Genomic DNA, 576,716 nt, shown 5'->3' with positions numbered 1-576,716 from the left:
CTTTTAACAGCCTACATTTCTCATTGGTCTGGGACCAGTAGTTCATTTAAATATTTTGCCATTTAGCAGACGTTGAGAGACTTACAGGATGAACTCAAACACACAATGCCAGATTTTCACTTTGTCAGAATGGGATTTGATCCAACAACATTTTGGTTCCTGGCCCAATGCAAACCGCTAGGCTATCTGCCACTCCAGACATGCATAACATGACCAGTGGCACTTCACTAAGAAAAATATAATGTTTACAACCTGGGACATAGGGACAGTGGGTAAGACCTGAATACTAATACACAACAAGATCTCTAAGATTATTAATATTATATATATATAGCTCTGGAAAAAATTAAGAGACCACTGCACCTTTTTCTTTCCTTTCCAAAAAAGTCAAAATGGAAGGTTTGGAGTGAGGAACAGAAGGGTTAGAATTAAGAGACCAACTTTTTTGGAAAGGAAAAAAAAAGGTGCAGTGGTCTCGTAATTGTTTCCGGAGCTGTTTATAGTATATAAAGATGCAGTTAGGATTAAGCAATATACTAAGCAACTAAGTATTTCTGAACTAGAATGACTATAATACTTAGTTATTTACAAACGTCTAAGTTTGAAAGTGAGTTGTTTTTACTTGAGGCACAATTTGGCACATGAACTAGTACACAATTTTCAGGGACCCTTTTTGGCTCAAAAACACAAATTTGACAACCAGTGGCCAAACAACGCAGATATGAAACCATTCATAGATCATCTCATGGTTTTTATTAAAGGATAAGACGACTATCTTGGTGGGCCTCCCGCTCATCAGCTATCCCAAAACATGTGATTAATGGTCTTCTCCCAAACTGCATCCATTAGTCTGCGCTGTCTGGCATTTGTCTCTACAAGATGGTGAAGCAATGTGTGACTTCATGCAGAAAATAAACATCCATGTGCGCAAGCCCTGAACTGAACAAACGCTGATAATACCTTCAGAATTGGCAGACTAACAACTTACCACTGCTGAAGGCAGAGGACAAGCACAGGCAAGGCAGATGAAGCAAAGCCACCATTGCTGGTCTCGTTCTGGAATGAGAGCAAGTTAATCTTGTGAGTAGCTTTAATATGAGTGTCTCAATCTTCATTTGGAAAGACATTGGTCTTAGCGAGAATAAGGCAACATATCAAGCTGTTCCTATGTTTGCAAGGCCTAGATAATAGCGTCATTATTTTTTCTTTACACGCGGCAAGGAAATGTGATTCAAAAAGGCAAGTGATAGCCAGCTCTGCCTTTGTTGTTCGTAATGGGTACTTAAAGTGAGATTAACATGAAGCAACATCTAACATGATGGATTTCAAGGAAGTCTGGAGCCCATTACATTTCCCCAAGGACGTCAGAACAGCCAATAAACTGCCCATTAGAATATTTGCATACTGATCTGTTTGGTGGCTTTGATGTGGATTTTCACTCATAATATCCTGGCCACTCTTGTTCATTTTACTTTTTAAAGTAGTAATGGATATAATATTTTGAAACTTGATATCCTGTTTCTGTCTAAAACTAAAATAATTATAAATAAATAATTATTTAGGATCTAACAACAAATGCAGTCAACCGGCGGACATTTTAAATTATTTCAGTACATCAATTAAGGAAATAGTGATACGAATGAAGAATAAACAACACCAGATTTATTACCATTTGAAAAGTTCTGGACACATTTTCTAGATTTCTTTTTTTTTTTTTTAAAGCTAGCCTAAAAATAATTGACTTAAGTAGCACAGTAGGAGGGGATATACATGTCTTTCTCCAGAGAAACAACAAGCTAACACCACAATTCCTATCTTATTAATTTAGCCACTTAAATTTCTTCCCAGCCAGTTAAAACAAATTAATCTCCTGATACTTCCTGTTATGATTTTACAAGACAGACTTAAAGAACATGACAAGGCGATACTGTTCCGCTGCCTGACTGAGTTGGGTCAGTTCTCTTTTGTGAATCCAAGGAATGAGCTCTGTAACTATCCTTGTGTCCTATTCTGTTCAAATTTAGGAGGACATGAGCCCTTGGACCTCACCTCATGACTACCTGGCCCGAATGATTCGTCGCTGTTCCTGTTCAAAATCTTCCTAGTTGTGCAGCTGACTTGGATTCTGTTTATAGACTCTGGACACAGCCCACATACACTTACTAATTATTTTATTATCTTATAATCTGCACCTGGCACAGCCAGAATAGGACTGGTCACTCTTCTCTTGGTTTCTTCCTAGCCACTGTGCATCTCACTCTGTTGTTGCTCACTCTTCGGGATTTCAGGCTGAGTAAAAGCACTTTGTGACAACTGCCAGTGCAAGAAGGGCTTTATAAAATACATCTGATAGACTGATCGTGTTACACGTCGACCCTGTTCCAGAGTCTGGACCCAGATGCGGTCCGCCCGCTGTCTGAATTAGACCACTTTCTTTCTCTCCCCAATTTTGTGATCCAGCTACAATTCCTGATTAAGGCCCATCCTCATCCCTGAACCAGCCTCAGCAGACTCTGGACACTTCGTATCGATATACAGTGTGTGTTACACTGAAAAAACCCCACATCCGATAGCGTTTTGGTTCTTATCATGCTGCTCACTCAACCAGGATGTCTAGACCGGCCTTCTACCTTAATTGAGCTTGAAGGCACTCAAGCTGCCGAACGGAGTGCAAGACAAGACGAGCCAACCATATTCACTTACTAAACCCCCAAAACCTGCACGGCGCTGGCCAAATGCATTGTCATCGGCTGTGCCCCCCCGGACCCAAACCCCTGGTCTCTCAGTGACGCAGCCAGCTGCAAGGAAGTAATTTTACTGCATTTAATTAGACACTGCGGTAACACTTTATTTGAAGGGGTGTGCATAAGAGTGACATGACACTGTCATGATACAGTCGTAACCTTGGCATGACACATGAAGGAATCATTTTGAACATTTATGAATGTTGTCATTAGGTGTCATTCGGTTGATTATGTCATTCTTTATGCAAGGTTGACATTGTTTGGGATGTCTTTGTTATGACAACTTGACATTAACTGAGACAAAATATCTTGTCAATGTCTTTGTTTTGATAACATGACATTAACTGAGACAACATAACCTGTCAGTGTCTTTTTTTATGACAACATGACAGTAACCAAGACAACATAACCTGTCATAAACATGGGCCTAATTATCAAACTTGAAGAAACAATTTAGCCAGTATTCTGTCTGCCATAAAAGGAACTTTGCTGATCCTGAGACTGGTGCTCATACTCAGCATATTGAGCATGAATGGCAGAAATACAAATTGAAAATATGGAGTCATAGAGGTAATCGTACTCCTGAGTCACTGAAGACTCACCTCTGGTTCGCCATTATAATGGTGTCTTGGGCAAACTTTTCCATGATGTGAAAAAACAAGTCAAGTTAATATAAAAGCTTTTTTGCAGTAATTTTGTTAATGTTGATGCAGGACATCCATTCATGTAACTAGTGGTTTGCATGAATAATAGGCTAAGTAATATACATTATTCAAGAGATAATATACATAATCCAATTTGGTATAGAACTTTGAAGGACACTTTTATATTGAAGAACACTTACTATGGTTGGCGGCAGTTTGACGTGGTCGTGTCGCGTTGAGACTGTTAACGATCCAAACACCTGCGCGTTCTCGTTTTGGAAAAAACAAAATTGTTAATACACTGTACTGAATTGGGTATTTTTTTTCGAAAAAAACACTCCTGACAATATCCCTAGGATTAATATAATTAAATTTTGTTACTGTATTATTTAGGAACTTTGCAATTGTTGCACTGTAAGGGTTAGCGATTATCTAGTTCCTTGCTGTTAGCTGGCTTCGGTTGTTTATTAGCTGGCTCCAGTTAGCTGTATGCTAGCTCCAGTCAAGTATTTGTCAGTTCCGGGTAGAACTTTGCTAACTTGCTCAGCCATGTTCTATTTGTGTTAACATGAAGGTAATTTGTTAAACTATCACAATCTAGCCTACTTTATAAATAATGTTTTCAATGTGATTATATTATGAATAGTTTATATTACTTAGGCTATTGTTCATGCAAAGAACTAGGTACTGTACATGAATGGATGTCCTGTATCAACCGTAACAAATTACAGTACTAACTTTGTTCTTGCAAAAAACGACATGAGATTATGTCCTGTGTCAACATGAACAGATTACACTACACACTGTTTGTTAATGCATTTGTAAACCATTAATAAAGTAAGGTTTATCATTGTTAACGGTTTGTTCATGTCTTGTTCATCATTGTTCATCAATGTTCTTTCAAGGTAACTACTGCATTTGTTAATGGTTGTTCATGTACCCTTATCGGAAAGTGTTACCAAAGTAGGATTGTTGAAAGCATTTTTTTTTTTTCAGGAAACATTTGTTGTGCAAAAACAATTAAATTAATGTATTTCTTTTGTTAAGGTATTTAAAAGCATTTGACAGATTTAATTACATCTTTTTGACAGTATTTGACAAACTTAATGACAGTCCAAATTGTACCACTATACTTGAGGTCAAGAACAATATTAATGACACTGTTATGAATACATTTGACAGTGTTACAACATGTCATGACAACTTTATGACAAGTCCAAATTGTACCACTGTACTTGAGGTCAAGAATAATATTCATGACTTTTATGAATGTATTTGACAGTGTTTTAAGACATCATGACATCTTAATGACAAGTCCAAATTGTACCACGGTACTTTGGGTCAAGAAAAATATTCATGACATTGTTATGAATGCATTTGGCAGTGTTATAACATGTCATGACATCTTTATGACAAGTCCAAATTGTGCCACTTTATTTGAGGTCAAGAAAAATATTAATGACACAATTATAATGGTCTAATGACAACCAATGTCAAAACCAACCACATATGACAGTTGTATTTAATGCTAACACATAAAGCTAAATAGTTTCTTCAAGATGATAATCAGGCCTGCTATGACATGTTTATGACAGGTAATGTTTCTGACTAACTGCACCACAGCAGGGTTTGACGTGTGCTCCGTAACCGACTAGAAGGCACTGCAACGGGTGGTGGAAACCGCTCAGCACATCACTGGTACCCAGCTCCCGGCCATCATAGACCTCCAGCACAAGCGGTGTCTGCACAGGGTGTGTGGCATCATCAGGGACCCTTCACATCCACGCCACAAAATGCCCTCCTTCCATCAGGCAGGTGGTACAGTTCACTTCGTTACTGCACCAGCAGGCTCAAGAACACTTTCTTTCCATCTGCTGTAATCCTGCTGAACTCTGTGACCCATCACTAACCATATCCACACTTTGTACTACTGGACTCTGACACTGCCTTGCAAAGTCTGAAATGTTCAGTTGTTACAGGTACATGTCTACCTCGGGAACCTGCACATGCTACCTTACTCCTTCAATTTCATTGTACTGTACTTGTTCAATTACAATAAAGTTGTATCTAATCTAATGTTGTCGTGGTTAATGTCAAGTTGTCATAACAAAGACATTGACAGGATATTTTGTCTTAGTTAATGTCAAGTTGACATAACAAAGACATCCCAAACAATGTCGACCTTGCATAAAAAATGACATAATCAACCGAATGACACCTAATGACAACATTCATAAACGTTCATAATGATTCTTACATGTGTCATGTCATGACTATGACAGTGTCATGTCACTCTTAGGCACACCCATTCAAATAAAGTGTTACTGATAATAAAAATAAATGTTTAAATTAGAATTCACACAAGAGAAAGAGGAAATAATCTATGTAGGACAACACACTTCGCAAAGCACTTTCCATTTTCTCATGATGAAACAGTAAAGCAGCTTTATACAATAGGCCATAGTGATAAGATCTTGCATAGCAAGGATGCTATTCAGTCTCATCATCAGTTTATTTATATACCCATCAGCTCCATGTGAAGGAGCTACTCTTCCTGGGATCCACAGAAAACATTACAAAACCTTTTCTGTCATCATTTTCTATCTCCTGCCCCATTCCTCTCATACACACCTTTACAGACACACACTCACAGACACACTGATACAAACTGTAAACACAACTTCTATTATTTCCCAACCCTGCAGGGATTTTTTTCTAAAGCCTTTCGTCTTAGAACTGCATCCAGAGAAATTCTCTCCGAAAGTCTTGTAATTCATAGTCAAATCTAGAGTCCATCTAGAATCCCCATATGTCCCTGAAGTCATACATGCAGCCATTTCGGGGCAATCTTTAGGATAGGAATTGCATCAACCAGCCAGATAATGCAAGTGAAACCAGCGGCTGGATTCTGACAGCGCCGGGCTACCAGGGCCACCAGGGAGTCTTGGGAGTCCAATCGAACAGGTGAGAGGAGTCTCTTCATTAAAGCAACTCCCATCCACCATAGACAGAGGAATGATTGTCCCAGGAAGATAATTGTGAATCAAGAAGAATGGAGCAAAATGACTGCCAGGGATTTTATCAGTCGGCGGCCCCTTCGCAGCCCCTGCTCATCTCGGATAAGAGGGAACATGAAAACTGGCAAGGTGCAGCTGGGAGGGAGAGAGTCATTAACGTTGGACCACACAAAACCCCATAACCTTTTCCCTTATTTTACTCTCCTATTCATTTTGTTTGTGTTCTTTGCTCTGTTGCTCGCCTGACGGGGTAAATGTGCGAGTCCCCTGTCTTTTTGAAATCAATTTGGGCCCTCGCTGTTTTTCCGGGCGACACCTGACTGGCCCCAGGGTGGACCTCCGTGATGAGGACTGGCTGGCCCCGTGGCGAAACTCCATGACGAGGCCAGGCAGAACGTTCTGGCTGACCTGCCTAAGTTGAAAGAAAGTAATTAATGATGACAGTGAAGGTGTGTTCACACACATGCACACATCTGTGGTTCAGCCTGTATAGAACGCATGCACTGGAACACCATTTATTTCCTCATTTTTTTCTGGGAGTGGAACACAGTTTTGGATGTTCTCCAATTCTGTGAGAGATTCTAAAAGAAGGTTGTGGGGGCAGCCGTGCTCAATTGGCCCTTTCTTAAGTTACACTACCACACAGAAAGTAATCAGTCAAACAGATTAAAATGTCTAATATTTATTCCTACACAGAAAAAAACTAAATAACTGAACCAATTGTTACAGGAAGGAACCCCTAATTAATTGTAGGACCACGGTTGACAGTGTACCTGCTCAGATTATTTCTGACAATTAAATGTTTCTGTGGTAAAAGTACTGTAGTTCTGGTTAACATTTATAGGCAATACACGTCTAGTTGTGTACATTGGCCCCCAAAAGGAAGAATTAGACATATGTATTGTGTAGCTGCACTAGATTGTTGTTATTTAGTCAAATGATTGAGGAAAAGCCCTGTAAAGAGTTGCAATTGTAACTGTTAACAAATCACGTGGTATTCTTTGTCAGTTGCACCATCCACTGTATTTCTTACCACTACGTACAGCGCTGCTTGAAAGTATGTGAACCCCTTGTTCATCTATAGATTGTTTTAGTGTTCACCATGAAATCTTACTATAATCAGAGTCTTTTTTGTGACATTAAAAGTTTATTATTACCAATTCCATGTGGTCTTGCGAGCTCACATTCTGTTTCCTCCACAGATCAGTTTTCCACAGATCAGTTTGGATACACACGCGCTCTAATTGTTTGGTAAGAGCGTTGACAATGTGCGTTGAGAAAAGTTATTTTGCAGGCAATTGTCTCACTCTAAACCAATCAAAACAATGACACATTATGTTTTACAGAACGCCTCATCTAATTCCGTGTAAACATCAATACTGGCAGCAGGTATGTTTATTTAGCTCAACTAGTTAGCATGTCTGTGGATTTTGGAGACTTTACTCCAAGTTATCACTGCTAATGGAGATGCCACAAGCTATTGTCTTTATTACAAATTGAGATTAGTGCGTTATGAAGCCTGATAGAAGACTGCTCACATAGAGAGTCCTTACTATGACCAGAGTTACTCAAGGTGAAATCAATAAGAAGCAAGTAAATAAAATCTCCTGAGAAGTTTCTCCTTAGGAGTCTTTATTTACTGCCGCTTTGACAAATGCAACCAGCATGGGCCTATTAATTTGTAATTAGAAAAAAAAACTGAATAGACAGTTAACCACGTGCACCCCTGCCAGGTTCAAATCATTTTCATGGGGAGGTTTTTTAATTTCTCTATTTATGAAATGCAATTGCACTTAGCTCCTTTGTTAAATATTGAGAGGGGTAAGAGAAAACATACATAGCAGCCTGACATTTGGTTTTCTGTGTGGCAATTTGCATCAAAAAGATTTGTACATTACTCTTTTTCATTGTAGACACTTTCAGTGACTAAAAAGATTAACATTAACTCTGCTGATTTAACTGGTCTTGAAATGGCTGTGAAACCATGTTTTAAGGGTTTTCTGATGGTGCTGCTAGGTTTGCTGCCGTCCACTTTGGTGATATACTGCAATGGTTAATTCATGTGAAAGCCACTAGCCCCAGTGCACTATGGCTTTTTGGGATTATGTTCGCTTTCATCTGGCAGATTCCTCTGAAGACTCCCCTCTGAACCCGGCTGGCTTGAGTGGCAGCTGAGCAGCACGTCCTACAAGCCCCCATAATCCTTTGCTCTGTTTCCGTCTGATGTCATCTTTTCCCTGGGATAAACAGTAGTGCCCCCAGGGCTTCCAGATAAGAAATCCTTCTGAGAATAGCCGGTTCAAGTCAATGAAGACTAGAATCAGATTCTTTCACTTCCACACCCCGGAACCAAAAACAAAATTATCTGCAGTAGACATCCCTTTACTTATTCATAGCTGAACCCTTGGCAATTAGACATCCTGCAAACCAAAGCTCACTGCAGCAGTGTCAAATAGAAAATATAAATATATATATCAGCTGTCTCAGATTAATTCAAATAAGCACGCTTGAAAAGATTAGCTTTTAGTAGTTTTTTTGTCCCGTTGGTACTATTATCAATAGTAGGTTGTGGTTTTTCAAAACACTTAGTACAAAATTCCAAACTGATCACACACGTTATATCTTGCATTCAAAATAATATATATTTTTTTGGTTTGCAGACACCTTTGGTGATGGTTGTACATATTTCCACCTTCTAACTGTCTTTGTTTGTAAGAATTCAGAATATTCGTTTACCCATATCTACCGTGTAGCAAGGCTGCAAACTTCATGAATTGACAATTTATGCAGGTCAGCAATTTGTATAACTGGGTATTCACAATATTATTCATGTGTTTGCTCGCCACTCCTCTGTGAAATACGGCCAATGGGAGCAAGTCAACTTTGACATTAGGATGCTTCGGGACATTCGGGAATACAGGCGCAAGTAAACTTTGACATTAGGATCATGGATAATTGGGAATACCGCATCCTCCTCCACCCTCAAACCAACCACACACACACGCATAAAGATGATTCCCTGTGAAGGATGCTGCCCTGAAAAGGACAGGAGGATTGAGACGCTTACAACTAAGATTCCCCTGTGTGTGTGTGTGTGTGTGTGTGCAGAGTATTCCAGTGCTTAGACTGCTGCTGGAGGAGAAAGAAATGATTTCAGCATCAGGTAGGCCCCATGTCTATGAAATAATAATAGAGAACAGACTCCTACCACAGTTACCTTGCTAGTTATTTTACTCGCTGTTATAAGATAAGCAGTAATGTCCTTGCCAGTCACGTTTACGCCAATGTGAAACACAGTAACATTGAAATCTCATTCAAACAATTTTTGTCCAGAAGGATTTCTTAGACACATTGCTTGGAGGCAAGCTACCTTGTGCGCTTGATCTCTCATTCGGGAATAATTGTAAAAACAAACAAACAAAAAAAACATACAACTATCTGGCTGTAATGTTGTTCTATTAAGGCTGGCTGATCCATTCTCCGAGAGAGCTACTCGGTGAGAAAAGTAGCCTATTGGGCCTACTGGGCTCTTTGGATCAGAGACACCACAGGCCATTGAATTATACCTCAGTCTATTGGGACCAGTGAATATGGGGTTACACCTCAGTCTATTGGGTTGAGTTGGAATAAGACAGCTTCTGAAGACAGAAGAAATGACACTTTGCTACAATGTAAAGTAGTGAGTGTACAGCTTGTATAACAGTGAAAATTTGCTGTCCCCTCAAAATAACCCAACACACAGCCCTAAGTGAAAATGTCCAAATCGGGCCCAATTAGCCATTTTCCCTCCCCGGTGTCATGTGACTCGTTAGTGTTACAAGGTCTCAGGTGTGAATGGGGAGCAGGTGTGTTAAATTTGGTGTTATCGCTCTCACACTCCCTCATACTGGTCACTGGAAGTTCAACATGGCACCTCATGGCAAATAACTCTCTGAGGATCTGAAAAAAACAATTGTTCCTCTACATAAAGATGGCCTAGGCCATAAGAAGATTGCTAAGACCCTGAAACTGAGCTGTAGCACGGTGGCCAAGACCATACAGTGGTTTGACTGGACAGGTTCCACTCAGAACAGGCCTCGCATTGTTGACCAAAGAAGTTGAGTGCACCTGCTCAGCGTCATATCCAGAGGTTGTCTTTGGGAAATAGACGTATGAGTGCTGCCAGCATTGCTGCAGAAGTTGAAGGGGTGGGGGGTCAGCCTGTCACTGCTCAGACCATACGCCGCACACTGCATCAAATTGGTGTGCATGGCTGTCATCCCAGAAGGAAGCCTCTTTTAAAGATGATGCACAAGAATGCCCCAAACAGATAGCTGAAGACAAGCAGACTAAGGACATGGATTACTGGAACCATGTCCTGTGATCTGATGAGACCAATATAAATGTATTTGGTTTAGATGGTGTCAAGCGTGTGTGGCGACAACCAGGTGAGGAGAACAAAGACAAGTGTGTCTTGCCTACAGTCAAGCATGGTGGTGGGAGTGTCATGGTCTGGGGCTGCATGAGTGCTGCCGGCATTGGGGAGCTACAGTTCATTGAGGGAACCATGAATGCCAACATGTACTGTGACATACTGAAGCAGAGCATGATCAGCTCCCTTCGGAGACTGGGCCGCAGGGCAGTATTCCAACATGATAACGACCCCAAACCCACCTCCAAAACGACCACTACCTTGCTAAGGAAGCTGAGGGTAAAGGGGATGCACTGGCCAAGCCTGTCTCCAGACCTAAACCCTATTGAGCATCTGTGGGGCATCCTCAAATGGAAGTTGGAGGAGCGCAAGGTCTCTAACATCCACCAGCTCTTTGATGTCATCATGGAGGAGTGGAAGAGGACTCCAGTGGCAACCTGTGAAGATCTGGTGAACTCCATGCCAAAGAGGGTTAAAGCAGTGCTGGAAAATAATGGTGGCCACACAAAATATTGACACTTGGCTCAATTTGGACATTTTCCCTTTTGTTGCCAGCGGTTTAAACATTAATGGCTGTTTGTGGTGTTATTATGAGGGGACAGCAAATGTACACTGTTATACAAGCTGTACACTCACTACTTTACATTGAAACAAAGTGTTGTTTCTTCAGTGTTGTCACATGGATATGAGACATGAACAAATATTTACAAAAATGTGAGGGGTGTACTCACTTGTGTGAGATCCTGTAGATAAGATGCACACGAATATAGCATTTTCCTGAAAATGCTATAGGCCTAATAATTTGCAGCTTTCTTTTGAGGCCTTGCAAGCTGATTTTCTCCAATCAACGTGCAAATATGTACGTTGATTGGAGAACTGATTTTATCAGTTTAATTAGATCAAAATTGGTGGGTTATATTCATTCCATCGATATGCTAACTAGCCAGATGTGTTGAAAAAAGGCCTTCAGTTTTCAGTGGGAGGCTTTGAATTTGGCGGCTAATATGCAAATTATGCTATTGACGGCTACAAGCTCCGAAAAACATGACCAGAGGCCAAACACACTGGTACAATGGTTGCTCCATCATAAGACCTTGTGTGGTCACCTAATCAGCGTAGCCTAGCTTGATGTCACTGTCTTATTGGCACACATCAAACTTGTCAGACTCCAATTTACTCCTCAGACCATTTTGTGGTCAGATAGTATTACCAGAGTGACCGTGTCGCTCTGATAGCATAACCAGTTTGACCAGGACACAACTGGCATAGATGAGCAAAGATATAGGAGACAGTGTGCTGAAAAAAGTAATATGTTGGTATTTTAAACACTATTGAGACAGTAATAAAATGACAGAGGGGATAAAGACAGGCGGGAGACTCAGGTTTAAGGGTTGGAGCGGGGGAATCAAACGCCAGGCTCCAGTTGGGAGAGGGGTTATTGGTGTCTAAGCCGGGAGTATGAACACCAAACCAGAGGCTCTGCATTCCATCACATTTTTCACTCCACCAATCGTTTTGTAACAAAAATGGTTGCGTTGAATGCTGAATGCGCCCAGTAGTAGTGTTGGCACTGGGTCAGGTGCCCTAGCAACAGCTTGTTGTGTGGGTTGGGTAGACTTCACAACAACATTATTATTTATAAAATATGTGTTTTAGCTACCTGTCAAATGGCAACCATGCAGCAAAGAATTATGCAAGCAAAACAATATCCTCGGTATTCATTGATAAGGACCATCAAGCTCATCAGTGTACTCCCACCAACCTGTGAAGTTCACCTTAATTTATTTCACCACCTGTCGCTTAATTAACCAGGACCTCCGAGTCATGGTGTGGCAGAACAACAGATATCATTGACTGATACCGTGTTTACATTGATGTGATGGCTGTTCCATCAATATTTGCACGGAAATGCATTTCTAACACCGTTGTCTGTCTGCATTTATGAAATCCAACCAAAATATCCAGTTTCCATCTACGCAGACATTACTTAATTTACATGTGTCAGGGTATTCATCCTCATGAAATGGTTAGGTGGAAACCTTGTTACACAGGGAAGATGCCACATAGAAAAAAAGGATAAGTAGGTTAGGATAAAACAACTTAAAATGAATTGTCACAAAGTCAAATTAATGTATAGTATAATACTCTAGGCATGGGGCTTGTATCTAAACCAAAAGCAGCTTTGCTGATATGCATATCATTTTTGCCATGTGGCATCCATATGAACTCAAGATGAACCCATTTATCTTGTTATAGAGCAGACATCTCCAACACCCTGTGCCTACAAACGTAAAACAAGCAGGGGTCCAGGACCCAGTTAGCTTCTTGAGGGAGCAGCCACGGCTATACTGTATAAGAAGTCCCTCTCAGACTGCAGATAAGGATGAAACGACAGACTGAATGACACTGAAGAGGTAAGCTGACAAAAAAGAAATGAAAACGAACATTGTGACTGTGCCAACGAGAGACTGTTAGCTGCAAAGCTGAATGTGAAAAGATTTCTTACTTACCCAGCTCTCCCCTGAGGGCTTTAACATAATCAGCTAAACCTCCAACTGCATTATTAAGGACACCACTGTCCCCAGTCAATACTCTAAATAAATACCTGGGCCATGTTGAAACAAACATTTTCAGACCGAGCATAAATCATTCACATCATTTGATGAATTATTGACCAGAATGGGAAACAGAAAAACAACAACCAGAACCATTTTGATAGTCATGTATGTGCTGAAGGTGGCCATTTTGGTCTGGGACCAGATAACCACATTTCTTCCACGCCATATTGTGAAATAGGGCCTATAACAGAGACTAACTTGTTGAAGTACTATTTTGAATATATTTATATTTCATGGACTTAAGGTCTGGGTCTGGCTCAATGATATCAATGCAAAATGTCCCTCCATGCACTTTTTATCAGTCAGGAGATGAGGACGGATGCTTCCAAAAAAATATGAAGGGACTATAGAAAAATAATAATTAGGTTTTTCCTGCACTAAACCTCTAGAGGTATGGGTCCACTTAACTGCAAAGTTATTATCCAGGAATTGAATGGGGACTGTTGGTTTGCTCTCAATTTAGATTTTAATTGCGTGCAAATTGTCCACTACGACAACAAGGCTATGAAGGACTCAGCGTGTGAGCAGATATCCCAACCCGTCCAGGAATTTGAGCTTATCTCCATTTCCATAATGAGGAAGGATTTGCGGTTACATATCATGGTCCGGAAGGCAGAGGTATTAATGTTAATCCACACATGGATTCAACATACCTTTGTTTTAATTGCACACATAATGCTTATCTTTTTTTGTTTTAATCGTCACAGCCTCTGCCTGTAGAACCGATTAATTTATTCCATAGTATCCAGAACGTGAATGAGCTTGTTAGGGGGACTGAAAACGTTTGGCATAAAACAGGATATGGTCAACTGAACTCACAGACTGTTATTGGGGTACATACATTTTTTTTTTAAAAACTCTCACATGGAACTCTTTACAATTTAGAATTAGCAGTGCGTGTGCAAGGAATTAATATTGTAAATAAACACAGAGCAAACATTCATACAGCAGTTTTCAATTAATTCGACCTAGGGCTCGCTAAAATCTATATCACAGAAGTTTTGATTGAAATGCAAAAGCAGCGTTCCGGTGTAGGCAGAGACACTGCACCTCACGGTAAACTCTGCATGTGTTGTCTCCAACGGAAGCAACATTCACATGTAGTTAGCGCCGCACGTAGCGCTTCAGTCATACGACTGGAGGCGCTAACTGGTAAATAGATCAGAACCGCGCTCAGTCATTGATACTTTCCCTACAGTGGGAATGAGATGATACAAACATCAATGTCAGCCCCAGCCTCTGTGCACTACATGATGCACCTAATGCAGGTAAACAGGAAGAAACGGCTGATGCAGATGTCAATACGCCCTGCCTGGAAGCAGTAACGGGATACACACGTATAATTTTACTCATTCCAAATTCCAAAACTAGCTGCAGAAGTTAGTCCATACCTGGGCACCATTCAGAAGTTGAAGTGTTTCAAAGAAGCCTACCAGGCCATCCATCACAGAGCTACATTAGATACTACGTCTGCTTCCCTACTGCATGGGATCACCACAAATTACACCACTTATGGTGTAACTTAGATTGGGAAGAAATATTGCGTTCATATTACACTACTTACGGTTATAACACTTGTGCCTGACATCAGAGCGTTGCTACATAAAGTTGAAAATGGACAGTAACGTTTAGACAATTTAGTTCAAAACTACAGGTAAAGGGCTTGGGCTGCGTCATGGTCGTATCCGTCAAAAGTAGCTTTTTTTGTCTACCTGGTTTTAGACCTTTGAAATTGCACTGAAATTGACCAAAAGCACCCTAAAATACAACTGGAGCTACTTACCTTGAATAAAAGCCATGCAATAAGATGGTTGAAAATCTTTTTTTTGGCGGTACAATGCCAGAAAATAGTAAATATATTGGTAATCGTGGCACACTGCCGAATGGAAAAGAAAAGGAAAATTCATGTGACAGACAAACAGGCAGACAGTCTGAATGATGAACAACGCAGTCACTTGCAATTGAATTGCTCCTCTTTATATCAAGAAAGATTTATTTTCAGATGTTTTATTGATATCTAATTCTTAGGGTCTAACACAAAACAATAGCAGACAATCACAGATGCGTCAACACCAGGCCTATCCTATCCTACTAATATCGTTGAGATTATCTTTGGGAAAAAAATATTATAATCATTTACCATCTGTTTCATTCATTTGTTTGTAAGGAAGCCATTAATGCCATGTTGAAGATAGTACTCCAGTTTCAAGATTAGAAAGAAATTAAAGATAGATAGATTACTTGTTTTGGAGAATATGTTTGTGTTTCAACATGGACATCACCACTGAAGGCATCCCTCCTTTTTATTCTAGTCAAGTGGGTAGGACTTTCAACTAAACTGGCTAATCACTCCTGTTTTCATCAGGAGGAATCATGCAGTGAATTTAGAAGTATCCCAGTTGAACACATGAAAATCTTGGAAGGTTTAAATGGCTCTGGCATCGACTCTAGGATATTGAGATGGCCGGTCCATAACGGATCACTCTCATCGGTCTCTCTGAGGACTGTTGTTTGGCCAATGCATTATGTATATTGGCTCAAAGGGCACCCATGGTTTGGTGCTCACAGACTTCCACTAGTGTCAGAAGTAGAGGTCATTTGGGAGCCAGTAACATTGGGAAAGTATTGAATTGCTCCTCTTTATATCAAGAAATTGTTATATTGAGTTGGGACTGAGAGCTTTAGCTGACATTCTGAGACATTTTGAGAAAATAAGTATTAGGGCTGGTGAAAGATATTGCAAGCTCTTTCCCTCACCCATGATTATTTGTTCATTTAAAATTCAGCACCTGCTTTGATCATAGCATCGTCAAACACATCACATGAAAGGTTCTGTGTGAAGCAAGTCTTCTTTGGAATGGTAGGTGCTACAAATCAAACCTTAACACTTTTAAAAATATTTGTTTCATCAATCACTCATATCACAGGAACTGACTTAAATGAGCTTGATTGTCTCTGCATGTCTTAACATTTTACCACCCTGTATAATCTTTTCTGCTATTGTAGAATATAGGATTTAAAAGTCTTCTCAATCCAGTGGCTTTTAGTTACCGGGCCAAGTTCAACGGGATGCCATTCGTTATCTTAGCTTCCCACGACTTGGGGGTGACCATAATAGCTGGATAGCACCCTCCAACACAATATCCATATACTGGAGTCAGCCTCAGTGCCTGAGGGATGTGGATTAACTGGACCCCCTACTATGGAACAATCTCTCTTGTGCCAGACTGATTTCTCTCCACACAAAGTCGTTCAGAAATACAGCATTTATTTTTTTCTGCGCGGGCATCTTGACTCTCACACTCAACAATGATTGATTCTGACTATGACCCGAACGTCTCCCTACTCATCCAGCTGAAACATAGTGTACATTGCATGGTAGCAGTAGTCATGTGGGTTACAGGTTACATGGTAGTAGTAGTCATGTGGGTTACAGGTTACATGGTAGTAGTAGTCATGTGGGTTACAGGTTACATGGTAGTAGTAGTCATGTGGGGTTACAGTTACATGGTAATAGTAGTCATGTGGGGTTGCAGGTCACATGGTAGTAGTAGTCATGTGGGGTCACAGGTTACATGGTATTACAGTAGTAGTCATGTGGGTTACAGGTTACATGGTAGTAGTAGTCATGTGGGTTACAGGTTACATGGTAGTAGTAGTCATGTGGGGTTACAGTTACATGGTAATAGTAGTCATGTGGGGTTGCAGGTCACATGGTAGTAGTAGTAATGTGGGGTCACAGGTTACATGGTATTACAGTAGTAGTCATGTGGGGTCACAGGTAACATGGTAATAGTAGTCATGTGGGGTCACAGGTTACATGGTAGTAGTACTCATGTGGGGTCACAGGTTACATGGTAATAGTAGTCATGTGGGGTCACAGGTTACATGGTAGTAGTAGTAATGTGGGGTCACAGGTTACATGGTATTACAGTAGTAGTCATGTGGGGTCACAGGTAACATGGTAATAGTAGTCATGTGGGGTCACAGGTTACATGGTAGTAGTACTCATGTGGGGTCACAGGTTACATGGTAATAGTAGTCATGTGGGGTCACAGGTTACATGGTAGTAGTAGTAGTCATGTGGGGTCACAGGTTACATGGTAGTAGTAGTCATGTGGGGTCACAGGTTACATGGTAGTAGTAGTAGTCATGTGGGGTCACAGGTTACATGGTAGTAGTAGGCATGTGTGTGTACAGGTTATATGGTAGTAGTAGTCATGTGGGGTTACAGGTTACATGGTAGTAGTAGGCATGTGGGTGTACAGGTTATATGGTAGTAGTAGTCATGTGGGTTACAGGGGGGCAACTAGGATGGAGCCTCTCAGAGGATTATGTGGTCTTGTTTCAAGTGGTTGCTAAGGTGACATCCTGAGCACAGACGGTGTGGAAAACTGAGGACTCAGTCTTTCCCCTGAAACAGCCCAGAAGGGTCAGTAGAGATCAAGGGTTTGAGAGGCCTCATGGGAAATGAGCGAAACAACACAAACAGGGCCACCGACAGGAAAGAAAATCTCTCACTGAAAAGTCTGTCTGTCTGTTCCTGACTAACCCTGGGAATTGAATTGGTTCTGTCTGTCAGGTAACAGTGTTGTGTTCAGGATGTACTGTAGTAACCTGTGTAGCTTAAAGATGATTCCATATGTCATTGACACAAATATATATTTTTGATGGCACAGAACTTTCAGAAATTAAATTTAATGCATATATACATTGAATGCACATCTTTGTATCTGGAATGATAATAGGCTGTCTGGCTGAACCACAACAACATTTGGATGAGACAGTTAACAAATTGACAACTGAAATAGACTCCTTTAATATAGATCATGCCTTTCATTAAATAGCTGAAAACAAATAATTCAGTCATCGCTTTATTCCAGTAACTGACTATGGCAAAATCCTCTATATGAATGCATCTGCGACTGTCTTCAAGCCATTAGATGCCGTTTACCGCAGCATTGGAAGAATAGGTCCCACTAGGGCTTTTTCAGACAGATGGTGAAAAAGATGACCTTTTTGTTGATGAACATATTTGTTTTTTATGACATCTGCATCTGGTATTGTTTGGTTTGAAAAACATTGTCGGTTTAATGTTGCTTTTTATTTCAACATTGTTGGTTAACATGCATATTGGGTGTTTTTTGTATGTGTGTGTCTTCATTGCTAATGTCTGAAAGAGACCTGGGACTCAATGTGATGTCCCTGGTAAAATACATTCACATTTAAATGTAATCAGCAACACAATCAGAGAGAACATGTTTTCAAAGGGAACTTCTGCTGGGAATTGAACTAATGCACAATTCTAAAAGAGTGCTGTGATTAAGATTGCAAAGTTACCAACTAATCTAATTAACCAAAAGCATATTCAGAAAGTGTGGTAATTTAACATAAGAAAATTAATATGTCAATCGAAAGGAAACAAAGACCTTTATAGTAAGGTATAATATTCATTTCTTGGGTATTCATACCATATTTCCATTTTGTTAATGGGATTCTAATTGATACCCAGCATTACCAATACCTTTACAACACTGACACACTGGCAAGGTAAGGTGTATAAAAACATTCAAAGGATATTTGTTGAAATGGATATTATGTTGAAACCCTCAAAATCTGTCAAAAGCAATGTGGGATTAGAACCTCTAAGTATACAACAGTATTATTTTTGTATTATTTAAAGTGCTTTGCTTACTTTAACTAAAGACAAAAAACATGAATCTCCCTGTCTGTATCACATCTGTTGTTAATGCCTCCAGAAAAAGCGTTTTGCCCAGGGGCAGGATAATGTGACACCAAATTCCCCAGCAGTACTGTTCCAATCACACCCTGATATTATGATTTGAAGGCCATTGCTGCTCTTGGATACAACATAAACTTAGCATTGTTTTTGTATTGACTGTTTCATATATTATCTTAAACTGAAATGCACAGATGGACATGTACATTTTGGATGTGTCACGTTTAATGATATATTTGACATTATTAACCGTGTATTGTGCCCTGGTATTGTTACAGTACATCACAAATGTTTTCCCAACTGAGTTTTATTTCTTTGCTGCATAGCTGTCAAACCTTTAGACCTTGAAACATTGTATGCTTTATTTGAGTCATTTTTCACAATTTCCTGGTTTAAGATTAGTGGCAGACAGACTAATTAATTATTTTCTTTTTAGATTAACTGCCACTGTTCCAATAAGCTGATAAAATGTTTGTATGTTGTATACTTTTCTATTTACACGTGTTAATTGCCTTTGTCACATTATTTTACCATTCAAATTTACAATGACACTCGTAATTTTTTTCTCAAGAATGTCTTTAAGTTCATTAACACTTCTTTGGTTTCTGACAGGTGGATTCCAAGGCTGGTGTCAATAGTACAGCAAAGCACACGTACACTGGTTTGTTCCTGAGACTGAGATATGTATTTGTCCAACTATTCGATCCCAGTGTACATTGTTTGTGAAATGACAACTTTGGGAATAAGACGCAGGCATCACAAAACCAATTAATATGTGGAGCTGGCTCTGAAAGTCACAGACAGAGTATGTGAGCGAATGCTGAGTGGCTGGAAATCCCACTCATCACTCACAGAGAGGTCCAGGTGCTTAATATCCATATTCCTGCTCCACTCAAACCAGTTAATGGTCGCAGGAAAAATCCACTGCTCCATATCGCTACATTAATTGCTTAAATCCTTATTCAACAAACGGCCCCCCTTTGTGATTGTTGGTTACCACTTGGTAGTGCAGAAGCTGACAGATCTAAAGACAGGTAAAGAGGGAAACAAGAAATGCTGGGCAGAACATGCAGGGTGTTCACAGACAGGGTACTTTAGGGGAGTTTAACCGTAATTGCCGAGTGGCTAGACAGAAGTCAGTCCTCTGTACGAGGCATTTGACATTCTGCCTCAAGAACTCTAACAGCATAAGGAAAAAGATTTTCTGGTCTGATAAGACCAAACTATTTATCTTGAATGCTAAGTGCTACATCCGGCAAAAAGAAGGTACCACTCATCAACTGGCTAATACCATTCCTACAGTGAAGTGTGGTGGTGGGGATGCTTCTCAGCGGACAGGTCTGAGAGACTGGTCAGGGTTCAGGGAAAGATTAATTGTTGTTTTTAAATCATTTTGGAATAAAAAAATAAATATATACTGGCACATGGGATATTCTAAATTATAAACTGGGTTGTTCGAATCCTGAATGCTGATTGGCTGGTAGCCGTGGTATATGAGAACGTATATACCACGGGTATGACATCATATCACTTACTGTTCTAATTTTGTTGTTAACCAGTTTATAATAGCAGTAAGGCATCTTGGGGGTTTGTGGCATATTGCCAATATACCACGACTAGGTACTGTGTCCAGGCACTCAGTGATGCGTTGTGCCTAAGAACAGAACTTAGCTGTGGCATGTTGGCCATATACCACACCCCCTCGTGCCTTATTGCTTAAGTATGCTACAGGGATACTCTTTTCTATCCCAGCTGTGATTGGTTAATGCCCTGTGCAATGTAGATTTCCTCGGCAGAAAATGTCTCTCATCTTTAAAGTAGCAGTGGGCGTAGCGAGGGCAAGCATTTGTTTGTATGACAGCCTGACAAATCAGACCCTTCAGCGGACTGCCTCTGGCTGAGCTGTTTCGTGGCGCTGAATGAGCGGATGAGAGAGAGGGGCAGGTCACGGGCAGTGATCTAATCAAGGAGATGTGTGTGGATAACGAGGTCCCCATTGTAAACGCAGTGGCCGGTGAGAGCTGCAGTATTGAAGCTGGCTAGAGACCAGAGTGAGCCAGGCATTAGCACAGGGGTAATTGCTGCTCGCCTGTCCCCCTGAATGACATCTAATATCACAGCTGAGGGAGGCCAGCCAACCATTACCTGGCTGGAGCATTTTTCCAGCTTTTTTTCAATGGACAATGAGCTCCAATTGGACTTGAAAATGGTTCATCATATACCCACTTTATTCTTTGTGCGATTGAAAAGCTCTGTCTCCATTAAGGACCGTCCTTGGGAATTATTAACCTTGAACTCTGAGGGTAATGAGATACACTCATTTGCATTGGAAGACACAAGTCAAATGTAGTCTTTGAAATGTGCCTTTGTCACATCCACAGACTTTAATTACATTTCTAAATGTACAGTAGGACGAATCATGTGACTTGAAAAGGCTGGCACAGTGACCGATCACAGTTAAAAAAAATTGGCCTCTGTCAATCAAAAAATGTTTTCAACTACATTGTAGATTCCTGAACTTTCACTTAATGAATGCTTTGCATCTAAAATGAGAGCAATCTTCCTTAAATGCTGTGGATTTGAGAGTGCATGTGACAGTCACATTCAAGTCACCTTGCAGCTAATCCTGTAGAGTACTAATGTGCAACGACAAAATGCATAATACGATTGCACCACTGTAGGGGCTTCTGAGGATTATGGATCAGTGATATGTGTGCTTTCAACTTAAAGGAAAAGGGGGAAAAAAACGGTGAATTATCTCTGTGAAATAACACCTCTATAAACAGATTAAACAACAACTAAATATGACGTTTCCCTTATCACTGCAATACACAGCACCTTTAAGTAAACTTCATTTGAATTCAGTTGATCCTTAAATTGTTAGTGTGAGTGATGTGATGTATATAGCTGAGCTGTCGGACGAGTCGCTGGTTTGACAGTCACAGTATGTCAAGCTCCCCCAGTCCTCCTTTAATGCCGTCATCTTTACGACACAACACCAAATAGATCATCCCTGCGTTTCATCTGCGCCATCTGACGCAAGTAATAAAATCAGCTTTCTCCGTGTTATAGTAAGTGACTGGGAGTTGAGAGTGTCCCCGGGCTGGGGCCTTGTGACAACGCTCTTTCAGCGTTCTCCCCCCAGCGCGAGGCTTTGCCCGCCCCACGGTGCTGGAGGGAAACTGGAGGCGAGGCAGACACAGTGCCGAGAGTCATCTGTTTCATCAGCGGGAGCAAGGGGCTGCTGCATCAAACGGTTTAGAGGAGACAGAACATGGAGAAGCAGAGACGGAGACACGGCGGAGGTCACTGTACGCCTTGGACAGCGAAAGCCATGGTTAATTGGACCTCGCCAATGACTATCACAGGGGCTTGTTTCCAGTCGGTCACAATCTATGTGCCAGGCTTTTGAAATGCGGTCAGCCATGATGCTGTCAGAAATGTTGATGGGCATGTAAGAGAAACCGACATGGGTTCTGTAGGCCCCCATGGCATGGTGTTTATAAACTGTTCTGGTTCTGGATTGGCCAGGAGGAACTTTCCAGGGTCCAAATCCGTGGGCATGTTAGTAGAAATTTCAGGATCACTAATTAGGAATTAGGGTTTTAGGCAATGGCCAAACCTGCCTCACTCATGCAGATTGGGCGAAATGACTTCATACTGCTTGTCAAATGGGGCATGACATTGCTCACTCATGTTTCAAATGAAATCCATTGCAGCTGAGAGCAGCACTGTCCGACTAATTGCTTGTGCCGGAATATTGTGTAATTTCCTGTACTATTCAAAACACCAGCACATGTATCAATATTTTAAAACACCATTTTCATATTAATCTTTTCGGAAACCTAAACCACAAATTGGACACGCCGATATTGCAAAAGTGTTCACCTGAACCTCTTCCAAAAGGACCAAGAATAAATACAAGCCATTATTAGGACTACCAGTATCCACACTCCAGCATTCACTTCTTACCTGTGGATCAGATCCAATTACTTCAAGATCCGAGAACAACTTGTTAGCAACATGAGAGTTGTGCGAACACTGCGACAAATGTCGTCCAACACTCCAGCTGTCTAAAGTTTTCGGAAATCACCACCAGCATATTCTGACACTCCCAAATCCAGCCTGTGGAACCTCAGACATGCCTTTTGTTTTTAAACGAGGCCAACAGCCTGATGTGTAGTACCTCCAATGGCCAGATGGGGACACTCTTGCATTTCGTGCATCTTGATCCCTCTTCCCATGCGGGTCATGAGGGAGATGAGTTATGAAGTGTCATACATCTTTTCAAAGACTTAATTCAAAGATGCTGGTAAAGCGGGGGAGGGGGGGGGGGGGGTGCACAGACTTGGTCAAAGGTTCCTCTGTATGTTCCGCTCACATGCTGTGAAGCTACCAGGGAGCTCTGCGGCAACTCCAGTCCGGGAAGAAAAACAGGTCCTGTGGCTCCCATGGAGCTTTGGGGCAACAACAGTGTTCCTCTGCTTCCACAAACAGATGAAAAAGGACACCGTCTGTTCGGTTTGCCGACAAATCGCGTCAATGGACTCTTTGCCCTCTGCAAGCTTAGTGTGGAGCAGAACCAGCTATGGGGGTATGGCTGCTCGCTGCCCCTGGCCTTTTCAGAAGCACCCAGAAAAGAGTCATTCACTTTTAATCTGGCAGAATCTTCCTTCTGTGGACTGGTTACAAAGCGGAACAGGAGAGGCCAAAGAAAGCATGTTTCTTGTCAGGGTTGGCCATCTCTTGGTAAAACGGTTTGTGTTGAACCTTTGGGTCCCTCTGGCGAGGTCTCTTTGAGGCGAAAAGGCCTGCTCTTTGAATACGCTTTTAAAATATAAGGTGACTGTATCTCCCCCTTGTGTCAATTTATCAAGTCTTTAAAAAGCAGTTCTGCAATAGCTATATAAGTAATTCAATTATACAATCATAAGGGAATCATTTCTCCTCCAAGCTTATGAAAGGATAAATTGCATGGTACATTGATCACACATACAGAACCAAGATTTGATAGTAGGCTACAACGTGGGCTTTTTAATGAATTGCGTTAATATTTCGGTGGACTACAGCCTGGTCCCAGTTTGAGGTGTATCGCCAATTTCTCTGATTGTTGTCAGGGGCAGACAGAGACAAAATATAAGCCCTGACCTTTCAAAACAATGTGTCGTTTGTCCCTCAAGGCCCCTGCATCAGCCTTTTTATTCCCCCTTGAGGCCCTGTATGTCACCATTATTACTGTATGTAACCATTATTAGCCCATTATTGATAATTTTGTGGTAACAATTTAAGTTAGAATGGCCCACTCAGTTTATAATAGACCAGTCCACCTGGCCATTGCCTGACATGCCAGATGGACAGTTTTATTTTAGTAATTGTCATGCACAGATCTGGGGTCAAGCTAAGTAGAATGACCTACTCTACAGAGAAACCTTTTGTATTTCTGTGGGATGTCAGACTTTTTACCAATCTTTGATGAGTTGTAGCTTTTCCAATGTGATCATTGCAGAAATATTTGGATACTGAGGAATTTCCACTCATTCTCTCATTAGGTAGCATAGTTTCAAGGCCCTATTTGATTGGCTCTTTGCTATCTGTTTTCCTTAATTAGAGACTCCAAATAAATGATGCCTGAATTATTAGAAAATGTCCGCTCTTACCAATTAGCATTAATTACCTAGAAGTATTTTAGTTTCAACTGAAGCCCCTGTGCAGTTGAATAACATTTTAATTAAGCAATATTATACTCATCAAACTGGCACCTCCGAGATCTTTGTTGTTTTGACTCATAGTGAGAGCTCGGTCATTTTTCTTTTTTTCTTTCAGGTTATGGCACAATTCACAGTTTCAATCCATATAAATGAAATCATACTCAACATATCAAGAGTCACTTATGTCAAACACATGGAATGCTTCTCATATTGGAAAATCGACATTCAATTTATTCTTATAAAAATGGTAGGTTTTCTGAAGTTTTAAGAAAAAGTGCATGGACTCTACTGTTATCTTACAACAAGCACACAAAACGTTGTAAATACAAAAGCATCAGAAGCTAAAACAGGATGCTGATAATGTAGAAATATTAACCAATTACACTACATAAACCTTGACGAAAGTCTGTTTTTGTGGGATAAGTCAAAGATGACCCTAATGCATGCTGACAAACTGTACGTCACCAATGAAGACACCAATTGGGTTGTGCCCAAGTCTTTGGTGTGTAAAGGTAAACGTGGCCTATATTGTTGTAAAAGTTCCTTAATACACTAGACTAGGGAATCACAATGGGTCCTGGTCATTTTAGAGAAATAAACTGCTCCGACCGGAACATTTGTTTGGAATGGCAGTCTAGGTTTGAATTCCACATGGGAATCTCTGAGAAACATCCTGAGTTTCCAACCTTCTGAAGACGGCTGGCGTTTGACCTCCTTGTTCCCGGATATCCCGGTCTGGAACAAACTGTACTGTACTTCTCTTTCACTTTGGTGTGTGTGTATCACAGTGCCTTCCTTCCCATCTCAAAGAGGCCATCATTCACATCTCAAACCTGCCCATGACAGTGCATTACATTGAAAGAGAGGCAGAGGCCTCATAAAAATGACATAAAAAATGTGTTCATTATGGCGTGCATAATGTTTTCACATGCCACACTATTTCGCTCATGCAAAAAAGGAGCAGCAATCTTTTTTTCAGTTTTGGTGCAATGAGAGAAGTCTGCTTGAACTAGGCCTAAGACATGTTCATGACACATGGGGACCACTACTTCAGTTAAATTAGAAGTGTGTAGTTGGGTAGGAAAAAATACAGGTCAAACGGTATGGCATTATGCTTTATATTAATGTTTCTGGTTGACTAATCCAACTAATTTCTCTCTGGGAGGTGAATGTTTAGGTTCTGAAAACGTTCTACTGTATACAAAGACACTCCCACTCTACAAATACACACACACATTATCCGTGTGTCCAAAAATACACACACATTTGCTTTAATGTGGACTTTGTTCTTGAGGTATGCATATTCTAAATAGTATTTGTTATTGTAATATACAAAGTTCTAAAAGCTATAGTATTAGTATATCTGTTATCTTTCTTGAGACTACATATGGTATACACAGGGGGGCGAAATTTCCATCTTGCCCCCTCAAACAATAAACAAGAAAAACATTTGTTTTTCACTCGTTGACCAATCAAAAACTTGTAATTTTCAAAACGCTTTCTAATATTTGATTGGCCGGTTCTCCAATATAACTCAGACTACGCAGCCTTTTAGTAGTTCTGTCTGATCAGTTGTGTTACTTGTTTTGCCTTAGACCTTTACGGTCTAAAAGCTGAAAGTCTTCTGTTTTGTTTTTCTGGTTGGTTGTATGCAGTATTGCGGGACCACTCGTCCTGGATGAGGGCTTTGATAGTTATTGACATGGGCATCTGCCACGCCACGTCTAGCTACCACGTCTAACTACTTGATGTGCGTTGGCTGAAAGAGGTTGATCACAAGTGGTTTGCTAGCATAGACATACCATTACCGATTTTTTCTCCCAAATCCACGTAGCACCTCAGCGGATGTCGGAATGTTTCTGGCCAAGTGGTGCACTTGCTTCTCGCCCCAGCACAATTGCGTTCGGCCGCTAGCCCTCTTGACCCTTGCTTCCACCGAGATACAGAACCCACGTAGTTCTTGAAGCATGAGCTGATCACAAGCGCACCCTCGCAGCCCATTCTTAAATAATTCCCTAAACGTCTATTTGATCGGACCACTCAACCCGAGCTGGTATGGTGAAAGCCAGTGGCTGGCGTAATTAACCTGGACGCACAAAAAGATCGAGGTGTACTTTTTACAAAGCGGAATTAACAAATTAAAAATTTGTTTCAGGGAAAGTGTTGGGAATGTTTAGGAATGGTTTTAGAAAGGAGAACCACGAAAATATATAAGCCTCCTTAATATTATTTAAGTGAATGTATAACTATAAGAAAGATACAATGTCCTCCAAGGGGGTTGTGGCAGGTAAAAATACTGAAAGGTTCTAACATTCATATGGTTTAACGTCTAATTTGTCTAATATACATTTAAGATAATTGTAATATTGTCCTACTAAGAGGGGATGGAGGTGGGAAAAATATATATTTGTTAAACCTTTCTAATATCCTTAAATCTTCATGTGATCAGACAAATATTGTTATTTTCAGGCTGGATTGGGTTGTGAAAATGGGCATCAGTAAAACATTTTCCAGTAAACAATACTAAAAGGAATTAGGGGAAAGCTGAAAATAGCCTTATATTTTACATCACATACTATATAATGGGTAGAAACCCTCCCTCCAACACCCCCCCCATCAAAGCAGTCTAGAACCCGTCCTGATTCACCGTAGTGTTTCTAAAGATTTGACAGGATTATAGAAACAATGGCAGTCACAGGCTTGTGTAGATGTTGTCCCTGAAGGAACTGGATCCCCAACGACAATTTAAGCTTAACCTTCCCAGAGCCTTCGGATGAACGAAAAAAAAACACTTACAAAGCTTGCATCAGGGATGAAAACGAAAATTCAGTGTGACTCAAAATGGAATCAATGTATGCAAAACGCGGCGAGGACACGCAACCACGAGGTGCCGGCCGATCCTGCCCTCTTAGTTGTCAGGAAAAACGCATGGAACAAAAATGAAATTAAGGATGACTATCAAGTAAAAAAACTAACAAAAAATGCCAACAGTAACGTAGATGTGGTAATGTCCACCCACTTAGGACTTCAGTGCTTTAAAGTAGATTTTCGCTCAGTAACTGTACTCCACTGTGGAGGTGGGTGCTATGAGGGGTTTGGCTTGTTTACTGCCCTCGACAGGCAGCGAGTTTCAACACCAGCGCTCAGAAGTGGGAGACTTTCCGGATGCAGCTGCTCTCTCCTGTTGGACTGCTGGTGTATGTAGAGCATCTGGGTATCGCACCGTGCCCCAGATAATAAGGCAGGATCAGTTTCACCTCGTCCTCCTGCAGCATGACAGTCGCGTGACAGCAATTATGTAATTATGTGGCTCTTTTTACATGCCCTCCCTGTCGTCCTCTCTCCTCACCTCCTCGGGAATGCATCCGGTGTTCTCCTCTCATGTATTTAAAAAAAAACGTTTTTGTAAAGTACAAAGAGATCAGGAATAAATAAAAAAAAGTTGAGAAAGTGCCTGAATATCAAATCCCTGGCTGCTACACCATATGCAGCTGTATAGTCCTAGGATTGGATAGCCGTAAGCAACACGGTTTAACCTGGTCAATCAGTGGGGGCGGAGCTTCTGGTTCAGCACGAATAGTGCAGCCCGCATCCAAGTCAGAGCAGGCGTGTTTGATCAATGCTCTAAAACCCAGGGTTATGCGGAAACGTGCCCCTGATCGACCTACATCATGTTGGTTTTCAGTCTCCTCCCCTTTTCCCTTGTTGCACCTGTTCTCCTGGATCTAGGCCATCACCCAGACCCCAATCCCACGACCAACCTACCTTTGGTAATACATCATACAGCTAACATGATTGGCATTGCGGTCAATGAAATCTACTCCTTTGTGCGCGCACAGATGCACAAGATTATCTGCATGGTTGATAGGGGAGGCCGTTTCCTGTGCAATAGCTCACGTCTGCCTGTGTCACCTCATTTTACTGGGTGTAAAGTTACAGTGTTAATCAGGCACATGGACACACGCGTTCCCCCATAAGTGGATCTCCGGAGATCAGACTCCGAATTGCCTTTAGCCACCAGGCACGTGCAAACATACTCAACGTTACTGAGTCTGATAGTGCTGCCTCTGGACCACATTTTTATAACGTACGTAGACTTACAGTCGATGTGCACAGTAACAGTTTCAGTATAGTAGATCCTGATGCAGGGAGATGAGCAGGGTTTTCAGCGCAGAATAGAGCTGCTGTTTAGTTGACACTATGGAGGTGGGGAACATGATAATATTTATGTCTGTGGGACAGACTGACCCCCCCCCCCCCCAATATACGATACAAACCTACGCCGTTGATTGACATGCACTGCCCACCTGCCTGGGTATTTTGGAACAGTAGGTCACAAGGGGCGTGTTTTTTGGCATGTTTCCTCGCCATGGAGTCATGTAGGACCTTGGTGGAGTTCCAGGCGATGAGCTTTTCTGCGGACTGTGCTCGGCTTTGCAATTTCTTCCTGCAGTGTTCAGAGGATGATGGACTCAAAAGTAGAGGTTCTCAGAGGACCATTTAGGGGCCCTTCACACTGAAACTGTGGGGGACCCATTTTATTATGTTCTAAAAATAACTAGTAAAAATGTGAAAGCGTAAAGAATTTTTCAGGAACTGTTAAATATGGTTACTTAAAAACCAGACAAATGACTGCGAAAAGCAGATAATGGGGTCCCCAACTGATTCTTTGCCACCTCAGTGCTGTTTTCAACATAGTTCATCACAGTATTATACTGCAATGCCTCAGGCAGCCCAATGCCATCTGTGGGATGGCCCCAAACATGTTTGCCTCATACGTCTCTAACCCCAAGCAGTATATCTGCTTCCATGAGGTAAGATCAGAATCATGAGGTAAGATGAGAATCATGATGTAAGATGAGAGTCATGAGGTAAGATGAGAGTCATCAGGTAAGATCAGAGTCAAGATCTTCAGACATGAGTGTCAAAATCTACCGCTATGCAGAGATCTCGCAGGTGATGTTACAACATCTGCCCTGTCAATCCGGTCCAACTGTCTTGATAAGGAAACATCCTGGAGTGACACCAACTTCTTCCAGCTCTGTAGCAAGACAGAAGCCGTGCTAACGGCTACCACAAACGCAGAATACCCACTCCTGCACCATCACACTGCTAAATGTTTATGGAGACCACTCTACAGTATATCGAATGTGTGCTTTTATCCCTCTTTAAGCTTTTTATACTTTCTCTACTTACTTTCACTAACAATTGTCTTTGTTGTTTACATACTTTCTACCATTTCAATTATGTAATTCAATACAATGTGAATAATAGATTATGAAACATACAGCTGTATTTCGGAGTCCTCAAAGCTTTAAAAGAAAACTTAAGTTTTTATAAAAGGCTAATTATAATTTCCAAATCATTTTCCAAGTATTTCTGATCTAGCTGCAGGTGTTTTCATTTATATTTTCTTTTTTTAGTTAGGCTTCCCAGTTTTTTCATCTTCATCCAATGCACATGTTTTAAGTGACCACCTATTTTACAGTGTAATGTACTATAGGCTATATGGTTTCCATTCTTAGAGAGATAATAACTTCAAAAGTAATTAAAAATGCAGATTTCATTGTGAGATATCCTAACATAAAATCCAGGTTATTCTTGGCAGATATTTTAATTGGGTTATGAGTGAAGCTTTCGACAACACCTTTCCAAAACCAACTTATAGTAATGTTTTTGCTTACACTTTTATTTAACTTGATGTTGATCTAGTAGACATTGACAGAGAGAAAAAAAATCACTTACATTAAGGCATCTACATTGAGAAATAAGAATACAAAATTGACTGGCTTTTTTCAGGGATTATAGTCAGACATAAACATAACAAAGGTAAAGACTCCTCTAGCTGACCATAAATCCAATGTTGGTTGATGTTTCTTTTTGTATTCCTCATCAACAAAAGGTAAAGAATTCTTATTGGAAACCGAAAAAGTCATTACTCGAAGATGAACACATCTCTATAAATCAGTCAATCAATCAAATGTATTTATAAAGCCCTTTTTACAACAGCAGTTGTCACAAAGTGCTTTTACAGAGACACCCGGCCTTAAACCCCAAGGAGCAAACAACAGTAGTGTTGAATTTCAGTGGCTAGAAAAAACTCCCTAAGAAGGCCGAATCTTAGGAAGAAACCTAGAAAGGACCCAGGCTCAGATGGTTGACCAGTCCTCTTCTGGCTGTGCCGGGTGAGATATTAAGAGTCCAATTGGAATAATTAATAAATATATCTGGGCTAAATCCAGAGTCTATTTAAATTTAGACTAGGTCAGAAGTATGACCAGATGGACAAGGACAGGACAGCAATGGGCCCCCCAAACCAGGTACTCTGCAGGTGTGGACCAGGACCTCATGTCCTTCTAAAGTTTAAAACTGGAAGAGACTGGGAAAATTCCGAAAGTGCATTCCTAATATCAATATCGATTTATAGTGGAGAAGGAGAACTTAGTGGGGAAGGAGAACTGACCCAATCCACCAGCACAATAGTATAGCAGGCTAAGACCTTGGAACTGAGACAGGAGGGTCCAGTGACACTATGGCCCTACCCGGGAGAGGCCCCGGACAGGGCCCAACAGGCAGGAAATCAATCCACTCACATTGCCAGGCATCAACCAAAGGGACACCCACCAACCGCAACCACCCTGAATGAGGGACGAGAATTGCCAGCAGAGTACAGCCCAATTGCACAAGTGCACAACAAAGAGACAACAACAAGCCAGTGACTCTTCCTCCGAAAGGCATTGGAGGGAGGGCATCCCAGTGGCAACGAGAGCCCACCTGGCAAGACAGCAAGTGTGGACAGTATCAAGCCTTCTGGTCACCTTAACGCCCCCGGGCCAGGCTACACCTAATTATAAACCGTGCTGTAGAGATGAGTTTTTAGTAGACACTTGAAAGTTTGCACTGAGTTTGCATTTCTAACCTTAATTGACAGACCATTCCACAGTACTGGAGCTCTATGAGAAAAGGCCCTGCCTCCGGCTGTTTGTTTAGAAATTCTAGGTACAATTAAAAGGCCTGCATCTTGCGATTGTAGGTTACGTGTAGGTATGTATGGCTGGATCATTTCAGCCAGGTAAGTAGGAGCAAGTCCATGTATTGATTTATAGGTTAAGAGTAAAACCTTAAAATCAGCCCTAACCCTAACAGGCAGCCAATGTAAGGATGCCAGGACAGGAGTAATGTGTTCAAATTTTTTTGTTCTAGTTAGGATTCTAGCAGCCGTGTGCAGCACTAATTGAAGTTTATTTATTGATTCGTCTGGGTAACCAGAAAGAAGAGCATTGCAGTAATCTAGAAGTAACGAAAGCATGGATACATTTTTCTGCATCAGTTTTTGATAGAAAGTTCCTAATTTTTGCAATGTTTCGAAGATGAAAATAAGCAACTCTTGAGACACATTTTATATGTTCTTCAAAGGAGAGGTCAGGGTCAAGGGTAACGCCAAGGTTTCTTACAGTTTTTTGGGATAGGACCATGCAACCGTCGAGGTTCACAGTAAGATCTGCTAACAACGCTCTTTTTTTCTTGGGTCCTAAAACAAGCATTTCTGTTTTTCTTGAGTTTAAAGAAATAAAGAAATAGTTACCCTAAACACTGAAATTGGCAGCAGGTTTCATCAAAAATTGTCTTGCTTTTTAAATTCCCACTATTGGCCAAAAACATGTGGTGTCCTGATTAACACTCCTGTTGTGTTCCCAGCACCAATCTACATGAGGATGTTCTGACACTGCTTTGAAAAACTCAGAATGTCCAATGACTTGTAACCTGTAAGTTTAGTTAGTGGATTGGCATAAGGAGATTGACAGAGAAATTAGATGATAGCACTTAACCTTCTATGAAAGGAGAGCATTACAATATCTATTATGCATAACTTCAAAAAATCTATGAACCATAGTCCCTAATGGAAAATGGATGTGCTAGGCTTATATCACCCAGGACCAGGGACGGGCTGGGAATGAAAAATGGCCCTGGACCCACCAAAACCTCCCCACTGATAAATCATCACCCACTCAACCCACGCCACACTTTATGTAAACAAGATTACTGAACAGTATTTCTAACAATAACTTTAGTTAAATATATGTAAAATAGAACAAAGGGGAACGTGAGAAACGTGCCCTTGAGAAACGACTTTAGTAAAGTGACTGATTAGCAGGAGCATAAGAAGACAAATAGATCTGACGTCACAATGACATTAGCAGCTTCAAGTTAAGGGGAATAAAGTTATGATCCAGATCCAATAGCAGCTAGCCACATTATGTCACAGTAATGTCACAGTTTTATAACTGCAGCTTGCAGCCTAATAACAACCCTCCTCAACAATCCTCTATCTTTTAGTTGGGAAATCGGGTAGCAATATTACGATTTTGTGGAGGGGGGGCTCAACTCCGCCTCTGGCAGTGGCCCCTGCAGCCCACTTACTGGGCCAGTCAGACACACACCCCTGGGTTATTTGTTTTTCGTGTTGCATCAGCCCCAACTGTCAAGGATCGGCCCCAACTGTCAAGCATCGGCCCCAACTGTCAAGCATCGGCCCCAACTGTCAAGCATCGGCCCCAACTGTCAAGCATCGGCCCCAACTGAAAAGGCTCACCGGGGCTCCAGATCCGGAGCCAGTCCGTCATCGTTCCTTACTGTTAATGCCTACTAAAACAGTAACTTCAAAATTCTTTACTAAATCTGAGAAATCATGCATTTGGTCATGCTGGAGAATCCCTTCATGAAAAAGTTTTAAAAGATGTTGGTGAGCCTATCCTCCTCTCATGAATAAATGACATAAAAAAATTTTCCAGCCCAAATTAAATTGTATTATGACGACCTAAACATCATTGTTTATTCTATATTTGGCCTTGCAGAGTGTCTATTCACATCTCTATCTTCATTAGTTTCATTATTTATTTGATACATGTATTCTCATTGTAAACTCATTTATCGGGTGCTTTCTAGAAATTATTTAGAATTCAAGTGAAGATGCGTCTCCAATGCATTCACACATACTGGCTGCAGTCACACCTTGATGAGCAGGTAAGAAATGTAATCGAAATGTACTATTAATCATGTAGACCTAGCTACATAAGAAGTGATGATAAAAAGGGAAAAAGTGACCATCCTTGAAGTTTGTATGTCTTCAGATGAATGTATTGTTAGCTCACTAGCTGTAGAGCTAATGATGAGCTGTCTTACAGAGAAAGCTCATCAGACAGTTCCTGACTCTCCAGGAACCAGGTGAACTGCTCCCGTACTTCACGGTCGTTCACATGAGGAGATGGATCATCTCTAATACAAGGAAGGCCTTCCTGAAACAGTAAGACCCCTTAAATATACAGGCACATAACATGTCCAGTGCAAAGTGAAGCAGTGTAGCTGTATTAATATGGATTAATAATTGCTTAATGTTCCAAAGCATCCTAACAAATTTCTTTATTGAATATAGACACGTATTTCAAAGGTGATTGTAATACGCATTCTGTATTTATTGTGTAGATTTCAGTAAGTGATAGAAGGGAGAAAACTCTACTCTACTCAGCTGGTGAGATAACTGCAGTATCTATAGCCATCCACTAAATCTTTTCTGTTGACGATAGCCTCAACAAAATGACACTGTTCAATGTTGAGTAAATGCTTTGTACACAGACACTGGAGGCCACAGGTCACTGTCAACTCAATGACGTTGTCCAAGGTGTCCTGGGAGAGCTCAATGTGGAGCAATGCATGTCTCTCCAGACCAATCAAAAAGTGTGACTGGCTCCTCTGTTCCATTTCTGACCAATTCCAGTACTATAGTAACACAGCTCTATTAGTATATTCAACCAGAAATACAGCACAGGCTGTTATACTGTGATTTTCTGATATAGAGTCAACATTGCAATATCCTGTTTCTTTTCCAAGTGAAGGTCATGGTGGAAGGGCTGCTTCACCTGATTGACAGCACCGGACCGTCACCTTGCCTGAGTGTCAATGCAGAGAAACAGCCCACTGTGGTCCTGTCACTGCACTCGCTCCAGGTGAAGTTCACCAGCCTAAACCAGGCGAGATGCCACAGGTCAGGGAGTTCGTGGAGAGGTTTTCCGTCAGAAAGTGACTGGACACGAGACATCATTCCAAAATCTGACACCAAGGATATGGGACCTTTCCAAAGCAAATTGTGGTCCTCAACTTTGTTATTAGGCACATCATCTCCCAAGTGCTTCTTCAAATGAAATACAGACCCTTTCAGAATGACCTTTCCCAGAAGGTCACGCCACTTTTGAAGGACGCACGTCACGGAGGAGAAGCAGCTGGTTAATGCTCTTCAGCAATCCACAGACCAATTCCACGTGTCCAAGAATGTCAAGGAGAACCTAGAGAAAATTCTGGGCCCCAGTCCTGGCGAGAGCACTAAGCTGAGGTCAAAGGACATCTACCGGTACATAGTTCACCTCGTTGCTCTGTGGATCACCAGGAGTGTTCCAGATCAGGACTCTGTAAGCCATGAGGAGTCCCATATTACCCAGAGTATGATAGACAGCCACTCTCTGAGCCTTGAGTTAGAAGATGGTGGCATGGCAAAGATGTTGCTCAATGAGGAAATACAGTGAGGAAAGGAGCAAGACAATAGCAAGCCTTCTGTCCCCGAGTTTTTAGGAGACAATAAAACCGAAACACAGCAAGGGAAGTTAGCCATCTAGTTGACTCAGAGCCTTGCCAAAATGTGGTTTCTGACAGGCGTTCTAACCTTGTGCCTATCCTACCAAGGAACTATCTCCAGCTGGATTATTAAGATGAGACTAGGAAATCTCTGCTTTCGCTGTTCAAAAACACAGCAAAAAATAATTAAAAAAACATTGCAGTTGAAAAAAATAAACTCTCTCATTATAATTTATTTATTTATTCACAACGATGTACTTATATACACAAAACACCACACATTAAAATAGGGACAATTCAGGGTTTACATAAAAGGAACAATGAACAGAAACAAAAACCAAGATTACTGAATAAAATGCACTATAAGGGGTTTAGCAAAAAAAGATGCCTGTTACCGTCATAAAAAGCAAGGCATTGATTCAAAGACAGACATTGAGACATGGTTTCGAGTAGTTGTTTAGACTTTTTATGCTTTTCCAAACTGAGGGAAAGATGGAAACGTAAGAGCTCCATTTTCATTTATGTATGTAGAGTTTTGCTAAGAGAATAACCGTATTGATTAAGAAGTTTTCTTCAACATCGTTATTAGGATACACATAGTGCCATCTAATGTCATAAAAGGCAAACATCGAGATACTAGAATACTTAAACATTAAACATTCCATGAATTTCAAGCCGTAATATATTAGTAAGATGGCAAGAAAAGAATAAATCTTCTAAATTCTATTTTACTGTTTTTTACTGTGTCTTACAAAATAATTCAAACAGCCTAATATTGTCTATTTCTCTCATTATTTTGAAACATTTACAATGGAACTTCTGTTAACAGCCTGACATTTTCATGTATTGTGACTCCTCATTATTAAGTACATGAAGTATGTTTAATTTCATATTCACACAGATTTAATAAAACATTTTTACTTGTTGGCTCAATGTTTAATGAACAGTAGTTTTTAAATAATGTAAAATGAATAAATTATGTTGCATTATACATCCCACATCTGGTGTAGTCCAGTTTTATTTGAAAATAATATACAGCTCCGGAAAAACATTAAGAGACCACTGCACCTTTTTCTTTCCTTTCCAAAAAAGTCGAGTGAGGAGTGAGGAACAGAAGGGTTGAAATTAAGAGACCACTGCAAATTGAACGCTTCTGTTAATCCCTGAACCCAAGACGCTGGGTTAAAAGCACCACCCAACCCTAGTTGGTAGAATTAATCAAAACCTGTGTTTATCCAAGTGCCTTGTCCGATCCACCCAAATTTTGGTTAATATTTAACTCACTATTATTTTGAGCGTAGAAAGAGCGATGGGGGCCGTTTTAACAAAATCATGTCATGATTGTACTAATGCCAGATTGCTGGTTAATTCCAAAACATAGGCTTCAAAAAACAGTTGAAATTTAGCAGTTTTTAAGGCATACTTATTATTTATTTGACTGTTAATGGAATTGAATGGTATACAACCATGAATAATTAAGTTATTGACATTTCTTCAAATTGATTTAGTTTTAGTTCGTATAACTGCGAATAAGAAATGTTTGGGACTGAAGTTCTGCAAAACAAAATGTTTTGGGGTATTGCAAATAACTCTACACTATATATCAACCATCACATGGCAGCTTGGAGGGTCATCAAACAATGTCTAATAAAGCTGTGTAAGGGTAGATGATATTGCATACTTTTTCCCATTTGATTGTAGCCCTAACCAAAAGTGAGATAAGAAAACCCTTTCTTAGCCAATTCCAGTTAACAGGACAAAGATCTTGTGTAGAAATTTAGGGTTTGATTATTGCCTGAAGGTAGGGAGAAGCAGTTACAGTCACAGTCGCTGCTCCTTAGGCAAGCACATTGGTCTGCTAGTGGATGTGAGCATTAACTGGACCGTGGAAAGTGAAGATGGGCGGGGTGACATCGGAGAACTTGTGAAATGTGAACACCAGGTGGACTGAGGCATTCTGACTAAGGTGCAGGGGTTTGACGGCACAGGCAGGAAGTCTGTGGCAGCCACACATGCAAATATAACACCCACTTCGCCATGTTTCACAAATGAGGTGGTATGCCAGTTCCACTTTTTCAACACACGTCCTTCACTCTGACACATTCATTTTTGACGCATCAGTCCACTATACCCTTTTCCAAAACTATATAGGCTGTTTTACATACTTTTTTATCATCCTGTTTTAGAGGATGACTAGTGTTTTGGCACCTCAGAGTCCAGCCTCTGTAGATTGTCAAAGACATCTGCAGATGGAAATGACTAATACTTCCATGTTCACCTCCTGGACAGTGATCCTGATTTCTTGTGGTTTTCTTCATTGTACTGAACAATTCTTCAGTCATCCACTTGAGAGGTCTTCCTTGGTTTATCAGGTAATTTGCCATTGCTCAGATTCAGAAAAATTACCACAAACTGCTTGGGGGTCATCCTGAATGCTGACTATAGCTCAGATGTTTCCCTGGGTGGTTTTGCGACTTCTTCAGTGAGTCATAGCTGAGCCTTAGGAGGAGTTTTGGTCGGCTGGCCACTCCTGGGAAGCCTGACCACTGTTCCAAGTCTTCTCCATTTGGAGATAATGGCTCTCACTGCGGTTCGCTGGAGTCCCAGAGCCATAATGCTTTTGTTAACCCTTTCCAGACTGATATACTGTACATCAACTGTTTTTCTCATCTCTTATGGATTTTTTTCTAATGTTGGGCTGCTTATTGAGACATTAATGGTAAGGATCTATAGAAGTCATATTTAGATTGAACAGGGCCTGGCAGAAGTCAAACCTTGGTGTGTCTGCTTTAATTGAAGACAGTGATCATGTGAATTTGGTTAATGGGTTGATTGAGAAACTAAGCGGCCATCCCTTTTTCACAATGGGCCAGTTGGTGTTGGCTAACTTCAAAAAATAAAAAAAAGGAGGGAAGCATGTTTGAGGCAGGTATAAAGCGGGTTAACATACAACAATACAGCCCTATTTCCTCTCCATTTCAAGCCTTTTGCAATATTCACAGCATCAACACCTGCAGTAACATCTATTCATGAGCAGGTCCAATCCTTAAAATAAAACCATCAAAGACCCATGAAACATATGTAGCAACTAGGCTCAATGGGACGCTGTTCATTTCATGAATACCTCCGCAGCCTAACACCATACCCTCAATTGTCTCAATTGAGGGTAGCAAAGGCTGTTATTATTTTACTCTGGGAGATTGTATGATTCACTGCCTTGTTTTTCTGGGTGGGTTGATTCAGGGACAGCTAGGGAGACATTTGTTTCCGGGTAACAATTAATGTTTTTCTGTGATTGTTTTTCAATCTCAGTAAAATACTGCCTTGTTTTCAATCTCAGTCAAACACATCTAGATTATTTGCAAAGGAAGTAATTTCTCTATTAAAAAGTTAGCTAGTACTTTCTGGAAGTTATGACCCTAATGAGAGGAATACACTCACCTAAAGGATTATTAGGAACACCATACTAATACTGTGTTTGACCCACTTTCGCCTTCAGAACTGCCTTAATTCTATGTGACATTGATTCAACAAGGTGCTGAAAGCATTCTTTAGAAATGTTGGCCCATATTGATAGGATAGCATCTTGCAGTTGATGGAGATTTGTGGGATGCACATCCAGGGCACGAAGCTCCCGTTCCACCACATCCCAAAGATGCTCTATTGGGTTGAGATCTGGTGACTGTGGGGGCCATTTCAGTACAGTGAACTCATTGTCATGTTCAAGAAACCAATTTGAAATGATTCAAGCTTTGTGACATGGTGCATTATCCTGCTGGAAGTAGCCATCAGAGGATGGGTACATGGTGGTCATAAAGGGATGGACATGGTCAGAAACAATGCTCAGGTAGGCTGTGGCGTTTAAACAAAGCCCAATTGGCACTAAGGGGCCTAAAGTGTGCCACGAAAACATCCCTCACACCATTACACCACCAGCCTGCACAGTGGTAACAAGGCATGATGGATCCATGTTCTCATTCTGTTTACGCCAAATTCTGTCTCTACCATCTGAATGTCTCAACAGAAATCGAGACTCCTCAGACCAGGCAACATTCTTCCAGTCTTCAACTGTCCAATTTTGGTGAGCTTGTGCAAATTGTAGCCTCTTTTTCCTATTTGTAGTGGAGATGAGTGGTACCCGGTGGGGTCTTCTGCTGTTGTAGCCCATCCGCCTCAAGGTTGTGTGTGTTGTGGCTTCACAAATGCTTTGCTGCATACCTCGGTTGTAACGAGTGGTTATTTCAGTCAAAGTTGCTCTTCTATCAGCTTGAATCAGTCGGCCCATTCTCCTCTGACTTCTAGCATCAACAAGGCATTTTCACCCACAGGACTGCCGCATACTGGAAGTCTTTCCCTTTTCACGCCATTCTTTGTAAACCCTAGATGTGGTTGTGTGTGAAAATCCCAGTAAATGAGCAGATTGTGAAATACTCAGACCGGCCCGTCTGGCAGCAACAACCATGCCACGCTCAAAATTGCTTAAATTACCTTTCTTTCCCATTCTGACATTCAGTTTGGAGTTCAGGAGATTGTCTTGACCAGGACCACACCCCTAAATGCATTGAAGCAACTGCCATGTGATTGGTTGATTAGATAATTGAATCAATGAGATATTGAACAGGTGTTCCTAATAATCCTTTTTGTGAGTGTATGTGCATGTGATAAAAAACAGATCATTGCTGACATGTTTAAATTTATATTAGCTTCCTATTGATGTTTATAAAAAGGTACCCTTATTTTAGCATGTACGTTTTCTGGGATCACATTCTCATTCATTTGTCACGTCGACATGGGAGCAATTATGCTTAACTGCCTTGTTGAGGCACGGAAGGACCGATCTTTCACCTTGACGGCTCTGGGATTTCATATAGCAAATTTTCGGTTAAGGGTCAGATTGTCCAACCACTGCAGGCCACCTGCCCTCCACTGAGCAACGTGGTCCAAATGCGAAACATCAAATTGCGCTTCGAAAGCACCCCAAAATCTATGGTGGTCAAATTCAGAGCAAGGCCTGTGAATGTCGGGTCTGGAAGCCATGTAAACATGTTTATACCAGGTAGATTCAGGTCTGTTCTGAGATGTGGGAAGAGCTATGTGTGTGTGTGTCTGTGTGTGTGTATGTGTGTGTATGTGTGTGTGTGTGTGAACTTTGCTTGTACGCTAGTGTCTCTTGCCCACTCACTCAGTAGCTGTAGTGCTATAGACAGCGTGAGGTAATTTCTAGCAATCCTCATTTGTTACTTTGACTACCATTATCTAATCCTCTCTGTCCTCTTTGAAGCTCTTGAAGGGTAACCGTGTCAACCCCAGACCACCCATCGGCTACAAGCCCTTGGTCTCAGTGCATCATTTTAAATTTCTCTCTCATCTCTCAGTCTAGTCCAGGGATCAGCCAAGACTAGTGAGGATAATCCCTATTGTGTTCATCAGAGAAGCTGGCCTTCTGTGCAGTGCACCGCAGAACGTCCACACGCCAGCTGTGTGGCTGGAAAACCGAGTTATACTGACTCCGTTGGGCATTTATTTGTGTGTCCTGCTGTTTAGCACTGGTGGTAAAATGGATACACTTTTGTGTAGGCTGACTTATTAGTAGTGGTTGATGTTGATTGGTGTCCCTTTGGTCTGGTGCTTGTGAAAGTATTACTTCCTGCCATATTATGGCTGTCTGGGGATCAGTGGGAGGGGTCACAGTGACTCCGGACCCCCCCCGTCTCAGTCCCTAGTTTCAAGCTGCTGTATTATTGTGCTGGGGGACGACAGTCAGTCTGTACTGTCTCATTCCCAAATGTTCATGTTGCATTAGTTTATCTGATGGGGTCAAGGGTCAATCTGAATAATTTGCTGAGCTATCTGTTTGGATCCAAGGAATGGTCTGTCTAATACTTCTGACGTCTTATTTAATCTGGCGTCATATCAGCCTCATAGATATGGGTCAGAAAGGGTTAATGGTCTTACCTCTAGACTTACCCTAACCCTAACCCATTTTAATGGTCTTACCTGTAGACTTACCCTAACCCTAACCTTAACCCATTTTAATGGTCTTACCTGTAGACTTACCCTAACCCATTTTAATGGTCTTACCTGTGGACTTACCCTAACCCATTTTAATGGTCTTACCTGTAGACTTACCCTAACCCATTTTAATGGTCTTACCTGTAGCAGCGACCTGAATTTGTCTGGGATTGGATCTGGAGTCTTCTCGTGTATTTATCCGTGATTAACCATGCGCATGGATGATAACAGCCTTCTGAGCCTACCAGTAGACGTAGCAGGCCCCTTCTGACCCATATCTATGAGGCTGATAACCACTGATAACGTCCATTCAATCCAATGATAACATTCCAACCGGGCGATAAAAATGTGTTGTAGGGCTTCCAGAAACTAAAGTCATTCGAGAGTCAAACCTTGGTGAGAAGCGTCATGCGGAATACTACAGCCGCCAAAACAGAAGTGGGAAAAGTTAGTTGCAGATATGTTACTTTGTTAAAAATTACCAATTTATGCTACTCAAGATGTGTACATAAAACTTGAAAAGATACCAGTTGCTATATCCACTGCTGTTTCTGGCATTTGTTTTAGCAAGAGTCACATTTCACACACAACACTCGCCAATTCTAAGGCCAGGGAGGTGGTTCAAACTGTTTGAAACTGTTGCTAAATAACTGTCTTAAACTGTTCAAAAAATAACTGTCTGAAAGTGTTGAAAATGAACATTAGCTGTTCAAGGCTCTGTTCGCTTATAGGGTTACACCAACGCATCGTGGGCCATCACCTGCAGATCTCCAGGTGGGCAGAAACTGCCTGTCTGAAAAGAAAGAAAAAACATTTGCTGAGAGGGCCAAATACCAAGAACAACAAACACAAACAGTGGACTTTAACACTGTGTGACTGGAAAGCCAGAGCAGAGTGAAGGTCAATGCAATGTGGATCAAAAAGAGCACATGCCTACATCTGTGCTGAGAAAAGAGGGCAACGTATGCTCTTATGTAGTAGACACTGGCTCAGAGGAGGTAAGAAGAAACAAGACACCTCTCTGAGCCTTCTAGATTTACCAGCCTGAAGAGGCCAGTGACAGCAATCGAAGATATACTGTAAGAAGGAGAGAGAATGCTCACAAAGCCACAGTCTCACCAGAAAAGGGATTTGAACTCGGCAGCCGAAAGACTAGGATACACAAATTAAATGGGCCTACATAGTGTTATGAGTGAATGTCCCAGTATGAACCAAGACTGTTTCTAGGTTTTTACCCTCTTTACACTTTTCTGAGCCGCAGAACCCTACAGAGTAGGTGATTGACTTAAATCGGAGCTGCCTGGACCATGGTAGTCTTATTGTTTTTTGCAACCGTGTACAGGTAGCTGTCACTTCATAGTTTTTTCCCTCCTGACTAACAGAGCATTAGTATAGTCCACACATCTGTTAATAAATGGGATGTAGTGGTCCATGTTGTTTTGCAGGTCCTGGTCGGCTGTGTGTGTGCGTATCTACCAGCAAACACCTTACTTGTAGAATGATATGTTGTCAATATATCTGGTTTTTGCTAGCCTAAGCTAAGCATCAATGTCATCGCTAGCCGCGTTTCCTCCTAAAAAAACACTTGGTTGAATTTGGGGATAATTTCATAAACACAACCACCAATTGTTGCCAACAATCAATCTGGGGACACTACAATTTGCAGACCCCCACCTGAACCCCATTCCAACCACATTTTAGTCTAATCATCATAGAACGAACTTGAAAAGATTCAGTGGTGGATGAAATTCCTGCCCAGCCAGCAGCTCTCCTGATAAGGTGGGGATGATATGTGTTTTATACAGGAGCCTAAGGAAGTAGTTATTGTGCCTGTTGCCTTAATCAAGAGCACAATTGTAGGAGATGGTAGAACGATGGGATAAGAGACTGGCAACCTTCTATAATGATTTACATGGGATGTACAGTGGATATAAAAATTCTACACACCCCTGTTAAAATGCCAGGTTTTTGTGATGTAAAAGAATGAGACAAAGATAAATCATGTCAGAACTTTTTCCACTTTTAATGTGACCTATAATGTGAACAATTCGATTGAAAAACAAACTGAAACCTTTGAGGATTTTTTAAAAATAAAAACCAATAACCTGGTTGCATAAGTGCACACACATCTCTTATAACTGGAGACGTGGCTGTGTGTAGAGTTAACCATTCACATTCAAACTCATGTTAAATAAAAGTCATTACACACCTGCCATCATTTAAAGTGACTCTGATTAATCACAAATAAAGTTCAGCTGTTCTAGTAGGATTTTCCTGACATTTTCTTAGTTGAATCTCAGAGCAAAAGCCATGGTCCACAGAGAGCTTCCAAAGCATCAGAGGGATCTCATTGTTGAAAGATATCAGTCAGGAGAAGGGTACAAAAGAATTTCCAAAGCATTAGATATACCATGGAACACAGTGAAGTCAGTCATCATCAAGTGGAGAATAAATGGCACGACAGGAACATTACCAAGAACTGGACGTCTCTCCAAAATTGAAAGACGAGAAGAAAACTGGTCAGGGAGGCTTCCAAGAGGCCTACAGCAACATTAAAGGAACTGCAGGAATTTCTGGCAAGTACTGCCTGTTTGCTACATGTGACAACAATCTCCCTTATTCTTCATATGGATGGGCAATGGGGTAGGGTGGCAAGACGGAAGCCTTTTCTTGCAAAGAAAAACATCCAAGCCTGGCTGAAGTTTGCAAAAACAAACATCAAGACTCCAAAAAGCATGTGTCAAAATATGTTATGGTCTGATGAAACCAAGCTTAAAAGTTTTGGCCATGATTCCAAAACGTATGTTTGGCACAAAAACAACACTGCACATCACCCAAAGAACACCATACCCACAGTGAAATATGGTGGTGGCAGCATCATGCTTTGGGGCTAATTTTCTTCAGCTGGAACCGAGGCGTAAGTCAGGCTGGAGGGAATTACGAACAGTTCCAAATTCCAGACATTTTGGCATTAAACCTTCAGGCGTCCATTAGAAAGCTGAAGATGAAGAGGAAGGTCACCTTTCTGCAGGATAATGACCCAAAGCGCACATCCAAATCCACAAAAGCATGGCTTCACCAGAAGTAGATTAACGTTGTGGAATGGCCCAGCCAGAGCCCAGACCTGAATCCAATTGAACATCTGTGGGGTGATCTGAAGAGGGCTGTGCACAGGAGATGTCCTCACAATCTGACAGATTTGGAGTGCTTTTGCAAAGAAGAGTGGGCAAATATTGCCACGTCAAGATGTGCCATGCTAATAGACTCCTACCCAAAAAGACTGAGTGCTGTAATAAAATCAAAAGGTGCTTCAACAAAGTATTTCTGTTTGTTTTTCAATTGAACGCTATGGGTCACATTAAAGGTGGAAAATGTTCTATAAGTTCTAAAAGAATGAGACTAATGATTTATATTTGTCTCATTCTTTTACATCACAAGAACCTGGCATTTTAACAGGGGTGTGTAGACTTTTTATATCCAATGTACATGGGCTACTTTAGATCCTGCCAGTTGTGGTAATTTGATCCTGCCAGTTGTGGTAATTTATGTTTTTGTTAAATATACTATATGTGTTGTCCACCAAGTCTCAAAGTCAGCATGGCCCTGCCTAAACCCTTGATAATTTCCTCTCCCGCTGCTTTCGGACACTTGTGCAAATGGAAGAGGTGCACTACAATGTGCAAATGAGGGGACGAGGTTGGAGTGGTGGCATCTATTTGAGATTTAACAAAGTAGACTTTTCTACATTCAATTCTTGCAGCACAATGGAACACTTAGAAATAAACTGCACGTTCAAAAAAGAATTTCCGGTTGTGTTTGAAACTTTCAATGTCGCATGTTCATACAAAGGGAGCTACCGTTATAAAATGGTGCTCTTAAAAGGAGAATCCATTTTAGTTTCATATTCAGAGGCAAATAATGACTACATCTTTTTATTATTCAGAAAAATTGCGTTTAGAAACATATAATTTGCTATTGACTAAATTTGACAAAAGGAAAAACTATTGAAACCCACTTATATAATTATATCTGCAACTTTTGCCTTCTCTGTTTGTTTTTTTTCTCACAAACACAAAATGGACAACAGAACTTTGATTAATGTGACTAAAGTACATCTCTGTAAATCTCAAATCAAGCCCCACAACCCTAAACACTTGAATGGAGTGCCCTCCATTGTCATATTTTGCTAACAAAGCTCGTAATTTGGGATTTAACATTTTAATTGGGTTATAAATGCTACATTTTAATTTGGGATTTAACATTCGTTTGACTGGAAATGGTGGAGGGTGATTTTGGATCCAACATTTGTTTCACATCACGGATGACATTCCAGCAAGACACAAACAGAAAAGCTTCAGCCAAATCACTTTGGTTCTGATTTCACTTCCAACAATGTTCACAAAGGGTGTCCTCTCAGATCACGTCTATGTTGCTTTTGATTCATTTGACATTATTGTATCTGTCTCACCAACCATCTCCCCCTCACTCCCCATCTTCAAACTCTCTCCAACCATTGATTCTTATTCTTCTTGACATTCAGTTGATTGGATGGACAGTAGGAGGTAATGGACCTGGTCTCTTTCACTCAGGTTAAATGAAAACAGAGAACAAACTATGATAAATTCCCATTTCTAATAAATTCTATCCAATTACTGGTTCACACAGTGCTACTTATCTGAGATTATTCAATAGCATTAAAGTAGATAAAGGTAAATATGACAATGTGTTGAAGACATCAACACTAATAGAAGGTCGACTGCTTGATGGAGTGGAAGAGGGGGCGGGCGTGCATTGAGTTTGTAGCTCATAAAGTGGGAGAAGGAGGGTGAGGGTGCATGGAGTTTGTAGTTCATAGAGTGGGAGAAGGAAGGTGAGGGTGCATGGAGTTTGTAGTTCATAAAGTGGGGGAAGGAGGGTGAGGGTGCGTGGAGTTTGTAGTTCCTACAAGGGGAGAGTGATGATGCATGTGAAAGCTGTTAAGCACATGACTAAGAAATAAACAGAAATCATGTTCTACATTTTTCACCATCATTTCATGGTAGTCTCACACCACTGGGAAAATATCAGCGTACAATCACAGAGGACAGTCATTATTGTGTGTTGTGCACAGGGCCAATTTCCGAGCTTAGCCTTGAAATCTGGCATTACAGACACCCGCTATAACGTTGTTTCAGTTCATGCTTTGTTTTTCCAAATGAATGTTATTGTCCCATTGTCAGTAGATTGCATGTTTGCTAGACAAATGGAAGTGTGTCTTTAGTGATATTCTGGTCAGGAAAGAATGCCTTTCAAAAGGGATTGTGGTTTCCAGGCAACAAGGACCAAAACCAATCGAAGGATGAAGAAACAAACAATTTTTTTTTCTTCTTTGTTTTTACGAGTTGTTCCCTCTCAATCTATCCATCACACTTCCTCTCCCTGGCTGTGTCTTTCTTACACACATGTAAGTCAATTCTGCGTCTGGAATCAAAATCCCCACCCAATCGGTTTTTGACCATGGAGAAGGGTTTTAGCCCACTTCTTAGTCTAACGTGTAGGATTTATGTCCAATTCAAATAGAAAATAGAGCTTGGCTAGGTATCGGCGTACCACCACAATCCCAAACAGTTGTCTTTGTGAAAGCGTAAGCTGGGCTGGATGTTCTGTTGACCCGACTTAGAAGATATGAATGCTTCCAACACAGTGCCAACAGGGTGTGTTGCCCAGGAAGGTGTAAATCTGTCCCGTGAAAAGAAAGGCTTAGTCTTTTAAAATGAACCATCAACGCAATTCTGCAACACATGACGAGGAATTTTAGAAAGTGGCTCGAGGGCACCCATCTTAGTCCTTCTCACACCTCGGCTGCATTCCCATATCATGGCAGAGCATCAGTGAGCAAACACCTCTGACAATCTGAACAGTCAGTCATTAAACACCCTCTTCACAGGGCCGCAGAACGCTGTATAAAGACAGAGTTCTGGCAGGTAAAGCCATTTCCCCCTTTCGGTATGTCTGTTTTTCTGCGAGCGCCATGGCTTTTTGTGTTGACAAACGATTAATTAGCCATTTAATGTGGGGCACAGTAATTGGACAGGGCAGAAACGGTGACACAGTCAACTAGTCAACACTCACCTCCCGAAAAAGATACTCCTTTTCTCGTAATGTGCCCCCACATGATGTATGCCATATGAAGATTGATGCGACCAAATGAAGGATTCATTCATAATTATTCATGCAAGACTTCACATGAACACACTGAAGAACTGGCATTAACCAACGAGGGTGCTGTGGTAAGGCACTTGAACAGAGCAGGTATTGTGCACATCCAATAAAACCTATTAGAGAGAGAGAGAGGGAGAGAGGGAGAGAGGGAGAGAGGGAGAGAGAGAGAGAGAGAGAGAGAGAGAGAGGGAGGGGTGTAGAAAAACTATAATTGTGTTGTGGACTCAACAAACCACTGGAGCATGAGGTGTAAATGAAACGGTCTTGCTGTTGAGATTTTCACGTGCAAAATCAAAACCTGTCTGGTCCACCGTTCCCTTCTGGCGTGGAGAACGATAGGCCACACCTTGATTAGAGGAAACCAATAAAGCACTGACCAACTGCTGAGGAAGGATAATGACTTCTTTTGACGTCTAATATATTTTCTCAATGAGATACCGTAGGCCTACAGGCTGCTGCTATTGGTGATTTTGCCTGTGTGACTGATTCAATATGATATTTTATTTCCTTAGACGCATATAAAGGCCAGCTTTTGCAAATCACTCCAGACACTCATTGTTTTCTGTCATTCCGCCCCATCGTTGAAAGCTCCCTTCAGATTATTTAAACGAAGGATCCTCTCTCAAGTGCTCTGGAGGCCCTCTTATCAAAATGTAGAATTGTAATTTTGTCAAAGGATCCAGGTAGAAACCTTAATCTAATTTAAAGTAATATCAAAGCTAAGGACCTATGAAATTGTCTGGTACAAAAAAAGAAGACTGATCAAAAGAAGCCTTTTATTTGAACAAAGAAAAGTACCTTTTATTGGCTGGAATCAAGCAACCTTGGATGGCCAGAAAATGTGTCACCTGAAAAGACTGACTCATCCATTTTGGGAACATATGATCCTGGGCTTCATTTGTGACTTCAAAAAGTGAATGATAGACCATCCGTGAATTTACTCTACATTGAACAATAGAGAATGAAAGCATTGCTGAGCAATGGAAAGCAACATGGTTAGTAGGTCAACAACGAAACTTTAAAACAAAGACAACATCTCTTGTCTGCATCCAAAAAAATACTGTCCATCCAACCCCTTCCACCTCAGAGACCTGAAAAGGACTAGACTGTGCAGATCAAGAGAAAAAAAAAACACAAGCCGCAAACATTTATTCAATCCATTTCTTCACGGGAGAATCAATCACTGACATTGGTCCAGGGCCACAGGAGACCATTCATTGACAATGGCGGACAAATATCTGCACTGACGTCAGCTGAGCAGATGTTCTTCAGGAAATTAAGTAGGTCAAGACACTCATTTGTCTTGACTTTACTACTATTTGCAGAGGTGAGTGGAGAAAAAACACTGGGTTTGGAAACTAGCTCATGGTGGCATCATAAGGAAGCTCAATGATTAAGAAGGGATGTATTCCACCAAATGAAGTAGAAAAAGAGAGAAACTTATCAGGGTGGGGGCAAACCTGAGGGGCCCAGACATCCAATTACTCATTCCTCCAGACTTATCCATTTAAGGCTAAAGTATCCAAATTGCAAAGTATGAGAGAAAGTAGCAAACGCTGGTCATGTAGTAACATCATGATCACCAAAAATTTTTGAAACTAAAAGGCTTATGCTAATTCACCCAGGATACATTACGTGGCAGCCGCCAACATTCCCAATTTGACAAGGTTGTTTTAAAGTCAGCAGCAACATTTCAGTTTGACAACAAAAATGATATCATCATTCTAACCCTAATTCTTTACCATTCCTCCAGCAGTCAAGACTGGTGAGCAAACGGGAGTTTAAAAAACGCAGATCAACATCTTTGAAAAAAGAAGGTTCTAAAAAGGGAATGTGATAATATACTGTACTGGCATAATATCTTAGTGTAGTATAAAATATCTAAATCTTGACATTGAATGCAATACTGTATTAGCAAATTGTGCCTCATGTGGAGTATACAGTCTATGGTCTTCATATGGAAAATGACATTCTCTTCTTGAAATGGATCATACAAGATGCTTCTGTATGATTTGTGTGCATGAAAATCCCTGCTGACACAAGACTGATTGGCAGTAGCTTGATATTGCTAATAATCCTGCCATAATTTTATTTTTTTGTTAAATATCACACTAGGGTTTCTGCTGGGACGCTGCAATCATCCACAGAAATGTTGAACAGACTTATCTTCCTCTGTACATCCTTAAAGCCAATAAGCACAAGCAGCTTGCTGCAATTCTGTTTCCAGGAAGTTCACTGGTAACCATTTCGTGATTGTGCCTAATCAGATGAATGTCCCCATTTATCCTTACTTTTATGTGTGTCATCAGCATTAAATATTGGGAGAGACAGACACAGGGAACGGGGACAAAGGCGTTCAAGGCCATTTGGAGATTTTATTAAAGCAAGAGGAAGTGGTAGGGTGGGGCTGAGGCAGTGATCAAAACCAGAAAGGTTTGGATGGGGAGGCGGCGTACCGTCGTACTCTCGCCACTCTCCTTCCTCATACCATCTTACTCAATCCTGGGCTCCCAAGTTGTGGGGGCAGAGCGGTGCGGATGACAGCCTGGGCCTGGGGTCACCCTCACTCTGCCGCTTCCTTGTCCCCAGCTTCTTGTATTCCCCTCAGTGCATTGCTACAACCCCTTTGAAAGCATCTGTAAAACATTTGTATACCCCCCCCCCCCCCCCCCCTCTAAATGGGTTAGGAAACTATCTATAAAATATTGTGAGATATAGTTTTATATCTTCCATGGTCAAGGCAGACGTGTAAGGACACCCACCTCCTAACCCACGCTGAACTAGCTAGTACTACATCAGTCTCGCTCGGTAAGGAAAGACAAAGAGGCGAAACGTTTTTCGCCTCGAATTTAGTGCTGCGCTCCCCAGATTTGTGTACTGCACTGTATGGTTTATAGTTAAAATGTTAACCGTCTGTTTTAGAATTGTGTTTCGGGGACTTCACCGATCAATAAGATTAGGGAGACCATTTGGTCCTTACGATATACAGCTCCGGTAAAAATTAAGAGAAGACTGCACCTTTCCAAAAAAGTCCAAAAGGAAAGTTTTGAGTGAGGAACAGAAGCATTCAATTTGCAGTGGTCTCTTAATTTTAACCCTTCTGTTCCTCACTCCAAACCTTCCTTTTTGACTTTTTTGGAAAGGAAAGTAAAAGGTGCAATGTTCTCTTAATTTTTTCCGTAAAGCTGTATATCGTAAGGATGGACAAAACATGCCTGTCAGCAGAAGAGACGCACATCTCCCCAACCGACAAACAGGCTATATGTGCTCATTGCCAGTGGACAGAAACGAAAAGTGAATTTCGGAATCTCATCAGGTGGTGCTGAGACTATCAGAGGGTGCTGCTGAGACAGTTGGGTGGAGGACTGATGCACCCCAGTTTTCTACAGCTATGAAAATAATGTTTTATTGATGCATTGAAGAACCTTTGAAGTTTCCTTAAAAAATGAAGAGACATCTAAGGTCTTAAATGGTACTTCTGGCAGCACGTACAATATGTGGGACCCATAGTTGTGCATCTTGACATTATACTTAACTAGCTGTTGGTTCTAATTGATCACTACTTGATATTTAACTAAGTGATCAACTGTATTATTGATTCATTGATTAATTTAAAGTATACAAAAATAACACATATTTTTAATATTAGCTAGACAGCATTATCTGTTGTTCTGTGTATTATATTGACTCCTTGGGGTTTTCTGAATTATGAACTGAGCGGTTTCAGCCCTGAATGCTGATTGGCTGAAATAAGTTAAATATGTAAGCGTGGCATCATTATATGTAACACAGGGCAGCATTGTGTTACAGTACATGAAAAATATACCATGACTAATATCAGTTCTTAAGTCCAATACATTGCAGAGTTCCCGTACACTGACTTTAGGTGTAAATTCTGAGATGCTTTATTGCTATTCTAAACCTGTTTCCAACATAATTAGAGCAGTGCAAAGTGATGTGATATCATATTTGTGGTATACTGTACAGCCGCTTGTGTCTTATTTCTTATACATACCACAGCTACTGTATCAGCATTCATGATTCAAACCACAGAGTTTATGGAACAAAATATATAGGTTATAAAAGCATGGGCTTCTGGTTTATGGCCAATATACCAAAATCTAATGGATGAATCCATTGTGCCAAAGAACAGCCCTAATCTGTGGTGTATTGGCCCTACTGGATACACCCCCCCCCCCCCCCCCCCCCCAGTGCCTTATTGTAAAAATGAACACATACACCCATTGTGTAGCCCCTGTGCTGGGAATCTTTGTGTCTACTGAACAGTGGAAAAAAGGAGCCATTGTTTTACTTTGGGAAGCTGGGCAACGGACTGATGATAATGAGGAGCATTTGGCGAAATACCCTGGCTTCAAAGTCACATGGGAGAGATATTGGGTTTGAAAGTTGGCAGAGAAATACACAATGCCAAAAATATATGTAAACTTCAGGATAACAGATTGGCATTGTAGGCTTTGAACAGATCCAATTCATGGACCGGCAGGAGAGAGAGTGAAATCCTAGAACACAAGTCATTCTGAGAAGGAACTGATATCAGCACTGGCAAATAGGTCAGGTCAAGTCCGGTCTTTGGTTTACATGTCTCTTACATCCTAAATAATTAGAGCCTCAGTTTCTGCTGTTGGAAAGGAGCAGCCTCATTTGGCTGAAGCCTTGATGAGGTGGATTTCATCATAAAGGATTTCATCGCAATAAAAAAACTGGGACAGAGGACAAGGCTGCCTACTATGCTGGCAGGACTCCCAAATTAGATTTTGGAGGCATCTGCTCACAGGATCGCTCAATACCCATTGACGCCAGAGGCCAGCGAACACACCGCCAGAATCTTGACATTATGGGGACAGTGGCGGCGTGCGTAAAAAAAGAAGACATCGTTTGATTTAGATATTATCAGGCTGTAGCCCTTAACACACCCCCCCCCCCCCCGAAAAAAAAAACGCCTGAATGAAAGACGGCGACAGTATGAGATGGCGACCAAAGAGAAGAGGCTCCAAGTAAATCATGGGAGCGAGCGTGTGGCAGGTGCACCTGCCACAACGCACTTTGATGAATATCTCTGTGTCACCAGCGCTGCCCCACAGGACAGCATAATTACAACCCTTTAATTTCCTCCATCTTGACGGCACCACAGAGCCAGGGAAAGCCCTGGATTCATCACACGCTTATTACTGCAGGTCACTGCTGGCGCCCTGTTTTGGTGCTCTCTTCTGTAGCCCCCCTTCCGCCATTTCCCTCCTTGTACATTACCGAGTGTATCGGTAATGTGCGTGTGCGTAAAGCAGCAGATTATTTCCTGATTGGAAAATGATTTGTGTGACAAATGGCTGAAGGATTGTTGTAGCAGGCAACTCAAATGGCATAGACACATATGTATATATATATATATATATATATATTTATATTTACTTCATGTGAGAAACAGGAATGTACAAACCCGATTCCAAAAGAGTTGGCACACTGTACAAATAAAAAAAAAAGGAATGGAATAATTTACAAATCTCATAAACTTATATTTAATTCACAATATAATATAGATAACATATCGAATGTTGAAAGTGAGACATTTTGCAATGTCATGCCAAATATTAAGTCATTTTGAATTTCATGAGAGCTACACATTCCAAAAAAGTTGGGACAGGTAGCAATAAGAGGCTGGAAAAGTTAAATGTACAGATAAGGAACAGCTGGAGGACCAATTTGAAACTTATTATGTCAATTGGCAACATGACTGGGTATAAAAAGAGCCTCTCAGAGTGGCAGTGTCTCTCAGAAGTCAAGATGGGCAGAGGATCACCAATTCCCCCAATTCTGCGGCGAAAAATAGTGGAGCAATATCAGTAAGGAGTTTCTCAGAGAAAAATTGCAAAGAGTTTGAAGTTATCATCATCTACAGTGCATAATATCATCCAAAGATTCAGAGAATCTGGAACAATCTCTGTGCGTAAGGGTCAAGGCACAAAAACCATACTGGATGCCGTGATCCTCGGGCCCTCAGACGGCACTACATCACATACAGGAATGATACTGTAATGGAAATCACAAAATGGGCTCAGGAATACTTCCAGAAAACTGGGACACCATGTCAAGGACAACCCAAGTTGTTGTCAGCGCTCAGTTCAGAAGCCTGGATCTATGATGGTATGGGGTTGCATGAGTGGGTGTGGCATGGGCAGCCTACACATCTGGAAAGGCACCATCAATGCTGACAGTTATATCCAAGTTCTACAACAACATATGCTGCCATCCAGACATTGTCTCTTTCAGGGAAGACCTTGCATTTTCCAACATGACAATGCCAGACCACATACTGCATCAATTACAATGTCATGGCTGCATAGAAGGAGGATCCGGGTACTGAAATGGCCAGCCTGCAGTCCAGTTCTTTCACCCATAGAAAACATTTGGCGCATCATAAAGAGGAAGGTGCGACAAAGAAGACCTAAGGCAGTTGAGCAACTAGAAGCCTGTATTAGACAAGAATGGGACAACATTTCTATTCAAAAAACTTGAGCAACTTGTCTCCTCAGTCCCCAGACATTTGCAGTCTTTTATAAAAAGAAGAGGGGATGCCACACAATGGTAAACATGGCCTTGTCCCAACTTTTTTGAGATGTGTTGATGCCATGAAATTTTAAATCAACTTATCTTTCCCTTAAAGTGATACATTTTCTCAGTTTAAACATTTGCTATGTCATCTATGTTGTATTCTGAATAAAATATAGAAATTTGGAACTTCCACATCATTGCATTCAGTTTTTATTCACAATTGTACAGTGTCCCAACTTTTTTGGAATCGGGTTTGTATGTACATTACACAGCCATACATGCTTTGCTAATTGTATTGATAACCAATTAGCCATAATTCAAAATTAAGTATACAATCCTTATGCACTATTAAAGCAACAATTACACAAATGTAAACAACTGGCCCTCTGATGAACCATCCCTGTAAGAGGATGCAGGTTTATGCTGCCCCAACGCACAATGAGAGAAGGATGGTTCAAGTGGTAAATATCTCCAAAAATCACAGTTGAAGATTTGCAGTTGGTGACATTTTAGGATTAAGTCTCCAAACCTTAGATCAGCCACCACATCCATGCCAAGAGTTCTTCTGCCATAAGAAAGCCTCTGCTGTCAACAAAACACAAAACGTAAGCACGTAAGCTAAATGTCATTGGAACTTTGATTGGAACTCGGTTCTATGGTCTGATGAAAATAAGATGTGAAAACAGAGGAGAGTTTGGCTTGAAAGAAGCCATAGGGCTGTTTCACTTCCAAAGGCACTGGGAGCCTCGCTAGTATATATGGCACGGACTCTGTCCAGTACCAGGAGATTTTTAGCCAAAACATGTCTGCCTCTGCCAGGATGCTAAAACTGGGTCATTGGATCTTCCAGTCGGACAAAGATCCAAGGCATACAGTACCTCTAAATCTACCAGACAATGTATCACTGACCATAGAATAATGTATCCCAACATATGATGTTTTGTGTGTAAGACTAAGCTAATAAACAAAAATCTAAATGTATTATTCAGATTGACCAAGGATGCCAATACTTCACAAGAGCACGGTAAACTGCATATAAATCCTCAACACACGGAAATATAAATCTATAGAAAAGAAAAAGTGATTGAATAGAAAGAAATAAACAATTCCAATTCAAACTCATAATCAGCCTTTTATGATAAAATAAGCCAATGATTTAAGTTACCTGAAGCAGTGTGCCTTTACTTTCCATTCAAACTGTCTTTGACTGTAACGTCTATATACGGACTACTCAGCCTCGGGAAGAATGCAGAAATTAATATTAATATTCTATAAATGTTCTTGCAATGATCTCCGCAAAGCTCTCTGATAAAGGTGGCTGGTCTAGCTACTTGGAGTTGAGGCGACATACGAGATAAGGCGACAGGTCTATGTGACTTCATCTCTCACTGTCATCCACAATCATTTCGTAGGATTTGTAGATATCTTGGTGGCAATCATCTGCATTTCAGTTACATTTAGCCTTCAGCTTACAAAGTCATATAGAGACCTTGGAGCTGGGAGTAAGAATTGGCTGTAGTTTGGTTCCAGATGTTGACAAAACACATTGCTGTGAGAGCAGTTGACAGTTCTTTCTTCTTATCTATACCTTGGGCTTACCTCTTATCTGCAGAGGGAGACTTCGCAGAGTTTCTGTGTTTATAGTGGGGGAATGAATATGTATGGTACTCTATTAAATCCCTGTACACTATATGTAAGTATATAGTATATTTAGTATAGTACTATATATACATACACCATATGTTCTGTAAATACCAGTCAATCAGGGCCAAAACATCCTTCTACTTGAACACCTGAATGCCAATCACATTCACTGAAAAAGGTAACCAATTTTAATATAACTAAATATGTTTATTTATTAACAAATCACACAAACATTTTTCAACATTGAAACCATTGTATCAAAAAACATTCAAATAAATCAATCACAAAACATTTTTTAAATTAAACATGTATGAATAAACAAACAAATATATATGAATAAATAAAAAGCAGGCAAGCCTAGTTCAGCCCACCCACAATAGAAAGCATTGCCCTCTTAAGATTTGAACCCAGGTCGCCCACTTGAAAGACTGTGTCACTAATGACTACACCACAAAGCTCTATGTTCATAGAGTGTCAGTGTAGCCATATGTCTATCCTGAACAAATCCTCTTTTGCTACTGGCCGTTTTAAGAGCTAATTGGCCATTCGTGAATGATATTCATACAGTTAAACTGATTAACGTTTCATACTAAGTTTACCTCCACCACAAATAGCGTCTATGAACTGCTAGCTTTTGCCACTGGCCATTTGAACAGCTTATTAGCCAGTAATAGGCTTTACCAGTATCTACTAACTTACTGGACTAGTCATAGGAATTGAGCAATTGCTAGCAAGTCTGCAAAAGCTGTTTCATTTCATGGCATAAGAGCATATTTCTTACTTTAATGGCATAACAACATACCTTTTTCTTCCTTTCGTGAATGACAGTGATACAATAACTATCAATATAGGCGATGATAACTAACTTTTTCATCAAGTGAAATGACAGGGGAATCGTGGAAATAAAAAAATAAAAAATTGTTGTTCACAATAGATTCAAACTTGAGTCTTCCACGTGAGAGGCACTGTCTTTTACCATAACGCCATGGCATTACGCATCTCACTAGTCGCTAAACACTATTGAGCATAGTGATGAAATGATGTTTCGTAAGTTTATCTCCACCACAAATAGCATCTATGAACTGTTAGCTTTAGCCACTGGCCGTTTGAACAGCTTATTAGCCAGTAATAGGCTTACTAGTATCTACTAACTTCTTAGGAATAATCACAAGAATTGAGCAATTGCTAGCGAGACTGAAGATGAATGTTTCCATGCCAGAAAGAGTTGCAATATAACCGTATACATTTTTAGGCTGACTATAATGTAACTACTGTATGTTGTAGCCAGCAAATGTGTTTGTCTATCCTGACCAAAAACGCATGCACGAATGCGTACTTCAAAAATCCATCAGAAACAGTCGCAAAATAACTGTTAACTGTCTTATTTCAGTCTTACTATAATGTAGTCACTGGAGGTTTTAGCCAGCAAAGTTTTGTCTATACGGAATAGTTCATAATGCGTCAGTCAGTCACTCACTCAGTCAGTAAGAGAAATTTACACTTCTTGGCCAGCTCCGCTTACCCAGACACATTTTCTACATATAAATGGTTTACAGTTAAATCAGAAAGTTTGTGTGCCCAGTTGAGTGTAGGTGATCAGACAGGTCAGGTGTTCAGCTGTCTGATTGCTTGCAAATACAGAACCACTTATGAGACAGAATGATTTTGTGAAAGTCTCCATCTGACAAATGTAAGGACAATGATACAATAGGGAGAACAAGTATTTGATACACTGCCGATTTTGCAGGTTTTCCCACTTACAAAGCAGTTTGACATTTTTGTATGATTTTTAGGAAATTAATTTGCATTCAATTGCATGACATAAGTATTTGATACATCAGAAAAGCAGAACATAATATTTGGTACAGAAACCTTTGTTTGAATTACAGAGATCATACATTTCCTGTAGTTCTTGACCAGGTTTGCACACACTGCAGCAGGGATTTTGGCCCACTCCTCCATACAGACCTTCTCCAGATCCTTCAAATTTTGGGGCTGTCGTTGGGCAATACGGACTTTCAGCTCCCTCCAAAGATTTCCTATTGGGTTCAGGTCTGGAGACTGGCTAGGCCACTCCAGGACCTTGAGATGCTTCTTACGTAGCCACTCCTTAGTTGCCCTGGCTGTGTGTTTAGGGTTGTTGTCATGCTGGAAGACCCAGCCACAACCCATCTACAATGCTCTTACTGAAGGAAGGAGGTTGTTGGCCAAGATCTCGCGATACATGGCCCCATCCATCCTCCCCTCAATACGGTGCAGTCGTCCTGTCCCCTTTGCAGAAAAGCATTCCCAAAGAATTATGTTTCCACCTCCATGCTTCACGGTTGGGATGGTGTTCTTGGGGTTGTACTCATCCTTCTTCTTCCTCCAAACACGGCGAGTGGAGTTTAGACCAAAGAGCTCTATTTTTGTCTCATCAGACCACATGACCTTCTCCCATTCCTCCTCTGGATCACCCAGATGGTCATTGGCAAACTTCAGACGGGCCTGGACATGCGCTGGCTTGAGCAGGGGGACCTTGCGTGCGCTGCAGGATTTTAATCCATGACGGCGTAGTGTGTTACTAATGGTTTTCTTTGAGACTGTGGTCCCAGCTCTCTTCAGGTCATTGATCAGGTCCTGCCGTGTAGTTCTGGGCTGATCCCTCAACTTCCTCATGATCATTGATGCCCCACAAGGTGAGATCTTGCATGGAGCCCCAGATCGAGGGAGATTGCCCGTCATCTTGAACTTCTTCCATTTTCGAATAATTGCGCCAACAGTTGTTGCCTTCTCACCAAGCTGCATGCCTATTGTCCTGTAGACCATCCCAGCCTTGTGCAAGTCTACAATATCATCCCTGATGTCCTTACACAGCTCTCTGGTCTTGGCCATTGTGGAGAGGTTGGAGTCTGTTTGATTGAGTGTGTGGACAGGTTGTCTTTTATACATGTAACGAGTTCAAACAGGTGCAGTTAATACAGGTAAACTGGAGGGCTTCTTAAAGAAAAACTAACAGGCCGGTGAGAGCCGGAATTCTTACTGGTTGGTAGGTGAATTAATGCAAATTAATTATGAAAAAATCATACAATGTGGTTTTCTGGATTTGGTTTTAGATTCCATCTCTCACAGTTGAAGCGTACCTATGATAAAAAATGAATGTAAGTAGGAAAACCTGCAAAATCAGCAGTGTATCAAATTCTTGTTTTCCCCACTGTACGTTGCCATCCGGTAATACGTTGCCATCCGGTAATACGTTGCCATCGGGAAATACGTATGCACGTTGTTACGTATTTCAGACTGAAGTAGCACGATTTCAACAAACTTTGTGTCAATCGTTCATCTTGTCGTAGAGAACAGGCATTTACAGAATCACCCGGAACGACCTCATTTAACCAATGGTCTCCGCATCCTTTAAGGTGAACGACATGTTTACAGTTGCCTTGTTTTGCTGTTTGCTGTCCCACTTTGGCTGTCCGCCCCAGGCAAAGAAATGAGCGAAATGTAATTGATGTGAACCGCCTGGCGCTGGAGAGTGTTAGATGGGTTGGCTTTTCTACACGTCTATGTGGGCCAGGTCTCTCCGCTCTAAAGATAGGCCCTTTTGGATGAAAGCTGATCCCTCACATTGGTAATAAAGAGGGGGTGGCAAGGCAGGCTGTATGAATATCCACAGCCGATTTGCTGGACACGTGGGGAAACACTATACAACTTAAGTGTAATGGAGAAGGCTTCCTGCAAGGCCAAGCTTCTTTTATGCTGGCCGATTGGAGCCACATCAAACTAAGATAGATCTTAGTAATATTCAATGTTTTGTAATGACCACGGTTCTTTTTTCCAGATCCTGAATAAATCGAGTTTTTACCCCACATGTTACGTTAGAGATATGCTCCTTTTAGAGTATGTTCAGATGTGTGACACAAACTTTAAAAAAGATCAGCCTGACCATAATACATTTAGGATGACAAATGTTTTCCCTGAAGATGTGATAACATTTATATATAGACCTGGTTTTGCGCTTGAAGAAACCCAGATCTTGACGACCGAAAATGGTTTAACATCTAGAACGATGAAGAAATGTAGGTTAGTGTATTGAAGAAAAAAATATCTTTGTCTCTGGTATGCTTTTAGCAACCGCTGTGGGCCTGCCTGCTAGATCTGGGGACAGTTATTAATATCCTAGATGTAAGTCGTCTTTGCTATGTGTGTTATTATCAAGATAAAAAGCATAAGAACCTGACCTGCTATATTTGCACAATCCAATTAGCATGCCAATTAGCACACGTACCTCACAGTGCCTACATTTGCGGACTTCAGAGAGGATACTTCTGATTCTAACCTACTTGCTTTTTCTGTGAACCTGTTCCCTGTGATAAATCTTTTCCTATGTTAGGAGATTGGCATTGGACCAGACCTCCAATATAGGCTGGTGAGCGATAGCATCGGTACAGATGTTCACCAATTTGGATTAGTGTCCAGTCTTTTCACTGAGGACCAGGGCTTCCACACAGTAATCCAACTACCTGTGGGAACATCTCCAGCTGATCAGGATGCCATGTGAATGGATCAATAGGACCTGTAGTCAGCTAAGTCCAAATTGGCACACTTCTCACTATGTAGTGGACAAGCTTTGAGAGACAATAGTTAAAAGAATTGTTCTATATGGGAAATAGGGTGCCACTTAGAATAAACACTCTGTCTGCCGCTTTCATGACTCAGGGTCTCTCTGGATGACTGATTGTCATTTACAGCCACACGTCTGAGCTGTGGAATGCCAGGGTCACAACTCTGATTAACTATCCCCTTCTCACATGTCTTGAGATCAGCTGTAATAACTCTACCAACAGTAAGACACATCAATAGCAGCCATCTTAACTATACCTTTACTAGGATTTAGACACATCAATGACAGCCACCTTAACTATACCTTTATTAAGATTTAGCCACATCAATGACAGCCACCTTAACTATACCTTTACTAAGATTTAGACACATCAATGGCAGCCATGCTAGCTATACCTTCACTAAGATTTAGACACATCAATGGCAGCCATGTCAACTATACCTCTACTAAGATTTAGACAATGCTATGCAGGCACTTATTATCTCCATAATGTAGGTTTCATAGCTTCATACTTTTTAATTGATTAATACAATTAAACTATATACCATTACACTGGTTTATACCTTTATATTGGTGTATGCCATTACACTGCTTTATACCATTATGCTGGTGTACGCCATTACACTGCTTTATACCATTATGCTGGTGTATGCCATTACACTGCTTTATACCATTATGCTGGTGTATGCCATTACACTGCTTTATACCATTATGCTGGTGTATGCCATTAAACTGGTTTATACAATTGCACTGCTTTATACCATTACACTGGTGTACACACACGCAAACACACACCATATTTTGAATACCCACAAAAATACACCACATCACATGGGACACATGTTCCACATTCATCGGAGACCTTGAATCAGCCTCGTGTGAAAGCGGCCCATGGCCATTCTTTTCTTTCGTCACAAGCCATTACGCCGGAGAAAGACTGATTTGAGGGGAACTCGCAGCTGACCCTGTCGCCTCTCCTCCAAGCGTCTCACAGCATCTTGTCACACCCACCCCACCTCCAATTGTGTCAGGAGTCCGAGCTGGCAGGTCTCCATTGATCCGGTTCAGAGCGGCGATAATTGGCCCATTAAGAGCTCAGAAAGACAGGAGAGCGTGGGGCAGCGAATCCGGCGACAGTAGTCTGGATTCTGTCCGCACAACTGGCTCCTGACAGTTCCTTCTGCCGTTTTGTGTGATTCCACTTCTGTAGCTCATAGAAGCCAAACTGAAAAAGCAACTGCCACACACACAGTCAATGAACTCTGCTCCACGTAATTATTACAGTGTTGTGTGACAAATGCTGCTAAGTTACCTAATGAGTTGAACCCTGCCAAGTCGCCCTGCGATGAATAACGAGCAAAGTAAAAGCAAATGGGGGAGGGGATGCAAGGTCGAAGGAGATGCAGAGGTCAGTAATAATAATAAAAATAACAAAAAATGTATAATATATAATATTAATAGAAATGCTTATATTTAAATTTAATAAGCAGACACCTCACATTGAAGTTCTCAGTTCAACATCTCACCAACACCACCTAAACATCATTTCAAAGACTTTTCCAATTTAAGCCGCCACATTTTCTTTCCAAGTTCTTAATACAGCTTAACAAGTTCCACCAAAACATTGGGCATGACAGCCTCCCCTAAATACAGGTAAAGTTCTGACATTGGGATTAGCGTAATCACATTCGGTCACTAAAAGGTCTAAATTATTCTTTAAAAGTGTGGAACCCCAATATATTAACGAGTTAGGACAAACATCCAAGCAGCCCTCCACTGGATGATTGTCTGGACATTGACACTGAGTACTTCATTTTGAATCATTCTTCATGTTAACACCTTAGATTGAGTGGATGGTTGGAATTCCACACAGCAAAAAACAGAATATCCTAACCTTCATCCATAGTAAAAATCTAAGTAAATGTTAAAAAGAAAAAGTCTATGATGCTGGCCTTTAAGGAATAAAAATGTTTTTAGGATAACATTGTTATGTAAGAGCAATGTTCAGACCTCTTTTGAACCTGCCTTTGGAATAATTCATGTGTAAACACTTTTACCCATGCCCAAGCATCAACAACTCACAATAAAACCCTTTCAAATCTGTCGGCTTGATATAGCTTGGCCATTTAACATTGTTCATAAATTTGTTAAAACATTCATATTTTCTACGGTTAAACACTAGTTGGGGATCAAATGATTCCACAGTAGCTTTCTGCTCAGATGTTTCACGTTGTCTTCACCATAGAAAAACAAACACAATGGCAAACAATTATTACGTTTCTGCTGAAGTTGTCAAACTGAAGATAATATAGAGGCCGACCCAATATATTCCAGATTTATTTGAAAAAAATCCATGCCAAATCCTAATGTTCTAGTTTTGCTTTCCCAAAACCTTTTTATAAAAAATAACACTTCTCTTTGAAACAAGCTTTGATGAAATACAAGCTTTCAAGACAACCTCATAAATAGTTCCGTTTTCGGGTAATACATTCAAACTCAGCTATATGAAGCATATGGCCATTTGCTTACTGAAAAAGCCTTCAATAAGTAGATGATTGCTGCCAATCTATCCTATACAGCCCTTTCATTTTAGGCATGTCCTGAGCCGTATCCTGGTAAATGGGTTTAAGTTATCCAGATATAGCTAGTACCTGAAAAGTGGCTCAAGTTTTATCCGGGTATATTTCTATTGGAACAAATACTTCAGAACTAACCTTCCGGGGCAAGTTGACTGTTGACTAACTTTAGTCAACATTAATGGCAGTGCTTAAATTGTAAAATGGGAGGTCCCGGAACACATTGGGGCGTGCGAGAGACATGAATCCGGTTGGCAAATTTACGCAAATAGGCTACAGCACAACGGTAGAGCAAATAGCGGAAAATAAAAAGCTAAAACCGTGACAATCTTGTCAGGCGGTGCTGAGGCTACCAGAAGCTACAAGAATAGTCAACTTTATGAACTCTGATTGCTTTTAGTAGAATGTTTACAGTGCAAAATGAACACAGCGCTGAAAAAAAGACATGTGTAGCAGACCGGCTCTGTGAAAAGTAGGTGCCAGAACAAACTTAGGAAAATCAGAAAGGTGTTCTGGCGGGATCTGGCTCAAATTAACCACTGATTAATGTTGACTGAAGTGTCTGAGCTGTGGTCCAATCCATCATATTCGCCATCTTCTTGATTTGAAGACAACAGATATTTTTCTGTCATGTTTTTAATACCCATCACTCTACACATTTATTAAAGAGAAAATGTATTTGAAACTTCACATGCATTAAAACCTTTGTATTATTCAATGCAATGATTTAATTGATAGGAGTTGGAAAAAGGTGCTTGTGCACTTATGTGTGTTGAGAAGCTCATTAAATCTGACCAACGGTGACATTAACGATAAATACAATACAGGCTCATTTTACACCATAATCTCGAGATTTTTTTCCTTCCATTTTCATTTTAGCACAAATGAAGCACAGACTGATTGTCCCATGTATTCAAGTATTAGTTTTGTCTCAATTAACACTTCCTCTGTATTCATGTTTCAGTACTGTAGCAATGATAATTTCATGTATCAGTATTGTATCAAGTAACAGTTCCACTATGATTTAAACATCAACGTCTTCTCCCATGCAGGTAATTCATTACATAGTATTGTTTATTGCTTTATTTTAACATTCTTTACCCACATTGCAGTGCAAAACTACGGGCAAACAACTTGCAGGTTCAGGATCTAGTCAGGTTGAAATGATAGTTAGCATGGGTGAAATACGAAGTAACTTAGTCCACATAAGAACTTGTTACCCAATGAATTACTGTTTTGTTGGGATTTTGAAATATTGACAAATTAATTTACCCACAATACACAACATAAAGAGAATCTTCTTTGTAATACAGTGCCAAGTTTGTATGCTAGCTTGAACTCGCTAACTACATTTCAGACAGACAAATTGTTGAGTACCTTGTTAGTTCTTTGTTTTGTGTTGTTACTCCTATTTGTTTTGACAACTTTCTGGTCTGTTCTCTGTGAAAGCAGAGAACAGACTAGCATGCTATTTGACTAACTTTTTTTTTGGGAACATTAGAAAAAGATTTAATCTACTCTCACTTTGTCTGGAGAGGTTTAGGGGAAGGACCTCTGCGGTTCTCATCTTATGGGTTTAGAGAAGAGAGGACATATGGAGTATACAATTACCTGTGTCTGAACTTGCGTTGACTGTACCCTCTGTGGCTTCTGGATTATTGCCTCTGTAATGTATCTCTATCACTATTTCCCACACTATATCACCGCTAGATTATCTTAATGTCTGTCCATCTGCTCTAAGAAGCTAACTGTGACCTCATCCATCTGAAGCACCTCCCTGGCACAGGCTTTGGTAACTTCCTCTGCTCTTTCACCATGATGTCACAACCACCCTGCTGGTTGATTGGCTCGTCTGGAGTTAGGTTAATAAAGATAGGGCTCTGGCTTGCTGCTTGTGCAGATCATAGGCTAACTAGCAGGCTATAATAGTTAACTTTAACTGACTTGCTAGTTATTTGTTAACTATTTGTTAGTAAAGCTGCAAATTAGCTAGCTATTGTTAGCCATCACAGAGCCTGTATTTATACTAATTAAGTACTAATGTTAGCAAGTTAATGGTCCATTGTGCATTGCACATTTGGTACATTGTACTAAAAGTATGTTTGTACCAGTGGTCATAACCATAAAGAGTTTACATTGTAGGGAATCGACTGACTGGCCAGTACATATATTATTATCACTATAAGTTTAGGTACAAATTTAATTTATACACACACTTGAAATTAAAAAGTGAAGATTATTTCGGATTCATGTACTTCTGATTCATAACATTACTGACTTATATATTACACTGATTTACTACCTCTGGTTCTTATACTAGAGAGCACTGGCGTCGTTAGGCCTGGGCGTTCAGGGCTATAGCCCCGGATCTTTCATGAATAGCCCCGGATCTCAAATGGACCAAAAATAATAACAAAAAAAAAAAGCCCCTGAACTATTCATCTACAATTCCAATCGCGCATTATAACAATGTAGACTTGTAGGCCACTAGCGTGTACATCGACATTTTCCGCATGTACATTCAAAACCCTGTACTTTCTGTCCCAGGCGGAGTGGGAGGGTGGGCTAAGCCCTGAATGTATTGTGATCCTAGCGACGCCTCTGCTACAGAGTCACCAACATAGAGTATTTTACATATATCAATCAAACAAGTGCACTCCAGTTAGAAAATTCTAGAGAGAAAAATGATAGAGACATGCTGAAATATTGGCGTCTTCTGCTCGCCCTCCTGTAATCAAGGCCCCTGCGTCTTTTATAATGAAGCAGAGGACACTTGACAGCCTTCATGCTGCCTTGATTGAATCAATACAGACACTAGGTTGGGAGTGTGATGGATAAGAGGCAGCCACAAAGTGGCCAAGCTGCCGGTGCAACTCCCAATGTCTCTGTTCTTCTTACAGCATTTTGTTAGAAGTTTTACATGAACTCTTCCCACTTTCTCTTTTCTCTATTATCCGCTGACTCACACTAGGCTGTCTTCATAACTTTCTCCTCCATGATTCAGGATGAGCGGAAACTACCTTGAAAGTGCATTCCAGCCCATGTATGCAAGCAATGATGGAAATGACAAGTCACTCTGGGAGACTGACTCTGAAAGGAAGTGCTGGCATAGTAAGGCTCAATTCTAGATGACTCATTTGGTATTTATGTAATGGGACATGTTCCATTATTTAGGATGATACTCAAATTAGCTTAATTCAGTGACAGTCGACTAGCATGGTTGCATTTCATCAATTTGTCAGTTACTGGATAGTGCTTCTAACAGAAATGTCTAATCTATCCTATTGGAATAGGCTGGGGGTGTTGTCCAACAACTGCCTACTGAAGAGCTATTAAAAATATGCTAAAGCACAGTCACACCACAGAATTAAAGATAAACTGAGACCTTTCTGTTATAAGGTACCCTATGGCTGCTCTTTGAAGGGTGCTTTTCCCTTTAGATCCAACATGCAATAGTGCAGAAGGCTAAAGTTTCTCTATGCTGTACTGTAGCTCAGTGGGCAGACAAACAGGCAGCAAATGCTGACACAGTAGTTGACTAGTAACTTTTGCACACATTTTGCAACAGTTAACATGTATGTCTTGGGGGATGTCTTTTAAACGTTTTTCAATGCCACAACAACATGCCTGTAAATGTGAAATTAGAGGCATGTAATGGTATTCTGATTGTTTTATGAGCCTTCAGGTGGCACTGCATTAAAACCAGACACATTTGTGTTGTGGAAAATACTGCATGGGCTCAGGAACATTTCAAACCATTGTCTGTGAACACAGTACATCACTGCATCCACAAATGCAAGTTAAAAGCTAGCATCTGTGATGGTATGGGTGACTTGCACTTCTGTGAAGGCACCATTAATGCTGAACAATATAGGTAGGTTTTGGAGCAACATTTACTGCCATTGAGACAACATCTTTTTCAGGGAAGGCCTTGCTTATTTCAGCAAGACAATAGCAAAACATCATTCTGCACTTAATTACAACAGCATGGCTCTGTAGTCAAATATTTTGTGTGCTAAACTAGACCTGTCACCCAATGAAAACATTTGGCGTATTATGAAACGAAAAATATTTGTTGAGCAGCTGACATCTGATAAGAACCAAGGATGGGAATACATTTCACATTCAAAGCTACAGCAATCGGTCTCTTCAGTTCCCAAAGGCTTACAGTCTAGTTAAAAGACGAGGAGATACAACACACTAATAAACTTGCCCCTGTCCCAACTTTTTTGAAACAGCTTGATGGCATCAAATTTAAAATTGACTTTTGTTTTTCAAAAAGCATAACATTTCTCTGGTTTGATATTTGATATTTTGTCCTTGTACTATTTCCAATTAAATATAGGGATTAAAATATTTGCACATAATTGCATTCTGTTTTTATTTACATTTTACGCAGCATCCCAACGTTTTTGGAAACCGGGTTGTACTGTTCATTGGCCATTTGGCCTGGTGGTAAAATGTGGAAGAGCGGTCTCAGGGCCAGATAATGTAAATGCATTGTTCTAGGTTGACCATCTTGTACATTTCTGACAACAACCATCCAACGATGACATTGATATGGAACATTCGTGAAGACGACTATACTACAATTCCAATAAATAACTGAATGTATCTCGATCGGGTATTCTAATATATTCCCACTACACATACATGATCAAATCTAACATGTTACCCTAACCTCTAAATCTAACCCATTTTCTTAATATGCACAGTTCATTGTGTCTGAATGACAGGATGGTTGAACATTTTAAGAAATGTATTTGCTGTTTGTAATCAGGGACCGTTTGTAATCATGGACAGTGGGGTTCAGGGTTTGACTGCCAAATGGAAAAAATACATTTCTAAACAGTCAAGAGTCCTCTGTGCTAATATGGCCTTTATGGCAGCAAAACAATGCAACAAGAAAAAAAATTACTGGCTTCCTATCGCCAGAGGAGATGGGAGTAATGAACACGTTGTGCAATAAAACAGAAATAATAGTTGGATTAGTCGCGGCCTCACAGGCTTCTTCTGTCCAGTGTTGTTTATTATTTACAAGTTGTGCATTGAGGTCTGCAGTGGGAGAGATAATATTGCATTTTCGTAGAGAGCAAGTGCAATAAGAGTGGAGAGAGGGCGAGAGACAGGAGAGAACTGCAGGGTGCCTACCACATCATTCCTTCCCTGGGGAATATTGCTGAGGAGACAGGAGAAGTGCAGGGAAGGCATTAGTCAGCTGGAGGAGCTTCTTTGTTTTGTTTGTCAGTAATATCATCTAATTTGGGAGGAGATTTATTCTTGTTACATCCCAAGTTGTTGGAATTTGAGTCAAACTATTCTCCAAGATAATTCAGTGTTTGTTATTACTTGTGGCTGACATCCTGGAAATCGACCATGGCGAGGTTTATCTTTGTATTTGGTTTCTATGCCTACAAAATCTCTTGGCAGGAAAGCAGCAGATGTTATTTCTGGCCAAGAATAAAGTGATTACCAAGTAAAGCATGACTCATCCCTCACAATGGATAATGTCTATTATACTTTCTCTCAAGGTATTACAACAACCTTGTGGATTAGATATGGGTTGTTGTGACTGCACTTTGTTATTTTGTCTAGGACAGAACAGTGTGTACAGTATTTTACTCTATTTGTCTTAGTTATGAGATACAAAAAGCACAGAGACTCCCCAGAAGATAATTTTATTTTTTCATACTAACACTCAAGCTACCAACATGGAGTATTTTACATACTGTATATCAATAAACAAATATCCCTGTTAGAATATTCCAGAAAAAGCAACAGTCATAGCAATATATAAACATATTCTAATACATTTACCTTTATGTCTTTCAGCAGACACTTTTTCAGAGTGACATAAAGTCTGGATTGCATACATTTTCGTACTGGTCACCTGTAGGAATCAAAGTCACGTCCCATACAAACTTCGATAAACGAGATACACAGTGAGGCATTGATTGAGGTACGCACACAGTGAAATACACATTGTGAGGCATTGATTGAGGTATGCACACAGTCAGATACACATTGTGAAGCACTGATTGAGGTATGCACACAATGAGATACACACAGTGAGGCATTGACTACACCCTTGAGTAGTGTAAAGGCTATGAGTGGTCCCATTATTCCAATGTTAAATAATGTACTTCACTCATTACTCAAACAAGGGAGTATTTTATTGGTTATAATTTCATGAACTTTTTTGGTATGCCTGGTTACATGATAAAATAACTTAATTGCCTGCTAGCTATGGCTTGATAACTTTAATGATCATCATTTGCCAGCACGTTTCTAAAAATGTCTTTCCAGCTAGCACATTAGAATGGCAGATTTGGTATCATCAGTATTATATGCCATGCCTTTTTAACTTGTTGTAGGGTGGTTGGGTTGAATCTGGAATCTCTGTTGGATCTCTAATGAAAATGAAAATGATCCCCTTTCCAAAATGTATAGAGATGCTGAACTGCATGGCTATAAAAAAGCCATGAAAGTAATAAGAGACAGAGCTCTCATGTACAGATATATGTACACTGTATGTTTCCCTGAATGATTTATCTGACCTTCAAACCCTTAAGACCGTTTTCTTTTTCCAAACTTTAATGAGGAATTCAGTGCCTTTTCCAGTGTAAGAAAATGAGTGCTATGCACCTTTTGCAAACAGCAGACAATTGCTACTGACTATTCACTGTAAATTGTACACATACTTCAATAGTTAGTTCATACTTACATGGACTGGTTTACCTATAACGGGGCAACAGCCAGCAGACCAAGGTTTGAACCAGCAAAACCTTGCAGTAATGCTAAGCACACAAATTCACTTGAGCACCCCCATGCATAATTCACCCATGCTCTACCAGTCTTCTCAGTCACACAGATTTCACCTACAGAAGCTATTGTATGTTAGCCAGTTCTGCTTCACACAATGTGGAGCTGGGTTGTTTATGATTTAAACCTTCACAGACACAATAATTTCAAATACTGAGGATTATGAATATTACAGTGTCCTGTATGTATTTTTAATATAGGCCTTTGTTGATCTTGAAATCCATACAATGATGGATTAAACAAATGTAATATTTTGAAGATGAACAAATGTTTTCTTTTTCTTAATGTTGGCAACAGGGGATGCAGTAACAGTATGTGTTACGTGAGAAAATGGCAACGAAAACAAAACGTGGAATAACTTTTTCTAAATCCCTAGTAAAAGATAAATCTTAGGATTTGCTATCACGATTTTTAACATGAGATATCTTAAAAATGTTTTAGGATCTGTCCTCTTCCAGTCGGCGCATGTTGAGCAACCAGTGTGATGAGCAGTTGAACGTCTTCGCGTGATGCTCATCAGAGGACACATCTCGAACTCAGACCCTCCGCTGCTGTATCAATATTACTGGATACGGGTCAATATTACTCAAATGTGCATCGATATTACTTGTCTAGTTTAATATGGCTGCTGTGGCAGAACCTTTTCCTATGCGTGCTTTAATATTCGGTGTGTTCTACAAAGCTGCGCGTAGCGCTGCAAGGAGGATGTAGGGACGCGTGACCTTGTCGCACAACACACACTATTGTTCCCCCTCACTCTCCGTGAGTTGGAGAGGTGCACGCTGACAGGCTGTTCAGCAGGACGTCAGGGAGGCTTGAATACGCAGAAATCCTTTCTAAATTTGCCATTGTTTCCCTTCACTGGGGAGCTAACATGATGGCTGGAGGAGGCTGAAGTGTTCTGTTAACACCGATCAGAAATGAAGGAACGATCAACTTATCTGGAAGGTTTCACGATACTGAGTGTGTGTGCGCGTGCAATTATGAACATTCAAAATGTCTCCAAGATGGAATAGGCCTAACATTGAAAGCATTAATGGCAATGCGTTACAGTGTCTTTTAATGGGTTTTTTTTGTCGGGAGGGGGGCATTCTATAAAAAACAAAAACATTCTGATTGATTAAATTGTGTCCTCTCCCTCACAATGAACGAATTGTACGCCATTAACTCTAGGCACTGCTTTTTAAATGAAAAATAAATTTCTTTAAGGTGTAATTTTAGCAAATTCAAAAACACATGATTAGTTTGGTGCTCCCAGCTGTGGGAATGTTTGCAGGATTAAAATACACCCAATGCAAGAAAAAGTGTTGCATAGCTTTAATTCACATTGTAAACTCCATCAGTATTGTTTAGGGTGAGCTTGACTTGGAAACCAACATTATCCAGTGTTTCAACTCCTCCCACATTGGGCTTTTCAGTACAGCAAACAGGAAGTCCAACTGAAACAAAATGTAAATGTAATTAATATCCTCTCTTTACCTCCTTCTCCTCCTCACTCCACCCTTATCCTCTATTCACCTCCCTCTCCTCCTCACTCCACCCTTATCCTCTCTTTACCTCCCTTTCCTCCTCACTCCAACCTTATCCTCTCTTTACCCCCCTCTTCTCCTCACTCCACCCTTATCCTCTCTTTACCTCCTCCTCCTTACTCCACCCGTATCCTCTCTTTACCTCCTCCTCCTCACTCCACCCTTATCCTCTCTTTACCTCCTCCTCCTCACACCACCCTTTACCTTGCTTTTCCTCCCTCTATTTTAACACTTTCTCTTCCCTCTTTACCTCTCCCTTCGACCCACTCCATGCCTCCCTTCTCCTCTCTCCACCCCTCCCACGATACTGTAAGAAGCTTATTGCTCCTCATAAAATGCTCTCAGGGGAGAAATAATATATCGCAATGGATTACTTCACTCCATCAGTTGTGAGTGTGTTGTTTGCAGACATACAGTCAAACAAGAGCCAGTCCATTCCATAAAAGAGAAATGCGAACATATGTTCTAGATTTGTGGAAATACATTTTTTGTTGAAACAAAAGGAGAGAAAGAAGAGGACTCATAATGCTGATAATCTTATTCTGACATTTTATTTTATTTACAAAAATAATTGAAGCTGCCAGTGGAGGATAGTTTAACCACCTTGTCCGCTGAATTTGCATGTTGCACCAGTCCTACGCATATTCAGCCAGGAATTAAGTTCATTTGTAAAAAATTCTTCTGAGGGTACAGTTTAGTGGTGAATTGTGATTGACATCAATGCTCGACCATAGGCTCACTAACAGTACCTAGTTACTTAGCTGTACCTGTAAACGAGAAAATGTAAATGTGTTCAACATGACATCAGGCAGAGGTCATTTCAGGCTTCCAGGCGTTTTCAGATTGCGCTGCTTCCCCATAGCCTTGGATGTAGAGGGTTTTAGTGGTAGGATACTGATACAGAACACTTTGCGGGTATTGGTTCTGTAATGTTTTCCTTGGCACATTCCTTGAATTTGAAAAGAGGCTATTTTAAATGTTAGGACTAGGGGAGTCTACAACTTGTGTGCTTCAGTGCAGTATATTAATGTTACATTTGGTTCTCTTAAGACAATTGTTCTGTAACCTGAGCAGTTGTTTTCAATGAACTACGGTCATCAGCAACCAGCCATCTGGTCCACAGCAACTAATAAAACGATGCTCACCCAATCAAGCCAGCTCCAAACTTTAGTCCAATGTGTACTGCCATTAAAATCGGTTCATGTCCTTGCGTCTGTGTACACAGCACTGTACAATTAATGTATTACAGATCAACTGGATTTATACATTTATCAATGCATCCATTGTATTTATTCTATATTTTATGTTTGTATATATTGCAAAAAATGAGTTGGTCTCTGTGAGTAGATTGCACATTCTGAGTGTGTGTAAATGCACTTACAGTAGCAAAACATTTTGATAGTTCTGATAGTCTGATGGAAAAGCTTGATTCAATTCCTCACTCACGCTATAGAATAATGTAATGAAGCATTTATCCAGGCCAAACTTAGATCTCCATTTTCCTATTGAGAGCATCTTTGAAAATCTATGGTTTCCATGGAAACCACCCATGATCAGTGCGTTTGTGGGTTGGCTTCCATCTGAGCTGAGTTTGAATCTTTTACAGTTATTTCAAATGAGTTGGGGTGTCACCTGAACCTTCAAAGTCAAGCCACCTACAAAGATTCACACAGATAGATAAGATATTATTCCAGAAACCTTCTTTGATGTAATCTCCTGAAAAACATTCAACGGACACCAATGGCAGTGCAAGGTGTCTGGGTCATTCTATGAGTTGTTCTTATCCTGGATAATACGTGTTATCTGTATTTCAGAGTGTTACCATAAAAAGAGCATTTATTGAATTTAAAGCATTCATTTATTAAAAAGAGTTTGATTGAAAACACATTTAATCACGTGTCTTCTTGCTTCTCTCGACCACAGACATCATATGTACACATGACAACAATACGAGGCTATCGTGCCAGTGTAATCTCTATAGGCTGTCTTATCTGACCGACCATATTTCACTGGATCCATTAAAAAAAACTTCAATTACACAGTCATCTCACGACCTTGACAGCATGAGGTAAAAAAATCAATAACTGACCGTTTTTTTTTTTATCTGTTTCCAGTCCAAGCCAGTCAACCTCGCCTCTTAATATAAAACCCTGTTCTAATTCTGGACCTGACGACAGATTACCTACCCCTGTCATTCCTCTGACAGAATTCTTCCATAAAACCCACAAGAAAAGACATGTATTTAATCTCCTCGCTGATAATTTGGTCGATATATCAACACTTCAGGTCAGTGATTGTTGGCATTAGACTGAACATGCAGGGGGTGTTGGGGAGGACAAGCTGGCACATTGTCACCTGTGACCTGCTAGTACTTGAACAAATGTCATTGTTACTGAGAAAGGATCATGGAGCAATATCACTTGTGCTCTACTTCAACAGTGGAACAAGGAACAGAAAATATTATGCATTACATTATTGGTATTACTGTAGTAACGACTGCTATGTGGAATTGCCTGGCCCTGAAGTGCAGGAGAAAGGAGTCGTTTTACCACTTTCCCGATGCAACTTAACGACAGCGTTACTTTCTTATCTGAAGTTCTGCGTTATGGGAAAGCAGAGATGATTTATCCCTATCCGGAACCCTTTTAATCCAATTTCACAGACAACAAGTTCAAATGAGTTGAAGTTCTTTATTTATGTACATGTTTTTAAGTTATATTTTCAGCCATGTTCATGGTTTATTGGATAATGCAAAGGGGAATATAGAGGAGAAAATTGTTGAAGCTAGACCACCCTAGGCCACGAATGAGTGAAACTTTTGATGGTCTGACAGAACCATTAGTTAGAAAAGAAGACCTGCACGTGAACCACAGACTAAAATGGATAATTCCTAATTGGTGTCTTTTCTCCAAACCAAATAGTGGGTCCTAATCAACCGCCTGGGCTCAATTCCAGTCTTCAGACGGCAACAGCCTTCACCGAATTCACTGGGGGCAATCCCAAATAATCCTGAGAGGGGACAAAACCCATTAAGTGAAGACTTTTCCGATGGTCCACGTGTTGAGTTTGCGTAGATATACGCCCACCGCCTTTCCAGACATATACGCCCACCGCCTTTTCCAGACATATACGCCCACCGCCTTTTACAGACATATACGCCCACCGCCTTTTCCAGACATATACGCCCACCGCCTTTCCCAGACATATTCGCCCACCGCCTTTCCCAGACATATACACCCACCGCCTTTCCCAGACATATACGCCCACCACCTTTCCCAGACATATACGCCCACCGCCTTTCCCAGACATATACGCCCACCGCCTTTTACAGACATATACGCCCACCGCCTTTCCCAGACATATACGCCCACTGCCATTTCCAGACATATAGGCCCACCGCCTTTTCCAGACATATACGCCCACCGCCTTTTCCAGACATATACGCCCACCGCCTTTTCCAAACATATTCGCCCACCGCCTTTCCCAGACATATACACCCACCGCCTTTCCCAGACATATACGCCCACCGCCTTTCCCAGACATATACGCCCACCGCCTTTTCCAGACATATACGCCCACCGCCTTTCCCAGACATATACGCCCACCGCCTTTCCCAGACATATACGCCCACCGCCTTTCCCAGACATATACGCCCACCGCCTTTCCCAGACATATACGCCCACCGCCTTTCCCAGACATATACGCCCACCGCCTTTCCCAGACATATACGCCCACCGCCTTTTCCAGACATATTCGCCCACCGCCTTTCCCAGACATATACACCCACCGCCTTTCCCAGACATATACGCCCACCGCCTTTCCCAGACATATACGCCCACCGCCTTTTCCAGACATATACGCCCACCGCCTTTCCCAGACATATACGCCCACCGCCTTTCCCAGACATATACGCCCACCGCCTTTCCCAGACATATACGCCCACCGCCTTTCCCAGACATATACGCCCACCGCCTTTCCCAGACATATACGCCCACCGCCTTTGCAGTGAGTCTACTTGGATGTAGACGTGTCAAACTGAAACTGCCCACAATCCACCGGGTGTTCACTCGAATGAAGTCCTACTATATATCCATCATGTCCAAGCCTGGAAATCAACCAAGCGACTAATGGAGACACGCCCTCATTTGGTGAACGGAAGTGCGGTCTTGACCTCGGCCGGGCAGGCTCTAAGGATGTCTAATAACCTATTCCTCTCTCTGATCACTCAAGAATGATCTTACAGAGCAGGCCGTACAGTCTATGGCGATGTTGGATTTCCTGTTACTTATTAATAAACGAGATTGAGAGGTGCTTTGAAGCATCTCCATCCCCCACTGAAGTCATTAAAGATTCCCTGAACCGACAGTCATGCTTAAGAGTGCCAACTGCCTAAGTGCGCCTGAGAATGTCTTAGATGTGATTGGCAGCCCTCTCCGCTCTTGTGGCTCCCTGAATGAAAGTAAATGTAATGGATTTGTTCAATACGAGATGACATAATGAAAGGCGTGACAGTCTTTGTTTTTGTCATATTATTTTTAATGATTATTTTTCATTTTGCTTTCAGACAGGTAAACAAAAGAGGACTTTCGATTTAATATACGGAGCTTTCAGTCAACCAACTTTCATCAGAGCACGCAAGCACGGAGGTGAAGGCCATCTACACAGCTGACATGTTGATGCAATCAAAAATAATTAGTGACACCGTAGGAACTACAGGCTTATAGGCATGCGATCTCAGTGTGTTTGTAAGTCGTACACATTTATGCAGGTTTTTTTGTTAGGTGCACACAGACGTAAAAAAAATTAAATAAATCCCCACAGCTGCTACCTGGGTGAAAGGCGTTTTTACTCAGGTTAAACAACATTATAACATACAAATAAAGACATTCTAATTGTCACGCTTGCTCCTCCTTCCACACCTGTGTTCGTCGATTGGTGTCGCCCGACCTGCCAGTAACCACTGATTAAATGCCCTTTTACTAATCATTCCCAGTCTCATCTCATCACCATTATGCACACCTGGTTTCTATTCCTTTCATCGTCTGTGCATACATATATAAAGTATATTTAGAGAGTTTACATATATATACATATATATATACATATATATATATATATATATATATATATATATATATATATATATATATATATATATACATGTATATCCCTCTGGTCTCCCATGTCTTTGTTGATCATTGTCCATGTGCTATTTGTCTGTGAGCATACAAAGTTTAAGAAGGTGTTTCTTTCCATGCATTTACGTTCTTTTACTCCGGATACCTATTTAAAATGATGTTCGATTGACTAGGGTCCTTCCTCCTTCATGGAAAATAGATATGATAATAATAGTATTAATAATTATGACTGCTCAGACATAAATAGGAAGATATCTATAGATTGTTCCTCATGAAGTATTATGCATTTTGCGGCATGTAAAATGTATTCGTACGCATTGTTCATGCGGATAAATTATGCTTATTATATGGCCTTGTTGTTCACAAATCCTCTCTATAGATCACCATCTCCAACATGCCCCTCCAGCAAATTTCACTTACCCTGTGAAGCAGGCTGGAAGCCCAATGATAATGGTGAATAGTTGTAATTTACATTAGCTTTAGAGAGACTTATTTTCAGATAATATGGGCCCTCTGCCATACCTAACTCCATTCTACCTTTGTAGTCTTTTTTTGCAGTCTCCTATTTTTCCCTGAGGACCTGGAAGTCCCATCATAATATACATTAATGATTTTATCGATTTGTTTTCGTGGGTTTGCCACTCTTTACAGATTGTCCCAGAATGCCTCATTTCGTGGTTCCATGTAATTGACCCATGAATGTTTTTGTTACGTTTTTTTTACGTGGTAAGTATTCTGTGAACACATATTATTTAAAGCAAGGACCTGGGAACAATAACTGCGTTGCTCAGGAAACAACACATTTGTTTGCATTGTTGGCCCAGGGTATTAGAAATGGCAACTTTTCATTTACTGGCCAAACACTGTTGACCCCCCCCCACCACCACCACCACCACCACCACCACACTGACTTTTCTCCATAGTCTTTACACAATGGTCTTTACACCATAGTAGCTACCTAGGGAAGGACTTGGAGGTGATCAGACATGGTGGGTGAACCTTTCCGGTGAGAATAGACTGCTGCATTTGTATGACTATTTCTTGCAGCTCAGCCCATTTTAATGTTTTTCTACCCATGTAAATGAGGGGATTGTCTCACAGAGACATCCAAAGGGAATTATTTGGAGCAATTCTTCCTCATCATAGGACTGTAACAGGTGTCCCAAAGGAATGCACAGTTTATTTATTCTCCGGTTTGCTCTTCCACACCGGATGAAGATGTGTGGCTCGATCATGCTGCTAATTACTGGAATCAAGTGTGTAAGTGTGTGGAGCTTAAACCAAACTGTGTCATATACACATTTGGAGCCAGTTCCACTCATTTCTTTCTCTAAATCTGGAATAAGCATCTATATGCACCCATCAGGTATAGGATATACAGTGGGTATAAAAAGTCTACACACACTTGTGATGTAAAAGAATGAGACAGAGATAAATCATGTCAGAACTTTTTCCACCTTTAATGTGACCTATAACGTAAACAATTCAATTGAAAAACAAACTTTTGCAAAGAAGAGTGGGCAAATATTTTCATGATGTGCCATGCTCATAGATTCCTACCCAAAAATCAAAAGGTGCTTCAACAAAGTATTAGTTTAAGGGGTGTGCACACTTATGCAACCAGGTTATTGTAAGATTTTTATTTTTCATTTTTCCCCCCTTGAAGATTTCTAGTTTGTTTTTCAATTGAATTGTTCATATTATAGGTCACATTAAACGTGGAAACATTTCTGACATGATTTATCTTTGTCTCATTCGTTTACATCACACAAACCTGACATTTTAACAGGGGTGTGTAGACTTTTTATATCCACTGTGAAAAAACATTTCCAGGGCATTGAATATCCCTTCGGAGCACTGGAATATTGGTTATTAAGAACTTGAATATGACACAATAGGTCTGTGAGGAGGTCTAGAACAGGCCATCCTCACAAACAGAATATTCTGGTGAGAAGGGGTCTAGCCAGGGAGGCCTATGGCATCTCTAAAGGAGTTAGTCTTCCACGGTGTTGGGAGGCACTTTACATTCTGCAACAACAGCAGAGAAACTTAGAAATCCTGTGGAAGTCTGCAAGAGACCTCGGACTTGGGGGAAGTTTAATCTCCCAGCAGGACAATGGCCCTGAACATACAGCCAAAGCCACACTGTAATGATTTAACAAGAAACCAGGCAAGTCTAGTTCAGCCGGCCCGAAGATAGAGAGCATTGCCATCTCAAGATACGAGCCCAGGTCGCCCAAGTGAAAGGCAGCATCATTAACCACTACACCACAGAGCCATACTTTTGCCAGGTGTCAGTATAGCCTCTTGTCTCTATCCAGAACAAATCCTCTTTTGCCACTGGCCGTTTTAATAGGTAATTGGCCATTTGTGAATGAAATTGATACAGTTAAACGGACTAATGTTTAACTGTATCAAACTAAAGTTTACCTCCACCACAAATAGCAGCTATGTATTTAATATGCCACTGGCCGTTTTAACAGCATATTAGCCAGTAATAAGCTTTACCAGTATCTACCAACTTACAGGAATAATCCTAAGAATTGAGCAATTGCTAGCGAGTCTGCCAAAGCTTTTTAATTTCATGGCATAGAAACATATATATTTTTTTCATGGCAAAGCAACATACATTTTTCTTTCATTCGTGAATGACATTGATACAGTAACTATCAATAAAGGCAATGATAACTAACTTTTTCACCAAATGAAAAGACATGAGAATCGTGGAATCTACCAGTAATAATTAATACATGTCATTGCTCTCAATAGATTAGAACGTAGGTCTTCAATATGAGAGACGCTGTCGTTAACCACTACGCCACGGCATTACATGGTTCAGCAGTCGCGAGACTCCACTGAGGATTGTGTTAAATAGGTTGTGTTTGTGTTTGTCTATCCTGACCCAAAACGCATGCACGGATGCGTAGTTCGAAAATCCACCAGAAACACTTGCAATATAACCGCAAACTGTTTTATTTCAGGCTTACTATAATGTAGATACTAACGGATTTAGCCAGCAAAGCTTTCGTCTATATGGAATAATTCATAATCCGTAATACGCATCGCCTGCCACTATGCTATTTAACAAGGGGTAGCCATTATTCCGTGTTTGAGTTTGGATATTTTTGTGTCGGTCAGTGGCAGAAACTCTTAACTTCCATATTGATTTCATGTTTTCAATTCAATCAAATGTGAAAAAATCAAGTGAGATGGATGTGTTTATGAATCTCAGATGTTGGTAATCTTGTGTGTTAGGTTTCATGTGGAGGGTTTGTTGACACTTCTTGTTGTTCAACTAAACATCCCAAAAAGGTTTTATCCAAAACAATTCATGTTATTCAATTTCGATTTGGTCATTGTCAGTTATTTTCTTAAAGATGGAGGAAGTTCAAGCCTCTTTTTTCTCCTGCTGATTGTCGTCTCAATCTCACTCTTTTTCCATTCTCAATTACATTTCCAAAAAGTATATTTTCTCTATCTTCATTGAAATAAAGACATAGAACCGTTCTGGTATGGCAATCATTGAGAATGCTTTATTCTAACCCAAGATGAATCTACCGCAACCTGTCAAAGATTTTTATTTACTTTCATTACGTCTTTTATGTCTGGAGGGAATGTACTGCCCTGGCATTTAATACCCTTGAGAATGGCACTGATGTTATATTTCCCCCGATCAGGTTGCCTTTGAAAGGATGTAGACCTCTGTTTTGCTACAGTTTATATTCTTTCCTGAAAATAGAGAGAAATAAAAAGAAAAATGTATTGGTTGTTATGTATTGATTTCTATAGGCACCATGATGAGGTAAATGAAAACAGCATCTGAACGTGCTGATGTTCATCTCTGTCCTCTCCTCTTGGACAAGGAGAACTAGGACGAGTGCAAAAAGAAGGGGTTTGTGAGGACAGCCCTGGGTAGTCTCCCTACGGCACCTGGATTGTTCAGATGTAATTCTATTAGCGGGAATTGTGGAATTGGCCCCGGAGTACTGGGTTATGATCCATCCTATAAAGTAGCGGCTAAATCCACCAAACTCAAGGGCTTTGAATTGGAAACTCAAGTAGACCCTGTCCAACGCTTCATCTGCATTCAGGGACACGGCGGGACACGGTGGATCTTCGTTGCTCATTTTAGTTGAAGCATTCTAGGTATACCATCAGCTCGTCGCATTTTGGACAAAGCTGAACCCATCTGTGCACCAGGCTGCTTATGCTGCAGTCAGTTTTTCTACTGTAAGACTATAGCCGGTATCTTAATGTATACAGTTTTTTATTGACAATGGGCAGATATTACCACAGTGAATTTCTTTCTTTGTACAGGACTTCAAGTTTGTAGGTTGAGTCCCAGTTAGAGGATGCTAACCAGCGACTCTTCCTGCGGTCCAAAGTGGAACATAAAAACATGACCAAACAGGAAATGACATTAACACGTGCAAGCAAGAATACGGAAATCGGTAGATTTTTACATGACTATGCTGAAATGTATATTCTTACCTTATTAACACATTTGTTTTATTTCAGGAAAGGCTTACAACACGTCAGCAATGTGCACTAGCAATCAATGCAACCAGTAATGAGACGTTGCTTCGCTTGTTTCTCAAACACACTTTACTCCGTGTTTTAGGAACACGTGATGTAAGGGACTTCCATTCAACCATTGCTTTGTACCTCACTATGGGTTCTTCTTTTTTCTGTTATTTTTGCCAATGAATAATGACCTCAGGTGTCTGAAGGGGTGTGTGTGCATGTCAGAGCTAAGCACTGTATGAGTTGACTGTTTAAACAGCTAGGGATTTTTCAATATATTATTGTCTCTCACAGAAGTAAGGCTAGAGTCTGTTATGCATGATATTTACAATAGCTCTTATTACGCATTGAAGGGCATGCCAAGCTGCTCTGAACGTTGCAGTAACGTCCTTAGATTTGTCTGGAGATAGTAAAGACTTTAACTGGCATTTTGCACAGCTAACAAAAGAAGCAAGTTTGTAATTAAACAGCATAAGATTCCTGAGGGAGGCAATTTTGGCAAGGGGTCTTCCTTAATTTAACTGGGTGCAAAGCTGTATTGATCCTTGTTTATCTATTTGTGATAGTAGCCTGCTGAACTTTACTGAACTCCTTCCTTTTCCGGTAAAAAAAGTGATCATGTTGTGATATTTTGGATTCACAAAATGTCTCAACTCTGAATGGATTATTAATATGTTCTTGGCCTGGTTCCCATGTTTGTAGCCTAAACACGATCTCTGTAGAATTTGGCCTGTCGTAAATAATGCATATTTAGCTTAATTTGTAAACAAGGAGTTGAGTTGGACTTTTAGACCAGATAGATTCTGAGTGTAAAACCTGAAATAAAAAAAGTCTGTTACGAAAAGGGTAGACCTATTAATTTCTAACTCCTGATTCTATTCCTTTTCTTCTCAACAATATACAATAGCATCATTTGAGTAAATGTACCATAAAACAGTTTAATCTGAACTGTGCAAGACAGAAGAAGACAGACCAAACAAACCTTGTTTCACATATGTACACTCTCCCTATTTAAAATGCTCATATGTGTATAGGCTATGAATATGCAGATTTCCATACACGTGCATAATTAAAAAATGTTTAATAACAAAAATAACTACATTGAATATAGTTTCATTTAATTAAAAACATATAAATGATTCAGGATATATTTACCCATTCCAAATGTGGACTGTCCAGCGATATGCCACCTTCCACCTTGATAAGAAATAATGGAACATTGCGTTGTTTAGATTGAATTGTAAAGGTAAAGGAGGGAGCAGAGAGAGAGGGGAGAGAGAGAGCGAGAGGGGGAGGTGGAGAGAGAGAGAGAGAGAGGGAGGGAACAAGAGAGAAGACGAAGAGAGAAGATGAGGCTAAAAATGGAGAGCAGAGAAAGAGGACATAGAACAGGGAGGTGGAAACAGAGAGATGGTGTTAAAAAGAAAGGGAAATAACGGGGAGAGAAGAGAACGAGCAGCGTGGCTCATCTTCCTTTTAATGGGCATCATGTATTCCCCTTTCAGTCACCCGTGAGGCATATATCATATATCATATATCAAATATCATGGCTTCAGTGTGTTGATGCTCCATTAAGGGCAAGGTGCTCATGTATGATTTCTTTTGTTTTTACATGAGAAGCATATTATTTAGCAAATTTGTACCAGATTGATGGTTTGCAATGATGCCGTGTTGAACACGAAATTAAAGTGGATATTTTTTCCAGTTTTTGGCAGCACAAATTGCGTACCCAGAGCATTGAATTATAGACCCGGGGCAGTAGGGCCCGGCTGGAAAATGCCCGTCCACTCCCCCCTCCGTGCAGTGACTTACTCAACCAGATTACATAAGTGTCCCCGTTCTATTTTTTCATGGAATATTCTCGGTGTTTAGCGTATTTCCTTTGTGTAGGAATAACTCAGGTCTGGCCTCTAGGTCTCTCCTAATCTACGCCGATCGAGAAAACAAAGACCGTAAAGGGAAGGTTAAAAAAAGAGAGGGATAAATGAATGAGAGGTCATGCGTTGCCTTTCGCCGTGAGTGATTTGACCTGGTAAAACTGCACCCATTCCTGTCGTTGTCATTTTCCGTTCCAGTCATGGCCATAACGTGGCTGTGTCAGGACAAGAGCCTTTGTTGATTCTATTCTTCCTACATGTCTGTGTCCCGGCCTATGATCTGGACGTAGCAAATAAATAAACCATAGCAAAAAAATAAATAAAACATGCTCTTCAGCAGTGTTTGTTCTGAACACTGAACACAGGTACAACATGACTGTTGTAGTTTGCCTGCTCGTCCTGAAAGAGGTCCCAAAATCTGCTGCTTCAAATAACCCATGGTCCTTACCATACGATGTTAAACAAAAGCGTGTGCATGGAATGTGGAATCCGCTTGCCTAGCCTGCTGTCTGAACATATGGTATCACTTTATTTTGTCCCAAAAGTGTGCCGGTAGATGGTCGACAGATTGTCTACTGACAATCTATAACATTTTAACTAATTATCTACTAATCCTAACCATTATCTATATCCTAACCCAAACCTTTTATTCTATCCCTAACCTTAACCCTTACCCTAAACCTAATTCTCAATATAACCCTGACCTTAATCTTAGCAAGCAGTTGTTGGAAGTTAGTTGACAGTAATACTAACTATAGAACATCTACAGTCGGAAATCCAACTAAAATCCCACAAACTGTAGATGCGTATTCATAAAGAAAATGGGAAAATATAGATGTATTTTGTTTTGTTGAAAACTGTATTTACATTTACTTACATTTCCAGTTACGTTATTTCAAGCAATTTGGTAAGTGGGTTTTCATTGTTTAAATTTTCTTTTATATATGATTATTAACAACAAAATGTTTAGATATTGCAAAGAATCCAATCCTGCTCATGCTTTCTGATAGTTCTACAATGTTACTTAACCCTAAGGAAGCCCAGTGGCCCCAAAATAGCACACATTCTACACATTCACACCACCTCAGTAAAATGAAGGTGGTAACTCACTTTAAAAGATTCTGAAATCATAAATCATGCCCTTTAATGAAGGAGATCCACCGCCCAGATATAAATCCATGGATTAAATCGCTCGGGTTTGTGGCTCAACATTCATAACCATGACATGGTTAAGTTTAACTGCGCCTCATGAATCTTGGTTCACTATGCACCCAGCTCACTGCATCTCAGGGAGAGAAGATGCTGCCTGAATTCCCAATGCTCTCATGTGCTTGCAGGCATACAGCTGTCTGATTAAAAAGCAAGGCCAAAAACAAATTGTGTATTTGCATTCAGCTAAGTGGAGGGCACACATTTAAATATTTCACACTGGAAAAGCTGGGGCTCTAGGGACCCTACTCAGCCAATGAACAGTCATTTTGACTGCAACATTCTATTGGTCAAATAAATAAAGTACATATGTAAGTGTGCCATGAGAAAACGAATACTTTAGTCATATTTCTGAATATCTGAGGTAGCATTAGAATTTAATAGAAAATAATACATGTTTTATATATTGAGCATGACTTCTGGAAAAAATACAGAAATAGAAACAATCAGCATGACATCCCCCACAAAATACAATGATTGAGATCTGGAGAATTTGGAGGCCAAGTAAACACCTTGTACTCATTGTTGTGTTCCTAAAAACCATTCCTGAACCATTATTGCTTTGTGGCAGGGTGCATAATCCTGCTGAAAGAGGCCAATGCAATCAGGGAATACCGTTGCCATGAAAGGGTGCACATGGTCTGGAACAATGCTTAGGTAGGTGGTACGTGTCAAAGTAACATCCACATGAATGGGAGGTCCCAAGGTTTCCCAGCAGAACATTGCCCAAAGCATCACACTGCCTCCACCGGCTCGCCTCCTTCCCATAGTTCATCCTGATGCCATGTGTTCTCCGGGTAAGCGACGCACACGCACCCGGCCATCCACGTGATGTAAAAGGAAATGTGATTAATCAGACCAGGCCACCTTCTTCCATTCCTCTGTGGTCCAGTTCTGATTCTCACGTGCACATTGTATTTTCGATGCACTGTGTGTTCTGACACCTTTCTATCAGTATCAGCATTAACCTTTTCAGCAATTTGAGCTACAGTAGCTTGTCTGTTGGATCGGATTACACATGCCAGCCTTCACTCCCCACGTGTATCAATGACCCATGGCCACCCATGACCATGTCGCCGGTTCACCGCTTTTCCTTCCTTGGACCACTTTTAATAGGTACTGACCACTGCAGACCGGGAACACCCCACAAGGGCTGTTGTTTTGGAGATGCTCTGACCCAGTCGTCTAGCCATCACAATTTGGCCCTTGTCAAAGTCGCTCAGATCCTTACATTTGCCCATTTTTCCTGCTTCTAACACATCAACGTTGAGATCAGAATGTTCACTTGCTGCCTAATATATCCCACCCACTGACAGGTGCCATGATAATTAGATAATCAGTGTTATTCATTTCAACAGTGGTCATAATGCGATGGCTGTTTGGTGTATATAACCTCTTGGGCCAATCTGTGTAATTCTGTAAATAGAAAAGCTCTAAAAGATGCATCATAAGATATATCATTTATCTAAGTTATGTCAAAATTATGCCAGTGGTGAATGATATATATCATATCCCAGATGACATTATCATATGCCAGATGATATTCTCAATTTACAACCCCTTTGACAAAAAGCCAAGCCAATAAAAACTAGAAGCAATGATGTGCAAATCATTTAAATCCTATATTCAATAGAAAATAGTACAAAGACAACATATCAAATGTTGAAGCAGAGAAATTTTATAGTTTTTGGAGAAAACATTTTGAATTTGATGCCAGCAACACAGTTCAAAAAAGTTGGGACAGGGCCATGTATATTACTGTGTTTCATCCCCTCTTCTTTTGACAACACTCTCTAAAGGTTTGGGAACTGAGGAGACCAATTGCTGTAGTTCTGAAAGTCAAATGTTTTCCCATTCTTGCTTGATATTGTCAGGTCTTGGCTGGGGGCCTCTAGGCATCTCTATGCGCCTGGGGGCCACAGTCAAGGCCTGACCGCAGAGATGGGCCTAGGCCTCACTGGGGGCCACATTCACGGCCTAGGCATCTCTGCACTGCTGTTGTCCCCAATTAGAGGCAGCGGCGCTGTGTTGCTTCTAATTGGGGACCCTGTTTAAGTTCGGCAGCTTCCACACCCGCTGTGGGTCATTGTTTGTGCCAGTTGTGTAGTGCCTCAGTTAGCGGTTTGCCTCTCTTTTGTTGTTTCGGTGTTGCAATTAAAAGGATGTTTCCTTGTACTCGCTCTGCGCCTCGTGTCCTGCCTCTGTGACAGATATAAGGTTTCAGCTGCTCCACAGTTCAGGGTCTCCTTTGTTGTATTTTTTTGTTTCATAATGTGCCAAATGTTTTCAATGGGTGACAGGTTTGGACTGCAGGCAGACCAGTTTAACACCCAGACTTTTATTACTAAAGAGCAATGCTGTTATAATACGTGAAGAACGTGGTTTGGCTTTGTCTTGCTGTCTTCCTGAAAAATACATTGCCTGGATGGCAGCATATGTTGCTGCAAAACCTGAATATATTGTTCAGCATTAATGGTGCCTTGGCATGTGCACTGATATACCCCATACCATCACGGATATTGGCTTTTGAACTGTGCACTGATACCAACCTGGACAGTCCCTTTCCATTTTAGTTTGGAGGACATGGTGTCCATTATTCTGAAAAAAAAATCACATTTTGATTCATCTGACCACAGGACAGTTTTACACTTTGCTTCAGTCCATCTTAAATTAGCTCAGTCTAAGAGAAAGCAACAACATTTCTGGTTCTTCTTGTGTATATCGTGTTTCTTCTTTGGCTGTTAGCGTTTTAACTTGCATTTGTGGATCCAGCAACATACTGTTTTCACAGACAATTGTTTTCTGAAATTTTCATGAGCTCATGCAATGATTTCCACTACATGATCTTGTCTGTTTTAATGCGGCGCTGCCTGAGTGCCTGAAGATCATCCAACATTGGTTTTTGGCCTTGTCCCTTGCGTACAGATATTTCTCTGGATTTTCTGAATCTTTTAACGATATAATTGTGAGATCCCTAAACTCTTTGCCATTTTTAGTTGAGAAACATTTTTCTTAACCTGTTGCACTATTTGCCTGTGCAGTCTTTCACAGAGTGGTGAACCCCTCTCCATCTTTTTTTCTGAAATACTCATCCTCTCTAGGATGCCCTTTTTAATACCCAATCATGTTACAGACCTGTTGCCAATTAACCTAGTTGTGAAATGTTCCACCAGGTTCTTTTTTGTATTACACAACCCTTCCAGTCTATTGTTGCCCCTGTCCCAGCTTTATTGAAACATATTGTGGGCATCAAATTCAAAGTGGGCATATATTTACCATGGAACAATAACATTTCTCAGTTTCAACATTTGTTGTCTTTCTACTATTTTCAATTAAATATATTTGTGAATGATTTTTACATCATTGCATTCGGTTTTTATTAGCATTTTACGCAGGGTCACAGATATTTTGGAAACAGGGTTATATTTATATTCATTTATGTGTTATACCACGCTGTGTACTGTATTTTTCTTATATAAATCTGACAATAAATTTTTTGAACAACCTTTGTCCACAGAAGCGGAAAAACAGGTTTCATGCCGATCAGTCAATACTTACTTATGATTTTGCTTCAATGTTTTTCTACAAACTTTTAAAATGGCAGAAAATCCATCATCGTTCACATTATAGGTCCCTGAAATGTTGTTTTCATAAATGACGGATCTCTGGTTTCTCTGGTCCACTGGTTTCTCAGATATCACGTGTGACACAAACAAGAAAAAACATTTAGTAGAAATGAAAATGACAACCACATAACACAGACATGCAGGATGATTGTAGACATGCAGCATTTCTGTGGAAAGGCCCTGAAACAGACACATTGCCTTTGTCCCTGTATATGGCTGCTTTCCCTCTCCTTCCTCAACCATGATGCATTCCTCGCTGAATGGCATTTTCGTCGGAGACCTTGATGAGTCTAAGTGATAGGCAATGTTGCGTAACAAGTCATAGAGCAAATGTTCCTGCTTGGTTGCAGTTCTCAATACTGCAGTGATTTGGCTTGACACGGTTAGAAATAAAGACAGATTGCATATGATATTTCATTAGTAACTTGATCACAAAGCAACATTTCACAAAAATTGCCCTTACAAATGTCAGAAGTGTTATAAGGAGAACGGAATCCAGTAGCACTTCATTTTCCTGCATGTGGTGGTAAGAGCACTGCCAGTGTTTGCAGTGAAATGTATCAAGTCTAAATGGTACTTAACTAGTCAGTGCTAAACCAGCACATTCTTTGCAAATTCTCTGGTAAACAGTCAACGTATGACTGTGGGGTATTGGATGTTTTTATAAAATATGCAGGGACTCCCCTATCCTTGTTTCTCCGCTATCCTTCCAGGATAAGCTGGTTTCCGCTATCGGGGTGCAAGGACAGAGGTATGAGTGGGCCGAGCAACAGCGGCTCCCTGCAGGGGTGGGACGGCCACGGGCAAAGGTGGAACGAAGAGCTGGGTAAGGGACTGTGGAACAAATAATCCCAACACTCATGCCAGAGCTCTTGCTATTCCCTGTAGGGATCTGTGCTTGGTGCCAGCTCCTGGGCAGAGGACAATCAGTGGTCAGTGGTTGGATATTCAGGAAAGACATCCGTCGAGACCGCCTTGACATCAAGATGTCCCAAAAGGATGTAGAACAAGGTTTTTTTAGCTTTCAGCGATTGGGAGTCCCGTATGATCATCCAATTAATTGCATTGTACCTAAAATCCTGTTCTCAGTGATGGCAGACTCTGTAAATGACTTCGAACCGCACGGCCTGAAATCTGTTAAAACACGTTTATTTTTTTTGGGGTAATTTTATTTTGTAATAAAACCAAAGATTTTGAAAAGTCTAGAACGGATGGGGGGGGGGGGGGGGGGGTGTTCAAACTATGGCCCGGGAGCCAGATCTGACCCACGTATGGTTTGTGTGAAAGTATTTCACTTCTCTGTGATTGATGTGTTTTCATCCCAAAACAAACTGCGTAAAAGCAAAGAGAAAACCTTAATGACTAAGCACACATGAACTCCATATAAGGGAGGTAATCAGTGCTCTGAAATATCAGAGCGTGAGGTCAGCCTACTGTAGTCTCTGGAACATGTGTGAATAGCTACAGTTAAGGCTACTTGGCATGAATAATGTGGGATCAGCCGTCCAGCCACACATGCCCTAATTTCATCCACAGACCAGGTTGGAAACTCTCGCATAAGATTTGCCACCTGCCGAGCAAGAGTAGGTAGATTTTGTCACTTCGCATAGGTCTTACTGTCACCTAAGTGTCAAATTGGAAAAAGAGTGTACAGTTTAACTGAAAACCACAAGTCTACCCAAATATCAAGCACCATTTCCTATAAACCAGAGCCACTTTCTGCCATGGATTTGCGAGTGTTTTTAAGTACGCTAATGGAAGAAAGCATGTTGCAATGAATAGAAGACTATCAGGGACAGTTTTGTTGTAGTAAATCTGCAGAACAGATGAGAGAAAAGGGAACAGGGTCCTGGGGCAAGGGGGTGAACAGCATATACAGTAGCTAAAATGGTATTGTATGGTATTTTGACATTGTGACCAACCCAGAAAATAAGCAAATTTTCCACCACTTCACCTTTCTGTGGAATATTAATGTGTATACCTATTTTGCAGCCAGGCTCGAATGTCCAAAATGAGAACAAGAGTAAGCCGAAGTGAGGTCCCTTCCTAGAGGCGTGTTACAGGTTAATGTGCGCTGTGTGTAACAGCCTGGCAATAACGATGGTCCTAGCCTGACTGATTAGTAAAACACATGGGAGGATGCCCTATTAGGAGCATGCATGCTAAATATTTCTGAATGGCCAAAGCCTAAAATCAACCTTGTATGTATCTTCAAAACATAATGTAAACCCAGGACACCATATAAAACAGCACATGATCAATGTAGTCAAGTAGTTCTCATTTTAATCTAAAATGATTAATGATAAAAGAAACGATTTGCATTCGCAATGAGCTAAAATGCAAAACGGCTTGTTTAACAATTGTTAGTAGACCTATAAAACAACATGCTAAAAATTCAGCTCATTAGAAAAGCTCTCGTGTGATTTTGCTAATGAGCCACAAGACATTTATTTCACTTCGGTCCAGATGTCAGAAAGAAATAGCAAACCACTTACTCATGTAACATAACATAAGCCTACACAGACGTTTCTAACACAGATACACTGTTGTGTATTAATTGACCATTTCTGTGAATGATTATTCTTGTCAACACAGTACTGTGAATAAAGGAAAAGTGACTAATTAAAGAAACAAAAAATTTTATGCCTCGGTGGTCCAGAATTTCATACCCATCATTCTGGCATTGCAAGTGCATTATAGGCATACTTTCAAGAATTTGCATGTAATCTCACTGTTTAATTAACTAAGTTATATACTGTGGCAAGGATAAATAACATGTATTTGTATAGCTAACTTATTGTCTGTGGTTAAATTGTGTTATTTGTTATATTGTTATTGGCTAAAATGTGTTACCTGTTATCTTGTAATTGGTTACAATGTGTTACTTGTTATCTTGTTATTGGCTTAAATGCATTATTTGTAATCTTGTTACTGGCTATAAGGTGTTATTCATTGTATTGTGAATGGCTAAAAGGTGTTTTTCATTCTCTCAATATTAGCTAAATGGTGTTGTTTCTTATCTTGTTATTTGATAAAAGGTGTTCTTTACTAGTTCCTATAATTTTTGATTGCACTAGTAAGACTGATTTCATGTTCTGGTTGCCTCATTAGTCGGGAATGTCTCTCCGGGCCCACCTGATATCTAAAGCCTGCGAGTCTTGCCTTCATACCCAGACCCGGGAGAGCAAAACCTCTAGCTGCTCACTCCCACTACATTTGCTGTAGGGTTTGAAGCCTGAAACATTTTTATTTCCACTTTTGTCTATTAGTTTAGCTCGATTTTATATTTCAATCCCATATGTATATTTGTGTTGGTATTTACTTTCTCCTGCCGTTTTTGGAGGGGGTTTGTGGACATTCATAATGGGCGTCTTAAACGATCCAGTTTTCCGGTCGTTCAATGTTTTAAGGTGGACCCCCTCATCACCATCATTCAGAGCCCGTTTTTCAACCCCTCTTGTTCATCTTGTCAGGCGTATCTTCATTTTTCTCTTTTTGTTCTGAGCAACATCTTTTGTTGTTTAATAAGGGACGCAACACATTTCAGTCCCAAACCTGGATTTGGATTTCAAAGACCATGGTTATTGCTCTTATCACCTACTCTATATCTGTAACCAACATTTCTGGTAGAGATCGTACCAAAACCGTCAGGATAGAGGATAAGGGTGGATAAATAAAGATACATCACTTTGAATGTTGGATAAGCACACAGGCTTATAAACTAAAACAAACAAAAAACATGGGAAATGCAGAATACATTTACTAAGACAAATTGAATTACCATTACAAAACATTTTGCATCAGTGTTACATCTGCCCAGTCAAACGCGGTAATCAAAGTATTGCTCAGTGCTGTGTTGGTTTAGGGGGAAATCCTCCTGGGTAGTGTAGCTGATGAAAAAGAAGTACCACTGAAACTGTGGGATTTAGTAGGAGCAACAACAAAATCTAACAAACAACATTTGTGTTTGAACACAAGGAAAGGATATGAGAAAGAGAAGTTGAGGAGAGATTGCAGCAACATAAATGAGATCTTTAGCGCATGGTAAGGGGAAAGTGAATGAGCAGACAGACTTAGAAGAACGTGTAGCAATGCTAGAACAAGAAAGACGGGACAAATACAACATTAATGTGAGCATGTCATCCTATTAAAAGAGGTAGAAGCCGTTCCACAGGGAACAACAAAGGTCTTTTTAACCGGTTGCGTAGTTGTGTTGATATGTTGTTTAGAAAATATAGGATTTCATGTAGATGAAAGTGATGAAAACACTGTTTACACAATACTAAGCAACCACTCTAAGAGATCTTAGCATTTTGCTGTTGTAGCTCGCAGTGGGACAGGGAAGATAAGCTGTGCCTTTAGCCTGAAAACACCCTATTCATCAGGTCAATAGGATTTACCCTCTTGGGGAGAGTTGTAACATGGCTCATATTGAGACAATGGTGACAGTGAAAGGGTTTTGTAATGATGGTCGAAAAGACCAGGGCAGGAATTCCGCTGGCAGGAATAGCACTGACAAGAGTACCACTGACAGGAATACCTTTGGCAGGAATACCGTTGGCCATACAGAGAGCATTTGAGCGCAGAGTTAAACTGATTACTTGAGATTTCCAAACATTATGCTCAATCCAGGTAATGAATTAAAATAACTATCTTGGATGTAAACCAGTCATGAGGCCCACCTCCCAAAACCCCACACTGTGAAGGCTGAGATTAGAAATCAACTTACATTTACAGTACATTTACACCTGAGCCCTACATATTTTCTCATCTGAAGGTTTGAGTATTCTTTTTTCCTCAGACCTCATAAAACTCAAGACTCTGGCAGTGCCCCTGTTCAGAACTTAATTTAAAGCGGGCCAATTACTTTAAGGTAATTTAACATTAAAATAACTGTCTCTGCACTTCTTATATTAAACTCTTGAATGGGCATTATTTCTTCTAAATCAGCAACCCAATGGGTCTAATTCGAAATCAGAACTTCAAAGTCGTTGGCACTTCTTAAAATACAAAGGAAATTAGGTTTGGTTTGTAGGTCAGTGGTGCCTACATTCGGTTTGGCACTTGAAGCTGTTCTAGATGAAACATGCAGGATCCACAGACTCTCCCTAGTCCTTGTCTCCCCAGTCACTTGCAGAAACTAAAAAGCTGGAGCCAATGATCATTGTAGTTGTTTTTACTCAGATGATGACCGATGGAATTGTATGAAAATGAGTGACAAGGGTGTCTCCTAACCTCAGCAGAGCAGATTTTCATGGGGTTAAGAGCTGCATGACCAGGCAAAGTAAATAAACAAGGAGCAGGATCAGTGACATACCCCACCAGACAGATTAACACATGGTATGTAATAGTAGTGACTCTTGTCTTTATTCATTATCCTATTCATGTCTGAAGATTTCATGTTTGAAATGTAACATCCTGTTAACTTTTTCCAAAATTAATTAAACTAGTATGCGTTTAAATGTCTAAATTAATTTCAATGTAAACCTCAACATTTGTCTTACAATCTACAAATCCCAATTATTATTAAACACTCCAATTGTCCATTATTTTAAGTTAATAGTATCTATTTTGTGTAATCTATTTGTTTTGATCATGTAGTCAAATGCAGATAGAGTATAATCATGACATAAATATTCCTCAGCATGTCATCGCTCAGCAGCTGCCTTTGACAAAGGTCAATGTTTGCAAACGGAATAATGATTGCTTCTACGACAGAGTTTCTCAGTACTTTTTGGGCCAGAGATCTGCAAAGCATGGTTTCATTCTTCTGGCGAATGCTCAATGTAAGACAAATATTGGCCACTGCTTTTTCGTTTAAAAGCGTAGAATGTATTTATATCTTCTGCCCTATCACTATATATTGCTGTAACATGCACCATCAAGTAATTTGTTTTTCTATTTTATTATATTTTTTGGGTTATTGGAAGCTAAATTATATCATTACATAAAAAGGGGGGTATTTGTCCATTAGGCTTTTCCCATTAGTTATTAATCCAATGTATTTAATAAAGGTATTTTTACATCAGCAGTTGTCACAAAGTGCTTTTACAGATACCCAGTCTAAAACCCGAAGAGTAAGTAATGAGATATTGATGCACAGTGGCTTAGGAAAAACACTGCGGTAGGTTCAGAAGCAATGACGTATAATTAAAATACATAAATAACATGCTTTTTTTAATAATGTAAACCAAATTTGAATGGAATTAGCATCAAAATTGTTTTCAATATAAATTTTGCAACACTCCATCTCCAATGTATTCTACAAAGCTTGTAACAACACACATGTTGTCCTGGGAGTCATACCTTTAATTTCAGCAGTCGTAATACATGACTGCTCCAACTGTTCAAATACAAGAGCTACGTTGGTACAAGTGAAAGAGAAAGCACTGTATGTGGCAACCAATAAATATTGGACATCACCTTGTGGCTACTACTGATTCTGTGAAGGAAATGTCTCCTTGAGTAATATGCCACTGACCTGCCGGCATTCCCCCACAGACCAGCTCCTTTCCGCAGACCGGTGTTTGAGAAACACTGCTCTACAGGATACAACACATGCTATTACAGCTTAGCCTGGTGGACACATCTGATAGCCTATGTGAACTATCTTAGCTTTGTATTGGGAAGGAGTGGTAAGATATGTAAAGGAGGAAAAGGGGATGCCCAGTGCCCGACATCAAATAGTTTTAGAGCAGAACTGGCTACAATCTGGGCAGATGTGAGAGGGGCAGGTTGGTTGCTGTGTGATTTCATTATATGCTCCCTTGTGGCACGCTTCCCTGCCAAATGAGCTCTCCAGGGAATATACCGCTGTTCCTCTCTTCGACACACCATCAGATACACTGAAGGATAATGTGTTCAGTAAAATTCTGTGTGTGTTGTGTAAGTGTGTGAATGTGTCTCTATTACACATAAGTATGTACACTCTACACACACACACACACACACACATATAAATGTACACTAACACCCTGCAGATCAAAGTATTTGCTCTAAATGCAGAGAAAATCACACAGACACTATACAGAATTTACCATTTGGATGTTTCGGTTATGTTAAATATAGCATGTTTCGTATTTAAATACAAACATTTCTAGAAACTCTGTTTTAGGGGTTTTTGTGGCCTATTTAATGTCAATGAAACCTGAATGCAGCCTCTGCGCAGAAATTTAGGTTGACAGCAATGTAATATAGTACCATTTGTCTGACTCAATAAGTCCTGCACAATCAATCAGGCATTGGTAAATAATGTCTTGACTATAGTAGAAAGACATCATTATTGGAGTATACTTCATGACATTACATTGTAAACTTTCGCATTAATTTAATCTGAGCCGACATTCAACATTTCTGTGTTTCTGTGTAATTATGAACAGTATTTGCCCTTTAATGAAAAGAAAAAAAGAGTACAGAAGCGACAAGAGAAATTGAATTCTTCAAGTATATATTGTTTAATGATGTACTGGAGTTAATGTACACTGCACACAATGTTTAAAACAGAGTTCCAAGGGAAGGAAATCAATATTCCACAGTACAGTAAACAGCGGCTATTCCATTAAATGTGAAGGGCACTAGCAAACAACTATATACATTCCATCTAACAAAGACACTATCATGTTATAAATCTTTGGATAAATGTACATCTTGCAATGGAACGTGTTTATCTCCCTTTGAAAAAGGCACTGGTGTGTTTGTGTGTGTGTCTGTGTGTGTGTGTGGTGTGTGTGTTTTGGATGTTTTTTTTGTGGCTTAGGTTATATTCCAAACACCAATTGTCTTTATTCTATAATTTGCAACACACTTTTTGCTGAAAAGCAGTAACATTGACATGTTACTTGATTCACAGTGACTGTCACACATCAAGAAAACTAGCGGCCTAAATATTTGACACATTGCAATCAACAGGCCAAATTGGTCTTACAACATGGGAAACAAGGACATTTCTTAGTGACCCCAAACGTTTGAATTGTAGTGTAAACAAAACAAAATGTCCGGCATGAAATGTTCTATTGTTGATGTTGTTTATTTCCTCTTATTCAATTTGAATTTCACCCTTGTTTTATTACAGTTAAGTGACATCAGTCGCAAGTCAAGTGTCCCCCGAAATTGCAAACATAATTCAACATGCATTAACACTGCATAAAGAGTATAGTATAAGGATAGCAGATTAAATACTATGTTTAGAGATGAGCATTTATTAGTTTTTGGTTCTAGGTGAAAACATAAACTCATGGTCTCATTTCAAGGTGACTGCGGTTGATTGGTGGCCCTTTGGTTGATGCTTGGCAATGTGGGTGGATTGACTTCCTGCCTTTTGGGCCCTGTGTAACTAGACCCCCCCGTCTCAGCCCCAAAGTTTTACACTGCTATATTAATGTGCTGGGGGGAGTAGGGTAAGTTCACATCTTCAAAAAGGCATTTCTGCAAAAAAGACAAAATGTCCCATGGCCAGAACATGTTTTCCTTCTTAAAAACGTCTCGTCACCAACTTGATTGATTCATTGATTGAAGGAGATCCAAATCAATTGAGATTTGGGACATGAGGGAGCCATACTTTCTACTTTCCAGTTGTATCTAAAATGTTAAACGGCTGGCCAGTGGAATTATGGGAGCTCAGCTCCCCCCGGTTTAATTTAGACCATATGTGTAGGAGTTTGCTGGCTCCCGCCAAATTTAACTCCTGGTTGGAAGCAAAATGACCTGTCTCTTTTAGGTGAATTAATCCACATGGGCAGACTTAATGAAAATACTTGGAATGGCCATGACTTTAATATTTTTCAAAAAAATAATCCCTATGGAAATCAACTACGCTACCACTGTTTGCTGCCATCTTATTGGACACAAGTGATAAGGGTGTCCTGGAATGTTCCTGGACACCCTTATCACCGTCTCGTTCACATCAGCCAATCAAATTAAAACATCAAATGTGCATGAAAGAAGAACTAGAAACATATTCCAAACATCTACTCACAGTTGTGAAGTAGAGTGAACCATTCTAAGCCAGTACCTGTGGGGCAGATATACTGCTGCCACACTGGTTTGAATCTGGCCTGCTGATCTTTTAGAAAAATACTGTCTCCTTTACCTTTTACCAACCATTTACTGTTGAACAAAACCATACAGGTTCAGGGATTCAATTGTTCAGTTACTGGTCAGATGTCTAGCTAGTAGGCTATACTATATCCCACCACACGCTTCCTGAGAACCTGGACAAATGAATTTCTTGGGAACTGTCGTAAACTCACGGTTCTTCCAACCAAAACAGACATCCCTTTCTATCTTGATATAAGTGTTACAGCCGTGCAAACACTATCCCGAACGTAAAATGCTGTCACGCCCTTGTTGAAGTGTTTTGTTGCAACCAATCAAGCACTGACTCTCTTGCACATATATTGACGCAGAGTCAACTGTGTATAAAGAGCGTTAGCTCTTAAAACGTTAAGATCAAACAGAGTGCTTAGGCAGCTTCTTTACGCTTTCTTTGTAGTAATGCTGTCTCTCTCTGGGTAACAAGAACCATGTGAGGTGTGTGTGTTATGACAGTTAAGGTCTGTCTTATCTTGACAAATGGAGTTGTTTACATCATGCACAGCAGAAAGTCATTGTGAAGACCTGGTATGATCAAGATGGATGGCCTTCATACCCACGTACATCCCTACTCATCTTCCTAATAGAATCTGTACTAGCTGTCAGAATGATGTGGGGAAACTAGATTTTACATGCCAGGATAAGGATCACTTACATCTCTATTTAAGAACAAGTCACTCAGCATCTACGAGACTAGGAGTCATTATTTACAAAGTATTTCAATTTACTATTTATTTAGGGTAGTTCCATTAATACAGCTATTGGGAGTGACATTTTGTCCAAGAAATTACACGAAACACTATCATTTGCTTTATCTCAATGACATGACACCATTCACCACAGTTTAGTCCAAACTGTACCAGTGGTTCCTGACATTGTAGATTTTTTCCATGAGTATTCTTGCATATCTTTCATTTTGAATATTTTTGCAACATCGCTTATCATTGTGGCATTTTAAATATCCATGACTGATTTATGTATGCATTAATATGCCAAAGCACACACACACACACAGATTGTTATTGGTCAACAGAAGACATTTGTTTTCATGGTACAGTAGATACTAATAAAAAAGCAACACATCGATTTTGGGCACTTCAGGAAAATTGGTCCGTTGCCTTTTAAGAGTTTCACAATATTCAAAATAATTCAGCCATTGTTGAAGAGTTATCAAAGCGTTGTCCATTACACTTCGGACATTTACAAATATTGCAACAGACAACGTTTTTTACATTCTAACATACAAAATCTGCAAATCTGTGTTTGAAATACTTTTCAGGCCTATAAAGGTATCAACGTTTGTCTGAGTGTTTTGGTTCCACAGAGAACCAGCCTTACCGTGTCCTGCTCACATGATTGTTTTATTTGCTCGGATGCTTCATGGCCGTGTTCATGTTTTTGTTGTCTTTCCTTGTGCTCAAAATGGAATTTAATTGTTTTAACCTCCCTTTTAAATGAACACCTTTTCTTACAATATCTTTCCTTTTTACTTTATCTCTTATTTCTACTGATCCAACATTGCCTTTAGTTCCAGCTCCTTCAGTCTCAGTTGCTGTTCCAAGGCAGCAACATTTTCTTCAGCCCCTCTCACTGGGAGGACACCCATCTACACCAAAGCAACTTGTTTAGTACTTTTAACTTGGCAGATGCAGATGTCAAAATCTTTTGAAATGTCAGTCAGATTTTCTTTGATTCATTTGTCCATCACCTCTTCCAGTGCTTTCAGATCCATGTTTGTTTTTCTGTTGTTTATATGTTTTTTTTGTGTATTTTTACAGATTGATCATATTGATCATATTTCTAAAACATTTCACCAATTTTATAACCCCTAATTTGAAGTTTTAGGTAATGGAAACTCTACCAAAAAGTAATATATAATATATATATATATATACACCGATCAGCCATAACATTATGACCACTATTGTGTAGGTCCCCCTTTGCCACCAAAACAGCCCTGACTCGTCGAGGCATGGACTCCACTAGACCTCTGAAGGTGTGCTGTGTTATCTGGCACCAAGACGTCAGGAGCAGATCCTTTAGGTCCTGTAAGTTGCGAGGTGGGGCCTCCATGGATCAGACCTGTTTGTCCAGCACATCCCAAAGATGCTCAATCGGATTTAGATCTGGGAAATTTGGAGGCCAAGTCAACACCTTGAAATGATTGCTGTGTTCCTCAAACCATTCTTGAACCATTTTTGCTTTGTGGCAGGACGCATTATCCTGCTGAAACTGGCCAATGCCATCAGGGAATACCGTTGCCATAAAAGGGTGCACATGGTCTCCAACAATGTTCAAGTAGGTGGTACGTGTCAAAGTAACAACCACATGAATGTCAGGACCCGAGGTTTCCCAGCAGAACATTGCCCAAAGCATCACAGTGCCTCCGCCAGCTTGCCTTCTTCTCATAGTGCATCCTGGTGCCATGTGTTCTCCGGGGGAGCGACGCACATGTACCCAGCCATCCACGTGATATAAAAGGAAACATGATTAATCAGACCAGACCATCTTCTTCCAAATTTTGTAGAAGAATATTAGCTTTAAACGATACCTGCAGATGTTTTCTGGTGATTTTTGCTTCTATTTATACTAGTAATACAGTAGGCCCCTTAAAGTAATTATGTGTCCCATCCTTATCTAGATTGGCTTGATATTTTGAGTTCCCAATAAGTGTGCCCAAATAAAATGTGCCCAAATAAAATATCCATACAAATTGGAATAAGCAAAAAGTGGAGAACAACAAACAGGGTTGGCAAATGTTTCTGGCTTTTCTAATCTCAGTATGTCAGAGAAAACAATCAACTTTGTTGCTCCCTACTATTTTCATTCCAAATTTAAGCACTGTAATCTTAAATATTTACTGTCCTGGCCCAGGTGAAAGACATGCAGACCAATGGGCAGACCAACATGCCCAGGTTAACCACGATCAGATTAACAGGTTGCTTGCATCAGAACACAATTTCTAAATTAAATAAATATGTTACCCATAATAACGAGATATGAACAGTTATATTTGACACAATCATACCTTATTTTAGACCTATGAAGACTACTTCCCAAGGCTACGCTAACATGTTGAGATGGACTACCACACAAGGTTGACACTAACTGTGAATGCAGTCCATCCCATAATGTTGGATGGCCAGGTGACGTGCGACGCTCCGATGTTTGCCGGCTGTCTCCCACCTCATGACCAGTGGTGGTGAGTAGCTCTAACGGTGGTATTCAACCCTCCCCTCTGGGTCTCCCAGCTATATATTTACACTCGATTAGGCTTTTCAGCTAATCATCATGCCCTTAATTTGTGAATCAGTTGTGCTTGTTCGGGGGCAAATAAAAAAAAAAAAGAAAAGTCTGGGGGGGGTCCTTGAACAGAGGGTTAAAGACCTAGGAGCTCTTCTATACAGCACAACGGTAATGTTGCCAAACGCAATGCTAGCTTTCTTGCTTGATACCATTGTTCCACACCACACATCCTCTCTCCCCCAGTTTCATTGGTATCAGTACATGTTGCTACATGTTGAATTTAAAGGGCCTCGACAGGGCCAAATTCTAAAACCGTATGGCTGAATATAACTTGTCGGCGGAAAGTCTTTGACCTCAAAACTTCTATAAGTAGCAAAGCTTGATTTGCTGCCAGTGCTAATACTGCAGCTATCCACGATGTGCAACTGTCATTATGTCACCTACTTCTTAAGCGGTATATCTTACTAAGTTGTCACAGATTTCCAGTAGGTCTCGGACTCAACATGCTTAATGAGAAAGGGACAATGAGTATACCAATCGTGTATTTTAAATAGTTACCCATTTTCCATTTTGATTCTAAATTTCAGTATGCTTTCCTACTACTCACTGCATATCAAAATATTTCCCCAATGAATCCAATGTATTTAATTATGCAGGTCTTACTATTTCAGTTCAGAACTGCATGCGGTTATAAAGAATTTTATGTAATGAATTAAAGAGCAGCAATAAATGTTGGTAACAGACAATGAATTGATCATTTAATTTGGGCATGTTAAATTAAACTATGAAAGTAAATGGATTTAATAGTAGCCTAAATCCACTGTGAGTTTCTAACATTTATGACTGCTGAAAAGACACCTTTAGACATAATAGAATCTCATGCATCTCATCAACACATGCTCCTCTGTCTCTCACATTAAATAATTAAGGTAACTTTAGCAGTTAAACATCCTGGTATATCCTTTCAAAATGAATTGGAAGAACAATCAGAGCTTAGATTCTTGCAGTATGGTGAGTATTCAAGTATTCACAAGAATAAATTTTTTCTCTTTCAATTATTCTCATGGATGGCATAAGGATAGCTCCACACTTTCACCAACCCATGATATTCTGAAAACCATTCGCACCAGAATGTTCACCATAGTTGGGACAGTCACGGAGCCATTGTGTGCTTATGTAATACAAGTCATGTTAATTGAGTAACGTGTGGTATGTATGTTTGTCAGGACATCCATCATTTCCATGTTTTTCCCCCCTTTCTAAACCCATCACAAGTGTCACTCTGAGGAGAGAGGAGGGGTTTCGGACCCAACGTCGAGGAATTGACCACTGGTGATCCATCAGAGCCCAGACGAACAATCTGCTTGGTCAGAGGCTCGGGAGGGGAGAGGAGAAGGTGGATGGATGCTCGATAAACCTTAGCTAAGGTCACAATCAATCTCCTGGCCTGGGGGGAGGGCCACTCATGACTCCGCTGACCAGGGATGACGGATGAGGGCAACTGTGGGAGGAGAAAGTGTCCACTGCTGCCACGTGAGAGTTAGCAACAGCTAACGTGAAGGTGTTTCCCTGGTTACAATTTGGCCAAATCCACGCAGTGGGATACCATCAAATCCACAAATGCTGTTTCTCGCAACACGGTGCAGCTTAGGCGATGCGGCTGTGGCATTACATGAATGTGACATTATCCGTGACACTCTGAATCACATCCTTCGAGCATTTGCATGTCCGTGTCGAGATTTAACCCAAGGTGTTTAACGTAGCGGCTGATAACAGGAGAGCCTCTTCACCTTGCCCAAGAAAATCGAACAGGCCTACAGTCCTAATTCACAATACTTTTGTACCCCTGACTTAAAATATATTGGTAAAGCATAAGAGCAGTCAACTCAGCTGTAGGTCACGAGACCCGAGCAAAAAGAAAAACACTAATTCAAAGCCACACGATATCAGAACACATGACCACGCATGATGGAGGAGCTGCAGTCTGCGTGCTTCCTGAGGATGTCAGGACTTGGGGAAGGGGGACAAAAATGTGCAACGGAGAAACATGACCCTTCATGTATCATCATGGCTCGGAAGGAGGAGAGCAGACAGTGACCAAAGTGACTTTTCCAATAAAATCCTTTTCTCTGAGACAGTGACCAGTGCATGCGAAGAGTCTCAGTCAACAGTACAACTAGTGGAAAGGTTGTCTAAAACAGACAACATTCTGTGTCTTTCATCATCATAATTGCCTTGTAAGATGTAGGTCTTTACAGGCTAAGCTTGAAGGCGTGTGAGCAGTATCTTTCATACACCACCAGGCCCCATAGCCACAGGAGGTTCAGAGGGGCTGGCCCATCTGGTGAGATGGTAAACCCACTTCGGAGTTTCATCCAGTGCGTCCAGATTGGCAGCCCCAGGTATTTATTTATTATTATTTTAAATTGGGGTATATTGGTGTTTCTCACATGTTTCGGTTCCTCATTTTGTGACAGCAGAAACATGTTTCATCTCCTCAGTTTTACTCTCTAACATTTAACTTTTGTTCAACAGGGTATTATTTATTTTAACGGGAGGTGAGTCAACAGTGAAATAATATGACCTTCTGGATACTATAACCCAGATACCCTCGTTTTCCTTTCTTTTTTTTAAGCCTAAATTATGTGAACATGTGGCACCCGTCTAAGTTGAGGGAGGATTGCAGGCTGTCCGAAACAGCAAGTGATATGAAAGGAAGCTTAAACCAATAGAATATTACTGAAAATATTGCTTAATTTCTATGGAAGAGTTTTATCATTTCTATGGAAGGTAAACATGCTTCATAAAAATACATCCAAAATGTATTGGTTTCAAACAATTGGTGGGAATTGCTTAAAGGGGTACTTCACCCTTCGGGCACCTTGGGTTGAGTGTGTCATTATTGAGATTTATAGGGCAGTGATATTTGTTTTATACAGAAAGAGCACAGGAATGTTTTTGTTTTGAGCACCAAAAAGCACACGTTAATATGTCACACTGTGTACTGAAGGGAGATAAATATAGTCATGTTTTGTTTCATTTTGGGAAGCCTCCATGTTACACTGACCAGTTTGCATGTAGTCGAGGTTATCCTTGATTGATAAAGCCATAGGATGTTTTCTCTGTCTAAAGACTAACTGTCTGTGGAGATGAAACTTCCTGCTTTGACCCAGTCCCTCCCCCTCCTTGTCCCCTCAGATTTTCTAAGCATCATCATGTAGAATGACAGGGTCCTATCAAAATTGGACAAAGTTATTTATTATGGTAAATGTGTATTGCTGCTGATTGTTGGCATGGTTTCAGGTAAGATAAACATGAATGTGCTGTTTACCTGTAAAATCTGTTGTTGTAATTATTTGTAATGGGGGCATTGTGTGCTGGCAACAGACAAACTAAATGCGTAACAGCACTTATCTGCGTTTTCTTCTAATGAGTAAAGCCAGGCACAAAACATCACATGGGCATGAGCAAATTTTGTGTTTCAAAAATTATATTTTCTTCAAATATGTATTACTATCCTGTTTTCTGATCACCATTTTGTTTAGGTATGAATTTTTTATGAACAGATGAATACAGAAGAAATGCTGCAAAATTCTAAATTGCTCATTCTAAACAGTGTTGTGATGTTGTACAACCCTGTTTCAGTGGGGACACTGTGTATAATGTAAAGAACAACAGAATCCAAATCATTTAAACCCAATAGACAATAGAAAATTGTTCAGAGACAACATATAAAAGAGACAACATATATCCCAGCCACACATTTCAAAAGAACTGGGACTGGGGCAACAAAAAACTGGAAAGGTTGTGTAATGCTAAAAAAAAAAGAAAACTGATGGAACATCTGACAACAACTTGCTTAATTGGCAACATGTCAGTAACATGATTGGGTAGGAAAAGAGCATCCCAGAGAGGATGAGTCTTTCAGAAATAAAGAATGGGAAGGGGTTCACCACTCTGTGAAAGACTACGCAGACAAATAGTGCAACAATTTAAAAACAACTTCTCTCAACGTAAAAGTTCAAAGAGTTTGGGGATTTCATCATCTATGGTACATAATATCATTAAAAGATTCAGAGAATCTGGAGAAATCTCTGTATGCGAGGAACATGGCCAAAAACCAATATTGGATGGCTGTGATCTTCGGGCCCACAGGCAGCACTGCATGAAAGACAGACATGATTCTGTGGAAATCATTGCATGGACTCAGGAACACTTTAAAAAACGATTGTCTCTGAACACAGTATGTTTCTGCATCTACATGCAAGTTAAAACTTTACCATGAAAGAAAGAAACCATTAATAAACAAGATCCATAAACAAAGTGTAAAACTGTCCTGTGGTCTGACAAATAAAGATTTGAAATCTGTTAAAAAGGAAAAGGCTTGTTATCTGGCTTGTTATCAGTGCACAGTGCAAAAGCCAGGTGGTGCATTAGTGCACATGGCATGGGTGACTTGCACAACTGTAAAGGCACCATAAATGCTGAAGAAATTATACATGTTTTGGAGCAGCATATGCTGCCATGCAGACGACATCTTTGTCAGGGAAGGACTTGCTTATTTCAGCAAGAAAATGCCAAACCACATTCTGCACATATTACAACAGCATGGCTCCGTAGTAAAAGCGTCTGTGCAAATCTGGCCTGCCTGCAGTCCAGACCTGTCACACATTGAAAACATTTGGCACATCATGAAACAAAAAATATGACAAAGGAGACTCTAGTGAAGCAGCTTAAATCGTATATCAAGCAAGAATGGAAATACATTTCATTTTCAAAACTACACCAGTGGGTCACTTCAGTTCCAAAATGCTTACGAAGTGTGGTTGTAAGAAGAGGTGATGCAACACAGTGGTAAACATGACCCTGTCCCAACATGTATGCGGAGCCGGCCAAGAAGAGCGAATGTCGCTTACTGAGTTGACTGACTGACTGGCTGAGTATACCTTGTTAAATAGCGTAGTGGTTAGAGAAGCTATAGGTCCCGAGTTTATATCCCCTCGCAGGCGACGCCAAGTACGCATTATGAATTGTTCCGTATAGATGAAAACTTTACTGCCAGTTTACGGTTATATTACGACTTTTTCTGGAGGATTTTCGAAGTACGCATCCATGCATGCGTTTTGGGTCAGGATAGACAAACACATTTGCTACCTACAACATACAGTAGTTACGTTAGCCTTATCTGAAACTGCGTATCGTTATATTGTGACTGTTTCTGGCATGGAAACATTCATCTTAAGTCTCGCTAGCAATTGCTCAATTCTTATGATTATTCCTAGGAAGTTAGTCGACACTAGTAATAAGATGACTAATACATGTTACCAAGACAACATTTCAAATGCGAAAAGTGAGAAATATGTTTGTTTTTTTAAATACATGCGCATTTTGGATTGATGCCAGCAACACATATAAACAAGAAACCAGGCAAACCTAGTTCAATAAAAAGTGTTACCCTCTCGAGATTTGAACCCTGGTGGCCCAGGTCTGTATTGCTTTTGCCACTGGCCATTTTAACAGCTGTTGGTGCTGAAAACAAACCGCGATGTGAAAGAATTCAAAGTCCATCATTAGTATGCAGTTGTGTAATTTTGCGCGGTGCATTGTCAAAGAAACTTGAATGTGTTGCATTTTTTAAAAATGAATATGTATATATTTTCAGTTATTGCTATTAGTAGGTTCAATACTCAACTTCCCATCTGGTAAATGTCAAACTGTCTCTGTTCATTTATTCATACTCAACATTTTACTAGATGTCGTGGTGGGTATATTCTACCAACTATAATACAGACAGTGGCTATCAAAACTATTCACCCACTTGGACTTTTCCAAAAAAATGTATACAACTTGAGGCTAAACATAATTTATTTAGGGATTTTTGACACTGATCAAAACACAGAAAGCACATAATTTCAAAGTGAAAAATGTAATCTGGAAATTGTTCTAAATTGTTTACAAAAACATAACAGAAAACCAGACCAAGCGCTGTGAATGCTTTTGAGAGCCTGAAGAGCAGTTATTTAAGTAACTTACAGATTGTTGATTGTATGACTACCTATAGAGAATCAGCCAAATGGAGGTTGGGAGTCTCCAGATAATGTGTGTGAGGTTCTGTTCTGTTTGGTTTTTGGCCTTTGATTTCAAATGTAGCTTGTCATTTTGTATTATTGTTTCCACCTGTGTCTTGTTTGCTCCCTCGTTGTGTCCCTATGTAGGTTCCTCCTGCCCCAGTGTCTCTAGTTGGTCATTGTGTGTGTTCCTCCTGCCCCAGTGTCTCTAGTTGGTCATTGTGTGTGTTCCTCCTGCCCCAGTGTCTCTAGTTGGTCATTGTGTGTGTTCCTCCTGCCCCAGTGTCTCTAGTTGGTCATTGTGTGTGTTCCTCCTGCCCCAGTGTCTCTAGTTGGTCATTGTGTGTGTTCCTCCTGCCCCAGTGTCTCTAGTTGGTCATTGTGTGTGTTCCTCCTGCCCCAGTGTCTCTAGTTGGTCATTGTGTGTGTTCCTCCTGCCCCAGTGTCTCTAGTTGGTCATTGTGTGTGTTCCTCCTGCCCCAGTGTCTCTAGTTGGTCATTGTGTGTGTTCCTCCTGCCCCAGTGTCTCTAGTTGGTCATTGTGTGTGTTCCTCCTGCCCCAGTGTCTCTAGTTGGTCATTGTGTGTGTTCCTCCTGCCCCAGTGTCTCTAGTTGGTCATTGTGTGTGTTCCTCCTGCCCCAGTGTCTCTAGTTGGTCATTGTGTGTGTTCCTCCTGCCCCAGTGTCTCTAGTTGGTCATTGTGTGTGTTCCTCCTGCCCCAGTGTCTCTAGTTGGTCATTGTGTGTGTGTACAGCTGTGCTGCTTGATTAAACTATGTTTGCTTTTGAAACCTCTGTGCCTGTGTCCTGCTACCCATGCCGAACTGTGACAATGTGGAACCAAAGTTTGTCACGTGCACCAGATATAGGAGTTATAATACAGTACAGTGATATGCCTGTCCCAACAGTACAATGTTTAAAATCAAGGCTAAAATGTCCTTAAACTGTGGTGAAACCAAGAAAAAATGTGAACAGTTTGACATTCTCCGGTTGTTGTTTTGGGGTAAATGTTACAGTTGGTGTTAAGTTTAGGATCAAACTACATCTTAAATGGGTGTGTGGTTTGTGTGACTGTACGCATGTGTGTGGCTTTGATATCTTGTCTGCGTTTACCAAATGCAGCAGATATTGATTTTGTGTGGGGAGGCCAGAATGATGTGTTCATTTTGGTATTCAACTGTTTATATGATTGCTGCAGGCAAGGCTTGCTGACGATTATACCCTTGGGAGTCCAAAAAAAAAAAAAAAAAGGAAGTACCACCTGTTTTGATAGGTGTCCAGATATGTCCTGAAATTTCAGTCCTTTGTGCAATTATTCCAACAAACTATTTTAGATACTGTTTGTGTGTATGTGTGTGTGGGTGTGTTTGTGTTTAAGAGAGACAGAGATAGAGTGTGAGAGAGTGTGAGAGAAAGTGTCAGTGTAGGGGGATGTGTCTGAGTGGGTCAAGACCTCTAGATAGCGTCTTGAAGAGAGCGAAAAGAGTCTAAGATCAATAAGTCACATGGATCAATTTCCAGACCGTTGGCGCGACTGCAAAGAATGTCGTCTTTCCAATCTCAGGCTAATAGTGATACAATTCCTAGAGGCTTGAGTGCTGCTGCATCCAGGGTTTCCTGAACGGGGCTTCCACTTTCCCAACACATGCCCCCTGGCACCATCTTCCATTACAGCCGTGCATGCTGAGACACCTCCAATGTAAAGTGGTGCCAGTGCGTGTGATAACTGATGGCTAGTTCTCTGCTAGACAGTGATTATCTAAGAGACGTATGCCGTGTATGCCACAGTGAGACCTTTCTCTCCCAGCACACATTGGACCTTGGGTTTAAGGCTTTAAAATACCACCTGTGTTCACTGTACACTCTGTACCTCAGAGTAAAACCAACACCTCTCGCCCAGCTGTCTCATGCGTCTCGCCACAAACTCAAGCATCTATGCTATATGAACGTGTCCTGTTAATACATATTTGTGGTGTATTGTTTATATGTGTCTAGAACTTCAATACTTTTCTTGACTGATCAGACTAAAGCTGAAGAATAGTGTTATAACATCACATCATGTTTGCTTCCTTTTTTGTTTTCCAGTGTGATGCTTCCGGTTAACTTGCTGTTAATATCTACAAACAAAAGTTTTGTGTGTGTTTCATTCATCTTTTTTCATTATTTTACAACTGTAACATATGTGGATTTAAATGGAGGTGGTCACCCTTGACTAGCCACAGCTAAGTAGCATAACGCGTTCTCATTGCAGTTATTGTAATTTCTTTTATTGTAAAAGAGAACTTAGTGTTGTTAGAAGCTATGCTTCAGATGTGCTTATCTGGAAAGGGTTATTTTTGTGTAGGACATAAAAAAAACTGTGTATTTTGCTACCAGGAAAAAAAGTGTTAACCTCGAAGCACAGACCCTGCAGCAGGGCAACTTTGTCATGGTTACTGGAAATAAATGCTGTCAACCTTCTAGTCACAGGTGGCCCTTAGAGCCGACAGAAACTTTCAACTGGTTTTCCCAACTAGACAATGAGTTGGAATCAGAGCCTGAGTCGTCTCTTATGGAGGTTGAGCAGCAGAAAAACCTAGTCATCAGCGACTCCATTACCTGGCCATCCTACATTGTTTACCAGATGGTTGCGCTACCGACATAGAGGCCTATCTGAGGCTGTTGATGACAATGTGTTAAACTGGCAAGTATAGAAAGTTTAGAGATATTGTTATTCACAGTGGCACTAATGACGTTAGGATGAAACAGTCAGAGGTTACAAAGCAGAACAAAGCTTCAAGCTTGAAAACTAGCTTGAAAATGTCGGCATCCAGTAATTGTCTCTGGCCCCTTTCCAGTTTGAATGTAGTGATGAGATCTACAGCAGACTCACACAACTAAATTGCCGGCTGAAAACGGAGTTCTGCCCGCAGCAGGAGATAGAGTTTGTAGATAACTGGCTGTCTTTCAGGGACTCATCCACATAGGGAGCCAAGCCTGAACTGCTGAAGAGTGATGGACTCCATCCTAGCTGGAGTGCTGCTCTTCTTTAATCCAGGAACATAGACAGGAGCCCCACTGCTGTAGCCTCACATGAGATGGCTAGGTTATTGGAGTCTGTCAGCCTAGTTTTCTCCATTAAGACTGTGCCTTGATCTAGGTTAAGTAAAGTGAAACAAAGTGGTGTTCACCATATGAATGTTACTGGAATAAAGCCCTCCTCCAACATGTTCATAAACAAAAAAGACAGTTATAATACCACAGACCTCAAAATGGGACTACTCAATATTAGATCATTGCTTTAAAGGAAATCACATTCAATAATTTACTGATCATAAAATGGATGTGATTAAATGTGAGACCTGGCTTTAGTCTGAATTTAGCAACTCCTTTCCTGTTTACAGTAGTGACCGTATTCCCTGTGCATCCAGTAAAGGTGGATATTTACGACACCAATTATCAGTTTACATTCTGACAAATGATTGGGTTTCTGTTTTTTGAGATTTTAGTCATGAAAGCAATCCAGCCTACTCAAGCACTTTTAATAGCTACTATTTATGAGATGGGGATGGAGCTATTAAAACCGATTGAGTTTTGGCACCTGCACATTGCCACAATTATGCCTTTGTGGATTAGTTATTGTGGATAAAACAGTTTTTCCTTATATTCTTGGAATATCAGACCACCATTTTATTAGGTTTACCATCAAACTCACATGTGCTCCAACGAAGGACTTTAAAAGTGCATTCAGATTAAGGCAACCACACAAGCCAGTAACAGTAAATAAATAAAAGTATATTAAAATATTCTTACGTGAACACAAGCCCATCTGCTACATCAGCGTTGCACCAATGCCCCCAAGGAAGAAGGCTGGAAGATTCTAGATCCACCCAGCCTCGCCCCTGCCCAGCTGTGAACTCGCGCGACCTCGTCAAGGAAGACATAAACAGGCTTCAGGGAGCAGACAGGGGGACTAGCTGGAACCGAAGCCTCTGAAGAAGGCCATCCAGTGGAAAGAAGAGGGTGCAGAAGGCAGATGGAAGGAAGCTACAGGCCTGCTGACTTAACTGTGGCTTGGCCCCATCAACACATGAGCCATGGAGGGAGAATGACAGAAGGGAGAAGAAGGGCGCAGAGGTGGATAAATGGAGCCCATACTACCCAAACTGCCACAGAGAGGAGGCCGCCACAGAGAGGAGGCCGCCACAGAGAGGAGGCCGCCACCACGAGACATTGGTACAGTCTACTTCTGTTAATAAAACGCCCACATGGTAAGACATGTTTCCACTGTTCATTCTCTGTGTCTAACCCAGTTACAAGATGTAATACGTAAAAACATTAAAAATATTAGTGTTTTATTTTACTTCTGTATATAATTTAGATTATGTATATACAGTTTGTACAATATGTAATTTTGTTTCAAAGGTGACTGAAAAGTAGAAATAGATTTCATTCATTAATTATATATGTTTTTGTATTTTCTTGTTCTTGATGAATGCCTTTGCTGTAATATATTTTGATTGTTATTACTATTTTTGCTGTTAGAAAAGAACAATTTCTGGGACACAAAAAAAGTGCATCTCAAAATGGCAAATAAAGAAATAATGATAGGTTCATTTTATTCAAACTAACTATAGGCAATATACACTCACCTAAAGGATTATTAGGAACACCATACTAATACTGTGTTTGACCCACTTTCGCCTTCAGAACTGCCTTAATTCTACGTGGCATTGATTCAACAAGGTGCTGAAAACGTTCTTTAGAAATGTTGGCCCATATTGATTGGATAGCATCTTGCAGTTGATGGAGATTTGTGGTAGGCACATCCAGGGCATGAAGCTCCCGTTCCACCACATCCCAAAGATGCTCTATTGGGTTGAGATCTGGTGACTGTGGGGCCCATTTCAGTACAGTCAACTCATTGTCATGTTCAAGAAACCAATTTGAAATGATTCGAGCTTTGTGACATGGTGCATTATCCTGCTGGAATTAGCCATCAGAGGATGGGTACATGGTGGTCTTAAAGGGATGGACATGGTCAGAAACAATGCCCAATTGGCACGATGCCCAATTGGCACTAAGAGGCCTAAAGTGTGCCAAGAAAACATCCCCCACACCATTACACCACTACCACCAGCCTGCACAGTGGTTACAAGGCATGATGGATCCATGTTCTCATTCTGTTTACGTCAAATTCTGACTCTACCATCTTCCAGTCTTCAACTGTCCAATTTTGGTGAGCTCGTGCAAATTGTAGCCTCTTTCTCCTATTTGTATCTTCTGCTGTTGTAGCCCATCCGCCTCAAGGTTGTGCGTGTTGTGGCTTCACAAATGCTTTGTTGCATACCTCGGTTGTAACGAGTGGTTATTTCAGTCAAAGTTGCTCTTCTATCAGCTTGAATCAGTCGGCCCATTCTCCTCTGACCTCTAGCATCAACAAGGCATTTTCGCCCACAGGACTGGATGTTTTTCCCTTTTCACACCATTCTTTGTAAACCCTAGAAATGGTTGTGCGTGAAAATCCTAGTAACTGAGCAGATTGTGAAATACTCAGACCGGCCCGTCTGGCACCAACAACCATGCCACGCTCAAAATTGCTTAAATCACCTTTCTTTCCCATTCTGACCTTCAGTTTGGAGTTCAGGAGCTTGTCTTGACCAGGACCACACCCCTAAATGCACTGAAGCAACTGCCATGTGATTGGTTGATTAGATAATTGCATTAATGAGAAATTGAACAGGTGTTTTCATAATAATCCTTTAGGTGAGTGTATATGTGCACTACTACTCAATATGTTGTTCCTTACATAAAGAAATCTCAAGTGCATTAAGGCAAAAACTTCCAATTCCTTTAAATCATTTTGGATGGTCAAAAGACAGAATGATGCAAACATTTGTTCTGGCACCCTCCATTAAGGTCTTCATCTCCATCTCTGTGTCTAATTACACTATAGCGCCACAGGTATTCAATCACTCTTTCCGAAGCACTAAAGTTATTTCACGACTGAGTGGTTTTTATGCATTCATTCATTCAAAAACACATTTCTTATTACCTTTTATTTTCTCCTGAAATGTGGAAAAAGGTAACTTTTCATACTGATTAACTGGTTTGGCATTTGCAAACATGTTGCTCGTAGGCTCATGCCACACCTGAATGCGAAACCAAAAACTCTTTCTCCCACTCCACCCTTGATGTTATTACTGTTTGCAAATCATGCAAATCATGCCCATGTTATCAGTCAGGGATGTTATTTACAGTAGCAATGTGCACATATGTAGCCTAAACACAAACAAATATCACAGCTTATATTCTCTTTATAAATATACTGCTGTGATCGTCAGGCATTAAAACAAAGCCAAAAGTTGAAGTCAAAGTATTCAGAGACAAAAACTAAAAATATTAACTCTTCACATTTTGTTGTAAAAAAAGCTTTGCAGTACCTACCTTTTTAAAGGTGATGTGTGCAGTAGAATGAGATGTTAAAAAAATATATTTGTTAGGATCTGTTTTTGTTCTGTTTACTTTTTGCCTTTGTTCTTGAACGTAGCCTGTTCTGTTTGGTTTTCGTCCTTCGTTCTTGAATGTAGCCTGTCCTTTCTTCATAATAGTTTTTACCTCTCGTTAGCTCCCTATTTAGTCTGCCCAGTTCTGTTCAGCCCTACTTGCGTTATTGTGTGTCTTGCCTGCCATCAGTCAGCGTTTCTGCCTACCTGTCATTTTCTTGTTTTTTACCTGCCTCAGTTTCATTATTGAACCCTTTTTGTTGTCCTTTAACTCTGTACCTGGCATTTTGTTCCCTAAATTGTGACAATATTCTATTTCATTTAATACCTGGAATTCGAAGTACATCCCATATTTTCTCTACATATTTTAGACATAAGGATATGCTATGTTGACTTTCCCTAGCTTTTTCTGCCTAATAAATTAGCATTCATTTAGATTTTCAATGCATAAATGGTTTCAGTGTTTAATTCTGTTTGTGTGATGTTTTAACTTGAGTTACCTTTATCTATATCTATATATATCTATAACTAGTTTTTTCCATTCCTCCAGCCAATTTATTTTCACTAGCAGATTTTAATGAGTAAGCTGAGGTGGAGCATTCAGGTTAAAGGGACATAAGTTGGTATCAGTGTTGTATGAGTAGTAAAGGCCAGTTAACAAGAGCATATAGGGGTTAGTGACTGTGTGAATGGGTATTCATTACAACAAGCCATGAATATATAAATGGTGAATTATGGAGCACAGTGTAAACTGAATAAGTAAATTTAATATTTATTGAAGGGAATAAAATATTGATGGTTTTGTAAAAGTAATATTTTTTTTTGTTTTAATGTAGCATCCATTATCCTCATGTAACTAAATATAAATATTTCACATTACTTCATCTGAGAGTACTGAATGTATTAAATCTGGAATATAATATTGATGATATGGTAAACATATTAATTTATAGTCTGTTGCATATCTAACTGTTTCATCACATAACTGCCTCTCTGATGTAAATGTATTGAATGAAATAAAAGGTTTACACTGCGGTATAGGAATAGCGTAGTTTGTTTATTGCATATTCAGATATTCTAACCAGGTACACTGAGCACAATAAATAATAAAAAGGTACACAGGAGAACACAACAGGATTTGACTGGAAAACACAAAAAGACGTACAACAGTTTAACAAATGAGCTATTTATGAATTAAGACCAAGCAGTGAGTATGATTGATGCTTAGTAGTGATATGTTGATTTAGTTGCTTGTTTAGGAAGGTATTTATTTTATTTAACATGAGACAGTGTTGGGAATGGATCACAGTGGTGTTGTGAGGGCACCAAGCAAGATTAGTGTGTTCAGATGTTTGACATCAGGGCACAACTAGAATGGGGTTGATTTTGAATTTGACTTAGATGCTTTAGGGCAAATCCAAATCCGAGGCCATGGTCCTCAGTCGGAAAAGGGTGGCTTGCCCACTTCAGGTTGGTGGAGAGTGCCTGCCTCAAGTGGAGGAGGGGTATCTAGGGGTCCTGTTCACGAGTGAGGGAAGGATGGAACGGGAGATTGACAGACGGATCGGTGCAGCTTCTGCAGTAATGCGGTCGATGTATCGGTCTGTCGTGGTGAAGAAAGAGCTGAGCCGCAAGGCGAAGCTCTCGATTTACCGGTCAATCTACGTTCCTACTCTCACCTATGGTCATGAGCTTTGGGTCATGACCGAAAGGACAAGATCCCGGATACAGGCGGCCGAAATGAGCTTTCTCCGCAGGGTGGCTGGGCGATCCCTTAGAGATAGGGTGAGAAGCTCGGTCACCCGGGAGGAGCTCAGAGTAGAGCCGCTGCTCCTCCACATCGAGAGGGGTCAGCTGAGGTGGCTTGGGCATCTGTTTCGGATGCCTCCGGAATGCCTTCCTGGGAAGGTGTTCCGGTCCCGTCCCACCGGGAGGAGACCCCGGGGAAGACCTAGGACACGCTGGAGGGACTATGTCTCCCGGCTGGCCTGGGAACGCCTCGGTGTCCCCCCGGAAGAGCTGGAGGAAGTGTCTGGGGAGAGGGAAGTCTGGGCATCTCTGCTTAGACTGCTGCCCCCGCGACCCAGCCCCGGATAAGCGGTAGATGATGGATGATGGATGGATGGATGCTTTAGGGCAAGAAAAATAAATTGTGGATGGAGGGTTTTATAGAAGACTGCATTGATGACAGACTAATAAAGATATATTTCACAGCGACTTCACACATTTGGAATAAAGTTAGTCGTTTGAAGTTAGAAGAGTTAGTTCATCAGGGTATTAGTGTACATTAGGCTACTTTTGCTGCAGATCTTTAAATGCCTCAAACAGAGACTTTGTGAAGGTTGCTAGGGACCTGCGGGAAGAAGCCCAGGATCAGAGTGGTTCTCCATATGCCGAGGACCCAGCTGGTCTAGCCAGAGGATAACTTCAGTCTGTACGGTGCTAAAAACGAGGCAGCAGTTTAGGTGACGAAGGACAGGAAGGAGTCCACTAGGATGTCAAAGGGCATGAACAAACCAGAAATAACCTTCAGGCATAGTTTAGAGACATTTTCGTTTAGAGCATAGCTCTGGGATACATCTAATAGATGGAATATCTGGGGTATCCCCAGGAGAGGATTGAAGACCTATGGTTTAGAGTGAGGTTGTTTGTGCATGTTTGCATACATGTGAGTGTGTACCACTTCAGACTCAGGCATCTTTGTCATGAACCTACATTAAAACATGCATTGGGAGCCATGCCTGGTCCTTGGCGGTAAAGTGTGATGAAACCACAAAGACGATCCACTTTCCCACTGCATCGCTGAAGCGGTACATAAATCCAGCAATGGCACGCCCCTTGTCCGGTCTGCCATGCTAGAATTGAGAGCTCACTCACCTTCTCACAATACTGGCCTGGATCAGTGATAATCTCACTCTCCTTCTCAACATACGGGCTTGGATCAGTGATGAGCTCACTCACCTTTTCACCATAATGGCCTGGATCAGTGATGATCTCACTAACCTTGTCGCCATACGGGCCTGGATCAGTGATGACCTCACTCCCCTTCTCACCACACGTGCCTGGATCAGTGATGACATCACTCACCCTCTCACCACACGTCCCTGGATCAGTGATGACTTCACTCACCCTCTCACCATACGTGCCTGGATCAGTGATGACCTCACTCACCCTCTCACCATACGTGCCTGGATCAGTGATGACTTCACTCACCCTCTCACCACACGTGCCTGGATCAGTGATGACTTCACTCACCCTCTCACCATACGTGCCTGGATCAGTGATGACTTCATTCACCCTCTCACCACACGTGCCTGGATCAGTGATGAGCTCACGCACCTTTTCAACGTACAGGTCTGTTCGATGGCGGCCAGTTTCCTGTGCACCTTTGCGGAAAGGAAAATGGTTAATTAAGGAGGTGTATAACTATCCTCTCCGTCACTGTTTCTAAGTTAATATATTGTTCATTTAGGGAGATGTAGTCTATAGCAAATGTTTGTCTATACATTATTCTAGGAATATTCACATGACCAGTGATTTGACTAATTATTCTAAACAATTAGAATGCACAGTTTGTTGGTGGGTTTTTTAAATGCATTCCAAGAAGAAATTCAAATACAAAACCATAGAATGACACCATTAATCCTGACAGGGCAGATGTCTTGCATGCCGACTAACCATCCACCTGACCTGTTGCTTGCTGAATGTGAAGATATGGCAGATTTAAATAGGGGTGGGAGGGGGTGAAGAACTGAATATACAAAGCATAGCAAAAGAAAGATAAAAATTACTAATTTATTTGACGCCCCCTTTCCTGAGGCAAAGCAAAACCGAGTGATTCAGATTCAAGTAATCTGATTGGATTTTCAGATACAACTTGGCAGACAGAGAAAAGATGTATACACTTTGGTTATAGTAATTGCAGTACATCTGGCTCATTTGAAATTCTATTTAAATTCTATATACATTCAGTTTTCACTGTACATTTCCTAAAATCTTGAAGATATCTTTATGCTTACTGTAAATATATTTCATACAGATGCCAATGTGAAATTTTCCAATAAGTACCCATTGAGTTGTTTGGGGGCCATACTTCGGTGATTCGGTGGGGCACATGGGTGAATTCTTTGATGTTCCTCATGTGCAAACATTTTTAAAACCCTGTTCTGGTTGTTTAGGTGAAATAAGGTGCCAAAATGTCCAAGGTAATGAACGGAAAATATTTACTCTGTTACTTGGGATAACGACTGGGCATTTGGGGGTTAAGCATTTGGGTCTGCCACAAATTATTGGCTGATGGTTTAAATAAATCTACATCTAATCATGAATGAGCCACTTTTGTTCATTAGCACTAATGTGGGTGTGGTCTGGCATATTTAGGTACCAAATCAGGTACTGATAGTTGTATCATAATATCAATAGATGTAAATGTAAGAAACACTATATAGAACTAAAATAATCAAAGTATAGTCACTTTGGCCACACAGGACGCAATAATGGCTACCTGGCAATATCTTTTGATCCGCATCACTCAGTGTGAATAAAGCACACAAGTTTAGGATTAAACATCCTTTTTCATCAACTCAGGTTCAACTCAGCCACATGAAGGTATGGTGTTAGCCACAGAATGTTGTGGGTGCATACCAGTCATTAAATATTCATGTACGTTGATTGCCCAACTCATTCTTCCTCAGATTACTCAATTTGATAGTCAGTAGCTTTGATGTACCAATTCCTTTCAACTTCCAGGTTACGTTTACGAATGCTAGCATGGTAGCCTTTTTCAAGCTATTCTCACGGTTTGCTTTGCTAACATATGGCTTGCTTGAGGGAATTGATGAAGGGAACAGAATACAGGCCAAGCACAGTACTCTGTTGGGAAGCATCAAAACAGTGCTCTCTTCATACAAGGTCCATGAAAAAATATGGGCTTACCGCTTCCCCCTGTTGCTTGCGATTGACGGTGCAGCGTGTTTGATGTCCGGTTTATCAGGTCCCATCTGCTTAATTTCTAATATTTCTCGAAAGGGCCATCCTTTCAAATGGCTTACAATTGGGGAGGGGAGGGAAAGAAATACAAAGAGAAGGAAGAAGCAGAAAGATGAAATAATGGGAAGGGGGAGGTCAACTGTCTATGTGGAAATAGCGAGAGAGTGGAGAGAAAGAGATGAGAGAAGGAGATGAAAGGAGGAGGGAGGAGAGAGGTGATGGGGTGGGAGGTAATGAGAGAGGAGAGGATTGGGAGAGAGAGATGAGATGAGGAGGGGAGAGAGATGAGGAGGGGAGAGAGAGATGAGATGAGGAGGGGAGAGAGATGAGATAAGGAGGGGAGAGAGAGATGAGGTGAGGAGGGGAGAGAGAGATGAGGTGAGGAGGGGAGAGAGATGAGATGAGGAGGGGAGAGAGAGATGAGGTGAGGAGGGGAGAGAGAGATGAGATGAGGAGGGGAGAGAGAGATGAGATGAGGAAGGGAGAGAGAGTTGAGATGAGGAGGGGAGAGAGAGATGAGATGAGGAGGGGAGAGAGAGATGAGGTGAGGAGGGGAGAGAGAGATGAGATGAGGGGGGGAGAGAGAGATGAGATGAGGAGGGGAGAGAGAGATGAGATGAGGAGGGGAGAGAGGTGAGATGAGGAGGGGAGAGAGAGATGAGGAGGGGAGAGAGAGATGAGATGAGGAGGGGAGAGAGATGAGATGAGGAGGGGAGAGAGAGATGAGGATGGGAGAGAGATGAGATGAGGAGGGGAGAGAGAGAGATGAGATGAGGAGGGGAGAGAGTTGAGATGAGGAGGGGAGAGAGAGATGAGATGAGGAGGGGCGAGAGGTGAGATGAGGAGGGGAGAGAGGTGAGATGAGGATGGGAGAGAGATGAGATGAGGAGGGGAGAGAGAGAGATGAGATGAGGAGGGGAGAGAGTTGAGATGAGGAGGGGCGAGAGGTGAGAGGATGGGAGAAAGAGAGAGAGAAAGGAATATGAGAGATAGAGATGAGAGCGAGATAAAAGAGATGTAGACAGTGGGAGTGAGAAAGTGTGTCTGGAAGAGGAGAGGAACTGAGAGAGTGATGTGGGTAAATAAATAAACACTTCATCATGAAAAAAACATTTTGTTGACCTAAACATTCTAATGGGTTTGATGGACAGCTGTAAATATAAGCTATCCGATGACATGATTTAGGTGAAAAGTCCCCAAGGAGAAAATAAATCTAGAGGCCTTGGGAAAAATGAAAAAAACTATTTGAGACATCAACTCAACTTTGGGGTTCTGGTTGCATTAGGGTTAATTCATTAAATCACACCTTTCTAATGTCTCTTTTAACTTGTCACTGCATCTTCTCTGAATTGTTGCTTTTCATCCAACCTGACTCAGTCATTTTCATGAGAATTTCAAATTCCGGTTCATTTGTGAGTTGTCCAGTGTGATTTCTAGAAAAACAAAAAGGCAATCAATTTTCATTTGTGTTGGTTTCTTGATGTGGACCAATTTGTGCAATGTACTGTCCTGTTACCAAACGTAAAATGAAATAAATTCAAAGTACTTTGAATAGTTAGGTGTGTACATCTACCTAAATGTGTAAATTAATTACATTCACACCTATTTTACAACCACTAAAAATAATATCACTTCACATATGAGGTCTGTGTGCACAGCATTTACATGTTTTATGATGCACATTTTAATTCAGTGTAATTCTGTGACACAGAGGTTGGCAAATGAGATAAGAGTCTACAAAACCAAATGCTAATTAAAATTCACATGAGTAATTCAGATTGTGAAGCTGCAGTTGTTATTGACATTAGAGCATGTGACAAACAAGATCCATAACATCCATTATTGATGACAAAATATGCAGTTACTCGTGACTATTTAAAACAGCATCTAACATTGTGCTTTGTGTCATAATGCCACTATAAAGACATGTATTAAAGCATATATAAATCAGAAATAATGAAGTAGATATTAGCATTATTTGATTCAGTGTGTCTGGTTAGATTGATATTATTGTGTCATCAGATGTATTTTTTTGATCTGTGAAACAATTACTTTTTTTCCTCTTCCACCCAGCACCAGTTTCATCCTCTAACATCCAGCACTGATGTTTCTGATAGCTACTTAATTGAATAGGGTGTACTGATACTCATTTGTGTGATTGTTACACCTGTACCTTACACCTATCTTAAAGTGCATGCACTTACTGGAAATTGCACTGGATTAGAGCATATGCTAAATGCTGTTGACCTCTAAACAATCATGTGGGTGTGGTCTGTCCAAGAAATCTGAAAGAAAATTTTAATATTCATGCATTATGTATTAGTAGTACATGTTGTAAACTCTACATATGCAACTCAACATATGCAAGAACATGCTTATAGACCACACAGTGTCACCTGTCTATTGATCGGTTTGAGTCCTAGCAATGACAGTGACATCTCTCCAAATCATATCTAACTCAATTGGAACAATTAAGAATAACCTAGGGTCAATTATGCGTGGTCTCACAGAGACCCAGCACTTTCAAAATTACAGTGGTCCAGGGTCCAGGGGACAGGCCATAATTTGTTGCAAATTACTGTTGACTTTGTTTTAATTATTCCACTTATTTCCAGTAATGCTAGTTCATTAATTACATATGAATATGATGTGGGCTGTCAACAAATGTATTTGGATAAAATACACAACAGAATAATCTATCTGTCAGAATCACTGTCTGGCAAGCTTTAGTAACATGATTTTAAATCGATGGCACTATGTGGTAATTTTTTGTTTGCTGCAGTTACCTTAAAATGTAGAAATGAACACACATTTATAGTTTTCTAACCTGACACTGTTTTACTCTTACCTCTGTAGTTTCTCAGGAAGGCTATTTCTACTTGAGTCAACTTCAAGTAGAAGTACTACTACATGTTTAGACACAGTGTCTTCATCTGCAGCTACAACCCTGATACAACCCAGCTACAACCCAGCTACCACCCTGCTACAACCCAGCTACATTGATGAACCCAGCTACAAGGCTTTATCAATGCTTTATGAGCATGTCTCCATTTGCCAAAAATGCTAAACAACCATATGACATGCTCTTTACAGCGTTTACAAATGGGGCTATGTGAAATAACAACCAATGTAAAATGTGACATAATTCAAATTAGCGCTGCTTATTAAAGCATCCTTGAATCATATTAAATTGAGGCTTCATCAAGTATCCAAAACCTCTTACTATTTTTTACTAGTTCTGTTCCATGTTCCTTTCCAGACCTGTCCCTACAGCACCTTATCCAAAACGCTCTGCTGCAGAAGTGCTGGGATGGTAATTACACTACCCAAGGCAACCCACCCCAACATAGTGTCTTTCTTCCGGTACCCTGATCCTGTCCAGTACACAGATATCTGAATGTTACATGAGATAAGACATTCGGAAACAAATCCAAGGCACTGCTTTGGTGATAGCACATGAAATGTATTTACCCAACTCCGTACGTTCAAAAGGCTTGGCATTGGCTCAGAACGTTGATGACTAGCAAATCTGCAAACATTGATATGAAATGTTATTTTCTAATTAACAGCACAAACTACTTGTACTGTCAAGTGATACATGGTAATTGGAGGGCTATCTAATCTATCATTTTGGCGAAGGTAGCAAATAAGCGGCATTGTTTCTTGTTTCTAGCATTGTACTTGCTACCTGCTTAGCCCAGGATAGTCCTCAGATTTGCTGTCCTCATCTCAATGATGCATGGTACTCCTTCAGGGGCTCATTTTGGCTGGGTCAAAAGGTTAACTCCATTCCTCCAGATTCCTCTTCTGATAGCATCTTCCTCTTGGCACACACTACCTGCAATATCATTCTGTCAAGACTTTGAGTCTAGGCATTTTTTGCCCAATTCTTATCTTTTGATATGCACTGATTTGAAAGGTCAGAGGGGGATATCACATGTTTCTGCATGATAAAAAGGTAATATTCAAAGGTTATGGATTTCAGTGAGTGAAAGGAAGAATGTAATTGTCCATTCTGGAATGGTAATGCCCCAAGCCATTTCATTTTCTTAACCTGTGATCTGTTATAATTGTGTTTCTGCAGATTCTGTTCCTTGAATGGACTTGTCAACTTCATTGAATGTTTTACAAATGCAAATAACCCTAAGAATTCAAATAGCTTTTAAGACAGCAACGTTAAACAAAGTCACAATGATTTGAGTAACAGATTTTTGTTTTGTTCAATAATTTAAACAAAAAATAAAACATATTGAACAATTTGGCTTTCCATTGCAAGTGTTACTATGTTCAACAAGCAGATAATAAAATAAAGACCCACATTTGTTTTGTAATTGTATTCCATTTTTAGACACACACTAAATTGTACAAATAAATTGTTTTTTATTTCACATACATCTTTTTTTTATTTTATTTTACTTTGAACTTTTCACAATCTAAATGATTCAACAACAAAATGAGAAACTACCACAACAAAGTCCAAATTTCTTAACGGGGAGAAAATATGTCAACTTCACTTTAGTAAGATGGACATATATTTTATCATCAGGTCAAATGAATAAAAAGAGACAAAAATGGGACAAAACAATGGTCCATGTAAGGTCTCAGAATAGTATATCATCTCCAAGATTGTTGAAAGTGTTCATTTCATACTGGAAAAGTGTTAGAATACTCCATTTTGTAAAACCTCCAGACCATTTTGATAAATAAAATCTATTTTCTTTATTAATTCATGACAATTAACAAAAATATCTTCAATTTCTAGAGGTACATTTGGAGAACAGTGATCTATCTTTTTCCAGTGTGATGTTGCCATCCTGTATAAAGCCCTTTCCTACAGACACTCATAACTAAAGAGTCAAATTATTGTAATTGATATTAGTTGAGGGAATTTAGATGTTGGCTGACGTTGCACCCCATGAGTATTGCTATGAACAGTTTGTTTCATTAAGTATGAAAATATGTGTACATAACGAAGCATTACGCACCCATATGCAAAGATTATGGTCAGAGGAAATAATGCTCAGTTTCATCCATCTGTTATGTGAGTAAGCATGGTGCAAGACTAAACAAACAAAGAAGAATAATACTTTTAGATACAAATTGTACTGTACACAGTTCTGTAGTGTCTTTAAATCCAACCCGATACTGCAGGGTTTATTTTGGGCATATAAATTGAATTTGAAAAATCTTGATTATTGACACCTATTCGATTCAGGCGCCCTGGGCAGCAATTAAGATCATTGTGTTGGTCAAGCTTACTGGCAACTGCAAGAAACATACATCACAATGTCCTGGCATTGCATCTAATAAGATGCAATGGTTCAGAAATGCACTCCTGTGTCCTTTTATGGCACTCTGTGGTACCATTATCGTTCCCAGTTGCATTCTCCTGCAGTATTGGGAAGTTCAATTTCCAATATCACAATCTCCAGAGCAGCCCGAACATTCGGATTCCCAGATACACACATCGTGTTAGATCATTTTCATGTTAAAGCGACGTGGTCCTGCTTGCCCCTCTGCCCCTCCGTCTATAGAGGTACCATTAGACTTGGACCGAGGGACGTATTCAATATCAATGTTGTTTTTATGCTTCCCTTTCCCACGGCTCCAAACGAACAGGAGCAGGAAGCAAAACAAGACCACCCCAAGAAATGTGAAACAACCCATTGCCGTAGACACTAAGATTGTCTTTAGGTCCAAGCCGTAGGGCACATTGCTAGTCCCATTGGTCGTGACATTGCTAGGATCTGTGTAATACTGGGTCCTGTTTGCGTAGAGCGACCCCAGACTTTTTACTGCCAGGGAGGCCATCAGTGAGTCATTACCCGCCGTGTTGGTCGCCATGCAAAGGTACACCCCGCCGTCCTGCACCTCAGCCGCCTTGATCTCCAGTGTTCCATTGTTGTGAACGGTGACTCTGCCGTGGCTCTTGTTGGTGAGAAGGCGCCGGCGTGGGGACAACCATGACACTACTGGCCTAGGAGTCCCCTCAGCACTGCAGTGCAGCCTCACTGGCTGGCCTTCGTCCACGGCAATCATCTGCGTCTTGTTCTCCCGTATTTTGGGCTTAGTGCACGTCACGTAGTAGGACAGCAGGGTCTCCTTGAACTCCCTGAAAGGCCTGCCGCGGATGCCCTCTGGGGTACTGCACTCTGGCTGCGAGTCGCCAAAGAAGATGGAGTGCCTCTTCTGCAGAATCCACATGAGACGGCAGTCACACACCAGGGGGTTGTCATCTATCAAAAGGACCTCCAGAACCTCAGGGGCTTGGAAGACACCCTTCTCCAGGGTGTCCAGACGGTTGTGGGAGACGTTAAGAACCTTGAGCCACCGGAGGCCCTGGAATGCATACGGTTCAATGGTCGACAACTGGGCGCCAACCAGATGCAGCTCCTTCAGATGCACCAGCTCTGAAAGCATCCCCCCCTCGATATGTCTTATGCGGTTGAAGGACAGGTTGAGATGCGTCAGGAAATGCAGGTGCCTGAGGGCCTGGTAAGGGAAGGAGGAAAGGTTGGTGTTGGTGATGAACAGCGTGGACAGGTTGAGGCCGTGCAAGGTGTTTGCAGACACAGAGTCCAGCGAGGGCCAGCTGTCGATCTCGAGGTGGCGCAGCCGGGACAGCTTTTTGAAGGAGTATGCGTGCAAGGTGCCGATACTGAGGTGTCGCAGGTGAAGGCTGACCAGGTTGTGTAGATGGGACAGAGCCTCAGTGGGCACCACAGTCAGGTTGCATCTCTCTAAAGCCAGTGTCTCTAGACTCAGCAGTCCACTGAACGCCCGGTGAGAGATGTACACAAGGTCATTGTCACCCACCTCCAGGGACCTAAGATTGTGCAAGTCCTGGAACATGTAGTCCAGCAGGATGACTATTTTGTTGTCGCTGACGTCCAGCCGGGTGAGGTTGGATAGGCCTGTGAAGACACCCTGTGGAATGAGCTTGATACGGTTGCTTTTGAGACTGAGGGAATGCATACTGTACAAAGGGTTAAAGGCCCCGGGCTCCACATAACTGATAATGTTACCGCTTAAGTCTAAATCCTCCAACCCAGGGTAGGGGGCAAAGTCATCTGGGTTGATGGCCTGTAGCTTGTTCTTGCTCAGGTCTAGGATCCTGGTCTCGATGGGGATGCCATCGGGGATGCCAGGAAGACGTTTGCGGTGGCACAGGACAGACTTGCTCTGAGCCGAGCAGTCGCAGCGGGCGGGACATCCCAGGGCGGAACCCACGAAGACGGCCAGAAGCGCCAGTCCCAGCAATGGTTGCCAGCATGAGAGGGCCGTGTGCAGCATGACTTTGCTCATACAGTCGACCATTCTGTCACGGCTCTGCGAGAGAAGGGACACAGAAAGGGAAAGACATGCTTAGAGAGGATGCATTGATATGAATCAGCAAGATATGTGGATGACGTGGACTTCTATGGATGTCAGAATGAATACACTTATGCAATCCTAGAGGAAATACCTCTATGATTATCAACGGCCATTATTGGATCACATCATGTTACTATTATGCTGAGATGGACTGGTATGTTGTCTTGATATTTGTTGGAGGCAGATTAGATTAGGCGGGTATTGTTCCTCAAATGCGTCACTTTAAACAGCCGGAGCCATCCAAAGATTTTCCTGCAGCAAAGGCCAGAATTATGCCCCTTTTATCTCCTGACACACGTACGTGTTCAACAGAACGGCAGGACTTGTCATCCAATTGTTTATGTTCAGGATTCGATTTTAAAGAAAATGTTTTTTTTTTGCCACACTGGTTTTGTCTTCTCACACCACAATCAGTTCAAACAGTCTGCAATCCGTTGTTTTCTTTCAAGCACGGCCAATTTGTCAAGGTTGAGGTTTGGAGGAGTTATAAGGAAACTGTCTATATGATAGATCTGTGGAGGCTACATGTGGTATAAATATCTCCATTCTGTACATTACCTTGGAAAAAATGCTTAGCCGAGTTCATTCAATTTTTCAAGGTAATGTGCAGTTTGGAGGTCTTTATGCCGCTTAAATAACAATGTACATTACGTCATAATTTGTTCTATAGTTATATATAAACATATAATCAATCAAACGAATAAATGGGTCACATCTGTACCAATCAAAATATGATTTTTTTTTTTAAATGTGATAAAACTTCAGTGATAAATCATGTAAATACAAACAGAAACAAGTATCATAAAGTAGTTAATGTTTGCTTATTATGTTATTTGTGGGCAACTGTAGTTTACAAGGAACAAACACCTCCATCAGTCTTGGTGTTTATCATTTTCTAGATTTACTGTTTCTCTGGCCTTCAACATCATGACTAGTTTTCCTGTGTATTCATCCTGAAGATATTTAGCTGTCCTGTATCAGGAATGAATGTGCTTTATACCACAGTACTGTGAATACTTGCTGATTGGTTAAAATTAGTCCTAGAATTATTGATAATAAAAGTCTAGGATTTAGTTGATGCAGAAGCATTTGTATTTGCTCTCCGTACAGTACTGTATACTATTGCAAATTACCTAAGCCCATGCTGAGCAGCTGAGCAATGATGCTTTATTTATGCTATTTATATATATTCATAGTGTATAGCGAAGCATTCCTATATTGCGCACGAGTGTGTGTGTGTATATACAGGGGCTGGTCATAAAATTTGAATATCATCAAAAAGTTGATTTATTTCAGTAATTCCATTCAAAAAGTGAAACTTGTATAATGTATGAATTCATTCCACACAGACTGATATATTTCAAGTGTTTATTTCTTTTAATTTTGATGATTATTACTGACAACTAATGAAAACCCCAAATTCAGTATCTCAGAAAATTTGAATATTGTGAAAAGGTTCAATATTGAAGACACCTGGTGCCATCCTCTAATCAGCAAATTAACCCAAAACTCCTGCAAAGGCCTTTAAATGGTCTCTCAGTCTAGTTCTGTAGGCAACACAATCATGGAGAAGACTTCTGACTTGACAGCTGTCCAAAAGACGACCATTGACACTTTGCACAAGGAGGGCAAGACACAAAAGGTCATAACTAAAGAGGCTGGCTGTTCACAGAGCTCTGTGTCCAAGCACATTAATAGAGAGGCGAAGGGAAGGAAAAGATGTGGTAGAAAAAGTGTACAAGTAATAGGGATAACCGCACCCTGGAGAGGATTGTGAAACAAAACCCATTCAAAAATTCACAAAGAGTGGACTGCAGCTGGAGTCAGTGCCTCAAGAACCACCACGCACAGACGTATGCAAGACATGGGTTTCAGCTGTCGAATTCCTTGTGTCAAGCCACTCTTGAACAAGACACAGCGTCAGAAGCGTCTCGCCTGGGCTAAAGACAAAAAGGACTGGACTGCTGCTGAGTTATGTTATCTGATTAAAGTACATTTTGCATTTCCTTTGGAAATTAAGGTCCGAGAGTCTGGAGGAAGAGAGGAGAGGTACAGAATCCACGCTGCTTGAAGTCCAGTGTAAAGTTTCCACAGTCAGTGATGGTTTGGGTTGCCATGTCATCTGCTAGTGTTGGTACACTGTGTTTTCTGAGGTCCAAGGTCAATGCAGCCATCTACCAGGAAGTTTTAGAGCACTTCATGCTTCCTGCTGCTGACCAACTTTATGGAGATGCAGATTTCATTTTCCATCAGGACTTGGCACCTGCACACAGTGCCAAAGCACCCAGTACCTGGTTTAAGGACCATGGTATCCCTGTTCTTAATTGGCCAGCAAACTCGCCTGACCTTAACCCTATAGAAAATCTATGGTGTATTGTGAAGAGGAAGATGCGATACGCCAGACCCAACAATGCAGAAGAGCTGAAGGCTACTATAAGAGCAACCTGGGCTCATATAACACCTGAGCAGTGCCACAGACTGATTGACTCCATGCCACGCTGCATTGCTGCAGTAATTCAGGCAAAAGGAGCCCCAACTAAGTATTGAGTGCTGTACATGCTCATACTTTTCATGTTCATACTTTTCAGTTGGCCAACATTTCTAAAAATATTTTTTTTGTATTGGTCTTGAGTAATATTCAAATTGTCTGAGATACTGAATTTGGGATTTTCATTAGTTGTCAGTTATAATAATCACAATTAAAAGAAATAAACATTTGAAATATATCAGTCTGTGTGTAATGGATGAATATAATATGCAAGTTTCACTTTTTGAATGGAATAACTGAAATAAATCAACTTTTTGCACCTGTATATATATGTGTATATGTATACAGCTCCAGAAAGAATTAAGAGAACACGGCACCTTTTTCTATCCTTTCCAAAAAAGTCGAAAAGGAAGGTTTTTGGAAAGGAAAGAAAAAGGTGCAGTGGTCTCTTAATTTTTTACAGAGCTGTTTAAATATATAATATGTGTATATATATATAATATGTGTATATATAATATATGTATTTACACAATGCTTTACTGAAGTCCACAAGTGAAACATGTTTTTGCAGAACCTGAATCAAAATATGTTCCATCTATTTCCATCTCTGTGTGTTTTTCTTTAGAAGCAGAATCATATGCTTACTTGACACTTAGACACTGAAATAATGAGCATGATTATTTTGTTTGTGGTATGCACATAGCCTATATAATAGAAACTGATCAAAGGTACAACAATAATTATAAGTGGAAGAAAAAAACAAGTTAAGACTCTAGTTAAGATAACAGGTTCTGCAAAAACATGTTTCACTTGTGGACTTCAGTAAAGCATTGAGGTTTACTATAAATATACACACACATACACACATACACACACACACACACACACACACACACACACATACACACATATATATATAAAGACAACCTAATGGGGAGAATATTAGGCTTTTAATTCTTCATTTTATAACAAAGGCTGCAAAGGCTAATAAAATCGGGTCTATGAGGTTAAAAATCCAATTTAAAAATGCACTCAAAAGGTGGTTAAAGGAATGGGGAAGAATCAAATCAATTGCGCTCTGAATAGTAGCATCTGTAGACAAGATGAGTGCTTGGGTTTTAAGTGACAGAGTGGGCTGAAGAGATTGCTCTCACCTGCAGCAATAGGATGGGAGAAAGACTCACAGAGAAAAGGTTCTTAAAACAAATATTTTACAAGAAATGTTGATGTTCTGTGGATTTCATCTGACTTTTAAGTACAGTACTACAAGCTTCATGTGCATGTTACCAGTATGGAACATACCATGCACTATCACATTGATTTGTTGACGTTTTGATGTTTATTGGCCTCTGTCAGTTTTCAGTGATCAGGTACTATTAGACAACAACAAAATGGACATTACGGATAATCTGCAAAATGACAACTATAAATACATACAGTGTGAAAGCTAGAGTGTAAAATAAGTGCACAGTATTCACTGACATTGCTGCACTTCACTGGCTGTTATGGAGGATATTTGAATTGTAAGGTGAAGTATAAGAGCAGATCAGCATGCAACACATTGAAGGGATGATCGAGAGTTAGAACTTAACACCGAACAATCTAACACCATTTTACAAAGCGGCTAATCACATTCTGACAATACTGATTAAGGACTAGCTGCAATTGGAAATCTTGCATAAGACATGTACATAACTGTTAGAGATGTTGGAGATATTGATGAATATTCTCATTGTCTGCCACATATTGCTTATTTTACGCTGATTTTAACAGATGTTTTGCACCCAGTGATGCAGCTCCTAATGCGCGTACATTCCAGACCATACCCACCAAACACCGACCAAATGAACTATGATGACTATAATACCACCCCATATCTCCTCAACAATGAGGGCTCTTTGCGGTCCATATTAGTGAATTGTCGTTAAACGATATATGTGTTAAAACATTTAACAGCAGACAACCCTTTCCTCAGACCTGATGTCTGTATTTTGGTAACATGGTTTGGGAAAATGCAGGATTCATGACTAGGTCTGCAGGTGGCCTTTTGTATTACCACATTTCTCCCCCTCTAACTCTTTTCTGAAAAGGCTGGTACATAATTGCAGTCATGGCAAATTAGTGGGATTTTGTGTGTTTGTGGAAGAAATAACATGTAAATATTCAAAGGTGGGTAACCGTTTTTTTACTGGAATTTTAACAGGATTTGAAAATTACAGACCATTCCTGCTTTGTCTGGCGGATTGTGATTAGCACAAAATATATTACGCTAAGAATAGGCAGCACATTTTTCGATACGAGCCCTAACACAGCATTAAAAGCCTTTAGGAAACACAAGAAGGCAGAAGCTCTAATAAAGAATGTTATTATACATATCATTGCCCCTAATTACAATGACTAACACAATAATAATTAAGAAGTACACATTTTACTCTTGGTCCACAATGTAACTATTGATTTGTAATACATGTTCATGTCCCACAAGGCCATACCTACTGAACACATCTCATCGTGCCTTCTCAGAGGTCTGGAAAATATAATATTTCAAAAGTCATTAGAATTGATTGATAGCTCCCATCACTAAGATTTCCATTAGATGTTACATTTCAACAAATGTCCCCACAACACATCCTGAAAGGGAGGCATGTAAATTCAGTGTGATTGTTCCTGTACTTTAAAGCTAGTGTGTCTTGTCACACTAATGACGAGTTACATTGCCAAACAATGTTTGTTCTTGACAGAAACATATTGTTCACTAAAATCAAGGAATACATTAGCATACTTGAAATGGGGTTTTAATCTGCAATTTCATCCTCAGGGAATTGCAATTAAGACAGTAATCCAGTTATTATCTGTTTGAGATCCGCCAAAGCAAGGCATTTGATTTGACTTGTTGCGAGGTGTCAATGATTTAAATTGGCTTTTCACCCCTTTCAAACACATTTGTTCAAAGTAAATGCACCAGGGCTATCATAGCAAGGCAGTCTGGCTCAAAGATGATTCCAAATCAATCAAAATGTAAGAACAGTGCCACAGCTTGCTAATCACTGCCACAATGTCAACATGTTTCTCCAGCTTGGCCAACAGTCTTTTGTTTAGTTTACAATGTTCTTTCATTATTTTGAGACATCCCTTGCACTTTTGCACATTCAAAATGTATAAAAAGTTTATAAACATGAAAACTGAAAACCCACTAGAGTTGACTATCTCACTCTGGAAACAATGTGTGACATTAAACCACGTGTGAAATCCTTTACCTTTGTGCGTGTGTGTTTTACAGACCTGCCGGATTCTCCTGAATCGGCTCTTGTACGCGAATTGCATATAAAATAGCATGGATTGTGTGAAATGCTCTGTGCTGTGACATGGTGTTCATTAGAACCCCAACTGTTTGAGTTACGTAGAAACAAGTTGCATACTCCAAAGATTCGTGTTTGTTTCCGAAAGGCCAACTTCACAAAACCAACTATACGGATTGATCAGTTTTAACTACAAAATAGTAAATACCTCAGACTCTTAGAAACATGTCATTGTTCATGGCTTTACTCTGAGACGCACAAAAGCTAAGCTTTACTATCAATCTATAGGTAAGCTAAGTCCCACCGCCTACACAGTGGCCAAGAAGAAAATAATTTATTATTAGGTATGTAACTAAGGGATGCTAATGGAGTAAAGCAACCACCCATAAAGCAGAAGACTGAACGCTTGCTGGTGTTTGATTTTCAATATGAAAACAGGTAGCGAACAATTACTTTGACTTTCTGACTTTTTGTGTCAGGCAACCAAACATGCCACTCCGCTTACAAGAAGCTAGAATGTACGTCATATCCAGGGAGCTTACTGAAACTCTTAACAAAGACGTGCAGTCAGTATCAGAATGGGTGGTAAACATCAAACTGATCTTAAATACATCTAAAACAAAGATTATTTGTAAGTAAACTAAATTTATGGAGCTGCGCAAAAAGGGTTAGACCACTGAATATGTTGAGAAGGCTAAACCCAGTGGATAACCATTTTAATGGGCAATTATCATGCCTTGTCAAGATGGGGAAAATTTTCTAGGGAAATCTAAACTAAAAGAGTTATTCAGGCTCTGGTGTTGTCCCATCTCCACTCATCTCCAACAGTCGGCCAGGTAGTACAAATGCAGACCTAGCGAAGCTGCATGTGGCTGAAAACAGTGCAGCATGCCCTTAATAAGACACTCAGAATGTACATTGACCATAGCAGGCTAACATAAATGGCATCCATCCCAGTCTCTCTTGGCGAAAGGTAGACAGACTGCAACCACTTCTCTGTTTTATGAGAATCTGTAGGCTACTGGGACTCAACATCCAAACTGCCTCTGCACTCAAACAACAGAAAGTTCAGACACACATAATTGCCCAACAATAGACTGTGTGGGACCTGGTCTCTTCGCAATTCCCTGAGCCTAGAACAAAAGGCATGGTAACTGAAAGTATGGAGCCACAACACCAGGGAATTCTCTTGCTTTTGCCACAGTGCTCTGTTCACCTTTAAACATTGAGAGTGTTTCTAACCAGGACTAAATCTGGCTGATGGTTTTGACCCTTAACCTGAGTCAGTTGACAAGACAAGCTACTATACACAGATTACCAAGCTCAGTCGTCAGAGACGGGTTTGCTGGGAGAAGCCAGAAAGAATTGGCACTTGAAATGCGTGGATATTGTTTGTTTACATGTTGAATTGCACGTGCCAAACAACAAACAGGTGTGAATTATTCACACATAACAGCATTTTCTTTCGTTGTGATGAAAAGTCTCCAGCATAGTTTGTTCACATTCAATTCATAAGGTTTTGGTTAATCTAATTTCCATAGCAACAGCTCCAGAAACACAGGGCTTCCCGGTCCCTGCTCTCAGCCTCTCAAAACCACCGGGGGCCATTGGCTTAGGGCGTGAGCAACCATGGGAGTGCCACAGTCTACAGCCCTCCTCATCCTCTGTCACCACGTGGTGCCACTCCGCCACAGGGCTTCTTCCAGGGCTTTTCAGAGCTCTTGGCCGTGGCGTTTCTGGTACGGTCTGAAGGTGGCTGGCTGTGCCTTGTCCCGGACACTCATAAAAATGTAGGCTCACATCGCTGTGGAGTCTGATGGATCAGGCCGCCTGCCCAATCCATTGCCTGAGCATGTGAATACCAAAGGAGCTGTTATCAGACAGAAATCTAGAGGTGGGGAAGCAGTTACAGGAGATCCCAATCACTCCCCAGGTAGTTGACCGGTATCTTCCACGGGTCACCGCCAATCTCTCTTTCTCTTTTTCCTTCTATCTCTTTCTCCTGTGTTTCTATAATTCTCTCCCTCACTTCATTCTCTGCACAGCACTCCCTCTCAAAAAACACACTGGAGATTCAATTGGAGATTAATTAAGAATCCATTAATGTTTAATCAAGCATTTTGTTTCTACCTTTTTATTAATCTTCTGTAAAAATGGAGCGTGGCATGTCAATAGATTAACAAACATTTATGCAATAAGATATTAAAAGTTGATGCTTTTGAAAACATATTTTATATTGGGAATAATTTCATGACACAGTGACTTGACAAGCGTAGCATTCACAGCTATAATGAATGTCAACCAGCTAATGTTCCTTTAAAAATAAGTATTTGACATAATTTACTACAATAATTGATTGTTTGTGCTCTGTGGATTCTGTGAAGTCATTAATGATGCTTTTGAAGTCATAAAGGCTTTGGTTTAAAATATGAAATGTTGATATCAACAGATCTCGATCACAGAAAACTTTTAATATTGTAAAAGATGGTAGGGACTTGGATAGCACAGCATAAAGAGTGTGAAATGTTTGGCAGATACAAACCTTATGATGATAAGTGCACCCTAGTGAAAATGCAATGGAATACAGTCCTTCATTATTTCTCAAAAATATTCACTTGAAGCAAAGAGCATCCCTGGTCATACTTATAAAGCAGAATTCAATGCAGAAAAGCCCATCCCCAGCTGCTGAAGCTGTATCAGTAGAGGCTCGAACAACAACTCCAAAACCCTGAAAAGGCAGGCAAGTCCTATTTTCTGGTGTTTGCTCAAGAAGTTAGAGGATTTAGATAACAAACCTGGCCCATGTGCAATGGACCAATGAAAGCCATTTGTGAAATTGTCCTGGCCCATACGTCCACTAGAAGGTTTTCAGAGTGTGTTTGATGTGGCCCTTGGGCTACGATCATCCCACATAATGGGATGGCTTTTCACACTCAGAAGTGTCCCTGTGCTGCAGCCGGATGTTTCAAGATGGCCACTTTGTTTACCCGACAATTATTAATGCTTTTCAAAGACCATAATCAAAGTATTGAAATGTGATCTTAACAAAACTCTGGATAATAGCTGGCCCTGTGTGTGCTAGTAATGGGGGCTTTTAATTCTAAAGATGTATCAAAGAGTACATGACTGACATCCCTGTGGCCAAAACAAGCAGTTTCTGTACCTGGACATTTTCTAAAGTCTCAGAAATGTGATATAATTGTATATGTACTGATCAAGGACATTTTCAGATGCGTGAGAACAAAGTGGGAAGATCTCAATTGATAATCCTCGTGTCCTCACCCCACATCTCCTTTTGAAAAACAATTGGGGATGAGTCAGCCATAAGTCACCGACTTTGTCCTACAATGGTTTTTGAGAGCAAAGAATAAGGGATGCAAAATGAGGTCGTGCCAGTGCTTTGCAAAACTGAGTAGAAGTGAGTAGAAGATTGATGTCAACGGTCTGTGACACTTCTTATTCGGAACAATACTAACCTGACCTTAAGACCCCCGTCCCCCGAGCACACACACGTTACGCAAAAGACCTCAGACAACAGGCCTTTATGGACCTTATGTCCACTGTTCAACATCCCTTAATAATAGGATAAAGAGTAGACACACACACGCACGCACACACACTGCCAATGTCATGAATGTCAGTGCTCTCCCAAACACAACGTTTGGTTCAGTATGCCTCGTCATTAACCGCTGGATCACTCCCTATTTAGGGGTTAGCGTCAGCTAATTAGACATGTCAGCCTGGCTTGTGACACATTTACTTCCCTGATTTTAAGAATGAACAGTGCTGACATTCGCACACCCAATACCAACAGAGGCACATGACCACCCACGCAATGTGCAATGTGTTGAAACATCCGATTAAAGCCTTCTGTCCTTTTGAAAACCTGTTGTTGATAGTTACCCATGAAATAACACGCAGTCCTCATTAAGGTATGGACAGGTTATCAAGTCCTCATTTCAATTACAGAAAACCGTCACCTTCCCTGCGCCTCATCCTTCCCTGCACCTCATCCTTCCCAGCGCCTCATCCTTCCCAGCAAATCACTTGCTGCGGTCACCCTTCCCAGCACCTCATCCTTCCCAGCGCCTCATCCTTACCAGCAAATCACTTGCTGCGGTCACCCTTCCCTGTGCCTCATCCTTCCCTGCGCCTCATCCTTCCCAGCGCCTCATCCTTCCCAGCAAATCACTTGCTGCGGTCACCCTTCCCTGTGCCTCATCCTTCCCAGCGCCTCATCCTTCCCAGCAAATCACTTGCTGCGGTCACCCTTCCCAGCACCTCATCCTTCCCAGCGCCTCATCCTTCCCTGCAAATCACTTGCTGCGGTCACCCTTCCCTGCGCCTCATCCTTCCCTGCGCCTCATCCTTCCCAGCGCCTCATCCTTCCCAGCGCCTCATCCTTCCCAGCAAATCACTTGCTGCGGTCACCCTGCCCAGCACCTCATCCTTCCCAGCGCCTCATCCTTCCCAGCAAATCACTTGCTGCGGTCACCCTTCCCTGCGCCTCATCCTTCCCTGCGCCTCATCCTTCCCAGCGCCTCATCCTTCCCAGCAAATCACTTGCTGCGGTCACCCTTCCCTGTGCCTCATCCTTCCCAGCGCCTCATCCTTCCCAGCAAATCACTTGCTGCGGTCACCCTTCCCAGCACCTCATCCTTCCCAGCGCCTCATCCTTCCCAGCAAATCACTTGCTGCGGTCACCCTTCCCAGCACCTCATCCTTCCCAGCGCCTCATCCTTCCCAGCAAATCACTTGCTGCGGTCACCCTTCCCTGCGCCTCATCCTTCCCTGCGCCTCATCCTTCCCAGCTCCTCATCCTTCCCAGCTCCTCATCCTTCCCAGCAAATCACTTGATGCGGTCACCCTTCCCTGGGCGTCATCCTTGTGACCCAAAGAGATATCTACAGATGGCTTCCTATGAAGCTTTCGTGATGCCGTCTTATGACACGGCTGGGCCACTGAGGTGTTTTGCATTGGTAAACATTCCCTTTCACAACATAGTCTCAGTCAAACATGCTCATCAGCAGAGCTCAGCCAATACATTTGGATGCTCCACCAGAAGACTGAACTGAAATAGCAAAAGCCCTCAACGGCACTGCCTATTCTAAAACTGCATTAAGGCCACTAGAGGCCTCTATCTTTCACTTTGATTTGATCAAATACCAGCACTTTTACTCAAACACGTACTGGAGGAGAATCAGCTCTAAATTTTAATGTAGTAGGTTGGCTCAGTTTCAAACAGGCTGAATGCACCCGAAAGGTTTTTCCTCCTACCCTAAACAGTTCCAACATTTTAAGACTCTGGACCTGAGACGGGGACGAGACAGCACTCAGCTGGAGGGGCAGGCTATCTTTATTCAGATGCATGCATCTGTTCTACTGTGGCCACCTCCCTTTGCTCTTGAATCTGTCCGTCTTTTAAAGCACGGGTGCGTCACTATCAACGCACTCACACACACATCAGTTTCCCTTTGTCCCCAGAAGAATGTTGATGGCTGACAGAACCGGAGACACCTGCTGACATCTCACGTCACCCTCACATTCCCACAACCTTAACCTGAATCCTTACTTACACCTAATCTTTACACTCCAATAACCATTGAAAATGTGAACTTAAATTGAGCGACCTCAGAGTTGGCAATTAAGCTCCAGCCTCTTCACAGAGTCAACCAATCGCATTGATTGCTATCTTCAGGGCGGATGTGCCTCTTGTAGATTCCCAAATGTCATAAGATTCAGAGAGATGAAATGCTTATCACGGAGTGACTTATATACATATATAAACACACACACACACACATATATATATATATATATATATATATATATATATATATACAAATATTCAGCATCAAATAAAAGCCAAAATGTCTCAAGATTAACCTAATTACCACAGCAGCAACATAATCACCATGATGAGTCAGGAGAGAGAGAGAGAGAGATTTGGGACCACATCCCCAACTGTAACAATCAAGGGCTTTGGCTAGGCTAATAACAACTCACTATTCTGCAGTAGGCTTTGTGTTTTATTCACATCGTAAAGTAAAAAAAAAATGATAATAGTTAATTAGTGATAAACTTTGACAGATTGAAGCAGCTGCTCTTTATTATTTTGTCTGATAACCCTTGAGATTAGCAGTGAGAAAACCACATCAAATAGTTGGGCCTCAATTTTCCCACGACCAAAGCCCACAGAAAGTATTTAACACGATGACTCAGTCTTAATCCCATGTTTAATAGTTATTAATTAATATGAATAAACTGTGGAGAAGAACAGGAAGCTTTTTAACTGGCTAAATATTTTGTAATTAAATGTGCCGGGATTTAATTACCATGGCAGCAAATGGAGGACATCATTGGCCAGCTTGGGGTGTATGTGATACATTTCAATATACAAATCATTGTGAGGAATAGATACTTTGACCCTTTTGGCCACAGTAGATTGGCACCAGGTTAGCACTAAGCCATTGGGAATCCTCACCATTTCAATCACTTAGTTCAGTTAGGGTTTGCCTACTGCAATGATAGCGGGATTTCTTATTTTTTTATCTACGATTACACAATTCAAATTATGACCACACATTTCAGTATTTGTTTGAGTGCATTTTTCTGCATTGGTTCTGCCATGTGTACAAAAATAACAACATTTTATTAAAGTCTAGGCCTATTTCAGGGCACCAAAATGTTTATTAGGACAATTGGCATAGCAAGTTTTTCTGCTTAGTCAGATTTCACAAAAAAGAAAGCTGTCAATATCTAGTCTTGATTCTAGGCTTGCATTTACCTTTGGAGTCCGCTATTGGTGTCTATTCAAGAACAGAGGCTTCAATGACTGTCAAGGACGCTGAAAAGTCAGTAAAGAATATCAGTCAGGCAGATCAGAAACACTTTATAGGAAGAAGGAATTAAGGTTTCCTCTGATTGAATGGGGTGTTAAAGCCAGCATATGGAACTGACTTATCTTTACAGATGATACACATGCTGACATCAGCAGCAGACTAAACTAAGAAGTGTACAAAGAATCGTGTCTTCTAAAGTCAAAGAAAACATCTTAACATCCAAAAATATCCAAACATCCAAATGCTTTCCACAACACTTCATCATATAGCTAGACACTGACCATAAACAGAAAGTCATAGCAACTAGGGAGTTTGTCATGGCAAAAAAGTGGAACATTCTAACCTGCCCCAGTCAATATCTTATTGCCTCTTAAAGGCAATTAAACACACCTTTCATTTTCTGAAGATGAAAGGAAAGACAAAAGACATAAGATGGCTGCAGTACAGGCCTGGTAGGGCATCACCAGACAAGATACCTCACATTGGGTGAAACTGAGTGACAAATTCCATGGCTGTTATTGCCATATTAATGTCCCTAAAGCTTTGGTACCCTGAAAAATTGGGGGTGCGGTATGTCCAAAATGTAACCTGATTTTAACACTTTAACAGGTCAAAACACACACCAGGGAAGCATGTGTATTTTCTCAACCTCGAGTAGGATATTAAGGACAGGTACTTAATCTACCGTTAACAAGGCCAAGTAGCCTGAAAGGTGCATATTACCCTGAGGTAATATTGCACATTTGTCTTAATAATAGCTGTAGAATGCTGCCATGTTAAGTTGCCTTCTGAGAAAATACAATGTTAGGAAAACGTGGACCACTACAATCAAAGGACAATTGAAAATACCTGTTGCGCTGTTAAAAAAGTATTTGTCCTCATTATTTTTATCCCTGAATATTTTCCGATATTCAACACAAACCTACTATAAAATGAAGGGAACCTGACTGAACACCTGGAAATGGAAGAAGCAACCTCGATTGAGAGCCCATAGCCCGTTCGTAGTGAATGGTACTTTAGTGAATGGCTTGTTGAGTTTGATTCCCAAGGCGTCCAAACAATAAAAGAAAGTATGAAAATGAATGAATTTGCCAAGTTGCGCTAGATTAGAGAATCAGCTGAATTACATTATGTATATATTAATTATTTAATTATAACATAATTTGTATACTTAAGAAACCCCTATTGCCCCCTTTGGAAAATGTGATTCATTTCCTCCTTTTAATGGTCTACATAGGCATGCAAATCTGGAAACTAGTGTTTACCATGGACAGGATTCAGCACAGTGTACTGAATTAGTATATGTGTTTGTGTGTGTGAGGGTAAGCGCAAATTTGTGGCTGAGTGACTATGTGAACTTGCAACAGGTCATTAAGGTGCAGGTCAGCCAGTTAAGGTGCAGATAGGCTGTTCAACAATCTGATCGCCCGGGTGGAAGAAGATTTTCTCATTCCCTCTGTCTTAGTGACCATGCCCCTGAACCATCTCTGTCTGCCTGATGGCAGCAACGAGAACAGTGTGTCAAACAATCACTCCGATAGGTGAATACCCACCTTTCTGGCTACACACACGTTTGTACATCCTTGAAATAAATCCATCACCCAGAGACTGCAAAGGGAAAGTGACTGTTAGAAATATATATATATATATATATAAACAGTATCTCACAAAAGTGAGTACACCCCTCACATTTTTGTCATGTGACAACACTGAAGAAATGACACTTTGCTACAAAGTAGTGAGTGTACAGCTTGTATAACAGTGTACATTTGCTATCCCCTCAAAATAACACGACACGCAGCCATTAATGGGCAATTTGGTGCCAGCGGTTTAGCCATTAATGGCTGTGTGTTGATTTATTTTGAGGGGACAGCAAATTTACACTGTCATACAAGCTGTACTTTCACTAATTTACATTGTAGCAAAGTGTCATTTCTTCAGTGTTGTCACGTGAAAAGATTTACTCAAATATTACCAAAAGTGTGAGGGGTGTACTCACTTTTGTGAGATACTGTATATATCTACAAAGTGTACTGACATTTGGCGCCTTTCCATTAGGCCCACTACACATGCAGAGTCCGACTGTGGTTCCCGCCACTTACGCATGACCCACCATGTAAAACTGCAATGCTCTCTGCCAACCGCATTGCACTGTGAAGGGTACATAGACCGTTTCAAGTAAATGTGCTCACTGGCATGCTACTGGCATGCGGCAATGATAAACAATGGTGCACTTTGCACTCGCTACCATAAATTGCCCTGGATATGAGTGCCTGCTAAATTAATTTAATCAATATCATGCCAGAATGTCCTGCTCTTTCTTTTTAAATAGAACATGAGAATACTGTCCACGTTAAAAGAGATTTACCCCAAAACCACTAATAAGAGGAATATGTAAGAACAATTAAAATTATGATTTTTGTTTTGAATTAGCTTTTTTAAATAAATTAGCACAGAACATGTAACATGTGTTGTTTGAATCTTTTAGACTTTAAGTACAAGGCCCACAATGCAATGCTATCTCTGGACAGGCTGTCTGGCTAAATTCATTTATACCTCTGTGGCTATGTAGCTCGAAAACATATCAATGCAATAATACAAAGCTAAAATCAACATGTATTTACTGTACATAGTTGTGAAATCTTTCCCCACTAACCAAACTTTCCATCTGGGTATTGCAACCGTGTCATGCTCAACTTTGGGTTCGCATCACTGGGCTAATAACTTGGTAAATCAGTTTGCTTGTCTTGGGATGAGAGGAGAAACACTTCATCGGGTCAGAAAAAGGAAGAACATACAATCATTTGATGGAGGACTGTGCCCTTTGAAAAATGTGAATGATGATACAGATGGATGAATGTGTGTGCCAATACCATCCATTAGCTGATCTCCTGTCTAAGAGCATGCTTTAAAAGCAATAAGAAGTGTAATAGCATGTCATCCACTATCGTAGCCTTGAGAACCCCATACACTGTACACTGTTGCAATGACGCAATGCAACAAGATTTCCTGGTTTTACAGAGACAGACCGTTTAGTAGTTGAATACCGGTGAAATGTTTTATTGTACCCCACTGAGACAACATAGGCTTTTACCAAATTGACAGGAGTTTCAATATTTGGGTTGCTGGAGTTGGATTACCTGTTTGACAGTGGGGGCTCTGAACATCGACTCCGTGATGTTTTTCTCAGTATGTGTAGAGAGCTTGTCTAGGAGTGAGGTATCTGGATCTGCGTGACGCTGCTGTTTTTTTATCCGTTATCCACTGAGGTTCCTGACACATTCTTCTTATGTCAGATCAATTGAGTATTAGCTCCAGTTTGTCCTTATACAGGCCTATTGGCTTTGTGATTGCTATGCAAAGGTAGTAACTGGCCAGTTTGGACTTCTCATGCCTTGTGACTACAATATAGGGTATTTAGTGCATTTGGTTTTGCTCTGATGCCAATTCAAATTGTATTTTTTAATTGTTTTTGATGAATTGGATGGAGCTAAACCACGTGCTTTCACAAAAAAAAAGATTTGTTGGAATTAGTCTATAGCATTAATCATAAGTCAACCGGACAAACTTTGACACAGTGCTAAGCAGATTATTACTACATCCAGTACTTTCATTTCACCAGATAAGTATGTGAAGAACAGATTCTTATTCACAAAAACCTAGAAGCAATTAGGGTTAATTGGCTTTCTCACAGTCCAGTAAACGTACAGAACAAGGTACAGTTCTTCACCTTGTTAGCGCTGGGATTAGAACTCACAACCTTGTGTTTACTGCACTGACCATTATGCTCCCCTGTTGACCTGAAGTCCTTATCATTCAATTAAAATCGTCTTGTTTATCCCTAAACATCCACACCACATGTCCACTGGCATTTAATATGTATATATTAACTTTGTTAACTACATGAGTCGTGTTACCGTTATCAATAATTTGTGTGAATGATTAGTTCATTGTATGCCTTTTAAGTCTTAGACCTGACTTCAGTCTTACATTTATAACAAATTTTACATGAGCGTTTTTAATCACAGCAATTGCATCTGCAATGTCCAATTATTTCTGCTGAAGACTTCCCATAGGTTATCATTAACAAAAAACAAAAGTGTATCTTCTGATGGACACGCAGGTAAGTTAACAAATTAGAAAGAGCAGTATGCATGCGGACCACATACCATGACTGATCTTGTTATCATGTTCTCAATGGATTACACAGCGCTCCATGCTTAACAGCCTGAATGCATGTGGGACTTTAGTGTAGCCTACACATAGATTTAGACATTCAACCAAGTGGTCCTCAAAGCACTTCTGTTAAAGGACAATTTCAACAGTTGTCTGCACTACTCCCCAAAATCTTGACTGGAGCACTAGTAATCCAAATCTGTTGGATTTTTTCAAATTGATGACAAACTTGTCAAACCATGAACTCATTTGTTCAAATTATGATATTCCTACAACTTCAATAGTGCTTTGCAGCAAGAAGGCAAGTATGGAGATGAATCTGAAAACAGATGGGTGTGGTTCTGTCCACAGTGCTAGCAGATAATCACTATTCAGTGGCTGTTTAGTTTGTTGTTAGGCAACGTTAGTTTGTAATTAGGCTTTTCAGGAAACAATTAATTTCCTACAATAACGATGCCTGGTGATTGTTCAGTGGTCAGCTGGGGCAGACTATCGTCAAGAATGCTAAATCAAAAAGTATTATATATATGTATTATTTTGTTTGCCAAAGGGGGTTATTGACAGTGCCAGCGATTGTTGGCAACTACAGAGACAGTGAGTACGAACTGCACACAGTGCCAGAGAGGTAGCAGAATTTTGTGTGTAGTCAGCATTTCATACTGGAGCACTACAGCATGTATATGCAGACCCAGCTGATGGGCAGCGATTTATCAACACAACGCGTTTTAAAGACACACACTTCGATATTCCAATGTGGGCTCCAAAGAGAACTGATGACAAACAGCAATCGTCCGCCGGCAGCCACAAGCGAAACAACGTTATGTCAGGGTAATTTTATGTCTGATTCAGGTATGCGTAGAAATGTGGAATATGTTAATGAAGGGGCAAGCAAGTACTGTGGGACATCAGTAAGCCTAAATACATAACGGAAAAATGACTAGACGTCATTATCGGGACTACTTACAGATTCAGGATTCTGTAACGCGAGAAAATTACATTTGAACTTCCCACCGTTTGTTGATTTTTGACATTTGGACGTTTGCTTACGGAGTGCTTGGTAGCATTCTGTTGAAGCTGAACAAATTTCCTGCTCCTCCTTGCTGTCACCTGGCATTCATGCTTGGGTTGAGTTCCTGCTGTAAATGGGCTTGCTCTGAAGGGCATTCCCAACAAAGTTTCTGCCCTGGTGAAGTTAGGTGTTCTTGTCAAAGAACATGATATAGTTCTGACCAAATTACAAAAACATCAGACATTTGAAAACCCAAAACTGCAAATTAGGCCAGGAGCCAGTAACAATGCATCTGTGTGACTCAGCACCATCTAATGAGATTAGGGCATGAGCCACATACAGTAGGTATGGCAGCGTTTTGAAAATTCAGCATTGGCTTCAATAATCTGACGGTTTGGAGAAAACTCAATCCCCCCAAGGTTTTGTACAGTATGCCTCATTTTCATGTCACCACAAACAACTACACTGAAAGCGATGTCAGACGGAAACAAACAACAGAGCATAGACAGAATTCAGTTGGAGTCGTCAGGCAAACTAGCCTCCCCCGTGTGGAGGATCATTTCCTTATAGCATGAGACAAATAACATTTATAACACTGATGGTGTTTTGAAGATCAGTGTATCCCAAACTGTTCCCCAGGGACCCCTAAACACTATGCACACACATTCCATCCTAAAAAAAGCTAATACCGCAGGAGTCTACCAGTGTTACAGCTTTTGACTGGTTATTTGAAAAAGACAGGGCCGAGATAGAAAAATAGGCTCTGGAATTTGAAAGACTGGGGAAGATCACAAATAGCCCAACAATTACTTCTATATATTTTTTAGCTATCCTCATCTGCTTACGTGAATGTATTGCTCAAGTGTATAAAGACATATGTGCTTGCCAGAAAAGCCTCAAAGAAATGTTCCTGCTCCACTACAGATAGACAGGTAAGACTACAATGCATTATACTATAACTCGCTAGTCATCGTAATACACGGCGCCAACACTGTGAGTCAATGAAAGCTGATCTGTAGCCTGCCCCCAATAGACAAAGATATGCAATTGAGACAAGCCTCTTTCCAAAGATCTGCACAAGTTAATGCAATTCAGCAAGTAACCAGGCTTAATGTACCACAGTGTTTAATAGGATAAACAGACCAACTAAATGTCTGGGAAGGAAGCCCCCACAGTTTTATCATGTAATACGAAGTGGACATTGGATTTTGTGCATATGGTGGGAAGGGGATAAGTGCTGAGAACAATTCTGTAAATTAACAACAGTATCTAGTACATAATAAAAGCCCACAGCACAGTAAACAGGAGTTTATAATGAAAGCCATCTAAGTGTGATACACTGTAATCAACATGAACTGCTGCACGATTCTCAACCAGGCCATTCATAAAAACATTAACAGCTGGACAATCTGCTCAGAATTAACTAGGATAATAGTGAATGAAACCCAAATCCACCTGATGTGTTCCATTCCTAAGTCTAGGAGGTAAAAGTGAAATAAATACAGTTGATGTCTTAGCCATTTGCATTCTTAACTTTTTTGTGAGTAGTTATAGGTGGAATCTGAAAATCTAATTCAAACCTCTCAATTCAAACAACTTCCATATGGCCTAAGATAAGCATGTGCCTTAGTGACATCAGAAAGCTGTTACAACCACATACAAACCTACCAATGAGGCCTTATTAAAAATGTCTTCTGTCTGGCCATAAAGTAAGTGTAGCCTAGCCTCTGACCAGATGGAAAAAGGCTAATGATTAAAATGGATTGCAAAGAGCTAAGAAAAGTGTGTGGGCAGCTAAGTGTCTTTTGATGAACTCCATTTCCCAAGTCTGGGCAACCCACATTAGACATGAGTCAGGGTTGTCTGCTTTATTGTGACTCAGCCAACATACTGTTGAGGTCATAATGTCTTTGGCAGCCCCCATACGTTTCCCAAAATGGTTCAGCCAAGACGGAGTGGGTATCCAAGCTAGGAGGACAGTTTACAGAAACAGTCCGTATTGATCCAAATCCTTTTGATCTGTCCCCATATCAGCTAGTAGCATTCAGCAGAGCTACTAGCTTCAAAGTCAATATAGTAAGCATTGAGGCTAAGAGTTGTTTTGGATGCAGCCCATAGCCATTTTATATTGGCCTTACACCATACAGCCCTGAGATGACTGGTTAACTGATCTAATATCCTGTAGATACTATGTGCACTAATCAGGTAGGTGTTGACCCAACAACCTCCAGGTTTACTAGAGCGTCAACTACACCAGCAGAAACAACCCTCACTTTAAAGATAAAGAATAACAGATTTTGTGAATCACATCACTACAAACAAAGTCTGGATCGGTAGCAAGCCCAAATAAAAATACCTTTTAAATGTTACAGTACATTTAAACAGTGTTGTCTCTGGATATATGATCCAGTGTTGTCTCTGGATACATGGGCTAATGCTGTCTCTGGATACATGATCCAATGTTGTCTCTGGATACATGATCCAATGTTGTCTGTGGATACATGATCCAGTGTTGTCTCTGGATACATTATCCAATGCTGTCTCTGGATACATGGGCTAATGCTGTCTCTGGATACATGATCCAGTGTTGTCTCTGGATACATGATCCAGTGTTGTCTCTGGATACATGATCTAGTGTTGTCTCTGGATACATGATCCAGTGTTGTCTCTGGATACATGATCCAGTGTTGTCTCTGGATACATGATCCAATGCTGTCTCTGGATACATGGGCTAATGCTGTCTCTGGATACATGATCCAGTGTTGTCTCTGGATACATGATCCAATGTTGTCTCTGGATACATGATCCAATGCTGTCTCTGGATACATGGGCTAATGCTGTCTCTGGATACATGGTCCAGTGTTGTCTCTGGATACATGATCCAATGTTGTCTCTGGATACATGATCCAATGCTGTCTCTGGATACATGATCCAATGTTGTCTCTGGATACATGATCCAATGTTGTCTCTGGATACATGATCCAATGTTGTCTCTGGATACATGATCCAATGTTGTTTCTGGGTACATGATCCAATGTTGTCTCTGGATACATGATCCAATGTTGTCTCTGGATACATGATCCAATGTTGTCTCTGGGTACATGGTCCATTTATTGACATTGTAGTCAGCTTACCTCTCTCTCTCTCTTTCTGTATCTCTCTATCTGTATCTCTCTCTGTATCTCTCTCTCTATGTATATCTCCCTGTGTATATCTCTCTGTATATCTCTCTATGTATATCTCCCTGTGTATATCTCTCTGTATATCTCTCTATGTATATCTCCCTGTGTATATCTCTCTGTATATCTCTCTATGTATATCTCCCTGTGTATAACTCTCTGTGTATCTCTCTGTATATCTCTCTCCCTGTATATCTCTCTCCCTGTATCTCTCGCTCTGTATCTCTCCCTCTGACAGACACATCTTTGCAATCAAGGGGCTTGACCTTTTGCCCTTTGCTCAATGCCATTAAAATCCATTCAGATGTGGAACCTCCCAGGGAGGGGCTTGAGACTCACACTAAATAACTGCTTGCATGAACACTTGCTTGCAATCATCTGAATCATTCTTTTGTTGTAAGAGGGTGGTAAGGAAGTCATTTACTACAATAAGACCCTGCAATTCTCAAGGACTGACCTTACAAGTAGATTTATGGAATTATGCCTCCTTTCATCAGACCATTGATCACAGTCAGCAGAGAGACAGGAGAGATAATACTCTATTGATCCGCTAAATTGAATCCATCAAAAGTGCATTACCACGCCCCGACACAACATACTAAAATACACATAGAGACAAATTGTCTCTCCAAGATGATAAGAAATAACAAAGGGATGTTCATGGTTGAAAGCATGGGGTCCATCTGGATTACAGTGTCAAATCAAATGATAAAATTAATTGAGAAGCAAACAAATTATTTGCTATAAAACCCTGTGTGTTATTGTGTGACATTGGAAAGCTGATAAGGGGACTGCGTTTTAACTGAAGTCACCTCTGCATTGAAACACTGCACATTTAGTCCAGATGTAGTTATTTAGTCTATCCTGATGTAGTTATTTAGTCTATCCAGATGTAGTTATTTAGTCTATCCAGATGTAGTTATTTTGTCTATCCAGATGTAGTTATTTAGTCTATCCAGATTTAGTTATTTAGTCTATCCAGATTTAGACTGTTATCTAACTTTGGTAGTCGGCATATTTTGTTCCTTTTATGTTATCTACCATTAGCAACACCAGTACACCAAGTAACATTCGGGTTGTGTGTAAATGTCCTTGCCAAACATAGCTTACTCTGATTTCAGAACAGTAGTGGTGACAATAGTGGTAAGTGGGGGCAGTTGAATGTAACAGTGACTGCTAAGGTATTACGTAGCATTTGCTATTGATGGCTGACGATAAAGCTAAAAACCGGCTGGGGCTCAGAATCAGTATAGGGGTGTGGTAAAATGACCACTGCTCACTGCTGTAACCATAACTAAAGGTTAGGAGTGGGTCTTGGTTACGTGTCCCAAATGGCAACCTGTTCCCCATTAATTGCAGCACATTTGATGAGTTTGGACGGCTAAGATGGCTAAGTCCACTTGGGATGATTTACGCCCTTAGAAAAGACCCAGAGGTTTTGTAATCAAAGTAGTTAATGAACCCCACAGAGAGTCATTGTGGGGGAGCTTCGAGCAATATATGTGCCACCATTTTTATGGGTCACTGTTAAGGCTCTTGCACGGCTTCCCCCCTTGAGAATACAGCACATGCAGGTGTCCCCAAGACTTACAGGCTATTGATTAACTCTCATAGCTTTTCTTGGGGACCTGCACCTACACTGTGTATTGCCCTTGACTACAGTAGGTGAATAAGGTGTCCTAGTTCACAGTGAGAACAACACTTTTAAATGTCCAGGTGTCCCAGAGGAGAGGACTGACTGCTACTGGATTAGATCCCATGTTTAGCCCATTTTATAGGGGGCAAAAGATCATAGTGGCTACTGACCCTGGTGTACTCTAGATTACAGTTAAATCAATACAACATTTTATTAATGGGGGTTAAAACTGGTGCATGTATTTTTTTTTGACGATATATATCACATTTTTAATTTTGACATTATAATTGTTTTGGTCTAGTTAGCTGCCCCATGCACTAAATTTCTTAAAATGTAAAAAGCGTTTTTCCATCGTGTTTTGTGTTTCAGCTTTATAAATGAGGAGCCTGAACGAGAAATGAGTTTAATTGCCATGACTTATATTTATTGACACAAACACCTGGGATGATTTTACAAGCTAATAACATGACCTGGGAGCAATTCCGGCTACCCTACCACCCCTATAGAATGATATGGTACAGTCCTGGTAACTCCCTTTAAAATGTACAGTCCTGGTAACTCCCTTTAAAATGTACAGTCCGGTGAGAGCCTGGACAATGTGCGGTATGCTTCAAATCTTTAACATCTTTCTTCAAGAATGACATTTTACTTTGGGTTTCAATATTATTTTATATGTGACTACCCAATAAAAATTACCTGCCTATTTCTTTGTGTGAACTTGCAAACAAACATGTGTTGCTGCGCCCAGTAATCTTAGCATGTAGTAAACAACTATTTGCAATCATAAACCCATCCATAACACAACACACGAGGCGGTTGCATTTTCTGATTTCCACTTGAAACAAATGCAGATGGCCAAGATGCACGCATCCATAGAGTGACATACTATTAAGTAATTTGAATGGTTTCCCCACTAATCAGTGAGGTGGCTTGATTCCCCAACTCAGATGGTGCTTTAATGATCTGCCTACAAGGAAAGACTCAGAATTTGTGGAACAAAACATACCCTTCATCTATATTTAGTTGCGTGATTAATTATCCTAACGTGTTGTTTTTTTCTCCTTCTATTGAATTATTCATGAGTATGCCCATGGGTGCTCCTCCTCTCTCCTGCGCAGGACACACACACACACACACACACACCTTAAATTTCGAACATGGCGAGAGGAAGCAATTGTTCAGGAGAGGAATGAAAAGCCGAAGACATGAGACAGAAAGCGTGACGTGTGAATCTGCTTGAGGATCTGTCAAAGCAAATGATTTTGACAAGCAGCTACGGGCAGATTCAATCAAACCCCGGGGAAGAAAAAGAACAATGTTGCTTTGTTGTGTGAAGAGTGCGCTTAGGTATTAATGGTTAGTGCTACTTAGACACTGTTTTCCTTTTTGAAACCTGACAAAGTAATTGGAATTCATTCAAAATATCCATTTACTGCCACAGTTAATTATTGTTTTGGTATCTTCCTGCTATGCAGGTGATTGACTTTAGCAGTTGAAGTAAGGAAATTGACCATTCAGATCTTAGTCGATAGACTCAGTCATAATAAAAGGATAATTCGGTAGCTAACTCAAGCTTCTAATTTGAATGACCTTTTGTTACAAACACAACAATGAACTAAAAGACAGCATGAAATAATAGCTGCAATCTAAGTCATATTGGTACACAAAGTGACTCAGTATCCATTTAAAAATGTACCCATTGTCCACATGTGAAGGTTGCTTAGTAAATAACCATAAATGCGCCAAGGGATGTCTAATAATACCATATTGCCATAATTCACAAAATGGCACATATTAGAATGTAATCTTTCACTATGATTGTATAGCTGATGTTATTGTAATTAATCCATGCCACCATATCTAATACAGAGTATTTAGGTGTTTGGTGTTATACTTGAATCCCCAATATGGATTCAGGAGCAGCAGTGACTCTCCCTGGGGTCCTCACAAAACACTCTGTTATGACAATGGGAAAGAACAGTCCCACAAATAAAGAACAGTCCCACAAATAAAGAACAGTCCCACAAATAAAGAACAGTCCCACAAATAAAAAACGGTCCCACAAATAAAAAACAGTCCCACAAATAAAAAAAACTGTCCCACAAATAAAGAACAGTCCCACAAATAAAAAAACTGTCCCACAAATAAAAAAACTGTCCCACAAAAAAGACACATTATTTATATATTTGTTGGCAAGTATTAACCTAGAAAAATAATTGCTCTTAAAGACAGTGGCAAAAGCTCGCTATGTAAAGCAGGCAGGCAAGCATCAAGGCATTTAGTTACTCTTTGATTGATTGTTAGAATGGGCAAAACAAGTCATCGAAGCAACTTTGAGTGTGGTGTGACAGTCTGTACCAGACGTGATGGTTCCAGTATTTCAGAAATGACTGCTCTCCTGGGCTTTTCATACTGAGTCGATCAAGAAAATTTCATTCAATGTCCCGTCAGTGGCAGGCCTATTGTTGAGAGGAGCTTGTGGATGAGCGAGAACACAGGATTACGGCAGGAATCGGGGTGACCAGCAGACAGGCCACGGACAGATACAGCTGTCGAAAATCTCCTGGTTCGAACAAATCCATGCACTCATAGAAGTCTTCTATTTTTAACGATTCATAATCCATTTATTAACATTCATAAGCCATTCATAAAGATAAAGATAGCATTATGTCTTTATCTTTAATGCAGAATCATTAATGAAGGATCTACTGTAGATAGCCACCACAGAAATCAGGTGATATGGCATGGCAGGAGAGTTCTACTATTGACAGGTTATACTTTCACACAAAGCATCTTCAAACCATTTGAGTAAAATTACCCATTTATGTACTTGAAAAATGGGGTTCAACTTGATATTACATAGTGTGACATGAATACTACACACTTTTGGGTTAAATATATTTGTGTTTGTATAGTCTTGCGATGCAGCTAAAAACTGCAAAGTCGACCTTTCCTAGTATTTAATTACATTTGGATCATTTAAAATTATAAACTTTTTGCTGTGCAACAAATGTATTTTCGAAATGTAGTCAAAGCAAATCAGTAGCAAAATAGTTTTGTTTGTGTCCTGATTAAGCCATGCTATCAAATAACAAGAAAGAGGTTACCACTATGCATCTGAAATGAACCAAATGAACCACCATGCATCCGAAATGAACCAAATGACCAATAATTCAGGCTCTTTCGGAGCCAGTAACAGTTCGTTGAATCTATCAAGAATGTAACAGATATACTTTATTGTAGCTCGATATCTTACTTATTTTTAGTTTGATGATAATCTGCAGTTCAAATATCGAAAATTAAAGAGCACAGTGCACGTCTTATCAAACCACATGAGCTGTATTAAAAGGCCAGCCACACCTAACAGTCTCCATTCATATGGCCAAAGCTTACACCATCTTACCATCCCATGTGTCAGCAAAAAATGATCTGCCAGACAATATCATTTAGAATATTCTGGCACAAACACGGCCCATTCTGTTGTCTTTGGAGCTCTTGTACACATTCTTCACCCCGCAGCCAAATACCAATGCCAAGCGGCATGGGGACTTCTCAACCAGCCAGGAGTGCAGAAGGATCCAAAATGCCTACAAAACAACCCACAAATCTGGTCAACGCTACCGCGTGTTGGTGGGAATTATTTCTCAAGCACCATTTCAATGGATGGACAGAAAGCCTCAGGGAAAACGTCTCTCTCGGCTGAACTAGCAGGTTGGCTGAGGTGTGCAATATCCCCTGCATGTGGGAACTTGTATTTTATTGCAGGGCTATTCAACTCCAGTACTGGAGGGCAAAACACACTTCTGTTTGGATTAGATTAGAAGGAGATAAAAGATAAAGACAGAAGTGTATTGGCACTCAAGGCCCGGAGTTGAATAACCCTCTCTTTGGTTTTAGAAAAACACTCGTTTGGGAGGGGGCATCCGTAATCTCTGACCTCAAGGTATCAAGCGTATTCAGTGTATCTATTAACCGCAATGAATGGTGGTCCCCTTTGCTACAGTTTCCATCAGGACTAGGGTCACCACCGCTATGCTCTGAAAGGTCTACAACCCCCCCTGAGGCATGTGGTCTGACGGCAACATTCGGCGGGCAAAGATCTGGGCAGCTCCCAATCTGGATGAATGAAGAGCCAGAGGGCAGCGTGGACTAATGAAGGCCCAGATGGTCCAGAAAGGAAGGGCCAGTAGGGCCTAAAAAAGTTAATTACTGAAACGTATCCAAGGGGGAAAAGTTAGTCAGTCAAAATGAAAGCACCAATGAGGGCTAAGTCACTGCCACGCTTCAGCCACCAACACTGTCACACGAGAGAGAGCTGGGACAATTTCAGTTGGCTAGTTGGCTCAAAGACAACATAGTCTATCTGGGTATTTGACCAACATAACCGTTGTAGTTCTTACAGATTCAGTTTATGTGTACTGGCCACAAAATGTGTCATTAGTCAATATAAACAGGCTGTTTCCATAACCAAGCCATTTAGGCAGAGTTATGACCAAGCTGTTTAGAGTCTTAATTCCTTGCTGTTTCCACTATACTGTCTTATTCCTGCTATTTTCACAGACATGTCTAACTCCCACAAACATAGTCTCACATATTATCCAGTGGGTAAAAGCCTCTTTATGGCTGCATGAATAATCCTAGAGGATATAACATTGCCTTGATTTTACATATCTGTTTGAGATACCAACAGGCTTGTGTCAGAGTCATAAACTTGGGGGGAAAAATGACAGTCTCAACTCTGAACAGGTGAAGGGGACTGAATATTTAATGAGTTGTCGAGGTTCCTGAAGGGATCACCAAAATCTATCGATGCCTCTCTGCATAACAGAACATGGAGGGGACACAAGGGTGATGCCACAAATACCCAAAATGGAGAACTTGACAGCAGATAAGAGAGGGAACTTTCACCCATCTCTTCTGATAAAGGAGATGGCTACTTGCTTACAAAAGGAGGGTTATTTGATTCTACCTATATATTTGTGTGCCAATAAATGTACTATTCTAGATGAGTCTAGATGAGTCTAGTTGAGAACCAGAAAAGGTACTCTTACAGTCGACCGATAAAAAAAACACTATTTCAGGAATAATCGGAGGGAAACGCATTTTCTTTCACACAGCTGTCTATAAATACCAATCAATGGCATGCTTAAAGTTGAGAATGGAGGGAGCTCTTTTAGGGATGGGCTGAGTGCAGGATCGGACTAGATTATGGAAATGGGATGTAATTGCGAAGACCTATCTGGCACTTTGTGAGTGGGGAGAAAGCAGGACGAGTCATAATCATGTGGCTGGTGTGATCATGGAGTCAGGAGTGCGGAGATATGCTACACCATCTGCAGACTTGACAAAGCTCCTGCATAAAGGGATTTGACTATACTGGGGTGAGCATAACATGCTTTGATGTGGTCCATTCTGAGGGCCTGTGCCAAGACAAATCTGTTGGACGGGTTTTTGTTTTCCATAGTTTATTTCACGGGACCTCCAAGTACGTGCACAGATTGGTCATTATTTGTAAAGACAAATAGCATGTTTTAACTATAAAATAGTAGTACAATTTAATGTGACATGAACAAGACCAGTTATGATTTTTTCATTTGTTTGGCGAACATATTACTTTCTTTCTAAAAAGGCACAGTAAGCAGCAACTTTGTTCGGTAGCGGTGATGTCCCTTCTATTCAATATTTTAACTAAAACTCTGTCAATAGAAAAAGCATTTGAGGAAACAAATAGTACCCAGCTGTCATACATACTTATATGTAACCCAGGAATTTGACACCATCTATCCAAAAAGGATGACATGTAGCTTTCGATACAAGACCCACACTTAGTGAAACAGATGGGCATGGCTAGGATATTTGTCATGGCTAGGATGTCTTTTTGTCAGGAAATTTCACAAAGTTAAACAGTTCAACTTAAGCAAACTCTTTTGCTGGCTATTATACCAAAGATTACAGGAGATCTAACATTTCCTGAGCAGGGCTGGGACCTCGAGCTCAGGCCCTGTAACTGATTAAAGTGCAGAAAAGATGGCGCTGCAAAACTGCACAAGTTGCACATGAGTAGGCAAAGGCCCACCTATGGCATGCAGTCTGGACACGGGGACGCTGGAAGTTGGGGAAATGATTCCACAGGAATATGGAGCGCAGATCAAGCTATGTCTTAAATTGGTAGGCACAAAGGATTAGGACGGAGTGCATTATGGGACAATTCAGGGTTATGGGATGTATTACATTCACTTAGAAACAAATTAAAATTGCCTTTAAAGGGCTTTGAGTGAATGATAATCAGAGGGAATATACAGTATGTTCTCTGGAAAATAGCGCACAAAGGTGTTAACTAATGCGTTAGCAAAGTGAAACTAACTTTGGACAGAGGTGGATTATTAAGCATACAGCCCCAAGTTGATCATTCCTTTTATAACACGGCCATCATTTCATGCATTTGTATTTATTAATTTGGCCCCTGAATGGCACAGAGCTCTAAGTCACAATCTTGCAGTGAAGCTGCATCGTTGTGGCCAGGGGTCTGATTCCAGGGGTTCGGCCAAACAGTCAATCAAAATTGGCAAAAAATGTATATTTGGAAATTGGAAATCATAAAATTGGGAGGGAATAAATATTCATTTAAAATAAAATAAAAATGTCCAGTAAGAAAACAAAAACACCCAGCTATAACATTTTCTAGGTAGGTAGCTAATACTGTACATATTTCAGCAAATGATGAGTATCATTACAAACAAAAAAGCTGATATTTCTGTTTTTAACTCCACTGTTCATTTAACATAATTTTGGAAAAGAGAAAGGAACATTCTATGAAAAAATTATATTTACTATAAATATGAATGTAACTCCTCACACAAAAAGTAGGAATAAACCTGGAAGAATAAAATAATAATAACATTCATAATAAATAAATATTAGACATCCACTAGGCAGTGAGACTTACTCTGAAGTTGCATATTGATAGTGAAAACAGTGTGTGAACTCAAACATTTAACTGGAGCGTGAAAAAGGCAGCAGAGTTATTTTTCTTCTTTTCTATGGATTAATTGAGCTTTCATACATTTAGCAGAATATTATATCCCACCGAAATATGAGGTTGCTTCATATAATATCTGAGAAAACATATATTAAAACTGCATGCAGCCGCACATAAAATATGTAGCAACAAATATTTATATTGTAACCTGGGGCTTCTGAAGCAATGCACAGTGCAATATCAGTCTGGCTCTGATATCATCTTGTTTAGGGGTTAGGGTGGTATCAGGCAGGGCCAAGATATATTGCTTGTGTACAGTCAGGGTCAAACACACAAACTGACTATTCCACAATAGACTACTCATGCCAAATATGTGGCAATGTATTGTGTGTCAAAACTGCAACTCTAAGAGTAGACTTTTATTCTCTCAAGCATGTCGTGGACCCAGCTTCATGAAACAACACACAACATCAATGTATTATTTTGTCAAATGGGCAGTGCTTACTAACAGGGATGTACTGAAAACATATCTGTGTACAACATTGGAGAAAACTAGCTTTTATGCACAGAACATTCTAGAATGTTATTAAAAAATACTTATAAAAAACACTGCATGTTGCATTCGCATTTGTGTTCAATTACCATCAAAACAGTGTTTACTGTACCTGTAAATTCACCTGAGAAAAGCACAAAAATGAAAAAGGATACAACCATCCTTTATTGAGGGGTGGAATGTTACCCGCAATCCATATTTAAGAGATTTCTCCTAAAAATATGTATTTGATTTTAAAATATGGGTTATTAATTCAGCAATAAGTGGTGCTGCATATACTGTGCACGCAGAGCTAGTTCTCGTCAGTCGGCCCCATTTAAACTGTTTTGTCCATAGTATAACACCAATGTGCATTACATGGTACATCAAATGTTTTGTTTTTATTTATCTTTTTTTATAAAAGATATCTGTCAGATATAAAGTGCAAAATAAAAACAAAAACAATAGCATATTAATTTATAATTGGGCAGTTACGGCTTTATTGGTGTGCTTGCCTCTCAAGATAGAATCAGTTTGTAGTCAAAAAAGTTGGATCCTTTTCTCAGTAGCCTAGAGCTCCCCAAAAGCTTAATTCTTGAATTAGGCTATATCGTTTTTGACAAATAAATCCAAAAACAAAAGTAATTTAAGACATGGAACACAAACACATATGGTGAATGCTCTAATTGAATCTCTAGTAGAGTATTTGGAAAGGAGCAGGTCTTGTGTACTGGGAAATACAGGAAATGAAAACTGAATTAATGCAGTAGTATTTACTCATGTTTTAATGCATTTGCATGGGGCTAAATAATTACGGTCACCTTAAATTTAAGCCCTTCTCTAAGGTGTTTAAAGCTATTCAATTCTCAAAGTAAGAGTTATTATGTTTAATAAAGAATTTGTTAACTTGGTTTAAGAGAAGCTGAGGTATTGAGGTTGCAAATGTAGAGAGAACACATGGATACCCAAAAGGGAAGCATGCATCAGAACATATCAAATGCTTCACACAAAGAATACAGTCAGTAGTGGGTCTTTCTACAGCAGAAGATCAGCCAGACAAAGCTCCTGTTATATAACAAGCCAGCAAAATAATGGCAGCCTTATTTCACATGATTTCTTATCCTTTATTGCACATTTTACCGCTAACACATAATAAAGTCAAACTCAGCCAAACTGTAAATGGTCTGACAACCGTAAAAGATGTATGGTCTGCTTTGCATATCAATTGGATGAGACGAAAAATGTATCTTTTCATAAATAAATCTCGTTATAATGAGATAATTTCTCAGATTCTGAAATAACAGGGCGGCCCAGGGAAGCTGCTTCACACCAGTGTACAGGAATGGTAATCCCATTGTAACATAATCTGATTTGTTTTGATAAGTGGACAAAACAATGCAATTTTATTCTATACGATTTGATTGGGGTTTCAGGCTGGTTGTTTTGTATAAGCACTTTGGGGCAACAGCTGAAGCAAAAAGGGCTTTATCTATACATTTGATTGATTGATTGATGCAGTATGATTTGTTGCGTGAACACTTTAATTTTCCTTTTCAAATTAAACTCTTTCACCGATGGAGCTTAGGAGCTGGGCATCTCTGATGGATCTTGGAGCTTACCTCTCTAAGCTGAGTAGCCCTCAGTGTGTGCATGCGTGCGTGTTAGAGAGACAGATAATAGTGCTGGGTGTTGGTACCATAGCTGAGCCATTGGGCAGGCTTAGCATCCACCAGTATCAGATTTGGGGGTCAATGTGCTTTTTGCCCCCCCCCCCCCCCCCCCCCCCCGCCACACTACCACAGACACGCACAGACACAGACACAGACTCATAATGTTTTGAGCTCATTAGGCTACATGTTGGATCTGTATAACTTAGCTATGACAAAGTGATTACCATGCTATAGGACAGCTTTGGAGTTTCTGGAGTTTCTGCTATTGTGCGGTTTCAGCTCCATGAAGTAGAAGCAAAATAGGTTGTTTTTACATTACGATGGTTTTACAGAACATCATTTCTTTTAAATAACATAAATGTAAACGCAATTTTGCTACTCACCCCAGCAAAGCTAAACACATGCAAGCTGCATTGACTGGATCACTGACCTAAAAGGCATACCAACTCACTGACAATGTTGTTTATCTGGTAACTAACATGGTACTCTCCATCACAGAAGTGCTACTGCTGGTGATAGTAGAATGGTTTGATGCCAAATGTGAAATATTTTCCGTTGCTTCCAAATTGCAAAGTGTATTTCTTTTTCGGACTCCGTTTATAGCCTACATGCCCAACCAGACTTTCTATGTTCACAGCTCTCTCCCCTCCAACACACACTGAGTGAGACATTGTCATTAGACCACGGTAGCCAAGGGGAGTATATTCAGGAGAGTGTACAAAGGTTTTGTTAATTGAGATAAAACTACTATAATGACACTCATAGTGTCCAACAAGAGGGTCCAGTCTGGCAACTTACACAAATACCATCACATTACATTTGGACATGTAGGCTGGGAGACAGGAACTCCTAAACGTTTTGCCAGAGGCCTGCGTTAACCGATCTAGATCTAAATTCCTCATAATTTACACCTCTGAGGACAGCATGCAGTTTGAAATCTGTAAAAATGACCAGAGTGCCCAACGAAATACTTTGCTAGTTGTTGATAATTCGCTAGACGATTTTACACACTACAGGATTACATCAACAACACTTACACACTTATATTCTGAATTGTTAATATTACTTTCAAAGATGCAGTTTCACAGTGAAATTAAATAATATTAAATAATAATAACACTGTACAGTTTATGTAAACCAGTGGCGGCTGCTGGTCTTTCAAAGAGGGGAAGCTAATTTTCGGCCTACATTATAACCCTCTGATGGTCTTCATTTGTAGTGACACTCTGGGTCTTTGGGGTCTTTTGGACCCCAGACAATAACATTTAATTTTGTAACAGAACAATATTTTTTTTACAAATGTAATTTTACTTGCTAAAATCAGGTTGACAATATTAGCACTGTCTGCCATCGTGCGCAGTTTCACCCGCGTACAACGCTAGACTAGCCTACTACTGTATATGAATGAATGAACGAACTGTCTAAAAAATATATATTAAACTTTGTAAAACTGAAACAAGGATTTGGGTGTAGCCTATAATTGTGTGAAATGTATGATGCAAATCGGCTAGCAATTTCGCCAAACAAATATCAAGAATTATTGCAGCAGTTTGTCTTTCGAATACACTTGAGAAATCCGCGATGGGACTGAGCGCGAAATAGCTTCAGTGACTTCTTATAGTACAGACCGCTGTCAGTCAAAAGGAGATGCAGTTTGACAGATCGTCAAATCCTCAAATCATCACGCGGAAGCCCGGAGTCGGGAGATGCTGAGCGTCCGTGGGCGGGACATAATCACAGCATTTATTCAATCACCGTCTACTTTCGGAGCACTGAAAAGAACTGTTCTAAGCAGCCCCATTGAAGTCAATGGACGCTCGGCTTCAACAGGGAAATGCACTGAGACGCTGCAGGATTGTATGAGAAGAAAATCGAGTCAGCCGACCTGTAGCTGATTCTGAACTAACTAGTTTTAGAGATGAACGTGTTTTAACACATTTCTTGTCAATAAAATGTTTACACAATAGAACATATTTGACCATAATTTTTTTTGACATTATAGGGGAAGCCGAGCTTCCCTTGCAGTCTTAAAGAAATCCCCACTGATGTAAACCATGCTGTCAGTACCATGCCAATATCCAATATTGGTCCGTGTTGGTGTTTGGGTTTTACTCATGATTTCCAGCCATTTTAGCTTCAATTGTTCCTCCATTTTGTGTAGCCTCTCCACCACAACGACCTGAGTGCACCAGTCGATTCAACCAGTTTTTAGTTAATCCAATAGAAGGCAATTACCATGAAAAACACAATGTCTTAATGGATTCAATGAAGTGAATAGCGCACAATGTTCGTATGTATTTCCACAGTGACGCAGCAATTACTCACTTTCACTGCCAGAGCACCCTTTTTGCTCACTCACTCAAACAAAGTCCTAAATCGACTCATCAAAATCTCTTAAGGTGCAGCCGAAAGCAATTACAGAAACACTGGGTGGAAGAGCTAGTCCAGGCTGCTCTCCCCTCGCCGCATTCTCTTAATAAAGGCTCGCCATCCGAACAAGATGAATCATCCCGTTTCTCCCCAAACCTCAGCACTTCAGTAAGGCCTTTTATTGTACCGCTGTATATTAGGAGTGCAACGCACCACAGGAGACGATAACGGGTCAAATGCTCAGCCCAGTTGAAAGCTCACGGCCCAGCTTGCCAAAATGCCAAGAGGGCTGTCTTTGGTCAACACCTAAAATGTCATCATTCTGGCTTTATGGCTGGATTATCATGGTACGGGAGAACGTTGCAGACGCCATTGACCATAACAAGGGCACCAGGACTAGTGCAAGCAAAACAGCCACATGAAGTCAACGATCCATGGGGTTCTCTCCTGCTTATTCATTCTCATTTCAGCACAAAACTCACAACTGATGCTCTAGTTTCATGCTTTATTTTATGCTTTATAACCTGTGATAGAGTGACATAGCCACGGTAAGACATTATCCCCTATCTTGTGTAAATGACAAACTGTAAATTCTCTGGATTTATCCTTTAACGATATGACTCTGTGAATGGTCCCCCTGTAAACATCAGTGTTGGAAATGCTTTTTCCATCGGGGATAATGACTAGGGACATGCCTGTGCCAATAATATAAGCCATATATTAAAGCCCCCATGAAGTCTTTGTAATTATGTTTTCAAACCAGCCCAGTATGTCTAATACATGCCTGTGTGTGTAGTTCTGTGTAAAGACGTACCTGGGTTGTTGGTTCTATTCCCACTGTGGGCCAGTACAAAAAAAGAATGAAAATGTACACTTTGTATTACAGCTTCAGGATAATTTTATTGCAAAAAATGTATTATTATGCCCTTGGAAGGATCTGTCTGATCATGTGGTCATTAGAGGGGAAAATTAAGATATTTACTCACAGCTCTAACTGGCTTAGAGGATGGAAAAGAATCAGTGATTTTATTAAAATCAGATCAACTTTGTACATTTTAACTTTGTTGGAATATTAGCAAGGAAATCAAGTTTTTGACTGCACTAGATCTTAGATTGACTGTGAATAGTGCTTATCCCAATATGGGGTTATTATATGAAATAGAAAACAGGGCTGACTAGACAGCATGTTTCAATGAATCCAGCATAAGCAGGAAAGATAACTATGTCAGCACATATCTGGAAGAAGAGAATTCTCTCTTACCATGTACAAGTCGAAAACACTGATATTTGAGACAGCACAGGATCCAATCCCAGACACAAAAAGCAATCGCTGTGGCTGAGTAGATCCTCTCTTTCATCCTGCGTGTCTCTACCCATGCCCAGGAAATCTCTCAGGAGCCATTGAAGCAGTACAAGAGCACTGCTCTGTCCAGTCCAGTCCATGCACAGGCTAACACTCTCCAGTCTTAAGGACAACAATTCCGGATAACAGAAAAAACTACTCCAGGCTAAAGTCTCCGGTTGTCTCATAAAACAGGCGCAGTACTTGGTATTGTTGGGTCAACCAGGGCTTGCTAAATGAAACAATCCAGTGGAGAGAATCCAAGCAGTGCGTTTTTATTTTGTTTTTCTGTTAGGAGGTTAATGCTAGCGAGGGTGCTAGCTAGTTACCTGTGCTAGTTAATTAACCTCTTGGGAACTGATAGGGAGCAGCGGTTCTGATTGCAATAGGCCTACTGGGCGTAATCAAGGGCCAAAACTGAACACAGTATAGAGCACAGAAGTGTTGTAGTAAACACAATCTCTGCTCTCCAGCCACCCTAGGGACCTTTTAATCAAACCACAGCGTCCTAATGATTGTGCCTCCACAGAAACTAAAAAAGGGAAAGGAGAGAATGAGAACCACTAAAGTAAAAGGCGGGGAAGGAAAATGATGACAAACAGAGAGAAAAGAGATGTTCACACACAAACGTGTAACCTGTTTCGGTCCTCGGCCTATCACCGTGCACACACGTCTACGGAATTGTGTGGTCCAATACAGTGCCCTGAGCGTTCTACTGAATGGGGAGGAATAGGTTTGGGTGCAGTTTGTGATGTCTCATCAGTTGGTGATGTGCACATATACACATGATGGAGGCTGAACCCTTGTGTTAGTGTGATTATTAGCATTTGACTGTTCGCTTGTGCAGAACCACGATGCATTGCAAGCCTGAGGTTTGTTTCTCATACAGTGCGACACATTTCTAAGCTATCATGACATCATAATAAAAAAACAGAGTTTGTGTTTTACAATGTACCGCCTTTAGAAGCTCACTGGCATACTTTAGATTCTTTACGAACACCTTGCTATAGGTTTCTCCCACTCCCGATTGCTGTGATGCTCATGCATCTTTGTAACAGCTCCCCTTAAGGACGTGTTCTCCTCAGCACGAGGCCGAGCCATTTTAGTCACAGCTTCGAGCCATTCCCGTCATGACACTTGTTCGACCAGGATATTTGTGCCAAAACCTGCGCACTTACAGAAGAGCACATTCAACCACCAATTCCCACTTTTGAGCTTGCAGGCATCTGACCCACCACAAGGGGTCGGTAGAGCACAATAAAACCCTTTCTGACATCCCTTCCACCCACCCCAAGGGGTGTTGCAATGACCTAGCTGTTATTTAAACCACTGCACTATTCAGGACCCCAGACACCACAGTTCTAAATATTTATAAATATTCTAATATACATATATAGCTTTCTCCACATTCAAACAATTCGAAAGGACAAAACCAGGCAAATTAATATCATTATCTGACTGTAGCAACATGGTCATATCATCACATTCTCGGTCAAGGTCATAACTGAAATCCCCACGAGCTTTAGCAGTGCCCCCGGCCCAACCCTTGCTTCCACCACATTACCCCGACATATACCAGATAAATAAACCTTTAAACATGAATAGGAGTGATGTGATGGCCTCAGGTGATGAATGGAAGGCTTTTAGATAGTGCTTGAATGCTTCAAGCCTTGTACAGTTTTATGTGTGGGTTGCTGGGGGTTGTAGTGGGGATTGTGGTGAAGGAGAGGGCAACCTGGAAGCCATTGATTTTACAGGTTAGAGGAGGTTCATGGTTCACAATCAGGGCACTATTTTCGCCAACCACTGGAAACACAGGACTCCTATATTTAGCTACGCTTCTGTGAGCGGACCATCACCTTTGTGTCATAAATAATGCAAAGCACAGACCTACATACCCAAGTATGCACATACACACACACACACACACACGCACTCACACATGCTCACGTGCACATGCACCAGCACAAGCACACGCACCCACACACATAAACACAGACACACACACACACATCCATCACCTGCATTATTTAGGAGGCTACTTAGGATCATATTAAAGTATAAATGGGCCACCAATTTTAGTGTCATTGTGTCCTGGCACTGTGAAATTCCAAAACCTGCACTCACGGAGGGCTCTTGGATACAAAAAATAGATTAAGGTGAGGTTGGAACATGTGCCCTCCCACCACCCGTATGAATATGTCAGGGTGACATAAAATGAGGAGAATATCCTTCCGATATCAAACAGACTGCCTACCAAAGCTAGAGCACAAAACCTGTAGTGTTGGTATATTATCAAGGAAATCAGGTTTCTGACTGCACTGGGCACTGCACTTTAGCAAACACATCCGAATATCCAAAGATGAGACTATTATGTGAAATATAACAAAAAAAAAGAAAAAGACTGTGATTAGACTACAAGTTTCAATTAACCTAGCACGGACAGGAACTTAGTTACGTCAACACATTTCGGTAAAAAGTGAACTCTCTGGAATCGTACCATGTCCTTGGAGTGTGGATAGTGCAACATTACTGGATTGACAAACATCTATGGTAAATACTCCACCTGGAACCAGCAACATTTTTTGGGAAGAAAGATAGCTGATATGAAGCTTGTATACAACAATCGATACTCAGTATTTTTGAAGAGTGCTATCTTGTTGTCTGCCTGGTTCTGTATATATTGTTAAGTTACAGTATTGTTTTAAACAAGCAAACATTTGAGAAACTTTCAATGTATTGCTTGTGCAGTAACAGTTCTATGTTTGTTTCCTAGCATCATCCCAACAACATCCAGGACAATTTATTCCACTGAGCAGTTTTTTGTTTTAATACAACTGCACAAACAGAAGCAGATGTGGATCAATGCATTTTAAATGCACATACTGAAGGTAAAAAAGCTACACTCAGATTAAAATGATAGTCAGGAAACACTATTTTCAGGTAAAACAGTAACATTTACACAATTATGAGTGTTTGGAATTTGCAGCTCTTCAGCTCTCGTACATGTCCCTTGTCCTGCAGATCTCTGACCTCGCCTGTTTAATTTAACGCTGTGCTGCCCCTCACCCACTTGCCTGGCTGCCCCGCTTTGCTCTCTGACGCCGTGTCACATCAGCTTTTCTGTTTGACAGGACACTATACGGTCTCCGACCTGGAGGGAGAATGGGTGGCCACAGGCCGCCTAGCGAACTCTGCTGGCTAAATTAGCCGGGATTTAATTAACTCTCCACAGCCAAGTTTCCCTGCCTGACAGCACCGGCACGTGCTCCATCGGGGGCCCCAATCAAGGGCTGGACGAGTGGCCTTATTCCATGGAAGAATCAGGCCGGAAGTTGAGGCACCGCGGGTTGTGGTAAGGCACTGGAGGCAACACACACAGAGACCCTGCCAGATAATTACAATGTGGGGTGCAAAGATGTGCCCACCTCCCACCTCCTCTAGCTAGTTTTATTTCCCATTGTCTAATTAGGCCTTCCAGTTAAAACAACTAGCTGGTTGCATATCATTTCACATGCAGTGGAACTCGCATAGAAAGAGAGAGAAAGAATGACAGGGAGAAAGAGAGAGCAACACATTCGCCTCACATTAAATAAGACAAAGGCACAATGCTGACACTTCATAATTCACTCCGTTCCACAAAGCTCCCCTCGTGGGTTGAAGCAGGTTGAAAGAGAGAGAATAAGAGAGAGAGATAGAGACGGGAGTTGACAATTTATATAACACGTTATATGGTTACAAATAGCGGTGCAGTCCAATGCTGTAGTTCATAATGTGTGAGAATTTATCTCTATTTAAAAGAGCAGCTCTGGTAGGTGGCTACAGCACAGTCCACACTTTGCCATCAACACAGACATCCATATGGTCTGTTCAGCTACTGTCACCCAAGCTTGACAAATGTCCTGTACCTGCAAAGTGCTTGTACAAGCACAAACATAATCTGCACTATTTATATTTCCTAAGGAAAATGTAGAGAAATATGAATGCATTTCGACCACATCCATTTTATCTGGGATCCAAAGGGACAATACTGCACAGGAGAGAGCAGAATATGAATGGAAAAATGGGAGGAGATGGACATTTTAAGTAGAATAATATCAAGTTCAATACACTGACTGCCTCCTCTAAACACATGGAAGAAACATTGCATTTCCCAAGTTCCCAGTGCCTTTGACTCTATAAAAAAAAAAAAAGCTGCTTGAAGGGTTTTGCTTTTCTTCAATTTGGACACAGTTTACAATCCAGAGTAGAATATGGGAGGGCAAAATGCAGCAAAAGCTGATGGTTAACCTAACAGAAATGATCCATCATTGAAGTTCAAAACTTCACTTAAATCCTTTCCTCTGGCCTTCTTGATCCAAGATTGAGGTCAACCGGGCCTGCTGTGCATTTTTGTACACGCCACAGACCATGATAGGATGTTAACTGCTTAATTGTATCATGCAGTACACCTGTATGGAAGCATCTGCATTTGTTGTGTTCTTCCACTAATTTCTTCAGGTCTTTTACTGAATTTGTCACCATTCTGTATGTATGTATGTATGCACGAACAATACAGTTCCCTAGCATGCACTTGTTTAGCCAGTCCTTATCCTATTCAATAATTTCATCAAAAGCTTTGAGCCCCAGTATGCAATTTTCAAGCAATAGAGATGTGTTGCGCGATTCACACCACATGGATAGATTCACATCTTTTTTGCATAATTTTGGTTATAAAGAAAAGCAATGAATGGCAGAGGGGGCATCTGACAATGTAAAATGTGTCCTGTTGGGTGATAAAAATCTGATAACTGCTAGTGTATTCATGATGAGTTCCCATGTGTTGTTGCATTCATTGCAGATATCTCTGCTATGTGGTAAAACTCTGTCATACAGTCATCTGATAATCGACTGGTCTCCCTGCATTTAGTACACTCAGGTGTACTCTTGGACAGTTCCTTACAGACATAACTGGCCGAAAGGTATGTGTTCTAGCATGGCCCCATGCCTCCCAATCAGGAGGGATCAGCCACTAATTAACCGGTTCATCAGAAGGGATAGCCAATGAAGTCCCACCCAGGTGACAACATTAAAATGCCTTAAAAAGTCTGTCCTATGCTGCATTTGATTACTTCACTTCAATGACACTTCCTAGGTAGACACAATAATGACAAATATAGGGAGATAAGGTGACTTTCCTAGTCAGAGAGGGATCTACAAAAAAAATACATATATATTTGCTTTTGTTCAGAACAAAAGCTTGCGAACACCAGAGCATATATAATTAATGCAAAAGCAAAATTAAACAAGCTTTTGTAAAATCAAGGCTGCTTCAGTGCTACCACCAATGTTCAATAGAAGGAAGTGCTTCTCATCAGCTGGGATCCCTGAGTACTGCGTTAACCCCTCCCAACCACGAACACCCCCCCCCCCCAGGTGGCGATCAGTAAACAAGACATGGCTCTCACCTGATGCACAGACATGGCTGGCCTTAATGTTGACAGGCGTCTCAGACCAGAGTGGCGACCAAGCAGTCATGTTGACATGGCACATTCCTTGATGTCATAAAGCTGTGGCCATTAATCACCCCGAACTAGTCGTTCTCTGAATGATATCAAAATGCTTGTGGTAGGTGCTCAGTAGGGTCATTATCAAACAGTTTTTGTTTTATTGTCCCAGCTCTGCTGTAGCTGCAATTGTATGTTGGGGTAACAATGGGAGTACAGCACCTTCGGGGTCAGTTAACCACCAGCACATGAGGGGTCTTATTGCTATAATAACAATAATACCAATATTAATAGAATAAATAAACATTTGGTCATATCTGTGGTACAAAGTGTAGCATACCACTGCTTTCAGACAATCAGCATTCAGGGTTCAAGCCACCCAGATAACAATTTATAGCATCCTTCTGCACCAACTTTAAAATGCCTACATCCCAAGTGAGACTGAACAGCTCTGGATCTGGAGAATCTGTTTCTGCCTCCCAGTCGGTAAAAAGAAGACGTGCAGCATTTCCATAACAAGTTGAGTGCTCTCCTGGGCTCCCTTGTCAGGAAGCAGCTGGATCTGAGGTGATTTCAGAGCATGTGCCACGCCCTTCCTTCCCGCCCTGAGGTACCCCATGGTAACTTGTCATTGTGGCATTCCCGGCTGGGCCTTTCTCTGTGCCCAGCCCTGTGAGTTCCAGTGCTTTCAACATGCCCGTGCATGTACTTTGGGTAACAGTCAATGTACACAGATCGAAACAGAAAATGAACATACCCATTGACATCATTTTGTAACACACAACACAAGAGGGGTCATTCATTTGGACATTGGTGGTGAAGAAGGCCAGCGGTGGTTGACATTGGTAGGAGACTGATACACAGTACCCTACCAGATTTCATTGTGGAGGACAACCCATGTGTTTATATGTATCAAACAGCGACCGCAAAAGGCAATGTGTAACATTTGTACATTCGTATCAAAAGGTTTTATCAATCAAGCACATTTATTTATAAAGCCATTTTTACATCAGCCGTTGTCACAAAGTGCTTTTACAAAATGAATGTATGAGTGTATACACACACTGACCATGTGTTGTTGTTTATTGCTAATTCACACAGATCCTATCTTGTCATTTACATTATAGTTGTATAATCAGAGTGTGTATGGGTTAATATTAACACTATAGTATTTTTCATTTCATTGCATGAAGCAGGCAAACAGTGAGGGGCATAAATTGTTCATTAGGGCTGTCACTTAGCAGCCCTTTGATTGATTGTACAATTCACAGGGACAAATTATGTTTTTCCTCAAACGCATATTTTAACTACATTTTTATAATTTTCATATGCATATATATTTATATACAAAGGGTTGGAAATTAAGCTTGCCCGCTCGCCTCAGGCGAGTGTAATTTTAGAACCACTAGTCCGTCAGGCGAGTGAAGTTTTGCGAAGTTTTAAATGTGTCATCAGCAATCGTATTATGGGGCTCATAATCAGACCGCCAGACTTGCCATAAAATAGAACCTTCGCTATGCCCCGCCCCCTTGGTTACTGTAGCTGCAACTGTAGTGTTCTAATTTGTCTCTGTACAAGCCACGCAACACGTCAATCATTTTAGAATAATTTTAGCGCCAAAACAGTAAGCATGCATTCAGTAGGCTGAACGTTTGCAACTTGTTAGTGTGTTTAATACATATTTGTCATGATCACTATTAAATACCATCAGTAATATTGCATTCATTAGCCTACCAGCTGCCTTTAACGTTCATTGAATGTGAAGTGAACGTTACATTATCCTAAATGCAGCCTACATTTGAGTGAACACGTTTGTATGCACTATTTAAATAATATAATTTTCTTTGCAGAAGGGTTCAAATTAAGAGACCACTGCAAATTGAACAATTCTGTTCCTCACTCAAAACTTTCCTTTTCAACTTTTTTGGAAAGCAAAGAAAAAGGTGCATTGGTCTCTTCATTTTATCCAGAGCTGTATAGTGTATGAGTCCAATTGCGTGAAACCAATTACTCAAAGAATGTTGTGGCATTTCAAAAAACACACATTTTCAAAACATTGCTGCTTCTCCAAACATAAATCCATTAATCTAAACTGTAATACAGTGGATATAAAAAGTCTACACACCCCTGTTAAAATGCCAGGTTTTTGTGATGTAAAAGAATGAAACAAAGATAAATCATGTCAGAACTTTTTCCACTTTTAATGTGACCTATAATGTAAACAATTCAATTGAAAAACAAACTGAGATTTTTGAGGATTCTTTTTTAATAAAAACCTTACAATAACCTGGTTGCATAAGTGTGCACACCCTCTTATAACTCTGGATGTGGCTGTGTTAAAAAATTTACCAATCACATTCAAACTCATGTTAAATAAAAGTAATTACACACCTGCCAACATATAAAGTGAGTCTGATTAATCACAAATAAAGTTCAGCTGTTCTAGTAGGATTTTCCTGACATTTTCTTAGTTGCATCTCAGACCAAAAGCCATGGTCCGCAGAGAGCTTCCAAAGCATCAGAGGGATCTCATTGTTGAAAGATATCAGTCAGGAGAAGGGTACAAAATAATTTCCAAAGCATTAGATATACCATGGAACACAATGAAGACAGTCATCATCAAGTGAAGAAAATATGGCACAACAGAGACATTACCACGAACTGGACGTCCCTCCAAAAATGATGAAAATACGAGAAGAAAACTGTTCAGGGAGGCTTCCAAGAGGCCTACATCAACATTAAAGGAACTGCAGAAATGTCTGGCAAGTACTGGCTGTGTGCTACATGTGACAATAATCTCCTGTATTTCTCTATTCTTACCAGAAAAACATGCAAACCCGGCTGAAGTTTGCATAAACAAACATCAAGTCTCACAAAAGCATGTGGGAAATGTTTTATGTTTTGATGAAACCAAGGTTTTCTTTTGGTCATAATTCCAAAAGATATGTTTGGTGCAAAAACTACACTGCATATCACCCAAAGAACACCATACCCACAGTGAAGCATGGTGGTGGCAGCATCAAGCTTTGTGGCTGTTTTTCTACAGCTGGAACTGGGGCCTTAGTCAGGGTGGGGGGAATTATGAACAGTTCCAAATACCAGGCAATTTTGACACAAAACCTTCAGGTGTCCGTTAGAAAGCTGATGATGAAGTTCACCTTTCAGCACGACAACGACCCAAAGCATACATCCAAGTCCACAAAAGCATGGCTTCACAAGAAGAAGATTATTATTTTGGAATGGCCCAGCCAGAGCCCAGACCTGGATCCATTCGAAAATCTGTGGGGTGATCTGAAAAGGGCGGTGCACAGGAGATGTCCTCGCAATCTGACAGTTTTGGAGTGCTTTTGCAAAGAAGAGTGGGCAAATATTGCCACGTCAAGATGTGCCATTCTAATAGACTCCTACCCAAAAAGACTGAGTGCTGTAATAAAATCTAAATGCGCTTTAACAAAGTATTAGTTTAAGGGTGTGCACACTTATGCAACCAGGTTAGTGTGAATTATTTATTTTCTTTTTTTCCATTTTTTTTAATTGAAATGTTCACGTTATAGGTCACATTAAAGGTGAAAAAAGTTCTGTTGTGTTTAGACTTTTTATATCCATTGTATGTATGTACAGAATACCAGGTGGTTTGAATCCTGACAACAGATTGACTGAATGCCTTGGTATATAAGGCAAGCTTGGCAAAACAAACATGTTGTTCTTTTACTGTACTAACTGCACTGGACACCTACTCTGACGAAAATAATGTGTTGATGTTCTATGAAGAAAACATTTACAGTGAATGTTGTATTGATCGGTGACAATTGCAGGTTTTGCAAAATTGGGTCAAGCAAAAGCTGGCATTCCAGTCACAAAAGCAAAAACCTGATCAGAAGATCAAAACATGTATTTACAAATGTGTTGTTCTGCTATCGGTATTGTATATTTCATTATAGTTCAGAAAAACATTACCATACTTATCTCTTGAGTCCAAATAGACAAAACAAAAATATTCTGTCTTAAAAGTAGAAATGATGGGGAAAATATGAACTAGCCAGAGGTACAGATTTGTGGACAATTAATTTGGTTTTATGCATAAGCCAACAGATTTATTTTAGCTTCAGTATAATCTAGCTATCTAATTTTGAAAGATGTCCACCAGATTTCTGCTAGCTATTTTGGAAATGGTAGCTAAAACAACTGGAATGCTGATTGTGGTAAAGTTAAAAATAAATGTAAAAGTTAACATAGCAATGACACAGCAAAGAGATGTAAGTACATGCAATCCACAGTGACCATGGTGAAGATTACTTAGGAATAATCAGAAGTTACATAAAGTTAAACGAACTGCTTCTCCACTGTGTTATAAAAAGGTTCCATTCCTATTACATTTCTGTGGCCAACTGTCCATGTATTCAGTTTCTGTTTGGTTAATTGAACAATTTCATGCTGATTTAATACAAGATAGTAATATCTGAACTGCATACAAAGACAAGAAAATAATTCTGAAAATGGATTCAAGCATGTGCATGTGGAGTTTGATGAGGACAGGCCTTCAGTAAAGCCCGAACTTCCTAAGTTTTAAGGTAAATACATCCACAGATGTATCATTGTGTAAGGCTGGAGGCGACATCTTCCATTTCCCTCAATCTTGTCCTATAAGTTTCAAGAGCAAAAGTGCCAAAGGGAGGTTCAGAAACCTTAAAGCACTTATGACTCAGTATTTTACACTTTTGTTACTTTGATGTCAACATAAATCTCTGATGCCGCTTGTAGAAAAAGTGCCAGGCTTTGTATCATTTGTATCATTGCTACGTGAATACTGTATAATCAAAGATCGATGCCGTGGCCACCACTAAGTCCAAATCCCTTGCACTACAATTCAGGGCAAAGCAGGGAACCTAAATGGATGGATCCACTCAGCACCCTATCCGCCTCCAAACACGGTCCATCGCATCACGGTTCAGTTCAGTGGTAGTGTCCTGGTATGTGTGGCCAGCGGTGAAGGATATGCTTGTCAAGTTCCGGCACCAGTGAAAAAGCAGCCACCGGCGGACAATCACAGAGAGGCTTAACATGTCCATTAAGACTGTCAGTTAGTAGCCCCTTGATTAATTGCACAATACACAGTGGCAAATTAAGGCTGTCCTCATGCCCGCCCGCCCCCCCCCCCCCTAATAATTAAGAGTTGAGATTGCCAGGATGAGGCGATTAGATGGGAGCAATGCTTCTCCCACTCTGATACCAATCGTTCAGTCTTCAAGTGGAATCAAAGAGAGATTGTAAATGGCGTGGTCATCTACTGCGAATGAAAGTACGTATGAATACAGTGGGAGTCTGTGTGTGTGTGTGTGTGTGTGTGTCTGTGTGTGTGTCTGTGTGTGTGTGTGCGACTGATATACGTTGTGTGTGGTATGTGTGCGTTAGTGTGTACTTGTTGGGTGTGTGTCGAGCAGGAGCAGAGTGGGAAAAGGCAGGATAAGCCCCTGAAATCAGTCAAGGTGCACTGTAGGCTATTTTGCAGTGACTCATAACGGTGGGGAACTCAGAGGAGCCGGGGCATCCATCATGATCACATGACTCCTATCCTGCGCCAGTGTGATACCACCCCCCACCCCGCCGCCGCCACCGTCTCCGCCACCCATGCAGTTCCTTGGCATTCGAGTTGCACCATCATTTTTTACTTCATAAACAAGTTTAAAAGAGGAAGCACACCTCGCCAACGGTTTGCAGCAGCCAGGCCGCCAAGATGCACCTGGGGACGGCCCTGTGAGAAACAGACCATCCTGGCTCAGAATTTGATGATGATAAACGGCGCGGTTTGCCGGTCCACCCAGCCGCTAGAGTCCCGCAACACTTACTTGTCGTCAATACTCCTATTGGTCCCACAACCCCAATATGTTCTCACAATTGCTATTAGTCAACACAACCTCCATTGGTCCACACACCTATTGGTCAACAAATCCTCTATTGGTCCTCACTACTCCTATTGGTCAGCACAACCTCTATTTGTCCTCACTGCTCCTATTGGTCAGCACAAACCCTATTTGTCCTCACTGCTCCTATTGGTCCACACAAACCCTATTGGTCCTCACTACTCCAATTGGTCAGAAAATCCTCTATTGGTCCTCACTACTCCTATTGGTCAGCACAACCTCTATTTGTCCTCACTACTCATATTGGTCAGCACAACCCTATTGGTCCTCACTACTCCTATTGGTCAACACAACCTATATTGGTCCTCACCACTCCTATTGGTCAGCACAACCCTATTGGTCCTCATTACACATAATGGTCAGCACAACCCTATTGGTCCTCACTACTCCTATTGGTCAGCAAATCCTCTATTGGTCCTCACTACTCCTATTGGTCAGCACAAACCCTGTTTGTCCTCACTGCTCCTATTGGTCCACACAAACCCTATTGGTCCTCACTACTCCTATCGGTCCACACAAACCCTATTCGCGCTGCCCCCCCACTCCTATTGGTCCACAAAAAACCTATTCGTTATCACTACTTCTATTGGTCCAGACTACCCTTATTGGTTCTCAATACACCAATTGGTCAACACAAAATATATTGGGGACACCTACTCTTAATTGTCCACACAACCCCTAGTTAGGGGCTTCAGCAGGTGGTAGAACCTATGGGGTATGGGCTAGGAGATAGTGGGCCACAGTTAGATGGTTTAATGATGACATAACTGCTGCCTAGCTGCTGCATCCAACTGTCAAGTCTTATCTTGGACGCTGCCCATCCATAAGCTGAGCATTCGGAGATGGATTCTCATCCCTTTCATGCCTGTCTGGCGTTCAGAAGTCTCCTGTAATGTTTGTTCAAAGTGACTAATGTAAGGTACTGTATATGGTTAGATTCAGACCGGGCAAGATAACCAGGACTGATGTGTTTACATTTTTACTTTGGTTTAGAATTGAACAGCATAGTGAAATACTCCCATATATAGTTGCACAGACATGTGCCAAACAGAGCAACCCTTTAATTCAACAAGGCTGAACACAATGTTGTCTGTGTCTCCGGCTGAAATGATTAATCAAATGTCTTCATGGCTCAGACACACTCACAGGAGGCAATGTGTCTTCAGCCTGAATTTAATTCTTTACTTCCCAGTCAATCAAGACGACACGTAATTCGTGACCCAGGTTCCCCGCAAAACACATCTGAAGACTAATAGGACGCGTCCTTGTGTGGTGTTCGTTATCCAGTCTGTACTCATAATGCAACTTGGCATTGCATTTGTTTTGTCGCAGAAGTATCCCTGCAACATGCACTGCTCCGGCAGAGCGGCCTCTCCACTTTTATGCGGTGTGACAAGACAAATGCGGTGTATGTTCCACAAGGGAGCAGTATAATGAGGGAAGGACTGAAAGAGAGGGCGCCGTAGCGTACTGTAGCACGGCGCGGTGTGGCTGTGCAACCACCGTCATTACAAATGCAGCGTGCGTTCCCGTTGGCCGGTCGTCAAACTCCCCGGTGTAATCTCTCACAGGAACAGAAGAGGCCAGCCGAAAGGCATGTCCATTTCGTTCTGAAGAGTGTTAAAGCCGGCACACTGCCAAAACGGAAACACCCGACGCGCTCAAGCAATGAGAACGTAACTATGATTGGAAGAGTGCGAAAGAGAGACGTAGAGAAAGGGACAGAGAGGGAGCAAGTGAAAAGAAGAAGAAAGGGTTGTATTTGTAAGCATGGTGTTGAGATTGGAATGAAGAGTACAAGATCTACCAGGGTTCAGCTATTGGCTCATGGTGAAATAACGTCATATGTGTTGTCCTACAGTATCCATCTTATCACTGGGAAATTCTCCCTTGTTCAGAGCTGGTCCTATCATCTCCCGGGCTAATAATCTGTTTTCCACATCCCCCTATACTCCATGACTTCCCCACAGCAGAGGAAAGACAAACCGCAGGCTTCCTTTTCAAGACTCAGGTATCTGCTTCCTGTTCTCATTAGCTGTGTGTGAACACACACCCACCCACTCCACATAAACACATGTACACACAACCCCTCTCCATACACACACACACACAAACATTCTGACATTCAACCTTTCCACAGTAGAATTTGAAGTAGTTAATCAATTGACCCACTAGAATTCAATATCCCAGGAAAGTGCCGATTTCCGCTGGCATCTTCCCATGCATTCCTGTCATACTTTGTCATTTCTTGTCGGTACTATTATCATTTGAATGACGTGCTCTGGTCCTATGGTCATCTGTTATTCCTGATTTGGCAGACACTGATGAAATATGATCAGTTAAGTCTGATATGTTCTCAGTCTGTCTCAGTCTTTTTTGTTGGCTTCTGCTCCCTTCTCTAACCTCCCTCTAACCTCATCCACGTCCTCTAATCTGATCTAACATCACAACATCACCCTATTCCGTTCTCCTCCACCCACCTCTATCCTCATCTAACCTCCTACACATCCTCCACCTTCTTCTAAACTCCTTCACCATTCTCTAATCTCGTCTAACCGCATCCACCCTCCGTAATCCTCATCCAACCTCCTCCACGCTCCTCTATCCCCATCCGTTTTTCTCTCGCCACCTCCCTCTACTGGTAATGTCTTCTCCCTCTTTTCCACTCGTCTCCTTCAATCCGTTTGCACGCATCTTTCTACTGCTTTTTCCTATCTCACTGAGTCACCCCCTTCTTTATTTCCCTTCTCATCCCTCCATCCCAGCAACCAGGAAGTGTATTTCCCCACGATAAAGCCTGTGGTGATGAAACATGGATGGTCCCCGCGGGTCATGGTATTCATCCTGCCCTTCGCAGCCACTGTCTTGGCCAGACCCCCCCCCCCCACCCCCCACCCCCCCAGAAAAAAAATGAGGAGAGAGAAGAAACGAGACGAGAGGGGAAAGAAAGAAGACTTCACAGCGCATGTCAATTAACATTTCATTGATCTACATCTCGTGAACATAATTAGGAAACTAACGACATGGAGTTGTCAGTGTTTTCGGCAGAGCCTAATCTCAGGCCCTCTCCACGTCGGGGATGAGCTGACTGCTGTTCCCGACTCGTGCTCCAAATCCACACTAGGGTCCCCTGACAATAGTCTGATCCAGCTAGACACAGATCGGTCCCTCTGTAGTTATGAGCAATACACCGAAACAGTGTCTGGCTGAAGTGTTTACCGGTAGATGCCCGATGGGAGGGTGGAGGAGACAAGCCAGAGGAGCTGTCAGGTTAGATTAGGAAAATACTGCTGCCATCCATCAACTCTGTACAACTAGTATTTTTTTTTCATTTTAGGGTGCTGGGCCGTTGGCTACTGAGCACCAGATGAAGTAACACTGCTACCAAGTCAACACCTGGCCTCTGACCAGTAGCCCCCTCAAAGGGGCTCTTATTGAATGTGTAGAATTGCAGGAAATTAGCATAAACCTTTAGCAACATATCCTTAGCCCCATGGAATAATAAGCAGAATAACATAAAATGTATTATTACATTGCCAAAGTTTCTTTTCTCCCCATTGTGAAATGTGTATAATTGCATGAATGATTTTACATGAGACATAAACAACATTTTCTCTATATCAGACACCGCTAAAATATGTTGTCACGAGGTGGTGGGACCCCGAGTAAATCAAAACACAAGAGCCGGCTTTACAGACTCATTTCTGCCTTACACAGCATGCTAGACCCCTGAGGGGAATAACATTTAAGTCTCATCCTGTCACAACTGTTCCATACAAGATGCAGAGACAGTGAAAGCGGAGGCCTCTTCTCTGATTCTCAGAGAGGAGTATTTTGGAAGTGGTTCTCTTCCTCAACCTGCTGCCGAAGAAGTTGGAAGCAGCGAGGGCCTGTGACACCGGATAAAGAACCTGGAACATTGCTGTTCCAAAGGAGGTGAACTAGCTCCCAGCGATAGGCCTGCTGCGATTCTCGATGGCTAAAGTTTCTGCAGTCTGCACCGACGTTCAAAGGATTTGGAGGCCTTTGACAGTCAACTATAGTCAACAGGGAGGGCTTGAAGGGACCTTGTGAGTCAGCTGGGTCTGATCTATCCTCGAGCAGCATGATACTGCAAAATTCATTTGCTCTCCTGCCCTGTAGCAGATTCCTAGTCAGAATCTTTGAGGTTGAATGAAACGTCCATGACTTTTCTATTCTATCTAATTTCTACCATTATGCTAGCATCCCGAATCAGCATCATCATCCTCATAGCCACGATCACTTGTTCAATAATCTCAGTGAGCATTTCAGAGTTGCTAGGGACCTAAACATCAAGAATGTCAGTAGTCTGTGAAAAGGAAGGTTTCCATGACAACCAAAACCCCAGACCAACTTGTTCCATCTTGCCTTCCAATCAGACCGATGCAAGAAAGAAACATGAAGGACAGCGTTTTTTTTCCACTATGGCTGAAGGGCCTGAAATGCCAAATGACAACTGTCATGGTCCCTAACTATAGCCTACTACAATTCGGTCCACACACATGCATTAAAGAGAAATATTTATTGACTGAAACTAATGGTGTTGTTAATGACAGAGTGAAGCCCTGAGCCTGGGAGCTTCCTGTATTCATGATCTAACGATTAGCTCGTTGAAAGCCCTTCTTTGCTCCACCATAATAGGAGTGGAGTCTGAATCCATGTTATTAATAAGGGATGGCATACAATAAAGAAACACTCCCTTGCATTTGCAAACAAGGACAGTTGCCTATCGTGAAAAACAGCAGAAAAGAAAGACAGGATAGAAAAACATAATGTGAAGAAATGGTGCACACTTACACAACCTTCATTGCTGAAACACAGTGCATTTACTGTTCCCACAAGATGTAACTAAAAGCAAATTCCTCCCAGTGTCCAGTAGACAACAAGCACCCATTCCCACAGTGGTTGTGTTAACTTGATGGAAAACCCAATTACAATTGACCACGCCATAAGGGATATCACCAGGGACAATATCACAGGTTCCATCCAAGAAGCAGAACATCAGCATGCAGCTTCATGGCTCCAGGCAGGTTAGCAATTGTAATTACAGAGTGGTGGTTGCTTTAGTACGTGTTTGCTTTCCTTGTTACACAGTTGTGTCCAGGGGCAAAATAGGCCAACGAGGTCACAATTCCAGAGGTCCTCAGGAGTTGGTAAGTCCAAAACCGTAATATGCATGTTACCCCAGCTCTATAATCAACCACTTCATAGTTGCCTCTTGAATGATACACATTGATACTCATAACTGGCTTTCATATTAAACCAAAACAAACTGTCTATCAGCGGTTTCAAGGGGGACTTGTCATGCCGACTCACCGCTCACCTATAGAATATAAGGCTCCGTCTAAGTAATAGCATGATTTAGTGGCCCTGGCGTGTGAGTGACAGTAGCAGATCAACGGCTCTCTCGCCAGAAGCTGCGGCCGGCCAGGGCGAGGCTCATAAATCATAGGTGGATCTACTTGCTGCCATTAAAAATATAGGAGCCTGAGACCACATTTTACAGCGAGATAGGTTTCACAGCTCAGCCAGCATGCGAGGGGGGGAGAGAGAGAGAGACTGCGGTGAAAAATGACAGCATCACTCTGGATCCGGCCAATCTATCATCCAGGGGTCAATGCCTTCGATGGAGTGTGAAGGGAGGGATGGAGACGTAGGTTGGTAGCGATGAATCGGCGCGTTTCTGGAAGGAACAGGGGCTCTGGCGCGACACTGAAAAACACGGGACCTGGGTGGAGTCCTGTGGAAAGATATGTTGCTATCATGGCCCCGCCAAAAATGTCAAGAATTCTCCCAGGACGTGTTCTGTTATTTGGGATTTAGGACGATGTTTAAATTCCTACGAGTTACTGCCAAATAGAGAAGTTACACCTGCTGGGATCAACACAAATGTGATGCAATTCAGAACGTGAATACACAATCACACTACAAGAATAGACCCACGTACAGTATAGAATATTGACTATAATGATTTTGCCTGGTAAATTACTGTGGGATTATCAGTCAACACAGGACTACTTTTATGACACGTGTTAAGCTTAAGCACATTTTTAGGTAGAAATAATCTATTAATCAATGTCGTCTGCATTCATGTGGTGCGACCGTCTTAAACAGCACACACACTCTGCATATTAATGAGAAAGAAACTGCAGAGGCAAACTGAAAAGGCATCCGCAAAGCAAACAAATAATACCGAATGTATAAGTGAAAAAATGATAGTCCCTGGGTAGCAACACTTATCATACGCTGCTACCACTAACCCATCCACCTCAATGCTGCCTAGGGCTTTTGTATATATATATTTCAACCATTTAAACTAAAACAAATATTTTCATTTTTTTTGTATCACCCCTTGAGATTATGTTAATGGCTCTAAAGACATTACACTTATTCAGGCATATAAACAAATGGTTGGGTTTGGGCTTGATATGGATATTTTACATGCTAATGGGTATAATTCAACTCCTGATGTGGTCTGTCTCCACTAGTCAATCCGAAAATAAATAGATTCATGCAGTATGGTTTCTGAAACCATTTCATTCAGCAAAACAATATAAATGATTAACTGTATCACTAACCATGCTAATGTTAATAAAATCACAGACTGTCAGCACAGCGGATTTCCCATATTTCTATAAGTTTAAAGTTAATGTCCTTCACAAAAACACTGACAGACTGGTAGGCCCATTGTAAAATAGAACATCAGAAAAAGACTGGGGATCTAACACTGAAGTGAAATTCAGCCCCAGCCTCACTGCAGCCAATAATGGGCCAATAGAAAAAAGTATTCTGTGGTTGAACTGAATACAACAGAGCTTAATTACCTCAGAAGCATTGGGGAACAAGGTAGAAGGCGTGTTAATTAAATACTAATAAGCCTCCAATCTGAAACCTCCGGCTTCTCCATTCACTAAAGCAATCTCAAGGACTTTAGCCCTTCTGTGAGTTAGTCCTGTTACAGTTAATTATTATCCTTCACATGACGAAAGGCAGTTAAGAGACCATTTCTTTTTCTTGGGATGAAGCCTTCGCCCGGTGGCTCGTCCTTTGATGGAGGACACCCAGGCAGTTAGTAACCTGTGTGTGGAGAAATGGGCAAGACACTTCTTCAAGCAGAGCCTCATTTGAGAGGAAGGATAGAGAGGTACAGTCTCCAGGTTTTGCGTCTTGTCAATTAGACACTGGTGAATAGTCAGACGTGCGTTTATTCAAGGGACCCTAACTGAGACAAAGTTCTTATTTTTAATGGTTCCTTGAGAACAAGTGAATAACAAATCAACACAATGAAACATGACACCTAATATGAATATGAATTATCTTCTCCATTCTCTCAAAAACAACCGACTAAAGTTGAGGGTGAATCTGCTTGGTGACTCAAAGATGCTAACTAATCGCAAAAAGACCTGATGATAACTACTTTTTCATTTTTATCTCTGTATTGAATCTGAACCTGTCCAGACGGTGTTCTCTGAGAGTTAGAAAACCTTGAAATCTTCACTGAGAATCTAGGCGGAGGGTAATGGAATTTCCACTGTGGGCATCCTCCAAAACCAAATAGCCGTCTCACAAGACTGTGCACTGCAGTGAGCCACAAGCTGATAACATAAGTCAAAGGCTACCCCTGAAGTCCTGGCACGAAGAAAGAGAAATAAGACAAGTGACGATGTTCTCCAAACAGACCAAGATATAGCAATTTTCCCTGATCTGAGACAATCTTTTGACACTTTCTCATTCGGCGACGGCCGATTGTCACTACTTCAGCACTCCCATCACTCAAGTGAATCCACTGGTCCCAGAAATTGATTGTTGGCAGATGAGGCTAGAATTGTAGACATATCCAACAGTATGTACAGTATCTCTCCAGGAACAAAACTGTTTCTCTCAGAACTCTGAGCAGCCTGATGAACAGGGCCTATAACTCCTGGGCAAAAAGTAATAGATCCCTCCATATAACATGACAAATAAAGTACTTTACAGTGGTAATACGCCATATATCTTTTGATCTACAATATTTTTGTTTCCTAAAATCATAGTAATGTAAAGTATAAACACTGTTATTGATTCAGTTTTACTGAAATCTTCAAAAGTCAATTTCAGATCCTTGAATAGAAATACCATCATAGACTTTAATGAAGGCAGAAAGGACTACAAGACACTTTAAAATATTAATTTGTTTTGATATTGTTAACTACATGAATCAAGTAATAATTCCAGGATTGTTTGTGTTGGGTAAAGGAGGATTAGTTCTGCAGCTTATACCTGCTCCCGAGAAAGTATTTTCATTATTGCTAACATTTCTCACAGATCTTTCCCATTTTTTAATCCTAACAAAACCTGTTTGATATCCTAATGGTATAAAAATTAAATGCCTTTAACTTTAACAAACACTTTAACCTTTACAAAAATAATGTTCGAATTATGGTATGACAAGGGCTAGATTACTAACTAAGAATAAGTCTTGACCTAGCTAACGTAAGAATCTGTAAAAATGTTTGACTGATTTTGCTAGCTAATGACAACTTGCTATCTGTATGAATATTTGATGACATGATGATAATGATAAAATTGACAATGCTGGTTTTTAATACACAGTATTTTTCTACTTTAGAAAAGGTATTATGTTTCCAAGCAAAAAATATTTTTAAAAAACAATAATTGCCTGAATTAGTATAATCCCTAAAAAATCTTGTGTCAAAACTCGAAAAGCATTTCTTTGCATTCTTACACATCCTTAAATACATTTCTTACATAGGCGATTTTTCAATCCCCTTCACTTAAGGTCTGTGTAGGTTTACACTATCTCTACGCTTTTCTGTGCAAATATCTACAGATCTAGGTGACTTCATCAATGTTGCCTGAATATAAGCAAATATATATTATTTTGACATAATTTGGGCAAATATGTTGACAACGTGAAAGACGTGCATAACATATATATGAAATATTTTGGCTATATGTTTATGATGCCATTTCAGTAGTGTGTGTTGTCGGAATTTAGAAGTCAGATACAGTAGATTGTAATTGTAAAAGTATACTAGCATTTCCTAGTTGTAATTATGAGTTTGAGGAATCTACAGATCTAGGTGACTTCATCAATGTTGCCTGAATATAAGCAAATATATATTATTTTGACATAATTTGGGCAAATATGTTGACAACGTGAAAGACGTGCATAACATATATATGAAATATTTTGGCCATATGTTTATGATGCCATTTCAGTAGTGTGTGTTGTCGGAATTTAGAAGTCAGATACAGTAGATTGTAATTGTAAAAGTATACTAGCATTTCCTAGTTGTAATTATGGCAGGAAATTATATGGTAATTACAAGCTTCTAATGTGATGTAAATGTGGAATAAGATCAGATTTTACCAGAAAATAATTCACATTTTAGTCATTTATTAGAAACTCTTGTGATCAGAGACTAACACAAGGAAGCAACAAAATTTTTTAGCATCTATTGTGTACTGTCTAATGTCTACCTTGAAACCAACGAATATAGATGTATTATGCAGTGGAAAACGAAGTAGCTATTCTCTGCATAACTGTGTTTGTTTGCTGAGAAGCACCAATGTTTGTTTCTTTGTGTTTTATCTTTCCCTTTAAATATCCCTGCAAGCCCTCTTCCTGTGAAGGCTCCAACTGAGACAATTGTTTTAGCTTGTCCCTATGTTACTTTTTGAATTGCAATACAAAAAATGAGTTGGTAGGAACACACACATGTGGACAAACACACGTAAAGTACACACAGACACACACACACACAGACACAGACACACAGACACACACAATCTCCCTTACAAATAATCCCTTCTCTTCTCTGGGACCTGTAGTCATGGTGAGGCTGGATATGTCTGACAGTGTGTCCTTAATGAGACTGACAGACTTAAATGATCACTAAACTGATTGTTTTTCCCCGTTTACTGCTCAGTGGAGAACTGATAGGCAATCATTAACTCAGGGCTTTACTGTTTACAGAGCAGTGAGGTGATGATTACGGCATACTAACCAATATTATCCAGCACAATATGACTAACATTAAATCTGGTGGATTACGGATATTTAGGTACTGTTGATCCTGTTGATACTGTTGATGCATACCTTACAAGTGGTTCACAATGTTGTATCATTTTATCATCATCATTTTAATTTAGACAATAAGTAGAATATGCATGTTAGTGATTTTAGTCTAGATTCAGTATAGAAGTCCTTGGAATGCAGCCTGATGGAGAAAATGGACACAGTCATGGACACACATCTGATTTAAGAAATGTTTATGATTTATATATTGGTTACTAATCTATAGAGTGGTTACTTATCTAAATATGTACCATCTATAGAAAGTTCGTAATGCCTTATTATGCATTTCAAAGTGGATGTTTTCCATTTATGTGTATACCACACTTTGATTAAAGAAAAAAAAAAGATATATATATATATATATATATATATATATATATATATATATATATATATATATATATATATATATATATATATATTATTGCTGTGTGCAATTACAATTAAAATCTGGCATATTATAACTATATACAACATCCAGAGTTAATCCACATCCAAGAGTTAATCCTCAGTGGAAGCACCTTATATCTGTTAGGATAGGTCAATATTTCACCACTGTTCTTCACAAAACTGCTCAAGTTCTGTCAAAGGTAAATAAGCATTGTCAATGGACAGTAATCTCTTGATTCTCTTGAATCAGCCTACTACTGGCTCTGTCATTCTTCTGAATAACAGATTTTTCACCTTGCTGACTATTTCATTTTGCAACCTTCAGGCTGCTGGTCAAATCCTCTAACTGCTAGGCTACCTGCCACCACATTTAGCTGACACATTTAGCTATCCCACGTTAAAAGTGCCCTTTCCCCCATGCATTTCCATGGTATCTCTATTGTTTGGATTATAACCCATTTTACTATTTATCACAACAACGTGTCTTGAGGGTAAATGTTTTACCACCACAGTTAAATAACAAACCAATATTTTAAATGAAAATATACAACTTATGGAAAATAACGAATTTAGGAAAATGAAAAAAGAAACGTCTTCCAAAACCTTCAAACAACACATCCCAAAATTACATGTACAAAACATTGCAATAGGATGCATGAATGTGGGTTTCTCGTTGCAGTCATCCTTTTACTGCTTTGATCAGCAGTTTGGGTTATTTTTGATCGCTGCTCACCCTAAAATGCTCCTGCAATTGATGAAGCGTGTAACACTTCCTGCCTCAAGTGGACTGAACTGGATAATCAACGGCCTAATGGATGCAATAAAGCATCTGACACTTCAGTCTTAGACACAAAGAGAAAAACATTCCTCTTCTCCCACATGCAGGAAGCTCTAAGATGATAAAGACCCAGAGAGTCATTATTTTCACTCAGCGTTCTAATAAAAAAAGGGCTGAATCATTACTCATAACAATATCTTCGTTTATTAGAAGAAAAAACACATTATGAAATCCAATTAAAAACGTATAGTCAGAGCATCAGACTGCATTCATGGGTGGAGCTAGGTGGACCTCTCTGCTCAAATGAATCAATCAAATTGCTTCAATTCCTCCACACATAGAGCCTTCTTTGAGTCCTACCTGCAGTTGAAAAATGGGTTGGATGGCCAGGTGGTTTTGATCATTCATATTAGTTACTGCTTTTCTTTGAATATTGACATCTCTGACTTCTTTCCATATTGCAGAAGAGTGTACCACTCTCCCATATCTGTGGGGGAAGAACCGGCAGTGCACCGAAATGATCCACTGTCACCGCTTCTTTAATAGTGTGAATCTTCAGTGATACTGATAAAACCGTTTCATAAAGCTCATTCTCAATAGGCAATAGCATGCTAACTCCATTAAAGGTACTATCTGTGGAGTAGTTCTCAACACTACATTACTGACCATTTAGATAACAGTCCACAGATTCACTTCCAGGAACAATTTAAGAGGTGAGTTTCGAAATGTGCACCTTCTCTCTCCCTCACAGCACCCACTCTCTCTCCGAATGATTGCTGTGTCGGCACGAAAGGCTGTTCTTGTGTTTTTCATGAATGCCAAAGGATGCTGGTTTATCTAATGTTTCCTGAATTGTGTTTCGGGTTTGCGGTTAAGGTGGTCATATTTCGTTTTTCTGAAGCTCCCAACATGACCCATCCTTAACTCACACGGATGCCTTGGATCTGCGATATTCACTTTAGACTGAGTCGATAATAATAGGAACACAGACATTTAGGATGGGCCATTGTTTCTCTCCTGAACTCTGAAACAAAAGAGGCCATTTAAATGCATAACCTTTTAAAAACAGTTATCAATTCAAAAACAGATTATTATGTATGTATGTGTCCCCCCAAAACATCTGTGTCTCAAAACAATTCCTGATTCCTCGTGCAGAGTGTCATTACAGACTTTTTCTTACAACCCTCTATCTGTTGTTTCAGATATCAACATTGTTATGTCAATGACACAGTGGCTTTTCCTGTCACATTCCAGTCTTTTCCTAAATATATATCCATAACACATCATGCTTCCTGCATTCTTATAATTACTAATTCCATTTTAGCTGCAGGGAGATATTCAAAAAATTACAGAAAAATGTATACCGCACTCTTCTTCTTTCTCTTTGCCTACTGCCTGGTAGAGGAGATGAGTTTCCCTTAGTTTACATTCCACTCAGGGTGGACGATTGTGTAGGCCTGTCAGACAAGAAGTCTCTCCGTGCCTTTGAGAGCTGTGAGAAGAGTGAAGCAACAGTCAAGTTCTGAAGGAGGGTGAACTTCACACTCGCCTAATCTGTACTCCGAATCTTTCTGTCGTTCAGCGGAAGCTGAGCAGCCTGAGCTGGCACTAATTCAATCACCGTCTCTTGATTGGCAGGGGAGCTAGAACACTCCAGGGAGGGAAAAAGTCTCTTTTGCCCTTAAAAATGGATGGAGGAGGAAGAGAGCAGCTGTCTAGTTGACATGTTCCCCAAGGACCATAGTCAAGACCAGTGAGAGAAGTTGATTCAGTGATTAAGATCAGGTAGAAGTAGAAACAATGTATACAGTTAATCCCAAAATAATTAATACCCATGCCAAATTTTTATTTGACCAATAGGTTTCTTCTGGGTGGAAATATTTTTGAGACCACTTCACCTTTTTTCCAAAAAAGTCGAAAAGGAAGGCTTTGGGTGAGGAACAAAAGCATACATTTTGCAGTGGTCTCCTAATTTTAACCCTTCTGTTCCTCACTCAAACCTTCCTTTTCGACTTTTCCGAACTGTATATATGTATATATATAAATATATATACCATATAATGTTGTGTCAATACAAACATGCCTGCTTTACTAATTCAATCTGAATGATACTCCCTAATTCTGGAATTCTTTGAGCCTACGGTTTTTAAATGATGCAAAAGGGAAACAGTGCAGTTGTGAATACTCAAATGTCCGCAGAGTTTAAATCAACACTTTAGGAGGACAAAGGGAACATATTATGTAGAGACGGACTGGCCTGTTTCCAGACACTTGGTATTTTGAAATCAATGTGATGATGATGATGATGCAATGATGGGGCAAGAAATGACTAAACCATCATCATACCATTGTGTTTTCTCCTAGACCTGAAGGAAGACTAAGTGCAACTGAAAGAGACTTGCATGAGATTTCGTTACTTTGGTCAGTTTTGTACTTCTCATATGCTCTTTCAAGTCTTAAAGGAGCTTTTCACACTTTTGCAATTTTGTTGTTTTGCTCGATGGTTCCTTATTAACCTGAAAGTTTTGTGGGCCAAGAGAAAACATAATTCAAGGACCTTTTAAATAGTAAAAAGTTGATAAAGAAAATAGAACCATGGGTTACAGTATCTCTTGGCCCATAAACTACTTTTGGTACAAACAACCATTTACAGTATAGTTGTAAGATAGTGAAATTGTCCTTTAAGAGGTTCCTGTGAACTTCTAAAAGTATTTCATCAGACCTGCCTACTGTATCTGTTGGAAGTTGAAATTCCCTGACATGTCTATAGAAATTCCCATGGAGTGTACAGCGCCCCTTTGTGAAGAACATGAGAGAGTGCTTAACAGTTGACTGCTGGGTCAACCAATCGGTCTTTAAAGCATACTTGTACAAAATTGTTGTAGACAGCAAAACAAAAGAAAACAGTTGTCTAGTCATCTGTGGTTGTGTTCCGTTTAGATTTCAACTGTAAAAATAATAAAATGATTATGAAAGTAATGGTTACATATACATGAATAATTTAAAGTAAAGTTTCATAAAGTTTTTCTTTCACCACCAAATCTAACAAAAAGGCTGAATAATACATCATACAATTTGTCACAGACTATTCAAAAAGCATAATGCTGAATCCTTTAGAGACTAGAACACAGTTAAACAGATAAATATACGTACATTTTCCAAGTCATTTAACTAAATCTTTGTATTCTTTGCAGAGGGTTACCATCATTTTGTGTATGCTGCTATGTGCACAAGTAGTCACAGTTAAGTGAAATTGTGACAAGGAAAATTAAAGCTTTACTTCGTCACCTAGCGATGAATAATGTATATACAACTGAAAAACGAAGTGACTTTCTACCGAACCACATCCTCATTTTCAATTAAAGGAGAATTTCACCTTTTTCAACTGGATTTTAGATTGTTCCTCCCCATGAAAGAGTCTACAGAAACTGTAATCCATGGTTCATTTTTGTTAAGCAGCCATAACAAAAATCAGCTAACTGTAGCTACAGCTAGGTAAATCTTTACATTAGTAAGTGAGTGGGATCAGGTCAATTTTTTCACAGTGAAATTGCCTTAAAGATCAAAGCAAACATGAAGCTTATTTCAGGTGAATTTGAAAACATTTCAATAAAAACATGCTCACATGCTACACACTGAAATGTGTTCCCTCTTTTGCAAAAAATTTGAAAACATATATTGTATTCTGGCAGGCATTTGACCAAAGAATGAAGTTACATATAGCCATATCAAATACAGTATTATATACTTGTGTTATTATTCCTTTAGAATGAGAAATAAGGGAGTTTGGGCACCCTAACTTACGTAATATTTAAATTAACAAATTATACGGTATTTAATATACATTATCTGAATGTAAAGAATACTGCATCCAACCCAGTACTTTAAAAAAAAAAATAGCATTCAATGTCCAATAGGGTTTTCTTGTTGACTATTTTCACATGGTTTCCCTCAAAATATATTTTTTTTCGACCTCACTACAGTGCAATATGACATTGGGTTCATGTAAGACAGAACTCCCAACTCCGTGTGAGGGCAGCGTCCTTGATGCAGTGAGAAGTGTAATAGGCTCAAAGTGCTGTGCTGCCACTGGTAAAAGAACAGGTCATAATGGGGGATACAAATCATTGTCTGAGGTACATGTGTTCCTTCAAGTAAAGGAGGAGAGAAAGCCACCATTTTATGCTTTTCCCGAGAAGAATGGTGGATACAGAGAAACATAGAGGAGAAGAAAGAGAGAGGGAGTGAATGAAATGGAGGGAGTGGCGCCTCCGGTAATTGCCCAACGCTTTCGGGAGACGGTGATTGGAATTCTCGCGAGGTGGTCAGACGTGACAGTTCAAAGGTCACCACAGTGGCGATGCTGAGTGAGAGCCCTGAGTTTGAGAGGCATTAAGAGGCACCATTCCACTACTAATGAGCTCCATGACTGGTGATTAAACCGCCCCTAATGCTTGGGAACTCCGTAATGACCAAACCTTTTTGATCTGAGCGGGGGAAGATTGATGAAGATTTATGCAGGAAGGCTGACACTTGCTAGGTTTTGTCATTTACCCCGGACCAGAATTAAATCAATTTCACGGTGCCATGATAGGATCAGTCTGTCTTCTGGCTCCGTCTGGCATTTTTGTTGTGGCTCTTTGTAGCGTTTACACACAGACGGTTGATTTGCAGTGTACAGCAAGTGTTAATCCGCTTTAAAGGGTGTCACAGTGGATTGTGGTGACATGGCCAGTCGATTACATCATTTTAATGTGAGGAATGCAGTGCAACTATACGTTATAACTGTGTAACTGGAGAACACAGGACATGTATCAGGAAGCATAGTGTAGCGCAGGCAACCTAACATTCTCCCTTGAGTGAAAACGAGAGGAAAGCAATAGAAGCCACAGCCTGTTCGTTTCCATTACAATATTTCTCTGAAACACTCTTGCCAGCAGGTGGAGTTGTAAATATTATATATATATATATATTTCTTAAAAGAACTCTGCTACTAAACGAAAGTCAGAGTACAAAACACTATTGTGCCAATCTTTTTTAATTGAACTAGGGGCTCCAAAAGTACCCAAATATAATAAACTGGGAAAAAATTGTTTATTACACGTATATACATTTATTTTTCTTGCAACATGGAGTCATCTTTATAATTCTGCACAACAATGATCAATAACAATAAACTTGTGTTGAATCCATAATTGTTTTGCAGGTGTGTTAGCCAAAGGCAAAGCATCCCAAGATTGTTGTGTCACTCATAAGTAGACAAACTGACGATACGTTCTAATCACATGTGATCTTACGCTCCAAGAGCCACTCAGAAGCGTAATCAGAATGTCGTGACCGTACGTGTCAAAGGGTTAAAATTAATCAACATTTATTGACAATTTCTACACTAATTAGCATATGAGTTGTATTGATAGTGTTATTTAACCCTCTAACATTACCTCTTGAACTGTACATACTGGAGAGACCAAAGCAAAATTGTTTTACATGGTTTGGCCATCCTAACCTCATCTTCAATTTCATATGTAAACAAGCTGGCAAGCACCTCACAATTACATTTTGAATTATTAAAAAAATATTGAGAAAGGCCTGGTTTTGTTATTTGTCGTTCCATAACATCCTTACCATGTGTTCCCAAATGTGTTCAATTACGCCTTGCGATTGAGCTACAAACAATTCACATTTTGGCCACATTCAAGTCAATGATAAAGTGTGTGAGGCCTATTCTTGGCCAAGTATTCTGAATTATTAAATGTATTTCTGAAAAGATAGCAGTAGGCTGTAGGTTATAATGCTATAACTTTGGGAAATGTCTTTAAATTTATCAGAAGCATCTCCAGCACCCTTCTGGCAGCTATGATTCTATAAGGAAAGAAATGATGAAGCACCACACTGGATAGATGAAAGTTGCAGCCTCATGTCTATCAGAACAGAGAGTGGGTGAGAAATCATATGAATCAGAGATCGTGTTGAATCTCATTTTAGTTCTGTGAGTGATAGAGGCAAAATGGCTTCCGGCTACAATGTTGCCCAAACAATGTTTCAGTTTGTTATTGCAAATTAAGGAAAATATTAACATTTTTCATTACAGTTAAAATGTGGGTGATATTATGTTCACATTGCAAACAGTAGACAATATCTTTAAATGCCAAAAGGGGTACCAAATATTAACAAATATGTTCAAGGGCGAAATAGTCAGAAACCAAGAAGTGCCGGTTTTGTGTTGGAAGAATCCGACTCAAATTAAGCACTATTTGCCATAAAAAAATACTGCACTTTGAAGCAAGCGACCGGCATGACAGACTGAAGCAGCAATGCATCTCTCTATGAGAGCAAATGCTCTTTAAAGGGAATCCATCAAATAATGCATTCTTGAGTGCATGCTCAAATACTGGATATATGCAGAATACATTGCCGGTGGTGCATAATGCATCACTCTTGCCTAGTTTAAGAAATGCAAATCACTGCGACTTGATGTGTTCTGTTCACAAGCCTTGCGATGAAATATTTGTGAATCTTCAAATCGTATTGATGCACAGTCTGGCAATGTGTGAGGGTTAGTGTCTGTGTGTGTGTGTGTGTGTGTGTGTGTGTGTCTGTGTGTGTGTGTGTGTGTGTGTGTGTGCACGCGCAACACGGGTAAAGAGGAGTGGGGGAGAGAAATGAAGTGAGGGAGTAAGATAAAGAAAGAAGGCCTGAGAGAGAGAGAGAGAGAGAGAGAGAGAAAGTGAGAGGTGAGGTGTGGAAAGAGAAGGATGGAAGGAGAGGGAGAGAGCTTTTGAATACAACACTCGCTGGCTTCTCCTGCTGTCATTATTAAACAGTGGATGAAAGAATGTCTCCCAGTTCTGTATGAGTTCAGAGGTGTTGTGGAAGGATGTTTTACCCAGCAATGCTCAGTGGAAACTAATATACTCCTTTTCCTCCCACCTGCTGTCACTCAAGGTGCATATTTTTTCTTAATGCAATGATTCACATTATCTTGGCATTCTTTGAAGGCATCAAGGAACATTACCAGACAGCACTACTGTACATTCTATTAAGGGAGACAAACAGAGTCAGGTTATGGAGACAAGCAAGCAAGAGCGAGGGACAAAAATAAGAACTATTTGATTTGAAGAACAAAAAACAAAGCTGATTTCTGCCACCCTGAACTTGAGATATCATCATAGCATTTTGTATGACACAGTGAGAAATTGGAAAATGTGTATTCTTGGGCGGAATGGTTTAAGTAAAGGATAAATTGACCCTTTCTTGATTGTTGTATAATTATTATCCACGCACATTTGTTCTTGGGGGTAATAAAAATGTGATTCATTTGAATAACTTATTTTGCTGTTTTTATACTACGAAAACAAAATGTTGAAGCAACACCAAAAAATATTACACCAGAAATGGTTTTATAATTCAGAAGAGAGAGACAAAAGAGGGCATAGAATGTGATGGACCACATAATGTATTGTGCCATAGTAGGCTGCTTATGGACCAGAGTTGCCAGTGGGGTGTCGGACTTTCTCTTCATCTGGTAACCTAACCAGGTAAAATGGGTTGACATGATTAATCTGTTGTGTAAAGGTTCAATATGGACTGCCGTAAGACCATGCTTCATCCAATCAGGTCACTTCTGGCCTTGGGGAGGAAAAAGGAAACCTGGGTCTACCTGCAGCCTAGTGCTGATTCATACAAATTATATTATAAAGGTGGACTAACAGGGGTTTCCTACACACAGATAGGGAGAATGCTACATGCCTGGACAGTAAATCTCACAGGGCTGAGCTGGCTTCATACAGGTTTGCATAACGTAGACCTGCCTTTTGCAGTTTTATTAAATTTTTTATTATGATTACAAATTGTGGATTAAAAATGGTTACAGTAGGTAGATGAGTCAACTCAAGTCTGAATATAAAAACATTTGATCCCAACCCCTTTTTCTCACAAACATGCCATTTAGACAAGTTACCACCTTGTTTTCCCCAGAGTCTGTATACTGTATGGTAGACTAGACTGTACAGCTGGTGTTAATTTGGCCCACAATTACACTACCAACAAAAATCCCACCATATAAACAGATGTATGTATAGAAGTAAAAAGATCTTCTGTCTTGCTACCCTACCCCATAGCCCATTCATATGAAAAATTGTCACATGTAGCACACAGCCAGTACTTGCCAGAAATTCCTACAGTTTTTTTTTATGTTGCTGTAGACCTCTTGGAAGCCTCCCTGACCAGTTTTCTTCTCATCTTTTCATTTTTTCAATTTTGGAGGGATGTCCAGTTCTTGGTAATGTCTCTGTTGTGCCATCTTTTCTCCACTTGATGATGACTGTCTTCACTGTGTTCCATGGTATATCTAATGCTTTGGAAATCATTTACCTCTACGGACCATGGCTTTTGAACAGCTGAACTTTATTTGTGATTAATCAGAGTCACTTAAAATGATGGCAGGTGTGAAATTACTTCTATTTAATATGAGTTTGAATGTGATTGGTTAATTCTGAACACAGCCACATCCCCAGTTATTACAGGGTGTGCAACTTTATGCAACCAGGTTGGTTATTGTAAGGTTAAAAACAGCACTTGATTTGATTGAAAAGTGCTGTGGAAAATGCTACCTTTTTCAGATTTTCACACATTGTTCACCAAGCCAACCTGCAGCCAGTCCACACTCAAATGCCCTGATCAGAAATAGTCTGTCCATACTGTTAACCAGGGCCGGCTCTAGCCATTTGGGGGCACTAAGCAACATTTCTTTTGGGGCCCCCTCTCCCCTAGCAGTCAGAGGCTTCCTAGCGGTTGGGGGCCCTAAGCGACTGCTGTTCACACAGGAGTAGTGATGTTTATACACAAGGCAGGCCATTTATTCCTTATGCACACCCACACATTTACGCTACACTACACGTGTTTAGCCGGCTAATTTACGCAGGAAGAATTAAGATGCAGTGATCTGGATGACAAAGAAGAGACACTGCTATTGCTTTGAGTTAAAATGGGACAGCCCCGCGTTGGAGATTCTTTTGAACTGCACACCTGACACCTCAGAATTCTTAACCTTCTGGAGAAAAATAGCTCTAACGTCTCAATCGATAGCAATTTTTAGGAGAACACTCGTCACCTACCACTTCATATCCCTCTCCTCCCTGAAGGCATTGCAGAATGCAATTTACTGTGGGCCTTTCTCAGAAAAGAGCCTGGGAAGAGAGCCAGGACTAATGGCTCATGGGAGAAATTGATGGACCCCTAATCGGACAGGTCCACTAAGATAAACATCCCTAATATGGCAAGGCTTCAATAAACTCTGTGTCTTCGTAATTTTCATATATTCTTTGTTCGTTGTAACATAAAAGACGTTCTGAAATAAGGCAGACTACGAATATTTCTGACTGGTTTGATTAATAGATTCATGATAAAACAATAGATAAGAAAGCATATTCAACAGCTCCTCACAAGTGAATAGCAAATGGAACTTAAGCCCGATGACCCCACGATGTGAGTCGGTCACAGCAATTGGCTCGTTAACGTTTCTTGGCTTCGTGTCCTATTGGGCGCTCCACAGCCAAAAAGGAATTATTTGATCAGATGACGGATGGGGGGGATTTTGGAGGGTGTCATTTTTACACTCCCACACCATTCATCATCTGATCAAATAAAATAACGCACGCTCTCTGAATTCCATCCAGTGATTCACCGTGTGACACGATCTGCAGAAGGGGACGGACCTCATCTAGAGCTGCGTCCCTAACGCTGCTGTGAAAGGGAGGGCATAGATTGCCGACTTGACGGAAATTACAGTCATTTCAAAGCAGACCTAGAAATTATCTTCTTAGAGTCATGCTACACTGAATTCCCTCTCTGCTAAAGCCCTTTTGCAATTTGCCGGCATCAACAATAATCACTTCACAAAAGTATATGTATAGCACAACATTTATCGATGTGTGTTCTTCCACACGAGTGAACTCGACCACATAATAGGGTGTTATTACACGACGTGCTGGCCCTGTTAGTAAAAACAATACGAGCGGATTAAAATGACTATATACAGTATGGATATGGGCACAGCTAGAACCACATGTCGAGGCCGAGCCGATTGTAAGAGAACATAAAAGCCTGCATGCTCATGTGAAAAATGTATCAACTTTAGAATGTGATTAAAGTGTACTCTGTTTTAGAACCCAGCGCGGATATCATAAGTTGCATTGTTCTTGTGGATGAAACAGAAGACCCGCCTTGCCTGTTCACTAACCGGATAACTGACAATACGGGTTATATTAGCGCTGCGTCCCTGTTCATAAAGTCTCCAATTAAAATTGTGCAGTTACCAATGACGAGCAAGCTTTTATTTAAGTGGGACTAACGTAAATGACCAGACTTGCAATGTTGACTGTGTCCACGTTCCTCTAAATGCCTGTGAAGCATCGGCGATGCATTTAGCTTCGGCCCAAAGCCCCAGCGTAGATAAGGAGTAAATATTAACATGTTTAAGGCAATTATCTATTTGCCAATAAGGAAAGTGGAGGCCCCTCCTCTGAGCTTCATGTGTCAAATGACAGTGTTGCCCTTTTCTAATGAAAAGACTGGACAGATGGGCCCCGGGGGTGGGGGTGGGGGGGTCTGATATGGCTCTAACTGCCCTGCGTTGGATCTCCACAGAGTTTAATAAGATCGCAATGGGCATGTTGAGAAGGGCTGTTTTCAGTGACACCCAACACTCAGATAGATACACACTATCTCTCAGGCCACATTGTCCTGTCAAGCAAAATTAGGAAGACAGTCCTACCACTGGCTGACCTGCATTAAATACAATAACATAGCAAAACAACACAGCATTAACATTTAGGTCATTTAGGACAACAGGCTTCTTAAATCATTGTCCCTTTTAGGTATCTAGAGGAAGTCAGACATGCTAGTTGAAGAAATGGCTGAGAGTCACTGTGGGACCTCCCTGGTTTAAATCATCCCTTTATGGGTGGACTTAAGAACTACTTGACTCTTTCACCTGGCTATTAGGGTTTAGTAGCACTCGTCTAAGGCTATACTAATAAAATACTTTAGGAAATCACCATCTTGTCAGGTGCACAAACCAGAAAAGAGATGAGAGCAAGAAAAACCTCTAAGAGTGATAGAATAGAACTGTACTCTACATTGAAAAAATTAAATGAAAAATCTGTTGTATGTTTTTTGATTGTGGCAGCATATCTGAAGCTTTTTTGAAGGAGGCAAATCCCAAACCTTGTCATCACCAACACAACCAACACCATATTTTATGTTAGGCCTATATAAAAGACCAATGACATTATGTATTGAAACAAGCATCCTGCTCAGCAGAACTGAGAGCATGAGAGATGTATAATTATGGGGAAAATAAATTATTACCTATTTATCATCATTTTATACGAGGAGGTTCTTGGTAACTTGGGTGTAAAAAAAAACAATCACTTACAGTGAGTTGCTGTAAAATCATATCTCTGCAGTGTATTTAAGATGTATGTAGAGAAAAGGGATTGCATGTATTTTCTTTTTATTTTATATATATATATATATATTTTAGCCTGCTTGTATGTAATTATTTTACACGCTAGGCCTATCCTGCGACTGTCATTTTTCCGCAGTCAAAGTATTCGATGGAATACTAATTACCACTGCTGTACTTTTTCAAAGGACTTTTAGTCTGTTAAAAAGGGGAATTGAATATGTGATGTTTGAAACAAGGCTACTGCTTTAAGTAAAGACTGATTGTAATGCACGGGATACATGTTCATCACCCAGTGCCGTCACAAACTCTCATGCTGTATACATGATTATATATTTGATATAAAAAGGTACCTACCCACTAGCTTTCGGTTAGACGAAAAACCTGCAAATTAACCTTGAGGTTCATAAAAAAAGAAGATGAAAGGGGGGGGGGGGGGGGGAAACTGTTGAAATATTAAAGACTCTGGGGCATTGCCCCCTGGTCGTAGTGAGTCTCTAAATGCAGCTCATTGTCTCTGAAATTATAACCAACTCCAATCAGTGATAGCAACCATGTTCCCGTCATAGGTTTTGACGCAAGGTAAGTTCTGTTACGGATTTACTGGCGTGACGGAGACGGGATGTGTTCAGTGGTTTTAACGTTGACAGAAAATGTGTTTCACCTGGTGGGTTATCTTTGTGTGGGTGGAGGACCTCCACTGTTAATATTGCAAGAACAACCATTATGTCCATGTCAACTTGGAGTCACTCAATGTTAGACGCTCAGTAGTCCTCCCACCACAACTCGTGAAAACATGCAGTATCTATACAACCTAGTGACCACTGAAGGTAATGTTTTGGGGTAGTTGCAGGTGTATTGACTTGGTTGCACTATGCTACAGATAAAATAAGGCATGATGTTTTTTCCATGAGTTGTAAAGGCTCTTCCTTGGCTGTATGTGAGTTTCAAAATGTATTCTTCTATTTGCCTATGAAGAAAGAAAAGAGGCATGGTTCTGGCATAATTATGTGCCCAGCTGGTTTGGTGACACACGTCTGGAACTATTCTTAATCTTAATGCCTAGGACCAAGAGACATGGAGAAGCAGCTATAGCTTTCAAGACATCAACCTCTGAAACAGCCAGCTGGCCTGGAGAGGGCCAAACCTGCGTGGTTATTTTTAAATAGATCTTACCAACCTTCTCTTACTGATCTTTTTCCAAAAGGTTATTTAAATCGTTTAGTATTTAAATCGTTTAGCATATTTCTTTTTTAAGTATCATGCTTTCCCTGGCTTTTGTTCATTGTTTTTATTTTCCTGTGGAGTGCATTGAGTTTCACCCGTGTCTGAAAGGTGCTATATATACAGTATACAGACGTGATTGGAATTGAATGATGGTGGTGAAACTGCACAGGGATGAGCTCAATGCTCTTTTGAATAATTAAACTATCAAGGGTCTTATGCTGGTGGCATGTTGATTGATGCATGACTGATTCTCACAAAATAGAAAGAATCTCACTCTTTTCCATACTAATCTTATAATGTATCATATAATATTGTAGGCTGCTCACTTTTGGCTATTGCTCCGATAGCAGATGCCTGGACCCCAGAGGGTATATTTACAACTTACCGTAACACAGCAGTTTTTGCCGCAAAACTATTTGGTGAAAATGTTAACACATTAAAGGTTATCCTTTTCATTTTTAAATGAAAACATGAGCAAAAATTGTATTCTAAGTGGACTGACATCCCAAATTGTCTTTTTGTGTGCACACAAAAATCAGCTGGGTAGAACATTTATATTCGCATAAACATTGTGCCCCCTAGGCCTATAGCGACTCATTGTTTCTAAATACGATATGACGTGTAGGGCCCTCAGTCACTGAGGATCTCCGGGACAGTTCAGCAATCCCTAGCTAAATTACCTCCCCACATCTATAGGAAAATACGCACTAAACCACAAAGAAGAAGAAAAAAAAAGGTGTAGAAAATCTATCACACGTTCAAATACTTCATTGAATATTTAAAAGCTCCTGAATTATTTCAAAGAGGAAATGGTTGAACAACCCTTGTATGAAATATGAATGGAAGCTGTGGTAACTCAAAATCATGAGTCTTTTCAGTTGAGCGAATAAAGACAGTAAGAGGATACAGTGAAGTCGCTCATTTGATGCAGGTAGCAGGTTGTACATAGAAAGTGTAGCCTATATTGTCAGATGCTTAACTTAGTAATATAATTCTTGTAAATGTTGACCATGTAATCTTACCACTGTACATTTTACTAATGAACAGCACAGTCGGTATTCTACTGTGTTTGTGCCAGCCTTGTTACGCTCTCTCCAGTGGATCTTTTCATGCACTTTCACTCAACTCCACCTTTCCTTAAAATTCACTTCACCTAAGGTGTCAAACTGTTTTCAAAGTCGCAGAGGAATGGAATTCCTCATAAAAAGTCATTTAAGGGTAAACCGAGATCAATGGGCAAATCCACCCAACATGGTTGTTGAGGCATTAATGGGCATGGTGGCACTGAGAAGAAAAGAAAATGATATAGAAGTTGACACACACACACACACACCCAACATATTCTACTCACAGAAAAGGAAAATAAATACCGTTCTTGGACAATTTATCACCTCATAACAGCTAACAACTGGACAGAGTGTTGTGGTGTCAACGCGTACCATGTCTCACTACATCCATTTCTGGCATAATTGTTTAGGTACACAGCGCTAGTTTTCCAGTGATAGTTAATTAGTGTCTGCTGTTTAAAGTTACAATTAAACACGCTGGGTAAAAACCTAAACAACCTTGATGCAATTTGCATCCAGTTATTGAATAGACTTTGACATAATAATTAAACAAGTTTCCAGACCTTTGCAGTCAGTGTGTTTGACATGACTGACTGTCACATCAAGGCTTTCCTGCCTCATGCGTATGAGCTTCAGAGTTACTGATAGTGTCATCCTTGGAGTCTCTGTAGCAATATAAAGACAGGTGAACTTATGTCTATGCACACCTAAACTATATGCCAAAATGATGAGGACACAGTTATTGAGTTCAGGTGTTTCAGCCAAACCCATTGCTCACAGGTGTATAAAACCTAGCATACAGCCATTAAATCTCCAATGTCAGTACAATGGGTGGTCCTGAAGAACTCAGTGACTTTAATAGTGGCACTGTCATAGGATGCCACCTTTGCCAGAAGTCAGTTTGTGAAATGTCTGCCCTACTAGATATGCCTCTGGGAACTGTAAGTGCTATCATTGTGAAGTGGAAGCATCTAGTAGCAACAACAGCCCAGCCGCGAAGTGGTAGACCACGAATTCCGTAGCGTATAAAAATGGCCTATAATCGGTTGCATCACTCACCACAGTGTTCCAGACGGCCTGTGGAGGCAACATCGGCACAAGAAACTGTGCGTCGGGAGATTCACAAAATAGGTTTCCATAGCCGAGCAGCTGAACGCAAGCCTCACATCAACATGTGCAATGCGAAGTGCCGGCTGGAGTGGTGTAAAGAACGCTGCCACTGGCCTCTGGAGCAGTGGAAACATGTTCTCTGGAGTGATAAATCACGCTTCACTATCTGGCAGACTGATGGACCGATCTGGTTGCCATGAATATGCTCCCTACCAGTATGCATAGTGCCTATTATAAAATTTGGTGGAGGATGGATAATGGTCTGGGGCTGTGTTTAAGGGTTTGGGGAACAGTTTGGGGAAGGCCCTTTCCTGTTCCAGCATGACTATGCCCCTGTGTACAAAGCAGGGGTTCATAAAGAAATGTTTTGACATGGTTGGTGTGGAGGAACCATTGAGTGACCTGGGATGAACTGGAATGGCGATTGTGTCAGGCCTTCTCATCCAACATCAGTGCTTGACCTCACAAATGCTCTTTTGGCTTAATTCACACAGAGAAATGCCAAAATCTTGTGGAAAGCCTTCCCAGAAGAGTGGAGGCTGATATAGCTGCAAAGTGGGGGCAGCTCCATATTAATGCCCATGGTTTTGGAACAAGCTCATATAAGTGTGATGGTCAGGTGTCCACATACTTTTGGCCATATAATGTACTTTACACCATTCACCTCAAGCAGTGCCATGAAACTGTAGGTACAAAGATTTTCATATTTTCCATATTCCTAAGTAAAATTTACTTTATGGTCGCCTTAAGGAAATTTTTTCTCTAAAGTAATAATATTTGACACTGCCTATTTGCAAATGCTACATTATTGTAACTACATTTAAATGAACCAGAAAGAGGAGGATTTTCTTGACCAGAGTGAGGAGACTTTATTGTCCAGCGAGAGGTCATTAACAATACATTTACCATTATAATTCTGATGAATAGGGAGTTAATGTACAGTTTTTTCAAGAAAGTATCAGCACCCATCATTTAATTTAATCAAGTGGTAATTGCTGGAAATTGACATTCTGTATTTTCAAATTTCATTTCAAGACATGAAATACAATGACAAACCATGTTTTTGAGAGCCTAGGTGACTTGGTTAAGAGGAAGACATCCTGAGGAGTGCCATCACAGGCTGACAAAGCCCTGAGTAGAGCCGATGACATCAAACCAGACTGGACTAAAAACAACAACTTCCAAGTCTCTGACTCATCCTCCCTCTCCAGACACACAGCTTCCACTAGCCTTTTTGGTGGTCTAGCTCGCTGCATTTTACAGAAAGAAGGCACCATTGCACCGCAGAACTCTCTCCCTCTGTATTATTTTTTTATGAGCCGTCTCTCACAGCTGCTAGATTTTATACTTGAAGAAAGGACTCACAGTTTGGGGTCAACTGTGATACAGTTGGTTTAATTCTGTGCTGTGGAGAAATAAGGCCTCTCCTGGATCTGTCAGAAGACACAACGACTTCACATCATAAAAGAAAGGCATCTCATTGCTAGTAGCAAAAGTAGATGAGTCTGAACTGTTTTCACGTGCTGTTTATGAGTGTTCTTTGCTCTTCCCTGTCATGCAGTGAAGGCTCTTGTACCGTCACCCCAGGCTATTCGGTAAGGCCAGCACCACAGTCGTAAGCAGTCAATGCTAATCTGGGAGGGATTTACAGGCCATTTTGTGTTGACAGCAACATTATCACCGTTTCCATTCAGTGCCGGTCCGTGTTGAGAGCTTGTAATAGCATGGATAATACTTTCAATCCAGTAGACTACACAAAAACAAACAACAAGCGGGCACAATGACACAGCGAAAGGTCAAGCCGTTCCTCAACCCCTAATTTCTGAAAGGTTCATTGTACTTACAGAGTGTTTCCTCAAAAGCCTTTCCTTGCTCCCTTTGAACAAAAATGGTCTTGTTCTCATTGTCACCTGAAGCCTAATCTGCTGTCCTCATTGGCTGATTACAGGGCTAGTGCCCAACAGGACATTCAGGCTTAGCAGGGTTCAGAGTTTTTACTACCTTTTTGCATGTGATTGAGGTCAATAAGGTCATTCTAGGGTCCGGTATTATTTAATGTAGATGGTGTTGACCAGTGGCAGCAAAACCCTGTTTCAGCTATAGCAGGGATTTCGTCTCACTAGTCATGACACCAGACCAACTGAGATAATTGGTCAGTTCAGTTTATCTATAGAATATCTGTGTGTCCGTGTTTTCTATGATTTTATAGTACATACGTAGAAAATAACCTAATTCAAGAAAAAAACATGAATCAATGTTGAATTTATTTTTACTTTGTCACAAAAAAATATACTGACAAAAGTAAAATGAATTCACATAGGTAAATATTATAAAGGAAATCTTGGTAAAGAAAAATTTAGTTAATGGTTGAAAACACATGTTTTCTATTTAAAACCATCTCATGTAGTTATTTATTATAGTTTACGTGTGATAATGTCATTACTGATTATTCTAGACCACAGCTATAATCTGAAGTACCCAGAATTGCCACTAGATGTCTTGTGATAGGTTAGATTACATGCTTGAAAAATACCACACGTATATTCTATTGATAAACTTTTTAAAAGTTTCCAGGAATCTTTGCAGTCCTATTCAGGACCAGAGTTGTCTTTTCCTATTGTAGACTACTGAAAGAGAAAACCAGAGACTAACAGATTATGAGGGTTTAGACAGAAAACAGTGTTTATAAAGCAAATTAGTCAAAAGTCAGAGGGCAGAATTCAATCAATCCCACAGCGAGAACCCACCAATATTGTTGCCTCAGTGCAGAAAACACATTTTCATATAAATGAAATGAGTTTTGTTTGCTTGCAAGCTGTTTGGTTTCAAGCTGTTCACATCTGTTTAAGTAATTATACTACATAAAATGTGTATTTATGCTACGTAGAAAGAATTGTATTCCTCTGTTGTGAATTCACTTTTGTTCCCAGATGGCTCCAATTTTTTTTTGTTTTTTTAACACAGTATTATCCATTAGAGCAACATATCTTCATTACTGATAGATACCATAAAGGCAGCGAAAAACTTGATAAGATTAGACAGCTGTATTGATCCCCTTACAGTTCCCATTTTTAATCCCATTATGTTATAGTATTCTTAAAAAACTCATAATGTAGACTATTTGTTTTAAGTTAATGAGAGCAGGTAGAAGACGCAGACTGTCAATAACCAACTTCGTGACGTAAGACCATAGCAGCTGTATTAATAATTATTGTGGTATTGGTCATCATTTGAATTAAAGTTTACAGTGGTCCATCCACAAATCTATCGACAAAAGTCACTTGAAAAAAATGCATTTCTGCTTCTGTCTCCCTTGTTTCTTTCCATCTCTTTGATAAGATACCATGGAAATGCTTGCCTGAGAACATTTTCCTGTGCTTCACATCTCATTCTCCCACCTATCACTGTCTGGCACGGCCCACCTGTCACCAAAGTAATGAATAGTCGCAATGAATTGTGGGAGAACTTAGATAAATAAAATAAAATATTGCTTTGTCACAAAGTTCGTTTAAAGTGCTTTAACTGCCACACACGTCTTTACCTGTCAGCACAATGTCTGAAGATGGGCTGCTGGTGTATTATCAACATTAATCATCAGGTTAGACATAAATTATGCCCGAGACCCTTAATCTCAATATAACACTGCCTATCTTAAAACTGTCACTGTTTTATTTTTATATTTGTTTTATTGCTTGCACCCAAAGTAATTGCATTTGAAGATAAAACACCCTAATTAAAATGCTTTGCTTGCACATCAGTTGGTTTTTTTTCACATCCCACGTTACCTACAAAGGCTTCAAACACTCCATGCATAATCATCTGATAAAACAGAACCCTGGGAAGCATGTTAGGAAATTAAACAGGATGAAAGTGGAGACCATTTATGGTATAGTGTTTAATTCAACTGGTCGGTTGGTATAGTATATTGTCACACTGGGTATTTTTACACCACCAGTGCAACATTTTACAGAAGAGATCATCAGTGTTTAAGATTTACAACTTGAACTGAATAGTAAAAAAATGAATAAAATAGGAGCAATTTAACCATAGGTTTTGTAATACCTACATACAGTAAACTGGTTCTTACATTGGCATGTGCAGTGTTTTAACCATTACCATTGATCTATTATTATACTGTTGCATTATCTGCACATTCACTGGAATTACACATTACCTTTTTTATGGAAATATGGAGTTAGTGCGGGAAGATGTTCTATGTTAAATCCTCAACATACAGTTAGGGCCGGACACTAACAAAAAAATCATAATAATCCATCAGAGAGATAGCAGGAACATTATGAGTGGCCAAACAACAGTTACATTCTGAGAATAAAAGAACACATTGGTGAGCTCTTCAACACAAAAAGGCCTGGATGTCCACGAATGACAACAGTGGTGGATGATCGTAGGATCCTTAAGATCCCTTCACAACATCCAGCCAAGTGAAGAACACTCTCCAGGAGGTATGCATATCATTATCCAAGTCTACCATAAAGAGAAAATTCACCACAAGGTGCAAACCATTCACAAGCCTCAAGAATAGAAAGGCCAAAAAACATCTAAAAAAGCTCACTTGGGAACATTTGGCATACCAATTTCAGCATACTATGGTTTGGGACATACTTGTCTTCTTGCATACTGATCTGGCACACTATTTACTATGCAAGTACGCAATTTGAGATTCAGGTTCTGTGATTTCTTTGTGTGCACACAGCTAGTACGCACTTTTAATTTACAAGGACACTGGGAGACAATTTTGCAGTTAAAGAAAACGTCATGAATCTGACAGACTTTTCTTAGGAACTTTCTCAAGATAAAAAACAAAACAAAAAAAAAACATAGGAAGATATTGGGGAATGAGGCCCAATGCTTAAATGTTAAACAAACATAGTTGATATTTTTATTTTAAAACACGGCATCTGGTTATTTTGTAACTACCTTGTTTTTTTTTATTTTTTTCAGGATTCTTCAGGATTTCCTGTTTCATTCAAAAATGTTGAATTATTCACAATTCGTCACCATAAAGCTTTAGGTAAAATAAGACTTTGTTAGGGTACCTGTAAGCTTGTAGGATGATGAAATTTTTATGAATTGCTTTACATTGCATTATATATTTGAAATTACATTCCAAATTCAAACATGCATCTTGTTTGCGTAATGGGTTCTGTTTTTGTCTGACCCTGAAACCTCAGTAACAGTTTTAATCGAATACGGGCTTTAGGCTTGCAACATATCAATGCCTTATTCACAAGTTTGAGATCAGTCAAAGTTAATCAGTGGGCCCTTTAATTCTCAAATGACTTCTCTGCCCTTGAGGAGCCACAAGCACATGGATATCTGCCGAGCACGCCCAACAAAATGCAGATATGGACTTGATCTATACTGACAGACACTTAGCAAGATAATGTGTCATGCTCACCCAGTTGATGAGCTGCTCTGACTCTAGACTTATTGAGGCGTACTAATGCTATTTGCGCCTCTGATAATAGGTTGAGATATCAATCTAATGAGTTGATATACATACAATTGCTTTGCCTACAACCAAACCTTGGAACTGACTGTTGAGCCCCTTGTGTGTCTTTGTGGTAGAGACTTCTGGTTTTATTCACAATATCTATCAGGCTTTTCACCAATCCACCAGCATAAGTTATTTATGTATTGAATTGCAAAGGGGCTTAGGAAATGAAAGTGTTTTATCAGAATAAGAGGATCAAGAGACTGTCACCTCTAGAAGTGATCTGTAAAAGCTAGTTGAAAGCACAGTTTCTAGGGAAGAAGACTGTGGTCTTATCGATGAAACATCCAGAAAACAGAACAAATACCCACCTCAGACTCAAAGGCTTCTAAGGAATCCATCTAAAGATAAACTGAGTGCTGATGCTGTAAGGATGGCCAAGATGCATTTAGGAGAAGTAGCAGTGGTCAGAAATGGGTGTAACAGAACAATACATTTCCGTGGGTATTGTTCCATGTTAGCCTAGTAGAAATACCAACTTTAGGGCTTAGACCTGAGGGCATTTAATTACTGGTGCTATAGCCACGAAAGGACCACACGCCATCGAAAGCATTAAAAGGTGTCTGCTTTTGTTAAACACAGAATCGGTTGAGGAACTACACTGAAAAGTTGTTTACCGAATCCTTTCTTATTCGTCTATAAACCACTCACACTGAACTTAACATGGTCTACATATTGTCTGGAGAAAAAAAAACCTAGCCAGAAAGACAACGGAATTGATAGCAATCGGGAATCAATTAAAACGTCAAATCTCGAGTTTCCATCGACCATTTCAACCTGTGACCATTTCAACCGCCATTCACCGCCACCGAGAACAACGTCACACTGCGCTGACCGGCTCACAGCAGCCGGAGACGCTCAGAATCTCAACAGGGGACCACGTGCTGGCAGCCCTCGACCGTCGCAGTTCCAACTGGGTGCCGGAGCACACGATGACTCGTAGATCGTTGGCCGAGGCCCCAGCTCTGTCTCCCTGTGCCGTCAATAACTTCGAATCTAATTAAAACAGGCTGCGGAAGACAAGTTGAAAGATAAGGCTGCCATAGGGAGGAAGCGGCATGCCAGGGTACTGGCAGTGCAGTGCATTCTCCTCCCCAATGACATTAACAAGTTATCATGGCCTGGGAGTGTAGCGTGGTGCAGTCGGAGTGTCACCACCAGTTACTCTACTGAGGCAGGCGGGTCGGCCTGACAGCTGTTGACGATTGGAGATTGACCGGCCAATAATCACAGGCCAAGGCTAAAGTAAAGTAATGCTGGAGCAGTATAGGGGACATCTCAACCGTTGTACAGTAAGAGATTCTTTGTTTGGGTGGTAAGAGACTCTTGAAGTGTTATTTCAGGAAACAGACAGCAAAATCCACACAGTACACAGTTAAAAATAGTAAAAGGAAAACAACATGTTCTGACTAACAGAAATGGTTCTTACACTCTTGCTAGCTAACCACCTTCTGGACAGAGAAGTGGACAGAATTGTCTGCTGTAGCTTGCCTATCTGTGAGGAATGTGGGTATAGATACATTCAATGGAGACAAGGTATAGAGATGAAAAATAAAATCATATTTGAAATGTAATCAACTGAGCAAAACATCTGACTTTGCAAGGACAATCAATTAACCTCAACATCAGTAAAATAGCAGACCCAATGCTCTGTCTGCGGGTTGACTAGATCAGTACAATATATTCCTGCTTTATATTACAGTAGCTATTGTTAAGTATATATATTAAATTTCAGACTCTTCATTTGCACTATTCTCAACGTCTTAGACCCCAAAGACTTTTAATTAGGCCTTTGTGAACTCACATGATGTTCAACATTTGAATAGTTTGCTGAAAGCCATAGCAAATCCAATGAATGGGACCAATTAATATAGTATAGAAGGATTTATAACAGCTTAAACAGTGTATTAAGTCCAGATAAGGTATTAAGTTATCACCAACCTACAGTACTCTGCCTAAGTTGCCTACTTAGTAGACACTCTGCAGTACCTGCTCATAAACCTGTAGCTATAACAGGTATTATGTAGGACTGTAGACACAATATGAACCATGGTCCTGTGACAACTACGTCTTATACATGTGTCTTACTCTTAGTTGGGAAAGAAACCTGAACACCTTCCTGATCCATTGCCTAAAGAGCGCTGAAAATGACTAAAATGTAAATTAGATTTTGTGGTGGACTGGAGGGATTAAAGAAATGCCCTGTTGTGGCGTGTTTTCTATTATTAACCGGTACTGTACAAATGGTTTTGTTGCAAACTACATACAGCAGTTATATGAATACTTGTTGTTAGGCACGACACAGTACTTAACCTTGGTACTTAACACAGCACTTAACAATACGCTGAGACAGCTTATTAGTCCTGTATCTATATATATACAGTATACAGTATACCCCAACCTTGACCGTTCCGAACCAATGCCTAAAGTCAAGCATTGGTTTCACGTCAGTGGAGTTTTACTGACAGCTGTATACTACCCCACATGGATCAATGAAAACCAAGCCAAGCCATGGTGTTATGACTGACAGGTAAGATGCAGCGCCACACTGCGTAATTAAAACATCAAGCAGTTAAATTCTGTCACTGTTACTCCACGGGGTGGCATGTACAGTCAAATATTTCACCATGTCTCAGAGGTCCATAATACACGTCTGTGTTTCTCTGTTTCAGTGTGTGTGTGTGTGTCTGCGTGCACATTAAGAAATATGTCTGGAAAGATTGTGATAAATATTAATCACAGTGACACCAACAGTAGACAGTAACATAAATCCATACACAATATGTTGGTCTGCGTATGATGCATGTTCATTTAGAATCCGTCAATCTGTTTCCCAGGTAACCCCTAGCTCTACGCTGAATTACAGACCAGGATGTTGTGCTTAGTGTTATGAGGGCATGTCCTGTCATAACCAAAATGGAGTGCACACATAAAAACTGAGCATGACCACTTCGATGCTAGAGGGCCTCCCAAGCTTAGAAATTGCTAACACCAGAATTTGCCAAGAGCAGAGTGGGAAAAAATAGATCAATGTGAAATAAAGAGCACAAGTTAGTTCATCTGTTCATGCTTTCCAATAATTGCGTTATCAACTTTTTTTTTTCAAAAGTGGAAAAATAACATAACATACCTCTTACGCACTAAGTAAAAGGGCTGGCTGTTAAACTCCCACAAGCTGATTGTCTCAGTGTGAGACATCATGGTGTCATCGTGTTCTGTAATATACATCGTTTATTATGGTTCTATGTGATAGAGACCATCTGACTTACTGGAATCTGGCTGTATTATTGCATACATGCATTGCACTGCATATGACTTGTGAAATGTGGTGATTGACCAGAATTATAGAATACAAAAATGACCTATATGTCTAAAGTAATCCAAATGTTCTAGATGGAAATATGTAAACTGCGTATTCTGAAAGGAGTCTAGGGAAGGTGTTTGCCTCTGTATGACAAAACAGGTTTGTTGTAGGTACAAAAGGATATCTTAGAGATGGGAAAGAGGGGAGCTCAGAGGAAAAACAAAATAGAGCAACTGGAGTTTCACTTGAGTGAATTCACACCCACAATTCAATATTTTATGGAATTGCTTAACGCAGTAAATTCAGTACACAGAAGATTTAGGGACACTTACTGTCTTATATCAAATGTCCCCGTTAATTTGTCACACCTCATAAAGATCGAGATACTTAATGATTAGATTTGACAGACTCTGTTATGTACATTTCACAATTCCTTGAGTAATCCATTTGGTCTTTACAACATCACACATTTGACGAATCGGATTAACCTCAATTCTCCAAAGTAATGATTTGTGACCATCATTAGTCTTTGTCGGGGATGTCTTTTATGATCAATAAAGCATCTCTCTTTTTTCCAACCCGTCTAGCGTCAGAGGCTGTGAACTATGCCATGTTCCGCTTTGTGTGCCCCCCACCACAATGCTCCCATTTTAGCCGTGGGCCCGATAAGTTATACAAACAACCCAGCCAAATTTAGCTATAAATACTTAATGAAGCTTAATAAAACTCCTGCAAGGCAAAGGTTAAGGCCAAACATCATGAGTAATCATCTCCTCGAGGCGTCTGTGAAACATTACCATCAGAGAGTAGTAGCCAGCCCTTTCCCCCAAACACCGGAAGCCCCAGAAGCCCGACAGGCCTGCGGTTCCGATTCGTTACGTCCATCTTGAGAAAAACGCGACAGTAAGGACGGGACATTTGCATGTCGTGCATCTCTGTTTGGGGAAGCAGCTGGCTGACGTCATCCCCGTTGCTTTCAATTAACAGGCTTTAGCATGTCACACTGTGACCTAATCCTAACTGACAAATGGGCAATTTCCTCACACCCTTCTGAACACAGCATTTTCAGGCTTCCTTATTTACCGCCCATTTTCTAAATGCCACATTTGTTTTCTGTTTACTCCGATGACTGCTTTTTAGAGGCGGGGCCATCGGCTGGAAAGCTCTGTTCACATTGGCTTCACCCTTGATTAGGTCAGACTAAAGTGAACATGGCCATACACCATCCACCCCCTCCCCACCCCCCCGAGGTTCTGACTGAACTGTGATAGCTATGACTCTTTCATCATTATGCCCGTCACATTAGAAATGAAAGTCCCGCTGTGGTGAAAATCTATAGCCAATCATCTAGCTTGATGAGTGGTGAGGGACTTTTCATTAGGTGGGCCAGGCTGTGGAAAGCTTTTTGTCCAAGGGACTGCGTGCGTGAGTTCATTACGCCCTCCTCTCCTTCCCCTTTTCCTTGGTGCACAATGGAATTCAACACGTGTTGACAGTGACCCAGTAGTCATCCTATTGCCTGACCCTAACAATGTCCCTAATAATGGTATTCAAAAAGAAAGAAATATCCCATTAAGATTTGTATTTAAACTCTAACCCATTAAAATAATCTACTGGGTGTCAGTAAATAAGGGCATGCATATGTGTCTATAACAAAAGGTGTTGGATGGACCACACAGACTTTTCCTTTGATCTAAGAAGGATTCAAAAACAATGTACCAACCTCAACACCCCCACATATTGTTTTTACTCATTTTGCTTCAATTTGTCCAGACTATCTGTGACAGATTTCAGTGATAAAAGCAACCCCTCTGGTCCTCTGACTTGTATACAAATCACTCACTTAAAGCCCAACCCTGGCTCACACAGCCGCTCTTAGGTGCCGAATTTCTTAAGCTACCTTAAACTCTTGTCTGCCTTTGACAATAAGCAATAACCTGTGGTCTTATATACCTGTAAGAAGAGCGTGAGCAGGTCGATATGACAACATTCAGTATTCCTACAGTAGCCTTTGTAACAAATCCATCGAATGAAACGAGTAGGAACCGAAAGGACTGCCATCTCTGGGCACAATCTGTTCCATCTTTTGACAATGATGGATTTCTCTCTACCTCAAAGGAAAACCAGAACAGTGTTGCCAATGCCTGTTGCTGACAGGACACACGACTCCAAATCTCCAAAACACTGGGCTAACAGCAATGACGCAGAGCCACTAAAACAGTTAGCTGTCAGTCGTACAGTTAGCCAGTATGTCATTTATTGCGAGCGTCGTTATCATACATCTCTCCTGTTACATCACCCTGACACCTGGAACTTTTTCAGCTTAAGCAACCATGTTCAGTCTTATCTAGTAGAGAACAAGAAATAATAGAAATAAAAAAGAAATAAAGGCAAATAATGTTGCCCATATAGGAATGAATAATTCTGTTTGCTCAGTTTCCAATATCCACAACATGTCCCACCCAAATGACCCAATCTATAGTGCCAGGTGATGGATACATAAGCCCAGGTCAGTGAATCTCAATTCTAACTGTGCAACTGGTGCCACAGCTCTTTGAATACACTACAAAAAATGACTGTCAAAAATAAGGAACAAAAACAACATTTAATGAGATATTTGCTGGAAACAAGTGAAATAATCTGCCAATGGAAAAAGGCAAAATTACACTACTGTAGGTAATACTTCTTGAAATAAGCACACAAGCACAAATATTTACCCATCATGAAAATGGCATTTATCTTGAAATTAATTCAGACTGATAATAAGGAGCAGTTTTTGAAAAGATAATTCATATTTATCTGAAGTCTCACTTCTGTTTCTGTGTCTCTCTTAAATCAAAAGAACTTGTTACACCTAAAAACTCAGACCAAAAATATTTTGATATGCTACACAAGATTTTCAAGGCATTTTTACTCAAACCAAGTGCTATTATCTAATACGAATGTAGCGTGTTAAGGAAATGTATCTTGTTTTAAGGATGTTTCAACCTAGAAACAAGAAAATGTTTACTTCATAAGACTTTTGCACTGTTGTGCGCCCTCTCCTCAAAGTCTTTTTCTAGAGATCTTTCCAAATGGCAAAGACAGATTGCAGAACTTTTTAATGTAAGCGCCTATTGAAATTCACAGAGTGAAGAATAGTTTTCCCTCCGTACACTCAGTTATTTTTTATTGGACAGTAAACCTTAATCAGTGTTCCCAACAGCTGATAATGGCCTCGCTTCGCTCTGTCCCTACTCAGCCTTTTAAGGTTAATGACCCTGATGCACAGTGTGTGTGGAATGTGTGTGGAACACTTTTTAGTACATATAAACGAGGAAAACATTTCCCCAAACTGTAGTTTCCTACATTAGAAAAAGGCAAAAATACGGGTTAGGTATCACAGTAACATTTTAGGGCTAGGAGTTAATTTTAAGTATAGTTTAAGGATTAAAGTTAGGGTTAAGGTTATGGTAAGGACAAGGTTTATGGTGCCCTTTTTTCTTAGATATGATTTTCTAATGATCACACCTTTTAAAATTATAAAGTTGGATTGGCAAGACATTGGAACACTTAAGAGACTTTTGCGCCTATGAAGACATTCCATTACAAAAGCTATTTCTAGCTACAATAGTGCTTTACAACATGATCAAGGTCTAACAGTATATTGGAGTGTGTGCTTATACTATGGTAGTTACACCAGCCTAGCAGACAGGGCAAATTAACCATCCGTCAGGCGTAATTTTATTTTCCTGAAGTCCACATCTCAATGTGCAGCCATCACTCCTAAGCCATTTTGACTCCCAAATGAACACATAAAACGAGAGCTCATGAGCTGCCAGCATCATTGTATACCGGGAAAAAAATTAACTGAAACATTGAAAGAGTGCAGAAAAACCCCCCTAGGCCCGTTGATTATGAATGTCAACTATATATATTGAAAGAGGTGGGCTTTCCTTCAGTGACGATAAAACCAGACTCACCTCGTTACCCAAGACCCGGTGTCACAAAGCGTTAAAGAGGAAAGGCACTCGTGCGCTGAAGGATCAGTTTTGCCTTTTGAATCAATTACGAGTGAGAGGGGGGCACCTGATCCTGGGATTGGAGAGGGGGCACCTCCAAATCACCACAGCCCCCCTGCTCCCCCTTAAACACTGACCCGGCGGTCGTGTTCAGGCTGCATGTGTGTTATGGAGATGTCTGGTCTTTACTTCACAGTCACATCTGTTGAGCCAAGCCTTTTTCTTCCTACAGGCTTTAGGGCCTCACCCATGTGAATTACATCCAGCAGGTGAGAGGCACACAACTGGACATTAAGGGCTGAGGTGGAGTTAACATGCTCAGCCACCATGGCTGACAGCGGTGACACACATACGATCACTGAAGGACTACACACTTGCTCCCCTCAGCCCCTGTGTGTGTGTGTGTGTGTGTGTGTGGGAGAGAGGGAGAGAGAGAGAGAGAGAGAGAGAGAGAGAGAGAGAGAGAGAGAGAAAGAGAGAGAGTCTATGTATGTGCACACTGTGGACACAGGCAGAGCACACACACACACACACACATTCAGACAAACACACACACACACACCTCCACATATCGATGTATTGTGGCATACATAAATAATAAAGCATGTTCAAATTAAACATTGAACACAAAGCTTTGGATAGCCGCTCAAAGTTGGCCAGCCAAGACATTTTTTTCCACCTCCTTTAAGACCTAATTAAAATCCTCACAACACTGCAAACAAAGGAAATGAAATCCAAACCACGGAGAAGGATCATATAGACAACCTGAGTTCTTCTAGAACCCGCCTTGTTAAAATTACTTGCTATGATTTACCTGAGCTCCACTGTAACGAGTTAACTAAAAATTACTTTTTTTTTTTTTTTACCTGCGCTGTCTAATGACCATTTAAGTTGAAATAACTTGCAGCTCTTCAGAAGACACCCAAGTACTCCTCTCCCCTCAGCTCTAGTCACAATTCGACCCCTTTCACAAATATCACTGCTACCCTCTTGTTTGAAAAGCTCCGGGGGGGCCAACCTACTGTATACACCAGCTACCAGATGTGACAACCTGAACACGACGTCCATAAGTGAACTCCCTTCAGTTCCAGTCTGCCTTTAATTGCTGGTCCGCTGTTCAAAAGCCTGACATTTACGTTTCCCTCATGAGCGCCTCTTAGGGACAGAGTGTGAATGAGTGAAATCTGGCCTAATTAAGGTGAAACCGAGAGGACTGGTTGACAACATGCTGATGTGATCTAGGAGGAGGTTTCTGTTTTGTAAGAGGGAGGATGCTATTTCTCATTATGTTCATTTGCATCTATTCAGCCATTACATCTGCATGTTACCAGCATGGACCCGTCAACAGCATGAAAAGAGACTATACAATCGGGTCAGTTATTTCCAACCCTTGATACGTATGACAACAGAATTTAGCAAATATAAAATATGCATAAGAACTACTGAGTTACAGTGATCGCTCATGAGTGATCACTCAACATTTTCTAAATCAGTTCTACAGCTATTGCTCAGATAACAAAGTTTTGCAAGAAATACAAAAATGTGCAAATGGTTATGATTGTGGTAAAATAACAATCAACCATGTGATTGCTATTTCATCATCTTTCTTTCGCAAGGATAATGACACAGACGTATTCTAAAATGTTTGATGAGATTGGAAAACACATTGAGGGATCTTAGATGATTCATTCATGTGGAATATTCCCTCTTCAATTCAAATCACCAAGGTGTTCAATGGGATTCAAGTCTGGACACTGAGATTTTGTGTTCAAGTAACTGAAGCACCTTGAATGATATGCCTTTCATCCCTGTTAGCAACCCCAAGAAACAAAAAATGTTCTAAATATTAAATATCATTTCAGTCGATACATTTTCCTCTCTCAAAATCCTATTCCCATAAATGAGCTCTGACTACTCTGTGAAGTGACCCAGCCAACATAACACTTGAAGTATTTTCAGTGAGGGGATTTTATTCATATAGCACAAGCACCTGGGTAGGTCTCTTCATAGTGGGTGAAAGTTGATCTGTTTTGGAGTCTGGCTGCCTCCCTGAGCCGTGTTGAAGTCGTAAAATGTCAGGTAAGGACCAGGATTATAATTTCACATTCGAAGGTGATTTATTTCTTTTTAAACTCCATCTGCCTTCTCAATGAGATGTTGTTTGAAAATGTCCACACTATATATTCAGAAATATATGTTTGTGCTGTAGATGATGCACCATGCTGTCTTGTTGAGGTTGCCAGTGGGCTTAGATAGGGAAACCTTTGACCAGCTGCTGTACTGTTGTAGCAATCTGTCTGGGTGGTTTCTGCATTTGGCAGTCTGCGTTTGTTTTGCTGGCAAATTCAGCAGTTTGGTATCCGTTCCTGTAAACACTAATATGACTATTATTGACCATGCAATTTTTTTTCAGGTGGTCGTAGTAGAAAATTGTTTGTTCACACATGTAGGACAATTTTCTTTTTTTCTTTCCACAAATAGGTCGTTGGACAAAGCACATATTTTCACAACAGATTCGATTGGTCAAAACACTGATTAGTGTAAAAAGATACCAAAAATATCTCTAGTCATTGGAAGCTACTAATATACGGAGAAATGTACTGCATGCAGCAAATTATATTTTATTCCACCCGGTTGAAACGCTATTGTGGTGGCATCATTGCAACCAGTTATGACAGAGTCATACTGTACTTAGATGAAGTCTTCCATCTAGTCTTTCAGTGGGCGCATGGCGCCACTGACTGATATTTCTGACCTGGTCTGTAGGGCTGCTGTTAGTCTTTAAACTTAGGAGTTTGGTTTACACTCAACCCACCTTTTCTCCTTGAACACTGCATGCAAATGCTTCAACTTCCTCGTAACCTTTATTGAATTCAATTGGCCTTAGTGCCCACAGGAAGCAAGCACTGCGGGTTCTGCTTACACAGTAGCTTGAGGCTAAAAATAAAACAACAAAAAAACCTCTAAAAAAATCTAATTCCATGACCATAATAAATTATAATGACCCCAGCAGCTATGAATTCCTTACTCGTTTATTTCCATCCACTATCAGCTGCCAGCAGGCTTCCAACACTGCCTCGACTCTAAAGACGCTCCCCAAGCCTGTGAAAAAGTGGTAACTGAGGCTCCCTCTACTGTCTGAGGCACTATCTCTGCACACGAAGTGTGCTGCTGGACTGAAAAAGTATGGCCAACAGTTACGAGAAAGAGAAATATAAATGTTTATGAACTCCCCCTTTCAGTGAGAGCCAAGGGGAAATAGGTTGTTTGGAAGTGATTATTGTAATTGCTTCCACACTGGTGGAAACTATGATGTGCACATTACAGTAATGTACTGTAGAATTATTTTACCACTCAGCCGATACCTTTTTGTCCAAAGCAACAAATAGTCAAGTGTGCATAACTTGTTTACGTATGGACATCCCTGGGAATCAAACCCAATATCCAGGCATTGCAAGCACCATGCTGAACCAACTGAGTTACATTGTGAAGTCAGCATCGCAAGACCAAGCCAAATTAAGTCCACCATACACGATAAACAAACACATAATGTGCAAACGCTGAAAAACAACACTCAGCTTTTGATTATTCTGTCGTTGCAGGAATTGTCCAGCATAGCAGGACACGCAGACGTGTAGGTTATTAAAGGTTTTAAGGGCTTGTGATTGTTATTTTCACAACTTTCCGATTGCTGCAGGAAGTTGATCATTGGGTAATGTGTTGCTCACCTCTGTGTCGCTGCAGTTCCTGACACCAGGTCTACTCAGCTCGAGTCTTGGAAAGGTTCAACAACAGATTGTGTTATTTATTGAACCTAGGATGCCGGTTGTTTTCTGGTAAAGAAGTTCAGAGGAGAATTCTGATACTCGGGCATGGTTCCAAAGGCGCGTTTGGGAATTGCCAGATCTGTTCGCAACGATAGAAGTCTTTCCTCTGGATGTGTTAACACAGTAGTTGATGTACAGTGCACGTATACAGACAGGTGACAAATTAAAGGAAAAACCTTCATGAAGAGTCCGTAAGGTAATGGGTCACCATGAGCCCACTAAAGATATTCCCTTGCTTGGAGTTTTGACGGTGGTGGCGGAGAGCTCTGCATCACACGTCGGTCCTGAATAGGTGCTCAATTGGGTTGAGATCTGGTTACGACGAAAGCCATAGCATATGATTCACATCATTTTCATACACATCAAACCCTTCTGTGACCCCTTGTGCCCTGTGATGGGGTACAAAGCATTATAACCACACCCACAAGTGAAGCGAATAACGTTGATCATCTCCTAACAAGGGCACTTGTCGAGGCCTGGGTGGACTAGATAATAAGCGAACAATCAGTTCTTGTAGTCAGCGTGTTGGATGCAGGAGAAATGGGCTGGACCTGAGCGGCTTTGGTGAGGGCCAAATTGTCAAGGCCAGACCACGGAGTCAGAGCATCTCTGAAACGGCAAGGCATGTGGAGTGGACCCGGTCAGAAGTGGTGAGTACCTGGTGACAGTGGACCGAGGAGGGACGGACCACACACCGGCAATGGCGGTTTTGCGTGCCCAAGGCTCATCGATATGCGGAGACAACAAAGGCTATCCTGTCTGGTCCGAAAAGACACAGTGCATGCTGCGCATGGGGCTGCGTGGCTGCAGACCTGTCAGAGGGCCCATGATGAGCCCTGTCTACTGTCGGAAGCACCTACAATAGAACTGGACCAGAACTGGACCTTGCCCACAATATTGTCCTGATTATTTGAATATTTTTCGTGTGGAATAAGCTAAGATTTAGAAGAACTTAAAAATAATTTGAATAAAGCACAATCGTGAAAATGTATTTTGGCCACGACAGTTATCTATGCTGACGTAGAAAAGTTTCTCCTACCTCATTCTAATTCTAATTACCAGCCCTGTCACATTCTACCTGCATTCCCGGGAATGAGCGTGACAGGTGAGGAGGTCACCCAGGGATGTTTTTGAAATACACCGGGACCTGCCTGTTACATAGCCTTGAAGCCGGGGGACAGGGGGAGGAGACTGGGGGGGATGAACAAGAGAGTAGCAGCTATCTATTGGCCCTTTTCGGGGTGGCAGTGTAGCCTGGTGGTCAAGACCTTTAGCCCAGTAAACCAAAGGTTGCAGGTTCTATTGCCCAATTAGAAATTTTGACTTGTTCATTTTGTTCTGTCTCCGAGGCATAAGTCAGTCTGTTGTTTTTTGTAAATAAGAATGTTTTCTCAGCAAACGTACCTAAATAAGACAAAAAAAAGCCTCTCGTTGGCCACACCTCGCTGTAGCGTTCCAAGATTGTGTAAGTAGGCCACATAGCTGAGGGACGGGTCAGTCAAAAACACACACTGACCACTTCTTCTGAGGCAGAAGAGCGGGTGTGTTGTGGGGAGGACAAGCCAACCTAATTTGTGATTCCACCCGTCGGCCCAGCCCTCCTCCAGATCAATATATAGTGTGAGCCCAAGTCAAGTGCAGTAACAAGAATGTCAGTCAGAACCTTTTATCGGCTCTGCTGGGAGTTAGCTAGTGTCTCATCGGCACACTTTGTCAAAGTGCTCTTCCAACAACAATGTAAACCTTGGGAAAAATTGCATGAGATATGTTTAATATATTGAATATTCCAGCTTCAAAGGAAATAAGAGCATTATTGCATTATCCTTTTACACTATAATGTGTTAGCTGGCTTCATCCATGGCCAGCCAGGAAGAGGAGCACAACCATAATATGATCAATAATATATCCTTACTCCATAACAATAATATATCCTTAATAATATATCCTTAATACATTATATCCTGAATACATTACATAATAATATAACCTTAATATGGCATATTATAATAATAATAATAATATAACCTTAACATGTGGAAAAAATTTACTGCCAGATCCTTAGCCCTCCAGCTAATCCTACTTCTACTTGTGCTCTAGTACTATGAGGCCTAATTATACTGCAATACCTTTCCTTGAGGTATTCAAATAAAACAAATCTTGTCGCCAATATGTTTTGCGCATGCCATCCCCGGCTGTGTCACTACTCATAAAAAATATATATTATTTGATACTGCACAACTCGCCTGCACAGTTCACATGCATTAAGTAGAGTGCATTATTGAGCGAGAAACGTTTGTCCCATTTCAAACTGTTATTCAGAACACTGAATACACATTATTCGTTTCTCTGCTATTGAGCCAACTGTGCACTCTGACGGGACCGATGGGTTTATTTGGGTACAATACCCAATGATGCAGGCCTCTGAAACTACAGCATTGCATGTGATGACTGAACAGAGGGCGCACCAGCAAACATGGCTGCCACCTAAACGGAACACTATTCCCAATAAAGTGCACAACTTGTGACCAGCACCTTCTTTTGGAACGAAGTGCACTCATTACGAAAAAGGGCACCGGTTTTTGACAGCATTTATATTGATCAGAGAAATCTGGACTGTTTATGAGGCAATTTAATTTAACACATCGTTTAAAATTAAACTGCAACTGGATGTTTTGCTTGTAGCTTAAATAGATACATTAAAGTGCACGTCAATAACATCTGTGGAGAGACAGAGCGTCTTAATTGAGATGCAAAAGTCTGCGCCACACTCGGCTGAGTCTTCCCGTGAGAACGGAGAGATTAAGATTTAAGAGTGATACTGCGGAATGACACTATCTGTCTGGAGCCTCTTTCCCTTCACACAACATCACCTCTGCTCGCGTTCCAGTCACGTCCCAGCATTCCTATTTCCTTCATGTTGAGAGGCCGGGATAAAAGTCTATTGGAATTTTGACTTGTTAATTAAAAAACTTGTGTCAATATGAGCTTAATAAATAATATAGCAGCTTTGGGTGTCCTCCTCCCGCGGACATGTTACAGCTGGCTGAACACATGCGGCGATAGAACATGGCTGGGGCTGGAGTGATGATCTGTGCAGAAACCATTTGAGTGACATTGATTAATGCCAGATAAGGGATAGAAGCTTGCATGCATCGTTAATAATGCCATAATAGCATAAACGCATAACAAAGCTCCCACAGAGTAATCATTTCAGCTGCAAGCGACAAAACATCCTGTGAGACATCCCAAAATGAACACCCGAGTATATAGTGTACAGTGCCATAGGCTCACTTTGCTTTTGTTAAAGGTGCACTGCGAGATCCCTAATTTCGTGGGATTTTATCAATTGAATTAGTAACATATCGACCAAGAAAAGAAATACAAGCACAGTGAGAAAATGTGTGACATTGCGTATTAGACAAACCCGGGGACCCATATAAAAAAATCTATTTTACCTAAAAACTTTGACTTAATATCATTGGGCCTCTTCTAATGCAGGGTGGTCTATTGCATCTGAGTTGCCTACCTCACATTCATGCCTCGGCCTGACCTACATTAACAAGTGCCTCTGAATGAGTTAAAATCTCTGGTGCAAGACTACGTTCGGTGTAAATGTTTCCTCAAGGCTGCATCAGTCTTTAGGTCATTGTGTCTCATCAGTCCGTTGTTGAGGTCATTGTGTCTCATCAGTCCGTTGTTGAGGTCATCGTGTCTCATCAGTCCGTTGTTGAGGTCATTGTGTCTCATCAGTTCGTTGTTGAGGTCATTGTGTCTCATCAGTCCGTTGTTGAGGTCATTGTGTCTCATCAGTCCGTTGTTGAGGTCATTGTGTCTCATCAGTTCGTTGTTGAGGTCATTGTGTCTCATCAGTCCGTTGTTGAGGTCATTGTGTCTCATCAGTCCGTTGTTGAGGTCATTGTGTCTCATCAGTCCGTTGTTGAGGTCATTGTGTCTCATCAGTCCGTTGTTGAGGTCATTGTGTCTCATCAGTCCGTTGTTGAGGTCATTGTGTCCCGTCAGACCATTTTTGTTGTCATTGTTTTGAATGTCAGTGATCTTGTAATGCTAGATAGATTTCTGAGGCCTCCCAATAGAGACCTTTTCAATAAAATGTTCCTGCTTAAATCTAAATTACAACCATATTCAATTCAAGATTTCACAATACACACAATACAATTCATGGTGTTTGAAATCAATAGATCCAGAATGGGTTGACGAGGGCCCAATTCCTGCTGGTGGATGTGAATCACAGTGAAATGTAAACCAATCTTTTAGCAAATAGGGTCTGGAGGGCCAGTAGCCTCAGGAGTTCTGGGAAAAAGAGTTTAATAAATAGTGAAAATTTTTATGCAAAACAAACCAAGGATAAAACCTTAGGCAAGTCAAAAATGAGTCACGTTGGGGAATAAACACAAATATATTCAGGGCATCTCATTTGAAGTTTATATATTTTTTGGAGCGTTCAGTCTTACAATGGTTTAACTATAATTCTCAAATTACTTCCATTTACAATTCCATACGGTGTGAAATATATGCATTGTGCCACGAGAACCTGCAAGCCAACTACAGCTAGACCTATCATAAACCACAGATCCACTCCAATAATCAATCAGACAATCAAATGTGCTAACCAAACCCCATTGTTACATTTTTAGGAAACTTGGCATAAACTCCAAAAAGAAAGTAATGCAAATGTTGAAGCCCATAGGAAGTAATGCAGATATTGAACCCCCTAGGAAGTAATGCAGATATTTTAGCCCCTAGGAAGTAATGCAGATATTTTAGCCCCTAGGAAGTAATGCAGATATTTTAGCCCCTAGGAAGTAATGCAGATATTTTAGCCCCTAGGAAGTAATGCAGATATTTTAGCCCCTAGGAAGTAATGCAGATATTTTAGCCCCTAGGAAGTAATGCAGATATTTAAGCCCCTAGGAAGCAATGCAGATATTTTAGCCCCTAGGAAGTAATGCAAATATTTTAGCCCCTAGGAAGTAATGCAGATATTTAAGCCCCTAGGAAGTATTGCAGATGTTTTATCCCCTAGGACGTAATGCAGATATTTAAGCCCATAGGACGTAAGGCAGATGTTTAATCCCCTATTATTATTATGTAGTTGTGTCGTTGATAGAAATTAAGAGACTGTAAATACTGTATACTATAACCACCCGTGCAGATACAACCCACACATTGGAATTCCTGCTGGTTGCTGCACAGATCACCTTCAGTTTGATACATGACTCCTTGACCTTTTCAATTCACGCACATCTAGCTGAATTTTCAATCAAGCGTTGACCTCTTTTCCTTTTTTTCGCCTCAGAGTAAAACACAGGAAATCACCCCATGGAGTCACGCATTACCTGCTAATGGCTTAGTATGTTCAAATATAATGACCTTTCTCCTTTCCAAACTCAAAATAGTTAGCGGTAGACCATGATTAGCCGAAAAAAACATGACTCACACTATGCTTCAGAGACAACCTTTGATAAGTTAATCACAGCTATATGTTACCAAATATAGAGGGAGTCACTAGAGTCCAAATTGAAGAAAGCTCAGACAAGAACAGTTGATCAGACACTGCAAATGCTTGATACTTACCACTTTGAGAAGCAATCATCCTCTCAGCCATGGCCTGTTCTCCCCCCCCCCCAGTTATCACAGTTTTTCAGGCTTCTATATCTGGTTTTAGAGTGCAAAACAGAGAGAGAAGGAGATAGAGTGGCAGTCAGAAAGAGAGAGACAGAAAAAGAGACAAAGGAGAGAGAAAAAAAATCACAGTTAAGCTTATTATCTAGAGTATGATAAAATAATTAATAAAGAGCTCAATTTTAAACATTGTAAATATATATATATGTTACAGACACAAAGAGCGCGTGCAGATTTTGTTTTGAGAAATAATATAATATCTTCTTTTCTGGAGTCATATCCAGGAGTGGTTAGTTGTGTGGTGGTTTCAGGACGTGATTAGGCCTGCAGACTGCACTGTTGGGACCACAGTCACTCAATAAACAATGCCAATGTTCTCTTGGATAAGGGGTTTATTTTTGGAACAGTTATAGCAGAGATGTTGCAGATGGGGAGGTCCAGGTCCTGCGTGAGACACAGTTTTTATCTGCAACACAATGACTCACCCATTATTCACATCTACGTCATTCACACCCATGTAGTTTCAACATGGAGGCCTCCCTGCACCAACACTTATCCCATCAAAACTGGTCAGCCGTAAACCAAACGTACTGTCAGACCCCCAATGTAATTAACCCCAACAATTATTTCGTCTCCATCCAGAACCTGACTCGTTCCTGTCGACTGTAAGACGGCGTGACCTCAGTAATGTGTTGGCCTCTCTCTGTTGCCACCAACAATGAGTCCAGGCCGGTGAGGGCAGAGCACTGAGGTACGAGGGGGTCCACAAGGCTTTTCTGACTCCTGTGGTGTTAATGACACGTGACGACGGAGCGAGGAGGGGGGTTTGGATGTATTTACCACGGGCCGGGTCCAAAACAGCATCGTAATCAAGAAGTAGCGCACTAGATTTCACCTTGGTGAGAAGCTCTCTAGATTTCACCAGGTTAAATAGGGCACTAGATTTCACCTGGGTGAGAAGCTCTCTAGATTTCACCAGGTTAAATAGGGCACCAGATTTCACCAGGGTAAGTTGCTCACTAGATTTCACCAGGTTAAATAGGGCACCAGATTTCACCAGGGTAAGTTGCTCACTAGATTTCACCAGGTTAAATAGGGCACCAGATTTCACCAGGGTAAGTTGCTCACTAGATTTCACCAGGTTAAATAGGGCACCAGATTTCACCAGGGTAAGTTGCTCACTAGATTTCACCAGGTTAAATAGGGCACCAGATTTCACCAGGGCAAGTAGCTCACTAGATTTCACCAGGTTAAATAGGGCACCAGATTTCACCAGGGCAAGTAGCTCACTAGATTTCACCAGGTTAAATAGGGCACCAGATTTCACCAGGGCAAGTAGCTCACTAGATTTCACTGAGGTAAGTAGCTCACTAGATTAAAATATCTTGTAAAATCAGCCATGGCACTGGCATGTCTGTGCAATTCGCACCCCATTAAGGGTTCAACAACAATAGCTGTCGGCTATTTGGTCAAGCATCCATTGGATCCCCTTGTTAAGTCAAACGTGCATACTGAAGTGCTGTGAAAGGGTGACTTGGGTAAAATACTCACGAGCTTCGAGGCACCATGTGCTAGGCCAAATAGAGACGGGGTCGTTTGACGTAAAATACAGTATGTGATGCTTTGGACTTACTCTTTTTGATTTCATTACATTGCATGTTGATGCAAAAAAAAAGAGCTTTATCTGACAGAGACCGAGGAGAGAGTTTGAGCTGAAAAGTGCAGTGGGTTGGATTCAAACTCAGGCTCTGGATGCAATGACAGCTGTACCACCCTAGGCCATAAGGCCATACAACGTTGATTTACTGTTACAGGATCACCCTTCTGCTCTGAAAAGTAGCAAAAACAATGTCTTTAAGCATTAAGATATACATTACTTTCTCTCTGAATATACAAAGTGAACTGCGACTAAGACTGAACCAGGACAAGATACCAAGGTGCTACTTTTGACACCAATGGGGTCTTGATGAGATTGCTAGGTGTTGCAATAATATATTTCTGTTTTAATTTGCATTTCCTTTTTTTCTGTTGGGCAGCTATTCAAATCTGCTTGACCAGGATGAATTAAACATTTAAAAAGGTTAAAAATAAGAGGTCATGGGTTTCAGATATAACTATTCTTATAGTGTAGGTGGGCACCGTATTGATTATCGATTAATTTTTATGTATTATACATACATACGTTTCTACCCCTTCATTACAGTGCTTTAAAAAAATACAAATATTTATTTCCCAATATATGTTTCTGTGCTATTGCTACAATCCTGCAACTTAATTGTCAAGTGCATCTGGGCGTACAGAAAACATTGTGGAAAACACTTGTTTGTTCAAACCCCACCTTTTTATCAGCTCAACTAAGACTGGTGCCATCCCAACCTGGGAGCCTAATTACCTGCTTTGCATATTTCTGTCAGTGAACTGGTTGTAATGCTTCCCCTGTCAGCACTTGTGACTCCTGGCAATGGACCTGCCTGGGAGTCAATTGTTTGTTTATAGAATCACCATCTGATTCATCCACAAATGGACTTGAAAAATAAATGTTGGCAAAAAATAACAAAAAATTGCAAGGACGTTTGGGTGGTATGCAGCGATGCTATATTAAATCCATAGGCAGACTGGGAAAATGTTTTCAAAAACACCAAATAAATCTCAACCGTCATCTTCCAACATACCAAAACACTATGTAAAACCACCTAATGAGAATGAGAGGATACTGAGGGAGCGAGAGAACTATATAGTGAAAGGGCATTTTCATTCTGCAGAACAAATGTCAGCAGTGAACCAGATGAGACATATTAATTTTAATCATATATGAGCACCAGGAGTCACCCCGAGGGAATGAGATGAGTATTTTTCTTTTTTTTTTGTTTCTGCCTAGAGTCTGAACCTGCATTTCAAGAAGGATCCTCTTCATACCAGTCTCAAGTTATTGTGATGATTATCAGGATTTGCAGAGTGGCGAGAATGACAGTGTGTCCTTTACTAAAGCAACATGTTCAGAACATTCTGCTAAAGCCATTACATATGATGAAGTTGGAACCGAATCATTCATGGCATTTCTCGTTGTGTATATTTTGCAAAGAGGCAGAGTCTATTAGATTTCTTTGTTTTTCTGCATATCATTTACAGATATGGTGCAAACAACAGGAATATTAAAAAGTATTTGAATAAAACCTTACTATGTATGCATCCTTGGTTGAAAATATCATCAAAATCAGTTGACACATGGAATTCTTATTCTTCCCAGTTGTGAATAGACATCATAAAGTGAAGCATAACTAAAAACGTTTCTAAGACCAACCAGGGTTTCATTGCTAGAAAGTGGTTATGACGTTTACGGGGAGTTCCCTTGCAATCCCTCTTCCTTTTCCTGGGATGAAAGCTGGAAATATGTATATAAAATATGTAGATGCATGTGTGTGTGTTTGTGTGTGAGTGACTGTGTGTGTGTATGTACTGTATGTAAAGTGGGGAGAACAAGTATTTGATACACTGCCAATTTTGCAGGTTTTCCCACTTACAAAGCATATAGATGTCTGTAATTTTTATCATAGGTACTCTTCAACTGTGAGTGACGGTGTCTAAAAAATTTTTTTAAATTAATTTGATGGACAAATCTGGCAGTGGTGGATGCCAGGAGAACGCTACCTACTGGAATGCATAGTGCCTACTGCAAAGTTTGGTGGAGGAGGGACAATGATCTGGGGCTGTGTATCAGGGTTTGGGCTAGGCCCCTTAGTTCCAGGGAAGGATCATCTTAATGCTACAGGATACAAAGACGTTTTAGACAATCGGGTCCGTCCAATTTTGTGGCAACAGTTTGGGGAATTCCCCGATGCACGAAGTGGCGTCCATAAAGACATGGTTCAACCAGGTTGGTGTGGAGGAACTCGAGTAGACATTGCCAACTACTGCTAGAGAAAGAGAAGGTCAAATGTTGTCCAGATTTTCCATGCCATGCATGTTAAGGAAAGACAACTAATCATCACTTACAGTAGATTGTTGGCCTATACATCCAGCTAGAAAAAATGATTCAAGAATAAAAGTGTTTTCTTCTTAAAAAATGACATACAATGATACTTACTGCAATAAGTCAATAAAAATTGCATTAAAATGAAATATGTACTTCCTCGGAAAAGCACATAATCTGCAGGCAATTATTAGGGGAAGCTAGCCTACTGACCAGTAATCACATGGTTGTGAGTTGAAAGCTTGGCTAAATTTACCATTCTGTTCCTGAGCAAGAGCATTAACTCTCAATGTTCCCAGGTTGTTTCTATAAATGAGAATACTACCTGGTAAAATAAGGATGGAAAAAAATCTCTCTCTCTATCACAATCACCACCAAAATACCAATCAGCATTTCACATATCTACATTAAAAGTATGGAACATCAACTAAATAATGTGTTGACTTTGAGTTGATAAAATTGCAACAGAAATCATTAGATTAATATGTTTATATCTCTGTGTACAGTAATGTAATCAAGTAAAATGTCCAAATGTATTGAGAATACCAGGAGATTACAGCAGAAAGAAAAATTGTACATTTCCTTGAAAATAATCATCCCTAGTAACAACATATGACAACCTACCCTGTGACATAGCAACACTGTGTCCTTTGCTGGAGAGTGGCAAAAAGAAAAATCTTGGCTACAGTTTGCCAGAAGGCATGAAAGAGACCCTTAGATCAAGAGGAAGAAGAGTATATGGTCTGATGAAAGCAAAATATAGCTTTTTGGCATTAATACTTAGTGCTAAGTTTGGCTCAAGCCTAACGCCGAACGTCATCCAAAGAACACTATCCCTACTGTAAAGCGAATGTGGTGGCAGCATGCAGATGCTTCTCCACATAAGGGCTTGGAAAGCTTGTGAAGAGGGCAACATAGATGCAGTAGAGTACAGAAATATATTGATATCAGCAAGAGACCTGTGACTTCGGATAAAATTAATCTTCGAGATGGACAATGACCCTAAAATACAGCCAAAGCCATATTGGTGTGGGTGAAACAAAGCTCAGTGTATTGGAGTGGCCAAGTTAAGCCCAGACCTCAAAATTGCTGTTCAACCCAAACCATTCAACCCAACTTGACCGGGATTGAGTAATTTTGCGAATGGGCGATAATTGCAGTGTCCAGATGTGCAAAGCTGGAAGAGACTTATGTCAATACGTCTGAAATGGCCGCCAAAGTGGCCTCTGTCAAATTGTCACTAAAATTGTTGAAAAACTATCAGTCGTTTTCTGTCTTCTATTTGTTATGAACTTAAAAAAATATTTGTATATTTTATTTTGACATGACAGTTTTTTGTGTTGATCAGTGTGAAAAACATGAATTGCATTCATGTTGATTTTATGTTGTAAAAACAAAATGAGGAAAAATCCAAGGGAGTGAATATTGTAATCTATTGTACAAGAACAATCAGTGAGATGGCTTTATCTTTCCAAAGCTGAATGGATGTCCCTTTCATCAACAGGAGCTCAGACAAATACTTCAACTAATTACAATGCACAGCTGGACATCCTTTAGGCTATGTGCAATTCAGTCTTAAACATTTGTAAACATATACTTGATTCATTCTTTATTGCATGCACATCACCAGGCTTGTGATAACAGATGATGACAAAACAATTAATCACATCATTACGCCAAATCAAAAGCACATTGGTTACGATGGAGGTGAAAAAACAAAGGAGCAAGAGCATTATACCAACCCTTTCCTCAAACGTATAAATAAATAACATAAACTCCCATATGTCAATATGCAGTATAATGTCTGCAGAGATTAGATACAAACCATATGCTGTCTACATTACCAAAGAATTGTGTGGCAATAATAATCATGAGATCAGAGTTGTCAGTACTGTAGCTTGTATATCCACAAAGACATATACCATGCCTATTTTTTAGAATTACTGTAGTGCCCTAAATGTATTAATAAATAAAACTAAACTTCACCCAAATTTTTACTTAATTTAGGGTTAGTGATAGTCAAAACTATCACAAACACTCACCCTATATTAAGAATAAAATGGCAATCTTTTCCCTTCAAATTTGACTTTGTGTCTGCGGAATCCTTCGTTGTGGCTGTGGACTCCGGTGGTAACCTAAGAAGTGGGCCGGGCCGTACCATAGCCTCTGTAACATAAGGTACTGTAGACATAGATTATCACCATAGCAACTGTGGTGTGTAATCTTGGTAATCCAGAACCTATCAGCAAAGCTAATTAGATATTTTCAACATTGCTTTCTGTTTCTTTCCACCATCACCGCTAACCCCCCACCACCTTCAAATGTAGCAGCTCCACCAGGCAGTGTGTGCAGCGTTCTGTGACACTTGGGTCCTGAAGGGCTCTATATCAAATAAAGCAGACTTGACTGGTTATGGCTCACAGGGCCTTCAAGTGGCTCCTCTGAGGGAAGCAGGGCGGCAGAAGAAACTGCAGCTCCACATGCTCCCTCTCTGTTCCCCTCTGCCGGCTCAGTGGCCCACATGTTCCGTTAATGAGAACCGGCAACACACACAGACACATGTACCGCGTCGACTCTAATTATATTAGAAAGCTCTGCCTCTACGCCGGTCCCCCAGTGGCCCTATGTAATGTACTCCAAAGGGTTTCTTAAAAGGCCAAAAAATCTTAATCTGCATCTACTTGAGGCACATAAAAAGATGCTAACAACAAAACAGTAGAGGCAGGCAAGGATCATTGTTTTGAAATTGTGATTTACTGTACCATCACGCCAGTTGGGTGTAGTATGTGCAACTTGTTTAAGTCCGGACACTATGCACCATTACACATTGATTTGTAAACAGTTATCAACTTCCGAGCCTGGTACTGGAATGCAAAGATCAAATGTCATTTGGAGGTTGTTGATTGTAACTGTAAAGCCTTACAGGCACCATCACTGTTCAGACTGCGGTGTAGCAAATTCAGGCCATAGCCCCGACCACAACTCTAACCTAGGTCGAGCGACAATCAAGCTAGCCTGAACCGTTCAGACCTCTGGACGATATTGCTAGTCATCTGGTTAATGTGGCTACAACATAAAAGTACATCTAATGTGAATTCAACAGTGTGTATTGGAGTATGCTACATAATTAATTGACATTTAACATCAATTCAATGTGAAAATATATGAGGGCTTTCAAAATCAATATTATAACGCTTGTAATTTTTTAGAAAATGTTGTTGCCGTTAGCGCGTTTTTCTTTCATTGAGCCTCAGAACCATAGTTAGTGCTTGACTTGCGCGGGAGCTGTCACTTATTCATTTGCAACAGTATACAGTATGGTTAACTTTATTTGGCACTTGTGCTGGAGTGGTCCAGAGCGCTTCACATTAACTTTTTGCCGGACAGCGTAAGCGGAGCCGGCCTAGAATAGAATTTGTTCAGGAAAGACAAACGCTTCGCTGCCTACACGATTCTCTCGTCATTTCACTTGAAAAAAAAGTATGTTATAAATATTTCGTCACCTATATTGATAGAAACTCAATGTCATTCACGAATGGCTAATTAGCTGTTAAAACGGCCAGTGGTAAAAGAGGATTTGTTTGGAATAGACAAAAACTTCACTTGCTACAACCGTCTGTAGCTACGGGAAGCCTAAAATGAAACTGTTTACTGTAGTGATGGCCAAACGAGGCTTCATTAGCGTTATTTTAGCAGCAGGATATTATGCTGGCAGCACTCAGATTTTCATTATCACAATAAAAGACATCATTGACATTTAGAAAGCCATATAGTTAACAATATAGTTTTTAAAACACGATAAGACAAGAACGGACATTGGAAAATTGGAACGGACATTAAACATAAAATGACAGACTAGATTGAGACTGACAGATTAGATTGTTAACTATATCGCCTTATATAATTCAATGATGGCTTTTTTTTTTTTTTTAAGAAAATCTGAGTTAGCACTGCTAGCATAATATCCTGTTGCTAGAAGAACGGCCATCACTAGTTAATTGTTATATTGCAACTATTTTTGGTGGATTTTCGATTTATGTCTTAGCATTTCTTCAGGATAGTCAAACACTTCGCTGGCTACACAGTTCTCTTGTCTTTTCACTTGAAGTAAAAGTCTGTTATCATCACCTATATTGATACATTAGTTATTGTATCAGTGTCATTCACAAATGACAAATAAGCTGTTAGAACGACCAGTGGCAAAAGTCATACAGTTCAGAGATACTATTTGTGGTGTAGGTATACCTAATAAGAAACCTTACTAAGTATAACAATGTGTAATGGCGTCTAGCAACATATTATTGCTAATAAGCTGTTAAAACGGCCAGTGGCAAAAGTCATACAGTTCATAGATACTATTTGCGTTGGAGGTAAACTTCATAAGAAACGTCACTCAGTTTAACACAATGGTTAATGGTGTCTAACGAAATATTCAAAGTTGACGTGATGTTAATGCATGACAACATTATATAATGTCAATATGCTATACTGACACTCAGCAAATGGTCAGCTTTGTGGTGCTGTGGTTAAAGACACAGCCTTTCACGTGGGCGACCCGGGTTAGAATCTAGAGAGGGCAGCCATGATCAACACTTTCTATTGCGGCCGGCTGAACTAGGCTTGCTTGGTTTCTTGTTTCAATATAACAATGTGGAGCAGCCAATGCATTCACGTTGCGAGTCGTGTTTACTCGCCACTTATCTGTGAATCCTGCCGTTAAATGGACCTCATGCCGTTTCTGTGTGAACGGGTTGTAACAGCACGTTAGTACTCATACATTAGGACACAGACTGTGCTAAGTAGCTTTTAGCATGGTAAGATATTGTATGTTATTGCTAGCCTAAACTAGACATTAATTTCGTCACCAGTCGCATATTCACTAAAACCTATTATAATGGCATAACTAACAACTTCTATGCTGAGCATAAGTAAATTACATACCTGATCCTGATTAATGTTTGTGGATAAACTTGCCTACATTATTCGTTTGCCCATTTAAGTAATGTACCTCATGGCATTTGGAAATAATTTAATAAACACACTCATATTTTGTTTGTGGTCAAACACCAATCAAAAAAAGCTACTTGTTTGCAATTCTAACCAGGTGTTTGCCTAAAAAAATTTACATACCCAAAAAGAAAAACGAAAAAAAGAAAAGCCTGATTTTCACCATCATAAAACAGATTCTGTGAAGAATTTGCAATGTTTTTCAGAGATTTTTTTGTATTGATCTGATTCAGGCATTTTATAAACTGCATTCCAATGGCTATAATCAATGTCCAGTGCCTAGTGTGCTGTTTGTGTCAGTCATATTTATATTTTTTCCCCATCTTACACAATTCCAGAACATTCCACATTTGAAATGTTATGGTATATCTGTGTAGTTCACAATGTCACAAGGGTAATAACATTTGTAACTTATCTTCATCATGATAAAAATATAATCTGCTCTGTCAGTTTCACATCCAGTGGGTACACAGCCAATGGTCTGTAAACGCCTAGGTCTTCAACCCTCTCCTCAGGGACTCACAGGTGTTCCGCCATTTTGTTGTAGCCCTGAACAAGCACACCTGGTTCACTAAATAAGGGCTTGATGATTAGCTGACAAGTCAAATCAGGTGTGCTAGTGCAGGAATAGACCAAATGCAGGGAATGGCTGGGGTTCCCTCAGGAGACGGTTGTAGACCGGTGCTGTAAAGGCATGGCACTATACTTCTACAGTACTTGTAGAGAACTGTGTTGTTCCTACAAAGCTAAATATCTGTAACGAGATAATTATACAACCATAATGAGCTAGTTAGAGTAATGTCACCCCCTGGGCAGATCATTTGTCCCCCACTATAGGGACCATCATATGAGGGCAGGAGCCATGATTCACTTTTTAACCGTGATTTGGCCTTGAAAGTAAAGGGTTTGAGTTACATTTTTTTTCCACTATAATCTCCACCTTGTGCTGTTGTAAGCAGTTTGACTGTACTTATTATAGTTTCTGTAACAAGGGGAAGACATGGAGGTGTAATTTCAGGTGGCATTGTGGTCGAGTCTGGCGGGAAATGGCCTAGAAACGGGAACAGGCTCAAATTCCACTTGGAGAACACTTCATACAAGCAGCTGAAGAAATATGCCATACAAAATAATATTATAATAAAATGAAATAGTATTACAATACCGCTGAGCCTTTGAAGAACAAGGACATATTCTCAAAGTTTATTTACAGGACTACAGTACATAATTCCCTATTTGAATGTTTTTGTAGAAAACACAAATTAGCCTGGATAAACACCTTAACCTGTACGCGAGACGTTCATGTCAAGTATTAAATATGGAGAGATATAATCCAAGAAAAGAGTTACCATTTGTCACACAGAGATGTGCATGGTAGAAAACTGCAACAACAAAAACAATATCAAACAACTGCAAGTCAATTGACATTTTCATGTAGCCATAATTTATCACTAGATGATAGAAATGCATTGTTCTTCAGCCAGGCATGTACGGCATTGTCTAAATGCTGCATGCTTTCTGAGACTAATCGCTAGTATGGTGTAACATTTCTTGGAAGCAGGACACAGGTATCGAAACAAACTCACTGTACAGTAAATATGATCAAAACGTCACGCGGAACAATGACAGATAAACACTAGGGCAGGAGGAACTTAAACAGGGACATAGCGAGGGGGGCAAACAAGGCACAGGGGAAACCAATTACCATAATGACACTAAACTGAACATAGAAACAGAAGAACTAGAACAGAAATACGTCACAACCGGTGCCGTTACACGTGGGCTAAACTTTCAATCTATAAATAGACTCATTGCTATGCAGAGGCATGCACTCCAAATCATGTTTAGCATTTTATGTTCAGCGTTACTTAAGCTACAGTAATGAAACTGCAGTAATTATCTGAGCCGCTTATTATCATAAGACACACATCTAATAGTGATAGATGAAATGTACGGCTAATGATTGCCAATTTGGGATTTCAAGGTTTCACATTCAAATAGCAACACTGCTTACCTCTAAGACATCACTTTGTGCTCCCTTCAACTCTGCACAGCAGATGGTAAGGTGGTAACAAGCATTTTCGGTGACATTTGCTAATCCGCGTGTACACATTAACCTTCAATTTGGATCGGTCGTGAATGCAGTGCACAGGTTTGTATGTAATGCAGATCAACCTTAAAGTGACAGTTGCGCAGGTCTGGTTGTAGTTGCTGCACCGTCCCTCCTTCAAGGCTAATGATCGCTATAGTTTCGATTCACCGCGAAGGCTGTCTTGCTTACTAAAATCTATATTCGTTTTCAAGGCACCTGTTTCCTCAGTGACAGGCCGTGCCAAACTGGGATCGAGAATGGCTTAAACATAAATGTTCTGAGTTTGTGTGCAGTGAGAAAGCTATACCACCATCAGTTATTGGGAAACAATGACACACTCATGATAAACGAATAGCGATACTTGCATAAAAGAAGCTGCCATTTTGAGTCTAATTCAATGTCAGTAATATCACTTGCAAGGATTTCTTTTTCGCCATTGGCATTAAATGAACGACATTCACATCAAATCAAACACCTGTCAAATTGTGAAAGATAGGGTACATTTCAGGAATAATTGGGACTTTCCCTGGTGAGGTATGCTTTTTGGGCTGAGGTGGCACAATAGAAGTATAATTTTTTCTTAGGCACTAATTTACCAGAATGATCCATCACAGCCGGGCTCACGTCACCTCACCAGATTTAAGAAGATGTGTGAGCCCAGAGCATTTATACTACTGCAGTACCTCAACACTGCTGACCCACAGAGAAAGGTAATGAGGAGGGCAGAAAAAAATCTGCGCAGCAAAGCTACTGGCATTAGTCGCCTAAACCATATTAGTGTCTAAATGCATCATGTGCTATAAATAGGTACATTGACATCCCATCTCTTTATTAAACCAGGTTGAATGGGATAAAAGTATCGAGACTAGAATACACTTGCAAAGTCCAGAAAGAATACAAGGCAGGACTAAAATCCCTGTCTTTGAAGTCAAAAATAAACACAACATTTGAATGCAAGAAAAACACACACGCAGACAGAACAAAAGAAATCCCAGACCTGCACTATGTGGAGGCAACTGGTAAAGCCTCATCACCATGCTAATGAGGAAAGGAAGAAAGGTGAGCGTGATTATCGTTACCTTCAGAATATTGACTTGAAAGGTCAGGACATAGGGATTCACCTGCACTTGAAGTTCACAGGGTCAGGACTCAGGGATACACCTGCAGTTGGATTTCACCTCTTAGAAAAACATGAGAGAGCGCATTGTAAACCATTCAGCCTCATGGAGAGGCTTTGGCTTTGGTGCTTCCGGAGCCAGAATGCAGATCGGGCACCAGGCCATTGCGGGTTAGTTCAGAGCCTTAACCTTGGCCTCTGAGTTCAAGGAGAAGCCGATATGTTTCTACTGGGTCCCTGGGTTCAGCGGAGAAGCCACTGTTTTTCTACTGGGTCCCTGGGTTCAGCGGAGAAGCCGCTGTGTTTCTTCTGGGTCCCTGGGTTCATAGGCAGATACACAGCAGCAAATCCATGGAAGGTCAGTCAATATTAATACAGCAACTGACAATACCAAATGAGATGAGGGAAATATATTTTCATGAGCTCTTTCAAATGTTTCCTTGAACTTTCCTGCCAATGGGGATCGAGGAAGCTGTATTTTATTTTCACATTTCTTCTTGTATAGGACTTTTCCCAGAATTAAAAACATATCCAAATCAAATGTTATCACTAAGTAAATGTACGCTTACCTAGAGTGTTGATGGTGCTGCTTTAGCCGTGGACAATATATGGAAAAAATGCACACTCAACATTGACACCCATTATATTCAATGTGTGGTAAGCATATACGATAAAACAAATGGGGGAGTGATATATGTACAGGCATTTACAGTCATAGAGCTGCATAGCAAGATATTGCATGACTAACTAAAGATGCAACTGAGATTCAAAATGATGAAAAAGTGTCAGTATTGTTTAGAACAATTAACCATTCCAACTGAATGTTCTTGGAATTGCTTTGTCATACACAAAACTGGAGGATCAAATAAATACTCTGGGAACCCATGTAGCAGCTGGTAGTAGCTTGTAACACTCATGTTTGCCTGCAAAATGGGCTTATTCTTTAAGAGTATTTCAATAGCCTTAGAATATACATGATGGAGGAAGTAAAGCTCTTTATTAGCTCATAATGAACAGTGAGCCCTGTCAGCTGGAAGAGGATCACCATGCGTAGTTCCCCGGGAAGCTGAAGCTGGAGAAATGACAATCAATAAACACGCTTCATTTGTTTTATGTTCGTCTCCAAATACTCCCAAGAGAAAATAGATTTTCTAAATTTCATGCCAGATCTTTCCTCACAATGGACTGACAGAGTTAGTTTATTAAGCTGAGCAGTACCATTCATATTTGAGTCATTTAGCAGATGCACTCATCCAGAGAGACATACAGTAGTGAGTGCATATACATTGATATATATATATATATATATATATATATATATATATATATATGGTGTGGTTATTCTTCAATATAGATTAGATATATATTCATTATTTCCCTCTAATCTATATTGAAGAATAACCACACTCCATGGTAAAATGTTAGTAATAAAGAATGATCAATATTTATAAAAAATACTGTAATGAAAGTCTGTTAACTAATGCCATCCATAAGACCAGCGCCTTTAACAATTCAAAAGAATCTAATGTACTACACATATTCCAAACACTCTATTTTGAAAAAATATATAATATTAATTGCAGAGATATGTTGGCCTTTTGATGGATGTAACATACTGTAAGAAAGAGATCATGGTGTTCTCATCTCAGTTTGTAAATCTACGCTGACAGAACCACGGAGAGAGAGTGAAAAATGGGAGAGAGAAGTGAGCAGCGTTTAGTCAAGTCCCTGATTTTATTGGGAGACTTTGGGAATGACGGTTGGCTTTCAGCCATGGTTCTCACCCCCGGGTTGTTGACAAGTGGAGGCGTTGATGGTGATTGGTTCCGCTAGGCCCCATTTGTGCAATCAGCGTGTGCATAAGGTGGACATCTTGAATATGGAGATTATATTCAGCATTAACATGTGAGAGGTAATCAGGACATGGCCGGGATCAATCTCTATTGTTATGCTTGTTAAGGGCCGGAATGGGTCAGAGAACAGGTTTCGAGCCATGACCCCATGTGAAATGTCTATAAAAGATAGGAAGAGACTCCCACACTGGTTTGAAGTGGTGACTCTTCCTGCTCTTGTTAAAGCAATCAGAGCAGTGTAATACAGGCATCCTGGCAGTAATGTTATTAAAAAAGGGTCAGGGGTTTGGGACAAGTGATGAGGGATGAACAAATGTTTACAGTAAGACTATTTTACAAACTATTTTACAACATACTGATTTGTTTATAGAGTATTTTGACACGTTAATGGTATGTTTCGACACACTTGAGTGCTGGCCACCACTGTGAAAAAAAAGTGCGCTTTCTGCAAAGTCTAGTCATATTTGTCCCTCCCTTTCAGTGCTGCCACTGTATGACCTCAGCAATCCATTGTGAATGCACACATTTCATTATGTCTTGTGACACCTCTAGGCCAATAACAATGAGCCCTTCTCGGAGACAGTCTCCATTTTGGTTGACAGGGCATGTCTGGATTACTGTATGCTGGGCCTGTAAAACCATCTTCGTGTTTTCTAGTCAGTCAAAAAGCTTGTTGTTGTCGAGTCACAGAGGGAGGATTCGGCACTTCAAGAATCTTTCTCGAGACAGATTCGTTCTGTTCTCCTGTAAAGCACGCCACTTGGGGATTTGTAGTATGTTCCCACTTTTTTTTTGTTGTGGTTGAATAATAATAACGGTTGTTGATCGAAACATTCATAACATTCCATATGGTGAAGAATCGCTGGCTGTCACAGGGTGGGAGAAAGGAACAAATACATTTAATAGAGTGCACAGTGCGTGTCGGGAGCAAACTATCGAGCAAACTAGCTCCATGCAGACCTCTACTGTTATGCATTGACTGTAAGTGGAGACAATATAATACTGAGGTCTCTTTACTCTAGCCCTGTTCCCTGCAGCAGTGGCTGCTGTGGGAGTAGCTAGTCCCAAAGCAGAAGGGAATTGAAAAGGTCACTACACAAGAAGGAGAAGTCCAGGCCAAAGAAGCCGCATTCTCCATTCAATGTTTTCAATGGAAGTTTTGAGTTACAAGGGCATATTAACTTCCTGAGTACCCCCGGGCTTATGTTCCCAGGTTCAGACCAGAGCCCATTGCTTTTCACCGGTGCCAGCACATCTTGACTTGAGGAACACAAAACAGACATGTCATTGCAACCGCGATAACATTATGTCACTGTAGGTAAGACTTTTACTGTAAGATTGGCATTTAGTATCGGTACAACTTATACTGTTATGTAGGCATTTAACGTTGGTACTACTTTTACTGTAAGATTCTGTAGGCATTTACTTTAGGTTCGAATTTTTTTTCTATGAGTTAGGCTTTTACTGGAGGTAAACACACTGACATATGGTGACTTTCACCACACTCAAAAAACATTTCATGTTAAATTATGATGTTGCATAACAGTTCGTGTCAATTTGTTTCTTCAACGTAACAACTTAATAGGCAGTAATGGACTGGTTTAACCATGTGATGCTTACTTTGTGCATTTTTCTGAGAGCACTCACATCTAGAGATGTACATTTTGATTACAAATCCAGAAAGTGTACTTTAATTGCTCTCCAACCCATGTTTCATCAAATTGATAGTGAGCAGATTACATTTAAATGGCCACCAAGAGCATTTTCAGGGAAAAAGCTTTGGAGTGCACGCAAACACTGCTCACTGAGGCAATTTCTTCCACTTTGGCAAGACAAGTTGGTCAGCGTGTAAATAAAAATCGATATAACTAATGGACCTTGCCATCAGTTCTTTGAATCAAAGGGAGTCTGCCACAGTGTGCTCCTGCCCATCACATTACCCCTCATTAGAGAGGCTGCTAAGGTCATTAACCACCTAAATAACCCTGATTATTTATGCCAACATGCATCTTCTCTAATGATTTTGATGAAAACATGAAAGACTGTGTCTAACGTTCACCAATGACAGCAACAGACTCCGGACGATCAGAAATGTAAAAAAAAAAAAATGTTTTTTTGTGGAAACAATCTCAGAAGGGACGGGACCTATGGCAGACATTCTGTCATTCCTAGGTCCTAATCGCCAGCATCAACATTTACCAAGGCCGATAAGCACATTTCCGTTTGTGTTGTAGCCAAGGGGATTAGCCACAGATTAATGGATCACTGATAGGCATTTCCCTTGATTGGATACACATTATCGCCATGCAGTGATGGTCAATTACAACAATGTCATACAGAATGGGGGGTTATTATCCCCTTTTATGTCATTACACAAAGTTTGCCGTCCATGAACTTCTTTCCTCGGGACGTTAGGGGGCCGAAAACAAGTTAAAACTGTCAACCCCGGCAGAGCGGTATTATTTGGCTGCAAATGGTGTCAGGAGGTTAATGTTGATTTAATAAGCAATTAATTTTAAGCTGCTACCTTAGAATAACAAACAGAGCATGATAAAAGATTACAATCATCAGCCGTTGCTTTTAAGCGAGGTTGGGTTAGTGTTGAACACCGGGGCTAAGTGAATTGGCTTTTCTCTCCAGAAGGGGTTTTGTTTATTCACTACACAGCCAGAAGTCATGCGGATGGCTAATTGGCTCAGCATCCTCCTGTGTGCACGATGATGATGTCATTCCCCGAAATCGGTGGATAGATGTTGATGAGATGTGATAAAACTTAGGCCTTCGATAATGACTTGGTATTCTTAGTATTCCATGTAGTGATTTAGGCAGCATCACCAGATGTTGATTCAATTGTTCATCTAAAAGGTCAATCCCATGAATACACGAGTAGTTCATTGGTTATTACACATTTCTTCTTCCGATGAATTCCTAAAGTATTATTTAGTTAATATCTGTTTTTCTAAATTGTTACACACACCTTTAGGGGTTACCGCTCATAGCTTCTCTTGTTAGCCAACATTGTATCAAAAAATAACTCCACCCCAGAGAATAATTATTTTAACTGGTAGAAAATATTTGACCTTCCTCTTTCAAATGGCCTAACATCTGGCAGTCAGGAGATAGGAGCTTACTCTGACTCCATTATCAGACAGTATACAGACTGTCTCTTGGGAACAGTGTTTCTTTGCCACCTTGTCATATTGTCCCGTTAATTATGGTCATCTGTTTTTTGATATGCGACTTTGTAGAAGTCACCAGGAGATTGAGAATGTACCAATTTATAGCATATATTGTACTAACATATTTGTTTGCAACATTTTGCGACATGCATCACAATTGGTCGTCTGTATGAACATTGCCAACCGCTTTGAAGTCACAACATAAACAATAAAAGTGAAAAAAGTTAAAGACAAGGCATTTACAATAAATGCACAATGTAATGTAATTGCTAACTGAGTTTTATGTACATTGTAATCTTTACTACTAGGTAAATAGTAGTAGAAATCTTCACAATGTATTATTACCAAACAAATATTTTTTTATTATAAAAATGCTGTTGTTAGGTCAAGCCAATTAGCCATTCTGGGTCATTTGTTTGTAGGTCTTTAGGTCAACGTTGGTGAGAGTGGTTAACGTTACAGAGTGATGTACAAAACCACAAGTCACCAGTGTAACATCTCAGCAAACCTCTCTCCTTTCCATGCCAAACCGAACACAGACCAGATAAATCCCAAAGGATTGAATGACCTACCTCGGTTACACATTAGCCTGCTTCTCTCAGCGTCTAGTGTTGTTAACGGCCCAGCATGAATCCATATCTACCACTCTAACACTGTCCTAAGTTACACGTTGGCAAATGCATTGCCTTCAGTTTAAAACTCAAACATACGCTAAACTAAGGGAAAAGCATCCCAACTCCCTGTGGTTCTATTCCTGCACCGCTCCCAAACCAAACAGGAGCAGAAAAACGGCCTGTCAATTGAGAATATTTTGTTTCTCTCTCCACACAGCAAATACAAAAGGAATCAATTTGCCGGCCAACAGTAGGCAGGGGAGGCAGGAGGCAGGGGAGGGAGGGAGGGAGTGAGGGAGGGAGGGGAAGATGCATGGGAGGATGGAGCTTTGCTCCCTGCGTATCATGTGTCTCCTGCACTTTTGTGGGAGCCGATGACGCAAGTTCCATGTGCAAATTAAATGGAGAGACAGAAAAATTAATTATTGATCCGCAGAGGCAGAAGTGTCTCGCTCAAAGCATAGGATCAGTTTCTAGTAGGGGGTAATTAATCCGCAGGCTGAGGCAAATCAAGAAGAAGATCGTATCTGTCGCTGTCTCTGCTCTCTCCCACTCCTCAAACACTGGCTGCTTTCATTCTCCTTTCAACAAGGGGGGAAAATAGGTCACCTGCCTGTCGGGCAGAGCTGCCGTGTGACTCGCAGCGTTGGGACAGGCACCATAGACGGACAGAAATATAATGATCGGGGACGGTCTCCTGCGACGCCGCATTTGAGCAGGTGCTTGTTGTTATCGCCTGTCATCGTGTGCTGGCGCACCTGGAATTAGATCCCACACGCTAACTCTTACATCACACCTATTGTTTCACACGCTGGATTCAGGTCTAACTCGCGTTTCACATGCTTCCGCACGCCCCCCCCCCCCCCCCCCCCCCCCCCCCCCCCCCCCCCCCCCCCCCGCGCGCTCAGCCTCGTGCTAGTGCTCGTGAGGGAACTTGCCTTGAGGACGCCGAAATGCCAATATGCTCTTTGGAATGTTTCAGCTAACTTGGACCTTCTGCCTTCAAGGAGTGAATCTTAGAGAATGTGTTGGGTTTCCAGAAATGCTGTATCTAATAGGGGAGCTGCGGGAATCCATGCAAGGGTGTTGGACTGATGGGCTCTGACTGCACCTTTCACGGTCCGACAGCACCTCTGCATGTCACATGGCCAGGGCCCGGGGCCGAAGGTCAGCCTAGAGGACAGTTCTTTGGCACAAGGTCCCAGGTGATGCCAAGCAAACCCCTCTCACTGTCAAACTGTGACCTTAGGTCATTGGCTTCCTGGCTCCCCTGATGGTTTCTTTGCAACCAAAGTCATTTTGTTTGAGCCTGCTAAGGCCACGTTCTTTGCGTTCTTTGCTGACTACGTCACGGACGCATGGCATATGGCATAACACCCAAGTAGGTGTCAAACTGAAAACTGGCTGCACGCGTCTATACCCGAGCACGCGACTAATCATATACAGTATCCCTGATAATGAGTGCTGAAGTGAAGGGTGAGCACAGGTTTAACTCGTGTTTTTGGGCAAGACTTTCCCCATTTTTAGGAATATGCATTATAAAAATGCAGTATAAGTAGTGTTACTGAGTTGACTCACTGTATTTTCCAGTACAATACCAGTTCAAATTATGCTATGGATTTTGTGTTTTGTCACTGTTGCAGTGGCTTTCAAATTAGAAGCTATTTTGGCTGTGCAGACAGTGTAAAGTGGCATCAAAGAAAGAACCTGACATGCTCCACAAGCCAAACAGAAGTGTTTTTTGGGGGCTTTTTTTTTACGATCCAGAAGATATTTGACAGGATTTGTTCAGCTTTGTCACACGTGAAATTGCATAGGTATCCCATTTATAACAGTTAGTGAAGCTTGCAGTCGTTTATGAGCGCTTAAAATATACATTCTCACCCCAGAAGTTCATCAGACCAAATGAATAGAAACACTGAGTACAGAGTGTTTTCTGGTGATGCTGTTTAGTGTCCAATGCATCAGGTGGTATGTGGGTGGAAGTGTGAACACTTATTCCCAACATCTGCCCAGCTAATGGCAAGGCTTGTGAAGAAACATAACAGTGTAATTCCCTCTTCCATCCAGAACGAATGAAGAGAGACAATTTTGAATATCTATCATCACAGTAATGTGCTGTTTAAATTTGGAGTCAAAATGAGCAGAAAAACATAAAACGGCCTAATTTTCCACCATTCCCTACAAGAAATTTCAAACTTAATAACTTTTTTTTACATTAATGTAAATGGATGTACTAAGTCGTGTGCATTTAAACGTTGATTTTTCATTTTCTTTGATAAGCTCAAAAGTGGTCATGATCCCTTAGCAGGCTGAAGTAAAAACAAAAATCCACACCAAAGTACAGAAGGATGTTCCAGTGCGAAAACAGCCGGTCCAATAGTATCTGATTGGTATTTATATAGCCCAGTGACTTAACACATTGTATTATGCACTACCAGACACCAGAGACCCGTCCAGCACAGTAAAGCCTCCCATTATGTGGCATGGCGTGACATTCTCCGGTACACCCACGCGGAGAACGACGCTCAGCCGTGACTGACACACGCTACAGTACGTCTGGCCGTCCGTCTTTAGACCTGTCTCCCAATTACGCTTTCGGGTCGCGCGATGAAGTGAACCAATTAAGCGTTCCACTTCTGCATGGCCGGAGATGCATCTCTGAATGGCCGAGCCGCTGTTCACAAGAGCGTCCATCCATCGGTTCTCTCATTACCGCGCGCCGTAAGCCATCAATCGCCAGAGCGGACCAGCCACTCGCATGTGCACCGGAATGAACAGCGGCTGATTGGGAGGAATGTGAATCATAATGCATTTAACACTTGAGTAATTGGCAGTACAACAATGGGTTGATTTAGGGCTATTATGGATAGCAGTGGTGAAAGTGAGTCATAATGGATTTGGGGGTTTACATAAAGTACTACGGTTTGTCTCTGGGAACGTCAACATTAAAAAAAGTGCTTGACACTGAGGCCACCATCCCTTGTTCATACTAGTCCTGCACTTACAGTAGAATACATGCTTCATATCGTGCCTAATAAATGTTATGGCTGTGAAAAATACTGAAAGAACAGCCATGGTTTGAAAATATGTCCAGGGAATTGATTTGGTGTTACCGGCATTTATTCAAATTTGACAGGGTGTGCTTACATGGAAAGGTACATGAATCATTTCTTAATTTAATGCAGAGTGAAGTTCAGGAGACTTTCTTACAATCATCCTTCAAAGTGATACAAAAAAAAAAGCCAGGCTTATAGCACTTAATTTAAAAGACTGTGAGAGAGTAACAGCTTTGCTTTTCAACACTGCATACATAAGATGACTGCAGCATTATGAAGTTGAATCTATCTTGCCTGTATTTACACATCAGTCCTGCTTTGCCAGTATGTGGCATTTCATATCAATACAAGGAAGTAGTTTAATTGTCCAAAACATTGCTGCATAGTTGAAACTGCATGATATTTTTGCTTATTTAACAATGCAAACATGCGCCTTGTGCAAGTCAGCTTAACTTCCCCGCGTTGTATTCTTTGCAGCACCAAATAATCGTATAAATATTTGACAGTAGGTTGATGATCCAGCGGTTGGTGTAAAAAATGTAACATTCTGAGCACATAACTTCCCCTTAAGTCTCTCTCAAAAAACCAAAAAACAATTTCACTTTCCAATGTGGAAAAAAAACAATTTCAATTCATACCTAGCATGAAACGTTGTAAGCTTTCAGATTCACCTATAGTCTAGAAAAAATGTTTAGTTAGTCTAAAATAAAATCCCAGAGGGAAGGAAATTTAAAACAGTCAACATTAACTTGAACCCTGTGCAACCTCCCTTCACAGCATTAATTCACGATTGTGGTACCCTATCTCAGAGTCTCTCCTGTCTCCTCTTGCTCTGTTCGCCGTGAGCTCCTTTTCCGTGTCTAATTTAAGCCTACATTTTAAAGATCAGCAGCCACAGAGCCTCCTTCTCATCCTATCCCTTTGATGCGGCTCCAGGGGGTCCTGGCTTGCCTCCGACCCCTCAGACAGGACCTGTGAAGGGCACATGAGGAGACTTGAGAGACACCCACACCACCAGACCTTCCGTCACTCTTTTTCTACATCCCTTTTTCTTGTGCGGTTACCTTCTGGACCTTGAGACCTTGCTCAAATAGCCCTTTTGTCATTATTCTGAAGAAAAGCATTGAATTGCCCAGTCTCCGGAAATGTCCTTGTTTTCTCATCAGGTTTTCTTGTTGACGTTATGTGTGTCTCTCTGGCTTGGTTTTCCCACCAGATGGCAGGTTGGTGACAGTCACTTTTACATACATGCATGCAGCCTCTTTTTTTTCCCATCCTGGTGGATTGCCTCAGTGTTAATGGGCTACGCGTCGCTTAATTTCACTCTAATGAAAGTGTCCTTGAGACGAGGCACTGTGATGAGTCGCATTACAAGTGTGGCTGTTTAACTTTCTGAGCCCTGGAAGGGATTCGACGTTGTCTCACTTCCTGCTTGGTTTCAGGTGCAGCGGCCATGTTGTTTCCATGTGCACTGTAATTAAGCGAGCACATGCAGTAAACCACCATGAACATGTTACCCCCTTCCAGACCAGCTATTTACAAAATGGAGCATAGATAGTCCATTAACAATGAATGAAGCTCAATTTATCTTAACTGTTATTGTTTTTCTTTTTCATCTGTTCTCCTCGAAAAGAAAGAATGGTCTGGCGAAGCCAGATGCATATGAAAACAACCATGAACGGGTTGAGGAATAAATCATGGGAATGCGATGTAATCTCACGGAAAATGGAGGGAGTAGAAATGCAAGAGCGGCAATATGCAGAAGCAGAGTGCGGCGACACGGTAATCACAAAGCCGATCAGACGGCCATGAAACATGGTGTTGTCAGGCCCGGCATACTGGCTTGTGACATTATCAAAGAGTGCATGAAAGAGAATGGTTGATGTAGGATACACTAAGGCTCCACAGTCCACGTGCATGACAGATGCCAGTACTTCTCTTTCACTGCCAACAGAAGTGCTCACATGAAGCACACAGATAAAGGTGTCTGTACAGTAGTTTACTGCCAGTCTGACGACGGCCCTGACAACACTGTAAAAGACGGCCCTGACAACGCGATAAAGACGTGCGCACTATGAAACTCTCCAGTCACCCTTTAGCATTGTTCTGATCAGCTTTTCCCAGAATCTATCCCACCTGTCACCAGAGCAATGCACTGGTCTCGTCTGTTTCAAATCAGTCCGTCGTTGTTCCAGCCCTGAAAGAAAATGACAAAGTTTGAGCAAATCCACGTGTCCGACCTCAGAACCATCACACCACCCAATACCCTTCGCCCAGGACACCAAGGGGGATTCTGTCAGTGCCTTCCACTATGTCCTTCAAATCGACAACCCAAAATCATATGCAATGAAACCATAAACATCCCACTACTGATACTAAGACAAACTCTCCCAGCTGAACGTGTCCAGCATCATCTGTCGCTGGATCATTGACTTCCTGACTAAGATCTAAACATGGTATGCATGTTGACGTGTATTAGGTTTTGCAGAGACGACACATGCAACACATTGTGCGGTCTGCTGAAAAAGGGCAGGTGTGATGTACTGGTCAGTCATGACCAAAAACACCCCACTTCAACAGTCTATCTCCCCATGCTGAGGCCCTTGGTAACCTGCCGCCTGTCCAGAAGAGAATAAAAGGAGTATGTTCACCAAATTCAATCACATCTGACTTGCTAACTACACTATAGACTGCATGGCAATATATTGAAACTGTACATGCGCACATTGACTGTAAATCCATGCAGGGTAACCTACAAACCAGTAGTATGTTGGCACTGCAGGCCTGGCAAATGCTTCATACAGCAGCCATTCCTGAACAGTTTTTGCTTTGCGGCAGGGAGCATTATCCTGCTGAATGCCATCAGGGAATACTGTTTTCATGAAAGGGTGCACATGATCTGCAACAATGCTCAGGTAGGTAGTATGTATCAAAGTAACAACCACATGAATGGCAAGACCCAAGGTTTCCCAGCAGAACATTGTTCAAAGCATCCCACTGCCCCCGCCAGCTTGTCTTCTTCCTATAGTGCATCCTGGTGCCATGCGTTCTCTAGGTAAACAACGCACACACACCTGGCCATCCACGTGATGTAAAAGAAAATTTGATTAATCAGACCAGGCCACCTTCTTCCATTGCTCCGTGGTCCAGTTCTGACGCTCACTTGCCCATTATAGCCACTTTTGGCAGTGGACAAGTTTGTTGATAGTATTACTATCTACAAAACATCTACAGCTGGAAACTGGGGATCTCAAAATAAAGTGTACCCAATATCATAAATGCTAATTTGTTCTCGTTCAACTTACCTGGTAAAATAATGGTAGAATAAGTAAATGTGGACAGACACAAATAACACATTCCATATATAAAAACAAAGGATTTACCTCAATGGATTTTTAACTATTGTAGTCTCTGGCTTAACCACCATTAAACAAATCTGCTAATCCTCTCAAAGCCTTAGGAATGGCTTAAAACAAAGATACTATGTCTCTCAATGGTTTGGAACCTGTAACTTTAAGGTATGTGGCTTAAAAATCATAAAAATCTTAATAAACCACCAGCCATTAATAATGTTCACTATTTCTTCTAGTGTAATGGTGTTCAACCACCAGGGCAATGTAAGACGCACCACAATGTTATTTATGCTTTCATTATTATTATTATTTATGTATTTTTTTCTTACAGATGGTATTCAGCAATTTTACATACATTACAATAATAGGCTTCATTGATAAACACGTACTCTAAAATATTTTAATGTAAATCCGTCGTGTCATCCCTCTATCCAATGTAATTTAGTTTGGAACAAGGTCCTGTAATTTCATGGTAAGAATGTCTTTTTTTTATTGATTATTCCAAGAATATATTAATAAAATTAGCAATGAGGTGCCAGCACTCTTGACATTGTGCCCCTCAAACCACAGAGCATATTCCAGAGTTTGAGTTGTCACACCACACGTCTGACCCAGCATCTCTACTCATTTTCTTTTGTCATCCCAAGCCCCTACAGTAGAGTTCCGGCAAGAAGACTCAAAGGCAAGCAGAACACGAGCTAAGTAGGCCATCAGTGATGAACCTAAAAGTGATGACTTGGATTGTGTTAATAAAACAAAAAGCAAGGCACTTCTGCAACCAGGCTCTGTCAGTGTAGACACAATCGTAATGCTTGTAGATAGGGGTAAACAGACACATGTAAACATTACAGACATACCCCGTTGGAGATATCAAGGGCTGTTAAAGCCTAGTGGGCGTAACGTCTGTGACTAAGTGGCAATGCTAGCACATCTGGCCCACAACAGCTGGGCGTGATTCAGTTCAAATTAGATACCTATCTTTGAATGTATTCATCGGAATTTGCATAAGCGAATAATTTGAGAGTCAGGTTTGCGTAAACTGGCAGTGATTTTCAACTTGTGTCCTGGAAGACTGCTCGGGTGCTTGGGGTTCACATGAATCTGCTTTGAAAATGCAGAGAAAAATAAACAGTGAGAGCCTCACATGGTTGGCAATATTTTGAATATATATAAAAAAATATATTTGCTATAGAGTAATTGTCAGTGTTTATTAAAAACAACAAATATCAACAGAAATAGTAATAGAAATATTCATTAAATACATGTTTTTCGGTGGCAGTTGACGAGACAGTTGACTAAATTGATTCAGAAAAGACAATAACTACACACATTTTTTTTTCATTCTGGTTGAAACATTCTCTTTGTGATGAAAGTCTTGTAAAACTACCATAACTGGATAGGAGGATGTTGGAAAGAGAAATTCTCAGTGTTTTTTTGGTCCAATCACCAGCATGAATTGACATGAGCAGAATACATTTTTTCTTTCTCTTCCCAATATTGCAATGCTATTATTGGTGGAAAATAAATGTCATGCCTAGGTCATTCAAAAGATACCTCTCTGACTGTTCTCTAATCTGGTGCTACTCTCCCAGTACAAATTGTAGGTAGAAAAATACTACAAAAGACGTGGGAAAGCACATCATCCCAATATATACGCACTGGAAGACTGTGGTGTGGGGAGATTATACTAATATGTCAATTACCAAAATGTTTTTTACTCTGCTGCACTCTCATTTCTTACATTTCAAAATGATCTTTCTATCAATGTCAATTAAACTGATCAAAAGATAATGCATGTACAGGATGCATTTTCTAATTCTATGTTGAAAATAGCACACACATCCATACTGTGCACAACGCTGCACTAAAAATCTTAATAAACAAAAGTAAGCTATATCAACATTCTTAACTAAACATTCTGATATGTTCCATCAGCCATATTTTAAATGGATCTACTACAAGATTAATAATGTTCCTAGCTAGCTAGCTACAATATGTTGTGAGAGTTGTTATATTCACACACGTTTGGTTGGTTTTCCTTCTGATTACAACTCAGTGCTGTCGCAACTGATTTCATTGGACAAATACATAGCATTTGAGTTGTGTTAAGTGTTTTAGAGTTGTTAAAATAATTTAATCACACACAGTCAGTGAATATTTCAATATTTCAAACTTGTGGAAGTTTTAGTAAAAATGACTAAGACTAGACAAAATCTAAAAAGGGTGCTAAAATGAACACTGGTTAGCGTAAATGCTAATGTCAACACTGTTTCACATTAATATTTTTCATATGGGCCAACTTATGACTGCATCGCCACAGGATTTGATAGAGCGTTAACGTAGAAAACACACCCACGGCTTACAGTTCTGCCATTAAACTGACTTGGTATCAACAGACTTATTATGACTAAACTGGAATGCATTGTTGGAGGATTTGTGATGGGGTTAACACAAAAAACATATTTTTGGCAAAGAGTTCTGGCATTAACTGACTTAAAGATTAGGTTCTAAGGTTTAGGTTATAAAAAACAAAATTAAAGCAATGCCATTAAATATCAAGTGGGAAACGCCTTGATCTGGAATTGTTAGCAAAGATGGCTGAGTAAGTTAAGCTCCAACTCCAATGCTTGTTAGTTTGATTGCCTTGTATAGGCTAGCAGTCATTTGTTCATACATTCTTTTTACAGGCAAACAATAAGAGATATTTGAAATATGAAGAACATGAATAAACAACAAATATGCCAAATAAATGTCCAAATAAATTGTTATCCCTGATGACTCATTGTTTTGGTAATTTTACTGAACTGATTTATTCATGAATTATGTAAATGTATGAGGGGAATAAGGAATAACTAGTTTAAGTATTGAGCTAATGGAAAAGTACTGAGTCCTTGTGTTAAGACAAGAACAGGAATAGGCGTTGATGTAGATGTAAACCTTTTGCCAGAATGGGGGTAAGTAAAGATCAGTGTGTTTTAGGAGAAGATAGGAAAAGACACAACAGTGGGTAGGAAGGGATAAGGAACATTAGTCGTTTTCAAAAGGGTGCCTATGCAAATTCCTACCCCCACCCGTTCTTGTATAAGTATTGAATGTATATGCAACTTGCCCCCAGCGATGTCTCACGGTTTACCTTGCAACTACAATTCCCCTCTCCAAGTAATACAACCGCTATTTGTGCCAAGAGAATTCTGTCTCTGTACCTACTTCCTAAAGGGTTCTGTTTGGTGGAATTGCCATCACACTTAGTCAAATAGTTTTGAGTGTTTATACAATCCAGGACCTGGTCCTGTTTAACCACACGAGCACTGGCATCTGTGCTCGTGTGGTTACCGGGGCATTTTAATGTGGCTGTTTTCATGCACACTTCCATTATAAATGCAATTGACTGGGAACTACCTTGATTGCCATTTAATGGTTCGCAATCAGAGATGTCGAGCTGCAACTTCATCATTCGCAACACTGACGGAGTGCCTCACCTGTTGGATTCTCGTCTTATAACGCGTGCAAATACGTTTAATGACTGCAAATGAATAATCACACAAAGCCCTGTGTTGCTAATTGGACGGAGATATGGAAACCATTAAGGCCTCTTTTTTTCTCCCTTCATTTCGATAAAAGGAGTTTCTCTACTATGAGGAATAGGTGTGTGTGTGTGTCTGAGTGTGTGTGTGTGTGTGTGTACGGGGTGGGGGTGGGGGGGGGTTCAAGGGGAAAAGCCTTCTCAATAAAGAACAACCTGTAAGTTGTTCTGAGTAATAATGTCTGCTAAATGCAAATGTAATATTATATTCTCAAAAGTGATTTGATGATTACTCATCAAATTAATAAATAAAGTAAATAGAGGGATACAATTGCTGTTATATCAACACACTGGATTAAAGGGAGCGATATCCCTGTAAGCAGTATGCAAGCCGCATGTTTTCCCTGAGACACTATGAAAGAGTCCCTGGCAGCCCATTTGTTCGAGAACAAAAGAGTTGGAGAGGTCAGCAGTAGGATTATACATTGTTTGTATTAATCCTGACAATATATTGGAGTTGGTAATATATTTACCACAGAGTGATATGTCAAAGGTTATTATTAGTGTTCAAGGAAATACGCTTTCTACACTTTCTACTACAGGTTGGTCAAATTAAGCATTGTCATAGGTGGATTGAAGTCACATGTAACGCTCACCAGATAAGTAGCATCGGAGAATTGTTGCTATGTGAATCATGTAGATCAGGGCCTTTGTAAAAAGATTAAAAGCAATCTATACTGGGAAAGCAGCCATGTTATTTGGATAAATAATAACCACTGCAGTAAATAGAAACAAATGATAAAATGTCGGTCAGACAGTTGGGCCCAATTACTGCTACAGACCTACGGGAAAACTAATTTGCCACACCGTGGTCATCAGTCAGGTTCAGCAGGAAGGGGATATCCACTAAAGGAGCCTTCAACCATGGGTCTGGGGAGCTACTGCCAGGCGTCCTCAGAGAGATGTCCCAAAAATATTGATTTCATATTATTAGTATTGTTTTTTAAACATTAGTTTTGTTTATTTGTTGGCTCAACCTTAAAAAAAGAAGTTAATATTCATAAATGTCGAGAGATTTGTGCAGAAATAGCTTACTGAAAGGTGTGTGTGTGTATGTGTTTATGTTTCCAAAGAATATGACAAAATGAACAAGGTAGGAAGGACGGTTTGTTCAGACATAATCATGGTTTTGGAAGAAAAACATCTCTTTAGTGCAATTGTAGTGCAACTATTAACTTTAGGATGTTGCAAATTGCTATAATAAATAGTATAATTATTATACTGACTGTAATAGTTATGTAATAGTTATTGTAAGTTATTATAAGTGAATTGAATAACAATTTTTTTTTTACAATTGTTCGAAGGTAATTCACTCTTGTCAAAAGAAACTACAAGTAATGAGAATACCATCCTTGGTTCTGTGGGATGAAGACTGTTCTAATCCGTTCAACGATAGTAATCCCATTTTAATGATGTTGTAAAAAAAAGCTAAACAGCATTCCCTGGCAAGCTACAGTTTTTTGATTATCAAAATGCTGAATCAGTCTGCCTTGTGGTCCATCTGTCCGTACTTGGCCCTCCCTTCTTTCTCTAGTTCGATTTGAAAGATCGTAGTGTTTATGTTCTAGAAAGTACAGGAACAAAAACAGAGGAGACAGCAGAAATGTCTGTGTGGCTGGAAATACTTTGAGAATTAAAATGAAAAAACATTTCAAATTAAGGTACAGTAATGATTTGAACTGAGGTGCAGTAATGAGAAATACTTAACCCTCTGAATCATCTGTTAGACCCAAACTCTTAATTGCAGCATTAGCATGCACCCTTATAATAATAGATTGTGTAATATGAATGTCTATGAATCTGGTTAGCATAACTTAAATGCACAAGTATATGCAATAGCACCAATATGACCATTCTATTCGTTGCTCTTAATTTAACGATTTCTTCATAAACACAAGATTTTTAGATTAATTGTTAAAAAAACATTTCACATCCCTCTGCCTGTTCAAACTCACTTTTCTCTGCGTCAATTCAAACTAGCAAAAATGCTAAGTTTTGGATAGCAGTTATTTGACAAAAGCTGACATTCAGTACTGTTCACCTGAAAGAAAAACTAAAGCCATTTATTTGGAAAGTAAGTGTTCATTTGCACAGTTTCACAAACACACACTATCCAAATACATGGCTTTAGTTTAACTTCCAGGTACCTATGACTCTTGCACAGTACCATACATAAGTAAGTGCATTCACAAAAAATATATATATTGGGGTGGGAAAAATTCTCCTGAGCCACAGTATCCCTGAAACTACAGCTAGCTAGATCTGCCATTTATTTTTTATTTAGTTAAATAAATAACTATGTAATAGAAAAACTAACCTGTCTATTCTGGCAGCAATTCCAAAGTCTATAAATGACATTTTACCTATATTCAAACCTTCTAATTAATGTATTTGCAAAAAAATACATTAAGAAATGCATTCAAAATTTTACTTGAATATAATGGCCTGTTTCATACCTGAAAAGTAACTAAAACGCAGTCAGATCCAATTTAATAAGACATGCAATGTCACTTTTCCGTCCAACATCTTGTTTTTATCTGAAATGACTAAGCATTCATTGATCCACTTCTGACACCGACTGAGGCCCAAATTGGAGTGAACTCTGTTTGTCTCTTTTTCTCAAAACATTGTCAGGAAAGAGCGATGATGAAGCAATCCAAAATGATGGGATCACAATCCATCAAGCACTGCTGACATCCCTATGAAACAGTTTCCAATTGTTGGCTAAGCTCGAAAGACACAATATTGTCAAGGACTATGAGTAAACAAACACTTGTTCACTGACGTGTGGGTGATCGGTGTTCCAAGAGTTCAGATTTATCATACATTTTGAAGACAATGTCATGTAGGGAAGTAGGTACTGCTCAACATAGCAAAATGAAAGAACGGTTTAACACACACAGCCGGGCAATGTACATTTGAATGTGATATTTCAATTTTCAAAATATACATGGCCTTATACACTCACCTAAAGGATTATTAGGAACACCTGTTCAATTTCTCATTAATGCAATTATCTAATCAACCAATCACATGGCAGTTGCTTCAGTGCATTGAGGGGTGTGGTCCTGGTCAAGACAATCTCCTGAACTCCAAACTGAATGTCAGAATGGGAAAGAAAGGTGATTTAAGCAATTTTGAGCGTGGCATGGTTGTTGGTGCCAGACGGGCCGGTCTGAGTATTTCACAATCTGCTCAGTTACTGGGATTTTCACGCACAACCATTTCTAGGGTTTACAAAGAATGGTGTGAAAAGGGAAAAACATATAGTATGCGGCAGTCCTGTGGGGAAAATGCCTTGTTGATGCTAGAGGTCAGAGGAGAATGGGCCGACTGATTCAAGCTGATAGAAGAGCAACTTTGACTGAAATAACCACTCGTTACAACCGAGGTATGCAACAAAGCATTTGTGAAGCCACAACATGCACAACCTTGAGGCGGATGGGCTACAACAGCAGAAGACCCCACCGGGTACCACTCATCTCCACTACAAATAGGAAAAAGAGGCTACAATTTGCACAAGCTCACCAAAATTGGACAGTTGAAGACTGGAAGAATGTTGCCTGGTCTGATGAGTCTCGATTTCTGTTGAGACATTCAGATGGTAGAGTCAGAATTTGGCGTAAACAGAATGAGAACATGGATCCATCATGCCTTGTTACCACTGTGCAGGCTGCTGGTGGTGGTGTAATGGTGTGGGGGATGTTTCCTTGGCACACTTTAGGCCCCTTAGTGCCAATTGGGCATCGTTTAAATGCCACAGCCTACCTGAGCATTGTTTCTGACCATGTCCATCCCTTTATGACCACCATGTACCCATCCTCTGATGGCAACTTCCAGCAGGATAATGCACCATGTCACAAAGCTCGAATCATTTCAAATTGGTTTCTTGAACATGACAATGAGTTCACTGTACTGAAATGGCCACCACAGTCACCAGATCTCAACCCAATAAATCATCTTTGGGATGTGGTAGAACGGGAGCTTCGTGCCCTGGATGTGCATCCCACACATCTCCATCAACTGCAAGATGCTATCCTATCAAAATGGGCCAACATTTCTAAAGAATGCTTTCAGCACCTTGTTGAATCAATGCCACGTAGAATTAAGGCAGTTCTGAAGGCGAAAGGGGGTCAAACACAGTATTAGTATGGTGTTCCTAATAATCCTTTAGGTGAGTGTATATTCCTCCTGATTAAGATTTAATTCTCTTCAAAACATATATTTACAGTATTAGAAGAGTAAATATTCATCATATTTAAGCCAATTTGAAAGGTTTGCTGAAGTAAATATTAAAGCAATAGGTTTGATATTGTGTGGGACGCACAACAGCAAAGTATCCATTCATACATTTGGACGATGCTAAGAATGCTAATTAGAGCCGGGGACAGAGCTGGATAATGGATGGTTGGAAAAAGTCCATTCCAGACTAACTTTTGGTAAGTGATTTTTTGTTTAAATATGATTTTTAGATGAACTATCCCTTTAAGTTAACCTAATGTTTTGATTTAGTGTGAGTTTAGAAATACACCGATCAGCCATAACATTATGATCACTCACAGGTGAAGTGAACAATCTTGTTATCATGGCACCTGACAGTGGGTGGGATATATTAGGCAGCAAGTGAACATTCTGGCCTCAAAGTTGATGTGTTAGAAGCAGGAAAACTGGGTAAGCGTAAGAATCTGAGCAACTTTGACAAAAGCCAAATTGTGATGGCTAGGCGACTTAGTCAGAGCATCTCCAAAACTGCAGTGGGGTGTTCCCGGGCTGCAGTGGTCTGTACCTATCAAAAGTGGTCCAAGGAAGGAATAGCAGTGAACTGGCAACAACACAGGCGGCCAAGGCTCATTGATGCACATGTGGAGCGAAGGCTGACCTGTGTGGTCCAATCCAGCAGACAAGTTACTGTGGCTCAGATTGCTGAAAATGTAATGCTGGCACTGATAGAAAGGTGTCAGAACACACAGTGCATCACAGTTTGTTGCGTATGGGGCTGCGTAGCCGTAGACCAGTCAGGGTGCCCATGCTGACCCCTGTACACTGCCGAAAGTGCCTACAATGGGCACGTGAGCATCAGAACTGGACCACGGAGGGATGGAAGAAGGTGGCCTGGTCTGATGAATCACATTTTCTTTTACATCATGTTGATGGCCCGGGTGCGTGTGCGTCGCTTATCTGGAGAACACCAGGATGGCACCAGGATGTACTATGGGAAGGAGGCGTGAAGGCTGAAGTGATGCCCCGTTCTCATCGCTGGCCCTGAGGTGGCGCGTGTGACCAGCTTCCAATTCCTGGGTGTCCACATCTCCAAGGACTTCTCCTGGACCCAGAACACCTCAGGCCCTGGTCAAAAAGGCACAGCAGTGACTGTATTTCTTGAAGAGGCTGAAGTAAGCCCGCCTGCAGTTCAGGTCTCTTTGTTCCCACACCAGCAGGCTCAAGAACAGTTTATTTCCATCTACTGTAACCCTGTTGAACTCTGTGACCCAGAGAACTCTGTGAACTCTATGATCCATCACTAAACATACCCTCCCCCGCCTCTCAGGGACCTTGTAGCAGTACTCCCATTGTACTACTCTGACACTCCCTTGCAAAGCCTGAAAATGAACATTTTCAGTTGTTACAGGTATGTGTCTACCTCGGGAACCTCACTGCTGCTATCTCTGCATCCCGATTGCACATGCTACATTACTCCTTAGAAATGCCTCGATTGCACATCTAGAATGCCATTTAGAATTGCCATCTGTACCCGCACAACTATCATCCCACTTGTAACATCCATTATACTTAATACTTGTAAATGTTCTGCCCTCCTCTATTCGCTTGAATTGCACACATAGTTTTGCCATTTGTACAGCATCTGCCCTCTATACATTTCACTTAATATAAATATAATCATTACTTGTAAATACTTGTACATTTCCTGCCCTCTTCTATTTGCACTTCTGGTTAGATGCTAACTGCATTTCGTTGTGCTGTACTTGTACTTCTCAATTACAACAAAGTTGTATCTAATCTAAACATCAACGTCATAAGGAGTTCATGTTAGCAACAGAGAAACTGTAATTATTATTTGGTTATAAGATTACAGGATTGTTTAATCAAGCATCTGTTAAAACACATGGGAAGTAATCAAACATCTGTTAAAGCACATGGGAAGCAAATAAAGTAAATAAACGGCAACAAAGCACATTACCCTCACACAAGCAACTATGCAATGGTGCAACTTTAATTCGGTAAATCTGGATGTCGATGTAAGGCTGGGCCTTCCTAAATGACTGCCTGTTGAAGGGTGCCAAGGTCAAGCAGGTTCAAAGATGCATGAGCTAAATTAAGAATTTAAGCCGGTTAATTGAGAATAGTACATCAGGCGAGCCAGGAGACAACCCTGGTGGCATTCCAGGGCCCCAGAACTAAGACCCCTGGCAGCTCATAGGTCAGAGAGCATTTGAAAAGCTATTCGCCTCTGCACTGCAGCTAGATAAGATAATGACTCTCGGATACTCAGAGTGCACTCATGTGAGCATTACTTGAGGTAAGATCTTCTCAGCTGACGATGCTGTAGGCCATTGTCACTGCCGCCCATATCCGTCGATATGCTGGATGTTGCTGATTTGCTGCTGTGATTAAAATCAGGATGTTTTAGAAGGCATAATGATGAAGACGCATCCTCCACGATTGTTACAATCGATGGACTTAATATTTGCAGTGCAGTTACAACAGATTCTGTTTGCACGTGTGAGAAAGTAAATCACATAGTAATGATTGAAGATCATTATACTGGAATGAGTATCACTCCCAGGCAGTGGTGATCTATGAACTTCTGTATTTTACACAAGAACAGAGAAGAGAATTGCCTTTGAAGTAAACACCCTCTTTCTGCTATCTATTTCTACTCTCCAACTGTGGAAAGAGTTAAGCAAAGTTTTGAACAGAGCGTAGCATTCATAAATGCCTTGTGGACATCCACTCCCTAACACCAGCCAAGACTGTTCACATATGGCAGATGGCACAGGTGCATCAGAGCCAAGACCAACGGAGCTATGAAACAGCTCAAATCGCAAGCCCATCAGAATGTAGAACGGCCCTTACTAGTCGTCTACTGGCCCAGTACTTTGTCCTGCACCCTGAAGACATGCAGAATAACCTTGTAATGGGATCCAGTGTGAACTGTGTTATAGTCTAGCGAGACGACAAAATCGAAAACTGACACATTTTCCTTAGGGCTTGCTGCAGTTGTACTAGTAACCTCAACACAACTCTTCCTGGTATTCATTTTGTATATCAGCTGGATTTTCTTAAAAATAACAGACAACAATAGATTTTCACAAGACTTGTATCTACCAAATTCAGCATATCTGGGATAGGGAGGAATGTATTCAGTATTGATGTATTCAGTGTGTATACTATTGAACTGTTCTCGGGGTGGACGTTATTATGGCAGGATAGCTATTGAAACCTGTCGCTGTCCTCTGTGTGTTTGAGAGTGTAATAGCTACAGGATCGGTAAGAGTTAATGAGGACACTAACTGTCCAGCTTTCCAAGCTATGATTTCTCTTCATTTTGCAAAATAAATATATACAATAAAATTGTTTTTTTTGGTTTCTACATGATTCCATACAGTATGTTATTTCATAGCTTTGATGCCTTGATTATTATTCTAAAAGGTGCAAAAGAGAAAAATAAAGAAATATCCTTAAATGACTTTAGCAGCAAATCCTTTAAGTCCTGTAAGTTGCGAGCTGGGGCCTCCATGGATCAGACCTGTTTGTCCAGCACATCCCTCAGATGCTTGATTGGATTGAGATCTGGGGAATTTGGAGGCCAAGTCAACACCTTGAACTCATTCTTGTGTTCCTCAAACCAATCCTGAACACTTTTTGCTTTGTGGCAGGGTGCATTATCCTAATGAAGAGGCCAATGCCACCAGGGAATACTGTTGCCATGAAAGGGTACATATGGTCTGCAACAATGCTTAGGTAGGTGGTACATGCCAAAGTAACATCCACATGAATGGCAGGACCCAAGGTTTCCTAGCAGAACATTGCCCAAATCATCACACTGCCTCCACCGGCTCGCCTCCTTCCCATAGTGCATCCTGGTGCCATGTGTTCTCCAGGTAAGCGACGCACACGCACCCGGCCATCCACGTGATGTAAAAGGAAACGTTATTCATTAGACAAGGCCACCATCTTCCATTGCTCCATGGTCCATTGCTGATGCTCATGTGCCCATTGTAGGCACTTTCGGCAGTGGCACAGGGGTCAGCATGGGCACCCTGACTGGTCTGCGGCTAAGCAGCCTCATACGCAACAAACTGCAATGCACTGTGTTCTGACACCTTTCTATCAGTACCAGCATTAGATTTTTCACCAATTTGAGCTACAGTAGCTCATCTCTGGGATCGGATCACACCCCACATGAATCAATGAGCCTTGGCCTCACATGCATCAATGAGCCTTGGCCTCCCAAGGCCCCTTTCGCCGCAGTTTTGGAGATGCTCTGACCCAGTCGTCTAGCCATCACAGTTTGGCCCCTGTCAAATTCGTGCAGATCCTCACGCTTGCCCATTTTTCCTGCTTCTAACACATCAACTTTGAGGACAGAATGTTCACTTGCTGCCTAATATATCCCACCCACTGACAGGTGCCATGACAATGAGATTATCAGTGTTATTCACTTCACCTGTCAGTGGTCATAATGGTGTGACTGATCAGTGTATGTATATAGGAAAACCCCCAAGCAGACACTCTTACAGCAGAAACCTGCAGTAGTAAGGACATACGTTTTCATAAGCCGAATACAGCTAGTCAATTCTTACTTTCAGTGACAGGACGGATCTTGGTACAGTAACACACAGGAATCAAACATGCAATTTCCTCAACCCCTTGTTTTTGACGGTCACACGCTTTGGCTTTTAGCAGAACCACACCGCCACTGCATCACTTATGTCCGGAGGACTTGGGGTCTGGACCAGTGTTAGGGCGCCGAGTAACAGGGGGGGGACAGCCTTTAAGTGCACACTCTCTCGTTCTGTCTCTCTCTACCTCTTTCTGTCTCTCCCTCCGTCTGTCTCCGTTCTCGTTAGCCAGATGATGGGTACTTTCAGCACTGTTGTGAGGCGTTGTTGCTGAGGCTGCATGTAATTACCCAAACAACAGAGTTAAAGCTGTTTAATTGCACTTGTTATCATTAATCTCCAGCCCAAACAGATTCAATCTGTCTGTTCACAACCGCTGTATCCATGCCGCACATATTACTGTGTACATATTACTGTGAGTCAGACATATTTTAGTTTGATAGGTTTTGTGAATGGGTAAGTGTGTGAGATGAGAAGGAGGAATGTAATAGAAAGGCTCTGTATCACGCTTAGCAAATTAAAATGTTCGTAAAAGGCAACCTCTAATTCAATACTTCATGAAGAGTCATGAAGAAAAGTGTTACAGCATTATTTCAATTTATTAGACGATTTGACTGCTTGTTAACATAATTGTCTCTTTTTCTCTAATATTCAACCAAATAATTAGAAGTCGGCATAACCATTAGCATCTTTGTCATTATCTACTCCGGATATTCACAACAATTCTTAATTTATTCAAACATACAAAAGAATGTGCTATTGTATAAGCCTGCTTTTTATATTGCAGCTTTTGCCAGGAACGGTTGCTGTCCATTTTGTGTCGAGTGTGCCCGGGTTGGATCACAAAACAGGCATTTCACCATCTGTGGAGCGAATAATGACAGCCCCGTGAGACATTTCACCTCCAGCAGACTTCCCATGAGCGTCTCTGATTACACTGGCTGACTGGAACCCAGCAGGTGGCAGAGGCAACGGGCTAAGCCTCAGTAAAAATGAGGACCATAGTTTGTCTGCCTTGGCCATCCAAGAATGCTAGTGTGGCAATCAGGCACACACTGGCTGTGTGTTTGCTGGCGTGGTGACAATTTTAGAACCTGTGTTCAAGTTCAGAGATTTTAAAGTCCTAAAACCAACATCCTAGAAAAAAAAACTGCATTTAGCCTGTTGCAAACATTATCCAACAATGTATGTGCTGACATGGTTTGCACTGTTTGCATTCTTCTCAAACATAGGGACCTCCACCATGGGACCCCATCCCAGAGGAGCTCTGCCAAATGTGGTGCCTTTCAGTACCCCAAATCTGTCTCTTAATGGGCTGAACCCATTGTATCAGTGGAGGCTCCAGACAAGCCTCTGAGACCATGGTGAAAAGCTGCCGGGTGTGTTTGGGACATGAATGTGGCTCCATTGGGACCGGGGGAGAATGTGCCAGCTCCTCAAGAAGTCTTCCTCCAGGGTAAACCAGAAAGGCCCTAGACAGCCCTGGCAAAAGCACAGAGGGCGCCAGTGGAGTTTGATACAGTTAGTTGAGAGTGCACGGCTGCGTGTCATTCTCTGCGGGAGCATGGAGTGATTGAAATGAAGATAACACGAGAGAAGAAACTGCTTACAAGAAAAAAGAAACACTGATGGCTGGAAGCGGCAGTACGCAGTGCCAGCTTTTTTTTCATTTTTACCAGCAAAGGAAACAAGGCTACCAAAATGCAATGATAAAATAAAGTGGGAGAGGGGGTAAACTCTGTGCATGTTTTCTTTTTTTTTAGCCTGGTTTGTTTATCAGTGGTTGCAGAGTAGACTACATGTAAGAAGAAAAACGCACAGCAAGGTGGCCCAGTCAGCGAGATAATGAGATGTGTTGAGGAGTCAGCTGACGTGCTCAAGCCCTGCCCCTTTCCCTCGCATCATCAGACCAATGTGGCAGTCCCTCTGCGTGCACACAGTTGATGAAGACATCACAAGCAGATTGAACCACACAGATTAAGTTAAGTCCATTGTTTCATTATACTTTTGTTTTGCAGATGGTTAAACTGGAAACTCTCCAATCACTTTTCTTTGAGATGGATGTGTGGGTGACATCACTTGTTTGTACAATGAAATATCTGAACCATGGCTGTTGCTTCAGGAAGCAAGACCGGCACTAAGAAAAATGTGAATCGCCACAATCAGAATGCATTGCCACCCTGTCCTTTGCTGGGAAAAAGGACAATTGGCATCAACTCCACATGATAATGAACGCTTGTGTAACCACAGCCGTACACACGCACAATTGAGTTGGAGCACTCCAATGCGTTTTGACCTTAATGACTACAGACCCAACACTTTGCAATTCAAAATAATCCCCTGATGGTTTGTGGCAACATATAACAGGGCAATAGTGAAGTACATGGATGGAGTCTTTATAGAGGTGGCAGCTGTGTTATTCTTAATATTAAAAGGAAATAAAGATTTTGACAGGTAATGCACATTAATTATTGTTTCTACTGAATTGAGTTTTATTGCTTTACTATTTATTCCAAAAAACAGCTGACTTAGTATGCTATTATAAAGGTATCGTAAAGGCATAGTTCACTCAAATTATCAAATTAAGCATTGGGTGTCAATATATGACAGTACACAACATTATTTTCCTGACACTTTTCAAATGTGCATATATTTCATTGAAGTCTTGGTAGGAATTTGATTTTCATCAGCTCAGTGTTCATATTATCTGAAAGTGTTCAACATTTATTGTAAAGCTCAAGAAAGGCACTTCTAAATAATAAAATAATATATATATAAAATTGGCCCCATGCTGGTTTGGAATATGTGGAATAAACAGTATTAAATCCAAGGTGCTAACATTACCAAATTCTAGTAGGTTTACTTAGCTTTCAATGAATTCAATATAGACATTATGCGATTTGTAACAAAAGTATCAGTACTTTACTGAAATATCAGATTTTACTGAATGGAAATGGTCCCAGAGAAATTGATCTAAAACATGACCTCAGGCTAATGAAACTAATGTGAAAGTGTCTGAAGCATTCCTTTAAAGCAACATGTAAAAAGAAAATGGCATTTACCTTAGCATATCTCACCGGGCTTATTAAATATCCACAAAGCACTGACTCAGCAGCAGACTAACATGTTTATGATGAATGATCACAGAAACATCCAACTGGTCGTCCAACAACGTCATAAATCAAGTGTGGTTCATTATTGTGAGCATCATATCATTAATCCAGAGCTGGATGTGGTTTCTGTGGGATATCAGATTGCTTAAACTTCTGTTTTGGCATGGACTAATGAGGTTGCATTTGTTGGGTTGCCATGTTGTGACATGGGTTATTATTATGCTTTGTTGGATGTTAATAAAAGACAGCTGAAATAATTTGGTTAGCTAGGTCATCAATGTAACCTGCTGAACCTCCATCACCCAAATACTGTCTGATTGAAATCTTCATGGAAATGTAACAAAACATTGTGGCTTATCATATGGTACAATGTTTTGGAGCACACTGCATTGTTCTAAGCCCTGAACGAACTGAAAAATGTCAATTCTATGTCTATTTACACATACAATGATTCTTCATTATTTATTATAGACTTGTACACCTATGTACTTCATTTCTGTTCTAGTACGCCATCATTGGAATGTTTATGTTTAACAGATGGTTCTGTATGGAGGGAATGCAGAGACAAAAGGGATCCTTTTAATTGCCTAGCTTGCGTGATCCTTGAGATAACACCCCTGTGTCATAGGAAAAGCCCCAGGGATTGATGAGGGGTCGATTCTACAGGACTGGTTTTGTTTTCCTTAGGTCAGTTGACCAACCCCCACTACCTGAGTTTTAGGTTATAACCAGAGCGAGAGTTTGAGGAAGCATCTTCAATCTCCGAAGAACTTTCTATCATAGATACTTGTACTGCAAATGTAATACTCTCTTTATATGTTATATTAATTTGTTACATTAATTCATTAACTATTTGTAATTAATCAAAAACGGGTCCAAATCCAGTTAGGTTAACCTGTGTTCACACAAGAGTTTGTTAACCCTGGGCTAAGGCTTAACCCTGGGTTAAGGATTCACACTTGTATTCCTAAGCCCTGGGCTAACGGGCAATGACACAATACCATTTTACAATCTATGATAAGCTACAAATGTTACGTTCTCTCCGGCATGCAGATAATGTTACCGCAGCCCACATCACTGACACGTGATCAATGTTGCCCGACCATGATTCAGTTCACGACTTCATGACATCGGTTGATCGAGATGACCACCCTGTTGGTATTTGCTTGGACAACTTTGTTAAAACTATGCAAAGAAAGACAAAAACGTTAGTCAACTTTCATTCTTTCGACATGTTTGCTAGATTTACATCCAAAGCAAGCTGCAATAACAACTTTGCTATGATTTAGCAGGTATAATGAAACAACCAAAGTTTGCAGAGTGAAAGGACCAAAACAGAGCTGTTGGTAACAGCGCGAGTCACGATTTAATGTCAATTAAGTGAAAGGGCAGGTTTTTTGATTGGACAATAAATTTTCTAAGGTTTTGTTCTTGACCTCGCTTCTCACTGATTATTATGTCACTGTGTTTCTTGGGGCTAACCCTGCTCCAGAGCAACGCCAGCTAGCCCTAGGCTAAGTGTGGTGCTAGCCCACTTCAAAATATGCAAGTGTGAACACTTGCTTAGACCTGGGCTTAGGAGGCTCTCAGTCCTTGGGTAAGGTCAATGTGAACACGCCTTGACTGTATTAGAACATTCTAAAATTGGTACTAGATTTGAAAAAATAACACGTTAGACAGGCGATTAAATAAAAATGCTTAACGCAGACTTGTTTTTTTGTTCGTGTATTTTTCTTTTTTGAGCCACAGAACCATAGTCAGTGATTGATTTGAGCTGGAGCTGTCACTTAATGATTTGAACCAGAATACGGGTAACTAGTGGCACTTGACGGAGTGGTCCAGAGGGCTTCACATGAACTTTTTTCAATATGTAGTAGATGTGGAGTTGCCTACGCATTCCTATGGTGAATGCTTACTTGCCACTTGTCGGTGAATCCTGACGTTTAATGGAGCCCTTTTGCTTTTAAACGACGGCATGCTGATTACGTTACGTTGTACTCATGTTGGAAGACAGTCGGCGCTGTTCCAATTTGTCATTTGGAATATCTACAAGAACAGCCTTGTATCTCCTCTGACCCTTTTCTGAAAAGGATCCCTAGACTTTGTGTGTGCGCAAATCCAACTGTCAACCTTGCTTTTAGCATGGTAAATTATTTTATGTTGTTTCTAGCCTAAACTTGACATACATTTTGTCGCCAGTCACATTTCAACTAAAACTTATAATCGCATAACAATAAAAATGTCTGTGCTGACCGTAAATATATTACATATCTGATCTTGATTAATGTATGAGGAAAAACGTCTCTGGCTACCTTGCCTACCATATGCCTTTAGCTATTTAAATAATCTACCTTATGTCATTTGGAAATCATTTAACGGCCAAACACCTATCAAAAAAGCTATTTGTTTGCAGGCCCTGACCTGAACTCCATTCTAACCACATTTTGGCCTAATACTCAAAGAATATATATATATATATCCTTTATTTAACCAGGAAAGCCCATTGAGATTAAAAATCTCTTGCAAGAATAATACCTCGAAAAGCATAGGTATGATTCAGTGTTGGATAACATGCCTGCAGTTTCCAGACAGAGGGGCTGATGGGAGTTTTATACCGAATCCTAACATACCTGTTATACTTGGTGTCTTGATCAAGAGCACAATGGTAGACAATGGCAGGACAATTGTATCATAGACCAGCAACTTTCTATTTAGATTTTTCCAGGGATGCCAATAGATTCTGCCAGTCGTTGTGATCATTTGAGGGGAGACACTTAAAGCCCATGACACACCCTGTTTGAATGAACCAACAGCTCCTACATAGCTTGATTTCAAATCAAGCATTAGCCATAGTTTGCAATAAAACATAACAGAACACACTGCTTTTTAAACAGAAAATAATTCTTTTAGGATCAAATTTGAACGCATTCTAAAATTGCGATTAATCGCGATTGACTACAGACGTTTATGCAAGTCATTGTTTTAATTGTTTGACAGCGCTAGTTGTAATGTAATGTCATGTAATGTTATGTGTGCAAACACAAGCAGCAGTACAATGGAATAAAATGGGCTCCCTTCACCAGCTGGCTTTGTGCCTCTCCAAATTATAGAACAAAACCCTGGTCCTCTGTTAATAATTTCCTCTCAGGGAATTAAAGTTCCTTTTATCACGTTGAATAATAAAGCCGAGCAACAACATACTCAGCGTTCATCTGAAAGGATATCAAAACTAATTGGCTCAAAAAAGAAAATGGCGGTGCGACATTAGGAAATGCTGCTCCCTGTGCATTCCATTGGTCTTCTAAATAAACTGTTTCTTCTTGTGCAAACAGTCATAATGAATGACAATGAATCCAACGACAGTTCATGATGTGCAAAGTTTGTGTTGTTTTTCAATAGTTCTAATTTTGTTTTCTTAAGGATATCTGTCATTAATGTTTCCTGTTTTGATTTCCTACCATGACCCATACAGTATCGGATCAAATCTGCTTTAAAGAACAAAAAAACAGAGCATAATTTATGTCATGCTCATTGACAGGGAATGTATTTGAAGTCAACATATTGCCAAAACGCTTCTTTAACAAGCTTATCCTAATGTGATTTACAGATGGGGAAAACAGCCTCTGGTGCCTGTTCCAGGAGAAGTTCTGATGTACTTTTTAATTACACACACAATTTCCCATCATTAAAGATGTTTGAATTTTGACAGACTTTTGATTGAAATATGTAGGTCTGCAGTTGTATTCTCCTGAGGTATATCAAGAAGTACTCTTCTTCAAAGTAATGTTCATAATCGACTTGATAACGACTCCATATGAAAGGATATCATCTTTCTATCCAATCCAGTCTAATATTGGACTGAGTTGAATTCACAAACCTCTATGTGCATCTTCAAATTTTGGATTGACATTCCTTTGAATAGTTTGCTTCTGGGTTATAGCTTCAGTGCTTCAAGGGTGTTCATGCTGCATTATAAAACCTACTACACACATATCATACTTTGCTCTCTATTTATGGTTGGTGTCACATTTTCCATTCAAGTCCGCAACCTGAATGACATTTTTTATGAATCCACTAAAAAAAGCAAATTAATCACTCTTTTCAAGTAGATTGGGGATATTTGATCACCATGTTACATTGTCTTGTCAGTGTGTGTGTGTGTCTGTCTGTCTGTCGGTGTGCATTGCGTACTGTTTGCTATTTATAAATGTGTATTTCCTATGTACTGTTAACACTCCTGTGCTTTCTCTCAGGTCTGTCAAGATGACACTCAGGCTACTGTATGCTAGGCAAGCTTAGGGCTGTGTTACCAATGTGTAGCCTGTATTACAAAGAGTTCTATTCTTACTTGCTCATTGCCTACCAGCTATGTTTTGAACAGATGATATGAGACATCTGCCGACTGCCGGCTAGTTCAGATGTCCCGAACAAACCACAGGTTGTGGATCAATGACTTCCAGCTACAGTTACTAATGGTGGACCGAGGAAAGATTCAAGTCTACGATTCGAGGACTAGAAAAGAATAAAATCGGAGGACTTCTATGTTCTCTAAAAGTACTAATGAAATGTTGTTTATTTTCATTGTACCCCTTTGTGCAGTATGTCCAGGATCTCAGGTGAACACATTATTTTATTTCATTGTGAATGAATTAGTAGCTCAGTTGTACACAAAATCCCCCCCAAAATGATGTGTGGGTCACCAGCCTCTGTCATGATGGTGGCCAACTCCCTTCCATCACAGGGTCCAAGTCGCCTTGTTCTCCGAGGGGTCACATGTTGGGAACTGTAATCCCAGAAGTAAATGGTTTAGAGCTTAATGTGACCCTGACCACCGGTCATCTCAATATGCAGAGGCTGTACCCCTCCACCCACCCCCCCCCCCCCCCATTGTCCCCATGCACTCCCCTCTGGGGAACGAGAGGCGACAGTGGGGATCATTACATCATAATACACCCCCCTGGCCATTGTCCTCTGCAAATGCCACAGCACGTTACCACGGCAGCCTCAGAAGGCGGCGGACAGGTCCTGCGTGCTATGGTACAAACAGGAAGAGCGAGGGAGAGGGAGGGAGGGAGTGTAACTCTCCCACCCTCCAGGGGTGTCCACAGCTCCGCTCACGCAGAAATACTTGACATTTGTACGTCTGCAAATCAAAGAATCTCTGCCTGGGAACAGAGGAGTTACATAAAACCCAGAAAAGACATGATGAGATCTGGAAGTCGAGTGTACTTGAGTGGGGTCCTTCCCACTAGGGGTTTGCCCTTTTCACTCTACCTAGTTCCCCTTTCTTCTGTGCGACCCGTGCCTGGTTCACCCACCCTGAGAAGAGGACAGATAAATAAATACAGCTCAATACACATTTATCGTGAATACACCATGAATCTTTTACTCCTGCATTTTGACCTTTAACCTGGTGAGTGACTAACGCATCAAGACTTACTGATTGCAGGAGATGCTGGCGCTCTGTGGGACATTGGTACTTGGTTTGACCTGCGGTAATTTACATACCATTCACCCTTTCACAATGTTAAGAAAAGTATATTTCCAGTTGACAGACAAATGAAATAAGAAATTAGAAACAAAACTATGAGATTCAATCCGATTACGTATTGCTGGCAATGCAGCCATTAAAAGCCATGTTTACATGGTGATTGGCTTCATCGTGAACACTGCAGATGTCGGCTCAATTGCAAATTACCTGGTTTGAAACCAGGCCTATAATGAATTGAGTGGTCAGTACACAAATCGTGCCATGGCATAGATGTCAGCCTAATGTACTAAATTAAGGGAGAGTTTTGTTCTTAGTTGAATTTATTCCAGCATTACTCAGATTTTGCCGTATAAATAAAACTGCAAAAGAAAACAAGAACTTGAACATGAATGCACATATAACCAAAACAGATACATCTTATATTACAGCAAACAAGTGAGACAAAACACAAGAAAAGCTTAACATAAATGAAGGGCACAGTACTTCACACATGCAGAAGTCAGGCTAGATTTACATTTCTTAGTCATCTGTAATATAAAATTGTACATCTGTCTCATACAACTGTGTTCCACTCTATAAATGCACAGAATAACTTGTTAGAAAAACTTCCTATATGTAGTGGAAATCATGAAAGCTCAGATCTCCACTATGTTGAATTGAGGACAATTATAATAGATTGGTAGTTACCATTGGTAGTTAATGTGAAGAGGGGTGATCAACTGAAAACACCACTTGAGCTATTATGCATTATTAGTGGCTAAGATTCTAATAGTAGGGACATTTTGCAATTATGCTACATTGGCAGGACACGTGCAGTCACCAGCCCTATTTTTTTGTCAAAAGTGAAACTATATACTGCAGGCTAAATCTTCTCTGAAGCTAATGAATACAATTTGTTGCAGTGGCGTTGCGAACAATACTGTTTCAATACATTCCCCATACATTCCCCATACATTCAACATGTTCTAAAGTCCATAGAAGCCAAATTGCTCTGCATAACTTAACATGATTGGAAATATCTAGTTTTTGTTAGCGGGAAGACAGATTGGCCAATACATGTTTTCCCATTTAAAAACAATTGGGGAAAAAAATTCTAGGAACATTTATGATTCAATACATATATATATATTTTTTAATCTAGCAGTATGAGTGTCATTCATAAGCATCTTGCAATGTTACAGGCTATCCTTTCATCTGTATTTTCAGTACCCATTGCGACACTATCAATAAACCACCCAATGTTACGTGCTCGGCCTCAGTATTAACCCCTGTTTCTTTGTAATCTCAAATAAGTAATTTATACAAATATCCACCCTATTTCCTGCCACAGAAGCATATCATGGCATGGAAACGTATATCTCCCGTAAAGAACAAGACAGAGGCTCCATCACCCCCACTCTAAATCTTCCCTTCACAGCCGAGATAAGAGCAGAATTGAGTTATTGAGCGGGTGGTTTAAGATATAAGCCCAGGTTAAAGGGACACTCAAAAAAGTCACAATGAGAAGACATTGACTTGTTGCATTATTTGGGTGAGAAGTCGGGTTCACTCTCTGTGTGTTTACAGTGCTGCTCAAAGTAACCTACCAGCCAAGTGGCTAATAGCTGAGTCCAAAGGGTGATCACACAATACCACATGGCATATTTCGTATTAAGCGCCATACAACCCAACAATGTCAATGATGATGGTGACAATAATATGGTGGGATTGTGCACTTCATTACTGGAATGATAATGCCTCGCTGAGAAGAATTACAATATCATAAGATCAAAAGTATGCATATTGAATTACAATTTTGTATTGTACAAAATTGCAATTCATGTATTGTCTTAGCTTTGGTTTGGCATCTTTGCGAAGAACATGAGGGGGCACACTCTCCAAAACAAGTCTGCTACTGTCATTTTCCTGACAGTAAAGATGAGCACTTGCTGTGTATCACTCACCACTGGAAAACAGACAATAGCAACGGGTAATGACAAAGAAAAAGGGGTGTTTTCAGTGCAAGGAGCAGAGAGCAGTTTGTATTTGTTTTGGAAGTAAAAATGGCCCTGGTTCCTCTTGCAATGGGCACTGGACAAGAGAGAAGGGCTTTGCTTTGTACAGTTCCATCCCCAATCACACCCAGCCAGAGATAATGGCAACCATAATGCACTGTGTTGTCACTAATGGAAACAAGGGGAGTTTAAGAGCACAGAGGAGCGGCGACACAGGCACCAGGAGGGAGAGAAAAAATAATGATGTGCTTGATTCACACGTTACCCCCCCCCCACCCCACCCCACCCCTCTCCCAAAACAAAAAAACTGTGTATGTGAGAAAATAAACCTGCAGTGAAAATAAGGACGAGATGGGAAGAGCAGGGAAAGGCCGGAGGCGAGAAACAGCACAGCATGTTGGGTAATGGCATCCGCCATTTTGTGCTGCTGCAGACATGAAGGTGATGGGTAGAAGTGCTATCACTAGGTATCGCCTGTGTTAAAAGGAAATGTTGCTGTTGACATGAGTCATCCTTTTCATGATGTCACTACATGTCTGCGTAAATGACATATATGGGAAGACAGGCCATCCGGCATTTAGGGCAAATGGAAGACAGCCTGGTAAATCTTTAGTCAAGTGTGCCTGTTTAACTTATCTGGCAAACTGTTGGTGTTTTAGTGGGGGAAAAGTGTTGAGTATTGGGGCACGAATGGCACTGAATGGTTTGATGATTATGTAAAATTTCTGTGAATCATATGCTGTGGTATTCACAGTCACCAGATCTATGATATATAATATAGATAGACAGAAGCTGTTCTGGTGGCTCGTGGTGGCCAAACAACTTCCTGAGACACTTTATGTTGGTTTTTCCCATAATTTGTCACAGGTCTGTATATATCCCTTTTTGAACCATGCCAAAGCTGAAAGGTCAGCTGAAAGACATGCAAATATGGAATCATTTTATATATCGGCCATTATTATTAAATTTTTTATTCAACTCCCAATTCCATTCCCCTTATAACCCATCTTGAATGTCCTCTACCTCTGAAGCTTCTTGAATCAATTGAACAACTTAAACCACTTGACACACAGAACCATTAACATGCTGCTGCAAGGTCGACCATAGATGTACGCTAGGTAGATGTGTTGGACTCCCCCATAGGCAAACACATGAGTATTGGCATTTGGGATGAAGGACAGTGAAAGAGTTGAGGATGAACATGATGAACGTGAATCAATGGGAAGATGCTTATATATCAGATTTGTTTCAGGAGAAACAAATTATTATTAGTAGTAGTTTTTTCTTTGAATAATTGTACATTACTTAAAGGTTAGATATCTAAAAGCAACATGACATGTGTATAGAGTACATGCATAATTGACATTGTACACTTCTAAAGGTTGTGCTAAAACATAGGGAAAATGCTGTTGAGTGGAAGATTGAAGGCTGTGGTGATTAGAACTCGATCCGCTCACAGAAAGCCAAGACTCCGGACAGTTCCTGAGTAGGGAATACACAGGAGCTGTCCGGGGTGCTGAAGGCAACTGTCCAGGGTGCTGAAGACAGCTGTCCAGGGTGCTAAAGCCTAGAAAGCAGCTCTTAGCTGAGTTCGAAACATTAGACTGAGCTGACGGCTCAACCCTGAGATCAGCGCTGTTCAGACAGCCTTCACCCACCATTGTACTTTCATGTACCAACAGATATTTCCGGCCTGTCAGCAAATACCATAGACAAGCATGAAAAACATGCCTTGCAAATCTATATACCTTTTAATATGATGTAATATCCTTTGAAAGGATATTTCTAACCTGGTTGTTCGGGGGGGTGGGGGGGGCTTCGGATGGGGCCCCAGTGTCTCTGGACCCCCCTGTCTCAGTCACTGGTTTTGTGCTGCTATATTATTAAGCTGGGATACTAGGGGCTGTCTGTTATGTCTTCAGTCCCAATAGTTTATTTGACGGGGGACAAGTGTCTGTAAAGTACACCCAGGTATCATTTAAATCCAAGAAATGCTTTCTCTAGCTTTCCTGGTGTCCTGTTTAACCTTAAGATGACTTATGCCAAGGGTCTTCCTGGTTGTGTTGCAGCTCAAGTTGCTGCCTGACGATTCCTGCTGCAACTGCCCACAACCCACCTGATTGTCCCTGTTCTTGTCCAACTGGTTATGCAGCTGACTTGGATTCTGTTTAAACACTCTGGACAAAGCCCACATGCATTTAATAACCTGTGTTTCATCAGAACATGCAAAAACACTTACTTGGCCAAAAAGGTCATGTACTCTCACGATCTTCACCTGGCACAGCCAGAAGAGGACTGACCACCACTCACAGTCTGGCTCCACTCTAGTTTTATTGTTTTACCCTACTATGGAGATTTGCCTAGCCACCAATCCTTGTTGTTGCTTGCTCTTTGGGGTTTCAGGCTGGGTATCTGTAAAATCATGTGGTGACAACTGCTGACAGAAAGGGCTTTGTAATTGATTGATTGAATGCACGCCAATTCCATACCTCCCACTCCAAACCATATAGTATAATATCACAGAGTATGGAGAAAAAAAACAAAATGTTTTTCTCAAAATGTTTAGTCTGTCCTTCACCTCTGTATCTAATCCACTTATCATTACACATGTAATTCCCTAAATTGATTCCCCCCGGTTCAATACACATACGCACTTTATGTTCACAGTGGTTCATCTCCTGTGTTTCAAGTTTGGATTCCGTGTGTCAAATCAATCTGAAGGCCAATGACTTCCATATTCAGTCACTGTTTATGCCAAAGGCAAATATATGTATATAAGGACAATTTCTAGAGGGATTTTAAGTATAAAAAAAAGAAAGAAATATACACTTGAATAGAATTAAATGTATTTATGTAACAAGCTTAGATCTGAATCCTTCAATAGATTAGTTCCAATGCCAGTGTTTTCCAACCAGTGAAAAAAAACCCATGGAAAGTACAGTTCATGAGACCACAAACACAGTACAATCGGAGCAAATGTGTGAACAAGAAAAGACACCTCATCTTCATGTGGTAGGGAATAGACATGACATGGGGCATAATTTTGGACCACTAGTTTCCCATTCTTCATTCTCCACAGTGTTTTGAGCACAGTGCTCCGGTAGCAATCATGTTTAGAGCCCTTAATTAAAATGGCCGATCCACTGTAGCAATATGCAGCCAAGTTCTCACCAAATTAAAAAGAAATTAGGATGGCAGATGTGGCCTTAATGGCTTAATCATGCCTTTATATTGATTCCAATAAAGCATAGCCACAGTCAAATATTGTTTAATTCTTGCGTGGTCTGTAAATAATATCGAGAAAACAATTTAATATGCAAATGCATGGCCAGCTGTTTTGGACTTTTAATGCTAGCTCCCTGAGCACTGACATCTGCTGAAAGGAGATAAGGGAATAACAACCAAAACATGGATGGATAAGTAGACTGAAAATAGGTATAAAACAATCAAGTCGTAACTCAGTGTAAAATGTCTGTTGAAGATGTGAATGTACATGTCTTGTGGTGAAGGTAGTGCAGTGATCTAATCATGTGACCATATCATCTACCACCATCATTTCCTGGAGCCAGAGTTCAATCAAACCCGCGTCTCCGCATGCATGTGATAAACTCAAGTTCCCTGTTGTCAAGTATAATTACACAATGGCTCTGTGTTCTAGAGACCTCCCTCTCTCTCATCACAAATAAGAACCACACCAACAGCTTGATTACAGGGAAGTGGCGGTGGAAACGAAGACGCCTTCGTTGACATTTCCGCGACAGGATGGGATGAATCCAGGGATCCAGAGGCATGTTTGCCACCGCTTTCCACCACCCCCTTCCTCCTGTGACACCCACACACAGCAGGCATATAGCAGCTTCAGGACACGCTGGTGACATCCATGCGACAGGGAACACATTTTCCTCAATGCTATCCCCAGCAACATCTGCCATAGGGACCCTTTAGCTCTGTATTTTACCACCAATATTTATTACCACGTACAGACACACACCGTGCGTAAATCTTCCTTTTCCATCCTGCGACACGGTTCCCTTTTCAAATGTGTTAACGCTGAGAAGTAATGCGGTGTAGCTAAATTAGAGGGACCCAATTTGAAGCAGCACCACGGTAGGCTGTTACAGTGCTGGTAGGCTGTTACAGTGCTGGTAGGCTGTTACAGTGCTGGTAGGCTGTTACAGTGCTGGTAGGCTGTTACAGTGCTGGTAGGCTGTAACAGTGATCAGCTGCTACGTCATGACAACACAAGACAGAGCTAAAACTGAGGACGGTGTGCCATTGTCAGAGCAGAAATCAGATGGGCAGAGAGTGAGTGAGTGAGAGAGGGAAGGAGAGAGACAGTGAAAGAGAGAGAGAGAGAGAGAAAGAGAAGATCATTGTGTTACGCCTGAGGGCGATAAAGTGTTTCAGAGAACAACATTTTCTTTCCCACCCACATCTCAATTAGAAGCAGTGCCTTTTCCAACGCAATCATATTCATTTCCAAACGGATCCAATCCCTACCTGCCACAACCTCCCTGCTTCCACACTGAAGATATGAGAGGAAAGGGAAAATTCTCCAGGAATTCTGACATAACACAGGGTTGGCATTTGGAAACGAGCCTTAAGCGAGGCCTGAACACACTGGTAAATAATACATGTATATAATATAAATTGGATAGGTCTGAATAACAAATTAAATATAATACCTTTTCCAAAGAAGCTGGTAGTGAACCTCACTTTGTATTTACTCCATTTCTTACTAGTAATCAAATTAAAAGCTGCACTAGGCAGGATTTTTTTCATTAAATAACAATTACGGCATTTTGCAATTACTCACCGGTCAGAAAGCGGTTCCGCACCAATGCCTGATAGAGAATGAAGTTCTGAATAATCATTTGAAAAATAGAATGACAAAAAACAGTGCTAGCTCAGAGTTCAAAGTTATTCTTAGCCTTGCTAATGTTATCTTAGGGTTTCCTGGTTGCTAGCTACAGAGAGCTAGTCTTAGTCTGCTTTCGCTTCCTTGCAGTTGTTGTATTGTACCGTATGCTGTACTAGAGTAGGTGGAAGGTGGAATTGGCAGTTTGTTGTCCTGGTCTCTAGCTCCTTTTGTACTTTCTTACAGTAAGCAAACTTTACTCCATTTGGCATACTTATGCTATATATATCATCAGAGGTAAAATGTGCGTTAACAAAATAAGCTAGGGAGGAAGGTCTACCTCACACAAAGCGATTGGCTGGAACGGGATTGCTGGAACAGAATTGGCTGGAAAGAAGCGACACGCTCAAAAAAATATTATTATTCCGCCAACTCTAAACTGTCTGTGTTCTAAACAGTTCTTAAATGTCCTGTTTAGATTACACAATATGTTTATAGGGGACAATACTTAGTGCAGCTTTAAAATGGACACCACCTAGTGCAGCTTTAAAATGGACACCAGTGTCAATCCTTGTTTAAAATTGTCTGTTACTAATGTGTTCCATATTACCCATATATTGGACTGTAAACCTTTCGTCAATAGTAACATTCCTTGACACATTATAAAATAACAAAGGTACATACATATTGTTTGGGGGAAAAACATAATTTCCTTACCTGACAGGGCCTCTGATACTAGGTGGCCATACAGTGCAACCGAAGAGTAGTTGAGAATTCCTTTAAAATCCCCAGTGGCAGGAGAATTCACCGGTCAAGATTCCGATGTCTGTGGCAAGAAAAGAATTAGAAAAACAACTTAAGGAGTAATACATTAACGAGTATCAAGCCCCAACTAACCACCATGAACATCCTCAAAAAAACTGTCAGGCCAAACAAGACGGTGGAGGGCCGCTAAGTCCGAGAAGGAAAGTATCTCTGACATATGCACAGTATCTTCCTTTGACGCTTGGGCAGCTCGATCATTTTTCCGCCCAAACGGCTGCCGAGGGACGCTTCATTAAATCCTAATTTCTCTCGGCACTGTAACTCAACTGACTGGCTAAACGGAGGGCATCATCAGAGAAGATTTAACCCTCAAGTGTCAGGTTTTAGCTACTAATGTCAGCATCATAGGAGGCGAAGGGAGGCATTCATCTGTTGGCCCCACAAGTCATTAGCATACACAACATGATTCTTTATTTTGTCTTGTTTTTTTATCAGTGTTATATAATGTAGATCTGCCAACTGCAGGGGAGGAGCCTCAGTTTACTTACAAACAAACCAGGAAAAAGGTTTTAAGTGGGAATGTGTAAAGCCCACAACCAATGGCTTATGGGTTAGAGTCTGTTCCTATTCATTTATTATGAACGACATATTTTCCAGAGGGAAACCAAAGTAAAGAATTCTATTTCAGTCACTGTGGAGTAAAATGTGCTCTTTTTTCTTGACTGTCACATTAGGGGGCATCCGAGAGCTCAAAATAGGGTGGAGTGAATTTCCTCATGTTCTGCATCAGCAGGAGATCTCTGCCTCTATTCCTCTGGACATCCTTGTAATCGATAACAATGTTTCCTAGGAAAATCCCACAATCGAGGGGCTGGGTATTCCAGTGGAGGAAAGGTACAAACAAGCGCAGAGAAAATGAAATGCCAGTCACCTTGGGCATTAACAGAGGGATGGGCTGAATCTCACCTACAGAGGGTAGATATTGTATGATATTATTATTGGGCTTTAAAGCCAAAAGGGTTGTCAATTCGTAGCCAGACTGTTTGGCAGAACTTCTCACAGCTCACTCATAGAAACACAGCTCCTAGCTAAGTAGAACCCAACCAAACCTCAACTGTGCCGGGATGTCTGGGGGTACATCTAAAACACTCTCCTACCTGTGTGACATGGGCATGTGATGGGTTGGAAATCGAAAAAGTCCTTCATGCAGTGACAGAGAGCAGGAGGTCCCACCCGCTCAGTTCAAAACTCACATCCTTGGAAATGTGGGATGGCGCGTGTGTACAGAGTGAGTGTGTTCTTGCTTGATTTTCCTCATTGTTGACATGGTTCCTTATTCTTATTTTGTGTTTATTGTGTATTACCCTGCAGGTATTCTATTCATAAAGTCCAAACAAAAAAAACAATAGTAGTTCGCTACTCATTATCAGTTATTTTTCGGGTTAGGGTAAAACAAGCAATTGGTCTTAGTGGGGTTACTTTTAGTGTTAGGGTTAAACTGTATGTTGTTAGGTTAGAGACAATAAGGCTAGGCTAAGGGTTAAAGTTGCAATCCTGTCATAATGATCATCCACCTGATATCTCTTAAGCTAAACAGTACCACCTCGCAAATCAATCAATGGTTTAAAAAGCAACATCAGAGAGACAACTGCTTACAACTACTAGCCTGTTAAATCACGGAGAGCAATGCATCTCCCTCCCTAAACAACCCACTCTACACCTGAACCTAATTTTGGTTGAGTTCGGTTGTGATCTGTCAGAGACAAAGGAGGTCACTTTTAGACTGAAATCAATCTAAATTGAAATCTCCTTTTTAGCAAGTATTTTTGGTAGGTATGACAGATATTATACTAGACAGATATATGTTGGCTAACATTAGCTAGCTAGGATATGTTAGCTTGCTAATCAAAACAAAGACCAAAGACCATTTCTTTGTCATCAGACTTGTCTCAACTCCCTCCTTTGGGATAGAATGGATTGCATCCTTCTGTGACAAAGAATTCATCTTCCTTGAATTCTACAAAATGATTTTAGTATTCTTACATATCATGTTTAGACCTATAAATCCAGAGACTGTAAGTGTTAAGGTCTTCTTTATTTTTTGCCATAATCCACGGCAGTCACCTATGCTCTGAGACCGAGAAAGCTATTTTCACTGATATGCCCTGAGCCGGCACACCCTGTGCAAAATATCCTAGGTCCTTACAAACACGTGAGATGAAAGGGGGAACTTTGCTGCTTCAGGGAGTATGCTGGACATTTACGAATACTGTCGTCATATTTTTTCATGGTTTTACTATTCAAATCTAAATACATGACATCTATTTTTTGCTCAAAATAGGCTGCCAGGTCCTTCACCCTTATTTGATTTCATGAGATGTTTGTTTAGTTGTTTCTAAGGTACATCAAACTCGGTAGACTTGGTTAAAGACAGAGAAATGAACCCTCTACTTCATTGTGCAGGCTGGAAATGGATGACAGTTAGTCATCCACAAAATCCACAAAAGTGTCCAATGTGGCAATCTAAGATAGCAGTGTGGCCACTCAACTCTTTGTTGACTTTAAGGCAGACAGTCTTTCCTTGTAATCTCTGAACCGGTCAGCAGAACACCAATCTCCAAAACAAAAAAAAAAAGTTCAAATAAATCCAGTGGAACTTTAGAAACGGAGTCTAAGGAAGCAGAAAGCCATTTGACTGGAACGCAGGCCTACAAATTGGAATGGTCTGCAAAAACAACACATTATAACATTTCCATTCAGAGCAAGAGTGGTGTGCGGTTGTAGTATTTCAAGACATCAGCATGTTTGATATTAGGCCAGGCATAGCTTAGTTCACCTGATTTTGCACCAACAATGTTCAAGTCATAAAACATTTGTATTTTCTTTCAAAATCACACAGAGACCTCCTATCTGTCAAGTGCAGATAGTAAGCGTTGACAAACCCACAAATGTTTAATGCCTTGTAAATGATTCATAAACATTGCGTTTTTCTTTTTTCTACAGCACAAACACAAATTGGAATAATCCGCTGTTGGAGGATTTGGAAGACTGGAGTCGTGGAGTCGTGGCGGGATTGCGAAGTGGCAAATGAGTGCAGCTTAATTGGAGCAAAGACTTAATGAGAGTCCTTTGGGGACTGTAATCGCTGGCGGAGAAATGGCCCAGGTAGAGAAACAGTACAGTGAAAGGATCAGGCTTTCAAATGAAGAACAACAGGAGGTTTCGGATTCCAAGCCTGAATCAATGTAACCTGATTCTGCAACTAAGCCACTAAAGTAATATGAAGAGTTTGGACTTTCACAATTTTTGTTTCCAAGCAAATGTCCAAAATAATAATAATAATAATGATGATGATGTCAGCTGATGGACTAATCTAAGGCTGAAGGTAAGTGTTATAAAGGACTCCATAAAAAAACATTATAATGATAATGCATGTTTAGAGTTTTCTACATGAAGTGCCTTCACTTTCTCCACATTCTGTTGTGTTATAACCTTAATTGAAGAATAACTGATGAAAAATAAATCTATTTAAAAACACAGAATACGCCATAATGACAAAGTGAAAGCATGTTTTGGGAAATTGATTGGCAATGAAAAATTTAATATATCTTGTACTTAAGTATTCAGACCCTCTGACATGACACTCCAAATTGAGCTCAAATGAATCCTGTGTCTATTGGTCACGCTTGAGATTGACCTGTGGCAGATTCAATTGATTGGACAAGAATTGGATTGAATTTAGAAAGGCACACAGGTGTTTGTATGAGATCGCACACTTCACGGTGTATGTCAAAGCAAAAACCAATCCATTAAGTTCAAGGAACTCCGTTGACCTGCAAGATTTTTGTAGAGCCACATATCAGGGGAAATGGGTGAAGCAATGGTCGAAATCATTGAAAGTTACACAGAGCACAATAGGCTCCATCATTTTGACATGGAAGAAGTTTGAAACCACAACACTTCCTAGAGCTTGCCATCTGGCCAAACTAAGTAACCAAGCAAAAAGGGCCTTAGCCAGGAAGATGAGCAAGAGCAAGAACGGCCACTTTAACAAAGCTTTAGATTTTCTTTCCGCAGCACTCCATCTAACAGGCCATTATGGTTGAGTGGCTAGACGGAGGCCTATCCTGAGTAAAAGGCATGCGACACGCTGCCAGAAGGACTGAGTGTGTAGGCATAGATATTCTTTGGTTTGAACAGAACAAAATCAAACTCTTTGGCCTGAATGCCAAACACTACATTAGGTGAAAACCAGATACCACTCATTTCCTGGCTAATACCATCCCACTGGTAAAGCATGATTGTAGGATAATCATATCATGGGGATGTTTCTCTGAGGCAGGGGCCGGGAGACAGAACAGGAATATAGTAAAAACGAAACAGACAAAATACAGAGAGGTACAGAGGACCTCAGAGCCCAGACCCTCAGGACCCTGGATGTTTCAGCATGACACCAGACCAAAGCACACAGCCAAGACAATGCCTGAGTGGCTTCGGGACAAGTCTGTGAATGTCCTTGAGTTTAGCGGTGCCAAAGCCTGGACTTCAACCCCATTGAACATCTATGAGGAGACCTGAAGACAGCTGGTCACTGACACCCCCACGTCCGATTCGAATCGGATTCTAATAAACAGTTCCTTGCAAGCAACTGGATGTTATTTTGTACCGTTTTCATAATCCATGCATTTGTTATATTTGAAGTCCTGTTGGCTGTCATTTGTACTTGCTTGTGCAAGTATGTCATTTTCAGACCATATTGTAAAACGTTTACAAAATAAAACAGGCACCAGCAGTTTCAACAGAATTTTAACTGTGCACGTAAGATCAAATTGAGGTGGGTGAATGTTATCATTTAAAAAACAAAAACACGCCCCGTTCCCCCATACAGTAAATCGTCATTCTCTCTCTCTGTCTGCCACTTTCTCTCCCACTTGTCTCTCTGTCTCTCAAAACCTCTCCCTTCCTCCCTTCTATCTATCCATCCAAGAGACGAATTGGCCTTGGCACAGTCCTGACCTCTTCCTTCCCCCTGTCTCAGACCACAGTTTATTCCACCGAGGAGCCCGTCTCAATTTGTCAGCGATGGATCAGGCATGATTGACGGAGACATATAGCTGCCCTCCAGTGCAGATCAATCAATCTGCAGTCCTCCTGTCCTTGCCACAGACAACAAGGGGCCACATTGCTAACCACCACTGTTTTATATCTATTTATCCAGGACGCTGCAGCTCTTGTTTGATAAATACCTGTGTATCAGCTGAATGTGACATTCCGCGTTTGAGAAGTGATCCATCTCGCGCTGGTTCCCCTGCAGATAAGTTGATTAAGCAGGGCAGTTGCATTGCCATGGTTGTGCTTTTGCTTCCCTTGGGCGACCAGCTTTGAAGTTCTTCTCATGACTGGTAGTTGTTTAAAAGCAGTTTGCATTGGAATACAGCTGACCATCTTCTGCAGATCTAGATGTAGTAACGTAGTGAGCTTGTTTACACTGAAATAAGTGTCAGTAGAGCAGACAAATCTCCATGTGTCTTAATAACCAAGATGTTTTAGTTAAAGCATCCAATGTTCCATTTGCTATTCGTTTTTTTTTTATTTGTTGACTGTAAGATTTTAATATATTCAGTGTTATTTATACTTCTCTTTTACCATACCTCTTTTATATAAATTTTTAAGCAAGTTGAAATGCATACCTAGTACAAAAATGCTCTGTTTTTATTTAATTGTATTACTCATAGTTTACTCCACACATAGTTTACTCCACGCCGTATAAACAATAGAGCATACGAATGGTCACACTGTCAGCACACTATATGTTGATAAGCAACTGCTTGAACATTCCAGAAAGCTTCTGTATGTGTTTGCTTGCCATTTGGAATATGTAATGCCCCATTCAAACTTATTTGCAAAGTGTGTCTTTTACAGCAAGATTAAGTTTAATATAGTGCAGTTTCACCTTGGTGCATTCACAAGATATTGAAAACGACCATCCTGTCTGTTCCCTTTTGCCCATTATGTAAATCCTCACTTTTCCTGTTAGGATTTTTGTAATTTACTTTACATTGTCCAGCGATAATCATTTCAAAACTTAATTGTGTTGCTTCAAGGCCTTGCGTCTAACCTCAGTTTGTTTTTAAGAAAAGGCTAACTGAGATTCAGTTATTTCGGTGCAGTGCAATTTCCCACTCATGCCCCTCTGGCTTGGCCACCATTATTACTGAATTACATGGCAACAGACTGTCTGAGACTCAAGTCTGAGCTTGAGCATTCAATGCGACTTGATGACACGACATCTGCTGAAAGAGGTTTTAGACAAAGCTACACTGATCCGCAGCCGAATTCTATTACACACTGAGGACCATTAACATCCATCATTTCTAGTTCTGCTTCGAAGTGATGTCCAATTGCATTGCATTGCATTAGTTCTTCTGGGAAAATCTGGCATAGCCCTCGTAAACCATCTGTATTAGCACTGACAATAAACATTTGACATACTAAAGTAAACCAAGTTGTGATTTAATTTGAGAACAGTACGCAGAGCAATGCACAACTTATCAAGCAAACAACCATTGTACAAGATGCAATTACTTGCTTTCTCAAAAGTCTTTGACTTAATCACTGTCTTTGACTTAAGCATAAATTCAGCAAAAAATCTTATTATCACCAGGTAAGTTAATCAAGAACAGATTATTGTGTCCAACGGCCTAGCATATCGTATATTATCTATCTAAAATATCTGTGATTTCATGTTGATTGGGGTCCTTAATGTAAAGCAGAACATACAGTACAAGTTAATAGTTTAGACACACCCATTTACTGGAATGGGGGTGTGTCCCATCTCATGATTGTTACTGTATGTATATAGTTCAACTGAGAAACTGTTTAACAATGACTCAGTGTGGTGATCTGAGCAGTGTCTTGTCCAATCACACCAAAGGCATCAGTTATTAGGTGTAGTTACACAGGGAGGCGGCCTAGATTTGCCTTGGCACAAATACATATATCACTTTCATTGGAAGCAAAATGGCAAATTTGACTTTCTTCCTGTTCAGTCAAAAAGAGGTCAGTATTCATAGTGTGCAAACTTCAAGATAAAACAATATTCAGGAGAGCAAATCTATATGTAAACAACGAGGATGAAAAAACAAGTGGAGCTTTAGCCTGAAGGCACAGTCAAGCACATTGAGTCATAAATGTATGCAGAAAATGGAAAGGAAGTGGGATGAAAGTTTAATGCAAACTTACCTGCTGGGGATTATTTTATATCTAGATAAAAAGTACACATGAAAAAAAAAAAAAGATTTGGTTCTGAGTGACACAGTGACAAAACGTTTAAAGACATCCTTTTTGGAATACCTAAAATAACGGTCGGAAAAGCTGGGGGAAAATATATTGTCCCTCAGTCCAACAATGAGAATTGTTGTTGAGAGCTTGGTGAATGAAACTCAGTTATTCCATATGAACGCTCTTCCTACACCAAGCTTCATTCCATTAACGCTTGGAGCAGGGCGGCGATAGAGTCAGACTCTGACTCTGTTCAGACAAACTGGCCTCAGAAGACGAGTCTTACGCAGTGGGCAGGAAGAAGGCCAAGGCACAACAGCCCCCCTAGGAGACCGAGTGCTTTTTCCATCCTCAGCATTGTCTAATTTAAACTGTGGCAGCTGTCCCAAATGTAGCGCCACTGCAGTTGATTTAAAGGGGTGTCATCACTCACCATTTCCAAGATGGAGGACCTTGGAAACCACTGCTATCAAAATGAATAGATCGCTCAGTATCAGTAGGTGTGGAGATTCTCCAAGTACCATAGCTTATGGTCTCCCAGCCCCGCTGTTATTTTAATGTTGTCATGCTATTATTTACTGCGTCTAATCTTTTTGGTTTACTATTTTGAAAAAGCAATAGGATTCAGTGACAGCAAGGCATACCGTTTATATATAGTTCTAGTTACACATCAATATTTTTTTGTGTGTGTTGATCCGTGGCAAAAACTCTAAATCCCTTTTGATTTCACATTGTAGTACAATAATCCACAGAGCCGGTGAATACTTTGGACAGACACTGTAGTCACATTATAAATCCACAGAGCCGGTGAATACTTTGGACAGACACTGTAGTCACATTATAAATCCACAGAGCCGGTGAATACTTTGGACAGACACTGTAGTCACATTATAAATACACAGAGCCGGTGAATACTTTGGACAGACATTGTAGTCACATTATAAATACACAGAGCCGGGGAATACTTTGGACAGACACTGTAGTCACATTATAAATAGCCGACCATTCAAGCACCATTACATACATTGCCAGAACACGGGGGACACTGCCTGCTCACAGATGAGATATTTCAGAAACACGATCACAGTCGCAGAAGTTTATTCCAGAGGAAGTATGTAAGTCATGTTCTTCTGAAATGTCAGGGAGTTTAACATGTAGGGTATTTTATATTAAAACTTCCATTATTCTTGTCATACGTTGAGCTGACTTCTTGTTGTCACCTTTCAGAGCGGGAAGATTCAACAGCTAGATCTTCCCGGTGTTATTATGCATTATAGCCTCCTTGTGGAATGTTACCGGGAAGTATTGGACATACTTCAACGCTATCACACTCATGCAGACAAACTGACACTTCTTGAAATAGGCCCATTCCCCAGTGTACAGCAGGACGGACACACTCGCTCTCTTTATCGCAAAGACACTATCTCATTAACACACACACAGGAGGGCATGCACACACACGCAACAACGCACACGAACACACACACACCATGTTGTTTTACAAGCCCAATTTGCTAAGGGAGGTGATATATATACCCAGTGGCCTAAACAGCCCTCAACCTGCCAGGCACACAGCGGAACAGATGACAGAAGAGTGTGCGTCGTCTCGGATGTGATAACATACCGCCAAATCCAAATTTAATTGGGAGTCTTCCTCCCCAACACAGCTCGATGGAACGACAACTGCAAGCAAATAATGAAGCTAAGGAATTATCCCAAAGGGGATGTAGAAGAATATAAACCAACAAGCCAATAGAATGTTGAGAATGTATTATCATTATATATATATAATAAAAGTAAAGTGTAATTGACAAAAACATGAATAATAATAATCTGGCCTTCTCAGTAAGCATTCCTTACATTGTCAGTTGGTCCTAGAGTTTGCGGCCTGGAGTCGAACAGTTAATCAGGTTGTTAATCCATATCCCTTTTAGGTCAGACTGGAATGTAAACAGCCTGAGTTAATATCAGAGTTATTAAAACAACAAGACTTTTACAAGACTTTTACATTTGCCGGTATATTTGCCGGTACATTTTACAGGTATATTTGCCAGATTTGCGCAGCTCCAAATTGTTCTAATTTATGTTTCAACACATTAATTAAACTGCTGTACATGAGGAGTACAAGGGGTCGGCAGCCAGGTGTGGCTAGGGATTGTTTGCAGATTAAAACAGATTTTAACACAAAAGGAAAAAGCTTCAGGAAATGCATCTGAACGTGTCTGAAGCATGGATGTCCATTTTAGCCTGTGATCTCCGTAAAAACCAATATCTATTTTGGATGCATGTCTTTATAGATTTCACTATTCACAGAATAGACTTCCTGTTGTAGAGGATTTAATGGAGACCAGCAAACACAACCCAGTGGGAGGTAACATCCTGTTTACCTCAACGTCAGTGTCTGCTCGGCACACATTTTGTAGGCCGTGTAATCTGCATGGTATCTGACAGGCTTAGCTCATACTATTTAAATAGCGTACCTTGGCCAAGGCTTTGTTTGTTGTGTATCTCAGGGTTAATGACAGATATTCAAATAAAGGGTTCATTGACCTAAAGGGCTCATACTCAAATAAAGGGTTCATACTCAAATGATCAAATAATCTTTATAAATTAAAGAATAACAAACATAGAAGTCAAACACATTACTCTACACCTTTAACTATTTAAAGACAACAGGAGTGTCACCATCATACTAATTAATATATTGACTTATTCATGATCACTTAAAGTATTATAAGGGACCATTCTAAGGGGAGAAATGACAGCAGTCTGTTTGTTGGTACACTCAGGTCCTGCAGCATTTTCCATCAACTCAGAACAAGTCTTGTGAAAATGTAATTTCATGGGTGATGAAAAAGCAAATTGGACATTGGTCCATTCATCTGAATGTTGTAATTTTCCCCAAAATAATCGATGTGCCTCCCTGATATAAGCACTTTGCCAGTATCCTGTCCTATGACAGCGTATGACTTTTATTGTGATTTCAAAGTGGAAGTGCCTAGTTACCCAGAAATGAACGTTTAACATAACATTTAACATGCAATTGCTTTCACCCCGTTCACTTCTGTCTAATATATCAGGTGAAAAATGTACAATGTCCATATTATATTTTCCTGATCCATAGCGAAGCACTACAATCATAGACACATGACATAGCCTTGTTATGATCTAAAAATGATAATACCCTAAAACAAAAGTGATAACAATACTGAGGCTATGCTGGGAATGAACATTATTTCAAAAGGAAGTCCTCCAAATCAAATTCGGTTATTTCTAACATGCGCATAAACCAACAGATTCAAACAGAGAAATCCTGCCTTAGAAGCCCTTTCTCATGAGGATCTTTAGCACATAAGGAACACTAGAAGAAAAGAAACATGAAATAAAGCAATAAATAATCAATACAAAAGCTTCAGCACCAACACAATATCAGTATGTAGGGATACAGTGGAAGCTGGGGTAATATATACAGAGTGTGTAGGAAGGCCGTAAACGATCACATTAAATACGTCGAAGCAGCATTTTAAACGGCGAACGCCGCGTGGGCGTGAACAGTCAGCCCAGTCAGAGATTTATCAGATAGTTTGTGGGTGGGTTGATCAGCTATGCTTCAGTCTCGTTGGCTGTAGATGTCTGGAGCCTGTCGGCCTGAGAACGGACGGCCTGAGATCTGACAGTCCAGATTGCGGCGCATGTAGTAGTTCAGGGTAGGAGTGGCTGAAGTCTCCGGCAGTTTTCAATCTCAAATCCTCCCCGGGATACAAGTCCATGACGGCTAGGAGCTCAGACCGGGTGATGTTCGGGGCTGTCCGCACTGATCTCTGTTGAGCGGCGCAGTGGAGGGCTGTGCAGTAGCCAAACTACTGCACAGTGTGGGCTCCATGCCAGACCTGTACTTCTATAGGGAGAAGACACACTGTTTCATCAACTGAAGAGGTGAACCACAACACGCCACCCAAAGAGCAGTTGAGAGACAGCCGTTCCACGTCAGAGAGGAATGACTGTGCCAGTTCATTGCCTCCGTCCATCGCGTTGCTCATAGACAAGAAACGGATCGTCTGGTTGTGGATGCTTCCCAGCAGCTGAGAGTTGAGGACGTTACATAAGGAAGGCCATTTTTGGGGCGCAAAGGCCCCAACTGGCAAAGGACTGCCGTGTGTGCATTTTGTGGTACTAATTATAATGAATTATTCTTTGTCACAGCAATAAAGGCTGCACATTTCCAAAGAACTCTGCAGTTTCTGTGTCTGCTCAGCCCATCTGTTTGACCCATAAAACAAACAACACATTTATATATTTCTTTGCCCGCATTCCATCTCTTAGTGCAAAACTGTTTTCATTTGCAGAGTGTTCTATCCTAAGGACTTCAGTGTTCTATCTTTTTCAAGATGTTGAATAGTTATTTTAACAAGCTTGACTGAAAAATTATTCATGCCCATTGAATAAAGTTGTTCTTCTGTCCAAACAGCAGTAAAATAGGCAAAACTTGATCATGTGGTTGTGTTCCACTCATAATTCAAGCCTTTTGTTTTATTCTGAAAAGAAAGTAAATAAATGACGTTTTCTTTTACCAGTCCTCTGAAATAATGTACAAGGTTTTTATTGACGGCTGGCGACCAAAACAGACTACAAGCTCATTAAACTCAAATTATTTATTAATTTCTGTGTTTATATCTTGAATTATGGAGGAAAATAAACCAATACTCTGAGAATTTTTTTTCTGTTGCTGAATAATAAAAAAGAAGACAGGGTGCTTCATCTTTCTCTCCATCCAAACTTTAAATTACAGAAAGGATGTTTACAAACACACACACACCCCTAAATTGCAAAAACCTCAAGAGACATTGTTTTCCAATAATGCGTTTGTATTCCCACGTTAGTGGTCCCAGCTGTCGAGGATGATGACCCAATCAAAACATCTCAGCATTAACATTCATCTCCCAGATAGCAATCTCCTACATGTTAGAGAAAAATGTCAGCTGTTATCTGCATTCTATTCATTTGAATTCTCTCTCTGTCCCCCCCGCAGGTGCTTGACAGCTATCTATTTTGCCATCCTCCACCACTGCTCACCTTGTTGCTGCTGACACTCTGTGACAGGAAGCTGGTCTGTCTTACAGTGAGGTGTTTGCTTTTAACGCCCCATTGCTTCATCTGAATGTCAACAACAAACTAGCAAAAAAGATACCAAGTGGCACATTTCTGTGAGGTTAAGGCTTAAGAACCAAAAGTCACATTCTTCCACATTCATCTAAAAACTGTACTTCCGGCTACTGCAGAACACTACTGAAGAACTCAAAATATGCATGGCCAGCGGTGAATAACAACTCCAAAATCTAGTCAATTTAAAAGTTTGGTAAGTACTGTATCCTAGAGGTCAGACAGTACTTTGAGCAGTCTAACTAGTCACACATTCATACAGTTTATCCATGAGCAGTGGTTCCATAAATGAATGCTAACTTTCTGACTTGCCCTGTGGATATATCCTCTGCATGCTACTTTCCATTCAGATGGCATGCAGGCCTAGTCAACAGTGGGCACAGCTAAAATCATAACTGCTGCGGTCAGAGAAAATAAATGTCTGGTAACTAAAAATATAAAAAAATGCAACCTGCCCAATTCTGCCTAACGTTAAAATATTGAATGCCAATGACATTAATCATGCAGAAGATTAAAGTTTTATTCCTCCTCGTTCTTGATTAAAACCCTTATTTCCTCAACAGTGACCAGCACAGCTTGAAAACAAGATCATGTCTTCGTTCCTGTCCTTGTTTCTCTTGGCAGCGTAACCAACAGTACACAGAGCTGCTGTGGATCTGTGTGTGTGTCTGTACCTGGTTTTGGACTGGGCCCACCGATCTAGTTTCGGCCAAAATGAGGCAGTTGGTGAGTGTCTAGGTCCCTCCATCAACTGTTTACCAGCGAGCCACTGAGTCACGCTGATTTGTGTAAAAGACTGTGGGAGCAGGCAGGTTGGAAACAGAGAAGCCTGTCATTGTTATGTGAAGCCCTGAGCCTTTGCTAATGGTCTTCAGCACAAGGCCATGTCCCCTGGAGGAAAACCACTTTTTTTCCCCGGGAAGTCTATATTGAAGGTCTATTCCTAGTAAAACAGTTTACAACAAGGCGACAAATCATCTCATTTCATATCAACACAAAATGCAAAAAGGAGGGGTAACTAATCCAGGCCAGTTTTCTTTATGGATGCAGTGAGGTGTAACGTAACGGATTAGATAGTCGATTTGTGCTGTTCTGATATAAGGACAAGCTCCTCCCATATTGGCTCCATCCATCAGCAGACACAGGCAAACAGAGAGGCGTATAGAGATGACTTCAGTCTTAGAATGATGACCTTGTCTGGGCTGACATTCTGGAACGTGATAGTGATGACTGGGTGACATTTTCTATAAATACAATGTGTGATGATGATAACCTGCAATTCATAACCAAGGCCTTCATCATCTGTCATCAGAGACGTACATGCTCGTCTCCATCCAAAGTGTCTAAGCAAACACATAATGAGAACTCCTCCCTAATGAACCAGAGCATAGCCAATTAACCTACAATAATAATACCAAGGACTGGAACTACCAACAAGGGTTGAAAAGATTCGGGTAAACTATGCAAGGTGTGAATATTGTTCGGACCAGCGGAATTGAACTCTTACCCGACGAGTGCCTGAGTCTGCTGGCTTCCCTGTTCTACGTTGTTATCAGTCGCACCCATCTGGTGTTCCAGGTTAATATAAGTCCCTGATTCGAGGGTTGCAATGAAAAGACGGAGTGGAGACGGCTTCCGGGGCCAGATTGGAATACCCCTGGTTTAGACCAACGAAAAGCTGTGACACCATTTTACTTCCAACCCTCCATTTTCCCAGAAGATGAAGGGTTGACTTACCCAGTCGAAACACGTGCTTCCCCTGTAGCTGTTGTCTTGGTTTACTGACAGTCAGCAGACACGTTGGCTGTGGATCAATAGGGGATTTAATCTTTTGTCTGTATCAAATGCAGAGCTTTTTTCCATCTAAGATCGATGGCAGATCTCATAACTGTCTTCTAACTAATCCAAAGATTGTTGGAGCCGACACAATGAGCTGCAATCCAAGCACTTATTCAAACTTGTTTATTTCGTTTTTTTTCTTTTTGTGTGTGGGTGTGTGTGTGTTTCACAGAAATATCAGTCACAAAGCATGATTCAATAATGCATTATAAATAATGAAATAGCAAAGCAAAACATTTTCAGACATATTCGTCGTCCTTCAGGTGAATTCCACTCCTGCAAGGTTTCATGTATTTAGAACAGCCTGTCAGTGTGCTTTAACAAAAGGCTGCATATAGGGATTTCACTGCAAAGTGATAATCTCTTAAACTTGACCTTTTCTTGGAGGTCTTCTTAAGCCACTCTGAGCTTTATCCAAAGAATGTTACTTTTGTGCATCAGGAAAACCACCTTCATTTACCACGTGTGTATGGGTCTGTGGGCTGTGTTGCCCTTTTGGTTTAAATATCATTGAAGCAGGTCTTACGAAACCCTAAGATCCTATGCAGTCTGAGTTTCAGCAAAAGATTACTTGGGCACTAACACAGTCCCTTCAGTGAGTCACATCGTAGCTACATAAATCAAATCAGTTTCTGCTTCGCAGTTAAGCTACATCTGCTCACAGAGAGACCTTTCTCAAAATGGCCGCCGGCAATCTTAGTAACACGAAGAAGCGGATGTCTACAATTGTCCCTCAGCTTCCGGAGACTTCTAACCATGGTGGCCGGCCTAATGCTCCGCTAACCATCAGATAATTATGCAGATCTTTTGCCAAGCTGTGTGAATCGGCAATAGTGGAATCTATATTCAGTCTGTTTTTCGTCCAGCTAACGACTAGCGAGTGTAATGACCAAGGCAGGTGTTAATGAGAATTAAGCCGAATGTCCTCTCTGGCCAGAGAAACCATGAGCAAAGCCTAATGGGGTGAAAAGCTTACTTTTGGACAAAAGCAAATAATGGCCTTCCACAATCAATAGCCTTTGGGAGAGAGAGAACCCAACGGGCTATGTTTCACTCCTTATAATAAGGGGGGATGCAAAGCATTGATTTCCCCTCTTTTTAGCAGTGTTTTACTCTACTTATTGATTTCAATTAACTCAGTATTTACTGAAACATGCAGGGGAAAGCTGTGTCATGTTAATTTTAATGGCACCAGAGTTCGACAGAAAAAACAGAGCCATTGTCATGTCCTGGTAGCTAAAAAAAACACAAAAAAACAACCCTGAATCAGACATTTTTAAAGATTACGGTGGCATTTTTAGCTGCTCTGTCTTTCTGTCTGTCTCTCTCTGTGTCTTTCTGTCTGTCTCTCTCTGTGTGTCTTTCTGTCTGTCTCTCTCTGTCTATATACACACATAGCGCTTGACTTGAAATTAAATAACGATCCATCTTACCAGAGTGTAACGGGCCACAGCCCTCACATTTCTCCTCTACAATTACCACAAAAACTGGCAGCACCTATTTGTAGCCCATGTCAATCTAAATAGACTGAAGCTGGTCTCTGATCACATACCTCTACCATCTACCATTGTCCTCTTGATCAAGACTCCAAGTACAGTACCTGCTGTGTTAGACTACTATATAAAACACATCACGTGGGGAGCTGACAGCAGGAATTTGATACAACATTGAATAAACCCTATGCTTTTGAAGGTACTGTCCTTTGATGTTTGGGCAAAAATTTGGTTAGAATGGGGTTCTGGAGGGGTCTGCATGGATGGTTGGCTACAACCAAATAGTTTCATTACATGATATCCAAATTCAAGCGAATTTAGGGTATTTAAATAAAAGGCAAAGGCACTAGGTATGCAAGGTGGCTAGGGAAATGTCAAACATTAATCAGGAGATATACGTAATGTACACAACTTAGCTAATGATTAACCAAAGCAATCGAAAACATTAAATAATGGTAATTTACCATGCTACAAGCAAGCTGTTAGCGGATGGAGTCGTGAACATAGCATCTCAAGATGAGTTGGAAAAGATAGTAAGAGGCGCCACTGGCCTTCTAGTTCCCTAGGTTTTTGGAGGGAGTGGGCTGGGAATGGGGGACGTAAGGAAAGACATTCTAATTTCTGAACAACTTGGGAAACTGCATCCTATGTACAGACTGCTGGAATCACAGACAAGGACAGAGTAAGCACATTTTATTACATGAATGCATACTCTTCATTGCTATATTGGAAATATACCTTGAAGCTCTTTGGACAGCTCCAAGATAAGTCCAAAGTCAACAAGGTAACTTTAACAGCCCTATATACAGGGTTTGGTAGGTTATTTTTAAATGTAATTCATTACAGTTACAAGTTACCTGTCCACATTTGTAATCAGTAACATAACTTTTTGATTACTCAAACTCAGTAACGTAATCTGATTACTTTCATATGAAGAGGCATTGAAAAACAAATAGGAATAGCCAATAACCAACTGAACACCTTTTGCAGGATCAATCAATGTTAGAGTTTACGGAATTCTTATTTTACCTTATGGGTTGTGTAGGCTACAGTGCCTTTGGAAATGCGTTTCTAAACCATTGCTTTTTTTACATCTCAAAATTACACGCTAAAAGTCTGTCAGATATTCAGTCATTCCAATTTATCCAACAAACCTTGATCTTCCAGAATCTGACTTTTTATCTGAACATAACCCAAATGATGCTTAAGCCTGTTCTGTAATTTGTGTTTTCTTCATGTTTTTAATTGTTTCAAAATTATTCAAAATTATTTGAAAAGGGTATTGACATTGTTTGTATATAACAAGAAACCAGGCAAGCCTAATTGCCATCTAGAGATTCGAACCCAGGCCGCTCACGTGAAAGACTGTCGTTAACCGATACACCACAGAGCAGAACTTTTGGTGGCTGTCAGTATAGCTACTTGTCTATACGGACAGCCAGCATCTGTATATCCTGAACAAATCCTCTTTTGCTACTGGCCGTTTTAATAGTTAATTGGCCATTTGTGAATGACATTTATACAGATAAACTGACCAACGTTTCTTACTAAGTTTACCACCACAAATAGAGTCTATGTATGTAGTTTGCCACTGGCCGTTTTAACAGCGTATTAGCCAGTAATAAGCTTTACCGGTATCTCCAAACTTACTGGAATAGTCAAAAGAGTTGAGCAATTGCTAGCGAGTGTGCCAAAGCTGTTTCATTTCATGGCATAAGTACATATTTATTTCTTAAATGGCAAAACAACATACTTTTTTCTTTCATTCGTGAATGACATTTATACAGTAACTATCAATAAACGTGACGATAACTAACTTTTTCATCAAGTGAAATGACAAGATAATCGTGGAATCTACCAGAAATAATTAATGAATGTCGTGGCTCTCAATAGATTCAAACGTAAGTCTACCACATGAGAGGCACTGTCTTTAACCACTACGCCACGGCGTTACAGCAGTCAGCAGTCGCTAGTCTCCATTGAGGATTGTGTTAAAATGACTAACGTTTCTTACTAAGTTTACCTCCACCCTAGCGTCTATGAACTATATTGTTCTAACAGCTTATTAGCCAGTAATAGGCTTACTAGTACCTACTAACTTCCTAGGAATAATCATAAGAATTGAGCAATTGCTAGCGAGACTGAAGATGAACTTTTCCATGCCAGAAACAATCACAATATAACCATATACAGTTTCAATTAAGACTTACTATAACGTAACTACGTTGTTAAGCCAATAAATGTGTTTGTCTATCCTGACCCAAAACGCATGCACGGATGCGTACTTGGAAAACAGTCGCAATATAACCATAAACTGTTTTATTTCAGGCTTACTATAATGTAGATACTAATGGTTTTAGCCAGTGAAGTTTTCGTCTATATGGAATAATTCGTAATGCGTCCATCGCTTCGCCTCACTCACTCAGTAAGAGACATTCGCTCTTCTTGGCCGGCTCCGCTTACACGGTCCGGCAAAAATTAAGATATCCATAGCTTTTCGCTAACTAAATCTGCTGTAGACTGATGATTTGTTCCACAACCAACATTGTCAAAATGTTGCAGAAACCCCCGACACGTGAATGCACGTTTGCAACCGTGAACACCCGGATAGAAATAAGATTTAACCCCCAAACGTAACCTGCGATTATTAGCCTAAGTCTTTTCAAATTATGGGCGGGTTTGGCAGACATACATTAAGCCTAGTCTAAAAAAACAAGCCCAATGGAGTTTTCTATTGAACCTGATTTTTTTTTGTCTGAGACTAGGCTTAATCATTGTCTGTGAAACCGGCCCTGTCTTTGCAACCCTGTAAGCCCCCTGTCCACCTTATGTCACTGTAAGAATGTTTTATGTGTAAAAAGACACTTGAAAGAAATGATATAAGCTAGAGCACTCTGCTTTTTCTGGAAACCGTGGCTGTGACTCCAGTACTTAGGGAATACAGCTCCATTTTGGACATTTGTGTTGCCCTTCAGGTGTTTGTGAGTCTAAATATGCCTACCACATAAGACTACAGATGACAGTTTACCTCCAGGTTCTGCTGCTGTGTTCATTTCAAAATGAGGTCACATGATTATGCATGAAATTAGTTCCAAAATGCTGTCAACACATGGGAGATAGGAACAGGTGTATTGCAGATTAAAATGTGTCAATGTATTGCCAGTACTTCCACATGTTCTCAAATCCATTTGTTAATTTGTCATGCAGATGACATACAGTAATGATACATATTTCTTTAATTGTCTAGAGTTTACCTGACGTCTCTGTTTTAATTATTTGAATAGGTTTATTTTCAAGCCAGCACTGCCTTATCCAAACTTCACTGTTTCTGTTACTGGTTGCTTCTATCGCTATCTGTGTAAGGACATAGCCAAATGCACCTAACAAACTGGTCTGATATTGCTGCAGTTTTTGCAGAGGCCAGCCATACTGTAAACATTAAAGTGATTTGAAAGACTGCCGGAGTGAGAGCGAGGATGACAGCTCGAGCTGTTAGCACAAGTTAAAAGCAATTTCCCTTTATTTGCGAAAGTAATGGCTCATGCTGTACTTTCACAGGGCATTACTGCCGGCTTTAAACATTGTCTTCATACATACCGTTAAGGGATAAATGTAAATCCAGTCCCCAGGCAATTTATATTGCTTTTTCACTGATGTACAGTATTTTACGTTGGCATTATGCATTGCTATTGTAAGGATATTCGATTTGTTTGGGGAAAATACATATTTATCTTGATCAGGGACAGCTCTGCTTCACAATGTGCATTTAAGCAGTGGGACTGGAGAGAACTTTGTTGTAATGCCACACTTTGCTTTAAAATAATCCTGACTATGCTACAGTACTACTGACCTCCTACAATGCAGAAAGAACAAGGCCCATAAATACACTATTTTCTCCCTATGCAGCTAGTGTAGATTACACATTAGTGTTCCTACTATTGTATTATAGACACATTGAGGTCAATAATGTGATTTCCCTTTAATATATTTTTTGCACCCTGTGAGGTCAAAGTACCAGCCTATAATTCTGTAAATTAGGACAAAGTCCTTTTTAAAAAGAGAGCTTTGCATATCAGCTTGTTTAGGTAGGATGAAAATACAAAAAAAATAAACTTCCTTGGGGCTTTAATAAATCTGTGGACGGCATCCGCAACAAATTACAGATTTTGCAGAGACAGCCTGGCCCAAGGTGGTCTGGTCAGGTGGATGTTACTCACCTACAGTAGCAACCGTTATTAAATGTTACTCTGTCCGGGTGTTTATGTCTGCAACATTGCTATGGGGTAATGCTCCACATAGCTGGATCCACACTCCCCAGGGAGATAGAATCAGACCACCTCCTGTAACCATTGTCCCATATCACCAAGGGATCCATCTGGCCAGCCAATAAGACTGTAAAAAACAGCTTAGGTGCAACTGAACCCCGGAAAACAAGGTAATAATATCAGTACTTGCCCAGAGCCCTGTGCTCCAACAATCCAACCATGGCAATGCGAGTGGGTGTTTGAAAGCCCCCTTAACCTATCACACGAAGGAGGTTGCCTTCCATCTCCGAAGGCCTGGATGTGTGGGGACACAATCCTCCACCCCTCAAAGACGAAGACAAACGAGGGGAGCTGTTAAAAGGCTCCTAATGATGATTTAGCCCGCACTGACACGCACAGGACCACATGGCATTGTGGCCCTACTTTGAAACCGTCTCGAAACGAGGCCCAAACGATTCCAATTAATTAGAGGCTATCTAGGTGACAAGCTAATTAATGCCTCCATTATTTCCTTGCATTTCTCTGGAGATAAACGTCAACAAATGTGGAAGGTGTGGAATGGTTAGCTCATTAGCCAGGCTAAATGACAGTAGATATGCACGATGAGATCCAAGAGCTCATTCTGCCAAGCGTCTGATATGTGTACTGTTACAGTGTGTAAAGTGGGCTCATGTCCTTTTTCTGAATCATTTATGCACAGGTTGCCACATTTTTGGCACAAAAGCGGCTAAATCGTCCCATAATGAATGGACCATTGACCTGCACGATAGCAATAAAGCATGCACTTTCATAGACATCCAGAAAGGAGGAATGTTGTGCTTTTTTCTTTTACAATGCATTCTAAATTGGTTTCAGAAGAGACAGTGCAGCTTGATATGCATGGTTAAGGACATTATACACCATGACCTTCTTGTAACCATCTGTGAAGTGTTGTTGCTTTAGCTTCAATGAAGTTAATGGGTTGTACAGGTGGAACATTGATTTGAAAATGTATAGATATCCATGGCAAGGATTCCTTAAGGTTTACTGTGCTCATATTATTGAAGTTCAAGATAATTTTACAGAAGGCAAGAGGTGGACATGACTCAAAACATGAGCTTGGGATTTCTCTAAAGCCAGATAGGGCAACGTACAAAGTGATATGGCTACTTGCTGTACACAATACATTTGAAGGGGCAGTCCATTGTTACACATGTCAAAGACGAACTGGAGTATTTAAGGGAAATTTGTTAAATGTAATCAGATTTTTTTATTATTTGTTCTAGAAATGTCACCCATATTTCCAACACAGTACTGATTCTTCTACTATGGATTTGTTTATGCAGACAGCCTCATTCTGAATTATGCTGCCTATGTAAACTTCCTGTATTTCTCTTTTGACCATTCAGAGTAGTTTTTTTTTTACATCCAGTCTTTCCCGGAACTGGTCTGATTGCTTTCACTAGTGAAAGCGAGATCAGAATTGGGTTGCCTGTGTAAAATCCAATCAACCCGTCTTTCTGAAGGATTTAGATAAGAACAGTTGGTAGCCTGTAAAATCAGGGAAAAGGGAAAATGCATTAGCATTACAACAGATTATAGTGTATTTACAGCCTGAGACAGTGAGACAAGTAAATAGCATGTTAGCGCTGACACCATGTGTCAGGTGTTCAGAACATATACTTCACATTTGAATGCGACAGCTCTACTGCAATTACTCCACAGTGACGACTGAACTTCAAGATGAGGTCCTGAGTAGCAGACCTTGAGAACCAGGAACACACACAAGCTCCGCCCTGACTCTATGACCCGTACCCAGCCTCATCTTCCTCACACAGAAGACAAGAAGAGATGGGTAACGGAGGACAGAATTTATGTCGGTAATTGCTGATGGTAATCATAAATATATTTGAGGGAGAAAAAAACTCAAAAATGTTCATTGCAGAAGTAAGAAGTCAACATTTAGCCACCATGTGACTGTGCAGGGCTATCTGAGTACATACAACATGGATGCATGTTCACACGACCATATACATGCACACACGCACGCGCACACACCTCCAAAACAAACAAATATACCAGAAAATGCATGTTAATACTTGGGGTGTATATATATGTATGTATGTCACCCTATATATATATATCTATATATATATAGATATATATATATATTAATGGCTCAACACACAGCCATTAATGTCTAAACCGCTGGCAACAAAAGTGAGTACACCCCTAAATGCAAATGTCCCAATTAGCCATTTTCCCTCCCCAGTGTCATGTGACTCGTTAGTGTTACAAGGTCTCAGGTGTGAATGGGGAACAGGTGTGTTAAATTTGGTGTTATCGCTCTCACACTCCCTTATACTGGTCACTGGAACTCTCTGAGGATCTGAAAAAAGAATACTCCGCACATTGCATCAAATTGGTCTGCATGGCTGTCGTCCCAGAAGGAAGACTCTTCTAAAGATGGTGCACAAGAAAGCCCGCAAACAGTTTGCTGAAGACAAGCAGACTAAGAACATGGATTACTGGAACCATGTCCTGTGGTCTGATGAGACCAAGATAAACTTATTTGGTTCAGATGGTGTCAAGTGTGTGTGGGGGCAACAAGGGGAGGAGTACAAAGACAAGTGTGTCTTGCCTACAGTCAAGCATGATGGTGGGAGTGTCATGGTCTGGGGCTGTATGAATACTGCCGGCACTGGGGAGCTACAGTTCACCATGAATGCCAACATGTACTGTGACATAATGAATTAGAGCATGATCTCCTCCCTTTGGAGCCTGGGGTGCATGGCAGTATTCCAACATGATAATGACCCCAAACACACCTCCAAGATGACCACTGCCTTGCCAAAGAAGCTGAGGGTGAAGGTGACCTAAACCCTATTGAGCATCTGTGGGGCATCCTCAAACGGAAGGTGGAGGAGCGCAAGGTCTCTAACATCCACCAGCTCCGTGATGTGTGGAGTGGAGGAGTGGAAGAGGACTCCAGTGGAAACCTGTGAAGCTCTGGTGAACTCCACGCCCAAGAGGGTTAAGGCAGTGCTGGAAAATAATGGTGGCCACACAAAATATTGACACTTTGGGCCCAATTAGGACATTTTCACTTAGGGTGTACTCACTATTGGTGCCAGCGGTTCACACATTAATGGCTGTGTGTTGTGTTATTTTGAGGGGACAGGAAATATACATTGTTATACAAGCTGTACACTAACTACTTTACATTGTCATTTCTTCAGTGTTGTCGCATGAAAAGATATAATCAAATATTTTCAAAAATGTGAGGAGTGTACTCGTTTTTGTGATACACTATATATACCAATCAGCCATAACTGTCACTGTGCGGTGAGGATCAGTGGCACCGTCCCGTACAACACCAGTTCCCATCACTCCACAAACACATCCCAGACTTGTCTTCATGTCGCATGTCTTCACCTATTCACACCAGGTCCCAATCATCTCGTATGTGTTTAAATGTTTCCCCTCTGCACCCCACATTTGTTGATCGTTGTTGCTGTCTGCTTGTAACCGGTGAGTGGTTTGTTTACTGTTCAGCTCCTTTATTTTCCTTAAGTTTGATTTGTGTGCTCTGTGTTTGTTTTCTATTCAACACGACTACATAGAGTATATTCGCCTGCGCCTGGTTCCTCCACTACTGCCACCGTTACAGAATGATCGACCAAAAAGGAACCCGCAGGCGTGCAAGGAAAACCCGTCATGGTCACAGGGATAACTCCCTGTGACGTGGGAGAAGCCAGGGACGCCGGAGGAGGAAGCTCAGCGTCTCTGTGCTTATTCCGGCTACTCCCCTCCGAATTATCCCACGAGAGGGGGGTACTTCTGGAGAGGTGATTGGGGGTCTGACCCCCTCTCCTCGATGAGGAGGTGCTGTATGGGAGAGTGGAGGAAGACTCCCTGGGGAGCAAAGCTGGAGGTCGCCCCAATAACTTTTTGGGGGGGTGCTATGGGACGTAGACCAATGGGGAGAGGTCAAGCCCCTCACACCGCAGGAGGAGGATGTGTTTAAGGGGCTCCTACAGGAGATGCAGGAAGCGGAGAGAACGGGACGTAGGAGAGGAGGCCGTAGGAGGAAGTGGCAGCCCGAGCCTCCTACCTGCCATGGGATGGACGGGACGAGTAGTCCCCTGGCCCTTCGGCGTGCTACACTTCCTGCTTTGCGGCCTGCTCCCCCAGCTGCTGCTCCGCAGTCAGCCTTACGTCCGGTGCCAGCTCCAAGGCGCCGGGTGTTCCCAGTGCCCCCTGCTGCCCTGGAGTTGCAGCCAGCGCCCCCTGCTGCCCTGGAGTTGCAGCCAGCGCCCCCTGCTGCCCTGGAGTTGCAGCCAGCGCCCCCTGCTGCCCTGGAGTTGCAGCCAGCGCCCCCTGCTGTCCTGGAGTTGCAGCCAGCGCCCCCTGCTGCCTTGGAGCCGCAGCCAGCGCCCCCTGCTGCCCTGGAGCCGCAGCCAGCGCCCCCTGCTGCCCTGGAGTTGCAGCCAGCGCCCCCTGCTGCCCTGGAGCCGCAGCCAGCGCCCCCTGCTGTCCTGGAGTTGCAGCCAGCGCCCCCTGCTGCCTTGGAGCCGCAGCCAGCGCCCCCTGCTGCCCTGGACCCGCAGCCAGCGCCCCCTGCTGCCCTGGAGCCGCAGCCAGCGCCCCCTGCTGCCCTGGAGCCACAGCCAGCGCCCCGTGCTGCCCAGGAGCCACAGCCGCCAGCTCCTCCCGCTGGTCTGTTTTCGCTGCCACCCGAGTGTTTACTGTCATTTACTGTTCAGCTCCTTTATTTTCCTTATGTTTGATTTGTGTGCTCGGTGTTTGTTTTCTATTAAACACGACTGCATCGAGTATATTCGCCTGCGCCTGGTTCCTCCACTACTGCCACCGTTACAAAAACTTTGTGACCACCTGCCTAATGTTATCCACGTGATGTAAAAGGAAATGTGATTCATCAGACCAGGCCACCTTCTTCCATTACTCTGTGGTCCAGTTTTGATGCTCACGTGCCCATTTTAGGCCCTTTCAGCAGTGAACTGGGATCAGCATGGGTACCCTGCTGGTCTGCGGCAATGCAGACCGATATGTAACAAACTGCAATGCATTGTGTGTTCTGACACCTTTCTATCAGTACCAGCATTAACTTTTTCACCTTTTGAGCTAGAGTAGCTCATCTATTGGATCAGACCATGCGGGCCACCCATGACCCTGTCGCCGGTTCACCACTTTTCCTTCCTTGGACCACTTTTGATAGGTACTGACCACTGCAGACCAGGAACACCCCACAATGGCTGCAGTTTTGTAGATGCTCTGACCCAGTCGTCTAGCCATCACAATTTGGCCCCTGTCAAAGTCGCTCAGATACTTACGCTTGCCCATTTTTCTTGCTTCTAACACATCAACTTTTGAGGACAGAATGTTCACTTCCTGCCTAATATATCAAACCCACTGACCGGTGACATGATAACGAGATTATCAGTGTTATTCACTTCAGCTATCAGTGGTCATAATGTTATGGCTGAATGGTATATAAACATATGCATATATATATACAGGGGACAAATTAAAGGAAAAATATGAATAAATGAGTGGAGGAACATAAATAAAGCAGATGCTTCCAAATGGGTGCACTGCATGATGATACGGTTAAGTGATTGACATCCTATCATGCTCTGTGGCATGTGTAAAAGTGCTGAGCAGGCTCAGTTGCTTTCGATTTAGGATCAAGATGGCAAGAGGAAAGGATTTAAGTCTTAGACGGCAGTCCACCACCATCATCAAAACACTTGGTATGTGTTGGGTTTTCCTTACTTTTTTCATGCGTCTGTATGTATATACACATACACGGTCCTTTATTATTATACATTTATGTTTGTATTTATCTGGTGCACACGTTTAATGTGTTCTAGTGGAGCAACCCAAGAAACCGTCCTCTAAAAACATTGGATTGGTAAACTATGTTTTTTGAGGCTTATGTCTCCCAAAACCTTAAATTACCTTCCCTCTCTCGAGTACACTTTATTCATGATTGCTGAACAAAGTTTTCACTTCAAGGCCGCATTCATGCTAAGCTAAAAGGAATACCTGACTTTATGCCCCCTTCTTTTAAGCGACCTAGCTCTAGCGCGTCTTGCATCCTCCCATCTTCCTTGGCTAGGTTATTGAGTAACAGCATCGATTTCACGTTGGTTTCTTTTGGTTTCCATTTCTTACACATCCCTTTGTTGGGGAACATCTTTCAGTTGGCACCAGTGGGTTTTCCTTTCTTGACGGATTCCTAAGAATATTTATGTCTGCAGGGAAAGTTAACTTTATTTGTAAGAATCTCCTGTGACTTTTTTACCTTTGCCAGTTGAACAGTATTCTCATTGGCCTTGCTTTGTACTCTTTTTCCATTTGTTTGTGAAGGTGACTTGCTATTTAAGTCTGAAGGTGGAATAAGTGTTTTTGTTTGAAGCTTGATATTGCATTTGGAATAATGAATTGGACAACGTGATCTTAATTGAAGGTCACCAAATAGAACATGCTAATGACTTATTCTTAGCATTCTCTGGAAAAGAGATTGTATTCGACAAATGTGAGATATGTTATACTGTCATTGTTCTGTAATTACCACACAGATCTTTATCAATTTCATTTGGCATGCTTCAAAGAAGGAACAGAACAATTTGTACCTCAACGTGCAGAATGAGGCAAGGATGTAAGAGCATTGTGAGAAAAGATCTAAGTAATGTAGACACATAAAGCAAATATGACTAATGGCACAGCTTGGGATTAATTTCACAGGAGATGGAATCCAATTTTTCCACAACTTATCTGAGGCGTTGATTTCGCCAAGGGGCAGTCCGACATTTTAATATCATTGCTTGGTGAATTATGCTTCTTATACCTTCTTAATTCAATGTAGAGACAATCTGATATACTTCTTTGGTTGATTTTTCATCTGAAACAGTCACTCATGTCAGTGTGACACCCAAGACTTTGATAGATTGATTAAAAGCAACATGTCCGAGTGGTTTACAGCTAAAGATGCTCAAACTTCTAACTTCCATTGCTACTGGGAAGACGGTGTCAAAAGCTTCCGTCTTCACCCCAAAAAATGACCATGTTGGTCTCATACGACAGTATTATTCAGTAGCTTGGAGCATACCCAATAGTATTCCAGTAATGAGGTATGTCTTGACTCCAGACATCCTGCAAGCAATCTATAAAACATCCAGTCCCCTCAGGTGTTTGGGCAGCTCACTTAAAGACATCAATACCGTGGGAAATGAGACCCAGAGATATGGCTCCAAAGGACCTGACGAATTAGATGGCTGACTGAGATGCCCGTATGTCTTGTTTAAGCTGCTGCACTCGATTCACCAGAATTTATCGAATGAGCCGAGCTGGCCATTGTTGAACACGCCGTGTATTGGGGCCCGGTCAATACAAGGGTCTCAGCTACTTCAAACAGAAACATGGCATTAGCATGGAGGTTCCTCACTGCTGCAGGTAGCGTTTCAAGGATGACCTTCTGTGGCACTTTTAAGTCGTCCTTCAAATAATGTCATCAAAGCTGGCTGAAACAGTCAAGAACAAATTCTGCTCTCTTGGAGCTATAATGGTTAACATGCTAGAGGATGAATCACTACCAAAATACAATACGAAAATACACTACCAAAATACTACCAAAATACACTACCAAAATACTTAACGATACCTATGCACATGTTTAGGCTTATTCCTGCTCCATAAATGTGTAAATGTGCCCAGTGTATATTCAAGGTAATTGTGACACCTGATAGAGACAAAACTAATGAATAGGAGGACTTGATGATATTCCAGCTCATCTCTGCAAGTGTAATGCTATTGAAATCCTAGTCACCTGACCAAATACAACTCCAGATGATGACCATCTTGATGATCAGCCTTGTAAATAGATTTTTTTCACATTGTCTTCAATAAGCTGTGACTTTGACACTTTTTCAGCACTCTTCTTTTTTCCCATTCCCTTCTGTCCTATGCTAAACATATTCTACAGTTCGTGAGGAGCAGAATTTGTTCTTATCATGTTGAATATTCAGATCATTTCTCAGCCTCTCTCCTGGAACATTGCCCTGTCAATCAAATGTCAGGACACGCAGCCCTCACGTCACATCCTTTTATTGGCTTGGCAACAACAAAAAGACAGTGTACAGTGAATACAAATCAACCAGGGGGAGAGGGAGAGAGAGAGAGAGACAGACAGAACAAGATAGCAATAGCTGAATGAGTCTAAGATTTAGGACTCATAGATTGCTCATGACAGATGGGCCACAATCTATCAATTTCCCATGGAGTGTTTGTGCCTCAGTAACTGGAATTGATGCAATATGAAAATGCTAGGATCCAAAGGTTAAACTACTCAGTCACGACTAAATCAGATAAATAAATTGATATGAGACGTGACATTTGGTCAATTGAACAATGCACAGTCGCCCAAGGTTTTTTTTTTTTTTTCAGTTATATTTTTTGAATTTGCCAAAGAGGCAGTGGTTGAAATTAGTGTTTTAAGTCCCAACTCTGTCTGTGTCCAATGCAACTATATCCCAGGTGATTCATTATCTTGTCAATTTTCTTTATTATCTGGGGGGATTTTTTTGCTATCATGCATTCACAATTCACTTAACAGGCAACAGATTTCTGTTTAGCTTTAGGGAGATTTTAGCCGTAGGCTAAGCACACTGAGAACAAGTGGGCTAGAACCAATGCCCAAGGATAGCTGGCCCTGCTCTGGGGCAGGGTTAGCACAGACTTTTCGAGGCTAGCCCCAGAGGCACAGTATTAAAACAAACAGTGTGAAACTGGGTCTGGAACAAAAGCATAGAATGTTTACTGTCCAATCATATCAGATAATCAGATAATCTTGTCATGCATTTGTCCGTTAGCCCATGGTTTACATCTTAGCCCAGGGTAAACATTCTATTGTATGAACACAGCGAGTCAGTCCAGGGCCTAGGGCTAACACAGCTTAGAGCTAATAACATACTGTGAAAAGGCCTTAAGTGATGATCAGTACCTACAGGCTCTAGCCTTGGGTATATATCTTTTCTGGACGTGCTGAATCGATACAATCAATAACTACTGCTGTAACATGCCTTATTCACCATACACAACCATGGTCAATGTGGATGCCTATTTGAAAGTAAAACAAATAGATATTTCAGAGTTAAATCCTAGATGGAGGCAGCGTACAACAAACCAACATTTTCGGATCGCTATAATTGTTATCATCACCATCTTCATAATCAACGTCATTGTTTTTTTAGCATTCAAAAATATATTTGCTTTAGTCTGCTCAATTCATTTTATTCTGAGGTACGGAATACCCTATTAAAATTAATCTTATAAGATTATACAGTATTGTCAGGTAGCATCCATACTGTGACCTTAGCAAAAGAAATGGCATCGAGAGATATCGGGACACCTCTCAAACCACATCTCAAACCATTCTACACTTTGGATTGTAGTGGTAACAAGTACTCTCTCTGGCCATAATCTATGCCTGTCTCTCTCTCTCTGGCCCCGCCCCATGTGTCACTCTCTCTCCGGCCCTGCCCCAAATCTGTCTCTCTCTCTGGCCCTGCCTCAAATCTCTCTCTCTCTCTGTCCTCACACCACATCTGTCTCTCTCCCTCGCTGGCCCCGCCCCTTTTTTTCTGTAACCACTCTAAGTATCTGAAGGTATTTATGTTCCCTTTGCAGCTGCGTGCCACCTAATGCATCCCTTCATGCTCTGCCACCCCACTCACCCCACGGCACCGCACTGCTGACAGTTCTCTGGGAGATCCGACCATGCGGTACGTCGGCGCTGCAGCTGTTTCCTCTGAAAGGCAAACAGGAGGTGGGACGCTGCCAGGACAGTGATGAGTGTTTTGAGATGGAGTGCACCAAACAAAGAGGCCGAGTTCACATGAGTAAATGGAACAGGTATTAAACGGAACAGGTGTCTGGACTGTTACAAACAATTCACCGGTAAGTTTTCCCCTTCATACTTTCAAATGTTCTCCTGGCTCCATGTACTGACTTATAAATGGTTGAAGGATGACACGGTGTGCTGTCTGAGTGCCTGACTTGCATAATGAGGTCAGTGGAATGGACGCCATTTTGGGCACTTGACAAAAAATGTAATCAGACAAAGGTAATTAGTAAAAATATATTTTCATTGTAAAAGGTCCACATAACGTTGTTACTCAAGTCAGATTTTGTATAATTTGGGTGTATTCCATGCTTAACATTAAACATGGGTCCTTTTAACAGCACTATATTCACATAAGTTAGCATTAAGAAACTTTGTGTAAAAGTTGTTTCCAGTTGAAATGCAGTGATTGGTTATGATGACATGAAATTATACATTATATTGGGTTTGACACATAGAGAAGCATCATACTTTTTGCATTTGGTTCACTGAGGACAAACCTAGAAATCTTTCTCCCTCATGTTGTCAAGAGGTTTGCATTGTTTCGGTGGAGTTCCATTCACCTCTTTACCGCATCTATTGCCCCTGGAACATACATTTCCCCCTGTCTCAGTCCCAAGGTCTTAAGCTGCTATATTATTGTGCTGGGGGAGTAGGGTCAGTTCTCCTTCTCCACTATAAATCCTTGTTGATATGAATTTTCCCAGTCTCCTCCCGTTTTGAACTTAGGAGGGCATGAGGTCCTGGCCCACATCTGTGGAGTACCTGGCTTGGGGGACCCGTTGCTGTCCCAGAGTCCTCCTGGTTGTGTTGCAGATCGAGACGATGCCTGACGATTTCAGCTGCCACTGTGCTGACACCTCCCCCTCCCCCGTGTGGTCCCTGTCCTTGTCCATCTGGTCATGCTTCCAACCTGGACTAAGTTTAAATCGAATCTAGACTCAGCCCACATGCATTTATTAATTATTACAATTATTACTTAATATGTTCACCTGGCACAGCCAGAAGAGGATTGGTCACCCCTCTGAGCCTGGGTCCTCTCTAGGTTTCTTCCTACATTTTGGAATTCTTAGGGAGTTTTTCCTAGCCACTGAAATTCAACACTACTGTTGTTTGCTCCTTGGGGTTTAAGGCCAGGTGTTTTGTAAAAGCACTTTGTCACATCTGCTGATGTAAAAAGGGCTTTATAAATACATTTTATTGATTGATTGACATTTTCTTTCTTCGTCCACAGGTCAGCATCGGAAACAAATGATGGTTAGCTGTGATCAATTGTGCTGGTGTGCGCTTAGTAAGACATCATGTGGCATTGAAGCATTGTCATAAAGATTAAGAAGCTAACTCGAATGCCATCCATAGCTGTTAGCAAAATTACTTTATTGACGTGTCATGAATGCTGTCTTGCCCTCTCCATCCCTCACTCTCACATTGCTCTTTGATTATATCCTTGATCTAGGCTTTAAGTAAACTTTACACTATGCTATTGGTCAACAAAGATTTAGAATCCACCACTTAGATGTTATTAAAAGGTAAGATTTTCTAGTTACTTATCTCTTTTTTGGGGCTGCAGAATCTTCAAACCATGCATTCCCTTTCTCTAAAACTCTCACTCACTCTCAGTCTGATCATGACTAGATGATTAATGCCTTGTTAATCTTGGAATTTTACAAACATTTTACTCTCATAGTATAATCATACATTTTAGTGTAGGGTATTTGCTTGTGATAGTCTACTTGCAGTTCAATTATTGCTAATCAACTCATTGCTTAATAATTATTGCTTGTGTTTTCCTATTAATCTTTTATTGTCATGGAGTCAGCTATTGGTTGATGTCAGGTGTACTTGCTGAAAACAACTTATACTAACAAATCCAAAACAAGGTTAAGACTTACAGACCCAACCAATTCTTATTTATTTTATACAGTACACTTTAAATACTTTAAGAATGATGAGGATTTAAATCTAATTTAATTAACATTTATCTAAATTTTGCTTTAATGAGAACTACAAGAGGTGGTTGTTTTTCCAAATTATGTTAACCAAATTAGCTACAAGACCCTCCAGTATACTGTCTCAAGGGCCAAGCACAAACTATTTTGCTATTCATAGCCCCCTGTGTGATTGTGTTAGAATTGTCTTTTTCTTTATTCTGTGTTCATCAGACTGTGGTGAATACATCTATATAATGCATTCAAATATAGCATTGCATAGATCAAGCTTTTGTGATTTTTAATTGCATTGACAAGTTCTGGAAAGTACATGTGGACATAAAAACATATTTAATTCCCCAACTGGTTAAAAAAGTGACCTACAAATGACTGAATTAAATATATTACATTACTGGTCGGAACAACTCATAAATACTCTATTTAGTCAGTAGAGACTGAATTATAAGGATGGTTTAGATTTTGTTGTAAACATGTCTAACTATTGATGTAAAGGAAAGCTGGGTATCGTTGATGTAAAAATGTATATGGAAGACCCTTCCACCCATAAGACAATCCAAAATAATTAAACATTTCTAACAAACACATACATTTGCATACATTTGAATACATTCATCCACTAACTCTTAGCTTTGAACTCTTCAAGCCAGAAACAACCCATCCAAATTTCACATACAGGCTATCCAATCAAACTACATCTATTTGTCCATCAACCTTTTGAACTATTACCAGTCATTATCATCATTATAATTACTATTATTTGTAAAACCTTATAAAAAGTATCTAAAATGCAGTGAGTCCAATCAACTGAAAATCTCCTAAATTCAACATTGAGATTTGAATTAGGTTATTTTAAAATCAACAGAATCACATCAGTTGATAGAAACATAAATAAATATCTTATCTGAGGTCTTTTTAGCCTGTCCCAGATATTGGTATGAGTGAATATTGGTTTGTGAATGATTCATTCTTTTTGAACGACTCTGAATTGGGTGTCATGACTCATTATATATATTAGATTTTTCTAGGGGGAGGGGTGACTCATTTATTATAATTGCTAGTTTCAACTGCATGAAGCAGCAGCAATGACTTCTACTATGGAATAACTTTCAGGATTCATACCCTGTCCTCCATCTTTGTGCTCTGACCAACAACTGTGTTTTACTTGCGAGGCTCAAAATAGATCAAGCTGCAGGCAACATTAGAGCTGAAAAATACATGTTCAGAACTGTTGACTGAATGAATGCAATTAATTGATTATGCATGGTATGATAGACACAGTTTTACAGAACCAAAACATACTCAGAGCCTCTGCTCAAAAAACCTGGGAGCAGCTACAGTTTGCACCCTCACAGCAGTAAAGCAAAAAAAATTGGTTCACCCTCACAGCAGTAAAGCAAAAGCAGGTCATGATCTATTCCGAATGTCCCACAACTAAAATGTATACAACTAAAAAAGCACACATTCACTCATCTTTGTCACAAGTGGCAGCAAAAAGCCCCCTATGTTGAACATAATGTAAAGGAGAGGCTTGTACAGACATAATGAATGAAATGAGTTTAAGTATTATTTACGTTCACCGAAAGTGAAACCTCCCCTTGGCTAGAAGACTGGCACTGGTACTGCTGCCAAAATAATTTGAAATTCTATAATTATTTGAAAGTAAATGCAGTGGCAATTACCCAAAGAGTCACTAAATAACCACTTAAACAGATTTTAGTTTACCCGTGTGTAACTTCAAGCATAAAGCTGCTCAAACCACACAATTTCGGCATTGCTGTACAACATACTGAATCGTCCGTTTCATCTAATCAGCATACAAATACAAGCACAGCAGAACAACCAAAATGACTTGCGGTTCCAAAAACCGTAAAGGTACCGTGGTAAAGTCACATACCTAACTACTGTACGCACGGAGCCAGTGTCTGTCCAACGGTCCAGCGTTCAACAGGCCGACGGCGGATGGAACGAAACTTAGTTTAGCCCTGGTCTTGTTGAACAGTGGGACCTTGAGTCTCCTTCAAGAGGGCAGGGACCTGGGAAACACGGGGCAAAGTCATGCATCGGGTCTCCTATGATGGGCTTGGCCTTTGCCCTCACCCATCTATCACAGAGGCCCAGAGGCCCAGTGCACTGCAGCCTGCAGAGCTCACACCCCTGGTACACAGTCGGTTTGAGGAGGCCCTTGTTGGCTACTGACAGCCGGCCATACCAGGCTGTGGATCAGAGAGTTGGCCGGTGTGAGTGCTGAGGAGTGTGTGGGTGTTAAAGTTCAGTTATCTCCGTCTGCATCAGGAGGTAAAGTCTGTGTTGGCACTTTTTTTGCTGAGATTCTGAGTGTTAGAAGAAAAGCGTGCGCATTCCAGGATTGTTCTCGGGTGTTTATAACTCCACTGGGAGCGGCTTTCACAGTGTCTAAACGCTGAAGCCTGTAAGTCATTATTTTTGCATACATGAACCAGTCAGCAAGAGCACACACCCGGCTGACTCTAAGTCAATATTAACACACACAACCACCTGAAAGTCAGTTTTGACGATATACAAACAATATGACGCGTCATTAAATGGGTGGTTTGGAGCACATTCGAACCGCTGAGAGTGTGCGTTTTATGTGAGGAAAAGTGTAAACATACAGTAAACATACCCCAACATTTGGACATGAAATTGAATGGGGCCATCAGATCTAATCTTTTAAAACCTATGTCCCTGGGACTCTTAAGGGACATACTGACAGTTATTCAACGTGTTATTACACTCACAACCCCATTTCCCAAAAAAGGTGGGACGCCGCATAAAATGCTAATCAAAATAGAATTCAGTGATGTGCAAATCATTAATCCCTGTATTTAATTGAAAATAGTACAAAGACAACATATCAAATGTTAAAACGGAGAAGTGCTATTCTTTTGGAAATATACGTGCCCATTTGATGCCAGCAAACATGTTTAAAAAAAGTTGGGACAGGGTCATGTATACCACTGTGTTGCATCATCTCTTCTTTTAACAAAACTCTGTAGGCGTTAGGGAACTGAGGAGACCAATTGTTGTAGTTTTCAAAGTAAAATGTTTTCCCATTCTTGCTTGATATAGGGTTTCAGCTGCTCAACAGCTCGGTGTCTCCTTTTTCGTATTTTTCATTAGATAATGCGCCAAATGTTTTCAATTGGTGACAGGTCTGGACTGCAGGCAAGCCAGTTTAGCACCCAGACTCGAACTGGGGAGCCATGCTGTTGTAATACGTGTGGAATGTTGTTTGGCGTTGTCTTGGTGAAATAAGCAAGGCCTTCCCTGAAAAATAGGTTGTCTGGATGGCAGCACATGTTGCTCCAAAACCTGTATGTATTGTTCAACATTAATGGTGCCTTCACAGATGTTCAACTCACCCATATCATCAAGTCAAGATACCATCATGGATGTTGGATTTTGAGCTGTACACTGATAACAAGTTGGGTGGTCCCTTTCCTTTTCAGGCCAGAACACAGAATAATTTTAAATGTTGATTTGACCACAGGACGGTTTTCCACTTTGCCTCAGTCCATCTTAAATTAGCCTGATGATCACGGCTATCCAATTTGTGTTTTCGGCCTTGTCCCTTGCGTACAGAGATTTCCCCTGGATTCTCTGGATCTTTTAATGATAGTATGTACCGTAGATTATGAGATCCCCATACTCTTTGCAATTTTACTTTGAGAAACATTATTCTTAAATTGTTGCACTATTTGCCTGTGCAGTCTTTCATTGGGGAGTGGTGAACCCCTCCCCATCTTTACTTCTGAAAGACTTTCACTCTTTGTATACCCAATCATGTTACTGACATGTTTCCAATTAACCTAATTAGTTGTGATATGTTCCACCTGGGTTTTTTGATGCCACTGTCTCAGCTTTTTTGAAACGTATTGCTGGCATCAAATTCAAAGTGGGCATGTATTTTTCAAGGAACAATAACATTACATTTGATATGTTGTACTATTGTGTACTATGTTCTGTTGAATACAGGGTTTAAATGATTTGCACATCTTTGCAGTCTGTTTTTATTTCCATTTTACACAGCATCCTAACTTTTTAGAAATTGGGTTTTGCTATAAGATATTTCATTAAAGGTATAGACAGATATGTACAACACCTATGACAAAACAGAACAGATTGAGAGAGACAGACACAGGGCTGACTTGATTGGGTACTTTAAGTCTGTTTACTCTCTGACTGAAAGTAAATAAACATAATGAAGTACCCAACCAAAGACTTAGGATTTGGAGGCCTAAGTCTCACATATACTCACGACAAACAAAACAAATATGAACATTCCTAGCAAATTTAAGTGTAACACTTCTGGGTTACCATAAAGAGCAGGATACTATATTCCTGAATAGAAATGGGACCTGTGCATTGATCCTTTAAAAACCTCCAGCCTTTTACTTGTCTTATATTCAGTGTTATATAGATTAAGTCAGGTGCTCTTTCATATATTCTTTTTGAGTATAGCTTCAAGATTCAAGGCCATTGTGTGGAGATCAAGACCAGGGGCACCGATCACTCTTGTTGTTAGGTGTGGAGTTGAGAGACGAGCCACATCGAGTGTTGTCAGTGACGTGCATACACGTCACTGCTAGTTACATATCCTTGCTGTAGATAATGTTCTTTTATTCACTAAACTCTGAAATTTACAGTCTAGTATCCTTTATTTTCTTCCCCATATATAGCTTATTTCCGTAACAGAATGTTTTAAAACTCATCACAGATTCGTGAACGTATGATTTGTAACCATTTTAACTAGCCTGTTGTTTAATGTGTGTAAGGTCACAATGGCCTCGTCAGTTCCAGAAACAGAGCCGTGGAAAAAGGCCTATTATCTAAACTATTACCATTGCTACAGGAAATAGTTATTCCACCAATACACCAATACATGTTACTGGGTAGTTATTGTCATTATTATTACTGCTCTCTCCTTCCTGCTTTGATTCCTATCGTTGCTTTCATCAGGATATAAGGATGCTTTTTCAATAGAAAAACTGTAAATTCCTTTCGATAAAAAGCTTGTTTTCCTCCTGCAGATTACAGCTCGGGACACGGCCGTGTAAATCTTATCACAATACAGCCTCCGGTTGCCAGAGGCGGTGTTAAACCTGTAATTTAAGTCAAATTGAAGGTCTCACTCTTTATTGAATGCCAGTGTACAAGTTGTAGAGTTGGAAAAATACACACTTTTTCATTATTATTATCAGAATAGCTACATTCCACACTGGGCTGTTCATCTTGATGCATGACATGGGCTGGGAAGAGTAACAACTTCAACCAGAGACAACAACATCAGTTTACATGTTGAGGCGGAGAATTCAGTGAGAAATTCCAGCCTCAGGTATTCCCTTCAAACAGGTGCACAGGCCACCTGCTTGAAGCACAGTCATTCGATCACTTCTAAAACATGTATCACTCCCGCTCTCGTTTGAGGAACACTTGTCACTATTGATTACCGCAGCCCTTTTGTTGAGATGACCCCTTCACATCCATTCTTAAGCCACAGACCTGGCCCTAATCAGCCTTTGCTGAAGCACCAAGCTGCTAGGCCTATTGCAGCATCAGATGGCGACAAGTTACACAAATCTCTCTCACCCCCCCCCCCCCCATCACTTCTTCATTTTCGACTCCGCGACTGGTGATGATGTGCTGCCATGACAACTGACCTCATCGACCCTCTTTATGCTTCCAAATCAGGCAGGGTAATCTACACCTATTAAATGTGTTTCGACATCTGCCATATGATTGTCAGCACACGGCGGAGGACCCCATCTGTTTATTTGGCCCTGCCAGGACCAGGAACACACTGAGGTAAAATAATGAACATCCTTCTAAGGGAGTTGCCAGTCTAGGGAAGCTGACAGACAGGGGAAAAAATAAAAATATGAGACCACATCCACCCCCGATGAAGTTGGGAGAGGTGGTGGATGTTGCTCTTGACCCTTTGGAAGTCGTGCTTTTAACCCATAGATTTTGTGATTTGTTGATGAGGAAATCAATAAACACTTAAGGCCCAATGGGACATTTCTCAAACTTTCAAGTGACATGAAATTTCGCAAAAAAGTATATTTGTACTGAAAATGTACACAGCCATCTATGCACATCAAATGGGCAGTTTGTATGCGTGGAACTTCAGGAACTACATTTTAGGTCTTGGAATGTGAGACCATTCATGAAATAGAGTTTTCCAATTTTGGATTTGTTAACTTTACAATTTTCAGTGTCTGCATTTGCATCACTTGCTGAATACAGGGGTGGGCTTTTATGCATTGATACATAGAGACAACACAACCAACTACCGACTAGTTATTACATTCATATACAACTAGTTAGTAAAATATGATCACATTCAGCATGAACTTGTCACCCAGGCTGTTGTCATTGCAACCCGGGCGCTAGGGGCAGTTTTGAGTGTATCCACAGTAAAATAGAGTGACGGTTTGCGAGGGCATTTTAGTTGCGGTCGGTGGGCAGAAACACAACTGACCTTCACTCCAATAGTTGCGAGGTTGAATCCATTGAAAGGCAAGATTATATTTCTTTTCTGTGGTAACGTGTCATTTTTTCAGGTAATTTTTTATACTTATTTAGAAAATGTCTGTTATGTAACTTCATCCCTAACCGAAATACAGCGATGCCTAACCTTAACCCCAACATACATTCAACCCCTAAACTTAAATCTAATTTGCAGCAAGATATTTTCATCAGTTTCATTGATAGAACTCAGTGGAATGCACCCTAACGTAAAGTGCCTTAACGACATGTCAACTAACATACCAGCGATAGCTTAAGGAAACAACGTAATAGCATATAGAACATTAATGAGCAATGTAATAGCAGCAAACTAACAAGCAACACAATAGAAATATATTAAGGACTAACATAATAGCCATACATTATCGTCCTATTTAATAACACTGGTGATCTGTCGACATAGAACATAATCCTGATGTACAGATTAGTTGTACAGCACCAGTCAAAGGTTTGGACTTCTGTGAATGGGTAAATGTGTCCTGGTACTGTATATGAACTCCATTGTTAGGGCACACTGTTGAGACTATGTGCCATGTACAGTTATATTAGCAAGATAATATATGAATGGAAGACAAGTCGAGGTAGACCACCTAGGTAGATAGTGATTTTACATGAACTTTCAGGATCTATAGGTATATACACAAAACCCCATGGCTTTAACATTTAAAGATGGTAGAAAACTGGATTTCATCCCAATGAACACACATGTGACTATACACGGTCAATGAACAACGGATGTTTTTGAGGTGTGGCTAGGGGAGAACGGTGTGGCTGACAGGGGTTTTATTTACTGGCCAATAAGCGAAAGCAATTAAATTGAGGACAGGGTCGCTTTGTTCCTAGTTGCACCTAAGCGAGGAGAGGAAAGGGAAAAAAAGAAAGCTCCAGAAAGATTTAGTGTTCAATTACATGTGTGGAGAAGAGGCATTGCTGGACTGTTGGAGTCGAGCACAGCAGGAGTCAAAATTATACCTCGGGGACAGAGATATCCTTGTGGCCTTTGACAGAAAAAAAAGAGGAAGAGGACAGTCATCCCATTAAAATTGCCAGTTATTCACAAAAGGAAAATAAAAGGTCTATTCTCAGGAGGACCAAGAGTGTAGGCACAGCCCGTTTAGTTATCTCTGAGCCAGGCTAGCTGGGCTAGGAGCTTTAGTGCTGAATTTCAATAATTTATAAGTACTGTTAGCATTTATGCTGTGACCAGCATATTTTGCATGGTTACAGTTTGGGTTGTTGGGGGAAAAAAACTATCTTAACTGCTGTTCATCAGCTACAACGTTATTTGGATACATAAGTGATAGATCTGAGTTCAAAGAATTCACACTTCTCTGGAGAATCGGAAAGGCTAAAATAGCAAACCTCAGTTGCAGAATTATGTTGTGATAAATAAATTGCCTGGTGATGTCAGTGAAGAAGGGTTGAAAGTAAGGCCAACCATTGTATTTTACCTACTCTTGCTGCCCAGTCAACTCTTCAGTCATACCTAGAAGGTATACAGCTCATGTAAGAGAGGCATCCCACTCCTGTGATCATTTGATGTTTTGTCTTGTTATGTATTAGGACTTGCAGAATCGTTCTGCTTTTCCCTGACAGTTTGTAGATGTTAATGTTGTACGTCATAGTTCCTCTCAAAAACAAAACCATGCAACTGAGGTTGGCTACAGTAGCATCAGTTGTTTTTGTCTCCAGTTGAAAGCCACCTAGAGTACAGTCGCCACTGATAAACACCACATTCCAGTCATTCGCACCAATGTGATCAATCCCAGGGGCATTCACCTTTGTAATGAACACAACCTCTTTTTGACCCACTTTAACTTGCTTGTGGCTAGGTGTTACTAGTCAGACATGAACATACTACAAAAGTAGTCAGCCAACTAGATTAGCTATTGGACGGAAGTTCATGAACAACAGAGCAAGAGTACATCGTCTCCTTAACACGAGCTTTATCCCTTCTAGCCATTACTCAACTCTTGTAAGAACAAATTATATCCACAAACAGTAGGGGTAATCTGTGGCAACTGACTGACTCTGAATTGGGCACCTGGTTTTACTGACTCTGAATAGGGCACCTGCTTAACTGACTCTGAATAGGGCACCTGGTTAACTGACTCTGAATAGTGCACCTGGTTAACTGACTGAATAGTGCACCTGGTTAACTGTCTTGAGAATAAATGATATCCACAAACAGTAGGGGTTATCTTTGAACAGACGATTGCACTCTCCTTATCCTTCCTGGCTGATTTTTCTCTAGTTTTGCGTTTTACTAGTGTCCTTGTCCAGCTCCTCCAAGAATGCACCTCCATCCGTGTCGTCACAAGAAGGTTTGCTATGTCTCCCAGTACAGTCTCAAGAGCATGGAGGAGTAACCAGGAGACTGGCCATTACACGAGGAGACCTGGACAGGAATCAATCCTTTGTGGGAATCAGAAGGTAATCAACCCTTTGTGCGAGAGGAACAGGAGGAGCACTGCCAGAGTTCTACAAAATGACCTCCAGCGAGCTACAAGGGTGCATGTTTATGGCCAAACTGTCAGAAACAGACTCCATGAGGGTGGCATGAGGTCCCGACGTCTTCTAGCGAGACCTGTGTTCACAGCCCTGTGTTTTGTAGCCTGATTGGCATTCACCAGAGAACACCAGAATTGGCAGGTCCACTTTTGCCGAGGAGAATGTTATGCTGCCAGTAACATCATCCAGCATGACCGGTTTGGCAGTTGGTCAGTGATGGTCTGGGGACGCATATCCTTAGAGGGTCGCAGAGAACTCTACGTGCTAGCCATCGGCAGACCTTACGCCGGTGGAGTGGGCCCTGGGTTCCTCCACACTCCGGCCTCATGTGGCCAGAGTGTGTAAGCAGTTCCTGGACGACGAAGGCATTAATGCCATTGACTGGCCCTCACGTTCCCCAGACCTCAATCCAATTGAGAACCTCTGGGACATAATGTATTGCTGCATCCGACACTGCCAAGTAGTGCCACAGACTGTCCAGGAGCTCACTGATGCCCTGATCCAGGTCTGGGAGGAGATCCCCTAGGACACCATCCGCCATCTCATCAGGACCATGCCCAGACGCTGAGTGCCTACAGGCACGTGGGGGCCACACACACTACTGAGTCACATTATGAGTTGACGTGATGAAAGGCACGCATTTTGGAACAGCCTGTGATTTTAATAGTTTACTTAGATTTTAAGTGTGAGTTTGAATCCAGCCCTCAATCGGTTGCTGATTTTGGTTTCCATTGACCGGTGTTACGAGGTTTTGTTCTAAATTAATTACACAGTGTACAGTAAAGATTTAGATCTTTAATACATTTCTTCCATCGAGACCCGATGTGCGATTTAAGTGTTCCTTTAATATTTTCGAGTTTCCCACACTCTCTGGAATGCATGGCAGCGTATCGTTAGCGCATGGAGTGTTGCAGGGAGATAGTGAGAAAGCCCTGTATTGTGTTCCGGTGTAACACAGCGGTGGAAAGCAGCCTTGTGTGGGAGCAGCTCAGCTCCCCTGTGCCCTCACTCAGCCTCCATTTTCTCACCAGTCTCTCCCACCGTGGCGTGGAAGGGGCCCCCTCTCTTCAAACATGCATGTGGGAACCGCTCCAGGTAATGTTCCCTAATTGTGCGGAGAAAACCTTGTCTTGAAAAATGCATGGCGAAAGGCAGCGGGACGTAGGGAGGAAATGGACCAGACAAGGGAGCAAGGAAGGGAGAGAGATAACAGAGGGAGAAAGACAGAGGCAGAGAGCCGGAGAGTGAGACACCATCGGACGGAGAGAAGGAGACAGAGTGAACGAGAGACAGACATAGACTGACAGACAGACATGGAGAAGGGGTAGAACAAGATGAGGGAGACAGACTTTTAATCCCTGGTCAATTTGCCTGTGACTGTGTTATTAAGTAGCCTTCCTAATAATTTGGTTAATTGAAAACTGATGAGCAATTCTTGCTTACAAGCAATATGCAAAAAACAAAAACAAAGGACATTTGGAGTTAGTCAGCAGTGCCGGGTGTAGCCGGATCTGCTCCGCAAAAAACAAAACCCATTTCAAATCAAATGTGATTTCTCACATGCTTTCGTGGACATCCAGTCTAAACTAGCAACGGGATGCTTCTTAAGGGGACCTTTGAAAACGATTGTAAAAGTGACAGACAACCCAGAAGTGCCTCCGTGGTCACGCAGTACAGGAAGGGACAAAGCATCCACCCCTGAGGGACCTCGGTGTTGATGCTCAGTGCAGCGGATGTTTCGCTGCCTAACCTGTTGGCCGCCACCACTCAAGAACTCCGTAAACCAATTTGGGTGCTGTCTTGAGTGTTGTTCTGAGTAGGGACATAACCAGACCGGTGCTTTTGGGGGAGATACACACAACCCTGTTTCCAGAAAAGTTGGGACACTCCATAAAATGTAAATAGAAACAAAATGCAAAGATGTGCAAGTCATTTAAACCCTATATTCAACAGAAAGTGGTACTAAGACAGCATATCAGCATGTTTATTGGAAAATATATGCCCACATTGAATTTGATGCCTCAGTGTAGCGATACAAAAGCTCAGTTTAGGGATGCAGAAAATGTGTTATCTTTCCCAAACTCCGATGGTTTTCCGGAACATTTGGTTGGAAGAAATCAATAATCAAGTGGAAAAAGGTACAGAGTCCTTCAACCAGGATAAAAAAAAATAAAAATCCCTTCACATCCCTGGCTAAGACACAGAAAATGACTAGGTTTCCTAGGTCTTTTAAGGTAGTAAGAAGTTTTGTTTTTTTCTAGCGGGGCTAACCATCTCCGCAGAAGCCGTTGTGCAGGATATTATCCAGCAGCATTTGCTGTAATGCTGAAGTTGAGCTATAGTTGAGCCGTCCGTTCTTTGGAGATCATTGCCCGTATTTAACGGTGTCCTCAAAGGCTTTAGATTTGCTTGAAATAGGAGCACGACTGCTGATTACCAATAAGGCTGTTGTCGCCTCAATGCAATCCCTCACAACAAAAAAGCAAACACTCTAAAAATAACATTTCAATCATGTGCAAAGACATGATTAGCAGCTTACAGTGGCAGATGAGTATCAGTATTAGTGTTTAGGATATGTACTAGTATAGTATACTTTCAACGACACAGAGCCTGAAAATGTGTGTATAGTTACAGAGACATTTCAGTCCTCCACAGAGTATTGTGTTTGTCTTTGCGTAGTTAATCTCCGCAAACCAAACCAGACACTCTTATACTGTAATTCCAACACTAGAGTGGATTGTTGCTGCATAATGTTATAAAAGAGAACATTGGGTTTTCCTCTTATATTAGAATTCTGCCATTGCTTTCATCAAAGGCATCAAAGACCCTTGCTGCAATTTTTGTCAAAGACGGCCTCATTAATATTTTACAGGGAACATCCATTTGTATTTCAGAAAGCAAACTTAATATGGCTACATTTTGAACTTCAAAAAGCAGGAAACCCATGCAGTCGCTTTAAGACCTTGGCATTTTACATTTGTCTGATGAATAAGAAAGACACAAAAAAATACTGTTGGTGCGTATGCGTCATTTTTACAGTCATCAGCCTATTTAGCATCTAGCCTGTAACTGTGATTCGGGGCCTTCTAGTTTTTGTGACAAACTCTTTGCTGAGTTCTATTTATTTTCTTCTTATTTTTTTACAAAGAGATATAGCAATACAATTAAAACAGTGCTCCAGAGCACAAAGTGATTTATTATTCCACGTTTAATTAGTTGCCCATTGTCAAAATACCCCTGCACACTGAAGACATCAGTGGAAAAAAACACAGTATATTATTATTGTATAATCAGTGCCTTTCTTACTCTCTGACACCAATATAAACACAGCAAAAAAAAAGAGTACAAGCTCTTGGTACAGACATAATTGGCTGTGCGCTGTGCCACGGTTCCAATGGCCTACTATTCCCAGTACAATGTGAAAGCACAAAGAATGGTCAGGATCGGAAACCTCTGGTCAGCGGTTATCTTGTTGCACACAACAGGAGATATTGGGGATGAGTTTAATGATCCCGGGTTTGGCCCCTGGGGCCCTGTCCACCTAGAGGCAGCGGTACGTCCAGATGACTCAGCCCTCCGTCAATGGATTGTACTCCCCGGGTGTTGAGGCTACTGCTGTAGGATGTCAGGGCCACTGAGTTACACTGTGTGTGCTATCTTCCCTGGAAACACTGATCACATCTGACACTGTTTGTTTTATTATGTCATTGACGTAACCGGGTATTGCGGCAATAAATAACAGAATATGACATGGAAGGCTTAGTAATGATGAAAACTGTCAATGACAATCATGTGAATAACATACTTCTACGAGGGGCTTAAAAAATACTCCCGTCTGTATAAGGTAGAACAATATGTTTGACATTACATTGGTGCTTTACTGTTGTAACATGCATATATGATAACACGTGGTCCCTCTTGGTTGCCTTAACAGCTTGATAGGTAGAACAAGATGCAATGCATTTCAATCACTCAAATTCATTCAATTTCAGTTTCTCGAACTCCAACTTTCCTGGGGTTTTTATCTGATCTCTTCTGAATGCTGATTTGACACGTGGCTGAATGAACTTGCTTTCCCTGTTGGCATGCATATATGAGTATTTGAAAGCAGCGTGAAAAGCACACACACACACAACTTTGAAAAGCCACCCACTGCTTTTCCCCTTCCATCTAATGCAGATTCCTCTGTGTATAAACACAAGGCAGGAATCAGACAGACTGAGCCAGAGTGAGCCCGAATAGGGATGGCAGAGTAACTTTGTCACAGTTTCCCAATAACAAGCAGGGATGAATAACAAGGGGAAAGAGGCAACCCAAATCAAATTGAAGTCATTTCTAATCAACTCACACTATATTCCATAGCCCCCACTTAATCAGTGCCGCCAAGTGAAAAGAAAATACATATCAAAAAACATTTCTGTGTTTTCTGTGTTGTGTACAGCGTGAGATGATAAACTGTTCTCTTTTTTTGTGGGGCTATGATCCTACGGATGAATAAGCAGGGCAAACATGTAGCTTTCAAAATACGTAATAAGTCATCCTAGCGTGAATCCTGTGCCGCTTTAGCCGCCCGGACGAATCTAGTCCCGGGTAACAGTGACATAATGGGGCAACTTACCATATCAAAACATGGGAGGACGACATGGTTCCTTTCTGGCTACAGAAGACGAATTGCCGCGGAACAGTCAGTCTGAAAGGCAGTGAAAGTGAAAGAGAGAGAGAGAGAGAGTAGAAAGAGTGAGAGAGAGAGTAGAGAGAGAGAGAGAGACGAGCAATGTTAACGGTAGCATATCTTGGTAGCAATGGTATGTTAATGGACAGAATGCTTTATTGAGTTGTAGCCTGTTTGTCCACGGAAAGTCTTGTCATCCAAGATTTTTCAAAAATTGGCTGTAACATATGCAGCAACCATCCAGCAATGTCTCTTGAAAGCCATTATTCCTTAAAAGACTGAGAATGGGAACATTGTTCTATAAAAAAAAAATTAAATAAATTAAAAGCCTCCTGCATAGTTTGCAGTGATGTGAATTCAAAAAGCCGACTGAGAAAAGAACAAACACGCTTATTTCAAAGGAAAGGAGATTAAAGAATATCTGGTTCTTTTCAGAGATTAATTTCCCATCACAAATTAGATACTGTTTGTTCTAACACTAGGATTGTGCAGGATTGCGATTTCTACAAAGAATTTTGAAGATCACACTTCCTCTCTACTGGATAAGCAACGCCCTCTTATCAGTGGGGTAGTGGTGTCTGGAGGAGTGAGTGTACTCTGGTTTAATGTATTCAATAACAGTGGATGCAATCTAATATGTTGTTCTGTCCTTGAGTAATGTAGTTAACCCGAAATGAGAAATGTACACATTTCAGAGGGGTTCACTGAAATTCAAGATGCAAATCTCGATTGTGCAAACTGACAAATATCTCTTCTTCCTTTCACTTTCTTATAAACTGAGTTAGTTTAATCACCATTCTCCTAAGGATAAGCATTGGCTACTGTACAGTAGCTATTAATCAGGCGTTTTACTTTATTAGTAAAACAACTTTACTAATCTTCCTAGCAGCCGAAAGGCTTTATCCTAGTCATATCAACGACCCATGATGAACGTTTTTGAATCTACAGTTTTTCACAATTCTTTTTACATTTCAGAATGATCTTAGAGAAACCATGCAACTGCTCCAATGTTGGGTGCAGGATTCCAACTGATTCGTTTTTTGAACTTTCTGCGCATGTCCCCAACACCCATAAAGATGCTCTTAAAACGTGAATAAATAATGGTTCATTAGTAATGCAAGGTAAACATTCTGATATGGTCCATCAACCTTGTTATTTGATATGACAAATACCGTAGCTCCACTGAACTGCTTTTGATGCATACAGCAACAGTTAAGAAGTGACTTTACAAAATGTTCACATATAATAAGTGGGTGTGGCTTGTACCTGTGTATAACCTTCACTACCCCACTGACACTTGAAGACTAAACTAAAAAAACAACAAAAAAAAACACATGAAAATGTACTGTTTAAAATGTCCAAATAATCGTGAGATTCAGGGCATAAATTGCTTTGCCTTTGCTTCCTTAACAATTGCTATTATACAACAGCACAGTCATGGAACGCCATCTTCTCATTACTGGTAAACTGTTTTGAATATCTGACAGTGATATAGCCATTGATCTCCCCATTTTTTAGTACACTTGGCAGTTTCATCCTCTTTGTGTGTCCTACCCCGACATAAGTAGGTCTCCCATGTTTCCCCATGACGCATTTGAAATGAAGGCAAAAGGCAGGATAGCGAAAGTATGTCTCTCAATAAAATGATGAAACGTGGAGTCATTTTGACAGTCGTGCCATAAAAATGAGCGTTGCTTTGCGTTGCAACCCGGGAACTATGAGCCAGCAGAAATCCTTATGACAGAGCAAGTCAGACAGAGCAGAGACGTTCTGGCACAGGCCCTAATGACTTGGGCCTAGTCTTTGGTCGTGTCTTTTAAATGTGGCCTGCAGAGCTTAGAGCCTGCAGACGGACACGGCTCGACACGGGCAGAGGCCTGTGAAGCCGCCTGACTCTTTTAATCAATCAATCAATTTTATTTATGAAGCACTTTTTACAACAGCAGTTGTCACAAAGTGCTTTTACAGAGACACCCGGCCTTAATCCCCAAGGAGCAAACAACAGTAGTGTTGAATTTCAGTGGCTAGGAAAAACTCCCGAAGAAGGCCGGATTTAAGAGTGAGATTTAAGAGTGCCGCTGGCTCAGTCTGGTCCCCGTTCTCACACCACCAGAGAGGGAGCCAGACGGGGGAGGAAAGGAGGCAAGACCGAGGGGATGGCGTGGGTCTGCAGCGGTCGGTGAGTGGGCCCAGTGGCCTGGGTGGAATTCGGAAAGGTAAACCAAGGTCAACATTACCATGTCTCACTTTTACACACACACTCGCACACAAGCGCACACAAGCGCACACACGCGCACACACACACGCACACACAGCCTTATAAGGACCTGAGACCTAAACATGGCCCAGAAACCCATGTTTTAAAGTCCCTAGCCCTAAAGGTAACCCAAGTCCTAAACAGGCATGCAGCTTGTGGACAGGTAGGCAACAGCCCGGGGCCCCAGGCCGTTGGGTGGCCACCCCCCCTAGGGCTGGCAAACTTTACTCCACGGCAATGTCTCAAAATGTGTCAACCGGGGTGACCACAACGCCCTCACCCTAAAACAACCAATGGGGACGATTTGCAATGACACCCTGTAGTAGTGGCCCCATGCAATTTCAGTAGGACTTGCATGATCCCTGTAACATAACATTCTCAAAGTTTGAATAGAAAGTCAATGAAGGAAGAGCAAATGCTAAGCTAGTACAGTACTGAAACTTCATAACCATCCAACGCTGGGCAATGGCTCTCCAAATTAACATTGGCTCTGCCATTCCTAGAGTAGACCTTTCATATGGAACACTGTCAGGTAATTGCCATTATTGAAGGCACACAATGCAATTGAGTGATTTGGAGGGAGAAAACGGATGAAAAGTGTGTCCGAGCCAAACTGCGAATGCTACGAAAGCCATGTCCAAGGAGAGCATTTGAAAGTTGTACTTGAGGAATTCTAATTCTATAAGGTTAAAGCATTTTGAATTGACTTTATTAACATGCTGCTATGATAAGTATCATATACTATATCACTTTCTTATCTCTCCTCAGGGTCATTATTTCAGTTTCTGACAGCAGCAAAGGACAAGGATAAAGTGCCCCCTCCAAATGCTGATAACGACAGTTCATTATTCCACTTTATTTGCCATTCCCTCTTAAGATCCTTTATCACAATATATACCCTATTGTTTTTGTTGTCATTTACATTCTTTCAAACATCCATTTCATCACCTCCAAGATGACACGTCAGCCCTTTCCTCAAGCAGCGGAACAACTTAGCTGGTCAATGCATAGCTGAACGCTGGTTGGAGGGGCCCCCTGGGATTTTTTTCCTAGGGCCCCAACAGACTCTTGAATCGCCACACACTTTTATGCCTAAACCTGACCTAGGTGCTAACTATTATTGCCTAGACCATAAAGTAACCCCAATTCTACCATTATGCCCAATTGTACTTTTTCCCCTACACCTGAACACTATGCTGTAAAATCACATTTTCACTAGATGTGACGTGTGAAAACACCTAGTGGGGACCTATTTTCAGCTTTGTGGGGATATCAGATCCCACCCACACACACTCACACGCGTGCGCGCGCACACACATGCAGTGTTCCATATTAGTTCTTCCCTGCTGATTTGCTGAGAGCTGCTAAATTGCCAATGCAGACACCCACACCAATGCTGCGCAAATGTAAAATTATCTTTACACTCTTGCTGAAACGCATCTATACTGACAGATCAGCACACATTTTAGGCTTGAATGCCGTAGTGGGGACCCCGATTTTTTTTTAACATTTTCTATGACCCTTAAATTAACCCAAAAACTCCCCCTAACCCCGAACACTCAATGTAACTAACAGCCTTTGCCGAAATCCCTGAGCCTTTTTCCTCATGGGGACAGAGTCTGCACAAGGTTAAACTGTGGGGATGTTTGGTCCTCACAAGTACTGTACTGCGAGGATCCACAGACCCATGCACTAAAAAACCCCAGGCAGGCAGACTGAGACGCCCATTTCAGTGCCTCTGGGAAGGGGTCTGAGATATCCATGCCTCAGCGGCTCTGTCCCCCACCCACTGAGGGGGCCTCCCAGGTTACACGGTGTCCTGAGTTCCTCTTTCCTAGCGTCAGTTGACCGTGGCAGTTCACAGTTCAGGTCTGAGAGGGGGGCCACTGGCTGGAAAGTGTCCCGCAAGCCCCATGGGTGGTGCGAAAAGTCCAGCATTGTTTGCAGAAGTTAGAGTTAAATTAGAGACTGCATACAAGTTAGATATAGGGATGGGGAGCGATATAAATGAGCTAATTGGAAAGCGCAGATGATTAGCGCCTCCTGATGTTAATTAACACCTTTCTGTCTTTTAGTCACTGCAAAGATGCGGTTTCAACCGTTTTATGAAATATAGGAGGTTGAAAGCTGTACATTCACTCAAAGAGGCAAGGAATCAGGCATTAATGTATTGCTCTGTTCGCTGATCTCCTAAAGAAGCTACTGTTTCCGTTTTCCATTCTTTTCCGGGCAATCATATGTTGGGATAGCCTGCTGGTAAAGTTATCAGGTTGTTATCCACCTAGCAAGCTAATAATGTACTGTACACCCCACAATTAGTAAAAGAAAAAAAAGGTATTTGGTGTGTGTATTTGGTGTGTGGAATGGCTGCCCATGAATCTGCTGGATATGTTTTTAGGAAGAAGAAAAGGAATTGATCCAGGAATGTAATCATAGTTTTTGAACTGTTCTAGAAACAAGAGGTTTTCTTCTAGGGCACTCAGAAACAATGTTAGAGCTGAGCTTTTATTTATTTTTTTGCTCTGGTGCTCCCCGCATTTAATTTAAACAGACAAAATGTAGTCTCATGAAAATGTCTGTACTGTTGAGCCCCAATTGTGGTTGACTGATTCACACTTGGCCAAAAATGATCTCCTCTGGAAGTAGCTTTTTAAAAAGTATTTCAACTATTTCCATATTCACTGGACTGTCGATGAGGACAGCGCAGCCAACAGTCAACAAAGACCATATGTCAGTAAAACACTTGAGGTGGTGGTCTTTGGAAACCATTACTCTTTGAAAATATACGGCCTTAAGTCTGCTTGGGTGGGTATATTTTAAAGAGGGTTAAGAGGAAAATACTGTTCTTTTCTACATTTCAGCCCTAAACAGGCTTTCCCCAAGCGTGCTAATCAGCTTGCGAGTCTGGGTGTGTTTTCATGCAATCTATGCTCACCGAAAAGTCTGTATGGGCTCCATCGCTTAACTCAGGCCATGCAGCTTTTCCATTCAGCCAGTCTCTCATTTGGCTATGGGCCCCGGCATAGTCACCTTGGTCTTGGAGCTTTGTAGTGCTTTGGCGTTTTCGGCACTGCGTAGCTTAACTCCTTCCTCTGCATTTCACTCACTTGTTCTTTTTGTGTTCTCTTTCGCTCAACATATCAAATCTCATTGTTATTGTCATTCTCTTAAATTTCTCATTGTGCTGTGCGAATATGATTGTGCATTGTTGGTTCCACTGATTAAGCCAACTGGATATAGAACTATTGCATTCTTATGAAGGTTTATTTGAATTAAAGCTCTTTTCTATGTGTCGTGACCTTCTCAAAGTAGAGAGCCTTGCATACCACTGTTAGTATGAGCTATTTCATTTTTTAATTACATATTTCATTTGAGATGGGAGCTTATTAGCTGTTCCAGCCCTATGTAAAATGCATACGTGCACACCATGGTCACTTGGGATGAAAGCATCTGTTAATTAAATAAAATAAATCATGATATTACTATGTCTCCATGACTATGGGGTTATGCCAAACGGGATTCTTCCCTTGCAATAAAGTTTACAATGGATATGTTACGGTTTATGGTACAGATGGAAACGTAATGGTACTCCAGGACAGAGATTAGATGTCATGTTTAAGCCTTTAATTTTTTCCTACTGACGACAACCTCCATAGTTCATTAAAGACTGCTCCTGGAGGTCACTCATAATCCCATTTGCACAAGAAAACAAAAGCAATTTGATTGTTCAGCTCCTTGTTTAACATGTAATATGTGAATTATCATTCATAATGTTTATTTATAATGAAGGTCTTTGCTGTGGCAGAGGGGAGAATATGGGTGTTTACAGAATTCAGCGTGCCTTTGGAGAGGCGTTTAAAAGCTTTCTCTCGATCGTCAGGCTACCTTCCTGTAAAGTACTTGACATAATCTTGTTGTAGCCATGGGGCTAAGAGTTAGCCTGACACTCCATTTAGCTTCTTTTTTATATTGGTGCATCCACCCACCATTTTCACCCACCAAGAGTCAACATCTGATCATTGAAGTCCACCTAATATTAGCTTTTAGAGTTTTCTGTAGCTGTCTAATAGTCTTGCTCCTGACACTTTCTCAGAGGTTCCCAAAGGTCAGCAAGAAAGTACATGATTTATGGAGCTGAAAGCTTGTGTCAAGAGCTGGCTTTGCTTTTGGAAGACGCAGCCACCGCCAGAATGTATGCCAAAGAAAGGGTCTTAGTTAGCATTAGCTTCACTGAGGTTCACCTTTTGGTTGGGCATTTATGCCGCAACCATCAATGCCCATCTGGATTTGGGTAGTTTCCCCCATTTATCCGGGTAGATCCTTGAAAGCTCTGTAAGATAGGGAGCATTGGTGAAATGCAACCTTCAGGGCTCCCTACAGATGTTCAATAGGGTTCAAGTCTTGGCTTTGGCTGGGCCACTCAAGAGCATTCACATACTTGTCCTGAAACCAATCCAGCATCGTCTTGGTTGTGTGCTTCAGGTTGGTGTTGTGTTGAAAGATTTGTCTTAACCCCAGTCTGAGGTCTTGTGCACTCTGGATCTGCTTTTTTTTCCAAGTATCTTTCTGTATTATGCTGGTGGTCAATACTATTTTCAATGCTTGTTTAAGCAATTTGTCTAAGCAATTTGTCTATAACACAAAATGTTGATATAGTGAAGGAGTCTGAAAACTTTCTTAAGGCACTACATATAGCTTTAAGAGTTAAATAAAGGAAACTCAGTTCACTATATTGCTAAACTAAACAAGGAAGAAGCCTCAGACAATTTAACTGGGAGAAGATTACTTATTGTGAGTTTTCATATGGTCATTGATGAAGGTCACATACATTTGGCATAGGTACGGGGAAATAACAGTTGATCAAAAGTCAATGCAACAAAATAAATCAAAATGTAATAACACTTCTGTAATGGTGTAGATAGAATAATTTAATCTTTGGCAGTTAAATTTTGGATTAAATGCAGCATATAAAATACAACCCAACAATAAAACGGTTCCAAAAGGGGGCTTTAAAAGAGGGACAGGTTTCTTCTCATCTGTGGAACCCTTTTTGGAAGGGACAATAGAACCATTTAACTGTTTGCTCCCAGTTTGTAAACCCATCCCAAAGTCAGTGATGATCCCCATGGGGGTTCCTCTATGCTTGGTAGTGGAGAACCAATGTTATGCATCCTCGTGATGCCACTGGGAGACATCTTGAGGATATGTGGACTAAGCTTTTACAATTTTTTGCTGATGACGCTCAACTGTATGTCTCCACATATACTGACGCTGCCAAAGCCACTTCACGCCTGGTCAGTTGCCTGCATGTCATCAAAGAGCGGAATCGGCAGAATTTTCTGCAGTTAAACCCCAATGAGATGGAGGACATCCGGACTGGCACCCACACCAACTATTTTAGCATCTTGGTCTCCCGTCCAATGACATTCAGAGCCCGTGTCCAACATCTGACAGCCAGCCCCTTGTATTTGGCCCATATCGATAGCCTGTGGCGTCGCAACCTGCAGCTGAGTGACTCATCCAGGCCTTTATCTCATCCCGTCAGAAGTAGTTCAATCCCCTTTTCATTGGAGTGTCTGCCAAGTGTCTGAAAAGTCTGCGATATGTCAGAAACTGTGCTGAATGAGTTCTCACCTAGACCTCACCCCTGTCAGCATATCACTCAAGTGTTGTTGAACTTCCGCTGACTTCCATATGCTCACGCATTGACTTTAAAATGGTTCACATCTACCAACCCAACTACAACTCTGCACCCAATTATGTGCCAAGCACTTCCTACTCTCATGCCACACACACACCCGGGGGCCAATCTGGCACCCTAGATGAGATCTCTAAATATTTTACATTTTACTATTATAAAAACAATATAAATACTGTGTGAACGTACGAAAGCAGGTAACTCACCTCTGCAATTTTCTCAGCAACATTCTAAAACCATTTAGTCTGGAATTATTGATCAGCTGGCCTGTAGGGTTCCACTTCCACTCTTTGCTCACTGCCTGAGCGCATGCTATGTATGTACTACTACTCCACATTCTAGCTTAGCTAGTTACATTTCTTCTTCTTCTACATATGTCTAGGCGACCACCTAGGTTGCCTATGCCTAGAAACACCCCTGCACACCCCCACAAGGTCCCGTCCAGTTTCACTTCCCTCCAGCGGCCCCATACCAACTAAAACATATGGAAGGCTTTTAAGGTACGTGACTCATCGTCTGTGGAATGCATTTCCAGTCAGTATGAGGGTTGGAGAGTCTCTGGCCTCATTGAAGCCATAACTAGACGGGGTTGTTCAGAAAATAATTTCAAATTTTACCTTTGTAAATATTTTCTATGGTTAGCTATAATCACATTCACCTCACGCTTCAAATGATTCGGAGTGTCTTAAAGTTGTAATTGCACACATTTTCCTTCTTTGTCGTACTACCCTTTCAGGATTCAAACCTACAACCTTGCCATTGTAAGTGCCTGCCATGTTATTACCAATTTAAGCAGAATTTCTTAATAACTGTTATTTACCTCAGTTTTAAAATTGCACATCAGGATTGTAAGCAAAACATTCCCATGTATCAAACTCTATTCCATTTCCTGTTTAATAAAAGTATTTGCTAGAAATACAGTTGATAAATCCCAGGAAATCAGCAAACTTAAGTAAAAAAAAAAATATATATTATTTTTGTGTGCACACAAATGAAGCCCCTGCAGTTTAATAATAAAATGATGGGGAGTGGTTTTGTAAACAGTGTCACATTTCCCAGCGGCAAATCCATGGCACATTTTTTTTGCTCCGCGTCTTGGTTGATGTTATGTAGGCCACAGAACAAGACATTTGGAGCACAAAAGAACCCCATATTCCATTAATGCAACGGTGACATAAGTACAGTTTTAGTGCTTTGCTGCGGTGCCACGGGAGATCTACAGTGGCGTAGATGCCAGGAAGGAGCATGCCAACAACGGCACAGTGTTGCTGTCTTCTGTTGTTCTGAGAACCGCCGTTCACCCACCTGAACAATGTGGGTTTTAGCACGACAGCGGTGCATTTAGAAAGATGGTTTAACAACAGCCGCCATGTTAGCGCCTTTAATCTGCAAATGTTGGTGACGTGTCAATACCTGAGCATATCCAACAATGTCCTCTGAAATTATGCTCTGTTAAAAAAAATAAAAGCAGCGAAATTAACATTTATGGCCTGTGGCAGACGCTTTTATCCAGTGCGACTTAACAGTAGTGAGTGCATACATGTTTGTACTTCTAATTCTATCATACTGGACACCTGTGGGAATCAAACTCATTATCCTGGCTTTGCAAGTGCAATAATCTACCAACTGTATTGCCTTGAACTTATTATAATTTTCAATTAATTTTCATCATATGGTGTATCAAAAGTGTAACAGCAAATAATGGTATACATCATGTCTTCAATGGACATATTCATATGTTAAAAAAAAAGCAATTGGAAAAGAAGAGTACAACCCAAATTCTCTACAAGCTCTTTGTTACTCTGTTTTTCCGGGGCATTGTTTTGTGACTTTCGCAAGAAACGGAGCGTAAATGTCAGTGACGACGCATTACGTAAGGCAGTCATAACAACTTGAAAAGTGTGCTGTTTGTTCTGTGTTTCACCATTCAAAAAATGCATCCTGTAGTTAACACATTCCCACACAGACAGCGTCATATCAACAGTTCTGCAACGTGTCGGCTGCGATCAGCAAGCAGCATTTCTTGGACTAATGCGAGACAGTTAGACCTATAGTTAATGCATGCAATATTACTGCTGTGTTACTTTGTTAATACCTTGTTAATATACTTTTACACTAACAGCTCTAGGTAATATGTGCCACAAACGATGTACATCTTCGCATTCCATTTGCAAGTTACTTATATGTAAATGTCACATCCTGAATGCTGTGTGGATAAGCAGCATTTCAAGCCATGTGGTACTGGATGTCACAGGTTTTCACACTTGGCCAAACAAGCCATTTACCTGTGACTTTATCCATGATACAGATACAGCACTGCCACTTGTGCCTTGTTGCTTTGTGTAAAAAGAGCCTTGTGTAAAAGGGACACTGAGAATTTTTCTCTCAATTTCTACGAGGCAACCATAAAACTATTGACAAAAGAGGGCCAAGCTAAATGATCGATTTCATCCTAGCACCCTCTCTCAAATGTGTAAGCAGATAAACAGCAAAAATAGCTATGATAATTATGGCATTGACACAAGTATATCAATGGGAGGGTGGCTTTCTCCATCTGCTTCAATGGGGTCCTCCATGATTCTCTTTACATGCTAATGTGCAAGCCACTAGACCGAGAAGTGGAGCCATTTGCAATGTTTGCAATTAAACTTTTTTTTCCTGTACACTCTGTCAAATTCGGAACTGTGTGTATTGAAATGGCTGAGGCCTCCATACATCCACTGAGCTGTGGTTTAGGATGAACTGAAGATGAGGGGCAATATTAATACACAACAGATCTGTGGAGCTGTTCAAGCGCTAAGTCTAATCAAAGGCATCATATGCCACAGCGCTGGTGTCATAAATGCCTCCATTCCTCATTCACTGCTGTGAAGTTCTGTCATTTTAATTAATTTTCTTGAAAGTACAGGCGTTTATTTTATTTTTTTCTGAAACAGTATTATTATGCTCAGGCAATGAATGATTCTCAATGGTGTCTATTAACCCTGATAAGTACTTCAGAATATCTCCAATATGATGTGGTCTCTATTAAACCCATAATGAACATTGTATTTGAATCATTGATGAGGTCTAGTAAGGGTTACAATGTAGACATTTTTTTCACAATGGCAATATTCATATAGCAGGCTCCTATAAATTTGACCAAGCACACTGCATATGGGAATGTCCTTCCCAGTTTAAGTTGATGAATGCTATGACAATGAAATTGTAGTTCAATCATTAAATAATCATCATATGTATGTTTATCCGTTTTTTTTTTCTTTCAGTTTTCTGTCTTAGGACAGGTTGTCAAAGACCCTTAATTTTTGTTTTTACACCGCATTAGTTTTATTTAGATGAATGAGACGTGACGCCAGATATGTCACGGAGATACATTCTTTCATAGCGGGTACGGGGGAAAAAGTCCGTTGTGACACGTCACCTGCTCAAGTAATGTGGGACACTTTTTCGACAGATACTCTAGACTAGAGGATGCTGAGGTCTAAAGACAAGGTCTCGCACAATGTGTGTTGATGTTGGAAGTTGTGAATTAAGGACTTCGTCAACTTCTCTAACTGTGATCTGAGATAATACTCTTGTTTTATGTCTTGAACGGTCTTCCTTACGGTGTGTGGGGTTAAAATCCATTGAAAAGCATACGTGTTGTTTTACTGGAATCTGTTCTACTCATCTCTATTTTAGATGTGGTTCGTATGGCCTTCAGCCCTGTTTGGCCTTAAAAGACATTATTGAATGTTGTGTTTTAGATTGTGAATGTGGTGAGAGCATCCACTCCGTGTGTTCCACCAGAGTAAGCAGCTGAAAAGGAACCAAACACTCATAGGCTTACCTTATTATAGGCTAGCTAGAACATTGGTTGGAAAACGTGTTTCTGAAGAGCCATGTGGTATTCAGGTTGGTTATTAAACTAACCTGGTAGACAATTCTTTTACATTTAGTAGTAATAGAAGTTTGCCTCTTTTTATTGAACTGTTGGATGATAGCCTATAACTGTAATCATTAAGCTGATCTACTCCTCTTGTCTTTTTAATAATTACATTTTCTAATGTTCAGATTGTGCAGGTCCCAGCAAATGTTCAACTACAATTTTTAATTGTGACTGTAAAAGCCTCTCAGTCACCATATGGCATGGGTTGCCATTTGACATTTAAAACTTACAAAGGTGCTTGGCATACAAACAAGAACATTTCTTTACCCTTTGAAAGAGGATGTATAGGCCAGTTTGGGTGAGTAACAAGACTAAACTGTGAACGATTCTGGACAGCATTCAGTTGCTTGACTGCCTTGGTGTTTTATTCTGATACAAAGAATCGTGAGGTATGTAGCAGAATCACGCTGCCTGTGTTTTGGTTCTACAAATGTGTCTGTCAATAACATTCAGTAACCAATACATTCCCTTCATTCTTCCAACGTGTGATTTATTATTCAGTCTAAGCATATATGTCTTCTCTATGATGGCTGGATATTTTTGTGTTTTTCTGCATATATAGAATATTGGTGGTCAAATTTGGCCACAGAACCAAATGAGGTGAGTGGATATTATTTCTGCTATAACCTATTCACTGCAGCCAGCACGTCAAATTAAAGACAAATAGGTACTTGAATCTCGTGAATCTTGAGTCAGTAAAATGAGTTGTTCAATAATAATGAGTCGTTCATGAACTGCACTATAACTTTGATGATATATCAGTTGGCTAAATCCAATACACCTGCTCTTCCAATTCAGTTAAGTGGAAAAACCTGCACACCTAGAATAGGGTAGTGGTCCCCTGCTCAAGGCTGTTCCCTAAGGCTATTTATATGTAATTTGTACCATTGAAAAAATTTACTGATCAAACCCTTACCCCAGTTAGTGTACCCATGGTTGTAGCAGTGCAAATACTAGTATAAATATTTCCAACACACCTTTAGCAGTGCTGCATTACCTAAAATTGACCAAATAATTTAGTTTATTAAAATACAGCCCAGTAATACATACACAGTTCACTTGAATGTGCAAGCTGAGCATGTAAATATGACTTTCATTGAATATGTATTTTTTTTACATAACCCCCCAGAAAGTACATAATCCGGATAGTACACATCCCTCATGCTGGTGTGTCCAAAACGTTGCCACAACATTAATCCAGATAGTACACAACCCTAATGTTGGTGTGTCCCAAAACGTTGCCACAACAGTAATTTGTCAACCAGAGGACATATAGTCGCATTTTGATGTGACACAACTGGATATGGGGTTTTATACTGGCAATAAATCAATGCTCTGAAGGGAGAAAACAAAGGAAATAAACTCGTAAATCATTTTGGGGACTGAGCAACAATACATTTTCAGACTCCTGTCTCCTCCACTCAAATTGTGTATCTACATACTTGTTTTCTTTTTTTTTTTCATATCCTAAACACAAGCACATTTGAATGCTTTAGCCTAGTTATCCATTGAATAAGCGTCACCATACTTCAAATTACATGAAATGACGCAGGCAGTATTGGCATGTACCGCCACTTTTGTATTTTTAAGCATGGCAATTACAGTACCTAATAAAAATAACATCTTCAATTTGAGATAGTGCTTATCTAATTCAGTCCATTGTTCACTTCCCCAGAGGGCTGACTAGTAGAAATACTGAAGCAGATGGTCTTATCCAGAGCAACGTACAGAAGTTAGAGCATACATTCTCATTCTTTTCCCGTAATCAAATCCACAACCCTTGCATTGCTACTGCCCTGCTCCTCGAACTGAGCTCCAGCACAAAACCCGAACGAACATATCAGCCCCAACAATATTGTCTTTGTCGTATGTCTCTAATTAGGTCCTATCGTACAGGAGAAGTGTGTTTGTGAATTATTGAAGAACCAGGCAATTCCTCTGGAGGAGGAAGTTAGCACTGGTATTGTCAGGGGTATGGAAAGGGGAAGTCAGTGGGGCCATATCCTGGAACACGTTGTACTAACTATACGGCGTGCAGAGCTATCTTCCAGCATAAGCAATATTAATAGTTAGTGGCATGACTGTAGGCCTCCTTTTCCTTTGATAAAAACAGGCTTTTGTTTTCCCCGGCCAGAACAAAGTAAAGTGCTTTAATCACTGTTAATCATACACACTGAAACTTTCAGATCTTAAGGCCATAATTCATTATAATCCGGTCGAAAGTCCTTTCATTTAAGGGGAATCAATTTCAATTGAGAGTAAATATATGTAATTCTAATGTATGCAGTTTAAGGTTAGGATTTGAATGTGCAGTGAGTATTTTACAATAATATGGGTGAAATTTATTACAATTATTGTTAATGAATAAAATCAGAAGAATCTCTGTAGCAAATACCATCGTTGTGGATAAAAAATTTCCCAATTATTGGTTCGTTAGTGTACTGCTTAGGAGCTAATGACTTATGTATGCTAAACAACAGTCAGTGTTAATCAATATATTATTGACATAAGCCTGATGGGTCGCAAAAATAATGATTGGTTTGATTCACTGATTTTTTCCTGGCCTGTAGCCAGAGAGCATGAAGTCAATAATATTCTGATGGTGAAAAAAATATCTTCTGGACAATGTCAACAATGCAGCTATAATGATGGGACGAACATTATAAGATTGCATTGACATCTTATTTCTAGATTATTTTATCTTATATCCATTTCTGTTCCATAACCCCATATGTATTAAGCTTCCCATCCTAAGGGCAAATCCATCATTTTTTGACAGGATATGATTAAGTTGAGAACATATTGTTAGTTGCAAATGTTAGGGAAATGTTTGCAAAGGAAACCAAAATAAGATTTTTTGAGAAGGCTCTGGGATGTCACAGTCATCTAAACATTTTGTCATGGTCCCCGGAAAGGTTTTGCCTAGTTCCTATTATGTGTGTGTGTATATATATGGAGTGGATATAAAAAGTCTACACACCCCTGTTAAAATGCCTGGTTTTTGTTGTTCTTATTCAAAAGAATGAGATAAATCTTGTCAGAATTTTTCCACTTTTAATGTGACCTATAATGTGAACACTTTAATTAAAAAACAAACTGAAATCTTCGATTGGGGAAAAATGAAAAATAAAAACCTTACAATAACCTGGTTGCATAAGTGTGCACACACTCTTATAACTGGGGATGTGGCTGTGTTCAGAATTAACCAATCACATCCAAACACATGTTAAATAGACGTCATTACACACCTGCCATCATTTAAAGTGACTCTGATCAATCACAAATAAAGTTCAGCTGTTATAGTAGGATTTTCCTGATATTTTCTGACTCGCATCTCAGAGCAAAAGCCATGGTCCGCAGAGAGCTTCCAAAGCATCAGAGGGATCTCATTGTTGAAAGATATCAGTCATGAGAAGGGTACAAAATAATTTCCAAAGCATTAGATATACCATGGAACACAGTGTAGACAGTCATCATCAAGTGGAGAAAATATGGCACAACAGAGACATTACCAAGAACTGGATGTCCCTCCAAAATTTATGAAAAGACGAGAAGAAAACTGGTCAGGGAGGCTTCCAAGAGGCCTACAGCAACAAGTACTGGCTGTGTGCTACATTTGACAACAATCTCCCATATTCTACATATGAATGGGCTATGGGGTAGGGTGGCAAGACGGAAGCCTTGCCACCCTACCCCATTAAATCGATCAAAGAAAAACAGAAGTTTGCAAAAACAAACAAAAAGTCCCCCAAAAGCAGGTGGGAAAATGTGTTATGGTGTGATGATACTAAGGTTGAACTTTTTGGCCATAATCCCAAAGGGTATGTTTGGCACAAAAAAAACACTGCACATCATCCAAAGAACACCATATACACAGTGAAGCATGGTGGTGGCAGCATCATGCTTTGGGGGTGTTTTTCTTTAGCTGGAACTGGGGCCTTAGGGTGAAGGGAATTATGAACAGAAGAGGAACATTAACATTTTGGAATGGCCCAGCCAGAGCCCAGACCTGAATCCAATTGAACATCTGTGGGGTGATCTGAAGAGAGATGTCCTTGCAATCTGACATATTTGGAACGCTTTTGCAAAGAAGAGTGGGCAAATATTGCCACATCAAGATGTGCCATGCTAATAGATTCCTACCCAAAAATAGTGCTGTAATAAAATAAAAAGGTGCTTCAACAAAGTATTAGTTTAAGGGTGTGAACACTTATGCAACCAGGTTATTGTGAGTTTTTGTTTTTTTATTTTCCCCCCTCAAAGATTCCAGTTTGTTGTTCAATTGTATTGTTCACGTTATAGGTCACATTAAAGGTAAACAAAGTTCTGACATGATTTATCTTTATCTCATTCTTTTACATCACAAGAACCTGTCATTTTAACAGGGGTGTGTAGACTTTTTATAGCCACTATATATATATATATATATATATATATATATATATATATAATATGGAGATTTTATACAGTTCCCAATTTATTCCAAGAACATGTGCTGAGAGTTTTTTTTTTTAATGCATGAGATATTGTTTCAAGGTCCCCTGGAGGTTTTGTCTAGTACCTGGCATGTTTCTGGTGGATGCAAAGACCTAGTAGTTTGGGACCTGCTGCGTGCCCTAGTTTCATTAGACATCATCCATTTGTTACTATTCCTGAGCACACCAACATCCCAGTTGGGGAGCAACTGATCAAATAATCTTTTGTCAATGTAAGAGAGAACCACACTAATTGCTTTTAACATATACAGGCCAAATACATCTGCAAAACATTTTAGTAAATTTTTTGGGTAGGCAAATTATAGTCAACTGACAATCTACTTAAAAGGTTCTGATATGGTCCTCTGGGACGTCCTGGGAACTACCAGGGATCTAGACAACATTCCCTCAGAGAAACAGACCCATGGACTGTAACAAGTGAAAGTACAAAGGACATTACTTAAAGGGTTTTGACATGGTCATGTGATGGTCCTTAGTGATGTGCTGGAAAGTGAGAGGAAATTAAAAAAAGGTACCGCAGAGAATGTTCACTTGGAATAATCATATGACCTTCTAAGGACTAGCAAAATAAAAGGTCTGCCAAACTGCTACTGACATGGTTCTCAGTGATGTCCTGGGAATTTATAGGAATCACAAAGGTCCCATGGAGAAGGTGAACTTGGGACCATGATGAAAGGTGCCCTCGATAATGTTGAAACACTCCAAGGGGACCTATTAGTAACATTGCAGAATTTCCTTAGGACATCCCCTGTTTGCAGGGTAATTGTGTTAAGCCCTACTTTATAAGGAGGATAATATGTGAGATAAAACCTCAATAAAATGTGGATGTTGAAGCAGGCAATTCAAAATCCTGTAGGCAAAATGTCAGTAACGCTTTATATCAGATCCCATTTCATAACACATTTTACCACAGCACCATAACAGAATTATCATACTGTATCTTTATCACATCACGCATATCTTACAATGTGTGTTTAGAAACAGAGTAGGGTCACATCACCACTTAGCACATGGTCAAATCTGATGAAAAGGCCAATCCACATCATGATTAAGGTACTCTTGAGCCATGAACATGAGAACAAGATGAAAACCCATGTGTGACATGTAACAACATGTACAACTGGATGTTTACCACATAGCCCCATGCATTTCTGTTCCAAAAGGTGTAAACAACTCTAAAAGCTCACATTTAGAGTAATGTTCAACCCTCCTTTATTCACTGACCAAAAACAGAGTGTGCTCCATGTGTGGCCTACAGACAGGTAGTAATGATATTCATATACATGCTCTGAAAGCCCCATGTCTTATACATGTTGATGAATAAAACATGGAGTTGATGCAGTGGTGCAATTCATCGTGTAGAATGCTGCAACTGTTTATTTGTCTGCGCGCCCCTTCCTCTCTGTGATCTGAGTGATTATTACGTTAATGATTTAAGGAAAAAGTAGAGGACTGTGATGCCTGTTTTTATGTGGGACACTGAGCATTAGGGTGATCAAGAAGGGAAAGAAATCACAGGACCAAGAGCTTTTAGGATCCCAAAGTACCTTAATATAGGCCATATTTAGGGCAGTAATGACAAGGTGACCTCTGGAAAAAACCTGATGCTGTTAGCTTGTTATGGTGAATAATAGTAGCTTCTAATGGTGAGTAAAACCTATGCATATGCATATTCATACTGTAAATTGGATTCTAAGTGTATGTAGTAAGGAACCTTACCAGAGTTTCAGAACGCATAGGGCTAACAATTTATGGTTTGTGACACTGATCTCCAGTTGATGGAAAGGATATATTTCCTACTTTTGCCAGACCACGTAAGCGAAGGAGAGCGAATGTCTCTTACTGAGTGACTGACTACCACTTGTTAAATAGGATACTGGTTAGAGTCACGGACTACCATTGTATCAATGTCATTCACGAACGAAAGAAAAACGATGTTGTTATGCCATGAACTTAAATAGCATTGGCAGTGAAAAATTAATCTTCAGTCTCGCTAGAAATTGCTCTATTCGTATGCTTACTCAGAGTAGTAAGTAGACACTAGTAGGCCTATTACTGGCGAAAAGAAGCCATACAGTTCATGAATACTATTTGTGGTGGGAGTAAACTTAATAAAACATTTTAGTCAGTTTAACACAATTATAATGGTGTCTAGATAAATATTCAAACTTGGCGTGATGTTAATGCGTCACAAAATTATCTAATGTCGAGACGCAAGTTTCTGACAAGGTAGTATGTCCCAATCGGTCCTAATACTGGCATACTAGCTTACTATATACAAAACAGTATGTACTTCACCATCATCTGCAAAATATGTACTTATAGTACGTAGTATGGAGTATGTGATTTGAGATACAGCCTATGCTTTCAATTTCCTCATAGTTCACATAGGGTAGTAGTGAGCTATTCAACTGTTATTATTTGGACAACCATCTACAGTAATCTTTGTACAAAAGTACTGTACACTTAAGTCAATGAACCTTCTGTTGCCCACGTTATTTCAGCAAAAAAGTAATGGCTGGGGTAAAAGTTGCATTTGGAGAGCTGAACTGAGTACCAGCACGCTGTGTGGTTTAGCAGGAACATCCCTGACCAACAATATTTGGACCCCGGTTCAATTCCCCGATTCAAGTTCGCAGTAGTAGGCCATAGGCTTAGCGTGAATGTGGGACTAACCCCTCTCTCAGAATGCAATGTAAATTTTACGTGCGAAAATATTAATACGCATGCTCAGATTGTTAGTGTGATCAATGTAGATCACACGAATTTGATGCCAAGTGGGGCTGAGCGGTATCCCCACTACAGCATAATTTCGTATTTCAGACCTGATTGGCTGTCTGTCTGTCTGGCGCCAACATGAGTCAGCAAGAAGAGCGAGGAGGAGATTGTCTTAGCTAGCTTGTTAGCTTCACAAACACCAAATAACTTGAGAAAATAAAGTGGATTTCATAATCAAGCACCTGTTTGAAACCCTTAATTTGGAGGAGAAACTTGAAGTAAAGCGACTTGATGCCCAACAGCCACGGGATATTGTCGTCACTCAAACTGCTGGTAAAAGTAACTGCGGGTTTAACGTGGAGTGGTTTTTGAAGAAATATTGGCTAACGGTTAGCATACAAAAGAAGGCACTCTTCTGTTTTCCATGTCTGCTATTTGGTGGAGATGGTACTTGGTGGAGGACGGGTTACAAAGATTTGAAACATTGAAATTGAAACACTGAAATTGGGCTTGGAATGGTGAATGTCGCAGCCCAAGTTGACAGTGCATACAGGCGCTCCAGTGAGCAGCATAACAAACAGGTGGAGGAAAACAGGTACGTTCTCAGTCGGATCATAACATGTATTAAACTGTGTGGAAAATGTGAAACCGCACTGCGGGGGCACGACGACTCGGTGGACTCCCTGAAACCTGGAATTCAGATGCATTTTCGAGACTGTATGAAGGAGATTTGAGACTTCAGAGGCCTTATGACGCTCAGCCCATCTCCAAATGGACATCTAGCACTGTACAAAACGAACTTCTCTGGCGCTCCAAAACGTGTTGCGGCACTTGCTGAGGCAACACAGAGACGCATTCCAAAGCCACCCGATGTATGATGGAACTTTAAAAGTAGAACCTTCAATGCAGTTTGGGAAAACCGCGCTGCGCTGCTGTGTATGGAGGACATTGGCACATAACCAGGATGGAATGAGGCCACCATAAGTGAGGCATACGGCCTGTCAAAAAAATCCGGGACCGATGCCTTTCTGCAGCTGCTGGATTTTTTCTTCTTTTTTATGCCAGAAGTTGATATTTTACAACACTGCAAAAACAGAGCATGCATCTGGGATTAGCAGTGCGCTCACCCGTTTCAAGGAGAATATCCAGAATATGCAGAAGCAAACTGATGAATGGGCTGCCACCATTCACGATAGAACAGACGAGCCAGGCCGACGAGTAACCAACACAGCGCCGGTGATGGAGGCATGCGACAGTCATCTCCCAGGTGGAGCAGAGATTTTCACAAAGTTACCACCTGATCGCTACAAAACTGGTTGACAGCTCGCTCTTCCCATAATTTCTCCTGTCATTCCCTACATCTGAGCTTGATTGTGCGGTGAAACTATGGACTCTAGGAAACGAGGAAAAGTTGAAGTCTGAGCTGACCACTCTGTTCCGCCACACTGAGCTTCACACTGGTAAGACGGCCCTGTCTCTGTTAAGATCCATCCATGAGAACAACCTAGAAGAGGATTTTGCTGAGACCTTCACTCTGCTGAAAATTATCATAACACCTATGACGACATCTGAGTCAGAGAGGAACTTTTCCACCTTGAAGAAGGTAAAAACCTTGACTCGAAATACCATGAGACAGCCACGACTCAACGCTTTGGCCATGTTGTCCATCGAAAGCCAGCTGATTCAGCAGCTACATGAGTTAATTCCCAAAGTCATCGAAAAGTTTGCCCAGAGGAAGAACCGCCATGCCACCTTTCTCTTCAAGTGAGCCCTCAGCCTTGGTGAGTGAAAGCATATTTTATCATCCTGACTTTGTGGTGCTGGTCCGTGCATTGGTCATATTTTTGTGCTGGATCGATTGATATAGATGGTGACGAGTGTCAGTGTGTCCATGCTTATCTATTAAGGTTGTTGTCATAAAATGGTATCCCTAAAAAGTTGTCTTTCTGCTTCGTTGTGGCCTTCAGTGGTGTTGAGCTCATTGCTGTTCATGTATGGCCCTGTAGGCACATTGGTTCTGAGCTTGGTTGCATTCCTAATTTAGGTTGGTAAATGTGACAGTGGTTATTTTATATGTGTGTGCGAGAGAAGGAGAGCAATTACACAAGAAGGTCTCCAGTATGTGTACTACAACACCTGGTACAAGCAAAAAGGGTTCTCTCATTTTAAGGGTTTTGTGGAGCCACTCTGTTGATGTGTTAAATAAACACATCAGTAGCAAGAGGGAGTTTTGTAGCTTTACTGGTATGTATGGTATATTTTGAAATGGTTTCTGCCCCACCAATGTCTTTCATATAAAAACGCCACTTATTATAGGGACTGTATAGCTATTAGCTAACCATCTACAGTAATCATTGTACACACATACTTTTATGTTTGTTCTGTTAATAAATGTTCTGTTGTCCACATTATTTCAGCAAAAAATGTAATGGCTTAGGTAAAGGTTGCATTCCCGCTGTTTAACTAAAGACACAGTCTGAAACATAGAAAACTTTACAGAAGCTTTACAGAAAACAATCCTAGACCTTCAACTCAAGCTGAATTATCAATAAACTACGCTTTACCCGTAGGCATAACATAACAGAGTATAACCTTACAATCCTTGAAGAAACCTTATTTGAACTCAAAAATATATTGGTATTTGGACTGATGATAAGAAATCATTTAAAATACAATAGTTGTTTTGTTTAGTCCGTAAGATCAAGTTCAAGATTGTTTCATTTACAGGAATAGGGCATGCTTATTATTTGATAACAGAAAATAAAATTGTCCAAGTTTCTTTCATGTCAGTTTTGGATTACTAATATTTCATTTATGTGCATGAAGCATCTTCAATTGTAAAACCGTTGGATGCTGTGTATAACTTTGATTTACACTTGGTGTACTGTACACTCACACATTTGTATTTCATGTGAAAATGTAGGATGGGCTTTTCTATATCTACAAAACCCTCTTACAGAAAAAACTAGCATGTCTGGCATCACTCACCAAGTTTGAAGCTATGAATTATAGTGCAAGAAAAAGTAACTGGTTAATTTTGGTTACACCTAGGGTGGTAATTAACCCCTAGGTGTTTAGAAGACTGATGATATTTCTGTTGTTGATAAATTGATTTGCTTTTGATCTAATCCTATCATGTTAAATATTTTAATTTAGCTTTTGAGTTACTTTTTTACTTTAAATTGTATTTTCAGGTCACAGTTGTGAATGAGAACCCAGTCCTCAATGTGTTTTCCCTGAAATAAATAATGCCAAACCTTAAACCCACTTAATAACTTGACATGTATACCTAAACCTAACCTTATCCCATACCGTAAACCCTGACTTTACCACCTGGAATTACTCCTAAACTTAAACCTGTCAGACAGTAAATTATTTATTCATCCCATAGACATTTACCCCCATCCCAGAAGAAAACTGGCATTTTGAGGTGAATTCAAATGACTGGAAGTGTATTAAATGTGTTGTTAAAGTTGCAAAGAGTAATGCAAGCAAATTTGCTTAAGCTGTAATTCAGTGGGAAAACTCTATTTTGCCTTTTTTTCCCCGTACCTTTCCACTGTGTGCCTTATCTTCGTTCTGCAGTGTTTGCCGTTTTTGTTCTCCCAATGTCATGCCACAATTCATCCACAATCTCTCTGTTCTGCACAACAAATCACTGTTCCCCTCTTTTTGTTTTTGTGACAACAAACAGTGTTTCTTATTCAAGCTCTCAACCCGCTCGCCACATTGTCCCCTCAGCGCCATTGTCTTCTCACTGGCTACCCCATTTTATTTATGGATTGTAAAACTATAGGGGCAGAGAGAATGAACCTTGTGCTATGCACACGGCCAATCCTCCCAGGTGGGCACTGCCAAGGGAAGATTATGGCCTTGTCACCAACCCGGAGCCTTCTGACACCCCTTACTACCCCTGCCAACTCTACCTCAACCCCTCCAGCATGACTAACAATGTAAATATGTGGGGACAATAGGTTACGGGAAACAACATTAGCATGTTGAATTATTTCCTGTCACCTTTGACCTCATCAGTAATCTCCCATCCTCTCTAGGGGCACAAAGAACTGGAGGTTCCTGTTTTCAGGAGAAATGCAAAAAAAAAAAAGAACCAATGATTAAATGTCCAATTCCATGTGAACTAGGCAACACGCCATATTAACTCTTACTCTACACTGGCTGAACAGAGAAGAAGAAGCCTCCCCTGAAGTTGTTCTTCCTCTGGACAAGACCAGTGATTGGTTCGGTGCAGACATGTTTGAGCATTGGAAAACAAAGTAAATGTCATCCTAACAGGATTCATTTGTCATGTCACATTGCAGTGGGGCGGTGTGATCGTCAGAAGATGGGGGGGAATGTGTCGTCTTTTACCTCAGTAGTTAAATGATGATTGCAACATAAAAAAAAAAAAAGGATCAGTAGCTTCTGCGGGGAACTGTTTTCTCATTATCTTTCAAATCCCTTCCAAAATAACCAATAGTTAAGGAACGCCCTTCCCTCCATTTTGATTTCTACTTTGTGCTGCCCGGCTGAAATCATTCATCGTTCATTACGTAACGTATTTCTAAGCAGCTGCAACAAGATTTCGATGCATGCTTTGCAAGCGTTCCGAAAGGAGCAGCAGCTTACTGCAGTCTGCTGAGAGTGTTGACTCCATTTCCTATCCTCACTATCCCGAGGTTGCTGTCAAACTGTCAGACTTCTTGCTAGGCTACTTCCACATGCCCAGTTGCAATTCATTACAACAAGGGTGAGCTGATACTCCATGGGAGCCTGGGCTGGCATCCTACTATTGATTTGCTGCAGGTGTAGGGTAACTGTGTTGTGAAACCCAGGAGAGAATTTCTCATCTTTCAAGGTCAGAAGAGCTGAAACCAGGCATTAAAGCTGAAGTACGTAACTTTCAAGAACTGGAAGTATTTCAGCATAATTTTCCCAGAAATCTCACCTGTCCCTGGTGTGATGTCACTCTTAAAGCCCCACACGTTATCTGTTCACATTATGCTCATCTAAGAAATATGCCTTCCTCTGCCCAGAGTTGACATTCCATTCTTTTAATTAAATATACTAAAATGAATTTAATTAAATGTATCCTGTCTGACGTCGCATAAATACGGAAACCTGGGAATAGCTAGCTACTAGTTTAAACTTGCCTTGGTAATGTTTTCCGATTACAGCACTACAAGCCGGGCTGGTAAACAAAGCAAACAGCATGTACAGACAGCTACATAATTGCCTTGACAGCTCGCATCTTTATCCACAGAAAATTAGCTAGTTAATCAAATTGCCAGGTTAGTAGTTATATAGCCAGTTGCTAACTTCAGAATTTAGGTTATTCTAGGGAGCAAACATTGTCCTTGCTGGCAAGCTGACTTTATAGACCGTATACAGATGTTTTCAGATAAATAGAACAACGTTGTGTTAATGCAAGAAAGGTACACACTTTAGCTTTAACCTAAGCAAGTAGAGACCAGGGGCCTAATTTATTGTGCTTCAATGTAATGCTCAGTTCCAATGCACCTAGAAATGTAAAGATTTTTTGTGCGCAACACATTATTGGGATTTACAGTACAAACACTAGATATTTGTTTGCCGATCAGACATAGTGATGTCAGTGGGTTCGGATATACAGTACATAGCTTTCTCTGTGTTTCTGGTAGACACCTATATTGTGTTTTTTTTACTGTGTTCATCTATATGGACCCATTATCTTATATTGCATAGGGCTTGTGAAATGCTGTGTTTTCATGGGTAAAAAGTAACAAGAATATCTGTAATATTCCATCATTTGGAGCTACAATAGGTAATATGCTGTATTATGAAAGTACAGAAGATCAGAAACAATAAACTCCTTCAGCTGTTCAACTATTAAATGAGCAAAAAATAAATGGCTGACTAATTGAATAATGGCAATATATTGTAGTTTTTTTGTGCGTACCCACATTGATTGTCAATATTAATCAGAAAATTTGACTTAAATCATATTGTAAAAGTTGACATATTCTGATGCACACATACATAAATGTTATTAACTGTACCAAGTATGTCTTTAACATTTTGTGTTACAATCAAGAAAATCAATTTTGACTGTGATATGATATTTGATAAATTTTGACTGTGATATGATACGTTGCTCCGGCATCTCCTGGGATCGGCATGCAACTGAGTTTACAGAGAACTGTGTGATAAACAAAAAAATACAGTGAGAGGCAGTTGTATGGGCAAAAATACCTTGTAGATAACAGAGGGCAGAGGAGAATGGCCAGACTCATTCTAGATGACAGACAGGCCAGATACACTGAAATAAGCACTCATTAAAACAGCGACGTACATCTCTGAATTTAAAATGTTTTAAACCTTCAAGCACATGAGATCCTGCAGAAAACTATGCCAATGGTGTAACAGTCTGGGGAAAGTTTTCCTGGCAAACATTAAGCCCCTTAATAACAATTGAGCATCATGTGAATGCCAGAGAGTACCTAAGCAGTGTTTCTGACCATGTGCATCTTTTCACAGTCACAGTTTACTCATTCTCAAACGGATAAATCCATGAGAGCAGTGTGCCATGTCACATGCTTCCGTGAACACAATGGCCTGCAGTCTCCAGATCTCAGTCCAATAGAGCATGTCTTCATACTGTAATATAAAGGAATGAGACCATCAAAAATGTTTTTGGTCTGTTCCTGCTTGTGCTTGCCTTCCCTTAACGCTACATATCATTATAAATTCATATTGTTATTGTCACTATCCACTGCATAATTCAACAGGTGTGTCAAGAGAAGGATATTCAATTATTTATGTTGGCTCCAGATTACACCTAAAAATGTAACATACTCGTTTGCTGTTTGCAAATCTTACGTCAAATCTCAAAAATTCAATTTCTGATTTTAGGAAGTTACTTTCATTTCTAATTGGTAAACATGTTAACTCTTGTGAACACTTCTGAATCATTTTCTTGTTAACTGTGAAAAATAACTTATGGTACAAGCAAGAGAGGGAAAATTGTCTCCAGAGAACAATAAAAGCCATCCATCCAAGAAGATAAGAATGTCATGTTGATGAGGGCTACAATTTAAAGAAACTCAAGTTACTACCCTGATAAAAGACTGGCGAACTGCCACTGCACACCGAGCAAAGAAGATGAGCATTATTGGGATTACAGATGCTAATGTCAATGTTTTCCAGTGTGCAGACATCTGAGAAACAACGATACTGTGTGTAGGGGAAGTGCAGCTGGGCGTGGTTCTGGGGGCCAAGGAACTGTAGGTTACATAATACAATTGCCTTTGCTTACAACTGTAGCATCCAAACTGCCAGTTCACACGTGACCAGATCAGAGAAAAATACTACCAACAGTCCTTTGTTTTAATTGGGAAGTGGAATGGAATACCTGATTCACGTAAAAAGCAGTCTCTGGGGTTGTCTAGAGGGCCTTCAGAAACACGTCACCCCATCTGCTCAGTTAACGGCTACCTAGCTGCTTCCTCTGTATCTGCTCTGGGGAAGAAGGCAGCGTTCCATCCACGCCGCACACTTCATTGAAATATTCAGCTTTTATAGGGCCTATGCATGCACTGAAGAAGGATTATTGGCCGACCCAAACTTATGACAAGGCTATGACGGGGGCCTGCTGGACCACAGTGGCGGTGTGATCTCGTGATAAAAGCTACATTTCCATGGGAAAGAAGGTCTGTTTCCCCGATCAACAGTGGGGTTCGCTAGATACCGCCAGACAAAGATGACCACCCACTCGTTCTCACCCACCGATTACGGGACTTTGTGGCTGCATCCCAAACCATCAGATGGCCATTACTGATTGGACAAGCCCGGTTGTTTATATTTACGGTTTATGCTCACTCTGCTTTTACAAGGTTACTGGCTTTGCACACCCCACTCCACAATCCAAGCCTGGACCGAGGAGTCTGGGACCCCCAACGTGGCTAATCAGAAGCCTGAAGGCTTTGGTTTTTTGGCAAAAACAGATTGTTTTATTTTCCATTATTTCCTTCCAGAGGCAATGATGTGACCATTCCACAGACATTCTAGTAGCCGGTTAAGGGAGAAAAAAAATCTCAGGGCAACTGTGGAACAAGAGGCATGTTATGTTTAGTTGCGTGCGTGGGCTTGTGTGTGGGCTCTATCTTGAACTTTCTTTTAGTTTGTTTTATTTAAATGATTATTTTGGTTTGATTAGCTTATACTGTATTTTAATCCACCATATGGAATAAGAATTGTTCTACTACTTTACAAATCAGCCATTGTGAAGAAACAAATTAACTTTAGCAAGTATTTTAATTATTAAACACCCCAAAAGATACATTAAACACCCCAAAATGTCATTTTGGGCGGTTGTTTTGTAATTTTAAATAACGTTTCAAAAAGGTATACTGGCCATTGCACACACCCTTAATTTGTACAGTCCAGTGGTATTACTACTATTCAGTTTTGCTAAACAAAAAACACAGAGACAAAGAAAATGCTTCTTGAATTAACAATTTGCATGACTCAATCCAAAGACAGAGGCCTTTGCATTACAATTCCATCTAATCCCCAGAACACAATGTATTCTGGCTAGGCACGTATGCCACAGCTGGACATTTCAATGCCTGAACATAGTCATTAATAACTCACAATGTGCCTTACACATTATTATATCTGCTATGCAATGTCTGTCACAGTACCAATGCATGAATTCAAAACGAGGCAGTCAACGCCAGACACGGGTGATCCCGGGATGAAGCTGACACCGTGAAACAACATCTCAACACGTTGCGATCTTCATCTGCGATCCATTCTGCTCATTACCCAGCTCTTGTTTCACGACAAGACAGGCTCAACATCATCTCAGCATTCTGCATTGGCTTCTCTTCTTACTTGGGCCTGCGTTTTGTCGTACGTCGCAGTCGCATTTTCACTAACATTTCCAGTTGGAGCCCAGTCGGATGAACCCAACTTCTGACAGCTGTGGTAAAGCAATAAATCATGAAAGATAAGAGGGGAGGCAGGGAGAAAACTCTTGCATGTAATTATGCACGATGGCACTTGGCTCATGGCCACGCTCGCATTTTGATTGCTGTCGTCACATACCTCATGACAACAGGCCCAGGTGTGTCTGTGCGTGTGTGTGAGACAGACAGAGAGGGAGAAAATGAGAGAGAGGGAGAGAATGAGAGAGAGGGAGAGAATGAGAGAGAGGGAGAGAGAGAGAAATGGCCTGAACATATGTTACACTATCCTGGCCTTTGGCAGTCATTTTCTCCATCCATTGTGCAGAAAGAAAAAAAAAATACAAGAACAAAAAAATAACACCATCTGCTGCATACATTAAATATAAAACTATATGATTTCCTGCCCAGGACTTCTGTTGGATTATCGTAATTAGTTAAAGATATGAAAAATATTAGCATTATTTTATATATGTATGTCATTGACCTTTATTTATAGAGGTGTTGTGCATTGGGGTGATTACAAGAGTGAATCTAATTAATCAAACAATGTTTTATTCATTCCTGCTGCATGTTTTATGTAATAAATATCACTAGGCGCTGTACATGTCACACAGGTTCAGTGATGAGGTATTTTGCTTAATACCTGCAGGTGTTCTGAGGATGCTATTTTGGACTACATAAATGCATTTCCTGATTTTCTTTATCACAAGACAGAGGAAATACTATTTTCTCTTATTCTTTTTCAGTTTTATTTGTCTCCCTTGAGTGTTTTACAGGACATGCAGAAAAACCAACTGTATGTTGTTGAACACTGTGATTGAAAGAGTAGGAAATTCAAATTTTATGTAAGGCTTTAATGGGCTTTCCAAAAAACATAATTATTCTGAAAATAACTTTTTTTTTTTAAGAAAATGCCATATCTATGCTGTGCATGTCTAAACACCCAATACTGAGGATCTGATGGCTGAATAATTGTTGTACACCCAAAGGACTGGTATTTGCACGGTCTAGACTGGCCTCATTCTTAGCAAAAACAGTCTGCACATTATTACTGAGCATAGGTAGGGTAGGAAGTCATTCAAAAGAACTTCTAATTCCCGTGTGAGACCTCCATGTGAACCCAATTGCACATTTCAAAACTACCAACAGGAAATTACAATGAGAGCCTTCATATTAAGTTCAATCGGGCTAGCGTCTCAGAGGAACAGCCATACAATCCAAGTCTCCGGAAATCCGTTCAACAGAACTAAGGATTACACCGTTTGACTTTCCAGGGGTTTCAGAGGACATAGGATACATCAGAGACACTGAAGGGAAGGGAGGAGACAACACGGGGGAGGCTAATAGCAGAAGAGAAATGAGGGTGGAGACAAAATGGTGGAAATCCATGAGTTAGCGAATAATCCCATTCTCCATCAGCAAAATGCATGAGCCACAGGCAGCGCTCAGACTCGGCTTAGCCCTGAGTGAGAGAGTTTCTCCTCTGTTATCATGTCCGGTGCTTAAAAGCCACTTAAAGTGCCTGTGGTATCTGGGAGGAGGGAGGCACCCCACTCACAAAATGTTTGTAGTGCATTGCTACCGTAGCTCCCATAAAATGGGAGAATTACTGCAAGGAAAATGCCATAGCTATCTTTCACTTCCATTAAGTCATCTTGATCAGTTTACCACATTGCCACCTTGATTAATTGTTTGTTTTGTCATTGCCCCTTTTTTTTTTTTTTGTCAACAGTAAGGTTTTAATTATCTACTTCACCGAACCGGTGTTAGCCGGCATGCTAAATGTCTGGAACGTGGCTTGCACACACCAGCCATCTTAAATTCTCATCTTGTTTTTGTCATCTTTAGTGCTGTTTCATAATGTCAAGTGGGGAAAAATACACAGTCAATATTTATGAGTTAACTCGTAAAGGCACATTATTTTAATGCTCCACTGCCATTTAATTATTTGTACATATTCATTAAGCTGGGAATAATGCCTGTCTTCACAGGAAATGCATTTGAGTGGAAAAAAACACTTTTTATTTGACTTCTTTGTCAAAATTCTTATACATGCACACCTAAAATGTGAATTAGTTAATTTAATGTGCATTCATTACAAACATGTATGTGATCTGTAAGAATCAATTAAAGGGTAAAAACAAAAAACTGCCACAGAGAAAATGTTGAATTTTGCCTGAACATGATTTGATTATTTAGAGATGGCTGTGACATTCCCAAAAAAGACAGTACATTTTATTGCTTGATACACTGCTAAATGGAAAATGTTTCTCTCTGCCATGGTGAATATTTGTATATCTGCTGATAGTATCGAAACAGTGGAAATATGTAAGTAAACGTAAGACCATTTTGTGTTTTAATCTTCTGTGTAACCTAATCCATACACAGACAAGATCTTACAGTTTAAATGGGAATATATCTACATTATTGGCTAAACTGTACCAAAGACTTATTTTCCCTGCCAGCCATTGTTAGCTGTTTATGTACCCTGAAACCAGGGGCCTATGTACAAAACATGCTGTTATTCTTAAATAGTTAATCTGATACGGATGAAAATATCCTCACATTTAAGATAACAGCCGCCGCTTAAACGTCATTGTCATCATAAAATGAATGTCAGCCACCTGTTTCCTAAAAAATATTGTACAAGGGTAAAACTCAAAGCAACATGTTTGTTTGCTCTTTTGCCAACTTTCAAAGCAGCGGTACTTCCCTGTGTTTCCTTACATAGTAGTTTTGAAGCACAGAGCCTACACCATTTTGAAAGAAGCATAAAATAGCCAGCTGGAAACAAACATTACATTTTGGGAATGGATGATTTATCAGATGAATTTCGACACACCCAGATAGGTAAATTGTGTTTAAATTAGCAATTTTCTGGCATCCATGAAATGTTTGCATTAAGGGCTTCTAAAAATAACTGCTGGCTTGTCTGTTCATGAACTGCATTGGTGCTTAGCAGCATTAAAATGTTGTGCCCTATCTCTCTCCAGACAGCAAAATGGGATTACTAGTAACATAATAATAATTTATTATTAGAAAAAAAGAATGTTCTACCCAATTTTACCCCATTTTCTCTGAATTTCATGTTATCTAATTTGTGATTATGGCCTTGCCTCATCGCAGCAACTCCCAGTGCCGGCTGAAGGGGAACTCCCAGTAGGCTCAGGAGACTAAAAGACATTTAAGTCATTTAGCAGACAGTCATCCAGAGCATCTTGCTCAAGGGCACACCAACACGTCTTCCACCTCATCATCTTGGGGAATTTAAAACAGCAACATTTTGGGACTTTATTCACCAGACGCATATCTGGCAACTTTTCAGTCCTTTTGAGGCAGCCCATGAAAGCTATAGCCTGTAACATTATGTGCGACCTTATTACTTATTTTATTCGCCATTACACTCAGAATTGACCAGCGAATTACAAGCCTCCCCAAGTGCAATTACAATGGTTCATTTACCACATCACTTTATTCACGCTCATGTCTTTGTCATACTAAGGGTGAAACTGATCAACTATCTCCAATACTACAGTACCAGGGTGTATGTGTCCAAAGTCGAGTCATGATCAAGCTCCTACCTGATGGTTTCAGCTGATCTGGATTCTGCCTACTGCTCCCCTGTATCTATTCACGCTCTGGTCATGTGAATATGCAAAAACATTGATGTGGCCAAAAAGAGAACTCTTATGATCTTCTCTAAGCATTGCCAGAAGACAACTGGCCACTCCTCAGAGACCAGCTCCCCAGTACAGGGCTCCAAACAAAAAAATCAATTAAGGAGCCATTGGCTCCTATAGGGGGAAAAAACAGGCGCCAAATAAAAAGAGCCACATAACAATGCACTTACTTTTATTCACCTTGTTGTGTGCATGTCTCTCCTCTTCCGACTTACGAACTATATACAGTCAAATAAAAAAAAAAAATATGCAGAATCTGAGCCAGTGTCACTGCTACTGACCATGTTTATATATATATAGCCTAATCTGTAGGAAATGTGCATTTCTCTCTTGCGCGTTCACTAGCCTACTGCAAAGATCGCAAGTCAGTAGGCTATCGTCAACCTAATCTTTGCAGCCGACAGAAAACACTTGTTTATTAATAAACAATTAAAATGTCTCATTGCTAACCATAAACAATAGCATATAAGAGGTGCAAACAGAGCGGAAATTGCAGGCGCGGCTCGAAATGGCTGTTATTTCAAATAGAGCATATTTTAAACTAATCGGTTAACCGGTTTCAACCGGCTAATGAGGCTTGGCGGTCGGTCAAGAACATTTTTAGTTTTCACCATATTGGAAGGGGGCCAGACTATGTACAAATGAATGACGTTAACAAAACAAATGAAGCGATAGGCTACTGGTTATAAAACATGCACGTAGGATGCACATTTTACAATCAAAGGGAGTAAATTTGTATTGTCGCCAATGGCGACCTTGGCAGAAATTTTACTCGCAAATAAATATATTTGGTCGCAAATGCGACCATTTTAGTCACAGTTTGGAGCCATGCAGTAGGTTTTTTCTTAGGCTTCAAACCTACCAGGAGGTTTTTCCAAGCCACTGTGAATGAACCTCTTGTTATTGCTTGCGTTTTGGGTTTTTAGACTGGGTATCTGTATGAGCACTATTTGAAAATGTAATAATAAAATTACATTTGATTGATAGATTAATTATGATGCTGATTCTTTTTTCCCTGAATGAGCCACCTCAACCAGCAGTATTCAACAGTGTGGAAGCGCGGACAGCATCTACTGTAGGACAATGTCAGTGTGGTCCTTGGTGACAAACAAGCAGCCTCCTTGATTTCAATCCCAGGGTTGCGAATAAGTGAATAAATGTGCATGTCAGTTGCAATAATGCTTTTACATGGAAACAGTCTCCATCAGTATGTTAACAAATCACGCTTCAGCTCCTTGAGATGAGGATGCTATTAATGATTTGTATGAATAAAACAGGTACTTCATGTTCTACAGTGCTGCTTGTGATGATGTGAAACATGTCTTCCACTGCACTGTCAACTTGGTCATACAGTATAACTGCCCACAGGCTCATATCACACTGATTATAGTTAGTGTCACTAGTGATGGGAACATGTGGTGGTGGCCACACTGACAGACATTGAGAGGACATGACAGACATTCGTGTGGTTCACATATTTTGCGAACCGCCGCTAGTTTGGCCTCAGAACCTGTTCCAAGCATTTGGCCAGCAGACGGCTAGCAGCTGTTCTGCTTCACATTTTCTGAGTTTTCAAAGTGATTTGGTCCTGTCAAAAAATGGTCAGAGGTTGTCTCCAGGCTGGGTTTCTCTACTATCATTCTCAGAAGCAGATGAGGTACATTGCTAGAACAAAGGTGTCAAAAGGTCAAAGCTAGACCAAATGTCACCACATCCCAGTGTGGCCCTGCAGATCAAGGTCGTTTTCTTTATGGGTTGGGGGGATGGGTGTGGTCATGCCTACACAGGTGGAGTACCCCAGGGGAGCGTTCTGTGCCCTTAGCCTTTTTGTGCTCCTGTTCTTTCAATAAAAACATTCAGACAGAAGGGATTCAGAGGTATACTAATGCATACCTATCAAAATGAAGGGCATATAATGTAAACTTAAAACTTGAAAAATGAAAACCGCAACAGAAGAGCAACATGAATGGATATATAAGGCAGTGCTTAGAGGTTTTCAGGGAAAAAATATGTTTTTTGTAAAAGCTTTAGCCATGGCATAAATGGCTACTAGAGGGAGCAGGTAAATGGGCCACTTATTTTTACAATAAAAGATTTAAAAAAAATATGTTTCTGTAAATTGATGCTGACTGCCAAATTATAGTATTGGTGCTTGTGCTTAAGTTGACAATGAAATGAGAAAAGAACGTAAGCTGTCTGGACTGCATGTTAACTGCTTGTAAACCCTTCAGTTAGAGAGGTATGTGTATTGTGTATTGTAATGAGAGGTATTGAATTGTAACAACCAAAAATTGGGGAAAATAAATAAATTATTGAAAAATGAATAAATATGTGAGCATCAGAAACTATTTAATTTGTGTTCTGATGATCATAGTAATGCACAATTAATAAATTACAATAGTTCACACTATGTATTTTTACAGACAAATATGAGCACATTTTCTTTAAGAACATGAGAATTCCATTTCTGATTGCAAGTGTTCAGGAACATTGTCTGCTGACAAGGTGATCAGTAAATTGTGAATTTAAATAATATATGGGAAATTACAAGTGCTTGGCCCTTTATAGCAATTAATAACAGTGTACCTACAGAATGAGGAACAACTGAACATGATCATTTTAAACATATTACAATGCTTCATAAAAAAGTGTATAAAAGAGCTTTTGACTGGGCTTAGCAGTACTTAAAATAAAATACTACGAAAATATAGGTGGCTTATGTTCTTTTATAAAAATAGCTATAAGAGCAGGTTAATTTAATTCTCTATGCTGCTAGTGCCAAAGCTGACTGTGGCATTCCCCCCTCTGAGAACATATACCTCCCCCTACCAGCCATATCAACGCCTCCATCTTGCTCCAGCACACAAGGTGACCTAGTTCCTCATGAAATGAAACAGCCCTCCCCACTTTCATTAAAGCACATGCAAGTTTATCTGACCTCAACACTGCAGAGATGAAATTCGGGCAGCATCCAAGAATGCACGGTTTGTAGAGACATACAGTCAAGTGCCTGGTTGGCTAGTTTAAGTACAGTGTTTCTGTGGCAACTCATTTTATTTAATTTTTTTGATAACATCTGTGGTATGGTCAGTTACTGATTTACTGGGTAAACAAGTAGGATCTTATCAAGTATAATTCAAGACATACTTTCCATTCTTTGATTTCATCTTAGATTTTTCAATTATTGAGTTTGATTTATTTCACCTTGATCACATTCCCATGACGGCTCACTCTTTAATTTGAATAGCCAATGAGACCATTATGTCTACATGCAGAGGAGACGTGAATCAAGCAACATTTTGCTAATCATCTCACATCTCGATCACTGAGGAGTGACTGTTGCAAAACATGCAGCACCTCAATTAGCCATGCAAGGCTTCCTCACTTTCCAATTACCATCTAAAGACAAGTGCCTGTCTGATGGTTGACCTAAGAAAAAAGTAGCAACTGCCTAGGCAGAGGCTAATGAGGATCCCAATAAATATGCTCCATGAAATCTTACCAGGCAGATTCCAATTTACTGAATGCAGTTTGGTTGGAGGTTCCAAATTACCTTTATCTTAAGAGGTCCTGAAAATACTAGGTACTATGTATGGGTGATCAGAGGAGGAACATAGACTGTGAAGACTGATTAAGTTAATTAATGAAGTGAAACCAGTACATACAACAAACCATACTTTCATACTTAAAGCCTAGCCACTGGGCAAAATCATTAGAAATATCAAAAGATTTCTTCACAATGTCTTTTCAACATCCTTTGCTCAGTGGGATAAATTTCCAGGACAGTTAAAATGTCCCAGTCTAATGACCAACATATGACTAACTTTAAAATAGTGCAACAATTGACTACAGAAAATTGTAGTGCATCTATATAGTTGAATTAGCCCAACCAAAGTAGGTCTTAATAATACAACTAATTCCTTAGTAGTATAACCAAAAAGTAGGTAATATATCAGTGGTTGCTGTAAACATGGGTTGAATAAAACAATGCATATTAATTTTAACAACAATAATATAAATAAACATTTTAATAACAAAAAGTATAATAATAAATAAATATAGTTATTCTGTTATAACAAATGTTTAGTTATGTACAAAAAGCCATGCTAACGAAGTCGTTTGGATAGATGCACTAGGTAAGGAATTGCCAGACAGCAAGACTGTCCTGTCAGGGATACCACTGGATGAATCAAACCTAAATGAAGAACAACTTGGTATCCAGAAGTCAAGGGTCCTAGTGAAGAACACATTCTTATGAGCTGCAAATAACCAAGTCTCAATATGTTGATGGCACTGCACGAGATGGAGGATTGACTTTTGTCCCTGTTTAGTGCCTCTAGTGCTAAAACACATTCTGATCTAAATGCAGTGGTAGTATTGCTCTTCAAACACAGACATGCTCAATTACATTGTCTTCACATTATCAGAGGCATGTTTGGGCTTGCCGTACATTGTCAGCATGGTATATCTCTGTTGATAGAGCAAAGATGTCACTCTGTAGTCAGGAAGAGGAAAAAAGGCACATACAAAGAGAAATATTGTTCTGTAAATCCGACCATCTGGGTTTAAAAATTATGTCGGTTGCTAGGTTCTCAAGATGTCTCGAGGGCACACACGTCAACCTCTTACGTTCTTCCTCAAATGACCTCAGAAACCTTGTTTATTCCCATACCATTCACAATGAAGCCCCTCTTAAAAGTCTCTTAAGCAGAAAATACAGTAGATGGGGTTGGAGAGTGGTGGAAAAGTGCAAGTTCTAACAATGGCAATGTTTTGTTCGGTAAAGATCCCAAATAATGAATAGAGAACCACATGTTTTATTTTGTCATGGCAGGACGATAGGGAGCAGAGTCAGACAGGTACATGGAAGGAGTATGAGAATATGGAGGAGACAGTCGTTTCAGCTGGCCTTCCAACCCACATCACCAAGGGTCATCAGTGGTTTGGAGTCACAGGCTTCCAGAATACAGCACAGTTTCTCATACTTAAACATGGCTGCTACTTAAAGAAGGCAGACAAAAAAATAAAATAAAATAGAATGAAATCTCATCAGTGGAAAAGTGCCTCAAAGCTCATTGCTATTCCCTTCAATGTGTCGTGATAGACAGCAAGGAGCACTGGGCTCGATCAACTGCAGGGCAATGATCAAGTACTGTGTAGTACACATCTTTTCTCCCGTCATAATGCATGAACATGGCAAAGTCGCCCCTATTTCCCAGCAGTCTCTCCGTGGAACGGAACTGTGAATAGAGACATTACTATTCACCCTCTCTCCCTCCATGACTGTCCATCAGTGGTTTTCATGTCCCATCAAGGTTTTTCATCCTCCAACCAACTTTAAATAATTTGCTTCTTGTTCTTTCAACAATAGCTCACAAACACTTGGAAATAATGAAGTCTCAGCGGGCTGACACAAAGGAACGAGCGTTGCGCGGAGGAAGTGATCAAATGTGGCCTTGAGCCAAGCGTCTTTGTAGATGGTCGTTGCATTGCCATTGATCTGGGGGGTGGATACACCAGAGGAATGCATAATTCATGCACTTTGTCTAACTGCGGAAGGGAGCAAGTCTCAGGGAATAATGGGGTTGGATGGGCAACATACCACCACTGCCGGAAGAGCTGGGGCCAGATCATGGGGGTAAACGGGGTGCCCTAAGCCATGAGAGTGTTCAGTGCGACCAAGGGAGTACTACGGCTTTCATCTCTGACCGGCACTGTGGAGATAATGTACAGTACACTGCTCTAAAGTACACTTTAACCTACTTAAGCCTAGGCCATTACTTTGCACACTGATGGCCAGGGAATATCAATAGAAGAATCTGTCTGAGATAGCGAAATGAATGTGGCAGGATGCTCTATACATTACCAGATAAGGTCTCTGCAGACAACAGCAAAGACGTTTGCTCAATGTAATAAAAGACAATGTCATTGTCCCTAATGTTAGCCCGATTCTGAATTCACCTCCTGTTCCATAACTTAAAGCTTTCAAAACCACATGGTGGTTAGTGGCTGTGATGTTTTCCCATCTACAGTAGCAGTGGAAGATAGTGTTGGCACACAAAATGGGTTTTGCTGCCCTACTAAACCAAAGGGAAGTAACAGCTCATAGAATGGAACTGAGAAAAATTGCTTTACATTTTTGCTTATTGTCCTGCCAAATGAGAAGCAGAAAGATTACTGGAGATGCGTTTCTCAGTTTTCTCATTACCAAATGAATGTGTTCATATCAACCCTGAATTCCGAACCTTGAACTCAGAGCCCTGAACTCTGAAACCTGAAATTATTTCTTGGTACACCTACTGAAATATGTTCCCATTACATTTTTTTTTGCGTTAACTAGTGTGCGTGAATGTATTTGTATGTAGCTGTCAGGTTCATCAAGTACTTGTAGATATTAGCAAACTATTATACCATAGTAAACTCTAGAAACCGCAGTCCGAATTCAACATGGAAATATAGCAATAACTGTGGAGAATGATTTTTCTGCTTTTTCTCTTGGTATTACTGTGACATTTTGCAGTAACTGCAAAAACATTACCCTGCATTTCAACTGTTACCCAACACAATGCAGACAGGATATTTGTCAACATGATAGTATTTAATGTGTCAAAAATGTCAGTGAGCATGGTGAAATAAATCTGTCATTCTGTCCCTGACCAAGAAGGTTAACCTGTAATTGCTCCCTGGGCGCTCAGAATGGCACACCACTGCACCTCTTCAATCTGGAAGGGTTTGGTCAAATGCAGAAGCCAAATCTTGCCAGGACGTCATGTGGAAAACAACAAATATTGCCTTCCTCTTTACATAGGTGACAGAATTCAGGAAACTGTCACAACTGTCACAACTTTTCAGGAGAGACGTTTGTAAGATGAAAAACGTGTTCTGGAAACATTTTGTGGTTTTTTGCAGAAATGCCTTCTTGAAGTTGTGAACTTGAATGTAACTTACAACTAACTAGCATGCGAAGTGTAAATAAAAATTATATGTAAAACTCAAACACTTGTTTAACCAGTGGAAAATACACACATTTTCCTGTATTGACTGAGATAATGAAGGGGCTGGACATACAGAGTTTTGATTGGTCAATAAAGTCACCGGCTTATAACGCAACTTCTTGGTCAATATCATTGCGATCCCAGGAATTTCAACTGTCCACGGATTACTTTTACAGACAGATGGCATCCATGACAAAGACAATAACTTATCAGCTAGCTAACATTTCCTGGTGTCTAACTTGAACGTTGGGTAGCTAGCTTTGTCTGATGATTAGCTATACTTTAGTAAATGATACAGCAACATTTCTTGTATGTTGGCTATCTAGCTGAACCATCAATGCAGATCGCTAGGTGTGTTTCAGGAAGTGCAAGTCACTTATTTCTGTAGTTAGCTACAGTGGGGAGAACAAGTACTTTATACACTGCAGGTTTTCCCACTTACAAACCATGTAGAAGTCTGTCATTTTTATCATAGGTACTCTTCAACTGTGAGTGATGGAATCTAAAACAAAAATCCAGAAAATCACATTGTATTTTTTTTTATAAATTTGGATTTTATTGCATGACATAAGTATTTGATACATCAGAAAAGCAGAACTTCATATTTGGTACAGAAACCTTTGTTTACAATTACAGAGATCATACGTTTCCTATTGTTCTTGACCAGGTTAGCAGGGATTCTGGCCCACTCCTCCTTACAGACCTTCTCCAGATCCTTCAGGTTTCGGGGCTGTCGCTGGGCAATAGGGATTTTCAGCTCCCTCCAAAGATTTTCTATTGGGTTCAGGTCTGGAGACTGGCTAGGCCAATCCAGGACCTTGAGATACTTCTTACGGGGCCACTCCTTAGTTGCCCTGGCTGTGTGTTTCGGGTCGTTGTCATGCTGGAAGACCCAGCCACGACCCATCTTCAATGCTCTTACTGAGGGAAGGAGGTTGTTGGCCAAGATCTTGCGATACATGGCCCCATCCATCCTCTCCTCAATACGGTGCAGTCGTCCTGTCCCATTTGCAGAAAAGCATCCCCAAAGAATGATGTTTCCACCTCCATGCTTCATGGTTGGGATGGTGTTCTTGGGGTTCTACTCATCTTTGTTCTTCCTCCAAACACGGCAAGTGCAGTTTAGACCGAAAAGCTCTATTTTTGTCTCATCAGACCACATGACCTTCTCCCATTCCTCCTCTGAATCATCTAGATGGTCATTGGCAAACTTCAGACAGGCCTGGAAATGCTCTGGCTTGAGCAGGGGGACCTTGCGGGCGCTGCAGGATTTTAATACATGACGGCGTAGTGTGTTACTAATGGTTTTCTTTGAGACTGTGGTCCCCGCTTTCTTCAGGTCATTGACCAGGTCCTGCCGTGTAGTTCTGGGCTGATCCCTCACCTTCCTCATGATCCTCGATGCCCCACGAGTTGAGATCTTGCATGGAGCCCCAGACCGAGGGAGATTGACCGTCATCTTGAACTTCTTCCATTTTCTAATAATTGCGCCAACAGTTGATGCCTTCTCACCAAGCTGCTTGCCTATTATCCTGTAGCTCATCCCAGCCTTGTGCAGGTCTACAATTTTATCCCTGATGTAATTTCACAGCTCTCTGGTCTTGGCCATTGTGGAGAGGTTGGAGTCTGTTTGATTGAGTGTGTGGACAGGTGTCTTTTATACAGGTAACACGTTCAAACAGGTGCAGTTAATACAGGTAGAGAACAGGAGGGCTTCTTAAAGAAAAACTAACAGGTCTGTGAGAGCCGGAATTCTTACTGGTTGGTAGGTGATCAAATACTTATGTAATGCAGTAAAATGCAAATTAAAAATTATTAAAAAAGTGTACCTATGATAAAAATTACAGACCTCTATATGCTTTGTATCAAATACAAAACAGTGTATCAAATACTTGTTCTCCCCACTGTACCTGATTGACCAGTCACTCATCCAGGTGTGTGTGTGTGTGTGTGACTTTGACCAGCTATTATGAGTAGACAAAAAATGTGATGTGGGCAACCCAGTCCATCAGTACAGTAAGACTCCTAAACGGCTCAGTTGCTGTCCACCTGCACTCAAACTGTCTGCACTTACATTGCTGCTACTATTTATTATAAATCCTGCTGCTAATCCACTTTACCTTTCATTGTACTGTTTTCTACTTGATGTATCAAGTGCGTGTGAAAAAACAAATGTTATTTGGTTTGATATAGTATATGTTTATTAGAGACTAACCACACCAGTTTAGCACAAGGTCAGAGTGTCCCCATTTGAATACTTAAATAGCTGGTTGGGATTAAGGCCTAAGAGGGTGCGAACAACGCTGAATGGGCGTAAACAAAGACCAGCTCTCTTGCAAGTGTGAATCTTCCATGGCTTTTTTCTAACAATAATAATAACTTAGTATATTGAAGTCCCCTGTTGCCATGTTTGTGTTTTCTCTTACTACGCTCGCTCGGCTCCGTATTCTAAGATTCATTACAATACCATACTCTCAAGTTTTATACAACAATATAACAGTATACCACGCTTTTTACTTCGGTCGTGGACGGGCGGACATAAGTCGCATAGGTCGTAAGTCGACGACTAAACTGTGTATACCATTACAAAGCTCAGAATCTGGACCTTTATAAAATTTAAAAATCAAAAAAGCAGCAAAACTCACATTTTACGATAGGAGCCTATTCATTAATTCTGTCACAGGTATGGGTTGAGGGGGATATCACATTTTGAGTTGTGGCATAAACCCAGACAGGCGCAACTATGCATGTTAATCAGAACTGCCAAGATGCATGAATTATAGAAGTGCATGAATGAAATTATGATTACTGTTTGAGTAAGGGATAAGAAGATAAGGTCAGAGTGGTCAGAGTGTCCCCATTACTCAATATAGAGGTAGTATCTTTATTTGCTCACCATGTTATTGCAGGAATCTGTAGCATTCAATGGTTTAAAAAGTTTCTAATTTACAGAAAATATATTGAGTAAAACAAAAATGTGACATGTCATAATTCCTCTTGCCACAATATAAATGTCCTGTTTTAGAAAACATTCCCGAATTAAGATCCTACATCTCTATGACACAAACATGCAAAACAAAGTTTCAAGGTTTGAAATCCGGTCATGCAGAACTATCACATTACTTTGGCCTGAGTGCATTTAGAAATAGTGCATCGTAACGCGTTCATACATGTTAAATAATTAAACTTGGGCGAAGTGATGTGAATGGGCACAATTTCTACCTCGGGCAAAGAGTGTGTGCCTGAATTGGTGTTAAAATCCTTTAGGGTGCACATATGGCGGAGTTGCATGAGAGTAACTTCACAATAATTTACTTAAGTGGCATTTTGTTAAATATATTATAAAAGGACTCCAAATGGTGAAAATATACTGCTGTCTCCACATCCGTCCTCCACGCCTCCTCGTTTACCCGTGTCTGTTTTAACACGTTGACTAGGGAGTCTTTCTATGTGGCTTCACAGAACCGTGAGATACCACCCTTGCCCCTGTTTACTAACGTAGCCAAGGAAAAGCCAGGTGCGTGTTTCGGATCAAAATGACATGAACGACGCAAACACGTGCTGGATTGCGATGGTTTTTTTCGGCAGCGGAGGCGGCGTCCCCTGTTTGCATTCAGGGAGAGTTCATCCTAAGCCCTACAATCACAGACAAGCTCCTGTTGAATAATTGAGCTACTTGACTCGTCACTGCTCTCGTTCGGCACACTTACTCGTCCTCTGTCGGTTCCACTCAAGACCCCCAGACAGACAGAGATTAAGGGGCGTGTGCTAAACTAGCACTGAACCCCCACTACACACTCCGTCAAGACCACATGTTTGATCCCAAGTCTGTTTACAACAGCCAACAGACGATTTGATTTGGCACCCAGTCGGTGTGTGGGGTGCCCCGACGTTATAAGGCGTTTCCTGTGTCCAGCAATCACAGCGTGTGCGTTTGCCATGAATGCAGAATAGCACAAGCAATCTGTGCACATTATAAAACTGCAGTCTGTTAAGTGTGATACAACTCGCCACGCCCCCCCACACCCCTTCTTAATACATCAGTGTGGATAGGAGCCAGCTTGTGACCAGTGGACCCTGAGCTGGACAGAAAGGCACCCGCGTATGTCCCTTGGCCATCCATTATTTGATCATCACTGTGGCCCTGGAGACCAGGGATTTAACAGTAATGCATGCTCATTGATTTATAATTCACAGTCACGTTGGCAACCAGGGGTGGGAATTACACATGTTGACAATAGCAGCCACGCTTGTACATGGAAAAAGTAAAGGTCAACATTTGGATGTTGTGGCTTTTTTCCCAGCTCCTGTGACAAAGGCGGGGGATTAGCCTCTTGCGTGCATCCAGTTTCACTGAAGGAATGGTGGAATCTGGGTAGTCTACAACGTTGGTGACACAGTTGTTAATCTTCGTCAAAATTCAAAAGTATTTTATAAAGCCCTTTTTACATCAGGAGTTGTCGCAAAGTGGTTTTATAAAACACACAGCCTGAAACCCCAAAGAGAAAGCAACAACAGGGTAGATGCACAGTGGCTAAGAAAAACTCCCTAAATGTGCCAAATCTTAGGAAGAAACCTAGAGCGGATCCAGGCTCGGAGGAGTGGACATTCCTCTTCTGGCAGTCCCGGGTCAACATTTTAAGAGTACAAATTGTAATAATTAATAAATGCATGTGGTCTGTGTCCAGAGTCTGTAAAACATCAGTGCAGTCGTAGACAAAATTGTACCAACCAAACAACTTCCTCTTACATAGTGAGGTTCATGAATCCGTGCTGGTGGTGATATTACCGGTTGCATCATCAAGTTGACAAAGCAAAAATGTCAGGGGATAAATAAATTACATGGAATTAAAGACAGTAAGTTCTGGATTTTTGTGTTCAACATGGACCCCCTCAATGTTCCCCCTGGACCCTGAGGCCAGTCCAGAACAGTGACATCCCCCGGACCCTGAGGCCAGTCGGTGTGGATGTGTTAGTCTGTCGACAACGTGGAAAGTCCAGGGCTCCAAACTGCCACTAAAATGGTTGCATTTGCGACCAAATATATTTATTTGCGAGTGAAATTTCTGCCATTGGCGACAATACAAATTTACTCCCTTTGATTGTAAAATGTGCATCCTACGTGCATGTTTTATAACCAGTAGCCTTTCGATTCATTTGTTTTGTTAACGTCATTCATTTGTACATAGTCTGGCCCCCTTCCAATATGGCCAAAACTAAAAATGTTCTTGACCGACCGCCAAGCCTCATTAGCCGGTTGAAACCGGTTAACCGATTAGTTTAAAATATGCTCTATTTGAAATAACCGCCATTTCGAGCCGCGCCTGCAATTTCTGCTCTGTTTGCGCCTCTTATATGCTATTGTTTATGGTTTGCAATGAGACATTTTAATTGTTTATTAATAAACAAGTGTTTTCTGTCGGCTGCAAAGATTAGGTTGACGATAGCCTACTGACTTGCGATCTTTGCAGTAGGCTAGTGAACGTGCAAGAGAGAAATGCACATTTCCTACGGATTAGGCTATATATATAAACATGGTCAGTGGCAGTGACACTGGCTCAGATTCTGCGTCAGTTTTTTTTTATTTGACTGTATATAGTTCATAAGTCAATCAATCAATCAATCAAATGCATTTATAAAGCCCTTTTTACAACAGCAGTTGTCACAAAGTGCTTTACAGAGACACCCGGCCTTAAACCCCAAGGAGCAAACAACAGTAGTGTTGAATTTCAGTGGCTAGGAAAAACTCCCTAAGAAGGGTTAGGGTTAGTCTGAAGAGGAGAGACATGCACACAACAAGGTGAATAAAAGTAAGTGCATTGTTATGTGGCTCTTAAAAAAATTATTTGGTGCCTGTTTTTTTCCCCTATAGGAGTCAATGACTCCTTAATTTATTTTTTTGTTTGGAGCCCTGAAGTGCATTCATATTAAGACCCCTGACTTGTCCCATAACCTTCCCTATAACCCACCAGCAAACCTGAGGCTGTTGCAATGTCCGAGTGTTACTCCCTGCAGACAAGACAGCAATATCCTGAAACGATACAAACACCTCTCCAGAGAGAGAGCTACTGTACCACTTGACAATAAAACCTGCAGTATATGTCTGAATTGAGTCAGAGGGAGGGGTGTCTTTTTTCAGTTAAGCGTGTTTCTCAGTACAGAAGTATTACCGTGGCAATGATTCCCTCACCCAACTGACAGCTAGACTCAGATTAAATGGAGGGAAAAAAATAAAATATGGGAGATATTTAAAGGGCAAATGACGCTGCACTCCTTCCATATTCATCGCGAGCTCAGGCAAGAAACTAAACCTGAGGTGGGGGAGTGAAAACTGGCCATACTGTGACTTAAGACATTAAAATGAATGCAGATACAGACCGTTATGCTTTACTGTAAAATAGAGTCAAGGTCAAAATACTGTACATTATTTACAGTGGCTGACTCATTAACACACATCATGTGAAACTAAATGTACATAGCTGAGAAGTGCAATTTCCTAGAATCCCATACGGAAAATATATTTTACATATATTTTTGAATACATTTGGAAAATATATTCCTGAATACGTTTGGTAAATATATGTCAAAATGTTGGAAATTGGCCGCTTAAATATATTTGTAAATATTGTACTTAATGCATGTCTAAATATATCGGCTATTTGGAAAGGGGGTGTTTTGAGCCTACAACCTTATGTCTTACAGTCAGCCGCACTAACCACTACTCCAAACAGGACTAGATTAATAGTAGAGGCAAGTAGTGGATTTACCAAGTTTACCTTAGTACGTTAGACTATATTTGTGACTAAGATGAAATGTATTTTGGTCATGTACATATCTATAAAATGTTTCAACACCTAAATGTGATATAATCAATACGTCGGTAATTACATTTCATCTTTTTACTTTCACAGGACCTGGATCTTAATATGGGCTTCAAAATACATTTTGTAATGTATTTTCTATAATACATTACAATTATAATGAGAGCATTGTTGACGGTGAAATACATATGGACAAAACTGAAATGTATTTATAAATTTTTTAATACATTTCAGAATAAAAGTTGAAATACATGTTAATACCTGAAATGTATTTTGAATAAAGATAAATGTATGTATACATTTTTAAATACATGTCAAAATAAAAGGTGAAATACATTTTGATACCCGAAATGTATTTTGAATAATGATAAAAGTATTCGACATATATTCAGCATACATTCTACATTCATTTTGCATTGCAAAAATATATTTATTTTCCATTTGGGATAATGTCAGTGCAATCAAATGTAGTGTGTGTGTGTGTGTGTTTGTGTGTTACACGTGTAGTCATCGTCACATCTATCGTAAACCCAAAGATATGACAACCTGATGCCCCCTAGAGCATTGAAGCAGGATATTATGTTGAAACCCCCTAGACCACAGGTGTCAAACCGGTTCCACAAAGGGCCGAGTGTCTGCAGGTTTTTGGTTTTTCCTATAAATTGGTTCCTAGTTCATACCTACACAACCAGGTGAGGGTAGAAACTAACCAATCAGTGACCTAATTAACCAATCAAGTACAAGGAGAGAGCAAAAACCTGCAGACACTCGGCCCTCCGTGGAACCGGTTTGACACCTCTGCCCTAGACCCTTGGGCTCTCCTTTTCCTCTTACTGAAAGAACACCTGCTTTTCTAACTTGTTCCCTGAAGACATTAGATTGGCATCATGTCGCTTAAAGGGGTAATCCTTGATTCCGTATTGCCATGTCCCCTATAACTCTGCAGAATTGGGCTACTTTTTTAGGAATTTTGGGCAGGATTTATGTTCTGAATCTGACAACCTTGACCTACCTGCAAGAATCATGTTGCCACAGCTGCTGTGCTGACAAGCACTGTGTATATTGAAGGGCGAGAGAGATATGAAAAATAAATGCAGTCATGTTTTGTTTCATCTTGCGAAGCAACAAGTCATTTGGTGTGTCATTGCGGTTGTCTTTGACCGATTGAACCACTGAATATATTTTAGCAATGTTTTATATACACAATGTAACGAAGGGCAATTGGTTACTAGTGACTGACTGCTTTGGCCTGGTTAATATGGAGCAATGGGATTGGCTAACAACTGCGTATGAAGAGATCTTAACTATGCACATTAATAATGACACTTGGCATATGGGAGGCAGTGTTTTGCACTTTATTAGCAGGATTTGCAGAGAAAATTTTCTATGAAGCATTTAGTGACGCACTTTGTTGACAATTGATAGCATACTTGTTGCAGTGATTGATTGTCTGCCGGCGGTGTGAGTATTCAGCGCCACCTGAAAGGGAGAGCGGCATTAGATTAAGCTCTGACGATGATACTGTGTATATGTTTTGGTAACAGAACAGTTAAGGTAAGGTTTGTTTGACTTCATCCGGTTATATTTATTTGTCTATAGGTGCATACATATCGTAGTAGGAATGTGCTAGGGCAATAGTTGAATATTGTTTTAATTGTTGGTATAACTTATTATTATACCAACATTTTCACTTAGGGGTTTGTACTCACTTTTGTTGCCAGCGGTTTAGACATTAATGGCTGTGTGTTATTTTGAGGGGACAGCAAATTTACACTGTTATACAAGCTGTACACTTACTACTTTACATTGTAGCAAAGTGTAATTTCTTCAGTGTTGTCACATGAAAAGATAGAATCAAATATTTACAAATGTGTGAGGGGTGTACTCACTTTTGTGGAAAGTTTAGAAATAATAAATTCTCATGTCAGATTAGTCTGCCTGGATTAAATTATTCTGATAATTTTCTGTGTAGTTAGTGTGAACCTGTATTAGAAGAAAATATTGTGTCATTCATAAAACGAATGACCAGATGGTACCAGGCAAACAAAACTCAAAGAAAGTGCACCACATTGGCATGGTCCATGTCGGAGTTTAAAATATAACCATTGTTTTAAAAAATATATATATATTTTGTGATCGTCATTTTGTTAGGGAGCCATAATCTGCTTTTGCTGGTGAATTCTGGTACTTGTATTTTATGAAAAGAATGCAGAGGAAGTAGATTCTGCCACAAAATTAGAATTTGGTTGTTCTAGATAGTGTTTAGGAGATCATGTGATTTTATGACACAAACGTACCATCGCTAGCATCTTCAAATATGCCAGAACCTGCCAGAAGGACAATCACTCCATCTATTCGGCCTTTATGGTACTGGCTAGACAAAACCACTCCTGAGTAAAAGGCGTTATGACTTGCGGCATCAAGTTTGCTAAACAGAACTTAAATTAACTAAAACTTCAGAAAAATATGATACATCTGGAGAATTGGAGGTACCACTAATCACCTGCCAAAAACATCCCTATGGTGGGAAGCATCATGCTATGGGGATGCTTCTCAGGGTCAGGGGTTGGAAGACCGGTCAGGATTGACAGAACGATGAATGGAACAAAATACATAGAGTTCCTTGAAGAAAACCTAATCCAGAGCACACGTGACCTCTGACCTCTGACTGGGGTGGAGATTTATCTCTCAGTGCAACAAAGACCTGAAGCACACAGCCAAGGCAACACTGGGATGACTTCAAAACAAGTCTGTGAATGTCCTTGAGCGGCCCCGTCAAAGCCAGGACTTGAACACTATTGAACTATCTGTGAGGAGGCCTGAAGATCGCAGTCAACCAATGATCCTCATCCAGTCTGACAGAGCTTGAGAGGATATACCCGGATAAATGGGAGAAACCAAATCCAGGATGAGATGAATCAATTCAATTAATTAATTGGCACAAGTTTTTAAATTGTGGTATGCTTAGTCATTATAGAGTATATTCTGAAGATTGATGGCAAAACAATTATATGTAATCATTTATAAATAATCCATAACAACGAATTGGGGAGAATACTGAGGAATACATTTCTAAGTCACTGCAATTATATTTTGAATCAAAAGGTGGAATTGGCCGATCTTCATGTTTATTTATTGAAATCTATCGAATCACAGTTTACAACTTGCTTTAACTGGACACCAATTAGTCCATGCTAACCATGACCACATTGCTTAGCAGTGCAACAAAGTATGCAGTGAGTTAAATATTCATCCATCTCCCCACCTTGATACACAACCACTTTTGTAACTGTCAGAAGAGCAAAACGGTCAATACTCTGAATATCTAGCTTGGCAGCTGAAAAGCAAGGGTTAGATGTAAAGAGCGGGAGGTGGCAAAGTCGTTGCAAGGATGCTTCAAAGTGGCTGATGGAGGCAAAACAGAAATTGAATGGTCCTGCCATTAGACATCCACATAATGCAACTGTAACAATCTTATAAGGTATTATGATAGAAACAGCAAATAGAAACTAGAATAAATCAATATTTAATAAAAAGTTTCTTGTTACAGTGCCTTCAAAATGTCTTTAACCCATATACATTTCTCCAAATTCTATTTGTTTACAGCCTAAATATCATACAGATTTAATTTTGTTTTTTTTAAATGGTCACTCATCTACACACAATATCCTTAAGTGGAATTTCCTTCTAAGAACATTTAGATTTTTGAAATGACAAGCTGAATTGTCTTGTATCATTTATTTTGTACATACTCAGACACTCACTAAATGTTAGCTTGCTGCGGCCGAAGTCAGCTGAAGTGTGAAATGACTGTTAAAGAAAATGAAACAATTCTTCACAGTTTCTTTTGGTTACTTACAGAGTGAGGAGCCAACTTAACGTTATATCATTAAGCAATGTACCTTTGGTTGTTGTGTCCTTGTTGGAATGTTTGGTGCTAAAATCTCTTTTTGGATTACATTTCGCACCGAAACTGCACCCTCTTTGTAACGGTCTTCAAGACATTCTTTGACAAAAGAAAAAGTACATTCAATCTCATGTTTCTTTAGTAAGTAACGCATTTGTTGCACTAGTTCGTTCCCTCCTATTTAACTACCGGAAAAAGTGTGTAATAACCTTTGATGTGTACAAAGAAAATGTCTCTCTATTTGCAGTGTCTCTCTATTTTCCTTATGCAAACACAAATGCTAAAGTAAATGTGCTGTCAGATTGGTATTTCAGTGGAATTCAATATGTGTGAGAAGCCAAGCTGTCCGATAGTGTCACAGTGCCTTACACTTGGCCTCCCACATCTCTTGGTATCAGTATGTGCTGTACTGGGTTTTGTGTGGAGCTTTGGAAGATCTTGACAGATATTGAAGGTTAAAGGTCAAACCTGGGGCTTGTTCTCTTAAGTCAGACAGACAACCTGAGGCGGTTCAATCTTCTGTTTTTCAGAGACAACAGGATTTTCCCCTTCTCTCCACCTTCACAACGGAGCTGCCAGTTGGCGCCACATCCTCTCACTCCTGCTCTCATTCCGATGTGACTTCCATCTGACGCTCGCTAATGCTGCATGTCAAAATACACACAGGAGGGGACCTTGCTGTAGATGGGCTGCAGACGCTGGTCCCCAGCAGCTCACTCAGAGAGGTCGCGCCGCATAGTGACACGCGTCAGGGTCACTGTCAACGGAAGTCGTCCGCAGTCTGTCCCCCAGCCCAGCCTCTCCTTGTGTGCACATTCCCAGAAAGATATGACCTGCCAGCAATGGTCTCTCCCTGCCGCCCGCAATGAAGCAAGGGGACAGAGGATGCCACTGCTCGCCGTCTTCGCCGGTCACAGGTGCTGGGACGATGCGCCGAATAGAACAAGGGAACAAGTGTCCCTTCGTACGTGAGTTTCTGTGAAAGAGCTGTGCAACAACTGATACTGTTCCGACCAGATCATATAATTAGAAAACTAGCAGCGCTCCGTTTCACAAACCCATGTTTGTCCAACCACATTGATAGAATTTAATGTGTTGTAGTATTCATAAATGATAATACCAAAGAGCACTACCCATGATAATGGGAGGTTTTAAATGGTGCTGAGTAAGCATGTTCTCTAAATGTCCCAGCTGTTGTTGTGTATTGTGATTAGCTGTATTGGGTGGTCTCAAGGTTCTCAAAAAAGACATCTGGAGGTACAGATGTGGAAAATATATAAAAAGCCAGTACGTGCTTAGCAGCCTGATATGTGGAAGCATGTGATCAGTAAAGACAGAAATTGATTGATAATCAACCTGATATTGATTTATCAGTGCATCAATCAGAATGTCGGATATTGAATTTGCCCAAGACCTCTTTTATAACAAGAAACAGCGGAGGAGAATGAATGTGTGAATTAATTCTGGAAAGTAAACGGCAGAAGATTTTCAGGCTCCTCGCCTCACCCGACAAAGGTCATTGGCTCAAGCAAACCTTAAACCCCAATGTCGAAAGAACAGTGAGCATTGATTTTCCTATTCCTTATTAATGGACTGTCTGAAATACATGTTGCTCTGCTCGGGCCACATCTTCCCTTTCACACAGTTCAGCCGTGCCAATTTTGACAAAGATTGTATGGGCCTTCCTGCCTTCAGTGGTGGAATTTCTGCTCCTACAGTCTAGATAATAATGACTCTGTAATGTTACAGTAATGTTCTGCAGAATGCTTTCAGACAGTTTGGAAGGAGGCCTGCAGTATTGACATTTTAAGATGGTGGCATTTTAGAACACTACAGCCCGGGACTGAAATACGATATTTTAATGTCTTAAAGGCTGAGAATCCCAGAGAATCTCAGAGGCCAATAAGAAGATGCTCTGGTAGGATTTCCATGACTAATTCAATTGAATGTTTTATCAGTGCATAGAGAGAGATTTTAATGGCTAGAAAATGTTCCATATGACAATGTTTAGAGTGATTGGGCCTTCTTAATCTGGTTAAAACTCAGGCCCAGGCTTCTGGGCAGGCCTTAGTGGATATATCTCTGTGACCATCCACATTAAATATTTAAACAATTTATGATTTATTTGATTATGATGTGAATCAATGGTAAGACAAGTCAATTTCTTTGTAGCAAACGTCTTCGTAACTGTCACAATCTCCATTGTTGTGTTCTCAATAGCAGTTAAGTGAATCTGGGACCATTAAAATACCATGAACAATATGGTGCATAGGCTTTAATATTCTTAGTGCTATGACCTACTTTTATTTTTTGTTACAATGGCTATTTTCTATAAACTAGTCATTGCCTTGTTAATTATTTGTACAAGTTTTATTTTCCTGTACTAATGAATGAAATGTAGGTATAAATAATACTTTGTTAGTCGTATTGTTTTGCCTGGCTAGTTTAAAGCATGTAGCAATGTTTAGAGACTATAAAACATTGATAACGAACTAGCTTTACTTTACTTGGCCAGACAGGTCTATATTTACAAAACCTAAGGTTGCTGTTACACTGATTAGGTTTTTTGGAGCTAAAAAAGAGCAACTTGTGGGCTCAGCTAGCCGGTCCAACAGTCAAAGTTCATCTTAACTGTACCAATCTCTGAGAAGTGGCATGTAAGTCCCATGAGTGGTCCAAATTGGAGGGGAAGCATGGGCAGCAGGGATTTCCTGGTCTGTACTGACTCCCTCCCAGGTGGCTTGGTCGCCTGGATTGCTAACCAAGATGAGGATTGTATTACATTTTTGTTCCAGTTATTTTTCCTCTGGGGTATGCTAAGAACTCATTATTATGTACAGCAACAATGTGTGAGCGAATAGTGTTAACTGTCTTGTTCAGTTTTTACCTTGTTGGCTTGGGGATTAGCAGTACCTTTCATTTACCTGCCGGAAATATCATTAGTAAATTGATAACAGAGTAAGCTGCTGATATCATGCCTTGTGTTTATACATTTCCATCACATCAACAACAACATTTATGTCCAACACTTTATTGTTGTACTTTTCTACAGACATGTCGACAGACAAATGTTAAACCTTACCCCCTTGATGTCAAAGTAGCCTTTTAATATGACTTAAGTGCAATAACGCCAGTCCCTCTGTGGCTACCCTGCCCATGAATGAGTGATTCATGCAGGAACGTATTGCACGTCCCATTTTACCTGAAAGACTTTATTACCTAAAGTATTCCCTGTTTAAATGTTTTACTAGGGTGGAATATCCGCTATCAGCCGTCAATCTTATGGTTGGAAATGTGCAGTTTGTATCTGCAAGTACACAGCTTTTGCAAGGCCAACTGCTCATTCTCATATAATTGGAGACACTGTATTGTTTCATAACGCGTGTTATGTGCTACGACCTCACAATGCTAGCTTCAAGATAGATTCGTACGATTTTACAGGATATATGGATGCATGGACAACATAGGGTTTGATTATACCAAAATAAACACACTCTTGTCTGATAAGATCTACGGCAATCTGGGTATTGTGTTTTTCTGTGTAAAATGCCTTTGTTCAATATGCTCAATTTAGGTATATTGACCAAAAAATTTATAACAAAACATTCCTGCATTCACATTCTGCTCCTTTTGCGAAGTAGCATTGCCTATAAACAAGGCTTAATAAATTCCTGATTAAACTATTAGGCGTAATTTACAACGAGCGTTAAATATTTAATAATCCGTTGCTTCGAAGTGCAGAGATGAGTGGAAATGATGTATTATAGTGGGAAGTGAGCATGTCGTATTTCAGCTGTGCAGTGACATACCTGCATACTGATTCAAACCGTGGCTGTGGGCAATAAATCAAAAGCGCAGCGTTTTTTGCCATCAAAGTTGTTTTCTTTTCTAATTTCTACCCCCTGTGAACGTACTGTCTGCGACTCTATTAAATCACTGGATAAAAATCTTCCTCTCTGCCACATCCACAGTATTATTCGGTTGATACATAGTTCTCCTGAAATGGTCGACCAAGTCTTTGACTCCTCTGCCACCATCAGACAGAAAAGAACAGGCCAGGCATATTCCACCCACAGAGGTTGTGGACACACACACTCACCTGGACTAAATCGTTTAGCAGATTGTGAAAGCAAGATCGGCATTGTAAATCCACAGTGAAAGGCAGTACAAGGCTGAACGAGGTCCAATTCAGAGCTTCAACATTGCGGATCAGAGTTTGTGCGTCAGTGCCTACATGGTTAACATGTGTGTTCAGTGCCTACATGGTTAACATGTGTGTTCAGTGCCTACATGGTTAACGTGTGTGTTCAGTGCCTACATGGTTAACGTGTGTGTTCAGTGCCTACATGGTTAACATGTGTGTTCAGTGCCTACATGGTTAACGTGTGTTCAGTGCCTACATGGTTAACGTGTGTTCAGTGCCTACATGGTTAACATGTGTGTTCAGTGTCTACATGGTTAACGTGTGTGTTCAGTGTCTACATGGTTAACATGTGTGTTCAGTGTCTACATGGTTAACATGTGTGTTCAGTGCCTACATGGTTAACATGTGTGTTCAGTGCCTACATGGTTAACGTGTGTTCAGTGCCTACATGGTTAACATGTGTGTTCAGTGCCTACATGGTTAACATGTGTGTTCAGTGCCTACATGGTTAACATGTGTGTTCAGTGCCTACATGGTTAACATGTGTGTTCAGTGCCTACATGGTTAACGTGTGTGTTCAGTGTCTACATGGTTAACATGTGTGTTCAGTGCCTACATGGTTAACACTCAATAAAACATCAAAGCGCACAAAGCCCATTGCTCTGAACACATACACACCCACGCACTCAACGCACAAACGCACTCATTCAAACACGTACGCCATACAGCTCATTGGATTACACCTATACCTGGACGCTGCTAACGAACAGATGAAAAGACAATGTGCTCTTTCATGAGACCACGTAATGTAATTCCAATGCCAGATCTTCACTTCAATCTGTGCAACCTCAAAAAAGGGCCAATATCCTGTGTACAATAACCAAGTATGCATCACAGATAAGAAATAACCAGCACTATTTCTAGACGATTTGAGACTACCTCAGGAGCTGTCATCAACTTCAAATACCCCCCTCCACACCCTCTACTCCCCTGTGGATGTCTGGGAAGCGGAGACACCTTTTAAATGTTCATATCTGGAGGAAAAGACATTTAGTGGACACCAGCTCGCATGTTACATGAGCAGGCTGCATCATTATCTTCCACAGCGGCAGGGCAGGCTTTGACAGGCACAGGTTATTTATTATTCAATTATTTTAAATATTTCAAGGCAGACAGGATGTGCATGCAATCGTAAATATTTCAGCCTTGCTCCTACAAAAGGGCTAGCACTTGTCCGGTATCGATAAGGAGGGGTTGTAGATTTACTCCAATGTCAGTGCATTCAAATTCACAATGTCTCAATCTTCCCACATAATGCATTTTGTCAAATTCACATTTGACAAGGACCTTGAGAAGACGTGCGCTTCCGGACGTGTCCAGCTCGTTAAAGCGCACACAGAGACCGTGATAACAGAGGGGAGAGGTACGACTCTGTACAAGATTTTCCCTGAGAAACTCGGAAGGAACTGTCGGACAAAGTGTTATTTGGGGCCTGTAAGGCATCATTCAAATCAACAAAAACAGCGTGCCGGCGGTCGGCTGGGATCAAGGAGAACACAGCCCTGAACATGCAGAGCAGCTGTAGCTGAGCCATTAGGACTCGGAAGCGGGTTGTGGTGAAAGTAATCCCGTGGCCTGAAGATATGGCCCCAACAGAGACAAACACCAGCGGTAATTACGCCCTGCTTCCTTTTTGTAGGAAGACACGATGCAGAAACCGAGACCCCAGAGACATTCTGGCTTTGCACGCTGGCATCTTTTCCTTTCACAACCCACCCCCACACACAACCCCCCCACCTGCCGAAGACCACATCTCTGCACCCCTCCACGGATCAAAATAGCTCTCTTGGAAGAAAAAAAGCAATCATATTCTCTGCATGCATCTGGGGTTAGGCTGGAAGGGAAATAATCACAAAAAGGCTTTATCGCAACTTTTCACATCCTATTAATGCCACTAAACACAGTCTGGACCTTTTCAGCCGCTTTCCATCTCTTCTGCCGCCGCTTAGTGGTGCAGCTCCCTAATCTGGGTCCTTCTGAAAGGCTTGCTGAAGCACCGAGAGAGTTGAAAATGGGTCCTTACCTTGAAAAGCCATCTAGGATCCTATAGTCCACAGGGTTGGTTGACCGAAGCGGTGAGCTGCTCCTCTTAAAAAGAAAATGATATTCTGCTCAAGTCCACCCCAGAGCAGGAACCTCTGAATTCAAAATTCCGTGAAAGCTTTTCTTTCCTTTTCCGAATGATGTCCTTTACAGCTGCATGCTCCTACCTCCTTTATTTCCCTGGTTGCGCCGTATCTTTTCTGTTGCGTCCACCTGGTATTCCACCTTATTAAACCCAAACGCTGATTGGATCTTCTCCACCCCCCCCGCGTTGCAGGCAGACCGGGCAAAGGCGGCGATAAAGTGCGAGTTCCACTGAGGGAGCACACTCCTTGTGCACACTGGCTCCCCCGCGAGTGTCTACGGGCAGTCTGTGCTCTCCTCACCTCGAAGACAGGCTCTGTCCTCTATTCAGTCCACCGGTGGGGGGAGGGGGGGGGGGTGCGGGGGCAGGGGGGGTGCTAGGGGAAGCGAGGTCCCCCAAGACTGCAAACTTTCAGACACCTCTCGCCAGCCTATCAGAGACGAAAGCGGACAGCTAACTCCACTTGTGTAATATTTCCCTTCATTTCCCGCATCTGCTATTTTTGTTTTCTCTTCTAATTTGCTTCGTCTGGTAGCTCCTCACTGGAACATATCGTCTCAGAGACTGGATACTGAGAAGTGGCGGAATGAAGGCGGCTCTCCCTCTCTCTCTCACGCTCGCTCGCTCGCTCGCTCACACACACAAACACACACACACACACTCCACTCCCTGCCTCTCACAGCACCTCCCACCCCCTCGTTTTCTATCCTTTCCTCTCTCTCCTCTCTCTCTCATTCCCATCTCTGTCGTCTGACAATTACTGCTTTGGCCTTCACAGTCATGTCAGATAGACAGGTTCTCTGCCTGCACTCCTTAGGAATCCTTAGGGACACAAATAATGGTCCGATAGATATGGAAAACAAGATAGAGAGAGCAAAAAAAAAACACACACGGTGGAATGAGAAATGAAGAAGTAGGAAACCTCTGACTAACCCATCTTTTTTTCTTGATACAAGCTGAAAATCATTTCTACATTAATTATTTTGGAATAATGTACATTAAGTCCTGCACCCATTGATTCTTATGTAATATATCTTATGAATGTAGCATGAGCCTACTTCAATAGCCAGCATAATAAAAGCATATTCTATGCTTGTAAATCCACATACATGTAAGCAGCCAGTGCATAGCCTCAGGACATGGGTATAACTATCATGTGTTGTATCACGGACGGTCAATCATTGCTACCGTAGCGATCAGTGACTGGTTACGTTCCTTTGTTAAGGTTTTAATTAAGGATTGTTGACCGAACTGACCGCTTTGAGTGGCTCTCCTTCCATCCCTCCGTCTCAGACAGACTGAAGCGGATCAGGTCAAGAGTTAGTGTTGGCCAACACTCAAGAGTGATTGAAGGTGGAGACAAAAATAGCCGCCACAACAGACCAGCAACCGGCATCAAGGACAATCCATGTTCTAGCACGCAGTGGAGGTATGCAGCTGCAACTTATCAGTCGCCTTATCACAGGCAGCACATACGCACGGATAATTACCCGGGAGCAGAGTGAGACACAATATGCAAAGCAATTTGAAACAAAACATGTGTCCATGAAACGTTTTCGAGTGGAGCGTCACCATGCATTCAGACCTGACTTTGCTGTGACACAGCGGCGTAATTCAGCTTGTCATTCACAGGGCATAGCGTGCCTGTGTTGATTTTTACATGAATAATGACTGATGGTAATCACCTCAGGAATTCAATTGCTGGGAATTGTGCCAGTTTGAGAAAACACCGCCTTTTTCCTTCTCCCATAATCTCTGCGTTTTCCCCCGGCGTCCCACGTGACTCAAGTACGCTGCGTGTTTTTGGTTTCTGTTTGTTCCTGTGTCCTCAGTGACAGCATGTTGTGACAGTTCATTCTACCGGAGGATTAACATCAATTTGAGGTCTTACGGTGAAGTGTTACAGATAAGGAAATCTGAGAGTGTTTCCTGTAGTTCGAACCTGATTGCAGGATGGAGCGAGATCTTGAGTCCTTAGACTCAGGGCACCTCATGGAAACATCTGGTAATCTAATTTTCAAGACAACTGATAAACCTTGCACTCGGGAGGGGCCCTCTATAAGGCCTTCATCCTCATTACCCTTTGATTGTTCGTACAGCTATCAAATGATTGTTTTAAAAAGCATTGTGAATCAAGAGCAGGTACAGCATGTGATGATCCTGCTCCGTTTGGTTTTGCCGATGGACTCCAATCAGATTCTATAAAAAGTAATTAGTATGCCAGCGCCCTTTTGGTACATAGCCCCACCGGTAAATTGCAATGTTTTACAGTGCATAGAACGGGATGTCAAGGCAATTATAGCGCAAAAAAGATCAAATTCATGTGGGGAAAATAGGTTCTGACAACCAAGGCCCATATTCATGGAATGCCTTGCAGAATAAACTAAAGTCAGAAACAATGGTGCCTATAAAGAAGTTTAAATGTCTGACACAAAACCTTTTCACTGTGAAATGTGTTTGCTTTTCTTAATATGTATGTTTCCTTTCCATGTGTCTCACTGTGTTTTCTTCCTCTCTTCTTTTCTGTAACACTGAGCACAACCGTAAAAAGAGACCTTGGCCTCAGCTTGATTTCCCTGTTTATATCAAGGTAAATATTTGCAAATGCCGAAATATTTGAAACATTTGTAAATGCTTATATATGTTATGCAGAAGTACAGTGGTCTGAAGGAGGCTAGATTTTGGTAGACCCAAGATGTGACCTGTGTGGCCGACAAGCCGTGCTCTTCAGTGTTTGGCCCTGACGCTGTGCATCTTGCAGATAAGCCATGTAAGCCTTTTGGCTCAGACACCGGCACGGGTATCCGCATCTCATTACCCAGGTGGTGCCATTTCCAATAGAACTCTCGACGGTACAAACCCACATTTCAAAACAGCCACTGCCCGCAAAACGTGGAACATTTGCAATTCTGCTGACATCGTTTGGACTCAAGTCCAATCCAGGTAATCAGATTAACACGATCAATATGTACATCATTAGTCTGTTTCTCATAAAAATCCAGCAGCTGACAAAATAGAATATCTATGAAAAAGTGGAAAACACAAATTTTTTAAAGTCTGGCTGCCACGAAGGAATGGGTTTTGTCCGTCCCATTCCAGTATTTGTGCAGGAAGTTGAATTCAATAGCTGTGTTGCCGCCGTGGCCTGTCCAGGCATTTTGTTAACTGTTCAACCTATGGATCTGTTTGTCTTGTCTTTGATGTAAGTCCCTCTGATTAAACCAAGGGATTTCCACAAAGTGCTTGTCTGGCACTTTTGCCTCCAGGTACATGAAATCGCTTGTCTCCAGCCCATTGATCAACAGGGGAATAGATACAGAGACATGTGGAGGTCCGGCTAATTAGTGTAGCATGGCACATCAGGCCTCATTAAGCGTTAGACAAGAAAGACACCTAGCAGTACAGAATTTTTGCCAGAGATAAGCATGTTATTTATTTGGTGCGTCATCTCTTAGACCAATATTTAGGAAACCCGCTGTTCTGTTTTTAGTGTGCTGCTCTGACATTTGGTTGCTTGACTGTAAGGTATATACAGTCGAGCAACCCTCCAAAATTTGTGCCAGTGCCATTCACAATTAGTGGTGTGACCTTGACCTTGTGGTGTCTCCATGGCGCTGAGACGGCCATAATGGTTTTACAAACTCTGAAGCAAAAAGGTTGTATGTTTAGCCAGTCAGTACTCCGGGCAGGGCCAAGTAACCAACATGTGCTGTTGACAGGAAGGACAAGGACCCCTACTCAATGGCAATTAACTGATATGATGGATGAGCATATAAATCCTTCCTAACTGCCAATACTTTCTGATAGAGAAATATGCAATTTTGCAATGATGTGCAATACTGTAATGAGTTAACAGTGAGCCAGGGGAAGATTAAGATGTTATGATCTTAATAATGTTGTTAGAAAAGAGCAATAGTACAACACAGCAATGCCTTGCTGCACACAGATTCCCAGCAGGGAACTTGAATCACATGCTTGGAAGGGCCATTGTAAATAACCCTGTCACTGATTAAATGCTGCATTAATGGGAGGTAGGTCTGCATATCACCAACCCTATCAAATAGCCTATTTAGACAACAATGACGTTATTTCATTTGAATAACATTTACATATTATCCAAATGCAATTTCTTATACAACTGCTGCACCATGCAGTAGGTACACCGCAAAAAACTAAATACATGCACGGGCAGCACTTTGGCTAGACCACTGACCTGGAAGGGGTATAAACTCACTTAACGTGTTGTTTGCCAGGTAAGTAACATGTTGCTTTACGTAAATCAAGTGCTTTTGGTGGTGATGGGAGAATTTGTTTGGTGCCAGTGTGAAATGTTCTTAGTTGCTTCTCAATACCAGTAAGACATTTTTGTTTTAATGCTGTAAAGAAGCTGGAAGGAGTGCCGCATGTTCCCTCGGAAGGTACATGCGGCGCAAATCTGACGACAAATGTTGCTTAATCTAAATAAAACTACCGTAGTGGTAAAACGCTCGTAGTTCACTGCCAGAGTTCTCCTCGTTATAATGTGACCTGTTAGTGCCTGATAGAGCCTATAACCTTCTGTCACCAGTGCGTACTCCACTGAGCACAGTATATTAACCTGTTGAAGTTCACTCTGTAAAACCCAGAATGTTAACGTTATTGTTGAGGCAGTAGTTGTGAAATGGGGTCTAGATAATACAACTGATTACTACTTCCACTAAAAGTTGACAACTCTTAGAAGATGGCCCAATTAGGAAAGGTACTCTTCTCTGAGGAGGGCAGGTTGGTCTGACTTGTACCTTGGGTCAAAGCATTCAAGTAATAAAGTTAAGCAGAATTTTTTTTTTTTACATGAATCCAATCAGCAAATATTAGCTAAAAATTACAACCAGAAAATATCAGGTGAAATAAGAACTTATATAATGCATTGAATTGTGACATACTTTCCCCTTTTTCTACAGTACCTACATCATTACATCGCATCCGAAGGTTTCTACAACCTTGTGTCACTGCATCAACTCCCAACGGACAGTTGAAGATTGTAGCGAGCTTCCTTCAAGGGCATCCAAGCCAAACCATTCTTGCCCTTTCTCCACACTGCACTTTCGAAAAGGAAGTATCGTGGTCAAGCACAAGAGGACACGCTCACTCAGCTGATGACCTCAGTTAGCTTTGCAGTTGCCTAAGTTGCCTGGGGGAGTTGCTACAGTGTGATGAGACCAGAATATCCCTGCTGAGAACACCTCCCGGTTCCCGGGGCGATGCTGGCCCATTTCCATTGCCCATGGGGCTTTCCAGCCAGTTGTCAGCTAGTGGCACAGTCAGTGCTTTAACCCAAAGAGGCAGGGACTTAGATCTGCGCCCCCTGGGAGGGCTGCAATAGGACACCTCTTAATGACATGTATGCAGGTGTCTCATTGCAGGTTGGTCCCTTCAGTAACACGTTGCGATGCATTTACTGTACGTTGCAATTACCAACAGTTGCTGCATATCTTAAGCAAAAGCCACATCAAAGAAAACTACGCGGACGCAACACAATGAAACAAAGGCATAGTTATGAATGTAATTAAATCCGATAACTAAAAGCTCCAGCACAGAATGACCCACTGTATGGGGAGATAAACACTTCCCGGGGTCAAATCCAATCATTTTGAGTACATTTTGCATGCAAATACAACTTCCATCCATTGACTGGGAACACGTCCATTAATCCATTGCTGAGTACAACTTTACTCTCAAAAAAGTTTGGACAAATTATTGATATCACATAAGGTAACAGAACCACTCCTCTTTGAACATAAGTGAATTGACTACTCAGAGGTCCAACATCTACAGTATGCGATTGCATGTATTTTTTGCAAATTTGTTTCAGATATTATTTTCTTTAAAACCAGATTAGCATTCACATTGAATGGTTTATGAAATCAAATGCTCACTTTGAAATACAGACAGTTGTAAGAACAAAATAACAATTCAAATAAGCACAGTGTAAGCTAATAAAGGTAAACAAAATTTCTTGCTTCAAACAACAGAAAGTAGGTCTTCATATGGTGCCTTTTCTGTTGAGTGGAGGAAAGCATTCTCTGAAAGAAAAATTGAATCATCTAGCGTTTTATCCAGGTGCTAACAAATTGTCATGTTCCACACCCCTGGAAACCTCTTCACGGTTACTGGAAAATCGACTCTGTCAGCACCATGCTTTGAGGAAAGCTCTAAAATCCCTTGCTGATGGGAGGGTGCCTCACAGCTATGCAAATACCACTTATTCATGCAGGAGACCATAATTAGCTGAAGCGAATCATATCTGGTTTAGAAGAACAAAATAGGTATAATTTGTGCTATGATGTGTTTGTGCCCTTCACTTTGCTTTCTCCTTCCACTTTTATAAAAAAGCAATCAAAACAGACAAATGATAAATGCAATACGTTGTTCCAGTAATTGTTTGGCAATCAGATTCTTTGGAATTCATTAGGGGAAGTGACAAAGTAGTTAGACTATATATTTTTTTCCCCCCACTATTGATTCTGTCTTGCTTTTGGTGTATTTGATTGGTTAGCTAGTTTATTTTGGCACGTGTCCCCATATAATCTGTTTGATTTTCATATCATACAAAATAATGCAAATCTATTCTGCTGACTAGCGACTAGCTCTGGAATAGCTTGACAATATGTTCATTCAAAAAATAATTTTAAGTCTTTAAAATATGTTTTACATCAATTCATAATTTACAAACAAGGTAAAAAAAACAAAACACATGTCTTTTTAAATCTGTCAGAATGTAAAAGTGGCAACCTTTTAGCTTCTCCCCATGGCAAAATGTATTGATTTTGATGTTTTTTTGTCCCTTTACCTCATCAGTGTTGACCATCTCTGTATGGAATTACTAGACATTATCTTCATTGCAATTATATGACAAGGCTAATAGGAGACTTACGCGTAGTGAGCATTCAAATTTCCCGTTGTTTATTTTTTTTTAAATCATGCTAAACTTTTGTTGTGGAACAAGGCCAAAATCAATGAACTCACTACTCCCAAGTAGCATCACGCTACAGCAAAGGATGGTCCAATTGCAGTTATATAAAAGCCATTGTGTTACAAAGATCCTTCCAAGGCAGTGACAAATGATGACACACCATAAGTGCTCCATATTACATACCGGAGTGTCACTGCAGATTTGTCATGTAATCTACCATGTTATTGTTGTAATAAGCAGAATGGCTCACACTTAACCCAATGTAACATGAAGAGAGCTGTTGTTCAAGATGTATGGTCAGAATAAAGAAGGCTATGATAAAACCAGTAAGAACAACTCAATTCCACTTGGATGTATTAAGAAATGTCAAGGAATTAAAATGCTAGACATTGTTTTGTGAGTAAATCTAAGTAATATCTCAGTAGGATTAAAACACATGTAAAAGACTTATGAGACGCTGGCCCAGCTGCCATAGAAATTGACCTAAGTGCAGCATGCTCAGTTAATCCAAAACCAACCCCAAAGTTCAATATATTTCTTTTGTAATGCTCTAGATTTGAAACATGGCATAGTCCTCTATGCACGTTAGCACTGACATCCTGAGTACAGTTCCCGATATAAAACGTTTTATTATTAGGTTTGCATAACAAGTAATGGAGTATCACAGCAACACATCATATAATGTCATGACCCATGCAATCAAGGTCGGCAAACAATGACACTTGTGAAAAGTGTGGATTTCCAGGCTACAATATAAGATAATTTTTTAAGTGAAATTATGTCAACGGTCACCTTGCCTCTCAGTAGACATTTTCGTGTTTGGAAATGAATAGACAATATAAGACATTTATGGCGTCAGAGGAGGCAGCAATGATTAAATGGTGGTAAACTGCCTCAATTCCGAGTACTGTGACAAAAATGATTGAAGAGAAGCTTACAGGTTTACGCCATGGTTAACACCACTGAAAGAATGATACCCTACCCACCGTTGCTAATGTCCTGTCAAAGCAGTCAAATAAATGAGGGACCACCAAATACTGCTACGACTCAATGCTTAGTTGGAGAAAAAGGGTTTACAGTGTCACCGGGGATAGTGTTATCCGCTAAACAAGAGAGAAATGAAGATGAAAGATGCCTCTAGGCCTAAAAGACATTAAACAGCGTCTCAAATACTCTGCGTCATTTAATCAACACTCCCATGCACGTACATGCGGCTGATAAAAACCATGATCAATTGCATTGCGTCGATACAGAATATCATCAGCTTAACTGTACCGTTTGTCAAAATGCAGTTAGAATATTGTATCATCCACTCGGAGCAATTTCCCAGGGCTGTTGTTACAGTCTACTGTGTCATCCAGGATGAAGGTATGTGCCAAAGAGTGAGCAAACCTGTGTTATGTCGGCTGGGTTGTTTCATTATCGCCAACCTGCGTTCTCATTCTCCCCCACTCTACAGATAGTTGGTGGCTAAAGCAGCTCACAGGAGAACTTGGTATTATATATTAAGACTCAAAAAACTCACACGCCTGCCGAGTCGGGAAGGAGGTCAATAAGCAAGAAATGTGAAGGAAGCACTTCATATTAAAGCTATGAGCCGACCATGCCATTTAGTAAGAGAAATTGCATTTGAATTTGATTCACTCTCACGGCACTTTCTTAATCTGTATTGGGGCTGGCGTGCTGGGATTAAGCCGAGATTGACCACTGCATCTGCAAGAGCGAATATAGATTGTTTAGGACAATGTTTCTCAACCCCACAACCCTGCGCTATATTCTTTTGACCAGGGCCCATATGACCTTTGTAAAACTAGTGGTCTACACAGAATAGAGGGTAATCTCAGAGGCCCCCCACCAAAACACTTAACTGATGTTGCAGACATTTTCACTACATTGTGCAAAACAAAAACACCAAAGCCAAATACTGGAAGGACACTTTGTACAATGGGAGGATATCTTTTATGAAGCAGACAATGTATCACATGTTCTGCCCGGGCTGCTTTACATTCTGAACTTGTTGGAAAACATAATCAGAAAACATTGTCTTGTCATCTTTGAATGTTCCTTGTGGTCTAATAGCAACAGTGACGCAGGTGCTTTCAACACACTTGGATGATTTAATACAGTAATTGATTAAAAAAAATGACAGAACAAATGAACCGGGACAGACAGCGTGGCCCTGGCTACCAGACAAAGTACAGAACCCTACATTCAAACCAGTCAAAGGACAGATATATAGATATCAGTAAGTAACTGAAGAAAACAGCCTCTTACTTTCCCTTAAGTCCATAAGGTAACATGATGACAGGGCCCCCATTGGTTGATTAGAGTATGCCTACACCATCTTGGTCGTGTTATGCGTTAAACAAAAGAAGGAAATGGCAAAACTGTGACAATGAAGTGGGAGGGTGTACCAGGGGAGCACAAACTCCCAAACTGCATTATGGTAATATGAAGTCCGTTTTAATTGGCTCAGGCGTAGGTAGGTGAGTTTTCTCTCCCCTCGGGGTTCTGTGGGTGGATTAGCAGGAGCTCGATTGCCACTGGGGGTGCTATAACGAGCGTGTGTGTTTTACAACACTTATGGGAGAATCCGGAATAAATCAATTTGAAAATGCAGCATTGCTCGTGTTATCTATGCAGCTTAGCTTGAGCTCTTGTATCATGTGATATCCGTTGTATTAAATAACAATTACATCTCTCTGTAAATAGTTATTTTGGCTGTGGATCATGTTTGTCATTGACAAATGTGTTCAATTCCTTATAATCAGGCTGCTCCTTTCATCTAAAGCAAGCCTGTACACAAATACCTAAACAGGAAACATATATTGCCTTCATAGCTAAACTCCCTTGTTATCCTTGAATATGTTATGTATTTCACCTCAGAAGAGCAACACAGAATTTGATGAGCAAGCTTTCTGGTTTGTGTTCCAGTACAGGAAGTACTACTTGATGGCTTGCCTACTGAAATGCAGAGTATGGTGTTTTATTTAAATCCTGGCTTGCCTTCTGAAAAATGTTTTATCTGAATTCATAATAAAGACACAAGCCTCTCATCTCTTCTTCCTTAGGTGCCAGCTAATTGTGCATTAATTTAACTGTTATAAATTCAAACCGAACATAATATTGTTACACTTACAATCATGTTTCAGTCCACTCAATCTATCAATCAATCAAATATATTTATAAAGCCCTTTTTACAACAGCAGTTGTCACAAAGTGCTTTTACAGAGACACCCTGCCTTAAACCCCAATGAGCAAACAACAGTAGTGTTGAATTTCAGTGGCTGTTTAACATTGAAGTAATGTCATGCCATATAGGAGTAACTTCAGATGCTACTGAAACAGGTGGTGCCAGTGAAATATCACTTTAACAGACTATTTGTTTGTTCATCATGGTGGGATGGATTTGTGTCTGTAAAGTGAATTTTGAGGAACTGCCTAATGTGAGAAACTGATAGAATACCAAGGATGAACTATCCCCATCTTGGCGTGTGGGTGGGCTGGGCCCTGAATGTAGGGTGGTGGGCTGGGTGGGTGGGCTGAGCCCTGAATGTAGGGATGATGGGCTGGGTGGGTGGGCTGGGCCCTGAATGTAGGGTGGTGGGCTGGGCGGGTGGGCTGAGCCCTGAATGTAGGGTGGTGGGCTGGGCGGGTGGGCTGAGCCCTGAATGTAGGGTGGTCCTAGCAACGCCTCTGCTCCGGACCCCTCGTTAGTCCATCGTAACAGGTACAAAACAGTTTTGATTGAGACCAATTTATTTAGAGATATGATATAATAAGCGCATGAGTGGATGTGAACGTAATTTATTGCAATTGTCAACCGAGAATAAACAAAAACATATGTAAAACAACAATTATTTAGAAGTGTTCAAAATTAATGTTCACGAGTTTGAAACCCTGCATCGCAGGCTACTGGTAAGCAACTGTCTTTGATGGATCAGTACTGGTGCCTTTAGTAACATATTATATATATATATCTACCTTTGGAACTGATCAGTTGATGTCACATTATCGATTTCCAGAGATATGATTTAGATTGGATGAAGTCCACTGCATTGGTTGGGTATAATGTTTCATCCACCTTAAATTTCACTACTTCGAGTTTTACATTTTCCTAATGATGCCTAAGTAGTAGTAAAATACATCACCAGCAATATAAATGCCTCTGATAAGTAATCAACCTCTATCAAAATGCAATAGGCTATATTTTAAAACGTAGGCAATTCATTACCCAATTCCATTCCAAACCCCAAACATGGCCTAATTCCATTCCAAACGGCTGCACACATTATAAAGAGCAAAATGAGAAACAGGCATAAGCTCCTAATAACAAAGTCCATCTTAAGTCTGCGTGCATCGTTAAACCGTCGTAAGTGCCACGTTATCAGGAAACTGGGCCCTGAGCAGAATGAATGGTTCCTTCAATGACTGCAAGACTTCCAGGCCCTGTGGCAGCAAAGCAACGCCACAACATTACACTACCACCTCCATGTTTGATTGTTGGAACTATGTTCTTGTGAAGTGCTGTGTTTTCTTTCCAGACTGATGAATCTCAACAACTTATATACAATTATAGAAATATTTTGAGATTGCTGCTTGTTCAGACCTTGTAGCCTATGTCATATTGATGGTGAGGTTCTATATAAGTCATGTTTAGATTGAACAGGGCTGGCAGAAATCAAGCCTGGGTGTGTCTGCTGTGTTTTAATCCAGTGATCAATTTAATTTACGGTAGTTAATGGGTTGACTGAGCAAACAAGGGGCGATACATTTTTCAAAAAGGCCCAGTTGGTGTAGGATAACGTTTTGCATCAGAAAATAAAATAATAATTGAAACACTGTATTTCATGTTTACTGTTGTTCTAGGCCACATGCCTAATTGTGTAAGTCTCCCGATTGCCACCAAAACAGCCCTGACCTGTCAAGGCATGGACTCCACTAGACCTCTGAAGGTGTACTGTGGTATCTGCCACCAAGAGGTTAGTAGCAGGTCCTTTAAGTCTTGTAAGTTGTGAGGTAGGGCCTCCATGGTGTGCAGCACATCCCACAGATGCTCAATTGGATTGAGATCTGGGGAATTTGGAGGGCAAGTCAACACCTTGAACTCGTTTTGTTCCTCAAACCATTCCTGAACCATTTTTGCTTTGTGGCATTATCCTGCTGAAAGAGGGCAATGCCATCAGGGAATACCGTTGCCATGAAAGCTAATTGGATTGACCGTTGGGCCATTCAGGGGCACACTTAACACTTTTTAACTGGGATATAAACAAGCCCTGTTTAACAATCAGGTAACATATATACTTATTTTCACCTAGATCTCATAAATAAAGTAAATATTATCAGAATGTAGCAGTGCGTTTAATGGATAATTATCTAGGATACTAGGTGTAAATGCCAACGAGTTGTTGTAGGGTATATATTTTTTCAAATTTCAATTCACATTAGGTTCTTATGTTTTTTTCACAGCAGGACGTAAGCATCTTGTATTTGCTTTGTGGTGAGAATGATGTGGGGGTTGTTTTTAGATTGGATCCGTGTCATCTTGTTGTTGTGGTTTTAGTTTATATGATTATAATAATAACTCTATTCTGAATGTTAACAGTGATTAAGGTTTATGAGCTTTGTCAGGTACGAGACCAGTCACGACCACCTGCTATGTAGCATCTGTTTTTGTTATACCAAAAGTTATGACATGATTGTATCCACTGATGCGGCAGACATCAGTTTTCTGGGACCTACATTGGTGATGGAAAATGTCTGATGTGCAAAGACACACCATCACACCGACAGACCTTCACAATGTGGTCATTGGAGCCTATGTTATTGAGTCAATTGGAAGGTCATATTTTTCCACAGTTTCCTGTTAGAAGTAGGAAGGTAGGAACTAACTACCACTTGTCCCAAAATGACCAGGGAAAGTGGCAGGTATAGTTATTTTGGAGACTGGATTTTTCTTTCTGGGTACATTTGAATACCTCCAGATGCCTTCACAATGGTTGAATCATTAACATAAACGTGGATGATTCAAATTTGCTGTTTCAAAAACTACGATGGACAAAAGAACACTTAATTCATGCAACCATGCATTCATGCACAGAATATATTATAGTGATTAAACCTGTTAACAGCGCTTCATCAGCAGCAAGTTTGCCAAGCTAAATCAAAGGGCTTTAAAAGTAACATTACATTTTTGTAAACCAATCAGACATTCCTCTTCATTCTTGCATACATGGGCAACTAGTTAAGTTAATATCAAATGGTATGAAATTGAGCACAGCTCACAGACAATAATGACATTTTTTAATTGTTTTCGAAAAGCATAGACAACTACAAAAGTTAACACAAAACTTGGTAATAATACATTTCATTAATGCCCAGACTATATTAAATTGTTAGCCACTAGTAGACTATCTACTAGTTATTAAGCCATTTCTTTGCTGGCCACTGTACTACAGTACAGCAAAACATTTGCCAAAGCAACAAGGCTCCCTGGACGCGTGGCGGAAATGCTTCTCTCAGATTTTCCATCATGTACCACAATGTCTGTGTAAAACGGGCCTACTGTTAACACTGGAGCAATCATTTCCACATATAAACGGTGACCGTAAAAACATTACCAAATCATTTTTGGGAAAACAACAATACAACAAACCTGCAGTGTCTATCTGAAAGCAATAATAGAAAGAGCATACTGTCAATACACATAGGAACTCACAGGCAGGTACCAAGAGACTGGCACACATACACCAGTTGTTAGTCTACAATTCATTCAATTTCCCGTCACTCTGCCATATCTACAGTATTTCATTACAGCAGATCTGATAGCTTTATGATATCATGATGAAAACAAAATGTTGGATGCTCAACATGAAGGTTTATGATCCAGGTGAAAAAGTATGAGCTGGGACCAGCTGATAATTAGCTCTTTGTGGCCTTACCAACATGGGTTATCAAGAATACTGAGAATGTTGTAATTAGGATGGCCAGGTCTAGATTCTAGCACACTACATCAAGTCCCTGGCCCAAGGGCAGTACAGAGTTTGTCCGTGTGTGTCTGTGAGTAGGCAGTGTTTTTGTGACTGACAGTGAATGAAAGATAGAGTGATGGAGACGGTTCTGACCAGGAGCAAATATACCACTATTCACTTGGCATGCACTAGAACTGATATTCATAGTATCTGTCAACTGTCACTGAATTAATGAGCAAAAACCTTTACTGAGGTCCATTAAAGAAAAGTACCCAACTTGAAACACAATTTGTGTAAAAGCAGAAAACAAATGGCTACATGAAACTATTTTGTAAGCATTTCAGCTGAGTAATAACAGGGTAATAACTTGGTAAGAAGTATAATTTCTTGGTAATCAACACGAAATTACCATTAGTTACTGGAAACAGAAACGTTTGCTCTATGTAACAACACAGACACTGTGACGGAAAATGCAACAATATCTGTTTGCAGTTACACCATTATCCATTAGCATTTCCCAACTAGCCCCTAGTGTGTTATCATATTGCAATGAACTGTTATCCTTTTAAATCGGGCGTAGGCAGAAATTGCTATTCGGCATTTGATAAGCCAGTGTCTGGGCCAACACTCTTCGGCTAAAATATACCGATAATACTTTGACATATTTCAGTGAAAATCAGTGCCGCACATTGCATAATTTAACTCATTAGACACACAATACTTTAAATGTGTCAGAACTCAAAAATGAAAATGCACAACGAAGCAAAGGGAGAAATACTCAGTGTGGTATCAGTTAAAAACGTGAAAGTATTTTTGATTAAGCTCAAAAGGGCACGTTCCAAAACACTAGCTCACTTGAGTCAATAAACATATAAAACCAGGATGGCTTGAAAACCTGAAACCCTGTAGCCTAATATTAAGGTAAAAAAGTATGGACCCAGCTCACTTTGAAAAGGCAAAAGGCTTTCAAACATGAAATCACTATACATAATACCACAGCAGGTATGAAGTAGCTTACTTAGTATCAAAAACATAGGTCTGACCTATCAAAGCATGCAAAAAAAAGGGAAATCTGAAAGTAAACAGTGTTCAGTGTTTACCTTCCTTGTGTTTTTCATGTTTTACAGAAGGCATATGCTTGGTTTTGAAGATAAATATTATTTGATCATTATCCAAAGAGTCATCGAGTTCCTTTTTCAAAAGACAACAGCTAACTTAGATTGTTGTGACATGCAGTTGGCAAACAAGATCAGATGGATGTTTAATCCAGCCTGTAGTAAAGAAAAGCCACTCGACATTACAGAAATTTGTAGAGATGCTGAAAATAAGTAGTCCTGAATGCCTGATCTCTTCCCAATGCAGTTGCGGAATGACCATTGTACTGTAAATAAATCATCCTCAGCTGAGATACGAAATGACTCCATGAGGTTTGCAGTGATTCTTTCTGTGAAGAGGTCTTAAAACCAGACCAACCCCTTCTGCTTAAAGCAATGGCAGAACCACTTTGACACGCTCTTGATTCCAGAATTGTGTAATAACTTACTGTCGACAACAGAAACAAAGTTGAACATGTACTATGGGAAGAGGAAAGTGGGGAGAACAAAAATGGTTTGTTTAATATTAGAGTTCTGAAAACCACAACCATAGGAGCGCACACACCCAGCATCACCACGCACCACAAAACACCTTAGAACAAAAACGAACAATTGGTTGGAAAAGGTTATCATCACACCACCTCATCTGTGAAATATAGCGAACGGGAGGTTGGAACTGGTTCACTGGTCTTCAGCGATGAGGCAACAAAAACATTCTGAAGTGAGAAATATCTACTAGGAAATGCCTCCAAACTCATCGTACACCAAAACAATGACCTCAAACGTAATGCCATGGCAAGTATGGGCCAATATGTGGGAATTAATCGACTGGCCAAGTCAATCTCCGAATTTAAATCCAACTGAACATTATTTTCGTTTTGCCTTACATATGGCAAAAACTTGCCTTATGAATACAAAATAAGTACAGGATACAGGGGTCAATGATTTGCAGACTTCAGGCTGGTAGTGCATTCAAAGGATATGCATCTAAATACTAAACAAAATGTTACAAATAAAATTTTGTTGTCATCTCCAAATGGTGAAACCAATATGTACTACATAATATCCTCAAATAAAAGCTCAGAATACTTACAAGGAAATCTCCAAGGTACTAGTACATATCCAAAATGTGAATAAAGGTCAAATTAAGTTAAATTAATCTGTCAATATGCCCTTAAGCATGGCATTTTACATTATTTTCTGGATAAGAGTGTCTGTGAAATGAGTAACGTTATTGGACTAAATGTTATGAAATCATTTAAAATTGAAACAGCATACATCTGTTTCTAGAAACTACATTTGTGATAGAAAAGTTCTGAAGTGAAAAATAAATCATATTGTCTAATTACTGGGAGAGTGAAGCATATTTTTCTTATTTTTGCTTTACAATCCAAATGTTTGGATTTTAAATCAAACTATTTCTATGAGGTTGAACCAAAATAATAATAATTAATAAAACATAAATATAAATTAAACGAGCTCCCGACACTGGTCCATATATTGGCCGTCATGTTTCTATTTTTAAAGGACTGAAACCACATTCACTTTCAACTCCCCCCCCCTCCCCCCGAGACCATGATATACATACAACGTACCACACACACCTCATCAGCACCATCACCTCTTGACAGTTTGTACCCTAGATCAACTTGTATGGTTTAGTTAAAAGCAACCACACTCAGGGTTTCCTTTTACACACATTTCAAGATCCGTGCCTCAAATGTACTTCAAACAGTGGCTGGGTACACCCTCATAGTTATCACATTTTCCATTTCCATTCACTTCATGGTCTGTCTGATGTTATTCATGAGCTGTAACTGAAAGTAATACAACTGCATTGGCTGACTACGGCTTTGAATACAAAGTGCTGGCTGTGGTAGTTCAGGACTGTCTGCGTACCTGTTCTTAATAATGCATTGGAATTAAAATGTTGCCTATCAGTTATCACTTTCCCACGACATGTTTCCCCCCATCGCGGTGGCCAGATGAAGTGTGGGTTTTAAATTACCAGAAAAATACATTATGTAAATATAAAGTGGTAATTAGGGATTGCTGTTTAAATCATTTGTGGCAAATCATTGTGAGAAAGTGTCCAATATGGTAATGGACAAAGTTCAAAGTCTAAGTTTTCAATTACAGGACATGTTGAACACTTGAGCACTGCATTAGCTTTCAAAACTGTTAAAATTAGAAACTCCACCCATGGATGTCATCTGATAGTTAAAAGGTGAACAAAAGTTGACCTTGTTATGTGTCAATACACGCTAAAATCTGTGTTGACCACTAATCTAGGACAAGAACCTTGTAAAAATAATAATACACATAGTAACACTTTCATAGTAACACTGTAATACTCATATAACTATTGGGAATAAAAGATAAAAACATACTGAGGAAAATAGTAGGAAGAGTAAGGCAAATACAATCGAATAATAATAATAATAATACAATAATAATACTATAATAATACAAATAACAATTAGTAGTGGTAGTAGAAGTTTCAGTATAACAAAAAAAACAAAGTAACAAAAGTTTTGCACATCAACTTAGGCCTATATTTAATAAACCAACAAAAACATTAATAGTCAGGATAAACAGTACTGATATAATTACTAATACAACTACTACATTGAATAAGGCCAAACAATAATAAATAAATACAAGCAATCATACATAATATACGTTATGTTTATTTGCTATATGTTGTACAAGGTGCCATGTTGTTATAAACAATGTTGACAGTTGATTATTTGATTCATACTACCAACCAGAAACTCTTGCGGTGCCATAAGGTTTCATAACACATGCACGCGGAGCTTTGGCCAGACCTTTGACCTGAAGGGCGTACAAACTCACTGACATGTTTACACCAGGTACGGTAACTATTAAGGTGCTCTCTGTCGAACAAGTGTTGTTGCTGGTGATTCTACAATGGTTTCAGTGCCAGTGAGAGATGTTTTTATTGCTTACTCTGATTCTCTTTATGTAGCTGGAAGGACTTACAGAAACAGACTTCCTGTGTCCCTGCTGATTGCACTCCAGTACACGTTGAGCATGATGTCCGCAATGTTCACCTGTTTACGCTATACAAAAATATGTCTCAGACACAAATCTGGCATCAAGTGTCATTAGTCAAAATAAAACTATCGTAGTTTAAAACACTCTAAAGAGGCTCTTAATCGTTTAGCTGAAACGCTTATCCAGAGCAACTGACTTCTCTTGTAGCTGTATGTCAACAGTAGGATTTTGATCTCCCACTGAAGCCTGTTTGGATGTAGCAGATTTGCGCTGAGATTCTTTGGCCTGGTTCCTTCATTTATATTCTACAGTTCACGCTTATTCAACTCTTGTCCCGTCTCTTGTCAAATTAACTCCACAAATTGGACCTGGATATAGATTTTTTGTTGGTTGTTTTAGTTTTGAGAAGCATGTCTGATAGCTCCCCTCTGGTCCCACGGTCAAGGGTTGTTAAAGAGACATTCCAATCCCCAGCTCAAATCAAAACTGTCTACAAGACGTTGTCTGACACCATTCCCACCGGTCTCAGCGTGGGTGGAATACATTACCATTCAATGTGATATTGTGTGAGTTTGTTACCACATAGAACCAACATATGGTAAATAGATGACATACTAGATGAGTTTTACGAAATCATGGTTTGTGGCCCTTTGCAAAATGAACGACTACCAAATCAAAACCAGTAGATCCAAGATAAGGCAAGACACCAATCTCTTGAAAGTGAAAACAAATAGCAAAAATATTTAATAGCCTAGATATGTGTTCTGCTCAGTCTAAACCTTGGCTGTTGTTCACAGTGACTGGTGCAGAGGAGTGCAGCAATGTTTTTTTCTTCTTCTCTCTCTCTCACTTCTCTCGGTACCGTTGCCAAGCCTATGTCTGCTCACAGCTGTGAGTGAGATTCGCGTCAGTGTGGAACAACGCGATGTGGACTCTGCATTCCCTCACACACAAGGCTTATGTGTGCCCACTCATCTCTCCCCAGCTTTTGTTTACAACATTGCTGGTTGTGTGCTATGGGATTGCCCAGTCTCACCCTTTGGCCCCAGCGGTGCGTATTTCCAAATCAGCTCTGCACCGTTGTTGCTGGCATCAAAGTGCAAGACGGGCACAGTCCCTGTCAACATATCATCAGAAAGCTGCTTATCACTGGCTGGAGAATCATTTGGGCTGGGTTTGCAATGGACCTTAAGGTGGCCATATTGTCCTTTTACGACACTGGGAGCCAAGTAGTCCAACAGACTAGGGGATTTTTGGCGGGCTGGCCATAATGAGAGCTGAATCCCCCTCGCAAATCTCCACTAATTATGATTGCGTGCCCCACTGCTTTATGGGACATAGCGCTGCATTCCCATTCCAAGCAGCAGCACATCAAAGGTACAGGAATAATGTCTCCCTGGTCAAAGTAAATAAAGAGACAAAAACATTTAGGGCAACCAATCATAAGTGAGTATTCTCCCGTTATCACGAGTTAGGCTGTTGTTGAATCTATTGGAACTGTAGTGTCACACTGCCACATGTACACAATTAGCAGTGCAATATAATATTTCTAAGGCCTGTGTTATTTTATAATCCATTCTGCGTGCACTACCACTTGAAGAATGTTGTTTGGAGAATTAATGGAGTAAGTGCGAGCAGGTGGGGGAGGTGGGTTTGCACTAGGCCTACCTGGACAGCTGAGTGTATAAGAAGCTAGCCACTACAGCCATCAGCTACAATGGTGGATTGCTAGATTCTTCTAGTTTCACCTTAAGAATAAAAGTATTTTATTTCTAGTACTGAAAATAGGCCCATAGTAGGCCAAATCCTTATTGTGGCTAGTAATTTGAAACCCTATAAAGGAGCTAGGACACTTATTTATGTTCAGACTCTTCACAGTGTTGTTTCTTGAGTATCTCTGATTAAACTGATACCCTGTTTCAAGGGTGCACAATCTTAAGGTTAAGCTGCACAGTCCAAAATGGCACTATGTTCAGCACGCAATTATGCAGTTTAAAATATCCAGAAAGGAATAACAGCTTTTACTTCTCAAAAACAAATATAATGTATAGTTATTTAACAACATTCCAATATTGTTTAGCATTATGCGGTCGAAATGTGTAATATTTCAAGTTATTTCTCAATTTTAATTACATTAAATGAGCAACGTTTTTTCTGAAGGCACAAACAGGTGAAACTACTAATACCGAACTGAGGTACAGGCTACTGTGTCTAGTTTCACATACAATGTTTTTGGACAAATACCTATTGTCTGAACGTTTTACATGTCTTTGTGACAGTGGATTTATGTTGTATCTCATAATCATGTTTCCTGTTGGATTATTCCTCTGGATTAAGATACGGATCTCAGGATTTGGTCTGGTGAAGTCTGTCTTTTTGGTTGTTTATATATTTTTTGTAAGGGTGATTGTTATAGTAGTTAAATGGTTGGTGCAGACGGAGGATTTACATTTTAGGACCAAAAAGTTGTTTACAATAAATACATAAATGGATATGGTAGAGGCAATTGTTCTAAAGCTGAGCAATATTTTCTGGCTGCCTTTTCAGAAAACTTCATTTACAACCTCTTCTGAAATTAATCTGATACCTTATTTGCTTTCATGCTGAAGGTGAATGGACAGAATTTCAGAAAGGAGATGGACATAGCCATGCTAAAGCTAGTGACATCACATTAGGCAATATTGGTATGCTATACAATGTTTCAGTTACGAAATGCCTAATCTTTGAAGTACAGGTGTGCTACTCAATTTTCCCTACATTCCTTCTAAACACAATTTTTTTTCAAAATGTGGCAAAGGTTAAAGCCTAAAGAAACACGTTCCATTCTAGTCGTATGTTTTTTTTCTTTACTTCTGGCAACAGAAAACCTTTGAGATCAAACGTTTCATGCATGAGCAAATATGCATAATATCTACCCAGTTCCACCTCACCCCATAGACTTGCAAGGGCCATTGGGCTTCCTTTCCCTATGGAGAGTGGAAAAGATGACTTTATGTTTGAAATTTATACATCCAGTGTGGCATTTGGTTCTGTGTCCATCTGGGTAATATATTTTTCATCAGGACACATCCTACTTTCAACATTCTATTGTAGAAAATACATGCTGGACTTTTTCTACCATGGTCTTGCAACAACAATAAAAAATATAACAGGTCTGCTGATTTAAAAATTGAACAGCAGATACGGGAGGTACATAGGATTACATATTTTGATGTTCTGATAATAGAAGGATGATTTGCTGGATTTGTAGCTATCCGCCACCATATATTGTAATGAGGTCTCATTGGACTGACAGCCTGAACTCTTACAGCTCTGTTAGATGTTAGTGGTGAGATGCACATTGATCCTGATGGGGCCTGACTAACAAATCTTACACAAAACTTGACCAGAGAAGTCAGGAATCCTCTTGAGGATAACAGATGCAGTTTCTTATTCTGCAAACTGTAGTCTTGACCAAAACTGTAGTCTGTCCTATCCAATGGTAGACTCAGGTTCTCTTACCAAGCATTCTGTTTAGAAAACGGCAGATGACTAAACTCAGCCTATTAGATTGCTCTGTCTGCTAAAAATAACCCCATATGAGGCAGCACTTACAGCTATGTTTCAAAGTCTTTCAACAATTCGGTGGGGTAGAAATACTGCATGTTGGCATGGACTCTGATAGCTACTGTTTAAAGTCGATCTATGCAAGGAAAAAGATGCCACCGCACAATTCTTCAAGCAAATACCTACAGTGGGGAGAACAATTATTTGATACACTGCCTATTTCGCAGGTTTTCACACTTACAAAGCATATAGAAGTCTGTAATTTTATCATAGGTACTTTTCAACTGTGAGTGGCGGAATCTAAAAATATAATCCAGAAAATCACATTGCAATAAAATGCTAACTAATTATTTAAAAATCATACAATGTGATTTTCTGGATTTTTGTTTTAGATTCTGTCACTCAAAGTTGAAGTGTACCTATGATGAAAATTACAGACCTCTACATGCTTTGTAAGGAAAACCTGCAAAATCGGCAGTGTATCAAATACTTGTTCTCCCTAATGTACTATGCCAACTGTTTTAATTGTAACATTAAGAGGAGTGGTTATGCTAACAAGTTATGCTAACCTTGTGTTACGTCCACTGGTCCTCATGATGTTGTGGAGTTGAGAGTCCATGTGAGTGAGGTGTATGGGCGTGCATGTGAATGAGTGGGGACACTTACTTATGGGTATTTCTTTCAGTTAGTATCCAGACTTTCCTGATTGGATTCTATTACCAGCCGGCATTCCAGCTCATCAATGGCCTCTCATTTTCATCACTGATTACACCTGGCATCATTCCTCAGCAGCCAATAATCGTCGCCCGGCCGCTCTACAAAACACCAACCATCTCCCATTGCAACAAGGTCTCTCTCTCTCTCTCTCTCTCTCTCTCTCTCTCTCTCTCTCACTGTCTCTCCCTTTGTCTCTCTCTGTCTCTCTCTCTCTCTCTCTCTCTCTCTCTCTCTCTCTCTCCTGTCTCTCTCTCTCTCTCTCTCTCTCTCTCTCTCTGTCTGTGTCTCTCTCTCTCTCTCTCTGTCTGTGTCTCTCTCTCTCTCTCTCTCTGTCTGTGTCTCTCTCTCTCTCTGTCTCTCTCTCTGTGTGGTCTGTGTATTCTCTGCACGTGTAGTTGCTTGTACATTAAGATAGTGTTCTGTTGGGGTTATTGGAGACCTGTGGCACTCATTAGGTTCTGGTATGTCTATTGTTGGTCCAGGTTTTCCTTGTCCATGTTTGTAAACCCTTTGTACCAGTACCTTTGTAATTGTTTTGTTGTAAGACCTTTCTTTTTGTTATCCCAGGGGAAATGGGGAAGACATCATGGGAGTGCCTAGGCAAGACGCCCATGGGCCGTACCCGTCGTGAGTCATTGTCTGAATGACTCGGGCGGTCCACCCAAGGTAATGTTTTGTAAGTTAGCGAGGGGTGGGGAGGTTTCTGTTTTAGATTCAATGCATTCCTTTGCTTCTCCCCAGACCCTTTACCTCAACGTATCTGTATGGTTAATAATCCAGTTTACACGGCACCCTGTTGTCAGGGGTCCCGTTTAATGCACCAACCCTCACTGCGCCCTCACTTCCTCACGGAGAGCACCCGCACAATGGAGCGTTACGGTTCCCTTCCAAAGAGCTTACGTGACACCACGGGATGGATGAAGAAAAAAAAAAATGTTGAAAGGCTGATTCTCACCTCGGAAAGCCCTGCAGTCGGAGTTGTGTTTCAGGACCAGCGTGGCGTCTCAATCAGGACGTCATCACCTAGTCAGTCGTGGTCGGTCCATCTCCGCTGATGTGCGTGATCCCTCAGAATAATAACGCCACAGGCTGAAACACTGCACTTGAGCTAATCTTGTTCCCTCGCACTTCATAAAGACTGTGATGCTTTGCTTTTTAAAGTTAGCATTAACCTTTAACCAGTGGCTGTGAAAGAACGAACACACACTTTGTGAAAAGAAACATCACGCTTGTTTTTGAAATGGTAAGCAAATTCAAAGCAAGATGTTTATCTACAAATATTAATCAGGTGGAAATCTATATTCACAGATAAGAAGTTTGTTGTCAATTCAGCTATTAGCATATGTTTTACTTTGGTTGAAACACTCCTGCTCCCACTAGCTTAGGATAGCAAAATAAAAATAAATATCTGGCATGATAACTAGCCATGGTACTCTATTGAATTGAATTGGCTATATGATGAAAATCTGTTTGCATTCGACCTTTGCAGCAGTGTTGTGCTGGAGACCTCCTAATGCTGAAATGAAGACCAAGTGAAGACTAAGACCTGAGTAAATGAAGTCTGAGTCAAGACCAAGACAAAAGGGGAGACTGAGACTGAGAGATGACCAAGACCAAAGGGGAAAGTGAGACTGAGAGAAGACCAAGACCAAAGGGGAAAGTGAGACTGAGAGAAGACCAAGACCGAAGGGGAGAGTGAGAGAAGACCAAGACCAAAGGGGAAAGTGAGACTGAGAGAAGACCAAAGGGGAGAGTGAGAGTGAGAGAAATCCAAGACCGAAGGGGAAAGTGAGAGAAGACCAAGACCGAAGGGGAAAGTGAGAGAAGACCAAGACCAAAGGGGAGAGTGAGAGAAGACCAAGACCGAAGGGGACCATGAGAGTGAGAATACCAAGACCGAAGGGGACCATGAGAGTGAGAGAAGACCAAGATGGGAGCAGTGGGGAAAGGGAGCAGTCCGAGTGAGACAAGACTTACACTGGTACAATGCAAGGCACATTTAAGACTAATAATAAATGTATCAGTTAACCACCATAATATTACTTCAAGTGTGTGTATGAAGCCCTTTTGCACCTCTTCATTAACATACTGAAGCAGTTCCCCTTCAGATACAGTCCTTATATAGGCTAAACCAAATGTTTTTTTAATTTTCACTAAGCTAGCAAAGTTTGAGTAAGATTAAAATGTCTGTCTAACAGTGTCTCTTCATTGGCAAAGTCTGGTCTTTCTTACTCCACCTCTTGTTTTCTGGATCTAATCCTGTGTCTCTTGCAAATCTAGAGTTTAGTTTTCTTTGGCAGTATCTTTCCATTTTGCTATGTGTCAGTCAAAAAAAGGAAACTCAGTGTCAATCAATGAACTGGTATAAATGGTAAATTCTACATTTGGTAACACACAGGTAAACAGTCAACGGTCATGTTTTCATTGATGAAATCTGAATGTAAATGTAAACTAAAATCTAGGTAATTATCACCACGCTCTAGCTAGGTTTGTGTGACTTGGATATATTCATATATTCTGAAATTCTGTCCATTCATATTCATCACTTTTAATAAAATGACAAGACAATAGATTTTCTGTGACACCAATGGGGTTTAATGCTTACTGTACCTGTAGCTATTGCCTTTAGCTAACCAGTTATTGTCTTTAGCAGAGTTAAAAAAAATATCAGCAGAGTTTAGGTGATCTCTAGAGATGAATTACATGAAGCTGGTGAAACAACAACAATATTGTCAAATAAGTCAAAATATGTGCTATAGTTAGCGACCTACATCATGCTTGTCTACTGTATAGGAAGTCTGACTGAAGTTACAAAATTCCTGCAGCCGCAGCTTTGATGCTTTGTTACATGAATAAATGTGCATAGTAAAGACAATCAGACATTGGAGAAGCCGCAGAGCTGCAGGGTGGGTTTGCGAGAAATCCTGAGCCTTATACTGTGTCACTGACATCATTTGGGTAGAATTGTTGGGATAGTTATGGGCTGATTAGAACTAGACTGTGACTTTGTGACAAGGATCAACAAGTTATGATCCACACCCTAAATGTTCCTGACTGTTATTTTCGGAGATGTTGCCTGCTTTATAGCTTGTGTGATTCTTGCCATTCTGACATGATTTGCCATTGACAGGATATGTTTTGTATGTCGCACCATTCTCTGTAAATCCCGGACACAGATGTGAGCGAAATGTGCCAGGGAGGTGGCTGTTTCTGAGGTACAGAATCTGTGGGTCCATAAGTTACACCAAGCTAAATGTGACTTAAAGTCAATTGTTTTCCCAGTCTGACAACACAAACTTAACGACTTGAGAGCTCCACGCACTAGAGGACACGAGTCTACCAGACCCAAAATGTAGAGTTCCGGTTCCTACTGTAGATCGGTTCTGAAATAATTTTAATGGTTCGACATTAGACAAACCCATTCACTGTTTTTCAGCTGGCCATCAACATTGCATTCATTTATACTCTGTGTGACCTGTCTGCTACTGCATGTTTCTGTCACAACCTGTTACAAATCAACATGACTGAATGGGAACTTGCACACCTGATTGTGGCACCCATTTCTGGATATTAACTTTGGAAAACATTAATTAGGCTCAGAATTGCTAGTGACGTGATTCACCTTTAATGCAAGCTGTCTCCCAAATATAGCCCTTCAGGGTCTGGAGTTATCCCCTAGTGCATGGTATTCCAGTGAGGTCCGGAGCCTGCTGCTTTTCTGTTCTAACTCATCGTTAATTGCACCCACCTGGTTGGAGTCCCGGGTCTGAATAAGTCCCTGATCAGGGGATTGAAATGAAATAATGGAGTGGATCTGACTTGAATGGAATGGTCCAGATTTGAACACCATTGTCTTAAATGTTGCTGTTTATCTAGCTACATGTATGGTATCAACCAATAAAACAGTATAGAAAGGGGCAGAATCAGCTCATCCAAATGACATCTTTCCTCTTGCTATCTTCTTGGTTATGTTTTTTACATGCTTTCGGGAGTCTAGCGTTGGTCAGTTTAGATTATCACATTATTTGGACAGAATCTGTCAAAATAGGTCTGTGAATGTCAACACATATTTTATAAATTGCTACAACTGACAACTGATGCTACTACTGATTGACAACAGATACTACTACTGATTTATTCCAGTAAAGAGTTGTGTTCTTGGTTTGGCTTGGTTATTTTCCAGGACATATAACTTACATGTAGCTTACTGTGTCACATTTTGCCAATATTGCTCTTTAAGTCTATTTATGGTGCTGGCAGTGTCGAGGTTAGATCTCTACTTGCAGTACCAAACAGGTCACTAGGATATAAACGGACATGGGTCTGAGTCAAACTATTTTTCACAGTCCTTTTCATTTGTCATTGAGTCCAACAAGTCCGGTCAAGTTCAGAAATGTACTCCATAATTTGTATCTATGCGTATTGGGTCGGGTAGGAAAGACATGGTGTCCTTTCGAAACGAGTCCAAAAACAAGTACAACATACTCAGACAAACAGGGCAGTAATAATAAACTAAGTAATTTCATATATATTTGTATTGCCCTTTACGTTAATGGTGCAGGAAGACGAAGCCAGCGAAATGTCAGTTCTTATCAAATGGGCACAGGCTGTGACTAGCTTGATCACCTAGCTATGTTTTCTTTATTATCGGACAATTAACAGGGCACAGGCCATGAGCTGTATTATTCTACATTCTTGGGTGAATCCTGCAAATAGGGTAAGTCAAGTTTTGAGGGGTAATATCTGTCCTGTTCTACCAATTCAAAGCAATAAAGGGATATTTTAGCTTCTTCGCCATCTTACTACCTACAGTACTTAGCTAACAGCTACCGTGCCTTCTACCCGACATATAACGCTGTCTGTATAATGCATAACCAAAACGTTAAAACAATCAAATCTTCCTACATGAGTTTTTGCACACAACACACAGGTACAGCACGATTAGCCCATTCAAGTTTTCTCAGTGTCTAACAAACCCACGTATACGGTAGTTCACATAAACATCAAATCATTTAACCAACAGTATTTTAAAGAATATACCCAATAGACCCATGTCATTTCTTTGAAGTTTACACATGAAAGTAAAACAAAATCTTTGATGCAATATACTGTAATTACAAAATAGTCTAAGCATCAAAAGCTGAAATAAACGTACTGTTTCAATTATATTACACTAGGTGTGTTATTCTTTTTGATCTTTTCTCAGGTTCACGTGTAGCCTCACTACAGGGTAAATGAACACACTTATTAACACTTATTTTACCAGGTAAGTTAGTTTACTTAGAACACATTCTCAGCCAGGGGAATAGTTACAATGAAAGAAGAGGGTATGAATGAGCTTATTGGAATCTGGGAATGCTTAAGTGGCCATGTTGATCAGCTATGATGGAAATAGACCAATAAGCTCACAGTTCCATCACATATTTACCGCAATTGGCATTATAGAGAAGAACATTACTTCATAACGAAATAACACTACTATTATTTCTGCTGTTTTCACAATTGTGTTCAAAACACTGTCAAATTAAATCACACCAAAAATCAAGTCATTCTTCAGTACCAACACAGAACAATGCACAACAACCCCCTGTGGATGCCTTTTTTTCATATAGCATTTAGTTCACAACACCACAGTGCACACCGATATTTATCCCAGCTGGCTATCACTGCCCTGGCTAAAGACAATTCTGTGTTGTTATTCACACGACGGTCCCCAACCTCTCCGTCGATGTCCTCAGTCAGATTCCCCTTTGTGATGTCCTTTCAAGAGGAGCCAATGACCTTTGAACAGGAGCATCTTCATTTGTTGCTTGTCTCAGTATCTGCCTTGCAAAAGGTCACCTTGGCTGAATGAAAAGGCATTGCATTGCAGTGCTTGAAAACTGCAGGAATTTTTCGCCTTCAACTTAGAGAACACAAAGTCTATTATTTTGAGATTTTGGCAGGCTGCTTATCCTGCCAAAATCTTGTGGGTTAAGAAGACTTGTGGGTTAAGAATAGGTCATCAGAATGTAAATATTTCCAGTTATTTTTCAATTATAACCATGAATGTTGTAAATAGTGTCCGACATTTAGACTATACCTTTAACATTAAACTGATACTACTGGTTTGTCAGTGCTATAAGGTATACTATTAATCCAAGCAAATTCCTCCCACCAAATTCCTAGTTTAACGCCAACTGAAAAGAAAGCAGCCATATATATCAAAGGTTTACGCATAATTCTGCATCACATCCAAAGACTAAATTTCTTCAAGACAGCAGCCTATTATACATTTAAGAAAGGTTATTTAAACAACCACTTGGTCTGGTCTAAATGATTTTGGACATTATTACTTTAAATTTTTCCGGCTACGCATTCCAGCATTTTCTATTTCTAAATAATACAAATTATAATCCAGATTCAAGAATAGTACCTTGCAATGTGACCAAACGCAGGGCCAAAAGACTCTGGTATTGATAGAGACCAAGAAACTCATGCAGTTCATAGGCCTACTGCAAGATACATACACCACCAATGAAAACATTTGACAGGTGACTTGCCAAGTCCTCTGAAAACCTCACCTCATTAATTCAGCCAGAGTCAATTGGACACCTTGAAAGATAGAGGGGGCTGACTTCCTACCGCTTCCTTTGACAGTTGTCTTATCATTAAAACATTATGATTCTAATAATGCTCATGTTTTAAAAGCTCTTAAAGTGACCTCCCACCTGATCTGAACTCCTGCCTCTTCACTGTCTAAGATTTTTTTTCAAATCAGCAATATCATAATAGCTTTTTTTTTTACCCTGTTTTATTACACACGGTCGGCTGATCAAAATTGAAATCTACAATGATCTCTGAATGTGTCAGAGATGAAGGCATACATTGCAGCGCCCATGTATGTCTCCTGATAATAGCATGTAAGCAATCTGTTTGTGAGATCTCCGTTGCCTCCCCCAACCAAAATTATTGATACTGGAATAAATGATAGCAGAGGAATAGCTGGGGGTTCATGCATGGTCACAATGATGTAAATTGTCAAGGTTTTTGGCTACTTCAGTTCACTGAAATATAGGTCATTGATGCTTTAATGATTATCAACACTAGGAAAACCACTGGGGCATAGAAACTTGACCAAGGTCTGCTGGTCATTGCTGCATCTCCAAACCTCAAATTCATATATTTAATTTAAAGCTAATCTCCGGGGTTGTTCCTAACATATGAAATAACTCTCATGTGTTGCCACTTAAGGCTGAAGACGCAAATTACCTTGAAAATAATAATCCAATCTGACAATTGCCTTGCTGAAATTCTGGAGTCATTGGTAAATGACCTGAAAATTGTTTATTGAATAGGTTCCATTTTGGTTTCAGACCTGGGCATAGTACCTTTACAGCAAGGTACATTGGTTGTAAATTATATTGCCTAAGCTGTGACTGAAAAATCAAGTTGCATTGCTCTCTTTATTGACCAGTCAAAGGTGTTTGATACAGTTGATCATTTTATTTTGTTGGACAAACTGTCCTCTTTGGAAATGCCAATGGATTCTTGCTTATGGTTTTAAAACTAAAATCTTTTTGATAGAACTCAGTATGTTTTAACGTACCCTATATCTCAATAATTACGTTCCCTGGGAACTATTGTAAAAACCTGCAATTACGTTCTATGCCAACATATCTAGTTGCCATTACGTCGATCAAGAACATTATATATTTCGAAAAATAAATCGATGTGTATGTTAATAATCCAATAGGATTTCACCTGTCCAAATAAGGCAATTTATGTAGACCATCCACACTCAACATCCCCACTCAAGCCAAATCAGTTTTTTTTTTAAAGAATATTACAATATGAAAACCTGTATGTAGAGCACCACCTGTGGCCATTCAAAATGTGGATTTATATATAACGTTCTTGACCAACATAATGGCCCTAGATATGTTGGCATAGAAAGTAATCACGGTTTTTACAATAGTTCCCAGGGAACGTTATTCTTGAGATATAGGGTAGGTTTTAACGGGTGGCTTTGAATGTAAATCTTCAACACTGAAATGAAATTGTGCAAGCCACTTTTATGTCAGTGCTATATTATGGTGATGTACCATATGAATGCCTCAGCAGCTGTTTTGAAAATTCTTGACTCAGTCTATCATGTCATGTAGCATTGCATTTTATTATTGGTGCTTTTGTACACAACATTGTCTAATATATATTTCAGTTAGCTGGGACTCCCTGACTTACAGAAGGGCCAAACATTGAAGGAATAGCAGGAGAAATGGCTAGTGCTACAGATAAAACTAGCTTATACAAAGATGGGGGAAACTTATTTTAAGTGACAGTTTTGTGGTAAAATGTAATTGCTACTGTTAATATATGCATTATAATGTGTTAATGTGTGTTTGTATACTTTTTATGTTTTTATTGCCATAATACAGGGCTCAACTGGAAAAGAGACCATGATCTCAGTTTTATATGCCCTGTTTGAATAAAATACTAAAACAAAATAGAAGGGCCCAAAACAATTACCTTCCATGTCAGGTGATCCAAGTAGATTTCTCTTGAGAATGAAACAGACACAAAAGACAAATGCAGAAAAAGTTAACTTAATTTTTAACATTAAGTCACAAGCATTCTAGTGTAACTAAATTAAAACACCAGGTTGTAAACACGGAATCAATGTTTCACCAGTATGGAGCCTACCATGTGCCAAAAAATGTATCGAATTAGAAAATTCTGATCTCAATGGGCCATATAACCTTTTGCTTTGTATCGTACTACCTTTTTGTGTAACGTGACCATTCATGATATTTTCTCGTGCACCCAAAATGTAATGCGCAGAAAGAGAATGGAGACATATTTTTCTTAAAAAACTAAAGTGTATTTCCATTCATTGACTGTGATTAAGAAATTGATGCTTCTGCAGTTTGCACAACCTCCGTCATACCCACTAATTTAGCATCTCTCCAAAATGTTTGTGTTCTCGTGAAACATGTTGGAGGATATACTTTCTGATTTCAAATTAAATAGCTAATGTGTATGCGGCCAACATGTGGTGAAGTGAAATAACTTAAGTATTTTGTGACAGAGTCAGGTTTTACTGGTACCACATTTGCCCATTATTTATTTAGCCCGGAATCCTCACCTGTTACTTTCACCCTGGGTCAGAACACCAATTTTACGTTTAAGTTATTCAGAAGAGCAAAATACCGTTGTGAGTATATACATTTGCATACAATAAATTATTATAATTATACTATAACATTATTACTGGAAAAGATATGATGGCAGGAGAGCTCCAGGTGTTCAAGGGTAGTTACACTACCACAGGTGCTTGTTGAAGGGAGATTATCAAGAAGAATTAGACTAGATAGTATAAAAATCGAATCCAGGCTCAAGTGGATTCTTTTTTCATAATTAATAATTAAAACACGGTTCGCGCCTTGACACCCTGACGAAGGTGCAAGCCGAAACGCGTTCCATGTCTTAATTATGATCAACACAATGAAGCCGTTTCACTTTAAATATCCAAATGAGTATCTGGATATGAGATTTTTTTTATTATCCAGTGTGTATTCTATGTTTTTGTTATGTTATTTTGTGTTCTCTTTTTTTTTTTACTGACCACTGGACAATATTAGTGTTACAATTGTCCTGCATCAATAGACGTTTCTGATTGAAAGAGCATTTTTGCAGCGCAATGGTACCTAGTAAGGAATTAAATCAAATTGTTTGATTCTACCACCCAGGAAAAGAAAATATCTAAATGTGCATGTTGTGTCTCAGTTATGGTGCAAAACCGTCTGTGTTTTACACCTGCATACAAAATCAGCCTTGCAGTTGGGCCACATGAGCGTAAACATTGAGATGAATCTTTCAAATTAATTTAACTATTTTTCTGTCGAGAGGAGGTTATCAAGAAATGAAGGGCCCTTCTGTTTCTGCACTAATGAAGAGACACTCCTCAACTACTCGACCACTAATCAGTTTTCATGTCATGGAGGACAGAGGAGTCGAGGGGACAGGAGGAGTACCTGTGTGAGGAGTTGTGTGCAGTTCATTGACTACAGCTCAGTGTTCAACACCACTGAGCCCTCCAAGCACAGGTCTAATCAAAGAATGATAGTCAAGCCAGTTGTATTAGTTAAAATCCAAACTGACAACATTTAAAAAAATAAATAACTCTGTACCCTATTCAACGGTTGACAAGATCCAATCATTGGGAAATGTATCAGACCAAACCTGAACAGATATAGAACATATATATGCTCAAGTGTTTATTTTTCACTGATTGGTATTAAACACACACAGGGTCGCACAGGGCTAATAACAGAGAGAAAAGTGCAGACCTGTTGTTTGACACTGCAGAAAAAAGATCGGACCAAAATAAAATAAAAGTAATCACAATTATTTAATCTGAAGCAAATACATTTTCATGGTACTCTAGATAAACCTCAACTACTTGTTACCTCTACGCACTGACTTAGTACTAGAATGTCCTGTATACAGACAAGTTATAGCCAAGTTATAGACAAGTTATCCTGTACATATACCACCCTGTTTCCAAAAAAGTTGGGACACTGTGTAAAATGTACATAAAAACAGAATGCAATGATTTATCCCTATATTTTATTGAAAATAGTACAAAGACAACATATCAAATGTTGAAACTGAGAAATGTTGAAAAATACATGCCCATTTTGAATTTGAAGCACGCAGCACGCAACACAACACAAAAAGTTGACCACTGTGTTGCATCACCTCTTCTTTTAACAAAACTCTGTAAGCATTTGCGAAATGAGGAGACCAATTGCTGTAGTTTTGAAAGTGAAATGGATTCCCATTCGTGCTTCAGCTGCTCAACAGTTCGGGGTCTCCTTTGTCATATTTTTCATTTCATAATGCGACAAATGTTTTCAATGGGTGACAGGTCTGGACTGCAGGCCGGCCAGTTTAGCACCCAGACATCTATTTTACTACAGCCATGCTATTATGATGTGCAAAATGTGGTTTGGCATTGTCCTGCTGAAAAAAGCAAAGCCTACCCTGAAAACGATGCTGTCTGGATGGCAGCATATGTTGCTCCAAAACCATGGTAGAGTCTTTGCATTGTAGAGTTTTAGCTTGCATAGACAATAATAAGACAGAATTCAGATATAGGGTCCTATTGCATAATTTGAGTTTAGCTTTTTTTATTTATTTTTTCATATTATAAAGTTCCAGATTCAGCTTTGTAATGGTATATAATACATTCATGTTTGGTCTCGTTATGGTAAAGATATGCTGCTTTAAACATTGATAATCTGCTCTACTTAGTTCTGAGAAAAAAAGCCTTGAAAGATTCACGCTTGCCAGGGAACTGGTCTTTGTTTACGCCCATTCAGTGTAGTTCACACCCTCTTAGACCTTAACCCCACCCAGCTATTTAAGTATTCAAATTGGGACACTGACCTTGTGCTAAACTGGTCTATTCTGTAATAAACACATACTGTATCAAAGCAAATAACATTTAATTCAAGTTTTTTCACATGGACTTCATACATCAGGCATGAACAGTATAGTGACAGGTAAAGTGACTTAGCAGTAGGATTCATTATTGTAGCAGCAATGTAAATCCAGATAGTTTGAGTGCAAGTGGACAGTTTAGCAGACTTCTATTAAGACAGTAGAAACATAACAAAAACTTGGCATATTCACACCTCCCCTGAAACACACCTACCTATCTGCATTGACAGGGTTGGGTAGGTTACTTTTTAAAAGTAATCCGTTAAAGTTACCAGTCCATATTTGTAATCAGTAAGGTAACTTTTTGATTTCTCAACTCAGTAACGTAATCTGATTACTTTGAATTACTTTTAGATTACTTTCATATTAAGAGGCATTGGAAAACAAACAGCTGACCAACTGAACATCTTTTTGCAGGATCAATCAATGTTAGAGTTTACATAGCTGTGTTTTATTGATGTTTTTAAGTGCTTCAAAACATTGTTGAAAAATAAATGGTAATTACTCAGAGTATTGACATTTTTGTATATAAAAATTAAGATATCCGTAGCTTTTCGTGCATAAACTAAATCTGCAGTAGTCTGATGATTTGCTCCACAACCAACATTGTCAAAATGTTGCAGAAACCCCCGACATGCAAATTCACATTTGCAATCGTGAACACCCACATAGGAATAAGATTTACCCGCGCGAACGTAACCTGTGATTATTATGGCCACCAGTGATGGATTTTCAAAACACAAATGAAAGAAATAAACTGTGATTATAAACCTGCACTCTTAGCTTAAAGTAAATGACGTCAGCAGGCAATGATAACCAATGAACAAAATTTTCAGAGATGCAAAGCAAGCAGAATCACATGGCCTACCTGTATGGACGGAGTTGATTTGGCCACATCAAAATGCAAATAATCATCCTTTGGCAGAGTGCTTCCCAACACACCTTTTCTTCTCAAATGTCGTGGTAAATTCCATATAATGTTTTATCTTGAAGGCAGCGCCTTGTTACAGCTATCTTACAAATAGTTGCCTAATCTATTAAACAATTCCTGTAAAAGTTACTTGGTTCAACTCGTCCTGGCTGTGTTGTTTGGTGCATTTGACTAATAATCCTTGAAACGTGAAAAAAATATAGGTAGGCCTATTGCCTATCATTGTTCTGAGAATTATGCGTCGAGTAGATAATTAAATAAAATGTTATGACTCGGCTAATATTATCGAATATATGTACTCTGTTTTTACCAGCCATCCAACCAACCAAACCCGGAGAAATGTAAACTAGCGCTTCCTCCGTCACTAAAATGGTTATGTGCGTCCACCTTTGCATGCATGATGATCACACACACATCTAAGGCTGGAGATATGTTTTTGGGTTCAAATAATTATGTTTTTTATAACAATTAAATAATAAACTCAAACATACTATGTGTCCTAATTATTTCTCACACTTATTTCATTTTGAATTGAAGTAATCCAAAAGTAATTATAATTTTTTTCAAAAGTATCTGTAATCCGATTACACTTTTTGTTGGTAATGTAACATATTACTGTTGCTGTTTTTTTTGTAATTTGTTACATGTAACGGATTACTTGTAATCCTTTACTCCCCAAATATGTGCATTAATGATTCAGCTAGAAATCCAAGATGCAAGAAGGTTACAGTATTATTTACAAAAGTATAGATAATCATCAGGCAAAGCTAGCTACCCAATGAAAAAGCTAGACACCAGGAAATATTAGCTGGCTGTTAACATAGTTAGCAAATGTTAACAATAATGTCAGTAGCGTTTGCTAGATCACTAGCAATTCAAAGGACTTTGACAACTTTCTGAAAGGGAATTCTGTAGCTAGTTAGCAAACGTTAGACTTACCCGTAAACATGTAAGAATATTTCGCCGCGGACGGAATAATCCTCTGACTACATATGAAGTCCTTTGCCCTTTACGTTTGGTCTGTTGACTTCCATTGTCTCCGTCACCAATGCCATGGTTGCCCTTTGTTTGTAAAAGTAACCCATGGATAGTTGTTTTTAGACAAGTCTGCATTATCTTTTCGGCCATAGAACGCATTTGCAATGAAATGCCTGTATTTTGTCAATGTCCTTCATATTCGCTGAAGGATATTCCACTGATTCCATCACTCGCTCAACATCTGTGACAACACTGTACACCTCTCATTCTCTGACAACGTTTTGAACAGTATCCAAGTCGGGGGTTTCTTTATCATTGTCTGACAAGGTAATGGCACCATTGCCCTCCAGAAAGTTGTTCCCACAGCGGCAGACAAATTCAGGTAAGTGACTGAGAACTCTAGCAACACATTTGCACTTGTTTGAAATTCCTGGAATCGCAATGATACTAACCAAGTAGTCACGTTATAAGCCAGTAACTTGATAGACCAATCATAACTCTGTATGTCAGCATGTCCAGCCCCTTCATTATATCAGCCAATACAGGAAAAAATTTGTATTTTCGATAGTTACTTTCGTAACTCCAGATCTATGAATGGAGCATCGCCCATAGGGGCTTCGCTCCTATTGGTTTACCCCTCTGCCAATAGGCAGTCACAGAAAATTGTAATATGCAAATCACACCTCTCATGGCCATCTGCCCCATGGCTATAAAATGGTTGTCACACTCTGTTCAGTCTCCCGACATACCTTTCTTCATGAGAAAAGCAGTCAGAGACCGGTCAGGGCATGAACCCTATGGGTGACGCTCCACTCATTGAACTGGAGTTACAAAAGTAACTATCATTCTATATCGTGAAGCTTTGCCCATAGGGGCTTTGCTCCTATTAGTTTAGGGCATAGCGAGTGAGCCTAAGATGTACTCCCTGCCAGTCACCTACCTCACCACAAGACAAGTGCCCAACATGACGGCTCAAGCATGGAACACCCAACATGCCACTGAGCCACTTCCATCCCGCTCAACCATAGGCGCATACGTGACATTTTCAATGCCCTGGCTGAGGGCATCTCACCCAAGATTTGACGGTACATGGCCCTGTTCGTCATCCCTTTGATGCAGTGAAGTTGTACTGTCCCCTTAGCAGAAAAACACCCCCAAACCATAATGTTTCCACCTCCATGTTTGATGGCGGGGATGGTGTTCTTGGGGTCTTAGGCAGCATACCTCCTCCTCCAAACACAGCAAGTTGAGGCCAAAGAGCTCGATTTTGGTTTCATCTGACCACAACACTTTCATCCTGTTCTCCTCTGAATCATTCAGATGTTCATTGGCAAACTTAAGGCGGGCCTGTACATGTGCTCTCTTGAGCAGGGGGTTCTTGCGGGTGCTGCAGGATTTCAGTCCTTCACAGTGTAGTGTGTTACCAATTGTTTTCTTGGTGACTATGGTCCCAGCTGCCTTGAGATTATTGACAAGATCCTCCAGTGTAGTTCTGGGCGTATTCCTCACCGTTCTCTTGATCATTGTAACTCCACGAGGTGAGATCTTGCATGGAGCCCTTCTCTCCAAGCTGCTTGGTGATGGTCTTGTAGCCCATTCCAGCCTTGTGTATTTCTGCAATCTTGTCCCTGACATCCTTGGACAGCTTTTTGGTCTTTGCCACGGTGGAGATTTTGGAATCTGGTTGATTGATTGCTTCCGTGTACAGGTGTCTTTTATACAGGTAACAAGGTGAGATTAGGAGCACTCCCTTTAAAAGTGAATCTTTCTGACTGAGAAGATCAAATACTTATTTCACTCATTAAAATTCAAATATATTTATAAAATTTTTGACATGCGTTTTTCTGGATTTTGTTATTGTTATTCTGTCTCTCACTTTTCAAATAAACCTACCATTAAAATTATAGACTGATAATTTCTTTGTCAAGGGGCAAACGTACAAAATCAGTAGAGGGATCAAATATTTGGATCCCTCTACTGCTCACTGGGACAATCTTGCTCACTGGAATGTGCTGCCTGTTGTGGTGTTGCCACTTCACCTCTGAACTGACATAAATATCACCAATCTAATGAACTGTACTCATTTATATGGATTATGCTGAAAGTGTGTATTCTGCACTTGCAGTTGGGGGAGGGTGGTTCAAAAGTCCATTGAGTAAGAGACTGCTTGGCTTATTGGCCACAGGGGAGGGTAGTGCATGTTCTTATTGCTGATTTGTACGTGCTCGTTTTGCTGCCTGTAGTGACTGTATACATTTTCATTCCACAACAGTGTGGTGGGTTTGGTATCCCCCAGAGGACAGTACGAAGAAGTACGACATGCGACTGTTGTACCTATTTTAGTGAATGCAATACATTCCGTCTATCCCTTCCTTTTCCAGACAATATCCCTCTCCCACCTCCATCTCTCTCCTCTATCTCACCTCTATCCTCTCCCGCCTCCATCTCTCTACTCTATCCCACCTCTATCCTCTCCCGCCTCCATCTCTCTCCTCTATCTCACCTCTATCCTCTCCCGCCTCCATCTCTCTCCTCTATCCCACCTCTATCCTCTCCCGCCTCCATCTCTCTCCTCTATCCCACCTCTATCCTCTCCCGCCTCCATCTCTCTCCTCTATCCCACCTCTATCCTCTCCCGCCTCCATCTCTCTCCTCTATCCCACCTCTATCCTCTCCCGCCTCCATCTCTCTCCTCTATCCCACCTCTATCCTCTCCCACCTCCATCTCTCTCCTCTATCCCACCTCTATCCTCTCCCGCCTCCAATTTTTTTGTACATTGGTACTCCATCTCCACTGCACGTCAGGGAGATAGGAGAGAGAGAGCTTTTGGAAGACAGGAGGGAGAAGAAGAGAGGCTCCCTCTTTCCTCCCCTTCTCACCCCTCTCTCCCGCTTCTTCCTTCAATGTGTATGTTTCTTTCTTCCTCCAAATAAAGGGAGAGAGGACGGAGGGAGAGAAATAATTTGAGGGAAATATGGTTGGGATTTGACAGTAGCGAGATATTGTGAGGATTGAGTGCTACATATTCACATAAGCGTCATGTCCTTCAAGGTGTTTTATAGGCGTCGGTATATCGATGGTAATCTGTAATATATTGCCAGGAATGTGTTTGTGGGTGCTTTTCAAAACAGTGTTTAATTCGCACCTGTTTTTTGTTGTTGTTGTCAACAAGTGCTTTGTTAGTTCCCTTTTGCTTTTTTTTGTGATATACCCCTAACAGCTGGTCTTCTGAAAAAAAATAAAGTTGTTTGCTAAGTTTGTCCTTTGTCTCGCTGTTGGTGCTAGGTCTCATTTATCGGAGGCAAATTAACCAGGCCTGCCATCTCCATACCATCCAGCTGTCAGGAATATGCCTCCCCTGCTGGCCTAGGAAATAAAGGTCACCTCCAGGTAGCCTTCAGCTCATCTATTAATAAAAAAAATAGTGGACTAAACCATTTGGCAGAAGCCGAGACTAGTGGCAATCATGCTAAAACTACTTTTTATGAGGTAGGGAGAAGTCCATTTACAGACAATGTGTCGCTTTGCAGTAATTCAATACACACAATACTTTCTTTTATTTGCATTCAAAGCTAACCGAAGATCTCTAAAGGAAATTGAAGTTAATCAAAAATACTGTATTATCAGCATAAAACCTAAAATTACAGATTTACAAACATAATCTATATAAATAGTAAACAGTAAGTGACCCAATATCAAGCCTGGGGGAATTCCCTTTATGATCTGCAATAATTACACATTTATACCCATCCGTTACAACCATTTCAGTTCTATCAAAACCATACGTTTTTAAAACCATAAGCAAGTATTCATTTCCATTCCCAAGGAAGACATATTCTTTCAGCAAAACCGGACGATAAACAGTATCAAATGAATGAATAATGAATAAATGAATACAATAAATTGAGCAATACGACTTCTGTTCTCATCCAAAGCTTTGGCTTTATCAATTACCACCAGGGCGGTTGCTGTAGTAGTACTGTGTCCAGGTTTAAAACCAGGTTGAGATTGATTTAATGTACTGTTAAAAAAGACCACCGCTGAATATTTACTATATAATTCAATATTTCAACAAGAGAAGACACTGATGAGATAGGTCAATAATTATCCCAGTAACTTTTGGAAATATGTAGTGGTAACACATGTACACACATCGGCATCACAGTGTGACTGTCTGACTTGTGTTTTAATAACAACTAAAACAAAAAAATTGATTCAGTGATTATTTTGATACAGCAATATAACACATCAAGGTATTCTTTTGAATAAATTGTATATTGTAATTTTGTTGTTTGGGGACAGGAAATTACACTACTTTTGTCATATCTGCTTTATAGTTTATTAATCCTAGCCCAATCTGCTTATCTGCTTCCATTCAAGGAATAGCTGATAGAAATCTGAGAGGTCAAATGCATCATTGCCCATGAAATATCAATGAATATAAAAGCTTCTCTATTGATCTTTTTTAGGGACAATAATATCAACCTGCCTAAAATAGCATACAAGACCACAATGCAATGGATGTACAGTTTTATATCAATTAATAGTTGAATAATTGTTTTCAAGGGACTACGAAGTCTATTCATGGTCAATAAGTGTCAAATACAGTAAAAATGTCATGTATATAATAGGGCAGGGACCTGTAATTTGACTGTTTATTTCTATTTGGATCAGTTGTAAGTCTACTAAGGCACAGTAATAGGCTGTATGTTTAATGTTGTTTGTTGTGGATCAGGCCTTATATATGGCCAGTTAATTAAACCAATGCTCTTAGCAGGCCCAGTAATCAGGACATGTTAACCCACCACATTCCCCAATTATCTATTACTCTGTTATCAACTGATCAACTCAAAAGTATAATTCAGTTAACCTACGTCTTTCTCCAGCTCACCAAACTTCTCACTGCCCAAATGATGACGGGAGGGACTAAGGAGGGACACATTCTCTGTTTGTCAAGATGGATAGTGTGGACTAACCCATGTGTTGAAAACACAACCACATGTGTTGAAGCCCTCAAAGTCATTTTTCGGTATGTACTGTAGGTAGGGCGAGGCAGACAGGACAGCAGGTAGGCAGAGCTTGTGGCTGACAGGCGGGCAGGTGGCGGTGTTTGGAGGCTGGGTAAGGTGGGTCTTGGTAACGGGGAAACAAACAGGGTTAGTAAGCAGGAACAACTAAACTGGGTGCTCAAACTATGGTTTGGAGCAGTCATGACCTTTACTACCTGGTAGTGATTAACAACAATCCAGCGCCGGACAGACGGAAAACAGGGTATTTAAAGGCAGGCTGATGAGGGAATGAATAGCAGGTGTGGAGACTTGAGGGGCAGTGGAGGAAAGCCCCACATACTTGGACAGACAGGAGAGAGAGAAAGCCTGGCCCGGACTCTGAGGAGGTGGATGCGGAGGGGCGAGACAGTATGGACAATTAAAATTATTTTGAGTTCTGAATCCATCCATTTAAGTTTCCTTCAGTGGAATCAGATAACTTGGAGTCGGTCTTGACTCTCTGGACCAGGATTCCTGACCAAAATACAGAATGTTTACAGTGCTACTGTACATGCTTTACAACGTTAAATACTGCATGTTTTACAATTGTAAATACACACTTCTGTGTTCCTTTATTTGCTTGAGTGCACAGTGCAATGTGTCTGTTTAGGTCCAATCATTAGTTTTGGAATGGGTGAAAGCGCGTGGACTGCCTGCTTTTTTAAGTGATTTATTTGACTTCAGATGAAAATATTATAGTTGTGTTCAATATGTTTTTTTAACTGTGAAATTAATGTCTTTACTCTTAGGCCAAACAAATGTTTGCTTACAGTATGCAACCAATGGAGATCCTGTGAACGTCACAGTGTAAAGAATTCTTGGCAGTACAGTTTTGGACAAACGTCATTATGTATAACAAAAGTTTGATCCACACATACAATCATTGTGAATAAAGCAACACATTCAATTATATTGATTAGGCATAGGGTTTCCTGTGAGGTATAGTTCCAAATGGACAAATATAATATGTAATACCAAATGGACAAATATAATTTATAATACTCAAACCAAACATAAAAAACTTTTGTGGAATCATATTAATATATGTCTCATTGAAAGTTAAATGTGCCTAGATAATGACAACAACAGGCTCGTAAAGCCATAAGATAGCTCTGCCGGGACACCCCTTTTGCAAAAAGGTTGGGATTCTGTGTAAAATGTAGCAAAAAGAATGCAATTATGTGCAGCTCATTTAAACCCTATATTCAATATAAAATAGCACAAAGACAGCATATCAAATGTTGAAACTGAAACATTTTATTGTCTCTTGAAAAATATGTTCCCACTTTTAATTTGATGTAAAAAAAAGGTTTAAAAAAAGATGGGACAACTTACATCAATTGGCACCAGGTCAGAAACATGACTGGGTATTAAGAGATGAGAGCAGTCTGTCAGAAGTGAGGATGGGGAGGGGTTCATCACTCTGTGAAAGACTGTGCGGGCAACTTGTGCAACAATTTAAGAATAATGTTTCTCAACTTAATTTGCAAAGAGTTTGGGGATCTCATCATCTATGGTACATAATATAATTCAAAGACCCGAAAAACTAAGATCGGATGGTTCTTTGGGCCCTCAGACAGCACTGCATTAAAAACAGACATGATTCTGTAGTAGATATCACTGCCATTGTCTGTGAGCACAGTACATCGCAGCATCCACAAATGCAAGTTAAACTCAAAGAAAAACAAACCATACATAAACAACATCCAGAATAGCCAGTCCCTTCTCTGGGCCTGAGCTCATTTTAGATGGACTTAGGTGAAGTTGAAAACTGTCCTGTGATCTGACAAACCAAAATATCAAAAGTTATTTTGAGAATTATGGACGCCGTGTCCTCTGGGCCAAAGAGGAGAGGAACCATCCGGCTTCTTATCAGTGCATAATGCAAAAGCCAGCATCTGTGATGGAATGGGATTGCATTGGTCCACATGGCATGGGTGACTTGCACATCTGTGAAGGCACCATTATTTCTGAACAATATATACAGGTTTTGGTGCAACATATGCTGCCATCCAGGCAAGGTCTTTTTCAGGGTAGGCCTTGCTAGTTTCAGCAGGAAAATGCCAAACCACATATTACACGCATCACAACAGCATGGCTCTATAGTAAATGTGACTGGGTGCTAAACTGGCCTGCCTGCATGAAAACATTTGGCGCATTATGAAATGGCAAATACAGCAACAGAGACCCCGAAATGTTGAGCAGCTGCAATCCTTTATCAAGCACAAATGGGACAACATTCCACATTCAAAACTACAGCAGTTGGTCTCCTCCATTCCCAAACGCTTACAGATTGTCATTACAAGCAGAGGTAATGCAACACAATGGTAAACATGCCCCTTTCCCAACTTTTTTGAAACTTGTTAATGCCATCAAATTCAAAATGGGCATGTATTTTTCCAAAAACAATCACATTTCATGTGACATGTTGTCTTTGTTCTATTTTCAATTTAATATAAGAATACATTATTTGCACACCATTGCATTCAGTTATTATTTACACTTTATGCAAGTGTTCTAACTTCTTTAGAAACGAGGTTGTAAAATAATTCTTATATTTTGTGGTTTGTTGGATGCCATAAGTGCCTAGGCTTGATGCTAATGTGCTGAAGAAACTGGGTTGAATGGTAACATTAGAGCCAAGGAGTCTACATGCTGGAAGCGGTTTTGAAAGAAACATGTCCATGTATGAACCCGTGGCAAATGACCTGTGGCTGGAATGGGCTGATAAGAGCGTCCTTACTCCGTGTTGGGTCCATGAATCAATATCCACAGTGGAAGCGTCCCAAGAGAATGTTTAGGAGCAGATAGGTTCTTGAGAGCCCTTTTAGATGATACATCCTTCACTATTCTGGAATGAACTTGTTTCTAAGATCCACATTCTGCTATCTCTGTCCAATGAGCAGTTATGTGCACGCTTTTCCAACCAGGGTCAACTATGTGTTGTACTGTGGGTTAAGTAAGGGTTGGAAATGTCTGATTCATGAATGGACGTATTTTCTCCAGCCAACTCCAGAGATTGCCAAAAGAAAACACTTCCATGCCCCACTTCAAATAAAGATGCCTTCATTATCCAAGCAAAAAGGCTGCTTTATATTTGCCTAAGCACATTTCTGTAGACAGTGGAAATGTGACTGTTCTTATTGAAGTATAAGTATAAAGCATCCTGTAAAAGGGTGTAAAAAGGGTCATCAATGTTAGTAACGTTTCCTTTTCATTACCCTTAACGTTTCAGGAGTATTATACGGTAAGTTATGAACTTATATAACACTTACAGAAATCAAGGGGGACTTGTAGCCTGAATCGTACAATTGTGTGAACCATATTGAAGTTTTGGTTTGTCACATTAATTGTGAAAGAAGACACGTGTGTGCCATAACAGAGTCTGTGACGGTAGCTGCCTGCAAATGAAAGCCAGTCTTCACTTCATCTCACTCCAGGGCTCAATGCATTTGTTTAATTTTCAGCATTTGAAACAGTGGCAGACAAGGGCCATGAGTCTAGCCCGCAACGTCTTTCACCAAAGACCTATCATGTGCAATAAATAACTAAATCAACTGGACAAACCCACTTGTCCAGAAATGGACCGACACATTTAGCATTTGCTAAAATGACATACAGAGTAATAAATGTATTGTAGTCACATGCTGGTTCCCTATAAAAATAATATTGATTTTGAATTCTGATAAATGCATGCATAGATTTTGTGTATCTTTTGAAGACCATTCTGAAGACGACTAACTGAGCAAAGAACTCGCTAGTTTGCTACTAGACACAAACTTTGCAGTGGTATTCACTGTAGTCATACACGGTTTATTGCCTCTAGATTATTGCAATATACCCAATTTGGACAAACCATCTAGCTTTTTGGCAATTTAAATAATGAATGTTTTTCTATATGTTCAGTTATGGTTAAAACGTCCTGTCCTTTTACTTTAGCAAAAGGGAAGAATCTTTTGTTGTAAAATCTCTTTTCACAAAGAGTGTACTTTGGAGCTAGAGGTCTGGTTTATACTAAGCAAGCACTTAATTGGATTTCCTTTATTCCCTCAAGGAAGTGAACTTTAAATATTGTTCATGAGATGCATACAAATTTTGGGATCTTCCAATTGTTTTTTTCTCCAAATTTCCTGTTTACTAATGTAATGTAGACACCTCACAAGATATCCATTACACAAGAACTTGTCGTTACTTTTTAATGTATTCATGTAAATTTGCATCTGTTCTAATGTTATGTTTGTTTTTACAATCTAATAAACAATTAAGATCAGGATAGATAATATATTTAAAGAAAAAATAAACATTCTTGAAGAGTGGGAACAGATGCCTAATTCAAAACATTGCCTCACTCTCCAAAGTATCAGATACATTTTAGCTTGATTACTGACGTTTCTGAGACGGCTCAAGGTTAATGCCTGCACATGATAAGACGAAGAACGGAGGAATTCAATCCTGAAGTAAAACTAAATGACATATCTGATAGTACTTTGAGTGTCTCAAGTTAATTTAAATTAGATTGGAAACAATAAAAGTCACTTTAAATGAGAGTAGTGAGCATAAATGTTTAAAAATATGAATGCAGGGATCTTAGAATAATATGCTTGGTCATTTTAAAATTAAATATCATAGCTGCAAATGTATCCATTTGTAGGACATATGCATATTTTATGATCAATACCAAACCAAAATTAATGTCAACACGCATGGCCGAACTGGTTTGCTTCAGAGGCAAATTTCCTTGATGTGATTTCCTCCAGGTTCAGTAATTTCATGTGGCAAAAAAGCTATGTTAACAGTAGCAGTTTAGCAATAATTGCTTAAGCCTGTTGCATTTACACACTGGTTTGCATTACGTCTGCCTCATGCAGTCATACAAATTTTAGCCAATTTAAAAGCCCAGTAATCACAGTCGCAAAAATATTTAATTGTAGTATTCATCTGTTATAAAAATTGTTAGTACTTTCCTTTTGACATTTTCACTGACAAGAGCATTTCATTTGTTATCTTGGAGTTGCAAAATCACAGAAAACATCCAGATATAAATTAGATAGTTAATTTGTCACTGAATGTAATGATGATAAACTTTACTGTAAACCTCAGCTACTGTACATACTGTAAAATTACTTTACATAGTGTAAAACTACTGTATCTGCATTTTCCAGTGCCACCGTTTTCCCTGCTTTTGCTTTTTTATGTGAAGAAGACAAATCACAGTGTGGTGTTACACAGGAAACCTGTTGATGGGCCCGAAATCACTCAATCTGCAGCGAGCTGCAGGAGATCTTGCCAGCAAGGGCTTGCAAATGGTCTTAAATATGGCCGTGCGAAATGTCAGTTTGCACACATCATTGAGCAATCCCCCACCCCACCCCCCCAGCCCCAGCCCCTGCCGGCCCCCGCCCCAACAGCTCTGAGCACAGCGGGAGCTAAACAGGTCAATCTGCAGCGGGAGACAGTAGAAGACGTGCTTGATGGGCGGTGGGTTTTGGAATTGACAGTCAATTCTTATGTATGAATGAAGGCATCGCACGGCAAGCTTCCAGTCAGGGTCCACTCTCCTCGGCTTGAGAGTCTAAGGAGTGACACAGATGGCTGCATGGGAAAGAGGAAAACAACAGCAGCAGAATTATTTTTCAATGTAGTGGAAGATGAATTGGGTGGTGGGGTGGGGGGGGGGGCACAACTCGAGAGGTGAAGTGTTTATTTTGGACAGTGTGGCGTATTTCATCAGCATAGTTTGATTCGACTTGAGGAGATAGACTTCATAGCAATGTTATAAAAGCAATGTAGAATTTTAACCCCAGATTTTATTCCATATTTTAGAATGAAAACATTTACTCTTTTGCTGAATCAATCATGCATTCCAGGCTAAATGTTAAATTGAATTCAAGATTCTGTAAAGATAAAATGGCACACTTGTTCTGAAGCAATTTTTGTCTAAGTTAACAAACATCCAACAACTGTAAAGTAACCATGTTACATTAAAGGGTAAACCAGTTAAGATATGTGATTACACAGCTTACCCTATCATACATATATATTGTGTGGGCCTACCTATTATGTTTTTGTGATTGATGTAAATATATAATATATACCATTGTTTGGGCATTGTGTTTGTTCCATTCTTATGCTTTTCCCCTCATACATAACATTGAATACCTTAAATTCAGAAATGTTGTTATTTCGTTACCCACCCGGACCCCCTCTGTGCTCAACTGTAAGCATGCATCCCAAATGTCACCCTATTCAGGCTCTGGTCTAAAAGTAGTGCACCACATATGGGATAGGGCCCTGGGGAAATGCAGTTCAGTATGTAGGGAGCATGTTCCATTTGGGACAGGGACTAATTGCAGAGGGAGTGGAGTTTTCGCCTCATTTCCCTGTCCCCCTGGAGTAATGCAATAGAGGGAATGCCGTGTATTTAGTTAGCCCCATTTTGTTACAGAGCCTGTTGTTTCACAGCTGGGCACCATTGATTTACATGGGGACAGATGAAATAGCCACCATGTTCCTTCATTATCAGCATTTCTTGCCTGCTCATTCAAGCCTCATCTGAACTGGCTGCTGTTCTCTTTTTTGTGAAGACAATAATAGGCACTTCCTCCAAACTGGAATGTGCCTCAGGTGCATGGTTATGGTTCCAATAGCTGGAATTACGTTGAGAACGTTGTTTACAGGTCTCTTCAGGGTGCATTTATCAGCCTTGCATGCAGTTGATGTTACTCAGATTATTTATTCAAATTTGGTGTCCAGTTGTGGCCACAACTCTACTCTGTAAAGATAAGGTTCACACTTAGATGGTCTCAAATAGATGACGTATAAATGGTTTGACACGGGCACAATTGGAGAATTACAAGACTCATAGGGAGGTGAAGGATATAACCCTGAAGGAGGTGGAGGATACAACCCTGATAGGAGGTGGAGGATACAACCCTGAAAGGAGGTGGAGGATACAACCCTGAAAGGAGGTGGAGGATACAACCCTGAAAGGAGGTGGAGGATATAATCCTGCAAGGAGGTGGAGGATACAACCCTGCAAGAAGGTGGAGGATATAATCCTGCAAGGAGGTGGAGGATACAACCCTGCAAGGAGGTGGAGGATACAACCCTGCAAGGAGGTGGAGGATATAACCCTGCAAGGAGGTGGAGGATATAACCCTGCAAGGAGGTGGAGGATACAACCCTGCAAGGCGGTGGAGGATACAACCCTGCAAGGAGGTGGAGGATATAACCCTGCAAGGAGGTGGAGGATATAACCCTGCAAGGCGGTGGAGGATACAACCCTGCAAGGAGGTGGAGGATATAACCCTGCAAGGAGGTGGAGGATATAACCCTGAAAGGAGGTGAAGGATACAACCCTGCAAGGAGGTAGAGGATACAACCCTGCAAGGCGGTGGAGGATACAACCCTGCAAGGCGGTGGAGGATATAACCCTGCAAGGAGGTGGAGGATATAACCCTGCAAGGAGGTGGAGGATATAACCCTGCAAGGAGGTGGAGGATACAACCCTGCAAGGAGGTGGAGGATATAACCCTGCAAGGAGGTGGAGGATACAACCCTGCAAGGAGGTGGAGGATACAACCTATTCCAAAAAGACCTGGGGCTGGAGCCCTGAAAGCCCAGGCATAACAACACCACTGGTTTTACAGATGGTCATCCAACAAACGCACTATTTCTGTTGATCAGTAACTGGCTAGTAAGGTTATGGTCAGGGATATATAGGATCTAATTATTCAGATAAGAGTAAATTATTTCACCTTTATTTAACAAGGTTAAGACTTTAGATTACAACTCTATTTTCCAAGAGAAACTTGGATAAAAATGGCAGCAAAGAGAAGTTACATAAGTCAATCACAACATTATAACACAACCACATTTTGTAATTACACTTAGATTGTCAAATGTACAGATCAAGTTAAAAGGCAAATCATTTACAGCCCCCATATAATTTACCACCATATATTTTAATCATGAATCATAAATAATTATAAATCATAAATCTGTTGATCTGACTTTATAGGCATAAGATCCAATTGCAATTTGTTTGTCGTTAACAGATCCAGAAAATGGTTAGGGATATAATTTAGATAAGTATAAGGGCTAAGCACTGGAATAAGACAGGGTAAGTTTAGTTGTGACTGACAGTGCATCTTTATTCATAGCGACTTTACAGTTAATATGTAAATAGTACAGAATGTCATGAAATATATATATACAAATGTGTAACTGTGTGAAACTAACCTTCATTTTATATAGCATGATATGTAAATGAATGAAGCAATTGAGAGAAACTACAGTACATCTGGACGGATATATGTGTCTTCATTCACTATTTACCATATCCAATTCAAAGAACAATGTTGACTAGCCACATTGTAAACATGGACTATAAACTATCTCTGAGAAACTCCATGTACATTCGTATTCCATTCCTCTGAGATCGACTCCTCGCGTCACTACTAGCAGTTTGTAATGTTTGAGACACAGATTTTTCTAGCAGTGGCATATTTTCCATAGAAGGTGTGTGAAACATGTACCACATTTTGTCCAGCGTAGGCATTTTACCTTTCAAATACATAATCTGTATAGCATACAGTACATCACACACCTGACCACAAAGAGCCAAGGCGCCAGAAGCAACCAACGATATAAAATCAACAGAAGTCTCTGCGCACACTGGATCAATGCACATTTTACTTTAACTGTCTATAAGCCTTCAGTCATCAGACCTGCATTAACCCTTCCTTTTAAATACATACAGCTGATGGTAAAGAGTATCGGGGACCCTCAATCATTGCAGTGTGCTTGATGCAATATTCCCAAGATCATTAAATCAGGGAATAATTCAACTTCCGTCAGGGTTCTCATTTAGTTCCTTTGGACATTAAGAAGTCCATAAATTTGAATACATTTTCATGCTTATTTTTCCCTCAATACATAGAAAACCGCATCTTGGCCATGACCTGTATTAGAGCAAAGATGTCTGGAGCAGATGTAGAGATTGACAGCATGGACAGTTTGAAATCCTCTCTCTTTTCTACATGTGACCTAAATTCCAGGCCAAGTCAGCTGGATGTAACATGGATATGGATGTGACATGGATATGGATGTGACATGGGTATGGATGTGACATGGGTATGGATGTGACATGGGTATGAATGTGACATGGGTATGGATGTGACATGGATATGGGGAGACTGAAGACAAATTATATCAATTCAACCATTTCCCCTTTTTCCCTACAGCTATAAATGGACTGACTATGGGGCTTCGGGCCTAGAGGTGAGTACTAGAGATCAATAGGGGTTGACATGTTTGGGTATGATGTGTAGTGGTATGTGGTAGTTGACATGTATCATACCCCAACACGTCAACTACCTCGTACCACTACACATCATACCCCAACACGTCAACTACCTCGTACCACTACACATCATACCCCAACACGTCAACTACCTCGTACAACTACACATCATACCCCAACACGTCAACTACCTCGTACCACTACACATCATACCCCAACACGTCAACTACCTCGTACCACTACACATCATACCCCAACACGTCAACTACCTCGTACCACTACACATAAGGTAGTTGATGGGAGGGGATATAAGGTATTTGATGTGTGGGGTTACAAGGAAGTTGACGTGTAGGGGTATGAGGTGGTTGACGTGTAGGGGTATGAGGTAGTTGACGTTTTGGGGTACAAGGTAGTTGACGTTTTGGGGTAGAAGGTAGTTGTCCTGTAGGGGTATGAGGTAGTTGACGTTTTGGGGTACAAGGTAGTTGACGTTTTGGGGTAGAAGGTAGTTGACGTGTTGGGGTATGAGGTAGTTGACATGTTTGGGTAAGAGGTAGTTGGTGTGTTGGCGTATTAGGTAGTTGACAAGTTAGGCTATGAGGTAGTTGGCGTGTTTGCGTATTAGGTAGTTGACATGTTGGGGTATGAGGTAGTTGACGTGTTGGGGTATGAGGTAGTTGACGTGTTGGGGTATGAGGTAGTTGACATGTTTGGGTATGAGGTAGTTGGCGTGTTGGCGTATTAGGTAGTTGACATGTTGGGGTATGAGGTAGTTGACGTGTTGGGGTATGAGGTAGTTGGCGTGTTGGCGTATTAGGTAGTTGACGTGTTAGGCTATGAGGTTGTTGGCGTATTAGGTAGTTGACATGTTGGGGTATGAGGTAGTTGACGTGTTGGGGTATGAGGTAGTTGACGTGTTGGGGTATGAGGTAGTTGACATGTTTGGGTATGAGGTAGTTGGCGTGTTGGCGTATTAGGTAGTTGACGTGTTGGGGTATGAGGTAGTTGACGTGTTGGTGTACAAGGTAGTTGACGTGTTGGGGTATGAGGTAGTTGACATGTTTGGGTATGAGGTAGTTGGCGTGTTGGCGTATTAGGTAGTTGACGTGTTGGGGTATGAGGTAGTTGACGTGTTGGTGTACAAGGTAGTTGGGGTATGAGGTAGTTGACATGTTTGGGTATGAGGTAGTTGGCGTGTTGGCGTATTAGGTAGTTGACGTGTTGGCGTATTAGGTAGTTGACGTGTTAGGGTATGAGGTAGTTAAGGTTTAATTATATACTGTATATTTACTTCACTATAATACAGAGTGTCAGTCTCAGACCCAGGTCTCTGCTACTGCTGAATAAAAACATGCACGTTTGAAAAACACAATCACGAATAACATTCTCATTGAACAAACAAAAGTTCACTTATCAAACATTTCAATTGCCCTATAAGCACTAAAAACTGAGTAGGTTCTGCAAAACATTCCATGAGTAAGGGGCATAGAAGACAAAAGCTGTTTTCCCTAAATCTGAATAAACCCACAGTATTTCTAGGACTGACCAATCTTTATAACACATTTGATAACAGCAGATTTTTCCATTTTATTTTTTGCATCAAGATATTTGGGGTTTTGCATTAAAGCCTCTTACACAAACATCAACTAATGCCTGGCCCTTCTGGAAGTAAGAGAGTCCCAGCATACTGAATTGTATAAAATAAAATAATGTGCCTGAACGTTCATACCTGTAATAAAAGGCAATGCTCCATGATAGACTGCATCTTGAAGTTTTAGTACTAAGGCTGAGCCATGCATATGAAGCAAATAATTATAATCTGACATAAAAGGGGCTTGTCCATTTTCTGTTATATGACATTTATTTTCAGTAAAAAAATTACTTTCTCAGAGTCTCAGAGTATATAAACCGAACAAACAGAACCAAAATACACTGAACATAGAAATGTAATAGCTGGCACAGCACAGGCTGTTACAATAAGCAACGGGATAGATAATAGACAGTAGCAGGGGAGCGTAAGTAAATACAAGTGTGTGTATGTGCCTGTGAGAGTGTGTGTGTTTCTGGCATTACTATATGTGTCCCCACAATGAGAGTAAAAACATAGATTTTTTTTAGGCCATCCCCACTAGGATAAAAAGCTATTTGCATCTCAGAGTTAGGTTTAGGGTGAAACCTACGACTGTGGTTAGTGTTTTGAGGTTAGTTTTGGGTTTAGGCATTCAGGATTAGGAGTAGGGAACATAATGAATCCTTTTTCTGGTCCCCACAAGGATAGAAAAACAAATATGTGAGGAGAGTTCAGTTGGTGTATACAGTCAGTACTATATAGTTATTGCAGTATATGTGTCTGGGCATGCTTTGAGTATACGCCCTAATATTCCCACCGGACCATATCCATCTGGACATTTTTTTAATTCTTTTTTTGTTCAGTTTGAGATTTTATTTGAAAACACTGAAACTCAAAATCAGTGACATTAGGATGAAAAATAAAATAAATATGTTGCTTTGTGTTGGAGGTGTGAGATAGGATAGTAGGATGGGCTGTGTTTAGGAAACCAAATTAAAATGTTGGCAAATAATTGTGTTTTTTTGGGATACTCCATACAATGCAGAAACAGAAGATATTTTAACTTGTTTTTATTTTGAGTGGTGAAAGCATGCAACCTAGTTATGAAATTGTATCACGACATGCCTCAGTTTTTGTGGAATATCACTTTTGGTGCCCACCAGCACCCAAAGCTGTGTTGAATGAAAACTCCATGAGAAAATCTATTGGCCAGCAAGAGGGAGGGTTTTCTGCTATTATATTCCTCAGCATAATAGGTACAGTGAGTATGATTGCAAACAGCTGCAAAATACATATGAAAGGTAGGCATAGGAAATATGTTGCTTTCTAAGTCAAAAAAAGGCCCATTGTTTGTTGTTATTACCCTTCCGTGGTGTTTCTTGTCAGTAAATATTTGGTTTTCAAACCATGGTAACGTTGTTTTGTCTTCACGTTGTTGTTTCTGTTTTTGTTCATTCCTATTTCCCCCTGCATCTGTGTCTTGCCTCGCACCTGCAACTTGACACCCATGTAAAATGTTTGACTTGGAGAACACCTGGATCACCATTAACATCATCAGTGTTAAAGTTCACTCAGATTACATATATGCCCTTTTTTCTTCTTCCGATTTTATGATGGAATTGCTAGACCCTTCAGCATCAAAATGATTGAAGTTAGTATTTAATTAACACATTTAGGAGGTCCACTATGGTTGTTGTGAGACATTAAGATCCTGCCTCCAGCCTTTTGACCTTCAAAGCACTTAAACTATTGGAGGTGCTCCTTTAATGGAGTTCATCAGTGAGTAAAGGACCATTTGAAATATCCTTGTCTCCCAAGAAACATTTGATATTAAAGAAACTAAACTCCTGTGTCTTTCGCCCTTAAGCACTGGGACTGCTCAGCATTCTGTTATTTAAAAGAAAAATCTTTTTTTTATTTTATTTGTCAATTTCTTAAGAATGTTTTCTCTACAACAAAAATATAAACACATCCTGTAAAATGTTGGTCCAGTGTTTGGTAAGTGTCATGTTGTGTGGCAACAGGAGACAACCTCAGAGGTGTGTCCTGAAGCATTTCATTGCCGTAACTTGTTATTGCAAATGACAAATAAACCTTTTGAACTTAGAGGTGGTGAATCACGTAAACAGATTTAATAACAACAGGCACAAAAAAAAAAAACTTGAAAGGGAATATCACATACAAAAATGACACACAAGAAACACCAGGGTAGGCAGAACTTAAGTAGGGACATGACGAGTGTCAAACGAGATACAGGTCAAACCACAGAGTATATAAACCAAACAAACAGAACCAAAATACACTGAACATAGAACCGCACAGGCCATTACAATAAGCTGAAATAAAAGATCCCAGCATAACATTGAAACGGCAGGCAGGACACGGGTGCAGGGAGAACGTAGGACTTTCCATAAAGATCTAAAAGGTTACAGTAACTACACAAAAACAGAAACAACTTCACAAGCATTGACTGACAACAAACACTAGAGAAGGAGCAGAGGCGTCGCTAGGATCACAGCGACCTGCCCTGGACAGAAAGTAAAAGGTTTTGAATGTACATGCAGAAAATGACGATGTACACGCTAGCAGCCTACAAGTCTACATTGTCATAATGCACGATTGGAATTATAGATGAATAGATCAGGGACTATTCTTTTATTAGATCTTTTTTGGTCAATTTGAGATTCGGGGCTATTGCCCCGGACACCCAGGGCTAACGAGGCCACTGGGAAGGAGAAACCTAAATAGGGCCATTGATGAGGAACACTGTGGTGATAATGACAAAAGTGACAAAAATGACAAGTGTCTGTGCTCCAAATGAGGGAGGGCGATAGATCGCATGAGGACGCGACACTCAGAAAAACTATTAAAGCCAAGAGAGTATTTACAGTTGCAAAGTTAACAAAAAAGCTAAGCTCAACAAGTGAAGTGGGTCTTCACTTTAGTTGTAATGAATACATGAACTATTTTGATGAAAAGATCGTCACCATTAGAAAACAAATAACTGACTCCTCATTAAATAGTTATGGTCCTCAAAATCTCAGTTGTCCTGAGAATGTCCTGAATCTCCCTGACCAGGTGTCAATGGGGACACTTGAATTTTTTGATACTGTATCGCTCGACACATTCACTAAACCCACAAACTGTCAGCTAGACCCGATTTCAACAAAATTATTTAAGGAGCTATTTCCTGTGCTAGGTCAGCCAATGTTGAACATAATAAATTGCTCCCTTTCCTCCGGATGCGTACCAAACTCACTAGAAATAGCGAAAATTAAGCCTCTTCTAAAACAAATCTGTGTCCCGACATATTAAACAATTATAGGCCAATATTGAACCTCCCGTTCCTCTCAAAAATCATAGAAAAATGTGTTTCCCAACAACTGAATGCCTTCATGAAGACAAATAAAATTTAGGAAATTCTCCAGTCCGGTTTCAGATCCCATCATAGTACTAAGACTGCACTCGTGAAGGTAACAAATGATCTTCTAATGGCCTCAGACAAAGGTTCCGCATCCGTCCTGTTACTTCCTGATCTTAGTGCTGCTTTTGACACTATTGATCACTCCTTTCTCTTAGAGAGACTGGAAACCCATATTGGGCTACGTGGACATGTTCTAGCCTGGTTTAAATCATATTTATCTGAAAGATATCAGTTTGTTAGTGTGGATGGCATATCCTCTGACAAGTCAAAGGTATGCTTTGGTGTTCCTCAAGGCTCGGTTCTGGGCCCATTATTGTTCTCACTATACAGGTGCTGGTCATAAAATTAGAATATCATCAAGAAGTTGATTTATTTCAGTAATTCCATTCAAAAAGTGAAACTTGTATAATGTATACATTCATTCCACACAGACTGATATATTTCAAATGTTTTTTTCTTTTAATGTTGATGATTATAACTGACAACTAATGAAAACCCCAAAATCAGTATTTTAGAAAATTTGAATATTGTGAAAAGGTTCAATATTAAAGACACCTGGTGCCACACTCTAATCAGCTAATTAACCCAAAACACCTGCAAAAGCCTTTAAATGGTCTCTCAGTCTAGTTCTGTAGGCAACACATGTGGAAGACTGCTGACTTGACAGCTGTCCAAAAGACGACCATTGACACCTTGCACAAGGAGGCCAAGAAACAAAAGGTCATAGCTAAAGAGGCTGGCTGTTCACAGAGCTCTGTGTCCAAGCACATTAATAGAGAGGCGAAGGGAAGGAAAAGATGTGGTAGAAAAAGTGTACAAACACAGACATAAGCAAGATATGGGTTTCAGCTGTCGCATTCCTTGTGTCAAGCCACTCTTGAACAAGACACAGCGTCAGAAGCATCTCGCCTGGGCTAAAGACAAAAAGGACTGGACTGCTGCTGAGTTATGTTCTCTGATGAAAGTACATTTTGCATTTCCTTTGGACATCAAGGTCCCAGAGTCTGGAGGAAGAGAGGAGGGGCACAGAATCCACGTTGCTTGAAGTCCAGTTTAAAGTTTCCTCAGTCAGTGATGGTTTGGAGAACCATGTCATTTGCTGCTGTTTGTCCACTGTGTTTTCTGAGGTCCAAGGTCAACGCAGCCATCTACCAGGAAGTTTTAGAGCACTTCATGCTTCCTGCTGCTGACCAACTTTATGGAGATGCAGATTTCATTTTCCAACAGGACTTGGCACCTGTACATAGTGCCAAAGCTACCAGTACCTGGTTTAAGGACCATGGTATCCCTGTTCTTAACATTTGGGATAGTTACTGCTGTACTAGCGTCCTTACACTGATTTTAAGGTTTTACTATTAACGTATAAATCAATACATGGACTTGCTCCTACTTACCTTGCTGAAATGATCCAGCCATACATACCTACACATACATAATTGTACCTAGAATTTCTAAACAAACAGCCGGAGGCAGGGCCTTTTCTCATAGAGCTCCACTATTGTGGAATGATCTGCCAATTAAGGTTAGAAATACAAACTTTCAAGTGTCTACTAAAAACTCATCTCTATAGCACAGTTTATAATTTGGTGTAGCCTGGCCCAGGGGCGTGAAAGTGACCAATAGCCTTGATACTGTCCACGCTTGCTGTCTTGCCAGGTGGGCTCTCGTCGCCACTGGGATGCCCTCCCTCCAATGCCTTCCAGGGGGAAGAGTCACTGACTTGTTGTTGTCTCTCTGTTGCGCAATTGGGCTGTCCTCTTCTTGCAATACTCTGCCCTCATTCAGTGTGGTTGCGGTTGGTGTACCTTTGGTTGATGCTTGGCAATGTGAGTGGATTGATTTCCTGCCTGTTGGGCCCTGTCCGGAGCCTCCCCCGGGTAGGGCCACAGTGTCGCCGGACCACCCCTGTCTCAGTCCCAAGGTCTTACGCTGCATTACTATTGTGCTGGGGGATTGGGTCAGTTCTCCTTGCCCACCAAGATCTCCTTCTCCACTATAAATCGTTGAATTTTCCCAGTCTCCTCCCGTTTTAAACGTTAAGAGGACATGAGGTCCTGGTCCACACCTGCAGAGTACCTGGTTTGAGGGGCCCGTTGCTGTCCCTGTCCTTTCCATCTGGTCATACTTCTGACCTAGTCTAAATTTAAATAGACTCTGGCCGGGTATTTCTGTAAAAGCAGTTTGTGACAACTGCTGTTGTAATAATGGCTTCATAAATAAATTTGATTGATTGATTGATAGTTGATAGGGGGAGGAGACCCCGGGGAAGACCTAGGACACGCTGGAGGGACTATGTCTCCCGGCTGGCCTGGGAACGCCTCGGTGTCCCCCCGGAAGAGCTGCAGGAAGTGTCTGGGGAGAGGGAAGTCTGGGCATCCCTGCTTAGACTGCTGCCCCCGCGACCCGGCCCCGGATGAAGCGGAAGAAGATGATGATGATGATGATGATGATGATTGATAGTTCTCTCAAACCTTGCAGACCCAATCATTTAGGCTACATCCTGTTTGTGTGCAATTCTCCTTTGCAAAGAGATTATATCCAGTTGATGGATACGCATAAATTGCTGAATATTGCTTATTATTTTGGGTCATTGTAGCACAAGAACCATGAGGTTGTATTAGACTACATAAATGTGTGTCTGCAGATACAAGGCCTCACTGCTAACTGCTGTCAAGCTGGGATCATTCCAGACTTTCTCACTTGACTCTGCCATGCTGCTGTCATAGCCACCTATTAACGTTAGGCCCGTCAATCTTCTCACGCTGCTGCAGAACAAATTCACTGAAGACATTTTTCAAGGGCAGATATGACAAAGCTTTTTTTCAGCAACAGACACATCTTACATTCTATTTGAATATTCAGTTCAGTAAGCTACCAACTGTCAAGAGCCCTGCCTGGCAAGATCTGCAGCTCCTGTGCTCACTTATTGGTTGATCCTAAAATTGCCTAATTACATTAATAAAATATATAATTAAAATATTTAAACAAATTCAGATGTAAATCCCTGCCAAAATAACTATTTGCTAAACTATGTGAATAGATAGCAAATCAACATAAAATGTGTTAATTCTGCTTGTGAAAATGCTTTCTGTGTTACCAGTTGAGTGCCGAGTTCTTTGTTTTCCACACGTTTACATGGTGGAGAAAAAGATAATGCGGGTGACTAGTCAAATTTCTCAGGCTATGCGTACAAGTTGTTAGTCTCAGATCTGCTGATGCGGTCCTCCATTCCCTCCCTGTATTTTCTAGCCGGCACCATTTATTATTCAAACTATCCCTTTGAATTCCCTCATTCGTGTCCCGCATGCCAATTGGGGCGCGCGTTACATTATTCTAAGCACACCAGTATTTTTGCTAAATCAAAATGGCCCACAAATGGGGTTTATTTCGTCATTTGGCGGGCTGACATTCTGGTTCAGCGCCGCTTACGTGGTCCGTGGAGGTTTACAGGCTCACATATTGTCAATTTGTACTGCTCAACAGGTACCATGCTGTCGGGCTGCAGTGGCTTCCTCGGGTTGGGAAAACACAGCTTCGGTTCAATGAGGAACTGATTAAGGTGCTTGTATGTAATGAATGCACAGTGCTTATCCTGGTAGTTTGCCCTGCTCGGCAGACATGTAAACAGTTCCATGGTGCAGATGTACATGGGCAAAGAGGTCAAGTATGTTTGTCCACAGTCACTCTGAATACTCCCAATCCTCATGGATGTAATAACTGACATGTTCATAAACATATATTATTCGCTGGTGCAAAATGCCTCCATTTGCCACGGCATGCCAACAATGTTCTGGATGTTTCCCTGAAGTTTCAATGTTCTAGATATTCTCAATGTTGATTTGCCTGTAAAGTACACTGGAGTGCCATTGTGGGAATTCAGGTGTGAAACCTACACCGAGGGGCGGTGTGGTATTTAAAATGATCCACAGCAGTTCATTATGGAAGCAAGCGAGAGACCGTCTTAAGAGAAGACTCAAATTGAATTATAGTGCCCTAATATCATTCAGAATGGCCCCCGGCTCCCCTCCAACATTCCGCATAGTTCACAACGTTCAACTATCGCCTCTACTGCACTTCACATTTAATGTATCTTCTAGGAAAAAAATATGGAATCGGATAATACAGTCCTGATCACCCAGGAGTCATTATGCAACTCTTCAGAATGTAGAGCAGCACGTAAGAATGGCTCGTGGGATTACTTAAAAGACTCGGAAATGAAATAGGCAGAAAGCGCTGACACATTGAGATCTGATAGAAATGGGTGCTGCCTGAATCAGATAACACTAATAACCCACAATGAAAAATTTGACTAGAATCTGTTGTTGATAATTGTGCTCAAATGAATGAAGTGGGAGTTTGCATTAAGGCGTTGGCCTATTACATTGCCAGTGTCCTCTCAGACTTCGCACATGCAGCATTTAAGCTACTGCATCCTCTTCATAATGTCCATCCCTTTAATCACACAAACCCCATTCGGTTACGAGCAATGTTTGTACGGCCAATTCCGAAAATGTGTTCTGACGTTTTGGCTGATTAGGCTCGACATGTTAAAGGCTTTGGGTTTTACGAGGGACCATTCGTACATCGACAAGTTGGGTGAACTGTTCGGATTCACCTTGTTGCTCCGTATGTACTACCCAACGTGCTGGTCTGCTTGTTAGTCAGGAAGCAGACCAACTGATGTTCACATTTACGTTAATTCATTCACAAGACACTCTTACACTAAGTGACTAACACAAGCAATTATGGCTAACCTCTTACATCAAGAATCTAGCCTCATGTCAGAAATGTTGTTTTTTATTTCATTATATAAATATGCATTTTACAGAGAAAAAACGGTGCCCCCTAGTGGACCTGTGTGTGTGTGTGTGTGGGGGGGGGGGGGGTTATTATACTTGTCATAGTTGTCATTAGGAAAAGTTTATTCTAAGTAAAAAAATAAATAAATAACTATTGGTAACACATCATTAAACACCCATGAACATAATGCGTTATACAGCATTTAATCCTTCCTCAAGGATCATGCAGCATTACAATGGTCGTCCATTCGACTATCTTCTAATGTTTTGTCAATGAGCTGCACATTATTGTTGCAGCAGCAAAGTATTTGTTATGGTATGTTACAGGATACTCACAAGCCACTACACTCATCTTTGATTGCTTGAAAGGCCCAAGGCAGACAGATGTAATGCACTAGAAGATTGCACTGTAATATTGTGGACTGATCATTGTCTGCTTTCAGATAAGTGAAACTTTCTGCACATTTCATATTGACAGATCTTCATTCTCTCACTCTGCTTTATCAAAAAAAACATTGAAGAGCACAACATGAATTGCTATGTAATCTTACGCTTGGCAATTTAGCATTTACATAATATGATAATAGTCTAAAAAGAAAGGCAAATGAAGTCAATGATTTGTGTGATAAAATAATTACAATTAACAATTAAAAACAATTAAGTAGGATTGTATAGTAATTCATGTTATGTTATTCAACTTATTGAATGAAGCAGAGAAAGCATTAAGATGTTTGCCATCAACAGAACTGGATTATTATTTTTTTATTCATACACATGCTATAACACACCATAACAAAGATTATGATGCAGGATCAATGATGTGCTGCTCATTGACAAAACATTAGAAGATGATAACACCAATGATTATTATAACGCTGTACGATCCTTGAGGGAAATATTAACCAGTTATTATGAAGCAGTATGCTGCTGTACATAATATGCTATTTTGATTACAACAATTTATATTAAAAACACATTATGATTATTCCTAAAAGGAATTATGTTTCTTCTTGAGTCTTCATGAGTGTCTTTAACTAAGCTGATACTGCTTTATTACTGTATTACATTGCCTAATATGTACACGGGTAATGTTGTATAATGCATTATGCATATGGACGTTGCATAAAATATTACCAAAGTATTTCTAGTTGAAACAGTAAGTCAGCTAGCCAGATCCCACCCCCACTTGAAATCATGTTCAGTCTCTCTCCCTTCTGTCACACGGTCATAAATGACCTGCTCTCAGCCGGCCATACATCAACACCTGTACAATAATCCACTAGAGGATGTCTGGCTCTTGTTATGAAGAAAAGATCTATATAAACAAATTGGTATAACATATCTGCTTAATTGTTTTTTTAAGATGCTAGGGAATTACTGTTCAGAAAAAATTGCCCACCGAGCATCACTGAATAATCACTTAAGTTTATAGCCGAGTAAACAAACCAGGCCTTTAGTTATATGTATTTCATTTGTACCAGTGCCAGTCAAAGGTTTGGGCACTCCTACCCTTTCAAAAAAGTGTTTTTAATAAAAAGTATTTATTTTTTATTCAACATTGTAGAATTTTTGTCAAGACATCAAAACTATGAAATAACACAAACAGAATCCCGTAGTAAAGAGTGTAAAACAAAATTATTTATATTGTAGTTAAGATTCTTCAAAGTTGCCCATAGCGTTGCACACTCTTGGCATTCTCTCAACCAGGTTCGTGGGGTGGTCACTTGGAATGCCTTTCCAAAAGTTCCCACATATACTGAGGTTAACATGTTGGCTGCTTTTCCTTCACTCTGTGGTCCAACACATCCCAAACCATCTCATTGCATCAGATCCGATCATCTGATGCAGCACCATCGATCTTCTTATTAGAGCCTGGGGGTGTGTTTTGGGTCATTGTCCTGTTGAAAAATAAATGCTAGTCCCACTAAGAGCAAACCAGATGGGGTATCGCTGCAGAATACGGTTGCATCCATCCTAGTTAAATGTGCCTTGAATTCAAAATAAACGTGTCACCAGCAAAGCACCACCATACCATCATGCCTCCTCCTCCACGCTTCACAGTGTGAACCACACATACAGAGGTCATCCATTCACCCACTCAGAGTTTCGCAAAGACATGGCAGTTGGAACCAAAAATCTCAAACTTGGACTCCAGCAAATTCCAGCTGTGTAATATACATTTGTCTCTCCTTCATATTCTACAATCTCCTGACCCCAGTTTAAGTAAGTTTCAATCTAAGTCACCTATGTTACATGTTTCACAGAGAAAGCAATGTTTGATTTAAATGCGTCGTCATTGTGCTATTTTGAAAAGACAAACACTTAAGATAATCAAAAGACAGATACTCTATTCATTGTTGCTGGCTCATTTATTTTTCCACCTGTCCTGTTGTTTTGTTTTGTCATGTTGTTCCTCTCAACCATTCAGAGGGTTGAAAAAACATTGTGTTTGTTAGTTCCCTGCCTGTTTGAGTGACAGCAGTTTTTAGGGAACGTACCACCATGGAAGCTAATGCACAGCATGTATTCTCTGTCTTTTAGTTAGGCATTACAGCACATCCACCCCCAAAGAAAGCAGCACATTTTCAGAAAGTGTCACTTTCTAGACCGGACCAACACAACAGACAGAAACTTTCTAAAAGTCCAACAACATTCATCTTTAGGGTCATAAATATGGAATATCTATAATAGAAGTTACATACTCTATCTAATGTGAACTCAGGAGAGATGACTTCACTCTGCTGTAACCCGACATTTCGTGCATGAAATTTTGGAGATTGAAGGCACTGTATTTAGACACACCCTCCATACACCTTCCACTTATACTCACTCCAGTCAAAAACTGCCCTGTGTGAAAAATCTGTGTACTGCCCTGTCAGGACTGCTGGGAAATTTGTTGCTGTGTGCCAATGTGAAACATAAAAGGAATTTGTGTGGCATTTGTGTTGTGTTTGTGTACAGTAGCACATACCTTAAAAGCAGACAACCAATACACATACACACATTTTGAGAATTTTTCGAGTGTGGGACTGTGGTGTTGAGCTCACTCTGGAATATTCTTCAGCTGCTCGTGGGCTATAGGAGGAGAGTCCTCGGTACCAGCTCACACATTTCTTTTATGTTATTGTTTCAGATGAGAAAATAATGAAAAACACATAAAAGGTAATGCTGTGAGGTAAACGTGAGTATTTGGCTGGCTGTATTTTTGCTGATGTAGGCTAGTTAGCCAAGTTACAGCTAATATTAGCCTGTTCACTAGCTGATGAAATGAAGCATTATTAATGTTTAATTTCTGTCAGCTTGAGAAATGGGATCTTCTTCATGCTTAGGGAAAACTGTTGTGTGCTGATGTACTTAGGCTGATCGTTATTTTGCACATAATTATAAGGAAATCTTTGTTGATAATTTCAGTTGTTTGTGAGATTTAGAAAGAGTCGGTGGGGAGCATTTGACTGCAGCTCAGGCATACAGTTTATATTATTCTTTCAGAGTAAAAGCCCTGATTTAAAATAGCTGAAACCAGCAGTCTTAATTTGTTGGTGCAACACCAACGTTATTTCACATTGTCTAGGCTTTTCAATATGCTGTGTATGAATTTTTTTTGGGATTGCTTAGACCCCCACACAATTTGATAGAGAAGGTCAATACTTGACCCAGAATAAATGCCATTAACCCTTGGCTAATGTCTTGATCCATAGCTATCCACAACGACCCCTTAATTGTTACCAATGGATTGTAAGATAAATCCTATCTACAACAATCATTTTCAATAAATGCTTTTACATCACAGTTCAGCCATTTCAGTCTTTTTCACATTGACCCTTCAGAACCCCCCAACTGTCAACCACCCCCACGTCGGCTGTTTCCGACAACGTCTGCTTAGTCCTTTCTTTTTTTTTCTTCCACATCTCTCGAGGCACGTCCTGAAAGTAATCCTGAAATGTGCACCTGCCAGGATCAACAACGAGATCCTGCCACAGGGAGACTGCAAACAGCATGGCTGCTGGGAGCTGTGTGGTTTCCTGTTTCTGCTGGCGAGTCAATTAAGCAGTAAATGACCCCTAGAATCTACTGTAATAAGACAGGCACCGGCACCAAATTGCTTTTAATACATCAGAATTATGACAGTAATTGTTTCTGACGGTTGATTGCGTTTTCCCAAGCATATTTATTTTTTTCTACCAGAAACCAAAACAATAAAAAAAAAAAAGGACATCAAGGCCATTAAAAACGAGTGATGAAAGGCATCCATTGTTGCCGGCAGTCGAGGAGACCAGCTTGAGAAGCTGCCACTAACAGGTAGAAGCGTCAACAGTACGCAATAATAGTCACGTAATAAATCCACCCTTGACTTCATAACTACTGCAATCTGGGCAGAGAAGTGTTCGTAATGGTGAGATTTAGTCTGTCAATGGCCTCTTTAGTCATTACTCAGAATCACTTATCGGTAAACACTCAAAATGGCCTCTTCAGCAGGATTGCAGTCTGGTGGAATGAAATGGTTATGTAATGAATATGTCCAATATTTATTGTTATACCGTAAATCACCTTGAGTACTCATTACTACTAACACCACAGAGGTTAATTATGTTTGAAAATAGTTGGCCACTTAATACTAAACATCAGAAAGATCCCGAACTGAACTGACCTTTCTGTTAGCCCTAATTGGTTACTGTTCCAACCCCCCGTGACCATATGGTCCCAGGAAGCCAAATTCACCATCGAAACCACTCGCAAAATCCATTTTAGTATACACTTCAATCAATCATAGACAACCCCTTGCTACAGTAAACAGGAAAGAAATGTTGTTGTGGAGTGTCATGGTTGATACTGTTTGCGTCAGAAGATACTGGAACTCCAAGGTTTTCTTTCTGGCCTGGTGTCAGAAGAGACTGAATCTTAGAGAGAATGAATAACCTTTGAGTCAGTTTAATTACGAATAATTGTATTTATACAAATTGAGGTGGTGGCTTTATAAGAGGTTTCCATAGGAAAGGTAATAGTTATTCCTGCCGTTCTCTCCGGCATCTGAAGTAGTATCGCTCCTTTTCTTCGTACCGCTCTGTCCATCTTCACCTCCGTTCCCGAGGGGATCACTCACTTTTGGAAAGAAGACAAGAATCAGTTCTAATCAGTGTAGGTACATACAGTGGATTTAAAAAGTCCAGTTTGTTTTTCAATTGAATTGTTCACATTATGGGTCACATTAAATGTGGAAAAGGTTCTGACATGATTTATCTTTGTCTCATTCTTTCACATCACAAAAACCTGGCATTTTAACAGGGGTGTGTAGACTTTTTATATCCACTGTATGTGCTGGTCTGTCGGACAGTTCACTTTCACCTTAGGGCACGGACGAACTGGGATGTTGATTTTGTACCAGATGATAAACTTGCAAATTACAAGCTGCCATTATATACTGGAAACATTCAAGAAACTCCCAAGAAAAGGTTGGTCATAAAAATAGATCACCACAGCATTGATATGTAACTGTGTAGACTTTTTATATCCACAGTACATATGCAATTCTGCTACAGGTACAATAGAGGAATGGTACTCCTGTACAATAGCAAAAGACACAATTTTTATGTGTAGACTTTTTATATCCACTGTACCTCCATACAGTATCTTCGGTATAATTTACAGCAGCATGTATTTCTCCTTTTGTCATTAATCATCACATATTACAGGTGCATCAAAATATTTCCCGTGATTCAAATAAAATAGTGACACCTTCATATATTCTAGTTTCATTACACATAATGTGAAACATGTCAAGCCTTTTTGTTTCAGTCTTGATTATTATGGCATAGAGCTCATGGAAATCAAAAATCCATTATCTCAAAATATTAGAATAATGATACAGAAATGTCGACCTGAGAAGAGCTTTAATCAGCTAATTAATTCAAAACACCTGCAAAGGTTTCCTAAATAGGTTAATTTATGCACTCAATACTTGGTCGAGGCTCCTTTTGCACAAATTACTGCATCAATGCAGGGTGACATGGAGGCTATCAGCCTGTGGCACTGCTGAGGGGTTTTGGAAGCCCAGGTTGCTTTGATAGCGGCCTTCAGCTCATCTGTGTTGTGGGGTCTGGTGTATCTCATTTTCCACTTGACAATACCCCATAGATTCTATAGGGTTCAGGTCAGGCGAGTTGGATGGCCAATCAAGCACAGTAATACCATGGGCAGCAAACCAGTTACCAGTCGTTTTGGCACTGTGGGCAGATGCGAAGTCCTGCTGGAAAAGGAAATCAGCATCTCCATAATGCTTGTCAGCAGATAGAAGCATGAAGTGTTTTAAAATCTCCTGGTAGACAGCTGCATTGACTCTGGACTTGATAAAACATAGTGGACCAACACCAGCAGATGACATGGCACCCCAAATCATCACTGACTGTGGAAACTTCACACTGGACTTAAAGCAACTTGGATTCTGTGCCTCTCCACTCTTCCTCCAGACTCTGGGACCTTGATTTCTAAATGAAATGCAAAATGTACTTTTATCTGAAGAGAGGACTTTGTACCACTGAACAACGGTCCAGTTCTTTTTCTCCTTCACCCAGGTAAGACGCTTCTGACCATGTCTCTGGTTCAAAAGTGGCTTGACACTAGGAATGCAACAGATGTGGCCCATTTCCTGGACATGTCTCAGTCCACTTCTTGTGAAGCTCCCCCTAATCCTTGAATATGCTTTGCTTGACAATCCTCTCAAAACTGCGGTCATCCCTGTTTCTTGTGCACCTTTTCCTACCACACATTTCCCTTCCAGTCAACTTTCCATGAATATGCTTTGATACAGCTCTCTGTGAACAGCCAGCCCATTCAGCAATGACCTTCTGTGGTTTTCCCTCCTCGTGGAGGGAGTCAATGAGTGTCTTCTGGACAACTGTCAAGTCAGCAGTTTTCCCTGTGATTCTGGTTGTGTATACTGAACCAGACTGACAGATTGAAGGAGTTAATTAGCTGATTAGAGCTTTTCTCAGGTCGACATTTATATATAGTAATTTATTTTATTAAAATTTTTAGAGATACTGGATTTGTGATTTCCATGAGCTTTTTTGTTTCATCAAGATTGAAACAAAAAAAGCTTGAAATGTTTCACTTTATGTGTCGTGAATCTAGAGTATATGAAGGTTTCACCTTTTGTTTTGAATCCCAGAACAAAATGAACTTTTCCATATTCTAACTTTTTGAGAGGCACCTGTACATGAATGCTTTATCTTGACTCGTATCGCTCAGTCATTCTGAATTGTACAGGAGATTAACCTTTCACAGCATATCACAGTTTCATTGGATGAGGCAAAGTCGAGTCTTCCCCGCCCATCACGTTGGCTGCTGCCCTCGGGGAGAGAAGTAGAGCTCCGCTACCCCACTTCCAGGAATTCTCTGACTACCACCACCTGCACACAGTTAAGGAGGGAGAGAAAGGCATGCTTGGCCAATGGCAACTGCTTGGCCAATGGCAACAACCCATTTGTAGACTTGACGAGAGATGATAGAGGCAATAGAATCATTGGCAATACAGGCTTGTCATAGGTTGGCACGACACACACACAAAACAGCACCCTTGGCAAAACTTCACCAATGATACATGTGATAGGTTCACTCCACGAGCACAGCAAAGCAGCACATGGAGGTAAACACAGCAAGACAACACAGCAAACGTTAATGTCAGCAGGAGACAAGAGAGCCGTGAACATAACATGCTGCTTCAGAAAGATAATATACATTTTGAAAGGATGTTTTGCTTGCCCAATCTACCCAGCCTCAACCAGAAATTGATGTGAGATGTCCCACTTTGGACCACTCCCCACTCAGAATGAGGGCAATAAGCCGACCAAAGTGGCCCAGCCCCTTCAAAAAGATATTAGTGAGGTATCTCAATGTCTGTACTGTCTTTGCCTTTATAGCCTGCCTTGGTGATTTCCATTCTTCAAAGCACCAGCCATTGATTTTAAAAGATAATTGTCTTGTGTGCATAAGCAAGGTCATTCTTGGTTTTATTGGCACTCTCAGAATCAGCTCACCTCATTAGGAATTCATGAGCTTATAAAAACTTATGATAGGATTTTCTCCCTCATCAAGTTGTGTTTAATCAATTGAAAAAAATATATTTAATTCCTGTATAGGTTTACAGATGGCTGGTAAATTGTAAATACATTTTTAAAAGGATGACAACACCAACACATTTTATAAGCATATAAAGTTGATTGATATCTGATACATTTTCTGGAATGTTTGCAGAAGGCTGCAAATGGCAGAACTTATTCTGGCTTTGTACATCTTTATGTATACTCTGTTTCCTTTACTGGAACATTCTAGAATTATGCTTTGTTTCTGTAGCTATACATTTCATACAATGAAAACCATATACATTTATAAAATAAACATATGTACATGAAAGGAAAAGGAACAACAACTGATGATTATATAGCAACATAGGAAACAAATTACCTTTGGATTAAAAGAAAATAGATGTGTTTGTGATGTTTAATCATTTAACTTTATGTAACAATCAGATATGCCATCAATAAATGATGAATGACCAAATGCTACCACATTCTCCAGGACAATTTAGACGTTGCAGAAAAAAACATTGGTGTCTCCTACAACCAACATATTCTGGGCTTTTTTTTTCACATACTTGATGTACATTTTTAAGTAAGATGTACATGTTTTTATTCAGGTATATTTTACTATTTTACTTGAATGCTTAATATAAATTGTCACCAGCTGAAAATCTGGGTTTTGTGGACATTTTAGATAACAACCAATATAGAATGTACATATCGTACAGAAACAACATTTTCCAATTCCTTTGGTCTTATGTTAAATTAAACCTAAATTCCTATGAATTGAAAATGTATTTAGAAAAAGCTATTTCATTTCAGATGAGCTTAAAGTATTTTTTTTTACTATAACGATATAGTGTTCCTATTAAGCACACTCTTTAAGCAATTTTTGTATGAATTCAAACAGCCTACCTTACACAATTAGGCCTACAATATAATAGCACAAATAGAATGTTTTGTTTGATACAGTTTGTGCTAGTACTAATTGATTGTAAGGCTAATGAAAAAATTATTCAATTCTTAATCACGACATGAAAGATGGCAGAGAATACCAGGTGAAAGTTATTTACAACCCCTCTGGTCTAAATTAGGGGAAAGGTTTACAAAGAAGAAGTAAAATGTAGAAAAGCTGACCTGCATCGCACGGGAGCATGACTGTGATGCACCTCAAAAGAAAACACATTTAAGCCATCATGACTGAGAGGGAAGAGGGATCAGAAAGATTACCACAGTATGTCCTTGTCAGATTTGTAGAGAAGTCATTGTCATTTAGCTTCATGGCATAAGTTGCATTTCTGAAGTGAGAAATCCTTCATCTTGAATGCATGGTTGAGTTGCATATTAATAAACATCAGCTCCACCAATCTGGTGGAGTTTGTTTACAGTTGATTGGTGCTTATTACCACTGTTGGAAAATACCTTTGATATCCAAGTTGGCAAATTCGTAATGAATCCAACAGTTAGTTTTGGCATGTCTAATGTTTTGGCTATGTTTCTGCAAGAGATATCCAGATGTACTGTATCTGTGTCGTTATAGCCAGCTTGACTTGCAATGACACTTTGGTATGATACTTTCAATCTATTCCACATACAAAACCTACTGTAGAATCAATACTAAACATTGAATGTTCCCTTGTGCATGTAGAAATTATGCAAACAAACACACCTGCCTAATAAGAGAAAGCTGTGAAGCCAGTTTTCCAAATAAGTGTGGTACACTTAAATGTAGGACTATGTACAGATGTCATGCTATTTCTGACAGTCTGTACTTTAACCCTTATTTTCATTCTATCATTTTAAATCCAAATTGGTTGAGTAAAGAGCCATGAAAATTTAACTTCACTGTCCAAATACTTATGCAGCACAATGTATGTCCTCATGTAACTGTCATCACATGCACCTGTCACTTGTGCAAGCTAAATATTTGCTAGAGAAAATGTAACTTCAGGGGTTGTATCATTGTGAGTGATTACAAAAGCTTTGCCATGTTTGCGGATTTGAGAGTTTATCATTGCCTGCATATATTTTGTACAACACAAGATGTAATTCTGTTGGAACATGAGAAGAATATACATCAAAGCTCCCCGCAAATCAGGCTTTTCATTGTATTTTAAGACATTTAGATACCTTCTTTTGATGTGCCTTTCAAAGCTACGCTGAGCTCTGTTCACTTTCTCCCATGTGTTTTCCATCGGCTTATGGGGTACTAAAATGGATCTAATATAATGTTTAAGTTGGACACTTTGACACAAAGTTGGAAACCCAGATTAATTTCAAAGTCACTGATAATAGGCCCTGTTTGTGCTGAGTGAATTCATAATGCAGGATATTAAACCAGTAGTGTTCCACACTTCTCTCTGGCTTCCCAACTTCTGCATACATGGGGATTGCATCACTCCAGAGTGTGAACATGCTACCCCTCACATCACTAACAGTGCTTTGACTGCTCACCGAGGGTGTCTGAGACTTTTATGTTTACAGGCATTATGTCTTTGTGCAAAATATTTTGAAAATGCTGATTTTCAAGCTGATTTTCAAGCTGATTTTCAAGCTGATCAAGGAAATATGTTGCACGGCGTGAGGCAAATGGTGGTCACACCAAATACTGACTGGTTTTCGGACCCCCCCGGGCCCAACCAATACAGTGAAACTGCACATTTTAGAGTGGCCTTTTATTGTGGCCAGCCTAAGGCACACACGTGCAATAATCATGCTGTCTAATCAGCATTTTGAAATGCCACAGGTGGATGGATTATCTTGGCAAAGGAGAAGTGCTCACTAACACAGATTTGTGAACAATATTTGAGAGAAATAAGCCTTTTGTGTACATAGAGAAAGTCTTAGATCTTTGAGTATGCTCATGATAAATGGGGGCAAAAACAAAAGTTTAGCGTTTATAATTTTGTTCAGTGTAGTTTGAATTACAAGCCGGCAAGGTGATGAAATATGTTGTTCTATCCCTGACCAATTTAGATAACCCAAAATTATTATTAAACCTTTTTTACCTATTTTAACAAGGAACTCCGACTGAGACCAATGTCTCTTTTACAGCTGGGCCCTGTGTATACATGTCCACACATACAGTTTAGGTTCAATGATTCAAAACAAACACAAACAAACACAAATAACAGAAAACAAATAGATACAGTAACACAAGACAAAGTACATTGTTTTAAACATTGGTGTTATTCCATCAGTGGCCTCAGCTATTTAGTAGATATTGGCCCTGGTGGGGTCTGCAATGTCTCTTAAATTTAGTAAACTTAACAAATGCAGAGCACTTATCTTCACACAGAGGAAACAGTTTCCGTAGTATCACAAATATTGCTTTCATGACATTCAAACCTGGGTCGCCCATGTGAAAGGCTGTGTCGCTAACCACTACACCACAGACCCCTATATTTCCTGGGGGAACAAAACCTCTTTTGCTACTGGCCGTTTTAACAGCTAATTGGCCATTCGTGAATAATATTGATACAGTTAAACTGACTAACGTTTCTTACTAAGTTTACCTCCACCACAAATAGCGTCTATGAACAGTTAGCTTTTGCCACTGGCCGTTTGAACAGCTTACTAGCCAGTAATAGGCTTTACCAGTATCTACTAACTTACTGGAATAGTCATAGGAATTTAGCAATTGCTAGCGAGTCTGCCAAAGCTATTTCATTTCATGGCATAAGAATTAATTTTTTTCTTTCATGGCATAACAACGTCCTTTTTCTTTCATTCATGAATGACATTGATACGATACGATAACGACATTTTTCATCAAGTGAAACGACGAGAGTATTGTGGAAATAAAATAAATACATTTTGTTGTTCACAATAGATTTGAACTTGAGCCTCCCACGTGAGAGGCACTGTCTTTAACCATTACGCCACGGCATTACGCATTTCACCAGTCGCTAAACACTGTTGAGCATTGTGTTTCTAATGTTTCTTATTGAGTTTACCTCCAGCACAAATAGTGTCTATGAGCTGTTAGCTTTTGCCACTGGCCGTTTGAACAGCTTATTAGCCAGTAATAAGCTTACAGGTATCTACCAACTTCTTAGGAATAATCATAAGAATTGAGCAATTGCTAACGAGACTGAAGATGAAATTCATGAAAATAACTTTTCCATGCCAGAAACAGTCGCAATATAACCGTATACAGTTTCAGCCAGCAATGTTTTCGTCAATATGGAATAATACACAATACATACTTCGCCTCGCCTGCGAGGAGATACGAACTCAAGACCTATAGTTCACAAGTCTGTGTCACTAACCACTACCATATTTAACAAGGGGTGGTCAGTGAGTCACTCAGTCAGAGACATTCGCTCTTCTTAGCGAAGAGCACTGAAAAAACTCTGAAAATACAAATCATGTAATACTCTTGAGGTTTACATGCAGGTCTTGTAGAATCACAGCATGTCTGACTTATCACTGACATACATCAGATACCAGGTTTTGAAATAGTTACACAATCTCTCCCACAAATAAGTGTATGTCGTTATAACAACATGTACACTGTTCAATGTGACCGTTTAACCCAGGGACCTATAGACCATGCACAAAGCCCTTCAACACAACAATACATGTAGCTTCTTTTAAGTCTTATACCGGTGTACAAAATACAAAAGTTTGCCAAAAAAGTTACAGTGCCGATTTTGCACGTTTTCCTACTCACAAAGCATGTATAGGTCTGTAATTTTGATCATAGGTACACATCAACTGTGAGAGATGGAATCTAAAACATAAATCCAGAAAATCACATTGTATGATTTTTAAATAATTAATTTGCATTTTATTGCATGACATAAGTATTTGATCACCTACCAACCAGTAAGAATTCTGTCTCTCACAGACCTGTTAGTTTTTCTTTAAGAAGCCCTCCTGTTCTCTACCTGTATTAACTGCACCTGTTTGAACGTGTTACCTGTATAAAAGACATCTGTCCACACACTCAATCAAACAGACTCCAACCTCTCCACAATGGCCAAGACCAGAGAGCTGTGAAATGACATCAGGGCTAAAATTGTAGACCTGCACAAGGCTGGGATGGGCTACAGGACAATAGGCAAGCAGCTTGGTGAGAAGGCAACAACTGTTGGCGCAATAATTAGAAAATGGAAGAAGTTCAAGATGACGGTCAATCTCCCTCGGTCTGGGCTCCATGCAGGATCTCACCTCATGGGGCATCGAGGATCATGAGGAAGGTGAGGGATCAGCCCAGAACTACACGGCAGGACCTGGTCAATGACCTGAAGAGAGCAGGGACCACAGTCTCAAAGAAAACCATTAGTAACACACTGCTATCATGGATTAAAATCCTGCAGCGCACTCAAGGTCCCCCTGCTCAAGCCAGCGCATGTCCAGGCCCGTCTGAAGTTTGCCAGTGACCATCTGGATGATCCAGAGGATGAATGGGAGAAGGTCATGTGGTCTGACTGGACAAAAATAGAGCTTTTTGGTCTAAACTCCACTCGCCATGTTTGGAGGAAGAAGAAGGATGAGTACAACCTCAAGAACACCATCCCACCCGTGAAGCATGGAGGTGGAAACATCATTCTTTTGGGATGCTTTTCTGCAAAGGGGACAGGACAACTGCACCGTATGGATGGGGCCATGTTTCATGAGATCTTGGCCAACAACCTCCTTCCCTCAGTAAGAGCATTGAAGATGGGTCGTGGCTGGGTCTTCCAGCATGTCAACAACCCAAAACACACAGCCAGGGCAACTAAGGAGTGGCTCCGTAAGAAGCATCTCAAGGTCCTGCAGTGGCCTAGCCAGTCTCCAGACCTGAACCTAATAGAAAACCTTTGGAGGGAGCTGAAAGTCCGTATTGCCCAGCGACAGCCCTGAAACCTGAAGGATCTGGAGAAGGTCTGTATGGAGGAGCGGGCCAAAATCCCTGCTGCAACGTGTGCAAACCTGGTCAAGAACTACAGGAAATGTATGATCTCTGTAATTGCAAACAAAAGTTTCTGTACCAAATATTAAGTTCTGCTATTCTGATGTATCAAATACTTATGTCATGCAATAAAATGCAAATAAATTACTTAAAAATAATACAATATGATTTGCTGGATTTTTGTTTTAGATTCCGTCACTCACAGTTGAAGAGTACCTATGATAGAAATTACCAACTTCTACATGGTTTGTAAGTGGGAAAACCTGCAAAATCAGCAGTGTATCAAATACTTGTTCTCCCCATTGTATTTAGAATTCGAGAGCCGTCTAATCATGTGAGTGCAATTGTATTTTCAACCTGCATTTTGGACCTATTAAAATAATATTTGTTTTCTTTGCATTTAAAACTATTTTCATTTGTAAAAAACACCCTTGACTGTAGTATCATAAAATCTGTCTCCAGCTGCAATAATGCTTGGTCACTCATCAAAGCAACATAGTACATGACAGTGTCATCAGCATATAGATGAAATTTACCAGTATTGTTTATGTAGAGTGAACAGTAATGGACCAAGTGTAGAACCTTGTGGGACCCCTTTAATCTCCAGTGGCTCCGACTGGATGCCGTCCACCTTAATAGACTGACTTCTTTCCTTTAGTCATGAAACCAACAACAGGCATCCGGTCCTAGTCCTACTGATGACAGCTTACTCAAATGTATTGCATGGTCTGTAGTGTCAAAGGCTTATTATTGTCTAGGGCATTAGCAATATCATTTACAACACATACTGTGGCCGTAGTGGAACTGTGTTTACATCTGAAACCAGTTTGAATGGTGGAAATAGTGTTGGTGATCGTTAAAAATTATTGTAGTTCCATATTCACCAATGACTCTAGAATAGAAGTCTCTAGAAAAATGTCTGGCAAGCTTAGCCAACAATTATCTAATTCACGTCCATCACCTTCCTTGAGGAGTGGAAAAACAAAAGCTGTTCTCCAAGCTTTAGACAAGATGTGCGTCACTGTAATGGTAAATATGGGTCCAGATTGTCAGTGCCTACTGATTTCTTAGAATTTATTGTAGACAATGCAAAATAGACCTCACTTTCTGTGAATGTTTTGAAATTAAAAACAGGCTTATTGTTTTGTTCTTCCCCAGAGGGCCGAGGGGCTGAGGAAATAGACCGGTCAGGATTATATTGGCTGTTTTTTTTCTGTCAAAAAGAAAACCAGCAGAGATAAAGTGCTTATGAAAGGCATCACAGATTTCAGTTCAATCACAGACAATCCCAGAATCTGATATCATTTGCTTCAGTAGGGTGGTCATGGAGTGACCATGTTAAATGCTGTCTGGGCTCCCAGCACCTCCCCAATCTGGAGGGGTTTGGTTAAATGCAGAAGCCAAATCTTGTGTGTACTTAGTGTGCAAACTAACAAATGTCCCCCTACTTTCTGTTTTCCCCATACTTTGATTGGTTCCTTCAGGCTAGGTCAAGCTTATAATGTGCAAAGTCTGAGCAAGGTTAAAATACTTACATGTTTTGAGGGAATGTGAGTGAGTATCTTTGGCAAAGACGCATGGCCACCCAGGAAAAAGGTGTGCTATCTTTGTGGTGTGAACTTCAAATATATTTTGATAGATGAAGCAGTAGTCATTTTAATTAGAAAGAGACAGTTCATTTAAAATATGAGATTCACGCGTGCAGCAGTAGTGTTTTTGTTTTTGTTGTTCTCACACAATGCAAGCGTTAAACTTCACCTTCTCCATCAACCAAACTGAGTAAAAATTTTAATAAATAATGAAACACAAGTAGCTTTGAAATACAAATACTATAATAACACCAATGGTTTATCGCCAAGCCATTTTAATGCTTTCTTTCGGGACTATTGACCGGGGACAGTGTAGAGGCGCACCAAGGGCTCAGGACTCTTTGAAGTAAATGTGAGGAAAGGTTTGTTCTCCCAGCTTTGAGACAATAAATGTCATCAGGGTCTGCTATGCTTCAGCGTGGCACATTTCAATTTGCCTTACCATGAAAATGCAACATGACAAAGTGCCCATTGAGACAAGATTATGGCATAAAATCCCAGCAGCCAGGTCTTCTCCAAGGCGAGGCAGAAGCAGAGAGAGGCACATTTTCAAAAAAACAAAAACACATTTCCACACCAGGGCTATCTCTAAAGTGTTCAAAACACCACAAGCTATTTGAAAACCATTTTATAATACAGTAAGCAATATTTACAGCGATGTCAAGATTGTCTACTTTTTTCTTTCATTAAAGGTATTATGGCTGAATCAGACAGCTAAACTAAGAAATAGAGCTTGATGCTCCCCAGGCATCGGTTTTATTAGATTTGGGAGTGTTATAATTTGAAGGCTGTATATTTTCATGGCAGTTACAAAATTTCACAGTTGCCTATTGTGTATTGACTGAGATGCCATGGCGGGAATAAAACTTTATACAACAATAATCAAAAAGTTTATATAGGCTACACTTTTTTGTTTATATTCTAAAATGTTTGATTACAATTAAATTTGTAGGTCTTCACCTTTACTGTCATAGCAGTTCCAGAGGGAAAATATACATTTGTTGTTTGTTTATTACTCTTTCTAAATCAGTTGTAAACAGCTGTTACTCATTATTGGCCCTTGTCATTTTGATATAGCACATTGCTAGCCTCATTGTGTACCAGGCTATAAATAGCTCTACCAATCACAGAATGACAGTCACATCTTGACAGGTTACACTATACAGCCATGTGATTTTATTTATAGGCCTAACGATAATTATCCTGTCAATTTCGATAAAGCACTATGTTGTACCCATTCATAAAGCAGGTTTAGTTTGCATTTCCATGTTCCACACCTTTGCGTGCTTTGAATATCATGATGATATTATTTGCTTAACACACTGAAACTGTACATCCGTCCTGATAACGGTATTCCAACCGTTCCGGGAGTCCCACAGAGGACAGTGCAAATGTATTGAGCATCGTTCATGGTTGTTGGGAGTATCATTGCACAGGCTGGCATTGTCACCTAACATTCCAGCAACTTTGGTTGGGCAACAACTGTAAATCATTTACATTTTACATTCACATCTCTTAGCAGATGCTCTTATTCAGAGCAGCTTGTAGTAGTAAGTGCATACAATTTCATACTTTTTCCATTTTGGCCCCAAACCCACAACGCAGGTTTTGAAAGAGCACCAGTTTTATCAAGTGAGATACATGGGCTGAAGCTCAGGTGTTGTTGTGGGCTGGATAATGCACCGTCTGTCAGCATAAACTGGGCAGATAAGACAGCAGCGTTAAAAGACCACCACCGCTTGACCTGAAATGCATCCAAAGACAGGTCTAGATCTCCAGTCGTCCCAGGGCCAGTAGAGTGTTATGGACTTAATTGCAAATGAGATTTCAAAATGGAAGGTGAGAAAGATTGGTGTCCTTCATCTTTTTGTTATGGATTGCATTTAGTTCTATTGCGTGTACATCTGGTGTATCCACAAATTAACAGATTGTCGATTTGAGCAGACTTCTTGACCCATCAATCAAGTGAGTGCCACACAGCATGGACATGAAGTCCAGCGGCTATACTTTTCTGACTGTACCCAAGACTTACAAGATCATTAGCAGATTCCATCATCTACCATCTATGGACCTATCTTCACTCAATCCATGACCTGACCCTCTCAATCTTCTGATGATCTTGTAAGAATGTCGCAGTCATAAACTTTGCCTGTATTGGTTGACGTGCTCTGTATGTTTTTTTGCTCTTGTAGCACTTTAAAATGCCATGGAAACTGTTATTGAAGTAAATAATAATAAATCTTATTATTAGTATTATTGTGCTGTTAGATGAAAGCTTAAAGGTGTTTCTACTACATGCACAATACAAACCCAATGTAAAACTGCAAAGTCAAATGATTTACTTGCAAGCTCATTCTTAGCAGCACTGGATATTATTTTATTAAATTTTTTTAATGTATAACACACAAGGAATACATGACAAGATTAGCAAGTACAAAAAAAGTGCCAAAATAGGTTGGTGCCAGTTCCTCATTCAATATTTTACATGTCATGATGCTCTGTGTTTTATATGTCTGTCAGCCTGTGACTGTGGAGAGCCAGTTCAGCGTCGACATGATTGGAGAAAAAAAGAGACTCACAGCTGCCCAGTAGCTAGGCAACCCTAGAGAGCAGCTATGATAGACCTTGGGATGCCTTTTATAATAGGACAAGTATATAGTGTTTAGAAGCTTTCAGCATGTTTAAAAGATACATTTAGTTGGATTTCAAGTTGATGAGAAATGTCTATATTATAATTCTGATGCTAAATGAAGGGTGACATTTGCAGTCTACAAACTGTCCTGGCAGCATGTAAAGTTGTCAGAAAGCAACCATTGTATATTAAATATGCAATGTGCTTGGAATACCGCAGCTAACAACTGCATTGGGTTTACATAATATTTGCTTAAACGATTGCCACCCTCACGAAGACCTCATAAAACCAAAGTTATGAGACAATTCCCGCCTGACCGATGGTGATTTATACAGTACAGTACTCGTTGTGCAAATCATCAACTGGAAACACGAATCAGCATTTAGAATTAAAATCACCCATTTTGATATATCACCATAAATGCGATTTAGCACTTTTAAAGTGATTCTAACTTCAACATGTAAGACTATGTTCAAACCAAATGTATACCAATGTTCAATGCCTTTTCTGGACTGATCTTAGCAGGGAGAACGTTTGAACCAAGAACCTTCGCTCTTTGGTTGTATTCTGAAGTGATACATTGTCCTGAGTACATTCAAGGACCACGGACTCATTGTAAAATACACACGTTTTAACACCACTGTTCTTTATGTTTCACCTCCGTTTCATAACTCATGACAGTCAGGCTGCACGTTGAGAACATTTGCGACCTTCCACTCCTGATCAGACACAAATGGCTGACTTCCTGTAACCCAGTGGCGGCTGGATAAAAGCGAATCCGGGTGACTCACCTGTGGCTTGCTTGGCCCTTTGCTTTTAGGGGGCTCGCCCACACACGCCACATGGGTGCAAAGCATCACCGCACATGTAAGGGAAAGGGAGGGAGAGGAGGGGAGACAGAATGAAGAAGAGGGGAGGAGTGTGGCTGGTTTTGCTTCTGTGATTATGATGTTAGCGTGGGCATTCAAGTGGCAGGTCTCTCGCATCCTTTATGCAAGTGTGCCTTGGAGTGTCTGAGCCATTTCATGCTGTTTCTGTTGCAAAGCACCGTCCCCTTTAAGGTATACCGTTTAGTTATTCATGCCTCCGTTGAGTTGTTGGTGGACATCATGAATACAGATTACTCTTGCCAGGTCTCGTCTTGGACTTAATAAGTTAAAAACAGTGCACTTACCTCTTGCACTTTGTTCTTGATTAATATTATTTTTGTCATGACAAAATCTGACGTCTGACAATAGATAGCTGTGATTGTATGTTGCAAAAAGTTATGACAAATATGACTATATACATTAAAAAAACAAAGTATCTAACACAATATGTTATCTATAACTAAGTCTTAAATCTAACAAATTGAGAATACAACAATAATGCATTTAATGATGATTGCATCACACTGCCCGCAATCTTGAACTGAAATGATGCAATCCAGTGGTAAGAGACTTTAATTAATGTGTCCAAGAAGTATAGCTAACAAGATGGATCTTATACTGAGTAATTACATATCTTGAAATATGCAATGGCAGCTGTTCTTATTTCCTTTTGCCTTAGGCATATGCCATATTTTATGGCAACCCCTCTTGAAGCAATGATAGTCCCAGCATGTTTGCATGTGAAAGATGGACAACTCAAATGTGACACCAGATATATTAAAGGATCGGATTGGGTGACATAGGCAATCAACTCAAAATATGCAATATACTGTATACTGTATATAATGAAAAAGGCTAAACTTTTTAAGTAGAATACAGCAAAAATAGGAATTGGTTGTCACTTTGGTTTGACTAATATGAGATCAATGCGTCCAGAGTGTGTTTCAACATATAACAATAAAATGTCTGTCCTTTGTCTGATGCACATTGTTGATCGCATACTTTTGGTATCTGTAGCATGTTACAATTTACAGTTCTGTTAAAGGGGTAGGAAGGGAAAAATAAACCAATTGGAAGCTGATGATGATTAGGTGCCAATGATGGATTGGAAATGTAGTCTAGAAATGGCCAACGCTTATGATCAGTACCAGGACATCTTTAATGACCACAGTTCCATCACACCTGTTAAAAAAAGCATCTGAGGTCTGCGGTCACATGGGCTAGAAAGAATAATGGCCATCTAATTATTTTACCCACAGTTCTTTGTCAGTTTCTGCAAGCAGCACCATTTCTTTTTGTCACTGTGCAGCAGAATCTTGTGAATTTTCTGAAGTAAAACATCAATCTATTGCATTGCCTGAATGCAGTCCTTTGCTGTCCTGGCCGAGATAAGAGCAGTGGGAGACAAAAGTCCTAAATATGTCTATGAATATTCAACTGTTTAGGCCAGAAACAAGTATATACATACAATGGGGAGAACAAGTATTTGATACACTGCCGATTTTGCAGGTTTTCCCACTTACCTCTCCAATGTGGAGAGGTTGGAGTCTGTTTGATTGAGTGTGTGGACAGGTGTCTTTTATAAAGGTAACAAGTTCAAACAGGTGCAGTTAATACAGGTAGTGGAGGGCTTCTTAAAGAAAAACTAACAGGTCTGTGAGAGCCGGAATTCTTACTGGTTGGTAGGTGATCAAATACCTATGATAAAGTGTACCTATGATAAAAATTACTGACCTCTACATGCTTTGAAAGTAGGAAAACCTGCAATATCGGCAGTGTATCAAATACTTGTTCTCCCCACTGTAGATAGATCATTTAAAAGGAATTACGAAGGCAAGAGCCTGGTGCATCCCATACTTTGTTGTTACTCTTACAGCGAGGGGTACTTACAAATTCTCCATTCAGTAGTTGTCAGTGTCGGTTTTCTAAAACGCACTGTGACATAGATGACTGCCATGACCATGCTGTTTCTCTGCTTCTCTAGCGGATTTGTAAACTTGCAACTGTAATGTGAACAACAACATGAAGTACATGCTGAGCAGTTGCCAAAAACAGCAACATTAACACACACTTACTGGTAGAAATAACTTTTTCTTAAGATTTTATTATTTTGACAAAGTCAGGTTTTCTCAACATGCCACTAAATCCGGTTGTTAGTATTTGTTTTCAACATAACAGCAAAGTAACTATGTTTTAGCTGTTTACAGACTGATAAAAAGTTTTGCTTTTGTTTTGCTTTTTATCCAGCATTTTTAACCAGCAAATGTTGTACAAATATTGCTGTTTTAACTGCAGTGGCCATATATAAAATGTATAGCATATATGTGTATATACACTCACCTAAAGGATTATTAGGAACACCATACTAATACTGTGTTTGACCCCCTTTCACCTTCAGAACTGCCTTAATTCTACGTGGCATTGATTCAACAAAGTGCTGAAAGCATTCTTTAGAAATGTTGGCCCATATTGAAAGGATAGCATCTTGCAGTTGATGGAGATTTGTGGGATGCACATCCAGGGCACGAAGCTCCCATTCCACCACATCCCAAAGATGCTCTATTGGGTTGAGATCTGGTGACTGTGGGGGCCATTTCAGTACAGTGAACTCATTGTCATGTTCAAGAAACCAATTTGAAATGATTCGAGCTTTGTGACATGGTGCATTATCCTGCTGGAAGTAGCCATCAGAGGATGGGTACATGGTGGTCATAAAGGGATGGACATGGTCAGAAACAATGCTCAGGTAGGCCGTGGCATTTAAACGATGCCCAATTGGCACTAAGGGGCCTAAAGTGTGCCAAGAAAACATCCCCCACACCATTACACCACCACCAGCAGCCTGCACAGTGGTAACAAGGCATGATGGATCCATGTCCTCATTCTGTTTACGCCAAATTCTGACTCTACCATCTGAATGTCTCAACAGAAATCGAGACACATCAGACCAGGCAATATTCTTCCAGTCTTCAACTGTCCAATTTTGGTGAGCTTGTGCAAATTGTAGCCTCTTTTTCCTATTTGTAGTGGAGATGAGTGGTACCCGGTGGGGTCTTCTGCTGTTGTAGCCCATCTGCCTCAAGGTTGTGTGTGTTGTGGCTTCACAAATGCTTTGCTGCATACCTCGGTTGTAACGAGTGGTTATTTCAGTCAAAGTTGCTCTTCTATCAGCTTGAATCAGTCGGCCCATTCTCCTCTGACCTCTAGCATCAACAAGGCATTTTCGCCCACAGGAATGCCACAGGATGTTTTTCCCTTTTCACACCATTCTTTGTAAACCCTAGAAATGGCTGTGCGTGAAAATCCCAGTAACTGAGCAGATTGTGAAATACTCAGACCTGCCCGTCTGGCACCAACAACCATGCCACGCTCAAAATTGCTTAAATCACCTTTCTTTCCCATTCTGACATTCAGTTTGGAGTTCAGGAGATTGTCTTGACCAGGACCACACCCCTAAATGCATTGAAGCAACTGCCATGATTAGATAATTGCATTAATAAGAAATTGAACAGGCGTTCCTAATAATCCTTTAGGTGAGTGTATATATATATATACAGGTCCCAATAGTTAATTCTCACAGGCATTGTTTTCAAAAAGATTCTCACAGGCATTTTTTCAAAATCAGTTGTCGTTAGGCATTTTTTCCAAATCAGGTCAGTTAGCCTATATGTAAAACTAGTATATCTAAAAGATATACAAACATTTTGAGAGACAGATCTCAATAGTTAGTTTCATAGGCAAAAGAAGCAGTACTATAATTTCCATAGCCACAATTTTCTTCAGCAAGAAGCAAGGCACAAATACATGTAATTATCTTTACTATTTGTCATCTTTGTCCTGATAAATCTAACCAATTGTAGTCTAAATGTGTTCAGGAAAACAAAGGAGTTGAAGTTAGAATATGCCTATAATGCTGCCATTCTCAAATATGTGATGACAACCCATTGTGTTGTGTTGTATCTTGTTAGCCAGCAGTACCCATTCTATTTCTGGGAGTATCCCAGAGCAGGAAGTACAGCCCCATTGGAGTTGTAGTCTTAAAGAAAGAAGAAAAATGTTGACAACTTCTACATTTATCAATACATCTGTTGATTGGAACAATGTCGAAATACATCTAGCGGCTCTATCCATCATGAGCAATCACGACTACACGAAAATTCACCTGTAGAGCAATCAATAATAGAGCAAAAGAGTATGTTGCTTAGCACAAAAATCCCATTCGCACACTCCTTCTAGAGTTACGTTTGAAACAAATCTCACCGACCTAGAAATCTATCAAACATTTCACAAACCACTTAAAAGTGTCCCACAGGGTGAAATGGCCCTTTAAGACCAGAGGGAAGAGTCTCCATCCAACACCACATCCAACAACATCTGGCCTGCCATCCAGGAACCAGGGTGACTTGCTGATGGCCGATTCCTAAGACCACCGCTGTTCTCCGGTGTTGATAATGGCACAAAGCAAAGCAGAAATAACACCTACGTGTGTCCATTTATTATATACATATTAGAAATCTAATCGAAAAATAATAATCTGATATATATATATATATATATATATATATATGTATACATATATATTATGCAGTAAAATTCGTTTTCCATTTCCCCCTCTGTCCTTGTGATTCAGAGCCCATGATCATGCATGGCAAGTGTGAGTCGCCATCCTCCCAGGGTCTCTGGATGCAAACACGAGGGCAGAGCTGGCATTCTTTAATAATGCATGGGATCCAAAGCTACCATTCCAGTGGCAAGGTTGTCATTCACCAGTAAACACATGCATACTCATCCAACCTGACAGAGTGGACTCAAGAAAGCGAGCCGGGTTTGAAAAGGAGAAAAGCAGCAGTGAAATATTGATGGTGGGACCTGAAACACATTGGAAGCACACAGTGTTTTCCCTAACATGGTGTTAAAATAGACAGCTGAAGGTTGGTAACCAGTGTGGTATTGCTATATAATATTTATGCAATAGGGCATGAAGGGGTGTGATATATGATGACTACACAGGTGTTTTTTTTTTATCCTGGTAACCTGCAAGCCATAGTATATTAAACCATATATCAAGGATAAGGCAAACAAATTGTGGATATCATGTCGGTGAACAGTTCATGACAAACGACTCCATGTCAACCAATGACTTGTATTTATCAGGACAGTAATGATCAGGTCCTCTCTTTATACTAGTCCTGTCTAAGTCAAAGTATGTCAATGTCCTTGTGTTTTGAGAGAAACGTTGCAGTTTCCTTCTACTGTTAGTAGTATCAATCTCCAGCACACCTCGTCTCCTTACCTGCACATAGAGATGGGCATTCTCAGTAGCTTTCTTCTTTCTTTCTTCTTTGTTCAAAGTGCTTATAATTAACCTGGAATCATGGAAAAAATTCATATTGTGAAATGCATGTTACATTTGACCTTCTCCTTTATTATTGAGGGTGGTTGAGTTGTAGGATGAAAATCTATTAGAATGTTGTTATTATTCAGCTTCTTGTTGCCATACAGATGTTATAGCAGCTACCTAATGTAGCCTATGAAGAACAAAAACGGTTGTCTTGTCGAGCTGAGCATGCCAATGTAAACTGAAAGATTATGTAAATGATTATGTAAAATAAGGCAGCCTATTTTCACATTGTTGCCCTCTCTCCTAGTGCAAAAATAATGTGTTTCTGTGTTAATACCTTGCTGAAAAGGCATTTTTTTAGGGTGTGCCTAATTTCTTATTTTTTTCTAGCATGGCCTATTTAATTCCTTCAAGATATATAAACACTTAAAATCAGGTAAAATCCCTATGTAGTTACATGTAACAAGGTATTAGGGTATCATATCTTAACAAACACATAATTAAAATGTTGCACTTAAAATGAAGTGCTACCAAGAATGTTATACAACCATTTTGAAAAACGTACAACCATTTTCTATCACTGCCATGCAGATAACACTCAGCTTTTTGACCACAAGCATTGATGCACGCCAGGCTGACAACTCTGCTTGAATGTTGGCCAACCACCTCAAGCTTAACCTTGACAAGACAGAGCTTCTCTTCCGTGAGAAGGTCCGCTCAAGGATATGTCCGTCATGGTTGACCAAAGTGCAGTGTTCTCCTCGCAGAGTGCAAAGAACCTTTCTCCCAAAACAACGCCCTGGCGTTCTCTGCTAACATCGAGGCATTGACTCGCCACTGTTGGTTCATGCTCTTCAACATTCATAGAGTATGACCTTACCTCACAAAGCAGGTACTTTTCCCTAGCATTTATCATGAATAAGTCTGCAACTTGCAGCAGCCCACATTGTGTTCAAATGTGTTCAACTTGTGTTTCTTATAATGTATAAACTAATAGTGAGTAGCTCTGGATAATAGTGTCTGCTAAATCATTCAAATGTAAATGTAAAATTTAATGCCATTCAAGAGACAAAGATGACTAGCGATGTATCGTTATACATCTACGGTCTGTTACATTTACTGGAAATGGGGTTCCTTTATTATTACAAAAATGACACACTTCAAGATATTGTATTTTTAAAATATCCATTTAAAATGTCAACCAAACACATTGCTCCAAAGAAGCCACATACTGTGAGTGTGGTTTCACAGACTAACCAAGGCCTTGGCCTTGGGTAAGTCAGTGAACATGCGATGGCGCTGGCAAGTGGATGTGATGATGGTGTCTGTTCCAGCAGCTGAGTGTGCTTCTCCACTGTGATGAATTTCACAATCCCAGATGGCCAACCCTACATGAGTCAGTCCAGCAAACCGTTCAACCGGCATGAGATTTCACCAGCCAGCCATTGTCTAAACAGCCAAGGTCACTGTCAAGGAAAAGTAAGACAGAAAATGACAGTTGCAATTAAATTGTTACCTCATGAAATAGATTCAACACTTTTGGGAAATGGACCTAGCATGATCTTGATGTTGCTTTGCAACGTTTTATGTATAGTCATTACTGAATTGTCAGCTTGAAATGTGAACCTGCCAAACATTGCAGTAGATTCAGACTTATTCCAGAGAGATGAAGAAGTAACTACTCCCTACCCTCTCAGAGTGAGAGAGCTGCATGCTCAGAGAGACAGTCCAACAATTACTACAAGCCATTCATGAACTTTGTGACACACTGCTGAAATGTGTTGTAGTTCCCCTTTTGTATATTTTTGGTCTTTTATGGTCAGACATTGTAGAAATCTAACAAGGATCCTTTCCTGTACTAAAAACAGAGATCAAAGTAGAATTGAATTGTGGTAAATCAATTCCTCATGGTCTACGACTACCACACCTAAGCTATGTCTGTCAAATTCTCGTGTTGTATTCAATCTTGCATTCTACTTCCCACCGATGTTTCGCAGATCACAGAAGTATCACTTCTGATTGAGAGTGTTACCGTGGCAGTCTGTTTCTGCTAATACATATTGCTCTTAAGTAGCCGACAAGCTGAGGACACTGACAGGAATATCAATAAATATCTCTGGAATATACTTGGATTTAGTTTTTCACAAGATAAGTCCTTACCTCCTGAAAATAAAGGTATGAATGTGTCTCATGGTAACATCAAATGTGATACACAGTGTACTGTCTATTATGAGTGGAAGATTTGACACAACCCACCCATTCTGTACATTACACAGAATTTCATGGATAATGCTTTTGTATTTTCCATGCTGATAGCTGTGGGTACTTCAACTACCTGTACCCAATGAGTCACATAGATAAGTGTAATTTTAAGGAGGTAATGTGGGTGTGCTAAAAATCACATCAAGTATATGGCTCATCTACGCTTGTCTATTTTAGATGGGTTACTCTGAATATAATGGACACTATCAGTTACTTACACCTCCAAATAATCTTTATTTTGTATATGATTTAAATACTGACAACATCTAGATTTTCATGTTCATCTTATACAGTACAATCATTAAAATATTCATATCTTTTGGCACACAACACACAATTTGTTGTGATGCCAATATAATTTGATGTCAATATGACTGAGGAATGTTGTGCTACTTGTTAGTACTCATGTCTAGATACAATTGGAATTGCTTCTGGATGTTTTAATGCCTGTTCCCACACTGGATGTTGTGCGTCTTGACATCTTTGTACTTTAGCTACCAACTTTAAATGTTCTTAGGGCTTATCACAGTTGGCTTTATCACAGTCCCTAATGCAACACAACATCAGCTTTCTACCAGCATCACACACGAAACCCCATACCCCACTTTAAACCCTGTAGCATCTTAGTGGTAGACTGGTCAAGGGCTCATTTAATGTGAAGACGCTGGAGGGCAACAGGGTTTATTCCCCAGGGCACTGGCCAGGGCGTTTATTCAAGGTCACAAAAAATTGTTCTGTCAATCCTAGATGAACCAACTCGAAAACAAAAACCCTAACTCCCTCTTTGACTCTAAACTTTTTTTTTTAGGTTTACTCATTCATTCATTCATGCATGCATGCATACATACATACATACATACATACATACATACATACATAAAATAATATAACTACAGCAGAATCAGGCGGTGGGTTGGCGTGCTCTGGAGCGCTTCCTCTTGTATCCTCCCAATCAGTAGGGAGTGGCAGCAGGTGTGCCCTGTTAAGCCGCTACTGCTTCCTATGGCCACCCGCAGGTGGCGCCACCGGGCCGGAACAGAGCGACATTCCACCACCAGGCCCTGTAGGCCAGTACACATCCCGCCATAGCGCTGTCCAGCGTGGAAAAACTAAACAACAAAGAAAAATGCATCATGAATGAACAAAACAGCTTTGTCAGCCCTTCCTAAAAGCCATGAAATATGATTGACTGGATTATTATTTAAGACTTGGGACACATAATGTCTCGAATGTATGCAATTTCCTGTTTACATAAAAAAGTGCATTCCGACATGTATGACTTGAAGATAATAAGGGACATTTTTTCATTTGCAAATTGTGTTGTGGTGGGGGGGGGGGGGGGGACAGGCTGACCTTTGTGTTGAACCATCAAACAAAGCATGGATGCCTCTTTCTGTTTGACACACCGATCAAGCTGTTCAGCCTTTCACAGAAAAGCCTTCAAACAATCCTCTTAATTTAATCTTTCTCCAGCCAATTCTCAACAGATACCAGAAAGGGCAACAGCCCTAAACAGTTTGGCACAAAGGCAGACCTTGGGTTTCTAATTGTGATACAGATCATACAGTAGGTAGTGGACAGTGGACTCTTGGGGGTGCCTTTTATGTTTGCCTTGACTCTGTTAATGTGTAGAGGCCACAGGCTTTCTTCTTGTCTTTGTACTGTCAATGTGTGAGGCTGAGGGCATAGCAATGATAGGAATCAGTGACATTTGGAGTCTCTTGATCTACTAAAAGGTGAGCAAGAATGAAATATGCTGGGAGAGCAACGTCACATTACAGCAGCCATCGAGAGTGAATGCCCCTCCACAGTCTCGACAATATGTTGTAAACCAAAACGCCTGAACAGAAAAGTGAAAATAATGCTTGTATTTATATCTGGCTCTGACAATCAAATTTGTTTAACTATCATGTTCCGAATATTGAAAGCCAATATGCTGCCTCATTGCGTAGCATGGTAAATGTGGATTAGAAATTCTGGGGCGTGTTAAAATAATTAGTGAGTTCACTATTGATGTCGTAGCCGTCTTGTCTAATTTACTAATAATGTGTGATATGTTATATGTTATGTCTGGAGGTCAGGGTTTCTTGAATGTTTTATTGTAAAATAAAATAAATCACATTTATGGGAAAAAAAATATTGTATGAAATCATTTATATATACACACACACACACACACACACAGTATCAGTCAAATGTTTGGACACATACTCATTTAAGGGTATTTCTTTATTTTTACTACTTTCCACATTGCAGAAACACAATAGCCTCACACAGATTCCACAAGCTGACATTTAAAGGTTACGTGGATGTCTGTCTGGTCGCGCTGTGATCCAAACTATTTGGGCATGGGCGTTTCCAATGGCCGTTCTGAAAAATGTATTTGATTGCAATTCAGTCCACCTTTAAAGACTCAAACCAGCAACGAACAGGATGTAATTCCAAAGTGCCATAATTTACAACAACAAATTATGCTGTACATCAAGCAACAGTAATCAAGCAGGTCAGTAAGTGTAGCCGAAAACTATTATTGCCATCTGTCACGGTTAGGGCAGGGGTAGAAGGACACAGGCGGGTGATTTAATAAACATACAAAGAACAGAAAGAGAAAGGGCACAAATGGCAGGAACAGGCAACAGGAACAAACACAGACTAACAACGACCAACCAGAAACACTGGGGCATGAGGAACTTAAATAGGGACACAACAAGGGAGCAAACAAGGCACAGGTGGAAACAATGAGGACAAGGACAGGGTACGTTCAAAATCAAAGGACAAAAACCAAACAGGCCACATTCACAAACAAAAGCAAGAACCAAACAGAACTTTATTACGAACTTTAGTGAGCACCAAGAAAACATCTGAAAATACACAAACAGCTAATAAAAAATTCATGTTTGATGTTGAGATGTGTCTGTTTCTTGAATTCTGTTAAGCATTTGTTTGGGCTGCAATCTGAGGTGCAGTTAATTTCTGAGCTTGGACTGAACAAACATGTTGACGTTGCTGGAGAAGAGGCTAGAAGAGTAGACTCCACCTGGGATGAAGAGCTGAGCTACTTGGCTTTCTCGTCTGTGTTCTCATTGCGCATTTTGAACTCAAAATATGAGAGAGAAACCAGGATGGAAACCAGGGAGGACAGTGTTTTGGTTTTTACAGGAAGATTGAGAAAGGTATGCCAGACAACGCTAGACAATCTGACAGTTTCCTCTGTAGCGATGATTATCTTAATCACAGTCCACAAGATAGCCTGTAGAGGACGACATAGGGATATTAGTCAGGAGATTATAACCAATCATATGTTCAACAAACTCCCCCAAAATATTGGAAGCAACTTGTACTGTGGAAGGGGAAACATGTATCTATCATGATCTCATTGGCTCCCCTTCAGCCAATGAGGTCATATCTTCCTGTTCCTTCTTCACAACAGACAACAGCTCAGCATGGTTCCCCCAACGGAACAGTCAGAGGAGGCTGAATAAATGTTTAAAAACATATTTGACAACAGAAATATGTGATATGTTGAAGATTTGTCCACCAGCATTGAAGAATATGCATTAATATTCACAGGCTTCATTAGGAAGTGTTGTTGATGTTGTTCCCGTGATGCCAATTTAGAACTACTGTACCCTACCAAAAAGCCTAAAATTAACGGTCAAATTTGAATCCCACTTTAAGTCTGTAACCTAAAAAAAAAAACTAAAAAACGTTCATTTTGAGCCGAATGTTACGATACGGGGTGAAATACAAAGTTCCACACTGCAATCAATGTTTGACAACCTGGACACTCATAATGGAGGAAATACTCACAAAGCCGCTGGTCTGGGTAGGATCCCCGGTCATGTTCTCAGACTGTATGCCAAATAGCAGGCTGGCATGTTCATGGACATTTTCCCTTTGCCTAGCTGTAGTCCCCACTTACTTCAAAGAAAACACTACTGTCACATTGCCTACGAAAATCAAGGTAACATAGCCCACTAGAAAGGCAAATGTCTAGGATTAGTGGACCTGGTTACGATGTGTCTTAGGGTACAACAGCTCACCTGAGGATGCCAGTTCCATCACTATTCACACAGCGGCAGTACATGGTTTTGGAGTAGAGGAACATCCGTGTGAAAATGCTGTTTGTTTATTTCAGCATCCAATACTATTGTCCACCCCAAACCTATCGCCAAGTGTTGGGTCTGGACACCACGCTGTGCAACAGGATATTGGGCTTTCGGATGGGCAGACCTCAGGCTGTGAGGATTGGCGACAACACCTTCACTTCAATGACCTCGCTTTACCCGGGGCCCTCGGCCCCCCTGCTTTACTCCCTGTTCAGACACAAACTCCATCACCAAGTCTGCCACTGACACTACAGTAGACATCTGTAGGCCTGTTAACCAGCAAGGATTAGTCAGCATACATGGAGGACGTATGCAGTCTGGCGTCATGGCGACAGAAGAACAACCTCTCCTTCAATGTCAACAAAACAAAGACTATTGTTGACTTCAGCAAACACAAGACAGAACCGCGATCCACATCAACAGAGTAACCTTGGAGAGAGCTGGCAGGGAGAGTCTGCCATTTTAAATTTGTTTTGGCGTTCGCGCAGTGGAATAATTGTCATGGACCCCTCAAGGATTTCAAGGTTCTAAATCAACTAAAGAAGTTGATCAAGCCACCCTGGGACCTTCTCTAACATCACTGTCTGCATCCTTGCCTAGAACGGGCCCTATCCAGGACATCTGTCTGAAGCGGTGCCAGACGAAGGCCCACAGTATCATCAAGAGACACTGTTCATCACACATTGCATAGCTTCTGGTACCAGACTCCTTTTTACTATGAATGAATGCCCAGTCTCTGTACATTTACCTTCTCACCTGGTACAAGCATATATACTGCAAATGCTGTACTCCCCGCTCCACTCTTAAATGTTTGGAAAATATTGTCCTTTGGGCTTTCAGCTGGGAAAAAGGGAAAGATGCACTTCCCTTCAATTGCCTCAATGACAAAAAGATGACATGCTGGAATGATGACACTAAATAACCATGCAGAAAGTGTCAACGCAAGCCAGGCCTGACGTCGGTAATGCCAAGGTTCTGTTCCGGTTTACCCCACGGCCACCTGCCACACAACAACATGTCCAAAAACAATCTCAGGATGTTGTTGACTTTCTGAAATGCACAGAAGTAATGACCACGTCCTTGTTTGACCGTGACTATGCATATTGTATAGTGTCCAGTTCTTTCTGTCTCCGCTGTCTCTTTGTGACATCTACACATATAATCTATAGGACATGCCTTAAATTGATAGGCAGCCCTCACAGCATTCAATTTCTCTTCCTTAGCCCACCAGGCTGGAAAAACCAAGCAAGAAAGGGAACGATGGGATGAATCATTCAAAGTGCACATTTACAGTAGCAATGTTAAGCCAAGTCACTTGTCATTTTCGGCAGGAACCAAAGCAGAATTGTCAAACACAGGCCGTTCAAGCAGGACTTCAGAGGTGGTGGATTCTTCCCTGAAAAGGACGCTAGCCTTCCAACAAGACACCATCATCTGAGGGACAGTTTGTTTTTCAATTGAATTGTTCACATTATTGGTCACATTAAATGTGGAAAAGGTTCTGACATGATTTATCTTTGTCTCATTCTTTCACATCACAAAAACCTGGCATTTTAACAGGGGTGTGTAGACTTTTTATATCCACTGTATGTGCTGGCCTGTCGGACAGTTCACTTTCACCTTAGGGCACGGACAAACTGGGGTGTTGATTTTATACCAGATGATAAACTTGAAAATTACAAGCTGCCTTTATATACTGGAAACATTCAAGAGACTCCCAAGAAAAGCTAAGGTTGAACATAAAAATAGATCACCACAGCATTGACTCTGTAACTCCTCTCAGCGGATCTTTAACAATGCAAAACACACTTCTACAGAGAGAGGACGTTTTTTTAATTCTTTTTTTGACATTGGCAGTGGACAAGGAATGCTGGAGTACAGTGTATCAGAAGATGTCAGAGGCCGTCTCGTATCCGTGACTTGCTGCTTGGATTTGACTTAGACCCGAGGACTTCACCACACAACTTGTCTTTGCTCAGGGACTGATGGAACAAAGGGTGGTTGGCAGCTTGCCCTTAGCTGATGAGGTGTCAAGGGACGAGCGTGCGCACGTGTGTGTATATGCATGCATGCGCGTGCGTGCGCGCGCGCGCGTGTGTGTGTATGTGTGTGCATGTGTGTGTGCATGTCAGGGTTAGCGGATCACAATGAGCTGTGAGTCTGTCATTTTTAATATATCCTATCTCCAGTGTCTGCAGCCAAACTGATCTGAGAGGAACAGACAGGAGAAAAACCCTGCATGTATTTACCGCAAGGTCAGGTGGAAAGGTCAATGACTTTAATGTATTTGGTAGCCGAGCCCAATCAAAGAGGACTCTGGTGAGTTTAACCCTTTCAAGATGTTCATTTAACAACAAGGTGTCCTGTCTTTGCTGTACCCCTTGCATGCAATGGGTGATTCACTCACAGTCAAAGCATGTAAAGACACTGAACAACAGCAAACCTCATCCCCTCCATTTAAAAACCAAACGTAGGGACCATGAGTGTGGCAGTGGTCTATGTCAGCAAGGACTAGTTAGAGGCAGTACAGCTTTGTCATTGTGGTCAGGTCATCGAATCCTGGTTGTGGCGTACTTACCGTGTCCAGACATCCAGAAGGGCGCCGGTGGGATTGGATAGGCCGCCTGCTCTTATTTGCTTCATGTGGTGCATGTGTTGACATTTTGAGTATCCGAGAGTCAATGGCAAAATATTGTAGCCTCCTAATGGGGAAGACGTGCCAACAGATTTTATGCACTAAGTGCTGGTTGTGGGAATAGTATTGTCATACTAGTAAATGGAAAACTAACAGTAACATACTAATACTTCCTCTGTTAGAAACAGTATAACTGTGTTTGAATTCCACAGAAGCGTGAATTTGCCAAAATAATAATGGGAAGCAGAGGTTTCAGCTATTTTTGTATTGGTTTCGCTGCTACTATCACTATGTCTAAAGAGAGTTGTGACATTGTACCAAATTCATTATTATTAAAAAAAATATATTTGTAATAAAACCCCTTGGAATTCATGTATGAGAAGGAAAACTGTGGCAACAGGCACAATGCCCAGTGATTTCAAGCAATGTCAGTTCTGCTGATCTGTCATCCTCAGCTGCAACATAAACAGATTCATACCTTTTTACATTCGAGTAGCCCTTTTTGCTAATGCTCAATAGAAGCCATTTAATGCGAAAAACAAAGTTTTGTTGCTTCATGGGAGTAAAAACACACACAAAAGAGCAGGCTAATAAGGTCTTTGGTTTTTGTCAATCATTTGGAATGGATGGGAATCTGATAATATAGCCCAATCATATTTATTATATTGAAGTAGAAAGCAATGGTTTAGAAACATTCCATTGTGAATTCTAACATTGCTTGATACTACAAAGGATGCCATTCATTTTTTTGTCACTTGTTATGTTGCTTAATTAAACAGAGACAGTGGGGGAAAGTTGTTGTTTTCTCTGTCAGAGTAGTAGACTGGATTTGAACCCAGAGACAGCAGGTAAGACCATCCCTATTTGTTGTATTCTACTTTCTCCTATAAGGAAGTAGAAAATAAATCAATTAAGTAATCTATATTTATAGCTATGTTACCGTGTTTGGGTTATCCCGATACTGATACAAGGTATCTATTAACTGTGACTGACTCCATTAAAAATATAACCACGCAACACTGTCAGTATCACAGTGATGGAATGAGAAATCTGTCTAAACAGAGTCTTGAAAACAGGTATACATACAACCCCTGTATTGTGGACTGTTATTAATTGTTGAACAATAAATACATAACCAGAGTTTGTATATAGGCACACATCTCACCTAAGATAAAAAGCACTTTGGTCAAGTACATTTGTAAAATAAGTCGAATCAAATCATTGTGAACGTGCCAAGGTATGTTTGTGTGTATTTTACACAGGGCAATGACATCTAGAGATTATTCAAGTAATAAAAGTAATTATTTATAAATCTTCCTTCTACCACAACTTGCTTCTAATGTCTTATTTCTTACCCCAAACTGAAACTACTGAAACTACTGAAACTAAAATTGAAAGTGACTACAAATTGACACACTGGAGGGACTATGTCTCCCGGCTGGCCTGGGAACGCCTCGGTGTCCCCCCGGAAGAGCTGGAGGAAGTGTCTGGGGAGAGGGAAGTCTGGGCATCTCTGCTTAGACTGCTGCCCCCACGACCCGGCCCCGGATAAGCGGAAGATGATGATGATGACTACATAATAACAAAAATAATAATACAAGAAATATCTATATCTGAAACGTATCTGTGAAAAAAACTGTTCGGAAACTAACTGAAACTAAACTGAATATGAGAATACACTTCTAAAAATAATAGAAACAAAAGCTGATTCAAACAGATTGTAATAACTCTGCTGTGAACTACGTTATTACAATTATTCTATGTAAATATAGTTATTATTATAGTAATTATAACTATACATAGTAATAATAGCTATGTTATTATTGTGTCAATAACTCTGCTGTGAACTAGGGTGATACCAAGGAAGCTCACTGAGGCGGACGGGGGCATCCTCAAACTTCTCGTTCCTGTTGTCAGTGATCCCTTGACACAGTGCAGCTGTCCTGACACTACACTGCCACGTTCTTGACCTCCTCCCTATACCTGGCTTGTCATCTTCAGTCATTTAGCAACACCAGAGTGGAAGACAAAGTCATTTTCTCAGTGTTCTCAACAGAAAGGAATCCACTGAGACAGACAAAAGGTTGCGTCTTAGATTGCTTGTCATCTTTATTGAACACGTTTAGTTTTGTTGTTGCAGGGGTGGGGACATGACTCACAGAGTCACCAATCCTTTGTGTGGGGTATATACATCTTTGGAAACATGCTTAGGTTGCATCCATTTATTATTGTTACGCTGTGTTTATGGCAGAAGAAGGTATATATATACTAAATGTGAGAGATGATGCATTGGAACGGATGGATTCGTGAGTGCCTTTGTGTATTCCCATGGTAATCGATCATAAGATTTATCCCACAACAGTTCTAAAACTGTTGTTCAAAAGAACAAAAGCATTTTTTACCAGGAAACTCAGAGGCTTGCTCTGCTACAGATCCATCTTTATCTGTGCATGTGCTTCTCTATTTTCATAATTTGTAAGCATCTTATTAAGTGGGTCTCATATTCCATGGTTAGGCTGTAGCAAGGTTTGCTAGCCCCAAGGTTACTGGAGAAGAGGAAAGTCAGAATAACTGAATACTAGAGAGGATTAGTACCACAATATCTTCAATAGTGTTGATCTTTCCTAGTCCTGGAGAAATATTGGGTGTGCAGGTTTTGTTCTTACTCAGTCAATAATTCCTTATTTATTCCTTAGTTGGTTCATGGACATTTTTTGTTTGTTTCCCTCTAGTATTTTTGAAATGTATTTCAAAATGACTAACGATTTGTCTCTCCACAATCAGGTGCAAGGAAGTACAATGATTTAGAGAGGGTTTCTAGGACCAGGTTTAAGGAACAGTGGTTTAGAGTGGGTTTCTAGGACCAGGTTTAAGGAACAGTGGTTTAGAATGGGTTTCTAGGACCAGGTTTTTAGGAACAGTGGTTTAGAGTGGGTTTCTAGGACCAGGTTTTTAGGAACAGTGGTTTAGAGTGGGTTTCTAGGACCAGGTTTTTAGGAACAGTGGTTTAGAGTGGGTTTCTAGGACCAGGTTTAAGGAACAGTGGTTTAGAGTGGGTTTCTAGGACCAGGTTTTTAGGAACAGTGGTTTAGAATGGGTTTCTAGGACCAGGTTTTTAGGAACAGTGGTTTAGAGTGGGTTTCTAGGACCAGGTTTTTAGGAACAGTGGTTTAGAGTGGGTTTCTAGGACCAGGTTTTTAGGAACAGTGGTTTAGAATGGGTTTCTAGGACCAGGTTTTTAGGAACAGTGGTTTAGAGTGGGTTTCTAGGACCAGGTTTTTAGGAACAGTGGTTTAGAATGGGTTTCTAGGACCAGGTTTTTAGGAACAGTGGTTTAGAGTGGGTTTCTAGGACCAGGTTTTTAGGAACAGTGGTTTAGAATGGGTTTATAGGACCAGGTTTTTAGGAACAGTGGTTTAGAGTGGGTTTCTAGGACCAGGTTTTTAGGAACAGTGGTTTAGAGTGGGTTTCTAGGACCAGGTTTTTAGGAACAGTGGTTTAGAGTGGGTTTCTAGGACCAGGTTTAAGGAACAGTGGTTTAGAGTGGGTTTCTAGGACCAGGTTTTTAGGAACAGTGGTTTAGAGTGGGTTTCTAGGACCAGGTTTTTAGGAACAGTGGTTTAGAATGGGTTTATAGGACCAGGTTTTTAGGAACAGTGGTTTAGAGTGGGTTTCTAGGACCAGGTTTTTAGGAACAGTGGTTTAGAGTGGGTTTCTAGGACCAGGTTTTTAGGAACAGTGGTTTAGAGTGGGTTTCTAGGACCAGGTTTAAGGAACAGTGGTTTAGAGTGGGTTTCTAGGACCAGGTTTTTAGGAACAGTGGTTTAGAATGGGTTTCTACTGTAGGACCAGTTTTAAATGAAGTGATTTAGTGGGGGTTTCTAGGACAATGCTTGACAAATCTTTGTTTCTGGTTTTGGAGGGTCTCAGTTTTTTTGTCTTGTTCTTGTTTGGTTTCTTATACAGTTAACATATAAAGCACCCATTCTGAGTGATTGTACTTAGTATGAGGCTGTTAACAGCAAACATTTAAAACACTATTGGCATACAAATACATATAAACACAAGTATGATATTTCATACTTGACAAGATCAATTTACTTTAAATACCAGCGATAGCCTCTGAATCCACCTAGAATGTCCGTGCAATGGTTAGTCTTGCAGAAAGAGCCAGCTTAATGCAGGACAATTAGGAATGAACATGGTTGGCCACAAATCCACACTAAAAGCACAGGGTAAAACTGCCATCATTTTAATTGCATTTTTCCATTCAAACAGGTTGGTACTAAAGAATATGCTCACACGTTATCACAGATATGCAGTGTCCTTTCTCCCCCGATTGGAAACCAGTGTTGCACACTGTCACAAATGACAGAAATGATAATGTAAAGAAATGGAGAAAAACAAAGACTTTAATTAGACTGACCTTCGTTGTGGAGCCTCAATCAAAGTGACTACCTACCTAATATACTACCTAGTCACTTATTCATTCTCTACACTACGCATCTGGATTGCCCACAGATCCAACAAGTGACTACCCGTTTTGATTTTCAAAAATGTAATTTCCCTAAAAGACAAAAAAAATCTTTATTGTTCTATCAAAAGCCTGAGTTAAAGGTAGTCCCATTAAGGCTAATTGGACGTGAGGGTTAGTTACATTTGTAACCATTTGTGGTAGAGGCCCAGCGGATACGAAAAGCAATGTCAAATTGACTGTGTTCACACTGATTATTTTTCTGTCTCTAATGCCAGCTAGGGACCATGTATTGACTCTTAGGTTTTTAGAGTGGAGTGAGGAAAAGAGATTGAGAGGGGGCCTTGCTATTTTACTGAGTGACAAAATGTCTGGATTCCCCGGTGACACTGGCTTTAACGGATCAGACATTTATAGTGACCTTTGTTTCAAGGTCCAAACCAAAAGTGACATAATACAAATGAAGCAAAGAGCTTGTAGCTGAGGCTCGGATTCAATAAATATCCATGGAGTAGGGGGCCTAGAAACATAGGGGCTACTTCAGAGTAATGTGGAAGGTTCCAGAAACACCATCTAATGTCTACATGGTAGATATAAGACAAAGCCTACTTTTTACGGAAGTGTCCTGTGGATTCACCAAAGAACACACTGTACTAAACGAATGCGTTGATATTGGAATATAATCTTATTAAATTGATATGTTGCCATACTTGTTGTTATTCCAAAAGATTCTTCACAGGGTCAAAATTACCCCAGTTGGAATTCCATGTGTATAACATACATTACGTTTGTAGCATGAGGGTTAAGAGATTCTGAAAGTAATATATTCTACATTACAATTCTATAATCGTATGATCTCAGCATATGTTAAATCTAAATACATTCCATTGTTAAAGATAATAATGAATGCAGACAGAGAGAAGAGAAGACATTCCAAGTTGGAAATAATGGACTGGCAATGTAAAGCACCCTTCAAGATGAGTTAAGATGACTCGCAATATTTTTTTTCAACAATTGCATAATAATCTCCAAACAGTCATCTGACATTCCAGCTGATGTTTATAAACATAATAACTGTGACACTTATTCAAATTATACAATTCAGCTCAGACGTCCAAAAATAGATCCGGTACATAGCAGTCTGCAGCAGCCAACTCCAGCTCAACTCCATGTACATACAGGGGGCTACCGTAGGGAGCAGACGGTTGGTACCACTTCAGAGCCGCTGGGATTTATTTTTTGTTGGGAGGTACATTATTAGCATGAAGCCAATTATACAGTGCCTGTGGGGGTGAATTCGTTAGGTGAACCCAGCCTGCTTTTGAACAAGGTGTTTGTTTAGATTACAGAAGCTCCACTCCTCCACTTATTCATTTTATAGTTAATATACTCTAAAGTGCCATCACTTAATTTTTTTCATCTATTTGGAGAAAAGCACTACTGGAAAGACAACTGATTGGGCATGTGAGAATGGGTGGAGTGGAAAATATCTACAATTGGCAAGGAGAATTAAAATTAATATATGAATACAGTGGATATACAGTGGATATATACCCGGCCCCGGATAAGCGGAAGAAGATGGATGGATGGATATGAATACAGTGGATATAAAAAGTCTTCACACCTTTGTTAAAATGCTAGGTTCTTGTGATGTAAAAGAATGAGACAAAGATAAATCATGTCAGAACTTTTTCCACCTTTAATGTGAACTATAACGTTAACAATTCAATTGAAAAACAAAATACTTTGTTGAAGCACCTTTTGATTTTATTACAGCACTCAGTCTTTTTGGGTAGGAGTCTATTAGCATGGCACATCTTGACGTGGCTGTTTTGGATGTATGCATTGTGTCGTTGTTGTGCTGAAAGGAGAACGTCCTCTTCATCTTCATCTTTCTAACGGACGCCTGAAGGTTTTGTTCCAAAATGTCTGGTATTTGGAACTGTTCATAATTTCCTCCACCCTGACTAAGGCCCCGGTTCCAGCTGAAGAAAAACAACCCCAAAGCATGATGCTGCCACCACCATGCTTCACTGTGGGTATGGTGTTCTTTGGGTGATGTGCAATGTTGTTTTTCCGCCAAACATAGCTTTTGGAATTATGGCAAAAAAAAACAACTTGGTTTCTTCAGACCATAACACATTTTCCCATGTGCTTTTGGAGGTTTTGATGTTTGTTTTTGCAAACTTCAGCCAGGCTTGGAGGGTTTTCTTTGTAAGAAAAGGCTTCCATCTTGCCACCCTACCCCATAACCCATTCATATGAAGAATACGGGAGATTGTTTTCCCATGTAGCACACAGCCAGTACTTGCCAGAAATTTCTGCAGTGCCTTTTCAGTTGCTATAGGCCTCTTGGAGGTCTCCCTGACCAGTTTTCTTCTTGTCTTTTCATAAATTTTTGAGGGACATCCAGTTTCTGTTGTGCCATATTTTCTCCACTTCATGATGACTGTCTTCACTGTGTTCCATGGTATATCTAATGCTTTGGAAATTATTTTGACCCTTCTCCTGACTGATATATTTCAACAATGAGATCCCTCTGATACTTTGGAAAGTCTCTGCGTACCATGGCTTTTGCTCTGAGATTCAACTAAGAAAATGTCAGGAATATCCTACTAGAACAGCTGAACTTTATTTGTAATTAATCAGAGTCCCTTTAAATGACTGCATGTGTGTAATTACTTCTATTTAACATGAGTTTGAATGTGATTGGTTAATTCTGAACACAGCCACATCCCCCGTTATAAGAGGGTGTGCACACTTATGCTTCCAGGTTATTGTAAGGTTTTTATTTTTCATTTTTCCCCCTTGAAGATTTCATTTAGTTTTTATTGAATTGTTCACATTATAGGTCACATTAAAAGTGGAAAAGGTTCTGACATGATTTATCTTTGTCTCATAAAAAAAAAAACTGGCATTTTAACAGGGGTGTGTATACTTTTTATATCCACTGTATGTGCTGGCCTGTCGGACAGTTCACTTTCACCTTAGGGCACGGACAAACTGGGATGTTGATTTTGTACCAGATGATAAACTTGCAAATTACAAGCTGCCATTATATACTGGAAACATTCAAGACACTCCCAAGAAAAGCTAAGGTTGGACATAAAAATAGATCACCACAGCATTGACTATGTAACTGTGTAGACTTTTCTGTAGACTTTTTATATCCACTGTACATATGCAATTCTGCTACAGGTACAATAGAGGAATGGTCCTCCTGTACAATAGTAAAATATGCAATTTTTAAATTAAGTGGTATCCAAGGCAGTTGAGGATGTCATTGGACTCACATGTCGGTTGGGACCCAGCGGCCAATGGCACTGCAGTGCAGCTGCGCCATTCCGACCTGGGTTTTTATACTGAGAAGAGGGGTGCAAATTGTCTCAGCACTTTCCATGTCACACTTTAGTGACTTCTTGTGACAGGTGAGGCAAGCTAATTTCATGTAGCAGGGGGGTTCTCCGTTTGTGCCTACTTTCTTGTTCAAAAAGCTGTGTGATAAGAAGTAGGACAGCTTAGTGAGATTTGCTTCGAACAAAGAGTTCTGATTGTGATGGCAATTCCATCGATCAGAACTCTTGAAGGAGGAAGTACAGAGACAAAATTCTCTTGGCATAATTAACAGTTTATTTGTAAATAGAGAGAGAAACATAATCATCCGAGGGGTCTCTGAAGTAGATACATGAACAGTTCGTATTTATTACAGTTAAAAGGGGAGTGGTAAGATGCTGCCCATCTGTCTTGTGAATAAAACACATTCCCTTTGTTCTGTCAATACCTAGGCTTCACACAAGGGGCAAGCTGTCCTCCCCCACATGGGTAACTTCTTGAACTCTCTAGAGCTCTTACCGCATCCGGACAGACAATAGATATCCTGATGAATTATACAGATGTGCAGATTAATGAGTAACCTTATAATCTACCGATACCAGTCAATGATGCCCCCTAGGCAAATACCAGATCCCCCTCTCCTACATTCATTTTCTTATCCAAACATGGGGCTCGGGACCTTTAACTAGTAACCCATTCATACATGTATAGGACCAAGTATACATCAGTTCAAGAATTTCCACAACATGATCTTTATGAGACTGCTAGGATTTGCTACGAGGAGGCAAAGGCATAACCACAAATCGGGCACCACATAATTACAAGGATTTTGTTTTTAATAAGGGAATATACTACAATGAGAATGGTTAGTGCTATACAAGTTTCCCCCCGCACGGAATTCAAATCTCTCCTGATTCATCTTAAATGAAACCTTGTCATGATGACAAAGACTATCTGACACCTTTGCTCATTTCAGGAAGGTCAAATGTGCAAATAGGGACCTTTAGTTTAGTGGCAACATTGTTTTGGTCCTTTTGAAATGAAACAGATTTAGAGAAACAGGTAAATAATCCTTCATAAGATTAAGTCCTTGTCTGCCTTTTTTAAATATTGAAAGCAAACTGTTCATTCAACCCTGGCATTGAACCTGGAGAAGGCTCAGACAAATGCAGCAAAACTGCTATTCTCAAAGCATTTAGATTTTTCAGACTGTTCTCAGTAAAATGGAATTCACACTGGATATTCACAAACTAATCAACGGATCCTATATACCAATTTGATCCTATGTACCAATTTGATCCTGTATACCAATTTGATCCTGTATACCAATTTGATCCTGTATACCAATTTGATCCTATATACCAATTTGATAATTAATAATGTAGTACACATTCTTATGTCGTCCCGGTAATGTAAGGTATTTCATTTACTTTCTCACTCAGTGATGGGGTGAAATATTGGGCTCCTTCAACCACCCACTTTTGCATATATAGTAAACCTGAGGAAACAGAGATATTATAAACCTGGGAAAGTAAATATGGTTATGTAGTGTATACATTTCAAAGATAATAACGTCTGCTTTTATACGAGACAGATAGGCCTTGGGGAGACAGTCGGGTCCTATATTTTTATCCCACTCATTCTCACACACACAAACCCACCTACAAACTTGTTACTTTGGTAAATGTACGTTTGGGAAAATACCAATAGCTTTGCAATCCAATTCATGATTAGGTTGAGACCCTTAGCATACATCACTTTTTAACCTCCTCATCTCTCTCTCTCTCTCTTTATTTATGAGGGTACATCTGACTTAAGGATCATGTCAACTCCTATTTTTTAAAGACCCACTCCTGACAATTTTGATTCAAAGAATTGCTGATGCCGACTAATCCACTGAATATGCGGAGCGCCAACACATTAGGTGGCGACGGGCACCTTTTGTTTGTGGACTGCAATAATAATAAGTTGCTGTCAGCATTGGTTGTCCACCTGACAAGTGCTGCTTTCCTGCAGTTCTGCTGCTGCAAGCGAAGTAGCTATCAAACGCTTCCATCACTGCGGTCTGATCAGTTCTGCAGAGGTGAAGTGAGTGACAGGTGGGTCCAAGCAAGGCTGTGTACCAATAACCTAGCCTAGTGTAGCCGATAGGCTAATATTGTAGATTAGCGGGCTACATTCAAATGCGTAATGCAAATGTATTTAATGATGAAATCACTGAAGTCTGGAGTACATTACCTTTTTTTTTAGAGGTGATGCTAACAGCTGACACCAGTAGCCATCAATTCAGGCTCCATGGCTACATGGGAGTATGGACCACACTCAACTTCCATTATTCAGTACTTGAGAGCAAGACGATACATTTTTACTGGACATTTTCCAATCTCCTTTTAAATGAACAACGATGATGAAAAATTATTCCTGCCCCAGTGTAATACAGTGCCAATGGACCAAACAAACGGCAGTGAGCTTAGCATCAACACATACTGTGCGTCATTGAAATCTCTCAGGTTTAAATACAGAAACTTGCCATTTAAAAAAGTGCCTGGAAACTCCTTGCAGGCATCATAATGAATGGACATGGCACAAACACAGTTTGTCTGTGGGTCTAAGAGACCCGGCTCAAAGGACACTCCGTATTTTAAGATTTCATCTGGTAATAAAACCACCAATCACATTCTGGAAACACAAGATCAGTCAAAGATGGGTCTGACGAACTCTTCCCGCTAAATCTTTCTGCTCTCTGAGCTCCAGTAGCTCCGTCAAGTTGGGACACAGGTACACTAATGTTTTGATTTTACATTCATAAACAATATCACAGGCCATCATAAACTACACTACTTCAGGATTGAACTGTTAACCTTTGTGGCTTCACCTTCAGGCTGGTTTTATATATATATATATATATGTAAATATATATATATATATATATATATATATATATATATATATATATATAGCTCTAGAAAAAATTAAGAGACCACTGCACCTTTTTCTTTCCTTTCCAAAAAAGTCGAAAAGGAAGGTTTTGAGTGAGGAAGAGAAGGGTTAAAATTAAGAGACCACTGCAAATTGAATAAAATTTGAATTCAATTTGCAGTAGTCTCTTAATTTTAACCCTTCTCTTCCTCACTAGAAACCTTCCTTTTCGACTTTTTTGTATGTGTATATATGTTTGTATATATATATATATATATATATATATATATATGCATGTACATTTGTATATAAGAACATTTATTGGACTAATTTGTTACCACAACAAGGAGTATTACAGTGTATTTCTTTCGGTTTCCTGGAAAGTATCTGTTTTGGAGACAAAAAGGAATTAATCAGATAGTGACTATTCGTTGGTAGCAAAAGGCAGATAGAGCATTCTACTTGCAAAGCCAGGGTGGTAGGTTAAATTACCAGAGGCTTTCAGTACAATAAACAAGTGTACTCTAAATTAATTTGGATAAGAGCATCTGGTGAATGACTTAAATGGACGTTTGTGAGCAGGAATTCAGTGATTTATGTTTACCATAAATAAATGAGGCATTCAAATGTGATCTAACTAAAATGAAACCGTTATTTAACCTAACCATTTTCACTACATAATTATTCAAATTACAAAGTGTCTAAGACTTCATAACATTTTAGTTAAAATGACTGAGACTATTCTAAATCTAAAATAGAAACAGAGCAGCAGTTAACCATGCTTTAAGCATGCTTTAAAACACATTAATGAAATGCCTGAAGAAATTAAGACGTCAAGATTAAAACCAAACACAGATTTTAGAGTAAAAATGTTGTTGTAGATATACTAACACATAAATCTCTCATTTCACATCCCAGTTTTCCTTTCTCTCTTTGGTTTACCTCAGATGGCTCCTCTGGCAGGAGTTTGTACAATGGGCATCTCCACCAAACAAAATGCAGCTTTCTTGGATAGAGATGTGCCAATGGCCTTCTTCCAGGTGCCTGTGTGAGGGAACTGAGACATGTGCTGATAGGCCAGGTGAAGGTACAGAACCATCTGGATAAGATGCTCTGTTGTTCCATTGTGCAAACTCTACTGGACATTAATGGAGGCCATTGTTTAAAATCATAATGAGCCTGGATTTGGCCATCCTTTCTTACTGTCTCTTCCAGACACAGTCTCCCTGGAGTTGAGAAAACATTAAGTAATGACATTATTTATAAGTGGTCCCAATTTTCTCTTTGCAGAGTGCTTTCACAGACACTCAGGCTTTCTGCTTTTGTACTCCACAGAAATTGTTCAAATGTAACATGGAATGATCGGAAATGCAAAAAAGAAATGTTCTCTACCAACACAATAAAACACGCAATAAACATACTCCTTCAGCTGAAAATGGTATTGAAGTGTTTGGTAGTAGACAAACAAATCAGAAAACAGTACAGTGGGACTGGGGGGATTGCAGAGTGAAAAGTGAGGCAGAGGTGCTTTCACTACTTGCTAAATTTTCTTCCAGTGTCTTGAAAAGAATTACTGCACATTCATTACATTTTTTTTTTTATTGAATGAATGGCCATCCCATTGCTCGCTCTACTGATATCAGGTCTTCCCAAGGTCACAGCTCTTCCCCAGGACACAGCTCTTCTCCAAGACACAGCTCTTCTCCAAGACACAGCTCTTCTCCAGGATACAGCTCTTCCCCAGGACACAGCTCTTCTCCAAGAAACAGCTGTTCCCCAGGACACAGCTCTTCTCCAAGACACAGCTCTTCCCCAGGACACAGCTCTTCCCCAGGTCACTGTTCTTCCCCAGGTCACTGTTCTTCCCCAGGTCACTGTTCTTCTCCAGGACACAGCTCTTCTCCAGGTCACTACTCTTCTCCAGGTCACTGTTCTTCCCTAGGACACTGCACTTCTCCAGGTCACTGCTCTTCTCCAGGACACAGCTCTTCTCCAGGTCACTGCCCTTCCCCAGGTCACTGTTCTTCCCCAGGTAACTGTTCTTCCCCAGGTCACTGCACTTCTTCAGGACACTGCTCTTCCCCAGGTCGCTGCTCTTCCCCAGATCACTGCTCTTCCCCAGGACACAACTCTTCCCCAGGTCACTGATCACATTCGGACACTGTTCTTCTCCAGGTCACTTGAAAGTGCTCTTGTATTGAGACTGAAGGTGTGAAAAGACGCGTGAGTAGACAGAATGTGCAACATTACAAGGCTACAGTACGTGACTAGGCTAAATTGTCCAGCGGTACTGCAAGATGCGAAAGCCCCTCAGTTACTCCCCCAGTGACGGCTGATGTGCTTGTTGTGGGAAAAATATATCTTGAAAAACGACGTGGATGTTTTCTTTATTGTGAGTTGTTTGAAAAAAAGTGTGGTTGTAGTGACTTTCAACATCTCTTCACAGCAGGAGGCATTTACTTTCCAAATTATAGCACACTGAACGTTTCCCATGGTTGTATATTGAAATTTGCAGAAGACAATCTGACTGTCTCAGCCAAGTCTGCACGGCATAGAAATACAATCCCTATATGGCAAATGTAACCATGAGTTTGAGAGTGGAATGACTTTCTAAAGCAGAGGCTTTCAGATAGTTATTTGTCTGTTGTCGCAACGCAACACTGTTCTGTGTGTGTCTTGCAAGTGACATGCTTCCTGAATTACAACTTTTCTGAAACAAAATATATGTAAGAATAAAATATAAAATATAAATATAAATTCTCTGCCTTTCTAAGGCCCCTTTGTTGTCTTTAACCCATGTCCTCTGGCCCCTGTAGAAACCACATGTGATGTGGTGGGGGCCAGAAAGGGACCAGGTGCAGGATAATGACAGCTTGGTATTTTTTATGTGGGCACCAAACAGACGCTAAACACAATCTCAATCTCAATAATATCTACAACTTAAATATACAAAATAAAAACAGGCATAGCCTGAACAGCTGAACAAGCTTTCAATTGGTACATAAGTAACACAAGTGACATTCAACAATAACACACAAGGACAAGTGAGAGCAGAGGAAATAGGTATGAACTTAGTAATGACCATAAATGAGGATCAGTTGTGTGTCGTTGGTGACAGGACAGTCCATGGTGCACTCAAGACAAAACAGTGTTGTGAGGTGTTGGGAAACAGGTGGTGACACCAGGGGAACGGCTGTGGTTATAAAACTGGCAACGTCAACCGCTGGAAGCGCCCGGGACCAGGGAAGGAGGCAGACTCAGAGGGAGACGTGACACTGTGCATTAATCCAGTCCAGGACACAGTGTAGTTAGATGACCCCGTAATGGTTTATCAAACTGTTACATTACACTCACAAAAACATTACTGACCTATGAACCTCTGTCAGTCAGTTCGCCTGTTCTTTACAAGAAAACATTTCTGTTACGTCCTTCAGGCTTCTGTTGAGCACCTTGTCAAGGCTATTCACTGGCCTCTCTGACATGAATTAATTAATTAATTATTAATTAATTACAAGTAAAATGCAATTGACCCCCCCCCCCCCCCCCCCCCCCCCCGAAGGAGCAACTGATTCTCATGAATGACCCCTGCTGTATATTACCAGGCCTCAGAGTCAGGCTCAGATGAAAAGTGACCAATTATGTTGTCAATCAGCCATGGTTCTCCTTATCATTCTTGTCAAGATTCATTTGCTTCATCAGTGGCAGAGCGAAGGTCAAATTCCACTCAATCATTACTCATTCATACATGTTGAAATTATGCTGGACCTAAATTAAGCATCTCTCAACACAGAAACACGCACCCCTGGAAATCAAAGTAGCTGACTAACAGCCCGCTATACAATGCCTCTCAGTCTGTTGGTAGTCGTGTTTTATGAACAGTCATTGTGAAAATATTTTGAGAACCAAACTGCACCAAAAAAAAGTATATTATGCAAATCAGCATTTGCATCACAGTAGTATTTGTATTTGTTATATTTTGGGGGTCAAATGCAATCTGCAAAACCATTTGTAATGCTGTTCTGACAGTAAATGTTGCAATTATACTAGACAAAATAATTAAATGTCCACTTTTTCCATTTTCAATGATTTCATATTGCTCACAATCTCAGTGAAGAATGTGGGCGACCAGACAATCTCATTTTAAAGGGAGGAAGTGAAGCTGTGTTTTCCAAGTATTCAAACAATGAAAAAGGTTTGTCAGGAGTAAATACAGAAAAAATTGCCCTCTGGTAGTACTGGAAAAGCAGATATGTTTTGGGTAAGTTACAGGTCAGAATATTTGCTATTATGCTTTTAAATAAAGTACTGCAATAGAACTTACCCCCAAATAAGTATGCACGACAAGAATTGCTGGAGATGTTGAATAATATCTTTATACTGTCAAATGTGAGTCATGGCATGGATGTAATTGTGTTGTTTGAGGTGTGTGTCGATGCCCTAGCTGTCAATGCTAATTAATGCTGGTCTGCCATCGACCCTGGCATGCATTGCTAAATGAAACATCCAGGGAAAATGAGATGTCTGTGTATGTGCAGCAACGAGTGCAAGGGCCTCTGGGAGCAAGGCACCCCCCCCACCACATGATGGAGAGTCTAGCTCAATACTACGTGACTGCCACTGTGCACATGTTCATTTGTACAAGAGGCCTGTGAGTTTGTCAAACTGTTTTGGTATTAATTTCCTTATTCCATCTGCTTCCTTTTTAATGCGTTACAGATTAAACAAAATCGGTGATGTCGACTGTCATTCTAAGAATCAACGGGCAAGTAATCTGAAAAGCAATAATCGATTTGGTTTCGCCGATTAGTCTTACCGTTTTGCTTCTAACATCTCAACACATTTGTGGATTCATCAAAGCTGGTGTCTTTCAGCCTGCTCAGATTAGTTTGTTTAAGGGAGGTTATGTTTTACCACACGCTGCTCTTTAGCTGCATTGTCAAAGCGTCCTAACACAATGGTCGGGTGGGATAAAGAGGACATCTGTGCCACTGAGGAACGTTTGGGACTGTTTTCCCGGAGCACATGTGGAGGCGTCCACTAAATGCTCTATGCTTCTATCACAGTCCCCCGCCCAGACGTTGGCGCCCGTGACCTATCAATTTCAATGTGGCCATCTTTAACAGATTGCAATCCACTGCAGGTAGTCTTTCTGTGGTACTATCAACAAGGATTACAAAATGCTTTTGAGATGCTAACAGAGTAGGGAGACCCCATTCCATAGATGAATCAAATGCACAAACATGAATGCAATTGTTGTAATCTAAAAAAAACAATGTATCATAGCAAATGTATGCAGTCATGATAATCTCTCTGCAATACATTTAGGGAAAGCACTCACCATGGAAACTCCAAGTGACGCTTGACTGGTCTATTTCCATAACCCCTGACAACATACCTCATCACTGGTTACTCCTCCAAACTGCAAAGGAGTCTACTCCGTGTTGTTTTACTCACCAGAGCCTCTCTTCAAAGACATATAACAAACCATCATCACTCCACAGAACCAGCACTCCAGTGTCCTGAGAAGCTCGGCCTGATATTGAGAATGACCCCGGGACTCCCATGGAGCCACATCTATGTAGACAGTAATTAGGGTAATCCCATTAAAGTACAGAGAACTCCCACCCATAGGACCGTTCCCCAGCTGACTGTCGAAATTCTATCAGGCAATTCAAAGTCAAGAACACTCCATTAACAGAAAAAAAGAACAAACGCTAAGCAGCTGCTCTGATGCACCTTGACAGATGGGAACACACTGACATTGTCAATGAGATCGTCCATCACACAGTACTTAAAGCTTGAAACAAGGTGGTGCACAACAAGGCTGTGTCTCGGAGCTTGCTACTTTTTTTTCTTTCATTACCCCTTTCCAGTTATTGCCAGATTTTTGGCATTTATGGCGTTGCGAACCCTGTCAGAACTACACTATGGACGAGAAGAATTAATCTTGGAGCTCGGAGAGTATGTCAGCAGGAAACAAATAATCAGAGCTATTAGGACTCTGGAGGAGGAGGAAAAAGGCGCCAGCAGTTGTAGTTTGATGAAAATGACTTTGCCGGGAGAGATGGGTGGTCCCCTATGCTAAGAATTCAGGCAGACAATCATTAGCACCTCAGGTTTGATTGATATTGCAAATTTGCCATGGCAGGTGCATGACTCGTCTTAACACTCGCCAACACCACTGATTAATCTCTTGTGAAGATACATCTGGAAGGGGTGAACTTACTCAAGATTGGTGCATGACATTAAAGTGTATATTATGTTTTTCATATGAGCCTGGAGGAAGCTTGAGCAATCACATTGTTTTGATAACAAATTATAAAACTGATCCTGGCATGTTCCGACAAATGGAGAAGAAGCAGCAAGTGTGTAGGTTGCAGATTAATTTAAGATAACTTAGGACGGAGCTGTGGTTTCAGGGTGGATATGTGATGACATACCATTTACCAATAATGAATTCCTCCCTCCACCTGAGGCTTGCTGAATATATACTTAATTAAGGTGTTCTACACTTTTACTGATGCCTGATTGTGGAGAATTTAAGAATTTAAATGCAGTACATCAGATTGCTGTACTGCATCTTCCAAACAAGGGGGGTTAGAGAAAATGTAAGCAGATTTGAAGTCATCGTAGAGTCAGTTCTTTATCAGATCCCGCAGCGTTATATTGTCTTTTGTTCGTGTCCCCCTTGACCTCCATCACATTCACCCAGAATCTCCAGAAAGACTGCTAAACATCAAAACAAAATTATCTTTCAGAAATCTCCAGAGTTCTTGATTGCCTCCTTTGACACAGCCTTTTCTTCATTCTCAGCCGTTTCGGCCGTGTCCCTGGAGGGGTCACCCAGCGATGTGGGAGCATTTTGCCACCAGCCCATGCCGGGTCTCAGTGTGGCTCCAGTATAGGTATTAGGTCACACACTTCTAAGATGTGACCTCACACAACACTACTGATGGGCATGTGCTTGGGGAGTACCGCCTGGCCCAGTGCTAACGAAACCTACCACAGACAAAAAACAACGCGCCCTGTGATCTCATGCAGCCTCGCAGCAAGCTACCAGTGCCAATTAGGCAGATATGTTCACAAGCACCAGACTGTTCTAACTTGGTCTGCTGCTTTTCTGCACTTATGGGCTTCTGTATTATTTTCAGCAACAATGCTGACCAGGGTCCGGTATGATGGCGCTGGTCACGTAAAAGTCACCTGACCACAAAATGAGTCAATATAAATGAGCGGTGGATCTGTGCCGTTCTGCCAGCACCGCGAGTTACTGCAGTGGCACTGCTAGCTGGAGTCTGCTTCAGTTCTTTCATCACACGGACAGCGCATAGAGGTAATCAATGCCCGGAGGGCAGAGAAGGCGAGTGAGTGAGTGAATGAACAAAAGGTCAACACACGTGTGATCAATGCATCGATCGTTCAAATAATGAACAATGGCTGTCCTGTGCAATTAGGCCATGTATGAGGCGCTGTGATTCGGAGCAACCTCATCTTATGAATGGTGTTCGCAACCTTTACCTCATTACTATGATGAAATAATTTACGCTTTTGTTCATGTGCACTTAGGCATACTTTAAAAACACTGGCGCTGACTATTTCAAATCACTGCAAATTTGCTTTGTTCAACTGAATGTTAGAAATGAATTACAAAATGGGTTTAGAGCAGCAATTTCCCACGCATTGGACAAGGTTTCTGCAGTCATAAAGCAAACAGCTATTTTAAGGACACCTTCAATTTTTTTAGGTGAAAATGTGTATGCTGTCAACTTTCAACTATTCACCTCTCTTTTAGAGAGACACACGCATCTGTCACACACGCAAACACACACACGCGAACACACACACACACATACGCGCACACAAGGTAACCTGTGGTTACTTGGATGAAAGAGATGTTTTTCTCACTCTCTCTCACTGGGTTTTCTCTTTCGAAGTCCTCTTGTGTATTTCCCATCCTTTCATGGTAGGTTGAGCTTTTCAGGCATTGTCAGGCTCCTTTAAATATTTAATAGAAAGTTGGAAGAAACAAAGAGACCAGGTTGAGGGCAGTGTCCCGCCTCAGAAACCGAAGGTATATTTCCCATGAAATAGTGTTCAATGAAGTAGAATAGAGTTGAATCTTTTGTGATTTCCAGTGCCATTCATGTCTTTTAGGCAAATGGTGGGAGTGGTCCCTCATGACACTTTAACTTGTCCATTATACACATGCCCAGCTGGATTTGACTGAACGCGCCCACTGCATCTTCAAACACCTGCTGTGTTTCTCCACGGTGATGAAATATCATTGTGACCACATTTTTATTTTGATCTACTCTCTGTCATCTAAAAAAATCAGCTAATTCTAGTGTGGGGTGAACCATCACAATATTTCAGTCAAAACAGGTTTCTTTTTTTCTTCCCTCAGGTGACTAGAATGTTATCACCCATGCCCACTTCTTAGCAGCAGAGACATGGTTGTTGAATTATTTCCTTATTCTTTCCACCAAGTTAGTTCCTAGGCAAAATTATTATTTAAATGAAAATCTTTGACAAAGCATTACATAAATCATAAGGCCATCCTAATATGGCCTCGTTTCACCCTGAGGCTGTATGAAGCAACGGTATATGGAAAAAACAACACAGGTAAGAGGCTATATGTTATCCAAAGAATATCCCCAAAACTATTCTTGTATGTTGACATAATTCTCAGAGAGAATTTATATTTCCAACAAGTAGTAAATATTCCAAAATATAAGTGGCAAAATTGCCGTGTCGATTCTTATCTAAACAGTCAAACAAAGCGGTCTTCATTAACATTCTTCTTCTTCACGTACATCTGAGTCTTATAAACAGGTACAGAATGGTGGCCTTTTTTTGCCTTCTGTTAAGCTATGGTATAACAGTGAGGTAACACGCATTGTATTGATGTTACCATTGTGAAGAAACGCACAAATGAGAACATACAAATAGTTGTTGACTCAAATTTTTCAGCAATGGAGAAAAACATATCAATTTAACTAAAGTATATATACATTTGCAGTACATAAATAATATTCAAGTTTCTATTTTTAGGGCAATAACGTAGAAGTTAAAAAGTAGTTAAACATGCTTAGGCAACCAGTGCATCTTCTTCCTACATAAATTAATCTAAACAGTAAAGCATGGTATATGGTTGTTGCATATGGTAAATAGACTGAATTAATCTCTTGAATTAACGCTGAACATAAAACCCTATACTGGACAATTGTAGGTACATGTATATGTTCATGCTGTAATAATGGTTCCACTGAAACTGAAGCATGTTCCTTGCTTCACAGTTTTCATTAAATGAATACTGTCTAATAATGTCTGCCCCTGTAAGGTTCTGTTTTGTTTGGTTTTGATGTCGCTTTTGTTCTTGAATGTAGCCTGTTCTGTTTGTTTTTTCACCCTTTGTTCTTAAACACAGCCTGTCCTTGTCCTTATCGCTTTTTCCTGTGTCTTGTTGGCCCCCTCGTTATGTCCCTATTTAAGTTCCTCCTGCTCTAGTGTGTTTTGTCAGTCATTGTTGCATGTTACAGTTGTCATGTTGCATCGAGCCTTTCTTGAAAATGAATACCTGTTTGTTCCACCACCTCTGCGCTTGTGTCCTGCAACCTTTTCGGATCGTGACAGACTCAACTCCGAATCTCTTAAAAACGATAACAGGTAATCATACTAACACTCCGGATTTCACCATCTTGTGAGCCATAGGAAATAAGTATATAAAAATGCCCTGTCACACACAGCGACGTGGGACAGTACAAGACCCTGTTGACAAAATGGCGCCTCCTTCTGGTCAACACTGAGTGAGCGTGACACCGATGAAATGCATGTTTGACACATTAAAGTGGTGCCAATACAGTATCGATCTATTAAAAATGAGGTTATGGTCCTACCCAGCCACACGTCGTTGCGTTGTCAAGGAGTGGGAGGGTCTGGTGGAGGCCCATGTCAATGGTGTCATTCACACACCTGGGGGTTGTCAGTGGTGTCAGTAACGGGCCTGAGATGGGACCAGACTAGGCGCTGTCGTCAACAATGTCTGTTCACAACTAATGTGGGTCTAATATTCAGTGGTACATCCAACTTTTTTTGCAAGACCATTTCAAAATGTGAAACAAACCTTTATACACAATAGGCATTGTCCAGTAGACTATGGCTGCCTCACCAGGTGCCGACAGCATCTTCAAATGTCATTGAAATAATGACATCATAGAGAATTTGTTTGTTCTTTTTGGTTCGCCTATTAGAATCAGCCATGTAGACGGATCAGATATGGCCCCTAGGAATTATTTTGCTTGCTTTGTGAATACACAAATGAGTCAATCCCGACATTAGACCTGAATGACACCAAAATGAACTCATCATCAAAACAGACGATAGTTTTGTTCCATTTGCTAAACCAAATCTGAGATACAATATTGTGCTGGGATTGCCTCTGTTCATATATGTTCCACCAAACAGTCAGCCATGAAGCTGTAATCATGTTCTGTTTATTATTGAATGCTGTTGGGAAATAACATGGGGAATGTGAAATCCATGGAATTACGCCTGGTCGCTTGTCACAATCCAATTACTTTGTCACTGTTTGCTCCGGCTCAAATCCCAACTCCCCCAGCCTAAATACATCCAGTGAGGTTAATCTCTGATTATGTTTGTCTGTACATTTACAATGTGCTTCAACCAAATAGGAGTGAACAATATTCAAGCTCCACCCAGTCGTTTCATTGTTAAATAATCACTTTGTCTTATAAATCATTGTGTATTTTTTTTAACAGAACTATTCAGTATGTGTACACAAATGTATATATATTTTACAAATTATTTCCTGGGCTTCCTGTTTGAAAAGCACAGTACGAATTTGTAGGTGATGGAAAATTAATTTGAAGATATTTCAATCCAGATTTTGTGATAGGACGACATTGATACGTGGTCATGTAGGTCCTGTAGGTTTTGTGCTGAAACGGATGTGATGTTCGTTTGGACTGGATCAAAAGTTAAAACAAACACATAGTGAAGTAATTTTTTTAGGAGTATTTAAGAGCTATCCAAAGAAAATATTTCTGTGAAAATATTTAGTGGGTTAAAGAAGGGTGTCAGGATCAGGGCAATACAGGGGGGGGGGAATGCCTGTCAAACTAAACAGGTTGCCAGGCATTTTCAATGTCAAACCGTCCTTACAAGGAGCGTTGTGAGATATCAAGCCACAGTCTTTGATATTACAAGGGAGGTTTGTCATTTATCATTTATCCATGTGACGTCCTGTGCTAACACGTGTGGAGGAAATGATGGAGTATCCTTTCTAGCGTCAACAGATCCTCCTTTATGTGTATGAGGCCCCTCTTTGGCCTGACACGGTCATATACACACGTGTGGCATCTCATTAGGAGACGTAAAGAGGGCCAAGAGATAAACTCACACTGAATCCTCATTGTGTGTAACTCTTTCACCCCCCGCCCCTGCCCCCCCCCCCCCAAAGTAGGTTGTGGATTTAATGAGCACCCCCTTAAAAAAAAAACACGTACGTGCCAAGAGCTCCAGCTGCCCCTATGCCTCAGACACAGTCCAAATTAGCTGAATTGCTGGCAGCGGACAAGTGCTTTACTAAGCAGGTGAAGGACTTGACATGGAACGACGGCCAGCTGAGAGATGCAGTAAACACGTAATTGTAGCTCGATACTTGTATTGTCCTCTGTTGTAGACGGTAGTGCGGACCTATCTTATTGTTTAGCGAGTGCTCTGTATGCGCATTAAATTTGAGCCGGAGATCTCCAAGAATTGGATCCTAAGTGAACCTGGCACCGCTATCTATACTCAAGGCAAATTTATCCCAGAGCCAGTTGGCCATCTGAGAAAAGACGCTTTATTTTCCCTCCAGAAAAATCACTTGAACCTGCTTGGCTATCGATGGCAGCCCTGTGTCAGGCAGCCCAAACTGGGGTTGTTCACCTTGAGGACTCCGGTAGATTGGCTCCTCTGGAGCTAACTGATATGGACCCGGGCCCAATTTCCTTTTGGCTAATTAGCTTGGCCACCACATCAGTGCCAGTCCTTATCAGCCGCGAGGCCTTGTGTTCTCTCTTTCTCCACACCAGAAACACTGTAAAACAGCACGCCCCCGAGCCCGGTCCCAATGCTGACAGCTACTGTATCTCTCTGTGTGTATTTATAGACTTCACCGCGGCGTCTGCTATCTCATGGCCGGGCTGGAAACAGTGGTCCGTGTCAAGGTGAGACTTGCCAAAAGCTTCACGTGAACAAAAATAGCGGGTCGTGATTGCTTCAGAAAGCTGTCATACTACTTTATTCTTAGGGGTGAGAAATCAGTGTGATGGTGACACCAATGCAAATTAGTAAATATAAGGCAAGAAATATACTTAAAGCAAAATTGTTTCTAATAATTTCTAGAGGTGAGAAAGGGAACAAGGATTTAAATTACCATCTGGTGAGGCTGTTAGCACTGTCCAGATATTAGCGTAGACTAACAATCACACAAACCAGAGTCCACAGAAACACTCTCGCACTCTCACGCTCAACTCAACACATCCTACTGTGCGAAACTGCTAACAACGTTGATTGTGTGTTTATAAGAGGCTGAATGTAAATTAACCACCATCTAGTTAATGTTATCCACAGAGGTTGCGTTCAAAATGCCCCGCTGCGCCATCAACAGGGACTTTGTCCTAGAGCATGGCAGTACAGATCCTCTTGGATTATTTCGTTTTCAGATTATTTGGAAATAATATCCAAAAGGAAACAATTTTGGCTTGAGCTTGAGTGGAAACTTCTATTTAATTGTTCTCTGTATAGTTTAATAACAAAATGATGTTTAAATACGTGTCCTTCTGCAGTTTATTATACAGCATGAACAAATCCAAATTGAAGTCAGGGGCAACAGAGAAGCACCATAGCGTTCTCACTTTTCACTCCTTTGACAAGGACACAAGTACACACATTCTACAGCCACAGATGTGCATTGATTTCTGAGGTAACTTGTTTAAGATCTGGGAAAGACAGAAAAAATGGTGGCTAAAAACTTGTGTATGTGCGTTTCTTTAGATCTAGTCAATGTTATTTTCTTTGGTTCTGACAGATACTGTATTTATATTGGACCTGACAATCCCAAAACGTTAAGATCTTAAAATGTTTTTAAGACTTGACAGGGAATGCAAAAATGTCCTCTCTAGTCTCCATTGACATGGGCGTGTGTTTGTGTCGGTCGTCGTTTCCCTAGTGGGTGTTCAGATATATGGTGTTGTAACAACTAATGGAACCAAGAAAACATCTATGTGTAAAAGAAAAGGGTAAACGGATATTCGCTTGACAGAAAGCAATTTGACAAAGAATGCAATGCTGAATAGCAGCTTTCGATTTTTGGCTTTGAAAGACAAAGTCATTACATTCAGCACATTCCAGTCAACAGCAACATAGGCTAAGGATAAATTATTTAGCACAAATATATATATATATATATATATACAGTGGGTTGATACACTGCCTATTTTGCAGGTTTTCCCACTTACGAGGCATGTAGAAGTCTGTAATTTTATTGCATGACATAAGTATTTGATACATCAGAAAAGCAGAACTTAATATTTGGTACAGAAACCTTTGTTTGCAATTACAGAGATTATATGTTTCCTGTAGTTCTTGACCAGGTTTGCACACACTGCAGCAGGGATTTTGGGCCACTCCTCCATACTGACCTTCTCCAGATCCTTCAGGTTTCGGGGCTGTCGCTGGGCAATACGGAATTTCAGCTCCATCCAAAGATTTTCTATTGGGTTCAATCAATCAAATGTATTTATAAAGCCCTTTTTACAACAGCAGTTGTCACAAAGTGCTTTACAGAGACACCCGGCCTTAAACCCCAAGGAGCAAACAACAGTAGTGTTGGATTTCAGCAGCTAGGAAAAACTCCCTAGGAAGGCCGAATTTTAGGAAGAAACCTAGAAAGGACCCAGGCTCAGAGGGGTGACCAGTCCTCTTCTGGCTGTGCCGGGTGAGATATTAAGAGTCCAATTAGAATAATACATTTCTCTGGGCTAAATCCAGAGTCTATTTGATTCTAGTATGACCAGGTGGACAAGGACAGGGACAGCAACGGGCCCCCCCAACCAGGTACTCCGCAGGTGTGGACCAGGACCTCATCTCCTCCTAAAATGTAAAACTGGAGGAGACTGAGAAAAGTTAGAAAGTGCATTCCTCATATCCCCCAGCACAATAATATAGCAGCGTAACACCTTGGATCTGAGACGGGGGGTTCGGCGACACTGTGATTGGGATGGTGTTCTTGGGGTTGTACTCATCCTTCTTCTTTCTCCAAACATGGCGAGTGGAGTTTAGAATAAAAAGCTCTATTTTTGTCTCATCAGACCACATGACCTTCTCCCATTTCTCCTCTGGATCATCCAGATGGTCATTGGCAAACTTCAGACGGCCTGGACATGAGCTGGCTTGTGCAGGGGGACCTTGTGTGCGCTGCAGGATTTTAATCCATGACGGCGTAGTGTGTTACTAATGGTTTTCTTTGAGACTGTGGTCCCAGCTCTCTTCAGGTCATTGACCAGGTCCTGCCGTGTAGTTCTGGGCTGATCCCTCACCTTCCTCCTGATCATTGACGCCCCACGAGGTGAGATCTTGCATGGAGCCCCAGACCGAGGGAGATTGACGTCATCTTGAACTTCTTCCATTTTCTAATAATTGCGCCAACAGTTGTTGCCTTTTCACCAAGCTGCTTTCTTATTGTCCTGTAGCGCATCCCAGCCTTGTGCAGGTCTACAATTTTATCCCTGATGTCCTTACACAGCTCTCTGGTCTTGGCCATTGTGGAGAGGTTGGAGTCTGTTTGATTGAGTGTGTGGACAGGTGTCTTTTATAAAGGTAACAAGTTCAAACAGGTGCAGTTAATACAGGTAGTGGAGAACAGGAGGGCTTCTTAAAGAAAAACTAACAGGTCTGTGAGAGACAGAATTCTTACTGGTTGGTAGGTGATCAAATACTTATGTCATGCAAAAAAATGCAAATAAATTATTTAAAAATCATACAATGTGATTTTCTGGATTTTTTGTACAAATGATTAAATTACAGACCTCTACATGCTTTGTAAGTAGGAAAATCTGCAAAATTGACAGTTTATCAAATACTTGTTCTCCCCACTGTATATATATATATATATATATATATATATATATATATATATATATATATGTGTGTATATATACACTGCAACTTTTTCTTTCCTTTCCAAAAAAGTTGAAAACGAAGTTTTTGAGTGAGGAACAGAAGGGTTAAAATTAAGAGACCACTGCAAATTGTACGCTTCTGTTCCTCACTCAAAACCTTCCTTTTTGACTTTTTTGGAATGGAAAGAAAAAGGTGCAGTGGTCTCTTAATTTTTTCCTGAGCTGTATATGTATATATACATATATGCCTTAGGTATTTAGGTATTTTCTCAATACTTTTCTTATCCTACAACCGCGTGCATTACATTCAGCATTTCCATTCCTTCCTAACCCCTTCAGGTGGACACAGACAGAATAGATGTATACCTTTTTCAAGCTCATTTTGTGGGTAAATTGTCAATCTAAAAAAGTCCCAGTCAACTGCTGTGTCATATGCATAATGCACTCCACCTCCTCATGAGAGACTGAGAGAAAGAAATGAAAGAAAAACAAGAAATGAAGGGAAAGGGCTGACAAACCGAGGCATTCTAATGTATCCTGTAATGTGTTTCTTGCCAACATCTAGCTCCAGGGGGTCTCATGGACACATACTGTATGTGGGTAATGGCATACAAAGAGCATGCTTATGACTGTAAAATGCCTTTCATGACCATTAAACTTTGATATAGTGGATAAGTAATGCAGTTAAGAGGTTTTCAGGTCTCTCTATCCAAGACCATCACCTATTTAATTTCAAAGGTACATTTATTTTCACTGATGCACTGCGTCATGCGCTGAGTGTTTCCACTCTGTCCCTTCAGATGTGAACGGAGCACTCGCCACAGATAAGAACTGTTGTGGCACAGCGAAATGATTCATGTACTTTTGTCACTTTCCATCGTATTTTCCCCTTCTGTTTACTTCAGTTTTTATTTGTTGGCGCATGTTGACTGACTGTATGTGTTTTATATAGTTTGGTAGCTGGTTTCTATTTACTGTGGATGTATGTCAGATTCTTGTTTTATTAAACAACTGCTATATGTGTTTACCAGAAGAAAGAAAGTTAAAGCTTTAAAACATTCTTTACTGTTGTCCACCAAGGAAACAAAGGATGACTATTTTCACTCTTTCTGCGCAAACGTGACTGGAGTCCTTTACCAAGCCACAGCTAAGCATTATTATGGCAAAGCAATCGATAGCATTGTGACTGCAGCCCAGCTCAGTGTCTTTAAAGAAAATCTAAATTAGACTCCCGGGTGAAACATGTGCTTGGATTGTGAACGATTGGCTCCTACTTCCCACAGCAGCCCAGCAGTGTGAGCCAAATTGCTGCCCCCCCCATCCCCCCCCCACCCCCACACCCCCACCCCAAGAAAATGAGAGAAATGGGAAAAGCTGAAGACTTTGAGTATTGCTTCAAAGGAGCTCCCACTACAACACTCATATAGTGGGGATGCCGGTGCCCTATTTGCGAGTAGTGAGGGAAGGGTGGTCGTCCTTCCCACCGCCTTATCGCCGGGTTAGCACGCTCCGCCTGTCATCTCCGTGGGGATATAGGCTGGGAGACTATGTGCACTGGAGTGCAGTGGGCGACCGGGGATCAGGTCCGCTGAGGAGCGTCTGCGGTCTGGCTGGCGGTTGGCACGTCTGCTCTGAGATATTCCAAGCACTTACTGGTTGAGCGCCACTTTCTGGGCCGTATACCTCTCGCATCCAAGGGTGACGATAGGTGGTACACCGACACATGGGGACATCCTGTCATGCCTTGCATTTGCGTACAGCATACGGGAGGTAGATTTACTGAACAAAATGACTTTGTAAGCGTAAAGGCCTTAATAAAGCATCAAAAGCACATTTCAATTTGACTGGTTGTTTGAGAAGCCCAGATCGATTATCATGTAATCAATGATACAGAAAGAAAGGCAGTACAGGTGCGTTATGAAACCAATGAGTAGCCTTCTCATTTGACTGAACTGGTTATTTCTAGGCCTCTAAAGCCCCAGTACACAGTTTGGCACTAAACGTGCGTCTACTCTGTGAAATGTATGGAGACCTGGGGAGTATTCAAATCCACTAAGCATTTATAAAAACAAATTCAAGGTAGATTCAGTTTAAAAATAAAAATAAAAAGCTAACTAAATGTTTATGTTTGGCTGAATTAATACACCCAATCTTCTGAATGCATGTACCTGGGATACAACAATCTCAACGTTGTCCAAGGCCAGCTCTGAAATGACTCCTTGGTCCAAGGACAGCTCAGGATTGACTCCTTAGTCCAAGGACAGATCTGTATTGGCTCCTTAATCCAAGGACAGATCTATATTGGCTCCTTAATCCAAGGACAGATCTGTATTGGCTCCTTAATCCAAGGACAGATCTTTATTGATTCCTTAGTCCAAGGACAGATCTGTATTGACTCCCAGATCCAAAGCCAGCACTGTATTGATTTCCAGATCCTAGGCCAGCTCTGTATTGATTTCCAGATCCAAGGCCAGTTCTGTATTGATTTCCAGATCCAAGGCCAGCTCTGTATTGTGTTGTAGGTACCAGGCCAACTCTGTGTTGACACCTAGGTCCTAGATCAGCACTGTATTGACTCTTTGGTCCAAGGCCAGCTGTGTGCTCAGTTGTTAGTTCCTGAATTATTAGGTCACAATGTTGCGAGACACAAATATATAAGAAAACACAAGAAAACAAAACACCCCCCCCCCCCCCCCCCCCCCCCCCCACTCCACAAACCTCAGATCCTAAGAGACTTGTCAAGGGATGACGATATTTGTACACTGAGAGACGTGCAACCCAAACCAACATACACGTCAAAATAGTGAAGAGCATGTGGCTCCTTCTCTACTATGGAAAAATTGCACTGGTATGAGCTAGACTTCATGGAAAAGTAACTGACAGGCCTGTCCAGCCCCTAGAAATCCAGCTGCAACAGAACAGCACCAACACCTACATTACTAGCCTCCACATGGAGTGTTAACAGATCACTCAAATGAGGGGCAGCCAGAATTGGGTCGAACAAAATAGGGTCTTTACAGTTTCAAACGCAGCTTGACAGCTGGCTGAACAAATACACTTTACCGGAGCATTAATGACATCAGCCAGGAATGCCAACACTGAAGAGATGCTCTTACAGAAGCCACGATAACAACCAACCATACCAAGAAAGCACAGAAAGCTCCTTCTTAGTAACGGGAGATAGATACCGCTGAACAGTTTCAACCATCGCCAGTACCAGCGGATCACACCCTGAACTTTGCCCAGATACTTGACAGATAAGGGATGTCACAGTACATATGTTTAATTATATATAACACTTTTCATTATAGAAAATAATCACAAAGCACTTGAAAAAGCTAAATAAAGCGACTACGATAGATTAGGTCTTGACTAGAATCCTCCGACAGAGCCGAAGGCCCCCAGTAACCAGAATGACCATCCAGAGGACCCGAGCAGAGCGAGGACGAATGTGTTCAACCAGGGAAACGAGCAGGTCCCCCAGGCAGCGCAGCCCACCCAGCTCTTGGTCCCACCAGCACCCTGCCGTCTCTGCCATCCAACCGCGACCTCCCCCGAACTGTCGACCGGCCTTCCACTCACACCTCGGCCTCCTCGATGTCCGGCTCATCACCGACCAAACCGTTCAATTCTCCCAAAACCACAAAGAAACACTCCGGAGTTATGTTAGCAAAAGGATACAAATGTTTTGATAAAAATAAAACCCAATGTTTCAACCAAAAACTACTAAAGGGGGCCAATATTAGTTACAATAGCCTACTAGCCAACAGATGTGCCCTTTTTGGTAAATTATTTTCTTAAAACGGGGGCGTGAATCTCTGGTTCAAAATTTTGGAATAAATATATACATTAATGAAATACCAATAATCAACTCAAATCTTTTTTACACATGCCTTATATTTCAAGACACATAGTAGTCCCCAAATCAACTCAGAATAATTTCAAATCGGTCTGATCGATTACATTTGGGCGAATTTGCACTGGAGAGGGTCTACTTCTCATAGGTGGCCCTAGTGATGATACATGCAGTTATCCTGGTTCTCAGTCCCAGCATTACAACATCCATCTGCTTAGTCAATCCCTCGCGCTCTCTCTTTCTCCCCCCTCTCTCCTTCTATCCATTTTCATTTGTACAGATTGTCTGGCACGTAAATCACCATGGAAATGTCCACGGCCACATCCAGAAAGGAATGCAGGTAGGTAGATCCAATACTGATTCAGGAAAGAATTGAGCAACAATAAATGACTCATTAATTAATCAGTGAGTCACACCAGAGGTCAATATCAAGGGACTAATAGATTAAACGCTTAAATCATTTTGATGTACACTGAAAACTGAAGGCGTCCATGAAACATTGATCTATTTAGACATAGTTAATTTAAAGTATGTTTTCGTGAATTTTGCAGAAACAACTGATCTACTTTTGTTTTTGGATGAGTCAACAATCTGTCGTTGTTTACGTTTTTTAGTGTTAAAAGGTTTTTATTATTAACATATTATTCTAAATGAAATATTGTTAATGTTGATTAATAAAGTGGGTAAGAGAATTGTTCTCTAATGTATCAAGTCTTATATTCATATTGCCTTCATGTCTACTTGCAAGATCTCCAACCAGTTTTATTTCACTATCACTACCTTAATAAATCAGTCATGAGTATCAAATTAGCAGCTTATCACAATATGATGTCCTTAAGTTATTTGCCTTATAGGTGTGTGCAATGGAACCTGTGAAATCTAAACACAACACTTGTGCATTTATGTTGAGAAACTGTACTAAATGTGAACACAAAACCAGTAGAGCATGTGTTTGATATGAGGCTACCCATACTCTAGATTTTGTACTTGAAAAATGGTTTAGTGCAAAAGCAAACATTCAGTATGAAAATAAGATGACAGAAAGAGTACAAGAGATGAACATTGCAGGTAACCTATAATGTTACTTTAATTTCTATTTTTGAAATGTTGCTTATAAAAGTGTTGTAAAGTTACTCTAGGTGGATAGTACATGGCTGCTTTGAACTGTAGAGACTGGATTAACACAAATAATGTTTTAACCTCTTGCTTAATCGTAAAATTATCTCCAAATGAAGCTGTGAAAACCTGTTCGCTGCAGAATATTACAATGGGTAAAAATCATTCTAAAATGGTGTAATTACAGCTTGACACAGTAATAACTGTAGTAACAACATCGGTATTACTATTATAGCAGTTAGCAACTAAATCAATGTATATTCAGCTAACAGTTGAAGTTGGCTTTGTGTTGAAAACTGGTAAACTGTATATTAGTATACTTTTACTGGAAACATAAACACATTTCCATAATGACCGCTTCCCAAACACATTGACACAACCGTTTATTAGCTAGCCAGACAAAAATAGTGCCTTATTAATGTACAGACATAACATAAGTCGAATCACATCAAAACAGGACAGCATAAGCAGCAAGACACAATGGTAGATGAAAGGAGCCAATTCGCTACAAATCAGCTTCTTCTTGTTGCTATGTTCATTTGACCGTTCAGAATCAAAGCAACATGCTGCTTTCTTCCCCTCGATGCAAACACGTTATTTCTAGGAGGTTGTTAGTGAACCCGTCTATGATTTTTGCAGGATCAGTTATTACATATTCGGAAAAGGAAATGTGTATTTGGTTCCAGTACATGTTCACTTATTGCTGAATGTTAATGCAGACGTCTAAGTCATTCTGGATTACAGCATCCACTAAGTGTAGATGTAACGAGACATTGGGGAAAATACTTTACTTATCTACCAGACACTTTTGAATTGTTTAGGGTATCAGGTCAGCACAGTGCTTTGAAAGTGCTACAGAAAAAAAAAGGTATAATTCTGGAAGTGTTGTTTGCAACATATTGCCGTTGTATTGCGCTCTGATTGCAATCTGTCTTTTCGTAACTCCACCGATGATACTAGGGTTGAAACCATCTTGATGTAATCATTTAAATAGGCTAGGAAATGAAATAGATAGCTGCAACAAGGCACAGCCTCACTTTGTTCCACATACCGTCAGAACCAGGACCAGTTAATTCCATTGCTCAAAGCTGCGAGTGTACTGGATGTTTGAGCAACACAATAGAGACAGACATCACTACTGCAGCGGCTGGGAGAGGCGGAGTGCCTGCTGCTAGGTTGTGTGCAGCGTGTTGGGCTTCAAAGGGTCTGTGGAAAGTGAAATGAAATTCAACAGGCTCCATGTGGTGAAAAAATAGAGCTGCAAGGATTATTAAGCTGCAAGGATTGTTTTGCCAAATATAATGTAATGTGTTAACTGCATATTTAGCTGTTACCGGCTGGTGTAACCACTGTGTTGCTACTGCAGTTATTGATGTGTTAGTAACATAGGTATTAATGGCAACTTATTAAAGTGTTTCCATGTTGGTACATCTGACAAATCTCACGTTTTAGCTTTTATGAATTTAGATGGCGCAGCCTGCTGGGCTTCAAAGGGTCTGTGGAAAGTGAAATGAAATTCAACAGGCTCCATGTGGTGAAAAAATAGAGCTGCAAGGATTATTAACGGCATCAAAATGTGTTTTGCCAAATATACTGTCATGTGCTAACTGTATATTTAGCTTTTACCTCCCTGTGTAACCACTGTGTTGCTACTGCAGTTTTTACTGTGTTTGTAACAGTAGTGTTAATGGCAACATAGTAAAGTGTTTCCATGTTGGCACATCTGACAAATCTCACATTTTAGCTTTTATGAATTTAGATGGTTTTAATATATAGCAATGTTCCATTCTCGAGTTGAAGTTGAGTTTGTTGAATGCAAAGACGATTGCCACTGAGGAAAAAAACATTTGAGCAGCAGAGCTGCATCCAAAGCAGAAAAAGTCTACACCTGCCCTGTCTGTCGTGTGAGTAATATCCCAGTACTTTTTACTGCCTTCAGGTCCACCCTGCATGTGAAGTCTATTGTAATGGCCTGTGTGGTACAATCTTTCATATGTGTAATAGTTTGTTTCCTTGAATTGCCTTGTTTATCATTTCTGTCAACTTTAGTTTCATCTAAGCCAAAGAATGGTAATGCCTTATATATTGTATTTTACTTGACCTTTTTGGACAGGCTTAAAGATATCCAAAAAGCTGTACATTTATGGAGGAAGCATGTCTCAAAACGAAAGAGAATATGTTGATGGAACCATGAGCCTTCAGCTTGAGGAATACCCGTCCACCATTCCCACATGGCAGACATGAAGTCATCATTTTGTAAACAGAATGCGCACTTCTGTTGAATGTCACTTTTTCTCCTCCAGTGCAATTTTGTTGTCAGGTTCAAGTGCAGTACACAGTATATACCAAAGGGCCTATTCAAACTATGTTAGGGAAATTCGGACTTGTTGCCAGACTTGGTTGTGATTTAATAAAATATCATAAAATGTATACAAGTAAATATCTAAATGGCCGGCCTTCACCTTCCAAGTTAGTAGCCCTGAATCTGGTGTGAAATGTGAGGTCAAAGGATGTTCCCAGGATGCAATTATTAACATAACTTGATTGATATGTTTGCTAATTAGTTAGCCCTAACCAGGACAAAAAAAATCATACTTCATGTTTCATAATGTCCTTACATACACATAAAAAAAAGAATAAAATCCGTCTGTCTTCTCAGTAATAGCTCTTTTTGACCAGATATGTACATTGCGGAAGCTGGCGGGAGGAGCGAGCAGTTCATTTGTGAAAAATTACAGCAACAATAACTAGTTACCTAGCTTTTGGTGAAACATATTCAATAATATTCCTACTCCGTTCTGCCTTTTGGTACTAGCTCACTGACATTGTCAACTACCAGCTACCTTCTACCATGCTTACCTTCATGTCTGTCTTATGAAACATAGGTCCACAAAACACTGTATTAATGGAATGCTATTGAAGTCTTGCTGTGTCAAAAGTACACCCAAAAACCTTTTATTTATAACAAAAATAATTGATGGAATTAATTGAATTTCGGATTGTTTGCTGCAGGCTTGGAATTTGGTCATTTTAGGGGCAAGGCCGTTTGGACTTGTGTTTGGACTTGTGTCACAAAATTGTTTAGGGCAATAAGGCCACATGACAGGGCACAAAGGCCATTGAGTGAAATAAGAGGATTTGGAGCTTAGAAATAAACAGCTTGAATTGCTGATAAGAAAAAAACACACATGACGTAAAAACAAATAATTCACTTTTTAATATTAAGAAAATGTACAGTGGGGAGAACAAGTATTGATACACTGCCGATTTTGCAGGTTTTCCTACTTACAAAGCATGTAGAGATCTGTAATTTTTATCATAGGTACATTTCAATTGTGAGAGACAGAATCTAAAACAAAAATCCAGAAAATCATTGTATGATTTTCAAATAATTTATGTGCATTTTATTGAAATTCAACACTACTGTTGTTTGCTCCTTGGGGTTTAAGGCCGGGTGTCTCTGTAAAGCACTTTGTGACAACTGCTGTTGTAAAAAGCACTTTATAAATACATTTTTGATTGATTGATTTGATTTGATTTGATTTGATTGCATGCCATAAGTATGTGATCACCTACCAACCAGTAAGAATTCCGTCTCTCACAGATCTCTTAGCCCTCCTGTTCTCCACTCATTACCTGTATTAACTGCACCTGTTTGAACTCGTTACCTGTATAAAAGATACCTGTCCACACACTCAATCAAACAGACTCTAACCTCTCCACAATACCATTACCAGAGAGCTGTGTGAGGACATCAGGGATAAAATTGTAGACCTGCACAAGGCTGGGATGGGCTACAGGACAATAAGAAAGCAGCTTGGTGAAAAGGCAACAACTGTTGGCGCAATTATTAGAAAATGGAAGAAGTTCAAGATGACGGTCAATATCCCTTGGTCTGGGGCTCCATGCAAGATCTCACCTCGTGGGGCGTAAATGATCATGAGGAAGGTGAGGGATCAGCCCAGAACTACATGGCAGGACCTGGTCAATGATCTGAAGAGAGCTGGTACCATAGTCTCAAAGAATACCATTAGTAACACACTACGCCTTCATGGATAAAAATCCTGCAGCACATGCAACGTCCCCCTGCTCAAGCCAGCGCATGTCCAGGCCCGTCTGAAGTTTGCCAATGACCATCTGGATGATCCAGAGGAGGAATGGGAGAAGGTCATGTGGTCTGATGAGACAAAAATATAACTTTTTGGTCTAAACTCCACTCGCCCATGTTTGGAGGAAGAAGAAGGATGAGTACAACCCCAAGAACACCTTCCCAACCGTGAAGCATGGAGGTGGAAACATCATTTTTGGGGATGCTTTTCTGCAAAGGGGACAGGACGACTGCACCGTATTGAGGGGAGGATGGATGGGGCCATGTATCGTGAGACCTTCCCTCAGTAAGAGCATTGAAGATGGGTCATGGCTGCGTCTTGCAGCATGACAACAACCCGAAACAAACAGCCAGGGCAACTAAGAGTGACTCCGTAAGAAGCATCTCAAGGTCCTGGAGTGGCCTAGTCTCCAGACCTGAACCCAATACAAAAACTTTGGAGGGAGCTGAAAGTCCGTATTGCCCAGCGACAGCCCCGAAACCTGAAGGATCTGGAGAAGGTCTGTATGGAGGAGTGGGCCAAAATCCCTGCTGCAGTGTGTGCAAACCTGGTCAAGAACTACAGGAAACGTATAATCTCTGTAATTGCAAACAAAGGTTTCTGTACCAAATATTAAGTTCTGCTTTTCTGATGTATCAAATACTTATGTCATGCAATAAAATGCAAATTAATTACTTAAACATCATACAATGTGATTTTCTGGATTTCTGTTTTAGATTCCGTCACCCACAGTTGAAGAGTACCTATGATAAAAATGACAGACTTCTACATGCTTTGTAAGTGGGAAAACCTGCAAAATCAGCATTGTATCAAATACTTTTTCTGCCCACTGTATCTGCATACGACTCAGTGTGGATTAAAGACTTACGCCTTACAAAATAATGTTTCAAAACTACCATTTTGGTCTGGATGTTGAAAATGTTGTTTATATGAGCAAAATCCATTAGAAGAGTCACTCAGTATAGTCATGCTTTACAGTTTGGAAGTGAGTGGTTTAGATGACATGGGGCACAAATTGGCACTTATGAAATGGTATACCATTTGTGATGACCCTTTTTGGCACAAAGCACCACATTTACACCCTGTGGCTAAAAGTCATAGACCACATTGTTTATCTTTTTTTCACCATGGCCCATGGACCAGAAGTTGAAAACCACTTCCAAAGCTAGTTTCAGCAGACCAGAAGACTGCAGCCAAGGCTGAAATGATCCACACCCACCCTGTTTGTCTGCAGAGTAGCAAAAAATGTTTAATACTTAGTGATAAAAGAACAAACATTGTAAGTGCCTTATTTGCATGCATACACTGGATCTATTTGCATACATTAATAAATGTATAAAAAGTCGCAGAACAGGGCAGCAACCACCAAAAATCTGCTCTTTTAGCCCACCAGCACCTACCTTTGCTGTTTACACTGCCTCATTAGATACTGTTGTTGTCATGTTCTCCTGCATAATTCAACATGCATATCAAAATAAGGATACCCACCGATTAAAAAATGAACAGGCTTTGCTCTAGATTACAACTCATCTCATCATCCTTTATTTGCACTATGTTACATGTTATCACTCTTGTCCTAGCATTGATTTTCAGAAGATCAGTGCATCTAAATTGTGGAAAACTCAACCGTATAATAGCCATCAAAATATGCACATCTTTTACTTCTTCCTAGACAATAAAGTGTAGATAAAACCAAGATGAAGCAGTCCTGTTCGTATATATAGCAGCAAAATAAAACTTTAGTATTCCATTAATTCCATTATAACCATTACTGGAGTGAGTTTGACAGGTCAATACAAGGGTGTCCTCTGTGCTTAAATTATATTGGATAGGTCTCGATTCGTAGAAACGCAATGATCACTCATTGTTGTTAAAGTTGAAATTTACAGGAACATCATGCTGCTATTCAGACAGAATGCGTTTGGGGAACACGTGTTAATCCCCAGAGTATGACTAGACATGTGTGACAAGGCTCAAGTGTGACTATTTATTATTCTATGGCCAGACTCCCCACTAGCTATTCCTCATTCCACACTATGTTGTCTATGTCGCATGATCACTCAACTTTACTTTCTAGAACTCTCTAGAAAGCAGACATACTGTCAACCATTTCCACAGTAAACTTTCTATTTTCCGGTTAGGATAACTGTCAGTTACACATCTCAGAAGTGTTTTGGATCCTGAAGTGTTGTTTTTGCTACCTTTTTCTCCACCTATGCAATAAGGTCCTCTTGGCAAAGCAGATTTTATTTTTAATAGTGATTAAAAAAGCAATCTCAACAGGATGCATACTTGTTGGACAACAGACAAGACACGTAACGTTCCGGAAAATAGTTTTTTTTTTTTTTTATGGACCAATTGATAAGGTAGTACATCATATATTCTTTTTTGAATTAATATGGATCAATTTGAAAAGAGACTATACTCCTCCAGGTCTCACTTAATTAACGTTTCCAGCGGTCCACTGAGGAAGTGCCCTTCTGTGGCTCTGAATTAATGCAGTGGGAAATGTGCTCCTTCCATCTGTTAGCAGCTGGAAGGCTTACGTGTTTCATTGTACATTTCCCTTTCTCATTCTGCTTAAGTTGACGTAAGCCATATTTAACTTACACGGAAAGAGGTCATTCTTTGAAAGAACACTTTTAAATATGTACCCATCAATATGAATGGGTGCTTGATACACCAGGGACCCTTGCATGTTTTGTATTATTAGAGAATGCAAATACTCACACATGTTTATATTAATAGTCATACAAATATCAACACAAAGATCTGAATGCCATAAGTTTATACCTGCCGGCCCTCAACTGGCAGCCATTCTGTTCAGTCATTAGGTTTTCTGTTCATATATTATTTATTTGATACTCTGATTCTCAGCGTGTATTGATTCATTCTAAACCTATTAATAGCTAGGTCGGGACAAACCTCTGGTTTGGTTTTGCCTATCTCCAATTTGGAAGCAGTGTGTTTTTTAAGAAGATATTTAAGCAGCAATATAAATTAGGACCTAGCAAAGTTTTACTATTTAGAGATGAACTACTGTAAAATGTTGACTTCCTAACATCAACTAGAAGGTACAGAGAAACAAACATGCCTTTAATACCATGTGTGTAGCATTGATTATTGTGACTGTGAGACATTGAGACATTTGACATATAAATGTCTGTTGCTTTCTGCAAGCAGTACATTATGTCAATCGTTCATTTCTTTTCTTCTCTTGTTATTCCTACAGAATATGTCATGATAGGACAGAAAACTCAGAAGGTTGAGTTTTCACTCCAGAAAATAACCCTCACCTACTTGGTGGAGGAGGATGCAAAGTATGTACAGTATGTGAGAGCTACTATTTCTTTTTCCAAATACTTCTCTAAGCTAAAGGCAAACTTGTCTAACTAGTTACACTTTTAAACAAAATGTCTTCATCAATGTACTCTGGTTTTCTTTTTAAATCTCAAGAAATCTCGACAAAATCTCTACAACACCACTCTAAAAATGAATACATAAGAACAATGGGCCATCATAATACTCTTGGAGGAATTTTTGGGATATTATTAAATAAAAACAGTGGATATAAAAAGTCTACTCACCCCTGTTAAAATGCCAGGTTCTTGTGATGTAAAAGAATGAGACAAAGATAAATCATGTCAGAACTTTTTCCACCTTTAATGTGACCTATGACAGGAACAATTCAATTGAGAAAAAAAAAACTGAAATCTTTGAGGGGAAAAATAAAAAACTCACAATAACCTGGTTGCACACCCTTAAACTAATACTTTGTTGAAGCACCTTTTGATTTTATTACAGCATTCAGTCTTTTTGGGTAGGAATCTATTAGCATGGCGCATCTTGACGTGACAATAATGTATCAGATTGTGAGGACATCTCCTGTGCACAGCCCTCTTCAGATCACCCCACAGATGTTCAATTAGATTCAGGTCTGGACTCTGGCTGGGCCATTCCAAAACGTTAATCTTCTTCTGGTGAAGCCATGCTTTTGTAGATTTGGATGTGTGCATTGTGTCGTTGTTATGCTGAAAGGTGAACATCCTCTTCAGCTTTCTAACGGACGCCTGAAGGTTTTGTGCCAAAATGTCTGGTATTTGGAACTGTTCATAATTCCCTCCACCCTGACTAAGGCCCCGGTTCCAGCTGAAGAAAAACAGCCACAAAGCATGATGCTGCATGATGCTGCATGATGCTGCTTCACTGTGGGTATGGTGTTCTTTGGGTGATGTGCAGTGTTGTTTTTGTGCCAAACATACCTTTCGGAATTATGGCCAAAAGGTTCAACCTTGGTTTCATCAGACCATAACACATTTTCCCACGTGACTTGGGAGGCTTCCGTCTTGCCACCCTAAATTGCTTTGGAAATTATTTTGTAACCTTTTCCTGACTGATATCTTTCAACAATGAGACCCCTCTGATGTTTTGGAAGCTCTCTGCGGACCATGGCTTTTGCTCTGAGATGCAACTAAGAAAATTACAGGAAAATCGGAATGCGGAAGCACAATGTAGAAATTAGATTTCAAAATAGACAGTCTCCTTTAAATGCTAAGCCACATCCATTTTCCTACATCCACTTTCAGGGGTGTGTAGACTTTTTATATCCACTGTATATACACCATGAAATAATTAAATATATTATAACATATTTCTTGGTGTATTTCTGCATTTAACGATTTATATCAGAATTTCCTATTTCACAATATACAGCTCCGGAAAAAATTAAGGGACTACTGCACCTTTTTCTTTCCTTTCCAATATAGTTGAAAAGGATGGTTTTGAGTGTGGAACAGAAGGATTAAAATTAAGAGACCACTGCTAATTGAATGCTTCTGTTCCTCACTCAAAATTTTCCTTTTCAACTTTTTTGGAAAGGAAAGAAAGAGGTGCAGTGGTTTCTTATTATTTTTCCGGAGCTGTATATTGTGAAATAGGAAATTATGATATAATTTCCCATTTTCAGCCAGGTGCAGCCATGTTAATGCCTAAGCACCACAGAATGAAGTTGATTCTCCATTCAAAAACAGTATTTGGTAGAGACCGCCCTTCCAACTTGGGTAAAAGTGACTGATTCAATATTGACATTTCACAATGACTGCAACCATAAAATAAAGGAAATTGTGAAATAAATGTCAAAATGCACCATTAAACATGTTTGTTTTTTTTATTCTTGAAATTATCATTCAAATTGTATATTTCCCTTTATATTTAATTATTTCATGGTGTATATAGTTATTTAATAAAGTTCATAAAATTCCTCCATAACAACTATTTGTCCCAGTTTTCTACGCCTGTAATGTATGTAACCCTGTATGGGGAAAAAAGTATGTATGTTTGTTTTTAAAATGTATCACTGAACTGGGTTTGAAATGTCCGAGTGAAAATAATAGAAAATAATTGGAAAATAATGTCTATAATGTACTCTGAGTTACTTGAGGACATTTCAGAGTGGTGTCCCCTTGTCATACATTATTCCACAGGCTTTGCTCGATATTGAGGACAACGGGAGTGAGTTTCTGAAACTATGCAGAATAATATATTCTTCATTTTGTGCTACAATCTACACTATCTACACTCCAAGCAACTTTGTGGGTTTGATTCCCATGGGGGACCAATACGAGGGAAAAAAGACATGAAAGTGTATTCACTTACTACTGCATGGAAATGGCAAAAATGTAAATGTAATATTCTGGTTTAACGTGTTGTCTAAGGATGGCCTGACTACTGTACTGTAAGGTTTATTCACTGATTTACGTACTCATTAAATGCATATGGTAGTACTCAAATCTTGTCAGCGTTTTACACAGAAGAACTGCATTCACATTTCAACATCAAGTCGATGTTCCATTGAGGTTCTTCCCATCATACAATGTTTAAGAAGGACCTTGGCCATGGGGACAGCTGGCGTGTTGTTGATTTAACATGAATATTATCAGAGGATTTTAAGCCTTGGCACACATCCTCTCGTCCTCCATATGAATCCATTATTGAAAATGTACCATCCCTAAAATAATTAATTGTTGCCTCTTTGATAACATCAGTCAGCCTGACTCCCTATTAATAATCCCTGCGTCCTTTTCAAGTCTTCCCTCCTAATTGCGTATCTGGTGAAGGGTGCCGGCGCCACAGAAAATGTAGTCCACCCACCCAAGGTTATCTGAGGTAGACAAGTGGGAGGCTGGAAGAAAAGCTTAGTAAATAGCACTTTGTGCTAGCTGTGCTAAGACACTGCAAAGCGTTTGCTCTTTTTGTGCTGCTCTTCAGTTTCATATGTTTATTCATTTATTTTTTTTATTTAAATAAAAGGCCCATGCTTGCACTTTCCCCTTAACAGTAATGTGGAAGTGAAAATTTGTGGTCTGATATATTTGAAAAGGATGAAAGGAATATCCTCTTATATTGAAAAATGCCTATCAGCAGACAACTAAATGTTTGTCATGGAGTCACATTTCTTCTCGGTGATATGATAGTAATGATTTAACAGACAAGTGTGAGTGTCGTCACCCCCACCCCCCCAAAACTCCTATTTCGCTTAGCAGGTAGTCACTATAGCTCACGCAAGGTAATAAGGAAATCTCTACAATGACTTCAATGATGCTTGACCAACATGTACCCCCAACATGTACATCCCCCCCCCCCCCTCCCCCCCGGAGCTCCCAGCCAAATGTCAGCCAACGATACAGTCTAGGCTTGAGGCTAGACTGTGGTGGACATCCTGTCACTGTGAAAAAGCATCTCAGGTCACTGTGCCACCTGGGAGACATTAAAATTACATATTTAACGTTCTTGTAAGCTTCTCCATAACCTTAACCTTTCTCTTGGAGCTACTAGGGAAGATGGATAGTGCTTAATGTTTCCTAGATTAAGAGTTCCAGCTGTGGAATCAAACAGCTGGAAATGTGAATGTGTTCATTAACTCTAATAGGAACTTAAAGCCTGGGATTCAGAATTAGAATGACACTTTTCCAATACTTGAACACATAACAAATAGAGTGCACCAACTGATGTTAAATTGGGGTTTTTTAATGCAACTTTTCCCAGATCTTTCTCTAAAGACTGAAGATCCCCAAGCTTTGAGGTTTCACTTGTAAAACTTGAGCACAAATTAATTGTGAAGTAGAGGTGAAAGAGAAACAAGCAAAGAACATGCTGCAAATAAAGCCAGAAGTTTCTGGATTCTTAAAATAGTTTGATCCGCAGCCATTTGATTTGCAGCCATAATTACATTGGTGGTGAGTTTTAAGTCCACTGTGTGGTTTTATTTAAAGACGCCTATGTTTATAGGCGTATAGGGAGTTGGGTTTATATCTGTTAAGAAGTGTTAACATTTTTGGGGTTTATCCCTGTTTCAATTAATCCAATATTTGCGGCAACCTCTGGGTCAGATGTAAATAGTCACCTGAAACACAATGCGGATGCACAACGTAGAAATTAGATTTCAAAAGAGACAGTCTCCTTCCAATGCTGAGCCACATCCATTTTCCTACATCCACTTTCACTCCACATTCACAGCCTATATGAAAGGCCTCTATAACCACACGGCCCTAAAACAAATATGTAGATAACATGAATTGGACGTGGTCTGAGACCCTTGAATGTGGAATTAGCTTCGCTTGGGTCTGAGAGGGATTCGCGAACCCCCACTTGCCTACATTGTGAGCAATATCTTCCCATTAGCATAAAATTACAATGGCGGAGTGTAGTCCCTGCCTAAGGGATTGACCGAGAACAGCCTAATTTCCCTGTGTCAGCCGAATCTGATGACTCCCTCAAAGTTGAATCATGCCACCAGGAGTGGAGTCTGCACGATGAGGTACGGACGACGTGCTTGGGCTTTCCCCTTGAATGCAATGGGCACAAAGCTTTTGGCTGTTAATAACAAAAGCACATTACGTCAGTCCAACGTGTCCAGTGTATACCCAGACGGACTGCACAGACCCCTGTTTAAGTGTTGAGTATACTCGCTTCCTAATCCCCATGATGAGACAGCAGTGTATATTCCTGGATGGTTAGTACTGAGTGATGGCGTTGAGGCATGTGCTGAATACGTGACTCTCTAACGCGGTAGGTGGAGACCCTCTTACTGTCGTTGGACCTAGTGTCTAAAGGGGCTGGTCTAGGCCAGCATTCGCGACTGGTGGGTCCCGACCCATATTTGAATCAAAACCATTTGAGAGGGTGGTTAACCCAGTGGGCAGGTCTCGCTCATCCAGCAAAGGTACCTTATTTTTCTTTTTCTTGCAAATATGAGACTGGTTCTTTCCTTGTTTAAATGAATGAGACTGGTTATTTGTTAACTGATCCGTTTATTTGTCGACTTATCAAAGTACACAGCTTCCCTTTTTTTTATTTTTTTTACCATCACAAAAAGCCAAAAGTAGGGTGGCCTTTCGCAGCGAAAGAGATTGAGGTGCAATGTTCCTCATATCGTTGTCTCACATTAACCAAGAAGTATCAAACTGTGGACAATTGTAACAACCAGGAAATAGCAAAGTATCTACATTGAATGCTTGACCTATTCTGACATTTTGATATTACTAAAGATATTATTATTGACCCTTTCTGAAATTGTAATGCAAAAACACGTAACTGTTCAAAACTGTCCAACATTATGCATGAGATTTTTATCACCACACCAATTAGTTCACATAGTCCTGTGTTGGACAATGGCAACTTGGCTGAACATTGCATTTAATAGCCTAGAAAAGTATATTAATGGCCTGAGAGATTATGAGCATGAGAAACTTAGCACAGCACATAAGAGTTGACTAACTCTGAACTAATGATAAGAAGGGGTGCTGGGCCTGTTACTGATGTGCCCCACACACCACACATCCTGTCCATACCTCCTGATAGGAGTTGTCTGTGTGGCTGTCATAGACTCTATGAATAGACCCATGGACCATAGGTTTGAACATACCATTGTGAGAAAGCATGTTCTTTCTTGATAATTTAGATGTATTTTAGTTCCATACTCTTGTTAAAGAGCACAACACAGAGGAATTGTACTTCGCTATCTTGTACTATATGAGGTACCGTATAGCAAACATCTGGTATCTATTATTTAGTGGCCCGAGACAACCCGATACATGTGTGTTTGGAGCCAAGAACTCAAGAGGGGACACTACCAGCCTAGGTTAGGATGTAGAATACACTTATGTGATTGGAAGACAACCTGATAGTGGAGGGGATGTGCTGGAGTTTTGGACTTATATAAATATGCTGTTAAAGACAAAGCCATTTGAAGAACATGTGAGAACTATGGGTCAACATCTTGGACTCATGCTAATAAAGAAAGTTTTCCCCTGACATCCGGTTTAATGATTTTGTTCATGGATCAAATTTGGATGGAATCCAACAAGCCTGATATGAGGTAATTTCCACCCGTTGCTAGACAACGTGTCTGTTCTTAATTACTGTGTACATGACAGCCCACCTCATCATCAGGAACTGTCTTGAAATATGTATCTTTCATTAGATTCTATACTTTCGGACTCCTTCTCTCTCAGTTAATGCGAACCAGTCATCCTGGACATGTTGGTATTGTGATACTATAACTGTCCCAACTCTTATCTGTTCCTTTTTCGTTTCGGAGCAATGTGCAACCACTGGCACAGCTAGAACGACCCAGATCTGTTAACTAATAAATATATGCATCAACCCAGCACTCAAGACTTTGTAATTTTCTTCTCACATGCCAAGTTTCTTTGATATACCAAAAACTCTTCATTACACAGCCCCTCTATCCTATGAAAATCACATAAATATAAGCATGTAAAAGGTTTGAGGAGCACTTGTCTAGTGTTTGGTGTTTAATTCTTCTCTTTTTTTTTATAGAGGAATGTTCCCACATAAATAAAATTTTCTCCACTGGCTTGTTTGCTTTCTACATTCTCATTATGCAGCAGAATAGCAAGATATGTCCAATCTAATCATGCCCAGGAACCCTAAACGCTACCGCTTCCGGGGGTACTTGAGGAGCGACTGTGGAATGCCTCTAGATGTGTGTTTTCAGAAAGATAAAACAGAGTAGATAATAATTGTGCCTTCGCTAATTGAAAATATAACAGATTTTGCTGGAATTAAATTTAGCTGGAATTAATCATTAATTTGCACATTTGAATCAGACCATTTCTGACAGATCCTTTGTCAAACGTTTGTCAACAAAAAAAAATTATATTTTTTAAATATTATTCAGTCTATGTGCAGCCACTTCTTAATGCCACAGTCATCACTGGAAATGTCCAGATATTGACAATGGAGTTCCTTCCCTTCTTTTGTCCAGCTGTGTATGTCCCAAATGTGCTTGAGAATTTTGGCCCACATTGCTCTTTTATAGACAACATACAGAATACTGTCTGAGCAATTATTAGGATGTACACATAGCTACTCTTCCTTTGAGGGAATGCTTATTCGCTCCAACACCTTTTCATCGTGGTTAAGAACTCCTTTCTGTCCCCAACACAAGGGAAACCCCCCCTACCTTCAAGCAATGATCAAATCATACATCCTTACCCTAGTTCTTTGTTTTGCCCGGTCTGGTCTTTAAGCCTTAACATACCTATGGGGGGGCAGCTCCTGGGCTAAAATGGAAAATAACTCCACACCACAATCAATTGCTCATGAAACTTTAAACTGTAGTCATTGTGCTGTTTCTTTATCTTTGGCTGTTTATACCCGTATTAGATTTGGCATAGAAATCATATTAAATGAGTGAAATAAAAACGCCTACCTGCAGTAAAATATTATGGTTGACTTTTGGTGGATAATTCATATATGCCTCTAATGGAAATTCCAAAGAAAGCTTAAGAAAGCAACGCTACTGCCACCTTCTAGCTTGGAGAATTTTAATAAGCCTAATACCTGATAAGCTGTATGAAACGAAAGGTCATTAATTTGCAGTGTCTAATCTGACTAAGACAAACAAAATTGACCGCCAGTGCATATATTCTGTTCGGCAAGGTCCAAGGTGCACTTGTCAGGCAGGCGATCAACAATCTCTCTCAGAGCCTAATCTTGTTCCCAGGCTTTTCTGACAGTATATGCGCAATAGCCTGGGGACGAGGTTCATCTGAGCCATAAGATATTCGAGTTTTTAAGTTTCCTCAACCATTCCTCTTCATCCCACTATGATTAGGTCAATATATTTGTAGGTTTTCTGAGGCAATAATCCCCGTTATTCAACAGGGAAATCTCTAGAAGAACGATCGTTGGATATTAACCCTGTTGCCTTAAACGTAACGCGAGCCACCACTGAGGGCTGTTCCAAGTGGTCTGAAACATCATTATTATTCCAGTGGTGCAGATTTTGGCTCTTGAATCCAACACTGCTCTCACATCTCGTTGTGCTCAAAAAGTGCAAGATTGATTGGAACAGTAAAATTTTGACATTCAATATAACCCCTTCTGTTGGCACACCAAAATCCCAGTCATGTTTTACCCAGGCTGAGTTTGTACAGGGGATTATAGTGTATTTTGTAAAGGTAAATTAACTGTAAACATAACTCCCTCTGTCCTCAGGTGTTTGATCTGCATAACTTACAATTACAAAGCATTAGTCGTCTACAAGCATTGCATCGTTTGTGTTTTCCGCCATATCGACTTAATTTCTCAAAAAATACCACAATAATACGGTCTAGTCAGATGCCAAGAATTACCACTTCTCAAAATGTGTGGGATATCAAAATACTTTGAGAATATAGGGTAGAGTATGTAATGCAAAATGCTAACTCATGCAACTACAGAATAGAATGAATAAAGATCCAATCTGACATCAGCAAAATGCTCATTAAATGCTCATATCAAAATGTCAATGTCTTTAAATGCTTCTCATCAGAACTTGTAAATGGCTCCTCGTTTAAGCTTAAATATATTGTATTTTGTATGTTGGATAAGAATCAAGTATTCATTAATAATAATAAAACATTTATAAGAAGTTGAGTAATAATGAATTAAAAGTGCTTCATTCTCCCACTGGGCACAGATGTTGTTTCAACATTTAATTTGGTTTACATTAAATCTGCATAACAATTTAACATGTCATTTGATTTAGGTGAATAAAAATAAATGTTTGCGTTTATGATTTAGCAAATTCAAAACATTTTCCATGTTGATTCACTGTCCTCACATTGCATTATTTGGTTGAAATATAGTGACAATAACAGATTCAGTTATTGGCCAGTGAGTGTTTTCCGTTGTCAAAATGTGTCTTTGACCCAACTCACCGTGTTAGTGGGAGAGATAAAAGACATGCTTTAATGCAGAGCGTGAGTGTAAATTACTTGTGTCTACAGAGACTATTGAATTGAATTCATTAAGAATTAATGATGGGTCTTTAATTGTATTTCCATAACATTATATTAATTCAGAAATCTCTATAGGAGTAGAGCTTGAGAGTTCTTCTCATTTTGCCAGGGGGTTCTTAGTTTGTATTCAAGGTCCAGTAGTACATGCTTTATCTCTACAATAGCTAAGCAAGTAGGAGTTAATTTAGATTTAAATGTATTTCAGAATACATCCCTCTCCTCAGCAACAATACCTTCATAAGCTCTAGCACTTTGTGTACTTCAAAGGCCTTAAGACAGAGATTTATTTGGTATGTAAAACAATGAAGGGATGTGCTTTTCTTTCAGGTTTTTGGAATGCCGAAACTACACAAAAGCCCTAAGAACTACATCAGAATTTGAAATAATACACATCTGGAAAAGTGCTAACTTTTTCTCTATCCTTCCACGAAAGTTCTTGAAACAAATGATTGTAGAACTCAAGCTCTAACAAAGCCTGGTGAAACCATGGAACGTGCCCTGTCTTATTGTCTGCTGGCACAGTACAGATTAGTGGTAAACGGAATAGAGAAAGGGTGTGAAGGAGAAAGAAAAAATGTAAAAGCTGCTCTCCAGTATTAGAACAGACAGTTGCATTAGCTTTCTAATAAGATGAGACAGAGCAATAAGCCTAGAAAACGGGAGAGAACTGTTTCCTAGTTCTTGTCCCCCCCACCTTTCCGACAGTTCTGTTATATATTTTTTTCTGTTCTTTCTACTTGTATCAGGTCATACTGGCTAGCACAGAATAAGCATGTCATGGGTTTAACTCATAGGGCATTAATTATACTGTCTCATCCTGACCTCACTTGTACTCGTAATCAACTACTCGCAGCCTCCTTCTCTCATCGTGGATGTGATCGCCACAAAGTTGAACCCCTCGAATGCCACCATGCCCCAATATGAACCCCTGTTGTTGATGGCCCTTGATGATTTATGAGCATCGCCACTAGTAATCATGGCAATACTTGGAATGCATAAGCTATGGGCAGAAAAACCCTCCCTCACATTTCATTCAAACCACTGTGTTTTCACTGCCCGCACCGGGCCTGTGTTGTGAATGCGTGGCCACGCCATGACATTGCTAGGTTCGGCTATAAATGGAGATGTACAGTCGGTAGTACACAGCATTCCAGGTTGTAAGCCTTCAGTGACCAAAAGAATCGCAAGTACACCAGAAAATTCAACAAACTATTTTCATGGCACCATCAGAAGTGGGCCGCCATCAAGAACGTAAGTGCATGCCAAGGTTGTGATGCGGCGCAATAAAAGGCCGCCATCGGTTTTATGTGCCCTAGAGAATGTCGTTGAGAAAGATCCGAGAGCCTTCCGGTACTAACCACCACAGGTGTCTGCGGTCTGAGAGAGGAGAGGGAACGGACGCCCCTGGCTGTTTGGCCGCATGCACCCTGCCGAGACGTCCACAGACTGCAGACATGGTGCGTGTTGAATCGTAACACCGGACCACAGTGGGAGCGGATGCTATCGCTCGCTGCCCTCTTAAGTCCCGGAGAGCGTTCCTTCCGTCGGTGCATCCTCCAACACAACCCGAAGCCGTGCATCCCTAGCACACTCACCTCCTCTCAAGCCATGGCCTGCAAGGGGTCAGACAAGAGAGACAGAGGACCAGAAACGATTTTTCCCATATCAACCCATAGAGGGAAAAAAACAGCTGTCTTCTTCGCTGGCGTCACTCCTGCCTCACAGCCTCTCCCAATTGGCAGTTTGTGCGCAGAAATGTCCGAATGCATTACACCCTTGAGCTGGCTGACCTCTGCATTTAAACCTAACAAGCACCGTGTTGCCTTGGGCAGAGAGCCGGTTGCATACAGCCAGACATGGCTCGAAAACTTGTACACGGCAAGATAGCATAAGACGACCAAACTTTTTCAAATCGGCTTTGACTTTCAAAACTTTATAAAGTAGCATACAGTATTTTCTTGGTTGGCACAGCAGTGAGGCTACCCCACTGGCAGTTTAGATAGATAGCTAGAAGCATCAACTATTCATGGACAATTATGGGGTGAAGCTGGGCATCTCAGGAAAACAACAACTTGGTGAGCAAATAAATGCACCAGCTTTCATTTCCATTCATAGGAATCTGACGAGTGGAGAGACCGTAAATCATAGGCTTAGAAAGAGTTTAAATATGTATTAAATCTATGTTTGGTTAGCTAGAATTCATGTGCAGGACTATGAGAATATGAATGGCATTCATCTTGTAGGTAGTCTTGTTCACTGTCAAAATCTCTGAAGAGAAAATCTTTCTGTATTGTGGGTTTAAGTCAAATAGCTAAACACTTACAGTACCTGATAGTATTTTCATGGCCAGGAATAATATACATCATTGAGCAGCAAGAGATACACAAGCCAGATGGGTATTCATTTATATGAGCAGTGCTTTTTACAGTGACATGAAGTAATTAAAACTTTAATTAGGATAAAATGAAAAACTGTCTCTGATGTCTACTTCCTCGATTACTCACATAAAAGTCATGATGTTCCAGCAAGACAACCATGTGGTAGCACAGGAATCCCAAGTGTGTCAGTAAGGTTTTGGGCAACCACGAGCTGCCAGAGCAGCTTCAATAGGCCTTGGCGTAGATGTATGTATGGAAACATCAGCACTCATCATATTCCTCCACTTGTTTATTCAGGTTTTCCTATAATTTGTCACCCCTAGGTTTTGCAGGTTCGAAAGCATGTTTCAATGACAGAACATTATAATGACTTAAACTACATATATACAGTTTGTTCAATTCCATAAACAAAAATAGAAACTGAGTTCCATTCTTCTAACAGATGAAGAAATACCATAGTTGCAAAACTTGCAAAACCAACCTGACACTATCAATTAACAGAGACACATTGTGTTTGGCATTCTCAACGCATAGGATAATGCGTTGAGAATTCCCCCCCCCCCACACACACCCCCCGAAATTGACTCCTATGATGTGATTAAACTTTCATTTCTGATGTGTGCCTGGAGTACAACATGAATCTTGACTGGCAGTCAGAAAACATTAATGTTTCTATGAGGATTTTCTCAAACCCATATATGTTTTCTCTGTTGTCACATTGACACTATTAATTTAGTTGGGTGTTGTTGCACATTATTTCAGGAGAAGAAAGCTATAATATTTCTTTATCCTGCGAAAAACTTTTAGTATATTTATATGACGCTAAAAGATTGCCTTTTGGGTATATTTGCAGTTTCTCTGTCTTTTGGTACTAAAAGCAGAGCACTTGAAGCTTGAGTTTCCATACATTAGACTCTTGCTGCACAACTTACAGTAATTTCATGGAGCTGCTCTCACAGTTTAATTTCTAACACCATTAGGAAGTTTCATGGGGATTTTACTTCCCGATTTTGATCCATGAGATGTTCCCAAAAAACTAAGACTAGGCTGTTGATTGCCTGGCTACCTTGAGATAAGAGAAAAGCTTCAAAAATCTAGCCCTAGAGTGAAAACAGTTTATTTATTTTTATTTTCAGACTGTATTTTCTTGCTTTTAAGTAAGTGCAACATAAATAAATTACGTACGCGAATGTGGCCCCTCTCAACAATGGACTTGAAAACTGATTCAGTAGCCTTGCATCTTAGATTGTACATACCGCGCCTTACAAATAAGTAAGTCTTGTCCTTTTTTTATTTCATTAAGCTGTTTCATGCATCTGCAGCAAGTTCAAGGACTATGCCAACTGTTCCATAACTTCAAAGATTTTCGGGCAATGAAAGAGGTAATCTGCTTGCGAGTCACTGGCTGCTGTGCTTCACTACTTGGACCACAAAGACACCCCAAGAATTAGAAATGAGGGTCGACTCCCTGTCAATGTCTGACAGGCTGCCAGTCGACCCGCCCGTGCATTTGCCTAATGTTGGAGCCCACTCCGCGGAGCCGACCAACCCCCTCGCCGACGGAATGCTAACCCAAGTGCAACATAAAGTGTGTATCAGTATTCTTCACTCGACCCTCGGAATATAGAAAACTAGCAAGGTTACATCTGTTCATTTCCCCCACACGATCCATTTCCCTGGCTTGTATCACCTGGGTTTATTGCGGGTTTTGTCTGCAGATATCCAGTTTTCCTTGCCCACCAGCTTCTGAAACAAACACACAGCACCTAAGACTTTTCTCTAACAGCCACGGTAGAGAAGAGCAGGAATTATTTAACCTGTTTCTTTTTTTGTTCTTTTGATCCATAATGCAACTAGGTAACCTTTTTGTTTTGGATGCAAAACACCAGATTCCATTTAACATTATAGATGTACTGAAAAGATAAACTAAACATAACTGCAAACCACTGAAGGGTGAAATTAAGTCCTAGTTAAGTAAATAACAGCCTCAGTTAAATGTAAATAGGTCTACTTCAAATTAATTATTTTTCACTGCCAGACCATTTTGATATACTGTAACGTCAACATTCAGTGGAGGAAGTTGGTTAAAAAGCTTTTAGCTGAGGGTATGCATTAATGTGACCTTGTGGTCAACAAGTCCGCGATACCTTCTAGCACCAAAAGTATTAATGAACATTCGACACATTAATGAACATTGGACATTTTCTCTTCAGACACATTCAGAAGTAACGTGTCGATTTCGCTGACTGCCCTGCATCAATAGATCCTTCAATTAATCTCCACCGCTCCACTGATCACCTTTTTACCAGGTCATATGGTCAGGGTCCCCTTGTGCTGAAACAAACTTTGTGTGTGTCCTGGAATGTCCCAGAAACGGTATACATCTGAGTTTGGGTTAAAGAAATAGATTAGTCATTCTCTGTCCTTCTTTGGAAAAAAAATGTCAGTGCTAACAGGACCATATAAGGTCTGTTTCATTTATACACTCAAAGATCCTCCAACTTAGGCACTGTGTTTGTCCATTAATATTACAAGGAGAATACCTCAGCCTGTCGATAACGGTGGATATGTATCAAGGAAAATCACAGGGAATTGTTTTGAAAGGCCAACTGTGTAACAACACCCGAGGCTGTGCAAAGAACTGCTAGTGTAGAGATATTCATGGCGACCTTGCCCACGCTTTGTGTAAAGCAGTAGACACAGGATGGCAGGTAGGCTAGCTAGAGCACCCGGACGGTAAATAATTGTTGCTAGTTTGAATCCCTGAGCCAAATAAGTGATGAATCTGCTAGTGTGATCTTGAGCAATGCACTCAACCCTCATTTCTTCAGAAAGTGTCTCCTAAATGCTGAAAGTGAAATAAAAGGTGCATGATTTCCTCACATGTAAAATGATTAGAAGTCAATACATATTTGTGTGGCAGCATTCAAAATAAGCACAAAAAACTAACATAACAGTCCTGTATCAGTCCAGTAGCCATGTAATACTGCATCTTATATCACAGTCCAGTAGCCATGTAATACTGCATCATATATCACAGTCCAGTAGCCATGTAATACTGCATCATACATCACAGTCCAGTAGCCATCTAATACTGCATCATATATCACAGTTCAGTAGCCATGTAATACTGCATCATATATCACAGTCCAGTAGCCATGTAATACTGCATCATACATCACAATTCTGTAGTCATGTAATACTGCATCATATATCACAGTCCAGTAGAGATGTAATACTGCATCATATACCACAGTCCAGTAGCCATGTAATACTGCATCATATACCACAGTCCAGAAGCCATGTAATACTGCACCATATACCACAGTCCAGTAGCCTTGTATAACCCATCTTTTGATAATAAAACAGAATAATGCACTTTAACATACAAAATACATGAGCATTTATACAAATCTATGAGTTGCTACACAGTCAAGCTTCAGAAAAGATGATTTTCATTTCATCATTTACTTTAATCCGTGGCAGTTCATTGTTGTCTGGCGAATATAGAAATGATAGCAGAGCACCTGACGCTACCCAAGGTTGTTACAGAGGACAGCTGCAGCCCTTTGAGGTTGACTGGGTGGATAGATACGCCACGGTTTTCGCCCTTGGAGCTGTGAACTGACACTTCCTCCAAATGGACATGGGCAGATGCTCCAGGAGGACAACAGGTTTCAGGCCCGGAAATGACCAGACAAATCCCCTGGCGACAAGGTACGGAACGATTAATAAGGACTTCCAAATATAGTGCAAAAATGTGTGAATCTGATTCGTGCAGTCCCCCATCCTATCATTAACAGATATAGTTAAGTGGGCTAAACAAATAAGCAGAGGTTATCTTTAATTGCCCTCACAGACTAATGCAACAAGTCGCATGGCATTTCATCTGACCACTTTGGGACTAATTTCACTTTCAATTCATATTTATGGCCCTCGGCTTTGTATGCATGCTTATATTTTAAGAGAGTTGTGTGTGTGTGTGTGTGTGTGTAATACATGCATGCGTGAACATTCACACGCAAAAGGGAGAGAGGGTTAGCGATAAAGAAATAGAGAGAATGTGGTGTGTTTCAAGATGCAATATTCTGTTCCTAGTCCTCCTCAAACCATGCTTGATATATGCCCACAGCTCACCTTGTGCTAATGCTGTTATCAAACCAAACACTTGATCTGCAAAGAGTGCCTTATGCCTCATTCAATCCTGTCTCTTTGGGGAGAAAAAAATGACCAGCTGAAATGTCCAAGCCAGTGTTGGCTTGCACACAAGGCGTGACTGGGGATGATCACAACAAATCTAAACATATTTCCTCCCAGAATTGTCATCACAAAGAGCTGTTATCTATATTGATACAGAGGAAGCACATCTTGAACTCCAGTCAAGTCTTGACTGACCAAATCGCTCTGAAATGTGACTTATGGTAAGTTACCACTAAAGTGGAAAAGTGGTGCTTGCTGAGAACAGTGTGCTGACGGTTTCCAACCTTTCTTCAACAGAGCCCCAATTTCACATTATCATTTTTGAAAGTCATTTCCTGAATGACCCCCCTAGAATATTTTAAGTAGTATTATTAACAGCACTTCTGGCAGTTTATTAGTGTTACTGTTATCATTATTAATAATCACCATAAATATTAACGATAATGACAACTTAAGTGCAAATATTGTACGACGCTGCCAAATTTGTTTTCTTCTGATCATTTAAATGAAATGTGAATATAATTATAGATTTTACGGAAAGAGATAAGTGAAATTGATAGGGACAGTCACACCATGAATAGAATTAAGCAATGTCCTCATTTTTTAAGTCAGAACTCAATGCCAGAATGTCAGAGCCAAATTAAAGATTAGCATTACCATGGGCCTCATCATGATTTCTTCTGGAATTTACATTTAAATTTAATTTAAATTATCAAAGTGCTAGCCCAGGAAACTTTCGATACTGGGGATGTGGCCTCTTACTTGGAAGCACCTGCGTTATGCCATAACATTGCCTAGGGTCTGTGAGTGGTCAGCAAGATTTTATTGACTACAGTTTATAATTCCCCACAGTTATGATTGTATTTATGATACATTTTATGTTGTCATTTTTTGGTTGTGTTTGTTCTTGGATCATTCTGGTGATCAACAAAATGTTATTACATAAATTACCTGACACCACATGTTATTGTGGGACTGTCCTAAAATGGACATAGTAAACATATAAATAATCCAGCAAATCTGATTAATAAGGAATAATGACAAAATGCAACTCATTGTTTTCGAGGTACAGTATCAGTGCTTCCAAATGTTTGCTTGAAGTTGTTGGCCTATGTTCCTCTCACAAAATGCTTCTTATAAAACAACTGAGTGTTCCATTACCTGATCAAAAATCAGGCATTGAGCCATTTAAGCCAGTTTATCCATTAATGATAGAGATGCATCTCGGCCATAATTTACTTTAAAATAAAACATCAAAATTACTGGCTTAAATGATAAATTGTACCTGTGTAGAGGACCTCAGGCATCTACTGGGCGAATGCAATTTGGTATTTCAGAAGCTTTTTTTCAGAAAATGTCATGGATTTGAACAGAGTCTGTGTTCATACAAAAAAAAATCAATAGTGAATTATTTCACAAGCTAATAATAGTTGAACCGGCTAAATGTATGACTTTATATTTCAGTGGCCCACAGAAACCTCTCAGGCTACCTAAATTTTGATAAGGTGCCCTGGAGTGATAGAAGGCAACGTCATGGATGTCACCAGCGTTAAATAACATTCGGAACTAAGCCCTGGAGACCAGGGGCGGGTGGGTATGGCGCTAAGAAAAACCTTTCTAATACAGCTTTGAATGCATGCCGTCATATTTGTAGGCCTTAGAAATAAGAGAAGCCTTTTCTAAATGTATCTCAGTTCCATTGCACGTGAGATAAAACTAATAGTTTTTAATAGGTGTTTAGATTTAGTGTAGGTGTGTGAATTGGGAGTTATGCTTGGTGAGTGTGTGCAAATGAGACGGAGTGGTCAAAAGGGCTCAAACATACAAAACTAAAGTGAACAGAAAAAAGGCACTTTTAGCTTTCATTTAACAAGGAATACTATCAATGTTGTTGTTTTTTTACATATATGTGTACAGTGGATGTAAAAAGTCTACACACCCCTGTTAAAATGCCAGGTTCTTGTGATGTAAAAGAATGAGACAAAGATAAATCATGTCAGAACTTTTTCCACCTTTAATGTGACCTATAACGTGAACAATTCAATTGAAAAACAAACTGAAATCTTTGAGGGAAAATAAATAAATAAATAAATATATATCATAATAACCTGGCATTCAATCTTTCTATCAAAATAAAGTTAAATTCAGTGCAGGTGAAAGCAAACTGTTAAAATTCTTGTGGGTGTAGACCATACACACAATTATTCACAACAGATACAATGTAACATTATCTCAAGTTGGCTTAATGAAAAGCAGCAATTTTCAATTTGACTGATCGGACAGGTAAGAAATTGTTCTCACCAAACCACATCATCCTGTAACAAATGCTTTATTTTGCCCCTGGTTAATTGGTCCTACTTTTTTTTCACAAAGTGCATTCATTAATACATTTCCATAAAGGGGTGACACAAGGGTTCAACCACCCAAAAACTGCTCTGTACAATTCCACATGTGCTCACTTCATTACTCTCTGCCTCAATTAATTATTCACCACTGTCGTCATTTTGAGTCAGGAGGAGTATACGAAAATCCCAATGACAGACTGTATTACGCCTGTAGAGACTTACACCATCATTTCACAGATCAGATGAATTCACTCTAATCTGAATGGAGATTTTCTAGGAGACGGTTTCCTTCCATCACCACTAATTAATAAACATTTACATGGTGTTCATTTAGAAAACACTACCAATGTCAACAGCCATCAACATAAAGTTAAATATGTGTTGTGATATAAGGAGTGATTCTCAGGTAGTCAGTGCTTTCTCTTTTCTAGCAAACATTACAATGGTGGTAGAAGCTGTTTCTCGTGCTCTCTGTCCATTGTATGAAGCCCTGGGACATCTCTGTCTGCTAGATGGGCAAATCGCCCAGATTGCTGAACTTCTTCACGATCTTCGTGGCCTTTTCTCTGCAACGTATAGTGTTAATGTCCTGATGGGCAGGCAGTGTGCCCCCATAAGGCTGAAATTACCATCATCTGACGCCCATAAAATGGCAGGCGGATCAGTGGCCTATGTACGGTGAACCCCCCCCCCCCCCCCACCCAAAAAAAACCCAAAAAAAACCCAGTTGTTTTATATTTTGACATTCGAAATCAGAATGGCTCTGTAATCTCTGAAATGCTGAATTGTGATGTGGAATTTTTACAGCAGACAGTTTTGTGACTCGCCCACGTAATTACGTGGTGAAGGGTCTCGTACTGACCCCAATGTATCATTATTAGGCCTGTGAGTGTCACAGAATCAATGAAACCAATCTCACAGTTTGTCTGCACAATGACGGCTGAGATTATCCTTTCATTGAGCAGCAGTGATTCCACCCCTCCTTGTCGCACAACTATTATCACTGTAAACCAATCTAACCTGTCTTTTAAAGTTCACCCTTTACGACCATTTTCAATAACTCAAACAAACATTATCCACAAACAAATGTCTGATCTGTCAATCAAGGCGATAATGAAGCTAACATAGTTGCATTGTACATAAAGGGCTTGCAAGGTAAAACAGAACTCACTGGAAACACTGAAGTAGAACACAGCCGTCGGTCCTCTAGCCTGCCAGGGCTCCTCACCCTCACTTTTGGCATTATGCTGGAATTAGGCTTCAGACCTCAAATGACTAAATGGGAAAATCTAATTAAATACAGGATTTGTAAAAGTATCTGTGCTGAGGATTACGAAGGATCAGACCTGCTAAATCCTCAGAATAATTTTTCGAAAACTCCGGTTACATAAACCGACGGACAAGGAAGGCACTCCGAATAAGGCCACCTTCTTGCTGCCTTGGAAATGGAAACTAGTCAGAGATTTGTGGATGTCAGTTTTCCTGTTTCATATTACAATGGAACAACCTGAAAAATGACACAAAGCAACCTGAAAGGCGAGATTCTTCAAATATAATGTATAGGTTTGGTTGCTGTCAAATGAACTTAATGTCATCAGAGAAACAACATTTCCTTTTGCTTCATGAGCCATAAACAATCAATTCTCAGAGATTTGATAACACTGCCGACAGGGTACAATGTTTGGGCATTTGGGGAATGGTCTCTCATTCTAACTATATGTCTAACTCTAGAACAATTTTACATATTTAACTTGCAAGTTTTAATGGATATTTTTCATAAGAGCTCTCCCTCATTTGAGTGTTTTTTTTTTTGCAATTGCAGCTGCCCTGCATTTCTAATATTTGGTCTGGGATGCTGAGAGGTGATATTGCAGTTAAATGACGCGTGGTTGAATTTGAGCACAATGCCTCGAGTGAGACGGGACAAGCAAACAACACAGTCATATGGTAAATGTCACTCAGTTATAGAAGCCTTCTGAGACAAACTATGACACTTTGCCATTATAAAATGAATCATATCTTTAAAAAAAGAATGCAGCCTATGAAAGAACTATTAGAAACAGTGTAATGTGCTAACGAGCTAATACCACTGGCCACTCTATGAGAAGGCTAAGGCTGACTAATGTCAGATTCAAAGTATGCAGAACAACATTTTCTTATATGGGATTTGTTCTCAGGTAAGAACAGAATCTACTCACACTCAAGAGCACACTTACGCACATTTGAGTTCTGACATATAATTAGTTATTTTTCTTCAATTTTATACTACATCTTCATAAAATTGCATCTCAACATTAGATCATGTTTTCAAGCATTAATATCACGACAAGTTTGAATATTTAGCTAGACACCATTAAGCATTGTGTTAAACTTAACGTTTCTTAGGGAGTTTACTTCCACCACAAATAGCATCTATGATCAGTATGCAACTGTCTCTTACTACTTGGAATAGTCATAAGAATTGAGCAATGGCTAGCGAGACTGAAGACAAACTTTACACTGCCAAGGCTATTTAATTTCATGGGACAACAATGTTAATTTTTCTTTCATTCGTGAAAGAAAAATGATTGCTTTGTTCTGATTGTCTTCTCCTGTTTGTAATTTGCCCTGGTTAGCTTCCAGTTCTGTTCAGCCCTGGTGAAGTTCATTGTGTGTCTTACCTGCCATCGTGTGTGTTTCCTTCTGCCTGCCTTGTGTGTTTCAGCGTACCTTGTGCTCCTGCCGTTTTGTTGTTTTTTGCCTGTCCGAGTTTAGTTTCTAAAGCTCTCATTGACCTTCAGCTCTGCGCGTGGTGTCAAGTTTCCTAAATCATTACAGAAAGATATTGGTGGATGAAACCCATTGTACCTTATTGGTCAGCATTCTGGAATCACCTCTTCACTGTTGACATTGAGACTGTTTTGTGAGTACTATTTAATGAAGCTGCCAATTGAGAACCTGTGAGGTTTCTCATAGGCGTATGTCTACTTGCTCAGTTCTGCACGAGGCCTCCCACTCCTCTTTCTATTCTGGTTGGAGCCAGTTTATGCTGTTCTGTGAAGAGAGTAGTACACATTGTTGCATGAGATCTTCAGTTTCTTGGCAATTTCTTGTTTGGAAAAGCCTTCATTTCTCAGAACATGAATAGACGAGTTTCAGACCAGTTTGAGCCGGTGATCAAACCCACAAACGCTGATGCTGAAGATACTGAACTAGTCTGAAGAATACCTGTTTTATTGCTTCTTTAATCAGCACAACAGTTTTCAGCTGTGCTAACGTAATTGAAAAAGGGTTTTCTATTGGAACACAGGAGTGGTGGTTGCTGAAAGGAGTGGTTGGACCTCCATATGCCTATGTAGATATTTCATTCAAAATCATCCGTTTCCAGCTGTGGAATCTGAGCATTTACAATATGAATGTACATTTCATTGGAAGTGGATGTGCCTAGATAATGAGAAGAACAGAAACCTGTTTAGATTATCTCTCTGTAGGTTGCGCTCTGATAACCGCAGGAATGTTTACATTTGGCATGGGGGTTACTGTCTTGGAAACCTTATCTTTGCTAGGTAGACACACCATTCAATGTATATATCAGCTTGTAACCAACATTACACTGAGAAGAGATTGACTGAGATGAGACTGAGGTTGTGTAAGGAAGTCCGGGTCCATAGCCTCATGAACAAGACTTTCTAATGCTGCAATAAATAATTGAATTACTCTCTCCCTTGACAAACGGGTATGCGATAATTATTACAACCACTATATGAAATGGCTGATTTCTAACACAGCTACAAGTCTTTTACCACATGTAGACAATGTTTACACCATATTTCTGATCAATATGATGTAATTTTAATGGACAAAAAATGGGTGACAACTATGGACGACACTCTCAAGCAGCTTCTTGGATCTGCCAATATGCAGAATACAATCAATGTAAAAAACAACAGTTAGGGCAAGGACATTAGGCTGAAGCTGTTTATAACACAGATGTCCTGGGATTCACTCTCCCACAATAACAACATAATAACAAAGATGGCTTACCACATGGAGCATCAGGACCAGGCCTTCATATAAGTGTGGGGCTTTCTCAACAACATGCATGATGTGGATCATGTTCTTGTAAAAGACTACAGGGAGGCACTAATTCTATTGTACATTTCACTGCTGCCAGACATTGAAATTAACTATTAATTGAAGAAGTCACACAGAACGAAAAGATACTAGTCAGTGAATACTTTAATTACAAATCATTTGTAATCCACATGTTCCCAGCTTTTGCCTGTAAACAGTTCGTTTCACTTTGCTGAGTTATGTTTAGAAACCTCTTACATTATGTTGTTTTATTGACAAAACATAATTTTTGGGGCTCGTATAATGAGGTTCATAGGAATTGAAAGAATTCTCTGCCACAAAGCATACACAGTGATGGTGGGTACTGGAAATGCAAAAAGTATACTTGAAAGGCACTCAGGGAAATATGCAAATGAGGCTTAAAACCCTAGAGGCTACCGGCTACGGTCCTAGATGGGGAAACAATCCCTTTTCACATGTTTCTGTTGTTCTAAAAAGAACGAACCGATTTATGATTCTACAAAGACCCTAACATTTTGTAGTGGTTCACCTTGGTTCCAACTTTATTTTTCACAGTGTAGGACAACAGTACATTTTTTCCAGGGTGTTGGGCTGCAGCAGAGCACCAACGAACAAGCTAACATTAATAATGTTGTGAATTTCCTGTAGAAAAAACCCTCTATCCTCCAAAGTTCACAGAAAGATTGTGAATTGTGGGAGTTTGAATAAATGCAGGGAGTTTATGAATGCCAATTTCGTATATTAGCTGATGGTAAAACTCCATCGATCACGTAATGGGTGAAGGTCTGCAAAACATGAGAAACAGTTGTGTTCTTAAGTTGTTTATTAACTGCCTTTTCGGGCTTGTAAGGGCTCCTGACTGTGACCGTGTCATGATATTTTGTGACCCTTTGACCTGGCAAGTCAGAATAAACATTGGTCGCCCTGTTGCTCTCTTAACATTCTACCCAGACAAAGGTCACCTAAATCTTAACTTCCTGCTGTGAATTTGTCAGATAGTGAAGTACAACATCATCATCGTCAGTGAGTGTCTGCTCTGCAGTAGCCTCCCGTACCTCTGGCCTCCGAAGTCTGTCTCTCCCATCCATGTCTATCTGTACCCTATGTGTCCCCCCACACCTAGGCCTGGGATATTGATGGATGCAAAGACAAGGTTGTTTTTATCGATCTCAAAAAGTACCTGTCATTTCAATCACTGGTGGTCCATTAAAGATAGAGCTACATTTCCTGTCATGTATTATGATGTGAAAGTGCATTATATAAGTTTACGAGTGGCAACATTTCCCCCTGGAATATAGGCCAGCAGCATCCTATACACTGTATGTGCAACATCTACAAGCTGTACTCTGTGCTCTAAGCAACAATGCTATTCACAGGGTATTCACATCCAAATTGGAGGAAGCATTTAGGAATTACAACTCTTTAATTCCTATTTATCAAGGGACCAAAAGTAATTGGACAATTGACTCAAAAGCTGTTTCATGGACAGGCTATTCCTTTGTTATTTCTGCATCAGTTAAGCAGGTAAAAGGTCTGGAGTTGATTCCTGGTCTGGCATTCACATTTGGAAGCTGTTGCTGTGAACACACAACATGCAGTCAAAGGAGCTCTCAGTGCAGGTGAAACAGGTCATCCTTAGGCTGCAAAAAAAATCCATCAGTGAGATAGCTGGAACAAAGTGGCCAAAAAAACATTCTGAGTGAAAAAAACGTCCACAGAAGACAACAGTGGTGGATGATCGTAGGATCCTTTCCACGGTAAAGAAAAACCCCTTCACAACATCCAGCCAGGTGAAGAACACTCTCCAAGAGGTAGGCATACCATTATCCAAGTCTACCATAAAGAGAAGACTTCACAGGAGCAAATACAGAGGGTTCTCCTCAAGGTGCAAACCATTCATCAGCCTCGTGAATAGAAAGACCAGATTTAGCCAAAAAACATCTAAAAAAGACAGATGAAACTGAGATCAACGTGTACCAGAATGATGGGAAGAAAAAAGTATGGAGAAGGAACAGCTCATGATCCAAAGCATATCACATCATCTGTAAAACACGGTGGAGGCAGTGTGATGGCATGGGCATGCATGGCTTCCAATGGCACTGGGTCACTAGTGTTTATTGATGATGTGACAGAAGACAAAAGCAGCTGGATGAATTCTGAAGTGTATAGGGATATATTGTCTGCTCAGATTCAGCCAAATTCAGCTCAGTTGATTGGACTGCGCTTCACTTTACAGATCAACAATGACCCAAAACATACTGTGAAAGCAACCCCGGCAAATAAGTGCATTTAAGAATATTCTGCAATGGCCGAGTCAAAAACCTGATCTCAACCCCATCGAACATGTATTTCACTTACTGAAGACAAAATATAAGGCAGAAAGTCCCACAAACAAACAACAACAGAAGAATGCTGCCTGGCAAAAGCATCACAAAGGAGAAAACCCAGCATTTGGTGATGTCCATGCGTTCCAGACTTGAAGCAGTCATTCCCTGCAAAGGATTCCCGTCAAAGTATGAAAAATGAACTTTTTATTTCTGATTGTGTTAATTTGTCCAATTACATTTGAGCCCCTAAAATAAGGGGACTGTGTATGAAAATGGTTGCAATTCCTAGACGTTTCATACAATATTTTGTTCAACCCCTTTAATTAAAACAAAGTCTGCATTTCAATTGCAGCTTGGTTGTTTCATTTTAAATCCATTGTGGTGGTGTACAGAGCCAAAATAAGGAAGATTGTGTCCAAATATTGCCAGACCCAATTGTATTTATATATATATGAACACCGTTTCAAATGTAATCAGGATTCCTCAGAGAAAATAAATTGTCATAATGTAGTATTGTTGATATGCCAAATATCTCCTGCAAAATAATTTGAAGAAAGTGTTTGGAGTGACTTCATAATATAATAACTCCCATGGTTTCTATGGTGTGAGGCTGCAGATTGTTTTCTTTGGTGGGACTAAACCATGGCTGGTGCCAACCGACTTAAAGGTTGGAGGCACCAGTGTAATTAAAAAGAAAAGCAAGAGCCTCACTCTCTAGGCTGAGATGCCAAAATTAATTTATACCAAAGTTTCTACAGACAAGCTTCATCGGGGTATCATGCCACAAGGGGAATGTTTTTTGTGTTTGTCTGGAGCCCCTACATGAATAAGCTTTCAAGAGACATGATAAGAGTCAAAGTTCCACTAACATAGGCAACTGCCAGAAGTTTTTCAACTAGTGGCTAAACATCCTAAAAGGCATATTTAATAGCATTCATTCTTAAGGTTAGGGTGCTCCCATGAGTTATATCTGTAAATACATATGTTATAAGCAGGGCAGGCCAACTTGGCTGAAAGTCTTCTGGGTGTGCAGGGTTTTGTTTCAGCCCCAGTAATGATTCAGCGTATAAAACCTAATGAGTTGATAATCAAGTGTGTTATTCCTGGACTGGTAAATCAGTGATCAGTGGAGTGAGGCTGGCCACCGCTAGAATGAACTATTTGTATCAGCCTCACGGCACAATGTGAAGAGTACAATAGCAGGAAATTTGATTTCAAACTCGAAAATGCTCTCTCAGCCTCATGGCACAACGTGAACAATAGCATAAGATGAGCTTTTAAACAGCGATTGTTTCTCTCTGCCCATGGCAAAAAGTGTAGCATCGCAGGAAATGAACTTTAAAACTGCAAGTTGGGGTTTGGGGCACGGGAGGTCGGCTCCCCCAGGATCCCGAAAGCGATAGTCCCTGTTTTCTTCAAGGCCTGTTTTTGAACATTTAGTTTATATAAAGAGTACATCTGCAGTCCCCTCTGTGTGTTTCGTAAACGTTTCTTTTCTATTATGGTATTTACTCCATCTCTCCAGCTTTTGGAATTTGAAATCGAACAATTACGGCAAGGTTAGGGTATACAATCATAGCTTTTCTCTGAGGATATTTGTGTAGAAATCTGCTTCACTGTTTACAGGTGACAACTCTTTTTAATCTGATATTTCAGGGCACCAAAAGTATTGGGACATTTGTCTTGATTGGTGGTTTCTGCTTAGTCAGGTTTCTTCTGACACATCATTTGTGCAGGTGTGAATCTCAAACAAAGCCAAAACCTTTGGCTAGGCTACAAATACTAGGCTACAAATACCAGTTTTGGAACTTTATTGAAATGGACAAATGTGCTCATGAGCAGGGCCCCAGATGGCCCTTTAGTTCTGAAACTGATGTGTCAGTCGCTACCATCCACAGAAGTCGTGACCAGTAGAACTACAGAAGACACAAACTACTTGATCTGACTTTAAAACGTTCACAACAACTGATGACGGCCACAGTACTGGCCTGGCAGAGCAATACCAGAGAAGAAACCCAGTTACTTGTGGTAAGTTAGTAGCAGATTCATGCAAAAGATATATCACAAACCATTAAACAAAGTTAGTGCCTTATTTTTGCTGTTAGATTAAATTGTCAGAATTGTCTCTTTGAAATTCATAAAGAGGACTATATAAAACATTTCGGCATTTGTAAATGGTGAAAGCAACACTAATAGCCCACCCTCAAATAAAAGCTGAGAACTACAATTGTTTGAATTCAAATCCAAACATTTTGGTTATGGAACCAAAAGAAGAAAAAAGCTTATCATCTCTCCAATACTTACAGAGACTACTGTATACATGATCTTATAAATTCTTAAAAGACCTCGTCTGTTTTTAGATTGATGCATTTAGCTCTTTATTTTCTCCAGAGGGAGGATTATCACAGACCCCCCTTCTTGAGTGTTCCCTCTGGCTTTGGGCTAAGCCCCAAATGTCCTCAAATCCTAGATACACCCCTGGTTAGGGGAAAACCAACCCCCATTGTGATCCTGACAATGTAGATTGAAAAATGCTGCAAATGAGTTCGGCGCTTTCAGGCTTTTGCCGACCCATCAAAAAAAAAAAAAATCCATGTCCAATTATTTACTTCGGAAATTGCTTTAGCCCACCTTAATGTCTGGCAACGTCTCCTGAATCCAATCCCATCCCCCAGGCCCTATATGACATAATCAGATCTCTGTGGTGGTATACCGAAGGAAATATTACTATTAGAGAAATTAGACGGGGCCATTATGTTTGAGAGCACCTTCATTTCCTTCTGCTGGGGGGAGGTGATTGCCCTCCCGCTGTATGCATTAATGGCCAATAAGAGATCCTGATCGAAGAAAGGTGCTTTCAATGTCAGCACCTGTTATCATGTCAGTGAAGAGCCCATGATGCACTCTACTATGCTCTTCTACTGAGACGACAGATTCAAATCAACCCTAGCCACATTGGGACACTTTAAAACCTAAAAAAGGTCTTTATTCATGCTCCCATGGTATCCCTTTCATGGGAGTTAACGCATGCAGAGGTGTTTGCAGTGGGATTTGGTGAGCTGAGGAAGCATACATTCAGGATGTGATTAGAACGTGATAATAACATAGTAGCGTTGATTGAGGCCATGTCATAACCCAACAGTAATCCTGAGACTCAGCTCCATGTAGTGTCTTCCTTTAATTAATTAATGTGCTAGATAAAAATAAAATAAAAATCATTGGTTGCAACAGAGAAATGTAGAAAGGATGTAGCTGCTGTTTGTTTTTTTGTTTTTTTATTTATTTCTGATTAAGGGCCTGCTTCATCACAGCAACTCTCATTGTACTCAGGATAGTCGATGTCAAGATATGCGCCTCCGGGCAACCAAATCTGATTATTAACCCAGACTGTGCTGATCTACTGCCCCGCCCTCCATAGCACCCATGGGCTAATCCACGAAGAGAATTTGAAACCTTACCATGTTTAATAGCTTAAGATTGCCAGTATGGTGATGATTATGGTCTTCCCAGCAAAACATATATTTTTTTAAAAGACTGTGTTGTCAGACATTATTTGTATTCTAAGTTAAAATTAGTCTGTAAAGGACAGAACATGTCTAGCGATGGGAGAACCATCGAGTGTGCAGTGCCTATGACGACTAATTACAGTAACACTAAAAATACTAAATAACTGATCCCTCAATGACCAAAGCTGAACAAGAGCCCATATACAGGCCATTGGACAAATACAGTAACCTTTAGCAGTAATAAAGGACGTACACAAGCACATTTTTTAGGGCATTTTGAGATGATGTAACGCATTTGTGGAAGATGCACAAATATAGACAAACAAAGCATGTTTTTTGGGGGCCTTACTAATTAAACATATTATGTTATTACAGATCACCCTTTCTCTTTAATTGAAAAATTCAGCAAATGGATATTCACAATTGGCAAACAACCATGTTACTTAATCCTGCATGGTCCCTTAATCACATAAGGCCAGGGCTTTCTGGAATCCAGACCAACATGTATCCTGGTAAAAGGGACAACCGAGAATGAAGAGAATGCTTTTACAGTACCCCTTTTTCGCAGCTTTAATCGCTAGAAAGCGTAGACAGCAATCTCTCCCTTGACTTCACCATGACAAAGGAGCGATTTGTTAGCTACAGGGAACGGAGGGACAATTAGGCCCCGTCTACACACATCTGCATGATGTGGAACCAGTCTAGGGCCTCAAGTTCCTCGGTTTGCACAACACTGAGAGATGACCATGGTCCACACATCCACACACTCGAACAGTTCTGAATGGGCCACATCATTGCCTCTTTCTTAGCAGGCCGAGAGGATTTGGCATGGGCCCTGAGATTCAACGGCAGCACCGTAGAGAGCATCGTGACCGGCTGCATCACTGCTCGGTATGGCAAAGGCCCCGCTCTCGATCACGCGGCTCCCCAGGGGGCAGTTAATGGCAAGGGTCATCACCAGTACATCTACACCAGGCATTAGGGCTGGGCAATATAGCCTATTTAACTACATACCAATCTTACCCCAACTTTTTTCCCTTCCTTTGTATAAAAGTATTGTAAAGCAGTGGTTCTCAAACCTCTCCGGGGGACCCCAAGTCATTTCATGTGTTAGACATACATGTACTGTATGCCAATGCTAGCACACCTGAATAGACTTGTCTGCTAATTGTCAAGTCCTTGACCAATTGATTCAGGTGAGCTAGTTCAGGGCAACAATTAAATTGTGAGACATCTGAGGACCAAAGGAAGGGAAAAAAGGTTTCAGAACCATTATTTTAATGTTAAGTTTGATTCATGTGATACGCAACACCAAACCCATGTTTGGTCCAATTTGATCCTGTTCACTGGAGTCAACTGGAGTTGCCTCCTCCCGTCGTGCATGCTGCACCAGACCAAAGCCCTGTCCCCTATCACTCATTACCCTTTACCTTTCACTATTCATGGGCAGATCAATCAAATATATTTTATAAAGCCCTTTTTACATCAGCAGTTGTCACCATGTGCTTTTAAAGATACCCAGACTGAAACCCCAAAGAGCAAGCAACAACAATAATGATGCACAGTGGCCAGGAAATACTTGTGGGAAGGTTCAAAATGTAGGAAGAAACCTAGATAGGATCCAGACTCTGAGGGGTGGGCCAGTGCTCTTCTGGCTGTGCTGGGTGACTACTTTAAGAGTACATGACCTTTGTTCCAGAAACCAACTCAGCTGCAGAACCAATAAAAGCAAGTCTTTCCCATGTGGTTATTTAAATATACTGCGTATCTTCTGGAATTACACTACCTGTATTTATATTGTATATCCTTAGCACTAGCTGTCAAAATTCATTGTATTTCTTGTTACTTGAATGCTAATACACTGAATGCCCACAGTCATGTCTAACATAGCGAGACAGATTAATATGGAGACAGTTTGACGAACTGTTGGTGTAGGCCTGCATCAGTAAGTATCTTCTAAATCAGAGTGGAATAGAAAAGTTTTGTTCTGCAATATTTTGGCCACATCGCCCAGCCATGCTAGTTGCCCTAAAACGCCATAAAAATGATCAAGCTATCCAGGTCATAGACTGTGTTCTATTACCACATAGCAGACACGGCAAGCAGACTATGCATCATGTCTAAGACTCCGCTCCAGTACAGCTTCTACCCCCAAACCATAATAAAACAGTTAAATAGATACTCAATGACTATTCGGACTACCCTTTTTTGCACTAAATCTTTGGCACTGACTTGATGCACACTGTTACGTTTCTCAGCCTTATTAAGCTGGAGGTTTGTGCTGTGTTACGTTTCCCAGCCTTGTTATGCCTGGTGTATGTGTTTGTTAATCTGAGTTCTATTATGTGCTAGTCGGAGCAGCCTATCCTGTGCAGCAGTCCCAGCTCATCTGTGGCCACTCCCTCTCGTTATCACTCCCACCTGATTCCAATCCTCATCAACCCATCACATCAATCCCCAAACTGTTTAAAAGCCAACTGCCCCCCCTACCTACCCCTTGCTTTTTTTTGTGCTGATGTTGTTTAGACATTCTCTTTAGGCCAGTTGTAATTGATAAACTACATAGAACACACTGGACACATTTGACTACTGATATAGACTGATAGACACTTGCACCGTTTACACACATGGAATTCAGACAGCTAGGCACACCCACTAAATCATTAGACATACCATGTTCTGTTGTTTTGAAAGAACCCTTCTGGGTTGTGTCATGTGGGTATGTAACACAGTGCTTGTCATTTGGGGGACTATTGTGTATTGTTTTGGTTATGTCCAGTTGTTAATGTTCTAGATTTGTCTCATTATTTTGTCAGTCTTTGATTGCTCCTTGTTTGTCCCACAAGGAAAAGGAGGCAGCATCTTGGGATTCTTTAGGCAGGAGGCCCTTCCGCATACATATATCTGTAGAGAATCTCTGTCTATATACCCCAGGTAAGACCTGCGCATCCAAAACCCTGTATTTATTTTAGCTAGAGAGATAAGTGGTCCTCTATAGACTAGGTAGGCAGGAGTTATTTGACTTATGGTTTCTTTACTTTGGGCCCGCTCAGCCCCTTTTCCCACCTTGCTGTATTTAGGGTTCAGAAATAAATCTTGTTTAAATGGTAATTCATTTGTCTATCCTCCTTGTTCAAACCCAGGACCCCACCCCCTCACCCACCTGGCAAAGGTTTCCATGTGTGACGGCATGTTATGGTCTTGTCCTCCAAGAGGAGTGCATAACATAAATGAGGGCTCGTCCGGGACCTTGGTCCACCAATACACACTGCTCTGAGCGCCTTATCAGGAGATTGAGGTGTAGTTTTGTGGTTGTTTTAAGTTGTTGAGTTTTGGCTTGTTGTATGGGTTTGTTCCGTTGTCTGTTTTGGCAGTCTGGTGTCTTTAGTATGGTGACTTTAGCGGTGTCCCATTTTTCTGAAGCGCCCTCTATTGATTTTTTGGTAGTGTTTTGCAAAGTCGATTTACAGATGATAGCTGAACACTACCAGATACCCATTCCTAAGGAATCCCAAAAGGTTGAGCTTTTAGCCATAGTCAGGGAAGGGTTAGTGGAAAGGACAATTGTGTCAACTAAAGACTCAAAGTCAGAGGATGGTACGGAGGAAGACAATGTTCGACTCATTGTCTTCTGCTTTGGATGGTTCAGATGGGACCATTAGGCTAAAGGTGAGGTTGGAGCAGAAAGATAGAGTGCAGTAGACAGCTGGAATTTGATTTGGAAATTAAGCCGTCAAGGAGGTAAGGATCCGACAACTGGAGCTAGAGGCTGGCTCCAGCGTGTCTCCTCAACCTGCCCCATCATCAAGCTCACTTCAAACTGCATTAGTCCCTCTGTTTCGGAGTCGGAAGTTGTTTCCTATTTCTGTCTTTGAGCGTGTGTTGGCTGTGTTGCATTGGCCACTCAAGGTTGGGCCAACTCCTTTTACAATGTAAATTGTCAAGGAAAGCCCAGGAAGTAGTGGCTGCACTCTCCCTGGAAGACAGTTTACAATATGATAACGTGAAAGCAACTGTTCTCCATGCATATGAGCTGGTCCCTGAAACTTACAGGCAGTGTTTAGGGATGAAAAAAAGTCTCTATTATAGAACTTCTGTTGAGTTTGCTGTGTTTGATCGCTTGTGTTTGGCCAGCAAACCTACAGATTGCACTGGTATTTGTGAGTTGATGTTGGAGGATTTTAAAGTCTTCCTCGTCGAGCAGGTCTCTACAAATTCAAACACGCACACACACTTTTTTGTATTTTTTATCAATCAAATATATTTATAAAGCTTGTTTTACAACAGCAGTTGTCTCAAAGTGCTTTTACAAAACACTGGGCCTTAAACCCCAAGGAGCAAACAACAGTAGTGTTGAATTTCAGTGGCTAGGAAAAACTCCCTAAGAAGGCCGAAATTTAGGAAGAAACCTAGAGAGGACCCAGGCTCAGAGGGGTGACCAGTCCTCTTTTGGCTGTGCTGGGTGAGATATTACAATATTCCAATTGGAATAATTAATAAATGTATGTGGGCTAAATCCAGAGTCTATTCAAATTTAGACTAGGTCAGAAGCATGACCAGATGGACAAGGACAGCAACGGGCCCCCCAAACCAGGTACTCTGCAGATGTGGACCAGGACCTCATGTCCTCCTAAAGTTTAAAATGAAAATGCATTCCTCATATCAACAACGATTCATAGTGGAGAAGGAGAACTAAGTGGGGAAGGAGAACTGACCCAATCCCCCAGCACAATAGTATAGCAGCGTAAGACCTTGGGACTGAGACAGGGGGGGTCCGGTGACACTGTGGCCCTACCAGGGGGAGACCCTGGACAGGGCCCAACAGGCAGGAAATCAATCCACCCACATTGCCAATTATCAACCAAAGGGACACCCACCAACCGCAACCACCCTGAATGAGGGCTAAATGCTGTAATTTATCACGAGGCCTCTGATTCATGCTTCTAGCCAACACATTATTTTTTATTTAGAACTACCCCAAATATATGAATTAGTAATATAATAATACAATCTAATTTAGGTAGTATGAATCTTAAAACTAGAACTACCTGGGCAGTAATTGACTGTTCTAAAATTTTGCTATGTAATAAAACCCATAGGACCCTGACATTTCTTAAATGTGTCTATATTTTATTATATCATTGTTGTTTTATTAAATTTACAAAACACAATAGTTTTGATTATTTCTATCTTGAATGGCCATAACAGTCATACTGAGCATATGCATTACAGACGGTGTATCATTTGCTCCCTTTTCCCGCTCTTGAAGATGCATCACCGTTGCCTAGCAACAATTTGTTCTAGTTTGTTTAGTCTATTGCAAAGCCGAAACCTAGCTTTAGCTTCAAGCTAAAACCAAATTGAAAAATTGAAAAGAGAATATCAGAACAATGTCAGCAAGAAGAATGACTGCCACAGAGGCTTTAGCCATGCTTCAGAGCCTTGATGAGGCTGAGTCTGATGGAGGAGCAGATTCCAATTGTGATGTCTCCTGGTATCCTAAAAGTCCATCTGACACTGGCTCTGAGAGTGATTCAGAGATAATTCCCCTGTGTAAAAAAATCAGGCTGGACAATTCCAATTCTGCATCTGCTGTCATTCCATCTGTTAATGTTCCAGGTACGTTAGACTGCGATCTTTATGCGATCTTGTGAGTTTCTTAGCCCATACATAGGCTAATATTAGCCCTGATAAAATATTTCATGAAATAAAACAAACTAATTAGGCTATAATTTCTTGGCGGCAGTGCAGAATCCTGGATCATCAGCTGTGCCTGCTGTGCCAACCACAATAACACTCAGACCGGCACTGGATGAAGCTGTCCCACTATATCCACCAAAAGCAGTGCAGCATGAAACAGCGAAAGACGGCACAGTGTGGACTGTTATACAGTCGGGTGAAAATTGAGGAAGGCGACAAAGTCAAAATGTCATGACAGCAGCTCCAGACCCCACAGGACACGTCAAGTGCAACATTGAAGATGCCTTCACCCCTTTTCTGTTTGGTTGATGATGGTATGTTGGAGCACATCAGGGACTGCACCATGGCTGAGGCACACAGAGTCAAGGAGGACAGCTCATGGGATATGACAGTGGATTAACTAAAGACATTCATTCTACTAGTCTACATTCGTAGTGCGCAGAGTGGAAAAAGCATGGACTTGGCATGATTTTGGTCTGCCAATTTGGGCTATGCATTTTTCAAGGAGACCATAGATTCCAGGAAATCATGCGATTCATGCGTTTTTATACGTAAAAGATTGGTGGGGCACAATCCATTTCAAAATATAGGATACATACCAGTAAAGCTACAAAACTCCCTCTTGCTACTGATGTGTTTATTTTACACATCAACAAACAGTGTGGCTCCACAAACACTTTTAACAACAGAGCAGCTGGCTTGTACCAGGTGTTGTAGTACACATGCTGGAGAGAGAGAGACCTTGTGTAATTGCTCTCCTTTTCTCTCACACACATGTGCAATTACCACTGTCACATTTACCAACCTAAATTAGGAATGCAACCAAGCTCAGAACCAATGTGCCTACAGGGCCATAAGTGAACAGCAAAGAGTTTGAGAATGAAGTCATGTAGCTGGCTTTCGATGGACAACATGGCCAATGCTTTGAGTCGTGGCTGTCCCATGGTATTGCGAGTGAAGGTTTTTACCCTCTTCAAGGTGGAAAAGTTCCTCTCTGACTCAGATGTCATCATAGGTGTTGTTATGATAATTTTCAGCAGAGTGACGGTCTCAGCAAAAGCCTCCTCTAGGTTGTTCTCATGGATGGATCTTAACAGAGACAGGGCCGTCTTACCAGTGTGAAGCTCAGTGTGGCGATACAGAGTGGTCAGACTTAAACTTTTCCTTGTTTCCTAGAGGCCTTAGTTTCACCGCACAGTCAAGCTCAGATTTAGGGAATGATAGGACAAATTGTGGGAAGAGTGAGCTGTCAACCAGTTTGGCAGTGATCAAACCTCTGCTCCACCTGGGAGATGACTGTGTTGCATGCCTCCTTCATCACCGGCGCAGTGTTGGTCACTCGTCAGTCTGGCTCGTCTGTTCCATCGTGAATGGAGGCAGCCATTCATCAGTTTGCTTCTGCATATTCTGGACATTCTCCTTGAAACGGTTGAGGGCACTGCTAATCACAGATGCATCGATGTTCTGTTTTTGCAGAGTGTTGTATAAAACATCAACTTCTGGCATAAGGAAGAAAAAAAATTCCAGCAGCTGCAGAAAGGCTCGGCCCCTGAGTTTTTTTGACAGGCCGTATGCCTCACTTATGGTGGCCTCATCTCATCCTGGTTGTGTGTGTATGTCCTCCATACACAGGAGCAGCACAGCGCGGTTTTCCCAAACTGTATTGACAGTTCTACTTTAAAGTTCCATCATACATCGGGTGGCCTTGGAATGCGTCTCTGTGTTGCCTCAGCAAGTGCCGCAACACTTTTGGAGTGCGAGAGAAAAAGGTGCAAAAAACACCTTCAGGATGCTCATCCTTGCTGAACAAAGTTGCTGCAAGGTCAGCTTCAGTTGGTGAGCATAGCAGTGAACAAACTGGGCATGTGGGTTTGTCTCTTTCATTAGCGTCTGTACCCCTCTGACGTTTCCACTCCATACAGCCGCACCATCATAAGTCTGAGCGATCAGCTTTTCTTCCAACACACCTTTGATGCTATTAGAGAGGCTGAGTCTAGTTTTATCTTTGACTTCCACAAACTCCAAAAACCTCTCTGTCACTGTATTGTCAGGCAACATGTATCGCAACCCAACCACCATTTGTGATTTACAGGAATCATCAGTTGTCTCACCTGCCTGTATGGCAACAAATGATCTCGTCCACTTGCTTGGCTATCTCCTCCCTGTACACTTCAAACATACAGTCTAACAGTTCGTTTTGTACAGTGCTAGATGTCCCTTTGAAGATGGGCTGAGCGTCAAAGTGCCTCTGAAGTCTCGAATCGCCCTCACACAGTCTCGAAAATGCATCTGAATATTCCAGGTTTCAGGGAGTCCACCGAGTCGTCGTGCCCCCGCAGTGCGGTTTCACATTTTCCACACAGTTTAATACGTTATGATCCGACTGAGAACGTACCTGTTTTCTTCCACTGGTTTGTTATGCTGCTCAATGGAGCGCCTGTATGCATTGTCAACTTGGGCTGCGACATTCACCATTCCAAGTAAGCCCAATTTCACAGCATTGTCCAGATGACTCCCGCTGCTCTCATGTCCTGCAATCCCCTCAGAAAGATGTTTCAAATCTTTGTAACCTGTCCTCGACCAAGTACCATCTCTACCAAATAGCAGACATGGAAAACAGTTGAGTGCCTTCTTTTGTATGCTAACCGTTAGCCACTTTTTCTTAAAAGAATGTGTGACAAATGTCATAAGGTAGTGTGTGGGAGCTGCACATGGAAGGTTAGAGATGACCTGTGTTGACTGTAAGTAACTGATCCACAAGCATCAGTGGAATGGGTTACTAAATCTGTTAGTTTTCTCTCAGTTCATTAAAATTTCATATTATTTTAAGAATGAATGTTTTGGCCATTTTGGGGCATATGCATTTGATATGTGCCCATAAATGTTTGACCTATGCATTGAAATGCATATTGGCAATGTTTTTCCAAGTTATTGTATTCTAATATCCAAGGAAGTATACATTTGTTTTCATTTTACAAAGAAAATAATTGAAATATTATCAATTTTGACTTTGTATCTGTAATTATTAGCTGTTCTGTGGTTGTCGATTAAATAATACATTTTCACATACATTAGAATTAAAATGTAGTGTTTTGATGTTTATTATTACCTATGCTAACATTACAGATCCATTTATTCTTAGATTTGATATAGCTTATTGAAATTATATGCAAATAATGTATGAGTGGTCAGAATGACTGCTATGGCCATTATAGTAGTTATATAATTCTGGTTGTTCTAGTGTTAAAGATGAATTGCATTAGTTGGAAAGTGTTGACTGGAACCAAGTGCTAAGCTCTTTCCATATCGACTGAAAGAGCTGTCTCTGTAAAGTCTGCTCTTAACATGTGATGTTAACAAGATGAGGAGGAAAACTACAAAGATTTCAGCTAAGCATGACCTAGGATAAAGCATATATCACAGACTGTTTGAGAGTGCTTTATCAAGGTGATTCACTTACTGTTATTCTCATGTAAAAATTCTACTGAGAGCCTGTGAGATGGTCTCTGGTGAAAATAATAATTGCTGCCAGACGAAAGTTAGACCAGTCATTGACATCCTATTCAATTTTTTATTTATTCTTAAATTGCATTTAAAATGCCTCCCGGAGGGATCCAGTGCTGACAGTAGAAAGGTCTTTTCAACTGAGAGTCTCTTTAATAGCTTTTACTTTAGTCAACTTTGTTGGTTTTCTTTGAGTCTGCTGAATGTTTTTTGTGGGAGATGTGCGTGTTTGTGTCTGATTAAAGTCTATGTGTACCCAAAATCCCCATTAAGAAAGTGAAACCTTTTTTTTTTGGCAGGCCACCTGTAGTGAAAATACAAAGCAATTGAGCGTATTGTTAGGCAGTTAGGTTTAGGCCTTAGGGCTACATCACGTTAATGCACTTTGATTACTGAAGTTAAAGTTAGGATTAGATCTAGGAATAGGGAATGGACGGAGATCATGTATTTCCTGGTCAGAGTTAGGTCTCCGGTCCCCACAAGCATAGAGAACAAGATTGTGTGTGTAAGAGAAAGTAAGAGTAAAAGAGAGACCTTCTGTGTGTGTTATAGTTGGTTTATGAACGAAGTGATCGTGTGAGTATTACAGCTATCAGCATGTAGTATCAGCAATCACTTCTTCAATCACCATGTATGGATCCATCGTGTGTTTCCACTCCCTCAGGGAAATCTACTCACTACACCTGTAAGGAGAGCTAACCTGACTCAAGGTACCTAATAGTCCACGGCCCTACACACATACAGGTGTGTGTTGAACTCAGCCCTACTGCCCCAGACGTGGTCATGTTGACATTTAACTCCAGAGGTGGAAAACACTGCCTGTTTATTCCATTCTATCCATTTCAGAGTAAGCTTAGCAAATGTAATTTTTTTCCATCAACATAACTAGCAAGCAAGCAAGTTTATTTATATAGCACAATTCATACATCGAAGCAATTCAAGGTGCTTTACAAAGAAAAATATATGAAAGTACAATAACATAAAAACAAATAGTCAAATGAAAACATCAAAACAAATGAAAACATAATAATAAACAAATACAATAAGAAAACATATACAGATTAAAAATGGGATAAAAACATAGGAAGCTATAAGGCTAAACAGTGTGGTTAAGTTTAAGTGCTCAGTCATAGGCACGTGAAAAGAGAAGTGTTTTTAACCTGGATTTAAAAATGGATATGTCTGGGGCACATCTCAGATCTTCTGGTAGTTTATTCCAGTTGTGTACAGCATAAGAGCTAAACGCAGCTTCTCCATGTATAGTTTGAACTATGGGCTCTACTAGCTGACCTGTATTCATGGATCTAAGAGCCATGCTCAGTTTATATTCTTCAAACATATCAGAAATGTATTCGAGTCATAAACCAATCAGATTTATAAATTAAAAGCACCACTTTGAAATCTAATCTGTAACTGACTGGAAGTCAGTGCAAAGACTTAAGAACCGGAGGGATGTGCTCTGTTCTCTTGGTCCTGGTTAACATTCTAGCAGCGGCATTCTGAATGAGCTGTAGTTGTTTTACAGTCTTTTTCGGGAGTCCAGTTAAGAGGCCATTACAGTAATCAACCCTACTAGAAATTAAAGCATGGATGAGCTTCTCTTGGTCTTTTTGGGACACCAGTCCTTTGATTCTGGCTATATTTTTTAGATGTTTATCTTGACAGCGTTTCTTTGTCTTGTTCTTTTTGTGTACACCATAACCAACAAGTCAGATAGGAAGGAACAGGAAAAACGCGCTGCGACCCCTGGCTGGAGGATATTTATTGTGTGCTCCTGGGAGGCGTCTGGTAGTACTGAACAGCTAGACAAGATGTGCTTCGGAGAACACGTCTTGGTCTTCAGCCCTTCTGAGGCTGCCTGGACACGGCCTCAGGAGAGTTGGAGAATTGGATTTCAGGGAACTGGGAGTGAAGAAAAGGTAAAACAATTATAAATAATAAAAAAAAATCAACAGTAGTTTATCTGTATTAGACAAGGTAACTACACTGCGTACAGAACTGTGTAGACAACAGATCTGGACCAACAACAGATTCCATTAATTTGGACAAATCAAGATTACGACATTTGGGATGGGGGAGGACGTTTGGCCATAACTTGCAAATTACGGAAGTCTTTCATTCTGAGTAATCATCTTTTTGACATGTCCTTTACATATTAGGCTGAATAAACAAATTTCAAACACAGCGTAACTATAATAATTTCACAGATACATGACAAAGAGTGTGAGCAACGAGCCAATCAGTAGCCTCATATTTTCTGGTGTCATCGTTAAACATTGAACATCATTTTTGGTGGGCAACAACTGTGCATGGCTTAAATCTGTTCACTCGGGTGCCGATATAAGTGCTTTTAAACGTGGTACACATTTAGAGAATGATGCTTATGTTTAAAGATCATGTGCAAGCAATAGGGATAACCGCACCCTGGAGAGGATTGTGAAACAAAACCCATTAAAAAATGTGGGGGAGATTCACAAAGAGTGGACTGCAGCTGGAGTCAGTGCTTCAAGAACCACCACGCACAGACATATGCAAGACATGGGTTTCAGCTGTCGCATTCCTTGTGTCAAGCCACTCTTGAACAAGACACAGCCTCAGAAGCGTCTCGCCTGGGCTTAAGTCAAAAAGGACTGGCCTGCTGCTGAGTGGTCCAAAGTTATGTTCTCTGATGAAAGTACATTTTGCATTTCCTTTGGAAATCAAGGTCCCAGAGTCTGGAGGAAGAGAGGAGAGGCACAGAATCCACGTTGCTTGAAGTCCAGTGTTTTCACAGTCAGTGATGTTTTAGGGTGCAATGTCATCTGCTGGTGTTGGTCCACTGTGTTTTCTGGGGTCCAAGGTCAACGCAGCCATCTACCAGGATGTTTTAGAACACTTAATGCTTCCTGCTGCTGACCAACTTTATGGAGATGCAGATTTCATTTTCCAACAGGACTTGGCACCTGCACACAGTGCCAAAGCTACCAGTACCTGGTTTAAGGACCATGGTATCCCTGTTCTTAATTGGCCAGCAAACTCACCTGACCTTAACCCTATAGAAAATCTATGGGGTATTGTGAAGAGGAAGATGCGATACGCCAGACCCAACAATGCAGAATAGCTGAAGACCACTATCAGAGCAACCTGGGCTCTCATAACACCTGAGCAGTGCCACAGACTGATCGACTCCATGCCACGCCGCATTGCTGCAGTAATTCAGGCAAAAGGAGCCCCAACTAAGTATTGAGTGCTGTACACGCTCATACTTTTCATGTTCATAATTTTCAGTTGGCCAACATTTCTAAAAATATTTTTTTTGTATTGGTCTTAAGTAATATCCTAATTTTCAGAGATACTGAATTTGGGATTTTCATTAGTTGTCAGTTATTATCATCACAATTAAAAGAAATAAACATTTGAAATATATCAGTATGTGTGTAATGAATGAATATAATCTAAAAAAAGTTTCACTTTTTGAATGAAATTACTGACATAAATCAACTTTTTGATGATATTCTAATTATATGACCAGCACCTGTATATTGGATTGGAAGTGTGTGCGTGAATATTGTGTGGGTGACCAATTGTTGAGGGACAACAATAGAAGGACCTTAAAGTAACTACTCAGTGTTTCCAGATTCATATGCAACATGACCTGTAATAAGTAGTTTCCCTTCCCAAAAATGGTGATGAAGTATAATAAGAAAATGTTCTGTGTGGGAATGGTGTGGACATACCCTAACAACAGAAGGATGTGGGTGCCTACTAGGAATGGGCATGTATAGTCGAATATGAAATGTATTTAGTATTCAAATACTTGTGTGAATTCAATTAACCCCCCTTGTATTTTTCTGGTTGAAATAAATAGACTTGAATGTTATTTTTGAAAATAAATTCCAATCTAAATGTTTTGCATATTACGATATACCATGACATTTAAAAAAAGTATACCGTTTTAAAGTTTTTATAACATTCGCTCCTTCACACGTGTTTGTTGTTTACGTTCCTCAATCAAAGTGGTAGAAGTGTGGTCGGGCCCAGTCAGTATGACGCAATATATACTTATTTTCCTACTGTCAGCAAGTGGATGAAAGTCAACTAATTCAAGGGAAGAAGGAATGTATTGACTGAATTAATGTTACCTCCGATAAAAAAAAAAAAAAAAAAACACACTTTAGCCACAAAATGCTAAAGTAAAATTCAGCTGTGGAATCGAAAGGCGGTTGAGAGTGCAGAAAACGGTGAGTTAAGCAAATGGCATAGCTGGCTAGCTTAGCTAACTAGCTTCCCTAGACTCTTCCATCCAGTAATCTCAATGTTATGTATTGATTGATATTGTCTTGTTCTAGTTCTGTAGTTTTGCGTGTCAACCACACGGCTTCCTCCATACACGCAGCCTCTTTTTTGTCACACGAACAGTCATTGAGCCGATGTTACATGAGAACAACACCCTGTCTTTCGCACGTTATATAGTAGCGCTAATATGGTATCGGTAGTTTTATAAACATGTACTCCGGTTAACAGAATACTATTTGAATAACAACACATACTATCCAGATAGTAAAATATGGTCGGATGCACTTCCCTAGTGCATATTAGTCAGAAGAGGTGTTTGTGAGTAGAGTTGATTGGCCAGCTCATTCTTTGTTAGACTGATGATAGGCCAGTTCCAAGTCCTAGATCACATCATTGTCCTCAGCAGTCTGGGGGTATTTGACATCGGCAGAACGTAAAGTGTGATGTTCACTAGATAGATCAAACATATATAAGCCAAAAATAACAGCATTTATTGTTTTCCAGTTTTCCTCTTACAAAGGTATTTGTGCATCCCCAGGCCTTGAGTATACTAAGCAAGTTAAAAAAGACACCTTCTTACAGAGCTTGGTAGACAGTTATCATTGATGATTTCAAAGACCTGGGCATTGTATACAGTAAGGACTCCCAAAATCTTCAGAATGATGTTGGATTTGTGACTTAAGAAAATGTATTAGCTGTCCCGCAGCGATGAAAATCCATCGTTGACGTAAAAAGTTGGCAGTTCTCCATCTCACATATCAAAAGAGTGCATGTGTTTTGGCCTTCGGAACCACCCGTGCATCAAGGCAATAATATCACTTAGCCATGTGTATCTGGAAGGTAAAGAGCATGTGTGAGGGGTTTGTAGGTACTAATAAAACAAAAGCGATCAACTTCAAAGCCTCAGAATGAGAAGTTGGGGGAAATCCAATAACTTGCTCATTAGTCCGTTTGGGTGCCATTGATGTATATGCTCCCTACAGCATACCGCACAAGGCCTAAATGTCTTAAATGAGTCGATGAGTCAGACCTGTGCTCAACACCAGCACAGCAACAGCAGCTGCATTAAGTTACTGTGGAGGCTCTTATTGCCACGGAGTCCGTCAACCAATCTTTTGCAGGGTTAAAATCTAATTCATTGGCTTTTGTTTGGCATATTATTCGCCGCAAGTATAGCAAAGGAATCCATGCTTTGTCATGTGGATAAATATGGAGATGGAGAAAAGGGGTAATGTGTGCAGCCGGTGCTAAAAGTAAAACCAAACACAGGTAGTAAACCGCCATCAGGCACTTTAGTTATTGACTGTTGCCATGGTTTTACCGAGCTTAAGGCTGCAGTTTCTACACTTCATATTTGTATTAGCGATTGTACTTTGCTCTTACACGAAAGCATGAAACTATATCATGACAGCCTCATACAAATGAATCTGGATGAAATGTTGCACCTTTATCAACAAAAACGTTTGAGATTCTTCCAGCGTGTGTACCCAGCAATAAAACAGTTACTGTTGCCTAGTCTTGATGGTTGTCAGAGGTCAGGTTCTATATGGACTATTGTGATTAACCTAAAAACATTTGGCTTGACTATAAGCAGTTTTTTGCCATTTTAATAGAACAGGGCAGTATTGTTGTAATATTTTCAATTGATGTCATCAACTAATGGTCCTTAGCTTTTAGACTGTGCCCCAATGTTAAATTGCAGTGTTGAAATAACTTGCCTGCAACAAGGAAAAATGATGGGGAAATCTGTTGAAATCTCTGTGATATGTGCAAACACATGGAGTGCCTGGTTGTTTTCAAAAGGCCATAATGGAGTTATGGAAGCAACATCTGGAGTATGTCTGAATTTTAAAAAAGTAACCTATTTCCATTACAGTGACAACGGCATGTAATAGCAAATTAGCAAACCAACATATAAAACCTGGAGAAAACAGAGCCTGATTAGTTCAGATAAAAGCTACTAAAATGCAGCTTCTGTTGAGTACAAGATAGAAACACTCCATCCCAAGAACACAAAAACATATAAACAAACATAAGAGCTGCCATGCATAGGAAAAGCAATGCATGGCATCTCTTGCTAGTGAAACACATGCTTGCAGATGTTTTTTTCATTTATATTTCTCATTTGCATCTCTAGCAGTTCACGAGGTGGAATGGCCACAACATAAAACCCCATGGTCTATACACAGTACAGTGCCTGTTAAGGTTGACCTAGGAACTTTGAGCAATCCAATAAATCTGTTTTTACTTATCCGCCTACACTAACTCTGTATTTGTGTAATATCACAAAGATGGTGCTTACCGACAAGAGACATTTACACTTTGACAGATAAAAAGACAAAAGTCTGCAGAATGTATTATAGTACACTGCTTTGCTATCTCTGGAGTTTTTGCCTGAGATATCTTATTTGGTCTGGGCCAACATCAACTTCAACAACTTAGGTTTTCTAATACAGGAAATTGCTGTATCTATCTTTTAACACTAAGATCTGTAAACAACTCCAGTGGTCTCCCCCGGGCACATTTTATATTGTTTTTGTTTTTATGTTAGTTAAACTGATAAAAATGAATATCCAGCGTTTTTTTGTGTGTATTTCTTCAGTACTCAGTCAGCGGTTTTATCCGTGGGTCCCATGAAGCTCAGCTGGAAGAGCATGGTGCTTGCAGTGCTAGGGATGTGGCTTCAATTCCACTAGGGGGGCATTTTTGGGAAATATAAACATTTGTGCAACCCTTACTGTAAGTGGTTCTGGATAAGAGTGTCTACTAAATTTCTTAAATCTATAAATGTGCAATGTTCCCTGAGGGGGAAAATAAATATATTGCCTCTGTTGTCATAATATCGCAAACAGATAAGACAGTTTCACAGTTAAATCTTCCAAAAATGATTTATTTATTTTGATATTTCTGCAAACTATACCTTTGCATTAAGACACCTGATGACCAAATAAAACTATACCCTTGTCGAAACTGCAGCAACAGAATTGTGGCAAGGCCTGACAACTTAATTACGCCATGTCCTGTCGTTACTGTCATTTCACAGAGGTTTGACGTTTTAATTATGCCATGTCACGGCGTATCTTAGCTGTTTGTCAAACTCTGCAAAAGTCAAACCAAAATGGGTAAAGTTAGGATTAAGATAACTACAACAGAACAGTTTATTTGTCACTTTGTACACCAGAATCCACTGAGATTTTACTACCCCCTTTAAACAGAGGTGCAGGGGATAGCCATGGTGAGAAATTTGAGTCAGTTGTATACAATCCTACCATACAATATAACCTTACCATGTTGAACTCATACAATCTTACCATGTTGAACTCATACAATCTTACCATGTTGAACTCATACAATCTTACCATGTTGAACTCATACAATCTTACCATGTTGAACTCATACAATCTTACCATGTTGAACTCATTCAATCTTACCATGTTGAACTCATACAATCTTACCATGTTGAACTCATTCAATCTTACCATGTTGAATGTTCCATGTTCAATCAAATGTTTGTATCTCAAAGCTGTGTGAATCCGGCTTCAACTGTATGTGTCTGTAAGGGGGGGGGGGGTCGTTGCGTCATGGTGGTTGAAGGAAGACAGGGTTTTTATTAGGCAGCATGCTGTGTTTGCCAAATAAAAACACTATGTTTACTTTGAGGCAATTTTAAATAAATATTTTACAACTTTTTAAGAGAGTATATATGGATGGATGTGTACTGGAAAGGTATGCCCGTACCATATAATGTCTGAGCTGACCTGACATTTTGTAGTGCAGGTAATTGTTTTAAAAGCATTATGAAATGTAATGTGTTATCTGAAGTGTGAAATCGCTGGCGGAAGAAATATTTAAACAATTAAAATCGTTATTTCACAGACAGACCAATTTAGACAAAGTTAAATCATGGTCAAATGTACATAGTTTTTTTTACATTAGTGTTTAGGGCTGAGAAATGAATCTACTATGTTACTTGGAGAATCAGCACTGCCTGGCATATTCTGTAAGAGTATGGACTGGCTTTTACATTACTGTGCTACAGTTTTTTATCAATTTGTTGTTTAAATATTGCTGCATTACTATAAAAAAAGAATTGCATCTTAATGTGCATTGAACAATGTATAGTTGAATAAAAATGCAGTATTTGTTTTCGAATGCCAGTTAGAACCCATGACCATTGTAGTATTGTATCAATCTGAAAAAATATTTTGCCAAGCACAGCCCATATCATCAATTACAGGACAACTCATATTCTGAAGTTCCCACCTAAAAGGACAGCACAACACCAAATTATATTTATATTAGCCTTGCTAGTGTCAGTGAGCTGAGCTACAGCACACAACATTATACTGCCTATTTCCCTGGAAGCTTTTTGAACGATCCCTGACTTTATATTCTCTGGCTGTCTCAGCATATTTTGGGAAAGAGCTAGAACAATCCACTTTTTACCCATCAATTTCCCCAGGGGTCATAGTGTATATAATGCCACCCAGACCCCCTGTTTGGCATCCAAACCCATGGGTATAATAGTTCCCTGGAGTACCACTGAAAATTCAGAAACCATTTTTTTATTTTTTTCCTTTCAAATCACAATGGCACACTCCCTCTTCATACAGGTCATTCCCATACCTGTCTCCTCATTAGTTTCATAACGCAATTTAATGTCATGGTTTTTATGCAAAATACTGCTCTTATCTATCTTAGAAGAGTATAAATGTATCTAGTAATGGTATTGGTGTATTGACTTCCGCCCAATTTAGTACATTCACAGTTGCAGTAAAACACCATTGCCAACTAGGAACAGTCCGTAAATGACATGCTCTGTCTAAGAAGAGCAGTAGCATGGTCTCACCCTAGTTTCACAGCAGTCACAGACACAACTAAAGAAATACATAAAATCAATTTGCACAACACAATCATCTTCCTTGTAATTATCTTAAAGTAGGTTAGCTCGCTAGCTCTTCCACTTGAAAATAAACCTATTTGCAAAAAAAGGGGGTTGAATTGGCAGTGACTAATAAATGTCTCCTGGCCTACTACTGAACAGGGCCCACTACTTATAGACATCTATAATTACAGTGGGTATCAGTTAGAAGGCTATGCTCATTAATGCGTCTGAGTCACCATTCAGCCTGACCACCTATCTTATTGTTGCCCGGCACCTCACATCTTACACTAAATGAAAAGAAAGACGCACCAAGGTCCCTGGTGCTTTTACATTCACCTCCCAAGCAGTCTCTCTCTCACACACACACACACACACACACTTATGTAGGCATACACATAGAAGCACACACCCACACACACACACACATACATTCAGATGGAGTAGTGATGTTTGCATAATAAACTGTGTCTACCATCTATTGCAGAACAATGCCGTATGCAAGCGACTCTTGGCTCTGTCTTTCTTAAATGTCTCCACGTCTCGCTGGGATCTCTCCCATCAGTCATCCTGCTGCCTCGCCCCATGCATTCCCTATTTCTGGTCAGTGTTTATTGCTTGAGGAGGCTGCTACTGTCATTCTAGTCAGGGATATAATGGGCGGATGGATGGCACCGTGGCCCCAGAAACACCTTAGGGGTGGTACTGTTCCCACTGGTTAAAAGATGACTATGGGCCAGAGCAGAATAAATCCTCAACATGTCAGGGGAACTGTGTTGGGGTCAGTTCCATTTCAGTTCCCGTGAATTATTGGAATTTTTTTGGAGTATTTCCCAATTGTAAGGCACTGAGCATGGTTCTTGTTTAAATTTGTGTCTACTTTTGTGTTTACCACTGACAATTTAAATGAAATTGACCCTAAACCTGCAGGGTAAAAGCTTTTTAGTGTTTTGAGTAATTGATTTCAAATCCAAATAAAGGCCATTATATTTAACTGTATATGGATTTAATTTTTTGTATTGTATGTCGTGATTTTCTGAGGAAGGTATTTTGTTCACTTTTCAGATTTGTTTTTATTATTGATTTAAAAGGAGCAGGCATCTTTTAACAGTAAAATAATTTCACATGCTATATTGGAATGCATTTCAGTAGTTCTCTACATTCCTTATTTGGGTCAATGTGATTGGAAACCTCAAACTTTGATGAAATACTTCCCGGGCCAATCAGATCCCTAATCACCTACTGCTATGTACACTTGAACGAGAAGACAGGGAGCACTGTTGCCTGGTTGTCTAGGCAACGGGCAGCTGAACGGAAAGGCGAAGACAGACAAACACAGTTTTGACTTGGCTCAAAGGAACGCAGTCCACAGCTTTTGTGGTTCATTTAGAGCAGTGGCGGCTGGTGGTAGGGTCTAGGTAGAAGACATAGCCGGTGGGGCAGGGGCAGGGGCGGGGGGTGCAGCGGGGGGGGCAGCAGGGGGGGCAGCATTGGCAGTAATATAGAGCTTTGAGCAGACTGAAAACCATCACCTTTCACTCATCACACACACAGACACACACACACACTCACTGGCAGAACCGCACTCCTTTCTCAGGCAGCCCAAGGCAAGCTGTGGGAGAGCGAGGGCAACTGAAGAGGCAAGAGTACCCAGACACACACTAAGATAGTGGCGCTACTGCCGCCATAGGACGGAGGCTGGGAGTGCTTCTCCCAGGGACGACGCAGAGCAGATTCGGACGAGGCCGGGCTAATACACTCACTGTTGGATTAATTGCAAGCAATGATTCCGGTCACTTTGTCATAATCCACCATTTTGCTTTGCGCAGCGTTGTTCAATTCACCACCAGTTGTTATCAGGGTGTACAAGCATCTACTTTGTCCTGGTCGGTATTCAATAGAATGTTCCACTCTTGCCCAACTGAGAGGAAACAGCCAGTTGCTACTTTGGTTCCCCGTTAGCTCACAGAAGAAAATGTGACCTTTTTGGAAAAGCAATTCCCTGCTTGTCTGCTTGATTTATTCAATTACAAAACTACATTCAAGAAAAAGTATTAGATGTCAAGAATTTCTATCTGATCCTAAATGTTGTATGTAGTGCTTCACTCAAGACCCTTTACATGACAGCGCTGACATTATAACCACGTGAATGTCTGCTACCTAGCTATCGACTTTACGTGGAGTAGACCACGTAAAGACATACAAAACGTTTAAACAAGCAGTGAATGAAGTTTGTGTATTTTGACACCAGTTCCCACTTGAATAACTAGCTTGAAGTCACAGGGCTCTTCTGGCAGGCTATATTTCCTGACCCAGGATCATTGTGTATCATAGGTTCGGTATTTTGATCTGGTTAGATGCACATTGAGCAGGAGCTGTTCTGCATGTTTTGTTATTTCTGTACATCTACAAATGAACAACCAAGTTGGCTCTTTGTCGGTGCTGGTCAAACTTTTTTTCTGCAATTTGTGTCTGGCTACAGGATATTCCTTCTTATGATGGGAGTCGACTGGGAGGATGTTAAGGTTTGTGGTACGGTGGTTGTAATAATGGCCTCATTCTAACGCTGTCTCATTTAGCTTTTTTTGTTTTAACAACGCAAACAGACAACACCCACTTCAAAAGTTGATGCTGTGTTTTGACTGATAGCGTTGATGCATGAGGCCTTTCCACTCAATATATAACTTGGAAATGAGACCAGGAGTGGATTAATCTATTCTATAGAAAAAAGGGGAAGGGAAAATAGAGGAATGGAAATCCTCAGATTGATTTTCCCATGCTGATTTGAAATAGAATACACATTGATTGCTTTTGGGGAAAAGAGGAGAAGGGTGAGATTTGGGATGTGCAGTGGGATGTTAGCGGAGTGGTTTGAAACCATCAGGTCAAGGAGCCATGGGGTTTAGGAAAGAAACACAGAGGTGACCTGTTAATTGAGTGATCGAGGTGACATTATCCCTGAATTGGAGCTGAAATCTACCTCCCACGTAGTGAGGCTGTCTGCGGCCTTGAACCTGTAGGCTCTGTGCTGTTGTAAGAAGGAAGAATTGGAACTTAAAGAGCATCACTATCGCTCATTAGCATAGAGAAATGGATATTGCCTCCCCAGATACTTTGCCAGACCTAATGATTCTCCTTCAATACCTCGTTCTCACAGCCAGAGTCCCCAAACATTCAGATGATGATTGACACTGTGTGAATGGAAGAATAGTATTTTATTTCCAAAATGGATTTGGGGAAATCCCACAAGAAAACTAAAATCTCCCCCTCCAACAACAGGAAATAATCTGTTTAATCCCCACCCATCGTTTTTCAGAGTTTTAAAAACGTTATTTGTGACACCAAATCAGGCATGAGGGAAATGTTTTGGGGCATTCTAAAGGCATATACAGTGTGTAAATAGTCGGTAATGACCAAACCTTTCGATATGCAAAGCAATGAAATAATGCAAAATCACTTCCTGCGACTAAGCATTATTGTTGTCAACCTTTCATTCAGACGTTGTCATGGCGGTAAAGTCAATGATAAAAGAAGGGCTTTTTCTCTCATGCTGCTACACTTCCAAGTCCGCCCCCCCCACCTCAAGTACCCATTACTCTGTGGGACTGAAATTGAAGTAAGCTGGATCCCTTTGATGCACGTTGAGTTTTCTTCTCCATTTGCTATCTCATTATATGTCTTCTCTGTGATTTTAGGTCTTGTATTCCATCACATGCCAAACTACAAAAACTGGTGAATTTTTTTTTTTTTTTTTTATTGTTGAAAGTCCTCATTTCCTTCAAGGATTTCTGATACGGTACGATGCCAGTATGTGTGTGGCTAATGGGGTTATGAATGTGTTTGCCTGCATTCTTTTTTGTGTGTGTTTGCTTGTGCCTTGGTTGGTTGATTGGTTGGTTTGGGTCACAGTAGTGTTTACTTTTTTTAAATACCCAGTTCTTCTCCCAATTTCACCCACCCATCCGCCCCTCCAACGCTAAACTATTTTCAACCAACCTCTGCGGGATCTCAGATCCCCGTCTGCTTTCTGCATCCAGGGTTGTAACTGGTGGCCATGATGACACATTTGTACAGGGAGGCACTGGCTTTGACCAGTAAAAGCCTCTTGGGCCTCGAAGCCAAAGGCCTGACATTGCATCATGCTGTTGTTGCGCTTTCATGCTTAAGGGGGACATTTATATGATTGTTACTGAACTACTGCACAAATGATCAGAAGACGTCTTCAGGGAAAGTTAAGTTAATGTTTCTACAAAATTGTTTCAAATGTCTGAGATATTCCCCACTGAAAATTCACTGCTGGTCGGTCTATCAGTTTGCAATGACTTGTAGTCTCTTGATGCTTGCTTTAGACACTCCCAGTATCACACCCACACTAAATCTCCTAATATTCCACATGGACTAGTTAATACTAGTCACTTTCGTTAAGGGTAGCTGAGGGGAGAAGACATGTCATTGTTTAAAATTCATTATTAACAACAAAGGCTGCGATTTTCTTTTTTTTACTATTACCCTTATCTCAATGCTAATACCCCTTGCCAATATGTTATCCCTGCAAAACATACTAATGTGTCCATAGATTTTGCTGTATCTACCCCCCACAGAAAAAAACACTTTCCATAATAAGCAAAAAGGTAGTAAAAAAGTAAAAGCAAACCAAACAAGAAGGGCAAGAAAATGCTACTCAAAGTAACCACCCCAATTTTTTATTTTTTTAAATAAAGGTGACTGGCCTTTTAAAAAAATAGTTAAAAGGTTTGACTTGTAAACAAGATAACCACATTGCAAAAGCCAGGTTCTCTTTGCATTTCCACTTTGAGCTTCTCTAGTGGCGTGTGCTTTGTTTGCTATTCACCGATGGGGACCGGTTCCCCTGTAATAATGTGCTGGCTGACTTGTTCAAAGCTACGAAATGTAATCCCGGCCAGTGAGACGATGCAGTTCACAGGCATTTCCCAGCACTCTGTTTGTGTGTACGGATGTGCGAGCCTGTGTGCGCTTGGATAGGAGGCGATGTGGCAATAGACAGAGGATCTAATGCAATAAGCTGTCACTCAATCCCCACAGGCCTGCAGACGTAGTTGTTGATCCACATTTAGCACTGTGATAGATGTTCAACAGAGGGGCCAAGGCCTGTTCACGGACCTCTTATTGTATTGATGGCGAGCTCATGAGAGTGAAGGGGGATGTGTGTGTGTGTGTGTGTGTGTGTGTATACAGCTCCGGAAAAAATGAAGAGACCACTCCCAACTTTTCTTTCCTTTCCAAAAAAGTTGAAAAGGAAAGTTTTGTGTCAGGAACAGAAGTGTTCAATTTGCAGCTGTCTCCTAATCCTTCTGCTCCTCACTCAAAACCTTCCTTTTCAACTTTTTTGGAAAGGAAAGAAAAAGGAGCAGTCTCTTAATTTTTTTCCGAAGCTGTATGTGTGTATGTGTGTGTGTGTGTATATATGTGTGTGTTTGAGATGTTTTTATATCCAGTGGCTTTCAAAATAACGTCACAGTGAACAATACTGTCTGCAAATTGCTCTAGATTAATTATAGGTATGAAACAGAAAATTGTTAATTGGACACCTGAATGAGCTGTGGCGCAACCAAATGTCTTTAGAAAAAATGTCACGTAATTAGTTGAATGGAGCCCACCTGTGTGAAATTAAGTTGTTTCACATGATTCTAGATTAAAAATACCTGTCAGCAAGTGGTTTCACAGGTGGTTAAGTACAGTTCCAAACAAAAACGATATCATGAAGACACATTAGAAGAAGGAACATTAAATGTAAATCCGGAAGTAAATCCGGAATAAGGTTCCTCAAAAGCACCAATATGGGACTGGATATAAGAAAATTTCCAAGGCATTGAATATCCCCCGGATTATTAAGAAATGGAGAGAATATGGCACAGTTCTGAATCTGTCTAGGACAGGCCGTCCTCAAAAACTGAGTATCTAGATGAGGTCATAAGTCACGGAGGCCACCAAGATGCCTAAGGTAACTTTAACACAGATAACACCATCCCTACTGTAATGCATGGTAGTGGAAGCATCTTGCTATGGGGGTACTTCTCTGTGTTAGGGCCTAGGAAGCTTGTGAGGATAGAGGGCAAAATGGATGCAGCAAAGTACAAAGAAATCCTGGAGGAAAACCTGCTGACGACCGCACGAAATCTTGGACTTGGAACAAGATTAATCTTCTTACAGGACAATGACAGACAAAGCAGCATACACTGGAGGGATTTTTATTTTTTGAACAAGGTCAATGTCCTGGAGTGGCCCAGTCAAGCATGGACCTCAATCCATTTGAGAATATGTATAAAGAGTGGAAAATTGCTTTTCACAAAAGGCACCCATCTAACTTAAGAGGAAAATTTGGCCAAGAAAAATGGACAAACATTGCTCTGCACAGATGTGCTGATATAGATCCAAATAGACTAATGGCTATAGTTGCTGCCAAATGTTTCTCTACTAAATAATTCCGTTTTTGTGTTTTATTTTTCACTTTGACATTATGGAAATTTTTGTCCATATATATATAATGTTGTAACACAATAACATTTCCAAGGGGGTTAATACTTTTGAGAGCCACCGTATTTAATTTACCTGTATTTAACCAAGTAAAATTCTCATTTTTGAAGACCACCAGAGGAAAGGCGGTGCAGGAAAAGGCAGAGAACTACAAGAAAACTGTAAAAGAAAAAAAGCAGTCGAGCTCTACTTACACATTTTGTTTGATACACATCATTAAAAAGCAGGTCAACACTAGCTGAGGGCTTGTCAAACACTTTCCACGTCTCCAGTTTGGTTGACATTGAAATGCCATTCAGGGTTTCCACTTCTGAGTATTCGGAGTATTCTGAGGGTTGCTAACACCTCGGTAAGTAGGGACCAGAAGAAGCAGGGCTTTGATGAAGTGCAGCCAGACTTGCAGCGTCTTTAGTGTGACTTTGCCATCGGATCTGATTGGATTACCCTATGGGAGTGACAAAACTACCCCTCGACCGTCTTCCATTCCAGATGCCCATTCAGAGGTAAATAGAGACAGAACGAGATGGAGAGATAAGGAGAGACAGGTGGGAGATGATGGAAAAGTGACAATGTAACATGAATTGAAGAGGGAGCTCTCTGTGTACTGGCGCACCACTTACAGACTGGGGGAGCGGTCAGCAGGAGACGGGTGGGTGTCAATGGATGAGTGCTCATCTCGCATGAGGCCTACGGACAGTTTCACAGGATGGAATAGATGTTCTTTCCTCTTTACTGCATTGCGTGGTTTTTGTTTCACCAATGGTAATTTGTGCCACACTGTCTTGCAGTACAAGGATGTCATTTAGTGTTTATGAATAATGTACACAGCAAGGAGCTATCTGACACAATTCAATATAGTGTCTGTATGTGTACGTTTGTATGCGTATGTATGTGTCTGTATGTATGCGACTGTATGCGTATGTACGTATGTGTGTATGTATGCGTAGGTATGTGCGTATGTTCCAACATCTTTCACTGAGGTGCCGTCGAGCTGCGGTTATCCTGTATTGAGGGGACCCAACCGGGCCATATTGCTCTACCTGACTGTTAGCGGGGTCACGTCTGGAGGGGGAAAAAAAAGGCCATTACGGTCTCCTTTATGGATAGTGAGGGAGGACTGTGACCCTTGTCTCAAGGTGAAATGTTGCCGGATGCTCCAGTTGCAGTCCATCACGCCACTGTTCTCCATGACATAACAGATGCCAGCCTTGACAGCACACCGGCTCTCAGCCCAAACATTGCCGAGCATATACTCTGTCTTACACACACACACACACACAGGCACACGTACATACAGTTTGATGACAAGGTGTCACACACAAAAATTCTGCACTCACGTACACAAACAAACATGCGCACAGTGAGCCAAGCAGTTAAGTCCCATCAACATAGCAAACTGACATTCAGCTCTGTGTCGCCATAGTTCTTCTACTGAGTTGTGGCGCACGGAACGGACAATTAGGCAGAAATACTGCATCAGCGGTTTTGTGTGGCCCGGTAGTTTTTTTTGTTTATTTCATTGAATGCTGGACTAAAAGGTCCCATGTGGATTCAGTGGCTGGCTGTCAACACAATGGAGAGGCAGGGGCTGTTAACCTTAGAGCAGGTTTCCCAACATCAAGTCTTAAAGAACCATTGTAGTCTGCAGTGGTTTTGTTTTTTTCTTTCCTTTTTTTTACACTTACACAGATTTTTTACTTTCTTTTTTTAACCTTCTTTTAACCTTTTGAACCATCTACAAGGTCTCAATGTCTCATGTCAGTTTTTGACATTTGTGTCATTGATATAATATCTCTGTAAAGTGAAAGAAAATGTGTTTAGAATTATGTGAAGGTGACAACTTGCTTTTTTTTTTTAATGAGAATAAACACATCATTGAAGGAGATGATGATGGGTGAAGTGAAAGTGAACATCTGTAATTGAAGTGAAGATCATTTTAGATATTGTTTAGGGTTACGTTCAATCCATGTTACGTTCAATCCATGTTCAATCAAATTATGTTAGGGTAAGGTATTAAGGCTGAGGGTTAAGGTTAACCTTTAGTATTATGTTAGAGTTTGGTATAAAAGGTGTGGGTTAGGTTTAGGTATTATGGTTAGGGTTAGGAGTGTTATGTTTATGGCTTGGGAAACAAAGAGGTTAAAAGGCTTTGGGAAGTTCACATAAAACCTCACAGGTTTGGAATCAATGGTCTGTTATCAAGCCATATATTTTATCCACCTGGAAAATATATGATTTAGAAGTCAACCTTTTGCGATCACCTTGAACTCCTATCATACTGTGGCTGATCAATGGATTTCACTTTCCTAACACCAAAAGTTAACAATACGCTAATAAATCCCCAACCCCAATATAACCCTGCAATGTAAGCAACAATAAATCAGTTCAGACATGGGTAGGGGTCATTGTATCTATCTCTGTGTGGCTTTGAATCACAGAATGAAGGAGGGTCTTGATTTGAGTCAGAATATATTCCTGAAAACTGTGTGGCATAATCCATATCGGCCAGTCTGGGCTAACACCGTCCTCAGACCCCATCTCATCCTGCCTATTCTGAGGGTATGTATGACACGGGTGTGCGCGTGCGTGTTTGTCTGGCGTGTCCTCCGTGGCCCCACCCCTGCCTGGCCGGCGAGAGGCTGGGCCACTTCCACCTGAGAGCTCTGACTTGAATGCAAACACTACATGAGATGTGGAAAACAGGGAGTTACAGTGGGCAGGCAACCTTCCCGCGTCCGACATCTAAGGTTAAAATGCACAAAGAAGGGAGGGCGTCCTACAAAGCACGAATATACAGCAGCGGACTCCCGGCAGCGCGCGCACACATGCAGACAGACAACACACGCACGCATGTGCACACACTCTCACACACACACACCCACACAGACACACAGGTACGGAGGCTCACACGCTCCACCTCTGCCCTAAACTAGCGCTGTATGCTCGGCTGCGCACCGACGCAACCGGCGGGAACAGCAGCAGTGAACTAAAAGCCCGGCAACAGATTTCAAGGTCCAGTTTGGCTCAGCTCTTCTGCGGGCGAGACGTTTGCCCGGATTTGTCTCATTGAATGTGTCAAATTGAGGCCATCAATCTTGCGTAGCGCTCAAGCCCGAGCAAGTCACCCCCGGACGACAGTGTCTGCCAATAAGTGTGAGGGATGGAGTACACTGTGTATGCAGACACATTCTGCCGGGTTATTCTCCGAGTCACCGTATAACACTAGATCGAAGGCTACGCTGAACACAGGAATGAAGTCCAACAAAGGCCACTAAACGAAATGGCCTACAAAATAAAACACAAAATGTATTCCATCGGTCTGCTCCTTTCAAACACATATAATGAATTAAGAAGTACCTCAAGCATGGGTACTAAACCAAAGCAAACAGCTAACCAGAGAAAATATAAAAATTGGATCTATCTTTGGACAGGTAATCTGTATTACACAAATCACAGAATGGGTGGCTCTTAACTGTAGTGATCTGGCTTCGATCAGATGAAGAATGCATTTTTGTGACTAAAAACAGGTCAAGTCTGTGACAGACCTGTAAATGACTCAAAGCATACTGACCTTAGGTGCCATTATAACGCATGGTTGTTCAACAGCCAGAATGTACACATTCTGTGAGCACAAATGAAGCGCCCCAAGTGAAAGTCACGAGGCACTGCTATTCGATGAATCAAAGAAGGGAAGATGATTTATCTTCTACATACTCCTGATCACCCACAACATTAGGCGGAATCTAGTGTCATCAAAGGACCTCATTTGTCAAACCGACATAAAAGACAGATTTGCATATAATGATCCATTAAAGGAACAATCAGCGGTTAATATAATAACAAAGCAGGGTCTCCACCCCTGTGATAGCAACATTTTCAATGGGTAGGCATACATTAATTAATGTATAGGTCCAAAAATGTATGGAGATTTACTGCCAGACATTTGACTTTCTGTGGGCAGCATCATTTCCCTGTAAGATGTTCCATCATCCTTTATAACAGGCCAAGATGAACCGTGAATCTAATCCCAACTATGTCAGAAACAAAGTCCCTTCTTCGTGATTATTGCTGATTTGGCATGACTTGCACGTTGCGGAGAAATAAAATAAACATGATTAGGTTAGACAAATACTGGGGTCAATATTTCTTCAGGCCTGGGAAAATTAATAATACATATCATGTGATAAACACTTGCACAGTTGGCAATCAAAGCCTCTGCATGCTAAAGAGTTGTGATGACGTCCTGCAGTTGCTAGGCTACAGAGCCCCCTACCGGTTGTCAACTCTGTTGTTGTTTATTACTTTAGTTCATTGTTTCATCTGCTGTTGTTATTAGTAGAGACGCATTCTAGTGTAAGCTCTGGCATATGCTTTTAGTTTCACTGGTAATGGTGCTCAGTGTCTCCGGACATCTTATGTAAGGACAGCCATGTTCCATCATTATTTGTATTTAATCTTCCATGTGTGTGGTGTGTGTGTGTGTGTGTTTGTGTGTGTCAACTTGTTCATAATATCTAGAAGAGAACAAAGAAAATTATCAACATACTCCTTTAAGAAAACCAGGAACACTGGATGAGGCCTAAGGGTTAAACGAGACGCTGTGGGATGTCAATTTTGCATTCTGCCTCTTATTGGAACCTGAATAGAGAAAACGGTGTTGCTCATTGTGAGGTGCTTATCGCAGAACGCTCGCTCTGTGTCATCCTCCGAAATTAGCGTGTGGCGGCTGGGCCATATCGACTACTGATAAAACGGATGAGTTGTGCCGTGGGTGTTACATAGGAGAGCGATGCATGGAGAGAGGAAAAGAGAACCTCCTTTTTGAACTTGTGGGAGATCGAGAGCTTGTGAACAAAAGAAGCCTTTTGCTAAATTATGTTGCCAGTCCCATCAGGCGTTTGTTAGGTATGAGAGCGAGCGAGAGAGAGGAGAGGGGGGAGAGAGAATAGAGGGGGGGGAGAGAGAAACGGGAGAGGGAGTGTAGAAACACGATTGAGGGAATCGGAGAATGATAGCAAGGCTAGCTTAGAGTCCAGGAGGAAGGGGTGATGGGAGTCCTGACAAGGAGGAGGAGGAAATCACTGCATCCAAGACGTGGGTAGAACTGTAAATTATTGGCTGCCTTCCCTCACACAGATGCACATACAGATTCAGTGCATTTGGAAAGTATTCAGACCCCTTGACTTTTTCCACATTTTGTTACCTACCACATTTTGTTACAGTTTAATTCTAAAATGGATACAATAGATTTTTTCCACCGCATCAGTGCAGTACCACATTTGCATGCGTATTCAGACCCCATGATGCTTGACAATGAGCTGTTTTTGAGAAGGTTCTACAACTTGATTGGAATCCACCTGTGGTTAAAGTCAACGGACTGGACATGATTTGGAAAGGCACACACCTGTCTAAGGTACCACAGTTGACGGTGGATATCAACATAGTCCAGTGTTGCCGGTTCTAAACACAGTTGACAGTCAACGGAGTCCAGTGGTGTAGGTTCTTAACACAGTTGACAAACAACAAAGTCCAGTGGTGTTGGTTCTAAACCCAGTTGACAGTGAACAGAGTCCAGTGGTGTAGGTTTGTAACACAGCTGACAGTCAACATAGTCCAGTGATGTAGGTTATTAACATAGCTGACAGTCAACATAGTCCAGTGGGGTAGGTTCTTAACAAGAACAACAATCAGTAAGTCAAATACTTACTCAGAGTCAAATGTGCCCATATGAAACCCAAAGGTCACACCCTTCATTGGTGCATAGCAACTTTGTTTCTACTACTCTCACTGATAACGGCTGAGTTATCATGTTAACATGGCAGTTTAGCGTATGGCGCATTTGCCACACCAGGGTTGTGGGTTCGATTCCCGAAGGGAACCGGTGGACACATTCATTAAAATGTCGACACTCACTAAAAAACATGAATACGGTACGCTACCCCAGAATGCACCTTTAAGTTGATTTCCAATTTTAAGAATCGTTTCAGTCCTGGCATCGTCAAAGGACATACTGTACCACCAAGGCTCCCTCTTAGTATAGATCATGCCTGTCGAGAGGAGAGAAACGGGTAGGACTGACAGAGTGGGTGGGTGGTCTAATGTAGATAGTCTGAACTTAGAAACCATCACAGCCAGGCTGCCTGCACTGTCACTAGGTAATAACACTATTCCCTCCCTAGAGAGCAGAGACTGATCCAGAGTTCTGCAAAGCAATGGTCACCAGCAGAGAGTGAGAAAGCAGATGCAGGAAAAAAAATACATAGATACGATATAAAGTAATTTTAGAAGTTTATTCGTTGGATTACATCCCCCAGAGGGACAGCAGTCCCCTCTGGTGTGACACATCTAACAAGGGAGTCTGATCTTTGGACATTTAAGGCTGTAGGCTCCATTTCTGTCCTCAGTATTCACAGTAAAACTTTACATTAGATTTTCCAATACTTGATTTGCTTTAGGAAATCAACATTTAAGCCAATTTGAGTTGTTTGCTTGTCTTAATGAAAAACAGAGTCTTCACATCATCTACTCAATGCCTGTTGTGATGAATGATGTGGCACATCACTGTCATATATTCTGTTTTAAGTTGGTATACATGAACAATACTGACCCTTTTAACCAGCTTGCTTTTTAAATATGACGCCTGAGCACTACAGCGTCATCGAAGGCGTTAATGTGATGCGATTACATAACACAACGTTCTCCGTGTGGTCCGCAGACGCTACTGCATCCAAATGCCAGTAGAAAAGCAAGTCCATCAGTGGCACTGCATCCACAATTCATGACCAACACCAGCAGGTTGGAAAAATGCCTACGTGACACATTACCTTCCCAATAATAAAATCCAGTGCTGCAGCGCTTCGTGATCCGCTGGGTGGTTCAGAGACAAGGACATGGGATGAAGCAAAAATAAAATATGAATGGCTGCCGTATTTGGAACAAACGTGGTGGTGGCCCATTAATATTTCATGTCACATGTAATGGAAAAGTATGATGGAAAGAACCACTACAGGAGTCCCCAAGTCACCCAAATTGACCTTTACAGGAACGTCTCAGGAGGTGGATGGTAATGACAAACGAGCTAATAGCAAATCTTTATGTTTGAGGACAGTTGGAATCTGCCATCTCAATTTATATAAACAGTCTCTAAATGCAACCTGAAAAAATTGGGTGATCTTTGAACAGAAGAAATTTGTCAGGACAACTACGGAATGTCCTGATAACTCACTAAAGACAATGCCTTTAGGACGTTCCTTGTTTGCTGGTTTGGAACCATCGTTCACATCTACCCTTCAAATTGTTTTGAGAAGTGAGATAAAGAGATTGAACACGACCAATCATCTAAAAATACACTTAAAACCATCTACTTCTTCGATCATACATTGTTAGGGACAGTGATGAGATATAGTTTGCAGATACCTGGCTCTTTGTGGGACACCCATAAAAAGGGACCAGACTGAACTGCTGAAGAGCAACGGACAGCGTCCTAGCTGGAGTGGTGCTCTTCTTTTGTTTAGGAACATAGATAGGAGCTTCACTCCTTTAGCCTCACCTTGGGATAGGCTGTTAGGTAGCCTGCTAGCCTGGTGGAGTCGGTCAGTTGCATATTTAGAGTAGTTAACCTAGTTTTTTTCCATTGAGACTGACTCTATAGGTCAAGCAAACTAAAACAAGGTGGTGTTCACCACTGCAATCTTACTAGAGTAAAGCCTTCCTTCATTTCAGTCATGAACAAAAAACTCTGTGATAGTACCTCAGATTTCAAAATGGGACTACTCAAGGTTAAATCCCTTGCTTCAAAGGCAGCTGCAGTTAATTAATGAATCACTGATCATAAACTGGAAATAATTGGCCTGGGTGAATGTACTGCCCTAAATGAGTTACTGTGATTTACCAACATTTTGTTGGTTTTCTCCAACCTTTTATTATTTTCTGTGAAGCATATTTATACTTAGCGAACATTTCCCCTATTCCTGTTTGCTGACTCAATCCACCTATCCTGTCTTCCAGCCACATTGAGTTGCATACCTTCGCACTGAACAATATTTTTTGCCTGGTAGGAACCTAAAATTTGGAGCAGACCATTTATTAGAACGGGGTGGAGGGAGCCTGGAGAGGAATCTTACCATTACATTTAGAGAAAGTGAATTCAATATTTACTAGCAAATGGATTATTTTGGTTTAAAATATTTATTCAAGTGACAAATAGTTACTACTGACATGTGAAAACCCACACTGTAATGCCATGGGCCCTGTGAATCATAACCACCTTTCCCCGCGTCAGCGACGGCCCTGATATGAGGGCAAAGACTTTCCCTGTGGCTGACAGAAATAGTGTCTCCATTTTTATTGAATTTAAATCTACTCTAAAGTGGAAGTAATCAGTTGAATGTGTTGGTAAGAGGCACACAACAGTATGAGTCATTTTTGGAAAAATTACTGTTGAATAAAAGGGGACACGGATTTCGCCAGCTGGTGGCTTGCAGAATCTGTGACCATTTTACAGTTGTGCTCATAAGTTTGCAAATCCTGGCAGAAATTGTGAAATTCTGGGATTCACCCAAATGGGCTTGATCAAAAAAGTTTACATACCCTTGAATGTTTGGCCTGGTTACAGACAACAAAGGCAGTTAAAGGTAAATTTTCCACACCTGTGGCTTTTTAAATTGCAATTAGTGTCTGTGTATAAATAGTCAATGTGTTTGTTAGCTCTCATGTGGATGCACTGAGCAGGCTAGATACTGAACCATGGGGAGCAGAAAAGAACGGTCAAAAGACCTGTGTAACAAGGTAATGGAAGTTTATAAACATGGAAAATGATATAAAAATATATCCAAGGCCTTGCAAATGCCAGTCAGTACTGTTTGATCACTTATTAAGAAGTGGAAAATTCAGGGATCTCTTGATACATGGCCAAAGTCAGGTAGACCAAGAACGATTTCAGCCTAAACTGCCTGGAAGAATTGTTCGGGATACAAAGAAAGCCCACAGGTAACCTCAGGAGAAATACAGGCTGCTCTGGAAATATATGGTGTGGTTGTTTCAAGGAGCACAATATGACGATATGTGAAAAAAAAAATAGCTACTTGGTCGAAGTGCCAGAAAGAAGCCTTTACTGCGCCAATGCCACAAAAAAGCCTGGTCACAATATGCCCGACAACACCTTGACACGCCTCACAACTTCTGGCACACATTAATTTGGAGTGGCAAGACCAAAATAGAGCTTTATGGTCACAACCATAAGTGCTATGTTTGGAGAGGGGTCAATATAGTGAACAGAATACCATCCCCACTGTGAAGCATGATGGTGGCTGACTGATGTTTTGGGGGTGTGTGAGCTCTAAAGGCACAGGGAATCTGTGGCAAGATGAATGCAACATATTATCAGAAAATACTGGCAGACAATTTGCACGAAAGCTGGGCATGGGACGCTCTTGGACTTTCCAGCATGACATTGACCCTAAGCACAAGGCCAAGTTGACCCTCCAGTGGTTACAGCAGAAAAAGGTGAAGGTTCGGGCCATCACAGTCCCCTGACCTTAATATCATTGAGCCACTCTAGGGAGATCTCAAACGTGCAGTTCATGCAAGACGACCAAAGACTTTGCATAACCTGGAGGCATTTTGCCAAAACTAATGTGCAGCTATACCACCTGCAAGAATTCTGGGCCTCATAGACAACTATTACAAAAGACTGCACACTGTCATTGATGCTAAAGGGGGCAATACACACTATTAAGAACTAAGGGTATGTAAACTTTTGAACAGGGGTCAATTCATTTTTTTCTTTGTTGCCATATTTTGTTTTATGATTGTGCCATTCTTTTATTGACCTACAGTTGAATGTGAATCCCATAAGAAATAAAATACATGTTTTGTCTGCTCACTCATGTTTTCTATACAAATGGTACCTACAGCTCCAGAAAAAATTAAGAGACCACTGCACCTTTTTCTTTCCTTTCAAGAAAAGTTGAAAAGGAAAGTTTTGACTGAGGAACAGAAGCATTCAATTTGCAGTGGTCTCTTAATTTTAACCTTTCTGTTTCCTAACTCAAAACCTTCCTTTTAGACTTTTTTGGAAAGGAAAGAAAAAGGTGCAGTGGTCTCTTAATTTTTTCCAGAGCTGTATATTACCAATTCTCCAATGGTATGCAAACTTTGGAGCACAACTATAAACTCCATATCTACTACATATTTTCCAGGAAAATTCTCTGTTGACTGTGTACCTCTGCTGGTAGAGCAGTGGTCTACAGCTGAATGGTGTTTGTTCAAATCTCACAGTAGTCAGTTTAGATGTTTTTGGAAAAATCCTATGGCTGACAAAAATAGTGTCCCCAAATGTATTGTATTTATATCCACTCTAAAGTGAAAGTTATCTGCTGAATGTGTTGGTGAGAGAGAGACACAACAGTATTAATATTTTGGGGAAATGGCAGGGGACACGGATTTCGCCGGTCGGTTACTGGCAGAATCCGTGCCTCCTCTATACTCCCTATTTACTCAATTTTTTTCAGGCTCATGCCCTCTTGACTGTAACTCAGTTGGTAAAGCAGTGTGCGTCTCCTGCTAGATGTTGTTGGTTGTTGTGGACATTTTGAAACCTGATGCATTCTTACTGTTTAAAGGACTGTGTCCCATTGTTTGGATGTGAGAATGAATGAGTTACTAGTTAAAGATGCTGAGAGGGATCTGGTAATTGTCCTAGGGGGACATCCTTGACCAGCATCCTTGACCGGCACCAGTGGATTAGATGGTTACTCGTAAATCTGTATAACCCTTTAGTGTCTCTGTTGATTATCCAGACATTGTGTCTCCTCAGGAGTTGAGAAGAATAAGGTGGGGGGACAGCCCGCCCTTTGGGTAAATGTTACACAAGACAGATGGGCAACAACTTACCACACCTCTTTTTGTATGTGATATATACTGTTGAATGAGCTATATTGAGTTAGAGACTCCTCGGACGATTATGTTGGTAAGCGTTTGACGCGTCTCTCTTATTTGCAAATATTAATCAACTGTTAATTTGTGCCAAGAGTATTTCGTCTCTGTACTTCCTTCTGATCGATAAAATTACCATCCCATGGTTCAAATCTTGCAGTAGTCTGTTTAAGTTTAGTTATTTCTGGAAAAATTCCTTTTCCTTAATAAGAAGGCAAAGTCTTTCCCTGTGGCTGACAAAAATAGTTTCCTCTTTTTATTGAATTGAACTCTACTCTAATACAAATGTAACCCGTTGAATGTGTTGGTCTGGTATGAGTTTAGAAATTTGGGTAAAATTCACTTTTAATTGACAGGGGGACATGGATTGAAAATCCACTCCATATATTTGTGGAATGTTCACTTCAGACTCTGTAGCTCAATTTGTAGCACAATATGCTTCTAAAGCCAGAGGTTGATAGTTCAATTCCCGCAGGAGTCAGAATAAGTTTAGTTATTTTGGGATATATCCCTTTCAGTTAACAGGAGGGTAGAGCTGTTGCCTGGACATTTACTAGTAAGCTACCACCGGTATAAATTAAATGGGACGTGAATTCTCTCCTCTCTTTTTTAGCGTGCTGCAAAAGTGTCTAACTGGATTATTTTATTGTATTTACTTGCTCATACTGGTAATAAACATATGTTAGTTATCAACATATGGCTTAGCAAAAACAAAATGTTGTTAATTTACTTTAATTTACATATTTAAGAAAATATCCACAGTCATTCAGAAAATAGATGGGCTGCTAGTTACAACAGGTTAATATACAGTAGCAGTAGTAGGGTACAGTAGTATTATTAGTAAAATATAGTAATATGAAAATGCACAACTTACCTCCGGTGATTGACCTCATTCCCACTTCAAACCTGTGAAAATACGACTGCAGATCCAGTCTTCCTGGGAATTTGTGATTTTCAAGAAAATTGGGATTTTGTTTCGTGAGAATTACGTGGAAAAAAGCACTTCCCGCTCATAATGCCCTAACCAATTAAATCAACTTATAGCTTATGTTGTCAATAATTAAATGCAGTTTTCAGATATAAAATATGTGATTGAACGGCAGAGTTATTAAGAGTCACACCATCAAAACTAAGATTTCAAAATTAAAGCGATCTGGCTGGAAGGGGTTTTAAACGGTTTTGCGAAACACAACGAATAGTTACAAAGAGCTTGTTTACGGACTCCAGGCTACGGAACATTTTGTAACTAGATATTATAAGTAGGCCTAATGTCAAAAGTTAAAAGTTATTGTAAAAAAAAAATAATATGAATAATATGAATATGTAGTTACATTGGAGGTAAAACTGTACTAAGTACTAGCTCTGTAACATTACCTAAATTATGCTAACTTAGCTGGGTAGCGCAGGTTGTAGCTATGTATTTTGCTAGCTATCTACCCACCCAGTGACCTACTCACATCCATAACAATTATTGCAGTTACAATTACAACAAACCGACATTGAATTTATCACTTTCAAGTTTACGCGTCATTTTCAGAAAAAAAGTGTAATGGTCAGCATACCTTGATTTAAATGTTTAAGAATTGTCTATAGCACCACCAATTGCATTGGAGTGTGGTAAAGAGGGAGGAACATCTAGCCTTACCTATAAATAAACCTGGCATCAAAACAGAAAACTTAAATCAAAACAACATCACCTTAACATTTCATTTTTCATTAAACTAAGCTTACAGGACTAAATATCCTTTTGCTTCAACTTAATAACAAGCTAACCATTCCATATCACTACTATGCACTGAAAAGAAAAAATCCATACCACTCAAAAGAGGACTGGCCACCTCTCAGAGTCTAGATCCTCTCTTGGTTTTCTTCAACTCTGTTGTTGCCAGACATCCCAACTCTCCTGGAATTTTGCCTGACATCCCAACTCTCCCGGAATTTTGCCTGACATCCCAACTCTCCTGGAATTTTGCCTGACATCCCAACTCTCCCGGAATTTTGCCTGACATCCCAACTCTCCTGGAATTTTGCCTGACATCCCAACTCTCCTGGAATTTTGCCTGACATCCCAACTCTCCCGGAATTTTGCCTGACATCCCAACTCTCCCGGAATTTTGCCAGACATCCCAACTCTCCCGGAATTTTGCCTGACATCCCAACTCTCCCGGAATTTTTATAGCATCTCCCTGACGCTCAGAAGTTATATACAATCACCCAGATAATCTGAATTATTTGCGAGGGTTAAGTGCAGAATACGAATTGCATAATGCATACTTGACGAAGTACATACGTTTTAGTGTATAGAAGGCTATTATGCCAGTATTGGAGACTGAATGAGACAGACTATATCAGAAATTCCCGCCCCCAGGGGTGGGGGGTTGTAAGTAGCCGGTGAAGCCACCTCCCTGAAATAAGTTTCTGCAGGTTGGGATGTCTGTGTTGCTTGCTCTTTGGGGTTTCAGGCTGGGTATCTGTAGAAGCTCTTAGCGACAACTGCTGATGTACAAAGGGCTTCATAAAATACATTTGATCAAAATATTTTGCAGGGAACAAGAGCCAATTGTATCCAAATGTGATCATAGTAACCACAATGTGTGGATGTTAGAATTCAAATAATAACACTTTTCAATAAGATCCACTTTGTTAGATCAAATTTGTTTTTTTATCTGCACCAATGAACTCACTGTTCTTTCCCCACGGCCAATGTTGCATTGATCTCTCTAGTGCTTATATGTCCTTATATAACAAACAAAACCAAGGACAGTTGGAATCCAACATTTTTCTCAACTTTATGAAAAAAATAGAAAAGGAACAAACAGAAAAGATCACAAGAACAAAAAGAAGAAAAGAACAAAAGGAAAGGCACTTGGAAAGTTCTAAAATGTCGGCACTCTGAGCCCAACAGGAGCATAGCCTCATACAACAAACAAAACCTCTGTTGTACTGTCCTTGGCGATAAGAACAAATTATTCTCCCTTCATTTGACTTTGTTGGCTGCTTATGGTACCCAGGGTACAAGCAAAGCTAACAATAAAAAAATTACATTAATTTGAGTGTGGAAGGCCACTCTCCTTGAATACTAACATAGCAAAACGTACATAACTTGGATTAATGGACCACAGCCTCTGCACTTCTTTATGTTAGCTGTTCACTTACAAATTATTATAAATTATATATGCCTGTTTTTGCAGGCAATCTGTTTGCATGGCAGCATCTCCTGCAGCCACAGATATACTAACTTGTCAGCTCACTGTGTTACATGACGTCAGCACTACAGCTCGAGACAGAGTTTCTAATTAAAAACAACAAAATTATTTCTGCATACATATTGTTTAATATTCACATTTCCCACATATTCAGTGTAATATCCACTGTAGATGTAGTCAGTTGCCTACCAAGCCCTTTGAAATTGCCAAGCTCAGCAGTGCTTAACTTGTTTTGTTTAGCCTACAGTTTTGGCTATGTATCAGATTTTTAAGCTTTACAGTGCATTTGGAAAGTATTAAGCTTTTGGGAACTGAGGAGACTAATTGTTGTAGTTTTGAAAGTGAAATGTTGTCCCATTCTTGCTTGATATAGGATTGCAGTGGATCAACAGTGCCGGATCTCATTTTCTTTATTTGTTGATTCATAACGTGCCAAATGTTTTTAATAGGGGACAGGTCTGGACTGCAGGCAGGCAAGTTTAGCACCCGGACTCTTTTACTACAGAGCAATGCTGTTGTGATGTTGCAGAAACGTGGTTTGGCATTGTCCTGCTGAAATAAGCAAGGCCTTCCCTGAAAAATATGTCATCTGTATTGCAGCATATGTTCCTCTAAAAGCGGTATATATTGCATTTATGGTGCCTGCACAGAAATGAAAGTCACCCATGCCATGTTCACTAATGCACCCCCATACCATGGCGGATGCTGGCTTTTACACTGTGCTCAAAACAAGCCGGGTGGTTCCTCTCCTCTTTCGCCCGGTTGATTCAGCTTCGATGATTCCTGAAAATAATCTAAAATGTTGATTTGTCAGACGACAGGACAGTTTTCCACTTCGCCTCAGTTAAATGAGCTTGGGCCCAGAGAAGGCGCTGGCGTTTGTTCTTTGCATGGTAGAGTTTTAACTTGCATTTGTGGATGCAGCACCGTGCTGTGTTCAGAGACAATAGTTTTCAGAAGTGTTCCTGGGCCCATGCAATGATTTCCACTACAGAATCATGTCTGTTTTTAATGCAGTGCCGTCTGAGAGCACGAAGATCACTGCCATCCAATATTGGTTTTCGCCTTTGTCCCTTGCGTACAGAGATCATCGGTTGCATCGGTGAACTGCAATCTTCAGGTCTCCCCACATGTTTTTTCGGTCTTGGCGTTGGCTGGTTCACTCAAGTACATTCAGACTTTTTCTAAAGCCACTCATGCGTTGTCTTGGCCGTATGATTTGGGTCATTGTTGTGCTGAAAGATGTATCTTAACCCCAGTCTATGGTCCTGTGCACTGGGTCAGATTTTCTTCATGGACCTGTATAGTGCTCCACTCATCCTTATCTCAATCCTGACCAGTCTCCCAGACTGCCACTGAGAAGCATCCAGCGCATGATTCTTCCCCCCACCATAAGCATGGTATTATACAGGTGATGAGAGCTACCTTGACATTGGCATTGAAGGAGTCTTACATTTTACAATGACTGAGGCCACTTTATTCCTGGGAGCATTCGATGCTAGAGCATTTACATTTACATATACAGTGGGGAGAACAAGTATTTGATCCACCGCCAAATTTGCAGGTTTTCCCACTTACAAAGCATGTAGAGGTCTGTAATTTTTATTATAGGTACTCTTCAACTGTAAGTGACGTAATCAAAAAAATCCAGAAAATCACATTGTATGATTTATAAGTAATACATTATCATTTTATTGCATTTAAGGTGGCATCTTTTGTCGTCTCTCACAGTTGAAGTGTACCAATGATAAAGATTACAGACCTCTACATGCTTTTTAGTAAAATCTCCAGTGTATCAAATACTTGTTCTCCCCACTGTATATATACACTCACCTTAAGGATTATTAGGATTATTTCACAATCTGCTCAGTTACTGGGATTTTCACGCACAACCATTTCTAGGGTTTACAAAGAATGGTGTGAAAAAGGAAAAACATCCAGTATGCGGCAGTCCTGTGGGCGAAAATGCCTTGTTGATGCTAGAAGTAAGAGGAGAATGGGCTGACTGATTCAAGCTGATCGAAGAGCAACTTTGACTGAAATAACCACTCGTTACAACCGAGGTATGCAGAAAATTATTTGTGAAGCCACAACACGCACAACCTTGAGGCGGATGGGCTACAACAGCAGAAGACCCCACCGGGTACCACTCATCTCCACTACTAAAAAGGAAAAAGAGGCTACAATTTGCACGAGCTCACCAAAATTGGACAGTTGAAGACTGGAAGAATGTTGCCTGGTCTGATGAGTCTCGATTTCTGTTGAGACATTCAGATGGTAGAGTCAGAATTTGGCGTAAACAGAATGAGAACATGGATCCATCATGCCTTGTTACCACTGTGCAGGCTGGTGGTGGTGGTGTAATGGTGTGGGGGATGTTTTCTTGGCACACTTTAGGCCCCTTAGTGCCAATTGGGCATCGTTTAAATGCCACGGCCTACCTGAGCATTGTTTCTGACCATGTCCATCCCTTTATGACCACCATGTACCCATCCTCTGATGGCTACTTCCAGCAGGATAATGCACCATGTCACAAAGCTCGAATCATTTCAAATTGGTTTCTTGAACATGACAATGAGTTCACTGTACTGAAATGGCCCCCACAGTCACCAGATCTCAACCCAATAGAGCATCTTCGGGATGTGGTGGAACGGGAGCTTTGTGCCCTAGATGTGCATCCCACAAATCTCCATCAACTGCAAGATGCTATCCTATCAATATGGGCCAACATTTCTAAAGAATGCTTTCAGCACCTTGTTGAATCAATGCCACGTAGAATGAAGGCAGTTCTGAAGGCGAAAGGGGGTCAAACACAGTATTAGTATGGTGTTCCTAATAATCCTTTAGGTGAGTGTACATATATATAAAATAAACATCTGTAGCAGCAAAGAGACTATTCAGGTTGACCTTCCCATGGAATTGCCCAATGATAGAAGAAACATACCGGTTGGATTATAAAGTCCTGTCTCATTGGAAAAGTGCAAAACACTCACTCTGCAAAAAGTAATATTCTAGTCATAAAGGTCAGGACTGACAATACAGCATGAGCCTCAGACACATAGTTACCCTTTCAATAGGATTTTACTCACATTTAAGTCCAGTAGTTCTGGATGTGTTTCTGTCTAATCTTGTTAATGGAGTTTATTGAGAGTTGAACCAAAAGAGAAAAGCTGTTCATTTTGGGTTCTAACAAAATACACTTTTTGTGGCTAAAAGCCAAGTGACCCACTAACACACATGGCCGCCCACCTGCTTGCCACAAACACACCACAGACATCCACTTGTAAGTGACACAGTTAATCCAGGAGGTTTCCCATTTAGCAAAGATGAATAAATTCTCATTATGTTGTACTTTTGTTTATAGCTCATTTCAAACGCTGGGTGGCTTTCTTTTCAGAGGCAGCAGAGGGGAAGGAAAAACATCAATAGGGGAAAATAATGAGTTCTGTATGCACTGCCTGTACTCCTTTATATTCACAATCATCAGTTAAAGACAAAGGCTTTAGACTTTAATACTGATTTAATTCATCCAAACTTATTTACTTATTTACTCTAAGGTTGTGGGA

At 40.5% G+C, this 576,716-nt stretch overlaps 1 protein-coding gene across 5 annotated transcripts; it reads right to left on the bottom strand.

Moving 5' to 3' along the window:
* Positions 1-122,106: 122,106 nt before the first annotated feature.
* lingo2 (leucine rich repeat and Ig domain containing 2) lies at positions 122,107-375,078 on the bottom strand. 5 transcript variants are annotated; one of them, XM_020045703.3, is made up of 6 exons: positions 374,837-375,078; positions 374,650-374,714; positions 318,924-318,995; positions 273,310-273,418; positions 220,401-220,481; positions 122,107-125,043 (listed from the first exon to the last, which is right to left on the bottom strand). In XM_020045703.3, exon 6 carries the CDS (start codon positions 125,029-125,031, stop codon positions 123,187-123,189), a length of 1,845 nt encoding a protein of 614 aa, XP_019901262.2. In that variant the 5' UTR covers positions 125,032-125,043; positions 220,401-220,481; positions 273,310-273,418; positions 318,924-318,995; positions 374,650-374,714; positions 374,837-375,078; the 3' UTR covers positions 122,107-123,186. The 5 variants fall into 5 exon arrangements, 4 of the variants coding, with proteins under 4 accessions (XP_019901262.2, XP_010899530.3, XP_019901263.2 ...); XR_002196658.2 differs by lacking the exon at positions 122,107-125,043 and adding exons at positions 183,569-184,311; positions 184,652-184,779 and having other exon boundaries at positions 374,650-375,078; XM_010901228.5 differs by having other exon boundaries at positions 374,650-375,078.
* Positions 375,079-576,716: the final 201,638 nt, after the last annotated feature.

Source organism: Esox lucius, chromosome 4, assembly GCF_011004845.1.
Source record: "Esox lucius isolate fEsoLuc1 chromosome 4, fEsoLuc1.pri, whole genome shotgun sequence".
Taxonomy (NCBI): domain Eukaryota; kingdom Metazoa; phylum Chordata; class Actinopteri; order Esociformes; family Esocidae; genus Esox; species Esox lucius.
The sequence above is the reverse complement of the archived record's forward strand: the minus strand, read 5'-3'. Positions and strand labels throughout refer to the sequence as shown.

What these genes read in the sequence shown, in the direction of transcription:
- lingo2 (XM_010901228.5), bottom strand. Translation starts at nt 125,031, where the DNA reads ATGGTCGACTGTATGAGCAAAGTCATGCTGCACACGGCCCTCTCATGC.